General features: G+C 39.7%; 72 protein-coding genes and 4 long non-coding RNA genes across 127 annotated transcripts; 32 read left to right on the top strand and 44 right to left on the bottom strand.

Annotated features, from left to right (window-relative positions):
- Window positions 1-10,103: 10,103 nt before the first annotated feature.
- Window positions 10,104-15,685, bottom strand: LOC135945845 (protein argonaute-2-like). Its single transcript, XM_065493756.1, has 18 exons — window positions 15,431-15,685; window positions 14,839-15,307; window positions 14,624-14,770; window positions 14,432-14,537; window positions 13,879-14,090; window positions 13,676-13,827; window positions 13,454-13,624; window positions 13,307-13,397; window positions 13,105-13,252; window positions 12,929-13,048; window positions 12,634-12,875; window positions 12,317-12,513; window positions 12,099-12,261; window positions 11,950-12,040; window positions 11,238-11,438; window positions 10,945-11,181; window positions 10,701-10,888; window positions 10,104-10,493 (listed from the first exon to the last, which is right to left on the bottom strand). The coding sequence occupies exons 1-18, from the start codon at window positions 15,459-15,461 to the stop codon at window positions 10,385-10,387; spliced, it is 3,075 nt and encodes a 1,024-aa protein (XP_065349828.1). The 5' UTR covers window positions 15,462-15,685; the 3' UTR covers window positions 10,104-10,384.
- Window positions 15,686-16,617: 932 nt separating this feature from the next.
- On the bottom strand, window positions 16,618-21,466 carry LOC135945846 (protein argonaute-2-like). Its single transcript, XM_065493757.1, has 18 exons — window positions 21,130-21,466; window positions 20,711-20,966; window positions 20,459-20,650; window positions 20,292-20,397; window positions 19,956-20,164; window positions 19,769-19,902; window positions 19,547-19,717; window positions 19,400-19,490; window positions 19,196-19,343; window positions 19,020-19,139; window positions 18,724-18,965; window positions 18,404-18,603; window positions 18,190-18,349; window positions 18,043-18,133; window positions 17,781-17,981; window positions 17,488-17,724; window positions 17,243-17,430; window positions 16,618-17,063 (listed from the first exon to the last, which is right to left on the bottom strand). Exons 1-18 carry the CDS (start codon window positions 21,158-21,160, stop codon window positions 16,955-16,957), a joined length of 2,886 nt encoding a protein of 961 aa, XP_065349829.1. The 5' UTR covers window positions 21,161-21,466; the 3' UTR covers window positions 16,618-16,954.
- Window positions 21,467-50,792: 29,326 nt separating this feature from the next.
- On the bottom strand, window positions 50,793-55,606 carry LOC135945698 (fatty acid hydroxylase domain-containing protein 2). 2 transcript variants are annotated; one of them, XM_065493534.1, is made up of 6 exons: window positions 55,336-55,606; window positions 53,473-53,626; window positions 52,641-52,890; window positions 52,396-52,577; window positions 51,345-51,617; window positions 50,793-51,290 (listed from the first exon to the last, which is right to left on the bottom strand). In XM_065493534.1, exons 2-6 carry the CDS (start codon window positions 53,607-53,609, stop codon window positions 51,122-51,124), a joined length of 1,011 nt encoding a protein of 336 aa, XP_065349606.1. In that variant the 5' UTR covers window positions 53,610-53,626; window positions 55,336-55,606; the 3' UTR covers window positions 50,793-51,121. The 2 variants fall into 2 exon arrangements, with proteins under 2 accessions (XP_065349606.1, XP_065349605.1); XM_065493533.1 differs by lacking the exon at window positions 55,336-55,606 and adding an exon at window positions 54,094-54,305.
- A 1,072-nt stretch (window positions 55,607-56,678) lies between these two features.
- par-6 (partitioning defective protein 6) lies at window positions 56,679-58,080 on the bottom strand. Its single transcript, XM_065493535.1, has 2 exons — window positions 57,590-58,080; window positions 56,679-57,521 (listed from the first exon to the last, which is right to left on the bottom strand). Exons 1-2 carry the CDS (start codon window positions 58,004-58,006, stop codon window positions 56,991-56,993), a joined length of 948 nt encoding a protein of 315 aa, XP_065349607.1. The 5' UTR covers window positions 58,007-58,080; the 3' UTR covers window positions 56,679-56,990.
- A 284-nt stretch (window positions 58,081-58,364) lies between these two features.
- Dcr-1 (Endoribonuclease Dcr-1) lies at window positions 58,365-68,408 on the top strand. Of its 2 annotated transcripts, none has more exons than XM_065492365.1 (21): window positions 58,365-58,566; window positions 58,621-58,736; window positions 58,797-58,923; window positions 58,979-59,286; window positions 59,336-59,565; window positions 59,947-60,580; window positions 60,895-61,126; window positions 61,180-61,331; window positions 61,878-62,262; window positions 62,313-62,492; window positions 62,543-62,923; window positions 63,236-63,414; window positions 63,471-63,641; window positions 64,233-65,302; window positions 65,357-65,577; window positions 65,633-65,850; window positions 66,665-66,917; window positions 66,977-67,205; window positions 67,624-67,844; window positions 67,898-68,139; window positions 68,202-68,408. In XM_065492365.1, the coding sequence occupies exons 1-21, from the start codon at window positions 58,465-58,467 to the stop codon at window positions 68,380-68,382; spliced, it is 5,832 nt and encodes a 1,943-aa protein (XP_065348437.1). In that variant the 5' UTR covers window positions 58,365-58,464; the 3' UTR covers window positions 68,383-68,408. The 2 variants fall into 2 exon arrangements, with proteins under 2 accessions (XP_065348437.1, XP_065348436.1); XM_065492364.1 differs by having other exon boundaries at window positions 66,974-67,205.
- A 400-nt stretch (window positions 68,409-68,808) lies between these two features.
- LOC135945019 (transmembrane protein 177) lies at window positions 68,809-71,325 on the bottom strand. Of its 2 annotated transcripts, none has more exons than XM_065492369.1 (5): window positions 71,266-71,325; window positions 70,872-71,062; window positions 70,591-70,819; window positions 70,275-70,536; window positions 68,809-69,249 (listed from the first exon to the last, which is right to left on the bottom strand). In XM_065492369.1, the coding sequence occupies exons 2-5, from the start codon at window positions 71,042-71,044 to the stop codon at window positions 68,840-68,842; spliced, it is 1,074 nt and encodes a 357-aa protein (XP_065348441.1). In that variant the 5' UTR covers window positions 71,045-71,062; window positions 71,266-71,325; the 3' UTR covers window positions 68,809-68,839. The 2 variants fall into 2 exon arrangements, with proteins under 2 accessions (XP_065348441.1, XP_065348440.1); XM_065492368.1 differs by having other exon boundaries at window positions 71,158-71,311.
- Window positions 71,326-71,396: 71 nt separating this feature from the next.
- On the top strand, window positions 71,397-77,304 carry CPSF2 (cleavage and polyadenylation specificity factor subunit 2). Of its 2 annotated transcripts, XM_065492367.1 has the most exons (13): window positions 71,399-71,688; window positions 71,747-71,906; window positions 71,969-72,074; window positions 72,605-72,850; window positions 72,903-73,314; window positions 74,519-74,674; window positions 74,732-74,917; window positions 74,970-75,067; window positions 75,121-75,398; window positions 76,616-76,751; window positions 76,803-76,852; window positions 76,911-77,048; window positions 77,106-77,304. In XM_065492367.1, exons 1-13 carry the CDS (start codon window positions 71,540-71,542, stop codon window positions 77,196-77,198), a joined length of 2,208 nt encoding a protein of 735 aa, XP_065348439.1. In that variant the 5' UTR covers window positions 71,399-71,539; the 3' UTR covers window positions 77,199-77,304. The 2 variants fall into 2 exon arrangements, with proteins under 2 accessions (XP_065348438.1, XP_065348439.1); XM_065492366.1 differs by having other exon boundaries at window positions 71,397-71,688; window positions 74,519-74,917.
- Window positions 77,305-78,168: 864 nt separating this feature from the next.
- On the bottom strand, window positions 78,169-85,067 carry hb (hunchback). The gene is made up of 5 exons (XM_065492802.1): window positions 84,864-85,067; window positions 83,826-84,009; window positions 81,798-82,177; window positions 80,615-81,049; window positions 78,169-79,559 (listed from the first exon to the last, which is right to left on the bottom strand). The coding sequence occupies exons 1-5, from the start codon at window positions 85,065-85,067 to the stop codon at window positions 78,984-78,986; spliced, it is 1,779 nt and encodes a 592-aa protein (XP_065348874.1). The 3' UTR covers window positions 78,169-78,983.
- A 22,539-nt stretch (window positions 85,068-107,606) lies between these two features.
- On the top strand, window positions 107,607-119,311 carry Mmp1 (Matrix metalloproteinase 1). Of its 2 annotated transcripts, none has more exons than XM_065494167.1 (12): window positions 107,607-107,797; window positions 112,835-112,964; window positions 113,024-113,131; window positions 114,143-114,294; window positions 115,110-115,263; window positions 115,323-115,471; window positions 116,051-116,210; window positions 116,271-116,410; window positions 116,493-116,634; window positions 116,694-116,875; window positions 117,459-117,609; window positions 118,861-119,311. In XM_065494167.1, exons 1-12 carry the CDS (start codon window positions 107,696-107,698, stop codon window positions 119,034-119,036), a joined length of 1,746 nt encoding a protein of 581 aa, XP_065350239.1. In that variant the 5' UTR covers window positions 107,607-107,695; the 3' UTR covers window positions 119,037-119,311. The 2 variants fall into 2 exon arrangements, with proteins under 2 accessions (XP_065350239.1, XP_065350240.1); XM_065494168.1 differs by lacking the exon at window positions 118,861-119,311 and adding an exon at window positions 117,778-118,191.
- An 11,612-nt stretch (window positions 119,312-130,923) lies between these two features.
- Window positions 130,924-160,137, top strand: LOC135946934 (transcription factor GATA-4-like). Of its 2 annotated transcripts, none has more exons than XM_065495434.1 (5): window positions 130,924-131,003; window positions 154,514-154,648; window positions 156,485-156,633; window positions 157,595-158,224; window positions 159,048-160,137. In XM_065495434.1, exons 2-5 carry the CDS (start codon window positions 154,521-154,523, stop codon window positions 159,233-159,235), a joined length of 1,095 nt encoding a protein of 364 aa, XP_065351506.1. In that variant the 5' UTR covers window positions 130,924-131,003; window positions 154,514-154,520; the 3' UTR covers window positions 159,236-160,137. The 2 variants fall into 2 exon arrangements, with proteins under 2 accessions (XP_065351506.1, XP_065351505.1); XM_065495433.1 differs by lacking the exon at window positions 130,924-131,003 and adding an exon at window positions 136,084-136,140.
- On the bottom strand, window positions 159,277-180,518 carry LOC135946932 (transcription factor GATA-4-like). Of its 5 annotated transcripts, XM_065495429.1 has the most exons (9): window positions 178,226-178,448; window positions 178,136-178,173; window positions 176,331-176,793; window positions 175,783-176,056; window positions 174,523-174,770; window positions 173,435-173,595; window positions 173,144-173,384; window positions 162,044-162,284; window positions 159,277-161,343 (listed from the first exon to the last, which is right to left on the bottom strand). In XM_065495429.1, the coding sequence occupies exons 3-9, from the start codon at window positions 176,791-176,793 to the stop codon at window positions 161,193-161,195; spliced, it is 1,779 nt and encodes a 592-aa protein (XP_065351501.1). In that variant the 5' UTR covers window positions 178,136-178,173; window positions 178,226-178,448; the 3' UTR covers window positions 159,277-161,192. The 5 variants fall into 5 exon arrangements, with proteins under 5 accessions (XP_065351501.1, XP_065351502.1, XP_065351500.1 ...); XM_065495430.1 differs by lacking the exons at window positions 178,136-178,173; window positions 178,226-178,448 and adding an exon at window positions 180,265-180,518; XM_065495428.1 differs by having other exon boundaries at window positions 178,136-178,448.
- On the top strand, window positions 179,731-183,253 carry LOC135946937 (uncharacterized). Its single transcript, XR_010575558.1, has 3 exons — window positions 179,731-179,888; window positions 182,602-182,967; window positions 183,031-183,253. It is a non-coding gene; the product is annotated as an uncharacterized LOC135946937 (long non-coding RNA).
- Window positions 181,647-205,378, bottom strand: LOC135946931 (uncharacterized). Of its 3 annotated transcripts, none has more exons than XM_065495425.1 (10): window positions 205,312-205,378; window positions 205,156-205,256; window positions 195,009-195,969; window positions 191,752-191,861; window positions 191,376-191,651; window positions 185,912-186,111; window positions 184,668-184,832; window positions 184,516-184,597; window positions 183,056-183,184; window positions 181,647-182,921 (listed from the first exon to the last, which is right to left on the bottom strand). In XM_065495425.1, the coding sequence occupies exons 1-10, from the start codon at window positions 205,326-205,328 to the stop codon at window positions 182,608-182,610; spliced, it is 2,355 nt and encodes a 784-aa protein (XP_065351497.1). In that variant the 5' UTR covers window positions 205,329-205,378; the 3' UTR covers window positions 181,647-182,607. The 3 variants fall into 3 exon arrangements, with proteins under 3 accessions (XP_065351497.1, XP_065351498.1, XP_065351499.1); XM_065495426.1 differs by lacking the exon at window positions 185,912-186,111 and adding an exon at window positions 185,651-185,757 and having other exon boundaries at window positions 205,312-205,377; XM_065495427.1 differs by lacking the exon at window positions 183,056-183,184.
- A 568-nt stretch (window positions 205,379-205,946) lies between these two features.
- Window positions 205,947-207,123, top strand: mRpL21 (mitochondrial ribosomal protein L21). Its single transcript, XM_065495436.1, has 5 exons — window positions 205,947-206,168; window positions 206,229-206,357; window positions 206,413-206,576; window positions 206,630-206,786; window positions 206,931-207,123. Exons 1-5 carry the CDS (start codon window positions 206,108-206,110, stop codon window positions 207,011-207,013), a joined length of 594 nt encoding a protein of 197 aa, XP_065351508.1. The 5' UTR covers window positions 205,947-206,107; the 3' UTR covers window positions 207,014-207,123.
- A 1,272-nt stretch (window positions 207,124-208,395) lies between these two features.
- Window positions 208,396-216,687, top strand: LOC135946930 (glutamate receptor ionotropic, kainate 2-like). 2 transcript variants are annotated; one of them, XM_065495424.1, is made up of 17 exons: window positions 208,396-208,599; window positions 208,650-208,805; window positions 209,531-209,718; window positions 209,770-209,927; window positions 209,986-210,127; window positions 210,176-210,343; window positions 210,450-210,602; window positions 210,662-210,880; window positions 210,930-211,136; window positions 211,201-211,285; window positions 211,337-211,475; window positions 213,218-213,355; window positions 214,013-214,211; window positions 214,687-214,918; window positions 216,037-216,152; window positions 216,211-216,363; window positions 216,421-216,687. In XM_065495424.1, exons 1-17 carry the CDS (start codon window positions 208,503-208,505, stop codon window positions 216,571-216,573), a joined length of 2,703 nt encoding a protein of 900 aa, XP_065351496.1. In that variant the 5' UTR covers window positions 208,396-208,502; the 3' UTR covers window positions 216,574-216,687. The 2 variants fall into 2 exon arrangements, with proteins under 2 accessions (XP_065351496.1, XP_065351494.1); XM_065495422.1 differs by lacking the exon at window positions 213,218-213,355 and adding an exon at window positions 212,768-212,905 and having other exon boundaries at window positions 208,398-208,599.
- Window positions 216,688-218,310: 1,623 nt separating this feature from the next.
- On the bottom strand, window positions 218,311-224,407 carry LOC135946935 (protein THEM6). Its single transcript, XM_065495435.1, has 4 exons — window positions 224,259-224,407; window positions 221,495-221,672; window positions 219,161-219,375; window positions 218,311-219,108 (listed from the first exon to the last, which is right to left on the bottom strand). Exons 2-4 carry the CDS (start codon window positions 221,655-221,657, stop codon window positions 218,827-218,829), a joined length of 660 nt encoding a protein of 219 aa, XP_065351507.1. The 5' UTR covers window positions 221,658-221,672; window positions 224,259-224,407; the 3' UTR covers window positions 218,311-218,826.
- A 518-nt stretch (window positions 224,408-224,925) lies between these two features.
- gkt (glaikit) lies at window positions 224,926-228,212 on the bottom strand. Its single transcript, XM_065495332.1, has 10 exons — window positions 228,015-228,212; window positions 227,797-227,955; window positions 227,547-227,741; window positions 227,393-227,495; window positions 227,220-227,336; window positions 227,066-227,161; window positions 226,736-226,897; window positions 226,425-226,674; window positions 225,140-225,457; window positions 224,926-225,089 (listed from the first exon to the last, which is right to left on the bottom strand). The coding sequence occupies exons 1-10, from the start codon at window positions 228,094-228,096 to the stop codon at window positions 224,955-224,957; spliced, it is 1,617 nt and encodes a 538-aa protein (XP_065351404.1). The 5' UTR covers window positions 228,097-228,212; the 3' UTR covers window positions 224,926-224,954.
- A 361-nt stretch (window positions 228,213-228,573) lies between these two features.
- LOC135946887 (POC1 centriolar protein homolog A-like) lies at window positions 228,574-231,956 on the bottom strand. Its single transcript, XM_065495351.1, has 6 exons — window positions 231,800-231,956; window positions 231,413-231,578; window positions 230,997-231,356; window positions 230,695-230,941; window positions 230,425-230,640; window positions 228,574-229,170 (listed from the first exon to the last, which is right to left on the bottom strand). The coding sequence occupies exons 2-6, from the start codon at window positions 231,568-231,570 to the stop codon at window positions 228,940-228,942; spliced, it is 1,212 nt and encodes a 403-aa protein (XP_065351423.1). The 5' UTR covers window positions 231,571-231,578; window positions 231,800-231,956; the 3' UTR covers window positions 228,574-228,939.
- Window positions 231,957-232,560: 604 nt separating this feature from the next.
- LOC135946879 (spondin-1-like) lies at window positions 232,561-241,967 on the bottom strand. Of its 3 annotated transcripts, none has more exons than XM_065495326.1 (17): window positions 241,816-241,967; window positions 239,898-240,108; window positions 238,177-238,429; window positions 237,408-237,552; window positions 237,139-237,345; window positions 236,954-237,077; window positions 236,774-236,904; window positions 236,502-236,718; window positions 236,140-236,338; window positions 235,125-235,350; window positions 234,788-234,989; window positions 234,556-234,726; window positions 234,294-234,410; window positions 233,256-233,485; window positions 233,130-233,205; window positions 233,001-233,079; window positions 232,561-232,942 (listed from the first exon to the last, which is right to left on the bottom strand). In XM_065495326.1, the coding sequence occupies exons 2-17, from the start codon at window positions 240,082-240,084 to the stop codon at window positions 232,756-232,758; spliced, it is 2,751 nt and encodes a 916-aa protein (XP_065351398.1). In that variant the 5' UTR covers window positions 240,085-240,108; window positions 241,816-241,967; the 3' UTR covers window positions 232,561-232,755. The 3 variants fall into 3 exon arrangements, with proteins under 3 accessions (XP_065351398.1, XP_065351399.1, XP_065351400.1); XM_065495327.1 differs by having other exon boundaries at window positions 236,140-236,311; XM_065495328.1 differs by lacking the exon at window positions 234,294-234,410.
- A 120-nt stretch (window positions 241,968-242,087) lies between these two features.
- LOC135946891 (splicing factor YJU2) lies at window positions 242,088-244,503 on the bottom strand. Its single transcript, XM_065495360.1, has 6 exons — window positions 244,443-244,503; window positions 244,254-244,340; window positions 243,979-244,191; window positions 243,745-243,912; window positions 243,502-243,683; window positions 242,088-242,441 (listed from the first exon to the last, which is right to left on the bottom strand). The coding sequence occupies exons 2-6, from the start codon at window positions 244,275-244,277 to the stop codon at window positions 242,141-242,143; spliced, it is 888 nt and encodes a 295-aa protein (XP_065351432.1). The 5' UTR covers window positions 244,278-244,340; window positions 244,443-244,503; the 3' UTR covers window positions 242,088-242,140.
- Window positions 244,504-244,880: 377 nt separating this feature from the next.
- FIG4 (polyphosphoinositide phosphatase FIG4) lies at window positions 244,881-251,066 on the top strand. The gene is made up of 11 exons (XM_065495329.1): window positions 244,881-245,040; window positions 245,166-245,270; window positions 245,327-245,552; window positions 245,613-245,820; window positions 245,881-246,392; window positions 247,006-247,204; window positions 248,063-248,547; window positions 249,372-249,507; window positions 250,200-250,550; window positions 250,600-250,770; window positions 250,826-251,066. Exons 2-11 carry the CDS (start codon window positions 245,193-245,195, stop codon window positions 251,022-251,024), a joined length of 2,565 nt encoding a protein of 854 aa, XP_065351401.1. The 5' UTR covers window positions 244,881-245,040; window positions 245,166-245,192; the 3' UTR covers window positions 251,025-251,066.
- A 1,004-nt stretch (window positions 251,067-252,070) lies between these two features.
- On the bottom strand, window positions 252,071-264,196 carry wupA (wings up A). Of its 13 annotated transcripts, none has more exons than XM_065495344.1 (14): window positions 264,043-264,195; window positions 263,093-263,142; window positions 262,782-262,824; window positions 262,174-262,191; window positions 261,790-261,918; window positions 261,611-261,734; window positions 259,522-259,622; window positions 257,506-257,549; window positions 257,275-257,416; window positions 256,256-256,294; window positions 254,836-254,991; window positions 254,110-254,191; window positions 252,542-252,811; window positions 252,071-252,352 (listed from the first exon to the last, which is right to left on the bottom strand). In XM_065495344.1, exons 2-14 carry the CDS (start codon window positions 263,110-263,112, stop codon window positions 252,234-252,236), a joined length of 1,287 nt encoding a protein of 428 aa, XP_065351416.1. In that variant the 5' UTR covers window positions 263,113-263,142; window positions 264,043-264,195; the 3' UTR covers window positions 252,071-252,233. The 13 variants fall into 13 exon arrangements, with proteins under 13 accessions (XP_065351416.1, XP_065351417.1, XP_065351411.1 ...); XM_065495345.1 differs by having other exon boundaries at window positions 252,071-252,349; XM_065495339.1 differs by lacking the exon at window positions 259,522-259,622 and adding an exon at window positions 260,778-260,878 and having other exon boundaries at window positions 252,071-252,811; window positions 264,043-264,196.
- Window positions 264,197-273,433: 9,237 nt separating this feature from the next.
- LOC135946895 (uncharacterized) lies at window positions 273,434-274,874 on the bottom strand. Its single transcript, XR_010575551.1, has 2 exons — window positions 274,619-274,874; window positions 273,434-273,831 (listed from the first exon to the last, which is right to left on the bottom strand). It is a non-coding gene; the product is annotated as an uncharacterized LOC135946895 (long non-coding RNA).
- A 2,571-nt stretch (window positions 274,875-277,445) lies between these two features.
- Window positions 277,446-281,426, bottom strand: LOC135946882 (tetratricopeptide repeat protein 17-like). 2 transcript variants are annotated; one of them, XM_065495331.1, is made up of 6 exons: window positions 281,218-281,426; window positions 281,027-281,148; window positions 280,726-280,961; window positions 279,767-280,672; window positions 278,447-278,711; window positions 277,446-277,949 (listed from the first exon to the last, which is right to left on the bottom strand). In XM_065495331.1, the coding sequence occupies exons 2-6, from the start codon at window positions 281,129-281,131 to the stop codon at window positions 277,464-277,466; spliced, it is 1,998 nt and encodes a 665-aa protein (XP_065351403.1). In that variant the 5' UTR covers window positions 281,132-281,148; window positions 281,218-281,426; the 3' UTR covers window positions 277,446-277,463. The 2 variants fall into 2 exon arrangements, with proteins under 2 accessions (XP_065351403.1, XP_065351402.1); XM_065495330.1 differs by having other exon boundaries at window positions 281,027-281,426.
- A 110-nt stretch (window positions 281,427-281,536) lies between these two features.
- On the top strand, window positions 281,537-282,429 carry RpL39 (ribosomal protein L39). Its single transcript, XM_065495364.1, has 3 exons — window positions 281,537-281,633; window positions 281,748-281,851; window positions 282,266-282,429. Exons 1-3 carry the CDS (start codon window positions 281,556-281,558, stop codon window positions 282,312-282,314), a joined length of 231 nt encoding a protein of 76 aa, XP_065351436.1. The 5' UTR covers window positions 281,537-281,555; the 3' UTR covers window positions 282,315-282,429.
- Window positions 282,430-283,869: 1,440 nt separating this feature from the next.
- On the top strand, window positions 283,870-284,877 carry LOC135946892 (peptidyl-prolyl cis-trans isomerase 5-like). The gene is made up of 4 exons (XM_065495362.1): window positions 283,870-284,116; window positions 284,181-284,388; window positions 284,443-284,627; window positions 284,682-284,877. The coding sequence occupies exons 1-4, from the start codon at window positions 284,036-284,038 to the stop codon at window positions 284,814-284,816; spliced, it is 609 nt and encodes a 202-aa protein (XP_065351434.1). The 5' UTR covers window positions 283,870-284,035; the 3' UTR covers window positions 284,817-284,877.
- A 341-nt stretch (window positions 284,878-285,218) lies between these two features.
- On the bottom strand, window positions 285,219-291,162 carry Ranbp21 (exportin-5-like protein Ranbp21). The gene is made up of 14 exons (XM_065495325.1): window positions 290,987-291,162; window positions 290,481-290,756; window positions 289,928-290,158; window positions 289,723-289,875; window positions 289,515-289,667; window positions 289,066-289,461; window positions 287,617-288,780; window positions 286,895-287,243; window positions 286,751-286,839; window positions 286,459-286,700; window positions 286,167-286,404; window positions 285,983-286,111; window positions 285,786-285,934; window positions 285,219-285,544 (listed from the first exon to the last, which is right to left on the bottom strand). Exons 2-14 carry the CDS (start codon window positions 290,751-290,753, stop codon window positions 285,475-285,477), a joined length of 3,636 nt encoding a protein of 1,211 aa, XP_065351397.1. The 5' UTR covers window positions 290,754-290,756; window positions 290,987-291,162; the 3' UTR covers window positions 285,219-285,474.
- Window positions 291,163-291,555: 393 nt separating this feature from the next.
- LOC135946889 (RNA-binding protein squid-like) lies at window positions 291,556-298,877 on the top strand. 7 transcript variants are annotated; one of them, XM_065495353.1, is made up of 10 exons: window positions 291,558-291,812; window positions 294,706-294,746; window positions 294,805-294,932; window positions 294,989-295,267; window positions 296,096-296,216; window positions 296,374-296,433; window positions 296,689-296,790; window positions 297,006-297,065; window positions 297,447-297,561; window positions 298,328-298,877. In XM_065495353.1, exons 1-9 carry the CDS (start codon window positions 291,640-291,642, stop codon window positions 297,503-297,505), a joined length of 1,023 nt encoding a protein of 340 aa, XP_065351425.1. In that variant the 5' UTR covers window positions 291,558-291,639; the 3' UTR covers window positions 297,506-297,561; window positions 298,328-298,877. The 7 variants fall into 7 exon arrangements, with proteins under 7 accessions (XP_065351428.1, XP_065351425.1, XP_065351426.1 ...); XM_065495356.1 differs by lacking the exon at window positions 296,374-296,433 and having other exon boundaries at window positions 291,556-291,812; XM_065495354.1 differs by lacking the exon at window positions 297,447-297,561.
- Window positions 298,327-301,183, bottom strand: Gbeta76C (guanine nucleotide-binding protein subunit beta-2). The gene is made up of 7 exons (XM_065495352.1): window positions 301,037-301,183; window positions 300,836-300,981; window positions 300,647-300,780; window positions 300,425-300,593; window positions 300,009-300,210; window positions 299,471-299,687; window positions 298,327-299,108 (listed from the first exon to the last, which is right to left on the bottom strand). Exons 1-7 carry the CDS (start codon window positions 301,103-301,105, stop codon window positions 299,002-299,004), a joined length of 1,044 nt encoding a protein of 347 aa, XP_065351424.1. The 5' UTR covers window positions 301,106-301,183; the 3' UTR covers window positions 298,327-299,001.
- Window positions 301,184-302,101: 918 nt separating this feature from the next.
- On the bottom strand, window positions 302,102-309,702 carry D2hgdh (D-2-hydroxyglutaric acid dehydrogenase). Of its 4 annotated transcripts, none has more exons than XM_065495333.1 (8): window positions 309,420-309,702; window positions 305,283-305,372; window positions 304,866-305,229; window positions 304,618-304,811; window positions 304,068-304,236; window positions 303,725-304,011; window positions 303,492-303,660; window positions 302,102-302,704 (listed from the first exon to the last, which is right to left on the bottom strand). In XM_065495333.1, exons 2-8 carry the CDS (start codon window positions 305,358-305,360, stop codon window positions 302,448-302,450), a joined length of 1,518 nt encoding a protein of 505 aa, XP_065351405.1. In that variant the 5' UTR covers window positions 305,361-305,372; window positions 309,420-309,702; the 3' UTR covers window positions 302,102-302,447. The 4 variants fall into 4 exon arrangements, with proteins under 4 accessions (XP_065351405.1, XP_065351406.1, XP_065351408.1 ...); XM_065495334.1 differs by lacking the exon at window positions 309,420-309,702 and adding an exon at window positions 309,121-309,224; XM_065495336.1 differs by lacking the exons at window positions 302,102-302,704; window positions 303,492-303,660; window positions 303,725-304,011; ... (2 more) ...; window positions 304,866-305,229; window positions 305,283-305,372 and adding exons at window positions 305,484-307,751; window positions 308,253-308,491.
- LOC135946893 (peptidyl-prolyl cis-trans isomerase) lies at window positions 309,201-311,812 on the top strand. The gene is made up of 4 exons (XM_065495363.1): window positions 309,201-309,344; window positions 309,807-309,988; window positions 310,341-310,557; window positions 311,279-311,812. The coding sequence occupies exons 2-4, from the start codon at window positions 309,818-309,820 to the stop codon at window positions 311,488-311,490; spliced, it is 600 nt and encodes a 199-aa protein (XP_065351435.1). The 5' UTR covers window positions 309,201-309,344; window positions 309,807-309,817; the 3' UTR covers window positions 311,491-311,812.
- Window positions 311,813-312,461: 649 nt separating this feature from the next.
- LOC135944900 (catalase-like) lies at window positions 312,462-318,176 on the bottom strand. Its single transcript, XM_065492121.1, has 6 exons — window positions 317,971-318,176; window positions 315,977-316,148; window positions 314,488-314,960; window positions 313,142-313,722; window positions 312,801-312,933; window positions 312,462-312,739 (listed from the first exon to the last, which is right to left on the bottom strand). Exons 1-6 carry the CDS (start codon window positions 318,025-318,027, stop codon window positions 312,632-312,634), a joined length of 1,524 nt encoding a protein of 507 aa, XP_065348193.1. The 5' UTR covers window positions 318,028-318,176; the 3' UTR covers window positions 312,462-312,631.
- Window positions 318,177-318,679: 503 nt separating this feature from the next.
- On the top strand, window positions 318,680-324,654 carry Cow (Proteoglycan Cow). The gene is made up of 9 exons (XM_065492122.1): window positions 318,680-319,009; window positions 319,452-319,509; window positions 319,564-319,666; window positions 319,757-319,906; window positions 320,590-321,032; window positions 321,089-321,380; window positions 321,433-321,530; window positions 321,585-321,722; window positions 322,725-324,654. The coding sequence occupies exons 1-9, from the start codon at window positions 318,905-318,907 to the stop codon at window positions 322,832-322,834; spliced, it is 1,497 nt and encodes a 498-aa protein (XP_065348194.1). The 5' UTR covers window positions 318,680-318,904; the 3' UTR covers window positions 322,835-324,654.
- Window positions 324,655-324,985: 331 nt separating this feature from the next.
- Marc (Mitochondrial amidoxime reducing component) lies at window positions 324,986-327,191 on the top strand. 2 transcript variants are annotated; one of them, XM_065493312.1, is made up of 7 exons: window positions 324,986-325,090; window positions 325,357-325,596; window positions 325,644-325,817; window positions 326,087-326,264; window positions 326,364-326,581; window positions 326,632-326,706; window positions 326,770-327,191. In XM_065493312.1, the coding sequence occupies exons 2-7, from the start codon at window positions 325,361-325,363 to the stop codon at window positions 326,894-326,896; spliced, it is 1,008 nt and encodes a 335-aa protein (XP_065349384.1). In that variant the 5' UTR covers window positions 324,986-325,090; window positions 325,357-325,360; the 3' UTR covers window positions 326,897-327,191. The 2 variants fall into 2 exon arrangements, with proteins under 2 accessions (XP_065349384.1, XP_065349385.1); XM_065493313.1 differs by lacking the exon at window positions 324,986-325,090 and adding an exon at window positions 325,214-325,228.
- On the bottom strand, window positions 326,949-332,834 carry LOC135945553 (protein tamozhennic-like). The gene is made up of 6 exons (XM_065493311.1): window positions 332,651-332,834; window positions 332,303-332,514; window positions 332,031-332,236; window positions 331,776-331,970; window positions 330,322-330,894; window positions 326,949-329,089 (listed from the first exon to the last, which is right to left on the bottom strand). The coding sequence occupies exons 2-6, from the start codon at window positions 332,502-332,504 to the stop codon at window positions 328,556-328,558; spliced, it is 1,710 nt and encodes a 569-aa protein (XP_065349383.1). The 5' UTR covers window positions 332,505-332,514; window positions 332,651-332,834; the 3' UTR covers window positions 326,949-328,555.
- A 26-nt stretch (window positions 332,835-332,860) lies between these two features.
- Window positions 332,861-337,260, top strand: mRpS21 (mitochondrial ribosomal protein S21). The gene is made up of 3 exons (XM_065493315.1): window positions 332,861-332,969; window positions 336,861-336,947; window positions 337,028-337,260. Exons 2-3 carry the CDS (start codon window positions 336,868-336,870, stop codon window positions 337,209-337,211), a joined length of 264 nt encoding a protein of 87 aa, XP_065349387.1. The 5' UTR covers window positions 332,861-332,969; window positions 336,861-336,867; the 3' UTR covers window positions 337,212-337,260.
- LOC135945556 (uncharacterized) lies at window positions 337,251-338,976 on the bottom strand. Its single transcript, XM_065493314.1, has 8 exons — window positions 338,867-338,976; window positions 338,757-338,810; window positions 338,366-338,540; window positions 338,287-338,309; window positions 338,198-338,236; window positions 338,021-338,138; window positions 337,524-337,682; window positions 337,251-337,472 (listed from the first exon to the last, which is right to left on the bottom strand). Exons 1-8 carry the CDS (start codon window positions 338,921-338,923, stop codon window positions 337,291-337,293), a joined length of 807 nt encoding a protein of 268 aa, XP_065349386.1. The 5' UTR covers window positions 338,924-338,976; the 3' UTR covers window positions 337,251-337,290.
- Window positions 338,977-339,415: 439 nt separating this feature from the next.
- On the bottom strand, window positions 339,416-340,963 carry LOC135946109 (uncharacterized). Its single transcript, XM_065494169.1, has 7 exons — window positions 340,822-340,963; window positions 340,619-340,770; window positions 340,086-340,275; window positions 339,924-340,023; window positions 339,765-339,866; window positions 339,543-339,716; window positions 339,416-339,489 (listed from the first exon to the last, which is right to left on the bottom strand). Exons 1-7 carry the CDS (start codon window positions 340,920-340,922, stop codon window positions 339,433-339,435), a joined length of 876 nt encoding a protein of 291 aa, XP_065350241.1. The 5' UTR covers window positions 340,923-340,963; the 3' UTR covers window positions 339,416-339,432.
- Window positions 340,964-342,319: 1,356 nt separating this feature from the next.
- LOC135946318 (uncharacterized) lies at window positions 342,320-344,261 on the bottom strand. The gene is made up of 6 exons (XM_065494505.1): window positions 344,115-344,261; window positions 343,867-344,056; window positions 343,716-343,815; window positions 342,753-342,854; window positions 342,516-342,689; window positions 342,320-342,459 (listed from the first exon to the last, which is right to left on the bottom strand). Exons 2-6 carry the CDS (start codon window positions 344,040-344,042, stop codon window positions 342,385-342,387), a joined length of 627 nt encoding a protein of 208 aa, XP_065350577.1. The 5' UTR covers window positions 344,043-344,056; window positions 344,115-344,261; the 3' UTR covers window positions 342,320-342,384.
- Window positions 344,262-344,323: 62 nt separating this feature from the next.
- LOC135946828 (uncharacterized) lies at window positions 344,324-345,341 on the bottom strand. The gene is made up of 3 exons (XR_010575545.1): window positions 345,239-345,341; window positions 344,919-345,177; window positions 344,324-344,466 (listed from the first exon to the last, which is right to left on the bottom strand). It is a non-coding gene; the product is annotated as an uncharacterized LOC135946828 (long non-coding RNA).
- A 406-nt stretch (window positions 345,342-345,747) lies between these two features.
- LOC135945915 (uncharacterized) lies at window positions 345,748-347,801 on the bottom strand. Its single transcript, XM_065493862.1, has 7 exons — window positions 347,658-347,801; window positions 347,406-347,554; window positions 347,166-347,355; window positions 347,010-347,109; window positions 346,144-346,245; window positions 345,917-346,090; window positions 345,748-345,862 (listed from the first exon to the last, which is right to left on the bottom strand). The coding sequence occupies exons 1-7, from the start codon at window positions 347,756-347,758 to the stop codon at window positions 345,815-345,817; spliced, it is 864 nt and encodes a 287-aa protein (XP_065349934.1). The 5' UTR covers window positions 347,759-347,801; the 3' UTR covers window positions 345,748-345,814.
- Window positions 347,802-347,804: 3 nt separating this feature from the next.
- Window positions 347,805-349,957, bottom strand: LOC135945916 (uncharacterized). The gene is made up of 4 exons (XM_065493863.1): window positions 349,863-349,957; window positions 349,703-349,804; window positions 349,475-349,648; window positions 347,805-348,872 (listed from the first exon to the last, which is right to left on the bottom strand). The coding sequence occupies exons 1-4, from the start codon at window positions 349,950-349,952 to the stop codon at window positions 348,825-348,827; spliced, it is 414 nt and encodes a 137-aa protein (XP_065349935.1). The 5' UTR covers window positions 349,953-349,957; the 3' UTR covers window positions 347,805-348,824.
- A 2,732-nt stretch (window positions 349,958-352,689) lies between these two features.
- LOC135946078 (uncharacterized) lies at window positions 352,690-355,779 on the bottom strand. Its single transcript, XM_065494121.1, has 12 exons — window positions 355,604-355,779; window positions 355,297-355,443; window positions 355,128-355,234; window positions 354,899-355,066; window positions 354,819-354,837; window positions 354,274-354,390; window positions 354,052-354,219; window positions 353,806-353,997; window positions 353,643-353,743; window positions 353,423-353,587; window positions 353,202-353,361; window positions 352,690-353,139 (listed from the first exon to the last, which is right to left on the bottom strand). Exons 1-12 carry the CDS (start codon window positions 355,752-355,754, stop codon window positions 352,889-352,891), a joined length of 1,746 nt encoding a protein of 581 aa, XP_065350193.1. The 5' UTR covers window positions 355,755-355,779; the 3' UTR covers window positions 352,690-352,888.
- A 3,080-nt stretch (window positions 355,780-358,859) lies between these two features.
- On the bottom strand, window positions 358,860-360,628 carry LOC135946488 (E3 ubiquitin-protein ligase rnf146-like). Its single transcript, XM_065494714.1, has 2 exons — window positions 360,500-360,628; window positions 358,860-360,316 (listed from the first exon to the last, which is right to left on the bottom strand). Exons 1-2 carry the CDS (start codon window positions 360,567-360,569, stop codon window positions 359,868-359,870), a joined length of 519 nt encoding a protein of 172 aa, XP_065350786.1. The 5' UTR covers window positions 360,570-360,628; the 3' UTR covers window positions 358,860-359,867.
- A 6,189-nt stretch (window positions 360,629-366,817) lies between these two features.
- Window positions 366,818-369,065, top strand: LOC135947219 (uncharacterized). Its single transcript, XM_065495909.1, has 3 exons — window positions 366,818-367,130; window positions 367,209-367,459; window positions 368,850-369,065. Exons 1-3 carry the CDS (start codon window positions 367,106-367,108, stop codon window positions 369,063-369,065), a joined length of 492 nt encoding a protein of 163 aa, XP_065351981.1. The 5' UTR covers window positions 366,818-367,105.
- A 61-nt stretch (window positions 369,066-369,126) lies between these two features.
- LOC135947217 (uncharacterized) lies at window positions 369,127-371,111 on the bottom strand. The gene is made up of 3 exons (XM_065495907.1): window positions 370,938-371,111; window positions 370,225-370,797; window positions 369,127-369,616 (listed from the first exon to the last, which is right to left on the bottom strand). The coding sequence occupies exons 2-3, from the start codon at window positions 370,793-370,795 to the stop codon at window positions 369,213-369,215; spliced, it is 975 nt and encodes a 324-aa protein (XP_065351979.1). The 5' UTR covers window positions 370,796-370,797; window positions 370,938-371,111; the 3' UTR covers window positions 369,127-369,212.
- Window positions 371,112-371,373: 262 nt separating this feature from the next.
- ohgt (ohgata) lies at window positions 371,374-375,334 on the top strand. The gene is made up of 7 exons (XM_065495890.1): window positions 371,374-371,512; window positions 371,685-371,745; window positions 371,811-371,941; window positions 372,314-372,657; window positions 372,709-372,856; window positions 372,925-373,149; window positions 374,765-375,334. Exons 2-7 carry the CDS (start codon window positions 371,691-371,693, stop codon window positions 375,134-375,136), a joined length of 1,275 nt encoding a protein of 424 aa, XP_065351962.1. The 5' UTR covers window positions 371,374-371,512; window positions 371,685-371,690; the 3' UTR covers window positions 375,137-375,334.
- Window positions 375,335-376,224: 890 nt separating this feature from the next.
- LOC135947221 (uncharacterized) lies at window positions 376,225-380,138 on the top strand. 2 transcript variants are annotated; one of them, XM_065495911.1, is made up of 5 exons: window positions 376,225-376,377; window positions 377,983-378,017; window positions 378,079-378,354; window positions 379,138-379,174; window positions 379,707-380,138. In XM_065495911.1, exons 1-5 carry the CDS (start codon window positions 376,374-376,376, stop codon window positions 379,730-379,732), a joined length of 378 nt encoding a protein of 125 aa, XP_065351983.1. In that variant the 5' UTR covers window positions 376,225-376,373; the 3' UTR covers window positions 379,733-380,138. The 2 variants fall into 2 exon arrangements, with proteins under 2 accessions (XP_065351983.1, XP_065351985.1); XM_065495913.1 differs by lacking the exon at window positions 379,138-379,174 and having other exon boundaries at window positions 376,226-376,377.
- A 76-nt stretch (window positions 380,139-380,214) lies between these two features.
- Kif3C (Kinesin family member 3C) lies at window positions 380,215-390,460 on the bottom strand. The gene is made up of 11 exons (XM_065495914.1): window positions 390,233-390,460; window positions 386,128-386,204; window positions 385,916-386,071; window positions 385,399-385,684; window positions 383,988-384,361; window positions 382,907-383,278; window positions 382,748-382,851; window positions 381,875-382,505; window positions 381,289-381,415; window positions 381,096-381,230; window positions 380,215-381,035 (listed from the first exon to the last, which is right to left on the bottom strand). The coding sequence occupies exons 2-11, from the start codon at window positions 386,197-386,199 to the stop codon at window positions 380,905-380,907; spliced, it is 2,388 nt and encodes a 795-aa protein (XP_065351986.1). The 5' UTR covers window positions 386,200-386,204; window positions 390,233-390,460; the 3' UTR covers window positions 380,215-380,904.
- A 988-nt stretch (window positions 390,461-391,448) lies between these two features.
- Window positions 391,449-396,615, top strand: LOC135947216 (palmitoyltransferase ZDHHC20-B). Of its 12 annotated transcripts, none has more exons than XM_065495896.1 (11): window positions 391,449-391,869; window positions 391,939-391,965; window positions 392,052-392,146; window positions 392,251-392,371; window positions 393,477-393,700; window positions 393,777-393,918; window positions 393,980-394,106; window positions 394,537-394,608; window positions 394,832-394,953; window positions 395,675-395,700; window positions 395,870-396,615. In XM_065495896.1, the coding sequence occupies exons 1-10, from the start codon at window positions 391,707-391,709 to the stop codon at window positions 395,698-395,700; spliced, it is 1,119 nt and encodes a 372-aa protein (XP_065351968.1). In that variant the 5' UTR covers window positions 391,449-391,706; the 3' UTR covers window positions 395,870-396,615. The 12 variants fall into 12 exon arrangements, with proteins under 12 accessions (XP_065351968.1, XP_065351967.1, XP_065351970.1 ...); XM_065495895.1 differs by having other exon boundaries at window positions 395,867-396,615; XM_065495898.1 differs by lacking the exon at window positions 395,675-395,700 and having other exon boundaries at window positions 393,789-393,918; window positions 395,867-396,615.
- Window positions 396,616-396,937: 322 nt separating this feature from the next.
- Window positions 396,938-398,833, top strand: LOC135947220 (ubiquitin-conjugating enzyme E2 W). The gene is made up of 6 exons (XM_065495910.1): window positions 396,938-397,140; window positions 397,741-397,832; window positions 397,882-397,984; window positions 398,034-398,189; window positions 398,244-398,319; window positions 398,477-398,833. Exons 1-6 carry the CDS (start codon window positions 397,123-397,125, stop codon window positions 398,488-398,490), a joined length of 459 nt encoding a protein of 152 aa, XP_065351982.1. The 5' UTR covers window positions 396,938-397,122; the 3' UTR covers window positions 398,491-398,833.
- Window positions 398,800-401,562, bottom strand: LOC135947215 (zinc finger CCHC domain-containing protein 7-like). Of its 2 annotated transcripts, none has more exons than XM_065495891.1 (5): window positions 401,401-401,562; window positions 400,657-401,135; window positions 400,535-400,603; window positions 400,167-400,474; window positions 398,800-399,145 (listed from the first exon to the last, which is right to left on the bottom strand). In XM_065495891.1, the coding sequence occupies exons 2-5, from the start codon at window positions 401,129-401,131 to the stop codon at window positions 398,849-398,851; spliced, it is 1,149 nt and encodes a 382-aa protein (XP_065351963.1). In that variant the 5' UTR covers window positions 401,132-401,135; window positions 401,401-401,562; the 3' UTR covers window positions 398,800-398,848. The 2 variants fall into 2 exon arrangements, with proteins under 2 accessions (XP_065351963.1, XP_065351964.1); XM_065495892.1 differs by having other exon boundaries at window positions 401,425-401,561.
- Window positions 401,563-401,615: 53 nt separating this feature from the next.
- Window positions 401,616-402,582, top strand: mRpL35 (mitochondrial ribosomal protein L35). The gene is made up of 4 exons (XM_065495908.1): window positions 401,616-401,782; window positions 401,847-402,000; window positions 402,052-402,171; window positions 402,231-402,582. Exons 1-4 carry the CDS (start codon window positions 401,758-401,760, stop codon window positions 402,487-402,489), a joined length of 558 nt encoding a protein of 185 aa, XP_065351980.1. The 5' UTR covers window positions 401,616-401,757; the 3' UTR covers window positions 402,490-402,582.
- Window positions 402,583-403,590: 1,008 nt separating this feature from the next.
- On the top strand, window positions 403,591-405,431 carry mRpS31 (mitochondrial ribosomal protein S31). Its single transcript, XM_065493189.1, has 6 exons — window positions 403,591-403,787; window positions 403,845-404,019; window positions 404,079-404,184; window positions 404,239-404,575; window positions 404,627-404,853; window positions 405,160-405,431. Exons 1-6 carry the CDS (start codon window positions 403,738-403,740, stop codon window positions 405,387-405,389), a joined length of 1,125 nt encoding a protein of 374 aa, XP_065349261.1. The 5' UTR covers window positions 403,591-403,737; the 3' UTR covers window positions 405,390-405,431.
- On the bottom strand, window positions 405,421-411,857 carry LOC135945470 (oxysterol-binding protein-related protein 11-like). The gene is made up of 12 exons (XM_065493188.1): window positions 411,536-411,857; window positions 411,303-411,461; window positions 410,062-410,283; window positions 409,828-410,002; window positions 409,029-409,227; window positions 407,546-407,610; window positions 407,277-407,493; window positions 406,769-406,980; window positions 406,453-406,721; window positions 405,897-406,016; window positions 405,677-405,844; window positions 405,421-405,621 (listed from the first exon to the last, which is right to left on the bottom strand). The coding sequence occupies exons 2-12, from the start codon at window positions 411,426-411,428 to the stop codon at window positions 405,526-405,528; spliced, it is 1,869 nt and encodes a 622-aa protein (XP_065349260.1). The 5' UTR covers window positions 411,429-411,461; window positions 411,536-411,857; the 3' UTR covers window positions 405,421-405,525.
- A 3,762-nt stretch (window positions 411,858-415,619) lies between these two features.
- Window positions 415,620-416,882, top strand: LOC135945472 (histone H1-III-like). The gene has a single exon (XM_065493190.1). It carries the CDS (start codon window positions 415,632-415,634, stop codon window positions 416,274-416,276), a length of 645 nt encoding a protein of 214 aa, XP_065349262.1. The 5' UTR covers window positions 415,620-415,631; the 3' UTR covers window positions 416,277-416,882.
- Window positions 416,883-418,715: 1,833 nt separating this feature from the next.
- LOC135945473 (histone H4) lies at window positions 418,716-419,144 on the bottom strand. The gene has a single exon (XM_065493191.1). The coding sequence runs from the start codon at window positions 419,106-419,108 to the stop codon at window positions 418,797-418,799; it is 312 nt and encodes a 103-aa protein (XP_065349263.1). The 5' UTR covers window positions 419,109-419,144; the 3' UTR covers window positions 418,716-418,796.
- Window positions 419,145-419,312: 168 nt separating this feature from the next.
- Window positions 419,313-419,741, top strand: LOC135946670 (histone H3). Its single transcript, XM_065494975.1, has one exon. It carries the CDS (start codon window positions 419,320-419,322, stop codon window positions 419,728-419,730), a length of 411 nt encoding a protein of 136 aa, XP_065351047.1. The 5' UTR covers window positions 419,313-419,319; the 3' UTR covers window positions 419,731-419,741.
- A 1,399-nt stretch (window positions 419,742-421,140) lies between these two features.
- On the bottom strand, window positions 421,141-421,711 carry LOC135945882 (histone H2B). The gene has a single exon (XM_065493817.1). The coding sequence runs from the start codon at window positions 421,691-421,693 to the stop codon at window positions 421,319-421,321; it is 375 nt and encodes a 124-aa protein (XP_065349889.1). The 5' UTR covers window positions 421,694-421,711; the 3' UTR covers window positions 421,141-421,318.
- Window positions 421,712-421,908: 197 nt separating this feature from the next.
- LOC135946897 (histone H2A) lies at window positions 421,909-423,477 on the top strand. Its single transcript, XM_065495366.1, has one exon. It carries the CDS (start codon window positions 421,931-421,933, stop codon window positions 422,303-422,305), a length of 375 nt encoding a protein of 124 aa, XP_065351438.1. The 5' UTR covers window positions 421,909-421,930; the 3' UTR covers window positions 422,306-423,477.
- LOC135945241 (E3 ubiquitin-protein ligase rnf146-like) lies at window positions 422,982-423,731 on the bottom strand. The gene is made up of 2 exons (XM_065492801.1): window positions 423,587-423,731; window positions 422,982-423,424 (listed from the first exon to the last, which is right to left on the bottom strand). Exons 1-2 carry the CDS (start codon window positions 423,729-423,731, stop codon window positions 422,982-422,984), a joined length of 588 nt encoding a protein of 195 aa, XP_065348873.1.
- A 4,652-nt stretch (window positions 423,732-428,383) lies between these two features.
- On the bottom strand, window positions 428,384-431,162 carry LOC135946120 (uncharacterized). The gene is made up of 3 exons (XR_010575488.1): window positions 431,031-431,162; window positions 430,781-430,911; window positions 428,384-430,714 (listed from the first exon to the last, which is right to left on the bottom strand). It is a non-coding gene; the product is annotated as an uncharacterized LOC135946120 (long non-coding RNA).
- A 1,312-nt stretch (window positions 431,163-432,474) lies between these two features.
- LOC135945240 (E3 ubiquitin-protein ligase rnf146-like) lies at window positions 432,475-433,224 on the bottom strand. The gene is made up of 2 exons (XM_065492799.1): window positions 433,080-433,224; window positions 432,475-432,917 (listed from the first exon to the last, which is right to left on the bottom strand). The coding sequence occupies exons 1-2, from the start codon at window positions 433,222-433,224 to the stop codon at window positions 432,475-432,477; spliced, it is 588 nt and encodes a 195-aa protein (XP_065348871.1).
- A 4,413-nt stretch (window positions 433,225-437,637) lies between these two features.
- Window positions 437,638-438,387, bottom strand: LOC135945239 (E3 ubiquitin-protein ligase rnf146-like). Its single transcript, XM_065492798.1, has 2 exons — window positions 438,243-438,387; window positions 437,638-438,080 (listed from the first exon to the last, which is right to left on the bottom strand). The coding sequence occupies exons 1-2, from the start codon at window positions 438,385-438,387 to the stop codon at window positions 437,638-437,640; spliced, it is 588 nt and encodes a 195-aa protein (XP_065348870.1).
- A 10,273-nt stretch (window positions 438,388-448,660) lies between these two features.
- On the bottom strand, window positions 448,661-450,560 carry LOC135946485 (E3 ubiquitin-protein ligase rnf146-like). The gene is made up of 3 exons (XM_065494710.1): window positions 450,344-450,560; window positions 450,044-450,187; window positions 448,661-449,866 (listed from the first exon to the last, which is right to left on the bottom strand). The coding sequence occupies exons 2-3, from the start codon at window positions 450,180-450,182 to the stop codon at window positions 449,418-449,420; spliced, it is 588 nt and encodes a 195-aa protein (XP_065350782.1). The 5' UTR covers window positions 450,183-450,187; window positions 450,344-450,560; the 3' UTR covers window positions 448,661-449,417.
- A 12,347-nt stretch (window positions 450,561-462,907) lies between these two features.
- Window positions 462,908-463,657, top strand: LOC135945238 (E3 ubiquitin-protein ligase rnf146-like). The gene is made up of 2 exons (XM_065492797.1): window positions 462,908-463,052; window positions 463,215-463,657. Exons 1-2 carry the CDS (start codon window positions 462,908-462,910, stop codon window positions 463,655-463,657), a joined length of 588 nt encoding a protein of 195 aa, XP_065348869.1.
- A 7,304-nt stretch (window positions 463,658-470,961) lies between these two features.
- Window positions 470,962-471,711, top strand: LOC135945236 (E3 ubiquitin-protein ligase rnf146-like). The gene is made up of 2 exons (XM_065492796.1): window positions 470,962-471,106; window positions 471,269-471,711. The coding sequence occupies exons 1-2, from the start codon at window positions 470,962-470,964 to the stop codon at window positions 471,709-471,711; spliced, it is 588 nt and encodes a 195-aa protein (XP_065348868.1).
- A 9,282-nt stretch (window positions 471,712-480,993) lies between these two features.
- Window positions 480,994-481,743, top strand: LOC135945235 (E3 ubiquitin-protein ligase rnf146-like). The gene is made up of 2 exons (XM_065492795.1): window positions 480,994-481,138; window positions 481,301-481,743. Exons 1-2 carry the CDS (start codon window positions 480,994-480,996, stop codon window positions 481,741-481,743), a joined length of 588 nt encoding a protein of 195 aa, XP_065348867.1.
- A 7,307-nt stretch (window positions 481,744-489,050) lies between these two features.
- LOC135945234 (E3 ubiquitin-protein ligase rnf146-like) lies at window positions 489,051-489,800 on the top strand. The gene is made up of 2 exons (XM_065492794.1): window positions 489,051-489,195; window positions 489,358-489,800. The coding sequence occupies exons 1-2, from the start codon at window positions 489,051-489,053 to the stop codon at window positions 489,798-489,800; spliced, it is 588 nt and encodes a 195-aa protein (XP_065348866.1).
- On the bottom strand, window positions 489,305-490,873 carry LOC135946910 (histone H2A). Its single transcript, XM_065495387.1, has one exon. The coding sequence runs from the start codon at window positions 490,849-490,851 to the stop codon at window positions 490,477-490,479; it is 375 nt and encodes a 124-aa protein (XP_065351459.1). The 5' UTR covers window positions 490,852-490,873; the 3' UTR covers window positions 489,305-490,476.
- A 197-nt stretch (window positions 490,874-491,070) lies between these two features.
- Window positions 491,071-491,558, top strand: LOC135946286 (histone H2B). Its single transcript, XM_065494442.1, has one exon. It carries the CDS (start codon window positions 491,089-491,091, stop codon window positions 491,461-491,463), a length of 375 nt encoding a protein of 124 aa, XP_065350514.1. The 5' UTR covers window positions 491,071-491,088; the 3' UTR covers window positions 491,464-491,558.
- Window positions 491,559-492,860: 1,302 nt separating this feature from the next.
- On the bottom strand, window positions 492,861-493,295 carry LOC135946661 (histone H3). The gene has a single exon (XM_065494965.1). It carries the CDS (start codon window positions 493,280-493,282, stop codon window positions 492,872-492,874), a length of 411 nt encoding a protein of 136 aa, XP_065351037.1. The 5' UTR covers window positions 493,283-493,295; the 3' UTR covers window positions 492,861-492,871.
- Window positions 493,296-493,457: 162 nt separating this feature from the next.
- Window positions 493,458-493,876, top strand: LOC135945691 (histone H4). The gene has a single exon (XM_065493527.1). It carries the CDS (start codon window positions 493,494-493,496, stop codon window positions 493,803-493,805), a length of 312 nt encoding a protein of 103 aa, XP_065349599.1. The 5' UTR covers window positions 493,458-493,493; the 3' UTR covers window positions 493,806-493,876.
- A 955-nt stretch (window positions 493,877-494,831) lies between these two features.
- On the bottom strand, window positions 494,832-538,972 carry LOC135945377 (uncharacterized). Its single transcript, XM_065493011.1, has 18 exons — window positions 538,635-538,972; window positions 525,210-525,335; window positions 524,957-525,148; window positions 521,078-521,774; window positions 512,809-512,931; window positions 507,073-507,186; window positions 500,878-501,134; window positions 500,361-500,810; window positions 499,329-499,514; window positions 499,186-499,272; window positions 499,090-499,131; window positions 498,825-499,029; window positions 497,640-497,788; window positions 497,309-497,582; window positions 496,136-496,397; window positions 495,962-496,073; window positions 495,764-495,898; window positions 494,832-495,250 (listed from the first exon to the last, which is right to left on the bottom strand). Exons 1-18 carry the CDS (start codon window positions 538,635-538,637, stop codon window positions 495,107-495,109), a joined length of 3,558 nt encoding a protein of 1,185 aa, XP_065349083.1. The 5' UTR covers window positions 538,638-538,972; the 3' UTR covers window positions 494,832-495,106.
- Window positions 538,973-540,550: 1,578 nt separating this feature from the next.
- Window positions 540,551-542,733, bottom strand: LOC135946133 (small glutamine-rich tetratricopeptide repeat-containing protein alpha-like). The gene is made up of 7 exons (XM_065494196.1): window positions 542,573-542,733; window positions 542,242-542,442; window positions 542,065-542,189; window positions 541,856-542,005; window positions 541,235-541,507; window positions 540,879-540,926; window positions 540,551-540,817 (listed from the first exon to the last, which is right to left on the bottom strand). The coding sequence occupies exons 2-7, from the start codon at window positions 542,437-542,439 to the stop codon at window positions 540,703-540,705; spliced, it is 909 nt and encodes a 302-aa protein (XP_065350268.1). The 5' UTR covers window positions 542,440-542,442; window positions 542,573-542,733; the 3' UTR covers window positions 540,551-540,702.
- A 13-nt stretch (window positions 542,734-542,746) lies between these two features.
- Window positions 542,747-543,971, top strand: LOC135946134 (transmembrane protein 69-like). Its single transcript, XM_065494197.1, has 3 exons — window positions 542,747-542,880; window positions 542,931-543,250; window positions 543,562-543,971. Exons 1-3 carry the CDS (start codon window positions 542,878-542,880, stop codon window positions 543,908-543,910), a joined length of 672 nt encoding a protein of 223 aa, XP_065350269.1. The 5' UTR covers window positions 542,747-542,877; the 3' UTR covers window positions 543,911-543,971.
- The last annotated feature ends 3,697 nt before the right edge of the window (window positions 543,972-547,668 follow it).

Raw genomic sequence — 547,668 nt, 5'->3', positions numbered from 1 at the left:
CACTTGGTCGGAAATCCACAAATCGGAGGAAACGTAAAAACCGTTGCTTTCTGGCGGTTATTGGTTTGAAGTTTGTTACAAGAACGCCATATCTTAGGTTGCTTTTGCCTAAGATCAAGACTGCAGCGCCTGAACCAGCCTAAATGCCACACCAAATTTAAAATGTGCGAATAGATAGAGCGCAGGGAAGGGAGTTTTTAATTTAGCTTCCCGTCTAACACATATAATAATTACCCTTATTCCTAATTATAGTAAGAAAAACCAATTACGCTGTGGCGCTGCTGTCCCGATCTAGCCAATCAGAGAGAACCACTTCCTTCTCTGATTGGTCACTTCTGGTTATTCAAACCAAAAAACCGCGAAAGTAACCGTTTTTACGCTTTCTCCGCTTTTTGGCACGTTTTTGTCGAGTTGTCGACTGAGTGATTCGGCAATTTTAACTAATTCGACCTTAAGGAATCGATTGGCATACTGACAAAAATGGATTTTGAATCACCGGCTGTGGGTGCATCAAATAAGCCAAGTGAAAAAATTTAAAGAACGTCATCACCCGCCCTACTGGCGACACAACCCTCTCTATTCTAACAGTTCACAAGCCCGAACCTCCGTCCTGTGCTCAAAAAGTTATTTTGGAGAAAAAGGCATCCTCCTTTGAACATCTCAAAGTAACTCTTCCTTTCGTAAACCTGACGCATGAAGGTCAGGGGTCACGCACTCAAAGATTTTCATATAATAGGAAACATGTCATGCCATAAATAACATCCCCTTTTTTGAGAGAGATATATACTGTGCCGCAACACAGTTGTGCTAAGCAGATGGAATAACACGCCAGGGGCTCGCGCAAATTATTCTTCCATTAGCAAATCCTGGTTGTAAAACAGCTAAACCTCTCACGAAATACTGACTTGGCAATGAAACAATAGAACGGCTAATGCACTACTTGCATAAATATTTGCAGCGGACGCGCGGACAAAGCAATGACTGCGGTGGCGAGTAAAGCAGCGACGCGCGCGTTTCAAATAATAATATACAGAATTACCCGTTGTCCGATAACCTCTGGCAATTGAATGGCTCGCCATGTGTGTGCGGCCGTATGCATATTATACATCGAATTTGCGCGTGGGAACGGGAGGCTGGCAAGCCGGGAATCGCTGCACATGCAAATTATAAACGCCATATACCCACGAGGGGGATTAGTCACATGTGCGCCGGGGCTCGTTTTTCTGCAGATAATGCGGTCGGTATTAGCGTGAATTATGCACCGGCAGCGCGCTGCATTCGTTTTCCAGCCGGTGTGCAGTTTAGAAACACAGCGAGACAGCGTTAATAACGCGAAACAACTGAAAGCACTCGGACAATTATTTTGCGTCCCACTTGCGCAACTTTCCTAATGAAATTTTATTATAAATGAGATAGTTCTCAGAAGTTTGCCAGCAGAGTTCTTAAAACAGCCGCAATCTTCGCTTATTTAAGTAATGATCGCTCAGCGCGCTTCAAAGTTTTAAAACTTTCGCAGTGGCTTTAGGAAAATTGAATTACCCATCGACGCCGGCGCCGTTTTGGAGGGACTTTGATTTGTGCCAGGGATTTATGTCCGGGTAAATCGCCTTCTGCGTCATTCTTCCTCTTTTATGCACGATTGCCAAACGGAATGAAAATAAGACGACTTTTATTGAGAATTTGCGCCGTCTTCGCCATTTTCCACGACGCCCCAGACCCCGTGCAGCAGCTTCAAATTGCCCTTTTATTCAGACAATCCAGCACCAGCTCCACTTTATTGGATTTGCTTTTTATATGAAAGGCGATCGGCCTTTCACAATTTATTTTGATGCTATTTCGTCAAATTCTCAGCAAGTCGCAGAATTCCGAGTAGAAGAGCTCTTCTCTCTAACGTTTCACATCGCGTCGATCGCATAGAGCGCAGAAAAGATTACGTGAAAAAGAGTCAATACTCATATTATCCTCTTTAAAGTCGATTGATACAGAGAGAAAAAACTTATAAGCATTTTGACACATTAATTTAGATCATATCAATGGACCCAGTAGATTGATAATTAAATGAGGATTTTAGTTGAAAATCCTAAAAATCTGTTTTCCGCGATTTATCAACATGTGTTACGCCTTCTTATCATAATTGTATGAAGAACCACGCCCCCATTTCAAATTTACCGGGATTTCTGACAATATATCGTGATTTTCCCGCGCTTTTGCGACACGTATGACACGCCTTTATTAAAATTTCCAAAAACTAAACCCCTATTCAAAATTCCCACGATCTATCTTCCACAATCTGGTGGATGTGTTTAACATCAAAAATGGAGTAATTTTCAAAGAATTCACTCATTTATCAAACGGATAACTCGAGGAAACCGTTTATTGATCGATTCAAGTGGAAAAGAAACAAGTGGCCAATCCAGTGGCAAAAGAAATAAAATGCTTAACGTTTCAAAACTGACAAATTCTCATGAAAATAGATTTTAAGTGCTCGCTGCTTTATTATTATACAAAAGTTAAGGATGATAATCTTCTAGGAATTTTAAATCTGGATTATTTGAGCATTTTCCCTATTTTAGAGAAGGTAACCATTTTGCAGCAGATATCCTCTTTAAGAGCGCTATATATCTCATGTCTGTTCGCAATCCACGGGTGGCTGCGTGAATTTCACCCGTTGAAAATGTAATATTGTTCTTGGGCGTTATTAAAAGTTCAATTCGCATGTGCGCACATATTGCGAGCGCGGACAATAAACCACGGAGCACCCGACGCCATCCAGGATGCTGGATGGTGATATGGGCCGGCATCATTATTATACACGGCACACAAAGTTTCGCTTCACGCCGGAGGCTAGGCAGAATGCTGACGAATCAGACACTGAAATTTGCGACTCTTGAGGCAGCTACAATGGGCAAATAAATGGCCGGGCAAATGAATATTAGGCCATATTTCACGGGGCGTGCATTAGAGTCGGTTTGAGTGCAAGAGCATTTGGCTCTCTCTCGCTCGCACTCAGCAGCTCGCTGCGGATTCATGGCTACGGCTGGCTCATCACGCTCATCCATCCGTGCAGCCAGCCAGCATGAAGATTAGATAATGAAGGTCCTCGGCCGGATGGCCGCCAGGCCAAGCGTAAATCATCGGCGGAGGTGTGCGTTAACAGAGCGGAATTTTTGATTAATGCAGCCTGGGCAGACGCCCAGCGAGTGGCGTCAGAGTGATAGTGAGCTCTGTTAAATTTCACCCGACCGCGCTGATTGATTTCCAGCAATTATATCGCACGCAGATGAAAGGCCCAAATTATTGCCAACTGTTAATTCTGCGGCTGACGGCTTTGCTCTCTCTCTCTCTCTCTCTCTCTCTCTCTCTCTCTCTCTCTCTCTCTCTCTCTCTCTCTCCGCGTTGTCCGAATTTTCCTGCCCAATCGAATATCCGCCGAAATTAATGCGGGCAATTATTTGGACCAAGCAGATTTTAGTGAGATTAGCCTGAAATCAACTGATGAATTGGATATTCCTCGTTATGTTGCGTTTCAACCCCCTCAAATAAACGAATCACAAAGCCAAATATTATATTTACAAACATAAACAATAAAAGATTGTCTCATTTGACATTTACCAGCCGGTATTAAAAATGTGGATGAGTTGGAAGGGTTTAAAGACCGTCTTTGCCGAAGTTTCTGAGCACACCAATCGATTCTTGTGGGTTGAATTAGGTAAAGTGGATCTTTTTTCCGAACAAAAAAGGCAACGCGACTTGCGAAATTTTTTTCCCGCCAAAACAATATGAATGCGAGAGGTGCGCATGCGTGAGAGCTGGCTGGATCTGACAAAGAAGTCATTCGTACAGGCGATCTCTCTGCAAGTGCTCAAATCAGCTCTCACGCATGCGCACTTCTCGCATTCATATTGTTTTGGCGGGAAAAAAATTTCGCAAGTCGCGTTGCCTTTTTTGTTCGGAAAAAAGATCCACTTTACCTAATTCAACCCACAAGAATCGATTGGTGTGCTCAGAAACATCGTCAAAGACGCTCTTTAAAGTCAGAGAAAGCAGATTTTTTGTAGAATAAATATGGCGGGTACGTTGGACGCTATGATTGCGAAAGGTAAAAATTGAAATGAAAAATAACATTCGCGTTTTTGTGTAGTGGCATCATCACTGTGGAATCCAATAAAGCATTTCATTAATAAAAAGCGATTTATTGCTGACGAACTTTGGAGCGAAATTGGCGTCACTATATAGACTGCATTTCTACCTTCGAACCATAAAGCTGTTAGAAAAAGAGTTATTTATGTGCGGGGAAGTTTGGCACATTTTTTGTCCCCACCGTATTTATCATTGTGGCGCCGCTCGGACGGAAATTGCAGACTTCTCCAACTCTGTGCTGTCGGTCACTTTTTTCATTGACCGCAAACATTTCGCGTCGCGGTGCGGAATGGAAACACACCGCACAGCACCTTCCCCCTTGCTTTTTTTCTGGTCGCGCACACAGGAAAAAGCAAATCCGACGGAAGAGAATAAGGGAAGGAGGGTGTATTTTCGCGTACTTGATTTCATTTGCTCGGGGATTTGAACTGCGTGTTTGCGGTTGCCGGCAATAAAGTCGTAATTTCGGCTTGAATTTTTCATGCTGTGCGCCCGCAGTAATGAAAACCCGCGTCCGAGGAAATCCTCTTTCCCCTCTCGACGGCTCCGCATATGCCGAGATTTTTAATATTTCATGAATTTTTATGCTCTCCCTAGCCAGAGCTAGCCCACTTTGCATGCTAATATAATGACGTGTCCGCCAGGAAAATATGAATCTCGGCCCGAGAAGTGCGCGCGCGTGCATTATGAGGCCGCGCAGGATTTAATAAGCTGCTCCATATTTCAATTGAAATTGGCCCGCCACGCGCGCGCAAACTTCTAAATTTAGTTTGCAATTTATCTCTCGGACATTGCGCCCGTTCGTCGCATCAGGGGTTGAAAAAGCAAACATTGTTCAATTTGCGGCCGCGGCTCAATTGTTCGCGGCCGCTGATGAATTTTTTTTTGACGAGCGCGGAATTCGAATTCACGATATCGCGCCCAAATGAGCACGTCCGGTTGTGATTTATTCCCCCCAGGGGTGCACTCGCAAAAATAAGCTGCCGGATTTTACTTTCAATGGGCTTTTGTTTTATTGGCGCGGCCAGACTAACTAGGGGAGACTTTTGTCCGCCGTCATCATTTTTTAACCCCGCAGCAGCGGCGGCAGTGGCACACACACACAACTCTCGACGCTTTTTTTCCAACCTGCGCCGCGTGGAAACGGCGAAACAATATTACGCGCGTTGCATAGTAAATTGCGCCAGTCGCGTTTTAAAAGGGAGAAATTGCCCGCCCGCGTTTACACAATGGAAATGTAAATTATCCTTAATTAAACATTTTTAATTTTCGCCTGGCTTTGTGATTCGTTTGCTTGACGGTAATGCAACATGAAGAGGAATATTAAATTGGTCTGCTTTATTTTGGCTACTTGCTTAATTGAAATGACCTCAGAGAAGGGACAGTTGTTTTCTGATTGGAACTAACAATAAGATCGAGACAGCAGCGCCACAGTGACAGCCAGCGCAAGCAACAAAAGCATTTGGATGTCACTGTGGCGCTGCTGTCTCGATCCTCGATCTGGCAAATCAGAAAGAACCAATTCCTTCTCTGATTGGTCACTTCTGTTTTAACCTAGTAAAACGAAAAATTCAACGTTTTCTTCTGGCTAGGTTCAAACCGAGTAACGGTTTTTACGTTTCCACCGATTTTCATGTCGGATTGTAAAAAAACCGACTTTAAAACGAATTTCCAAATGTGCTTCTTTCTTTAAATCAAATCTAACAGGCCCTTCTCGCAAATAAACTTGTAGCTCAAATTAATTAATGATTCCGCAGTCATGTTTGCGTTATTGATCGGGAAAGACATCCAGGTCAACGTTAATCCTCCGATTCCAGATTTTATCTGGTCGAAGTATAATTTTACGGTGGGAGCGTGCATGCCGAAGAATTCCGCCAAAGTGCGCACTTGGCGTTGAAACTTTTAAGTGTCAACCCCCGCGCGCAGGCGAGGCTGAGCAAGCTCTCTCCGAAATTGTGATGGGATGGGTGTTTTGGAGACAATGAGTTGTCGTAGAGGGGCTCTTAATAACATCGAACGGCTCCAAAGTTTCTCGCACAAATGGCGTCTACTCGCGGAGACCGACTGTGAATTTCCACATCTGCATTATTGCGAAATAGGAGACAATGGCGTCGCGTGCAAAGTGATTTTCCATCAAGTTTTGAATAACAATAATGTACACTAGAGCTAACAGCCAAGTGAACTGCGCGGCTCGCTAAAGTGGCAATGAAATTGTTCAGGTGGTAAGAAGTATAATCACAACACGAAATTGTAAAGCAATCAGAGGATGTGCAGTCATCCAAATGAGTTCATCGAGAGGAGAAGACAAGACAAACCGCACACCGGCTGGGAGACGGAAATAAAAAGCAGGCAGTGCATTTCGCTTCTACTCCATTTCGGGCAAAGCCAGTTGAGTATAAAGCCAACGTCTCGGCGGAGGCGAAAATTGGGGATTTGGACAGACGGGAAAGCGAACGGAGCAGAAGAATAAGCGGACGCTCCAAGGCCGTTTGACAAAGCGCGCATTAAAATGGTGCGCAGCCCTAGGTACGGTACGGGACGTAAACTTCTTTTTTTATAACAAACAGAGGGCCAGTAGCGTCGACGTCGACACTAAGGGGAATTTCATATACGCCGGCCGGGACGGGACGACGGAGCAGCGCGCGTATAAAAACGGCAAAGCTGCATAATATACCCGCCGGTGGCTGTAAAAGGATCATTTTTTAAATTGAATTGTCTTGCTTGACAAAAGCAGGCGGGAGAAGGAAAGGCACGTCTGGAAAGAGTTTGTCGCGATTACGGATTAGGCTTCGCACCAAGAATCCTTCAGCCGCTCTGTCCGAACGTGCCTTAATAAAAATCGGCACTGTCCTTTTTCTCCAACGGGAGCGCAAAAAGATGTTTATTATACATAATATGCATGCATATTTTCTTGAGTTTCACGACGGGGCCGGCACTTGACTATTTCACGAGGTTGTAAAAGATTTACACCGAATTTGCGAGTTGCGAGAGGGGCTTCATGAAAAGGCGTTAAAAATTGAATAGCTCAGAGCCCCTCGACTTCTTTTGACTTGAAAAATAAAGTAAAAAAATGCCTTATATCAGAAGAAAAAGAGAATTTCACGCTCTGCTGCCCCGACATGCTCCTGAAATACGTGAGCTAGAAATTTACGGAATATCATTCGAGATAAGGGCGAATGTAGGTCAACCTCTCCATCTGGACGCGCATATTCTGCTCCCTTCCGGCGAGATAAATGTACACGTCCTTGTGATGGAAAATCACGCCGCAACATATTGTGCATTTTTGACTTGCAGCGTGTCGGACGAGGAAAAATAGAGTTGCCGCTGGCTGCAAACTCAAAATTGCAGTGTGTGCCGGCTTTTAGAGCTCAGTCAGCAGAGCCGGCGAAATGCTTTTCCGAACGAGCACACAAAGCGCTATATTATATGTATACATACATATATACATGCGGGGAAAACGGTGGGTGCGCGCGGGCGGCCGCGTGGATAAAGAGCAACGCCAGATTTGTGTAATCTCGGCAGGGAAGCTGTGCATAAATCCTTTGTTATTCGGGCTCAAAACCGTTTTCGCCAAAGTAGTTCATTCAAAACGTGTCTGCACGCGCCGCACTCGCTCGTCGTCGGGCCGAAAAATATTTTTTTCTGCGCCTGCTCGCGCTCCGCGTGCGATACACACTGCTCCTGAAGGAGATTCCTTTCTGATGAGATGCTCGCGTTTATGGCCCGCTGCTGATGAAAAGGGAGCCGGAGAAGTGCAGCCAAATATTTTCGCAGCTCGTGCATCCGCAGCGAGAAACGAAGTGAAATTCTCTCATCTTCCTCGCGCAGCGCAGCAGGGCGGAATATTTCCTCTATGTATGATGATTTTTTTCATTCCCTGTGCGATATCGGTTCCATCTTATGACGCACGAATATATACGAAGAATCGTTATGGCAAAAGAGGAATGAAACGTTTCCATCGCCCTTTCATCTTTCCATAGCTGGAAATTTGGAAGAAAAAAAATTTAAATTTAAGCAAAGGCGATCGAAATTTTTTTTCTGAGCTTCCAATCATGGCGGAACCATCCAATGAGCACGAGTCATGCATTTTTGAGCTTTTAAAATCGTTTAAATTGACTCAATCTGTCAATAAATGCTTGATTTTGCTTCGTTAGTAGAAATTTTCGCCATTTTTATTTTTTGGGGAATTTTTATCGTACAAAGAAAATAAAAAAATGATGCTTGCTTTGTCAACGCAAAAACCTAGTTTTTCCCCGGAAAAATGCGGGTTCTTGGAAACCCTGCTAAAAAACAATCTATTTATTTTGCATTAAATAACAATCTAAGAATAATAAACTATTTCCCGAAAAAACAATGTTTATCGTTTTATTGAATTCCATTTTAATATCGTGGGAGTATTAAGGTTATATAGCCATTCTCTCGGAACGAGTTTATTAGAGCACGTCGGCGTCTGCACAACTGAACTGTTCATTTAATAATAAGTGAGCAGCTGAGACGATGCGGCGGCGGCAACTGCATTCACAGATTCGAGGGGGTAAAAAAGTAACAGGCGCAAGACAGATAATCAAGGAACGCAACTCAAGAGAGCGTATTGCACCTGCGGGATAGGAAATTATAGTGCTCACAAAACGGTGGCATTGGAAATTGGAAAAGTTGCTTGGGAAGCAAGCGGCGAACCCCTGGTGCGCCATTATTATTGGCCTATTGATCAGGGATTGGAACAAAAAGCGAGTCTCCCTGCCTGCTCTGGTGCGGGCGGGCGAGTGGCTGAAATCGCAGCATGAATGACACACACACGCGCGCGCGGCAGCCAGGTATACAGCCATTTATGAAGCCGAAAGTAAGTTAGAGGGAAGACAATTCCGTGAAGTCTTCGCTCGCCCGCCTACCTGCGTCAGCTTCCATTACAATGCTCTCCGGCACATCCAGATATTACGCGCGCTGTGCGTGCGTGCCCACACACCAAATTGTGGGATTCGGCTTTACGCCCACCACCGCCACCGCCGTCGTCGAGTGCTAGAAAATTCGCTTATACCGCCCTGCTCGAGTAAATGATGGAAATAGGAGATGAATCTGGCCATCCACCGACGACCCAACAGTTATTCAATCTTTTCAAGCTATCGTGTGTGCCACTTGTTTTACAGCGAAGAGTACATCCATCATTTTTTCCTCTTTTTCGATTTTCGCGTATATGAACTCGCAAAAATCCTGTAAAAGTACGCCATCCATCAAAAGACCGAGAGCGGAAAGTAGTGTATAAATTGAGCACTACTTACTCTTCGCAATGGGAAGGCACTCGTGGAATTGGCAATATGTTTACTCCCATCTCATCACGTACGTCGTAAATCACTCGTGATTCAAGGGAAAAATGATTTAAATTTAATCCATTTTGTCATATCATTTCCTGGCTTGCTAGGATTTTCTCTGGAGGTTTTAACTAAACGCATCAAAAGTACAACTCTAATTTTAAAGGGATTATTATACAAAAATATATATATATTCCAAGGCTGATAAAATATATAAATATATATTGTTCGTGTTTTGATATATATTCTTGAGAGACACAGCCTCGAATAAATAATTTATCTGCCGCGGCCGGTTAATTTTGTGTCGTGAAAACAATCGAAAAAATCTCCGGCCCCTCAAACAATTAATTATCAAACTTCAATTTTAAAAATTTCAGAGGCACCAGCGAAGCCTGATATTTGACTGTCGGCTACAGCCGTTTCAGCCAGCCGCCGCCTGGGACCCTTAAAGAACAAAAAACTGCTGGCTCGCTGATATAAAAATAGGGCTCATATTTTATCTTATGAAGACCAGAAAATGTAATATTTGACAATTTGAAAGTTCTGATCGAGGGAATTAGAACATTTCTCAAGAAAGTTTTTACGCATTAAAACAATTGAAATAACGAACTATAAATCAACAAGGATATTATATATATAATTAAAAAAAGAAATAGATCATTTAAAAACAATCTTACTTTAATACACGATGGCTTGTATCACAGAGATAAATTCATAATTGTCTGACTAATAAATGTATCAATCTTAATATCTTTAGGACAACAATTGATATTAAGTGAATGACAATAACCCTCTTTAGTTTTAAATTTAAATCTACTGTACATTTCTATATTAACAATTCACAGCTTTTGTGGCCTATATATATGCACATTAAAATAAGAATGGAATAATCCAATTTTGTTCAGATAATACAAGAAAAAACGGGAGCTACTGAGCTACTAAACGAAGAACATGGGGTGTTTCTGGATGAACTGCTTCATTCTCTCATTCAGCTTGACGCTCTCCTCCATGAGATCCTTTTCATTATTGATGTCAATAGTGGAACGCCTGTGAAAACTCTGCTGTGTAAAAACGTGGAGTTGAAGACAAACATACATAAACGGCTAATTCATTACGTCAACACGCATGTTTACCAAATTTTCAATTAGCTAAGAATTATTTATAGCATTAAAAGCTACCTGAAAATACAAGTTAAATAAAAAGTGTTCATCAATACGCGTGTTATGGATGATATTGGAATAATTGCTGACTTACCCCTCGTTGTAGTAGTGCTTGGCGCGAGTGGCGGCGTGGTGGGCATAATAGGTTGGAGCAGGGTAGGAGACGCTGCGGTTGCACCTGGTGTACAAGTGGCACAGGTAGAAGGTGAGCTGCTGCACATCGTCCGCAGTCATGTTGGCGTCGTCATGCAGCACCCTGTACTTGGTCGGCCGAGACGTGCCCTGAAAATAATTTTAATTTTACTTAGGGCTTTTCTAAAGAGAATTTTAAAGGATACCCGGATGCTCTGGTGGCTGACGAGGTAAAAGTCCATGCCCCTCGGGTGCGTGATGGTGTCGTCCACCACGAAGCCAGCAGGCACGTTTCCGTTCTTATCAGCCAATTCATCTTTTAGGCCTGGAAAGAACCGGGTGTGGTGTCGCTTCTGGACCACCAAAAACGTGATTTGCGGTTGGTACGTCTGCCCGATGGTTCTGCACGCCTTAAGAATGGCTGACAGTTCGAAGCGAAGCACCTTTGAAGGACGAGAGGTTAGAAACTTAAACTCAAGCAAATTTAAAATTGTAATGCCATGGCAAACTGTCCATCGCTGACACCGTCCCTGAAGAAGATGATGCGTTCGGGGAATTTTCCGCCGTTCTTGGACGCAAAGTACTTGAGGTGAGCCAACGTTATGTTCTCCATGTCCAGGATTTCCTCCACTCTGGGCGGCTGCAGCCGCCACTGCATGTTGAACTTGAACACGTCTTCCTTGTCGTGGCTTGCAGTCACCTTTAAACAAAGAGAAAAATGATTTCGTATGAGGGGAAATAATGTTTTTTTTACCCAACATAATTTTGATTTTCTGAATTTTTATGTTTAATTAATTTAGTTCTAATTAGACTTTTTACAATGCATAGAAAACAAACGCCCCAGAAATGTTCCAGATAGATTTGCGACTGTTCAAAATGACCATGAGATATATCTTAACAACTGCGTAAATTTATCGGAATCCACAAAATAGTTTGGCAAATAAAGAGGTTGTTGTTTTAAGTCCAAAACTACATTTTTGTTTGTTCCAATCGCTTCCTGAGGGTGGAAACAAATTTCGGATCAAAAATGTATTGTGACGTGCGAGCAGAGGCGCAATGCAAAAAGCACATCATAACTATATTTTTCGTAGGAAAATAATTTAACCATCAGGAATCGACAAGAATTTAAAAAAAGTGATTTTAGTTGGTCTTGAAGCATCAAGCTCTGTTTTCATCATTCAAAACCATGAGAGGTAACAATTAAAACTCACAGCTGCGACTGAGGGGCACGTCTTGGAGTCTGGTGGCGGGTGCGTGACGTCTGCTCCCATGATCATCACGATCTGATTGAAGCAGGGCGGCCTGAATAGTGTAGAATAAATTTTACAGTGCAAATCATAGCCTCGCTTGCGAATCACACCTGCTGTCCTTGTGCAGGCTGTGGTTCTTGCCGTCTAGCTTGGAGTTGATTTTTAGAAGGATGTTGCTGACGACATTCGGCTTGTTGAGATTACCCATCGTCGTTTTTCGAATGCACTGGGTCAGCATTTTCCCCTTCAGCTCCAGTACTTGCTTCACCACAGCTGCGAAAAAATAATATAAGTGCCTTGATCTATAATTTTTTCCCCTGAGGCTTACGGTATGGACTTTGTCCAGAGACATAGTCTGGAATGAGGACGACAGCCAGGTCAAAGGGGCCTTCCTCAGCTTTGTTTTCCAGGAATTGGGTCAAGTCGCGAATGGAGTCCAGCATTCCACTTCTAATGATTTTTGGTCTTTCATCAAAAGTCATGCCAAGGCTGGCTCCAGTCTCAGCCAACTTATTTGTCAATATCCTTAAAATGTTTAATAAAATTTTACGCAAAGAGAAATTCAAATTGGGGAAAAATGTTTTGGTTTTAAACTTCCGTCCATTATATTATATCTCATGTGACATTATTAAGACAGGATCTTACTGAATCTGTCCGTCAGCTCCACAGAGGTCAATGATGACCCACTTCTGCACAGCTTTGGCGGCCACCTGGAACTTCTCCCTGTACATATTCCATTGGCCGTTCCTGACCCTGATCTGCTGCCCCGACTTGTACTTGAGGGCGGGTGGAGGCAGCACTCTGCCTTCCACCTGAGTCATCGCCGCCTGAACATTGATACCGAATTCCTTGAGACAGGCGTCCTCATCCAATCTCAGGCTCTTGAACTGAAAACGACTGATTATTTTTTGGATCAATTTAAATCTCATTTCCAACTGACGGCGGCCAAGATGTTGGCTTCGCGAAATTCAGGGATGGTGGCTGCTTCTTTGGCCATGTTACTGGTCTGTTCATCACTCAGCTTTTTTACTGTCACCTGATCTGGAGCTACTCGACAAAGCTGATACACAATTATTAGTTTAAAACTTTTGATAACTTGAAAAACTTAGAACTCACTTCCATGGGCACCAAGATTTTCCTGTCCCTGCTTCCCACATGCAGACAGGGCCAGTTGGGAAAATTGATTTCGTATCGCCTCACGTCAGCATAGTACTTTGCCACGGTCATCTCTTTCTCATGTCTTTTTTCGTCCTCGTGAGTGAATCTACGTATAATTTATTCAAATGAAATATCCAAATTCTTAAAAAATGGAACCCACCTGTGTTCATGAGGTCCAGCAACAACGTTATTCACTCTGTAAACCCTTTTGGAGTTGGCAATGTTTGGAATCTCATACACAACCTTGAGACCTGTACACAAAACGCTTTTCAATTCAGAGATTATAAAATCAAAGACGAAACTAAACCTTTGAGAAAGTTACAAAGCTGCTCATCAAGGAAACGTTTGGTGCCGTACTGGTACTTAGTCTCAGGGTTGAAACGCGGTGGCGGAGGCTGGTTGAATTTTGGTGGGGGAGTCCCCAGGTCGGCAACCAGGTCTCGCACCCATTGAGCACGCGGAAAACCCTTGTGGGCCACTGTCATCCATCAAAAATTAAATATTTTCTTGGTTTTTGACAAAAATATACCGTCCACATTGAGGAAGACCCTTCCAGTGCCGAGGGTGGTGCTTTTGCCGAGGGTGGCGCTTTGGAAAACGCCGTACCAAAGGTCCATGCCGCCTCCGAGGCTCTTTGGATTTCTAGGAGACCAGAAAAAGTTGCGGCCCACTTTGAAGAATCTGAACCATTTCACGATGTATTAATTCAATACAGAAAATTAATTTACAGACCCGGATCTAGTCATGCCAGAGTTGCGCAAGACGACATCGATGGCCTGGATGGCCGGTTGGGGAAATTGGTCTGTATTCTTGCACACAAACTCATCAATTTCAGATAGGCTCACATCATTAACCTCTTTCACCGTGATCCGCAGTTTGGCGGTTTCTGCTTGGCCAGACTGGTTGAAACGATCTTCATTTCTCACGGTCACATCTTTGGTCTCCTAAAATTTAAAATACGCATATTAGTTGAAATAGGATATAACATAATATGCAACAAAATTTTTCAATTTAATTTAAAAAACATTTGTAAAGAAATATTTTGTAAAACATTTATAAGACAAAACAGGCAGATCATATTTTAACTTAATCATTTATGCAAATAAAATTCATTTTCTACAAATAATTTTTGCCTTTACAACTACGCAGGCAATTTGAAGAGTAAAGACAATTAACATTTAAGAGGACTAGAGGATAATGTTACAATTGAAAATTTACAAAAAGCAACAAATTTGACCATCTAAAACACATTTTCAATAATTTATTGACTCCTCACTATACCTACCGGCCCATTAATCAGTTTTGATCCGCAGCTGAAGAGTAATTTGCTGCCGTCAAATGCAGGATGCTGATTGGGCCACACCATCTCACCAAACGCGTACATGCCGGGCCTGGGAAATGGGATGGAATATACGACAGATACAAAAAAATGCTGTGCTGTGTGTTTAACAATTTTAGGAGGTAAATATATATATACTTTATGTATTTCTTGGGACAGTCCTTCAGCGTGTTGTCCTCACTGATCAATTTAATTTCCACGTCGTACATTGTGATGACCATATGCTTGTTCCACTCGATCTCAAAGTGGTTTGTCACCACAGCCATCCGATTGCCAGGGCGAGAACTAAAATAAGAGATGGTTCAGGAGTTCTCAAAGGAAAAATATTTTCGTTAAAAAAATAGACTACGAACCTGTTGGGGCTACTCGGCGTAGACGCCTGACTGCTGGCGGTGCTGGACGACCGGCCGGCCGGCGTCGAAGGCTGGCTGTACCTGCTGGGCGTGTTCGCCGCGGGCGACGAGCGCGAGCCGCTGGACGCCGGCGAACCCCTGAACGCCTGCCAGTTGCTGGACGCCTGCCAGTTGCTGGACGCCGGCGAGCCGCTGGACGCCGGCGAGCCGCTAGACGCCGGCGAACCCCTGGACGCCGGCCAGTTGCTGGACGCCGGCGAACCCCTGAACGCCGGCGAACCCCTGGACGCCGGCGAGCCGCTGGACGCCGGCGAGCCCCTGGACGCAGGCGAACCCCTGGACGCCGGCGAGCCCCTGGACATGCTGCCGCCGACCTGGCCTCGCCCCGCCTGCACGGGACTCGACTTGTCGATCTGCAGCCGCCCCAATGCTGGAAATTCTTCATCCTTTTCCTGCTGCTGGCCTCGCCCTGGACAAAATTTACACAAAAATCATAATCGAAGCACATAAAGTCAGTTCAAAGAATTTTCGGCTTGTAAGAACGAAAAATTGTATTGTAATGTTTCAAATGCATTGCGCATTCTGTACATACCACGTCCCCTTCCTCTTCCTCTGCCACCCATGGCTGTCCTCAATGTCCTCGATGAGAAGGAATTAAAATTCTTTGAAGAGGAGTCCCAGTTGGATTTGTAAGAATTGTATTTAACTTAATTCGTAACGTGGTGACGGCAACGGCAGGCTGCAGTTGGGTAAATGGCTAAAGAAAGGCGATTGCTAGAGCTGGAATGCACTCTTTAACTAGCTCTGCTACGCAGTCGAGTTGAACAGTGACGACTGTGGGTTGGTGTGCGAGTTTAAATTCAAAGGAGCAGAATTCGCAGAATTCTTGAGAATTCTTTCCTTATCAAAGTCGATGCTGGAAGTTGGAAAGTTCTCGGTTTGACGGTTACGAATCAGTCGTGGTGGGGTGTATAAACATGAAGCAACACACATTTTCATAATCAGAATGTCATGAATTTTTTAGCAAAGCAGTGTATGCGATGTGCAAGTGGCATTCATCCAACACTGGGCACAAGAGGGACGAAAATAATGGCCGCATTGAGAAGGAATTTTAGCGATGCGTTAATATCATGCGGAAAATTGGTGTCTCTCCCCGCATCAATCAGTATATTATATTAAATGTATATATAGAAGTCGTGAGACTCTTTAGCCTCCGACTCAGGGCCAAGACAGCACAATAGAGCCCGATATAATAATTAAAAAATTGAAAATTCGATAATAAACTTAAATAAAAATAGTACAACTCTATTTTGAGGAAATTAAAATAAATATATTTTTTACACAGCGAAGCCATTATAAAATATACATTTTTTCATTATAATTTGTTCTCTGCCGCGGCCGGTAAATTATGTGTCACCTGTGGTAGCAGTGGAAATAATCGAAAAGTGCAGTGGAAAAAAATCAAAGCCACCGGCCCCTCAAACCAATAATTATTTAACTACATAATTTATAGTTTTCCAGCGACGCCAGCCAGCCTGATTCAGCCTGCCGCCGCCCAAGACCCTTAAACAACAAAAAATTGCTGGCTCGCTAATATAAAAGTATAGTTATTAGCTCATGTTCAGTTATTTCTCTTAGGCGCGACAAAATGAAGACCAGAAAAAATATTTTGACACTTTGAAAGTTCTGATCGAGGGAAATTGAACATATTTTGGGGCTTCATAGTTCATTGATGCATTAAAATGATAATAACAATTTCATTTTTAGAAACTAAAAAGCAATTTATAAACCGAAAACTATCTCACTTTATTACACAGAGGCTTGCATTACAGAGATAAAATCATAATTATTGTCTGAATAATTAAGTTATCAATATTAATATGTATCTTTCAAGCAAAAAGTGACATTGCTTCTTGTTTGACCAGCATTTTAAGGAATGACAATTATTACCCTCAAGAGCCAGTCATAAATTTTTAAATTTAAATCTACACCACACATTCTATGTTAACAATTCAGAACTTTTGTAGCAGATTAAAATAAAGAACGGAAAAATCTGACTTAAATTCACACAATTTCGTTAAGATAGTAAAAGAAGCGGGATCAAGAAACTTAGCTTCTAAACGAAGAACATGGGGTGTTTCTGGATGAACTGCTGCATTGTCTCATTCAGCTTGACGCTCTCCCGATTCAGAGCCGCTTCGTTATTGATGTCAACAGTGGAACGCCTGCGAAAATTCTGGGTAAAATCGTGGAGCAGCAAACATACATAAAACCTATTATTCCAAAATTTCAATTGGTAAATTATTTAAAGAACGAAAAATGATAGTTAAATAAAAAGCGTAAATCAATACGTATGTTTAAAGTGAAAATAAGAGCTGGATGATGTTGGCATTTGCTGACTTACCCCTCGTTATAGTAGTGCTTGGCGCGGAAGGCGGCAAGGTGTGCGTAGTAAGTTGGCGCAGGGTAGGAGACGCTGCGGTTGCACCTGGTGTACAGATGGCACAGGTAGAAGGTGAGCTGCTCCACCTCGTCCGCAGTCATGTTGGCGTCGTCGTACAACACCTTGTACTTGGTCGGCCGAGACGTGCCCTAAAAATGAAATATTAGTTTGGGATCTTTATATTATTAAATTAGGATTAACTATACCTGGATGCTCTGGTGGCTGACTAGGTAAAAGTCCATGTCCCTCGGGTGCGTGATGGTGTTGTCCACCACGAAGCCAGCAGGCACGTTTCCGTTCCTATCAGCCAATTTATCTCTTTGGTCTGGAAAGAACCGGGTGTGGTGTCGCTTCTGCACCACCAAAAACGTGATTTGCGGTTGATACGTCTGCCCGATGGTTCTGCACGCCTTGCGAATGGCTGACAGTTCGCAGCGAAGCACCTTTGAAGAACGAGAGGTTAGAAACTCAAACTCGAGCCAATTTACAATTTTAATACCATGGCGAACTGTCCATCGCTGACGCCATCCCTGAAGAAGATGATGCGGTTTGGGAATTTTCCGCCATTCTTGGACGCAAAGTACTTGAGGTGCGCCAACGTAATGTTCTCCATGTCCAGGATTTCCTCCACTCTGGGCGGCTGCAGCCGCCACTGCATGTTGAACTTGAACACGTCTTCCTTGTCGTGGCTAGCAGTCACCTTTAAACAAAGAGAAAAATGATTTCATGGGAAAATATGGAAATTAACAAACAAAACTCACGGCTGCGACTGAGGGGCAAGTCTTGGAGTCTGGTGGCGGGTGCGTGACGTCTGCTCCCATGATCATCACGATCTGATTGAAGCAGGGCGGCCTGAATAGTATAGAATACATTATCACTCAAAACAGAGCCTCGTTTGTGAGTCAAACCTGCTGTCCTTGTGCAGGCTGTGGTTCTTGCCATCTAACTTGGAATTGATTTTAAGAAGGATGTTGGTGACAGTCGACTTGTCGAGCTTCCTCAACGTCCTCTGTCGAATGCACTGGGTCAGCATTTTCCACTTCAGCTCCAGTACTTGCTTCACCACGGCTGCGAAAAAATAATATAAGTGCCTTGATCTATAATTTTTCCCCTGAGGCTTACGGTATGGACTTTGTCCAGAGACATAGTCTGGAATGAGGACGACAGCCAGGTCAAAGGGGCCTTCCCTAGCTTTGTTTTCCAGGAATTGGGTCAAGTCGCGAATGGAGTTCAGCCTCCGCTCGCTCCTAATGATTTTTGGTCTTTCGTCAAAAGTCATGCCGAGGCTGGCTCCAGTCATAGCCAACTGACTTGTCAATTTCCTTAAAATGTTTAATAAAATTTTACGCAACGAGAAATTCAAATTTGGGATAAATGTTTTGGTTTTAAACTTCCGTCCATTATATTATATTCCATGTGACATAATTAAGACAGGATCTTACTGAATGTCTCTGTCAGCTCCACAGAGATCAACGATGGCCCAGTTCTGCACAGCTCTGGCGGCCACCTGGAACTTCTCCCTGTCCATGTTCCATTCGCCGTTCCTGACCCTGATCTGCTGCTCCGACCTGTACTTGAGGGCGGGTGGAGGCAGCACTCTGCCTGTCACCTGAGTCATCGCCGCCTGAACATTGATACCGAATTCCTCGAGACATTTGTCCTCATTCAATCTCAGGCTCTTGAACTGAAAACGACTGATTAATTTTTTGGATCATTTTAAATCTCATTTCCAACTGACGGCGTCTAAGATCTTGGCTTTGCGGACGTTCGGCTTGGTGGCTGCTTCTCTGACCATGACCCTGGTCTGTTCCTCATTCAGCTTTTTGACTGTCGCCTGATTTGGAGCTACTCGACAAAGCTGATACACAATTATTAGTTTAAAACTTTTGATAACTTGAAAAACTTAGAACTCACTTCCATGGGCACCAAGATATTCCTGTCCTTGCTTCCCACGTGCAGACAGGGCCAGTTGGGAAAACGGATTCTGTATCGTCTCTCTTTGGCAAAGTACTCTGCCACGGTCATCACTTTCTTCTGTCCTTTTTCGTCCTCGTGAGTGAATCTGCGAATATTAAATATGCAACTAGTGCATACCATTCTTAAAAAAATTGAACCCACCTGTGTTCAAGAGGTCCAGCAACAACGTTATTCACTCTGTAAACCCTTTTGGAGTTGGCAATGTTTGGAACCTCGTACTCAACCTTGAGACCTGTACACAAAACGCTTTTCAATTCAGAGATTATAAAATCAAAGACGAAACTAAACCTTTGAGAAAGTTACAAAGCTGCTCATCAAGGAAACGTTTGGTGCCGTACTGGTACTCAGTCTCAGGGTTGAAACGCGGTGGCGGAGGCTGGTTGAATTTTGGTGGGGGAGTCCCCAGGTCGGCAACCAGGTCTCGCACCCATTGAGCACGCGGAAAACCCTTGTGGGCCACTGTCATCCATCAAAAATTAAATTTTTTCTTGGTTTTTAACAAAAATATACCGTCCACATTGAGGAAGACCCTTCCAGTGCCAAGGGTGGCGCTTTGGAAGACGCCGTACCAAAGGTCCATGCCACCTCCAAGGCTCTTTGGATTTTTAGGAGGGAAGAAAAAGCTGCGGCCCACTTGCAAGAATCTGAACCATTTTCTGTATATAAATTAATTATTTTAAAAAATTAGTTTACAAACCCGGTCATGCCAGAGTTGCGCAAGACGACGTCGATGGCCTGGATGGCCAGTTGGGGAAATTGGACTGTGTTCTTGTTGCGCATGAAATCGCCAATTTCAGACAGGCTCACTTTGTTCACCTCTTTCACCGTGATCCGCAGTTTGGCGGTTTCTGCTTGGCCAAACTGGTCGAAACGATCTTCATTTCTCACGGCCACCTCCGCGGTCAACTAAAATTAAAAATGCGTATATTAGTTGAAATAGGATACATGCAATAAATTTGTTAATTTTCACTACAATAAGTTTCACCATAAAAAATTAATTTTCAATAATTTATTGACTCCTCGCAATACCTACCGGCCCATTAATCAGTTTTTGTCCGCAGCTGAAGAGTAATTTGCTGCCGTCAAATGCAGGGTGCCGATCGGGCCACATTCTCTCACCAAACGCGTACATGCCGCGCCTGCGATACACGAAAAATATACAGTAAAACCGTACTGCGTTTTACTATAAGAAAAAGATACTTTAAGTATTTCTTGGGACAGTCCTTCAGCGTGTTATCCTTCTCACTGATCAATTTAATGTCCACGTCGTACTCTGTGATGTCCATTTGCTTATTCCTAACCATGATCTCAAAGTGGTTTGTCACCACATTCATTGGAGTGCCGCGGGTCCCTAGTCCAGTTCGAGCAGGATATTTGAATTTGGCTAAGGCACTGAATTATGGAGATTTTATGGCTCAAGATATTTTTTGTTTTCAAAAATGATTATTGAACCTGGTGGTGCTACTGGGCGTAGACGCCTGACTGCTGGCGGTGCTGGACGACTGTCCGGCCGGCGTAGAAGACTGGCTGTCTCTGGGCGTGGTCGCCGCGGACGACGAGCACGAGCTGCTGGACGCCGGCGAGCCCTTGGACATGTTCCCGCCGACCTGGCCTCGCCCCGCCTGCACGGGACTCGACTTGTCGATGTCGATCTGCAGCCGACCCACTGCTGGAAATTCGTCATCCTTTTTCTGTTGCTGGCCTCGCCCTGGACAAAATTTACATAAAAATCGTATTCGAGGTAGAGAATCAGTTGAAAGAATTTTCTGCATGTTATATACATGATACATAGGGGTTAATTGTAATAAACCCCGTGATTGTAAAATAATATATATGTATCATAATGCATTGCGTAATCTGTACATACATACCACGGCCTCTTCCTCTTCCTCTGCCACCCATGGTTGTCCTCGATGAGAAAGAATAAAAATTCTTTCAAGTGGAGTCCGAGAGTTCGTGTCCCAGTCAAATTTTTAGCAAGAATTGTTTTTAACTAAAACCGTCACGTATTCACGGCAGCGGCAGCAGGCTGCAGGAGGCCAATGAAAAAAGCAAAGAGAATGCACTCATAATCAGCTCCGCAACGCAGTCGAGTTGGAAGATAAAGTCGTAACGCTGAATAAGTCTAACAGGTTTAGCGTGACGTGACGTATGTATACGTATTGAATGTCAAAGGAAGAGCAGAAATCTGAAAATTCTTTCCTTCGCAAAGTCAGTGTCGCTTGTAATTTCTCGGTTTGCGGTTTGACGGTTATGATTATGAACCAAACAGTCGTGGGGGTGGGGAGGTTTCGTATGCCAGTGAGATTCGCTCTTGCTTGCAAGGCCAACAAGTACTCGGCAGTTACAAAAATAACTGGCAGTTTCATTCGATAAACCGGTGATATGGAAAGCGATTGTTCACCGCCATTTTTGGTACTTCCCCAAAACGCACAGGCGTAGGCAACGTGTACAAACATGAAGCAACACACATTTTAGTGTGTCATGAATATTTTTTAGCTATGCAGTGCATAGGCATGTAAGTGGGTCAAGGGCCACATGAGGTGTTAAAAAAGGCAGGAAGGGAAATATCCTAAATATCAATTTTCCTTTTCAAATTTCCCTTTGGTAGCTATCATTTCGAATTTCGATTATTTCAGTGTTTAGGCATGCCGCCTGCTCGCTTTGGGGAGCGCAAGCACACGGACGCATGCGTACTAGCGACCCCCGCGTGGTGTGTGGCGTGTGCTATTCTAGTACCACACGAATCTACGGCATGGGTTAAATCAAATGGGAAATTGGGACCCATCAGCGATCTCCAAACGGAATCTTCTCGTGAATGTGACAGCGACTTCACTTTTAATTATTGTTCCGGTACAGTTATTGATTGAAATAAGGTTTACTCAACTGATTGTGAATACGTCTGCCTAAACGCTGAATTAAAAATTATAAAAATATGATGCAAAAATATATTTTGGTAAGGGAAATTGTCGTGATCGTCGCGTTTAATGTGCGTAGACCGCTCAACAAACACCCATATTTTTACTCTCCAATTGATTCATTGATTGTTGCAACAAGGAAATTTGTTTTGTTTGTTGAGCTATCATTAAATACAAGTGAGTGAGTTACAAAGTGATCGAATTTCTACAAAATGAAGATCTCCACTATTTTTAACTATCCCAAGTCTTGGATCTCGAATGAAGAGTATTAACTGCCAAGTAAATCACTTTTTCTATTAAAATAAAAACTACTAAAATTAATAATTATATTGTTACTTTTGCTTTACAAATTTGGTCAAGAGGTTGTTATAACCATTAACGGCTTATGTTGATTGTATTCTAGTCTCACCAATTTATATAACAGATGGTAATATTTTAAATTAAGTAAATTAGTTTGACCTTTCTAGTTCAATTAAAATTAAACGTTTGCTATCCGTGCCTCCAAGAGGGTCCGAATTGAAATGACAATTACTATTCCATGTAATAGAGCAGGTCGATATTCAATTTGTTGGGCATTCCAAGCAAATTCCTCGGCGGACGTAGAAGCAATCCGTCTCTCTCTCTCTCTTGAGATCGGTCATTTTTCCCCGTCGGCCCGCACGAGAGGCAAAGTTAAGCAGCGTGTTCTGCGGCGCTGCAGCTTTTCCAGGGGGCGTGAAATGACTTAGCGAGACGAGTGCTGAATTTCCGATTCGGCTCGGGACTCGGGATGCAGCTCGCTGTGCTCAAAAGGGCCCCCAATTCCATGTAATGCGCCTACACGCACAGACGCAGGCGAGTGCTGTGTGCGATCTCGCAATGAATGGCCCGCCATTCAATCGGCACAGCCTATTGATTGTCCCATTAGACCAGATTTCCCGCTGCGAGAAGGGCCAGTTGTGCTCCTTGAATGGCACTCGGCGGCCCGACTGCCATTTCCTTAATCATACGCTGACGCTCGCTTTGATTCGCGTTTTACTTTGCCGATTCAATTGACACAAAACAAGCAGCAAAATTAATGCCGGGCAATTTTCACTCTACTTCTATCTACAAATGCAAGCAGGCTGCTAATGGTCTTTTCGTCGTGAAATTGATAAATGCTTCATTCTTAGATTCAACAATTTGATTAATTAAATTTAACGATTATTGGTTGCAGTCGTTTTTTGGCTCTGGATTTTTGCAACATTCCTTTACATACTCTTCAAATTTTATGTTCAAATATGCTCATTTTAAACACGGAAAATCGACAATTTTTGTATAATGCCCCTAAATGGCAAGATTTATAGTCTCCATTTTACAGTACAACTTAAGTTTACTGTCAAAGTGACAGAAATTACATAGTTAGCTTTTATATTCTTTTTGCTCTTTCGATCTTTGCCAACATTGCCAAATAATTTTTTTATTTTACATTTTGCACCTCTAAATCTCGGCTTCTAACTGTCAAGAATAACAAAAAATACACACGATTCAACTCGTCTCGACCTCCTCTAGATAGTCACTGGGTTTTGAGGGTGAAAAATCACGTTTTTACTTTTCAATTTAAAGGATGGAGGTAGAAATAAATTTCATGGGGGTTGATGGGAAATCAGATCAACCCCAAAAATACATTGGCTTGGTGAGGTTGAGACGAGTCGAACGGTGTGTAGTTTTTGCAATTCTGACTGTTAGAACCCGAGATTAGGTGGTTGCAATATTAGAAAAAATAAAAAATTCGTTACAATATATGCAAACAGTTTGTGCCACTCGTCGTGGATATTACATATATATCAAGAGGAAAAAATTGAAAATGGTTTTAGGCATTCAATCGCTAAGGAAAAACATGTTGCACAGTGGCTGGGATTCGTCGCTGCCACGGTGAAATGGGTTATTTCTCACACACGAGGCTTACTTTTTTTAGGAAATCATGCTTGAACACAAGTTTTATGCCAAACTTAACTAATTGGACGATTTTGGAATATTAAGACGATTTAAAATGTGGTTTAACAGGGTTAAAATTGTAAGATTCGTGCTCTCGAAGATCATATAAGCTCAGAAAAAATGGTCTAAACAAACTTGAACGCTGTCTGACTGTTGAAAACATCTGTAAACAGTCGCGAAATTTTAAAGGCTAAAATATTAAAATATTGGAAGAGTGAGAGAAAAATCATTATTTTAAGCAGTTTGTCCCTTTTTAGCTACAACAATTTTTTATTTTAAATTGTGATGTAGGTTATTTTTATTTTATTTATATTTTCCTTCCAAATCCTATATTTTTAAAATTTTATATATCAGTATACTGGAAAAATAAATCCTCATTCCATCTAGATTTTATTCCATAATTCCTTTGCAGATAAAATTGAATTTTTAACATTATTGTATCCCTCATTATTATCTACATTTTATTTCTTCCACTCTTGCACGCGGCCTCTAGACAGACTCTCATTGCTTACACATCTGATTTGCAAGCCTTAATTTCGATCTGAGAAAAGGAAACGTGAAGAGGACGGCTGCTGGCATGTGTGTATTTGATGACGTGTCCATTTTGCGCAACCAAATTGGAAATTGGCATCGGCCGTGTCTGCTGCATTGGACGGAGGCTTTGGCCGGAGAGCCGCGGGCAATAGCGTCGTCGTTTTTCATGCCCGCAAACGTCTGGGTAGACATCGAATACAAACGGCCAAAGAGAGAGAGAGAGAGAGAGAAGAAAATCCTGCTGCGCGCAATATATAATATTGAGAGCGAGCGAACGAACGAGTGCCGTGTGTGTATTTTTCACTTGATCTTCTTTTATGAGTTTCCATGGTGACAGCTGGACCAAAGCGCGCGCGTTCCGCAGCAAAAAGCCGGCCGTCCGTCCGTCCGTTCGCTCGGCGCTTATCACGGGCGCCGAAAGTGGCGCAGCCAGATTTCTCGGCGGATAATCAGCAAGGATTTGGCAAACGCGTTCTCGCCGCCCCATATTTCGCCTGCCTCTCCGTGTTATTTGCATTAATGGCCCGCTTTATTGCGAGGCCGGATTGTTTGCGGATGCGAATATTTTTGGACTTGCGCTTTGTCCGGTCGGAATTTATAGGAGCACATTGGAAATTTACGCCGTGTAATTACATCGAAATAAAATTGCTGCTTGTTTGGCTCAGAAATTTGTTCCAGAGTTCAGCGAATGGGACTTTAGATAGAATAGATTTTTATTTGGTTTTCAGCATGCACACGATAAAGTTATACACCAATCGTGTACATCCAATTGCAAATATATACACACAAATACCTAATGCAGAAAAACTGTTGATTATTTTTGGGTGGTATCAGATATACTTCGAATTTATAAACTGGCCAAAGAATTTGCATGAAATTTGAGTGATTTTCCGGATTTTTGTCAATTTTTTTCTTGGTTTTACGGGACGTTTTTGGTGAATTTTGAGAAGTTAGGGTGCGCGTTGAGCTCCTCTTGACAAACCCGATCGAATGAACACCAAATTTAAGGTCATCAGGCAAGGTCACCTAGGGTCATTTTCGAAAATTTCAGGGTTTATTTGGTATTTTGAAAATTTTAAAACTTGAAACGCCCCTTAAAAGTGGTTACAGGGTACTTGTGAACTTGAGGGAAAACTTCAAGGGGGTGCTCGCCTTTGTTTTCGAGTTATTCAATTTTGAATTTTGATTTTTTTGCATATATGCAAATGTTATGAGCTCCAAATCTCGGGTTCTAACGGTCAGAAATGCAAAAACTGCACACCATTCGACTTGGCTTCACTCCCCCTAGCGAGATGAATAGTTTTGGGGGTACTCACCCTCAACCCCTATTTATATCCCCCTTGTCAAAAAGTGAGTATTTGTATTTAAGCATTTTTTCCCCGGAATTTTAAAATTTAAACCCACTGTTTTGAACACAGGTAAAGGGAAATAATGCAGGATGCTTAAAAAATGGCATCGTCCTGCGAGCCGTGATAATATTTAGCTCATTAACTTAACCGGCGCCGACGATCATAAAAAAATTAAAGATAATGAAATGTAGTGGCATTTTCCTTCATTTTCAAATTAGAAGCAAATTAATATAACAATTAAAATATAGAAAACCCACAGTCTAAAATTTGATTTAAAAATAACACAATTAACCTCTTAATTTTTTATTTTTCTGTAAAAGAACTACGATCCTCATCATCGTTTCACAGACGAAATTCGGGAAAAACCGTCTGCTCCCACGTGATTGGCGCTCTGATTACAGTCCACTCAAGAGCTGAATCGCGGAGTAAACGGCGGCAACTCTTTCACTGGCTGCGAGATGAGGATTTATCCGCTCTTGGTGGTCGAGTTACAAAGTCGAGTGGAGCGAGCCCTCGCGCTCAAGGGGGCCCTGGGGGATCGCTCGCCCGCCCGCCCGCTCGCACGCAGCGCGGTGGTGGTTCATCCCGAACGGCTTTACTTTTTACTCTGGCTCTCACCCCAGGCCGGCAGCACTACTTGACACCAAGCACAAGACGCACGCCGCCTTCTCGTCAGCAGACGGCGAAGAGGGAAAGGGCGGAGCAGTGACGGAGCCAAAATAACTGGAACGGCCAAATTGGACGCCCAGCTGGCAAATCGGCGAAAAAACGAACGTACGTGCGCGCCGGCAAATATGCAACCCCGGGGGCGCGAGAGCTGGTGCCAAATGATTTAGACGACTGTGTTAGACGGAATTGACTCTCACCCCTGCGCTTTCGCGGCAGCGCGGCGGGCGCGCCAAATCGAGTGAATCGTTTCGAAAGACTTGACTCCGCCACCGCGCTGCTTCCTTCTTTTTCACCCTTCGGCTGGCGTGCCGTTTCGCGTCTGCTGATCCTGCCCAGATTGGAATACTATATTCATGCGAAAACAGTATTTCTCTTTAGTGGGGGGCTAATAAAGTGCACGTTAGACGCCACGGATCGATTTCTGCTGCATTTTATCAATTTTTATAGGGATTGGACCATTTTTTCTATGCGTCTCAGTTCTATATTTAGGTTCGAGGCACGAATTGAGCGCGTGTTTTGCATTTTTAAGACGTTTGAGTGTTACATAAAGCGTTATGCACGTATATAACAGGCATTTTAGCACGTTTAATAGGTGTTCTTGCGTGCTAAATAAGCGTTCTCGCACGATAATAATTGTTTTTGCACGTTAAATAGGCGTTCTTGCACTTTGCATGTGAAGTATAAAATTGTGCTTTATTGCCGTATTTTTTAATTAAACAGTGAATAATGTGTGAAAAATGGTCCATTTTGAAGTTTTTGAAAAATCTTCAAACGTCCAAATCTCATCTTCTAGCGGTCAGATTTTCAGAAAGTGCACACCGTTAGACTCATCTAATCCTCCCTTAGGTAGCCAAAGTATACCGAGAGCTCCAACCCTTTTCCCACCCTAAAAACCTCATATTGTATTAATTTTTATTGTTTGCACCACAATTCGCAATGGTGTAAATCGCCTTGAAAATACTTCAGTGCATCATGAGACATGAAAAAATAGAACGGCATTAAATTTTTGTAAATGGGAATCTTCGAACCCGAGATTTAGTTTTTTATGACGAAAGACTCTGAAAAAATAAGTCGTTTTTCACCAAATCGTAACTTCTAAGCGTCAGAAATGCAAAAACTGCTCACCATTCAACTCGCCATGACCTCCCCTAGATATCCGAGGCAATTTAAGGGTGCCAACCCCATCAACCCGATTTCTACCTCTCCAAAATTGTAAAAAGGAATTTTTCGCCAGTTTGTAAAAGCTTACCATCAAGTTTATTGCATTATTTCCTTTCTTGATGGGGATGAAAAAGGGGTTAATTATAATTACGAGTCTAATGGTGTGCAGTTTTATGGCGTTTATTCCATTTCAAATAGATATAGATTGAATAAGTGTTTCCAATTATTTTTTGTTTACTCTCGCTTGAAACGGCAATCAAGCGGTGAAATGTGCAAATAGAGTAGTTGTTCCGATCAATAATAATTCGGTTACACGCACGCGATATATATATGCATGATAACTACTGTGCAAAGATGGGGGGAGAGAGAGAGAAACAAAGCGAGAGTGTGATTACAGATTGTGTTTGCTTGAATTGGCTTGGCTGCGCGGTGGTCGAAAAGCGGGAAATTGATTAAATCGCTGCGCCTGCCGCCGTGGCAATAGAATATGCGAAACTCATTCATAATCGAGCAAGCGACTTCCATTAAATTAGCCCATTGATCCGCGAGTGCCTGGTTAAATAAAGCACGCGAGTGCTGTCGGACGTGCAAAATTACCAGCGGTGCACAAAGGGAAGAGGGATGAAACACAAACTCTGCATTTGTAACAATGTTGCCTCGCTTGTCATGTTCCACAGCGAAAAATGGCTGCATAATTGGCATGAATATTATAATATAATGTTATCCACGAGGATAAAAAGGAGTGGGATGTTGTGTGCGGCGCGTTATTTTTCTATTTAGCCGGAATAGAACAGTGCAGAGCGTGTAATTATTAAAATTCTCATGAATGCGGAATGTTTATTTTCGATTTTTGCTGAATTTTGAAAAAGTAATAACTTATTTTGAAAGTTAATGCATGCGTTGAACTCCTCTCATCAAGCCCTATAGAATGCACACCAAATTTTAGGTCGTCAATCAAGGTCAAAGGTCACCAAGGGTCATTTTCGCAAATTTCCGAGTGCTTGTTTTTTTTTAAATTTTTTAAAAATCTGAAATGCCCCTAAAAAGTGGTCTCAGAGTGTTTGTGATCATGTGTGAATATTTCAAGGTGGTTTTTGGCTTCGTTTTCGAGAAATCCAAAATTTAATTTCGAAAAACTCAAATCTTTGAATTTTTGCTAATGTTGAGAGCGCCAAATCTCGGGTTCTAATAGTCAGAAATGCAGAAACTGCACACCGTTCGACTTGGCTTGACTTCCCCTGGTAAGCTGAATAGTTTTGGGGGGGGGTACTCACCCTCAACCCCTATTCATCCCCCTTGTCGAAAATGAATATTTTAAACTGTCATGATATTTGTTAATTTTTATCTGGAATTTTAAATTGGACACTCCTGTTTTGAACACACGAAGAGGGTAGTAAAACAGAGTGATTTAACCTATTATTTAATTTTGTAAAAATAAAATCAACAAACAGACGTATTCTCTTGCAAAAAAAAACTTCCAAAATTTACTGCCCTCTACTGATTATTTTAATAAGAATTATTGAGTTGGAAGAACTGGCTCTTGCTTTTATGTGGCCTCTTATTCAGCGATATTCACGGGCCGAGAGAGCCTAGCTTTTCAGCCTGCAACCAAAGCAAATAATGACCCTTCCTAACAATCGGAACGCTGGGCTGCATTGCGGTTTGCTAGCGTTTCAGACAAGATCCATCTCCGTCGGTCAAAGGGAAAACATCTTGAGCAAAGGCTGGGATTCGCTATGCAAGCCTCAATCAACACAATGCGAAGAAGCCGGCCTGCTTTTTAATTAATATGATACGACTCGCAGGCCGGCGGATTGATCTTGATATGCGAGACTTGAAAGGGATTTTAAATCAAAAGCGGGCCAAATTCCAAAAGTAAACTTGCAGGCCAGCCTTTCATTTGATAGCGAGATCCTTTCCCTCAAGGAAAAGGTGCTCTTTTCGTATTTGAAATATCAAACGAGTTTGCAGCAGGCCTTTTGGAGGCCGCACGCGCGATGCGCGATCGCCTCCCTCGTCAACAGGCAAATTGAATTTTTGCCCTGATGACGCTGCGATATTGCAATTACGCTAAACAAACAGGCGCGCACGCCAAAGGCACGTTTAATTCTACATGCACGCGCGCGCGCGCGCTCGCCAACATGATTTATCACCGTGCCATTTTTGTGCCGCATTTGAACGGTTTATTTGCTGGATTACTCCTGTTGTTTGCGCCGCTTAATTTGATTTGCCGCCGAAATCGGTGCTTCAGAGCCGATTTTGCGTTAGCGAGACTGAAATTTGTGTAAAAGGTTTGCGTTTATGTTTTTTTAAAGCTGACAGAAACTAATTTATAGCATGCATGATTTTATTTTTAATCTTGTTGCCATAATTTGTTTGCTTTGCCTGAAGTTTGAAAGGATATCAATGAAAATGATTTGCATGTTTGTGGCCTAAGTTAGCGGTAGAAAAGGCTCATTCGATGCTTTGACAATTATTTGCAATATCTAATAAACAGATTTTCCTTATGACAATTATGAAATTAGGTCTTTAGAAAAGGATTTCGGAATTGTAAAAATGTACATAAAACACGATTTTTCGTTTTTGGGTATTTTACACTTCCAAACCTCGGGTTCTAACCGTCGGAATTGCAAAAACTAACCACCGTTACACTCGTCTTGACCAACCCTAACGAGATGAAGGGTTAAGGGGGTGCTTAAATCCACCCCTTTCAACTTCATGCTAAAATTCCAGTAATATTCAAGTTTTTACTATTTCATGAGGTTTACAATTGTATAGTAATTTAGGGGTGGGGGTTCAGCATCCCTAAACCCTTTGGCTATCTAGGGGAGGTTGAGACGAGTTGAATGGTTGGTAGTTTTTGCAATTCTGATGGTAAGAACCTGAGATTCGGCAGTTACAATATTTTAAATACACAAAATAAGAAAAAAACTTGTTTTTCCAGTTTTGAGGTGCAGTTTCACGAAATCAGACAGAAAGTTCACTCTGAAAATTCCATAAAAGTTTACTGATGTTATATGACAACTTTTAAACACATTTTCAAAATTCTAAAATCTGTCGCTTATTTTTAAAATATTAAAATTAACAGTTCTGACCTTTGATCTTGACCTAGTACATTGAATTTAGTGTTATTTCAATTGAACTTAGCGAGATAAATCCTAAGAACACCTTTTTTGACATTACATCAAGAGGAGATGAGATACTGAGGTTTCAAAATTTCCTCAAACCCCGTAAAAATAAATATTATAATGTATATGACGCAATTTACAATTAAAAAAATATTTCTACGGTGTAAATTTCATAGAGTTGGCTAAGAGTTGGAATAAGAATGTTTTTTTACCTTCATTTGATTTTTTACCTGATTTCAAATCTATTTCCTACTTTTTTTTCTTTGCATAAATGTAGCAATTTATGCTGTGCTACATGCAGAAGTATGTCGCAACTAACTGTGCAAAGTGCATCGGGAGTCGTTCCATTTTATTGATTAAAAAGTGCAATATTTTTTACAAAACTGCTAGAAAGTGATGGCAATCCATTTAGGCTGACTGCGTGCTGTGCTACATATAAAATGTAGCGCGGGGGTTGTTTTCCATTCCTCAGCCTCGTGCGCAGAGGTGCACTTGTCATGATATATGGCCACACTCACGCACATTGAAAAATAAATATCTCCCGCGCACTAACACAAACACACACACACGGCAAGCGAAATATTAATATACCTGCTTCTCCCTAGCGAGTGGGTTGGCGGCACGCGCTCTGCTTTTGCTGCTTTTTACGCGACGCTCCGCCGGGATAAGAAATGATTTCGCAAACAAGTTGTCGTTTTATTGCACTCTGAATTGTTTCAATCGGTCTTGCCAGTGCGCTGGGAAGAGACTACTCTTATTTGTTTATACGTGTGTATGTATATTTATTCATCTCGGGGAAATTTTCATTTCTCGGCAGTCTCGTTTCTTTATACATATTTACGCTCGAGGTGATGTGAAATATAAAACTTGTCAACAGGCGCTCGCTCGCTTGCTCGGTGCTGAAGTGAAATATTCTCATATATGCCGCTGCGAATAAACTAAGATAGCGACACCATTAGAGGCGATATGTTGGATCCAATAACACATTTTCCCCCCGCGCGCGCGACTGCGATCATCTGTTTTTGCTGGCATCAGAAGTGCTTTGTGCGAATATTGGAAAATCGTTCTTTTTTGCATCGCTGGCACTGGGGGAGCCTTTTCTCTTCTCTCTTCTTTTTATTGTACCACACAGCTCACAATCAGCACCAATGAATAGCAAGTCTATTCAAAATCATCGAAATTTTTGTATGGGAAACGTCAATATGGTCTAATCTCAAAGGGCAATACAATTCACGACTAAAGGAAAATAAAAATATGCTATTATTTGATAGATACTGCAGAAAGTTTTGTGTGGTTGTTGATCTTGGCGCCATGTAACCTCACATGACAAAACGTGATGAGCTTGTTTTTGCTGCTGAAAAGGGCTTAAATAGCACTGGAATTCCATTTTTTAGAGTTTCAATCGATTCCTGGGGGTCGAATTATATTGGACAGCCCAATCGCTCAGTAAATAATTCGACACGACGTGCCCCAAAAACAGCAGAAACGTAAAAACCATTTTGGCGGCTTTTCGTTTGAACAAGAACGCCGACGACCAACGGCCAATCAGAGAAGGATGAGCGGTCCTCTCTTAATCTTAATGACTAGATCGAGACAACCATTTGCTAGACTTGGACTCGCTTGTTCAGAATGCGCTCATGCCTCGATCTGGCCAATCAGAGAGACCTGCTCTCGTCTCTCTGATTGGTAGAGACGAGAGCAGGTCTCTCTGATTGGTCGCTGGCGTTCTTTTTGCTAGGTTCAGACCAAAAACCGCCAAAGAAACGTTTTTTTATACATTCGTGTTGAATCTGCCTACATAAATCGAAAATCGACTCGGAATCGATTGAAAGCACACTCAACTATAAAATTGTATGAATCTACGAGCAAACATGAATATTTTCCTGTTTTCAACAACAATTCCTGCAGTGCGTGAAGCGGTAAATTGCTGCAGAGATCCACATTAATCAAAATAAACACAGCAGGCCATTCATTTAGGCTTGTTTACAGACCAAAGCAGCTGGAAACTGATTTCTGGCTTGGCTGGCCTGGCTGGCTGGCATCCTAGAGCTCTCCTCTCCACTCGCGAGGCCATGTTTATAAAATGCTTAAATAACATCGCCATTATGGGGATCAAAATGAAATGATGGTGCAACAACCGTTGGCGGCACTTTTACAGCTGCAGCCATTACGGAATGCACACACGCCATTAAAGCGGCGGCGACATGCAGCACGGGCCAGGCAATATTGTGCGATGATCATCATTTTTAAGAGAGCCAGCCAGCGAGCCAGCGCCTTCTGCGTGTAATGCCCGCTCGCTCTGCTGTTTTTCCGGTGATAAAACGGATGCCTCTTCTGGGAATGGATGTCCCGAGCGAGCGAGAGAGCGTAATTGTCGTCGTACACTCGGGCGAATTAAAAGTGGGCCAGCGTGTTTACGCCGTTTTAATTGCGCCCGCGCAAATTTAGGGTCAGCGCTCGTCGAGGAAAAAGATGCGGCCTTAATGAACGCAGCAAAGGAAAAGAAAGGTTTAAAAAGAGGTGACGCGTGGGCTGGGATTCAAATGGACGCATTTTAGCTGCTTTACTGCGAGAATGCAAATGCCGCTCTTGTCGTTGAAAAAAGTTTGCGCAAAAGATTGGCTGTAAAACTCGTGTGGATGCTTCAGACTCGAGGCAGTTTCAGTTTTCCTGCTTGTTTATGGCACGGAAGGGTGGCATTTTGTAGAAAGGAAGGCGAATAAATATAGCTGGCTTTCAGTGAAAAATTTTGCTCTACGAAATTCTACATTTCATTTTCTTAACAGGATGATTTAAAGACATATTCAATTGAATCCTGTATTACAAAAATTCTCACAAAAATGCAAGTCATTATATCCTTAAGGCAGAAGGCGTGGCAAAGTGTCTCAAAGTGCGGGAAAATGGTTAAACTTGACGATTTTTCTAAGAACTTGTGGAAATTTTGAAATGGGGGCGTGGTTTCCTGTAAAATAAAACAAGTAGGCGCGTATGGTAAGTACCTCAAATCGCGGGAAAATCGTTAAATCTAACGTATTTACTAATATTGAGCGGGAAATTTGAAATGTGGGCGAGGTGATTCTTGAAAATATTAAAGAAGGCGTGCCATGTCTCGCAAAAAAGCGCGGGAAAATTGCAAAACGTGACTTTTGTGCTTTGATTTTTAGTTAAATTTATTTTCATTCGATTTTAATTATTTCAATCAATCTGCTGAGAGAGCTAACTAATAAAATGTTAAGATCATTAAATAATTCACAAATTCTTATAGGACCTACTACTCAGCCTCATTTTAGACAATTCCATTAAGCTCCTTAAGTACAAGTACCGAACACTCAACTCAATTAGGGTGTATTCTCAAAATTGTTTTTTTTTTCGGGACGGTGCGGCCGTTAAAGCAGTTCCGCAGTCGAGGTGGAATTCCTCGGGCAATTAGATAAATTAAAGGGGCTTGGATAGGCAACCGGGCGAGCCGATGCGGCGAGCACGTTGCATACCCTGCTCGCACGTTCCCGACCGGCGCAGCCTGTTAAAAAGGTTGTTTATTTTTAACTCGCCACCTCGAGGCGCTCTCTCGCTTTGTCGGCTGGCGTGGCACGCTGCTGCCGCTCTTGGATTAATGAAAATTCCACGTGCATTTGGCTAACAAGCCCTTAATGAAACCACCCCCCTCGGCTCGGCGCCCGCATCTCGAACTTGCCATCTCATCTGCAGCGGCGCGGCGCGGCTAAGCGTGCTTCAAATTACATTTCATGAATTCCAAATGCATTCTGCGACCTTTTTTCTTCCACCGAACCACCCCGGCACCCCCTCTGCCGCGTTTTTTGACCGCGGCACATTGTGACGAGAGGGAACAAAGCCAATTTTACACGCTTTTTTATTTATCGTCCACTTCCCGTTTTGAATTGAATCGGAATCGAATCTAAACTCGCTAAACGATCGGGTTAACAGCCCCGAAAGAGCCGGTAAATAATCCGGAGAGCTAAAAATGCCAGAGGCCCGCGAATTCAGCGGCAGCCATGAATAGACAGAGCCCCGTTTTGCATCGCTTTCATACGAAAGTATTCACGAGGGCTGTCTCGCTAAATTCGCGTTTCTTGCCTTGCCATCAAGTCCCGATGTAGAGCAGCTTAGGCGGGAGCGGCATAAAAAATTCAGGGGCTCGCGGAAGTGCACTGGCAGAAAAGTGGCAAGACGCGATGCTGGAGAGCGAGGAGGAAAAGTTTAAAAGTCTTTAGGGAACATTGAAGGGCGCCCTGATAGTTAAAGTCAACTCAAATTGAAAGTTATTTGATCTTTAAAATGAGCGCCACTGTGTGAGTGTGTGTGTGTGTGTTTTTCTTCTTCTGTGCGCTGAATAAAAAGCTACTCCAGCGAGTCCCAGTGTCAGGCATTACTTTTATTAGTCGGCCGAACGGCGCCGGAGAAGAAACGTCTTAAAGAGGGCCGCTTAATTGGACGTTCAGAATTAATTCTGCTCAGAGCCGTGGAAATGGCAAACTCAATTTGGGGCCGGTTTCAAATCGTACACATCTCATCCAAGAGCAGAACGACAGATATTTCATTAAAGGTTCATTTTTGACAGAGCTAATCGATTCCTCAGAGGTTAATTAGGATAGACAGCCGAATATAACGCCTCCGGAAAGTCGAATCAACGTGCGTAAAATCGGTGAAAACGTAAATATACCGTTACTTTGGCGGTTTTTTGTCTGAATCTAGCTACAATTAGAGAGGGGAGTAACTCTCTGATTGGCTCTTTGACGTAGCACCCTTGACTCACTTCTGCTGGCTGTCGCTGTGGCGCTGCGGTCTCGATCCTAGCACCGATATACGTCCAATCAGAACCGCCCCCTTCTCTGATTGGTTGTGTGGCACTTTCAAACCAAAAACCGCCAAAAAGTATCAGTATTTACATTTCCACCGATTTTTGGCACTTCCAGACGAGCTATTTTGCTACCTATCCTGACACAGGGTTCGTAAAACCCCAAATTTTCCTGGAAAACCCCATTTTCGGAAAAATGTGGAAAAACTCAAAACGGGTGGGTTTTTCCAGCTGTTTATTTTTTTGCAAATAAACAGTGGTGCGTTTTTGTAAAATTGGTGAACCCTGACCCTGAGAAATCGATTGGCATTCTGACAAAAATAAAATTACAATTCTTGTTCAATATTTTATTCAAAGGGAAAAAACGCCCCTTTTCCGCCTCGACGCGCAAAAAATGCTCTTTCCGATGTAAGTATTCCCTCTTTCTTTGAGAGGCACGGTAGCAAATTGGGAAAAGATTCACTCAGGTCGAGCGCACGGCCGTTCCGCGCTCAATAAACAAGTCAAATTTGCCAATCAGCCGGTCCAGTTGGCGAATTTATGGCCTCCGGGCGCTCCTTGTATCAAAGAAAATCCAATAAAAAGTGCTCGGCCACTTTGGGACGAAAGCGAGCCAGAAAAGCAGCCGAGCGAGCCATTTCGCTCTTCTCATTCGAGGTTAGACAGAGGTCCATTTATAAAGGCCGCTCGCTCGCTCGCTCTTTTACTCGCCGCCGCGCCTTTTAGCAGCAAAATATTTGCCTGCTGGCAGCCAAACCGTCTGACATGCAAATTATCAAGAATAAATGGACACGCCGAGTGGATGGTGCGCAGAAAAAGGGCGGTAAGCGCGCTCGTACTTTTTCAGTCTACTGCTTGTCTCGTACGTGTTTGTTTGCCGCTGCAACAGAATCTCTCGGCTGCTTCTTGCGGCGCTCTTTAACTCCATGCAAAATAAATAACTTTTTTCCCTGCTCTGCGCGCGACTCGAGTGGGATCTCGGGTGTCGTCAGAAAAGCGCGAGGGACCAGAATCGTAGGCTGTAAAAATTATTGTAAAATTATATTTATTGCGATTTCAGTGCAAAATTTTTTACTTTTGCTGAGAAATTTAGATAACGCAGAAAGCGTAGTATCTAGATTTAAACCTTTTCACCATTATATGAAGGGTGAAAGGTGTTATAGTTAGGGGTATATTTTGATAAATTTAAAATAATTGAAGAAAGTTTTGCGACCTAGTAGTTACTGAAAGTTAACGCGACGTTTGTCGTTAGCCTGTAAGTTCAAGTGCATGGGGTTGAAGGGAATGCCGGTTAATCACCCTCAAACCCCTTCGGCTATTTAGAGGAGATTGAGACGAGTCAGAAGATTTGCAATTTTTGCAATTCTGGCAGCTAGAACCCGAGATTTGGTGCTGACAAAATTGGCAAAAAATTGAACATGCAGTGGTGTCACTCGTTGCCTATTTAAATAATGAAAAAGACAATTAAATATAGCTCTAAGCGTTCCAGTGTTCTAAATTTTGTCTAGGCCTAGGTCATAAAGGGATTTTTATTTAAAAAAGTCGGCGAAACAAATGAAAATTGGAAGAATCTAGATTGGATGAATTAAAGATTTTTGTCCCGCAATGCATATTGCCCCATTTGCGTAATTAGTTAAATTCTGTCGTGGTCACTGTTTCGCCTTTCTAAATGGCGTTTGGATTAACTTAGCAAGTGCTGTACGTCGTAATTGAATAGGGCGTATGTGAAAAGCAGCTCTTCTCTGCGGTTCCGCTCTCAAGCTGGAAAGCCATTTGCATCGGCAACCAAATTCGCAGCCGCCACATTTGCATATAGAATTTCTTGTGTCCGACCAAATACTTGCGCTGGATTATTCTTTTATACAAAACACGTTGCGGACTGGTAATTTATTCATGTGATGGAAGCGAATTTGATAGTCAAGCCGCGCCTCTTTATTTTTCCCCTCGACAGCCGCTGCTGCTTCGGCTTCAGCAAAAGGATCCGCGAAAGTTTGCCCGCTCGCAAGTGAACAAAGTTGATTGTTTGCTCAAGAAAACAATGGCAAAAAGTTTTGTCTCGTCTGTTTGTTCAGCCAGTCCATTCATATTCCGATTCATAAATAAGAGTCGGCCTCTTGTCTCGCGGGACTCCGGCTCGGCGGCTCGGCTGCCAGGGGTGTGCGCAAAGTGTGTGTGTGTGTGCTTACACTTCGTCAAATCCTCGGACGCTCGGATTTATTCCCTCCCTAAAAGTTTGCACCCGAATCAAAGATTTGGTTGGCCTTTTAGCCGAACTTCTGCTGCATGCACCACTCACGACACCTTTTCTCACTTGATCATTGCTGCCGGATTACTTTGAAGAATTTCTGTGATTAAGTGGAATGGAAAATGGAAAGATTTCGTAATTTTTTTCTATTTTTTTTTATGAAATCCCACAGGCCGGAGGACCAAATTGGTTTGAGATAACTGAATGAAATTAAAATCAGGAATAAGTTTGGCTGAAAAATTGTGATTTAATTTTATTAAAAAATAGAGTAAAAGAGAGAATTAAAAAATCTTTCTCTGTAACATCTGCACAAAATTTCCGACCATAGAAAATTTTGATCGTCCGTGAAAATACTGCTGCAGTTGAAGAGTTCCAACATAAAGCAAACAGTTCAGAAACAAATATCAGGGATTGCAGCTGCCGACAAGGAGGGTAAAGCCCCTTAAACTGCTCGTCGTCGAAAATTGAGTTGAAGCGGTTGAAACAGGTCAAAATATTACATTCCTGGCGGTCGTAAAGTTTTCAGAGGCCGGTTGGCCATTCGGCTCACGTCCGCGCCGGCCCTTTGGGCCACGTGTGGCCAGGCTGGCGCGCACCCCCAACGCACCTGTCAACCAAACTGGCGAGCGTCAAAATGCGAGAGACAAAATTCGGCAGCACACACAATGTCGCTCTCGCTTTCTCGTGCCCGACAGTAATAATAACAGCGGCCAACGTGACGGGCATGCTGATTGCTTCTCGCGCGTCTGACAGCACGCCGATTTAATTCATCATCCAAGTATCAGCCATGCAGCCGCGCGTCTTTCCAGACACAAATCGCAAATTGCCGCGCGTTTTTCAGCTGCTTTGCGCCGAGGCCGGACGGAAAGCTCCCATTTCGCGCCGCGCAGACCGACTCTCGATGGTATATATGCGCGAATTCCGCCGCAGTTTTGTGTCGACGCCGGCGAAAAGTGGCTCTGGCATTGCGAATTCGCTCAAATTGATTTCCTTTAGATCAATTTCCTCGCCTTCTCCGCACAATTTGCGTCACATTCGTGATTTGAATGTTCCGCATTATTCGCAACGAATTCTGAAATCTTTTTTGGCAAGCCCTGCACGTGAGCTTATACATATATAAAGTGTTCTTTTTCAGGATTCAATTCATTGGCTCCCTCTTGGATTATTTGAACAGTCGGTATATCAAAAATTGTACACATAAAATCAAATTTTAACTTCATATTCAGAATTGTTGGAGGTCTTGAGCTTAATTTTGACGCTCGAAAAATGACGTTTTCGTTCTTTGGATAGATTTTTTCCCTTACAATTTCAAATCCGGACTCGTTTTCCGTGTATCTCGCTCCATTTTTTCGCTAGGCTAGTTCTCAAAGTGCAGAGAGCGTAAAAACAGCAGAGTGAAGAATAAAAAGTGAATGAACATGAATTGTTTCTGGTGTGGAATTAAAAATAAATTTTCCATCCGAATGATTTCACTTTATCTGAGTGGAAATTTCCTCGTTGAAATCTAGCAGTTCTTTTGCAATTCCAACCATATTGCTGATGACAGAATTGTTTAAACACTTTTTGCACGCTGCAAGTTAGAGTGTGCTGCTGGCTAGCCTCACAGAGATGAAACAGAAACATCCTTTCCTGTGAGCCGGTGTTGTTTCCGTCCTTGTTTTTGCTGTTGCGAGGGATGGCTGCCGCCGGAATAATTCTGAACAACAATGAAAACACTACGCCGCGCATAAAACTACTAGTATGTATAGCGGTGGAATAGCTTTTGGGAAGGCTCTGGGGAACGGAGAGAGAAACGCATTCGGCGGGAAGGAAACGGACAGAAAGTAATCCGCTTTTTGTGCTGCACCCAAAGTGCAATTGGAAAGTTTGGGGTGCAATGGAAATGCAGGGAGACACGACAACTTTGCCTTTACGAAAAGAACATTTTCTTGAACTTCGGCTCATTCAGCACATCTCGTTGGTTATGAACTAACGGAGAACATGTCTAGAGTTCTTATATTCGGAGTCGCGTGGCTTAGCGGACCGACGCGCGTTTGCCCTGCGCAGATCCACGTCCCTATCTTTTTCCATGTTAAATGAGTTTTCGTTAGCGGCTCTGTATCAAAATTACTGACGCAATCCGCAACTCAATTTGGTGTCAAACGAAAGCGCACGAGTTGATCTACAACACAAGTCGGAACCATGACCACGGGAAAAATAAAAAAGTGCCCCTTCTTGTCTGGGAAGAAAGTTACAGTTGGAGCAGACGACAGTATACTGTCGTCTGCTCCAACTGTAGCTTTTTTCTCAGACAAAAAGGAGACAATTTTCGGTTTTATATTTTCCACGGTCATGGTTTCATTCGGCTTATGTTGTAGATCAACTCATGCGCTTTAGTTTGATACCAAATTAGGTGCGGTGGCCTTCAGTTATTTTGACACAGAGCAGCTAGCAAAAACTCATTTAACATGGGAAAAGATAGGCACGTGGAATGCGCGCCGGTCCGCTAATCTGCACGACTCTTCTGAACCACCTTCTGCCATCTCTGACATTGCGGAACCATGAGCAGTGTTAGATCCCAGAAATGCACTCATTTCCTTGAGAATCGAGCCAACCACAGGTTTTTGTTCTGGAACATTCACTGTGAAGTAGCGAAAGGATATGCGCTTTTTGCCTTGAAAAGACCTGCTCTTTGTGCAATTCTTCTATTATTTTTGTGCCGTGCACGCGAACAGTACGCAGAAGCCAGTTCTGCTGCAATCAGAAACCACATGAAGTGAGCTTAATTAATAGGTAATTAGCAAGTCAAAGAGAAACTCGCTATGTGCTGACTGCATGTGAATGGAAATAAATGCTGACGACACTCAGCAGCCAGCCATCATCGTCTTGGCCGCTTTTTGCTGCAAAAAGTGGATGAAGCTGAGCGCACATAAAAGCAGCGCGAGTTCTCTTTCTCTCTGTTCTTGCATTTTAATTGAAAAGAGAGGAAAATTATCTCGGCCTGCATCTGCGCTCTCGTCAAATGACAGCCGTTCTGCAGCTGAAAGTACTCGAGGGGTTCTTTTTTTCCTTCTCAAAGTTCTGCCAGCAGCACTACTTGCTGATTGCATTTCGCAATTATGATGCATGAATAGGCGAAAATTCTTCGTTCCAATTTTTAATTAAGAATGCGCGACGCCGAAGGAGAGAAAAGTGAGACGAGGGATGAGGACTCGGCGAAATTAATTACTCGCCCGAGTTTTAATTGAAAAATATCGCTTGAGCTATGGCAAACAAAATTTTTCTCCCGTCCTCATCGAGTGCATTAATTCGCGCCTCACGGAAAAAAAGATTGAAAATTAATCAGCCCCTGCGAGAGAGAGAGAGAGAGAGAGAGAGAGAGAGAGAGAGAGAGAGAGAGAGAGAGAGAGAGAGAGAGAGAGAGTCTTCTTGGATTAAAAAAGTGTTTACTGCAATTAAACTCAAGTCGAGCTGAGAGTTTTCTTGTTGAGAAACCCCAACGGCGCTGGTGATGAAATTTCTCTTCAGAAATGAGGTCGCAACGAGCGTATGATTGATTTTGACTTTTAATAAATGGGATTTGCACGCGGCTAGGCTTTGAATTACTTTGCCTTTGACGTAGTCTGCTTATGAGCTACTAGTATAACGAGATACTTTTCTATTTGATTTTTAATAATCATTAGACGATCCTATCTGTCGCGTGTAGAAAATTTCCATTCCTTATATGAGGTTGATGTGGGGTTGAGTTATTCATCTATCCAGGGAAAATCACGACGGGTCAGTGCAGGTTTCGTAAATCTGTGTTTTTACAGGTCGAAAAAAGCCTTTTGTTCGTAATATGAAAACAGGGAGGTAAATAAATCTCGGGTTCAAACTTAAAAAGCATCTTATGACGAAGTTTTTGAGCACACCAATCGATCCTTGAGGGTCGAATTCGGTAAAGTGGATATTTTTTCCGACCAAAAAGTGCATTGTGACGATGAACTTTAATTCCCGCCAACACAATATGAATGCGAGAAGTGCGCATGCGTCAGAGCTGGCTGGATCTGACAAAGAAGTCTCTCTGCAAGTGCTTAAACTAGCTCAGACGCATATATAATTTCATATTGTTTTGGCGGGAAAAAAGTTCTTCGTCGCGCTGCACTTTTTAGTCGGAAAAAATATCCACTTTACATAATTCGACCCTCAAGAATCGATTGGTGCGCTCAAAAACTTCGTCAAAGACGCGGTCTTTAAATATCGATGAGAGGATGTTTAAATTGCAAATATCATCAGTTTACCGAATTCGCCAAGATTTTTGCACTTACCTTCAAAACAAAATTCTGATGTGACGAAATCTTGTCAAGCACCCTTACAAAAAATAAAGATCCTGAAAGTGTGCTTTGCCTATAAACTTTTTAGCCACACGAGAGCATTAAACTTGGTCGGGATAATTGATATTTTGCAGAAGGCAAAACACGGAGCGGCATGTGTGCGGCGTGCAGATGCAGAGCCACGTCCGACACTTGCGACCAGACTCATAAACGTGCGCGCGAGAGGCCAGTTTCCACTTTTTCACCCTGCAGTCAGTATGGTTTATTAGGTCTGGACGCATGTTGGTCATAATTCTACAGCATGTGCGGTCACGTAACCGCAACTTACTTAACCCTTTTCGCCCGCGTCGGAAGCAACGAGAGCAAAAACCGGAGGATGAGCTGCCGGTGGCGGAGGCGGCGCAATTTTAAAATTAAATTCTACCTTGAGCCGCACGCGGCGAATCGATACCTGCTGTGCAAATAGCCCTTAAATATCTGCCTCTTGAGACATTTTTTCCGCACTAACGATGAGAAGCCCGGCCGTTTGACGAGCGAGCGAGCGAGAGCAGAGCAAACTTTCATAATTATTTATCCTGCCCGGCAGCTGTGAGAGCATTACCCTCGCAAGCAGGAAATTGATTACTTTTCGGGGGCTGAGTGAGTGTAACGCAATTACTCGAGAGCTCAGCATCGGCACAGCCGGGACATTCCTCCCGCCTGCGAGCGATGCATTTATCCTACCTGGACGCTCGATTTATCTGGCCGCCCAGCTTTCCAATTTCCTGCTCAAAAAAACGGAGAAAATTCAATCTGTCCGGACCATTTTGCGGTTGGAAACAGATGGATGCTGTAAGTCGCAAACAATGTCAAGGGAAAGAACTCTCTTTTATAGCATTAACCCCTTTTATTTCATTTAGGGGGCAACAAAATTTTGTGCTCTCCTCAAAACAACACAAAAATGACTGGAAGGTAAAAACAATTTTAGCTGCATAAATTTAAATAAAAAAACGCGTAGAATAATAATAATTCCGGTTGCTCTGACAACAAACGAGTGCGGCGGCTATGTATATTTTATTTGGCTTTTTGAGGAAAAAATTCTGCTAAACAAATAATTATTACCAAAATCCCACATGGATGATGCCGCGGCCCGCGAAAAGCCCGGAAAATATTGACCAGGAAATAGGTACATAGTTCCGAGGGTATTGTTTTGACCGGAAAACCCGCATTTATGGGATTTACCAGGAACTTTTGGATTTCTAGTTTGAGAATTTTCGAGTTTTTTGGCCGGAGGACGAAAATTTGAACACCGTTGAGCTCTTCTCATCCAGTGAAACCACTTTCCACGTGGCCTAAAAGTGGTAAATCATTTTTTTTAAATGAAATTCAATTTTTAAAAAGCCCAGATTCCAAAAATATAAAATTTATTGAAATCTGATCACGTATGAATTTTTCCCTCCCGAATATCCTGGAAAAGCCGATTGAAAAATTGACCCTCCTATATGTATTAAATTTTCAATTAGCTTTTATAAAGCTTGCTTTATGAAAACTTTCATTGAAAAATTAAAACCCTCCTTCAAGCCGTTGAATTTCTGCTTGCGATTTTCCCCAAAACGATTTATGTTGGAAATATTTGGAAAAATTATTTAATATTACTCCAAAAGTACGATAGTGGTACATCATTCGATTCGTCTCGCTGAGCGGTTTAAAAAAATGTGAAATTTCTCGAAATGCTACAACCTTTCGAGAAATGTTGGCAGTTTATTCGGCTAAAACTTTACAATATCAGAACCATTTGGCAAATTGTTATCTTTTTTCAAATAAACAAGGGATAGTAAATTATTAAATAAAAATCATGTTGTAGCAGTAGCAAAAGGTGATATATAATATTTGTGGTTGTTTGCGCCGAGTAAATAACTGTCGTTTGAGGTGGAAATGTTGCCGCAGCCAGAACACGCATGGGAATATGCGAGAAGAGCTTAATATTCAGCACAGAATAATGTAAACACATGTTTTTCAATAACACGCAATAATGGGCAGCAATAAATTGCACCTCCTCCAGCGGCAGTGTCACAACCACACACTCGCGCAAACAGCCTTCTCCGCGGGCAAAAAGGCAATAACCACGGCTGGCTTTTATTTTACAACCAAAGTCTGAAATTGACGGTTCAAAATTTTGCTGTTTATGTTCACGATCGCTTGCGATTGAATGGTCGTTAGCATCAAAGCTTAATCGCCCGACAGATTTAATCAAATTTCTCGATAAACTCGACAGTTTGTCAGTGATTTATCGCTTTATTTAAATTTCTCTCGTCATGGTGTGCAAAATTTTAGCTTATATATTTCCCAAATCGTGTAATAATTCACTTTTTTCTGTAAAGTTTATTTATTTTAAAATATATTGCGTAACAAACAAATCGGACGAGAACGTTACGCTCGAGCCTTCGCAAAATGAAATCTTGGCAGCTAATAGTGATCAATGGAGCCCATAAAACACAGCTTATATTTATCGCTTGTTTTAGCGCCCCCTCCCCTCCCTGGCCGGGGTCCCAGGGTGACCCTACATTAGCGCCCGCCCTGATTTATGGCGCACGCACACATTCGGATCGGGCATATATCAGAATTTGGCGTGCCACGGCCTCTTTCTTTTGTGCGTGTGTTCGTGTATTTTTTTTACAAAGCCGCTCTGCCCGCACGACAACGCACTTTCTTTTTTATGTTCATCCGACAACAGCAGCAGAGAGGACCCGCGAGGAGGCATGCGGAACTAGGCTCGCTCTTCGCAATTTTTATTCAGCAGAATTTCCAGACCCATAGACGGCTTTTCAACTATAGAAATTATTGCCAACGCATAGCAAAACGGATAAAATTTTTGGCATATGAATTTAAAACTGTACACTCTACAAAATAAAAAGTGTGTCGTATATCTGCACCAAACCAACACATTTTCTTGAGGGTTTTTCTCTATTGTACTATTTTTTGCGTAAGTAAAAGAATTTTAAATATTAAACTTACAAAGTGAGTTTTATTTATATGAAATTTTTGAATAAAATATGCCAAAAGAATTTCTTGGACTCATCCCTGTTCAATAAAAATACAAATTAAATTACTATGGATACGGACGGTTGAGTTCAGTATTTTGAGAACAGTCTATCTTTAATCAGTTTTGCGTATTAAATGGTAATTTTTACGCATTTTGCTTTTTTGTTAAATATTTGCATTGGAAATTGGAATTGAAAAGATCAAAATTTCTCTAGTTTTCCCCTTCAAATGCGGTGCATATTCTGCACTGAAAATTAACTATCGCTTCCGTTAACAGCTTCAAAAGAGACAAACGACTACGATCGACAAGTTAAATTGCAGGATATTGCACCTTGGAGAAAAGTTTGGTGCAAAGTAAAAGAGAGCTTTCCCTGAAGGATTCAATTAATAAGCCACCGAGTGAGGAGGGTTGTTGATGAGAGGGCTGTCAGGGGGTTGATTGATTGACCGGTTGATTGAGGGGATCTTGTTGCCCGCCGAATGGGAGCGCCGGCCGGCCGGTACGCCACACACTCTCCTCGCTGCAGATGCAGAGGTTCGGCAGGTACTGTACATGCCCATTAAGCCGGCCCACGCTCTCTATGCTCTCGGACGGATAAATGGACGCGCAGCCTTGTTTATCGCTGTTTGGCTCAAGTGAATAAAGGAGAGCACCCTATCTTCGCCGCCGCTCAATTCTCTAGCTCTGCTTGTTTGGCTTCAAAGGGAGAGAAAGATATCATTCAGCTTCTTGCATTCCGCGTTTTCCTCCTCTCACAGGGGGTGAATTGAGTTGGCACTGTTTCCTATTGAAAGTGAAATTATAGGGGAATCTCTTTAAGTGGAGGAAAAATGTCGCCGAGAAAGAATCTCCTCTAGTAGGTAAATCGCTTAACAATCGTCCACCATTGAGCAGAAAACCAATTTTTTGGGTCTTCTCAAAATATAAAGAGATGTTCTGTCGATTTGCAATCGCAGCTAGAAACACAAAATTATCAATAATTGTTTTCAAGACCTCTTTGACGAAGTTTCTGAGCACACCAATCGATTCTTGAGGGTCAAATTAGGTAAAGTGGATATTTTTTCCCTCCAAAAAGTGCAGCGCGACGTGCGAACATTTTCCCCGCCAAAACAATATGAATGCCGGAAGTGCGCATGCGTCTCAGAGCTGGCTGGATCTGACAAAGAAGTCATTCGTTCAGGCGGTCTCTCTGCAAGTGTTCAAACCAGCTCTGACGCATGCGCACTTCTCGCATTCAAATTGTTTTGGCGGGAAAAATGTTCACACGTCGTGCTGCACTTTTTGGTCGGCAAAAATATCCACTTTACCTAATTCGACCCTCAAGAATCGATTGGTGTGCTCAGAAACTTCGTCAAAGACGATCTTTAAATGCGAAATTCTTTTCTTGAAGAATCCTTGACGCGATTGACTGACGCAACGCGCATGCGTTAGCAGCTCCCGCGCAATTCACAACATTATGATCTCCCCCGGGAACTTGTGAACAAATCACTCTTTCTCCTTTTCGACTGGTGGATGTTGCACCAACATAGATGTAGACGTTTTCTTTCTTTTGCTGCGATGCCCGCAATAGATACGGCGAAGCTGAGAAAAGGAATAAATCACTGTCCTCGTACTCTTTGATCTGCTGCCGCAACAATATTGGTTTATGATTGTTGAAACTGTACTGCTTGCGGAAAACTAATAACGGTCGGTGGCCTGAAAAGAAAAAAACGGCGACCAAAGCGTTTCTAAATTGGCTCATAAACTTTCGCCCTTAATGCCACAATGATTGAAACTGCATTCCGCGATATTGATGTTGAAAGTTCTGCTGAGAATGCAATAAATCGTCATCCACTCGGAATCAAGCAATATCAGTGATATGATATTATTATTGAGTCTGCTCCACTGGAAAATTCGTCTTTGTAAATTGTTCCAAGCGAAAAATGAAAATCTTTCAACGCGTCGAAAGTTCTTATTGTTTCAATGTGCCACTGGCGAAAGTTTTATCCATTCACCGACCTTTGGTCTCTCTTTCTTTGATTTATCCCTTTTAATTAGTCGGATTGGTTCCAAGAGAAGTGCGATAAAAGCTCTCAGACTCTTCGCTCAGTGCGTATTATACAGATCTGGCCAGCATACAAATAAATTATATATTCTCTTTGTCTGTTACAAATCTGAGCCGATTTCCCTCCATTTTCGCATTTGATCCGCCATTATTATTAAATTCCTTCGCACAATCCGCTCAGCTTATAAAAACAACATTTTCGTTTTCCTTTTGTTTGACCAACAAAAAAAAGATCTCATAAACATCAATACTAGAAAAATTCCTGACTCGACATATTGAAAACAACGCTTTTCCTTGCTTTGTCAGAAAGTCGGCAACAAAAGTAAATATCTTCTTTGAGACGGAACAGTAGTGCCTCGGGCAACAAAAAATGTCTCTTTTCTGCTGGATCGGTCGGGGTGCGGAAAAAGCTGCACCCCCTTTGACATGCGATGATGCGCTCCGAGAAAAAAATTCTGCTTTCTACCCCCACTTCTGGTGCAAATGCATTTCGCGGCGCACCATTGTGCGACACTGAAATATTTGCTTGGCTCAGCACACACCACACACACTCGAGTGTCCGCGCGCGCAGTCCTATAAATAAAAATGTAGCGCAGACATGTGTAATATAAATTTAATTTGACGCTGACAATGATGCATGGCATTTCCGCGGGGAGCTCATCCATCTCTGCAGGCTTATTTGGCTCGAAATCAATTCTTACAAATGCATGCAGCGACTCTGTCATTTATATATATGATGGCAATAAAGTGCACTTTACTGTTAATTTGTAATATTTTTTAAAATTATTTGCAATTTTTTGTTGCGTAAATTACGTCTTCTGCATTCTCTATTAACAGTAACCACGGGAAGAGGGTGCGACTTAGTGGGAATTTTGAAATAGGGGCGTGGCGATCCCTAGAAAACTGAAAAGAAGGCGTGGCACGTGTTGCAAAGCGCGGGAAAACCGTAAAATCTGACTTTTATGTTAGAAAACTCGTGAGAATGTTTGAATAGGAAGCAAAGAAACCGTGGGAATTTTCCCGAAGTGCGGGAAAATCATAGAACCTGACGGACGACGGACGTTTTCAGACATTTAACTCGCGGGAATTTTAAAATGGGGGCGTGGTACTCCAGAAAATTAAATATGTATCACAGCATGTGTCACAATCGCAACGGTTTTTAGAGAATATGTGCGAATACTGATTAAATTACTAATTTACAAGGTTTGCAACAAAATCTATTTTCAAAATGCCCAGAAATTCTTTATTCGTTCTCATTATTTATGGTTCTAAAACACGGCTGTGCAGGATATTTCAAATTTGTGCTGTATTTTAAGACTTGCTCTTTTCAAAATCTAATTAGCATGATGGATGGCAAGAATTTCCGTCACTCGGAATTGCAAAAATAATATTTTCATGTCATGAAAGCCAAGGCGCGAATACTGTGTTTTTCTATCTCTCTTTCTCTCGACCGCAGCCAAACTAATTTACGAATTCGCTCGCCTCAATGCGTTTGCTAGACGAGGAGCGGAGAGGAAGAAATGATGAAAAATCTTGGCAAGTGTTGCTTTTAAACATTCTCTGCGGCATTTCCAAGGCGCGCAACAAAACATTTCCCCCAGGGAGGCCTTTCTCTCGTTCTCGTTCTCTCTCTAGCCAAGGCCGCAGAAAAACATTCTCTGGCTTGCCCGTAGGCACGCATTGAATTCAGATTCACGAGTAGAATGGTAAAATGATCGAATCCGCCGATGCAAATTTTCTGCTGATTTTATCATCTCACGTCTCACCGCGCGTTTTTGTGCGCCTGCCGACCGCCTGTTATTCCGTGCCAGCACAATGTAACAATACAACGCGCCAGGCGAAAATATTTCTATCGCGTCTTCCCTGCTTAATGCAATTTTTGCACCCAATTCAATCTGCGCCACTGTCACAATAAATATTGAGCAGTGCTCGCTCGCGCGCCGGCTATGCTTTTATAACGCGAATTCGTAAGCGCTGACGCCGACGAGTCGCAACTCATTTGCTGCTGATGCTGATGATGACGTGCATGCCGATATGCCACCAGATTTTAGCACCAACGCGGAAAAGCGCCGGCGTTGATCACTGCACCATCTCTTGGGGGAAAGCAGAAGTAACCGAGGGGATTTTCGCGCGGAAAAATTCGGAAAATAAAGTCGCCTTTTCAAACATGGGGATGTGAAATGCCGATTGACTGTTTAATCTGTCAGCTGTAAGAAACGAGAAGTTTAAAAATTAATTATTTCTTTAAAACCAGTAAATCGAGGATTTGGGATGTAGCAAAACATGCACACTCGCTTGCAACACAAACATAACGAAATGTTAACACTATGTTTCTTCTTTATTGCTATTAATTATTTTGTTGTTTAAGACTCATTTGTAAATGCGCGGACAGAAATGGAGAAGCTTCGATTTTTGTACCGCTGTGTAATACAAATAAAGAAAATTAAATTAAATTTAAAAAAAACTAGGATTTTAGCTGAAAAATCGATTAAAAAACCTCTTTCCCGCGCTATGCAAAACGAGCCACGCCCTCTCTTTTCCCTGGAAATATTTCCCCATTTCAAAACTCTTGCAATTTTTTTAATCATCCCTCACCTCTCGAAATTTTCCACGGCTTCTTTTTTAATTTTTCGAAAACAATGGCCATGGAATTAAAAATTCGCATCAATTTTCACTAAACACGTCAAAGTTCTCAATTTTTCCCGCGCTTTCCGACACGTCCCACGCCTTATTTTTAATTTGCCTGGAAACCACGCCCATATTCCAAAATTCCCGCGAGTTAAGCCCTCTTTCAGTGGTCGTTTTTCCTAGATAATCCAATTGTATTATTAAAGAAAAAAATCAATCATTTTTTTAATGGTTAGCTCTTTGAAATCGATGAGTAATCATTTTAATTGGAAATAAACAAACACCTATTTCCACAAATGGCACATTCTGGCAAAATAAATTAAATTTCAACCCTTTTACAAACCGATTTTACTTTTCTCCGTAGCTCGAATATGGACGTAAGCCCCTGTTCGTTTTGAAGTGTATGCAACCTGCGTTGCCCGGGTACTGCGACGGTTGCATATATCATCACAAATTTAAACTGTATCGACTATCTCGTTCACTATACAGCATTGATTGTGACTGACACTGTGACCCCTGGCATTTATTCCAACTTGCAAAGAATGACGCGCGCGCATTTTTTATCTCAAGGTCGTGATAGACGTCGAAATAAAATTTACACATCTAACTGCGATCTATTCATTAGAAAGGTCAGAGAATAGTTGAATTGAATGGGACGATCGGCGCAATTTGATTTCACTTTCTTCAATTTGATTTCAATTTCCAAGTGAGCTCTTAGCCCACGGGAAGTGCTGTGCAGAGGTTCTTTAAAAAAAGAATAAATAATATTAAATTTACGGCTTTTGGTAAGAAGGTCCCCCATTTTTATTTAATATTTTTCTTATTACACCGAGATATAGGACTACACGAAAAATCTATTACTAACCTTACAAGCCTTACATTGCACCAGGGCATTTTCTCAATCAACATTCATGAATTTATTAAAAACGATCAAAATTTTACAATGTGTTTATCCCAAAATAATTACTCTTATTTCGCACATTTACGCGTTTTGCATTCAGCCAGCCAGCAGCGTTAGAATTAATTACAACTTTTAGTGATTTCAACATAATAATATAATATCGAGTCTGTTGAGAGATATATTGTGTGTCCAAATTGCAACTAGTTATTTTTCTTCGAGGAGCATTTCGTGTTTTCAGGGAAGGCCTCCCTGACTGGCAACAGGCTGAGCATCATCAGATGCCTGTTGTACGCTTGAGTACTGCGAAAGACTGTGTCTGTGCCGTGCAGACGGTCCAAAATTCCCAGGACCCCAAAGCACTGGTTGAATCTACAAAAATATCCTTTTCAGTAAAAAGAAAGTAATTAAAATAGCCGCTCTTACTTCAGATGGTGGAAATCGTGGGCTTCAGGCGAGGGAAAGAAAGGCAAGTGGTACCCTGAGTGAGCGTTCAGGGTAGAGAGGATGGCCAGACAGAACCAGAGCCAAGAGGTGGCCAGGTGCGAGCCGAGAATGAACACGCCGAGAAACGGTGGCACCAGGTTTGAGAAAATATGCTCGATCGGATGGCAGTAAATGGCAGTCACCGCAATTGGCGCAGTCCACTCGTGATGCTTCTTGTGGATGATTTTGTACAAGTTTTTGCTGTGCAGAAGCCTACAAAAATATATAATTTAAAATATTGGCTGTGTATGAGATATTTTACGTTATTTGGATGTAGTTTTAAAAAATAGCACTAGGAATGTCATTTTCAACAGTATAAATCGTTTTCTGAGGGTCGAATTAAGTTGGACAGCTAAATCCCGTTACATTTTGGCGGCTTTTTGGATTGAAGTTTGAACTAAAAGCCTTATGGAACACCAACGACGACCAATCAGTGGAGGGAGCGGTGTTCTCTGATTGGAAGTAAGATCGTGACAGCAGCGCCACAGCAACAATCAGCACCATTAAAGACCGTCTTTGACGAAGTTTCTGAGTACGCACCAATCGATTCTTGAGGATCGAATTAGGTTAAGTTGATTTTTTTCCGACCAAAAAGTGCAGTGCGACGTGTGAACTTTTTTCCCGCCAAAACAATATGAATGCGAGAAGTGCGCATGCGTCAGAGCTAGCTGTATCTGATATAGAAGTCATTTTCGTACAGGCGCTTTCTCTGCAAGTAGTGCTCCAACTAGCTTTGACGCATGCGCACTTCTCGCATTCATATTATTTGGCGGGAAAAAAGTTTGTATGTCGCGCTCGACTTTTTGGTCGGCAAAGAATATCCACTTTACCTAATTCGACCCTCAAGAATCGATTGGTGTGTGCTCAGAAACTTAGTCAAAAACGGCCTATAATAATGATTTGACTGTCCAACCAAAGTCGACCCTCAAGGAATCGATTAGCACTGTCGAAAATGAAATTCCTGGGCTATACTATATTAAATAGAAATTACCTGTGAGAGTAGTAAAAACCGAATTCTTCGATCAAAATGAGAAAGGCCATCTCAGCCAGCACCCAGTGAAAGGTGGGAAGCTCCCTGAGCGGTGGGTAGCCCCTCCATTCCATCAGGGAAAAGCTCAAGTAGGCAGTCGGGATGCCAACTGCCAGTTGGTTGAACAGAACTTGGCTCAGAACCTGAAATGAGGTTTTCCGTATGTTACAATCTTTATTAGATTTCGGAGTTTTTCTGGAACGGACCCTGAACAACCGGGGCTTATCCACCGGCTCATTGGTGCCCGGCTGGATTTTGTATTTGCGCAGGCACATGGGCCGGTTGGTTACGTCAAGCAAAATGTAAATTCCGCCGACCAACCAGTAGACGGCCATGGTGAGAATTGTGGTGCCGAAAACCCAAAAAGCGAGCGGGTCTTCGCCAAAAGTGTCCAAAAGGCGGTCCCACTGCGACTGCCAGAAGTCGCCCGAGGCGCCCCAAAAGCGTTGCAAGTGCCTGAAAGTGCAGATTTGCTTTAAAGAATTTCCTCAATGTTTGCAATAAAATTAGAGGTGGTACCAGAACGGTTTTTTTCGATTTTAATGTGCTTGCGCTGCGATTTAAGACTGAATCCTGCTGATGTGCGTTCTGATTCTAGAATTATTTCATTATGGAGGTGCTGGAAACAAACATCAGTCCAGCCATTCGCCGTAGAAACGTTGGGAGATAATTTTTTATTTAAAAAAATAGAGGTTTTCACGATTCTACGGTGATTTGCTTAAGCTACTTTGGTTTTCAGCGCGTCTCAAAAGAAAATGTATTAAGTGAAGATTGCACAGTGGCAGGATTTAGTCAGAATTAATAGCGCAAAAATGCCTTAAAATGCAAAGTATACGGTGGTGCCATCTACGTAGGTGGCTTCAAACACTAAAAGGGCTTATGAATCTGGTGAATTTTAGGGAGATATTTTTCAATCAGTTAAAGATTTTGCGATTGATTTATGTGTAATGATGCACTGCGAAGCATCTTCAATCGCAGTTAATTTCCCCCGGGGAAAATTACGGCGTGCGCGTGACCATTATATGTGTATATACGTACCATGTGAGGGTGTTGCGGAACGCGGCAAAGAAAATAAGCGCGGTGCTGATGACGGCCAAAAGGGAGCCGAGAGAGGCGAGCAGACTGGGTGGCTGGTGCACCACTTTGGTCTTGGCCTCCGCAGCACACGAAGACATTTTTCGGACGGAATTCGCTGCAACAAACATGCGCTTTTATTTTTAGCTCGTCTAATTGCACACTTTGCTCAATGAGTTCAACTGCTGCATGGATATAATATATATTTTGTTGCTTGAGTTTGGGCAAAGCAGGCACGAAAGCACGAAATTTATTGCTGAGATCATGTTCAACGTCATTATCAAAAGGTGAAGGACTTGTACCCAACAACGTTTGCATCATTAATTTCTTAACGACTCTTAAACCGCAATTGCACACGAAAGACAGGAAAAAGGATTGAGAAATAACTGAATAACTAGGTTAAAATATGTATTAATTTATTTACGTCGTAGCTTTTTTAATTGTCTTGTAAATACAAACAAATTAAAGCAGCCGTTAAGATGCTCCAATCGCCAAGTAGCAACAGAGCAAATATTTCCACTGCCACTTACTTAGGTCTCAAACAGGTCAAGCTCAAGGTGAGAATAAGCAGTTAGTCGAATTTACCTGCCACATTACGGGCCCTGGCGAGAATATTCCTAATCGAGAGCATGACCGCGCAGTGTGTGTCACAGAGGCAACAAGTGAATTAACTGTTTATAGATTATCACCAATCACATAATTGTTTTCGAATCACACAGAGAGAAATCACAGCCGTCGTCAAACTCGACGCGCACCGAGTGACCGAGGGTTCGCGAGCGCGAGTCGCGAGCGAGGCAGGAGCGCGCGGTCCTCCTCTCCAGTTGCTCTCCAGCAGCGCCGAGCCGCCGACCAGATTGACGTAACACCAATGGGCTCGTCCCGCAAGCAAAGCCCGGCTCGAGCGATCGAGTCAATGACCAAGCACTACATATATACGATATTGTTGCCATTTCTGCTTCACGTGCGCTTTTTCATTGCCACGGTCTCGCGCGCGTGATTCACACTGCGATGCGTGCGGTCAATTTTTTGTTACTTAATTTTCGGATTCACAGAATAAAATTGAGTTCAACGATACTTTTGTGGATCAAACTACGCGGGAACTGATCGCGATAGGAATAAAAATAATTGTAAGCGTGAAGATTAAAATTGCCTTTGTTATTGCTGCAATAAAATTTATGATCTTAAAGGCGCATTTTTTATGTTAATCTCTCAAATTTGCAATAATAAAACCATTACAGAAGTGTAACAGTTAACATAGTTCATAATTTGCCAAATTTCTCGATAGAATTAAAGGGTTAAATTACATCCAATGGTTTGCGAGATTTTTATGAAAATTCCCTAAATTGTGATTTTTCAATAAGTAACAGTAATTGCTGCTCAATTGATTGGTAATTTTAGCTCTTTCCTAATTATCTGAGAAAATTTAAATTATTTTTCAAATTTAGCGGTGCGTATCCACTTTAAAGCGTTTTAGACGCAATTATAAAACGGTTTAAATTACCTATAATTAAATTCCATAGGTTCTGGAGCGTCAATTATTTATTGTTTTGCTCCGATAAACACTAATCCTATATAAAACGATGAAAATATTTAGTTATTTCTCTTTAAAATACATATTTAAAGTTTCGAAGGACGCGTATATAGTTTATAGATAAGAAATCTCATTTGAAGTGCGCAGCAGTACGAGCCTGCTGCTTTTTCCCAAACACTATAGCCCCAAAAATTAAACAATACCGCAAAATCATCAAGCAAATAAAGAAACACTTCCGTTAACAATTGACAAAGCTAATTGAGTAAGCAGACAGGAATTTCACACGCCTCTAATACCTTTCAGGGTCGCTCAGGTGCAGCGTGGGAGGAGGTCTGGCGAGTTAATCGGTGACCTTGGTCTTTTCTTTCATGGGAAAGTGCGTCAGCACCTACTCGTCGCGCCCCATGCTGCAAAACTGGCTGCTTCTTCGGCTTGATTTGTCGAAACGCGTGCTTGCTCGGCGAATTTCCGCAGTAGAGCTTATTGCGCGTTCGAGAGAGGCCGCGAGATAAGCGTTTGCGGACACAGTCGGCGGGCACACTGTGTTTTGGCTTGACGCGGCTCGGCACTCGCTCGTACACTATACGATTTTATTGATTTTTGCGCCAACATGAGGCGCGCAATTTTGCCGTTGCTGCTCCTTGTGACTTCATTAGGAAGCTTCCCTAGTGTGATGCTTAGTGCCACTTTTGTTCGTTGTCAGCGCGGATTAATAATTTATGACAACGGACAAAAAGACTAAATTGGGACACTCTCTATTTAGTACTTGGTTGATTTCATTTTCGAAAAAGTGCCATAATTGATTTTTGACGGTCGAAATAGGAGAATCCCTCGATCAGCGATTCGTCAGAACGTGCCGAAAATTGGCAGGAATTATAAACAAAACCGTTATAATGGGTCAAAACTTAGAAATAAGTTCCTCTGATTAGTCTTTAAAGATTGAGACAGGATTCTGCTCTGATTGGTCGCCGGCGTTCTTAAGGCACCTTTAAGACCAAAAACCGCTAAAAATAGCACAGGTTTATTTTTTACAAGTTTCTATCGATTCCTGAGGGTTGAATTTGGTTAGGCAGCCAAATCTAGACGTGCCGAAAATTGGCGGGAACGTAAGCAACCGGCACTATTGGTTAGAACATAGAAAAAAGTGCCACAAGAACGCAAACGACCAATCAAAGAAGGGATTGATCATCAGCGGAAGAAGGAAACTTGTACTGGCTGTCGCTGTGGCGCTGCTATCTCAAAGTTAGACCAGCTATTCATCCAATCAGTGATCACCGCTCCCGCTCCCTTCTCTGATTGGTCACTGGCATTCTTCTGAACCTTCTGCTCTGGTATTGTACCGGTCTGGGAAATAAATAAAACTATCTTCAAACTCTGGATCTAGGCCGATTTTAGGGAATTTACTTAGAAATAGAGGCGTGACACACGCCTCTTTATGTCCGTTTTTTCCTTTTAGAATTTCCCGCTGGGCACGCCCCCTCCAGGTTCCTTGCGGAAGGTATCGATAGGCACTGTCGTAAATAATAATGTAAAATAAAATTCCCTCACATTGGAAACCGAAGTAAAAATAATTAAAAATAGATTAAACGTAATCCCAGAAATTATTACATAGTTTGATCGATGACAAAAACTACAAGGATTTTTCTTATTAAAATTAATCTATTAGCTCCGTATAGTTACAATAATAGTCTTAGGCGAAAAATATTGCTTAAAGCGTTCACAATGATATTGTCGGATAGCACTACTACACCGATCGATTGATTGTTTATTCATTTTGATATTGCCGGCTGAGAATAGGTGCTTTCGCAAGCTGCGCCGTTTTCATTGGTACTCAAAATATACTCATATAAACGTGACAATAATACACGAGTCTTGTCTAAAAATTAAAACCATTATACAGTCTGGAATGCGTGAATCAGGGAAGCTCACGGGCGCCCTGCAGAGTTCTGTCTCACAGGTGCATGACGGCACTGTCGTCGGCGGTGGCGTTGCTTTTCGACTCGTCCTGCACCATGCCCGTGAGGTCGACGATTTCGTCCTGGTCGAACGGGTCGTTGTCCGACTCGGTGGCCACCGAGTGCGCCGAGTCGGAGGACAGCTGCGACGTGCGAGAGAAGGAGCCTCGCCTCGGCAGCACCGTCTGCGGCCTCGGCTGGTTTGCCGGCTTCACCGTGATGATCAGGTTGCTGCTGTTGGCCACCATCATGTCCGTGACCTGGTCCAAAGTCTTTCCGCTGACCTCGATGCCGTTGACCTCGAGCACCTCGTCGTTGACCGCCAAGAGACCCGTGCTCTCCGCCAAGCCGCCCGGCACCAGTCTTGAGATGAAGATTCCTGGCACCTTCTCCAAGCCGGAAGGGGTCACTCGCACGGAGGTGCCGTCGCGGATGTAGAAGCCCAGCGGTTTGTCCGAGCCGTGTTTCAAAAGTCGCACTCTTCTGCACGTATCAGGGACTACGTCGACATCGATAATTTGTGAAACCTGCAACAAGCGTAAATAAAATGTTTTAATTACGTAATTCCCACAAAATATCAATTCTTAACACCAACCTGTCTAAAATCGTGGGGGTTCGATATCGCAAGGTGGTGGGCCCTCGGTTTTGGAGTGCCCAACAGGTGGGAAATGAGGTTTTTGGGTTTGTTGGTGCCGTAGCCGTTGAACTCTTCGAGAGACTCGCCCTTGCGCTGCACCAACACCCTCAACAGGGGTCTCGCACTTTTCAACGCTCGCCCGTAGTTCTCGTCGTTGTTAATGGGCAGAAGGTCGCCGTCCCTGGGGTCTGTGTAGCTGATGAGGAAGGGTTCCGTCCCAAGGGCGTGAAGTTTCTCCAGCAGGGCTCTGAAGGCTTCGTAGCTCTGCGACTCGTTTCTGTTCACGCTGAAGCGTCGAAACTCGGCGTCGAATTTGCTTTTGATCTCGACATCATCGGTGTCCGCCTTTACACTCGATTTGTAGTTTTTCGACATTTTACACCGACAGGAAAACAGGGACTAAAAAGGATTATGAGCGAGACGGATAATGAGTTTACCAAATTACGTCACGAACAATGAAATGCCGAAGGTGCCAACATGACAAATAATGCAAATAATCTAGGTAAATATTTTAACATTGTTTTCTGATGCAAAAACCGTGAAAGTGTGCTTTTAATGTAGTTTAAAAATACGTCTTTACAGTTGAATTTTATTTAAAGAATAAATAGAGAGAAAAAATGTCGATTTTAACAAATTAAAGAATTTCAGATTGGTTGGTCAACACGATCTTTGATGTAAATATGAACGACACGCCCCCCTCTCCTTAAAAAACTGGCAAACAGGCATTTTTCAGTGTTTGTTGATAACAGTTGGCAGATCAAAAGCTATTATGTATGACTTTAGTGTAAATATTTATTTTTAAATTGTGCCGTTAGAAATTAATTCAGCAGAACATGGCACATCAATTCTCGCAACCATCGAGGCGGATACCGCCTCATATTATCCTCTTTAATGACAACATATACACGAAATCTTTTACTCCGAAGGAATACCAAGTGAGCAGAGCGCATAGTTGACTGAATTCAAGTGAATTTACTGTCTTGTCGCAGGTTGAGCTGCTGGATGTGATTGAGGAAAACGACGTCATCTTATGTTTGACAAGTCGAGTTGCCCAAAATTTTGTAGTTCTCCAAGTTTCCAACTGCTTTGCGAGCTACCATGATTGGTGCGGCAATTAAAAAAATTACAATGATAAAATGAGCACGTAACGGACAATTTTATTTAGGAAAAAGCTATGTGTAATTGTCATGGACGACGTCTCGTGTGCCGAGCAAATTTTTCAGGACATCTCAGACTTCTCGGCGCTTGACGTTACTAAATTGGAGGACTCGGATGAAATCGGCAGCTCAAGGGTAATTTTCAACAAATTGACTAGTATTTGGTTATATGTATCTAATTGTTCCTCAGGTCCTTGTCACCTCCAGCGAAAAATTGATTGAGCTACACAATGAAGAAGTTCTCGACTTGAACTCAATACAACTCCTAGTTGTGGATCAATGTCACTTGTCCCTCCGTGAGGATAGCAGTGTTGCAAAGCTGATGCAGCTAGTTAACAAAATGCCAAGGCGTCCAAGGATTTTAGGCCTGACCACATCTCTGTTGGGTAGCAAAGCAAAGTGTTCCGATCCAGCTCAGTTGGAAGCCCAAATTGTGCTACTTGAATCTAAAATGAAGTGTAGGGTAGAAGCGGCTAGTGACATTTTGTCAATTCTCAGGTAAAGAAATAAATAATTCTTTTTTTTTAGCTAATACTTAAATATTCAGATATTACCCTCATCCTCACGAGTCTATAGTAGAATCATCTTTGCACTTGAGCCAGTGCCCCGTGGCAGCAGAAATTAATCGGCTGATTGAAGAGGCGAGAGCATTTCTTGTTGACCATGTTTACGACTTGGCTTCTCTTTACGGCGATTTCATCGAAGAAGAAATTGGTGACCCCAAATCCATGCCACTTGCAGTCCTGGATGATCTTCAGTTTGTTGTCGATACAATGGGTAAGGATGTGCAAAATCTAGTCTTTTCTCATATTCGGATCATCAAATAATTTTAAAAATTGGAGAATTAAATCAGGAAAGGTCAGATTCTTTAATTTTCCCACGCTTTGCGATGCGAGCCACGCCTAATTTTTTAAATATCCGCGTTTTAAAATTTCCCATTTTAGTTTTACCGCGAGTTACGCCCTCTTCTATGAATCACCGCTCTCAGAGAATTTGGTGGACGATTTTTCGATAAAGAAAACTTCATAAAATTCCGGTTTTAGCAGATAAAAAACAAACCGGCTCATTATTTTTAAATTAGTGAAGTTTTGTGAAGCAACCGACCATTTTAAGTTAAAATGCATATGATATTTTTAGTTTTAAACAACATTTTTCCAGGTGCATGGTGTGCAGACAGGGCAGCTTTTGTTTTGCTTCTGAGAGTTGAAAATCTGAAAGTGAAAACAAAATACGAGCGTCACTACATTCTGCTGTGCATGATCTCCACGCTGCTAATCAAAGTTCGAGCTCTCTGTGATAATGAGTTTCAGCAGTTCGAAGAAAGCGAAGCCATCAAGAAGTTCTCCAGCCACAAAATTCTCAGACTTTTAGAAATTCTTTCTTACTACAAAGACTCGCCTCATAACCTGAATTTAAGATGGAGACACAATCCAGAGACAGTAGAGAAAAGTGAATCTACGAATGCGGAATCTAGTCAGCCTAAGGTGGAAGAAAGGGCAGGAAGGGGTTTCAGGAGAGGAAGACTGAACTTCCGGGGATCCCCAAGGAAGTTCAGAAGGCCACCCAATTTTTTTATTCCCATGGATGGCGAGGCCGAGCCTCTCTGTGGCCTAGTTTTTGTCTCGCGACGATTCACTGCTCAAGTTTTGTACAATCTCCTCAGTGCAGCCAAAACTGCTATACCCGAATTAGCGTCGATTATGCCTCAATTCACTGCTTCTTTGGCCGAAGAGGGAGAGCAAGTCAAGGACCTTGAAAAGGAGTACAGGAAGCAAGAGGAAGTGCTCAAAAGGTATGTCAAAAAGTTAATTCGGGGCCGGACTGGCATGTCGGGCGCCCCCTTGCACGTTAAATAGGCGTTCTTGCGCGTTTAAAAGTTGTTCTTGCATGTTTAAAAATGTCCTTGCACGATAAATAGGTGTTCTTGAAGTTTTTTAAATGTTCTTTTAACGTTTATAGGCATTCTTGTTAGCTTAAAAGATAAAAAGTGTTCTTGGACATTAAATATTTGTTCACGTTAAACAGGTGTTAAATATCAAATGCTAAGCGTATCTTGATTTTGTAATGTTGTCCTCTTTTCACACCCTTTCAACAAATGAATTTCAGATTTCGTCTTCGTGACTGTAACCTTTTGGTGTGCACCCCAATTGTCGAAGAAAGTGTTGAGCTGCCTAAATGCAATTTGGTGATTCGATTCGATCCTCCCTCCAGCTTCAAATCAATGGTGCAGTCTAGGGGCAGGGCTAAAGTGAGCAATGCCTACTACCTCACCTTGATGGAGAAAAACGCGTCCGGAAAATACGTGGATCAGTGGGCCAATGCCATTTGCCTGGAAAAAGTTTGTCCCTAATATTTATTTTCAAATAATTCACCACTGAAATTTTGGCACAGCTCCTGCTTTCAAGATGCCACAACAATGAGCCTGACGAGGAAGACGAACAGCAAGCTGACGCGCTTTGCTCATTAGTGGAGCCTTTTAACCCTAGCGGTGATCGAAAACGGGGCTCTATCGCCACTTGCGGGGCCATGGCTTTAGTCAACAGGTCTGATATTCATTATGAAACAATCCTTTCTACCTTAAATAAGTGGCTTCTTAAAAAAATTGAATTTTTCGAAAAATTGACCGAAAACCAATTGTAAACATGTGAAAAATGGTCAAATTTTGGAAAATTGCACATGGATGAACATTCTCCACCGAGGGGCATCGATTGGTACATTAAAAGGTGGGCCCCACCTCTACCCCAAAAACAAAAATTGGAAATGACAAATCGTGTTTTTTGGACTTCAAAAATTAATAACTCGGCTGGCATGGGTCGTACAGTTTTAGACCCCTTTTCCGCCCCCGCCCGCCTCCACCGCCGTCGACGCCCCTAAAATCTGCGCTATTTTTAATGTGTTTGTTTTTATTATTATTTTTTTAATTCACCTACCTGCTGGGTTTGTTTTCTGACTTGAAAATACGCCTCCCCGCGACGAAACGCGTCGATATCTCGGGTTTTGAGCCAAAATTGGCACTTTTGTCAATTTTTACATAGGAATAAACTGACGATTCAAAAATAAATTTATTCTATTTCAAGTTAATATTGCAGATACTGTTCCAAATTGCCTTCTGACACATTTACGAGGCTGACTCCTTTGTGGTGCTACGAGGAAGTGAATGGCAAAGTCAGGTGTCGTCTGAGATTGCCAATCAACTCGCCATTTAAAAAAGAAGTGGCCGGCCCTCTCACTATCTCCAAATCATTTGCAAGACGCTTGGCCGCTTTGGATCTTTGCAAATGTCTCTTTGAAATGGGCGAACTTGACCTTGACCTGCAGCCGGTTGGGAAGGAAAAATTCCTGGCTCAGGAGCAAGAGAAACTCGGGCTGAACCACCACGAAGAAGAAATAACCGAAGAGGAAGAGGAGGACACAGAGAACGCCGTGGAGTACAGGCCAGGCTCCACCAAAAGAAGGCAGTACTACTTCAAGAAGGTATTTAAATTGAATTGGATATAGTTACTGATTAATTTTTCGTCTACTAGGTGGCTGACTCCCTGATGGAGTGCAGACCTGAACCATGCGAGGGTGCATACTTGTACTTTATCAATTTGAAACTGAGTTGTCCCTTGCCCGAGGAGCAAAACACAAGGGGCAGGAAGATTTACCCTCCAGAAGATTCTCCGAAAGGATTTGGAATCCTAACCTTGAAACCCATTCCTAAGGTGGGCTCAAATATTTGTTTTGCCAACAATTAATTAACCTTTTTTGGTAGATATGCTCTTTTCCAATTTTCACCCGATCCGGAGAAGTGAGTGTATCACTCGACATTTGTCCCACAAAAGTGGTCTTGACTGCAGAGCAGAATGAAAAGGTGGTTGCTTTTCTCAACTACACTTTCTCCAGCGTGCTGAGACTGCAAAAGCACCTTATGATTTTCGGCCCTGAGTCTGCCGAAAATTCTTATTACATTGTGCCCATGAAGAAGCAGCCAGAGCTGCAAGTCGACTGGGAATTCCTCGATCTAATTTGGCTACAAAGAGAAATGCTTCCCACTGAAGTCGTTGAGGAGGAGCGCTCCAATTTTGTGTTTGACCCCGCGAAATACCAGGACGCAGTTGTCATGCCCTGGTACAGAAACCAAGACCAACCCCAAGTGAGACCGCGTTTTAACATAATTACGAAGAGTTTTTCAATTTGTACCAGTTTCTTGCAGGCAATGTTTGCGCCTCAGTTTTCAATGATTTTCTAAATATTTGCTCATGAACTCGAGTTGAAAAATTGTCAGAGGCAGCAAATGTTATTTAAAAGTAAAAAATCTGCACAGTAGAGGAATTTCTGTCCACTCAGACTACAAATTTTAGATTTTCACCGGAGAGAAATGGAAAAATTTATTTCTTGCTCAAGATTGATTGCTAAAAAAAACGGGTAGAAATCAAATGCAACCCTTAAAACTTTTATTTTGCAGTATTTTTATGTGGCTGAAATTTGCGCCAACCTTTCGCCTAAATCTGAATTTCCTGGCGAGGACTACGCTACTTTCCAAGACTACTACTTGGCAAAATACGGCCTGAAAATAAAGTGTGTTGACCAGCCGCTGTTGGACGTAGACCACACATCAGCACGCCTCAACTTTCTCACACCAAGGTAGTTTTTTTATTATTATTATTCCAGTTCAAACTACACAAACCTGCCTGTTCTAGGTACGTGAACCGAAAAGGCGTCGCCCTTCCAGTGAGCAGTGAGCACACAAAGAGGAATAAGAGGGAGAATCTCGAACAGAAACAAATTTTAGTCGCTGAGCTATGCGCCCTTCATCCCTTCCCAGCTTCATTGTGGAGACAAGCTGTCTGTTTGCCTTGCATTTTGTACAGGTAATAAATTAATTTACTTGAGGAAGGAATTCTCGTGCAACTTAAACCAATGAAAGAAACTAAAAATTTATTCATTTTCTTGACATATCAAGAAAGCACTGACATAGAATGTTTTCACAAGAGGTTTGATTTATGGTCTGATTGGTTTTGAGGTTTGTTAGGGTTCTTTTAAAGTTGCCGAGAAGTGCGATTGCGGTTTTTTCCCGGAATTGTCCCTCCATATGAGATCAGGGTGTTTCCTGAGCGCCCTGATGGCTTTCGAAGGGTTGAACTGCATACAGTCTGAAAGCTCTTGACTTGGTCGTTCCAATGATGTGCAGATCTTGCAGATTAAACCGATACAGAGCTCCTCAGGCGTCGTTAAAGTGGCTATCAATCGCTTGAGGGCTACTCTGACACCAGGGTTCGATTTCTCACCTATTCTGATGGTCTTGTCTGGCCTCAGAAGTGAATCTTATCATTTTCCACTTGTCAAAATTGATTTTATTTTTCCCAATATGAGAAACAACTAATTAAAAAAAAAATCAGATCATGCATGTAATCTCTCCTCGACACAGCCTTCAAAATTTTAAATGCAAAGTGATTGTTTAGGGTCAACGGGCTGCTTCTTGCTGACGAGCTGAGGTGCAAAGTGGCCATGGAGATCGGCCTTGGCTTCACGCAGCTGCCATCAGAGTTCAACTGGCCCCCGCTTGACTTTGGCTGGTGTTTGGCGGATGTTCTGCAGAGATCTCGAGAGGCGCTAAAAGCAGAGAAAGAAACGGTGCCAGAGTTGCCCGCCATTCTCGACAAGCCCAAAGAGCCAAAAGAAGAGAAAAAATCGGCGGAGAACAAGATCGAAGCAGATGATGGCAAAGTAAAGGGCGGGAAGTCCTGGCTGGAAATCGGGACGTGGTCCAATGAAATGGTGACTGCCGACCACGACGACGACGACTGTGATAGCATCACTGACGACATGATTTCCGACGACCTGCCGTCGAATCTGACCATGCTGTCCGGAGGGGAGGTGATCGCAGACGGACCCGTCGGAGAAGACTGGGGCACGGGCATCCAAAGCCACGGCAAAGTTCGCTACGGCTCGCCCACCATCATGCCGAGCCCCAGCGTCGCTGACGGCGGCTTTGGCACCTTCAACTCTTACTCGGATTACAATTCCGAGGACGAATTTTCCGAATTGTCTGACGAGTTGGACTACGTCGTGGACCACGAGCCAATCCAGACGGCGCATCCAGACGGACTGAGAATAGAGTTCAAGGGCGACCACGTGGCCGAGGCCTTCGATGACGGACCCTCTTTCGTCATGCCCAACGAGGTGATCACCGAGCCCGAGGACAGCTTTGCTTGGGACTGGCCCGATTTGGGCCACGACTGGCAGCGAATCAAGAAGAAATACGAGGACATAGTCGAAACCCAGCGAGATAGGATTTTGGACAGCGACAAGTATCTCCCTTCTGACGCAACTGTGGTTATCGAGCGAAAAATCATGGATTACAAAAATGAAAATATTCACCGCCACCAAATAATGCAAAGTTCTACAAAACTCGCTGATGCCATTGTTGAGGGAAGCGCGGACGTGATTGGCTTGTCAGAAGGACCGGTCCAAATCCCTAATAGAGAGGACGCAGGCGAAATTCACGACGAAACTACTATAAAAAAACTGAGTAAGAGCTTTTTAAAAAAATTTATATATGGTGACACGCTAATCGTAAATATAGATTTCTCGTTTGACGAGCAGCCCACTTTGGAGGATCATCCAGGACCCAGTCCAAGCATCCTCCTGCAAGCGCTGACCATGTCAAATGCCAACGACGGAATCAACCTGGAGCGCTTGGAAACCATCGGCGATTCGTTTCTCAAATACGCCATCACAACCTATTTGTACTGCTCACACGAGAATATTCACGAGGGCAAACTTAGTCACTTGCGCTCAAAACAAGTGAGTTCCCCATGCCAAATGTTTCGGAGTTAATTTATTAATTATTCTCCTGCAGGTTAGCAATCTGCAACTGTACCGTCTAGGCCGGGAAAAGCAGTTTGGCAGATCAATGATCGCCACTAAATTCGAGCCGCATGACAACTGGCTGCCTCCTTGCTACTACGTGCCGTGGAGACTGGAAAAGGCGTTAATCAAAGCTGGGGTTCCACCAGGCCTTTGGAACAGACAAGATCTTGCCATGCTCAGACATCTCGATGACGAAACCATTAACAAGTAAGGCTTTGAAAATTGATATTCATAAATTGCTAGTGTATATTATATATATTTTTCGAATTTCCAAATTCCAGATGTAAAATTTTTTTAAAATTGACTCTTCGACTTGAAAGATGAAAATAAATAGCCAGTAGGGGGTGAAGGGTTAGCAAACCATTCAGAAGTCAAGCCAAGCCGAGTGGTGTTCAATTTTTGCATTTCTGACGATTAGAACCAAAGATTTGGCGCTTGCAACATTTTTGCAAAAATTAAAAAAAAACATGTTTATAAGAAAAATTAAATTTTCTCAAAATAAAAGCCAAAAACCACCTTGAAATTTTCACACAAGTACAAATGTACCCTTAAATCAATTTTTAGGAGCGTTTCGGATTTTTAAAATTTTCAAAATCCATAAAATACTAGAAAATGTTTGAAAATGAGACTTGGTGACCTTGACCGATGATCTCAAATTTGGTGTCCGTTTGATTGGGTTCAATGAATACCTTAACCAACTCAAAATGAGTTTTTGTACTCTCAAAATTCGCCAAGAATGTCCGATAAACGTGCAAACATGTTTTTTTATATTTTATGACTGATTGTTGGTGTACATTTTGTCAGACACCGCCAAAGCCGTCTTGCGACCCACTACGATTACAGTCATTAAAAACTTTCAAAATCCGGAACGAACCCTCAAAGGATTTTTTTCAGAACGCCAATCGATTTATTTTATTATGCATTGTCTAAAACTGTTTTTTTTTAAATCCGTTTTTAACAGTTAGCACAATGTTCCACCTGTGTTCATGGTTGACATCAAATTTTAAATAAAACCCCCCAGGATTGTGTGGGAGAAGAAGAACGAACTGGACTCGTTGCAACACGACAACTGTGCCGACTCAGAGCACCTGCTTCCCTTCGTGCCGTACAACCTGCTTACCCAACACTCAATCCCAGACAAGAGCCTGGCCGACTGCGTCGAAGCCCTCATCGGCGCATACCTGATCGCGTGCGGTCCGAGAGGGGCTTTGCTCTTCATGTCTTGGCTGGGAATCAGAGTTCTGCCCAAGGAGACAGATTCCAGTGATAATCAGGTGCGCGACGGGAAAAACGCGAGAGAAATGCTTGATTAATAGTGTGGTTATCCGAGCAGAAGTACGGAAAGGTGAATCCACCCCCATCCCCACTGCTGAGGAACGTGGTCAACCCTGAAGGTGAACTGGAAAATATGATGTACGGATTTGAGAAGTTTGAAGCAAGGCTCAAGTACAGATTTCGAGACAGGGCTTACTTGCTGCAAGCAATGAGCCACGCGTCTTACAGTCCCAACAGACTGACCGACTGTTACCAAAGACTGGAATTCTTGGGTGATGCAATTCTAGGTACTAATGCCCTAAATTATATTGACCGCCTTTTGACACGGGTCTTCCGAAATTTTCACTTGTGTGTGAGAGGGAAATTGAAAATGTTGGCGTTCAACTAAATGTTATAATTTAAATGTTTAACAGCTTAGCCAAGTGGTCATAAGTCAAGAATGCACCGAATTTTGACCAGCCTGAGGTTAAAACCAGGCATAAATTGGCTTTTTGAAATTGGTTGGGATTTATGGCTAAAAATAAGTTGGTATACTTATTAGTTCCTAAAAGCACTCTACTTAAAATCAGTCAACTGGGGAAACACCACTAAATTTAATCGAAATCTGATGACCCATGCCAAGATTGAATTTAAAACGTGACTTATTTTCATTTTAAAAATCTCCAGTATTTATAACTTATTATAACCTATCTCATTTTTGTACAGATTACTTAATAACTCGGTACTTGTATGAGGACGAGAGGCAGCACTCGCCAGGGGCGCTCACTGATCTCCGGTCTGCACTTGTAAATAACGCAATTTTCGCCGTACTTGCTGTGAGACACGGGTTCCATCAATTCTTCCTGCACCTCTCACCTGGGCTAGCTGAAGTAATCCAGAGGTTTGTCCGGCTCCAGCAGGCAAACAACCATTGCCTTGCTCCTCAGGTATATACAAAATTGTTCCCATAGGGTTTGCTTTTAAACAGAATTTATTGCAGTACTACGTTCTTGGAGAAAGCGACGTTTCTGAAGTAGAAGATGTTGAGGTTCCGAAAGCACTTGGTGATCTTTTCGAATCTGTCGCTGGTGCCATTTTTCTGGACAGTGGAATGTCGCTGAACGCTGTTTGGCACACATATTATGCCATGATGGCTCCAGAGCTGGAACTCTTCAGTGCTCACGTTCCTAAATCGCCAATCAGAGAACTCCTCGAGCGAGAACCAGAAACCGCCAAGTTTGGGTAATTTTTTTTATCGATTTAGTGAATTGAATCAGATTTTTAACTAATTGATTATTTTCTAGGAAACCCGAGAAACTTGCTGATGGTCGAAGGGTTAGAGTGTCTGTGGAAGTATTTGGACAAGGTGTCTTCAGAGGCATTGGACGCAACTATCGCATTGCCAAAAGCACAGCAGCCAAATGTGCTCTCCGTCATCTCGCTCAGCAAAGATATGGAACTAGCGATGCAAATCGTACTCATTGAAATAAAACAATTTTCGCTAGCACAAATTTCGTTCACCTTTGACCAAAATTTCGTTCCTCTACGTCCGGATGGCTCCTACAGGGTCGAATTTATGCTTGGCCGTTCTAATGGTGTGCAGATTTTGTAGATCGAACCGACGTTGAAGTGGCCACCATCACGTGATGGCTTCCCTGACGCCGGGGTTCGACTCTGATGGTCTTATCTGACCTTTGGGGTGGTCCTCAAGCATGTTCCGCGGATCATTTATTTTATTTTTCTTTTCACCTGAACCAGAAATACCCTTTTTACCTTTAATTAATCAAGATAATGAAAAGAGCAGATTTCTGCATGCTGGAAAATTTCCAGCAGTATTATTCCACATTTTGTACCACACTTAACAATTCAGAAAATTAGAAAGCCAAAAAAAAATAAGAAAAACTAAAAATATCAATGCATAAAACTATTTATTTCCAGCAGCCTACTTATTCATCTTATTCATTTCCGATTGCACTTCCTCAGTGTTGCTACCCATAAACATAGGCGACAATCTTTTGCTTGACTTTTCCGGCGCCTTTGTCACCTTTGCCAAGCCGGGATTTGCATTTAATTCTTCCACAATCTTTTTACAACTGATTAGCCTCTGGGTGATTGGCACGTGAGGCGTGAATACCAGGCTTTCAACATCCCCAGAGACAGTGAACAAGGATTCGCCCTTGCTGCCCATGACTCTCCGCAGAACCTTGTTCCTTTGCAGAATTTTCGAGTAGTATTCGACTCCACCTTCAGCGTGTTCGAGCCCGAGCTTCGCAACCTTCCTATCTGCTTGTTTTTCCATTGCGTGCGTGCTGACTTCTCTAAGGCAATAGTACACGCCAGTCACAAAAGCCCCTGGAAAAATAGGTTTTTGGCAATTAGATCCATTAAACACGTAGCTTCCGCCCCTTGGACCCTTTGTCGAGGCAGCAAAATTGACCATAAGCGGCGAAACCACAAAAAGTTCCTCAGGTCGCGCAACCCGAGGAAGGACAGTGACAAGCAAGGATCAAAAATTGCCATCAAATATCGCCAAATAATGTGTTCGAAATTAGCGAAAAAGCATTAATAATTAACCTTGGAGCGGATCTCAGGTCGGAGTGCCCTGAAAAAGGTCGTTTGAGTACCGGAGGTCGAACCCCTCCCTGAGACCTGTCCGATGAGGGGTTGTGGTCGAAGATCTGACACGCGGCCGAATTTTAAGAAAAAAGAAAACGCAAAAATTTCGACTTTTTCAAAAGTTTGGCAGGAAAAATTTGTACAAATTCGAAAAATGGTCCGATTTTGGAAAACCACACATGGGCGAACCTTATTACCCAGGGGCATTGATTGGTAACTCAATTGAGCACTTTCCGGCCCACAGGGACCCGCCTGGGCCCCAAAAACTAAAGTTTGAAATGTCACAAATCACGTTTTTTGGAATTTAAAAATTAATAACCCGGCTGCTATGGGTCATACAGTAAAAAAGAAAGTTGTTGAGACTCGCCGTAAAATTCTACGTATTTTAGGCCCCTTGGCCACCCCCGCCCCCAAAATCTGCGTTATTTTTTAAAGTTTTTTATTAATTTTTTAAATTCGCCTACAGGCAAAATTCGGTTTTAAACTTAAAAATACGATGAAACGCGCCGATTGCTTCGGTTTTGTGCCAAAATGCGCCACCTTGCCGTTTTTTTTTTTGCTAAATTTCCAAACAAAAAATCAACAAATTTTCATGATTTCGCTTGATTTTGATCCCACTGGTCCTGATCAATCCAACGGTTTAAGAATTTTTAGGAAACTGAATTAAATCGCGATATCCTCACAAATTTTTTTCTTTGCACTAAATCATTTTTCAGTGGCATATTTGTCCACTTTTAAGAATAAAAGAAATCATAAATTACCTATCATGGTGTACATAAATGCTCTATAGCTGACTGGCCTTGCGTAGCCATTAAACTTCTGGTTGAAATGAGTTGACAAAGTGTAGTAGGCAACGATGGACGCTGAGGGAGCGATGCTTTGGTTGAAAATCTCAGCAGTGTTGGCCTCGTAAATCTGGACGCCAAGAGCAAACTGCTTGGCCTTGTCGCTAAGAATCAGAGAGTCAAGCAACTGGTCCTTGTCTTCAGGGGTGGATTTTTGTTTGATGGGTTCCCCTTGCACCTGGGCACATAATTATTTTACAATTGGACAAAGGATAGATAATTATTTTTTTACAGTGATGTTGTTGTACTCGATGTCGGCTTTCGATTTAAAATAAAAATTTGAAGGCACTCCAACTAGCACTCCATATTTTGAGAATGTACTTCCGAGATGCAGCGCGTCAAATCCGTAGGCAGTGAAGTATCTGTACAGTTGTTTGTCATTTCTGTGGAAGCCTAATTTATCCATGACTTCTTCTCCGAGTTTCGCAATGTACGGCTCAACCTCAACCTCGGAAACTCCTCTGAAATAACAAAATTATTGAATTTATCCTAGTTTCAATCGAATTCATATACCTAAACATTTGGTAGAATTGTTTATATTTGTCCAGCAGAAACGTGTTTGGGACGTAGTGCATGCAAAATGTTGTAGCTCCTGCAACTACAGCGGCTCCAAGCGTAAATCGACGCCCGGCATTTGTTAGAAACCAATTTTTTGTTGGATTTTGAACAGGTTTGACCCCTGCCATTGCGTTTTTTGTTGGCACCTGAGAAAATAAGAAAAATAATTCATTAAAAAATAAAATAAATCTACAACAGAAATTATGTAACGATCTTTATGTATGTATCTCACAATTCTCACCTTATTCATCTTTTAATCGAATAAAATAATAAAAGATTCTTTTGCAAATGTTGAATATGTAGTGAATTTAAGTTATTAAATTCAGTAAAATCAGAATTCAAACCGTACAATACACCGGGATACTCGGGACAGATCTTCTGAAGTTTTATATCACATCACATGTGAGACAAAGGTTACGCCCCCTTTCGGTACTGTTGTTGTTGTTGATCTTGCCGCTGCCGCTTTTCATTCGAGCGTGTTGGTTGTCTTCGCAAAATAAATACGCATTATTTGAAGAAAAATCTATCGAATTTACGCATTCCGCAAATTATTGATGAGAAATACGTGATTTTAGTCTAAGTCTCTATCTTCTGACTCAATTTAGTCAGTAAAACAGCTGAAAATGCCGTCGATCATCAAACTACATGCGATTTCTGGGGCCCAGGATGAGTCCCCGCCGTGCTATTTGCTGCAGGTGGATGAATTCAGGTTTCTCCTCGACTGTGGTTGGGACGAGAAATTCAATCCCAACTTCATTAAAGAGCTAAAGAGGTAACAAAGATTTCATGTTTTTTATTTTTGTTTTATTTAAATGTTTCTAAATTTCTAGGTATGCAGGTCAAATTGATGCTGTTCTGCTGTCTTTCCCTGATCAGCAGCATCTTGGAGCTCTCCCATACATGGTGGGAAAATGTGGGCTCAGTTGTCCGATTTATGCCACAATCCCAGTGTACAAAATGGGGCAGATGTTTATGTACGACCTTTACCAGGTATTGGTCTCATTAAAGAAGTTATATATTTATTCTACTCATTAAATGTAATTTTTTTGCAGTCAAGAACAAACATGGAAGAATTTGACATTTTCTCCCTAGATGATGTCGATGCTGCGTTTGACAAAATCATTCAGTTGAAATACAACCAAACCATCACCTTGAAAGGTAATTAAAAACGATTTTTTGAGTTCTTTGCACCTCCAAATCTTGGGTTCTAGCCGAAAGAATTGCATAAACCAACCACCGTTAGACTCGTCTTGACCTACCCTGACCAGCTCTAGGGTTTAGGGGGTGCTTACCCTATACCCTTGTAATCCCTGTGCTTAAATTCCAGTTTTTTCTATTTCAAGGGGGTTGCAATTGTTTAGTAATTTAGGGGTGGGTGTTGAGCACCCCTAAATCCTTCAGTTGGTCAGGGGAGGTCGAGACAAGTCCAACAGTGGGGTTGGTGGGTTTTTTTTGCAATTCTGACGGTTAGAACCTGAGATTTTGAGGTAAAAAGTTAATAAATTTAAAAAATTCGTGTTTTTCCAAGCCTTGTCGAATTCTTTAAAAAAAACATCCAGAAAATTTCCCACAAATTCTCACAGATCATGGGATAACTTTGCTTAACCTGAAACAAATTTCGTCCTCAAACCTTTGACATTTCGCCAGCTCAATGACAAGAAATTAATAATAATAAAAAATATTTCTAGGTAAAGGATACGGGCTGACAATCACGCCACTTCCCGCTGGCCACATGATTGGCGGGACAATGTGGAAGGTTGTCAAGATGGGTGAGGAGGACATTGTCTACGCCATCGACTTCAACCACAAAAAGGAGCGCCACCTGAACGGCTGCGACCTGGAAAAACTGGCTCGGCCCTCGTTGCTCATCACCGACGCGGCGAATTGCATGAATGAACAGGAACGCCGACGGGTTCGAGATGAAAAACTTATGAGTATGTTCTAAATTCGACTGCAAACACCCCAAACTGACGCCAATTTTCTCAGCAAACATTTTGCAAACCCTGCGCAAAGGTGGAAACGTTCTGATCGCTGTCGACACTGCTGGCAGAGTCTTGGAAATCTCGCACATGCTGGACCAGCTGTGGAGAAACAAAGAGTCTGGGCTGATGGCCTACTCGGTTGTGCTGCTCAACAACGTCAGCTACAACGTGGTCGAGTTCGCCAAGTCGCAAATCGAGTGGATGAGCGACAAGCTGATGAAGACGTTCGAGGGCGCCAGGAACAACCCATTCCAGTTCAAACACATCCAGCTGTGCCACAGCATCAGCGAACTCAACAAGGTTCCCAGTCCCAAGGTGGTTTTGGCTAGTTCGCCTGACATGGAGTCCGGCTTCTCGAGGGACCTGTTTGTCCAATGGTGTTCCAACCCTCTCAACAGCATCATCGTCACAAGAAGGTATGCTGCCTCCCTGGGTTTGAAAAAAAAATTGCCAGACGTTTCAGCCGCGAGATTAAAGGCGGTTGGCTGACTGAATATTTTAAACGAAGGTTTATAGTGCTTAACGGCCCAAAGTTCCAGAAGACATTTATTTTTCCTACTTTTTTTAATTATTTACCCTTCTTAACCGTCGGCTGGCGATGCTGGCGCAGTTTAGCCACATTCACAGTGGCTAGCGGCTGCCCAGGTGACCCAAAATTTGCCGGCTGGTAGAGACCTCTAGAAAAACCCTTTCTTGACCGGGGTCTAAAATTTGCCTAATTTAATGGAGAATGGCATTTATAAAAAAATGCTGCTGTTTTTCAAAATAATCGGTCTCAAAAGTTATATAAGTTATTTTTTCGTTTTTTTTGCACCCTGAGTCGTGAGGTACCCTGAAGTTTTCTTAATTTTTCCTAGATATTTAGCATGATTAATAATAATTAATTAAGGTTTTTACAGGTTGGTAACTTTTATTGCCGATAGATAATTTGAATTATAAAAGGTGTCGCGGTTAACATAAAGGATTTTCTTTTGTAAAATCAATCAGTCTTGATAATTTACATAGCTGAAGAGAATGTCTGAGTATTTTGTTTATTTTTTTTACTTAAAATAGACAGAAAAAGCCATTGAGAAACCGTTGACTTTCCCATATATATGTGGGTTTTGCGGGCGCTTGAATTTTTTAGTTTTCTCCAAAACGGTTCAAATTGGTCGTAGAACTAAAATTTGGACACCGTTGAACTCGTCTCGTCAAGGGAAACAATTTTCCTGTTCACCTCAAAGTGGTAGTTCAAAGTTCAAGGTCACTAAAATCGAACTTTTAAAATGTGACTTGAATTTTAAAATGAATTTATTGAAATTTTAAACTTTAAATTAGCGCGCAAAAAATCAGGTTAGACCAGTCAATATATTTGGAAGGTAATTTTGCCATAGTTTTTCTATTTAAAAACAAATCTAAGAAACTGGTGTATTTCATGGGTGTAAAAAAATGTCTCACGCCTAAATTTCAGTTCAGTATGTAGTCAGATTTTCTAAAACCGTACACTACTAGATTCGTTTTGATTTTCCCTAGATAGCCGAACCCTTCCTCCCCTTTTTTGCCCCCTAAAAAATTAAACGCATTCCCCCTTTTTCAGACAGAAGATATAAAGAAATTAAATATTATTTAACGTTTTGTTAGGACTACTCCAGGGACTCTGGCCAGAATACTAATTGAAAAAGAGACAAGTCCATTCACCATACCACTGGAAGTGAAGAAACGAGTTCCGCTGGAAGGAGCGGAGTTGGATGCTTATCTCAGGTCCGAGAAAGGAAAGAGTTTGAGCAACATTAAAAGGTATTTAAAAGATTTTTTTTATAAAATTGCCAGTTATCCTAATAAATTTTTTATCAGCGAGGAATATTCTTCTGATGAGTCCGACAACGAAATGGAGCAAGTGGCTCTCGGCAAACACGATTTGGTCGTCAAGCAAGAGGTGAAAACCAAGACAGGCTTCTTCAAAAGTAACAAAAAGCAGTTCCCCATGTATCCGTTCTACGAGGAAAAAATCAAGTACGATGAATACGGAGAAATCGTCAGGTGAGTGAAGACCTCAACCTCTAAAAGCATTGTTTATAAAACTAAACTTCAGGCCTGAGGACTACAAAATGACAGACCTGACACTCGAAGCAGAGGAGGAAGTGGTCAACAAGGAAAACGTGCAAGTCAAAGAAGAGGAAATGCCCGCGGGTACCATTTTTACACGCTTGCAGCAAACACCACGACTGATCGTTTTATTTCAGTTGACATTAACGAAGTGCCGACCAAATGCGTGACAACCGTGAGGAACCTGCACGTTGCCGCAATGATCCGGTTCATCGATTTTGAAGGACGCTCGGACGGCTCCTCTCTGAACAAGATAGTCGCCCAGTTGAAACCGCACCGACTGCTGATTGTGAAGGGAAACCCAGAGAGCATCCAGTTCATGGCCAACTACTGCAGAAAAAGCACCGACGCCAAAGTGCTCACACCGAAAACTGGCGACGTCGTCGACGCAACAACAGAGACTCATATATATCAAGTAAAGCATTTTACTTATTCTCTATATTTGCAAGGGTATTAAGTTGTACTCTGAGCCAAAAAAATTTACAAATCCAACCCATAGGGGATTATTTTTAAAATTAAACTTAAAAATAGCGCAAATTCTGGAGCTGTCAGTGGTGGTGGCGGGAAATGAGCATAAAAGACGCAGAATTTCATGGCAAGTCTAACTAACTGTGATTATGAACGCTATGACCCATAGCAGCCAAGTTATTAATTATTAAAGTTGAAAAAACGTGAAATGTAACATTCCAAACTTTTGTTTTCGGGGCCCAGGCGGGGCCCTGTGGGTCGGACGGAGCTGATTCTGGCACCAATTAATGCCTCTCATTGGGGTGCTTCCGCCCGTGTTTAGTTTTCCAAAATCAGACCATTTTTCGAATTACTGCGAATTTTCTACGGCGGATTTTTTGAAGAAAAAAGACGAAATTTTTAAAAATAGTTCCCCTAGACCTGGAGTGTTCCTGCCATCTGAGCTAGAAATTAAATGGAGCAAATTTTGTGAAAGTCTTATCAAAATCGTAGAATCTGTCTATTTTATACAGTCGAAATTTTAGGGTTTTATGGCAATTTCCAGTTTCCGGTTGCCACGTCTCGCGATTGAGGGAAAAATTCGACAAACCCAACATTAAATCGACGGGAAAGTTGTCTGGGAATATTTTGAGAATAGATAAAAGTTGATCCGATCAAAATCCTAGGACTGGGTAGATTTTGAATTTTTAAAAACGAGATTTTTGCACTTTCTCCATAAGGACAACATGAGATATTAAAAATTCGTTATTTTTACTTAATGAAGAAAACTTAAAGGATTTTACTGTCTCCATCGCACACGCAGGACCGCCGCCGGACTGGAAACCAATTACGAGATTTTTCGCGCCCATACAAAAATTTATATTAATTTTTTCCGTTTTTTTCTTTCCAAGACAAACATTTATTTTTGTTAAAATTCTTCCGTTTGTCCGATTATCAACCACAACCCCTTATCTGACAAGCTTCGGGAAGGGCTTTGACCTCCGGTTTTCAAACGACCTTTTTCAGGGTAACTCAACCTGAGATCCGCTCTGAGGTCGATATTTAATGCTTTTTCAGTATAATTTTGAGCACATTTGGTGATATTCGGCGACGATTTTTCATCCTTGCCTGTCACCGACCTTCCTCAGGTTTTTTATTTGATAATTTCAATCTGTTCAATTTCAGGTAAAACTCACTGACGCTTTGCTGAGCTCCTTGGAATTCAAGAAGATAAAAGATGCGGAAATCGCATGGCTTGATTCTAAACTGGCACAAAAAGAAGTGGATGAAGTTATTTATTCGGAGGATGTTACAATGAGCGGTAAGAATAAATTACAGTGCAAATAATTCAAAGCTAATTTAATTTTCTTAGAGTCTGTTTTGGGGGCCGAAATTCCAACACTGGAGCCTGTCAAGGATTTGGTAAGAGAATCTCTTAGTTTTGTTCTAAAAGTTTTGTCATAATAAATTAATTTTGCAGAGTTTATCTCACCATGCTACATTCATCAACAAATTGAGACTGTCTGACTTCATGGTGGTTGTGAAGAAGGCGGGATATCATTGCGAGTTTAGTGGTGGCATACTTCAGTGCTGCAATGGAACTATTGCCCTCAGAAAGGTAATTTTTTAGTTAAACACATTGAGAGAAATTTGTTTATTCATTGCTTCTTTACAGCTCGAGTCTGGAACTGTCACCATGGAAGGCTGCATCTCCCCAGAATACTACCAGATCAGAGACCTGCTCTACAGTCAATATGCAATTGTATAAATTAAAAATAATGAAGAGGTTTTTTCTAATACGTGTCCAAAGTATGATGATTAAGTTCTTCCTTTTTGGAAATTAAATTATTCATTGCTGCCGATGTTTTCATGGACCACTGGACTTTTTTTGACTGGACAATTTTATTTTCATTTATGCAGAAGGAGAAAAAAGCTGTTAAATTGTCTCGAGTGAGAGAAAATAATCATGAATAATTCAGGAGTTAATCCAAATTACATAAATTACAGGAGACAGTATCAAAAATTTTACACTAAAGTAAACAAAAAGTTCGACTTTGTGACTCTGCAATGATGCACTTTTGGAGCGAAATTCACGGATTGAAGGATGGTTTTTGGCGTATCTTAACGGAATTCACTGAGTATCAATTATAGATGCGTAAAAATGTTCATATCGTGGGTTTTACGGGACATTTTGGCGAATTTTGAGAAGTTGAGGTGTGCATTGAACTCCTCTCATCACACCCGATGGAATGAACACCAAATTAGAGGTCATCGGTTAAGGTTTAAGGTCGCCAAGGCTCATTTTCAGAATTTTCCGGCTGTTTTTGACTTTTGAAATTATTAAAAATCCGAAACTAATTGGAGCACGTGTAAACTCGTATGAAAATTTAAAGATGACGCTCGGCTTCATGTACGAAAAAATTGAATTTTGAATTTCGAAAAACACTGATTTGTTAATTTTTGCAAATCTTGTGAGCACCAAACTGTCGAAAAGTGGATATTTTAAAATGTCGCAATTATATGTTTTATTAGTTAATCTGAAATTTGAAATTTTGGCGCTTCTTTGGTAGAGAATAGGAAAACTTAAAACATTTTTGAACTGGTATAAACGCTTTAAAAAACCCTTATTAGTTTAATAGGTTTAATTTTTTCAGTTTCATTAAAAAAGGGGTTTTTCTCATGGATCGCTTTATTCTAAGTCAGAAAAATACACATTTTTAATTATATCTCTTGTATTCAGTAGCCCACATCGCGACAAGAGAGAGTGCAAAAATATATGTGTTGAATTACATCTAATCTAATCATGAATGACAAGAAAGCTTTAAAGCTATCGTAACAGCATTTTGTACACCATTTTTCCTCTCTTATGTCTACTTTCTATTCATATTTATTTCTAAAATAGTTCATGTCGTGTGTTGCAGTCTCGTTAGCAGGAACTATTACATTTTGAGGGATTTTAGCCTAAAAAACTTAATTATAAAGAAAAACGTAATGATCAGTCTTGGCCATCGTAAAATACGACAGAATTTTGCACACCATTTTCCCTCTCTTTTTATATCTACTTTCTATTAGAATAAAGTATTTATTTAACGCCAACGGTGTACAACTATATTTCGGGCATTTGTATGCCATTTGTTTTTTCGGACAATCAAGAAAGTGGTACATACTATACATATATACAGATCATCATTTACAGAATCTACACTTGCATTTATCAGTAACATCCAGGTGAAAACAAGTATTTGTGCAAACAAAAAAATGATAACCATGACAAGAATACCTTATTTACATGAAACGATCTTTACAATTTGGTTTTTTCCAATCGGTATTTAACATAGCAAGTGTATCATAGATTTTAGGAACAATATTTTGCTTTTTAATATTCACATTATTTACAAACTTATCAAAATTAAGCTTCAGAATTCTACTTTCTATTCGTATTTATTTGTAAAATGGTTCATATATGTACAAGATTTGTTGCAGTCTCGTCAGCAGGAACTATTACATTTTGAGTGATTTTAACCTAAAAAAACTTGGTTAAAAAGAAAAACGATCAGTCGTGGTTAATCGTGTTGATGTGGAAGTAAAAACTTTCCTTGTTATTAGCCTTGAATCCACACATTCTGCAGCTGAACGGGTCCGGAGTGCCGTGGTGTCCGATGTGGTTGGCGTACTCTTGCGAGTTCTTGAAATCTAAGTCGCAGTGCTCGCAATATTTGCGCACTACTCTGGTTTGGATTGGATTTTCATTAATGGCCAGACGTCCGATGTCCATATGATCCTCCTCGCCGCTGGAAGCTGCCTGCTCTGGCACTGCTACTGGAGGCGTCGCTGGTTTCATGCTCAGGTTGATGGGAGCGGCCAAGTCCTGCTCATGTCTGGCTGCTGCCAATCTCAGCTGCCCCTGCTGCACCAATGCCGCTTGCAGTTGATCCAAAACCATCATATGCATTAATTGTCCCACGACTTGTGGATTTGAGTGGTACGTGGCCATGTGCTCTTGCATCTGTTGCTCGGACGTGATGCTGGAACCACACAATCGGCACATACGACAGACAGGCTGCAGCTGCGCGGCAGGCATCATTTGCACGTTGTTGACCGGTACTGGTGGTAAAGGAAATTGGTAGGGCTGGAAAAAAAATTATAATTTTCTTGTTAGAAAGTGGAATATTTTAAGCTTAAATTAAAAAATGGTGTAAAATTGATTAAATTAACAAAGTTAGTTTTTCTTATTTTTAAGGAGGTTTCCCCAAGGGTAAATTGATATTGTTTTTTAAATTTTAGTTTGAGCACCATCTAGAATTTCTGGTATGTTTTGATTTTTTTACACAAAAATCAGGGTGTTTGGATGTTGACAAAAATGATATTTTTTTTAAATAGGCGACCACTCGAGGTTGTGTTCATATGGGAAATAAATTAAACCAGGTTTCATCCTCGTTGCAAAATTGTCGTTTTAATTTTGCAAGCCTGGTTTAATTTATTTCCAATAAAAATGAAAATGTCTCGAGTTCTAATGAAGCTAGAACATTGAATTTTGTGCCAAATTAGATAGACTAAAACACTCACAATGAGACTATTTTACTTTTTTTAAAAATTTTTATAAAATTTTTAAATATTGAATATCTATAAAAAGTCGCTTTCATTTTTTACTAAGCATTGAATAAAATGCTTGCTCTAATTAAAATGCATGGAAACTTTCAGGGTGGTAAAAACCTTTGGTATTTGAGATATAAAGGGTCAAAGGATTTGATAAAAATGGATATTTTTAAGGTGAAAAAAATCAAAATTGACCAATTGGTTGATTTTAACCATCGTAACATGCTTAATGTCACCTCTGAGGTCAGAAAAGACCTTCAGAACAGGTAAGAAATTGAACCCTGGCGTCAGGGTAGCTCTTGAGCGATCAGTTTCAATAAAACCCCATTTTTAGCAATTTTACTGACACCTGACGCCGGGCTCTGTATTCGTTAAAATTGCAAGATTGGCACAGAAAAATTGAGAGCTTTCAGAATAAGTCCAAATTGACCCTTTAGAAGCAATCAAGGTGCTCAGGAAACACCCTGATGTGCCCAAAATCTCGCTCCTCAATTCCCTTGTGACTTTTAAAGGGTTGAAAAAAATGTTGCAGCTCTCCTTGTAAAAGTAAGCGGCTCAGAAATGAAAAATAAATAAATAAAAACATACCACTGCGGGAGCACCGGCTTTGCTTCTTGGGCCTCGTCTGCGTCCATTCACGTCGACTGTTGGCACTTGAGTGCCATCCGGTCTGACGACCATCATCTGATTGTGATTTTTCGCCTGGAGGTGAGTCTTGAGAATGTGGTGGTACTTGGCCTCGAATTTGCAGTCGGCGCACTTGTAGTCGCACCAATCGCTGTGCCTCTTCAAGTGCGACTTCAGCATCGCCTTATTCACACATTTGTAATCGCAATGTGGGCAATGCTCACGCTTTCTCCCTAGGTGGCTATCGTGGTGATACTCCAGGTGATGCTTAAAACTTGTGGCAAATGGGCAGTATAGACATGTGAGATATTTTCCCTCTAACACGTGGCCTCTAAAGTGAAGCCACATAGTGTACTTGTCTGTGGCCTCAAACGTGCATCCTTTTGCTTTGCATTTCTGAAATTTCAAAGAATTTTTTTAGCAGGTGAAAATAGTTGACAAAAATATTGCCCCATCCATTCGACTGCGAGTGTTAATCAAAATTTTTCCAATTTGAAGTAAAAGCATAATTACAGAAAATTTGTTTAGAGAAAATTGGCTCCAAAGTTTGCATGCTAATTTTATTATTCGAATCCACCATTAGATGGCGCCAGTGGTTTCTTGCTGCTTTGCATTCTGCTTCTAGAATATTATTTCTTAAGACGTGCTGGAAACAAAATCCAGTCCAGCCATTCGCCGTAGAATTGTCGGAAAAATGGTGGTTTTCCGGCGATTGGCTTAACCGATTTTGGTTTTCAGCTCGTCAAAAGAAATGATATTAAGTGAAGAATGAGAACAGTGGCAGGATTGAGTTTGAAATAACAGCGCAAAGTGCTTTAGAATCGAAATTATACGGTGGCGCCATCTGTTGGTGAATTTAGGGAATTTTTTCTTGAAAATTCGCACACCAATGGACATGCAGGGATTGAAATCAAGCAAAAAAAATCATTGAGGAAATAGGCAAAATCTAAAAATTAACTGTTTCTCGCTCCTGAATTCATTTTAATACACATTTTGTAAAAGAAAATAAATTAAAAAAAGAACGTAATGAACAACGTATTGCTAAGTTATTTACATTCTAAATATGAAATTGCGGTCCACTTGGAAAGATTTTTTCCCTCGAAACTGGTGAAAAAATATTTAGAGAATCAAAACTCGATCTCACCTGCTTCTTACTTTTGCCCTTTTTGTTGAGAGTGGAAGGTAGATGGTGGAAACTAACCCGGTGCTTGTCCATCTTCTCATTGTTATCGCTCTTGAAGGGGCACAGAAGACACCGGCCGCCCTGAGCCATGTGCGTCACTGTATGGATGGTCAGTGACTCCTTCGACAGGCAGGCCAGGGTGCAAACCGAACAGTTGAGGTGCGGCGCGTTGATCTTGTCGTTACTGTGGTCGTCGGTGAAGTGAAGGAACAGTTTCAGGATGCCATCAAAATTGGTTACGCCACAGATGGGACACCGCAGGTGCGGCTTATAAATTTCCGGACTAGGCGAGCGATTTCCAGTAGAAGAAGGCCTCTCTGGTTCAGGTGTTTCTTCCGTCTCTAACATATCAAATTTTGGCTTTACTTAAAGATACGTTGTTATTACAAATTTTTATGACACCTTAATCACTTTCTTTAAAAAAAATAAATCTATCTTGGAAAATAAGAAGCGCGAGATGGTTTTAAAATTAATTAATTTTTTATGTTATTTTCTATAATTTATCCTCTCACGAATTTCATTAGGAAAAAAGTTTCAGCCAGATAGAAAAACGGGAATTTTAACGCACGGAATTAGGATTTTTATTCTATCTCTGCTTTAAATTCGAATGTCTAAGTGATTTCTTCTAAAAAAAAACATCATTTGTGATGAATATATTAACAACACATTTCTTCAGTTCCGAAGATGTGCGATGAGATATCGTTATTACTTAAATTTAAAACAAAATGGATTTTTTGACTTATTAACATTTTGCACTTTTTGCACCTCCAAATCTCGGGTTTAACCGTCAGAACTGTACTGTTAGACTCATCTGAACCTCCCCTAACCAGAAGAAGTGTTTTGGGGGGTGATTTTCCATCAACCCTATTTGGCATATTTCAACTCATGAAAGAAAATGCGAAGAAATTTGTCATTTATGTTCTAAAGTATTTAATATGCAACTTTTATGATCTCAAAAGAAGGTAATGGTGGTATTTTAGGGTAGATTTTATCTACCCTAAAATAGTTGCGGGCCGTGAGCAAGCGCCCAAAGCGCACAACTTTTGATTTATTCGTTTTTCTGCAATATTGCGAAGGGGTGCAAGGGGGGATGGGGGCTGAGCACCTTGAAAACCTCTTCTGATGGTTAGAGGAGGTCGAGACGAGTCCAACGGAGGGTAGTTTATGCAATTCTGGTAGATAGAACCCGAGATTTGGTAATGACAATATTGGCAAAAATAAAACTTTCAATTTTTGCCAATATTGCAATCGCTAAATATTGGGAATTGCAGATTCAGAATTGCAAAAACTGCACACCGTTCGACTCTTCCTAACCTCCCCTAAATAGCCAATGGAATTTGGGGTGGTTTTTTTTTAATTTAAGAGGGTTTAGATAGGTGAATAAGTTTTCTGAAAGTGCGATGACGCGATTTTTCACGTTACTTTAATACGTGACGTTGAAGGGGGATGAGGGTTGAGCACCGTCAAAACTCTTTGGCTATCTAGGGTAGGTTGAGGCGAGTCCAACGATGGGTAGTTTTAACAATTCTGATGGTTAGAACCCGAGATTCGGATGAGCAAAAATTGAAAAAAAGTCGAGTTTTTACCTCCCGATATCACGCAAGCAAATTATGTTCCCAGAAAAAATTAGGGTGGCCTTTGAAGAAATCACTTTAATACTCAAATTAGGAGCGGAGATAAATAAAATAAAAAATCCAAATACGTTTTTTCGGTGGCCGGTTTCTTGCCGTTTTTTTGCTAACACATGAGACATTATTTCACGAACATGAAGATGAAATCACGTTTATGTTGACAGGAGGAAACAATTTCAAAGTGTTTAAAATCTTTCCGCTGTCCCTTTTGCGCGCAGATGCAGATGTGAGAAGTCAAGAGCGCAGCTTGCACTCGTATATTTATGTTATAAGATTAGTTTCAAAAGTCAGAGGGGTGAAGGGGCGGAGAAGCGTGGCGCATCGCGTAGCAATTAGTTTAAAGTGTCGTGACACTCACCCATTGATTCCTGCTCGACTGGCGTGGAGCAGGTCGTGGCCCTGCTGGCAGCGGCCGCATTGCTCAACCCAGGCGGCGTTCCTTGCAGGCTCGAGGAGAAACTGCTGCCGCCCGTCGATTGTTCCATTGCAACGCCAGAGTCGTCGTACATGGCGGGTTGTTGTTCGCGGGTGTTGTCTTGCTCCTGCAATCAATTATGGGATTTTTGGTTCCATATTAACATATTGTTGGCATGGGTGCTTGGATTTGAATAAAATTTGCTTTTAAATATACCGTCTCTGACGAAGTTTCTGAGCACACAAATCGATTCTTGAGGGTCGAATTAGGCTAAGTGGATATTTTTTCCGACCAAACAGTCCAGCGAGACGTGAACTTTTTTTCCCGCCAAAACAATTTGAAAGCGAGAAGTGCGCATGCGTCAGAGCTGGTTTGAGCACTTGCAGAGAGACCGCCTGTACGAATGACTTCTTCGTCAGATCCAGCCGGCTCTCACGCATGCGCACTCTCGCATTCATATTGTTTTCGCGGGAAAAAAGTTCGCACGTCGCGCTGGACTTTTTGGTCAGCAAAAAATATCCACTTTACCTAATTCAACCCTCAAGAATCGATTGGTGCGTACTCAGAAACTTCGTCAAAGACAGTCTTTAAATATATATCGGGCTTAAATTCCTGAAAGTGCCTATTTTACAGGGGCTTGTAAATGTTGTTGCACATAAGACACCCTTTGTTACCAAATGTGTAGGTCAAAGGTCGCAAAAATCAGGTCGGATTTAAAAAAATTCTTTCAATTTCGAAAATCCAAAATTGTTATCAAAAATTTATAACACCTACCGAAATTGATGGCAATTATGGCAATGATTGCTGAGAAAAAGTTAAAAACCAATAATTTCTTGCAATTCCTGTGCAAGAAATTCTTCAAAATAAATAGAAGCAGTTTAAACCAAAAGGGGTAAGAAAATTAACCCTGAATGTTTTAGAGAAAGATAAATTTCATGCGTCGTGCACTAATAAATACAATTTTAATTTAGTTTCAAATACCTGAGAAGCCCGCAAATGAGCTTGTGGCACAGCAGACACTCTAGCTCTGTACGAGATTCCCCTGGACATCTTAAGATATGTGCTGGGTATCAAGTCCTGCTCTTCATAATGTTGTTCCAATTCTTCATTTTCATCATTGTTCTTGCGGTGAATATGCTTCTTCAAATTTTCAAAATAGACACCGATCGACTGGAGTTGTTCCATTGCTGATCTCTCTTCTTGAAAAGAAGAAAGAGAATAACAATCAATGGCGGTGTTTTCGATAAAAATAATGTCAACCAAAAATATCTATCACTACACAAAGGAATTCAATTGCAGGTCCATGCCTGCATGACCAGTCAGGATGAAGACGTGCCAGAAAAATAAATCGGGATGAATATTTGAAATTCATTCATGCGCGCTAGCTTTGAATTTGCTAAGCAAGATTTACAAAAAAAAACCCATCAACTCGCCGATTGCCCATCTCCCTGTGTGGTTCAATTTCAATAACAGTGTGACAATCCGTCAATGTCAACCCCTACATATGACGTCTTCTTCCGGCTGTTCCAGCACGCATTTACAATAACCAACAAGTTCGAAAACTCGCATCAGAACCGCGAGATGCGCACAAAAAAGACGTGCGGGGTTAGATCTCATTCTTTCCCCTTTACAGGAGTGAAAAAAGAATTCCTCGCACATATTTGTACCTCTCCTCCTGGCATACCTTAAACTTGGCTCTACAAAATGCACTGCCGTGAACAAATAGAGAAAGAATTTCTGGCCGTTGCAACTTGTTGACATGCATTTTTTATGTCAGAATTTTTTGTCAAATCTGTTGTATACATTTTTTGGTATGCAGAATCTCCTGCCAAAATGGTGAAATAAATCGTGATTGTACAGTAACGAACCGTGCAAGCGATGAATTTTGTGCGTAAGAATTGATATTTTATCAGAAAATCTTCCCCAACCATTTCACCATGGAATTATTGTAAAATATTCCGTTTGCATTTTTATTTGGAGCATGGCAGTTCCGGTCATAAATAAGGATTTATTTTTTCCGCGCAAAACTCGCAACTCTCGCAACTTACAGGCGAATGAATTCTTTACAAAAACTGTGAAGGGTGACACAATTCTTATTCAATTTCATTATTTTCGTCGACTGTCCGCAGGGGTCAAATAAATGTATTTAATTTTTCTCACGCAAAAGGGATGGGTGGCATTTGATAAATAAGGGGTCGCAGGGAGCAAGGAGAAAGGGTCGCGGGTCGTGGGGGTTACCAAAAATAATGGCAATTTTGACTTCTAAGGGCAGGGTCAGACCACCTGCCTATTCTATAAATGACCATCGATTATACGGCAAGGGTCAGTCGCAGCTGCACTCTGCCCTCTGCGGTTTTTACAACTCTCGCTCTCGTGAATTATTACACTTTTGGCCCAAATAAATAAAAGCAGCTTTCAGCTTGTTACACATAAAAAATTTCTCCCCATAAAGTGAGAAACATCATGCGCGTTTAATGAAAAATCACGAAATCTACGCTCGACCAGGAAGAGCATCTGCCGCTTTAGTTTTGACCGGATGGGAAAAATGAAATCGAAACGGTTTCCGACAGAATTGTGCTCTCGATGGACCAAAGCTTCAATTTGCGCGTCAAAACACATTTGATGCACCCGATCGCTGGCTTTTAGATGTTCGACATATTGTCTGAGCTTCAAGAGCAAGAATTATGCAAATCAGCCAAAACTGTCTTAAAGTCACTAAAAAACGACTATTTTTTTCATATTTGATAATATTGCCACTGCCTAATCTCGGGGTTTAATTGTCAGAATTGCAAACACTACCCACCAATCGACTCGTATCAACCTCCCCTAGATAGCCAAAGGGGTTAGAGGGTGACCAACCCTCATCTCCCTTCAACCCCGTCCATTGAAGTAACGAGAAAAATCGCGTCGATTATCACTTTAAGCAAACTTATGCACTGATAAAAACCATCTTAAATTAAAAAAATGTACTCTAAATTCCATTGGCTATTTAGGGAAAGTTAAGACGAGTTGAACGGTGTGCAGTTTTTACAATTCTGACGATTTGAACCCGAGATTTAGCGATTTGAATGTTGGAAAAAAGATCGAAAGTGTTCATTTTTGCTAATATTGTAACTGCCAAATCTCGAGTTTAAACAGTCAGAATTGCATAAACTGAACACTGTTCGACTAGTCTCAACCCCCCTGGATAGCTAAAGGGTTTAAGGGTGGTCAACCCTTAATACCCCTTCCACCCCATCCATTGAAGTAACGAGAAAAATCGCGTCGATTGGATATTTCAGCAAATTTATTCGCTGATCAAAAATATCTTAAATTAATCAACCACCCCTTATAGAGGATGAAAGGATACAAAATAAAACCTAAACAGCAGAACCAGAAATTCATCGCATTATTACTAGCAATGTTTTATGTATTACTTGAGATGAAAAAAGGCTAACTGGGGTTGGTGAGCGGTCAGATCGGCCCCAAAACCCATTGGCTATCTATAGGGGAAGTTAAGACAAGTCAAATGGTGTGTAATTTTTGCGATTCTGATGGCTCAAACCCGAGATTTGGGGATGACAATGTTAGCAACAAATTCAAGTGTTAATTTTTAGCATTGTGCTTGCATCAGTTCAATAGTTTATATTTAAATCTATCAAAAGCTATCCAAAAGTAACATCCCTGTTGATAAATATGCGTTGAATATATAATTTATATAAATGCAGCTTCTGTCATGCGAAAAAGTTAACAAACGACCTCTGCCCTCTGTCCGCGCGATCAAATCCCCTAGCTGTCGAAGTCTTTTGTGTGAAATGAAACGAATCTGTGTAAGACAATATGCTGCAGCGATGGACAGCACGCGGATGGCGTCCGTGAGGGATGCAGCTGCACACACGCTCTCAAATTAATATTTGCAGCTCAAAAAGGGCTTAAATGGCCAAACGGTCGTTTGGTCAGTGTGGGAAAAGCGAAAGCAATTTACACTCGCGTGGGCCGCTCTCTTTTACAATAGATTGCTTTTATTGTCCGAAAATTTTCAATGAACCGCCGCGCACTATGCCAATCGCAAACGCGTCGCTCGTAATTCCAAGATTTATTGCCGAATGCTGGATTAAAACTTTTTTCCGGCATTTCGGACATGTGGCGCGGATCCGTTATCGGGGGTTGAGGGTTGAGGGTGGAAAGCTGACTCAAAAAGAGACAAAATGATCATGTTCTGCCACTGACGATTGAGTGTGCAGTGTGCAAGGAGAGTGGCTTGCGGTTTAAGACCGCTGTCAATCATTTCGGAGGGAGGGAATCACCCTCGTTGCTCGCGAGGATTCGCAATTGCATCGAAATTATTGTTCGCCAAGACCAAACAAAAATTGGAGAAGCTACGATTTTCCCAAACTCGAGAGAAAATGAGAATTGATACTGAAAAATCTTGGAAAATGCCTGTTGAGAATGCATGAAGTCATTCCTTAAGATTTGTTTGAAGCCAAATTTGATTGTAAAATGTTTTGAGAAACGTGGCTGCAAGTTAGAATGCTTCCCAAATGGCGACTACTGCGTCTACTTACTTGAAAAATTAATTAAATTTCACAACAAAGAGTTTCGTAACGCTGTTTGTCTGAATTATTATGTATATATAGACTTCTGTTTTAGTACACCATTGGTGTCTATATTGAAGATTTCATTATTCATATCGCTGTTGGGCACATCTCGACGAGAGGAATCAAAATCTGCCAAGAAAATGGGATCAAGCGCAGTAAATTTTGGAGTAAATTTGATTTTTTTTCTGTTAGCAAAGTCCTTTTTTGATCATTGAAAATATTAGAACAAATTATATATTGACTAACTGCTTATTGCATAAAATAATTTTCATTTGTTGCCCTGTATTGATCCACTTTAAAGTTTTAAAATAATATTTTAGGGATTTTTCCTCAAAATTGAAAAGATCGTGACGATAGTAATCGAAATCAAGCAAAAAATCATTTGATTTTTTTGTAATTTGGCAAATTTAAGACGATCTCGACTGTTCTTTTTTGTGCTTCTTACATTAAAACTTCAAATGAGTATGTATCATGTAATTTTTAGACTTTTGAGCTACACTTAAAACCATCCTAAACAATCTTTCGATCATAAATGTCTTGCAATTTTCTCACAAACTTTCAAAATCTTTATCACATCGTCCAAATTTTCTTAAATATTTGCGACGCGGCAAAAAAGTAAGACACTTTCAGTCTTGCGTTCAACATGAGTGTGCTAACATTTATTCCAAAGCAATAGAAAATTGTACTGGAAGTTGTGCAATTTGAATCTAAATGTTCAAGATCGGTGCATGGTGCAATAAAAAATTTACGAAATGATATAATTTTATAAAAAGCTGCCAAGACTTCCAGCAAAAGCAGGATGTTAATATATATGTCTCAACAAAGGCTTTCAGAGTGACTCATAATTAAATTTTAGATAGCCACGTGTACAGTATAAAGCAGCATTAAAACAAAATCGACTTTTTTAAAAATGAAATGAGCATATGACTGCAACATTATATACGTGTGAGAAGTGACTACTTTGCAATGTAAAGCTGCCAAAAAAATGTCAAAGAAGAATAACAGGATCCAAAAACCATTTAAAAGTGTTTCAAAATTCAACTCCAATCCTAATTTGATTATTTCAAATTTTTATTACGTTTATCAGCAAAGGGTAAACAAAAACTACGAAACTTTTATCTTAAAAATATTTGATCATCTGAGATTTTTAATGTTTGCTTTGAGCACGATATTTAAAAAGCGGACGAAAATTAACTCAGAGTAAACAATGTGTGTTTTCACTCACAAATTTTTCAACACAAAATATTGTTTTAAATATTTATAAGTGACACACACAATTAAAAAACAACATTGTATTTTCTTGAATAACTAATACATGTTAATTCGATTAAAACATTTTCAGTCTTCTCGCAGTGTTGCTTAATATGTTTGTTTTCACCGGAAAACGTATATGTAGTATATTTCAAGTTACGCTGCACGTACGTTGATGAAAATATTTTTTCCTCCAAAAATAAACACGAAATTGCGGCGTGCGGATCAAAAAGGAAACTTGAAGCCGAGAGGATAGTTTAGGGCGCAATTATTTTTACGGTGCATTCGCCTCTCTGGAGGCTCGTTTTCCAGCTTTTAATGAGTGTCTGCAGACATAATTCATTAAGCTGCAGTTTTTTTCTTGCATTTTAGGGTGACGCCAGCGTGTTGCAGGAAGTTGAGAGCGAGAGTGTCCGCGCGCGCAAGCATCAGGCTCGTGCGTGGGTCACAGAGATGCCAACTGCTCTCTGATTTTTTAACATTCGGAGCGCAGAAACGGAAGTCGGCGGCTGCCGTCTTCGCGCACCCATCATTATATTTCTTGTTAGACTAGAGCACCAGGTGCAAAGGTCCTATTTTTGGACTTTTTTTCTCCAACAGACGCCCGCAATCTGTTTGCAAATAGTGACACGCTCATTACCGGCAGCTTGACCCTGCGCAGCGCTCTCTCGCACCCCGTGAAATAATTAGAACCCTCATCTGCCTATCCAAATCACAGCCTTCTCGAGTAACAAGCTCGTTAAAAACTTGTCATGGCAAAAAACAGTGTACATATACACAAAAAGGACAAATTTTCGTGTTAATGAAAAAATAAAACTGTACACAAAGAAATTAAATATAAACCTAATTATTGCTTGACAGAAATTTAAAGCTGATGGGTAAAATGCATTGTAATTACAAATAAAGTAAAAAATGAATAAAAAATAATAATTAAACACAAAAAATAAATAAATAAGGGTACAACTAACTGGCGATTTTTTAATAATTTAAAATTGAGGCACCCCAAAAAGAGATAAACTGCATTTATTGTTATATGAGAGATACTTACAAAAGTCTATGAATTTATAATTTACCATTTTTCCTCAACAAGTTGAAATAATTAAAAATTGATCGATTTTTAAAATGTTTTGAATTATAAGGCAACTAAATATCAATTTTCAATTAAATATTTAAACAAAAAGAAAAAAATACCTACGGAAATATGTTTGGAATTTTGTATAATGACTTTTTAAACATTAAATAATTCAAAAAGAGGTGTGTAATAATTAAAATAATTTGACGGCTACCTGTACTTTTTGTATTGACTGTGTAATTCAAATGAAAAACAAAAAAATGTTACATAACGACGAAATTTTCCTTTATGCTAATAATATTGTTGACAAAATAATGTAAATATTATTTATTTGCATATTTAATTTGTATTTGTTGTTCAAAAAAAGTTTTGTATATTTGTTCACCTATTTTCTGTTTTTATATACAAATTTTCTCATAAATATGATTTTTTATTTGTTGTTTGAAAATATGGGTTTGACCAAAAACTGTCCATTCTATTTTCTTATCAAAACGCATTGTATGCCATTTTTAAATAGAAAAATGACTCACCAATTTGATATAAACCAATTAATCTCCCTTGCGGAGGCTCTTCTGCGGCGTGGCACGAGCCAGAGCACAAAAAACGCGCTTCCGAGGGCCCCGCCGGCGCTCACCCCAAAACTAAAATGGAGTTCCACCCCTGGTCCTGCATGATCCCCCGACACGGGTGGCATTAAAACAAAGCTCACACATAATCACGGGCATGGGAAATTGTAACACATTTTTTATATCAGACGCGCGAGGGGTGCAATATCTAAAAGAGGGCCGGACGATTGGTCAAACTTGACGGCCGCTCCGCCTACCCCCTTGCAGAGCAGCGCGCAGTGACTCACCCCATTGTCTGATGCGGGGGGAATAAAAGTAAAACAAAGATTTTGCACGAGACCCCCACATCTTGCACTTGGACCGATGCTCTATCAGAAAAAAGAATCGAGCACGGAGTGAGTACAGCGCCGGAACAAATTAATATATTTCACTTTGGACAAGGAAGAGTCTGCATATGATCGTGAGGACCACATTTCAAAGGTTGCTTATTTAAAAAAAATGACAAGGCGGAAATTAAAAAAATATGTATTCCCTGTGTTTGAAGGCGATTTTGTTTGCAAACACAAATAATACCGAGATAAAAATAGTCGAGTAAATGAAATAAAAAAATCACTTTTGGTTGTCCACGCATTCGACGGTTGGTTGTTTTTTTTTTTAAAAAAAATAATGGCGAAAATGATACTGTTTATAAACGAGTGGGGAGAGTGTTTCTTTTTTTTCCGCCGGAGAGGGTTGAGACGTTTTTTTATGCTAGCTGATATACAAATATTGAGGACTAGATATTGTGGAACGTTTCCGAACAGAAATACACGCTTAAAATCCTGTCCACGTTGAGTGCTAAGGTTTAGAAATTACGGCTGGTTATTATATTTAAAAGCAAAAAAAAATTGGTGGCCGGAAAAAAATATTAAAATATTTTTAAAATAAAACAAATCCATTTTAGGCATGAAAGAGTAAAAAATAAAGAATATGGCCATTAAAATACAATTTTCCGAAAAGGCGATTCAAAAGTATTTAAAAACCATTTCACTAATTCCAGCGTGGAAGGCTACCCTGAAGTTTCGGTTAGAGTAGAGGGCACTTACTTGCTTTTGATGCTTCGAGGATTATTTAACGTCACAACCAGAGCAGGAGAACGCGACTGCTTTGCTCAGCGGCCAGTACAACACTGGAGCGAGAAGCGATATGGGGAGTGGGTAAACATGCTCGTGTGCTTGGTGGTTGGAGCGGGCGAGGACTCCTGGATGGACGGGAATGGTCAAGCAAACCACTGTTGTGAACTCTGAATGCGGTATATATAGAGAAATGCATACCAAAACAACAGCAAACACACAAAAATCATGCGCACTACAATAAAAATATATAATTGAGACATTATATGTCTCAAACCAACTGCTAATAAAATTTGGGTAAATATATTTTTTACTGTTGCCTACTATATATATTGATTCAAACAATAACCAAGTCGTATATGTACTCAAATTATTTAAACGAGTTGCTCATTTTACTTCAACGTGCAATGCAAAAAAATCGATGCAACGCACCGTTAGTTACAAACATGTTTTTCTGTTAAAATATAATGATGCATCTGTGGTTCGGCGAATTGCTAACCCGCTGAAAGGGCAATCGCGTCTAGGGTACAGAAAAGGATAACGGATTGATTCGAACGATACAGCAATTTGAAGCAGCCAAATTATTCGCAAAGACGCAAATTAATGTGCACGATGCACGAGGAACGCGCTGAGTTAAATTTTAAATTAAAAATTGTGATATGAATCTATATATAGATTCATATTCACAACTTTGCATTCAAACATTCATTTTTTTTATTTTTTATGTTTAGAAGGTGCTCAAGCCTTTACCATTATCATTTACTGATGCATCTCTGCCAACGCATCGGTTCGAATAAAATGCGTTTCCTCCCCCTTAGGAAAAAAACGCTAGAGAAAAACAACCTCAAGCGCACTGAAGCTTACCTCGCACGAGAAGTTTCAGGAAAAAATACACTCTATTTGAAGACTCCGCGGTGATGGACATTTTCAATTAATTTTCAACACAGAGCAGAGTTTTATAGATTTATAGATTTTTCCTCCCGTTCCCTTTTCTGATTTTTTTATAAAACGCAGCGTAAAATAGATAGGAATGTAAAGAAACCACAAACTTGATCTCGATAAGTGCGGCTCATTCCATCAATTTTAATTTTAGAGATATGTACATAGTAATACTAAAAAATTCTAAATAAATATTTTTCTCTTAGAAAATTCACCCTTATCAGTGCTATATATAGCTACATTTTCATCTTTCATGTTCTGCAGTAATCTGACGAGTGGTAATATATTATATTTATTTGTTTATATGCAATGGTACAATCAAATCTGCCCGCATATTTACAAATTTAGTCACACAAATTTTGTTTTTAAAAAACATCAATGAAAATGAGGCAAGAAGACGCGGATGAATTTCAAGATGAACTCAACAACATCGATATTTGGTGTGCGAATAATGGCATGGAGCTAAATTCAAGGAAGTGCAAAATCATGGACATTACGCGAGAGCGCGGCTACCCTTGCATTTTGAGTACACCCTTTTGGCGACGCGCCCCTTCAATTTCAATACGTATGGGACTCACAGCGGTTGCTCGGCGTGCACATCGCCGCTGGCGAGTGCACAGCACACAGACATCCTGCGAGCGAGAGCGGCGCAGCGGCTTAGCTTTGCGGCGCGTTTTTTTCGAGGGTGCAAGCCGCGCTTAAAAAGAATCGTGTATTTGACCATGGTTAAACCTTTGGCCTTCCTGCATGGCACCCAACGACGCAGGAAAATAGAAGAAACTCAACATTAGAATAAAATTTGTTAGCATACACAAAAGTTTTGAGTTGTTTCTCGAATTCTTCTAACTGCGGCTCCCCCCGAATCTGTGCTGGAAGGTTATTGTACAAATTCAGCATGTACATTTCTGGAATGTTTACTGTCATATGGACGGTGGATATAAAACTTTTGTGCTGACAGCGCTCAAAATTCAATCTCAACAGCAGGTGCATAGAGCACGTTGCACAAAAATAGTGGTGATGGCTATGGTTCATTCACGCAGGAATGTGCCTATGGAAGAATGAAATAAGGTAAAAATAAATTTTTTTTTGAACTCCTTAATTCCAATCATAGCATGCGACAAAGCGCTGCATCAAGCTGGATTCAATAGCCGAGAAAAGTTATTAAAAAATGATCATGCGATTCAACCGACGCAACAATAGGTCTACAGATATCAATAGGTCTCCAGATCTCCAACGCTTCCAACGCTCTCCCGTCCAGATGTTTTTTTTTTACTCTTCGGACTCTTGTATTTGATATTTTTACTTCGACGTATTTGACGAGGCAAAAGGGGTCTCTCCTCGTCCTGTTTTTCAATAGCGAGCGGATATTCGAGCGGATATTTCAAGCAATATTCACATTCCTCGGTGGTCGGTATAGGATTCGCTCAATAGATGGATTCCATTTATGTGCATGGAATAGTTTTTTTTTTAATTGTGGGATGGTCATCCTTTCACACAATCCTATCACAATCTATTTTGGTACAGAGATTCTTGTTATCTTTTTTCCAAAATACACGCCACCCAATTGCAAGGCACAAAGAAACGAAAATTCGCCTGAATCCTAAAATTTCCTGAGGTTCAGAAATTCTTTTCAAGCCGACGATGCAAATTGCTCGTATGGCCGTTCAAGCCGCAACGAAACTGGGGGTGGATTATATACAAAGTTGTATAGCACTTCAAAAAAAAAATCTGCTGCTGTGATATCATATTGAGGTGAATTGTCGGCGCAGGCAGGTAATACCTTTCAAGCTTCGTCGCCACTTGAAATGTGTAGCATTGTTGCAGGATGGCCGGACAAAGGGAAAGGGAAGAACTGATCTTCTTGGCTGCTAGAGATATAAAACTAAATTTATTTCACAATCCGTAATACTTGGGATTCGACAATCATCAATTTCCGAGGCGCAATGTACAAACCAGGCATGCGGCGCGTGATTTGCTTATGCAGGTCCCTGGTCTTTTTGAAATAGGTCTTAGGGTATTTTTTAACAAATTTGCATGCCTCGAACAAATAAATGGAAAACACTGGAAGCAGGTTGTACCGCTCAAACAGTGGTTTCGCAGAACACAGCGGCATCAAGCCCCTCCAATACCTCTCGCCCAGGGTACGAATCAACTAATAATATTTAAAAATTAATTAATAATTTTTAAAAACTGGACACCTCAAGTAAAAGGGGTCGATTGCAGCAGCCGCGCTTATCCCCGGGTTTTTTGTTTTGAGGCGAAAACATAAAATTTTATATTTTATTTACATAAATAACACACATTACAAGTTTTTGTATATTTATCAACATTAAATTCAAACTGAAAATATCACGTGACATTAAAACATTTTAACGTAAGCATAGTAGTGAGTAAAAACATCGTAAAATTACATTTGATAAACAAGTATATTTTTATTTTTTGGGAAGTGAAAGTTATTATTGATTTGAAAGCAATTTTAGCAATTACGTTTATTTTTTGTTTATATAATATTTTGTCGTTTGTATATATACGCGTAATATTCAATTGCTGATTTCTTGTTTTAAAAATTTTGCGCCTCCAGGAAACACATGAATTTGAAAGCAAAATCAGTTACTATATACTGCTCTGTGTGAAATCGCCTAATAAAATATAGGGGCTAATCATTTTGAATTTTTGTATGATTTATTATAAACTGTTTAATCAATAGTCATCGCAATGCTTCTGTGAGAAAGGTCACAACCCTAAAATCACAATCTCTTAATTGCCACGCGCGCTGCATTAGGAGAGCGGGTAGTTGCACAGCGGACATCCTTTGAGTGCGGGCGGAGGCACAAAAAACCCTGAAGGAGAGGAAACGTGCTGCTGGTCGATATATAATTGTGCAGTCTCATGGTGTGTAGGTCAGGGTGGTTGGAAGTTTTACAGACCGAAATGATGGATCATTATGTGAAGCCCCCAAGATACATTTGTAGTAAACGGTGTGAAAGGAAGTATCACACGTTTTTAAGAATGTTAAACAAAAATAAATAGTTTCAAGACCGTCTTTGACGAAGTTTCTGAGCACACCAATCGATTGTTGAGTGTCGAATTAGGTACAGTGGATATTTTTTCCAACCAAAAAACCTTTTTTCCCGTCAAAACACATAATAAATGTGAGAATTACCGCCCCATTGGAAATCCTCTCTGTATTTGATAAAATATTTGAAAACGACCAGTTTCGACGTCATCACATACGTCCTAATCATGAGTTACAATTACAATCAAATACAATTATTAACAATGTGTAGTGGCAGTGGAGCGCCTCTACTCACATCCTCTTCTCTATAAACACCGATCAATTTTATCAGAATCTCGACTCGCAAAGTACAAAAGCATTTCGTTCAGCAATCTTCTCGGCCGATTCAAAATCTCTCTCTCTCTCTCTCTCTCTCTCTCTGTTGCATTAAAGAATTTCTAACAACAATACCCTAGACTAAAAATGAAAAAAAGAGTGGGAGCTCGGCTCCGCAACCGGCTCGGTTGCGGGTGATTGAACAAAACCACTCGTATTTCCATTTGATACAAAAAATTTCCAGATCTCTTTTCTGCCGACAACAAACGGCGTCACATCAAACGCAATTTTGTGCACGAGATTGAGAGTATTGAGACAGTCCCAAATTTGGTAGTGAAAAATAGATTTCGGCGATTAGATCCAGTCAAGCAAGCTTTTGCACACAAAGAGTTCCATAATAGGATGTTCTTCTCGCATTCATATTGTTTCGGCGGGAAACAAATTCGCGCGTCGCGGCGCACTTTTTGGTCGAAAAAATATCCGCTTTACCCAATTTGACCCTCAAGAATCGATTGGTGTGCTCAGAAACTTCTTCAAAGACGGTCTTTAAGAGAGGCAGCAATTTATATGGACAATTATAGTGGTTTATTCTGAGTTGCACGCATAATTGCTTTTCATAAATTATTGAATGAAATATTTATTAAACACCAACGGTGTACAACAGACATATACAGAATAATTATATTAAATCACAGATCAGTTTTTGCTTTGGCGGCTTGGCACAATATCCAATAATTGTTCTTGTCACATTCAAGGATGTGGGGGCTTTGCCGCCACTATAACAAGTAATTACGAATATTGGGATAACTCCCATAATTGTCATAGGTGGCAGTGCAAAGGTAAAGCTCACCTTTGCTTCACCTTTAACCCCCACTGCCTAATTAGACTCGCACGGAGGCAGTCACATCTGATGTTGTCTCTCCAACCTGGATTGTAGAGACCGTGCGAGATCAATCCGAATGGATTTGCATTTGACTGAACCCGATTTGGGTTCTGTTCATGTATACTACAATCCTACGATTAATTGCCACCGACAAGTCCTAATGAGTGAGGACGTTAAGCTGTATTTTTAATTTAGGCTCCCCGAACCCTGGCCGCTACAGAAATGGTAGAAATTGATTGGTTTATCGCAGAATTTGCACTCACAGAGCGTCCTCACTCGCGAAGGATTGATAGGTCAATTTTTTCATATCAAATAGGGAAAACCGTGACAGTTAAGCGTGTCTCGTGAACATATGTGTCTGTTAATAAACATGGCTCCCTTCCAATTTTGGTTGACCATGGCGGGGGTGACGAAAAACCCCGGGTCGATCTCGGAGGCCTTAAAATCCTGGTTAGCCATGAACTTTTTAAATGAGTCAGTCTCCGGCAGTGGAAATCTTGTTATCAACTCTTTTACAAAAAATTCGGTGTATGCTAATTTATATGTGAGCCTGGATTCCATTACTTTAGATACGGAGATCTCTTTAGGAATCTTCATTTGGAGGATTCTAATATATTTAAGTCTTTGAGGTTTAAAAATGGCCAAATCGCCTCTATTTCGTAGCTCGGCGCGATCGGAGCTATTGCTATAGATTAAAAGGTTTTAAGGAAGTGCTGACTGATGATCTGGGGGGAGAGAGTTTAGTTTTGAGGTGGCTAGAATTGATGCTCTCACTTTTTTTTCTCAATTTTCATAAATTATTCATTCATATTTTCCTCTTTTAGATTGAATCACTTTCAATTATAGCTTCATGCAAATTTATTGTTTGTGTAAAAAGTGGTTAGTTTAGTGACTCGAAATAATGCTCAAATTCCTCGCACCGGCGCCGACTCGCTACTTGCTGCTTTGCACCTTTCCAGCATGCGTGATTTGGCTTCACGGGACGAATGTCTAGCGTTTCAATGCAGTCCTCGGTGCGGAGGCAAGTGGCCCTTCAGTGCAGGGCTGGGTCCCTGTGCGGCCTGGTGCGCCCATGTTATCCGTTCGCGGTGTTATTGGGACCCAGGTTTCAGCATTCGTGCCAGTGCAGTGCGCGCCCTTCCCGGTCCGAGAGGACAGGGATAAAAAAAAGCAAAAAAATGTAAGCAACAGTTATTTATCTCTAAATTTTGCAATGATGAAATTAAATTTTCAGATTTTGCCTAATTTATCAACAATGATTTTGGGCTTGATTTCGATCCCTCTCGTCGCGTTCTATTTAACGGTCTCCGAATTTTGTGGAAACATTCCCTAAATTGTGAATTAAATCGTATTTTACAGTAAGGAACAATGCTAATTTTTTAATCCGGGATTATTTTAATCTTTTTCCTATAAATTTTGGACAGTATTTCAAGCATAAATGGTTCTCACAGCTCTACTTCTTTCAAATATTATTGCAATCGTTGGTGATGCACCTGATGACACATAGCAGAGCAGTGAATTAATTAAAATTACAAAAGAAAGGACCGATTCGATCGCAACCTTGACCACACGCACATTGTTTCATTTCCCGTGTGCTCATACTATTAGCAGACAATACAGAAGGAAATTTGATTTGGATTTCCATTAGGAGCAGTGTCACCGCAGAATTGCTGGCTCATTAAGGAAAAATACTGTACGATCATTTTGCCTGCAAAATTGCCCCAAATTGTCCATTGTGTTGGCGACGCCGGTTTTTTCCTCAACGAGTTTCGCCGAAGGGAGCGATAAATCAAGTATATTTCAGTCATTCAAGTCGCTGGAGCAGAAACCAAATCGGCTTTCGTGCGTTGTGTAAACTTCACTTTTTATTTTCTGCATCTTTCAACTCAATCTGCTCCCCAAAAAGGAAAGACCGCAGAAAAGATAATATCTAGCAACTCAGCGGACAAAGTGACAGGCGCGCATATCAATAATGATATTACAATGACACGATTTTGGCACACGCACAAACCAGAAGTCAAATATTTATCCGCCGGGTGGATGTCTGCCGTTTACCTGCATAGAAAAAAATCTACATTTGAATATAATGAATGGCCGCGCGCGCGATCGGAGGGACGTTGGAGAAAGAAAGAAAAAAACAGGGAGACGGCCGCCCCACCGGACAATGCCAAATTCGCAGCTTCCCTTTAAAAAGATGTTATAAAAACTAGGGAAATGACACAGATTTTTTATCAACGCAGTTTGGTGGCGCGCGCGCACATGTCCTGCAGGATGAGAATGGTGAAAATACATATAAAACTGCCCCCTGTGCCAGCGGCTCGGCTCCTCCGCACGCGTTTTATTGTGTCGGTCATTTTTCATACGATTGTGTGCGAGCGTGTGGGGACATTTGCTTATTTATCGAAAGGTGCTTGTGTGTTGAGCTACTGGAAAAAAGCAGATGCCGTTTTTATGTGTCGGATCGGACTTTTATTCTCTTCCACGCTGGTCGTCCCATTTGTATTTTTTGTCCGCACGCTCGCTAAGCACGCTCGGCATATGCATGCGTCTGTGAGATTCGATAATAAACGGCATAAAAAACGGCCGACGGCCACAATTTCATGCTTCCTCCCCGGATACTTAGGGGTTTTGATTTGATGCCTCTTTTATGGCTCGGATTTCGTCGTCCGCGTTCCTGAAGAGTCTCTTATCTCAAACGATAGCGAAATTCATTATTGTCCGATTGAGGGTCCTTCAAACGACACGCGATGAATAAATTTCGGTCGCTCTGACCTCAATTCCTAGCCGCCAACAGTTTTATTTGTTGCAAAATATTTTTTAAAATCATTTATTAATTACGTGGCATTTTCATTTTTTATTTACGTATATCAATGTTATTTTTGAACCAAAATATTGCCGAAGCAGAAGGTTTTGAGTAGGGGATAACTTACTATGGCTATAAAAAAATGTTTTGATAATTACTATGTTTTAAAAGAAGATGACCCAATTTTTCAATCTTTGTTTATCCCTTGGCCAATTTCCTGCCTTTTGGTAATCATGTATTTAAAATATTGTGTTTAAAAACAAAGACATTGCATCCCAGATGACGTAAATAAATATCGTGGCATCAATATATTATCACATCCTCTATTCCTAACCGACTGTTGATGCTTCTAACTTCTTGACTATCGAAATTCAACTGAGTGTTTATTTATATTTAATATAGAAAAAGCCTCTGTACGCATTATTCCTCGATATGCGTAAGGCCTTTAATTCTACTGATCGAATATTTCTTTTCAGCAAAATTGTTGACAGCATCGTATTGTCATTTCGCATGAATTAATAATAATAATACTATTTCTTTGAACTTTTGGCATGTACACAAATTGACATAGCGGAGCAACATCAAAACGCGCCACCCAAATTGCAAATATATATACACACACACACAAAATAATAATGCACAATAATAATATGACAGTCTGTCCCGCCTCCTTTACAAAATCAAAAAGTACTCATCAACACTACAGAAACGATGAGCGTACACAAATGAATGCAAAGCAGCTACAAACTCTCTGAGCTGGGGTCAAGACGCAGAAACACTGGCAGAGCATATTATAAACATCCGCAGCACATATGTAAGCGGGTTGTGTCTGGACATCATTTTGTGTTTGCGTTGGAACATACTAATAATCCTGCTTCTTGCGAGTGCAGTGCGCGTGAAAATCCCTCGTTCTTTGGAAGAAGCTGGGGTATTTTTTCCAGCAAGAATTAAACAAATATATGGAGAGAACAGGTATCGCTCAATAAGATGGCAAAGGAGTTAAGCTGGGCCAATATATAGCGCTCGCCCATATGCCAGCGCCCTGATGAAACGCTTCTGTGCCACAAAGACAGCATCCAAAGGTGCCCTGCTCGCTCCCCAAATCACAATGCCGTATGAAATGATGGAATAGGCGTGTGCGTATAATACACTGTCACTTTCAGGTCAATTTAAATTTACAACTTTAAATTTCTATAGAAACCTTGACAAAATTGAAATGGCCACAACGAAAAGGCTCAAAAGTAAATTTAATGCGTGGATCAACAGAGCATAACTATATGCTCCATTATTCATCCCGGCTCACCAGCAGATTCAGGGGAACAACAAAAATAACAAAACATATTTTTTAGGCAATGCAACAGAAAATAATCCATCTATCTGTTCGGCATTTGCCGGAATTCGTAATACATTGACGCACTTTACCTCTTTTTTTACAAAAAGAGAGCTTTTGCTTTACAAAAAAAGAGGACGCATGTATTTATCAGAGAGTGCCCCAGTTAAATAAGGGTTTAAAAGTGGAGGAGCAATATATCATTGTTGACAAAACCTGTCACATTATACAGAGACTGCACTGCTAAACTCACAACCACAAGAAACGCGTGAATACGACACGTGTTCCTTTATGCATCCCAAGATCTTATTTCGCTCTTCTATGCGCTTTTCAAGTGTTTGTATTAAAATTTGGGGGATGAGCAGGTAGAAATGATAAAGATTAAAGAATAAATTTAGATAAAGAATTTTGTTCGTGGAATGTCGTAACAGGTGCAACCCGATCGAACACAAATCGGGTTTAGTGCAATTTTTTTGCTCTTTTAATCCCTGTCCTCTCGGACCGGGAAGGGCGCGCACTGCACTGGCACGAATGCTGAATTCCGAGTGCCTATAACACCGCGAACGGATAACATGGGCGCACCAGGCCGCACAGGGACCCAGCCCACTCAAGGGCCACTTGCCTCCGCACCGAGGACTGCATTGAAACGCTAGACATTCGTCCCGTGAAGCCAAATCACGCATGCTGGAAAGGTGCAAAGCAGCAAGTAGCGAGTCGGCGCTTATAGATTGCCAAAGGGCTTTTAGGGGGATTAACCTTTATCCCCTTCCACCCCATTTGAAATTTAATATGAAAAGCTCAACTCACTGATCGCAACCCTTTTCGATTGGTTAAAATCTGTCAACATCTACCCCAACCTACCGCCGTTTACCGTTATTGAGGTTAAAAATAAATATAAATATCAGAACCAGAAAGTTCATCTCATTTTTAATGAGCAATTTTTATTACGGAGGTAGAGGAAAGGTAAATTGGGGTTGGTTGGCGATCAGATCATCCCCAAAACCCATAGCATCGGCTATCTTTGGGAGATCAAGACGAGTCGAATGGTGTGCAGCATTTTCGTAATGCTGAAGATAAGAAGCCGAGATTTGGCGATGCGGCAAAATTCTGACAAAAATCGAATTCAATGGCATCAATTTAACAACATTAAAAATTTAGCAAGCTGACGTCTTGATCAACTACATCTCCATACAGTCTGAAATCATTATTTTATTAGCAATTTTATTAATTATAAGGGATGAATTCAATGGTGAAATTTTTAAATTTAACGGAAAGTGATTGTTTTGAAAATTTTGATAATCCTCTTCGTCATGGAAAAGGAAAATTTTATATGGATTGACTAGTTCTTTTTTGAGATGGCAAATATCAACATATTTTACAGAAGCGGCTGATTTTTATTTTAAAAATGTGTCTTCAAATCGAATAAATTCTACTTATGACCAAAATCGAAATTGTATTGTTTATTTTGTGCTAACAGGAGGTAAATACCACCATTAGTTTTCTACTTTAATTACACGCATTAAAAACAAACCACAATTGTCAAAAATATTGCTGGTGTTTTATTTAATTTCCGGTAAATGTAAACCAATAAATTCATTTTACGTCAATATTGTGTACCCTGTTTGCCATAATAAAAATATTAAATGTTTTTTTCCGACTGTATCATCATGGAATTTATGAAATTTCAAATGCCTTTTAACACAAACAAACAAATATTAATCAGCAATTTGCGGTTAACAGATCAATTGCGCTATAAGAATCCCATTGTAATGCAAATACGGCGAGTAATCAGTTAGTTTCGCCCGTTTGCTGATGTTTATCGCCATTGTTTCCATGCTTTGCGAAACGCTTGTACATGGAAATCAACAAGGTTAATTAAACGCGCATTCGCATTTCCAATGAAACGAATCACGACACGGAGCTGGGAAGCTGGCTGAGAATAAATTTTCTGAAAAGTAGGAAGTGTGTTGCCTCGCGCGCAGGATGTAAAAATAAAGCTTAAATGAGCAGAAACATATTTCACGCAAAAAGCAGGCGTGCGGCGCGCAATTAGGCTTCTAATTATTATTCCGAGTTCACACTTAATGAGAAGAACGCGTATTTTCCTCCGACATAATTAATGAATGAATGCACACACGCAGCAGGAAAAAAGAAAACACGTGTGTGACTCATCGCGCGGCGGCTGAAAAACGACTCCGCTGAGACAAATAATAACGTTAATCCCCACGCTCGCGCATTTTTTTCCTTCCTCGAAATTTATTTCTTGCGTTCAGCCACGGGCGTGGTAATTCGACCATTTATTTATATACACACTCACTCTCAGTCCCCGTTATAAAAAAATTGTGTATTAACAAGCTCGAGGGGTGCGCATAATAAAAAAGAGCAGCTAATAAGGGTGTTTGTTCGCTCGCTCATTCAAGTTTTTTAGACGCGGGCATTTTGTGCCACATCAAAATGGTTCTTTAATTGAGCCGTCCGTTTTTTATGAATAAACTTTGCGCCGCGAGCGTTTGATTGGGAGGGGTGAGATCCAAAGGGGAGACTCTCGGGTGTCAGAAGCGTGCCGCCAACATAAAAAATCCCCTAACGCGTACGCAGCACTTGTTTTTTTAGCTTTAGCTGCGGGGCTGAATACAAATGAAAAAGTATAAGTGGAACGCGAGCTTTTTTTTACTCTGTGAATGCGTGAAATCAAGCTGACAGGTGGGGTGACCCGTGAAATTGCTTTACTTAAGTTTTTATGTATAGTAGTTTAAAGGTAAAATGTTTATAACTTATTTAAAAAAACATTATTAGATTAAAAATAATTATTTAACTGTTTTAAATTTATTTAATATAATAATAAATTTTTTTTAAATTTAAAGTTATAAATTTATCAAAATAAAATTGTTATTGTTGTTTATTTTTGCTAAAGTTATACAAAAAATAAAAATGTTATTTTTGTTTCTAAATTAATTTATATTGAGTCTTACCGCTTGCAATCTAACGAAGGTGTTGTAACCAAAGGTGGGACTGTGTCAAATGCTTTGCACGTTTTTTCTAACTAATATAAATTTATAATGTAATATGAACACTGATAGGCAACATTTCGTTGTTATACTGACAAGCGAAACGCTGTGAGCACACCATTTAATCATTAATATTCTGTTGATTTTATGATTATATAAAATGTTTGATAAACGATGAAAATCCTGATTTTTTGGCATGTTGTTAGGATGCTATAAAGAGATGTTTGCTGGACAATTGTATTGCTCTTTTCCGGAAAAAGATGCCCATTGAGCTAGCCACCAACTTCTAATTTCAAACCTTAATTTAATTTGTGTAATTTTCGAATTTATATTTAATTTTTTTAATAGCTCTATGTATAACTTTTTTATGCTATTTTAAATGGGACAAAATGTAGCTCTGAGTGTGTATCATGCCTAGAAATTTTCAGGAGGATGAAACCAATATATTTTTCTAGAAAAAAATGGTCAAATATTGAAAAAAGGTTAATTTTGAGAAAATAACCCTCAGAACTCTTTGTTCAGAAAATACCATCAGAACAGGTTATAAATCGCAGGTTATAAATCGCTAAATTAGAGCGATTAATTTCGATAAATTCGCATTTGTAGCCACTTTAACGAGGCCTGACGGGCTCTGTATTGATTCGATTGGCAAGATCTGCACACCATTAGAACATTCAAGTCAAGAGCTTTCAGAATATGGTCAATTTGACCCTCTGGAAGCGATCAGGGTGCTCAGGTAATGCCCTGAAATGCCCTAAATTTTTGCGAATAGAACATTTTCCGAGATTATTTATTTTAAATAATTGTCTTTCAATTAAATTATGCAACTGAAATTAATTTTCATTTTTACGATCAAGGAGTGTCACTTGAGAAAATAATTATTTGAATTTTGATGCTGACAGTTGCCGTAGAAGGCAGACAAAGTGTAATTATCGAAATCCGATTTGGTTGCTGCATCTGAATGTGTCATTGAACTGGATAACGCGCGCGGCTTTTCCTACAAATATGAATTCATAATTGCGCGTATACTCGACGAATATATTATTTATTAGTGCAAGTACTCGGTGAGAAGCAGCAGCAGCCTATTGTGTCGACATTCGCGATTATTGGCCAATAAAAAATTCAATGTCACTGCCGCGTATTTCAAAGCAATGTGTGTGTGTGTGTGTGTGTGTTTGTGTAGCGTATAGTATAAGCCATCTGAATATGAGTGCCATATGCGTGAGACTGCTCACCTCGCTCGCCGCAATTACAAATGCACTCTCCGCTCAATTATGCTAAATAAATTTATCGATGAAAATCAATCAGAATGCCAAATGAATTCCAAGTTGGCTAATGATTAAACTCGACAAATTGTTCAAGATTAAAATTTTTAAATAAATAATTCATTCTTTTAAGTAAAAGTTAAGAAATAAAATAAGTTTTCTTAACATTCCACGTTTTATTTATTTTGTCAATAAGTGTCGCAAGCGTAATAATAGCCGCTTGTTTGTATTTCATTAAAAGCGATTTTAATAACTAAAATAAACCAACAAAAAACAGTACACTGAATTCTCTGTGAACAACGACCACTGGAAGAGGGCGTAACTATAGCGGGAATTTTAAAATAGGGGCGTGGTTTTATATAAAATTGGAAAAAGAAGGCGTGGCACGTGCCGAAAAGCGAGGGAAACCGTTAAATTTGATTATTTAAAGGAGATCTCTCAGAAATTTTAAAAAGAGGGCGTGGTCCCCCGGATATTACTAAAAATTTGACTTGGCACGTGTCGTCAAGCGTCAAGGAAAATCATGATAATATCCTGGTTAATTACAATGAATACTCTGCCAGGAATTTTGATACGGGGGCGTGGCAAATAAAAACAAGGCGTGGTACGTGAAGAAAAGCGCGGGATATCTTAAATTTTACTTCTTTTCTGAGAACTCTCCCGGGAAATCCGAAAAGGGTGTGTGATTCCCCAGAAAATTAAAAAAAGGCGTGGCACGTGCCGAAAACCGCGAGATAATTGTTAAATTTGATTATCTAACCGCAGAAATTTGAAAAGGAGGGCGTGGCTCCCGGATATTGCAAACAAATTTGACTTGGCATGTGTATTATGTCACCAAGCGCGGAAAATCTGTTTTTCTAATTAATTACTAATACTCCCGAGAATTTTGAAATACGGGGGCGTGGTTCTAAGGAAAATAAAAGCGCAGGAAATCTTAAATTTTCATCCTTTTCTGAGAACTCTCGCGGGAAATTTGAAAAGGGAGTGCGTTTCCCGAGAAAATTAAACTAAAAGGGCGTGGTGCGTGTAGCAAAGCGCGGGAAAATCTAAATATTTAACATTTTCACTGAGAAAATCGTTTGAATTTTTAAATTGGGGCAAGATTCCCGGAAAATTTAGTTAAAAAGGCGTAGCATATATATGTCATAAAACGCGGGAAAATTGTGAAATGTAACCATTTGATTGAGATTTTCAGATTAAATGATCGATTTGCTGGATTCCCAGGAACAAATTGCATATATAAAAATGCGTCATCAATATTTAAATTTGCAAAAGAAAACGTTTAACTTTTTCCAATAAGCAAATACAAGGAAAATGAAGCAATTTTCTCGCGAGCGACCTTTTGCGAAAAGCCGGCGATTTTGGCTCACAGTGAAGAGCTGCCTGGCTGACAAGGCTGTTTTTGCTCTGGTGCGAGTGTCGGCGTGCGGTGATGAAAACGATGACGCGATCGCCGCTTCGCATCGCATCGCATCGCGGCACCGAAACACACAGCTTGTTATCCCTACCGCGCGAACCAATAGCGCCGCCACTGATGCTGAGGGACACTCTCTGGTGCCTCCGCGAGTTATATGAGTGCGGAACAGGTGGTCTCGCAGCAGTGTCTCGGTCGCTGGTGAACGCTCAGGACGCTCTCACTCAATTCGCGCACCGCCTTCCATGCCACAAGGGTAACAATGCTGACCAGCACGCTGCTCCTGCCCTGTGCGGCCTGCCTCGCCCTTCTCACCTGCCAGGTCGCCGCCGCACCAGTCGTTAACTCAGACCCTCAAGCCATGGTGAGTTTGCAAAAAACGAAAATTGTTCGAGAGAGTTAAATTAGTAATTATTTTTTTAATTCGAGATGAAATTGGTCAAACAATTTAGATATTAACAATTATATTCTTAAAAAGTATATTTTTTAATTGAAATCATCGTCACAATTGATTCTTGACACTGAAACCACTATCACTTGCGGATGTGTCCAAATTACTCTCTTAATTACTTATGGCTCTAATGCGAAATACGAGCTTTCTTATCTTCCTCTTGCTTTTGACGCAGAAGTTATCATGCCCCGCAGCAGATAATCTCAGACCTTTATTTCCAACTCGTGATTAGACTTATTGAGCAAAAGCCATTGTCCTTAACTTAAAACTGAACAATTTGCTCTATTTTCAACAAGTCCGGCCTAATTTACCAATCAGCATAGCGATAACGTTAGCAATTTACGCCCACGCCTTAGAAATAATGTTCTTTGCAGTCACTGACTTTGCTTCTTTATTCCTTTCTGAGAAATGAATAATTTATTTTATAGCGCCGGCGCAATTTATTAAACGCGAGACTCTGTTTGTGTTTGTGCAAGAAGTGCGTGCTTAGAATTTTCTCGCGATCTAATTCCAACATGTGGTAGTTATCAATCCCAGCAGGAGAATGCGAAATCCTCTTGCTGTGCCCTTCAACGCTTTTTCCCCAACTTGAATCGCTCTTTGAGAGACACAGCAGGGGTCAGCGACATCTTAATCACCACTTGAGACAGACGCTCGCACCATCATAATTTCTTCGTAGAACTGTGAATTGAAAAAGTCTAATAATTGACATATATTTTAAATTGGGTCATGGAAATCCAAACGTATACGATGCGGTGACTTTGGTTTTGGTTAGTTTATGCAGGACGTGGAACACTGATGACACCAGCTGACCGGAATAAAGCGTAAAAATATTATAATTCCAACTCGATTGAAATCTGTCTGCCTCTGAGCTTGGAAATTTATTCAGAAATTTCTGCAACAGTTCTAAAAGAGATAAAATCTAAGTCAGGGTATATACGCTGCCAAGTTGCAAAGCTCTCATCTTTTCCGTCTGTCTTTCGTGCGAAAAGTCTTTCTGGCACAGAACCGCACGAGATATATTGTTTGTTTACTTGTATTTTTTATATTTATTACTGTCCGACCGCGTGAGTGTGAGAGATGAAGAAGCAATGCGACGAGCTGATATGGCGCGTACATTATTTTTTTAATTGAAATTCCAGAAGCGCGCTGCTTCTTTTTATCATGACCTTCTGGCTAGAGGGAAGGCCACTTGACCAGGAGTAACTGCGGCAACTCGCGCGCGCATCTAATTAATTAATTCATCGACACATGTGCGCCGGACAAAACACTTCATAATCGCTCGGATTCCGCACATCAACAAAACAATGCCGCCATCTGCAGAGTCCAACCGGAGAGTTCGTCGTAATTTTATTCCGTCGGCGCAAAAGGCCGTGCGTGTGTGTGTGTAGGTGTTTATGATAATTTCTGCACGCACTCTGGGGTCATATTGCAAATTAGATGTTTCGTCCCTGTCACATTCTCATTGCCAAACAGTTGTCTAGATCGAGATTGATCACAAACTGTCAACACCGAGGATTTATCAACAGACGTGTTGGCTAGAAAATTTGTTGCTTTTTGGGCAAATGGGATCGATAACATAACATTGGATATAACAATTGATACAATAAACAATTTGTTTTTATCCAAAAAGGTCCTTGCTACGGTAAAAATTCATTTTTTTCCAAATAAACTCCAAAATTTCTGGCACTTGACCACGTTTTCTTGGAAGATTTCGATTCCTCTCGTCGAGATCTATCCAACAGCGTATGAAACCTTTTAGAGAAACTCTTTTTATGCGAAAGAAAATAGGATTTCAAGTAAGGACCAATTGCTAACTATTCAGCCACTTTTCTAAAAACGTTTTACATTCAATTTTGGCTTCAACTGAATCCTAAGGGATGATTTCATGCATTGGCAACAATAATTTTTCAGGATTTTACAGTATCAATCCTCTTTAAGAATCAAATCAATTGACTAATTGATTAAATTCTTCCGCTGGCTGTCACTGTGGCGCTACTGTCTCGATCTCAGAACAGCACCATTCCCTATGATTGGTCGTAGAAACGCGTTTTTGTGGCTATAGGTTCAAACAAACAAAACCCCGTCAAAGCTTAGCAATCGAACCTCCGGTTGTTGAGTAATTGAATTTCATAACCATGTCAAGCAGACTGGAAGAGAGCGAAAAAAATGTCTAATTGATGCGGCGTTAAGGCTTTATAAATAGAACAGGAGCGTGTACGTGTACGGCACACTCGGCTGACTCTCCCTTTCATTCAGTTATTCGCTCTCATTCTCGGAATTAAAAGCAAGACGCCGGTTCGAGTTTCAATTTCACGTGTGTATATCCTTCCCATAAGTGCAGAAGCGGCTGATTTTTAATTCAATGTCATTGCTGATGGTATAATAGACAGACTGCATAGCAGTTTGGCAGGCAGCAGATGGCCAAAAGGAAGCGCATTGAGAGGCGTCCGCGGCATGAATTTTAAGTGCAAACGAGTTAAAATATAATGAATTTCTCCCTCTCACGCACGCGTGCCAAGCAGTGCCTTAACCTTAACCAGGAGTCACCTTTCGATCGCCGAGCTGTTTGAATTTGCGCTTATTTCTTTCTTTCTTTTTTTTTCTTTTCTTCTGCGGCGATCGAGTCCGTCCGCTACACATGTTAACGGAGTGAATCATGCCGTGATATCATTAGTTTGTTGCTGCTGCTTCTTATTCATTCGCCGGAGATGGTGAATCATGCCTCCTGCCGCCACTTCCACATCTCAAAAAAATGAGAACGCCGCGAGATAAATTGCTCCAGGAAGGACGACGCGCTGAGCAACTCTCCGCTGTTATGTATTTATATTTCGCTCTTTAATGCTAAGTACAACAATGAGAGAGTGTTTTTCTCATTGTTTCCTCATAACAAGGAATAGAAGTCGTAAAATTCTAAGCTGTTTTATTTGCAAAGAAGGAATTCTACTCATTGTTTATTGAGACTTTTTGATATTTATTGTGATTTTTCCGTCTCAATTTTCAATAAAATCTCTAATTTATTTTCTACATCAATAGAATTTTGTGCAAAGCTTTTGAATAATCGTCTTCCAAGGAATTATTACTAACTATGTTTTAGTCAATGTCCGCGACCAATTGTGTACATATACGAACACACGCGGAACCGACAGTAATAATTTACTTTGTTCAGTTGACTTATTTGAAGTTGCTTTGGCGCGGCCACAGAACGGCGGCGAAATATTAAAAACTTCCGCGCGCTCCATAATAACAGACAATGATGTGCAGACACGCGGATTACTCAATTGAATGGCTGCGGCGCGAGCGATTAGATCTGATTTCGAATGTAAATTAATGCGCACTTTTCTTCAGGTTTGCCTGCTGCACGCGTGTTTTCCAATCGGCATGCGTCAGGTGGATTATAGTTTATTATCCTTTCCTGCTGTGGAAAACCGCGAAATTGAACAGTTGCAACGCGGGAATTAGTCAAAAATAGTGACGGAATAGCATTTCACTTGCGTTCCATCTGATAAGACGCGTGCGCGGCTCTTGATGAAGTGTGTAATGAATATCAAATTGCCACTGAGCAAATCAAACAATGAACTTATAAATTATTTATGGTGATGCGGAGAAAACATAAAGCGCCCTCTCAGTTTCAATATAAAGTCTCTTGGCAATGAGAATGCGCGTCTTCAATTTCTTTTCCTTATGATCAAACTTGATTATTTAAAGAGGATTGATACTGCAAAGTTCTTGTTGCCAATGCATGAGCTGATCCCTTAAGGATTCAGTTGAAGCCGTAAAACGTTTTGATAAAAGTGGCTGTGCAAAAAGTTAGCAAATGGTCAAACTGTCTCCTCACTTGAAATCCTATTTTATTTCTCATCAAAGAGTTTTCCTTGAATAGGTTTTACACGTTTTGTTGGACAGATCTCGACGAGAGGAATCGAAATTTGCCAAAAAATGTGGTCAAGCGCTGCAAATTTTGGAGAAAATTTTATAAATTTGAATTTTTACTGTAGAAATGTATTTTTTTATTATTGGAAATTGTTGAGCAAATTGTTTATCGATCAACTGCTTATAGCGTATAAAATATATCATTTTAATTAAATAATAATAACAATAACATAGAGGGTGTTCACAACTGCTTATTGGCAACTTCACACAAAGTTCAAGTATTTTGATCACTTCCAGTTCTATAGTCGCAGCTGGTTATGATTGAATTTCCCACCATTTACTTAATCAAGAGAGATATTTAGGTGGTGATATCATCCACCTAGATAACATATAGCTGCGCTCTTTCGTAATTAAAGCAAAATAATTTCGATCCCCTTTATTTCATTCTGTGGGCGTCCTAGTTTTGATTCGTCTGTTTGACTTGACGAAACCAACGGCACGATCTCGACTCCTACCTGATTTGTTGTTTGCCTTAGTCTGCTGTGTAATTTGTGTGTACAAATAATGCAATGCGTGTCTCTCAAGGGAGTGCCCTTCCTTTATCTTATCTACTCAAGCCGCGGCTCACATGTTGCTTCCTAGATTCCATAATAAGCGGAGATGAAAGAGCTCGTCTGCTCATCATCATCATCGCACCTTGGCCACTGAATAAATACAAAAGTCTTAGGTGTAATTACGCAAATAGATTCCTCGCGAACAAACTCGTACAGGGAAAAGATGGGCTGCAGGAAGCAGGAAGAGATCTGTGCCAATTTGATTTATTTTAAATTTGGAAATAGGCGATCACTCGAAGTTGTTTTTATGTTGAGAAAAATAAAACCAGGCTTCATCCTCGTTGTTTCAATTTCGACATGATTAGAACGTATACTTGATAACATCGAAACTGGACTAAATTAAAACAACGAGGATGAACCCTGGTTTTATTTTGTTTTTCTCAACTTGATTTATTTTATGGCTTTATTTAGGCCTGATGATAATTAGTTTTTTTTCTAATTGTCGCATGTGTTTTTGTTTCAGTTTTATTTAAGTCAGTTTGGCTACCTCAACGCGAATCTTAAGAATCCAGGTTCTGGCAACTTAATCTCAGAAGAAGCATTGGTCAGCGCGATAAAGGATTTTCAGGCATTCGCTCAGCTAAATATCACAGGCGAGTATAGAGCTGCAGAATAAACCCTGGATTTCATAACACAAAGAATTGCATCGCAGGTGTGATGGACGATGAAACGAAAGAAGTGATGAGCATGCCAAGATGTGGCGTCAGAGACAAAATCGGCACTGCAGGCCGCGCCAGGAGGAGAAGATACGCCCTGCAAGGTGAGAAAGCGTCTAAATTTCGCAGCCTTGAGTTTGTTTGCGCTGTTTCAAATTTATTCGAATACATTTTCGGGATGAAATAGAAGAAAAAAGTCATAAAAAGCCATTGGTCACAATCTGGCGGTGCGTGTGCAAATCTGAATTGCACGGCAATGGCAATGGCACAAAAGCAAACGCTGCAGCAGCGGTGCCACATTTAGCTTCCGGTTGGACACAAACCCTGCCCGGCAGGCAGGCAGGCAGGCGCGCTCAAGCGGCACGCAATCCAGGGACACTGGCTATTCACTCACAGCCGCGCTTCGTGACGAAATTCGCGGCTAATTTCATCTGACCGCTCTGAAAAAGCTGCAATTTTAGAAAATTGTCCGTACAGCATTTTGAAATCGCTTAAAAAGGAAAGGGAAGCGGCATTAAACTCAATTGTGATGACTCCTCGCCTCGTGACGAGTAGAATTCAAGATTTTATGACAGAATTTCCTGTTCGGGGTGCACTTCGCACGGAAACGCATCATATAAAAGAAATAAAAATAAGTATTTGGCGGATTATGTCTTTTCGTGTTGTGCGAACGAAGAAAGCGCGCTCGGCAGCAGTTGCAAAGCTTTAAGAGTAATGACGCGCTGCACCCATTTTCATTTCCATTATTGGCAATCGCCGCCACCCCCATCGCCAACCCCAATATATCAATCCGTTATTCGAGGGGGGCGGCTGGCCGATCTGCCTGCCGGCCGCCTATTTTTATTGTCGTTTCTCTCTTTTTCGTGCGTGTGCGAGGGAGACTCACGAGTTATTTTTCCTGATTTTTGGCACCCCCCGTTAATCCGCATTTGTTTCACCCCTCGCAATCGCCACCCCATCTATCGGAAACTATCTTAGGCGCAGCTATTTCACGCCGGAGAAGCGAAGGGTGTACGATCTGCACCTGGTGTTTTCAACTTTTTGACGGATATTCGATCCTTTTCCTGGCATCATTCAATGGGTCCCTTTTTTTCACGTATTTTTTTATTTTGCAGGCAGCAGGTGGAGAGTGAAGGCATTGACCTACAGAATATCGTCGTACCCGCGCAATGTAAAGCGGTCGGAGGTGGATGCTGAGTTGGCCCGAGCTTTTAACGTTTGGTCCGAGTACACAGATCTCACTTTCACGCCAAAAGCCTCTGGACAGGTGAGCCAGCTCGCTTCGCTTAAAAGATGACAATGAAACTATACATAGAAGGATTCGGCAGGAGAAAAAAAATATAAATCCTTAAAGGGGGATATTTTTTATTTACTGACGAATTTTACGAGAAGGTAAAAAATCTCGCTGTCGGAAATTGAATTTTGAAGCTAGTTTTCATTCAATTAATGTTGTGATATTTTAAAAATAGACTCTAATTAACTAGAAAAATCTATCGGTGGGGTCAGTTTTTATTTTCTGGCAAATTCCCTAAATTCACCAGTTAATGGCGCCAAAGGTTTTTCCATTTTACTAATCTTCCGCTGTGATTAAAGACTCAATATCCTGCTGCTAACGCATTCTGCTTCTTGAATTATTTCTTTCGACGTGCTGAAAACAAAAAACCGTCCAGCCATTCGCCGTAGAAATGTCGGAAAATAATTTTTTATTTAAAAAATCGTGGTTTTCTAGATTCTACGGCGAGTAGCTTAACCGATTTTGGTTTTCAGCACGTCAAAAGAAAACATTTTAAGTGAAGAATGCACAGTGGCAGGATTGAGTTTGAAATCGAAGCACAAAGTGGCTTAAAATCCAAAGCATACGGTGGCGCCTTCGAACACTAAGGGCTGACGCAATTTGTTAATTTGTAGAGTTTTTCCAGGAAATTAATGATCCATTTATTTATTTGTCTCATTTAACAGTGCCCACAATCCAAATTTCAGCTAATTCGAGCATAAACTGTATTTTTAAGCCATAATTTTCTTAAAATTTCCTATGCTACGAGTTTCCTAATTTAATTTATTTTTAAAAAAAATCCATTCCAGGTTCACATTGATGTGAGGTTTGCGAGGGGCGAGCATGGTGACGGAGACCCATTCGACGGGCCTGGCGGCACCTTGGCTCACGCCTATTTCCCCGTGTACGGAGGAGACGCTCACTTCGATGACGCAGAGTCGTGGACTTTTAGAAGTTACCGAGGTAATTAATCTTTACAGCTTAGTTCCAACTGTTTGTCTTCACGATTCACACCTTTCTAGGAACAAATCTATTCCAAGTGGCAGCGCACGAGTTCGGTCACTCGCTGGGTCTGTCGCACTCTGACGTCAGAGCCTCCTTGATGGCTCCCTTTTACAGAGGATATGATTCATCCTTCAAGCTGCACGAAGACGACATCCAAGCCATACAGGCACGACCAATTTTATTGCCCTCTGACAAAAAATCCTTTATAAAATTGAGGAAAAGGCTAAATTCACCTGTGTTTGAAGCCTCCAAAAGATAACGATTCGATTTTAATACACTTTCGCTGCGATTTCAGACTAAAATCCTATCACTGCGCATTTATCACTTAATATGTTTTCATTTGAAGTGCTGAATACCAAAATCGGTCAAGCCACTCGCTGTAGAATCGTGAAAAACACTATTTTTTAGAAATAAAATCAAAAGAAACCACTGGCGCCATTTATTGGTGGCTTCAAACCCTAACGTTTTACGCAACTGGTGGTTTTTATAAATTTTTGGGAAAATTGGCATGTCTCCCGACTGTAAAATCACAATTTATTCCAAAAATTAGATAATTTTTCCTCAAAATTCGCACACAATTGGATAAATCGCAACAAGATGGATTGAAATCAAGCGAAAAAATAATTTATAATTGTTCCCCAGTAATGATTTAAGAGAGAAACTGTAGCAAAATTACACAAACAATCTTCAAAAATGCAAAGTATCCTTAATTGTCCATCTTTTAACCTTATCGATTTTATTTCAGAGCTTGTACGGCACTGGAAAGAGCAAAAACAAGCGACCTGCAAGTGCTCAGGTGACCGAGGCGCCTGAGAAGACGATCCCGAACGACCCTGAGCTGTGCAGGTCTGGAATCAAGATCGACGCCATTTTCACCGAGTCGAGCAGCACCTACTTGTTCAAAGGTATGTCTCTGAATAAAACATATATTTGAGCAATAATAATTATACTGATTTAATTTGCAGGTGACAACTACTGGAAGCTGACCGAAGACGGAGTGGCCGCTGGATATCCCAGGTCGATTTCCTCAGGGTGGCCAGGTCTTCCTGGAAGCATCGACGCCGCGTTTACTTACAGCAAGAATGGAAGGACGTATTTCTTCAAGGTATAAATTCCTCAATAATAATTATCGCAATTGGAATTTATTTTCGTAACATTTTTCTTATCATTGCATTGACTCATTAAAGGGCTCTCAGTACTACCGGTTTTCCGGAAAAACCATGGATGATGGATATCCTAAGATGATATCTGATGGCTTCCAAGGAATTCCATCCAGCGTTGACGCAGCCTTCGTTTGGAGCGGAAATGGAAAAATCTACTTCTTCAAAGGTACGCAGGAATTTCAAAATGAATGTTTTAAAATAAATTTATAATCTTTTGCGTTGCAGACGGCCAGTTCTACAGATTCGACCCGACTGCAAAGCCGCCAGTGAAGTCGACCTACCCCAAACCAATTGCTAACTGGGCTGGAGTGCCTGACAACCTCGACGCTGCCCTTCAGTACACAAATGGATACACGTATTTCTTCAAGGGAGGACAGTACTACCGATTCAACGATAGAACATTCGCCGTGAGTTTAAAAGTTTTCGGCTAAAGTAATCTTCAAGAGTTATTAAACAATTTCTCCCCCTTTTTTTAACAATTACAATGATATTTGCAATTTGTCTGGGTATGGCAATGTATGGAAGGCAAAATAGCCCTGCAGAACCATAAAAAAAATAATTTTTATTTAATAATTTTATTTTAAACTAAAGTATTTAATCTGTGTCTCTAATGCTGCCAGGTCATATTGTTTACATGAGAGATTTAATATCGATCTGCAACTTTAAATATTTTCAGTGTTGTTTGGAAAAATCCAAATTGCTTTTCTGGAAAATCAGAGTGAAATTTGTAGAGACGAAATTGATAAAATCGTGAAAATCTCGAGTTCTAATGCAGCTAGAAACTTAAGGGTAGTTCCAGCAATAAAATATGCATTATGATTTTTTTTTAAAATCGCTAAACTGGTCAAAAAATTCACAACACAGATTTCTTCAATTCGTCAATAATTTAAATAAAATTGAGCTAAGGAGAAATATACAATTATTCTTCTCACATTATAAGACATCTATTTGATTAAAATAAAATAACCAATCATCATAATTTTATTTCAGGTGGACTCAGCAGATCCGCCATTCCCAAGGGCCGTCGGTCCGTGGTGGTTCGGATGCAACACAATGAACAACAGAGGAAGCGGAATGATGCAGCACCCTTTGATGAAGAACAACACGAGTCCTCAGGAAGGAGACTTTGTTTTAGACACAGGTGAATATTTCCGGCCACCCATGCCTCATTACCACGATCCTCCAGACTATCATGGATATCATGCTGGTTATCATGCGCCATATAACTATTTCAATTTTTACGACTACTAAGTTATGTGTTATATTCGTTTTTCCTAAATTATGTAAAATTTAATTTCTGCTCTTTCAGGCCCAAAAGGACGTAGTCATTAACGCAATGTAAAAACTTGGGCTTCTTTTCTATACCTTGGCTCTTCCCTTCGCTGAATTCGCTCTCTGATACTTTCTTAGAACTGCACACATTTCCGAAAAGTAGAGAAAATCACCGCACACTTGCTCTCTATCTTCTCTCTCAACGCATGCTCAAAGGCTCTAGAGTTTACACGTACAATTAGTGGCTGTGCATTCAGAGTACACTGGAATTTTATTTTTTATTTTTGGTCGCTCAAAATTTGCATGGTGTGTTTCCTCCTCTTCTGCTTGCAAAGTTAAATTTATTTATTCAAATGTACAACCATTATTATTGTGATAATACTGTAAATTAATGATGATGTAAATAGAACAAGACAATAAAATTAAACAGAGTTTCCATACGACTCCATCATTCTGAAGAATAATTGAACAATTCGCACACCATTAGATAGATTGAAATCTAGCCTAAAATCTTCAAAGACCATTTTTGACGAAGTTTCTGAGCACATTAATCGATTCTTGAGGGCCGAATTAGGTGAAGTGGATATTTTTTCCGACCAAAAAGTCTAGCGCGACGTGCGAACTTTTTTTCCCGCCAAAATAATGTGAATGCGAGAACTGAGAGCTGGCTGGATGTGACAAAGAAGTCATTCGTACAGGCGGTTTCTACAAGTGTTCAAACCATCTTCTCGCATTCAAATTGTTTTGGCGGGAAAAAAGTTTGCACGTCTTGCTAGACTTTTTGGTCGGAAAAAAGATCCATTTTACCTAATTCGACCCTCAATAATTGATTTGTGTGCTCAGAAACTCCGTCAAAGAGGATCTTTTACTCTTAACTAAAACAATTTAATCTCTCTAACCGTTCGAAGAATGCATATTTAACATATTGTCCGCAACCTGCCGTGCTTCCGAGTGGAGCAGGTTGCATAAGTGCAGTTCCGTGACAAATAACCACTGCCATTAAGGCTGCCTCGCAGTCTTCTCACTCAGGAAGGAGAATCCATATTTATATTTTTAACACTATCTCGCACCTAATTAGCCTTGTAAGTGACGCACACTTCCTTCTCTTCTGCACATTTAGATAATTACCAAAGCGGGCGGACGAAGAAGGACGCGCCGAAGAACCAGGACGCGCCCGCTGAGTTCATCCAAACGGAGATGTCGGCGTCGCATTTGGTCGACGCGGCGCCGTCGCTGAGCCAAAGCGTGCTGCTGTGCGCCCTCAGCCTGACGTTGGCAGCGCTCAACCTGGCCTGAGACTGATTGCAATACAAACTGAGAAATCAAAAAATTCAAATTGTGCGCGGCGAAAGTCATTACGCTAGGAGGTGAGGTGAGGGAACTCGCCTCGCCGACAGCTCCGAGTTTTCTGAATGGTGTGATTTCCTACTTAACAGTGGTTTCGAGTGGAAAGTCTTTATGAAGACCATTTTTGTAATTAGTTTTATATATAACTCTAAACGCGAGACATGTACATTTTTGTATAAGCAATCTAATTTTTTTAAATAAATAACTTTAATTATTTTTAAGTATTTGCTCTTTGTGTTTTTAATATAATACTTGATTAAATAATTTTCAAATGATGCAAAATAGACGTTTTTCGGCAACTTCGGCACATAATTCTAACGACAGGGAGTGTTTCACCGAATGCTCAAACCAAAAACAGATTTTTTTAAAATGAAAATGACGCAATTTAGAGCAGAAACAAGTCTTTTTACTGGCAGATTACGATAAAATATACTCATTTTAAAAGGGTTTAAGGGATAATTTTGGAACCAATTTTAATTATAAAATTTTGGAAAATTATGGATTTTGGAATTTTTAAAATGTACTTAAAAGTTGTCCCAAGACATTTGAGAACTTCTAAGTGGTGTTCATATTTTTTTTCTAGAAAATTGACTTAAAATTTGAAAAAAAATCCAGATTTTTCGATAATTTGGGGTTTTTGCACCTTCAAATCTCGGGATCTAACCGTCAGAATTTCAAAAACTAACCACCGTTAGACTCGTCTTGACCTTCCCTGACCAGCTAAAGCGTTTAAGAGGTGCTAATTCCTTTCACACACCCCCAAATTACTAAATTTCAACTCCCTTGAAAATAAAGTTTATTTTTTCTATTAAAATTGTAGCACGGGGTTGAAAAGGGTAAAGATTAAGCACCCATTAATACTTTCGCTATCTAGGGGAGGTCAATACGAGTCTAACGGTGGTTAGTTTTTGCAATTCTGATGGTTAGAACCCGAGATTTGGAGGTGCAAAGAACCCCAAAAAATCAATAAGCGGAATTTCTTGAAATCTAAAAGTAAATATCACAAAAGTGTACACACATCACTGGACAATATTTGAGCAAATTTTGAAAAACTGTAGCATTTTACCAAAATTTTAATTCGTAACCAAAATCAACAATGGTGATCTTTAGCTTTGACCTAGGACGTCCAATTTGGTGTCAGTTCAATCGGGCTCGGCGAGAGGAATCCAAAACACACTTTACTTTTGAAATTGCATCGCAGAAAGATGAGATGCTGAGGTCTCAAAGTTCTAAATTTGTCCTGAAATGTAAAACCCGTAAAAAATAATAATGAGTGGAGATATATTTTATGATGCAATATTTTCTATAGCGCAGGTAGATAATTTGGTGCTATTTCGTTAACTTTATCAAAACCGACGAAAATTACAAATTATTAAACTTTAAGCCAGGTATCAGTTTAGTAACCTTTTGATATACATCAGTGTTATCGTGTAAATAAATTTGTTCTATTAGAAATGACAATGATGTAGAGATTTAAGTTACAATTTCCAAAATTTTAACAAGAAGAACAAGGTAAGATAGTTTTTAAATTAAATTGTAGACGAGATAATTGGTCGGATTGAAATCTTTCAAAATCACTCAACTCGTCCCCTCAAATTTCGTGTCGTTAGTTTTTGTAAAAGAGATGAGCACGTTTGTTTAGAGAAACGAAAGAATTTCATTCTGAGAGGATTTGTAAAGAATGCAGCGAGCGGGAGGAGAGTGTCGCTCTCGCTCGGCGCGGCGCGGCGCGGTCTTTCATGTGGCCGCGCGCGGCGACGCGGCTTTTACACAAAAGGAGAAAAAGAGTTGTTCAAATTTGGATTTATAGTGGCGCCTTTCGAGTTTGGACCAGTTTTATTTGACATTATAAAAAGATCTGCCCTTGGGGAAGGCGTGCGTTAATGGCTGCAGGACCACTTTAAAATGAATATGAATTAATGACGTCATTGGCCATTTAAGTGTGTCTACCTTGTTGTTGTGTCTCGTTAATGTAATATCCATGTCTGCTGCCCAGCCCCCCGTACTCCCTCAATAAAATTAAGTAAGAATGGTTCAGGCACAGACAGCCCGGCACTCGGCACACCAGAGTGCACCAGAGAAAGAAACATCTCCGCCTGGTAAAGTGCTTTTAAATAAATTGTGTGCGACTTTAAATGTGAAAATAATAATTCAACCTTTGGCTAGCGCGGCCGGCTCGGCCGAATATACATAAAAGCCGAGTTCGCGCGTTTATCCACACACACACACACACACTCCACGGCTGGTTACACTTATAAATAAATTCGTTTTCCTCGCTCTCCGCGCGCATGCAAAAGAGCCTGCGGAGAGAGCAAATACGCGTTTTCTTTTCGGGCGGCAACGCACCTTTGAAATTTTAATTTTTGCCTTCTGAGTGAGAGAGCCTTTAGTGCTGCGGCTAATTAGTCTTGCCCGGACAAATGGATATGCGAAAGAGCAGAATGCCGCCGACTTGACGATTTCAACGAAAAATTTGCTTTCCTTCAAATGGATTGATCCGCTTTCCAGTCATCCAGTCACAAAACTCGTTTGCCAGAAATGAAGGGACTCTGTCAGTAGCGTCGATTTTGTCTAACTATCCCATTTTTTCTTTGCTGCTGGAGTTTGAAATTAAATTTAAAATTTGCCATATTTTTTCACAATTTCTGCTACGATTTTCCTAAAAAAAATAACTCTAATATTTAACAGATATTTTGCAACCGTAAAATAAATTAAACTGCCAAAATAAAGCTTGAATATTTTAAAATTCATTGTATAATTTTTAAATTCTTGCTACAAACCGATACATATTCCCACAGAAATTTTCTCTTGGAAAATTTAAGAGAAATCATTTACCAAGTTCAGTTTTAATCTTGGAAAATTCGGACAACACATATTTTCCTATTTGTTTTTTTTTCATAATTTCTGAAAAAAATGTTTCACCTCAGATTTGAATGAAAAGCCGTTATTGAAAATTGGCTATTATATTTACCGGAAAGGTTGCAACCCGCAAAATAAATTAAATTAGCCAAAAAAGGTTGTTTTAAACTATTTTAGCATTTTGTCACAAATCAAATCCAATGCGAGTTACGAATTTCGGAAATTTTTCACTGCCAGAAAACTACATATTACACCCTCCAACTTTTCCAGATTTGCAACCAAGGCCAAAAATTAACTTTCAACGCAAGCGAAACGCTTCTAAAAGTGCCGGAGAAGTGGTTTGGAAGCGAAATATGGGGTTTGAAGGCGGGCAACGCGAGGATTAGAAGCGTTTGCTTCTCTCCTCATTGAAGCGCTTTACTCTCTTTGTAACCGTTCGCTTCCACGCAGAGTCAATGTGGGAGCGAATAGATCCAAACATTTGCGCACTTCCAGCCTGAATCGGTATTTTGTGATGGCATAAATAGATCAAGCTCGATTTTTCAATTTTAAATATCATTGCAATAATCAAAGATCAGTTAAGAAAAATAAAAATAAGATATTCGAAAGACTTGCTTTTTTCATTTTAAATTACTTTTTGGTATTTATTCTTATTTAAAATTTTATTCAATTAATTTGGAAGATGCCCAGGGGCAGCTTGTAACAGTTTGCAAAAGTAGTACTTATATATTAATATTAATATATCTTATCATTCCATTCCTGATATTTTCGATTAATTAATTGACCAGTTGTATAAACCCTTAGTGTTCAAAGCCTCCAAAAGATCGCCGTAAAATCGTGAAAATCTGTTTTTTGAAAAAAATATATATATTTTCTAACGTTTATACGGTGAATGGCTGGGCTGATTTTGGTTTTGAGAACGTCAAAAGAAAGCATATATTAATTGAAGAATGCACAGTAGCTAGATTGAGTCTGAAATCGCAGCGGAAGTGCCCTAAAACAAATTTTTTAAGAAAATCTATGGTTGGCGGCTTCAAAAACTAAGGGTTAAATTTACACAACTGGTCAAATTGATTAAATATATAATATATTCTAATTTTTTCCTGTTTAAGCAATTTTAAAAGTTTTATTTTTCTCCTAATTTCCCTAATTTCAAGCAATTAAAATACACGAGAAATCAGCAATGCACCTTGCGTTGAATTTTTACTAAATTGTGCTCATTTTAATCTTCAGATTTATATGTATATTATTATTTCTTGCCAAAGATGTTGACTTCGACTTTTCTACGAGCTTGCACACCTAAAGGAATTTGAATTTTCAATCGTTTTATCCTTCCTGCCTTCCTGGCAGATCCTGCAGCAAAAACTAATGTTATTTAATTCGTCATTTAATTTAACAGAGTAATTTTCAGGATTATTTTCTCGCATGTAAGAGCAAGAAAGACCATTCATCGCAACAAGAGCTAGAAATTCACTCACCCTGCAGCTTTAAATAATTGATACAGAAATCATCTATACCAAATTAATGTTAAAACAGTGTAAAAAACGTATGTGAGTCATTAGAGAATTAATTTTTGAGTTTAATAGCCTACACCTGCATTTTTGAAAATAACCTAAAGAACAAAAAAATTTGGCCGTGACAAGAACCGAAAATCTGTTCAGCGGATCAAACTCATTTTGTGAGTGAAAAGAAGATGCAACCCGCACAAAAAGACAGTCAAACGGCACAGTTTCTATCCCTGTGCCAGGTGGATCTCAGGGCAAGTCAATTTTTACTCTCACAATACATTCATGTTATGGTATAATCAACAAAATTTATTAAAGCATGAATCATTGTGAGAAAAGGCAACACTCTTAGCAAACAGCTTACGAAAACCCTGTCCACGAGGACTACCTGTCTTCGTCACAGGTTGTTAAAACAAAAGTGATTGCATCCCCGATTATATCACACTCCTGTTTTTTTAAATCATTTTCGTTGTTTTTTATTTTTGTAATTGCACCAGCCCGTTGGGTCGCATTGTTCAGCGGCACTCTCAGGAGTGTCAAAGCAATGGGAGGTATTTGAGCAGTTGGGAGATCTAATACTGGCTACCCAATGTCAGAGATGGCAAAAAGTGGTTAGTTTAGTGACTCGAATTGCTCAAATTGCTCAACGGGCTGGGAGGCGCACCGGCGCCGACTCGCTACTTGCTGCTTTGCACCTTTCCAGCATGCGTGATTTGGCTTCACGGGACGAATGTCTAGCGTTTCAATGCAGTCCTCGGTGCGGAGGCAAGTGGCCCTTGAGTGGGCTGGGTCCCTGAGCGGCCTGGTGCGCCCATGTTATCCGTTCGCTGTGCTATTGGGACCCGGGTTGCAGCATTCGTGCTAGTGCAGTGCGCGCCCTTCCCGGTCCAAGAGGACAGGGATAAAAAGGGAAAAAAATTCGAAATTAAACTATAGTCACTTGTTTGTCAAAAAGTCAAAACAATTCTCATTTTATAGGGGGTTGAAAAATAGTAGGGGTTGTACTTAAAGACCGTCTTTGACGAAGCTTCTGAGCACACCAATCGATTCTTGAGGGTCGAATTAGGTAAATTGGAGATATTTCCGAGCAAAATGTCCAGTGCGACGTGCGAACTTTTTTTCCCGCCAAAACAATATGAATGCGAGAGGTGCGCATGCGTCAGAGCTAGCTGGACCTGACAAAGAAGACATTCGTACAGGCGGTCTCTCTGCAAGGGCTCAAACCAGCTCTCACGCATGCGCAGTTCTCGAATATATGTTCTTATTGTTTCGGCGGGAAAAAAAGCACTGCACATTTTGGTAGCAAAAAATATCCACTTTTTCATCATTTTTAATAAATGGTGAAATTCCAGGTTTGAAGCTCTGGAATGGGGGCGTACCCTTTTTTTCGCTATCTCAAAAATCCCCAAAAATCTGTAACTCTTGACTGCGTTGAGATATCACCTTGAAATTTTAATTGCCCAGCCCATTTTCGATCTTGAACAACTTTTTAATTTACGAAAAATTCGCAGGTCTAAGGTCAAGGTCACCCTTCGCAACCTTTTTTCGAAAATCCAAAATTAAGGGATGATAGCTTCATTTGGTTTTTTTCAGGGTTGTAGGCTGAAATGTGGCCCGTGAAATTCTGCACAAGCGCACCAAGTTTCATAAGTGCAATCACGATAGTTTTTGCTGAAATTCGAATTTGAAGTTTCAAAACCTGCTCGAGGCCGCTCGACCGCGCATCGCCTTTGAGCAGCGAGATCGTGAAATATCATATTTTTATCGCATTTCATTTGCTTAGACACAACAAGAGGGCCTAGATTGGACCTTAGGGATATCGAAAAATCAATAAAACACGATTAGTTGTAGATACAATTAGTTTAAGATACAATTGCAACATGTTTCCAAACGGTATATACGTTAAGAAAAAGAAATATTATGTCTAGTTTATTATTTGTTTTAGTAAAAAGTGGAGAGAGGGTTGCAGGGGCTGTGAGAACGTTGGGTCACATTTTCAAAATAATACGAGGAAGAGCTGTGCAGCAGCGGAGGCTGTCTTGTATCAATTGACGTCAAAATTTCAGTGAGTGCATATGCATATAAATAAATTTGAGAACGAAGCAGCGCGCACATCTTGCACAGACGCTCACATCAGAGGGCACAGCACGGACGGTCCAGAAACGAAAAGAGTAGAAACACCACAAGCGAACGCAGCACATTTTCTATAATGGACTCTTGAGTGGCTTTTTAATGGCCTGAAACCATCTGCCACTAATAGTTCGTGAGCAATGCACGGGGAGCACATCTTCTCTGTCAAGTGCGAATGCCCGCCGCGCAGTCGGCTGGCACCGTCTGAGGCTAAATCCTCGGGAAAATGACCAGGGGTTAGGCAAGAGGGATGACTTAAAGTTGACTCCAATGTCACTACCCAGCAGCAATTTTGAATTGGTCAACTTATAACAAAAATTTTTCCCTTGGAGACATTTTTTTCATGTTCTTTTGTAATAGGGTCTCATTTTTTCTCTTCTGTCGGGCAAATCTTTCGAATTCTCGAGTCCACACGTTTTTACGAAACTTTATAGTCTACAAGTCCAATGCTCTCTGCTGATTGAGAATAGGGAACCAAAGCTAACAGAGGGAAGAAAGGGGAGAGAAACTATTTAAGAGTGCAGAATGGCGATTTTTAAACGTATTTAATTTTGCGGTTGAGCCAAATTGGATGTTTTTAATTTAATCAGCTATAACAGTTTATGGTATTTTAAATAATATACACGTGACTAACGCTTTTCCCTTTATTTTCTAATCATAAGTGCGAGCAGTATATATGCAACGAGTGCAGACATGTATGATCATGAGAGTTTATGATTGTTATAATTGTAGCGGTTTCAGTAGCGCGATCCTGATCTTTGTTGGGAGCCAATAATTGTCAGTGGTTTGAATTATTGTAATTTAGCGTTGTTGCTTAGCAGCACTGATTCATAATTAATTCGTAAATTCAAAACAATGCAATTAATTTTGAAAATTATATAAAAAAAATTGCAAATTAATGGCAGTAAATTGAATTTAATGGCAACGTTTAAAATTACACGATGGAATTTTTTGATGCGTCATTCATAATTGGAAAGTTTTCAAGGCTGTGGGTTGTGAAAACATCTATTTTTCGTGGTTTTTTTCCGGATTGACCCATACATACCCAAGACATCTCAGACTCTCGGTCTGCATACCTTTTCCCTTTCATAACTTTTTTGAAACTTTCAAGAAATCATAAAATGCACAAAACTTTGCATTTTTAAGCCTGTTAAAACTGTTTAAATTCGTCAAAACTTTGTTTTATTTTGACCCATTTGTGCCAATATGCTATCACCAAATCTCGGGTTCTTAGGGTCAGAATTGCAAAAACTGCCCACCGTTCAACTCGTCTCGACCTACCCTAGATATCTGACAGGTTTTGAGGGTGAACAGCTTTCATCCCCTTACCGCATCCATTGTATTAACGATAAAAATCGCGTTTATATCAATCAAATTTTAAAACGGAGATACAGAAAAGGCAAATTGGGGTTAATGAGCAATTAGGTCACCCTCAAAACCCATCGGCTATTTAGGGGAGGAAGAGACGAGTAGTACAGTGTGCAGTTTTTGCAATTCTGATTGTTAGAACGCGAGTTTTGGCGATCACAACGTCAACGACTGATTTCAAATTTTATTTTGCGTGACAAGACGGTTCAAGAAACCATCAAATGCTATACAGCTATTTAACACTAAAAATAGCGTTATAAAGAAGTATTTTTTTCTCCACGTGATGTTCTCTGATGAAAAAAAAAACATAAATTGCATGCTCATCTATTAATTATTAGAATAAATATAGCTACAACGCAGGTGACATTGAAGAAATAGAGGTTAAATTAAGTTATATTTATTTGTTTATATACAACGGTAAAAAAGTGAAGCTCCTTCAATCCTGCCCGCATATTTACAAATTTAGTGAAAAAAAATCAATTATAAATACATAAATGAAAAGAAACATAGTGTATACATTTCTAAGTGTCTGTGTCGCAAATAAAGTGTGCATGTTTCGCTACATAGAAGACCTATAATCAAGAAACTCAACATTAGAATAAAGTTTGTTAGCATAAACAAAAGTTTTGAGCTGTTTCTCGAACTCTTCTAACTGCGTATGCATTTTCTCGTAAAAGAAATTTAGAAACCGATATTTTATTTTCCCATAGGTGTCTGGTGAAATTCATTGTGTTGTTCCTTTAATTGTCCTTAGGTGAGAATATGTTAGATTAAAAGAAATGATATATTTTTTTTGTGGACGCATGAAGTAGATTTATTGTTGCTCAAGATATGTATTTTGTGTACATACCAGGGTTGAGTATCTCCCGGGGAGATTCCCAAACTTGCAGTGCAATGGTTTATGCGGTATTTACCAGTTTTGTGCGGTTTTTTGCACCTTATGGTTATGTAATGAACAAATTAATGCACTATATATGGAGAGGGAACGGGTTTTTTTATTTTTTTCAAAATTTAAAATGTAATTGTTCATGGCCACCAAAAATGCGGGAGAAACTAGCTGCAAAAAACCGCTTAACACCCATGCCCAGCCCTGGTACATACTGATGGAGACAAATTTCACACTTTTAAACATTTCTGAAGTCTCTCATTGATTAAGTTGTTTGCTAAAATCACGTGTGCATTTCGACAAGAAAAATTTCGATTATTTTCAAAATCAGGTGATCCCCGGATATGACTAACCAAAAAATGATTAGTCAGCTACTGTTTTTGTTAGAATGTGGCAACTCGAAAGATTAGTCATTCATTCAACTGTCTGGGAAGAGACAATCTGCTCTATTTTTTTTTCTTTATAATGCAGGCTTTTATTCCACTGCGCTGATTATGTAGTGACAGCAGGCCGTAAGTTAAATACAGACGATGAATTGATTTATATGGATGTTTATTCTCACAATTTGTCGGTACATTCATGGTATCACAAGTCAATTTTTACAAATAGGAAAAAAGCATGGGAGAAAGGGCGACACTTCTGGAAAACAAGTTGCTAAGACTCAGTCCAGGAGGTTAAAGCAGAAGTGAGCCCAGACTAGTTAAATCACAAAAGCATCGCAGCAATCACACACTAAAATCTTGCTGTCACATACGCCTTTTACAGATGGACGGAAACTGTGCCGCAGAGCAGTCCTTTAGTGCGGGTGGCATATCGTTCCACTCTTTTACGAGGTCGGTGCGGCCGGACGGTTGCTGATCATTCTAAAGACAAGCTACTATTTCTGTTGAGAAATATAAATGGTGTCCATTTTGTATTGTATGTTTGCATTTAGATGTGCATGATTAGTGTATGACTTTATTATGTGCATGCTGAGAGCCAAATAAATCTATTATTATCATTATCAGTCATATTAATAACAATACACTAAAATTGAAAATAGTGGGGGCGGATTACGGCACTGTTTTTAACTTGACCTTGAAACACTCTACAATGCCCAGCGTTGGCATTTTTCTTTCAAGGTTGTGTTGCCGTAATCCGTCGTTAAATCGAAGGGCTTTCCTATAATTAAATAAAATATCATAGCAATTGATAGCTACGTTTTTAATACCGAGTATTTCAATTTTATCAAGAAATCGATTTAAAATCGTTAAATTTCTCGATTTTCCCGCATGATTCAACCCCGCCAGATACTGCAATTTATTCAAGGACATTTTGACGGAATCTATTCTTCTTTGTTAAAAATAGTCTGCGTTTTATTGAGAAAATGAGATAAAATAGGTACATGATGTACATTAGAAGCACTTTTTAAAGTATATAGTGTTACAAAATATGATGTCTGTGTAGCATATGTTAGACTCAGAGGTTCTCCATTAGATCACCGAAATTATTAAGCAACATTCGTTGCAGTCAGTAGCTGGATGGGTGACCACCTGGAAACCCTCCCTGCCGGCTGCATAACTCTAGGCTGACTCGCTACTTGCTGGTTTGCACCTTTCCAGCATGCGTGATTTGGCTTCACGGGACGAATGTCTAGCGTTTCAATGCAGTCCTCGGTGCGGAGGCAAGTGGCCCTTGAGTGGGCTGGGTCCCTGTGCGGCCTGGTGCGCCCATGTTATCCGTTCGTGGTGTTATTGGCACTCGGAATTCAGCATTCGTGCCAGTGCAGTGCGCGCCCTTCCCGGTCCTCGGGCAGAGATGAAAAAAATAAACAGGATAAAAATCACGTGTGTTATTGTGTGATCTCTGACAAAGAATTAACAAACCAGCACGTGTAAATAAAAACTGATTTTTTTTCTTACTACCATCATACAAGATGAAAATTTGATTTTCCGCTATTTTAGAGTTATGAGGACGTTCAATTCTCGAAATTTGAAAACTTTCAACGGCTGTTAAGTATTGAAAATACATAATGATGGTTACGAGTTCAGCTTCATAGTCCAGCTGAAAATCAGATCAAAATCTTTTCAAATTGGGAACTTACCAGGGCGAAAAAAAATTAAAACTGTACCACAAACAGGGTAAAAAATTAGTCAAATGCAGTTTTTCCATTTTTTTGTTGCAGGGTGCACTCTTTTGTAACTGCTTGTCTTTGCGTTAAAAGCAGCCCTACACACTGTTGCCGCTTTAGCTTAGATGACGACTGCAGAAGTGGTAGGCGGAAAAAGTGGTATTTCTCGATACCACTTTTTCTAATAAGTGTTGTATCCCTTTTTATAGATCAAATTTAAAAATTAGTGCAAACTCTATAAATTGCCAAAGATATATTATTATCTTGATATCTTGGTCACCTTGATATTTATTGGCCACTTGCATGGGCGAATATGTAAGCAATTAAATTGAATCCCGACTAGATGATCGTACCCCTCAATAGACCCTCCCTTGTGACGCAAACCTGCTGTTTTATTCCTCATATTTTCCCCATTTTTAGGGTGTTAACATTGCTAGAAAAGAGGTGCTCGGAAATTTTGAGATCCACTCAAACTAAACACCATATTTTCGGAAAAATATAGGCGCTTTCTTTCGAAATGTTAAAAAAATCAACATTTTGAATGAAACGAAAGGGATTAAATACCATTTTCCAGTTTAATGAGTTTAAATACATGTAGTGAACAGGATACCTTCTTGTGTACAACACTAATAGGAAAGAAAAAACACCCTGGCGGGTAAAGGGAAACAGCAGACACCGTTGATAAGCGGCGTCTATCGCTGCATTTTATCGTGTCTCGGATTGCGCAAAGGTTAAGTTAAAAGTAATCATTGACGGAAAAAAAGAAAAAGCAGCGTCTGGAGAGAAGCTAGAGAGTGTGAGTGCACTATTTAATTTGTCCCCCCACCTCGCGTTGATATTAAATATTCGCCTGCGTGGTTAAAGGTAGGTAGTTCCTATCGCGCACCTCTCCAATCAGATCCAGCGGCAGAGGCGTGCCTTTTCGTGGGGCCGCGCTCTACAATTCGCGTCCGCTGTTCAATCCTCTCAAGTTCACAACGCGCTATAGTGCAGCTGAGCTCCTGGTCCCGTCGCGGCTCGCTGCTGCTTTAATGCTTCAGACAAACACCCACGCACCGGTAAGTCCTATTATTCTTATTTTTCTTTGAATTTTTGACAGAGTATGAATTTAGACACGACACGGGCCGTTTTTTAAAAAAGCAGCTAGAGAAATTTATTTTTTGGATTTTTCGTCAGAAATAGAGTAATATTTTAGGCTTTTATTCATTATTTTCGTCAAGTTTCTTCAGATTTTTGGTTGAACTTAAAAAGATCCAGAGCTATATTATTTGGGGAAGGGGGCGAAAAATAATCTCTCGGTGTCTTGACAATTCAACACGAGGACCTTAAACAGAATAAAATTCATTAACAGCAATTATCAAATTGACACATACAAAGAGAAATTAATGTTATATAAAATCAATATGAATTAAATTAAGAACAACTTCAAATAGGAGAAGGAATTTACCCGATTGATCCGGGTCGAAATCTGATTAAAATATAAAATTCTTTCTCTATGTAGCTATTATGAATTTCTAACGATAATTACTGACAATACCACCTGAACCAAAATTTAAAAGGATTAGGTGCTTGGCTCCACATCTGCTACAATTATTAATATTAATTTGGTCATTTTAGACTATTACTAGTTCTGAAAATATATTTTCTATTTTTTTCAAATTTAAAAACTATGAAAACAAACTTACATCAATTTCTCTTTCTCATTTAAAGAGGATTGAAAGTGCCACATACTGGAAAATGCTCGTTGCCACTGCATGAAGCCAAAATTGACCTAAAAGTAAATTTTGAGAAAAGTGGCTGCAAAGTTTGTATGCTATTCAAACGGTGAGGACTGTCTCCTTTCTTGAAATCTTTATTTATTTATTTACAAACAGTTTGCCTAAAAGGTTTCATACGCCTTTGGATAGATCTTTACGAGAGGAATCGAAATCTGCCAAGAAAATGTGGCCGAGCGCTGTAAATTTTAAAATAATAATAATAATTTTTAGCATCCAAAAATTTCAAATAATTTTCAATTTTCACCCTGTATCAATCCACTGCTTTAAATAGAATAAAAGATATCTTTCCAAAAATAGATAGACAGGTGAATAAAACTCCTGGAATTTTAAATAAGAGGCGAAGATAGTTTTATCTCTGATATTTCATTTTGCATGAGTCTTGTTTTGACGTTTTATATTCCAATTTAGATAAGCCATACTCAATATGTATACAAGTTTGAACTTTCCCTTTTCAGCTGTCTTGAAATACCGCTCTTTAAACAGCAATTGAAATTCTACAACTGACTGTAAATTAGAACTTAACACTGCATTTTAGTGATCATAAATTTTAGCATAAAACGCTCGGCGCGAAATCAACCAAGCGCACTTAACTTTCAATACGAAGCCTATAAATAAGACAATGCCAGCAGGTTGCCCTGCCTGCCACGAGAAATAAATAATTTAAAATCTTCCAGCACTTTCATTACATTTTGAAAAATTATTCCTTACTGTAAATTCACGATTTAGGGAAATTTTCGCTCACCGAAAAACATTCGACAAACACGTTCAATTCTTCGAGCAATTTGATTGATTACAGTCATAAATTTAAATTAATTAATTAATTATGACTAATTCTGAAACTCATCTTCCTTTAAAAGGCATTTTAATTGATTTTCCTGTACACACGAAGTGCATTATGCAAATTATCCTTCACTGTTGTGTGCGAGGAAGCAAACTGCATGATTTTTTCCAAGGTTCGCAGCTGTGTGCATTTATGAAAGTGAATTATCGCTTTGGAAACGTAGAAACGCGCATTGAAAGCAGAGCACGCACGCAGTTTTATCCTTATATTACAGTCTTTTCGCGCGCGCTGCGCTGATAACCGTATCCTCGGTTGGGCGATATATCAGGCAAATAACGTATTGCATGCCCCTATCGCCGTGTCAACCAGTATAAATTAATAAGGCGGTGATAATACTCAAATGAATTCAGCACGTCATGGGGGCGAAACAAATGCACGCCGCACACAAAATAACGAGAGCTCTTTACGCTTTTCACACGCGGAAAAAAGTGGCCAGCGACTTGCAAAATGCGCAATCGAAATAACCCGCTCTATGGGAATTTTTTTCAATGCTTGAAAACACTCAAAATATTGATTTGAGCAAGACAAATAGCTCCAAATCTTTTCTGTAGAAAATTGTTTGGTTTAAATTATTGTAAAATCACGATCTATTTAACAATTTGAACACCAATGGATAAATCGCAACAAGTGCGATGGAATCAAACGCAAAATCATCGAGAAATTTAACAAAATCTGAAATTTAATTGTGTTTTGGTCCCGATTTTAGAGATACTAAATGTCCTTCTTCCTTGGCTATACCTGAGCACTTATGTTGGCGCCTAAAACAATCATTATTTCTACTCGAGATGATTGAAGTTTGTGGTAGCATAGCAGCAAGTTTAGTGTTGATTTTCTCAACCGCACAACAAGGCAATTATATAGCTATCGCATATTACGAAGCCTTTTATGATTTGAAATGCAGTGACAAACTTGGGATTGGAATTCTACTCCAAAAACCGATACCTGCTATATAGTAAACAATGCAAAATTAATTGTTGTCCTCTCCAAATCATTTAAATTTTTCCAATTTCTCTTGTAAAAAAATTATTTGTGATTCGTCTTCAACATAAATCCAAAATTTGCAGTTATTTGGTGTACAATGCTTTTGCTGCCCCTCAGTTTTGCAAGAATTTTGTATCTCAAGTCGAGATCAAGGGTAAAATAGTAAATAGTTTTAAACTGGATTGATACAATTTTTGAAATAGGCGACCACTCGAGGTTGTGTTCATATTAGAATTAAATTAAACCAGGCAAAATTGTCGTTTTAATTTCTCGAGTATAGTTTCAACGTCATCCAATACGTCCTAATCATGAGTAAACAATTAAAATCAATACAATATATATAATGTCACGTCTTAAATTACAAAAAATTGCAACGAGGATGAAGCCTGGTTTAATTTATTTCCAATGTGGATTGATACAGATTGAGAATGTAAAATTATCATTAGAAATTGTTAGTTTTAAATTTTTTGATTCCTCTCAATGAGATCTATCCAACACAATCTTGATTTAACAAGATTTCAAGTAGGGAGACTGAACTGTTCTCGCTATTTGTAAATCATAACTTAGAGACCATTTTATGCATTATGGCATGCAGAATTTTCCATGATTTTGCAGCATCCCATTTAAGTACAAAGCACATTGGTCTAACAAATGAAGAAAATGACATTTAGAAAAAAATGCCTCTGTGACATGCGTTCATTGAATTCTCCTCAAGGCAATAATCGCCAACTCCATAAAAGTATACAAATCGTTGATTGGAATCGAAATGACAAATTTTTTGTATGGAAATTTCTCAAAATTTTAACGTTAGACGTGGATTTACGAAGCTATATTGTCATCTTTTGTCGAACACTATTGAATTGTAACGAACAAACGCAATGTTTTTTCGAATTAATAGGTGCGTTTCCCTTGTTAAATTCGAAAATTTTAAGCAATCCACACATTTTGAATGAAAGGAATTAAAAGACTTTTCCAGTTTTCATTCATTGAAGAACCTCTTACTGCAATCACATTCATTTTTGTTTTGAAGAATCACTTATAAAAAAAATTTCGAATGCCATTATGTACAAAAAGAAAAAAATCCACCTGACTCACTGTCAATGACGAAAAAAGTTTCGGTAATTTTTTAAAATTCCCTGATTTTGAAAGAAGCAAAAACAGAAATAATGAAAGTGTTTTCATGTTCACTCAGTTTAGACACTGCCCCGAAAAAGCTAAATTTCCTTCGTTCAATATAACCACTTTTTGAACAAATAAATAAACAAGATATGTTTCTACTCCTCCTTCTTGCAACATTTTTCGTCCGCGCGGCGGCTTTCTCGGCGCAATCGCATGCATATTTTCCTCTCGTCCATGCTGGAAATGCAAATTGAAAGAGAGCTTGAACTCGGCCGCAGCGCACTGCTAACAACAAATATTCTGGTGGGGAAAAGCCGTGTGTGTGTGCAGTGCACGAATGGGAATTCATTATGCTCGTGTAGCTCGCCATTTAAAAATAGAGCTCGGAAAACACACATGGACGACTGGTGCCGTAAATAATATATCAAAGAATTTATTTATCGTCTTGCTGATAAAGCAGTGCGCTCACTTCATGCTGATACTCGGCATAAATATAAATATAAACGAAACCAACGAATAATGCATGCTGTTTATTCTGCGCTATTATATTATTTCCAGCGCACGCAATCAAATACACATACACACACAGCGTTATTTTCCGACATAAATTTTATTAACTCTCCGCGAATGAGCATTATAAATATTCATAGACGCGCAGAGAGAAATATGACACGCGGTCCTCTATTGCGGCACCAGATAATTCCCGTGTTCTGATAAGCTCAATTCCGTGTGTGCCTTTTATTCTCGCATTGGGAAATATCTACTATGTAACTACCTCCCACGTGAGTATCAACACGAAAAGCTCATGAGCTTCCGCGGCCCCAAAATTTTGAAAAGTAGGATTTAAAAAGAAAATAGCCTTATAAAGGTTGTGTTTCCATATATCCTATGTTTGGAATTGTTCTGAAATAGAATAATTCACAACTGATGAATGATTTCCCAAATTTTAACGATCATCATGTTAAATTTTTTCATCTCTCAAAAATTTAATCAGTTTTTTGTTCCATTTTGATTCCTCTCGCCGCGATCTATCCAACGGTGTGCAAATTTTGAGGGAAAACTCCCTATATTTTTATTTAAATCGGTAATTTACAATAAGAACACATATCGCCTCTTGATTTAGCAGGGAAGAAAAAATGCATTTTTTAAACGGAGTTTTATGAGTAAAATTAGCTTTCCTTCATTAAATTTGGACTTTATTCGCTTTTTTATGAATTGATTGAATGATGTTGAGAATTTTAGTTTTGCGAGCCAAAATTGACTAAGCCAAAGAAATTTTCTAATCAATTTCCCGAAATTCGTCTGTAAACTAAAATTGGATAATCTATTAAATTAAATTAAATCATATCCATCCATATTTAAAAATGCGATTCTTGAACAATAACGAAATATATTCGTCCCAAAATTTTTATAGCACACCAGCACACAAACAGCAATGACAAACAAGAACTGGTGGCTTCCTCATTGTAAAGATATGTATGTTTTCACTCCTTCCTATCAAAATTTTATTTGTGAATACAAATTAATGTTTTTCATTTATCATAGATGTTTCTGCTAAATTTAAGTGCTAATTTTGTGATAACGAATGTTTTGACTTGTATCATTTACTAAATCGTTAAAATACTAATACTACGTTATTATCCAAGCCGCTAAATATATAAATGTTTACCAACTTAACCCGCAGTAGAACTTAGAAATATATGGTATATTTCATTTTGTTGTATATACACCGTAGCTTTCTATTCAAATATTTCAAAATAGCAAAAATATTACTAGCGCAAATCAAATCCGATGGGATGAAATTTGATTCCAAAGTGAAATTAAAAATTAAAAAAGTTGTGTTAAAGATGGTTTTAAATGGGACCGATACAGGACGACAATTGAAAATGATGTGAATTGTTGGATGCAATAAACAGTTTGCTATCTACAATTTGCAAAAATCCAAAAAAGGACCTTGTTTAAGTAAAAATTCAAATTTGCTACTAAATTTCCAACGCTTGGCCACATTTTCTTGCCAGATTTCGATTCCTCTCTTCGAGGATCATCTGTCCAACAGCGAGTGAAACCTATCAGGGAAAAACTCTTTGTTTTGAAACAGAATACAATTTCAACTAAAAGAGACAGTCCTCATCTGTTAAAAAGCATTCTAACTTTAAACCACTTAATTTCTCAAAAATTGTAACTGCTACTTAAGTCAACTGCTGAATAAAAAGAAAAAAAAGAGTTTTTAATTGAACAGAGAATCCGAACGATGTTCTTTGTTTCATGTTGAATTTTAATGCGAATTGGAATAAAGAAATTATTAACATTCAGGTAAAAGGCGAAACTAGTAGTAAACCCGTGAAATCCGACTGGGCAAAGCTCATACAAAGTATAGCGAATGTGATTTTATCGACGAGTCGTCGCGGCTCGTTATCGACCGCTCCAGCGAGCGGAGGAAGAAAATAATTTTCCCCGACGACGGGGTGTGCAGCGCGCGGCTGCGGCGAGAGTCGCGCGCGCCTCTTGTGTGTGCATGAGTTTGTGCTGCGCGCCTGATGAAATTCAAATGAGCAGCGCTGAATAATATTTTGAAAACATAATATTATTTCGTATATATAAAAACACACACAGCACTCATTTGGTCATTCGTATTCATTGCACTCTCTTACTTAATTAAGGCTGCTGGCCCTTCGTGGAATAACGCGATGATTTGCTGCTTTTTCTCACGAATGCGCACAGCTTAATTATCAATTCATATAGTTGGACATAATCGTCGACCCCTCGCAACAAAAGTGGAGCATTATGGAATGAAAGAGGGGTTTTTTGATGCGTTTCTAACTTTCCTGTCAGATGAGTGGAAATAAAAATGCGATCTTTTTTATTCAATTTTAAATTCAAATATTTTAATCTAATATGAAACGTTGCAGAATAAATTTCAGCGTTTTTTTAATTTTTTTACCCGTTTACAGGGGGTTGAATTATAGCAATTTGACGGTAGGTCCCCCGTAAATCCTTTAGCTGCTCAGGGGTGGTCAAGACAAGTCTAACGGTGGGTAGTTTTTGCAATTCTAATGCTTAGAACCCGAGATTTGGATTTCGCAAAATTTGCAAAACATGAAAAAGTAAAAAAAGTTGATTTTTTGAATTGGAAATCAATTTTCTTGAAAACAAAATAAAATACCACTGAAATTTTCACGAACGTTCACACATATCTTGGGGACAGCTATAAAGCTAATTTCCAACATTTTAATTTAAAGTTAAAATTGATACTTTTGACCTTTGGTGAGAGAAATCCAAAACACAAAAGATGAGATTCTGAGGTCTGAAAGTTCCAAAATTGTATTTGGTTGAAATCTGTAAAATTCAGAGCGATATGGGTTGAATGAATTGGTGGTGGAATATAAGAGTCAAGAGCAACTTGTTATTGATTCATTACGTGGGTGGACGTCGAACTCGGTCAGAAAATTTCCATTTACACATAATATATGTATGCTGTTGGATCTTTTAATGGCTGAACTAATTGCACACACCTAATTCGAAGAAATTCTATTCACGTTCTTTCCGAGTATTGCAGTACCTGATTCAAAAGAAATTATTTAAAGGCTTGTTGCGTTTGAATTAAATATTTTTAATTGACCAGTTGCATAAACCCTTAGCTATTGAAGCCGCCAACAGATGGCGCAACCACAGACTTTCTTAAAATTTTGTTTTAAGCGGTTTTAAGGCATTTCCGCTGCGATTTCAGACTCAATCTAGCTATTTTGCTTTTTTTAATTAATTTGCTAATTTTTGACGTACTGAAAACCAAAATCGGTTCAGCCATTCGCCGTAGAAACGTTGGAAAAGATTTTTTATTTCAAAAAATAGTTTTTCACGATTCTACGGTAATTGGCTGAACCGATTTTGGTTTTCAGCACGTCAAAAATTAGCAAATTAATTGAAGAATGCACAGTAGCTAGATTGAGTCTGAAATCGCAGCGGAAGTGCCTTAAAATCGAAAGTCTACGGTGGCGCCATCTGTTGGCGGCTTCGAACACTTAGCGTTTATGCAACTGGTGAATTAAGTGTAGGAAAATTTACACATGTTTTCCAAAAATTTCAAAGAAAAACGGAAAATTTATTTGTGTCGTAAGGAGGGTTCAGGTTCGTTTACAAGAATTTACTTTTTATTATATTTCATGTGTCGTAAAATCATAATTTAGGTAATTTTCTTTCGACATTTTTTTCTCCATGAGAGAGAAACAGAAAATGATCGAACTTTTTGGAGAAATTCGGCAAATTCTGAAATTTAAAGAGGCTTGATACTGCAAAATCGTAGAAAATGATTGTTGCCAATGCATGGATTCATCCCTTAAGATTCAGTTGAAGCCAAAATTGACTGAAAAAAGTGGCTGAAAAGTTAGCAAATGGTCAAACTGTCTCCTTACTTGAAAATCCTATTTTATTTCACAAAATAAGAGTTTGCCTAAAAGATTTCATACGCTGTTGGACAGATCTCGTCGAGATGGATCGAAATCTGCCAGAAAACGTGGTCAAAGCGCTTCAAATTTTGGAGAGTGTTAGAATTTTTTTTAGCAAGGTCCTTTTTTATTACATATTACAAATTGTGTTTCGATCCAACAATTAATTCAAATAATTTTAAGTTGTCGCCCTGTATCTATCTACTTTAATTTTTTAATATATAGGAATGCAACATTGAATGAGGGCTTATTAATATCCTACGATGATATATAATCAAATTATATCTATTGTAATCATTGTTAACAAGGCATAAAATTATGTGTACTTAGATAACAATCAAGAGTAACGGGTGCCATTAAGTTGCAACTGATTGTGAGCTTCTGAGGCATCTTCAAAATTGAGATAAAAAATATAAACTCCTATACATAGCAGCTTAAAAATCCATCGTGTAATTAACTTCTGATGGCAACACACTTTTTGCTGCCTTTACTCGAAAAAAGCTTTCAGATAGATTAGCTCTGTTGCGGGTCTCTTTGTCTCTCATCATTTCTGTTTGGCTGCTGATGGAATCGGATGTTTGTATATATATATTATCAGCGAGGCACGGGCCGGCGTTGAGAGTGTGTACATTCGGGGCCGCATTCTCCGCACCGTGATACGCCATAAAAAGGCCTGCGCCGCGCGCGAGAGGCAAAAAGGACGACTGCTTCCCCTTTGCCGATGAAATTAGACTTTGCGGCTCATGTTACAAAATAATTTATTTTATCATCGGCTGATAAAAAGGCACCGCCCTGTGTCACGCACCAGCCTCGATAAAATACACGGGCGCGCATACGCGGCGACGGCGGCCTCAAAAACGCTCTTCGCTCTCTTCGCTCGCCGCGCGCGCGGCCGCAACACACACACACACGCTCTCTCACTCTATCTCTAGTTCTCTCTTGGAATACATTTCCCTGACAGTTACTAATTAGCATGCATTACTTCGTGAGGAGACTGCTATTATGTGGCAAATCTTCTGCGTGCGAGAGCTGCTCGATCGCTTTTTTTAATGTGTGCGAGCTTTGTACGTACTCTTCTTCAACAACATTTTGGATTGTGGACTTTTTGATGCTGGGTGAAAATTAAAAAAATTATTTGAATTTTTGGATGCAATAATAAAAAAATACACGGGCACGCATACGCAGTGACGGCAGGCTCAACCTTGCTAGAGCAAAAATTTTCTCCAAAATTTTAAGCGCTTGACCACATTTTTTTGGCAGATTTCAATTCGTCTTGTCGAGATCTATCCAACAGCGTTTGAAACCTTTTAGGGAAACTCTTTGTTGTGAAATAGAGAGTCGCATTCTATCCAATCGTGTGCGAATTATGGGGGGAAAATCCCCTAAATTGGGAAATAAATAATTATTTTACAGTCGGGAGACGGTGCATGAATCAATTTTCTTAAAAATTTATTAAGGACATTTTCCCTTTTTCTTGATTACTTTAGTAAAGGTAGAAAGGATTTTCAAAGAATTTTCAAATTTATTCTATTCATAAAAACGTATTTATTTCTAAACAATTTAATTACGGTCAGGTATAAATGCCGTAGTAAATATAAAGCACAAAAAGTAGTTAATTCGTGTTTACACACGGAAGATCTGTATTAAAAGCTTTTGCTGGAGGCTCTAATTTCAAACCGAATTTTTATTACCTTTTTGAATTGTTCGACTTGATAGTTGAAATGCTTGTATTATTAAATGCGCTTTTTTATCAAAGCGGTCCTTTCCATAAAAATACCTCAATTTTAAGAAATATTACACAAAAAGGGTAGAAATTTTCAACACATTGGCTGTTTTATGAAACCACGGGATGGTTTTTGCCTAACATCTCCGACCAAAAATAAAATCTTTTCAGATCCTTGACATTTTATATAAGTCTTGAGAGGAGAACCTTTGGATGTTTTAAAACGCGTATTTGCATTCAACTGTGGGTAATCACCTGCAATAATATGTATGTAATTCTTAATATTAGATTTTTCTCAATAATTAGAATCGAAATCCTAATTTCTTGCATTCCCTGCGCAGGAAATTCCGTCTAAATAAATGGAGCAAAAAAATGAAAAGAATTGTTTAAGAGAAAAATAATTTGAATTAAAAATACTGATAACGAAAGCAGTCAAGCGTCGCATGCAGTAATAAAGTACAATTTTAAACTATATTCTTAGCCTGGTTAAGTGGCTTTTAATATGATAGATCCAATAGGTCATTCGATTGACACTCTTCATTCAGCGGTCACTTCATTTACACTCGTTCGAGGTATGCAATTAATATCAAAGGTATTTCCTCACAAAAGAAAAGAGAACTGGGGTTTGAGATTAAAAGATGCAATTCCCGCTCAAATAAATAAATAAATAAATAAAAATAACAGCAGTGAACCAAACCACTATACACAAAAGGTGTTTTCAATTTGGATATTCCTTCGTCTCTGCAGGAAGAAATCGAGATGGGAAATAAATGTCTGAAACTCAAAAGGATTATGTTTGATCAAAAGAATGAATGAACTCGCTGAGGCAAAATGGTCCTGCAACCACAATAAAATCATTCGAAACTAAAAATGGACCTCGGAGATCTTCTACCAAGAGAGCTTACCGGCATTGCTATCTATACTGCATTTTGCGCTTCAATTTCAATAGCAGAATGACCACCTGACAATACAATGCCGATACATACGTCTTCTCTTTGGCGGATCCACGCCCTTAAATACAACAAAATACAAATTCCAATTTTATAGCACGTGAAGAAGATGAGTGCGGTTCAATCGGTGCTCTTCTCCATTATCTGCTACGTATTCATCAGGAAAAAAATGTATCCTCTACTCTCCTCGTCGTCGCTTATACATGTCATCTTGTTTTGATGCACAAATTTACTGCCGTGCTGGGAAATAGAGAATTCCTGCACATTGTAACATGCAATTATTTATTTTTAAGATATACGTTTTTAGTTCAATCTTTAAATAAATTTGGTATGCAGAATCTGCTTGACGAGACGAATCGATGGATATTATTGAATTTTTGAAATTCTGAAATATCTAGAGCTTTAGATGTCAACGATTAATTTAATTTTGAATTGTTGACTATTTTAAGTGGATTATTAAGTTTATTTTTTTGTGAAATTTAGCTACGGTTCCTATCATATAATGAAATCAAGACTGGATAACAGTTAAATTTAAGATTTTGCCTAATTTCTCAATGATTTTTCGCTCGATTTCGAATTCTTTTGTCGCGATCTATCTAATCGTGTGCGAGTGTCGAGGAAAAATCCCTACATTGTGAATTAAATCGTTATTTTAGAAGTTTATGAAGTAGATGGTTTAATTAGTCAGACAACTATGAAGATTCATAAAAAATTTTATTCTCTTTCTCTTGTGCCCCACAAAATTCTATTCCAAACGTTTTCTAAATGTATGCTAGCGATGATTTAGTGTGATGTGATTGACAAGAAGGGTGACATTATGTGTATATATACAGTTTAAAGATGGTACCACTTATGGGGGAGCCAGTTTAACTCGTTCATAGCGAGGTTGGTTTTGACAATCGGCCCCTGATACGCAGTCGAGACGGACGTCTTTTGCAGTGTACCTCTCTCTCTCGCTACTCGGACCCGATCTGCCACTTTAGGAGTTACTTAACGTAAGTCCAAACTACCCCGTCCCATACTGGTTGTCTTGTACAACACCCTTTCCCATATTAATTGGTAAACCACCTCGCGCCCCAATTGGTATGCCCCGGCGGCGCCATTTAGTTTCCCTAAAAGCCCGTTCGGCATCATTGAATGGTCAGTCACCTGGCTCGTGAACTCACGGTCTTCGAGGGCGGACAACCACCTCCAAGTTGAGTTTCAACGGGAGTTAACAAGAATTCCTCGTCATCTGAGCGATAAATACAGTTTTAGTAATGAAATTGAGCGTTACATCCATTCCACATTAGGTTTCCCAACTAACTTTTCAACTTTTTATGTAAGATAAAGAAACATCGAAAACAAACGCAACCCAGCCTGATTATTTGCACTTTGCACTATTTAATCAATAATCACGTTTGTTGATTTCTATCGGTGTCTATCTCAGTTTTATTTTTTCTTGTTCTATTTTGCTGAATATTTTTGTTACTTTTTGTCAACGCTTAGCCTCTGAGATTAATTATAAAATTCCAATATATTGTCCTCTGGACTAGAATCCCTCATTTTCGTAATAATCATTAAATAAAATCGGTACGCACAATCTCCTTGACAAGACGAATCAATCGATTTTTAATTTTTCTTTTAATAAGGAACGGTGCAAACTATTTTATAATGGGATATTTTCAGCAATTGTTTTACACTTCTTCTTATATAGTGTGTGTATTTCAAATAAACAGATATCAATTAAATCATTTTTTTCTTTTTGCTATCTTCATTCTTTGGTCTAGTTCGTTTCAAAAGTTGTAAACGCACTGTATTTTCGCATTGTACGGTCGGTGATCAAATTAATAGAGAGAGCTGGCTTGACGCGCGAGTTAGCCATTTTTATTTATTGCCCGCTCCCAATTTGGTATAATTATAAATGTAAATGGCGCTTGTCGACTCACAGAAACGAGTTCTCGCGTAATTTTAAGCAACACCGAAATGATAATTCAATTATTAATATGTGTGTGTGTGTGTGTTTCCTCGAATAAGACAATGTTATCTCGGCGATATGCATTCATTGGTTTATGACAGTTGTGCGTTTGCAAGCAAGCGTGTGTGTGTGTGTGCTTAATTTAATATGTAGCATGAGCACACTCGCGGCCGGCTTATCACTTAATTGTGATTAAAGGAAATGCTGAATTATAACTCTGAGAGCTCCATAATCTCCTTTCGAAAGTTTCTTTTATTTCTCCACACAGTTACTTTTTGATAAAATTGGTCCGTAGAGAAAATCTCGTCTTTCTCTGCTCTTGGAATAATTCTCTGCATCGTAAATTTGGGCACACAGCCTCCGTAAAATAACATTTCCACATGTGCTAATTTTCTGCCATGAAGAATTGCCCATTGTTACTCATGACACGTAGTAATTAAGTTTCTTACTTTTAAATATTAATTCGCGTTACCCGCTAGAGAGAATTTATTTGCTGTTCTTTGAGACAAATAAAATTAGGGAAATTAATTTTTTAATTTAAATTAGCTAGCATGTATCGCCTATTATAGACTGTGACAAAACATTTATTACTCTTTCCAAGGCCGCCGCCTATAAAAAGTTGTAATTTTTGCATGTGTATGCATATTAGTTCGCGAGCCATCGGGAGGAAAAAACTTGAAAAAAATGACCATTTTCAATTTTTGCTCTTCCAAATCTCGGGTTCTACCCATCAGAATTGTAAAAACTGCCCACCATTTGACTCGTATTGACCTCCCTTAGATAGCCAAAGAGGTATGAGGGTGACCAACCCTCATCCCCCTTCCACGCTATGTTTTAAAGTAACGAGAAAAATCGCGTCACTTTGCACTTTCACGAATGTATTCACTGATCAAAACCATCTTAAATTAATAAAATCAACCCCAAATTCCCTTTGCTATTTAGGGGAGGTTGAAATGAGTTTGAACGGTGTGCAGATTTTACAATCCTGACTATTAGAACCCAAGATTTAGCGATTGGAATGTTTGGCAAAATCAAAAATTTTATTTTTGCTAATATTGTCACTGCCAAATCTCGGGTTATAATGGTCAGAATAGCAAAAACTACCCTCCGTTGGACTCGTCTCGACCTCCTCTAACTAGCTAAAGGGTTTTTGAAGGTCCTCAACTCCCATACCCCTTGCATCCTTTCGCAATATTACAGTACAAAAATAAATCACAAGTTTTGTGTCTTAAACGGTCCGCAGCTATTTTAAATCAGTTAAAATCTGCCTAAAACTTCTACCCTCTACCTTATTTTGAGAGTGGAAAAGTTTTAAATTAAATATTTCAAAGCACAATAACAAATTTACTTGTAATTTCTTATTTTCTCACACTTTTCCTATTTTTTAACGCAGGAATGACAAACACCCTTTTGGGGTTGATGGAAAATCACCTTTGAAACCCTTTTGCTATCTAGGGGAGGTCAAGACGAGTCCAATGGTGTGTAGTTTTTGCAAATCTGACGTTTAGAAGCCGAGATTTAGAGGTGCAAACAGTGAAAGTAATTATAAAAAATTTTAGCAGCGATAGAATAAAAATCCGTATTCCACGTTTTCAAATTCACATTTTTCCTGTCGGTGTCGGTTTCAATCTTTCATGTAATGTTTTTAATATTTTTATTTACATTCGTAAAAATCAAAATCGCTTTAAAAACCTTCAATCTTGTAAAAACACCTTTTTTCGGATTGTTATATGTGCTCTCGTCTCCTTATTGTTAAAGAAAACTTTGTCTCCTGCTGTTGTGACATTATTTCTAAACCCAGCTGCACTGGGACACGAAAGGATGAGGAACTAGTTTGAGGACCAACTGCTGCGCGCTCTACAACAAAATTAATTTTCATTAATTATGTCTCACCTGTTTTTTTTCTACCGTTTGAATCGATCCTCTCGTTCTGTTCGTTCAACAACACCGAAATTAATTCAGCGCGTTGGTTTCCCCAAATCGACGTGTGCGTGTGATTTAAATTTAATTAGCAACGCGCCCTGGAATCCGTCACTCGCGCTTGTTCTCGCCATGCTTGTTGGCCGCGGACAAAAACAGGTGCTGCTTTCATTTAATTGGACATTAGAAAAGCGGCACCCGAAAATAATTGCATTAATTCCGAGCGGCTCGTTCGTTCGTTATTGTTGACAACTCGAACTACACATAATTGTATGTTTGTTTGGTTGTTTCCTTTTTATGCTAATGCACTCTCCAGCGCGGCTAAACAACGTGAAAATTGTTTTTCGTGTATATCCTGATCCGCAGCGAGCGAGTGCCGCTGCAATTAACATCCTAAATTTATTTTCCACTAATTTTATTGCTTTTTTACTGCCGAACCATCAATCTTCCCAGACTCTTTTAGTGTCTGTTTATACATTTTACACTTTTTAACTCTGCGAATATATTTTCAAGCTTTTTTATTCCCATTATAACGCTTATATGAGTCAGTAGATATAAATAAGTTGCTTCATTTTTTGATATAATATTTTTGTTTGTTCTGTAATTCACATTTTATTAGGAAACTTAAAAAATCCCATTCACGAGGAGTTTGAAAAACTGACTATCGCAGTGAATTTCTTTAGAAAAGGCGTTTAATTAGGTAATCCGGAAATATCTGTAATAAAACGTTAAATATTACGATTTCTCGCGCTTTGAGACACGTGCAACGCCTTACTTTAAAATTTCCTGGCAACCAAGCCGCTCTTTTGAATTTTCTACGATATTTTGGAATTGAGTTCTTAGCAAAAAAAACGTCAAATATTACGATTTTCATTCGTCTTATATTTTAAACTTACCAAGGAACCACGCCCCCATTTCAAAAGCTATTTGAGCAATATAATACTTTAACAAACTGACTTGGTGGCGTTCAGGGTGCTTTGAGAAGGCAGTAGGTGAGATTCGAAAGCGGACTAGCGGCGCAAGCAGTCGATCCGTCTCCCTGCCTCTCGCAGCCCTGAACAGCCAACATGTACATATTAAGTAAAAGTTAGAGTCAATATTTTTTGTCCCCGCGAGTCTCAAAACCTGAGTCTCTCGTCTCTCCTCTTTGCGGGTGCCTAAACACTTTCATCGTTTAAAATATACAATACAAAATATTGAACGTAATAATCGTCGCATAGAGAACCCTGTAAACCGGATTTTTGAATTATAAAATCAGTGAAATTACAAATGATCCGGTCTTTTTTCTACGGTTTAATTGAGAAAATCGATTGAATTCTGATTCAAGTGGAATCAAAATTCTTTCTTAAAATTTCCAGCTCTTGACCACATTTTCTTGGCAGATTTCGATTCCAATCTTTCAGGGAAACTCTTTGTTGTGAAATAAAATAGGATACCAAGTTAGGAAACAGTCCTCACTTTTCTCAAAACATTTTACTGTCAGTTTTGGCTTCAACTGAATCCTGAGGGATGAGTTCATGCATTGGCAACAATCATCATTCCAGAGTCTTTTAAAAACATTTTCGGCAAAATAAATAAAATATTTAACGTTTATAAACCAATTAAAAAAATGACTGTATTTCAAGCAAAAAATAGATAAATAAATAAATAAAGTCCCACGTGCTAACCACGGTATAGGAGTCGAAAAGGTTTGCAAGGACATAGAAATAATTTCATGCGTTTTCCGAGCGTCGTAAATTTATAGAATAATTTTATTCGGCTGTGTTGTAGAAGCCGCGCGTTTGCTTTCAGCACGTTTTTCGCGCGCGTATAATCAATGGCGCATAAAGAATTTTTTAACAACACTTAAAAAATTATTGGACGGCTAGATCTGAAAAGTACAGGGAAGCCTAATGGTCCAGGCTGTATACTCTATACCACTCCTATATATCGTCGGCCGGTCGGCCGGTCGGTGCGTCATGTGAAGAATCTAAAACATGGTAAGCTACTTATGCGGATGACATCAAACTTTTAACGCCGATCTCTTAACTTATAAGACACTCTTCTGCCTCCTTGTTTCAATGACTTTATTTCTTTTTTCGTTGCCTTTCAATAAATCAATATCTCGCCGCGCCGAAGACACCAACCGCGCCTGCCGCTCTCCTTGCGCGCGCTGAAATAAATTCTCGCTCGGAAACATCCATCTCTTTTTTGTTTTGTTTCTCTCTGAGCAATATCTCGATTTTATTGCGATATTCTCTCTCCGAGATGGATAAAAAGGCCGTGTGTGTGTGTGTTTGTGTGTGTTGGGCAAAGTTGAAGGCCGTTATATGACAGTAAATACGGGTGAGATGTCTAAATGGAAACATGATGAAAGGTGCACACAATTTTTAACAAATACTCAATAACTCAAAAATCCCCGAATATCGAATTAACTCTTGACTGCGTTGAGATTCCACCTTAAAATTTTCACTGCCCAACCTACTTTTCGATCCTGAACAACTTTTCAATTTACGACAAATTTGCAGGTCAAAGGTCAAGGTCCCCTTTCACGACCTTTTTTCGAAAATTAAAAATTCAGGGATGATAGCCCCCTTCAATTTTTTCGGGCTCCGGGCTGAAATGTAGCCTGTGAAATTCTGCAAAATTTCACCAAATTTCAAATGTGGAATCACAATAGTTTTGCTGCAATTCAAATTTGAAGATTAAAAACCTGCTCGACCGCGCATGCGCAGTTCGCCTCTCGTTCGTCAAGTATATTTATCGCATTTCTTTTGCTTAGGCACAACAAGAGGACCTAGAATGGACCTAGGAAGGTCGAAATAGACCTTCAGGGTCTGTACCTGACGTGACCCTGACATAAAAATTTCGACAAATTTCAGATTTCATTGAATTTGGTGTCTTTTCATAGGTTTTCGCTGCTTTAGAGCTCAAATATAAATCCAAAACTGCCGAATGACAATCCTGAAACCGGTCCGTGAAATAATGGTGAACGAAGAAACACTCGAACTGCCGATTGAGTGTTTAAATAAATAATCGTATTCTCATACAATGTAAAAAATGTTATTAAATGCTATATAACAAATAAATTACTCAAAAAAAATAAAAAACAGCAGAGTGGATCTTGCTCATGACAATTTTTGCTTGCAGCTGCTTCTTTGATATTTTTTTAATTATTGATTTTGCAGTGGGCTTTTAATTTATAATTTAAATATTCGATTCACCACTTCCACGCTACTATAAAAAAAAAATCTAAACGCGAAAATATCACACTACAAATTCAAAATTTTCTACATAAAAAAGACCATAAATCTAATTCTGCAATTAACTCTTGCTAATTTAAACAAAGTTGTATGATTAAAAAAGGCACACGCGTGATGAGATACGAGCTGAATCTAGATTTCAGGCGGAAGATGAAGATCTACAACTTAATACAATAGAGTTTTCGGCGTAAAATTTCAGACGAAGTGCAAACTACAAGTTATAGGCAGTCGCTGATAGCAATCGGCGCGTTTTTAATTAAAACGTCATCTATAATTACGGAGAGAAGCGCGGAAGCCGACACGTTGCTCGAAATTATGAGCGTAGAAACCCTAAAAATAAATTAAGCCGGCAGCCGTCCGAGAAATAATAAATAAAACACACACACACATAATATTTCTGCTGTTACACTTTGCCGCCGCCGCGGTCGTTGCTGCTGCTTCTCTTTTTGATACACATCTGCGGTCGTAAAAGTTGTCTGATTGAATAAGTATGTAGCTCTAAAGCCTTTTTTGTGTACTATTAAAAGGTTCGGGAAACAAGATCGGCGCTGGAGAGCTCTCCTTTTCTCTTTCCTTTCTTATATATTCCATTGATTCTCTAAAAGCTGCTGCCTCGAGAGAGACCAAATTAAAGAAAGAAAAAAAAAAATACCGAAAAGGATGCAGTCGGGTCGGCGCGTATAAAAAGTGGAAATATATATAGGCGCCCGCGCGCCTCTCATTGATGGAGTTGAATAATTCCGGCGACTGTTTGTCGCCAAAGCTCGTAGACAGGGCTTGTAAGACACAGCTCAGGGTCCAACCCTTAAAATGCCTATAAAAATTCTCTCCTCTCTCTCCTGAGAGTGCTCGGCCGTCTCGAGCGACATTTCGCAACGACTCTCGCACCTTCTTCTTTTTTGTATTTTTTTTCTCTCCTTTTCGGTTTGAGGCTAGATTTATTCATACACACGCGTTTGTTTGTTTGAACTGCCCGCTCCTCTCTGCTCTCTCAAGAGCGCGCGGTGCCTTCTTTGATTCCACCATCTGCTAATTGAGCTTGATCAAAATCAACGGCAAACGCCCTGTTACTTATTGGACTCATTATTTTCATTTAACTGTTAATTTTATTTATATTTTAGTCTAAATTTAATATTTGAAATAGATAAATTATCCTTTATCATTCCGAATGAACATTCAATATTTAATGTTTTAATGATAATACATAATATAATACAATAATTTGGGGGTTTAGCGATTTTAAACACAAATTGGAGCTTTCATCGATAAGTTGCTACAAAAAACCCTCATATATTCTTAAGAAACACGATTTTTAGCGTTTTTTGCACCTCTAAATCTTGAGTTCTAACGATCAGAATTGCACAAACTAGCCACCGTTAGACTCGTCTCGACCTCCTCTGACCAGCTGAATGGTTTAAGGGTGCATACCCTCCACCTCTAAATTGCTAAATACAATTTAAACACGCTTGAAAGAGTAAAAACTTGAAAAACGTTGTAATTTTAGGAGGTTGAAAGTGGTATGGTAAGCACCCCCTAAACCCTTTAACTGGTCAGGGGAGGTCGAGACAAGTCTAACAGTGTTCATTTGTCGCAATTCTGACTGTTAGAACCCGAGATTTGGCAGCGACAATTTTAGCCAAAATAAAACATCCGATTTTCACTAACATTTCAATCGCTAAATCTCGGGTTCTAACAGTTAGAATTGCGAAAACTGAACACCGTTCAACTCGTCTTACCCTCCCATAGATAGCCGATGGAATTTGGGGTAGGTTTTGTAATTCAAGATGGTTTTGATCAGTGAATAAATTTGCTGAAAGAACAAAGCGACGCGATTTTTCTCGTTACTGCAATGCATGGGTTGGAAGGGGGTGAGGATTGATCACCCTCAAAATCCTTTGAATTTCTAGGGGAGATTAAAACGAGTCGAACGGTGTGCAGTTTTTGCAGTTCCGATGGTTGAGACCAGAGATTTGGATGCGCGAAGAACTCCTGAAAATCCAAAAAATCGTTCTTTCCAGTTTCGAAGCGAAATTTCTCGAAAACAAAAAATAACACCAATCTAAAATTTTTACGATAGTTCACAAATGTCATAGGACAACTCTAAAGCACATTTTATAAATTCTAAAATCATTTCCAAAAATTTAATTTAAAACCAAAATTTACCATAATGACCTTTGACCGTGATCTAGGACATCGAATTTGGTGCCAGTTCGATTGGGCTCGTTGAGAGGAATCCAAAACACAAATTAAATTTGAAATTGCACTACCTGGAGATGAGTTGCCGAGGTAAAATTTTTACAGCCCATAATGAAGAATCATTTTGTTGTAAATTTCGTTGATTTTTCCAATTTTGTTACCCAAAGACATTTCGTCTGTATTTTTAGCACGAAAACTTTAGAGCTAATTTTCTCAGAAATTTAAGGAGCATAACTATTTTTAAACGCACTTTTATTGATATACTCCTGTGACATGAATGAATTGCGACATTTTAAAAGGCCAGGGAGACGCGCGTTAATGGTACAAATCAAGTTACCGCAGTTGAAAAAAATCGCTTTTTAGGTTTTCATGTTCTTTTTTGGTCTAATGCAATGTAATCAACATTTGTCAGTGAAACGCGACAAGTAGGGAAAAAAATCGGCAACCACTTTTGGCTCTGTTGCACGTCCAAAGTGACGAAAAGCCATCTCTCTTATTCTTTCATCTGCCGGTTTTGCCACTCTCATCCGTCGTCAGATTCAGGTAGTGCTGAAAAATAAATAAAAATATCAGCCGGGCGCGATAAGCGGCAAATAGCCGTGTCGACGGGCGCGCGCGCGCGCGACGTTTCTTATTATATATTATATAATTTTCTCCTGTTGTGATCAGCAGGTGCACAAAAAAGGAGCGATTCAATTTCATTTTTCCATAAATGCTAACTGGATAATCACGCAATAATGGTCGGGTTATAGTTTCGGAATGGCATAATCGGGGCTATCGGTACGCTAAAATATTAATTTATTTGCGGCCGCGGGCTGAAAAATCGTGGCCACCTGTCCCTGTCCCTGCGCCGACTCGCTTTCTGCCTCTCCTCTCCTTTAATTGAATTTTGCTGTCGATTAGAATCAAACGCGGAGGAGAGGCGGTTTGTTGTGTTATTTTCGTGAGTGGCCGTGCATCTTCCGCCGGCTAATTTTTCCTCAAATGCATCAGCTTTTATCGCCGTAATAAATTTCCTCCACCACCAGAGTCCATCTGCTCTTATTCCGTCTATTTGTTTAGACACTTAATGGGATAATTTGGCTCAGCGGGCTTTGTCCAAACCAAATAATATACATTTATTTCTCTGAATTTCCTGCACCGAATCGGTACGAATTTTAATCATACATATTATTTTGTGCAAAACTAATGATTTGTGGTTTTAAAAATCGGTTAAAACGTTCTGAAGTGAGTTAGCTAAGCATTAAATTGGAGATTTTAATAGTTGACTGAAATTAAATTAGAACCAAACAATAGTTAAATTGCAGCCTTTGTCAAAATTCTCATAAAATTCTGCTGTTTGTCAATGATTTTTTGCTTGATTTCGATTCCTCTCGTCGCGATCTATCCAGTCTGAGAGAAATTTACTTAAATTGTGAATAAATCGTGGTTTTACAATGAAGAGATAGTAATGTTGCTTGCTGCTCGATTTTGTAGGGTTTAACAAAAAGGGCCGGAGAGTTGTCAAATTTGAAGAAAATATCCGCTATTTTTAACAACTGACTTCGACACGATAAATTGAAATATTTAAAAACAGTTTTCAGAGAGAAACGTAAATTATTAGATGAAAATTTGGTTTCTTTTGGCTTACACGAAACGCTCGATTTGATTTCAAATTACAGTAATTAACGTAAGAGAAAATTATTGACTATATAAGTTTATCCAGTTTATCATAGTTTTTTTTATGTTTCTATGCTTTTTGTGTGTGTGTTTTAATTTGACTAATTTGTAAATACTCAGATAGTGTTGAAGTAACTTTAATTACTGTACTGATGTATAAATGCCAATAAATATATCTAATCTCATAAAAAAACATAATTACTATACATTTACTAACTATCGCGTTTTCAAGTTAACATGCATTTTATAACAAATTGTTTCGTATTTTAAATTAATGCTTTTTATCACGTCTACTGATTTTTTTTCGTGGTTTTCTGATAACTTTCCGTGCCCACAAAAGAAAAAATCCACATACCTGAGAACATCTTAACTTGAAATTTGTTGGCAATTTGCTCAGAACACAGAAAACCCCAGAAATGTATGCTGGTACTTTCTATAAAAAACCTATTTTTCTGTCAGAAAAATTTAAACGGCAACCTTGGAAAAATTTGAGCTTTTTCTACTAATATTAAGAAAATGTTATAACATAAATTTCTTTTTTAAAAATTAATTTTCATTATCATATATGATGACTGGTATTTAGTTTTTCGTGTTTTTAAGACACAATATTATGATTTTCTCCAACGCATCATGAGAGGTGTTGAGTAACAACAAACACCGCAATTAGGGAGAAGGGGTATTTATGTTGCATCAGTATTGCTTAAAAATTTAACTTACGCAAAGAAAAAAATTGTATACATCATGTAGAGGGTTTTATTTGTGTGTTTAATTTTCATCCGATTTGTCGTGCTATCAGGAGAAATAAATAAAAAGTAATAATAGGTTAGAAAAAATCATACCTTGTATAAAAAAATACTCAAAATAATCCTTAACCCGCGTTTACAAATTATTTTCCTTGCCTACGGGATGAGCGTTAAATTTTAAGCAATACCTCTACTTTCCTCGTTGAAGTGTTTCTTGTTTTTCAACACCTTCCCCCTCTCAAATATAATATGATTTTATTTATTTCCCATAGTGACTCAGCTCTGCGTGGATTTAATCATGAGGATGTCAATATTTTTAGAGGAAAAAATTAATTAATTTTCACGAAATGCAAGTAATTTTAAACTATCACTCATACAAAATTGATTTAAAAATACAGTTTCTGTTTAATTTAGATGAAATTTAGTTCTGGAATATTTTTCAATGAGATAAATTGATCGCTGGGTCATTTTTGACTGTCCGAGAAAAATTAGAAATTTCCTTTATTGTTCCATAAGTTTTTAAAGTAACGTTTTACAGGCAAGCACAATTAAAAACATTTTTCTATGTTGATCACAGTAAGTATTTCATTTGTGAAATTTAGCTACAGTTTATCTCCAAAAGCAGGACCAGTTAAATGTCAGATTTTTCCAAATTTCTCTAGTTTTTGCTAGATTTCGATCCCTCTCGTCGCGATCAATCCAATGGTTCGAGGAAAAATCCCCAAAATTGTGAACATTTTAGCTTTTCCCTCATTTTTAAATAGTATTTCTAGTAAAGGTAAAGAGTAATTTCCGTGCTTATATTGTCACTAACGCAAGAACTAGTATTGACACTTCAAGTTCCAAGTATAAGTCGGCAGTACTAAGAATTGCTCTCAGCGCACTGCATTAAGTTGACAAGAAAATGCAGCAAGCAAATAATCTGCATTCATAAATAGCCTATTGATAGAGTTACTGAGTGAGAATGAAATAGAGCAAAAACTAATGATGTGTGTGTTATATTTGTTTGTCGCGCAGGAGGAAAATGTTCATGTCGCCGGGTGAGGCGGGCTGCCAGACGACCTACAGCTCCACCGGCATTTCCAGCGCGAGTTCGACCCACTCGTCCTACCTGTCTCCGGGCCCGGTGTATGTGCCTACGACCAGGCCTGGGTCAGTCTCTTTTATGTACAGCCGCAAAGCTGCCTTATTTATTTATTTATTTTCGCCAACACCAAAGGCAGCCCGAGTGGCTCATAAATCTCGTGGCCTGTGCATCATTTCAGCCGCCGCCGCGTCTAAATAACTCGCAGCCGCGGTGACACTCGCTCGCGTCTGCTTTTCAACGCAACCTGTCCTCAGGTCGCCCCTCCAGTGGGGGAACAACCTTACGAAACGCCGCCACTCGTTCATTTCCGCTCTAAATTGATCCAGCGCCGGATCCAAATTAATGATTTTATTCTGATATTTTTTTATAATGATTAATTTTATTCTCTTTTTATCAAAATAGATGTTTTTACACACATTATTATGACCAAATATTAATTTATGAGCTTTCAGACGATTTGTAATAAATTTAGTTGGATTTAGACGATTTTTAAATTATTTATTTTGCATTTGCTAAAAATAAAATTTTAATTGATAATCACGCTTATTTTAATAGTCAGTGTGTGTTTATATAAGATGTTAAATATATTTATTAAATAAAAATTATTGAAAGCTTGGTAAGATAATGAACAGACTAGTTAAAGCCTAATAAAATGTTTACCTACATTTTGATAGCCAAATCTCGGCTTCTAACCATCAGAATTACAAAAACTGGACAACGTTTGACTCCTTCTAACCTCCCCTAGATAGCTGGTGGGTTTTTAGGATGATCTGATCAACAACCAACCCCAATTTGCATTTTCTCTACCTCCTTATAGTATAAAAAAATTAATGATAAGTAAAATTACGAAATTTCTGGTCATGATATTTATATTTACTTTTAGCCATTCCACCCTTAACAAAGGGGTAGTATTGGGGAAGATAGAATCAATAATTTAAAAAAAATGTGAACAAGTTTGCTGAAAGTGCAAATTTTCTCGTTACTGCAATGCATGGGGTGAAAGGGGGTGAGGATTGATCACCCTCAAAACCCTTTGGCTATCTAGGGGAGGTCAAGACGAGTCGAACGGTGTGTAGTTTTTGCAATTCTGACTGTTAAAACCCGAGATTAGGCCTTCGTAATTTAATAACAAAAATTGAAACTCAATTTTTGCCAACACTGTAATCGTTAAATCTCGGCTCCTAACCACCGTAATGGCAAAAACTGCAAACCATTCAACTCGTCTCAACTTCCCCTATAGATAGCCAATGAGTTTTTAGGAGTGACCTGATATATAACCAACCCCAATTCGCCTTTTCTCTTCCTTAATCTTAAAAGTTGACAAGTTTAACGCAATTTTTATCATTACTGGGAATGCAAGTGGTGGTAGGGGAGTTATCACCCTCTAACCCCTTTGGCTATGTAGAAAAGGTTAAGACCAATCGAAGAGTATGCAGTTTTTGCAATTCCGATTGTTAGAGCCCGAGATTTGGTGCTGAAAATAAAGTCAAAAATGGCCAAAATGATGTTTTTATTCACTGACATTTTAGGCGGATTTCTAAGGGTTTCGACGTTTTTAAATGTGGCTTAACAAGCACTCAAATACATGATTCATGCTCATTTGATGTCACCAGAAAAAGTCTAAATTTCACAGCCTAATTAATGAATGAGAAAATCCTTTCATGCTCCCGGATCCGGAGTGACTCATGAGTGTGTGTGCGCAACCTTTTTCGGTCCAAAATGAGATAAAAAAAGATAATAAGGAGAAGCGACACAATGCCAGAGAACCGGTGGAGGATATTATATAATTTGGCGGTGTATGTGTGTGTGTGTGTGTGTGTTTTCATTGAGAAAGGCGGCGGCGCTGCGGCGAGATGTTTATCTCCTCTTTTATGCCGTTTACGATTTTTTTTGTGGGACAGGTTCGGAGGGTCGTCCGTGAACAGCGTCTCCAGTCATCACCACCACTACCCCCAAAACCACCACCATGCCTCGTTCCTGCCACAGCACAATGCAGAATCCAGCCAGCAGGTCGCATCTGCCCTTCAGCAAATTCACATTGATAAAATTGGTGAGTTAGTTGGAGAAACGCAATTTAAAAGAAAATAAGATTGTTAAAATTAAAAAATTGTTGTATTTATTATTTTTATCTTAATTTACATTAAAATCGATAAAAATCACGATAACTCAAGGTTGGTTTACTCTTCCGGGTCAGTTTTGGCAGTGTCAAGATAATCGAACGAAATTCACACCATCGATCAGAGAGTTACACCAAAAATATCATTTATCGGGTTTTACGGGACATTTTTCGCGAATTGCGAGAAAATAAATAACCTTTTCTAAAAGTAAAGGTGTGCGTTGAACTCTTTTCATCAAGCCCGATCGAATGAATACCAAATTTGAGTTCATCGGGTTAGAAAAAAGGTCACGAAGGGTTATTTTCGTAAATTACCAAGTGTTTTTTTAAGCATTTTGTAATTTTTTAAATAAAACGCCCCTAAAAAGTGGTCCCAGGGTACAAGTTAACTTTTGTGAAAATTTCAAGGTGGTGTCCGGCTTGGTTTTTGAGAAATTAAATTTTGAACTTCAAAAAACATGAATTATTTTTTTTTCAAATATTTTGAGCGCCAAATCTCGGGTTCTAAGCGTCAGAAATGCAAATACTGCACATCTTTCGACTTGACTTGACCTCCCTTGGTGAGCTGAATGGTTTTTGGGGTGCTCATCCCTCATCCCTTAACCCCAATTGGCCATAATATCATCCCCCGAGTCGAAAAGTGAATATTTTATATCGTTGCCTTTTTTGTTCTTTTGTATCTGGAATTTGAAATTAGACGCAAAATAATCTCGTTTAAATTTAAAAGTTGTTGAGCGTTTAATTAGGCATCTTTTGGCGCACAAATTTCCGTTTTCTAGCATCATTAAAACTCGTGACGTTCTCATTTTTGTGAGTTTCAACCTGAAACCTATTTATTGCCACACTTCCTCACCACATTCATTTATTTATTTATTTGTGCATTATTTTGCTGCAGGTTGGAATCCGAGCGGGCAGGAATGCCAGCCTCTGGGATCTGGCCCATCGACGTCGATCCAGACGGGCGGCGGCGCCTACTCGAACCCGTACTACGCGTCGATGAGCGCGATGGCGGTGGCGGCCGGCTGGCGATACGACCCGGCCAACTTCGCGGTCAGCACCTACGAGCAGATCGAGTATCCGTTCGGCGAGGGCCGCGAGTGCGTCAACTGCGGCGCCATCTCGACGCCGCTGTGGCGCCGCGACGGCACCGGCCACTATTTGTGCAACGCGTGCGGGCTGTACCACAAGATGAACGGCATGAACCGGCCGCTGGTGAAGCCGTCCAAGCGGCTGACGGCCACGCGGCGCATGGGCCTCAGCTGCACCAACTGCGGCACCAGGACCACCACCCTTTGGCGCCGCAACAACGAGGGCGAGCCCGTCTGCAACGCGTGCGGCCTCTACTACAAGCTGCACGGCATCCGCAGGCCCCTCAACATGCGCAAGGACGGCATCCAGACGCGAAAGCGCAAACCAAAGAACTCGGCGCTCACCGGACAGCAGCACTTCGCGCAGGACAAAAGCAAATGCCGCGACGACGAAAAATCCGCCGCAGCCGCCGCCTCCACCACCTCGTTGTCTGTCGGTGAGTTCAATTGAGAATTATTTGACTATTTGGATGTAATAACCAGTTGATCGATAAATAATGTATCCTACAATTTTCAATATTAAATTTAAGACGCTGATTTTTTTTACAAATCGAATTAAAATTTTGTAATTTTGAAAATGAGTATAAAAGGCGTCCCGTGACATGTGTGAACTTGAGTGAAAGTTTCAAAGAGTTGATCTTTTTAGTTTTCTAGAAATGATGCCTCAAAACTAAAAAATAGCGATTTTTTTCTTCTATTTTTACACCTCTAAATCTCAGGTTTTGACCATCAGAATTGCAAAAACTGTATACCGTTCAACTAGTCTCAACCTACCCTAGATAGCTAAAAGAGTTTAAGGGTGATCAATCCTCATCCCTCTTCAACCCCACGCATTGAAGTAACAGTAAAAATCGCTTCGCTTTGCACTTTCAGCAAACTTTTCCACTGAGCAAATCCCTCTTAAACTAAAAAAATCTACCCCGTTGGCTGTCTAGGGGAGATTAAGACGAGTCAAACGGTGTGCAGTTTTTGCAATTCTGATGGTTGGAAGCAGAGATTTGGCGATCACAATGTAGGCAAAAAGCGGCTTTGACGGCAAGCTAAATGGCTTTCTGATGCTGACGAGTTTTAAATGTAAACGAAACTGGGCTCGGCTGTGATGAATGATCGTTTCAATTAAATTGCATTTCCAACGTACGCGGAGAATTCCTGCCCGACTAGTAGTTATTCAGTTGGGCCTCACGTGCGATCAAAATAAAATTTTATTGCACGCAGCCACTTAAAGTGCTTGGAATTAACGCGTTTACTCGCATTTCACAGGGAAGCCTCCGCTGAGCGGCAGCATTAAGAGCGAGCCGCACGACTCGGGCTACAGCCAGAGCAGCTCGCACCACAAAGCAGGCGGCCACCAGGAGCTGGCCTTCCACCACCCCCACCCCCACCACCACCTCTACTCCCTCAACTCGGCTCCAAACTACACCATGAGCAAAGTCATGGCCAACAGCTAGACATATTTAATATACATTTTTGTGATTGAAAACCAAGCCTGCAGAGTGTGAAGAAGGATTTTTATTTTATAATTTATGATCAAAGTATATGACATATTTAGTTGTTTTACCAAGGGTTGGGAATCGAGACTGATCTTGTCGCTGCTCCCAAAACAATTTTATAAAACTGTTTTACATCACAAGAGCAGCTTTTTAACAAAGAGAGCGCACCTGTTAATCCGAAAAAAAAAATTTCTACAGGGGATCTTGTCAAATTTGGAAAAAATTGAAATGTTTCAACTCGTGCTGGAGTAAAAAATCATGCGAAATGCACCATCAAGTGCTGTAAAAGCTACAGATAGGTTACGTTGAGCTGATAAAAACGTGAAATCGGCTTTAAATTTGATTTTATGGGGTGGAAAACATAGGGAACGACACCAATGACGGTCAATAAGTTCAGTGAAATTTAATAACTAACTGGGGGGTGAAGGTTGATTTAAACCCCCTTTCAAATGTTGTTTCTTACATAACTGTCTCAATACTTAATGGATGTGTGCTGATTTGGGGAAGAGTTGCCCTGTCAGCCCATAATAAACTTAATTTTGAAACTAAAATCTCATGTTATTCGGCAAATATGACCGAAAAATACGCGAAACAGTGTAAATGACATTAATAGTCCAATTTTGGGGCAAAAAACGTGGATTTTTAAAATTCAAATTCGAATTCTTAAAAAACACGGAAAATCTATGTCGCCCCATCGTTGTATATATTTTTTTCTCATTAAATGAGGCACCTATTGCCTATATCTAAAAAAATCCCTTCGATATGCAAAAGTTTCTTGAAGTCTTAGGTCGAATTTTAGGGACCTTGTAAATTATTATTTATCAAATTATCTTTACTCTAAACCCTCGTAACCTGAAAAATGTGGCTGTAAAAAGTAGTCAAATATTGGAATTCTGGCTCCCTCATCAAAATACGAGACCTTGGCCAACTGTAGACCCACCTTAGGCCTTAATTTTCGGATTAAAATGCACTCTCTCTCTCTCTCTCTCCTTTCGTGATAACCCGCCCTGCAAAACGCCCACGTGGGCATTCAGCATTATTTGTCAAATCAAAGTGTTTGCGTGACTAGAAGCTACAGTTCAATTCTAGAATGCGGTATCATGGCTTCGAAAATGTCTCTAAAGTCTTGCTTTCCCAACCCTCATTATATCAGAAGTCTGATTTTACATTTGTAGTGAAAGGTATACATGAATTATTACGTTTTAATTTATACTTTTCATCTGTATAAATCATCACATTATTATTTTAAGCACTGCAAAAATATGATATGTAAAAAGCCGACTCTTATGTATTTCACTTCAACTATTAACTGTAAATATATTAAAGCATTTGCGCGGCGTCGTAAGAAGATATAGAAAAAAGATAGCAAACAGAGCCACCGCAGGTGGAATATAATATGGTGCTGCTTAAAGTGGACACAATAATCATTGACCACTCTGACTTTGGCTCCAAAATGTACACATTTTCTTAAAGAGACCAATCAACATCAAAACAGAACTCAAAACACGCCAATACAATTAAAATTACGCAACAAAACGATTACTATATAATACTACCTTGAAAAGTAAGTCTCTCTCTGGAATACAATGTAAATAAGAAGCGCAATACTCAATTAAACTATTGTAACTAGTTTTCATCCTACAATACACTTATGTCATGACCCGAATTTCTCATCCTTTCGCATTTAGATCACAATGTTTGAATTGTGAATGAATTGTCTAAGTTAGGGCAAGAAATGTTTTGAGCCAGGGATGTGTGTAATACTATTGTTTAGCTTTTAACTCACTTAATAAATATAAGTGTACGTGTATGTATATTATATGTATAATCAACGAAATGTGATCCCTGATTGTAAGCGGAGCAGACGACAGTTGTTGTGAAAGCGAGTGTGATGTTGTGTGACAAGTCAACGACGTCAATTGCGGGTTGCGCGGCTTCCTTGTTGCTGACAAATCGCGTTCATGATCAGAGACATGGCGTTGTGGTCCTCATCCGAGTGGTTCACCACGGTGCCTTGCTCGTCGCAGGGACGCATCTGCTGCGCGATCGGCTCCAACGGGGGAACACTAAACGAAAAAAAAACAATAATTACCCACTCGTAAATTAGCGTTTTACAATTAGAGATAGAAATTCTTCCGTAAAAATGTTATTAAACTTGTATATTTAACGAATTGCTAGGGATGTGCTAAACGATTTTTTTTCCTAGCGTTATTTTCGATTATTTCTGCTGTATATTGGCTGAAAATCTTGATAAAAAATTCTACGATTTTCCCGCGCTTTTGCAACACGTTCCCGACAAAGTTCCTGAGGTTTTTAAATGGAAACGCCTTCTTATTTAAATTTTCCTGGAAAACCACGCCCACATTTAAAAATTCTCGCGAATTACGTCCTTATTTGCCTAACGTTAAACTCTCTTAAATCGATTTTGCATGAAGCGGGGAGGCTATGAACTAAATGAGTTTTTTTTATTGAAATAATCGATTAATCTTGCGCAACACATCCCTACGAATTGCACCCAAGTTTTTTATATTATTCTGGTTATTATAATGTTCGACTGCAGGGGAACTTATCGACTGTGAACCCTGAATAAAGAAATGAATTGTTTCTTGATATCATTTATTGTGAACGCAGTTAACGTTCGCATGACTTTTATCTGTAAGAAAATAAGTAAAAATAAATATAAAAATCAGAAAACTTTCAAACAATTTTATTTATAAAAATTAACAATAATATAAATTAATATCTATATTGCCACGGTCTGCTTACTTGGCTATGTGGCGACTGAGGATGGTACTTGAGGGTAGGATAGGCGACGTCGGCGCTGTGAGGCTCTGCGACGGCGACCGGGACAGCGCCTGCATGTCCACGAGCTCGCCAGTCGGGGCCATGTTGTACATGTTAATGTGGCTGTGCACGTTCTCCCGCGTGTCTTGCATTTCAACAGCCATCAACACGCGACTAGTACTGCTGCCTGCCGCGTCCATCGTGCTCTGAAGCTGCTGGTAATCTGTGTGGCATGGATATGAATATCAATTGTCACGCGTTTAAGTCTCCTGAATTGAACTTGCAAAATTATTAGAATTTGTGACATAATTATAGGTCATTGATTAGTGGTGATTTTTATTAATGACCAGTTGTATAAACCCTAAGTGTTTGAAGCCGCCAACAGATGGCGCCCTCGTAAACTTAATTAAAAATATAGTTTTAAGGTATACTATTCCACTGCATTTCAGACTCAATCCTGTATCACTGTGCATTCTTCTCTTAATATGCTTTTTTGACGTGCTGAAAACTTAAATCGGTTAAGCCAATCGCCGTTGAATCGTGAAAACCTATTTTTTGAAGTATTAAAATCTTTTCCGACGTTTCTAAGACAAATGCGGCTTCACCGATTTAAGTTTTCAGCACGTCAAAAGAAAGCATATTAAGAGAAGAATACACAGTGTGCAGTGTGGCAGGATTGAGTCTGAAATCACAGCGGAAAGCGGAAGTGCCTTAAAATTAATTATATGAAAACGTATACGGTGGCGCCATCTGTTGGCGGCTTATGCAACTCGTGAATTGAAAAAACTGCACAACCGTTCAACTTGTCTCAACCTCCCCTATATAGCTAATGGAATTTGGGGTAAATTCTTTAATTTAAGAAAGTTTAGATTCAGTGAATAACTTTGCTAAAAAAAGCAAAAGCGACGCGATTTTTATCATTATAAATATTTTATAATCTGACAACAGTTACATTTTTTAAGTTTTATTAAACCACGCACGTTGTAAGCTAACTCGTCACGACAAATAGCTGTTTGTTTACAAATACTTTGATTTTCATATCAGCTGTTCCCGTTACAAGTTTTCCAATAACGCAAAGGGCCTTTAACCTGAAATTTAAGATTTCGCGCCTAATAATCAAATTCCCCTACCCCCAAAAAGTCAGGAGAGGGGAGGGACGAATTATCCTCTCAACAAGCTCCTCTCTATCTCTATTCCCGAAAACGAATCCTATATACTTGTGTACGGGACGGGATATATAGCAGCACACCAGCTCGGCATCCGCCCGTTCCTCAGTTCAACCCGTCGTCACCCTTTGACCCTTATTGACGTAAGCATATGAGCACACTCTTTAAGTTTAATAGTTTTTCCAGTTCCCCTGCTGACAAATTGTTGAGAGCAGCTGACCAACGCGAGTTGGCCCTGCTGCCACAGCCCTATCTTTTACCATGTACCATGTTAAATTAGTTTTCGTTAGCGGCTCTGTGTCGGAATAATTACAGAAGCCACCAAAGCCTAAATTGGTCTAATATGTTAATCTACAACATAAGTCAAAACCATGACCGCGGGAAATAAAATAACCGAGGGATTTGCGTCCAAAAAAGGTCCCTCTTATTTTATGTAGGAAGAAAAGCTACATAGTTTTTGGTGACAGCAGAGACATCTGCTCATATCCAGCCAGAGCAGCGAAACTCACGCAACTCTGACAGGGTTTGCCAATTTTGCAATGCGCAGAAATGCACCACTGGTTTTTTGCGCAAAAAAAAACGGTTGGAAAACCCACCAGTTTTGGGTTTTTCCGCATTTTTCCGAATTTAACCCGAAAATAGTAAATTTTCGCTCCGAAAGAGTCTGAAATTTCAGAAAATTACGTTGTCCTGTGGGCCGGCCGGCGGTGATTTCTACACCAGTCGATGCCCCATTCTGAGACACGTCCGCTCGTGTGAGCTAGGTTTTCCAAAGTTGGACCATTCTTCGAATTGTTATGAATTTTTAAAACTTTAACTTTTGTATACACGGTATAAACTAAAAAAAATCCAAAAAAATATATTTTGATGACCCAACGGTTTTTTGGCAAGTGTTCGCACCAACACAACAAAAAACAGGCAGAAAATTGCAAAATTTATATTGTAATATAATTTTGAAATTTGAAAACCTGAAATTGATGGCAGTAAAATTATTTTTCCTTGTCCTAGTAATACAATCATAGTAAATGAAACCATTTGAGGTAAATTGCGACCTTCAGAGTCCAACCCTGAAGTGTGAAAATTAAGAAATTTTTTAAAATTGTGGCGCCTTCTCGCCACCACTGTCCTACTAGTTTTGCGTTTAACCTGTATCGCCAGGTGGCAGTACGAAGGTGTGCGACAAGCAGTGCACCCTTACTGCACCTTCTCCCCCACTGCACCTTAAGCCTCGCACCAAAGCGCAGTCGCTACACAATATTCTCTCTCCGGCTAGGATTAGATTTGGTGCGAGAAAATTCCATAAAACTATTTCCTATTAGACCCGAACTACGGGGTAAGCTGAATAATTTGTTCTTAATTTGTTGTTGTTGTTTTAAGATGATTATTTTCATGATACTTTATTCTTAATGTGTGCTTTATTGCATTTTAATGTGTTTCAATTATTGTAAAATTACCTTGCCTGAAAAATGTGGAATTCTAAAAATTTATTGTATGCATGGTGTTTTCCAGTTCAGACTCCAAAATTATTTTTCATACATTAATTAGTTTTTAAAAAGTTTAAAGGAAATTATGCCTTTTCTGGCTCATTTAATACGAGTCCTACTATGTTTGTATATGACAGCGAGGTGCAGGGCTGGGCATGAGTATTAAAAGCGGTTTTTTGCGGACCCGGTTTTTTGCGTTTTTTGTGGTTTTTTGCAGCTAGTTTCTCCCGCATTTTTGGTGCCCATGAAAAATTACATTTAAAATGTCCAAAAAAACTCAAAAACACATGAGTCAACAAAAAGTAACAATGAATGTCAAAAGAATTTATAAAGTAAAAAGTATTATTAAAGTAATAAAGGTTAATAATCATAACCAAAAACCCGTTTCCTCTCCATATAGGGCATTTATTCAATACTTTTACCATGAGGTGCAAAAAACCGCACAAAACTGGTAAATACCGCAAAAAACCACTGCACTGCAAGTTTGGGAATCTTCCGGGAGATACCCAGCCTATATAGGCGAGGAGAGATAGAGGCAACCTCCCAGCTCTATGAATGGAATAGCAGAGTGGAAGGGGAATGCACTTGCTCCACACTAAAAATGTGGCAGAGGAAGCTGGTTGCTGCTGCTGATCCAAGTTAGTTGTTTTGCCAGGCCAGTCTCCAGTCGACGAAGCAGGAAAGCAACCTCTGCGCGTGTAAGAGTAAGGCAGGTCAGTGTCGATTTATTATAATTTTAAAAACAGTAAATAAAATGCAGGCAGTTTAATTAAATTTAAATGAGGGATCAACGCTGATTTGCTGGAAATTCTGATTAGAATTATTTTTTCTTTTTATATTTAAACGATTTGTATGTCAGCAGTAATTTTGACGTGGTTAGATTGTTTTAAGACATTTCACTCAGCGAACCTTTCTATATTTTAATTCGTGCAACGGAATAAATTTTCTGTTTGGCTCGCCTGCAACTGAGCGATGGTAAGGAATAGGAAGAAAGAATAGTGAGAAAAAAAACGTAACGATCCAGCAGAGCGCGGGGCTGCGAAATATTTATTACGCTTCTCTCTCGGATTCTTTTTTGTCACGAGTAGCCTTGGGGTCAGGAGGCCAAAAACGCCTGTTTTCTTTTCTTTTCACTCTAAAATGAATAGAGAAGAAGAAAGAAATGTGTCACAAATGCGCATAATTGATGAATGTCCCGAGATTACTGTTTTGACAAGCCACTATTAGAGTTATTTTTCAAATTTATTATTACGGTGCGGCGTGGAAAAAATAGTTAAAATTAAATTTTTGTGACGCAACGTTTTGCATCATGCGTTTAGTTATTTAGTTTCGAACTTTTAATCCGTCGATTGAAACACAAGCATGTACATAGTGCTGTGTCGAACTTTCAAGAGCGGAAAACATTATATGCTACCCCTCTTCGGCCTTGGGTGAGGATCAAAAGAGCCACTGCTGTGCTTTTATTGTTACGCTGGTCAGTGAGCTCGCCCCTGCTGCTAAGGCATGTTAAATCTGCACAGCGACACAATATCCATTTGTATAGCATTTTCGAAGAAAGAGACAACGAAGGTGCATAGAAACTTTTTTGTAGGATAGAAAATTGCCGCACTATTTTTATCTACCAAAAAATAAAATGCAAGGCTCCTGCTTTGGCTCTGTGAAACGTTTATTGATAATTAAATAACGTAATATTGATTTTTTTTTATAAAAATATCCCAACTTCTTCCTAGTTATTTCACTCTGCACTTTATTTGGACGGAATTAATAATTTATTATTCAACCACTCAAAGGCTTGGGTTCTTGAGATGAATAAAAATTCACGCCACCAGTCTCAGTCTACCAACTGTATTTTAGCGAACGAATTTAAAAATTCAATTGAGTTATTGGTTTGTTGCTCCAAAGCGACTCTCGCTCTCCCTGCGAGACGGAGGGTAAATGCGGCGGGCGCACACGCACACGGAAATGTCCGCTCGAAAGACCTCTCACAAAAACATGCTTAAAATATTTATACAGAGCCTGGTTTTTTTTAATAAATTTATCCAAAATTTGGGAAAACTACAGGCGGTAACTTCACGTTTATTTCTAATTGTTACGCAATTATTTTTAAAAAAGCGAAATGCCAATAACGCGTTGGAAATAGGAAAAATCGACAAAAGTGACATTCGGACCGATCTCAGGGTGGGTTACCCTGAGAAGGGTCGTCAGGGTAAGGCAGGTGCTACAGGTCTTGCCGAGACCTGTCGTTTGAGACCTCGTGACTTTGAATTTATCAACCTGTTGAATTGTAAAAAAATTAAACCAAAATCTCGCCGATGCAAAAAACCGAAAAAAATTCAAATTTAATTCTTCTATGGGCGAAAAAGCTTTGAAAAAGCTCAAAATCGGTTTGCAGACCAGCGTCGAGTCAGCGTGTGCAATGGAGCAGTAAAATTTTCAATCTTATTGCTTCATTTGAGGAAATATTATGTGGAAAGTTGTGAACGATTGTAGCTTTTTGAAAAATCGGACATTTGAAAAATCGCAGTAATTCGAAAAACGGCCTGACTTTAAACAACTGCACACAAGAGGACGCGCCTAATTAAGGGTCATTTACTGTTGCAACAATCATGGGCCTGGTCTGGGCCCCAAAAATAAAAATTATGAAATATCAAAAATACGTTTTTCAGCTTTTAAAAATTAATAACTCGGCTCCTTCCGGTCGCAGAGTAAAAATTCAAAGTTCGTTAGACTCGTGCTGCAATTTTGCGTCGAATGGGCCGAAACGCAGCCCCAGTACGTCCCCTCGGCCCTAGAAGTCCCCAAAATCTGCGTAACAAAATCAATTTTTTTATTGGATTTTTTTTAATTCTCCTAGAAAGAGGAGGGTAATTTTTCTTCATTTCATTTTCAATTTTCCATTCATTTGGCACCGAAAGGTGTCGATGGGCCTGGTTTCATGTTGGAATTTATTGTTTCGCAGAGGCCCGATAAAAAATCGCTTCCCTATCTTCCTTTGTACAAATTATCACCAAAAAAGTGAATTTTGGCTTGAAATCCAGCCAATCAACGTCTCTCGGTGCCAAATGAAGTGTTAGACAGTTAAAATCGCCCTCCGATACATTGAAAATTTTAAGAAAAAAATAAGAAGAAAATGACACTTTGTTGCATGGATTTTTGGGGGTGGTGGGAGCGCGGGCGGGGGTGGGGGTAGCAATGTTGCCCAACGTATGAAGAATTTTATCACGAGTACAAAATACATTACTTTTTTATACTGTAAGACCTCTAAGAGCCGAGGTATGAATTTTTAAATGTGAAAAAACGCGGTAAATGACATTCTCTAATTTTGGTTTTTGGGGCCCATGCGGGGCCCTATGGGCCAGCTGGCGGTGATATTTACATCAATCGATGCCCCATGATGAGACACGTCCGCTCGTGTGCAGTATTTCAAAATTGGACCATTTTTCGAATTACTACGAATTTTCAAAGCTTCAATTTTAGGAAAAATAAATTATCAAAAAATTATTTTACCATGACCCGAGGTTTTTTTCCGGAATTGCCGCCTAGCCAACTCAGCTAGGTTTTGAATGAAGATCATTTTGTGGGATTTTCATTATAAAAAAGGCAAGTGATGGTATTTAGCGTTTTTCCCCGCCCGCATTTCAGCTTGTGCCAGCCACATCTCTGGACCAGGGCAAATATCTTTAAAAACCCAATCGGTAATCGACGCGAAATTTATCTAGGATTATTTTGAGACTAATTACGAACCATATATGTTCCATTTTTATTTCCAGTTTGAAAAAACTTGATTTTTTTCACTTTCTCTTGGAATTAGGAAATTAATTTACTATTTGTTTCGCCACTGGACCAAGATTGCCATCTTTGCTGTTTCACTTTTCACTGCACACGCAAGAACAACGTCAGTCTGGAAACTGATTTTGAGCTTTCTCGCGTCCATAGAAAATTAAATTTCGTCATTTTCGACTCACGACTCGCCAAGTGCCCGCACCAACACAACTAAAAAGAGACTAGCAGGGGTTGATGGTTGCTAACGCTACCCCACGCCCGACCACAGCGCTGCCACGGACTGCGTGGAAGCCGCAGGTTCGGTGGCATAACTATAGTAAGGAGAGGTTAGCGCGCATAATACGCATGCGCAGTAGGTTTTTGCGCATGATATACATGCGCACTGAGTACAATTAGAGCCTTTAAGTTGCGCAGATCATTGAAGCTTCCTCTGCGCATGCTTTTACTGTTTTGAAACGTTCTACGCATACAACAAATGGTGATTTGAAATTTCGGAATTAGCGGGGAAAGAACAGTCATTTAAATTTAATATGCTCTTTCAATCGATAATCCTAAAAGCGATCATCTAAGGCTGCGCAGTAGGTGTGTGCGTATTACACGCATGCGCAGTAGGTTTCTACACATGATATTCATGCGCATTGAGTACAATTAGAGCCTTTGCGCAGATCATGTAACCTTCCACTGCGCATGCTGTTACCGCTTTAAAACATTCTGCGCATACAACAAACGGTGATTTAAAATTGCGGAATTGGCGGGAAAAGAAGTTGTTGAAATTTAACCATGTTCTTTTGATTGATAAGCCTAAAAGCGATAATCTAAGGCTGCGCAATATGTTTGTAGGCATTGCACGCATGCGCAGTAGGTTTCTGCATGCGCGGTGGGTTTCTGCGCATCGCACGCATGCGCGGTGGGTTTATGCGCATCGCACGCATGCGCAGTAGGTTTCTGCGCATCACAGGCAAAATCTGACAAAAAATAATTCAAATTCATTGTATCAGTGCATTTTCCTGCTTGAATTGTTTAGCCTATATGAATTCTGAATGATTGAAAGAAAAACTGAAAAAATATTGAAAATGCATGAAATTGGCACCAGAAATCCGCCTCCTCAAAATAGTCTTCAAACAGTCTAAATCACCAGAAAAAGTCTAAAAAACTGTCTTTTTGAGGGCAAAAAGCGTCAAAATATAGACGACTATTTTGTAAAAAAAACAAGTTAAGTTAAAAAACAAACTAAGTTTTCCAACCCTAATAATAAAGTTTTTAGCGATGCTGTTTGTTTTTATGGAAAATTGCAGTTTTAGCGACCCTGAGAAAACCCCACTATGTTGCAATTTTCTGTTTTCTCCGCAGATTCACGCATATAATGTTTTTCCGAAATAGGAATATTTTTACATTTATCTAACTTAAAAAAAAATATTGTATTTTTGGAGACGATTTTAAAATTAAGAAAATGCGTTTAAAAGATGTTCCATGAGAAGGGCGATCTATGCAAATAATTTCTTGGTGATATTTTTTTCCACTTCAAAACTCGTAAAAATTGCATTTTCAAATTTCATTATTTTTGCAACCCCAAATTTTGGGTTCTTTTTAACCATCAGAATTGCAAAAACATACCATAATTGGAGTCGTATCCAGGGGTGCAATGCAAAAAAGCACCACATGTATTTTGCGCATAAAACCAACTGAAAAAACGCCAGTTTTGGGTTTTTTCGCATTAATTTTTCTAAATTTAACCCCGAAAAGGTCACATTTCACGCAAAAAGCGCCCAAAAATTTGTAAAAATTCTACTAGTGTTAGAATTTTTAGTCTTTGATGAAACCAGTGGCATATATTATTATATTATTTCTACTGATTTGTTAAGATCTCATTTTTGTATTTGCAATAACCAATCATTTGTTTTGGAAAAATGCGCAAATTTTCAGAAAAAACAGCTTTTGCAATGTATTGGATTTTTCCGGAAAAGTCCGGGTTTTTTGCTTTTGCGGACCCCGGGTGGAGGGGGGGTGGGCCACTACAGTCTCGTGGGCCACCAAAATTAAGAATGCCCCGATGAATTTTTCGATACCAGTCCAGCCCTGCTTAATACTCTCGCGAAAATACACGTAGATCAACTCGAGAACTTTCGTTTGACACCAACTGAGAAGAAGTATGGCTTCAGTAATTGTCCTTTGAAAGAAAACTCATTTAACATGGGAAAAAATCTAGATCCGCGCAGGGACAACGCGCGTCGGTCCACTAATCCATATGACTCTGTATATTAGGTTAAGGGATAAGAAACCTTTTTCGACTTTTTGACCGGTGACGGACGCAGCGTGACCCGTCACGTGACCCAATAGAAACCAGCTGGCACAGCTCAGCGCGAGATACGTACATCTATCGAAATATTTTTGGGCTACCGATAACATGAAGAAACATTACAAATTTGTAAAATCATGTTAATTTCTAAGAAGTAAATTTTGTTGCAGAATGAAAGCTGCCCCGGCTTGCAATTTTTGTGGAGTGCCATTTGCGACGAGTTGTGACTGCCGGCGCCACATCGAGATTGCCCACACACCGGAAAAGCAGGCCGAGATGCCCGTGCCTCCTCGGCCAGAAAAGAAAAAATACATTGTTTCCCGCGCTAGCCCAGAGCATCACTTTTATTCTGCAGTCGCTTCAGAAATAGAAAAGGCTTCTCTTGAAGCGCATAACGCCAACCACGTGAGGCGCAGCCGGCGCATACAGGAATCCCTACCGTTTGGACAGCTCGCCTTCGAGAATTTAATCAAAGTGGAAAATGAACTATTCCACAACAGACATGTTTTCTTTGAAATTGAGTTTTCCAACCCGAAATTTCCGATGATAGCTCAATTTAATTGCGAGCAGATGCGCAGCCAGGACCCTTCAGTCCCAAAGTTCAAGTGTGCCAATGCCACGTGCAACGTGACTTTTCCTTGTGTCTCTTCTCTCAACTTGCACATTGAATCAAGGAACTGTGTACCAAAAGTTTCCATTCCAGACAGTTCTCTAGATTTGACGCCGCCACCCAGTGTTGGTGAAATGGACGAGCAAAATGCGTTTGCGACAGCGCTTGGCTTGATGCCCACCACGTGAGAACTGTCTTTGAGTTTGTGGAAATAAAAGTAGACGTGACAAGGGCTAAAAACGCGTTGCACACCCCTTACACCGTCGGCGGCGCAGTGCTTGAGTACAACGAAACCGAGCGCATCCTCGGCGTGCACGTGAGCAGTAACTTGTGGTGGAACAAGCACACAGACATCGCGCGCGGCAAAGCGGCCAAAGTGCTCTCGTTCGCGGCGCGCAACCTCTACGACTGCACCCCACGCGTCAAGTGGCTGGCCTACCTGACGATGGTCAAGCCGCTCATGTTCTACGGCACCCCCGCGTGGCACCCGTCCACCCAGTAGTGCAACGTCCATAAATTTGAGAGAATGCAAAATCGGGCCCTTCGGTTCGTGCATGGGCGGCATGTTTCCGAAAAAGCGAGAAATGAGCTGCTGACGGTCCACCAGCAGCTCAGCCACAATGACATGACTTTCTGTAGGAAAATGTCTCAACGGTGAAACTGACATGGACGCTATGGAACGCATAATAGTGGGCAGAACAATGAGAAACGCGGATGGCGAGCACCGACTGATTCCTCCACGCGCACGCACTGATCTCGGAGTGCACTCGTTCTCATTCCGCATCGTGAAACAATGGAATTCCTTCCCGTCCGCCATTAAATTGTGTCCGGTGTCCCAGTTTCCAAAATATTGTACAATTCATGTGATATTAAATGTTGTGTAAACGTGTAGTATAGGCTGTAGTATGGCGAGTGATTGAGGTAAAAGTAACTTTTGCTTTTATTTTAGTCATGAGTTTCAGCGAGTTGATCGCTAATACTACAAATGCCTAAATTTCTCCAATAATGTGAATTTTTGTGATATCATGTTGTACTTGTTATGGAGAAATAAACAGAATTGAATTGAAAAATAAAAATTTTATCCCTATATGATTGTGTTTATCATTACTGCAATTCATGGGGTGGAAGTGAGTTTATCACCCTAAAACCCCAATATTATCAAAAATAGTATTCTCGATTTTTGCTAACATTCCTATCGCTAACTCTCGGGTTATAACTGTCAAAATTGCAAAAACTGCACACCATTCGACTCGTCTCAACCTCCCTTAGATAGCCAATGGAACGTATGGTAGATTTTTTTAGTTTAAGAGGGATTTGCTCAGTGAATAAGTTTACTGAAAGAGCAGAGCGATGTGATTTTTCTAGTTATTGCAATGCATGGGGTGGAAGGAGATGAGGGTAGATCACCCCCCAAACCCTTTGGCTAGCTAGGGGAGGTCTAGACGAGTCTAACGGTATGCAGTTTTTGCAATTCTGACAATTAAAATCCGAGATTTGGAGCTCCAAATAGAACAATTTGTGTCCCTTGCCTCGTATTTCAATAAATTTGGATTTTAATTTGGGATTTGATTCAGGTCATGGTTAAAAGAAAATTAACATGTTTTAACAGAAAATTAAACTGCAGTTTTGTATAATGTAATTTACATTATCATTATATCATTACAAAAAACTCATTATTTTGAAACTGTTTTTGTTAAATGTTTTTTTATTTTTAGAATTAACTCTTAATTGCAAAATACTTACAGCCGTGGTTTTCAGCTTTGGTGCCGTTGGAGCAGCTGCTCTGGCTCTTTGGTTTGCGCTTTCGCGTCTGGATGCCGTCCTTCTTCATGCTGAGCGGCCGGTTGACGTTGTGCAGCTTGAAGTAAAGGCCGCACGCGTTGCAGACGGGCTCGCCGTTGTTGTTGCGCCGCCACAGGGTAGTCGTGGTCGTCTGGCAGTTGGCGCAGGTCACGCCAGTGCGTCTGCCGGCCGACGAGGGGAGCTGAAAAGACCCGGTGAGATGGCGTGGTCAGAATTTCGGGCAAAACCTACCCCCGACTTCTTTTGCTGCTGCCGGGCGGGCGGTCTGTTCATGCCGTTCATCTTGGTATACAGGCCGCACGCGTTGCACAGGTAGTGGCCGGTGTCGTCCCTCCGCCACAGCGGCGTGTTGCTCGCGCCGCAGTTCACGCATTCCTTGTTTCCCTCCGTGTCTGAGCAACAGGAAGTAAATACGGATGAGTCAAATTTGTAATTCCATATGTAAAACACGGGACGATTTATTTTTTTCACTTTTTTATCTCGGTGGATGATTTTGTGGTCAATAGGAGCTCAGGGGGGAGAGGTGAGCACCCCAAAAACTATTCAGCTCTCCAGGGGAGGTCAATCCAAGTTGAATGGTGGGCAATTTTTGTATTTCTGACCTTTAGAACCCGAGATTTAGCGCTCACAACATTTAAAAATTCGAGTTTTTCCAGATTAAAAATTTAATTTCTCGAAAACGAAGCCGAACGCAACCTTGAAATTTTTTAATTTAGCTCACACGTACCCTATGACCACTTTTGAAGAGTGTCTCGGATTTTTGAAATTTTAAAAAGCTAAAAATCATCAGGAAATTTTTAAAAATGACCCTTGGTGACCTTTGACCTTGACCGATGACCTCAAATTTGGTGTTCATTCGATCGTTCTTGACGAGAGGAGTTCAACGCACACCTTAACTTCTCAAAATGAGAATTTTTGCATTCAAAAATATCGGCAAAAATGTACCGTAAAACCCGTAAAAATGAAACTTTTTACGATTTTTTTGTACCTCGTTATTGATTATTGCTCAGAAATTTCCCTTTCAAGTGCAACTTTTCAAGTGGCTCAGAAACCGTCTAAAAATCTCTACTATTTTCCAAAAAAATAATTTAATTCTAAACTCTAGAGAGAACAAAAATAAGTACAGCTAGTTTTGATGAAATTTAACGTCACATTGCATTATTAAAGTCGTTACTAAAAAGCTCTAAATGCTTAAAAAACGTGACGTTAAGTATTTTTTGAAACCGTCAATAGAGACAAATATATTTATTTGTTGTTCTCCAACTGTCACAAGACTTTTTTCGTTATTTTTTTTTAATATGAATGGAAATGATTCTCACTTGCGTCATAGATTTCATCGTGCAGTGGCCACGGCTGAGGGTGCGAGGTGGGTGGGGTGAGTTGCTGACCCAGGGTGCCGTAGGTGATGGAGTCGCCAGGCGAACGCAACTCGACGCTCGTGTCGACCGGAAGGGTCAACGGCTGGTGGTGGTGCGAGTACGACGCCGACGACGTCGAATACTCGACTAGGCCGCTCGCACTGTTGGATGCTGGGTAGTAGTACTCGGCGGTGGTTAAAACGGCAGACCTAAAAATTTTAAATTTTTATATTTTCTTGATTAAACGGTGGTTGTGCAGCAAAAATATGTCCAGATTTGAATTGAAATTCCCTTAGACACGCGCGTTACAACTAAAAAGGTCATTTTTCGAGCAAAATAAATTTTATCTCTGAAGGCAAGGGATGAATTCCAACCCCCAACCAATAAAAATCTTAATTAGTATTATGATTAATCTTGATGGCATCAAATCTGATCGAAATCTGTAAAAAATTATTACATATAATTTCAGAGTTAAAAAACTGTGTCACGATTTTTTGATATGATGTTCTCCGTTAAATTGGGCACATTTTAGCATTTTCAAACTTTGAAAAAATTTCAGTCCTTCGATATTTCATGATTTTTTTGTTTTTAAATTTAAAATCACGCGTTTGTGATCTCGGTCAATGATCACAAATTGTTCAGCATTGCATGAACTAAATTTTTGAAACGGAAAATTTAAATTATCTCACCTAGAAACAACAACCGTTTGGAAAATTTTTCTGGAATTTCAACATAACATTTTAGGGTTCAACATTGAACTTCTCCCGCATGCCAATGAGGGTTTACCAATTAAATTTAACTCTTTTTCTCAGCACGACTTTGGTGAATCTGAATCTGGTCAAAATGTCTAAATATGTATGCATAAATATGTATTACGAAACAAATGATGAAAATACGTAATCTCATTCATTTGAAAATTTCTTCAATTTTCATTCAAATGAAAGCACTTAAGAAATGACTTATTCATTTACCATGAAACTACGATTTTCGTAATTTAAATAACATACAGTATACTCGTTGGTTGAATAATTGAAATTCCGTCAGTAGCAAAACAGGAATTTCATTTTGTTTTTTAGAGGAAGTGTGTTGCTGTACAAATTCATTTGTAAAGCTACTAGAAAAAGATTTTAATTTTTCCCAATGTTGTTTTCTGATGCATTCATTACCAAACACCCCAAAAAGAAAATCCATTATTGAATCCGGTTTTTGTGTGGAATTTACCTGCTGTAATTCGCATATTGCGGATCCTCGTATGACAGGGATGGATCGTAGGGGTGCAAAATTTTTTGCGTTGCCGTCGCCGATCCAAGGGTCGGATTGTTCTTGATGAAAATGGCCTCGTTTTTAGGGTAGCACTGAAAATACTGCGCACTCGGATACTGATGAGGCGGCGAAGCGGAGTACTGGTGATTTTGCACGTGCACCGGCTCCAGTGTTGCGTAAGTCGTGTTCATCATCGCTGCCCCGGAATGCGGACTGTGAGCCTCGTGCAGCTCTAGATTTATTGAGTTTTAGTGCTGTCTACACTCTCGACAGCCATTAAAGAGGATTCATGCACGCCATATATTTTTTAAATAAATTAGACTGATTTTAATTCCTTTAAATGGTGCGTTTTGGGTAGGTTCTCACCATCCCAGCAAGAAATTCCCCCGACTGAGCCGCGCATAATGGCCGCCCCTAGGGTCTCCGTGCGAAAATTTGAATTTTTAATGTACCGTGCATTCCCAGCATCAATCCTCTTAAAATATTCCGAGTAAAATGTGTATTACCTTCTTCTTGATATTTGATTTCCTCATAAGGCAGCAAACTGGGCATGAGTTTGTGTCCGACCCCCCGGTGCTGTGAGTGATACTCGGGCGACTGCTGGTGGTGATGGTTGGCACTGGCCTCCAAGATCGCGTCCCCCGGCACCTCGAGAGTCTGCAGTTCGGCCTGGGAGGGCGGCGGAGTGGCCTCCTTCGCCTCCTCGACCAGCAACACCGTGTGCTGCTCTTGCGTCTGGTCTTCGTACACCCCTTTGGCGTCGTTTCCGGTCTGCGGCTGGTCCAGCAAGCACGCGATGGCCTTTTGGTCCTCGTCCTGCGGCGTCTGCTCGACCCACCCCTCGGCGGCGGCGGGGGCGGCCGCCTCCGGCATCGGGGACTCTTCCAGCTTTTCGTTGGCGAACTCGGCACTCTGCTTCTCCTGCTCCGGCTGAGGGTAAGGCGCTTCCAGGTTTTTGATCTGCTCCATCTGAAACACAAGGTTAACAATAATTTATCGGATTTGGCGTTTTGGCTCACCAGCACAGCCAAACGGATATGTGAATTTTCAGTCGTTGCTGCCACATTTTTTTTCTGTTCGAATTGTTACGGGATTTGAAAAGCGTGGAGCGGTTCAGGGCTCATTCAGAGAGCGCCGTCGTCAGAATGTGACGCACACGAGGAGTGTGGCGGACGCTCTGGGCGTCGACGCACCTTTTTCCATAAAGTCAAACAGACGAGACGCAGGATGTTATACAATACGACAAGAAAAATGTGGAAGTAACACACAAACGCGCACGGTGACGACCAAGTGTGCGCGAGTTTCAGTTTATTTCCTCTCTCCATAGGTACTTTCCCTGGCGCATCCTTGTTGTTTTTACCTCATTTTTCGCCACTCGCGTTTACCTTCTTACGACCGCGCCGCCAGAGCAAATAACTTTTATTGGAGCACTTGCTCGAGGTGAGAGAGATCGTCATAAAAAATATTTTTTTCCCCAGAAAGACCTCGGCATAACATGAAGTCATCAGAGTGAGATTGTTTTGGAGTTAGTTGATAAAATTTAGCGCCAAAAACTGCGTCAGATATAATTACGATAAGTCGCGCACGTGCTCAAATTGCCAAGTGTCCGCAAAGGAAGCTTGTCTCCAGGGGACTCGTGTGTGATAGCACGGTGTCACCGAGTTATATAAATTATTAAATATTTATTGTGCCGATGCACAAAGTGTCTCGGCGAAATTAAATTATTGCTTCTTTTGAGGAGATAAAGAAAATGAGCACAGAAGCGTTTGTGTGTACGTGGTATGCAACCTGCGCGCCACGAAAGTGTTCAAAGAGACTACCTCGCAGGGGCTGATGTGAGTCATCAGATAAATTTGGAATTTCCATATTCATACCAATTTTGGAACAATGCTAACGATGTATTAATAGTTATTGATCAAGAGTGAAAATGTTTTCGAGAAGTTGGGTGCTCAATGCTGTTTAAACAAATCGAATAATTTCGTGAACAAAAAATAGTGTTTCATTCAAAACCAAAATTTCGTAACAGCTCATGCTTCTCCAGTACGCCACCCGTGTTAAAAGAACAAATTATATAGTTTGTACCGGCATCACCAGGTACAAACAACCTAGAAAATCCAGGTATCGAATTTGTAATTGTAAAATCTTGATTTATTTCACAATTCAAACCAACAATTTTAAAGTTTTTAAAAAAGAATGCAATCACAAGATCCCATCCGCAATTCATCTGCTTTTTATAGCAAGATTATAGAGCAAATTTTGTCTGGCGATAATAATTCGGTGGCGCGTGTGAAAAGTTAAGCTCGATACTCACAATGGTGAGGGGCTCTTTATCCAACGAGGTGGCACCTACTATTGGTGATCGGCATTATCTGCTATTATCTTGGCACTCTCAATAACTCACCTCACTTTCTCATCTTCAAGACCAGACTGTGATTATCAATATGATCCGCGCCTCCTCGCTTTGTGGGACGCGCACAGCCGCCAGCCAGGCCACCCCTCTCCAATCATTACTATTCCAGCGCCCAATAAAATAATTGCGTGTGCCTTTTGGCCAGGCCAGGCATGCTCACAACAGAAAATCAATCAGCAACAAGCCGAATTTCCCTGAATCCTTCCACAGGTGACGTATCAAGACGAGAATTTTAAAGTATTTGTCCTTCAGAATAAATTTTGTGATTAAAATTGTCCAAAAACGTAAAAACCGTTATTTTGTCGGTTTTTTATTTGAACGTGAACGCCAGCGACCAATCAGAGAAGAGAGAGGTTTAGATCGAGACAGTAGCGCCATGGCAGGTCACTGTGGTGCTGTTGTCTCGATCTGACCAATCCGAGAACCACTCTCGTTCTCTTTAAAATTAAAAAAAACGCCGAAATAACGATTTTTTATATTTTGAACGATTTTTCACGTTTTAAAGAGCGATATTTTGTTTTCTAACCTAATTTGGCTCTGTCTAAAAATAAAATGTGTGTTTGACCAATTTCGAATTATTTGCTGTCCTCTTGAAACAGTCGTTTGACGTCGGAGGTGATATCATTTGGACAAGACGCCCGAATTCGTCACCAAAGATGGCTAATCAAATTCAACAAGCCTGTTTGCTTGATTGACAACGCGTACTTTTTATCATGATTTATGCCATTCGGCACACGATCGCGATTTCTAAATCGCCGCGAGATAAAGAAACTTTGAGAGGCTGTTGAAGAAAGACTAAGAGGCAGTAGGTATTTCAGAGAGACCTTGCCCCCAAAAGGCGAATAAAGCACTTTGTCAAATTAATTGTGTCTCTGCGATAACACAAAAAGCCATACGGGAGCTGGGCTTTTAACAATTTTTGATACGAGCGTGAGAATAAATTATGAAAAAGTGTTTTTACGGTTTGAATTAGTGCTTCATGTTTTGTAATGGCCCCCTGCGAAGAATCTTGTTCTTTTTATAATTGTGGCAGTCATTACACTACATTGTACCAATGATGAGGTGACATGAAGAGGCGTAGATAGCAAAATGTAAACACGCATCGCGGCGTGGAAAGATTCTAACGCTCTGTATCGAAGTTAGATTAGACAATTTTGTGGTTAAACTTCGAAAGTAACGGTTGGCTATCTCGTGATTATCAAATCGGGGGCTAATAAAAATTCGAAAATCAGTGGAGGAGCAATAATCAGAAGGTGGCGTTCGGCGCGCAGATAACATTGGAATCGCCGGTGGCAGCGCGGCGAAAAGTGGCGAATTCGCGGCGCGCGCTCGGCACGATATGATAAAAATACCAGCGCGCGCGCGGCTTTGTAATCATAAATTGCACATTTAAAAAAGTAAAATTTATCTATATTATGAATAAGATATAGTCTCAGTATAGGAGTATATAGATAAAAGATAGGAGGTCATAGCAGATAAGACACAAACACAGCTATCTGCGTACAAAGAAGAACATTTGGCTGCCGCCGCACAACTACCAGCCACACACACAATCACGCTGGGAACCTGCCATTTTGCGCCCGCCGCCGCTATCCACGGCCCAGATCCGGTCCCGGAGGGGCCCGCAAACGCAGCCAAGGTGTCGTGCGGGTGGGTGAGTCGAGACGCTTTTCTCTATACCTGCCTCGCGAGCCGACTGCCGGGGGAGCGGCGCTGACACCGCCGCCGCAGCGCCGGCTCTCGCGCTCTCCATCCTCCGCCCGGGGGCTCGATCCTCCGCGACGCTTACTTTTCACTCACACCAATTATTCTCGAAATTGTTTTCAAATTTTTAAAAAGCTTCGAACAACAGCTAAGTAGGTTAAGGTGCGTTTGTCACTTTCGGTAAACAATTTTCTGTTTTAATTGGTCGAAATTATTTAGACCACGCGCATCATTAATTTTATTTAATAAAAATTATATAAATTTAATTCGAAATGATGGGTTGGATAAAATATAAAATTATACTCTGTAGCCGTTTTATACTTTACCTAGGCAGGCAGTAATATTTAGAGATGTGTCACCGCGAGATATCCTTATCGCCCGTTGCCATAGTTACAACTGATAAATGGCGTGTACACAAGAGCTAGCGAGGCGGCAGCAGCCATCCTACCTTTATGCCCTCCTTCGTTTACGTTTTCATGTTCCTCGCTCTTAATAATATCAAGCGATATCACTCACATATTTCAACATTCCAAATATATAAAAGTACACCTGGACACAAAAGTACAGCGCAGAGCGATGATCAGTCAATCACCCAGCCGCCGCCTTATCAGTGGGCTCAGAAAAGCCGGCTTGTTTGCCAAGTCGGCTGGCTTGAAACAAAAAAAAGCGTCCCGAGAGTTATCGCTGCGTCCAGAATAAAAAAATTTTCGTCCGTTTTATTTTCGAAAACGATTTTTATTTTAAAATGAGATTTAAAATTGCACATCATTTACAAAATATCATTCACAAATTAAAATGAGAGTAGTTGATCAGGAAATTGTTCTTTTTTACACTTTTCATATAATTGAACACCTTGACACGAGATGCAATGCCTGCCACACACGTGATTTTCTGCGAGGAGGATAAACTTTGGACACTTTCAGCCTTGCGCGATTTAAATGTAATTTCCAACAGATAAAAACCATTTTTACCTAAAATAAATTAATAGTTAAAATCTATGATGAATCTCGATCGTTCTTTCGTGACAGTAAACAACACTACCACTCTCTTTTCTTTGGATTATACACACACGTTTTCTTCTAAATCAACAAAATGCAGACGAGTCAAAGCTGGAAAGGTTTTCAAGCCCGATTTGGTGAAATGGTTCAACAATTAAATGGTAACAATTAATTTTCTTCTTTTCAAGCAGAGATCCGCCAATTCAACGCAAACACTATTTACAATAAATTCACTCATTCAGGAATTGTGCTACAAGGAAATCGACTCCTGTCCTGTCCTTTCGCAGCACATTATTACTTTGATTGTCTTCTAGACGAAATGACACCGGGAGGAGAACAAAATTTGCATTGATATGTTTTGGAGTATTTTTTGAACGGGTTCTACGCGACAATCTTGGACAACTTTGAGGCGTAATTTAAAAAAAGAGTGCCTTTAAATTTTATTTTAGAGAAATTCCACTTCAAAACTTGACAAAACACAATTTTGTATTATTTTGCACTTCAAAATCTCGGGTTCTAACCATCAGAATTGCAAAAACTAACCACTGTTAAACTCGTTTCAACCTCCCCTGACTAGCTAAAGGGTTTACTGATGCTTATCCCCCACCAATTTCAGCCCTCTCCTCTAATTTAAATAGCGAAAATGCGCTTGAAAACATTTGAAAATGTCTTAAAATCTATCGAGATTATCTTGTTTTAAAAGTTAAAACTATTTATATTTGAATTCAATTTTAAAACAATCCCAGTGTTATATAAGTTTTTTACGTCTATATGGTGGTTGATAATGTATACTAATTTAGGGGTTGGGGTAAAGCACCCTGAAAACCCCTAAACCATTCAGCTGATTAGGGGAGGTTGAAACGAGTCTAATGGTGGGTAGTTTTTGCAGTTCTGACAGTTAAAACCCGAGATTTGGCGAAGGCAATATTTTCAAAAATAAAACCTTCGATTTTTGTCAATATTCCAATCGCTAAATCTCGGGTTCTAACCATCAGAATTGCAAAAACTGAACATCGTTCAACTCTTCTAAATCTCCCCTAGATGGCCAATTGGATTTGGGATAGATTTTTTTAATTTAAGAGGGTTTTGATCGATGAATAAATTTGCTAAAAGTGCAAAAAGATCAATTTTTCTCGTTATTTCAGTGAATGGGGTAGGAGGGGGATGAGGGTTGATCACCCTCAAAACCTATCAGCTATCTAGGGAAGGTCAAGATGAGTTGATTGGTGGGTAGTTGTTGCAATTCTGATGGTTAGAACCAGAGAGTTGGAGTTGCAAAAAAAAGGGAAATTTGAAAAATTCGATAAATTTCTTTTTTTTTAGTTTTGATGTGGAATTTCTCGAAAACATAAGAAAACACCACTCTGATATTTTTACTCAATATCAAAAATGTCATGGAACAACATTTTAAAAATTCCAAAATTTAAATTCAAAATTAAAATTGACAATTTTGATTTTTTTACCCTGATCTTAAATTCACCGTAATTTACAAATTTTCAAAAAGTGTCCCTTAAATCCCGCAAGAGTAATTTTTTAATGCACTTTGATTCGTGTTGCAAATTTTGTCCTCCGACCCGCGACATTTCCTCTCTGCAGACTAGTGAAAATCCCCGTGTTTTTTTTATTATAACTCAAACAAAAATTTCCATTCTGAATGATCAACAGGAGCTGTTAGACCTCGGACTGGTCCTGGACCGGGGCCCTCTGCAGGAAAAGGTCGCTGCCGTGCGTGGCGTCGCTCATGTGGTCCGAGTTGGCTGGCGAAATGGGCGACGGCTGCTGGAAGCCTGACGAGGGCGAGTGGTGGTTGACGGCGGCGAAGGGCGAGAACTCGGTGGTCTGCCACTGCCTCGACAGCAGACTGTTGATGGCCTGCGAGTTCTGCAGCAGTCCTGAGGCCGTCGACATAGAGTAGTTGCTCAGCACGGACGAGGCCACCGCGGCCGCGGCGGCTGCTTTGCTGCTGGGTCTCCGGTACGAACAGTCTGCGAAAGTGGAGGAATTCAGTTTATTTTATTTCCATCTCGCAAGGTAAAATGACAATATTTCGTTTTAATGAGTAAGCAAAATTTAATTTTTGCAAATTCTTTTCAGAGTTGAGATAAAAAGAGAAGCAGACCAGTTTTAGCGAGAAGATCATATGCAACCGACGCTTCATGCCTGCTGAGCAATTTGCCTAATTCTGAGTTCTGAAGGGGTGCTTTGTTGAAAAGCTCGGAAATTGTGATGAGTTGCTTCGTTTTTTTATCTGAAAATGTATTTTTCTCGTTTTCATTTTTTTCTAAATTAAAATTTGCTCACGTCAAATGCAAATCAAGCCTAAATAACAAAATCGCAATTCCAGAATGTGCATTAATTTTTGCGAAATTTTAAAAATTATTTTTTATCTTCTAAAAATTGGGAAATAGATAAGAGGTTTAAATTTCTGAGAAAATCGGCTCCAAAGTTTGCATGCCAATCAGGTGGTGAGCAGCAATAATTGTCTCCTTATCACGATTTATTTCGCTCGGATAGACTTGATTAAAAATTGTGGAATAAAATATAGCGTTCATCAATTTAAAGCAGGTTACTTTTCAACGGGATTTCAATCAGAAAACATTTTAAATAGATAATCACATGGTACGGAAATGATTTTAGAGGGGTTAAAATTCAATTTAGATCATTTTTATCTTTTTGTCAAGTTTTAAATGCGAAAAATGTTGCGAGTTTTGAGAATTTCATGATTAAAAAACAATCTCGGGTAGGTCTAAGCACTTTTATTTTAAGGGTGGTTGGATTTGAGCCATTTATTTAAACTGTTTTCACGCCCAATTACTAGCATTGTGCGAAAATTTCATTTTTGATGGGGTTGAAAAGGGGTTTATTGCTTTGGATATCTATGGGAGGTTATGACGAGTCGAATGGTGTTCAATTTTTGCAATTCTGATGCTGAGAAACCGAGATTTGGTGAAAAATGTATTTTTCGTTGGTAGGCCAACGTAATAAAAATCAGCGTTTCAACTAAATCTCGGGTTCTATTGGTCACAAATACAAAAATTGCATACCATTTTACTCGTCTTGACCTTCCAAGATGCACTGAAGCGTTTTCGAGGTTATTAAAACCAAATCTCGTTGCACATTGTGATGCAAACCATACAAACCATACAATTTTTTAATATATTATTACGTTTTAAGGGTTCAAAAAGGGGGTTGAAGGGTTGGCACCCTTAAACTCATTTGACTATCTAGGGGAGGTCAATACGAGTCTAGCGGTGTTTGGATTTTGAAAATCTGACCATTAGAAGCTGAGATTTGGGCGTGTAGACATTTTAAAAAAAAAAAACTGTAAAACGAAATTTCCGTTATTTTGATTATTAATTCTAAAATCTTGTGAAGGCACCATTCCAGATTTTAAAGATTCCACCTACAAAATGGTTAGTTCAAAATTAAATTTTTTTGGAAATTCGGGATCTTCTCAATTGTTTTGTTGGTCAATTTTGGCCATGACAAACAACGTAATCTCGCTATTTTTATGCATTCCCTGGAAATGCGTGTCTTATTTGCTTTTAAAAAAGCAGGGAAGTGTCATCTGAGGTTTACCTGCCGAGGTGTCGAGTTTTGATTGGTCAGCGTGGTGCGACGATGACTTGGTGGCACCGGTCTTTGGTTTTCGCTTCCTGGTCTGAAAAGAGTGGCACGCCAAAAATTAGCCGATCGCCCGGCGAGTGGGAAAGAGAGCGACTAGTTTTTACCTGAATGTTGTCCTTCTTCATGGTTAGAGGTCTGCTGACGCCGTGCAGCTTGTAATAGAGACCACATGCGTTGCACACAGGATCCCCGCTGGCGTTGCGTCGCCACAGGGATGTACTAGAAGTTGAGCAATTCGAGCAGCTCAGCCCGGTCCTTCTTGACGCCGACTGCAAATTCCCAAACGTTTTCAAACTCGCGTTAAGTGGTTGCAGCAGGTTTTAGGAAAATAATATATATATAGTATACTGTGTACATGACAAAACGCAAAATAAAAAAACACTGGGCGTGTGATTGACACTTGAGTAAAACTGCGTTCAATCCTACTAATTTGGAACTTGAAAAATGTGAAAATTGCAATCTACAGAGCGGTTGGAAGGTTTCTAATGCTGGCTTTGTTATGCTTACTAAACAACAGAGAGTGCAAACAGAAAAGAGCAGCGTGTGTCTCAAGGCGGAAAATAAAATAAGCAAAGCTGTTGCTCAATTATTTTGAAAAAGTAAGCAAAAAGCAAAGTAACACACACATTTCAGTCCTTTTGTTAGATTCGAGAACGGCTTTTCGGCCACGAGACACATAGCGGAGAAGCACAACATCGTTTCGCTTTTACATGCATTTAAATATCCAATTTTTGGTTTATAAACTCCCCTTGATGATGCGAATCAACTTTTCCAAATTCACAAACTATAGAGATGTTTTAAAAATTCAGGATTAAGTTAGAATTTTAAAAATTACACATGGATGGATTCGTCTCACCAAGGAGAGTGTGCATACCAAATTCCATCACGATCGGATAAAAATTACTAATTTAAAAAAAATATATTTTCTAATTAATTTTGCATGTCAGAGCGGAACGAATGTCCTGTTGGACAATTATTACAGAAGAGAGACGGCGCACAGGAAATTCTGATCAAAACACAAAACGGAGAGCAAAGGTGAAGAGTTCTGCTCTAAACGGATAGTGAAGCGGAGGTTTTTGAAACCTACCAACCGCCTGTTGGAAGTAGTGGAAGAATTTGCCGACTTCTCAGTAGCTCTGGCAGGTGGGAGCCCGTAAATGGGGTAGCCAACGGGGGAGTAATCGGCGCCCTCAACTGTAACCAAGCATAAAGAGATCATTGAGCACATTGGCTGGCGCCGGCCGCGTTCACTCGAACTCCTGGCTCGGATCAGCTGCTGCGAGCATGCAGCCAAAGTCTTAATGCTTCGTTACAGTGGGGCGCATTAGAGACTAAGGCTACCACTTACGTTGCGCCGGGGCTGCTTCACCAGCGGCCGGTTCATCCCGTTCATCTTGTGGTACAGCCCGCACGCGTTGCACAGGTAGTGGCCGGTCGCGTCGCGCCGCCACAGCGGCGTCGAAATGGCGCCGCAGTTGACGCACTCGCGACCGTCCGAAAAGGGCACGCCGCCGTCGCCGACCAACGTCAAATCCTCCAGCGTCCCTACTGTTCGTGCGTGCGAGACCAGTGTCATTTGGGGTGCATGGGTACCAAGCGAACGAACTGCGACTGAGCGCTGATTTGGTTTGAAATTCTCAATCCGCGCGAGCATGCAGATAATCTGGTTTGGATTTTTAATCATGTACTGATTGGAAGGAACAAGTGGAGTAAACACAAACAAAATTAATCATTCTACTCATTTCAGATAAATGTAATTAATCAGATTTTTGTTTTTGCAAAATAAATTTGTTCTGGACGGAAATTGTCCTTCCTGTCTAAAACTCTTTGCATATTACGGGTGTCAAAATAATCTTACGAATTTAGTAAAAGATAATTATCCAAAAAAATCATAATTTTACGGGTTTTACGGGACATTTTTGGCGAATTTTGAGAATGCAATAAATTACTTTGAGAAATTAAGGTGTTCGTTGAGCTTCTCTCGTCAAGCCCGATCTAATAAACACCAAATTTGAGGTCATCGGTCAAGGTCAAAGGTCACCAAGGCTCATTTTCGAAAAATTCCGAGTGTTTTTTGGGATTTTGAAAATTTTAAAAATCCGTAATGCCCATTAAAAATGGTTATAAGGTACGAGTGAACTTGTGTAAAATTTTCAAGGTGGTTTCTAGCTTCATTTTTGAAAAACTCAATTTTTTCGATTTTTGCAAATGTTGTGAGCGCCAAATCGCGGGTTCTAAGGGTTAGAAATGCAAAAACTGAACACCGTTCGACTTGGCTTGACTTCCCTAGCAAGCTGAATAGTTTTGGGGGTGCTAGCCCTTAACCCCTATTCACCACCCTTGTCACAAAGTGAATATTTTAAATTGTGATTTTTTTGTATTTTTTAACTAGAATTGGAAATCTGACAGGTAGAGGGTAGTTTAACACATTTTTATGTATTTTTTTAAAGGGGTTGGGGAACAGTTGACTTTATATATTTAGACGCATAAAAAAACGAAAAGCATTTTTCTTTCTCTTTTGAGAATGAATTAAACCCTAATCACATTTCCGAACCTCAAATTTGGCTTTCATATACACCTTGCACGCAAAACAATAGGAACAATGTTTCCAAACGCGCACAAAGCAAAAATAAATGCACTTATCCGTGTGACAAGACGGTTAAAATTGCATGATTTGCTACTTTTAAGTTGAGAAAACCTATAAAAGTCAATAAACGTAAGAATTTTTCGAGGAAAAATGACATTTTAATCGAAAAACGTGTAAATTTTGCTTGAATGATGTTTCAAACACGCAAAAATCCCCATAGAAAAAAATTATTTTTAAAATAATTTGCAAAAGAAACTGCTCTGAAAAGAAATCCCTTGAAGGTATTAGAACATCATCACACTTGTTAATTTCACAATAAATTTTAATATCAGCATTATTTAAAGCAATAAAAAGTTGATTTTTGGTCCAATAAGTCATAAATATGGATTATTTCTAGGAGCGAAAAGTCGTGGAATGCTTTGTTGTAATATTTGAATCTCAAATTGGGATTTAAGAACTGAATTTATAAAAACTCATAAATATATTTTGATCCTTCTGGAAGCTAATGGTTTAATGTAAAATAAAATAAACAAATTGCGAAGTAAATTCTTTGGTCGTTGGTCAACTGATCGAAAGGTAGACGAAAACTTACAAAACCAATCAGATCGTTTTATTTGAGAAAGTGCTGCAACTCGCGGTCATCGTGGCGCCTTTGTTGTTCACTTCTTGACACGTGTTTAGTAAAGTGAATGACATCATCGAATTTAAATATAATAATGAGTCTTTGAGTGCTCTCGGTACACAAAGTCTAGCAAAACTTTCGAATCGTATAAACATCAGGGCGGAAGGAACCCGAGGGGGCGTAAATGAGAGGAGAATTTGTTTTTTTGCTGTTCGTCAGGTCAAAAGACGCGTGTGCGAGTTGCGCCACGGTCACAAAATACACACACACGCACACACACACACATGGAAATAAAACATGAAGCTCGAGTCGCGTGTTAATTAAGGGCTTTGGATATCCGACTGCGTGGATGGCTCTCGGCGTTACACGCAGACAGTGGGCTCACTTTGTGCGCTGCTCATCGCAGCCGGACAAAATTTCACACTCGACAACGCGCGATGCAATTTTGCCACTGTTGCCTCTTGCATCACGACCAACCTGTTGCTTCTGCTCGAATCGGCACATCTGCAACGACTTGCTGTTGTCTTTTGTTTGGACAGGCCTGATGCTCCGCCAGCGAGCCCGCTCGTTAAAATGAAATGCAATAGTTGTGGAAAAAGCCGTTTTGTTTTACTTGCCACACACGATCAGGAAGTTGGCAACAAATTTGGTTTTTTAATCTCACGCCTAGCAGGGAAGCTTTATTTTTTTCATATTTTTTGATATTTTTATATAAGGAAACAAAGCTGTCGCGTCCCTCGCTGCCTCATTAGCGAGGGAAATAAAACTCGAACGCGCCGAGTGGAATGACACTGGCAAAAGAGGAAAGAGAAAATACGGCTGGCCTTTTATCGGCCTGCTGCACACTTCCTTTTAAGATAACGATAAATAGCGCAGCAATAATGTACAAGTATATGCCACCAGCAACGCCGCCGGGCGCGACATAAGCATGCATGTATACATAATTTATGAGAACACAAGACTCGCGTATACAGCGGAGCGGGTGGCGCGCGTTCAATCAGAAAAAAACGCAGCAAATTCGCCTAATGAGAACGAGCATTCGCTAATAGTTTCATTGCCCTTCGCAAATATGTGCGGGCTTTATTCCGATATTTCTCTATTTTTGACATTTAGCCGAATTATCTCATTGTCAGGTCCTCGATTTATTTGCAAATAAATGACACCAACGATTTATTTTAAAATTCGCTCACAAAAGGGATCGAAATCATTGAAAAACCGTTTAATTTAAATTAGTCGAGCTTAACAACTGTAGAACATTTTGTTTGTTGACTATTGTTTGTGAAATCAGCATCAAGGAACAGTTCAATTTCAGATATTCCCAAATTTCTCGCTTTTTTTGCATGATTTCGATCCCTCTTGTCACAAACTATCCAACAGTGTGCGAATTTTAAGGAAAAAATCCATGAATTCCGAAATAAATCGTGATTTTACAGTGGGGAGCCAGTGCTTGATTAACCGATTTCTCATTTTTTTTCATGAATTTTCAGTAAAGCATTACTAAATGGTTTGTTATGACTGCTAACACTTGAGATGATTAATTTTCTCTCTGTTATGTAGTTCAACAAACCCATCATATTTGAAACTTCTGTAAAATTCACTCGACCTGCTCCCTCTGGTAAGTTTAACAACAAGGAAAAAACACAATGCTTGCTGTTTACGTCATGAACTTGACCTAGTAGAGTGGCAAAACTCGAGTTTATACGTGTCTGAAATTACTTACTATGCATATTCTTTTTCATGACTGCCATGCCAGCATTTCTAGACGAAACGCTCTAATGACCTCTAACAAAAATTTCGCCTTTGCAAGCACCCAGTCGAGCAAGGAAATATAAAGTCGCTCTCGATTGAACAAAAAAATATATTATAAATGCTCGCCGCCATTTTTTCCTTCTGATAAGAGCTAGTCGATGGGAATTCCAATTTCCTCTCGAACATAGAGCTGTGATAAAAACATTTAATTTAAATCAACGGAAACGTGATTCGAGAAGCAAAATAAGAATGCCGAATGCGCACCAAAACATTATTTTGGTTTTATTTCCATAGTGTCCTTGGCGAGCTAATTTAAAACGCTTTTCTTTGAACGCATCTAATCGACGCAGAATCAAACCGATAATTCAGAGGAGTGCTGGCTGCCGACTCTATTTCCGTCCAGCTAAATGGTCTAACCATGTGGAAGACCAGTTCAGTCAGTCAGTCAGTCTCAGCAGCCGCGGCAGCACGCCACAATTTATTGCATCACTTTATAATGACTTTGTCCAGACACATTTTATTTTTTCCCCAGCCGTGCTCTGGCTACCGAGAGCATTAATTTTTAAGTACACTCTCCCTGCGGCGTATTTATATACTTTTTTAAAGTTTGTGCCGCTTTAAATGCTTTTTCGGCCCTGAAGCGGTAAAGCCGGCCGCTGCTTCGGCCCTGTTGACCAATTCGTACGCGTTCGCGGGGGGCCCCTTATCAAATTTGTGTCAAACTAACGAGTGATGTCTGCTTTTATATACTTTTTAAACCGACCTGTTTGCTTACCCAGTCAAAATTACATATTAAAAGCTTTACCTGCACTTGAAAAGGGTTTCCTAATTTTCGGAAAACTAACTTACAAGTTAACATGTGTTTCAATCATGATTTAAACAGGGAAATAATTGAAAATTATTTGAATTGTTGGATGCAATAAGCAGTTGATCGGTTAACAGTTTGTTTTAATCAAAAAAGGTCTTCCTATAGTAAAAATTCATTTTTTTTTTAATTTACCGAGTTTGACCACATTTTCATGGCAGATTTCGATTCCTCTCGTCGAGATCTATCCAAGGGTGTATGAAACCTTTAAGGGAGCCTCTTTGCCGTGAAATAAAATCAGATTTCAAGTAAGGAGACAGTCCTCACCATTTGCAGACACTTTTTCTCAAAATTTTAAGTTGCTACTTAGGTCAATTTCGGCTTCAACTGAATCCTAAGGGATCAGTTCGTGCACTTGAAACAAGAATTTTCCAGGATTTTGCCATTTCTAAGGAATATTTCCTCAAAATTCGCACATAGGGAGAAATAACATTGAATCCACCTAGATCCACCGGGATTGGCAACTGGGGGTCAAGCCGGTAAACCCTGAAATTTAACTGTTCCTCGGTCCCGATTTAAAAAAAAACAATTTCGCAAAAAATGTAGAGCCAAGAAAGCAGAATGTAGAGTAAATCTGATCAATTGAGACATTGTGTGACGTTCATTATTTTATCTTGGTTGTGCTAGGCAGTAAGCACATGTACGTTTAATTATCAGTGCGGTTTGCTGAATTAGATAATCCCCGCAGTGTATTTCAATGTGTGGAGTATTGTCAAATTGCTATCTTATCAAACGTTGTAATAACACAGCAGTAGAGCGTGTGATAGTAGTTAATAGTGGCGTGTATTATCCACGTAGAAAAACGCCAATGTCCACACGACGCGTTTATAAATACGCATCTGGCGCCCAGGCGCCGTAATTTTCTCACTACGTAACCGAACCTTTTCTAAACCAAATCAGGGTAGCTCAGATCACGAGATAAGGGAAAAATGTCGAAGCAATGTAAGAGAATAAAATGTAAAAGTTTATTAGTGAGTTTAGAGACCTACCATAAGGATTCGTGGATGATGAGATTGTGGCGGATGTCGTTGACCTCTGGCTTCTGGAAGTGTAAGAGTCGTAGGAGGGCTGCTCGCTGGCCGACTGCTGCAGGGGCCAACTGTAGCCGGGCGAGTTGTAAGTGGAGCGCGTGAGCGAGGGCAAAATCGGGTTGCTCGAACCGTACGACGTCAGTCTGGAGCTAAACGAGGGCAAGGGGTTGCTGCTCAGACTGCTGCCGTGCCCGCCGAAGGTCGCGCCCAAAATCGACGCTTTGAATTCTTCCGCTGAAACGTCACGATTATATTGGCACGTGCATCTTCGTGGCTCATTGGTTACAGTCAATAAAATTAAGAAAAATTAATATAAAGCGCTTGTAGTAATTACATTGTTGCTGTTGCCATCCGTGAACAGAGGTTGGAGTGCTACCTGCATCTTGCAGGTATGACGAACTGGCCGAGAAGATTCCCCGTTGGATTTCTTCATAATTACTTGCACTGGAAAATTAGGGACAAACCAGTGAAATCTATGATTAAAGCAGGATTTTGATAGAAAGTCTCAGTGGGAACGTTAAATTTTATGATTTATGATTTTCCCGCGCTTTTTGACACGCGCAAAACCTTGTCTCTTTCAATATTTCGGGAAACCACGTCCTATATATATGTCAAGATTACCAGGAGTTCTCGGAAAAACTCAAATTTAAAGATTTTCCCGCCTTTTGACGCAAGTGATTTAACTTTATTTAAAAATTCTGAGGAGCGCTACGCGCCCCCCATTTCACAATTCGCTGGAGTTTTCAGGGGTAAAAAACGAAAGAATTTTGATCATTAACGCGCGCTCTTTGAAGAAACAAAAGCTAGGGATGCTCTAAAAAAATCGTTATCGTATTTTTTAAAAAAAAAGTGGATGACAATGTGTATTTTTGCAATGATTGCAATGCGGCTCACTTCGAAAGCGTGCCAAGGGTCGGGTCTGCTGTTTGCACATATCAATTAGTAAGGCCATTCTTTCAACCGAGCCTCAAATATTTGCTCGCGAGTCATTGCTGCTTTTTTAAGAACCAAAAGCGGAAGAGTAAAAGAGTGTGTGTTTGTTGAGAGGAAGAGCACCTTAAAAGACACGTGCCTGCTCCTAATGGGTCGCGGCTTGTTTGTCCAAGGAAATAAGCCGCGAGTGTGATTTCCAGCACTCAAGGCGCGCGCGCCTTGGCGTTAAAAGAAATTCGGCACGCTCTGCTGCATGCGCGGGCTAATTCAAGATCGTCGTTTAGCATGTCGGAGGAGGAGGAGGAGGAGGAAAAGGGTACGACACGACGCACGCGGGATGCAGGCGCGCGTCCGGACACCTGGGAATGCGATTTGCACCTCAGGTAGCCACGGAAATAAAAAAAATAATGCGTGTGGCTAAGACATTTAGACAATTGGCTTTTTTCTTAGCTTAAAATCGTTCAGGAAGGCATCGTATGCAATTTGAGCCAGTTTAATCGCGGATTTGGAGGTCGATTAGACTGAATTTTTTGGCGTTTAAATTTTTAGGTTCTTGGTGAAATTCCAGGGCGTTCCCTATTTTTTCGTTTTATCAGCAATCCCCGAAAAATCGAATGTTTCTACATGTTTTTCGATCCTGAACAACTTTGAAATTTACAAAAAGTTTGCAGGTTGAAGTTCAAGGTCACCTTTCACAACCTTTTTTTCAAAAGTACAAAATTAAGGGATCATATAGTCCTCTTCGATTTTTTTTTAGATCCAGGGCTGAAAGGTAGCCCGTGAAATTCTGCACAAGCACACCAAGTTTAAAAGGTGCAATCGCGATAGTTTTGAATTTGCAGCCAAAAAATCCCATCCAAAATCGCGGAGAACTGTTCATATATAAAAGCGTCTAAATCGTTAGGAGAGTTTTCCCTTGCTTTTATTTTAGTTGGAAAATTGATTTCGATCAGATTTAAAAAAAAAAAGGTTTCTGTTGCGTTTTGGACCTTTTGGTAAAAAAATACATAAACTGGGATTTCTTTATGGTTTTAAAGACGGTTTTCATTTCCATTAGCATTGCAGCAAAGAAAATGCTGTCATTTTTAAACATTCAACTCAAACAGAAAGTATTTTTAAGGTCGTGATTTAGGAAAAATCAGTATCCAAACCGTCTAAAATTCACAGCCATAGAAATAATGACATCAAACTCCCACTTAAACCATTTTTTAATATTAATAGAGTAAAGAGTGTTTTAGTTTTATTTGCTTTTGGCTGATAACTCTGAAGACTGAATGTCGTTGAGCAATGAAAAATAGTCTATTCCAGACGAAGTCAACAACCTGTCATTCTTTCGACATTAATAGAGAAGTTATTGAAATTATTTTTCTCAAAACGAACAAAGCGAAGAAAGCACAGTTAAAAATAAAACAATCCTCGTACGACACAAAAAATGAATTAAAAACTACTTTGCAAAAGTGAGGAATTTGAAAACAATGGTGTTGAAAGTCAAACAAAAGAAGACACGCGCGCGCGCGTTATTTATTTATTTATTGTTGGATGCGAAAAGCGGGCAACGGAAAATTATGTGCGCTTGTCGCGCCGCCCTCATGCAGGGCGATGCGTGTTTCGTGTTCGCCACCAGCACCCGCACCACATGCCGCATGGACGTACTCCGTTCCGCCATTGTGAGCACCGAATGCCTCCTGATTGACGTGCCTCAGCCAGTTCAATAATTATTACCATGCGTTTCCTTTTGTCGTGCGCTTGCTGGCCATTTTTTGCCACCAGCACCAACACACAATTTCTAGCTTTTTTTATTTAGAGCCTCTGCTCTCCAGGGTTGCATTTGCTTAACCACCACTGGTTTTTACCACTTAATTTTTACCAATTTCTAGCGCAAGGAAATCAAAAAATTAATTTATTCCACATTGTGGTCAACATTTCCCCCACTCTGCAGATATTTTCTTTTAAATTGCCATTTTGCAGCCTCAATTTCTCCAAAAACAAATTTTCAAGTCGAGGTTATATGCTAACAATTAGTAAATTATTGAAGTGAATAAGGTGAAAACAATGCCTGCAAGAAACTGGTAAAAATGGAAAAAACGCATTTCACCGCTGCACTGATTTTTTTTTAAAAATGAGTTTTTTTGCAACCCTGCTGCTCTCACAATGAGCACTTCCCAATGTCAGACTTTTGTGGAAAAGCTGAGAATGCGTTTTTTAAACCTCTGTTCAGCACTTCACCGGGTCTCAATTACACGAGGCCCATCATTTCGCGCCTTGCACCGAGGTCTTTAATTGAATGGCCAGACATTTGTCCATTAAGCCGCTGGAAAGGTGCGTAGGGGAGTCCTCTCCTATAGCCCGTTAGCTATTTGAGCATTTGGAGCCACTATTAAACTAACCACCTTTTTCCATCTCCTTTTGAACAGCCAGATATCCAATTTCTCGTTGGGCAACTGCTAAAATACATATCTCTAATTGCTTTGACACGCCTGAGAATTGCTCAACAGGTTTTTTCGAGTGCCGGGAAAATAAGTCCTGGTCTTAGGCGAAGCAAAACAAAGCCTGTTGGGTGTGTGGTTTTGGCTACAATCGCTTTGGTGTTATAATTAAAGATAGACCACGATAAAGCGCGCGCGCGGGCGCTATCAAAAGATAATAAAAAGGGCTCACCAGGACGCCGCGTCGAGGGCCGCCACGCTGCCGGGCTGGTGGTGCTCCTGGTACTGCTGGTGCGCCCTGGCCGGGATCTGCGCCTCTGCCGACGAGTACTGCTCGCCGTTGGTGCCCTCCTGGACGTCGTCGTGCTGCTGGTTGGCCGGGGTCAGCGGCGCCAGACTGCCCAGCTTGCTCAGGTCCTTGTAGACGACGTAGTTGCCGTCGCGTCTGATGTCCAGGTACTCGCCGACCTCCTGCTCCACGGTCGACGCCGTCTGGTGGTGGTTGTTCTCCTTGAGGTCCTCCTGCTTGAAGTGGATGCGTCCGAAGTCGTCGGGGATGTGCGAGGCGGCGCGGTAGGACGCCGGGTAGAGGATGGCCGAGAAGTTGGTGTTGGCCATGCCGAAGGTGCCGTGCTCGTCCTTGATGCTCACCGGCGGCACCTCCAGCGGCATCGACGCCGCCGTCGCCGCCGGTGGCGACTTGCTCTGCGGCCTCACCCGCAGGTCCAGGTAATGGTTGCTGTCCGGCAGGTCGGGGTCGCTGTCCGGCTCTGACTCGCCGCCGCCGCCGAGCCGCCGGATCACGTTGGTGGCGCCGTGGTGGTGGTACAGCAGATGCTGCTGCTGCTGCGGCGCCGCTTCGTCGACGGACATGCCGATGGTGAAGTCGATGTACTGGTCGATGGCACCGGCGCTCGTTTGCTGTCCGCTCTCCTCGTCCGCCTCGCTGACAGCAACCATGTCTTGCGGCCGTTTGTCGCCTTGGTGCGAGCCGTAAGGCCGGGCTGCGGCGCATGCGGCCACTAAGGGCGGAGCTTCGGCACTCGACGACGCCTCCATCGGCGCGGTGCAAGCCTCCGGAGAACCGCTCCCGGTGCTCGCCAATTTGTCCTCCGCCTCGCCGCCTGCCTCCGAGGACACCGTGCCTGACCCTGGCGGCTCCAGCCCATGCCGCTCCTCGTCCGAAATCTCATCTGGATCCAACAAAATCAAAATTATCAAATGTTTTGTTATCGATGCGATTGCACGGGAAAGATTAAATTTCTTTTCTATATAATAATTTATTAGGTGCACACAGAGAGCTATAAAAATTTATCTCGACTCAAAGCGGAGTGTCAGATAGTTTATCTAGTTTGATTTGAAAAATTAATTTTTCGGCTAGATTAAATTTTAAATCTTTCCTGGAAAATTTATTTTAAAAACAAACTTGAGATAAATAGCCAAAATATTAAGCCTGATTTTATAAAAAAATAGCATATCTGCAGGCAATTTTCCCGGAGCTCTTTCCGTTGAACAATTTTTTAAAAATCACGAACTGCTGCAAACGTATTACAGTAGTTAACCATATTTCGATTCGTCTCGCTGAGGAAATTCCAAAACTGTAAAATTTATTTCGATCCGACCTTTTTTCAAGAAATTACGGTGGTAAAAACCAACCGGGAAAAATTTCCTATCGAATGGAAGCTAAAGGTCATAATTGAGAACATAAACAACAATTTTCTCTGAATTTGTCTAGATTTTACAGGGCTAACGATACAAAAACCACTTTATAAAACACACTTTTGAATTTATCTCACTGCCACGACAAAACAGTCATCAAACAGACGATTTCCTCTCTCAGTAAAAACGGATTATTCCGCTTCCCTAACCACTAGAACATCAGTTTTACGATATTTTAGGCAGCGTGTGAAATTTGAGACCGCCATGCAGTTTACGCATTTTACCGTTCCCGCACTCTATGTTTAGTTGAGCACCCGTATTATTGTGATGTGCGTTTTAATTTAGATAACACAATCACGCACGATATAATATTTAAATATCCCATGGCGTTCAGCTGCGACGAATAATGATTTTTCGTGCTGCCTAAAAGTATTTTTAAAATAAATTTTCCTTCGGGTGTTGATTGTGAATCGAGTTGGTTAAGATAAGGTTCCGAAATAAAAATTCAACGGCGAAAGAGTAAAAGGAAATCGCTTGCGGTAAACCAAATCCTTCTTCTTGCGACCTCAGCACCAAATGTGCGGTCATCTAAGCCTCGCGTTTTCCTGCCTTTTCTCTTGCAACGATCAATCCCTTCCTGATAAATCCAACGGATTTTTTCAAATGTTACAAGTTGTTTTGTTTGCGCGATTAAAAAGTGGATCGATACAGGGCGATAATTGAAAATTATTCGAATGCAATAAAAAGTTTGTTCTACAATTTGCTCGGTACAAATTCATATTTTTTTTTAAAATTTCTCCAAAATTTGCGCTATAGGCTCCATTTGTTGGGAAATAAAATAGGATTTCAAGTAAGGAGACAGTCCTCCCCATTTGTAGACACTTTTCTCACAAATTTACACTGCTACTTAGGTCATTTTTCGCTTCAGGGATGAGTTCATGCATTCGCAACAAGCACTTTCAAGGATTTTCCAGCATTAATCCTCTTTAAACAAAATTAATATGTTTTAAAGACGTCAGAAAGTCGTCCGCGTTGGTGCAAACTCGCGTGACAAATCGTCGTGGAGGGCGTTAAAAGTTACAAATGTTAAATATGCCATGTCCAAAACAACCACCATGCTCACACGATCATATGTATTTACGCCCTTACAAGTTTCGGCGTGATTAATTGCCGTCAGAGCGAATTTGACGCGCCATGTGAGAAGCGTCGTGGCCGCAGCAGCAAAAAATGCACGTGCGCTCTGCTCTGCTCCTGTGACTGCACGGCTCAATTAGTTTACTTGGAGATTAAACAAATGTGCTGCGCTTGTTAATGAGAAAAAGGCAAGAGGTCACGAATGAGAGAGGGAAGAAAATATGCGGCTGCCGGTGTGCCGCGAGAATTGGGGAGAGACTCAAGACGCGCTATAGCTAATCTTCCTGTCCGGTTTTTTATGACACACACACACTATACTACTTGTGGCGGCGTTGTGGGAAGGGTGCTGCTTCTTCCCTGCCTGCCAGCGTGCAAGACAAGTGTCTCCAGAATGACTTTTGAACCTCGAGAAAGGCAGAACTGCAGTGCGTTTGCATAACCGCATATACATATATATCTGTAATCACGTGTTTGGAAGGAATCACTATGTTTTGATGTCCTTATCATATCACTCTCGCGTGCAAATAAACCATTAGCAGCTTGCTGTGATGATTAATTGTTATGTCAAGTAGTAGTTATTTCATGCAACAATTTCAACAATAATGTATTCAAGAATTGTGAAATAAATGGCGAGGATAACCCGTTTTTTTTAAGACTTTGAGGTAAAAAGGTTAAGGACAAGACCAGGAATTGTACAAATTAGTCTTTCTCCTAGTTTTGCCTGTTCATTTGAAGCCCTCAATTATTCTCAAGTCAAAATAATAATTCAAATAAGATTTTCAAGAACATTTGGTGAAATTACGCAGAATTACATTTTTAATAAAATTTAAGTTCCTGCTTTTTCCTGTATTTCTATTTTTTAATCGAAAACAGAGCCTGATATATCTTTCATTTTTTAACCCTATTCTTAAATCTGATTATGAGCTTGAAGGTGAATATTAAATTTATTTTCACGATTTGTTCCGTTTGGATGAAGTTTCGGCTTTTCTATTTTTTTTTTATTTTACTGTGTTAGTTTTAGTAGTTTGTTTCCTTGATTAATTTTATTTTACGCATTTTTTCACAATTCAAGCGTTAACTTTCAAGCTAAATTATTCGAAAGTTATTTGACTAAAAAAATTAAAAAGAACAGTTAACCTGGAAATTTTGTTCCCGGATGTTTCCACGACATATTTGACATACGGTTTGCTATTTTTATTAGAGCACCGCATCCTGGTTTTTTGTCCATAAAATCGGGTGAAATGGGCCTCTCGGCGGCCTAGCAAATATGAGAATATCTCGAGTTCTAATGGAGCTAGAACATGAAACTTTGTGCCAAAAAATGCTCTTTTAGGCAGCCGAAAACTTTAAAACTTAAACCACATTTTTTAATTTTTCAAATTTGCGTAGTTTTGACTAATTTTCTTATTATTTTAAAAATCTCAAAAACAGCTTGCTTCATTCTTATCTTAGTTAGTTGCCCTATATAAGTGTGTGTAAAATGCCTAGAAATTCTCAGGGTGGTGAAACCTACAGTTTTTTTTCTTAGATATAGAGGGTTAAAGGTTGGAAAACGGTTGTTTTATTTTAGGGCGAATTTTAAAAAATTAAAAATTGCACGATCAGGTGATTTTGACCCTTAGAACATGTTAGGAACCACCCCTGAGGTTAGAAAAGACCATCAGGATTGATAAAAATTTGAAACCTGGCGTAAGGGTAGCCCTTAAATAACCGAAATCAATAAAATCTAATATTGTTTGCCATTTTACTGACGCTTGATGGGCTCTGTAATGGTTCGGTTGCACACGATTGGATCGGAAAAATTGAGAGATTTCAGAACATGTCCAAACTGTACCCTTTGGAAACCTTCAGGGTGCTCAGGAAACGCCTGAAGGACAATAAATTTAAATACTCCAGAATGAAATATAATAAGAATGAAATACGCTCTAATGAACAATTTTTTAGAGCCAAAAATCTCGTCTTGGCTTGTCTGCTTTGCAATTTTCAAGTCTACGTCATCTGCGGCAAATGTCCCTGTGCCTGGGAACGTGGTGGCGTCTTATTTTTCCGCAGCACCCCGACAAAGATTTGTTTTCCTTCTTATACAGAGTGCGTGGAGACGCTGCTATTAAGCGGTCTGTTCTGTATTTAGGCTGGCACACAGGTTAAACAAGGTGAGGGTAAAAGCTGCATTTATAGTGCGTGTGTGTGATCTTTGAGCAAACACGCTCGCAGCTATTTTCCACCTAGATATACTACAACGGGGGAGCTCTGTGCGCGATAAAACGCGCGCGATGGCAGGAAGATGTGTATAAAGCATTAAATACATATTTTCACGGGCCGGATTTCACAGGGGAGTCTCTTTTTGCTGTTCAGAAACAAGAGCGAACGCTCACTCTAGCCGCGGCGGGCGGAAAATGCCGTATTTCTTAATAAACCGCGCGCGCGGCACCGTCACAAGTGTGTCAGCTGAGGCCACGACAAAATACAATTTTCCCTCGCGTTTCTGTAAACGTCGGCAGAAAAGGAAAATAAAAAAAAATCCCGCGTCGTGCACACACACACACACAAGCCATAACCGCTTGCAGCTCGCTCACATATACACAAATTATTGATAAGAAAAAGCAGGCAGCGCGCGGTGACAGCGAGCGCTTGCTGGAAAAGAATAAAAGTTTGGAGTGGAATGGAAGGAAATGGGGGTGTCTTATGGGGCAGTGCAGATAACTTGGGCCGCTTTTATCGCCGCGCCGTTTCAATGCACTCGCGCTCGTCGCGTTGCGTTGCCCACTTATTATTATTCTTACTCGCTGGCTCGCTGCTGTCCGCCGCGCCGGCCACCCATAATTCCACACATGCTGGCGCCGTTTTTTCTCTCTCTCTATTTCTCTCTACGTGGCAACCGCGTTTGCCCTCGATTTTTATTCCGAAAGAGTTTCTTTACTCGCAGGGTTTGAGCCCTCGTCAACATCATTGTGAGAGACAAGTGCTCTCGATAACAGTCCCAACGCCGATTTTATTTATGTCTGGTGTCTGCTGATAAAGAGAGGAAACGCTGATTTCCTGATTGACACATTGTTTTCTATGATCAAAATATTTTGAAGATTTTGAGAGCTGCACTCCCAACTGTTGGTTTACTAGGGGAGCAAACCTTTTCTTCCGGACACTGTCCCGCTTCGATAAAAAACGACAATTTCGACGCTGATTCTCCGTAATTTGATAAAAGAATTTCTTTGAATAAACTTCAAATTTTTGGACTCTGCTCAGCGTCAAGAAAATGAATTAATATTTCCTAAATTTTCCAATGGAAAAGTGCTCTGGGATAATTGTATGCAGCTTTACTAAGATAGTTTTCATAAAATCAAATTTAATGTGTAAAAAAGTCCAATTTTCAAAAGGGTTTTTGCCGGGAAATTGGTAGAGAAAAGTACAAGAGTGATCGGATTTCAATGAATTTTACAGTTTTGGAATCTGTTCGGCGAGACGAATCGAATGATGTGCCACTTTCATTTTAATAAATACGAGTGGAGTGGGGAGAGAAGTGGTCGGATTTCCTTAAATCTTATATGTTTGGAATCTGTTCAGCGAGAAGAGTCGAATTATGAACCATTTATTTGCTTTTTGTTTGGGATTTTTCCAAAATTTACCAATGGAAAAAAAATTAGTTTTCACAAATTTAACTTTAGTTTGGTTATTTAAAACCTTTTTGCTGAATAATACGAGTGAATTTTTATAAATAGATATTTCGGAAAATCGGGGAAGGAAGATATGAATATAAACTAAATTATCAGTTTCTCGAAATTTTCAAGATTTTTTCTTAAGCACTTACCCGCTGAATTAACGTTAAACCCGAGTACCTCTTTTGTTATTCGTCAAACTATATTTTTTTAATTTATTAAAATAAGTAATGTTGTTGTGACACTCTTTGGCCTGTTACTGACCTGAGAGGCGCCATGACCAGGCGCCCGTGTCGACAAGTCAAGAGAACCGTTTAAAATAGAATTGGCATTTCATTTATAGGCAAGAGACGAGCAATGTTAAAGTTAAACGCAGTTTTTCGCGCCTTTAGCGCCCTAATTTTCTGGAGCACCACCGCCAAACCATTGTAACAAAAAATGTTGTGATTAATTTATTTTAAAATATATATGGCTTGAAGTAACCCATTTTTGGCAAGGGGTCTCTGGTGGAGACTTTGACCTAAGAGATCTTGGTGTCCAACCTGAAAACTCCATGATTGCCTGATTTACACGGGCTTGAAGTTTGCATATTTTCAGAAAGGTCTCATTTGTGTCCTAAATGAGACTTTTTTCGTGGTCAAAAAACTTTAATGCAATTTTATAAATTGAGAACTATCGCACTATATGGAAAATGGTACATAATAAAATAGTGATGTGCTTTTTTGAGATATATTTTGCCCCCGAGGATGACAGTGAAGTGCGGTTCGCGCAAATTTGATCAGATTTGATCTCTGCTTGGTTCATCGTAATTATTTTAGGCTCAATCGAGGTGGAGATCCACCCCTTTCTCCAGAAACACTCAGGGGTTGGGTTTTTGAGCAAATGAAACTAGAACTGCAGTCGATCATCCGGAGATTTACTGTCACCGGGAGGAACTTAAATCCACTTTATTGATGACGGTATAGCATTTTAAAATTAACTGTTGCAATTTGGAGTAGGTTTTCCAATTTCTAATTTGTTTACGAATGCAAGCGCATCCATGACTTTTGTACACAAATTGCAAAATATCGACCGTGCTAAATGAGAAGAAAGCAACAAAACTTTGTGTTGTATGTGTACTTTTTGATGTTTTGAGTGAAGTCATCGTCAACACAGACAATCATGAAAAACGTGCCGTTGAGTGGCGCATCGCTGCTCCTCTTTAAATCACATTGTCACGTAGGGGTTTTACAATAATGTTGCACTTGCAGTGTAAACTGCTGCGCTATGTTTTTGCTTCAACGCGTCTTGTTGTCGTGTTTCGCATACCGCACAGGCACAGCGGGATTTTCAATTCTTTTGCATGACATGTGTCCACAAATATAAAAGACGCGCGTTCTCTGCCTAAAATTATCTCTTGCATCATGATTTTATGTACGACTGACTATTTTTATACCAATTCATTGTTTGCGAAGCCTGCACAAACAGTTCAAACAAATAATTGAAATTATCTCAGAATTTTATTTCAAACCCTTATTAGGCCCCTTTGCACTTCCTTTATTTTAAAATGAATATCGCGAATTCAGAAAAATAAATCCTCTGGAAATTAACGATTTATTTGAAGGGAATTTTCATCACAATTCGGACAGAGTGAAAATTCGTTTAATTTTTCTCAGGAGTTTTTATTTTTTATTTTCTGTAATTCGAGAAAGAAAAGATGTACTTGTCCCCAATGTCAAAATTCCGTCAAAAACAATTTCGACAGCGTTTTCCTTTTCCAGATTGTTTTGCACAACAAAAAACTCTACACTGGTTAGTGAGTCTATTTTTAAATCAAAAATTTGAGCTTGTTGGCCCAAAAACAACAAATATATTTTGTGTGTACTTTCCAAACATTCCTGAGTGCTCTCACTGCTCTTTCTCTTGGATTGAGGATTTGAAATTAATAATTATTTACAGAAACCCCAGAATAAATTAGGGGCGGCGAGGGGGCAGAGGTTATTTCGTCATCGCAGGCAGATCCAAGGTCTAGGGGTCACGCATTAATGCTACACAAAAGATGCGGACGAGATAAGCATGTGCGCGCTGTGGCGAGGCGCGGCGGCGACTTTTTTTTTCAAAATCACATCAGACAGCAGAGAAATATGAATATTTATTCATGTGATTAATCAAAGCAGTAATAATATTTTTCGACAGCCAAAGGTCAGCTTGACCGACCGGGAAAACGGCCAATTCGCAATTTGAAGGGACAAAAGTATCGATGGCAAAAAAGAAAGTGGTGTGTGTGTGTGTGTTATCTTTTACTACTATGAGCGGCTATGAGTATCTGCAAACTGTTTAAGAGTGAAATGTCCACGATAAGATAGTAAGGCCACGCTATCTAATTGAAATATAAGTTAAATTTATATTTCGGCAAACAATCATATCCGAAATAATACTCCTTGTCACTTGCGATATTCATATCTTATTCCAAACTCGTGCGTGGCAGATAAAAGTTCACGCTTGACCAAAACGGAAATTTTTCAATTGAATTCCAGCAGGCCAACAAGTTGTACTATTGGTTGTGAAACTTAGCAAAACCTATCTACAATGTGCAATAATTAAAGCAGTTAAATTTCGATCCCTCTTGTTCTCGTCGCAATCTGTCCGATGGTGGGCTAATTTTGAGGAAAAATTCCACAATTTGTGAAATAAATCATGATTTCACAGTAGGGGACATAATGCAACATGGAAATTTTTGCTTTTCCCAGAATGCTTCACAAATTATTTTTAATTTCCTATTTGGTAAAATTTCGTCGATAATTAAACGGTTCGTTGCTGATTTTTGGCTCGATATCGATTCCTCTCGCCAAGATCTATCCAAAAGTGTACAAATTTTAAGGAAAATATTTACAATTTTGCGCTATATTGCGACAATTGCGATATAAATCGTAAAATTACAGTAAGGAGACAGGGCTTGATTAGAATGCAGTCGATATTTTAAAAATTTGAAACAGCAACTTTGAAATTTTTGTCTCTTACCATAATATTTTCAAGAATGCTTCACAAATTATTTTTTAATTTCATATTTTGGTCAAATTTCTTCAAATATGGAACGGTTTTTCAATTATCTTTGACTAAATTTCAATTCCTCTCGTCAATCGATCCAATGGTGTGTGAATTTTCTGGAAAAATACCCAAATTGGGAAATAAATCGTTATTTTACAGTAGGGGGCATAATGCTTGGTTAGCATGCAGCCAATTTTCTCAAAAAATCAAACGGGAAAGATATTTTTGGCTTTTCCATATTCATTTTTCAAGAATGTTTCATGTAGCATATTTGGTAAAATATCTTGAAATTTTTAACCGTTTGTCGCTGATTTTTGGCTTGAATCCGACTCCTCTCACCAATGATGTGCGAATTTTGAGAAAACATTCCCTAAATTGTGAAATAGATCGTGATTTTACAGTAGGGAACCAGTGCTTGATTAGCATGCAGCCGTTATTCTCAAAATATTAGAAACGGCAACTTGGGAATTTTGAGCTTTATCAGATTTTTTTCACAAATATTTAACAAATTATTTTAAAACTTCATATTACTGGTCAAATTACTTGCCAATGATTTTGGCTTGATTACGATTCATCTCATCACGGTGTGTGAATTTTATGAAAATAAATCCCTAAATTGTGATTGTACAAAGTAGAAAATTTATGCTCGATAGATTGATTTAGCATGCAAACTGTTCAGAAACGTAGGAAAATTTAAATGAAAGTCATATTTTTTTTCAAATTTAAATAGCATAAAAATCCGTTTTTTCCTTGAAAAAATTAAAAAAATATATTTTCCTACTGTAGCGGAAATGATTTTTTAGTCTTTTCTACGATAGTTTGAAGAATGCAACCAATGCGAAACAATTTTCGGTTTAACTTGGAAAATAAAGCGGAGAAAGGCGAGAATTGAGCAGTTTTACTCACCACCGGGATGTGCGATATGTGCCCGAGATTTGTTGTAGCCGGTCTGCTGTTGACCTATGGGCAAGGATGATGTGGTGGCTGTGGGACTGCTCATATCAGAACTGTGATAAGAAACTGACTAAAGCTGGAGCGCATACAGAATAGCTTATAAGGGACCTTGAGTTCTCGCACATGAAACAGAAAATACGAGGCTCTGCGCGAGTGAACAAAGCTCGCTGCTGCTGGCTCTCGCGATCGCAGCCACTGCCGACCACCGTGCTCGCTTTTGTTTTTCAATTACATTTTTCTAAGCATAAAAATAGCACTCAGCGAATTAATTGTGTGTATATTTTTTTTCTCTCCAGCCTGTTGAATGTCAAACAATTGAAATTGCCAATAACACAATTTATCTTTTTCCAGCTGCATTAGTGCGAGAAGGGAAACTATACACTGAAGTGAAAAAAATTAACGCGAAATTTCCAGAACCACGATAATTTCATTTAATGATGCAAACCAGCGCTTCTTTTGGCTTCTCTAAAAATTAATCACTGTTAAAGAATGTGTTATTGAAATGTGTAACTATTTTTGTTTATTCTGAGAAGGGGAGAATTCAATAGGGAAAAGCTTTAAACTGGTTGAGCATTACTGTGACTTATGCAACCCGCTCGATTTAAAGAATTATTTCAACGCTGTGCACCACTAGCGCCATCTCTACGTGAGGGACGAATTCTTTGGAACGAACTCAACAGGACTGGCAAATCCACCATAGCAGGCTACCCCGATTGCTGCTATCGTGACGTCACAAGCCTGTCTGGTCGACAATCAATCTTAAGCAATATGGCGGATCCTCCGATCCGATCGTGAATTCTTTGCTCTTGTGGATTTAAAATCACCATGTGTTCAGAGACTCTGTTTACTTTATGAATAGGGCTGTGTTTTTATTAAGAATTTCTCGTTAACTATTAGATACACAATGAATATCGTTCGAAATTTGTCCAAGAAATCCTCAAGTTGCTTAGATCATCTTCGAGGCGGTGAGTTTTTCTTACATTTGATGAGAATTTGTATGAGATACATATTTTTCGCTTTTACAGGACAGTTGTTTTCATTACCCTCACGTTTGGGCATTGCAACGACAATAAGGGAGAACAGTTCCAACGCTGCAGGTCCGAAATTGCAGGTGCATGAACCAGTCGTAAGCGAAGAAAAAACAGCGTTGAATGGTAAGCAAGTGGTAAAGAAAATGAAATTCGTGTTAACTCTAAACTGATTTTACAGAAACGCTGAGGAAAATCAATAGCAAGTTGGCTGCAAATGCCGAAGGACGGCTCTTCGCCCTAATCCACGTTTGCGGCAAGCAATTCAGAGTGACTCCTGAGGACCTGATCGCTATCGAGGGACACTGGGCTCCAGATGCAGGTGAACGAATCAGACTTGAAAAGGTAAATTTATCATACAAATTTCAACTGTAGTTTTCATTAAATTATCCTCTCAGGTCCTGCTGGTTGGTAGCAGAGACTTCACCGTGGTGGGAAAGCCACTTTTGCCTCAAGAACTGGTCAGTGTGGAAGCAACGGTCGTCGAAAAGTCCTTGTCGCACACTAGGATACATTTCAAAAAGATTCCAAGAGGGAACTACAACCGCACTCATTGTGAGTACAGTCATTTTTGTTTTATTTAAACCAGATTAATTGCAGAGGGGAAGCTTCAAAGTTGTACTATAATTAATTAATTTAAATTTTGCAATTTTAATGGCATTAACAGTAAGTAAAATTCATTTTTGTTTCTTTTTTCAGTGCACCGAGAACCACTCACAATTCTCAGAATAAATTACATCAAAATTAACGAACAACTAGTTTCATCAAAAGCAAGTGAATAGACAGACAGTAAATATTGTACCTTAGTTTAATTTAATTCAGATTGTTCATGGATTATCAGAATTGTGTAAATGGCGGATTTCCCGCATGAATAAATGTTGTCATATGAAAATGAATTTTTTTAATTGTAAAAACAAGCAAGGATAGCGCACCAAATATTCGGAAAGTAAAAAAAAAATTAATACCATTCGAATTACTTAGTTCAAAGTTAATATTTTCGATATTCGCGGTTTTCCGAATTTTGGAGACATTCTACAGCTGAATAGATTAGGCTGTTGGGTCATTAAAAGAGTATTCCAGAAGCTCATGAAATTAAGTTTCCAAGTCCTCTATCCAATTTTCCGGAAAAGTCGTTCTGAAAATTGACTCCAGTAACCAGAAACAAATGTAAAAGTGGCAAAATAAAACTTTATATTTATAAAAAGTATCGTTATATATAGGTCTACTGAACTCCGTTGAATTGCTGCACGCAATTTTCCACTGGAAATAATAACTGTGGAAAATCCTGCACTTTTCCAAAAGCCTATCATCATTCGATTCGTTTCGCTGAGCAGATTCCAAAAATATAAAATTGATAGAAATCCGACCACCTAATGATTTATCTATCTCTAATTTTCTGGAAAAGCCGTTTTTAAATTTGACTCGTTTTCCAGTAAAAAATGATTTTTTTATGAAAAAAACTATCTAAGCAAAATAAAAACTCTTCATCAAGCCGTTTTTTTCAGCACGCGATTTTCCCAGAGCACGTTTCCATTTGAAAATTTTGGAAAATTCATGAACTTCAATTTCGTAATACGCCAATCAATCAATACAACGTTGTAAACTTAAGCATATTAATATGAAAGTGACATATCATTCGATTCGTCTCGCTGAGCAGATTCCGAAAATGTATATTTTATTAAAATCCGATCACTGAAGTGCTTTCCTCTCGCCAATTTCCCGGAAAATTCGTTCAAACTCGTATTTTCCAGAAAAAATTCTTAAGCTTGCTTTAAGTAAAACCGTCAAAGAACAAATGATAATACTACGACAAGCTGATAAATTTCTGCACGGGGTTTTTCAAAACACTTTCCTCTATTGGAAATGTTTGGAAAATTGCGAAATTTAAAAAAAAAGTAAGCAAATCAGCACATCATTCTATTCGTCTCGCTGAGCGGATTCCAAAAATTTGTATTAAATTAAAATCCGACTTCGTATCAAAAAATACGACAGTTTGATATTTTTTTAACAAAAAAAAAATTGATTTTTATACTTTAAAATTCCTATGATATATTTCAATTTTAAATATATTTGCCATTAAAACTGCCAGCCGTATAAATACGTAAGAAATTATGTTATTTATATCCTAGAATTGGCTCTGGCCGTCAAGATGCTTAAGTTTTCACATCTAGTCTAAAAATAGCGCCAGTCTGCGGCGCAGCCAAGAGGAAGCAGTTTGCTCTTGGATTCTTTGAGCGTCGTCCGCAATGTTTTGACCGAAACTTATTCAAAATGGGCATAATGAACCATTCGTTTTTACTCGTGGGCCTCTTTCTGGGCCTCGCATCCACGGGTTGGGCCGCGCTTTACCCGGAACTGGTGCACATCGGTAAGATTTCGCGCTGGAATTCGTGTCTGAAATGACCCAGTTTCGCGCAGGCGGACTCTTCCATCCCGAAGACAATTTGCAGGAAATCGCCTTTAGGTATGCCGTCGAGAGGGTGAATATGGACAGGACCGTGCTGCCCAAAACCACCCTGGTGCCCATTATCGAGCACGTTCCAACCTTGGACAGCTTCAAGACTGCCCAGAAAGGTAGAGATTTTTTTTAGATTTAATTTAAATTGCCGTAAAATTCAAAATTGGGTTTAAAATGCAGTTTTGGACGTAATTTGGCTGACATTTTTTTAGACCCATTTTACCAAGACAAATTGATCGGTGGGTTGACGTTCCCACTTGGGTTAGTTCCCGGTTTGGCTCAGAATGATTGAAAACGATATCTTGAACCAGAAAAATCTAAAATCTAGGGACTTTTCCGATCGATTTATCTTGTCAATTAGTCTGCGAATAAATTGAAATCACGATTCGATTTTTCAATAATGCACCAGTTGCGTGAGCCCTTATTGTTAGTGTTTGAATCCACCAATAGATGGCGCCAGTGGTTTCTTTAGATTTTAATTAACTTTTCCGCTGTGATTTAAGACTCAATCCTGCTGCTGTACATTCTGCTTCTAGAATTATTTCTTTAGACGTGCTGAAAAGAATCAGTCCAGCCATTCGCCGTAGAAACGTTGGAAAAGATTTTTTTTTTAAAAAAATAGTGGTTTTCACGATTCTACGGCGATTGGCTTTACCGATTTTGGTTTTCAGCACGTCAAAAGAAAAGATATGAAATAAAGAATGCACAGTGCCAGGATTGAGTCTGAAATCGCAGCGGAAGTGCATTGAAAATAAATTTATTTCGAAAATATACGGTGGCGCCATCTGTTGGCGGCTTCGAACACTAAGTAAAACATTTTTTTACATTTGGGTCCGTGCAGTTTGCAACTTGGCAGGCAGGGGTGTGGCTGCGATTTTCGGGCCACAGTCGAGGACGACTGCTGGCATGGTGCAGTCGATTTGCGACAATAAGGAAATCCCGCACATCCAAACACATTGGGACCCGAAAGAAGTCCCTCCAAACAGTGTCCAGATAAATATGTATCCGGAGCCGCACATCTTCGCTTTGGTAAATTCCATTCTTTTACATAATATTCTAGAAATTTACTCCGTTAATTAGGCCTTGAAAGCGGTGGTCAGGGATATGGGTTGGAAAACATTTACAGTTTTGTATCAACGCCACGAGGCGCTGATCCGACTGCAGGAGGTGCTCAAAGACCACGGTCCAAGCGACCCTCCTGTCACAGTCCGCCAATTGGATGAGGGAAACGACTTCAGGTTTAGATTTAACTCTCGCTATACTGATTTTTTTTTTAATTTCACTTGCGCATTTTAGGCCGTTGCTGAAGCAAGTGCAGGCTTCGTCCGAGTCTCATATAATATTAGACTGTGACATTGACAAAATAATAGAAATTCTACGCCAAGCCAAAGAAGTCAAAATGATGGAGGACTACCAAAGCTATCTCATTATCACAATGGTATTTTTGCAAATTTAATCGGTGAATTTTTCAACCAGTCCTTTTCAGGATTTGCACATTGTCGATTTAGAAGAGTTTCGTTACGGCAGAACGAACATCACGTCTCTCAGAATTTTGGACCCGACCAGTCAGGACGTGCAAAATGTCGTTCAGGACTGGATTTTCGGTGAAATGCGGAGGGGCCGAGTTTTGCAACTAACAGCCAGTCAAGTGACAGTAAGAGCACTGCTGGAATTTGATTTCCGACAGTTCCCATCGATTCCTAGGTGGAACTGTCGAAAATCAAATTAAGTATAAGACTTAAAAATACTGTTCTCTTCAGACTGACGTGGCTTTAATGTACGATGCCGTGCACCTTTTTGCGCGCGCCCTCCATGATTTGTCGTCTTCGCAGCGAATCAATATCAAGCCGCTGAGCTGCGACAAACAGGACACTTGGCCGCACGGCTACAGCTTGATCAATTACATGAGAGTCGTAAGGGATTTTGGCTTAAAAACGAATATAGTGTTTGAATACTGAGGAATTTTGTGCAGATGGAGACCAAGGGGTTGACTGGGCCTGTCAAATTTGACAACGTCGGCCTCCGAACTGATTTTACCCTGGATCTGGTCGAGTGGCAAAGAGGAAGCTTGATCAAAAGTGCCACTTGGGATCCGCAGATAGGAATCAACCACACCATTTCTGACAGCGAAATAAGGAATTTGATTATTGAAAATCTCCAAAATAAGACGTTCATCGTTTCGTCACGAATTGTAAGAAATTTTCTACATTTTGATTTTATTTTTAGTTATTTCGCATTAGGGTGCTCCATACCTGATGTTCAAAACGAATGGCGAAAAGCTCACGGGAAATGATAGATTTGAAGGATACTCGATTGATCTAATTGATGGAATTTCGCAAATCTTGGGCTTTAAATACGAGTTCCAGCTAGTTCCGGATGGCCGCTATGGAAGCTACAATCCGGTCACCAAAAAATGGGACGGTTTAGTCAAACAACTTTTAGAAAGGGTAATATAATATAACCAGCTTCATTTGGGCCAAAATTCATTTCCTATATTTCACATTTTCACAGAAAGCCGATCTCGCTATTTGTGATTTAACTATAACATACGATAGAGAAGGGGCCGTTGATTTTACCATGCCTTTCATGAATCTAGGTAAAATCGTTTCAATTTTTTTCGCAAATTCTAGATTTTGCTTTGCTTCAGGTATTAGCATTCTCTACAGCAAGCCTGTGAAGCAGCCACCAAACTTATTCTCCTTCCTTTCTCCACTATCCGTCGACGTTTGGCTCTACATGGCCACAGCATACCTGGGAGTCTCTGTTATTTTGTACTTCTTGGCCAGGTACTACCCCCACGCCTCCTTAGATAACGCTAATTTTGTTTTCAGGATTTAACTAGAATTTTCCAGTGGAAGTTGGTTAGACATTTTAGATAGTTTAACAAGGGATCCCTGGCTTTGTTTGCATCTATTACAATTTTTTTCCTCAATTGTGTTCAATTTAGTATTTTTATTCGAATTAAGGACAGACCAAATTTAAAAAAATGGCGCAATTTGGAAAAAAATATAATTTTTTTAGTAAACGCAAAAAAATGTTGCAAAGTGCAATATCATCTACTGCCCTGAAATTCTAAAATGGCTTCTTAATCGATGCGAAATTAATCTGGTAAAATTTGGAGACCAACCAATCAAAATCCTAGGAGCAGATAGATTTTGAAGTTTTAAAAATGCGATTTTTGCACTTTCTCCATAAGGATCACATGGGAAATCGAAAACTCGCTATTTTTTTCCAAACGGAGGAAACTTAAGCTGTTTTACCGACTACATCGCTCGCAAAAGACCGCCGCCGGTCTGGAAAGCAATTTTCAGATTTTTCGCGCCCATAGAAAAATTAAAATTATTTTTTTTTTTAGATTATTTCGGCTTCATGGTTCGACGAGCAAATTGTTTATTTTTTGTTAAAATTCGGTTGCTTGTCAGATCGTCGACCACAACCCCTCATCGGACAGGTCTCGGGAGGGGCTTTTACCTCCGGTACTCTAAACTGCCCTTTTGTAGAGTACCCCGACCTGAAATCTGCTCTGAGACCGGTTGAACGTTTTTTCAGTAATTTCGAGCACATATGGACGATTTTTTTTTCCATTGCCTGTCAACGACCTTTCTCAGGTCGCGCGACCTCTGAACTGCTTTTTGCCGACGCTCTTGGACAATTTCGCCGCCTTAACGGACAGTTTTCCAAAGAGTGCTAGCCACTTGTAATTACTTTTTAGAAATTTTTTTAAAAATTTTTATTTTCATGAAAAACTAAAAATACCCTGAACTCGGAAATGATGCTAGATTGGAAATTTCAATTTTTATTTCATGAAGGTCTACACGTTTGAGGCGAAAAAAATTGCAAGCTAGAGCAGAACACTCAGAGTTTCCTATTTTTATTATCAACATTTGTTAGTATTTTAGCTTAGAATTGGCCCATATTATAAAACCCCTATTAAATAGCCGTAGAAGTAATTAGAAATTTTTCACTTAAACATCTTTAAATCCCCTTTCCAGGCCCGACGTTCCATCTGGCTGATATTTTGGATTTTCTCACCTTGATCCACATAAAACAATTATTATTTTAATCATTTGAATCACAGGTTGTCGCCGAACGAATGGCAAAATCCGCACCCGTGCAATCCAGAACCGGACGAGCTCGAGTCACAATTTAACATGCCCAACTCGTTGTGGTTCACTATCGGTTCCCTCATGCAGCAAGGTTGCGACTTTTTGCCCAAGTAAGAGACTCCTCCCCCCATTTTGTCCAGCAAAACTGTTATGTAATTATATGATATTCACTCTGAACATGATAAAACATTTTGCAATGCACTTGAATGATAATTGCGCGGTTTTGACACACACAAACACACTTTGAGCCCTTTGACTAATACCAAAAATAGCCGACTGACAAAACGTTTTCAGCTGCAGCCGCGCGGATGCAAATACGCTCGACCCTCTCTGTTATGCAGCCAGTTTTTTGTTTTGCTAAATCCGGATGGATGGTCAAAATTTTATTTTGTATACTGGGACGTACTTGACTTGCATTGCAGAATTACCCCTTATGAATGGACCAGTCCTCACCCTTGCAACAATGAACCCGAAGAACTGGAAAATAACCTCACTCTATGTAACCTGATTTGGCATAATTGTGGTTCAATCATGCAGCAAGGCTCAGATATTGCCCCAAAGTAAGCAGGCGCATTAGTTGGCTTTTAATAATGTTTTGTAGTAGTATACATATTAATTAATTCAACTGCAACGCGAGAATTTGTTTCTTATAGCAGGCGAAGAGTAAAGCAAGTATTACTATTTTACCCCTCGATTCTTCTTATATTAAATCCATATCAGTTGTACTAAAAATTTAAAGATCTCGCGATTTACGAAAGCAAAAATTCTCGCAATTTTGGTTTGAAATTTTGTAGGTAGATTGGACTCTATTATCGCAATAAAATTATTAGGCTTTCAAATAATTCTCATCTCTGTAGACGATTATTCTATCTTTAATTTCACTGGTACCTTGCTAATGTGGTATAGAATAACGCTTTTTGCTTCTTATTCTCTCAACCTAACTGTTCTGCTTCCTAACCACGCATGAGGTCATCAGAATATATATTTCTTCACAGACTTTTATTTTTCATATGACCGCAACCATCGTGTGTGTCTTTTTCAGTTCTGTTGGCAAATATTCAAAAGCTACTCAAACCTCTGTAAATAAACCAAACTAAGGGATGACTATCCGAGGGGGACTGTTAATTGTAAATAATATATTCACCCTCCTGTGCACCGATGAATTAAAAAAGACCTTTTTGTTGTACTATAATATTTATCTTCTTGGAAACGATTAGGGCCGTGTCGACCAGAATGGTGGCTGGCATGTGGTGGTTTTTCACCCTGATCATGATTTCGTCCTACACCGCCAATCTAGCCGCTTTCCTGACCGTCGAGAGGATGGACGCCACCATCGAGTCGGCCGAGGACTTGGCCAAGCAGACCAAAATCAAATACGGAGCCGTGTCTGGAGGCTCGACCCTCTCCTTTTTCGCTGTGAGCACATTTTCTTAGTCCAATCCCGAAATTGCTGTCCAACAGAATGGAATTTGTCCGAATATATTTTGTTCGTAATAGGGAAGCTGTTTAAAATTATTTTCGGGACAGGTATCTCGATAAGCATTTTATTTTTAATTTTAAATTAAAAATTGACACTTTCATTAACTTCAAATTAAAAATTCTGAGACATTTGCACTTCAAGCAAAATGTTGTTTCTACGTTTCGGGTTTTCTCGAAGAAATAAGAAAATGTTCCTGGGACTGTGCCGAAGTTGGGAAATTATTCTATGGATAAAATAATGTTGACAAAGATTTATCGAGAGGACTAATTTAATTCTGCAGTTTTGTGAATAAACCTTTTGCACGTTTTATCATCCATTACTCAATTTTTCTGACATATTCCTGTTTGGGCAAGTTCCGAAATCCCCCTTTTCGGACTCATCATGATGAATTCCGCCTATTATTTGCCGCAGAACTCGAACTTTTCGCTCTACCAAAAAATGTACTCATTCATGGAGCAGACGAGGCCGAGCGTGTTTGTGTCAAACAATGCCGAGGGCGTCGAGCGCGTGGCGAAAAGCAAACGAACCTACGCCTTTTTCATGGAATCCACTTCCATCGAATACGTGGTCGAGAGGAACTGCGACCTGCAGCAAGTCGGCGGGCTGCTCGACTCCAAGGGATACGGGGTAGCCATGCCCTTGAGTGAGTGCAAATTACAAATCACCTCTCGAAATGTGTCTTAGAGGGCTGTTTCCCCGAGATTTTTTGGCATTCACAAAAATGAGAAAATTCTTACAATTTGAGTAGTTTTTCAATTAATATACGGGATTTTTAAAATTTGATAAGAATGGAATAAGTTAATTGCTGCCCTAAAGTGAGATGCAAAAAGGTTGAAAGTTCATGTGGATTTTGAAAATTTCAAAGTTGCCTGATTGGTTGAACATGCTGGGAGTCACCTCTAAGGTCAGAAAAGACCGTCAGAACAGGCGGAAAATCAATCCCCGGCGTCAGGGTAGCTCTCAAGCGATCAGAAGCCACTTTTACGACGCCTGGTGGGCTCTGTAACGGTTTGATTTTCAAGATATGCACACTATTGGAATGGCGAAGTCGAGAGCTTTCAGAATATGCGCAATTCGACTCTTTTGGAAGACATCAGGGCGATTTCAGGGTACTCAGGAACGAGATCAGGGCGATTTCTGAGCGCCCTGGTTGCTTTCAAAAGGGGTCGAGTTGACCATATTCTGAAAGCTCTCGACTTGGCCGTTCCAACGGTGTAAAAATTACGCAAATCGAATCATTACAGAACCCGCCAGGCGTCAATAAAGTGGCTACCGATCGCTCGATGGCTACCCTGACGCCAGGGTTCGACTTTTTACCTATCCTGATGGTCTCGTCCAAGGGTAAAAATCAAACAATCATAAGATTTAAATTTTTCTAAAAATTCACCTCAAAGCTCAAAAACACCCTTTTTTCAACCTTTCACCCTTCGTATCTCAATAACTAGTAGTTTCAACCTCCTGAAAAATTCTAGGCATGTTATATACACTTAGAAAAACATTTTTTTCTATAAAAAAATGAAAAAAAATATTTTTGAGGAATTTCAAACTAATTCAAAATTCTAATAAATTTAATGGTTGGAATTTAAACTGTCGGATTGGGCATCTTTTGGCACAATTTGTCATAAATTGTAGACATTCCCGTTTTATGTCCACCGTTCCAGCCTGATTTGCCGCATAAACTAATTGAAATTCAATTAACAAATTAATTAATTTCGATCCCTCTATAAAATATTTTTTTGAATTATTGATTCCGTGATGCAGATTCGCCTTACCGCACTGCTATTAGTGGCGCCGTGTTGAAGCTGCAAGAGGAGGGCAAATTGTACGCGCTTAAAAATAAATGGTGGAAAGAAATGCACGGCGGCGGAGCTTGCAAGGTAAATTTATTCAGCACGGCGCTTTTGGCAAATTGAAAATCGAACATGCATTTGGCAGCAAAGCGTGGCCGTGGCGAGTGCCGGTCCTGAACTCGGCATGTCCAACGTCGGCGGCGTTTTCGTCGTTCTAATCGGCGGCATGATGGGCTCGTTGATCGTCGCCATTCTCGAATTCCTGTGGAACACGCGCAAAGTGGCGGTCGAGGAAAGGGTGCGTATTTTCTGCGTCGATATCAGCAAAAGCAATCGGTTTGTTTGATTGTTTCAGGCGAGTTTCCTTGAAACGCTGAAGGAAGAGATCAGATTCGCGCTCGATTGTGCAGCAAACACAAAGCCCGTTCGGAAACCCAAGTCGCAGTCTCCCGCGGGCAGTTCCACTCCTTCCTACGATAAATTACAGCAGCCACGAGACTCTCAGTAAAGAAAAATATATCAGTTTTAAATTACCGCAACTCTTGTGTGAAGTAATCATCTTTGCTCATGTTTTAGTAATATTTTGTACTATATATAATTAAATACGTATTTCAGTCGTGTATTTCACACTTTTATTACTTTTCCTCACGTCTCACTAACCAACAAGGTAAAATATTTAATATTTTTCTTCAAAACCACAGAGGTGTGTGTAATTGTAACAAGCAATCACAATTATTTTCGTGCTTACAAGCTACAAGGAGGGCGCGCACCTGTAAATCCAATAAAAGTTAATTTAAAAAAAAAAAAAAAAAAATCAAGTTCAGGAGTCTTTCTTCGCCTGTTAAACCGAGTTTTTCAATTTTTAGAGTTGTTAGCACAATAAAACACAGCTAGAAATACCCGCTAATTTTGGGTTTTTCCGCATTTTGCCAAATTTTCCCCTTAATAAAAGAGCATAATTTGGCGCCAAAATATAGAAAGTATGAAAAATCGTGTTATTTTTTTTTTAATGTGGCACTGAAATTTGGTCATAAAAGTGTAGCATTATTTATGATCTGCTGCTATAAAAATGCAAGTTTGTGCGATTGATACAATATTTCTGATTTAAAATTTAAAAAGATTTTTAATTTATAGATATTATTTCCTTTCCCATATTTTCTCAGAAAGCCGTTTTTAAAAATGACTCGCACTTTCTTTGGAAAAAATCAATTTTGGAAAAACTGCGATTTTACCAGGGGGAAATTGGGGGAAAATCACGAATTTTCGCTTAGTATGAATATGACTCATCATTCGATTCATTTCGCTGAGCAGATTCCAAAAATATAAAATTTATTGGAATACGACGACTTTGACTTTTTCCTTTCCCAATTTCCAATGAAAAGCCATTTTAACAATTGACTTCGCTTTCATCAAATTTGAAATAGACAAACTAAGGTTTGATATTTTGTAAACTATCTTGGAAAAAATTGCAGCTCAACGAGAAGCCATTAAAGCTCTGCACGTGATTTTCTCAGTACATGTTTCCGTTGGAAAATTGTGGAAAATCCTGAATTTAACAAAAATATGCATTCAATTCATCTCGCTGAGCAGATTCCTAAATTTCAATCGCCAGAAAAGCTTGTTCCTATCTCAAATTTCCCGGAAAAGACGTTTGACAGATTTTTAGTAGAAATATCAAATTGGAAAATAGGCAAATTTTATGATTTTCTCGTTCAAGCCATTAAATTTTTTATGTGATTTTCCCATAACGCTTTTCAATGGTTGGAAAATGCTGGAAAAATCCAAAAACGTTAAAATTTTCAAGAAACCCGTCCACTTTTCAAGAAATTATGGCAGTTTAAAATTCCTGTAATGATTTTTGTATCATCTTTTTCATCACAAACCGAAAAAAAACAGCACAATTTTCGAATTCAAGGTGCGCTCTCCTTGCTGGTCATCAGTACAAACAATTTCCAGGTGACACGATAGGCTGCACAGTTAATAATATAATTTATTGTTTCCGCGCTGCCGCCAAGAAAGCGACGCGCCTTTTGTGCGAGAGAGCAAGTAGTGCGTGGTGCCCTAGACAGTTGCAAGTACACCTCGACCTTGAAATCATCACAAACGCAATTTATGCGCTTGCATCAAGAAGTGCAGCATGCGCAGCCAACACTTTCCAGCGGAGAATATCCGAGTTTATTCTTTTCTTCCTGCTTGCCAACTCTCAGCATGACAGCAGCGAGCGAAAAATGGAATTTATTTTTACACATGTATTGAAGGTTCAGCCTATTTTGTTTAATATGTATGTTGCAGTAGGAAAAAGGAAATCGAATATACAAACAATAGGAAAAACTGTCAGTCGCGATAGGGCTTCTTTAAGAAGGTAACGATTTTTTAATTCTTAAATAGGGTCGTAAATTTAATTAAGTAAAGCTTTACAGGCCAAAAATTAAGATCAATAAGCAGTTTGCGAAATTTAGCAAGCCTTTTTTCGTCTTTAAAATCTGGACTGAGGAACAGAATTTGCCAAATTTCTCGATTTTTTTCGCTTCATTTCGATCCCTCTCGTTTTCGATTTTATTTCTAGGGATGTTTCTGTAAAGCTTTACTTTAAATACTAATGTGCACTAAATAAAACTGGCAAGAGTAAAAACAAATCACAAGAGAGCGGAACAAACTTAAATACAACCAAAAATACCATTTTACAATTTATTTAAGCAAAAAAGCCCCTGTGCAATAATTTTTTAAGTATGTCTAGAATCACAACTATCATGGAAGTATTTCAGCACTCGTTTTTTCTTAGATTCGCACTTGATAGATCATTGAACTCGATCCACTTCTGAATGTGCGCAGGCACTTCAGGGCGCTCGAAGGGAGACTCGACGGCGATGTCGGCGCTCGGCTTCTTGCACCCGCGGGCTTTGCCGAGCAAATCCTTCATCACCTCTTCAGCATTGCAATCGATTATTCTCTGCCTGCAGACGACGATTGCGTTGATGAACTTGTCTTTTGGCGTGATGAAGCGGTGCTCCATAAAAACAGATTTGTCGTCCCAACAAACAATCTACGATTCAACTTTTAATTTAATTTTCTTAGACTCAATGAATAGTTCTCACCTTGGATTCAATTTTGTAAATGCAGAAGGGTTTGATGAAGCGGCGGTAGCGAACGGTGCACGCGCCCTGAACGACGGCGCCACCTTTGGATTTGATCGCCCTGTAGAGTCCTGACCTCTCGTAAAAGTCCACTCTGGCGAAGTCCAATTCCCTAAGGTATCGAGCGTTGTTCATGTGGAAGAGTAGCGTGTCCACGTCGTTTGTCAAGCAAACACCTGCAATTGCCACAAATTCACGAAGTTAGTGCATTGAAAGATTATTTCCTGACAAGATTCCTGACCAAAAATTCCCGGAAAATCAGAGTGAATTTTGTAGAAACGGGCCCGTGGGAGTGGACAAAATCGCGAATATCTCGAGTTCTAATGAAGCTAGAACCTAAATTTTGGTGTCAAAAGATACCTAATCATATGGCCGACAACTTTTATGTTGGCATAAATTTGTTTTGATCTTAATTTGAAATTTTTGGAATACCCAAAATAGGTAATTTTAAACTCTAAACTGAATTTTTAATATAAAATTTGTCAATAAGACCAGAAACAATTTCAAAATTTCCGCAAAAAGTGCAATCCTATAAAGGAAATTTACTAAAATTGGAAGCAGGGATGAACACGATAGAATTACTTGATTTCGCAAAGCAATATCGAAAGGACACGAAAGTAAACAATGTTTTCCTATCCATTTTCTATTATTAGCATGAGGGATGTACCTATAATTTTAATGCATGTAATATATCACCCATCTAATGTTGTGTACAGAGTGTTTAATGCGACGCACGACCATGAAATAGACCTATTAGTATACTCGGAAGTAATTGGCAGCCGTAACTGCACATATGCCAAGAAGTGAAGGCTTTCTACTGGTTAAACTATCTATCTATCCTGCAGCAGAAAAGAAATAACAGCGCGCGCACTGATAGTAATCACCGGCACCTGTGCGCCATTAGCTTTTCATTTCATTTCATTTTTAAAAGAAGATGTGTGGAAATTTCCCGGATTGCAGTATAAATTAAAATGTGAAAAAATAAACGCGCAATCCTCTCACTTTAGAAAAGTGAGCAGAAAACGCAGTCTCTTGCCACACGTGAGGATTCAAATAAAACCGAAAGTGGAGAAACTATCACTTTTCTGATAAACAAATGAAAATTTTCTTGGGATAAACGCGTGCAGAAATTTTAATTTTTTATCTGGTTTCAATTTTACCATGTATTTTGAAACAAGAAAATATTTCCAGAATTTTATGAGCCGCTGAGTTATAAAGGCAAACTTGTTCTTCATTTAAATCAGAGCCTTAAAGGCCAATGACTATACAGTTCACCGAGGAACAGTTTTGGCAAAATTATCGTTTTTTCGCTTGATTTCGATCTCTCACGTCGTGAACTATCCAATGGTGTGCGAATTTTGAAGAAAATTTCCTTACATCGCGAAATAAATCGTGATCTTACAGTAGGGAGACAGTACTTGATTAGCATGCGGATTTTTCCAAAAATTTAGAAGAATTATTTCAAGGGATTTTTCGCAAATTTTCTGTAAAACTTTACTTAAATTCGATTTTTATAGAAAATAATTGAGTTCCAGCTTGGTTCGCTTCTTGATGTTTGAGCATTTGCATTATTTGCAGCGTCGTCAACTTTTTTACTCAAAGAAAATGAGAAATAAATGTCATTATTGCCGAACTCATTAGAAGACGAAGCAAGTTGCCGCTAATGCACGTTTTTGCAACGAGGCATATTGTCTTAAATCGATTTTAATGAAGAACACAGAATATTGCAAGAAAAAGGTATCTATTTTTTGGTAACAAAGAGATGGCTGAGCAAATTGCGCTAACCTTGAAAATGCTCAAGTCATTTTATGGATAGAACATACTTAAACGACTTTTTTTAAGTGGGCGCGCGCGTAAGCACTCCAAATGCAGGATCTAAAGTTAAAAATGGGACTTGACTGCATGATACCATTTTTGAAAAGCCCTATTGTCATCCATGCTTTCCGTTTATTCTTGCGAAAATGATGAGCGCTGAAGTTGCAAGTACTTGCGTACAGGCGTTTTCTTTTGTTTGAGTAGCTGTCGGAGCTTTAAATGACGCTGCATTTAAAATCATGTTTAGTCTGCGATGCGCAGTGAAAAAAAACTTATTTTCTTGGCCTGAAATTTTTGCAACCATTTTTCCTAAAATTTTAGTTAGTTTTCTAAGCTAGTTTTCATAAAGTCAAGCTTCATTTTCAGCTTTTCCAGGAAATTGGATGGAGAAAAGTATTTTTTAGCATTTGCAAAATAAACTTTTAAGTAATTTCATCAATTTAACATAAAAAAACCGGTTGATAATTATTTGATAGGTACCTGTTACAGTTGTGGTGTCTAGGATGTGTACCTTCTTCTTGAACAGCTTTGCAATCGCGATACAGAGGATGGTCCTGAGGAAGTAGTGAAGCTCGAGAGTGGAGTAGAGGAGCAAAATCAGCAGCAAGGCGCCGATGATGAACCAGTAGTAGCACTCCTCCATCGCAGCCGGCCGAATCTGAGCAACAGAAGCCAGCCCGCGATCAGAATTTCCTTTTAACAATTTCGCCAGTCGGAGAAGGAGAATATAAATTTCTTAATCTTTTTTGTCGTTTTTGAGATCCCTCCTCTTTTTGCTAAACGCCTTCTATTGTTCAGCTCGTTTTTTTGCACATTAAAATGTGCATGTCAGCATCTCAGATGTATTAATAAGTGTTGTCGCTAAAAATATGCGTGGATGGCAATGCACCCTCAATCATCATGACAGGGAAATACATGCGTAATCCAAGCGTTTAAAATAACCATAAACAGAATAAAAAAATGATGACTAAATCGTGGTCCTATTATATTCTCAGCGGCTCATCACAACAATTGCTTGCAAATTATCGTGTTTAAATTTAAATTTGACGAGAATGTGACGTCAATAACGAACACTTCAGAAATAACGATGTAAATATACTTGAAGAAAATAAATCATCCTCCGAAAATTCGTTTTAAGCAGAAGAGGAAAGTTAAATTAAAATCTCCTGAAATTGCTGGGTATTTTTCTAGTAAAATAGCTATTTCTTTAGGCAGGATCGAAAGAAATGCGTTTCCTTGTTTGGCATGTATTGTGGACACATTAGGTTTAAATTCCAGGAAATGCCTGTAATTTACAAGAGGTCGGCGATTTTTTTGAAAATTACACGTTTTGCGGTTGAGATAAATTGAAAATTTCGGTGTCTAAAATTTAGTTCATGACATGGTAAACAATTTTAGATCATTTTTACCAACTTGGAGGTCAAGGTCACACACGTGATTGTAACGTTTGAAACCCCAAATATCTCGAAGAACAACATTTTTCAAAGTTTGGAAATGCCAAAATGAGTCCCATTTAGTGGAGAATAACATAAAAGAGCAGGAATAGTTTTTTGTTTTTTTCTCAAGATGTAGGACTCAAAAGTTAAAAAACGTTTTTCTTCGTTTTTTTGCACCCTGATTTTGCCCAGATTTCGAGTAGATTTGATTTCAGCATGATTATAATCATCTAGAATTTTGAGAGGTATCGGTTAGGGGTTGGAACTCCTTGCCTCGTGACGTTTTTGATTTCAATTCAAACCTTTTGCGCCATCATTAATTCCATTAATTCATATCTGCGGACTTGTTTTTCCTGCGTTAATTACCGAACGCATATAGTTTCAGTTCTTCAGAGGACCCTGAATGATAACTAAATATGACTTTTAGATGGTTTCTGAGCCTATTTAGAAGGTTTAAGATGGACGTTTTTTACGTAACAAGGAAAACGCACTGTGATTTTCCTTCACTAAAATGAATGATTGAACGCTTTATCCCCGCCCTTTTAAAAATCATGCCTGAACTTTAATCCACCTTTTTAATTGCTATATTGCTTACCACCAAAACGAACAAAAGGCGTGAATTTTTACCGTGTACTTATATGTTTTCAATTTCTTGAAAATATGTTTGAAATGAACTGCGCATCAAAATAATTTTAAACCAAAACAAAAATAATTTTTATGTTTTAAACAGGTTTAAAAATCACAATCAATACCTTCATTTAGCATGCGAGTAAATATGATTTGACTGAAATTGTGATCAAAAAGTATTTTTAGGCTACAAAAATTCAAATGAAACGAACTGTTAAGTCCCCAGCATTATTCCTTGAATTTCTTGCCGTTTTAGACAGTTTTAAATTTTTAGTACGAATCAAGTGGCAAATTTCAGTCCTAGCTGTATATATTAAGCGTTGAAAGCGACAGTAATCATACAATGTAAAACGCTATCTTACGTTAACAGCCGCTCTGCTATAGTTCCGGCAATTGATTCACTCCTCTGTATATTTTTTTATGAAATAAGGCTTCCGCCAGAGCTCGAACCTGACTAGGACAAGTTGATAAAATAATTTGAGCTGCTTATTTGAGAAAACTTTCATTGCATAACAATATTTTGATGAAAGACGAATAACAAAAATATAACAATTTGTTTTCTTAAAGTTTTTGATAATAACTGAGAAGAGATTAAATAATTATAAAAATTGGGAGGAAAACGCATCGATTTTTGCATTAACCTATCAAATTATTTATCAATATCGGACCATAAATGGCAAGGTTTTGGCAGGGATGCCCTTGAGATGAGCTATATACTTCCCATCGCATCCCTTTGCTCCAATCGACACACGCACTGCACACCGGTGTCTGGAGTTATCGATCTGCCCCACTGTGCACGAAAATAGTGTCAGCTCACGAGCCCTGCTTAAAATCCGTCCGTGACTTAACGCAAAGTAAGCAAATAACTAATTGCCGCTGTTGCAACCCCCATTATTACAAACACGGAGGCAGATTGACCGTCGGTCCGCACAACAGGCAGGCACACGTACGTACGTTGGGATCGATAAATTATATATGAAGTCACGAAAGGCCGAAAGGGGCTCACCCCCATTAAACACCGAGGGAAATTACTGTCGCACACCCTTTCAAATAATCAAAATATATATGATTACTCTTAACTTCTTTTTTTTATCAAAAAATCTAGTAATAATAGGGATGATTGAATAAAATTTTGATTTTTCTTGCAATGTGTCAAAAATATTCGTTTAAAAATCACTCACATCACAGATTCATGGTGCAAAAGTGGCCCAGAGAGATCAAAGGTTGGTTGGCGACATCTCTGCTGCACACCGGCACCAATCGGCTCGGCAACTGCACTGCAACCGCTTCACTCTCGCCACTGCAGGATGTTCGGCTAGATTTTCCTTTCCCCCCACCACGCATGCTCCCTGAATTGGACTTTTATTATTGCTCTGCGCTCGCTCCACATTTTTGACGCGTACCTTGCTATTGATCCTATCAATTTTCAATTTGCAAAAAAATGTTATTAATTTTTAAAGTGAATTGATTCAGGGCTACATTTGAAAATTATTTAAATTGTTGATCGACAAACAATTTGTTTTAATCAAACAAGGACCTTTTGCTAAAAGCAAAGATTCAAAATGTTCAAATTTACTGCGAAATTTGCAGCGCTTGTCTACATTTTCTTGGCAGATTTAGATTACTCGAACCTTTTAAGAAAACTTTTTGTTGGGAAATAAAATAAGCTTTCAAGTAAGGAGACAATATGATCATTTGCTATCTTTGCAGCCACTTTTCTCAAAACCTTTTAGGGCAATTTTCTTGAAAAAAATTCAGACTGAAGAGGGTTTCCTTTTAAATATAACTTTTTCGACGAGTGTGTTATTTTTAAGTAATCACAAGAATTTGAAAACTGAAAATGTAAAAATTTATTTCAACTTAATAAAAAATTATTCCTACTGGACCATATACTCTGCGACCCACAGTTTGTCGGACGACTCGTACTTCACAGGCGGCAAATCAAACGGGAAAGGCAATTTCTCGCCTTCCTGCGACGCCAAATGGGAGATGTCGAAATGATTTTTCTGAATCTGAAAAAAATATTTATAAAAAGGCCCTTAAAAGATGATTTCACTCTCACCATCAGTTGCGGGATGAATAAAACGCCTGCTTCGTAGGATAAAATATTCTGGCCTTTACCCTGATGCGTGCTGCGGCCCCACGCGGCCTTGGACAGGTTGGAACTGGTCAGCAGGAACCACGCTGCTTTCTTCCAGTCGGGAGAGAGTCGGCAGTAGGTTTTGATGTGCGGCATTGCGCGGCTTCTCTTCCTGCCGTCTGCGCGCCACTTGTGCACGAACTCCGTCAGCCAGGTTTGGTTGCGGTGGGTGGCGAACGAGTACGGAAGACAACCCCCACCTGACAAGCTGTCCTTCACATCTTTAAGGCACGGATAGACCTGAAAATAAAGGCAGGGAATGTCCAAAAGAACGAAATTCATGGTTTCGGCATAGTTTAAGATGAAATTATGGCCAGTAGGGGTTGAGTGATGGGGGAGAACCCCAAAAACTATTCAGCTCACTAGGGGAAGTCAAGCTAAGTCGAATGGTGGGCAGTTTTTGCATGTCTGACGCTTAGAATTGGAGATTTAGCGATTACAACATTATCAAAAATTCAAAAATTTTGTTATTTCTAAATTTCGAATTTAAAAAACAAGGCCGGAAAGCTCCAAGAAAATTTCACACAAGTTCACACGTACCCTGAGACCACTTTATAAAGGCGTTTCGGATTTTTAAAATGTTAAAAATTGAAAAAAACACCCGGAAATTTTTTAATGAGATTTGGTGACCTTTGACCTTAATGGATGACTTTAAATTTGGTGTTCATTAGATCGGGCTTGACAACAATTTTAAAAAATGAGTCATCACATTCTCAAAGTTCTCCAAAAATGTCCCGTAAAACCCACAAAAACGAAAATTATTGACATTTTTTTTCTAACGTTTTTCATTTTTGTTCAAAATAATCGCAGGAAAAAAATTGGATTTTGTACGGAAAATCAGTGAAATCTGAAGAAACGGGCTTCTCGGTGTTCACATAATTGACATCAGGCGTCGGTAAAACACATTACCAAATGTAAATTTAATACTAATGATCGCTTGAGGGTACTCTGACGCCAGGAGGGTTAAATTTCTTACCGGTTCTGATGATTTCATCTCACCACAGGGGTGACCTCCAGCATTTTCGTGCAGAAACACCCAACTAACGCTGAGAGGCCCGTTTCTTCAGATTTCACCCTGATTTTCCGGTAAAACTTCATTACATTAAATCTGCAATTGATTTTGATATTCCTAAAAAAACAGTATGTCTAAAAAATATAAATATATAACAAGAAAAGACCCTAAAAAATAATTTAAAAAAATAATTACCATTTTAAGCGGAGTTTTGGATTGCGCATTTGCGGCACTGCCCAGCATGGCAACCTTGAGTTGGCTTTCAAGCCAGTCAGAAGGCATGCTGCCCAGCGAGCCTATAGAAGAGCACTGCACCACCAGGGGCCAGTTCGGTTCAACAGCTTCGGCCCTGACGAACTTTTGCAGCAGCGACTTGACTCGACCAAGGCCCCACTGTCTCACTTCGCTGCTTCCAGTTGAAGGGACGGAAGCAACTAAACACACCCTGTCGAATTTCAGTTGTTTTAAATTTCGAATTTTAAAAAAAATGTATATCAACACATTACTTGACTTCAGAAAAATCAGCTCCGCGAACAAGTTGAATCCATTTTTCCAAATCTTTCAGTTTGTATGCTCCGAGGTACGATGCCAAAGCCGACCTGAATCCTGAGCAAGACTCGCCCTTGCTCTTGTCCGGCGCTGGTGGGCAAGATGGTGATATCCACACCCTGATTACAAAACAGTTTTTTTTTTCAAAATTTAAGTTTTTCTGACCGTCGAGGAGGCGAAATTGACGGGCACCGGCAAAATCGCATAAAAACATTCCTCAGGTCACGTGACCAGAGGAAGGTCGGTGACAGTTAAGGTAAGGAAGGAATTTGTTTTTTTTCACATACCCTTGGGAGTAGTCGTTCCAGTCTTCTTCTATAAGATTAGCTGTTGACACAACTACCCTGATACTTTTGTCTTTGTAGAGAAATATTGACATTTTTCTGCAAATTTATTATTTGTTATAAAGGGGGTTTCTACCCTGACGCCTAGTTTTCTTACGTATGATGATGACCAAACATAGATTTCGGCTTCACACAGACAGCTTTGATCATGTTTTTCCGACTCTTCAGGTCTTCAACGTTGCTTGTTTCGTACAAAGCCAGCAAAGGCTTGTCTCTGGGATTAAAATTACTATTTAAAAATTAATTCGAATAAAATAGGCAAATTCTTACAAGCATTTCGACACAGCCAAATTTTTCATTAGAAAATTAACGTCAATCATGAAGTTAATTTGCAGGGACTCCTCAATTTCTCCCAAGCTTTCATCGTACAGATCTGAAATGGGATCATTTAATTGTTTTATTTCAAGATTAAAACCCAACAAACCGGCCAAACTGATGCTAAGGCGTTCTTCTAGTGTTTGAGGAATGTTTGGAACAACTGTCATGAAGAAGTGAAAAGGAGCCGCATTTTCCCATTTTGATAAAACACTCGACTTCTTATTGTCAGCAGGTTTTGCTTCTTTGGCACGACTGTGCGACGAACTACTCCCAGCAGCTGAAGATTGGCCAGACACAGAAGCTAAATTGTTTGAGATTTAATAACTTTAATTTATTTAACAAAATATACAACTAACCAGCATAATCAGAAGCCATCGCCTTGTGTTTTTTAACGGACAAAACAACACCAACTTGTTGTTTAATGACATCGTGCGAGAGTTCCGTTTTGAAGCTGCTGGGAATTTCGAAACTGTCGCTCCCAGTGTTTAATCCGAGTTGCTCTATTAAATCATTCACTGTAGAAAGAGAAAATTACTTAAATTATTTTAAAATTTTATTTATTTCAAGCACTTACAGTGAGCATGAGAGTATTCCCTGAAATGAATCGGATTGAGCCGGTAACATTTTCTGCCAAAGCTGCACTCATCTTTTGCCATTTGCAATTCAGATTTTGCCAAAGTTGTACTTTAATTGAAACCGTTTTGCATCAGTAAAAAAGTGGCTTAACTGGCTTAACTTTGAAATAAAATGAACTAGTGGCTTTAGTGAAACCTCTGACAGGAGTTGTTGTTGTGTGATAACAATATCCTTGTAACAAGCCACCTTGGTCTACGAATATTTTCTGTCTATATTCTCAGTATAGAGATAAGCACTCTCAGAACAGTCACCAAACGCGTCTTTGCCTCTCATGTTAATGACTTTGTCCTGCAACCGATATTTTAGTGTAATGTGTAATTGCAGCAAAAAAGATTTATAATCATTGAAACCTATAAGCTGCAAGATTCCTAAATATCGGTAGCAGAACAAAGGCATTTAAAAGAGGAAAATGCGTTCTTAGACTTTTCTGAGATCGTTTATCTCTATATCAGGTCTCCAACTCTCGCTCTGGTATTTTTATAAATTATGCATGATAGTTTATTCAATATCAAATTTATTTTTTCATTTATCCTAAAAAATCGTGTTATCAAAATTTTCAGACTATTCCATTTATTTACAAAGGCCGGAGGATTTTAAAGAAATTTTTGAAGATGATCAGTCTAATTTCTTCCATGCAAATATAAAAACTGACATTTCAATATCATTCTTCTTTTTTCTTTTCTCCTATTCCTAAGCAATAAATTTTCTTGGAGTATTCATAATCTCCGTCTCTACAAGCTATTTTTTTAAGTAAGAGGGGTGTTAAAAGTAAACATTTTAAAATTTTTCAGTAATCTTAATCTATGAATGTTTGTAAATAAATGCACAGGAGTTACTCATTTAGGTACTGCAGTACCCCCAAACTAATCATAGCCAGCCTCAATTGAATCGTCAAAGGTCAGCCTCTCCTCAAGGCACGCAACTCGATTCTCCAAATCGCCAGGACTCAAAGGATTTACATTTTCAATGTCTCCTTGGTTGCATCTTGGGGACACCTGCAACAGCAACTCCAGCTTCTTCACCCTGGCTTCCAAGTCTTTGATTCGGCTCATGTCAGGCGAGCTCGCTCTCTTTTCGACAGTTTTGGTAGACGTCTAAATAGAGATGGAATTTAGAATTAAACCCAAAAGAAGGATTTTTTACTCATTAACTTAGGGTAGAGTTAGATAAAAATATGAGAATTTGTCAAAGAAGCAACGGCGCCGAAAAAAACAAAAAAAAAGACGACCAGGGCCCAAACTCCGGTCGAGCATGACAAACGTGCTGGAAATTAACGATTACTGAAAATGCATCTAAATTCGGCCTGGGAGCGGATCTCAGGTCGGGGCACCCTGAAAACGGTCGTAAGGGTACCCCAGGTCGAAACGCCAAACGAGACCAGTCCGATGAGGGGTCGTGGTCCACGACCGGACAAACGGCTGAATTTTAACAAAAATTATCCATTTTCGCTTATGAAAGTGTCGCGTTGAGCAAAGCCGCAAAACCGAATTAATTAATTTATCTATCAGTGCAAAAGATCTGAAAATCGGTTCCTAAACCGGCACAGGTATTTTTGCGTTCGATGGAGTCAGTAAACCCCTTCAATTTTGCTGTATTTGTAAAAAATCGCGTTTTTTATTTCCCATGTTCCTCTGGAGGAAGTGCAAAAATATCAAGTTTTTCAAACCTAAAAATCTTTCTCCTCCTAGGATTTATATCAGATCTGCTCGTATTCGGTCTTAAAAAAATTCCCAGACAATTTTCGCATCGATTAAGAACTCTTTTTTGAATTTTGTCATTTCAAATTTTTCAGAAATTCAGCTGAAAGATAAATCGTGAAAATTCGAATAATGAGTACATTTTGAATAAAAAACGCACACGGGCGATCGCGTCTCACTGAGGGGCGTCGATTAGTACCAAAATCGGTGCCGTCTGGCCCATACGGACCCACCTGGGTTCCAAACACCAAAGTTTGAAATGTCACAAAATCGCGTTTTGTTGACTTCAAAAATTAATTGCTCGGCTCCTGTGGGTCCTATAATAAATAAATAACGAAGTTGGTTAAATTCGCCATGGAGTTCTCCGTCTTTTAGGCCCCTTAGCAACCACCGCTCGCCTCCACCGCAGTCGAAGCCCCCAAAATCTGCGCTATTTTAACATTTTTGGTTCTATGTATTTTTTTTAATTCTGTTTTTCGACTAAAAAATACGCCAACCCAAGACAAAACGCGTCAATTGCTCAGGTTTTACGCTGAAACTTTGCCAATTTTTTAACATGGGAAGATAAGGAGTGGATTTGTAAAATTTTCTTCATGATAACGCAAAAACATTAAATTTTCATATTTCCAGGTCTCCCTTAAAATAATTTACCTTTGAATTTGTATCAGTCGGTTTTTTCCATCCAGTTCCGCTAGCCAGAGGACTAACAACAGGCTTTTCCTCGTTGCCAATCTTCCAGATGACAACCTGACGGTCAGCCCCAGCAGACGCAAACAGTTTTCCACTTGGTGAGAAAGCAACGCAGGTGGCGGCACCCTTGTGGAGGGACATGGTATAGATTGGCCTACCTTCCAACAGATCCAGCATCTGCAAAATATAAAATTTTAATATCAAAACAGAGCGTATTTGAATGCAATTCACCTTGATTTGTCCATCGTCATGTGCCGAAAGGATGTAGTTTCCTGACGGATGGAAAGACAGCTGGTGGACGGCTTTGTCGTGAGCTTTGTAACTCTGCAGCAGCTCCTGAGGCATCCTGATATCGAAGACTCGGACGTGTCCAGTGGGATATGCCAGAGCAAAGGTTGTCTCGCGGACAGGACTGAAGGCCAGGTGGTGGGGCGCAGAGTCCATTCCCTGCACTACCTCGACAGACTTTTTCTCATCCCTACACAATTTGAAATTATTGAGTAAAAATACCTCCTTCTCATAAATAAATTTACCTGAAATCCCAGATGATGGCCGAGCTGTCATCCGAGCACGATCCGATGAGGAGGCCATTGGGCGAGAATCTGGCACAACGCACCCAGTTTGTGTGGTGAGACATGGAGGAAATAAAGCGCCTCTTGCCGTCAGTCTGCCACAATTTCACCGACTTGTCTTCAGAAGCAGTGGCCAAGAGTTCACCGTCAGGCGAGAAATGGACAGACCGAACGCCCGAGGAGTGGGCCATGAATTCAGAGAAGCCGCCGCTGTAGGTCGGCACCCACAGACGAACCATGCGGTCCGAAGAGGCTGAGGCCAGCAGGTTGACCGTCGGGGAGAAGTTGAGGTCATTGATGCAGCCTTTGTGTCCTTCAAACCTGCCATGTACATGATGTGTGTAAAATTGTTAAAGTTTGTTTAAATTATAACACACTTGAGAGAGTTTCCCCATTTCTTCGGGTTCCAAACGAGGATGTTGTTGCCCAGGTCTCCAGAGGCGATTGCTGGGTAACGAGGGTTGAAGGTAATGCAGGTGATTTTGGACTTGTGTCCTTGTAGTTGTCGCTCAACAGCTGGATCTGAGAGATTCATTCTGCAGACTGCAAAACACAACGAATTTAAATTTTGGACGTGTTAGAATACATATATGAAAATAGATTAATTGTTATTAACTACATAACAGGGCAAAAAGACACGTAGTAACATGTAAGATTGAAAGAATTGTTGCACAAATATGTTCAACACCGAATTTTATAACGAATTTTTGCATGAGATTTCACGGTGATGACACAAAAATCTTACGATTCCAAACGTAACGCACCTTGTCAGTCAGGCTGTGGTTCCTCTGAAACGCTATTTCTACTTTCTATCCTGTCAGTCAACGATTTCTGAGATTTTAAACTGAATTCCAACGAAAATACGAGTGATGGACGTGCTGGTGACGACTGGCGAGTGCAGGGCGAGCGAGAACGATCAGCCGGTTGTCGTTCGTAGCGCGCCAAATATCTTGCACGTAACTTGCACGGAGGCTCGATGAAGGATAAGGATACTGGAGTCTGAGAGTCGTACTGGAGGCGCAAGGCGCATGCGCAGGAGTGGTTTATTTTGTAAACAGACGAAAAACATGTGGAAAAGTGTCAAAAGTGATCAGAGATCAGATCCTTCACTTCACTCCACTCCACATTTTCCCTTTCATCTTCGTTCTCAGCAAGTTGTCTTTGGAAAGTCCAACAAAATTAAAATTCGACTTCTTTTTATTTTATTTGCATTCATTGGCAATGACAAAGATATGTATGACTCGCGTGTTTTGGTATAATTACATATATGTACATACATAGATGTAGATCATCGATTTACACGCTTTCAAGATTTTTTCAAATTCGCGGTGATAAAATATTTAAAATATTATGTCATTTATCTCTCCAAACTGTTTTAAAAAATTCCAAAGAAGCAGCATTCAACCTAAATTATCCAAGGTAAGTATCTATATAATCTATTTCCGCGCCAAGTTGCTGTCAGTTCCTTTTCTCTTTGATTCGTAAATTTAAAGGTTTGTGTGCGTAAAATAATTTATCCACGAAATTAAATCAATACTATTATATATATTTTGTTGTAACTGGGTACAATCATTACTTATAATATTACACTGTTAATGTTGTGTGCTTGCGAAGGTTAAATGCATCTCACTAGAAAGTAAAAAAAAGTTAAGTCCAAAATTCACTAGTGGCTAAGTAGGGAGTATTTTTTGTTTGTGTAAGATTGTGTGGGCTCCCTAGATTAACGTGGGCATGGCAGCAAGGCGCAGGGACGCCTCTGCAGTCGGGGGCCGCACATGAGTCCGTTGCCCCACGGAGACGAAACCACATTTCTCGTCCTCTGCTCCATAGCGTTCGCGCCGCACGACTGGGAGCATGGCGACCATGGGCTCCACTGGGAGAGTTTGCAGTCTCCACCTCCAGTTGGGCTCCCTGAAAGTAATAGAGCAATTTTTATTGAAAATAATTCAGATCAATTTGGTCTACTTGCCTTCTAGTGGCCTGATCAGGGCCTCTCCCCATGTTGGCTGAGTGTCTTCGGGATTTTCCTCGTCGTCTCCACCATCTAATCACGACCATGGCTTAAATCTTTAACTTTTAATTATAGAATCTTACCGCAGGAGCGTTCTTTGCACTTTCTCCTCTTCAGGAGTCTCTTCGGACAGGGTTTCCCACCGTTTTTTGGGTGCACCTAGTATTTATTTTTATTATTATACCGAACAAATTATGATTATCAAGTACCTTAATTTTCCTCCACTTGTTTTTCCACCCTTTTCCGCAAGTTGCCGTGCACGCCGACCAGTCAGACCAGCCTGACACCTCGCAGTCTACTTTAGCGCCGACAATCGCTGTGACTGGAAACACTTGTCCTGCAGGGGTGGGGTACGGCTCAGAAGGGTATCTCGACATGGTGGCCACTCGGTTGCCAGGGTCGATGTCGCCAAATGTTTCGTCGGTGGTGTCATCGCCCTCTGTTGGAGGAAAATGTTTATTTTTCTTCCTTCAATTCGAGTTGGGAGTGTTAAAAGCGTGAGACAACATGCTTCTGTGTTTAATGAGGTTATGAAACATGCGACTGGAATTTCATTTTTGACGGTGCAAGGTGCAAGTCGATTTCTGAGAGGTCTTTTTATTTAGAGTCGCGCGGCTAGCAGACCGACGCGCAGGTCAAAATTACAGTAGCCATCCGCGTCTCAATTTGGTGTCAAACGAAAGCGCACGAGTTGATCTACAACGTAAGTCGAAACCATGACCGCGCGGTAAATAAAACAACCGAGAAATTCGCGTTCGAAAGTGTCTGGGAAGAAAGCTACAGCTAGATCAGGCGACAGTAGAGACATCTGCTGACATCCAGAAACAACAGCAGTTGTCACGTGACTCAATCCCACCATCTCATTGGCCAAGAACGCCGATGACCAATCAGAGAATTGGAATCGAGACAGTAGCGCCACAGCGTAAGCGAGTCAAGCGAAAAGTCCAGCTTTGGTCCAGATTGGTCACTGGCGTACTTGTGACACTTTTTAATACCAATAACTGCCAAATTAACGTTTGTTTCGGATTCTTTCCCTAATTCGACCCTGAGGAATCGATTGGCACTTTAAAATGCAATTCCAGTTGTTAATATTTGTTAGATGCGTGCATGCATATTATTTTTAAAACTGATTTCACTCAATTCGGCGTTTTTTGGACAGTGCGTGTCTCAAGTTAATCCTCATAGTCTGCAAAAGAATAAGTGTTGCCGTCTGCCTCTTTGTCTGTTTTTGCCGACTTTCGCCTTACTTTCATTACTGGTCGATTCACAATTAGTTGGTCCTTCCTCTACAGCATAGGACATCACAGCCGAAACCACGACCCCATACTCATTCAGTTTCGCCGCCCTCTCGGCAACCAAACTTTCTGAAACACACACCTTCCCATCTCTTTTTTTCACTCAGTTAGGACGCGATTCCCGCTTCCCGCCCGCACCACATAATTCATTAGTCTTTCAGCATGCGTCAAATTAGTCAATGTTTAGTATGAACGAGGCCTAGCGTTTTTAAACCTTTCGCTCCAGAGCACGTTGATTCGCACTCTTCCTGCGTTTCAAAGTTGTTCCTGTTTCCTCTGCAGCCGCCAAACACGAACTGCTGGCATTCCTCGGTGACAGGGTCAAAGTACCATCGAGGGTAGTACCCTCTGCAGGGCCCGACCTCCTTCTCCAGTTGGCAAACAGCTGTAACCGGCGGCATTATTATCTCTCGTAATTGGCGTATATGTAAATTATGTCATGCTACATTTTGCATCATCGGGGCCAAGGTCGCAGTCTGCCAGCTCGGCTTGGCACTCGACCTGCTCAACCATCGGCAGGCCGCACTGCTGGGTCATGTGGCTCTGGCTGTGGTACAGTCGCGATCTCAGCTGCAAGCCCTGTCCGCAGCTGACGCTGCAAGGGCCCCACTCGCTCCAAGCAGTCGTTTTGCAGTAAGCAGGCATGTTCTATTATGCCAACGAAACAATCATTTAATTGGATTTTAACCGGGTCGGCTTCTCGCGCGACCCTTGATTTATAGATCACGCAAACATCAGTTCCAAGATTTTTTGCTCGCGCGTGGCTTTATGCAATTTTTTTACCGATTCGTCCGGGAACGCTCCGTTGGCGCATTCCTCCTCGCCAAAACAGACCTCGGTCTGCCGCATTTCCACGTTGCACAACTTTCGCACGTGTCTGTTGACGTAGCGACGGGATCTGGTGCGAACTCCTCTGCCGCAGGTCACGGAGCAGGATGACCACTGACTCCAGTCGGTGGTGGCACACATGGGGTTATCATTCGCCGACGCGGCCTTTGATTCGCCATAACTGCAAAAAAGGCGGTTTTTTGTTCATGCTTATAGGCCTGTGAAATTTAGATGATTGACTATTTCTGAACTTCCAATCGTTGCAGTCAAAATTATAATTTAATTAAAAAAAATCTAAAGGAAATGAGTCATTTGCCCGGTTTTTGGGAGCGGACGGGGTTCGCTCAACGCAAAATTTCACGGCGCGTCTAACGAACATTGATTTTAGCCTCTACGTCCAATAGGGGCCGAGTTAATAATTTTTAAATGTGAAAAAAACGTATGTGACATTTCAAAATGTTGATTTTTGGGGCCCGACCGGGGCCCTATGGGCCGCAGGGCAATCATTCTGGCACCAGTTGATGCCCCGCGGTGATACACGTCTGCCCGTTTGTGGTATTTTAAAATTGGACCATTTTTCAAATTACGATTTTTAAAAAGTGCCAATTTTTACCTGAAAACCTTCCCAAGGGGTTAATTTAATCACACATCCTTTGACACAAAATTCGTCTATTTTTCGTGTTTTTCTCAAAAATTATATAATTTATCAAACTGTAAAATTTAGCTCTATTTCAAAACGTGCAGTGTGCAGTTATTTATTTTTCGTGCTCTTAGAGCATCCCCGCTCGTCAAGAAAATGACGTTTAGGCAAGAACTTAGGAAAAATGCAAACTTTTAGCAAAAAAAAAACGTATTAAATGGGCTAAAACCGTCTAAAACTATTCGACAATTTCCCGAAAAAAATTCGTCCCATTTCCACAGCCCTTATTTATGCTGTTTTATTTCGTGGGAATTTTTTATTTATGTTTGCCTGCAAGAGGAGTGCTCCCCGACGCATGACATTCTGGATGTCAACTGCCGGTCGCACATGTTGACCTCGGCCTCGACTTGGTTCACGTAGAAGCGCTGGCGGTGCTTCATTCCTCGGCCGCAGGAGGCTGAACACGAGGACCAGTCAGACCACTCGCCCACGCGGCATTCGTCTACTCGCAGGTGGTACAAAGGGTGTCATGCAACAGACGCGCATTGCAGTGAATTGAATGGCTCAACACACACAACACAACAAGTCAATCAGCTTAATACTTTTGTTTACTGCGCATAAAGTCGCAATAGCAATTGATGTTACTTATTCTCACTTGACCCTTTTGTGCAAAAATCTCAAATTCGGCCTACTTTGTTCGCCCGAGTCCTCCTCGTGCGCCTCCTGGCTGGTTTTCGATTCGTCATCGGTGCAGCTTTTTTCGTACAGCCGCTGCCTGGTGATGTAGAGTCGCGCCAGGGGCTTCATTTCGATTCCCGTCGGGTCGTAGAACGGCGATCTAGGGTCGTTGGGAAAGCTGGACGTTATTCTCCTGATCGGCTCCCTGGGGTTGGTCGGCTGGTCGGGAGACTAAAAAAACAAAGAGTGTGCTTTACGTCACTTTTGATTCATGGCCACTTCTCACAATGTACGACACGCCGCTGTCAGTGCCGGCGTCCCAGGGGTAGAGGTTGAGCACCTTTGCGTCGATCCAACTGCAGTTTTTCAAGCACAGCTCCAAGCCAGACACGCCGACGATCCAGTCGGGAGAAGGATCTGAATTCAAATTTATGATATACACAGCTAATTTTTATTTAAAATTTACCAATCATCGAAATCAGGGACATCAAATGGTGGTGCTTATCGACTCTAAATACCGCAAAAGTCTTTCCAGTAACGTTGGGATAGCTGATTCCCCTCGCTTTGATGATTGTCCTAATGTGTTCGCTCTGGAATTTAAAACAATATATTTTAGTTTAACGGTTTTATTTTTATTTAAATTAAATCCACCTCAGACTTAAGTTCACTCTCCAACATGCGGGTGGAACCCTTCTCGGCAACTTGTCGCACCCCTTCCGACGAAATGCCGCCGTACTCCCAAAATCTGTAATCCACCGTGTGCGACGCACCGATGACATCGCTGAAACGCGTCAGCCAGCCGTTGGTGGGAAAATCTTTGGGGTGAGTGTGCCGCGACCAGAGGCCCTCGAAAGTCACCTGCATAATGTAATCTGCTTTTTAAGACGGGCGCGCGTGTTACGGAATATTCATTATGTCACCTCGTATTTGGCTTCGTCGCAAGCGCAGCAGGGGTCGATTATTTGGGGCTGCTCGTCCAGGCTCTCTTGCACGTCCTCGCATAGAATTTTGCTCAGCGGCCCGTCGTCTTGGTACCACACATCCCGGTGCTCCACCACCGTCGCTCTGAAATTCATTAATCAGTCGATGTTGACCTTAAAAATTCTTTTTTTTGTGTGCTAAAATCCAAAATCGGATCATCCAATCGCCGTAGAAACGTAATAAAGAATTTTTTAAATATGCCGGTAGTGTTTGAATCCTCCAATAGATGGCGGCAGTGGTTTCTTTCGATTTTAATTATTTAAAGACTGTCTCTGACGAAGTTTGTGAGCACACCAATCGATTTTTGAGGGTCGAATTAGGTAGAGAAGATTTTTTTCCAATCAAAAAGTCCAGCGCGACGTGCGAACTTTTTTCCCCGCCAAAACAATATGAATGCGAGATGTGCGCATGCGTGAGAGCTGGTTTGAGCACTTGCAGAGAGACCGCCTTTACGAATGACTTCTTTGTCAGATCCAGCCAGCTCTGACGCATGCGCACTCCTCGCATTTATATTGTTTTGGCGGGGGAAAAAATCGCACGTCGCATTTGACTTTTTGGTCAGAAAAAAATATCCACTTTACCTAATTCGACCTTCAAGAATCGATTTTGGTGTGCTCAGAAAATTCGTCAAAGACGGTCTTTAAGTCTGAAGTGAATTAAAATCGAAATTAACCGCAGGCGCCAACCATCAGCGGCTGGTTTGAATACCTGAAGGCCAAACATCCGCTTCCTGGCGTTAGAGGTGCAGTCCACAAAACCTGAATCTCTGATTTCGGCATCGAAGACGTTTGGGAGACAGTGTTGGGACACTTTTCACTAAATTTGGTCAATGCGTCGCCAAAGAGTTGGAAGTGTCCGACAGCCGTGTCTATCGAAGCTCCATTGCTCAGCGGCTCCACCGAAAGCATAAATCCGGTGAACTTTTGCGGCACCTGCTGGTTGCGAGCGCCCTGCAGGGTCACTAAGAGCAGAAACTTGGATTAATTTCTCCGCCCGAATCAATTTGAATCTCGTTAACATATTCGAGAGACTACTTGGAAACTTTTAATTGAGGAGTGTGCAAAATTTCCCAGCCGGCTGCTTCGCTTCATTTAAACCGACGAAACGCAAAAAGCGGAGGCAAACAGGCACCCACGCGCATCCGGTGCAGGTGCACGTTCTCATAAACTATGTCTCAGAAGGTGTGTTCGGCTCGAGATAGAGGTGTTCGATTCAATTGACCCGAACATCCGCGAGAGAGAGCTAAATTAAACTCTTAAGGGATGAGCAGCAATTTGGCGGCGTTACAAGCAACAACTTTTGGCAGCTCAGACGACGAGAGAGAGAGAGAGAGATCACTGCTATGGAGTCTGGAGCGTTCCATTCGCACTCGAGGCGCGCGTTTCAATGTGCGTGTCTGTTGTCTATAAAGTTCTAATTAGCAGCGAGAAGTGAAGAGACACATGTGCTTTGCATCGCTCAAATGGTGCGTCACATATCGAACTATATCAAGTTGCGGCCGCCGCTGTTTATTACGCATTAATGGGAACATCTGTGTTTCTCCACACACACACAAATCGTCAACCGTCCAGCGCTGAAAGCTCCGTTTCGGTATCGTCCGTCACTCTGGAACTTTGTATAATTTCTCTCAACCTTGGCGTGCCGACGTCAATACGGAGCGTACCAATCTGTTGCACAACCGGATTTCTAATTTTGGATGCGAGGGTGTTGTTGAAATTTTTTAAAAATAAACGCTCCGTCTAATTAGCTTTTGATTATGCAAAAAAAACGCTCCTACCAATCGAAAAAATTTAATTTTTTGTGCCATCCTACAGTTTAAAATTATTAATCTGAATAATTAGCTGAACATTTCTGGTTTAAAAAAAAAAATCATTTGAATTGATAAAATTTATAAGGCTTGCAAGATAATTTTTTTGTTTTGATAAAATTTGGAAGTTTTAGCATATTTTCTCTGCTCATTTGCCCGGAGAGGCTGAAAAAGCCGTTTGAAAAGTTGAAACAAATTTGAAAAAAAATTAAATGGGCAAACTGAAGCTTGATTTTATAACAACTAAGTTTGAAAAAATTAAAAAAACTGCCATATTTCCCAGAGCAATTTTCAGTCTGAAATTTTAGGAAAAATCCCGTGTAAAAACCGCTGAGTAGATTCCAATTGTGTCCAGTTTTATGTCAATCTGAAATGTCTCAAAAAATTTTATTTTGGAAATCATCTTTTTTCAAACACTATCGAGCGAAAAAACGTTATATTTTTCGGATTAATAGGTGCATCATTTCCCTTGTTTAGTGTTGATAGTAAAAAAATTAATGCCTATTATCCACCACAGCTTTTATAGCAGCAATCTCTCTCTCCGTCTCGGGCAAGATTAAATCAGCGACTCGTCTTCTCGCACCACTTATGAACTGACGACCCGTGGCCTGAAGTAAGTTACCTGTGTACACCTCGCCAGGCACGTATTTCTCAGGATTGCCGCTGACTTTGATTCTGAAGCGGCCGTCCACAGGCGACTTTTGGGAGAGCCGACCTTCCGGCTCGCGGTCGCATCGCGCAGAAAGCACCCCCGACTGGAGGGTGAACAAGCAAAGTGCTAGCAGCAGCCAGCACTTCTGGGATAGCATTACTTTCAGGCGGCTTCTCTCGGCCTGAAATTATAAAAGAATTTTCTGTGTTCATACACAGCACATAAAATAGTGGAATATATGAGATATTTTTTCTATTTTTGAGGCTTTTTTCTTTAAAAAAAAGCAAGCGAAAGTGAGAGAGACCTATAATAGCAAAAGACTTACTTGGAAATATTTTTCATTCTCGTTAGTTTGGTTTTACATTATACATTTTGTCGACAGCATAAATATTGAACCAAAATTCCCAAAATTAAGGGGATTTTTTATTAGAAAATTATAACTTTTGCCTGGATTGAGGTAGATAAAAATATTTGGTATCAGAAGGGGTGACAAAAATCAGGTCGAATTTTTAAAAAAAATATATAAGTTTAAAAATCTGAAATAGCTAAAATGTGGCCCATAAACGAAGCGACAACGCTTAAAAAATAGTGGCATTCATCCTTTCACTTTTTTTCGAGAAAATCAAAGCCAAAATGTTGAAAAAAAAAACATTGTTAGCACCCTGAAAATCGCGATTTTTATTTTAAAGAGCAATCTTGTGTAGACTTGCTTTGGCCCAAATTTGATTGAAAATTATTAATTTTGATTAATGATTGGTGGCTGAGACCCATCCCCTGCACAATTTTGTGAGTTAAATTGATCAGAACAGAGTTGTTTCTAATGTTTTTCGACTCGAGAAACACAATTAACCGCGTATCTCATCCCCTTTAATCGTGATCCCGATGGGGGTAAACACCCCCTAAACACTTTGGCTGATTAGTGGAGGTCGAGACGGCGGGTAGTTTTTGCAATTCTGATCGTTACAACCCGAGACTTAAAACCCAAAAACTCGAAAAATGTCAATTTTTATATTTTTTGAAGTGGAATTTTTCGAGATCAAAATTTTTTGCTGTATTATCAAGAAACTCTTGATCGGATCAGTTTGTCCACTAAAACTTGGGGGTGAGGGTGGGCCGCCAAAATTTACGACTGTCCCGGTTAAATTTTCGATATACTATATGGAAAACCATCCCCCGGCCCATTTAGAAGGATCGCCCCAAGCTCGATGACTAGTATTATTCTCCTATTTAACATCTTACAAATTATACTATTCAGTCTAGTCATTTTTTTTTAATAAATTCCTTTTGGAGTAAAAATGGAACTTAATTACAATTTTCGTCGCCTTAAAAAATTTAAGATTTGCCAACAAATTGAATTTTGCTGGTCTCATCGTTAATATTTAATAATCTCGAGCCTGCTTGTATGCGTCTGTGAGTACCGAAACCGAAAATACGCAGCTATTAACTTTTGCATCTTCTGTGGCCTAGAAATATGGTTTCGACGCTTGATCCTTTATGCTGAGACAGGCTGTGAGCTCAACTTGGCTTCATAATGAACTAGTTAAGAAAGTTCAGAGAAACAAACAAAATAAGGGCAACATCTCTGCCTTCTAAATTTACGTATTTGACAATATTTAATCAAAAAATTTATTTTAAAATAATATGCTCGCGGCCTGTTGGAAAGATGTGCTTCAAGAATGAAAGGGGTCCGCTCGATGAATGGCTTTATTTTATGTCCGGCTGAGCAACAATCAAACCCAATTATTCAATAATTCACCCCTCCGGAGTGCGATACAAAATAAGTGAGGAGCGCACGCTGTCATTTGCAGGGAATGATTGGAATCGTGGTGCAGACGCAACGAGATCGATCTAATGGCAGCGCAGCAGCTCCTCTGCACTTTTTGCTCACCTGAATAAATTGGCAGTAATCTGGAAGAGACAGCAATGCTCCGTCTGGTGATAAGCACTCCACTCAACTAAGCCTTTCAACGCTTCGGCTCTAGTCTAATATTTTAGTTCCTCCCTCAGCGCCTTCACACGCAGAGCGCGCGCAACCATACAAAACAGGTTCATTGCCAAAGTCTGCCGTAAATCACCATGTGCAGAGACAACGCTCGACTCTTCAGCCAGCTCGTATTAACACTAGCGGTAATTTTTTTAAATATTCAAATCAAAATCAGATCGGGTACAAAATAACTTCTTTATTAAAAGACGTCAATTTAAAATTATTATATTCATGAATCGGAGTCGCTGCTTGCACTGCTGTAAGCGCACAACGACGACAGCCCTTTGGGTGCTGCAGGCTTTGCAGCTTCTGATTTAGGCTTGACAGCCAGTGCTATTTTGCTGCTGTAAGCGCCAGCTTTTTTGCTTACAACAGCATTGGCCAGCTTGGACACCATCGATGAACTCGACGGCGCAAATGAGGCCAGCTTTTTACACGGTGCGATTTTTGCTAGCTTCGCTGGAGGCGCGTCGTCGTCCTCAACTACCTCTTCGGTCACAGTTCTCACGGCCGAGGATTTGAAGCTTGCTCTGAAATTAGAATGCCATCAAATGAGAATTAATTCAGAGCTTTTTTGAGAAATTGATTGTTTTTTAATATTGTCAACTATTAAGTAAATAAGGATTTTTTGCCCGAAAATCTCTGTAAAAAGGTAAAATCATATGATTTTTCCTAAATCATGTGACACGTGCCACGCCTTCTTTTAAAATTTGTTCAGGAAACCACGCCCCAATTCAAAATTTCCGTGAGTTATCTCATTAAACGTCATGATTTTCCGGTCTCTCTGACGCGTACCACGCCTTAGAGGGAAACTGAACCACGCCCCCTTTTAAAATCTCCCGCGCATTAAAAAAGGTCAAAATCAACGATTTTCCTGTGCTCTACAGTGCCACGCCTTCTTATTTAAATTTCTGGGCAATTACGCCCCTTAATCAAAGTCATATTGCGCTATTCTCCCACCATTTTCAACATGAGCCACGCCTTCTTATTTAAAATTTCCGGGCAATTACGCCCCTTTTTAAAAATCCCGCGTCATCAGCAAAAACGCCAGATAATTGCACTATTCTCCCACCCTTTTGACAGGTGCCATGATTTTTTTTCAATTATCCGGTAACCTAACCACACTCCTTTTTTAAATTTCCCGCGAACAAAAAACAACGTCAAATTGAACGATTTTCCCGCGCTTTAAGACATTATGCCACACGTTGAAATAAAATTTGCAGAGTTAACAGGCCCCATTTTAAAATTCCCGCCTATTGTCAATTACGATGTTAAATTTGACGACTCTCCCGCTCTTCGTGACACGTTCCAAGAAGAACCACGCCCCTATTTTAAAATTACCGCGTTTTAAATCATCTTCCAGTGGCAACTGTTCACAAAGAAATCAAATGTACGTGTTTTTCGGCATCAAAAACTACCCAAATTTTAATAAATCATTTTCTTTTTCCAACAATTAACCCATAAAAATCGACTTTATCAATTTTTACTAATGGAACTACTTTTTAAAATAAACGCATTTTCTCCAAAAAATCAATGTTACTGAACGCTACCCGAAATCATGCTGAGATAATCGCATTTTGAATAACAAACCTGATCTCGGCTTCATCCTCAGCCTTTTCCCTCGCGGCCCTGGTCGCGGAGTCCTCTGTGTATTGAGCAAGCATCGAGTCGTACTCGACAGCAAGTTGTCTTCGGTTCAAATCTCTCAGTTCCTCCAGATCCTCCATCTGCTCAATCTCACGTTTCGAAGCTTTTGTGCGGTTCTCCAATAACTGAGGAAATAATTAAGAAGAATGAAACCTTTATTTTAAAGTATCAGCTAAATAAAATTACCTTCATAGGATTTGTTGACTCTTCTTCCTTCCTTTCCTCCTCTTCCCTGACGGCTTGTTCCTCAGCCATTTTCAGAGCCATGAAGTTCCTGGTAGCTCCAGCTTCAATCTCATAGTCTGTATTCTTCGGGTCAGTTTTGAAGGAAATTTCCGCCAAGCATCGGGTGCACTAATTTTGCAAGAAAACGAATTATTAGAAAATGAAATTTGCAACTAAGTAGACAGAATTGGTTACTTTGATATAAAATCTGTAAATTCTGATGCCTAAGTAGTCCGAATTTTCTACATCTTCTTTTCTGGCATTGAACTTTTTGCCTTTGTAGATGTACTCGCCACAAGTCGTGCATTTCATGTTGAAAGGAGCCATCAAACGGACAGTGTATTGTCTGTTTTTTGGCAATTTCATGCGTGGGATTTTGGACGGATCAAAATCCGGAGGGTAGTATTTCTGTGAAGTAAAAAATATGATATTACCGAACGAAAAATACAACAATAAACACAAATACTTACATTTAAAACTTTTCGCTCGGACATTTTGAAAGGCTTTTATTCAAGCTGCAGCGAATTAAGCAAACAAATAATCGGTCTTAGGGAAATCTGGAAAAGAAAGTCAGAACCAATTAATGTTTCAAATTCTTCAATGAATGCATTTTACGTGATTCAAGAGAATTTCAGAGAGAACTGAGGATGCGAACTTACTTTTGAAAGCTTGATTCGGTTCTGCTTTTTCCACACTCTCAAAATTCGACGAGAACCACAAGAGCAAAATGAAAATACACAAACAACAAACACAAGTACCACGCCCCCTAGAGCTTAACACTCATGACACATTGTGGCGCGGGCTTGAGCTAGCTTTGAAGTTCTACGGCCACTCACTGATGGCAGGTCGAACGCTGTTATCAGCAAATTAGATGCCACCAAGCTTGCCACTTCTACCTCATCGAATAATTATGAGAGGGGGAATTCGAGAAAAACTGGTATGATTTCGCGTTTGCAGCCTATGATTGGTTGAAAACAGCGCTCAACCTGCTATCGGTGAGCGGCCGCAGAACTTATCAGCTTGCTCTGACGCCTGCGCCATGTGAGTGAGCTGGAGGAGTGGCTTTCTGTGGACCTGGGTGGAATTAAAATTCTCGAACCAATCTCACAATCAGTAGTAGTTTTCTGTGTTCGAATTAATAATGGGCAGAAACCAGACGTCGCGTCATAGTCATCTGATTAGAAACTAGAAGATCCATGAACAGGAAAACCATGGACTAAACCTCCACTTTTTGGGAAACTTAATTGGTACATACACGTATGTATCTATGTAATGTAATATGATTTTTGCTCTTGCTGAGGTTAACTTCATTTAAATTGTATTATGATGCTATATTTTAATTAATGTGCAATAGATCTAAAATCAAATAACTAAACTTTCAGGAGGTGACATAACCATTTTCGTCAACCATGAACGAAAGAATGTCAGCAAACTGCTTTGGAGCCATCAGCCCAATCCAAAAGATAGCTCTTTACGAAACAAGATCGGTAAATTCCATTAATTTAAATTAATTCCTTTTTCAATCTAATCTGCTCAAATTTAGCGGTTTTACTTGCTCGGTTCCAACAATTCACAAACGAGATGTAGAGTTCTGAAAATCGACCGAATGGAACCGAAAGAGTTGAACATCACTGATGACAACATACTCTACTCAAAAGACCAAATTAAAGATTTGGTTAACACGATTGACGGAGGAAACAGAATCAAGACTGGCCCAAGATCGACTGGCTCTGGAATTTGCAAAGTTGTTTCTGCCTTTGGGATTGTTGGTAAAATAAAAACAAAATTTGAATGACATAAATATTAGATAATCTCATAATTTGTTTCAGGATTTGTTAGATTCCTCGAGGGCTATTACATAATATTGATTACCAAAAGAACCAGAATCGCTGTGATAGGCTACCACTCTATTTATAAAATTGAAGATACCGCTATGATTTATATTCCGAACGATGGAATACGGCACTACCACCCAGACGAGTCTCGCTACGTCAAAATGTTTCAAAACATCTACCTTTCTAGCAATTTTTACTTCAGGTTTGGTTCTGTTTACAAAAATGACATTCAGTTGAAAAATACATTTTTAATAATTTCCAGCTATAGCTACGATATTTCAAACACTCTTCAATGCAACATGACTCCTGTAACTAACGACGCCCTGAAAGGGTTGATGAGTGGAGACCAGAGCTTCGTGTTCAAGAACGTGCCCAACGAGCGCTTCATCTGGAACTCGTACTTGATGAAAGACGCAAAGCGCATCATGAACTCGGAGTGGATAATCGACGTTGTCCACGGCTTTGTCGGACAGTCCAACCTCAGCATTTACGGACGCTCCATTTACATAACTGTGATTGCAAGAAGGTCCAACAAGTATGCCGGCACGAGATTCCTGAAAAGAGGCGCCAATTTCCTCGGAGATGTCGCAAACGAGGTCGAAACGGAGCAGATTGTGCACGACTCGAAGCTGTCCTCGTTGGAGCTGGGATGTTTCTCCTCATTTGTACAGATGAGAGGCTCCATCCCGACCCATTGGAGCCAATCCATAACTAATATCAAACCAAAGCCGGTAATCAGCATCGACATCCCTGATCCTTTTGCAATTACTGCAGGTAATTTTTTATCTGAGGTTTCAAGTCAATTCTGTTGGCATGGAATGAAGCTTTTAATTTTTGCCTAAAACAACGGGAAAAAATAAGAAATTCCTAGTACAAATTTCTAAAATTAAAAAAATTTCCAAAATGTGGTATATGTGCCAACAACATATAAAAATTGGGTACACTCCTTTTCCTCTTTTGTAGAAAAAATCAAATTAAAACGCCCTGAAAATCGCTTTTTATTTTTTTTAGAAAGGGGAAAAGCAAATTTTTGGACTGATTTTGAGTGTCTATTTGACCCAAATTTTATTTAAAAAATAATGCATTTTGACCATTTGAGGTCATGTTTCGGGGCTGAAACCTACCCTGCTTCCTGGGGGTGTTTTTTTTTTGTAAATAAGTGTTTTTTGGTGTCCTTTTAAATGTATTTCGTCACAAGTAACTCGAATCTGTTCTAAATTTCAACATATTATCATGCTCCCATTTTCCTTTTTTTTATATATATATTATGAAGCTGATCTCCTTAAACATGGAACATTTTTGACCTTAATCCGCACTAAAGTTTCAGTTTTCCATGCCAAAAGGGTGTCAACTGTCAACTAAATATATTTTTTAATTCAAAATTCAGGCAACCACTTCAACAACCTGTTCATGAGGTACGGTGCCCCTGTGATAATCCTCAACCTAGTGAAGAAGAGGGAAAAGAAAAAGCAAGAAAGCTTACTCAGCGAGGAGTACATGAATTCGGTGCGCTACCTGAACCAGTTCCTGCCACCTGAACACCACATTCAGTACACAAGCTTTGACATGGCGCGGAAAAACAAGTCGTAAGGCCCTCTTTTCCCTTCTAAGAACCTTAGTAATTTATGAAAGCCTGAAGTTGGATTTAAAAAAACCAAACACTTAAAAAATCGCTGATTTTGGGAGTGGAGGCGAGCGGGGCCTGCCTAATGGCCTAAAAATTGCAGAATTTCACGGCGAGTCTAACTAACTATGGTTTTTACTGTGCGACCCATTGGAGCCGTGCTATTATTTTTTAAATTCGAAAAAACGTGATAAGTGACATTTCAAACTTTTGATTTCGGGGCCAAACTGTACAAAGTACAATCGATGCCCCTTGGTAAGGAGTGACCGCTTGTCGAAAAAAGTGAACATTTTCAATTTTTTTTTTTAATCCAGCCGTTTGTCCGATCGTCGACCACAACCCCTCATCAGACAGGTGTTTGATTGGACTTAAACTTAGGATACCCTAAAGACCTTTTTCAGAACACCCCGACCTGAGATCCGTTCCCAGGCTGGATTTTCATGCTTAAGATTTTTTTTATTCTCTTGATTGACTTTGACAAGCCCAACTTTATATATCAATGCAAATATGATCTGAAAAAATTTTGAGACCAATTGCGAGTCTATCGGATCATAAACGAGATTTTTGCACTTTTTCCATAAGAATAACATAGAAAATTGGCCCATAATGGGTTCCCACACACTCCATCGCACCTGCTGGTCCAACGCTGGTCTGGAGACCGATTTGGAGATTTTCGCGACCATTGAAAAATTAAAAGATATTTTTTCCCTTTTTTTTGTCTCATGTGCAAAGGCGTAAAAGGTTTTCTTTTCATTAAAATTCAGCTTTGAGAGGAGCAGTAGTTAAAATTATGTAATTAATTTATTTTTCAATGCAACAGAATCGGTGCAAACGTGATGGGCTGGCTGGACGACATCGCGTACAACGCCGTCTGCAAAACTGGAATCTTCACCAGCAACGAAGTGAATGGCAAAATCGGCCCGTACCAAGAGCTGCTGGGAAACCTGGGCCAGCCAGGAGGCGGACTGTACGGCAAGGGCCGGCTGCAGTGCGGCGTGGTGCGCGTCAACTGCGTCGACTGCCTGGACCGCACCAACACCGCCCAATTCGCTTTGGGCCGAAGTGCGCTCGGCTTGCAGCTCTGCGCTCTCGGCGCCCTGGACAGACCCAAACTGGACTTTGACACGGACTGCGTCCGCCTGCTCGAGAGCCTCTATGAGGACCACGGCGACACGCTGGCGCTGCAGTACGGCGGCTCTCAGCTGGTGCACAGGATCAAGACGTACAGAAAGACGTCCCCTTGGACTTCCCAGGGCAATGACATTATGCAGACTGTTAGCAGATACTGCAGGAATACTTTTTCAGGTACTACATCGGGAAATTGAGGTGTATTCCAAGACAAAATGAAGTTTACTGAAAATTTATTGTTTTCGGGGTTTTTGGGAAGAGGAAAAAACGAAATGTCACTGGTTATGGAGGACAAATTTGGCATGAGACCAAGCAAACTTTTCAAAATTTACACCAGAAATTAGGTTGCGACAAAATGAGCATTTTATTTGGGTTTTACCGGAAATTTGGTACTTTGAGACTTAAGATGTCAGTATATCAACCCCACGTGGTTCAATTTAAAAAATAATGTGTGGTGTGGATTCCTCTCGTAATGCCCATTCTAATTGACGCTAAACTTGTGATCCTAGGTCAAGGTCAAAGATAACTAATGTCAATTTTGGTTTTTAATTAAAATTTTGGAAGTGAGCCCCTGATTTTAGGATTTATATATGTGCTTAAAGGTTGACGCTTGACATTGATGAACTTGTGTAGAACTGTCAGTGTGGTGTCTTCTTTAGTTTACGAAAAGTGCCACATTAAGTCTCAAAAGAAGGATATTGTTTGGATTTTTTCATGATTTTTATATTTTAACAACTCCAAATCTCGGATTCCAACCATTAGATATGCAATAATTACCCACCATAAGACTTGTATTGAACTCCTCTGACCAGCTGAATAGTTTAGGGGGTTGGAAAAATTCAACCCCCTTGAAAAATTGCAAATTTCTTAAGCCACTGAATTAAAAAGCAATTTTTTTAAATAGAAATTCAAATAATTTTTTAAATCGGTAGTTTTTAACGAATAATGAACAATTTTCGTAGTTTATTGAATTCCCACTATAAAATTGATTTATGTTGTAGACACTGAGAAACAGCGCACAATGAACATATTCCTTGGACTATTTGTGCCCAAAGATGGTGATCCTCAAATTTGGGATCTTGCTTCTGACAACTACTTGCACCACCCGGACACGCTTGGAAAAGGAATTCCTCTCAGGTATTTATCTGATATAAAGGGTAATTTATACGCTGCTTTTCCCTTGTGCATTAATTAATGACACCAAAATGTCACTGAAATTAACCAAATTGTTTCAAAGCAGTAGTGCAAAATTTTCAAAATCTAGTTAAAAAATAAAAAATTCACTTTTCGACAAGGGGTTGGGGGTGAGCACCCATAAAACGATTCGGCTTGCAGAGGGAAGTCAATTCATGTTAAACGGTGTGCAATTTTTGCATTTTTGACAGTTTGAACCCAAGATTTAGCGCTCACAATATTTGCAAAAATTAAATATTTTAGAAAATGAAGCTGAACACCGCCTTGAGATTTTCGTACAAATTCACATATATCCTGAGCCCTGAGACCAATTTTAAATAGCGTTTCAGGATTTAAAAAAAGATTTTAATTCCAAAAAAGACCCGAAAATTTTTTAAAATGTGCTTTGGTGACCTTTGCCCGTACCGATGACCTTAAATTTGGTGTTTATTCAATCGGGCTTGTCGAGAGAAATTTACTGCACCTTTTAACTTAAAAAAATGAGTAATTTAATTCTAAAAATTCGCTTAAAATGAATAATAATAATAATAATATATTTATTTGACTTTTAGCATGCACATAATATACACTAATCATGGATGGTTGGATAAAAATTGAAATGAAATTATTCTGAAAATAGTTCTCTAATTCCGCAGATGTCCTTTGACCAAGTGGTGGAGTGACGAGGTGATGAATGCGCTTCCGAGACCGTTGTATGCGGTCAACAAGCCTATCCTCGAAATCTCGTGCGCGAGGAAAGGAGACGAGCGTGTGGACTGCTTCTATGATTACTACCGTCCCTACGAGCTGCACAATTTGGACGACACATTCGCCTACAAAATCACACACTCTGTCAGGGACTTCATGCCCCATTTCACGACAATTTACAGTCCCTTTGTGATACGCGGTCGTCCAGGCAAACACAGGGATGACGCCACCAAAAACCCAATGAAAAATCCCTCTCTGACCGGCAGCAGCTCAACTAGTTCCACAACCTCCAGCACAAGGTGAATTTCTTCTGATTGGATCTTGGTAGTTAATTAAGTTTATAATTAGTTCCAGCTTTGAATCTGACTCCGAAGGCGATCCCAGTGGCGAGTTTGAATTCATGGAAAACGGCTCAAACAAGGTTGTGGTGGCTTTTAAGAGTCTCTTCCCAAGCATGGAGGAGGTTTACGGCACGTGCATCAGGAAACCAGCCCCACGAGACGTAGCACTCTATGAGCAGTAGGTTTAAATTAAATATATTTACAACAGCAATTAAATTGCGTTTGATTTGCAGATATGTGAAGCCGCGTGGGCCTGTAACGTTAGCAGTGGAATCCTCGGAGGTCGAGCCGGTCAAAGTGCAAGTGTCTGACGAGTCTCTTCAGATTTACGAGAGCTATGTGTCGATGAAGAGCAAACTGGACATCTCGGTCGATTTGAACTCCATTAAAACTTACCAGTGCTTCGTCAGAAATCTCCTTGGTGATGCTTAAAGGTAAAAAAATAAAAACAAATTGTCTTGCTCATTTTAAAAATGATGATTTTTTGTTTGAGAAAAAAGATGATTATAGAGGTGTTAATTGAACCAAGTTTGAAGGGAAATCGGTTTTAAATTCCCGATTTTAAATTTGAATATACTTTATTTTAATTATTCTGAATATGTATAGCCTAGTATTTCCCTTTGAGTGTGTGTAATATGCTTGGAAACTTTCAGGGTGGACACAATTTTTAGTATTCAAGATGCGGAGGGCCAAGGGCATTTTTTCGGCTTAATTTTGAAGAAAAAAAAATCAAAATTGCTTGATTGGTTGATTTTAAGTCGAGAGCTTTCAGAATATGTGTAGCTCGACCCATTTTGAAAGCTACCAGGGCGCTCAGAAAACGCCCAGATCTCGTTCCTGAGTACCCTGAAGTTGCTCTGATGCCTTCCAAAGTGGTCGAATTGAACATATTCTTTCTTAAAGCTCTTGACTTGGCAATTCCATTGGTGTGCAGGTCTTGCAAATTGAACAAAAACAGAGCCTGTCAGGCGTATTTTAAGTGGCTATGGATCGCTCGAAAGCTACCCTGACTCCAGGGTTCGATTTTTTACCTGTTCTGATGATCTCATGTGACCTCAGTAGTGACACTAAGAATGTTTCGAGGGTCAAAATCATCATTTTTTCGACTGTTGACCCTCTGAATCTCTGGGACAAACATTTAACCCCACTCTGAAAATTTCTTAGCACGTTTGCACTCACTCAGGGAACCGTTTTATTCAATACTCAGGGAAAAATGATAAAATGACGTTTGTAAGATGCAAAAAAATACTCCAACTAAAACAAATTACTCCAATATGTAAAATATCTTCAAACCTGATTTCCCGGAATAAATTTATTTAATTGAATCGGCAGAGAACTTGGTTATTTCGACACCTCTATAAAACATACCATAAACCAAAATTGTGCGCTAATTGTAAGTAAAGTTTGAAAGAGCTAAATAGAAAAGGCAGAGCCAACATGGTCGAGGTGATGTTGGTATTGACGTGACAAAACATACCTTAAAATAGTACATTACATTTATTTGACACCGTGATGTAGCTTTTATTCATACAGTGAATACATTTTAAATGGAACCTCGTCCAGAGCTCTCGTGACCTTTGAGGGCACCAATTCGTGACGGAACAGTTAGTGAAGTGATTTTGGTGGTGCGGCTCGGAACGTTTATGCGGGGGGTGCCTCTGCGGCGGGGGCGGCTTCCGGTGCGGGAGCGGCTTCGGCGGCAGGGGCGGCCTCTGCAGCGGGGGCGGCGGGTGCGGCTTCGGCGGCGGGCGCAGCCTCTGCTGGAGGAGGAGGAACAGCATCAGTAGGGGCTGCAGCCGGGGTTTCTGGGGCCGGAGCTGCCTCGGCAGGGGCGGGCGCGGCGCCCTCAGCAGCAGCAGGTGCTGGGGCGGGAGGGGCGGCACCGTCAGCGGGTGCGGTTCCCTCAGCGGCGGGAGCGGCGGGGGCCCCCTCAGCGGGCGGGACTGTACCTTCGGCGGCGGGAGCCGCGGGGGCACCCTCGGCAGGCGCGGGAGCAGCGCCCTCGGCGGGCGCCGCGGGGGCACCCTCGGCAGGCGCGGGAGCGGCGCCCTCGGCAGGAGCCGCGGGGGCACCCTCGACGGGAGCCGCGGGAGCACCCTCGACCGGGGCCGCGGGAGCGCCCTCGGCGGGAGCGGGCGCACCCTCGGCCGGCGCTGCACCCTCGGCGGGGGGTGCAGCACCTTCGGCCGGAGCAGCGCCGTCTGCGGGAGGTGCAGGAGCTAGAAAAGCGTTCGTGCGGTTAGATTTATTAATTAGTCTTTTAATGGCAGGGTCGTTTCGAGCCCAGGTTCTTTTTGGCTTTAGCACAGAAGGGCTGCTTTCTTGGCGCTCCTTCCCGTTTCCGCTATCCGCGCTGGCGCTCCATTAATTTGAATTAGTTTTTTATTATCAGAGCAGAGATTTGGAAGAGTGTTTATTGATAAAAAAAGAGGATCCACACAATATAGGCATTTCGTTCGCAAGGGTCTCGGATTTTGATGAGATTTTGGTGGAGTTGTTGTCCCAAAAGGTTAAAAAATGTGAATTTATCCCAAAATCGAGTTCTGCCGGGTCAAAAAAAATAGGAATCGACACCAAGAACGGCTAAGTTTGCTTTGCAACGAAAATTTTAAGGGGTGACAAAAACGTTGTTTTTGTTTTTAACACAGGGGTGGTGGAGATGTTGCCCTGAAGGTGATCCAAAAGGCAAAAAAATTGGGCTCATATAGTTCTAATTTGACCTCATATTCGAGTTCTGCGGGATCAAACACATGGGAATAGACAAAAGCGGCCAAATTCGGTTTATTACAAAACCTCACCCGCAGGGAAAGGGATTGTTTTCAACCCCCTTTCCCCAGACTCGATATTGATTCAAAATCTGCTTAAAATTAGTGCTTTTCAATTTTTAGGGGGTTTGAAAAAAAGGTTTTTTTTTTATTTTAGGGGTGCATTTTTGCGAAACAAATCGAAATTTTTATAAAATGTTCTCAATTAAATGAGGCAACTTTCGGCTATCTCTTTGATCCCTTCGATATACACGAAGTGACCTACAATGGTGTCGGGCAGGAATTTCAGATTAATTTATACACCAAAAAAAAATTTTCAGGTCCAACAAAATTTCGTCAAAATTCTAGACCCTTGCCAACTAAGTGCATACACTGTCTGGATTCTGCCAAAATGAATTCTTGCCGAAAAGATGGCAAGCAGAACAAAATAAAAGGGAAAACGGTGAAAAGCAAACCAGCAAATTGGTTTACGGAGTGGCAAAAATGGCCACGAAAATAAAAAATTGAAAAAACCGTCGAAAAAGACCCTGGCTAGAAATCAAAAGTCGTAAAATAATGTGTATTTTGTAGAGTGTTCGTTTTTGTGTCAAGTTATTTTTCATTTACCTGTTAAGAAAGTAGTTTTATATACAAAATATGGTATTAACATCTCAAAGCGTTTTAAGTTTAGCTTGCATTCAAATAGTTTCGTGTTTAGCAACGTGTGTTTGCGTTTAGAATTCGTTATAGAACTTGGGAAACATCCTCATTACCTCCTTCCGCTGGTGGTGCTGCTCCGTCTGCGGGCGGTGCAGCGCCTTCGGCAGGTGGTGCTCCCTCTGCGGGTGGTGCGCCCTAAAATGGTCATTTTTGTATTTTCCGATCGCCCCTACAACCTTTGTTTAATTTTGTAGAAAACGATTTTTTTAAAAATTCCAAGTGGAAAGAAAATATTTTGTAACCTCTAATCCTGAAATTAAATTTTACAAGGAGATCCGTGTAGAAATTGGTTTCCTTCCTACCATCGTACAGGGTTTGAAATTAGAAGAAAATCTTGGATCTGATTAAAACGAAGTGGTAGAAATTGGAGCAAAAATTATTTGCAAATTAATTTTATTTTAAATATTCCTGGATTAAAAAACTTTTTCCAATTTACCGAGGGAAGGCCATTTTAAAAAGTAACCAGCAAGTAAATTGAAATGGCCTAAACATGGCTTGATTTGATGCAAATCACGTCAAAAAAATTAAAACTCTTAAAAGCCATTGCGGGTCTATTACAAAATTGTGAAAAAACTCAAAACTTCTCAAAAGTATATAAAATGACACATCATTCAATTCATCTCGCTGAGCAGATTCCAGATATGTAAAGTTTATTCAAATCCAATTTGCTTTTCAAGAAATTATGGCAGTTAAACTGTAAGATTCTATCTTCTATCAAACGCAATCGAATATGGTAGCGAAAGAAAAATCATAGATTCTGTGCAGTGTAGGAGGTTTACCTCGGCAGGTGCGCCTTCGGCAGGTGGTGCGGCTCCGTCTGCAGGAGGAGCAGCCTCTCCCTCCGCGGGAGCGGCAGGAGCTTCGCCTTCGGCGGGGGCTTCGCCCTCGGCAGGGGCTCCCTCAGCTGCTGCCTCGCCCTCGGCAGCTTCTCCTTTCTACAAGCGAATTAGTGGCTTAGCATTGACAGTCCGCGTGCAGGACCTTTGCGGTTAGGTGGAATTTAAATTTTATGCGTGACTACTCAAATTTGTATTTATTTAATTTGGTCAATCAGTGAATTTGTCAGTCGTTTAGTCAATCTATTGGAAATTTATTTAGATTAAATATTCAAGCGGCAGCGAAAGTGCACCGCGTCCAATTAACTCAAATTTGCAATTTACATGAGCTGCGTACTAATCTAATTTTAAATCAAATTCCCTTGGACTGGAACGTACCTGTTTGCCAGCTTCTCGATTCTCTGATACTTACGCCTCGTCGGTTGACTGTACATGCCGTGTCAAAATCTCTCTAGATTACCAAAAAATCGCAAAAACATCAGCTGCTCAGATGGTGGTTGCTCGCATGCAATGTTCGAATTCACACGACAAAGGGCTGGTCCAAAAAATTCCTGTCGAAAATCGGTTTGGAGCATGCAGGTGGGTTCCAGCAAAAACATTCAAAAAACGTCTTTGTGGCACAAAATATACTCGAGACTAAAAGGTGTGGAGACTCTAGTGAGAAAACAGACACAACAACGTGGATGGGACGAATCGAATCCAGGTTTTTTTATTGCGAAATAAATAGCCGCTGGTCGCTTCATTTGTCACACAAACAGTTTCAACATACAAGAGAAATAACCAGGTTTTAATGGGTTTCAGACAATTGATAGACTTTGTCCAACTCAGTGTTCACATTAATTGAAACAAAGAGATTCGTGTGTTTAGTTTGAGATGTGATTTGTTTCGTTGCTCTGCTGGATGGCATTTGATGTCGTGAGTGTGTTTATCTTAAAAAGGGAGTGAAGGAGTTGTTTGAGAAAATTTTTCCTCGACAAAGGGCGGGCACAAGTCTACAGAAACTAGATCTAAAATGGTACACGTTCATGGAGGTGGAGAGAGAGAGAAAAAAAATGAAAACGTATTTGTGAAGCAAAACACACAAATTCGGCCAATGAAAACAAAAATGGCCTGGCATGCAGGCTGCGAGACAAAATGGAAAAAATTCCAGCTCGATTTGAATTTTGCAAAAGGGACACGGAACCACCTTACGATTCTGTTTGGCGACCTGGCCCCCAAAAATTCGTAGACAAAACACGACTGACATCAAATTCAGTTTATGATAAAGAGTTGAAACGCGATCAAAAATTCACAGAATGGTAATCGGAAGAAGTAAAATAAAATAATATATAGAACATTAAGCTTCAACTTCTTCTTCTTTTACCTTCTTTTCATCCTTGGATTTGGACCAGTCGGGTTTCTTCTGCAATTAAACAGAAGAGACACACGCATTAGCTCGCGTTCAAATTAAGATTGGAGTTAAGTAGGGTTCGCAAAAAATCCGATTTTTTTCCGGGAGAAAACAATGCATCGCAAAAAACGGATCATTAAAAATTAAAAATATAAATTTGATTTTTTAATTTGGTTTTGCAATTTGCTAAAAAAAAATGTCCCATGACAAGTGTGAATATTGCAGTTAATGGAATTGCAGTTCAGGGAATTTTCGAGAAATTCCCATTTCAAAAATATGAATTTTTAAAATTTCGTTAATTTTGCACCTCCAAATCTCGGGTTCTAATCACCAGAATTGCAAAGATTACCCACCGTTGGACTCGTCTCGACGTTCCCTAACCAGTTGTTGGGTTTAGGGGTTCTTACCGTCCGCCCCTAAGTTGCTATACTTCATCAACCCTCTCAAAAAAGTGACAAATTTTTAAGCTCTGAATATTTTGAAATTTTTCTGTTTTTGGGACGGAGTGGTATTTTAGAAAGAGTTTTGGATGGTTAAAAAAATTTCCAGAGGAAGTATAATAATTTTTTATCAATTTTGCAGCAATGGGGTTGAAAGGGGATGGGTTAAGCACCCCGTTAACACTTTGGTTAGTTAGTGGAGGTCAAGACGAGCCTAACGGTGGCTAGTTTGTGCAATTCTGATAATCAGAACCCGAGATTTGGAGGGGCAAAGTACCTAAAAAATCGAAAAATTTAATTTTTAAAAATTTCAAGTGCAATTTCTCGAAAACTAAAATTATCACCACTAAAGATTTTTGGCAAAGATGTTAATTTCAATTTTTTTCAATGCCATAATTTTATGGTATTTTTATGTGATATGAAAATTGGAAAAATGCGGAAAAATCCAAAAATTGGCGGGTTATTACCGGCGCATGGCAAATTTGGCGAATCCTGGAGTAAAGCGTTCTATTTGGGACACCGAATAAATCGCTGAAAAAAAGGGAAATTTACCTCCTTGTCTTCCTCCTCAAGCTGGAATTCTTTCTTCTTGACGACCTTGAGCTGGTTACGGAAGTTGAACTCAGCCGCCTTCTTCTGCAGTTTGGCGAATTTGTTCTCGTACTTGGAAACCTTCTTCAGGGTAGGTTTCACGCTAGAAAGATCAGGGCGAGGTCAGCTTACGGGCCTCTCACGAGCAAAAAAATGCAAAAATTCCAAAATTCGGCTCAAGCAGTTACTTACAATTTGCCGCGAAGGTCGTTGACTTGGCTGTTGAGGTCGGAAATCTGCAACGAATAAAACCGATTAACGCCTGTCCGACAACCAGTGCGCGCTAAAAAGCAGCTGCATTTTAGTTGCGAGAGTGAAATGCTTCCAAAAGGGAGAAATTTAAAAATGCAACTGCTTAATAGTTGAAAGTTGTTATTGGGTGTTATGTCAACAGTTGGTTAGAGATGAAGAAAAAGTACATTCAAAAGCAATTCAAGCCATAGATACACTGAAAGCGTGTCAAAGAATTTTTCTAGTAAAAAACGAGCAAAAGGAGTGCACACCATGGACGTTTTGATTTTCCAAATCTACTACTCTCAGCATTAAAAATCTAATATCCACGGAAAAATAGTATCTGTATTTGCCGGCACCATGCAGCATTTTTTTCCACCCAATTTCAACCGGGGGCGTGATTTGCGATTAATTTTGAACATTTTAGTGGGACTCATCGGGTAATGATTGCTACAAATCACACTGCCAACTGGTGCAAAATCCTCATCAGCTCAGACCAAGGTTTTACAAAGTTCGAAGGAAGTGAGAGACAAAAATCAATCAGGAAGCGAGGAGGATTTGGTGGAGATTTGGATGTTGTCGTGCCGCATTCAGTGGCCATGAAACAAACTGTGACGAAAATAATATGCGACGAGTATCCCCTCAACCATCGTGGTTGACCAGCACACTCCGCGCAGTATGTAATGTAAATCGTATAATGAGAGAGAGAGAGTTGGAACGCATGATATAAATATATATTATATGATGTCTCGAAGAGACAAAATACTCAAAAGTGGAAATCAAAGCGCCACTGGGCAGCAACGGGTTTTAAGGAGAGAGGAGAGCTATTTACAGTAGCAGTGAGTATTTTTGTACACATTTTGGGCCTATTCATGCTGTACCCGCTAAAGGGATGCATTAGAAGTTATCGGGTGGTACTGAAAATGAGAAAGAGCTGACCGTGACTCATCAAATGAGGCCAAAGAGAGAGGTGATTAGGGGAGGATTTGGCAGCTGGGAAGTTTGCACCACACACACGCCGATTCCAAGCTAATGACATTCCGCAGCCAAAAGCCAGCCCTGGAGTAATCGGGTCCGTGGGGTTTTTTGAATGATTTATTATTTACTACTGCTGCAGATCATCCCTATGTAAAAATGAATATGGTCCTCTCTGCGCCGCGCGTGCAACTTGGAATTATTAGGGCAGTGAAGTCGAATAATGCCATTTATTTTTTTTCATTTTTGAGGGGGTTCTGACGGTGAGAGGCAGGTTTTCGAACAACACAAACAAGGGGTGCATTCACGTTTGGGGAAACATTTACGAGACAACATTTTATTTCAAGTTTCTGAGCACACCAATCGATTCTTGAGGCTCGAATTAGGGAAAATGGATCTTTTTTCCGAACAAAAAGTCAAGTGTGCGAAATTTTTTCCCGCCAAAACAAAATGAATGCGAGAAGTGCGCATGCGTCAGAGCCGGCTGGATCTGACAAATAAGTCATTCGTACAGGCGCGGTGTCTCTCTACAATTGCTCAAACCAGCTTTGACACATGCGCACTTCTCGCATTCATTTTGTTTTGGCGGGAAAAAAAGTTGGCATGTCGCGCTGCACTTTTAGAAGGGAAAAAATATGCACTTTACCTGATTCGACCCTCAAGAATCGATTGGTGTGCTCGGAAACTTTGTAAAAGACGGTCTTTTAAAAAAAAGTCCCATTCCACACCTCCCCGAAAATAGGTTGGCTCTGGTCCAAGTGCAAAGGAGTTAAAAATACGACTCGACATCCGTTCACTGCCCTAGGGACTGGTCAAAAAAATGTTTTCGATAATGGGCCCTGTCAGATCCGAACCGCCCCAGAGCTGGCCAGGCGTGAAATCTCTTCTTTATAGGATAAAAAATGGTACACTTTATGTATATATATAGATATGATATTTCTTAAAAATGAGGAAAAATGACGCCTGCACAGCATTTTTGAATAGGCCAGCGGGCTTGCATACCTCGTAATCTCTCTTTCTCACTTCATGTTCCAAATCCCATTTCTGACCTTCGCACAGGTATACGCGATCAAAATAGGACTGCAGGATCTCTTTCAGTTCCACTATAGGCAGATGTAATTATTAAGAAGTCACTTCTCCTGCAAATAGAGCTGAGGGGCAAGGATGGAGGAAGAGTTGAAAGGCGAGTGGAAAGGGTGATCATTTTCTGCCACAAGTTTTTCAGCGAGAGATTTCACGACAGAATCAGACGAACGAAAAAAAAACAGATTTCAACGAAGCTGCGAATTTTTGGTCTGAGTCCGACGAAATTTGCGTGAATTGATGTGAAAAAATTAATGTCATAATAATAATAATCCACAATCCAAAAAAATCCGCGCATTTTCTATTAATATTCTGGCAAAAATCAGTAACCAGTTCCTAGAAGAGAGCGGATTTACCTCGAACTGTCTTAGTTTCATAGCTCTCTCTAGGTCATATTTATCCCCTTCGAGGAGGAACAACCTCTCCCAGTATTGTTTAATAATGGTCTGCAGTTCAGCTGTAAATGGAATAAAGGATTGTTGTCTGTTTAGGACATTCAATATACATCAACATAAGGTAGACAGTCGGAAAGAAGGAAATTTTATGAGTGGCGTGACGCAGCACATGCTAATAACGATAATCTTTATGTTTTGTCTCCAAACCAACTTCACGAAAGTCAGACTGACAGTATAGAACAGGAGGTCGCGGTATGCCCTGGCCGTGTGTGTCCTGGGCCGTCATCACAAAAACTAAGTCGCGAGCGAGAAGCACCTGCCGACCGACCGACCGGCCGACCGACCAATGGCTTCCTTCGCTTATTGATTTAATGCAAATTCGCACTCGTACGGATTCGGTGCAGCGAGCGCGAGTGCAGTTGAAAAGTGAAACTTTTGCTTGCTTGCTCGCGATGAGAGCCCAGCACGCGCGAGTGTGTCTTTCTGGGGCCAGGGCATCGCTATAAGTGTGTGTAGGTGTGTGTCTTGTCTGTACAAAAGTCGCCTCAAACTCGCGTGAGAAGCTCGCGTAACACTGTGTCTTTGTGTGCGTGCGTGTGTAAGCAAACACCACTGATTATGAGAAGCTGGTGCGCAGAATTGTCAGCAGCAGGGGAGAATTTTATGTGCATGTTGTCAATGAGAGATTATTAACTGGAAAAGCTCTTGCTTTGCGCTTGCTTTGAAAAAGAAATAACAAAAGAGAGAGCAGAATAACTGGAATAGTGTTTCGTGGCTGACCTCGTAGTCCTTCTTGGACACCTCGTATTCAAGGTCATACTTTTCAACCTCAAGCCCCGCAATTCGGTTGTGGTATTTTTCGCACAACTTCTTCACATCGCCTGACCAATTACACTATTAGTCACAGTGCTTGAATTCCAGTCAATTATTAAAATCTAGCTCTGGAAAGTCATTTCTGACAGTGCCATTGCATTCCTTAGGGTCGAATTAGTTTAGACAGCCGAATCTTTCTGTCGAAAAGTAGATGAAAACGAAAAAAACCGTTATTTTGGCGGTTTTTGGTTTGAATCTAGCCGCAAGAACCAATCAGATCGAGACACGAGCGCCACTGGCTGTCACTGTGGCGCTGCTGTCTCGGTCTAGTCAATCAGAGAACCGCTCCTTTCTCTGATTGGTTGGTGGCGCTTTATATGTGAACCAAAACCCGGCTGCTGAACCTGATTCGACCCTCAGGAATCGACTGGCTTTGTCAAAAAATGAAATTCAGGGCTAAATGTAGAACCTTAAAAATTACAGGGGCACCATCTTGTGTGGAGAAAGAGAGAAATCAAAATAAAATCTGTGCAGTCTTTTGCATTTGTTCCTCCCCAGTAAAACTGAAATTCTGTTTCTGTGTGGCAAACTAAAAATAAAAATCTGTAGCGTGAATTGTGTCACCGCGTATTTTTTTATATCAAAAATAGCCACTCTCGATAATGATATTCATGTTGCTGCTTTGTTTGGTTTGTAATCAAAAAATCCTTACTCAAAAGTTGAAACTGCATTTGACAAAACCCGAAAATTGTGGCCGGAAGGAGGCAAAAGAGTAAGAAGAAGAATGCAAGGGTTCGTACCGTCGTTGGCATCGTCGAGGTCCTGGGGGCTTCCGCAGCGCTCGTCGATGATGCGCTTACGCTCGGCGGCCTTGCGCTCCTGCTCCTTCTTCAGTTCCTCAGCGGCTTTCTTACGCAGCAGCAACTGCAACCCCAGGGCGTTATTTTTGCTCTCCTATTCGTCTCGAGGCGCAACTCACCCTGAGTTTCTTCTTCCTCTCAGGTGTCATGAAGCCCTTCTTGGCCTTCTTGGCCTTGGACGCCTCCTCCATGCGCTTACGCACTTCGGCGCGCTTGGCCTCGATTTCGGCCTGCTTCTTCTTCTTCTCCTGGAGGCACAGGGCCACACTTAGCGCCGTCCGCAGCCAGGGCCACGACGGACCCTCGCCAGCGAGAACTCGCAGCCACCGCAATTATTCGCCAATTCGAGATTAAATTAAATTTCAAGTTTGGACTAGCTGCGAGTTCTTTCTGGCACCATGCACCTCAGCATATTTAGGACAGAAATGCCAAACAGATCGAGTCGCATTTGGAATTTCGCTAAGATTATGTTGAGAGCATTCCTATAGGTTTTTCCAACATGCCTCTTCCATTTTTTTGTTCTGAAAAAGAAGGGTTGCGAATTAGAACGAGTCCAGGTTGGTTGGTTGATTTTAAACCTCAAATTTGTTAAGGGATTAAATTTGTACAAGATGTAATTTAAAGTGGATCTTTACTGACTGATAATTAATACAAAAATAAAATCAGGGAGGGCTGAGTTTTATTTCAGAATGTCCAATAAAACGGGGTTTTAAATTTTTGTTCTTATTTTTTGCTTGCCACCCGTTTTTTCACCTCTGGTTTTTATCACTAAATTTTTGCGCAATTAAAGTAGGAAATGAATTTTTTCCTGTGAAAATCTAAAATTTTCGGTCGGAGAGGTCAAAATTTGCTCTACTGTGTAGATTTTGTTTTCTATAATTGCCATTTTCTGCCTCAATTTCTCCAAATATTTATTTTTAAAAATTTTCAAGTCGAGGTCATGAGAAAAAGATTAGAACATTTTTTAAAACTGAGGCAAAATTGAGTGCGGATTTTTGCAACGCTTGGAGCACGAATATTGAGGAAAGTCGCCGAAATTGGAAATCAATCGTGATTTTGCTGTAGAGATCCACTTTAAATAAAACTAATCAACTCCAAACGCTATACGCACCTCGCGCTTGTCAATTTCCTGCTGGCTCTCTTCCTCCGAGCTGCTGTATTAGGGTCAAACCAGTCCAAAATCAATCTGATTAATTTACACTCCAAAACCCAAGGCACTATATAAACTAACTACCATTTTCCTCATTTAATTTAAATTAAAAAATTTAAGGGGGCTGTGGAAATATCGAACTACTGAAAGTAATTGAAAATTCAAAACCATGCTAAAATTTCTCTCGCATGCTGCAATGGGGGATCGTTTTAAAAGTCACCGCACTTTGGCAAAGAGTAGAAATTCGCTGGCAGGAGCCATCGGATGCTTACCTCACCTCTTCATCCGCCATGTTTACTGTGTTTGATCTTCTTCACAAAACCTGCAGACAGACAAAATTTCTACTTAATGCAAGTTGGCTGGCACGAGTGTGGTGTTAACTGCGGCGGGCGGGCTTCGCTATTCTCGCTATTCTCGCGCCGCCTCTTAATTTTCAGCGTGGGCGCAGCATTATTTATAACGCCGCCAGACTCGGCTATCACGTTTCACCCAAATTCCTGTTTGTGCATCGAAAAATAAATATAAATAAATAAATGAAACAAACGCTGTTGTTTAATTTCTAAAAATAAAACAAATTACCAAAGAGTGAGCTAATTTTAATTAGGAAATTGGCGAATTTGCAATAACTGAAGGCCGTTGACGAATTGAAATGTTTGTTGGGCAAAAAACGCGACCCATTGTCAACTAAGTGGCGGTGCGCGCGAGCCGAGCTGCGTGTTCTTGGCACTGCTGAGAACTCGAAAATAGAACGTGAGAGCGCCGCCCAGTGCCATATTTGGCTCCAACGTCAGCGATTGGATAACTTGATCTCCTAACACCTTAAAACCGAGAGTTTCTCAGTTTTTCAGCCCAACTTTACGGATTGCTTTATTTTTAAATTTAAGCGAAGTGAAAGTTATTCTTGGCGCCTCCAAGGGAAATCGGATCCGTAAATTATGACAAGAAAGAGAATAAAATAACTCTGAATAAATGTGTGTTTAAATTTAAGTACCCAAAATATTTTTTAGGTTTAAAATTAACAACGTAAGAGAAACCAGACGTTAGGTTTGTTTAAAATAATTATTTCTAAATTTTCCAAGCTGAACAACTTTCACAGAAAATTAGAACAAACAAATGTATTCACGAAGCACTGCTGAAATCACTTTCGGCACTGCTGGTTTCGTCCCGAGCTTTTTGACAGAAAAGTTGAGAAAGAGAAATCAACGTTGCTGAAATGTGGTACCTGAAGAAAAGAAGATGGGCAGTGGTCCTCTGCACACACACAGTAGAAGACTGCGAGCGATCTCCATTCCCACCGCTTCTCGGCTCGCAGCTCACGTGACCCTGAGCTATTCCTGGACCGCTCTTGCGCCACTTCGACTACGGCGTTTCGCATCCGAGACACAGGACGACTCACCGCCGCCGAATACCACGTCCGGATTAGGTTTAATCTATTAAATCATTATGGGCGATGGCTTCTTTATAATTTTCTTCATTGTTGGATAGTAAATAATTGAGAAGGCAATATATCAGCAATTTCCTCAAACAAAATCTAGTAATTTGAGAAAGAAATATTAAAGCATATTTGAAACGGGCATAAACTCTAGAGGAGAGGTCGGATTTCAATAAGCTTTACATTTTTAAAATCTGCTCAGCGAGGCATATCAAATGATTTGCAGTGTCTATACTTTTGCAAAAACATTTTACCAACATTTGGAGACAAAAATCATGCCAAATGCAGCCCCAAAAGTGCCCCAACAGCCTTAGATAGGCCATGTAGAGCTGAATGAAGCAATTAACGTGAAATTGACTTCAGATTTGATTTTTCGGGGGTGGAAAACATAGGAAACGACACCAAAGACGGTGAAATTTAATTTTGAAGCAAATCTCACCCCCTAGGGGTGGAAGGTGATTTCAACCCCCTAATGAACATTAAAAAAGGAACGACTTGAGTTAGCAAAATGCGTGAAAATATTGTAAATTGCAATTAGAATGTAATTTTAGGGCAAAAAACAAGTTTTTTAAAATTCAAATTAGAATTTCTCAAAAATGCGGACAACCCTTAACTTTATTTCTCTATAGGAGGTTTCTTATTAAATTAGGCACATTTTGAATATCTCAGAAATAAAAACATTTGTTTCCTTCTGTATGCAGAAATTTTTAGAAATCTTAGGTTGAATTTTAGTGACCTTGACTTTGACCTACGAAGTTCTTTAACTTGGGAAAGTTGTTGGGCGTTTAATGTAGATAATTTTAGACACCTTTTTTATCGGTTTATCGTTACTATAACTATTATAGTTACAAATTCCCTTTAAAAATCTACTTTTTAAAAATTGACCCAATTTGAGCCCCTGTCAACTAGGCAATTTTTGGAATTCTGACCCAATATTTTCTAGGTTTGTCAATTTTGCAATGCGCAAAAATGCACCACTGGTGTATAAAAAACCCGAGTTCTATTTTTTCCCACATTTTTTCCGAATTTAACCCCTATAAAAAATAACATTTCGCGCCTAAAAAAATCAGCAATTTTGGAAAATAACGAGTGTTAACATTTTTTAATTTTCCATGAAACCGCAGTGGCTTTTATGCTGATTTTGTAAAAATCCCTATTTTTGATCATCCATCATGATATTTTTTTATCTTCATAGTTGACCAAAAGTCCGAGACCCTTTCTAACAGTGGACCCATCTTTTTTTTACATTATAAATTTAGCAAATTTTTTAAAATTGATTTTTTATATGGTTCTGCAGGGCTATTTTTTCCTTTACATTGCTATATCCAGTGAAAAAATGCAAATATGAATGAAATTGCTAAAAGAGAGGCTAGAAATCTCTTGAGGATTAAACTGTTCTCTTGAAAATAATCATAAAAAAGATAACTTTGTAGGGGAAACAAATTTACCCTACTTTGTACTGATGAAGCAACAATAGTCGATTTTGGCAAATTAGTCGATTGTCAGCTGTTAATACATAATACATAACGATCACTAGGTCGGCCTCAAGAAGTGCCAAAATACGTCGAGAAGTGGCAAAACGTCAAAGGCTCGCAAATAATCGGCTGAGTAAGCGCAGCAGGGGCTTTTCTGCCCTCTGCCTGCTGCGTGCAATTTATCACCACGAGAGAGAGCGAGAGAGAGCTGCTATTTATGTTAAGCAAGCGCGCGGCCCCTGCGGTGGTCGGCGTAGGCAACCGTGCGCTCTGCTGGGCCTGACGCGTTGCCTATTATAAATTTGTGCAGGCGACTGCAGCTCCACAGCCGCCGGCGCGCGTCGCGCGCGTATTGAACGCGAGAAAATTCGTCCGTCACATCAGAGAAACACGTGCGTGTCGCCTCTATTCATGCCCATCGATGAAATTTTCATCCGGAATAGATACTATTTCTGGTCGGCAGACAATTTTAGCCTCGCCACTAATAGACTCCAGCCGCACAATTCGATTTACGTGAATTTTTCATTTACTCTCGCTTTGCACGAAACGGCGCATTTGCTGCTAAAAGTGTCGGTGGAGCTCTCAAAATTTATTTCCAGCAGATATTAAAACGCTTACATCACATCCGCGCCAGAGTGGATTTCTTGGAGGCGAAAAGGAATTGTTTTTAATGTGGAAACAGTTTGAATTGTTGGATGCAATAAGCATTTGATCGATATACAATTTGTTTTAATAAAAAATGGACCTTTTGCTACAGTAAAAATTCAAATTTGCAGCGTTTGACCACATTTTCTTGGCAGATTCCAATTCCTCTCGTCGAGATCTGTCCAACAGCGTATGAAACCTTTAAGGGAAACTCATTGTTGTGAAATATAATTGGATTTCAAATAAGGACCATTTTACTAATTTTGCAGCCACTTTTCTAAAAAATTTGCACTGATACTTAGGTCAATTTTGGCTTCAAATGAAACCTAAGGGATGAGTTTAAATATTTTGCAGTATGAGATTGGTGGCTCATTCTTGACGTTCCAGAAAAATAAAAAATGTAACTCATAGGGTGAATAACTAAAAACATTCTGAAAGATGATCAAATTTACAATTTTTACGCGTTTTGAAAGTAGATTTTTGTATTTTTTTCCTAAAAACATGAAAATGAAGAATATTTTATTTCTAATGACAAATATGGAGCTACATCACTTGGTATCCGTTTCAGAAATTTCTAGAGCAAATTTCTGCAAATTTACTGGCAAAATATAAATTTGTTTCATAATCCGGAAAATCAAAATGAACGATATTTTATGGAAAATTAAGTAAATTTTATTGGAGAAAAAACATAAAACGAGAGATGGAAGCCCAAAATAACAGAGAATGTTCCGGAAAAAATATCAAGGCAATTTACGGCTATTCAAGACATTATGTAAGAAAGTTTACGGAGAGTCTAAATTTATGTTTACTTTTGCGGTAAAATCATAATATCTATTGGGTGTTTAACGAGATATAAAAAAAAGCTATGGAATTATATTTCCAAGAAAAGAAAGTCCAGTAATCTAGGAACTCTCCGGACAGTAAAGAAATCTAGGGAATTACCGGAAAATAAATACAATTCCAAGAATTTTACCGGGGGAAATATCGAGGGAATAGTTCCAGTAAAAAAATGTAGAAAATGTTCCAGAAATAGTCTTAATATTTTTATTATTCAGCGGCTATAAAAAGTAAAATCGGAAAGCAAATGAAATTTGCAATGATTTGAAAGAAAATTTTTGCTTTCAGTTTCCCGGTAAAGCTGTTTTAAAAATTAATTCGTATTTAGTGTAAAACAAAATGAGAAAAATAAAAAATTTCATCATTTGAAAACTGTTTATGAAAAAAAAACGCCGGCGCCGCTATTTTTTTAGGCACGTGATTTTCCCAGACCAAATTTTTTCTGTTAGAAATTTTGGAAAAATATTAAGCTGGCTCATCATTCGATTCATCTCGCTTTTAAATGTATTCAAATTGACAATTTTTCAGGAATGCCACAGAAAATATTTAATTTTAAATTACGCAATGAGATCCATTCATTCCTTTGGCATTTTTGTGTTAGAATTTTATCATTCTTAAACGAATAATGCCTTTCATTTCGAATATATGACTTTGTGACAACAACAATAAAAACTTCCGTTTGAACTGTTTATTAGGCTTGTTTTGGGAGGAGCACCCCGAGCGGCCCTCGAGCCAGCCCTTGCGTATAATCGCTCTTGATTTTCAGCGAGGAACGAAGCAAAAAGTCGCACCGCAAAGCTTGGAAATGTAATAACACGAAGCGGAGCCACTCACTCGCACACACACAACCCCACAAAGGCTCTCTGAATGTAGCCGATGACGTCACCACGCAAGGGGGTAGAATGGGGTTGAGCCGGGATAGATATAATGGCAATGACGCAAGCAGCGAGCGCAACAGCACTTTTCGCGGGGCCCGTTCCCGGCGCCCGCGGGCCGCACGGCCCGCGCGCTCGGGGGCTGCGGGCCCGGCGGGGGCCCTGCCAGGGCCCCCGCCGGCCGCCCCGGGGCGACGCCGCCGCGATTAATAAAACAAAAGTAAATGGGCTCCGTTTCCCACGTGGGGATGTAACAATCAATGCACCGACGTCAGAGGCCGCTGGACCAATCAGAGAGCGCCTCCATTGAGGTTACTGGATATCGGTCTCAGTTCTCTCTACCCTTGCCGAGGTCCTACTTTTTGTACACGCCAGCCGCCCGAAGGACTCGCTCCTGCCCATCGCCAGCTCCGGCCCAAGGTAAGCTGCCGCCCTGACAACCCTTTTTTGGCCCCTGCCGTTTGCTTCAGGAGAGGTTCACTCCTTGGTAACAAGTGGCCGCAACCCTGCAGTCCGTGGCCAGTCTTCAATTCCGTCTGAAGGGTGCGTTTTTTTAATTTCAGATTTTTTTCTCGTTCGGGAAAAAAGGCTTGGTAAATTTTCCTGGCACGGTTTTTTTAAAGAAATTCCGAACTTTTCATTTATAATTAGCGTGACAACCTAGCATGCTTGATAAATTGTTTCATTATTAAAATTAAAAAGACAGTTTTTCCGGCTTCTCATATAAAATAATAAAAGAAATCCTGATAAATTATTTCTAATAAATTCTTACAGCAATTGCCAGAAAAGTCTGCGTATCCGCGTATCTGCCCATTCATTCATTCTTTTTATTTTTATTTTTTGCACCGAAAATCAATGGTTTATTCGCACGATTGCTAATAATTGATGCATTCGTTTGGCGGTTAATAACAAGGACCATCCCCTAATTGCTGCACACCGTCAACTTTGTTAGCCGCCGTGGGGCTGAATAATTGTGTCGATACAGCGGGACCAACTACGTCATGACTTTGACGTCAATGCCGCCCTCTCTCTCTCTCTCTCTCTCTCTCTCTCTCTCTCTCTCGCTCTCTCGCATCAACACATACAGGGTTTGCTCTGCGAGTGAGAGAGAGGCGAGCCCTAGAGCTTGTCGGCCCTGTGCACTTTTTCAATCAAGCCTAGGCAATTGGCTCTCTATTCACACAAATCAGAGCAATGGATTTTTCTGCCGCGCTGCACTCCAAACCGTCAAGCAATAAAACACGGCAATTATTCTGTTTTTGCAAAAAAAAATGCAGATAACTTAATTATACGTTTAAAAAACTTTAAATACATTTTTTAATTGGTGATTTAAATAAAGGTATAAATTGGAAATCTTATTGGCAAAGCTGATGAAATTTTGATTTTTCTACTAAATATAAAAACATTTTCAAAATTTACTATATTTTCATAAAGTTTGCAAATGGCACGTCATTCGATTCGTCTCACTGAGCAGATTCAAAAAATGTAAAATTTATTGAAATCCAATCACTGAAGTATTTTTCTGTCCCCAATTTTCCGGGAAGCCCGTTTGAAAAACAAACTCTCGTATTTTTGAAATTTGAATTAGCTTCTTTCACAAGATTCACGATTGAAAAAATTAAAACTCCTTCGAGCCGTTAAATTTCTGCTCGCGATTTTCCCGAAACGCTTTTTCTGTTGGAATATTTTGGAAAAATCATTCGATTTCTCCAAAATTGTGAAAGTGACATATCATTCGATTTGTCTCGCTGAGCAGATACCAAAAATGTAGCATTTATTGAAATCCGATCACCGAAGTATTTTTCTCTCCTCAATTTCCCGGAAAAGCCGTTAGAAAAATTGACTCGCATTTATCAAATTAGAAATATCATGATTTTATAATAATAAAAAACACTTCTAAAAGCTTGTGATAGTTACATTTCTGCATGCAATTTTCCAAGAACACATTTCCGTTGGATAATTTTAATAATATCACGAAATATTTAAAAGTTACCTTATCATTCGATTCGTCTTTCTGAGCTAATTCTAAAATTCTGGAATTTAAAATATTCCTCAAAGTCTCAAATAGGAAAATTGGAATTAGTTTCCCGCTCATTCCTTTTTTCAAAATTAAATAAAAAGTCCAAAAATAAAATAATTTTGTTGCGCAGGAAATTGCCAATTTTTTTCAATTATGTATGGTACGAGGTATGCTTGCATGTCAATTATGAAAACTGCTGAATCGAATCGAACATGTGGGGTTTAAATAAATAAATTTTGAACCGTATGGTTGGGGGAGGAATGCTTGCAGGGCGTTGGCGAAGCCCCGGCAAAAGGCAAAAGGAGACCATACAAAATTATGTATCCTATTAAAAAGTGTGTGAGCTCAATGTAAATCAGCTCAGGTGCGTTTTCCTGCATGAATCATGTTATTAAGCTAATCTACAATCTGATAAAGAATTTCAAGCTCTTTTTTCCTAAAAAAATTTAAATTTCTTAAAATTTTTGAAAAATCTGTTGAATTAAATGTGTTCAGCAAAAATTGTCTCCTTACTGTAAATTAACGATTTGTCTCAATATTTAGGAAAATTTCGCCTCAAAATTCACATATCGTTGAATAGAAAAATCGAAATCAAGCAAAAGAATCATTTTAATTTTTGATAAATTTAGCATATTTTTAAAATTCTACCTTTGGTCTTAATTTACTCTCAAAAGAAAATCAGTCACTATTTTTATTTATTATATTTTATTCACGTCTTCGCAATCGATCACAATTGAAGTAGACAGCTGATTTTTATAAGCTTGCCATAAAAGGATTAAGCAGAAGTTACAAGAAAAACGTTTAGCCCCGTCGCGAGCCACGCACTCGCACGTAGCTAGGTTGCGGGGAAAAAAATCGGCTCGTGCGTGAGCCTCTGCGAGCTAGCGCGCGCCGATTTGGCACATGTTCACATAAATTTGCACGCACGGCTGTGTGTTTGTGTGTGTGTGTGTGTGCGAGGGCCAGGTAAATACATAACGAGAATGGAGAAGTGCAGCGAAAGAGGACAAAGAGGGTGAAGGAAGCCAAATTAATTCGACCAAAGATAGGGGTGGAGAAGCAATGGCGTGCTATAAAACAGAAAGCGTCATTTGCTTACGTTTAATCGCGACCGCAAGCTGCAGCAGTGCGGACGGACGGACCGGAGGCCGCGCGCCCTCCTCGCCTCACAGCCCACATCCAGCACCTGGTCATGGTTAGCACTCTTCTTTTCCTGCAACTCTTTATTTCTAAGGACAAAAGCTAAATATTTGAAATTGTCAAAGATTTTTTTCTTAAACTATTGTCGTATTTTTTTTTAAATTGTTTGTGAGAAAGCCAAAATGTTTGTTTGACTTTTTTACAGATTTAATTGCATTCCAGAATTTCTAACGAATTTGCCAGTGATTTTTGGCTTGATTTCGATGAATTTCGTCTCTGTCCATCAAACGGTGCGCAAATTTTGAGGAAAAATTCCCTCAATTTTGAAATAAATCGTAATTTTACAGTAGGGAGACAATTCTTGATTAGCATGCAAACTTTTGAGCTGATTTTCTCAGAAAATTAAATGGGAACCTGGAACGTTTTGGCTTTTACCAGATTTTTTCAAGAATACGTTTTACAAATTCTATTTAGAGTTCATATTTGGTCAAATTTCTTGAAAAATTTTACGGTTTGTCAGTGATTTTTTGGCTTGACATCGATTTGTCTCGTCTCTATCTATCAAACAGTGTGCGAATTTTGTGGAAAAGGTCCCTCAATTGTGAAATAAATCGGGATTTTACAAATAGGAGACATTTGATGCTCGACCCTTTTTATTTTTTTTTTTTAAATCTATTTATTGGGAAAATCATTACCAGTCCAGCCAATTCAGGACAAATTGTCGGCTGGTGCTCACTCAGCACGGTAATTTTTGTCTTAAAAAATTGCAGTGTGCAGAAAATAATTACAAATGATTGATAGGAACCAAACCTTCCCTATTTCTTCACTTCATTTTTAAATCTCAGGTCTTTCAATTCGCTTGGCAGTTGGTTAGCTTCGATGTTCTTAGAAATTTTGACAATTAAAAAGAGCTATCTTCCTTTTTTAGAGAGAACTTGAGACTAAAAGAATTATTTTTCAGTTTCTTATTTAAAAAAATCTGTGGTTGATTTTAAATTTAATCCATCATGTTCTTTGTGTTGTGTACAGCGTGAAGAGACAGAAAGTGACAGAAGAAAAATTGTGACTATGCACGGGAGCTGCTGGACACTGCACAAGATTAGACTATGCAAACTCTTGTGCGTGTGACAGCGGCTATCGTTGGCTAGTCCATATTCAGCAATCAATCAACCTTGATTTTTATTTGAGGAAAAAGCCTTAAAGTCCCCTGCATTGCATGATTGACGCCATTTATTTACTAACATCTTAATAATAAAAATGGCGCCAACCGTTAAATTCACTCAATTCATGGGCTTTTAGGGCTTTAATGTTTGTGAATTTTCAGATTGAAGCCATTAACCACCATTGTAAGTAATTTATTGCACGCTTGCTTGACGAAATTATGTAAGGCGATATCTGGGTTGGCCTAATATCCATGGTGGCATTTTTGCACGTCATGCAACTTGCATTGCGCGCGTGCTGCAAAACAGGGCCAAATTCCGCTCGCCGCGCGGGCAAATTTGCTTAGGGGTAATTCCATTACGACATACATACATATAAATGTATTATAAAACCTTAGAAGTAATAATTTTTAAACCTGCTGTGTCGAGTTTCACGTAGGCGCGCGCGTGGGGCTTCACCGGCCGCGCTGCGCTCGCTCGTTGCCCAGCAAAAAATTTGGAGCGGAAAAAAGCCGCTTTTTCTTGCTTGCTTTTTTTGGCAACAAATTCGGACCTTTTTGCTTTTTTTTGCTCCGCTTTTTTCTGCTCGTTCTTGCTTCCAAGCGAATTCGCTTTATTTTGCGTTTAAGTACAGAGCCCTATTGCTGAATATTTTGGCAGCTATATTTTAGCATTTAACTCGAACCATTTTACATCAAAGTTTGTGGACGTTTTTTTATCATGAATAAAAGTTCAGTTTTAGCTTATATTTCTTGGGTTTTAATAGGTTATAGTAGATTTATATCGATTTATGCGTCGCTTTTTCTCGCTCTAATTCGCTTTTAGGTTTTTATCGCATTTATTTGCTTCTGGTGTAGCTCTTTTCGTGCTCTTCCTATAAACCATTTGTGAATTTAAATTGCTTTTATATATAATTTTATTTATTCACTCGCTGAACCTTCAAGTACCCAAGACCCAAGCAGCAGTGTTTTGTAGCTCTTAACATAATAAAGAGACAGGTTTGTGAGAAGAATTGAAAACTTAATCGGACAGTTTAGGTGCAAATTTTATTTATTTTTTCAAAAATGATGTGTATGTTGATAGCAAAGTATTCCAAAAATTATATTTTAATATGAAAATTCCACTGGCAAAAACCCAGGAAAAAAACTTGTTTCGTCCTGGTGCGCATAGGTTAACAACCAAACTCAATTTTCTTTGTTGCTAGAAAAGAGCAAAAATCATTTCCACAGTAAAAATAAAATCAATTTTTTGTTAAGCTATGCGCCATTACAAAAACCAGGAAGAATTCTGCAAAATATACAACCTCAAAATTCAGTAAAAATAATCGCCTGAATTTTAAGTGATGAATCGATCGCACAGGGACATCACACAGCAACGCTTTATACAGTGCATTCTTCTTTGTGCACAAATAAGCAGCTTTCGTGTTCCTGAAACACAGAAAACAATACGGGAATAACAAATAAGAGAGCACAATTGTGTATGTACCGAGGGAAGAAGTTGGGACTCAAAAGATAAACAAAAATAGTGCGGAACTAAATGGTCAGCCCAAACAGTCGATTTTTATAATGGTAAAAAAACATGTACATATGTATGTATGTGCATAAAAAATTCCAAGCAGCAAAGACGTTGCCGATGGCCAACACCCGAAACGGAAAATGCTAAGGGAAATTTGCATGCATACATGCATCAAAATTTGATAAATTCACACATATATGGTAGACTCACACTTCTCGCTCGGATAGGGCATTACATTGATTCTTCCCATCAGAGAACGAGAAATGTGAGTGAGCGGAAAGTGTTGGTCCCCCCATACATAATACATGGGGTAACTTCCCGAAAATTTACCAATTTGGCGGGGAAAAATTATCGATTGTAGCATGAAAATACAGATAGGGGGCTCACGTACGCTTTCCGATCACTCACACTTCTCGCTCTGTTGGGAAGAATCAATGTTAATAATGCCCTATCCCAGTGAGAAGTGTGAGTTGGGCGAAAATGGTGAGTCTACCATTATGCACGTCTGCCTGACCAATACATACATAATGTACATACAGAAACAAAAATTCTTGTGCCTTAACACATAGCTAGATTCGCCGAATGTCTAAAAACGAACGGGCATGATCCGAACCGAATTACACATGGATCATTTTAAAGAGATTGCTCAGATTGCTGAAAGAATGCATAAAACTCTTACAAAATAAAATGTTCGCCTACCTTATTTAGCTGGTCCAAATTCTTCTCTGGTGCAGCGTCAAGGCAGCAACAACGACGTGATTCTTTGTCACGCACCATTGTCGCAAGCTCCTGGGCGTCGAAATGGCCGAAAAGTTCGCGAAAAAGGGCAAAACGAATGAAAGAATTTCGAGCGAGCGTCGGTTTCAAATCAAAACACTTGCGCTGCCGTGTCAATTGATGGTCATCGGTCGGCCGGCCGGCCAGCTAGCTCCCCCTCCCCCCTCCGGCGCTTGGCTGACCGCTGCTGCTTCTCTTCCCTCCCGTCTCCCATTCCCTCATTCCCTACTGCGCCTTGGGTTTAAAAATGCAGTCAACGCACCCACCACACTACTTCCACTTGCACAGTGTTGCACACGTTCGATCCCTGCATTCCACTAATTTTTAATGAAGATGGGCGCGTGCTATTATAATGCTTAACGCGCTCTCTTTATCCATTGAATTGATTGAGTATTAAATTTTGGTTTTTCGCAATTACATACATAATTGGTAAATGCTACCTAAGATTCTAAGAAGATTTTCTGCAATTATTTTGATTTTTAAGTTCTGTTTTTAATTCCCTAAAATGCCATACTATATTTATAATAATGCTTTTTGAGGAAAAGAATATTTTAAAAAAGAATAATTAATCATAAAATACAATTTCAATTAAATTAACTCATATTCTACATATTATTTTACAAATAAAATCATGAAAATTATCCGATAAAAATCGAAACTATTATATTTATATACATAAAAATGCAAATGTTGTTTATTAAATAATTGTTAATTGAATAAATTTGGTGAAAAAATTTAAAGTTGAATATTCCTTTCAAAAGGTTGCATAAAAAAATCTATCTGAACTATCTGAAGGAATCGGGCCCGGACTGGCGCCAATTTTTTTACCGGGGACTTGACTTTCGTGGCCCACCGAGCATCCGTGGCCCATTCCGCCCCCCCCCCCCCCCGGCCACTAAATGATATTTATGGGCCGCGACATCCACAAACGTGTGCCGCTTGGCAGTCAAGTTTGGGAAATATTGGCCGGTCTGGGCGGCCAACCTGGGCCGCGGCCCACCGGGGTTTCGCCCGGTGCGCCTGATTACCAGTCCGGGCCTGGAAGAAATGCAAATGGAGAGAACAATAAAATCTCTGGGGACACTCCAACGCAAATGCTAACTGAAATCCGTGACAAATTTGAAAGTTTTGGCTAAAATTAGCAAAGAGAGCAAGAAAAAGCGACTTCGCTCGCTCATTCACATTATTGATGATTAAAAAGCATATTTTGCTATCGTGACAAATATTTTAAACAAGGTCACATAGCAGAAAAAGCGAAATGGAATATAGATTATTTGGATAAGCAAGAAATTCCCACACAGAACTGCTATGAAAGCTAAAATAAGCATCTCTGCTTTTAAGCAAATTAAAGCAGATTTGCTTTGAAACGAATGTAGCAGAAAAGTTCGAAAAAAAGCAAGCAAGTTGGCTCGATTTTGCTACGAGCCAAAAAGAGCAACGCTTGCTTTTGAGAAAAAAAGAGCGAATTTGCTTTAAAGCGCACGGGAGCGAAAAAGTTCCAAAAAAAGCAAGCAAGTTGGCTCGATTTTGCTACAAGCCAAAAAGAGCAGCTTTGCTCGGCTCCTTCTTGCTACAGATTTTTTGCTGGGTTGGCGACATGTGTCTCACCCAAGGGCTTCGCGAGGGGACAAATAATCAAATTAGGGCTTTGCAGGTGTAGAAAAGTACGCCTTCCGCAGAGCCAATTTGTCTGAGCTCTTTTTCATACCTGATGGCGACCGATATTGCCACTTCCTTCCTTTTTAACTTGACACCAGAACGCTTCTTGTCTTTCGGTTTCATGTTCGTGCGGCTATTGTTTTAATGCAGCGGAGGCCACATTCGCGCTGTATAACAGTTTCTTCCGGGCAGATCCAAGATGACGGTCGAAATCATGTGGCCCGCCGAGTGACGCAAACATTAATACATTCACTCGGAACAATTTACAAAATTTACTTACCACAGAAAACAACACTTTCATTTTCCCGCCTAATCGTCCAGTGCCCAGCCGAAGCCATAATACCTATAATGCGCAAATCTAAAGTACATTATTTAACTTTTTCTTGCGTTTTAAATCGAAAAATCGCTTTGACATCAGCATGCAAAGTCAAAACTTACCCACTCTGTCCCCAGTTATTGATATCCATTAGCTAAGAATTGTTCTTTGTTTACATCTTCCAGCTTATTTCAACGAAATAATCACCAATGGATGTATCTAATTTAGAGTGAGAGTTGAATGAGCACAGGAAAATAAGTTGCATCAGTTCAAGACACATCAAACAAAAGCTGCGCTTTGATTGGTTAGTTTTAGTTCGCGCGCTGGCCTAACGCTGGATGCTTGCTGACAAAAGGACTACAAAGAGTGGGGCTAGTTCTAACTTTGTAGCTTTGGCGATTGGCGCGAACAACAAGAATTCTTTCTGGCGCGAAGTGAATTTTTGATGAGCTGTTTGTAATACAAACAGCTATTACAATTTGAATATTGCTTTTCAAAGAATTTTGTTTCCACGGGAATTATTAAAATCTGTTAATTCTTAATCAGATCCAAGATGGCGTGGCATGCAGGAATTAGCCAAGAACTTTTATTTTGCATTCTATTAAGAGTGTCTTCTGATCCGAAAACGTTATTTTATCATTATCATAAAATTTCATCTGAAAAACGGTGGGCTTAACAACAAAGAATCCTAAAATTATATAATTAGATATGGCTCTTTTATCTCAAGAAAATGATCCAATTTTTAATAGGAAATGAGACAAAAAATACAGGTAATGAGATTTTTAATGACTATCATTTATTCTTGGTCACTTTAATACACTGATCTAGATTTGGCTTGGATGAATAATCATCACCATCACTTCCGTTTTCAACTCTGCTTTCGCAAAAATCTTTGTCATGGTTAAGTTTTCTTATATGGCACTCGATATTGTGAGCAACTGATCTTAAATGACCGTGTGGTCTGTTGAGAAAGGCCTGCTGCAGGTGCAGTTTGGCATTTTTAAGGTCGTCCCGCAGCAGGTAGAGCGACGAGAGAAGCACGTTACACCCGACGTCGCTCATGTTCGACTCGATGCCGCGCAAGGCTAAGTACAACGCTCCTTCTGACAGGCCCATGCTCATCAGCATCGAGGACATTGCAGTGAGAGGAATCACCGACTCGTCCTCAGGGCACACGAGCAGCGAGGAAAGCAAGCATTTTGTGGCGAGCCGAAGTTCTCCACGGGCGTACCAGTAGAGACCGGCAAACGCACGCAGGAGATGTCGAGGTCCAAGCTCCTGAAACACGTTTTGCAATTTTTATTGCAGGGTTGATTGATTATGCAAAATCCTGGAAAATGTTTGTTGCCAATGCATGAAGTCTTCCCTTAAGATTCAGTTGAAGCCAAATTGGCCTAAGTAGCAGTGACAATTTTTGAGTAAAGCGGCTGCAATGTTTGTAAGCTTTTCAGCTGTCTCCTTATTTGAAATCCTATTTCAAAACAAAAGAGTTTCCCTAATAGGTTTCATACACTGTTGGGCAGATCTCAACGAGAGGAACCGAAATATGCCAAGAAAATGTGGTCAAGCGCTGGAAAATTTGGCGAAAATTTGAATTTTTACTGTAAAAAATCCTTTTGTTTTGATTATTGCTTATTGTATCAAATAATTTTCAATTGTATCGACCCACTTTAACCATTTTCTTGTAAAAATGCTTACCAAATGATGACGATGAATTAGTCTAGAGAGATATATTATTTGTAAACCAAAATAAGCAGTAAATAAAACTATAATACCTTTTCAAGAGCAGCATGAATCCTCTGGCCGAGCTCTTCGTCCGCTTCAAGTTCTGCATCGACGAACTCACGCAGATGATTCATCAGGGAAGGTTGTGCTTTCAGCTTGTTTGATTTGCCGGGGGACAAAAAATTGTTCATAACATTATTGGGAATTTGCGGGAACTTTTTTCGGAAGTCTTCTTCGCACATGGGAGGATGCCATGGCAGGGGGTGATTTTCACCCTTTTTCAGATTCAGGCCCTCGTTTAAAATGTCACTTATTCTGAAACACAATTTAATACGAAATTTTTATATTTAACTGGAATTTCATATCGGTAATTCACAAAAATTGATTTACTACGGCACAAAAAATATATGAAAAATGGGGGAGTTTTTGCTGCTCTTCTAACCAATTTTTTCGAATTTCAAAATTAGTATATAAGTATATTTTTTTTAAATACCCTGAAAATCAGAGATTAAGTCAAGATATCATCTTTGAACTTTCACCTTTAACCCTATCTTTATTTTGACTCTCAGCTACTTTAACTAAAAACAAAGTCGAAGTTCGCGACCTTTCAACGAAATATCGATTTTTCAAGGTGATTGCCTTCTTCAAATTAGGATCAAGACCAAAATTTTGCCAGTGAAATTCTGAACAAGGACATTGAAGTTTCATTGCTGCAGTTTGAATTCCAGCTCGATGGCCCTGAAATTGCGTTAATGTGCTAAACGTTGATTAAATAAAATTTTCTTTAGCACACTATGGTTAACAAAAATTTAGGCAGATTCACATATTCAGGGTCCAACCCTAATGTGACCCTGAGCGTCAAAACACGATTAAATGTCCTAAAAATTTGAGTTTGGTGTCTTTACCCAGCGAAGTTCAAATTTGAGGTCATAAATGTCATTACTCTTTTAAAGTTAAAATTTTATCAGAGCTCATTATGTTATTCATAAGCTAGAGCATTTTTATATGGTTGGATGAAGAATTTTTAAATTTTAACTTCAAATTAGAGCTTCCCAGGGTATAAAACCCGAGAAATGGCACCCCATTTGATGATTATGGCTAATTTTACGTGTTTTGACAGGCCATAGGTTCTATTTGACCTTAATTTGAGATGAAACTTGCTGCCCTTGTGTATAATTCCACTGGCTACACTACCTAAAATAAGTCAAAGGGGGTTATCACCCTGAAAAACCGATATTTCAAAGAAAGGTAACCTTGGACCGACGCATTTTTAAATTAGGACCAAAATTTCGGTTAATAATAGTGAAAGTTTCAAGAGTTAAAACTTATACTCCCTTTTATACACCTGCAAAGGAAAAAATCTGGATTACCTGTGTTCAAAAGACGAGTAGAGAACAGCAGCGTCTATTTCCTCTAAGAAAAGGCACTCTCCCTCCTGGGGGTTGAGTTTGGTCAGAACCCTCTTTTCAAAATCCATGTTTTCCGACAGAGTTTTAACCATGTCCACGAGGCTCTTGAGCCTGTCGTCCAAGTCCATGATCCTGTTGCCAACCTCGGTACCGAAATTCCTCTCGGCGATGTTCGTGATGGACTTGTACTTGTGGACCAGACTCTCAATGCGAGACCTCTGCTGCTTGAGCAGTTTCGCATCCTCCAGATCGCTGAGCAGTTCCTGCAGCCGCTCCATCACTTCCGACAGCGCTTGGTTGACCGACACGTGACACTCGACGGCCAGCAGATTTTTTTCCACGATGGGGAGACTCTTGTCCAGTCTGAGGGCGTTCTTGTAGCACATGATGGCCCGTTGGTAGTCGCCGAGAACCGAGTAAATGTTGCCCAGGGTCCAGTGAGATTCAGGTTCGTCCGACGAGTGGTCGATGGCTGCGTGCAGAATTATCGCCGCCTCGACGGACCGTTTTGACTGGTGGAAGACGTTGCCGAGATGCAGAAGACTGACGTGCTTGTACGATGACGGCGAGCGCAGCAGTGCCTGCCGAATGCAATTCACGGCCTTCACAGGCTCGCCTTTGGCCCTCCAAAAGAGGGTGGCCAGGTTGTACAGTTGCCAGTTGGTTTGGTTCGCCTTGAGGTGGGCAGCCACCCGCTTTCCGAACATGTCCAGTTTGGCAGTTGGCAGAACTGCTCTCTCAGGATTCATTTTGAGCAACAGCCTTTCTTGCATGGCGGGGAGGTGTTCGTAGAAATTGAGACTGAAGTTCAGCGCGGCGCACTCTGGGAACTTGTCGACACTTTCCACGTAGCCTTGCAACAGGGTCCTAAATTTAGCAGTGAGTAATTGGGAAATTTGATATTTAAATTAATTCTGTACTCAGATTCCTTTGTGATCAACGAAGAGCTTTGGTAAAAGTTGCAGTCTTCGATTGGAATTGCTTTTTTGCACTCAATTGGTTGATTTTCGCCAAAGTAAACTTTGTCATTGTCCTCAGCAAACCTGGCCCTCTTCGCCACCAGCCTTGTCAGATTTTCAATCGACGCCACTTTTTTCTCCAGCTCCAAAAATCCCAAAAGATCATCAGGATTCTTCATGTCGAACATCGTGTCGTCCTAAAATTAAAACGATCACGTATTTTATTATAATAAATCATGCGAATCATAATCAAAACCCTTACTTTTGATTGAATTTTTCCTGTTTCGGTGACAATCCAGTGAGTCGTCGCTGAAATCTCCAAAAAGAAGAGTGCGAGTGGCACGGAAATAAATAAAATGCGCAACATTGTCTTTCCCTTTCGTTCTACGGATTGGAATTATGATTTGAAGCTGTGGTATAAATCACAACAAACTGTTGATACTCTGGCATTACCACTATTAGGTCAGTGTTTTTGAAACAATTAAGATGACATGGCAACTCAATTGCCATGTCGGTTGTCAGATCATTTGCACGAGTTTAAGGAGGTCACTTTTTGATAAATTAAATTAATAATCCAATAAGAGTAATTTTAAGAACTGTTGGTTCCTGCTGAGTTTCCGCTCGGAAATCTTGAACAGAGACAAACAAAACAACTGGTCGGCAGTGATTGGCGAAGAGTTTGAAATTTGTTCGTCGCTGATTGGTTGCGGGTCGCGGCGAATTAGATAACCCAAGAAAGTTTTGAATTTCCCTCTTCGCCGTAAGTTCCTTGTGGTGGCGATGGTGCGCTGATGGTAGTGTGTATGTGTAGTGACGTCACAAACCCTCACGACTGTCCTGTTGTTGTTTTGTCGCCTGCATCCAACATGGTGTGTTTTATATCGTATTTAATCTCAAAATTTCAAGATAATCATCCATCATTTTTAATCAACCTGAATTATATTCTGTAGACTATTTACTGAAGTATGATTTTTTCGTTTTAGTCGGCCCACAAAACATTCCGGATCAAGCAAAAGCTTGGCAAAAAGCTGAAGCAAAATCGGCCCATTCCTCAATGGATTCGTTTGAGAACTGGGAACACAATCAGGTAAGGATGGTTACTGCGTCATTTATACTAAATTTGCTGTCCTTACAAAGTCAATTTTGAGACATTAATGCCGAAGAGCAATCTGTAACATTTGCGTGGTATCTCCGAAGCGAAATTCAAAATTTACCTGAGATTATTACATTATTAGTCCCATGCTTGCCATGTTTGTAACATGCCACATGCCGGGAAGAATTTAATTCGATAAAAATGATTTAAAATACAAATCACATTTCGTTGTTAGATACTGTGTTTATGCTACAATTTGCCACATTTCGTCAGCTGGCCATTCGGGCTTTTTTGCAGACCCTAGTGACTTTAAAATAATTTAGCTGTAGCGAATTGAATTAACCCACTTTGCTTACTGCTGCTGACAGATATCATAGCGATTTCTTATGCTTGGAAATTTAATTACAGATACAACGCTAAGAGGCGTCACTGGAGGAGGACGAAGCTGAAGTTGTAAATCATTTTTCGTGGATGCTACAGGAGAATCTTTTTGCATCTTCAAACACAACTTACGTCTGATGTGACTCTTTGGGTTATTAAACTATTCAACAATTTAATGCCAGAATAAGAAATGAGTTATATTTCACTAAATTTCCGAATCAGAACGACGTCTTTTTGCTCAGCAATAATGATTTAAACGAAAAATGAGTGGCCTTATCGATGGACGTTAAAGCCATTTTCTAATTACGGACTTGCATGCTATCCTAAGAGCAGCACTGTTTAGATTATAAATTTAAGAAACGGTTAAAAGGTGCATGATATAAGAACGTCCTACAATTTTCTTGACGTTGAAAACTTGATTTTTTTTCAAAAAATCATCTGCAGTATGTAGTCGATTTTGAGATAAATTGGCTGATCAACTGAAACATTAAATTTAAAACAGCCAGCTGTGAAATAGCCATTAGTTATTTTCCGCTTGTAGCCGTAAACAAATGTGTTCCACATTATGTGAACGTCAGTAATATTGACTGAATTATGGTAGTATACATTATTTAACTTTGTAAATTTTTACATTTAATGATCACATCCACAGGATGAGTGCATAACTTCAGGGGATTTTTAAACGGGGGGGGGGGGGGGGGCCTGTAAATTTAGTATCAATTGAACCGAAACGCGCGGGAAAAGTCGTAGAAATATTCGTTTTTACTGAAATGTCGCTTGAATACGTTTATTTTGGGTTGCAGATTGTAGTACTCTTGACATGTAAAATAAAATTAAAAAAAAAAATTTAGAATTGGGGCGTGGCAAAAATTAAAAAAACCAAAATAAAGTTCGCGAGAATTTTGAAGTGGGGGTGTTCGAGGTGTCCAAGTAAATTATTAATGGCTTTGTTTGTTTCGGAAAACCGGGAAAATCGTCAAATAAAAATTATTTATTAAATGTGCGCGTGGATAACCTTTTAAGAAAGCGTGATACGTGACGTGTCGCAAGCCGCAGGAAAATCGCAAGATATTAAGTAAATTATTGTGTTCCGGGAATTTTCAAATGGAGCGTGGATTCCCTGAAAATTAAATTAGGCGTGGCTGTAGTTTCGCAAAAGCGCGAATGTAAAAAAATCCTGATTTAACTTACCATCGATTTATCGCAGTTTTGCAAAAGAAACAAAAAAATCAACTGTCATATTGCTTTAAAACCAACAACGTCTTATTTAGTAAATATTTGGAATCATTTCGATCCAGATAATTTTAATCAAGATGAGATAAAAAATATTAACACCGCGCCATAATATTTTTCCTAATTTTTCTGGAAATTGCGGAACTAAATTAAAGTAAAGCTTTTTGCATTACAGTGAATGTCAGCTTTTCGGTTATTTAACATTCGTTTTAGGCTGTTGACTCTGTCAAAATAGTTCGTTCCATATTCATTCCCGCCGGATGCTGTCGGCGACTGACTGTTTTACGGCCTTCACTGCAGATGAAACGTATAACCAATCAGAAGCTGGAATCGACACGTCACATGACCAATAGCGAATGGGTACGTGTGTTCACGTTTCACGTTCCATTCGACATAGTGCGGCGCCGGTGGTTGACCTTCCATAGGAGGCGCAAACCCACCTACCTACCTATCATCTCGGCAGAAAAATCTTGTTGCTAGGGTGGCCCGTTGGTTAGCCGTGAACCCTCGCGTTCTGCATCTCAGTCTGTCGTCAGTGCCTGCTTGAGAGAGAAGCGAGGCACCATGAAGCTCCTGATTTCGTGCTGCCTTTTGGTGGGCCTCGCCTGCGTCCAGGCAGATAGCGGCCCCAAAGTGACTGATAAGGTCGGTAGATACACAGATTTTTTTATTTAATTTAATTTTAATTGATCAAAAACAACAATTGTAGGTTTGGTTCGACATTGAAATTGGAGGCCAACCAGCAGGCCGCATCGAAATCGGTCTTTTCGGAGGCACTGTTCCCAAAACCGTCAGAAACTTTGTCGAGCTGGCACAAAAGGATGTTGGCCAGGGCTACAAGGGCAGCAAATTCCACAGGGTGATCAAGGACTTCATGATTCAGGGTGGGGACTTCACCCGAGGAGATGGAACTGGAGGTATTTGTCACGAAAATATGTTATGCATTTGTGGTATTTAAAATATTTTTCCAGGCCACTCTATCTACGGAGACAGGTTCGAAGACGAAAACTTCAAGCTCAAGCATTACGGTGCTGGATGGCTGTCGATGGCCAATGCAGGAAAGGACACCAATGGATCTCAGTTCTTCATCACCACCAAGACAACTTCTTGGCTTGATGGACGTCACGTTGTTTTCGGCAAGATAGTCAAGGGCATGGTAATTATTCAACAACAATTTAATGAAGCAATATAATTAAAAGATAATTATTAGGACATTGTGCGCAAAATCGAGAGCACCAAGACCGATGCCAGAGATCGTCCTGAGAAGGATGTTGTTATCAAGGACTGCGGTGCAGAGAAAGCCGAACCTCAGTTCTCAGTGGAGAAGGCAGATGCCACTGAATAAATTACATTTTGTCGTTTTTGTACGAATTGCTGAATGATTAAATTATATAAAATAAAATGTTCTCAAACGTTTTTTTTTCACCTTAAAAATCGAGATTTTTATAAACGCAGAAATTTTGGGCCAAATTTGATTGAAAATAATTATTTTACACTTTTCCCTTGCGGACCAAAAGTTTTGGGTAAGAATTACAAAAATTGCCCATTTAACAGGCGCTCAAACTGGGTTAAATTTAAAAGGTTGATTTTTTTTAGGGAATTTGTTGAAGTAACGATAAATTTATAAATAAGGTGTCTAAAATGGTCTACATTTAACGCCCAACAACTTTGCCACGTTGACAAACTTCCTAGGTCAAAGGTCAAGGCCACTAAAATTTTACCTACGATTTCAAAAAATTCCTGAATGTCGAAATAAACAAAAAATTTAATTTCTTGTGAGATAGCCAAAATGTGCCTCATTCAATCAGAAAATATTATTATATTAAAAAAAATTGAGTTACGGTCTTTCCGTATTTTTGAGAAATTCGATAAACATTTTTAGCCCCAAAATTATGCTTCAAATGCAATTTACTCTAGTTTCACAGAGATTTTTCAGTCAAATTTGGCAAATTAAATTGTCCCTTTTGAATAGTTGTGGGTTTTGAGGGGGTTCAAGTACACCCTCACCCTCTGGGAGTGATTTTTAAAATTTCATTGAATTTGGCCGTCATTGATGTCGTTCCGTTTTCCACCCTGAAAAAAAAATCTAAAGTGAATTTTACGTTTAACTTTCTGCATTCAGCTCTACATGACCGCACTGGAGCTCCTTGGTCAGAATCAAAATATTTACTTTCCAAGTGAATAAGGAATTCTAAGGAATTTAAATCAATAAATTATTTTAATTTTTTATTTGAAGCTGAACACCAATTCAGCAAATTACATAAAAAAAGGGTAGCAAAATTTCTTTGTTACAAAGAAATCTGTTTTTGCTTACCAGTTTCCAAATAAATCATCAAGAACATTATGCTGGACATCCGGGCTGTCCATGAGAGAAGACGACACTTTGACCTTCCGTGGCATGGGTCGCAGATCTTTGATGTTGACTTTCTTTTGGAAGAGCTTGCTTGTGCCTTCATTCGTGATCTGAAACGGGCAAATTAAAAATAAATTAACAATCAATACGATTCCTACCTTGAGAGAAATTTTTCTGAAGGAGTCCCTGATTGATTTCTCCCTTTTTGCTCCTTTGACTGGATTGAGCACTTTTTCATCGAGGCGGTTAACGTCTTCCACACTTGTCCCAGGAATGCTGAGCATAATCTTAAATGAGGATTGAATCAAAATTTGAAAATCTGACAAGAATCCGTTAATTTACCTCTTTGACGACCGCAAACTGCGGCCTGAGTAAGTCGTAAACTGAAGCTCCTAAATGGGTGAAACTTGTGCTGACATTTTCGTGCTCTCCCTGCACCTCCAGCCCATGGAGAATCGAACACATTATGTGGGAAACCGCTTGGTCTGACAGTTTGCTTTCCGCAAACAACAGCTTCACAAGTGGCAGCGTCAGTTGAGTCGCTCTTTGAGATAACGTGTTGTCCGACCAAGAAAATGCTCTGAAACAAATAAAGTTTTTTTGAACAGGCAGGGCAAAACTTTTGACAACTCACTTTAAAACACAAAGGAATACGGACTGGCAGATAACGTCTACACTCAACATTTGTTTGCCGAGATCGCTGATGACTTCGGTGTTTTTGGCGTTGAGTGGGCCCGCGTCCATGGGAACGTCCATCGTTTCGTCAGTGGCGGCTGAAAATCCTGGACTAGATCCGATGAGCACCGCCCTCAGGAGGTCGAAATATTCGCGAGAGAGCAGTCTGTTCAGATTATCCTCCAAAACAGCCTCACAGCACTAGGGAATTTAAAAAATTATATAGCTTTATTACTTATCATTGGACTCACTTGAGTATCACAAGTCTCAGGGCTCTCGATTTCTCCATTGTCGTAGAGACTTGCAATGTGCTGCCACTTGTTTGTCAGTCTTTGGTACACTAGAAGAGAATGAAACTTAACACCAGCCTTTGATTTGGCTCGAAATGTACTCACTGTAGGGACAGATTGCCGAGAGAAGCGGCTTCAGGATTTCGTAGTAACTAGACGGGCAGCAGGAAATGAAGGATTTGAGGAAGGGACGAATCAGGGATCGGAGTCTGTAGTCTGGCACGTGATCCAGGTCGGTAAACACTGAGAGTACCAGGTTTTCCGAGAGCATTGGAATGCTGTAGAAGTCGTGACCGAAAGAAACTCCAGCGGCGCCGAGAATGAGGTAGCAGTGCTCGTACAGGGTGGTTAGGAAATTCTGCATGCGTTCCAGCGGCGATTGGGGTTTGTGCTCTGCCGACTCGACCACAGACCAAGACGTTACGTTTGTTCCCAACGCATTACGTTTCAATTCCTGAAACATATTTAATTAATTTTAAAATCACGTCAGGGTTGATGGCTTCCACAAATATTTCAAGGACTGGTTTCAGGATTGTCATTCAGCAGTTTTGGATTTTAATTTGAGCTTTGCAGAGGCGAAAACCTAGGAAAAGACGCAAATTTCGATGACAATTGTAATAATTTACGAAATTTTTAATCTCTGGGTCTGGTCAAGGACAGATCCTGTAAGTCGATTTCGACCGTCCTCAGTTGATATCTCGACTCGAGCAAAAGTTTACTGTTTAAAACCGCTTTTTCCTCGACTTTTCAGCTACATTTTCTAACGTCTGAAGAGCCCGTGCTGTTTATTTAGTTGAATTTCTAAAAATTAATAAAATTTGAGTTACCTCAACCATGTCGTTGCACTTCTTGTAGCCTTCAGAAAGCGCTGCGAGAGCATCCGGCTTCCAGAGGTCATGCAGCGTCTTGCACAGCGCCAAAAGCTGGGGCAAGAAGTTAGGTAGGAAGTGCGGCGCGGCAGGATTTTTCTGCACAGGAACGCCGTTGGGCGTGTGGCACGCGATGAAGCCCCCTTTGGCCTGCAGTTCAGGGTCGGTCGGCCACTGGGAGCGTCTGATGATGGCGAACAGCAATTTGGTGCAGCGCATTATTCGAGATCGGTTCTTGCCGTTCGTGTCCTCAGTGCTGGGTTCGACGGGCGGTTTGTCCAAGCCCACGTAGGACATGAAAGCCCTCACGTCACTGAAAACAGGCCCGAGCGAAACCCAAATGGGAGAAATCGGCTCGATCGTTTCAGCGATGAAGCTCGTTTGTCTGGCGTAGTCGTTGAAGTGGTTGCTGACCAGAATCAGGGCCTCCTGCAGAGTGACGATCTCCAGCTGGGACAGTTGGTCCGGTGCCGTGGACAGGTTGTTGATGGTCACCTTGATCTCGTCGAACAAAGGTAGCAAGAGCAGCGGATACTTCTGCGCCAGCTTCACCATCAGCGAGGCCGCGTGTCTCCTCACGTTCTTCACGGCTCTCGTTCGTTTGTCCTTGGTCTGTCCAGGCAGGGCGAAGACCAAAGCTGAGAAAATCTTCTGCAGGACTTGCGGCAGCGTGGCTGCGCACGCCTGGTCCATGCTGAGGAAGACGAAGAGCGCGGATATGCTGGATAGCACGAAGGACATGATGAAGGGATCGTTGTTCTGCAACTGCAGACACTGCTTTATCAAGCCGAGCCCGGCGGCTGGTGACGGCCGTACGGCGCAGTGCAGGATTTTGTTGAGAACCGAGTCGAGCACGACGGTCACTGCCTCCCATTCGATGACCAGAGGAGTGAAAAAGGAGCACACGGCTGGCGTTTCCTTGGACATGACGGTCTTCAGACAGTATTCAGCGTACTCGAACGCCTCCAGGGGAAGAATCAGAGTGACCTGGTTCAAACAATCTTGCATTTCGGCCCGGTAGCGGTGGAAAAATACGAAAAACTCTTCATCCGAGTCAAAATCCATGGTCGAGTAGACTGATGAGGCGCATTCTGTTTGGCTTGGCACCCCAACTTTCATGCACTGTAATGACAACTTAATTATTCTTTTAAGCTAGACGATTCCACGAGAGATTTGATTTAGATGAGGACCAATCACACTCTCGGAGCTGAGAAAATTGAGATTATCTCAATTCCTAACAAAACTTTGTGCCATTTGGATGGACAACAACTTGTATAAACTCAATGACATTCTAACATCATCAGAACTCAAAATAATCTCACTTTAGTTAGCTCCCTGAGGCAGATTTTCCGGAAAAATGACCTCTCATACCAAACAATCATTTATGCAAGACAAAAATCCACAAACCTTAGGAACAGAAATCTCGATCCATCGCTTCGCAAAGAATATGAATTCAGGATTTTTCGAAATTTGATTGTGCTTGAAAAATGCGGCCCAAAGAGAATTGCACTCTCTGGTAATCACATGGCTTGGATGCTGCGTGAAGAGCATGAGAACCTCCAGAAAAATGGAAAAGTTTGCTGGCAGCGCAGTGCTGGCGTCCTTGGCCAGAAGATATTGCATTTGAGATCCGAGGCCAGTCACAACCTGTGTCAGCAGTTTCAGGAACAAGTACACTGGCTCACTCGGAGGACAGCGCAAGCCTCTTTCCGCGGCCATGCAAATGCAGTTCATCGTGTGCGGATTTTGCAGAAGCAACACAGCAAACTGCCGCTCTTCCCAAGATCCCTTTCTGTTCAAAATCTGAAAAACAGGAGTCGATTATGGAAAATAGGAGGACAGTTCTGAACTAATACCTGAACTAGACACTCGGCTGCTGCGTAAAGAACAGGTTCGCACTGAGAATCATTGAGCAAAGCACAGAGGGAATGCAAGAGCTGTCCATTATTGTAGATTAGTGCAGCCGATGAGACCCATTCAACAAACGCACTCAGAGTTTTCAAAACAACCTGGAAATTATTGTTTAAACCATTTTTCTTGATGGGATTAAATGCGCCTATATACTTCACATAGCTTCAGTGGAATTTTGTTTGCTTCAGCGTTGCCAATTAGTTGCAAATTAGTGTTAATTACGTGCAGGAAGAAGCCAAAGATGCTCTCCATGTTTGCGTTCAAGGCGTGGTGTATGTCCTTACGCCTCTGATTTGATTCAAGGGTCTAACAATTCAAAAATTTAATCAAAAGATTATTGGCAATAAACTACAATTACTTGAAGAACGGCTACATCCTCAGCAAGGCGTCTGAAAATCAGCAACGCAAGCTCAGCTTGCGTTGGGCCGCGCTTGCAGAGCGCGTCCATCTCCTCGAGAAAGCTGGGCCACTGCTGAGGCCACTCGCGCTTCACCATCTCCACGATAAGTCTTGCAATCGCGTCCTTGATGTGCGATTGTTCATCAAACATGGAAAGGGTGCCTCCTCGCAACAGTTGCATGCTGCTTTCCTGTTCACACGTGAGGAAATATTCATTTTAAGCAATGCCAAACAATTCCTCAGGGTCGAGTTAGGAAAATTGAAAATTCGGCACAAAAAGCGCCGAAAACATGAAAGCCGTTGCTATTGGTGGATCTTTGGTGTGAAGAACGCCGGCGACCAATCAGAGAAGGGATAGACAAGACAGCTGGACTTGTTGCAAGACTCACTTCCGCTGGCTGTCGCTGTGGCGCTGCTGTCTCGATCTGGCTGATCAGACCCACTCTCTTCTCCGATTGGTCAACCAAAAACCACCGATTTACGGCCCTCAGCAACTTTGACTGGTTACTTGCCTTGATGAAAAGTTTATCTTCGATTGAGAGCACGTTCCACCGGTGTCGTATGCAATGTTCCATGAGTTGGAGCCCAAAATGCCTGATGATAGCTGGATTTGGCAGCTGGGCAAGCACTTGTCCACATTGTGCGCATATAGGAGAATTTTCTTTAAACTGCTCGCATGCTTCATACGCTTCCCTTCTTTTGCTCACACTGGCGTTTGGGTCCAGAGACACCTCTACAGCACCGACAAGTTGAGCACACACTTGGTGCACAGCAGAGGGATCCATGTCCTGGTCAATGAAACGAAATAATTTAATGAAATATTTATTAAACACCAAAAGGTGTACAACAGACATAATATATGATACAGAGATAATAAACGAAATAATTATGTTTCAAAATTTCAATTTGGTCCATGAATTCCTGATACACATGGCTGAAATTGCCGGATACATAATATGTACAGATTTAGATTAAAGAGATTCAACCAGGAACAAACTAGCCTGTTAAAAATTCTTACTTGATAGTTGGTTTTTTTCGATGCGATGAATTAAGCGTTAGAGACTTTCCACAATCAAGTACAGCGAAAACAACTGTCTACGCAGTGAGCCGGTTTACAAAGCGCGCCCAGGTAGTAAGCAACGACAGGAGCCAGCAGCAGCAGGTGATGTCAGATCAGATGATGTGAAGGAGAGTAAAGCATGAAACCAGTGCAGATAGAATAGGGGGCGTAACCTCCTTGCACTTTGTTTTGTTTCTTCCATCTAGTACTAGTGGCGCCAAACCCAGCCAAACCAGAAACCAGCGCCACACGAAATAAACCCAGGAAACTGCACGGCAGCTGGATTCAAACCAAATTAGTAAATTGTATTTCATTTTCTTTGATGTTGGACAATTATTTTGAGTTACAAACAATAAAGAATAAAATAATAAGGTTTATTCAGCTGGCAAATTCAATTGGTTGTTGATTGAAGGCCAAATGCTGCGATTGGGCGATTCCAATTCCCCCGCGTCCCGCGCAGGGATCTCGGTCGTCGGTCACGCTCGTGTTTGTGACAAGCACCGCAATCGCTCAGCGCCCCCGTCTCCTTCTCTTTCTGTAGCATCACAGGCATCCATTTTAGCCGAGGCAATTTCCCTGAAGTTGCGTCAATTTTCGAACATAAAAGCACGATGGCCGAACAAGAGTACGACGCAAGCGGTAATGGAGACTTCCAGGGAGACATGGGTGGTGAATGCGACAATGTGGAGAACGAAGATGCCCTGCTGAACGGCGCCGAAAACGGCAACGGTGACCAGGGGCAGCAGCAGCAGCAGATCGAGTCATCCGGCAGAGACGACGACAGGTAAATTTGTCTTTCCACGCTTCTTTTTCTGGCTTGCGTGTGAGTGTGACCTGTCGATCGGCCAAAATTGCTCGTTTTCGAAGTGTCAGGGACGTTAATTCGGCCAATTCGCATGAAAATGATGCAAAAATCTTTGCCGCCCCTAGCCCCCCTATAAATCTACGCAGTTGCGAATTAATCAATAATCTGCAGAGATTTTCCTTTTGCCTCACTTCCCACGCACAATTCCGGATATAAAACCGTAACGCCGTCGGGACGAAAAGCGAATTTTCGGATTTAGATTGCTATTCGGGCGGGTAGCGAAGAAAGACGCTTGGCTTGACTAGTCAGCCTCGGAATCGAGGCCGGCTGCTGGGTCAATGACTGCCGGCAAAATGGAGGCGACGGCGTCGCTCTTTCAAAATCCGCGATCATCGGGCTGACGAAGGCCCATCGGCCGGCTTGGCCGGGTGCGTTCGGTGACCGGCGTCCCGGGACACCCGGTGGACGGCATAGTGGCGAGCAATATTGGCCGATTGCACGTTTTCGAGGGAACGAAAAACGACAAGTGCCTTGAGCATCGATCGCCCCCCGTTATGAATCAAGTTATCTCAGCCGCGTCCCACTTTGTTATTAATATTACTGGACATTGATTATTATAATGCACCTGCCGTTCTTTTTCAGCACGAATCTCAGATAGTAGAGTAAAGAAAGATAGCAAGCAGCCAATCTGATTGATCAAATACATATTAATAATTAATTCCCGAGCGAAACCTCGCAATTTCACTGCTTTTTTCCAGCCTTGAGTTGAGAGTCTGTATAATGAGGTAAACCTAGTTGTCTCTCTGCTTCAGTGTAATTATATTTGCTCCTGTCACAATCTCTGGCTGAGATAACAATCTCGGCGTTCTGAATGATCAATCGTAACAACTACTAAGGATTCAGTTCTCACAATCGACTTTGAATCAACGATGTTTAAGGCACGATTTTCGCTCCCCTCGCCCCCTCCTAGTGCTAAGTGTTTTGGATGGGTCTTTTTAATTAATATATCTTGCTGACTGAATTATACCTATTTTTAAATTAATAATTAATAGACTTCTCATTAATTAATTAGTGACCATTCTTGACGCCATTTTAAATACACATCTAGTGCAATTTAACTGACCACCAGTGTTTCTCTCACTCACTCGGTCTATCTCGTTTGCTGTCGATTAAATAAATTGCTCGCTGGTAAAATCTTCTTCCAAGAAGTGCTCCTATCTCTCTTTCTCTCGTTAAAGGGGTTTGGGCCGCGTCCGCGCGTCCCGGGTCGCCACCCCCGAAAGTTTCGGGGGTCGGCGAGCCGGGCACCGGACCCAACAAGGCCTACTTCGTTTGCTCGCTGGCCGTGAATCATGAATCATGTAAGAACCAAAATATTTGAGACAATAAAAGTGACAATCCTTGAAATCCAAACTCTCTAGATGTCTTGATAGAGTCTGTAAATAAGATAAAACTTGGTAGGGATGTGCAAAACTGACTGTCTTTTCCTGTGTTCGCGCCGTCAAATGAGAATAGATCGTTCATTCTGTTAAGGCTCTTGTGAAAATGTCGAATCTAATGATTTTCCGCGGTATTTATTTTCTTGGTGCCCCGTTTTCGAAATTCCCGCTTTTATTTTCCTTAATCCTTGGTTTGTGACACAGCCACGCCTTATTAAATTCTCCTTGATAGCACACCTTTATTTCAAATTTCCCGCCATTTTTTATTTTCACGAAGTTTGACACGTGCCAGATAATCTTCCCCAGATAATTTTCGGTTTTTTGGCGCTCTACATCGACCCCTTTTTAATAACTCTTTTGTAAACCACGCCCCCTTTTCTAAACTCACGCGAATTTATGTTTCAAAGGTCCGTGACACGCGGCACACCTTATTCTAAGTCCAGATTGCCACCACGCCCCCCTATTGAAATTCACGAGATTTCCCCCCTTTTTTCTTGAATTTAGTCCTGCCAGTTACTCTCCCTCTCCGGTCGACACAGTCATTTTAGTATCGGAAATTCTCCTCGGTAAAGATCGATTATCTTTGCACATCCCTGAAAGTAAGATATTGATGTTGTAATGCGATCAATGTAACTGTAACAACCAAATGCGATCTCTGTGAGAAACAAACAAACAAACAAACGATCTCTGTTAAGTGTAATACATAATTTGTGTACGATTAAAGAAAGTGCTGTGTAAAAATTCACCGCCGAGCGGCAAACGGAGTGAATACTATCTTTTTAAAGCAGTTTGAAAAGTCAAAAGAGTCGTTGGCAAGACGGTGTGTGTTGGTTGACGATTGGGTCGAACTGACTAAAATGTGGTTAATTATCGTCTCCAGGTGAAGTGGATGGAGGGCACCGGACGGCCCTGGAATTCGTCATCAGGTGGAGTGGCCTTTGGTGCTCCCCGCGGCACCTATGGTATTGTCTCAAGTAGTACACAAAATCCTCACTCCTCTGGGTTTTTCTTGACGTTGAGATTTTGAACCACTTTCAAAATAACGACATGAAAGAAAACCAACTCTTGTTCGTTCGTTTGATCGATCTACTCGTCACTCTTATACATATTTTTGTGCTTCTATACATTAACAGTTTTTGCAGAAATAAATTCTCACGTACCAATTATATATATACTTGATGTCTCTCTTGAAATCACGACTATTTATATATTTAATCATTGACTATATATATATTTACTATTATATTTAAATTTTTGCCATTTTTTGAAAGACTTTTCAGATGAATCGTGGTTGCTTGTTGGTTGCTGGCCTTGTTAAAATCACGCAAAAATCCAGTTCCAAACTAGACCCAGTCACTATTTTTTCCGAAAATTTTAGGACGGGAGCCTCTTTTCTTTCCAGATTTTACTGATTCCCCTCTCTCTCATTGCAGAAAATTATTCGTCGGAGGACTCAGTTGGGAGACCACCGACAGTAAGTGCCACCGAATCTATTTTATTTATTCAGTTTTGACACTCGTTAAAATTCACAGAGGAGCTGCGGGAACACTTTTCCAAGTTTGGTGAAATCGAGAGCATCAACGTGAAGACTGACCCCAACACCGGCCGCTCAAGAGGATTCGCTTTCATCGTTTTCGGAACCGCCGAGGGCCTCGAAAAGGTTAACCTCCGTCGCGTGGCTTGTACTTTAAAATCTATCTTGTGCACCAAAAACAGGCTTTGAACGCCGGCGATCATGTAATTAACAGCAAGAAAGTCGACCCTAAGAAAGCAAAGGCCAGGCACGGCAAGATTTTCGTCGGTGGCCTGCCCACCGATCTCAGTGATGACGAAATCAAAGCCTTCTTCTCAAACTTCGGAGTCATCATGGAAGTAGAAATGCCCTTCGACAAAGTCAAGAACCAGCGCAAGGGCTTCTGCTTTATCACCTTTGAATCCGACCAAGTGGTGCAGGAGCTGCTCAAAACCCCCAAACAGACCATCAATGGCAAAGAGGTAAGCGAAGAGCGAAGTTCTTGTAATGATTTGAAATTGGGATTGCGCTTTTTTGGGTCACTTGTGCACCCGCTCACGACGGTCAGATTAAGATGACTCGGTCTGGGAACTTGGAAATAGGGACGTGGTTTAATTTTGAATTCGCCCAAATCACTGGAACGTCTAATTTATTAATTGCGGGTAATCTAAGTTGGAGGCTTGGGAAAGGAAGTCGTGGAAAATCGTTTAACTTGATAGGTGTGCTGTGCGTGGTACTCACTCAAATGGAGCGGCATGGTCGCGAAATTGCTAATTGGCAAACGCAGGAAATTTGAAATTGGAGCGTGTTCCACCGAAACGTTTCCCAGTAATTTAAAAATTTGCGCTCTTACCAACAATTCGCGGAAATTTTGACTGGGGTTTGGTAGCCTAGATAATTTGAAAAAATGGGGCGAAGCATTTAATATCAATAAACGCGGGGAAAACGAAAGATGTTTCGTTCTTGCTGAGATTGTGTCCGTATTTAGAAAAGGGGGTGTGGTTTACTCGATAAATCTCAAAGAATATTGCGAGAAATTTAAACGTTAGCTGTTGACGTTATATAAAGCTTCAGGTTCTGTCCCTGTCCCTGTCAGTGAGTGCGGGATATTTAAAATCGGATTATATACCTAGATTATAATTTATATGATGTTCACTAGGTTTATAAATGGAATTGAAAAAAAATGAAAGCGCCTAAAGGCCCATTCAAAGTAGTTATAATATATGACAACTCTCTAAATAGATGAATACATATTTTCCTAAATCAAACTACTTTAATATCTTACAACAAACTCGATTTATTTCTTCTAGGTGGACGTAAAGAAAGCGACGCCAAGGCCAGAGAACATGGGTGGCATGCGCGGAGGAAGAGGCAGAGGACATCCACGCGGCGGCCGAGGAGGTCGTGGCGGACGTGGTCGTGGAGGCGGCGGTAAGTTATTCTCTATTCACTCTTTCTCGAGCACTGTTTGAACCTTAGTTGCTCTTGGCACCTTTCAAAAAGGGTATCAATCACCTCAATCCATAATATTTTTTAGAAAAGGGTGGTTTTGTTTGAGTTTTTTGATTTTAAACTGGTTGCTACGCAGGTTTCGGAGGCAGCCAGAATAACTACAATAATGGCTGGAGCCACGGCGAGGGAAATGACGGTTAGTTTTATCTCAGTTTATTTCTTGGTGGACCTGGTTTAAGTGGTGTAGGAAAGAACAAAAGTCCGTGACTCGAGTAAAAAGAATTCCAGCACATTCGCTCGCGGGCTCCCTTTGATTTAACTCGCATGACATTTTGGTGCCTCTTTAGAGTCTCTCAAATTTAAATAAAAGAAAAAATGGACTTCTTTATACTTGGTGGAATTGAGTGAGCGGCTCGAGAGAGGAGAAATGAACGAGATTGGCCTCTTTCAGGCGGATACGGCGGTGGCTACGACTACTACGGAAACGGCGGCTACGGCAACTACGGCGGATACGGAGGCTACGACTACACCGGATACAATTATGGCAACTACGGTGAGTGGGCGTCTTGAATTTTCCTTCTCTCACCAAATCATCCGATCATTTTGCTTTAAAGTCAATAAGGAAAGTAAATAAATAAATATAAAGAGAGATAAATTTGAGAGAAAAGAGCTCGGTTTTGGCAAAACCATGGGCTCTTTTTTTCAAACACTTGTGTGCAATGGAACTAGCTCTTTTTTTCTTGAATTAATCGGTGTTCCTTGCTGCAGACTACGGCTATGGCAATAATTATGATGGAGGCTATGGACGCGGTGGCCCCCGTGGTAAAGGTACTGCATCATACAATATTGCTAAAAATGGTCAATCCGAACAAGCCCACCACCCTTCTCTGCTGTTTTAGTTATCATAATTTTCACTCTCTCGTTTTGCATGCCATTCATTCAACAGTCATTCAGAGCAGTAGTCGAATTTTAAACAAAACCAAAAAAAACTCAACCGTTTTATTATCGTTTCGTTTGGTCACTTAGATGAGTTGTGCACTGTCTTGAAGTGAACATTTTTTTCTTTAAGTATTACTCTCATGTTTTATTTGCCTGCTTTTTCCTTATTCACGCCATTTGAGTTTTCGTACGTTAAAATATAAAAAAATTCATTAACAAGTTGATTAGCAAGAGGTTGAGGTCTTTCTACAACTACATAAATTGTTGCAGGCTATGGCGGTGGCAAACAGAGGGGTGGTCGTGGAATGCATCGGCAGCAACCGTACTAGTTGCCCTCCCTCACAGTACTTAATTCTCATTCAGACATCGATGTTTTAATTTTTTGGTAAGACACTAAAGCAACTCTTGTTTCATTACGCTGCCGTAAAGTAGAATAATTAATTTTGCCTTGATCTTTTCTTTGCTGATTTTGAAATGGGAAAAGTCAAATCAAAACATCCAATTGGCCATTTGTTAATCATTTCTTATAGTTGTGCATGAGACCAAAGTTGCCACCCGTTTTGCTGATTCTAATTGACGAGGGAACCGACATTTCGATCCGTTTTAACACGATTTTTGCCTCATTTGCCGCTTTTAAACATAGAAAAAAATGCTATTAAAATGATATTTATGTTTTGCAGATTCTACTTGATGAGACGAATCGATTGATACTTAATTTTCGGAATTCCGACCAAATCCTGATTTTGAAATTGGGTCGAATTTACGACGCCTAAATATTATAACCTTCCGAATAATTTGTAACCAAAAAATTTCGTTTTATTTTAATTATTCGACCTTTAAAATTCAGTCAAAATAACATTTGGCTTAAAAAATCGATAAAAGAATGCCCCATTAATCGATTCGTCTCGTCTCCATGCCAAAAATCATCACAATTATTGTTTTAACTAGCTCAGTCCGCTTTTAGGCTACAATAATTTTCAGTTAAATGAGGCATAAAGTCTTCGTCAAAGCGGAAAATTCCCTTGTGAATTGCGATCTGATTACGGATCTTCCTCTCGGAGCTTTGAGCCGCAGCTTGGTTTTGGTTTTAAACGCAACGCTAGTGAGTGCGAGGAAGCAAGCCACTGACGTGACTGCCTGTTCTGTTTCAGAGCAATCTTAATTCAGCACAACACCGAAGCACTCCCACCCGCTAAACTCAAGTCATGACATAAATTAGTATCCGCTCATCTCGGACGAGTCTGTCGGCTCTGCAAGTTTTCCGTCGCCATTCCACACACCACACACATCCACACACTCACACACACACGCAACACACACATAGTTGGAAATAATACAAGAATATATTTATTGTCTGGTGAAGTGCATGGTTTTAAGAATGCCACGAGAGACAATTACTGAGGAAAAAAATAAAACTGTTCATCGTGCGAGTGTCGCCCGTGTCGCCTCCCTTCAACAAGTCGGCCAATGTGTGATTAGATTGGCCATCTCATTTATCAATATGAATGTAAACAATTCTTAAGGCATTAGTTTCTAAGTTGTCTCGCTTAACTCTAGTGAAGTAAAGAGAGCGTTTGGAATGTTGTTCGAAAAATTTTAACGCCAACGGTACAGTGGGAAGAGCAACTGTATGTCCTCAAAATAAACAAGCCCTTTGTAACAAACCATGATGTTTAATTAAATTAATTAGTTTTTCTTTAATCAGCCTGCTTTATTATTAATAATTCGCAACACATAAGCATCAATAAACATTATTTTTTTAAACAGCCTTAATTTAGTCGGAGGAGCGATATGCCTCTAGCGCTGGGCGAACGGTCGTTTTGGTCTATCCCCAGACGCGGACGTTCATGTCCCACGAGGCGGAGACCAAGGCGATTCCGTTGGGCGAAACCGAAATGGAGGTGACGCGATTTTCGTGTCCATGCAGCTGACCTGAAAGGTGATTGAACGCGTTCAGAGGAGGGAAAATTGACACAAATTTCGTTTCGGAATGGTTAAACCTTGAGTTCGAGAGATACTCGGGGTCAAAGGTTATTTTTACTTGATCAGGGTAAATTTTTTATATTCAAAATTGCACGACCAGTTGGTTACTACCCTGGGAGCATGCTTAGAGCCTTCCATGAGATCAGATGTGACCATCTTAACAGGTTTAAAAATTGAACCCTGGCGTCAGGGTAGTTCTCAAGTGATCAGAAACCACTATTCAATAATCTGCACGTTCACCGTTGGATATGTCAAATTTGACCCTTAAGAAGGCATCAGGGAAACCACCTTCAAGAAAATTCATGGCTTACCGCAGTGGTTGGTCTTCAAAGTGTCCCAGCTGTGGACGTTTCCGTCGTCCGTGCCGCAGAGCACCATTCGGCCCGACTTGGAGAGGCCGCAGCTTGTAAATCCAGGGTTGCCCGAAGGTACCTTGTACAAGGCTACCTGTTGGTCGGAGCGGATGTCGAAGAGGCGCGTCGTCTTGTCCTCGGAGCAGGTGGCAAAGCCAAATCCGGATGGATGGTACTGATTGTCCAAAAATAAATTCATTAAATTAATCCAGGACAAAATTACACAGAATTTTTAAATTTACTGGAAATTTTGAAATAAAAATTCGTTATTTTACACTAAAGAAATGTACGATTTGTCTCAGAAAATTTAGAAAACTAACTCCAGCCCAATTTACATAGGATATATATGATTTTACACAAAGCAGATATAATTTTAAACAGGTTTTTTCAACTCTTTATCCACTTGAAGAAGTTGTACCAGTGTATTAGAGCATTGCTATTGGCTATCCGCTGTTGGTGGTGGGGAGTCACGTTCGTAGAGCGCGAAAATACTTACGCAGATGGAATTAACGTCGGCTTCGTGACCAAAGAAGGTCTGTTTCGGCGCCTCTTCACGCATGTCCCAGAGGCGACAGGTTTTGTCCACGCTGCTGGTCAGATAGGTGTTGTTGTCCGGTCCCAAAGAGATGCACACAACGTCGCCGCAGTGCGCGTTGAATTCCATCGTCTTTTTGTTGGCTTCCAAATCCCAATGGCACCTATATACATTTAAGAAGCAATCAAATTACATACAGCGTAAGGGAAAAATATAAACTGCTTGTAGAGAAGGGATTTCAAACTGCCGCAAGGGAATTCTTAAAAGTTGTCGGAAGGAACTTTATTTATTTTAGTTTTTTCGATTCAATCGAGATAGAAATTGCCAGAAGTTGGAATTTTCATGATCTTTTCGATTTTTCAAAAATGATCGCTTACACTTTACAATCTCCAGAGCCAGTGATGAGGTGGGTGTCGTCGATAAAGCGGCACGAAGACAAAAAGCCTTCGTAGCCGAGCAGTTCTCGCAGCATCTTGGCGGCGCCGGTGCTGGCGTCCCGATTGTTCACGTCGTACACAGTGCACATGTTGTCCATGCCGCCACAAGCTTCCACCAATTCATTAATTTAAATTAAAAAAAAAAAATTAATTTTTACGTACCGACGAAGTTTCCGCTGGGCGCAAAAGTGCTGCTCATGACCCAGGACGACCTCAGAGGAATGACCTGAACCTTGTTGCCCGTCCAGGTGTCCCAGATGATCAGCTTTCCGTCCAGAGAGCCGGTTACAGCGTGTCTGTATAAATTTATATCAATGAAAAATATTTTTTTATTTTAAATAATAATTTCACCTGCTGTCTCCGCTGTAATGACAGGTGGTCACCTTGTTGATGTGGCCCTTGAGCATTTTTTTGGTGCTGAGCCGGATTTTAGGCGCGTCGCCCATATCCCCGCATTTATCGGCCAGGTTCGCATCGTTGACCTCCTTTTGCTTGTCCTGTGCGGTGAACAGAATTGGCCAAAAATTCAAATAAAAACAATTGCAACCTTACCTGGATGCTGGAGATGAGGTTTTCCAGCTCAGTCCTGAGGGCGGTCTGCTCCGAGTCTTCCTTAGGCATGGCGAATTTTGGCTCTCGTGCTTGCAGACCTGCTGGAATCGTCCGACTGAACGCTTGAGTTGTCCGCGCCTCGTGACCGCGCGCCTCCCCTATAGATCCTATTAGTTGCATGCGCCCCCCTAATGTGATTATCCCCTGACACTAACTCAATTAAGCATACCCCTGAAGCTCGAAGCTTCTTCCTCTCACACATAAGCAAACTCACTTGAAAGAGTTCAATGCTGACTGACACCACTTCATTAATTTGCATGGAATTTATACGATTTGTTTTATATTTTTTGAGAATTTTGGTATTGTACTAAAAAAAACTGGCAAGCTTACAGGGGCTCAAATAGGTTGTCCAATTTTTAAAGGAAAATTTTAATTAAATCCAGAGTAAAGTTGAATTGATAATTAAGATGTCTAAAATTGTCATGTTCCTGTGTAAAGATTCAAACCATGAGCGCGCTTATGAGGCGCCTGGAGAGAGCAGGCGTCAGAAGGTGAATAAGGTAGTAGGGGCTTAGTTATAATCTACATTAAACGCCCAACAACTTTACAACGTCGACAAACTTCGTAGGTCAATGGTCAAGGTCACTAAAATTGCACCAAAAATTTAAAGAAACTCCTGCATACCGAAGGAAACAAAATTTTTATTTCTGAGATAGCCAAAATGTGCCGCAGAAAAATTATATCAAAAAATGGTATTACAATATTTCCGTATTTTTGAGAAATTCGAATTTAAATTTCGAAAAACGTGTTTTTTTTGCCTTAAAATTCACCTTAAATAGTACCACGCGTTTTTCGGTCAGATTTAACAAATTCGGTTTTCTCTTTTTAATATTTTTGAGTTTTTGAGGAGGTTGAAAACAAACCTCACCCCCACGGGATAAATTTTCAGTAAAAATTTTGCAGAATTTGGCGGTTCTTGAAGTCAATCCTTACATTTGTGGCCCCTATTTAAAACTCAGCTGAATTTTCTTTTTTTAACTGTTTTAAATTAAAAAAAAAATCGAGCATTATTTAGTTGCAATTTTTATTAAAATATATATTCATCATATAATACAAAATTTGATTTCCCAGTCTCGCCAATTTTTCATCACAGTAAAGGCTGACAATTGAAATAAACCAGGTTATTTTTCCAGCAGATCGCATTTTCTGACAATAAAGAATCACCTTCTTTTCTGACCAATCAGTCTCGAAAGCACCGATTTGGCTTCACAAGAGCATTCTCGTTCACTTTCCTTCCACTGACACAGATTAATAACCAACTTCTCGTGCGCACGCTTTGCCACACATGTCCGACATTATTTATTAAAACTTGTTACGGCGAGCCAACAAACAGGTTTATATACATTCAATTTTAAATGGCTGGCAGAACTTTGTAGGGATTGAGGATTCCGTTTGGATCCATCACTTGTTTGATGTCTCGCATCATCTCGATTGCCTCTGCGGTCTTGGAGAACTTCAAAAAGTCCCTCTTTTTCAGCCCAATTCCGTGTTCGGCACTGATGCTGCCACGGTGCTTCGATGTCCACTCGTAGATCGAAGGCTCGATCAAACCCAACAGCTTGTACGAGAACTCAGTGGAAGTCACGTTGAAGTGCACGTTTCCATCTCCTGAAAACGAGCAAAAAATTCAAATTTTATAAAAAAATATCTGTCTAATTTTTCTGTATGAATAGATATTTAAAATACTCACTGTCCATGATAAATTATATAAATCGAGATATAAAAGAGGAAGAAGTCGCGACGGTTCAAAATATTATTCACTGTTTGACTCGGAGGATAAAATTATGGGCAGTATAAAGGTTGAGGGATGAAGGGTAAGCATCCCAAAAACTATACAGCTCACCAGGGAAAGTTAAGCCAAGTCAAACGGTGGGCAGATTTTGCATTTCTGACGATTATACCCCGAGATTTGGAGATCACAACATTTGCAAAAATTGAAAATTTTGAGTTTATCAAATTTCAAAATTTGAATTTCTAAAAAACAATGCCGAAAACCTCCTCGAAATTTTCAAATAAATTCACAGGTACCCTGCGACCACTTTTTAAAGGCGTTTTGGATTTTTAAAAATTTGAAAAGAACACCAGGAAAAATTCGAAAATGAGCCTTGGGGACCTCTGACCTTGACCAATGACCTCTAATTTGGTGCTCATTCGATCGGGCTTGATGAAAGGAGTTCAACGCAAACCTTAACTTTCAAAAAATATTATTGCTTTCTCAAAATTCGCCAAACATGTCACGTAAAATCCGAAAAAATTAAGATTTTTTTGGTTTTATTCTTAAATCGGTGGTGTGAATAAAATCAGATAATCTTTACACGGCTAAAACCGTCCTTCACCCCCGTAATTTTAAGTTGTTTCTTAAAAAAAATAAAATAAATAAATAAATAAAGATCACCTAAATGTCCAAAGGCGCAGCAGCGTAGAGCTCCAGCCTCTTTCAGTTTGTCATTGAAAAAGGGCACAAGGTCGTAGAATTTCTGAGCGGGCAGGGTGACGTCATACTTGTAAACGTAGCCATCCCTGAGCAACGCTTCCGCAATGCATTCCCGAAGGTGCCAAACTGCCTGAAATTTCAAATAATGTTTCTTTCTTGTTCTCGTTTTGATTAAGCTTGAATTTTTGTTGTACCTTTAATCTTGAGGGCTCTGTGATGACAGTTCCGTCCATAACGAGGCCTTGGTTCATGACCGCCTCCAGAAATGCGTTGAGCTTTTCCTCGTCGTGCGCTGCGTTGCTGCCCGATGTCTCGAGCAGCATGTAAAAAGGCATTCTTTCGAGCGGCAGTTTTAGTTTCATGTTTTGCACCACCGCGTCCGCGCACTCCAGGTCCATCAGCTCGCACGAGGAGAGGATTTCGCCCAAGAAACCCTTGGCACGCTGCGTCGTTTCCATCACAGACGCAAAATCGCTCAAACCTGCGTTTGAAAATATTTCAGAATTAAAAAAGAAGGGAATTAAAATTAAAACGCACCGAGAAACATGAGAGAAACGGCTTGTGGAACGCGAGGGCACTGAATCGCAACCTTGGTGACCACGCCCAGGGTCCCTTCAGAACCGACGAACAGGTGGTGCAGAGCGTAGCCAGTGTTGTCTTTCTTCAGGCAGTTCAGCGCATCCACCACGGTCCCGTCAGCTTTCACCTGTAATAAGATTTGGTTTACACCGAAATTTTCCTCAAAAATTGCAAAGATTTTAAGGAGAAGAATCAAAATCACTTTTAATTTTTCAATAAATCCGGCGTAAACCTCTAATTGATTTTTTTCTAGGTCTTTTGATTTGCAGAAGCAATAAATACGCACCAAAGCCACGAGCGTTTTGCTTAATTAGCGCCGCCACAAAATCGTTTTCGATCGGTAAATGATGAACCCCACCGATATCGACCCTCAGGAATCGATTCGAACATACAAAAAAGAGGTTTCAGTGGGTCTTTAATGTCTACAGGTGTTTTTTTCTGTTTTTATACGTTTTTAAATACAAATAAACCCATTTGTATGCAACATTTTAAGTAAAATTAACCTTACAGCAATTAATCCGAGGGTGTTGGCGTGCATGCTGCCGTAGCGAAGGAGGCGCAACCCCCCGGCATTGGTTGAAACGTTGCCTCCGATTTGACAACTGCCCTTAGCGCCCAGGTCGAGGGGCATCATCAGGTCCTTCTCCCGAAGAACATTGTCTAATTCTTCCAAGATACACCCAGCCTCACAAACGATCACACCTAAAAATTAAAAAATTCATCTTCATTTTAATTACACAATTTTCGAAAAATTACCAGACGCAGTGTCGATGGACTCGATTTTCCGCATCAGAGACAAATTGAGAATGACCTCGTCGAAAACAGGGACGCTGCCAGCGACCAGGCCGGTGTTGCCACCTTGAGGACACACAGCCAGTCTCTCCTGATTGCAGAACTTGAGGATTTCAGACACCTCCTCTGTCGACTTCGGTTTGAGCACAACCGAGCTGTTTCCGCGCGCGGTGCGCAGCCAATCCGTGTTGAAGGACTCAAGGTCGTCCGTGGCTGAGGTCAAGACACGACCAGGAATGATTTTTTCGAAGGTGGAAATGTGTTTGTCACTGATCACCGAGTAGTTGCCTCGTTTCAGCTTCGGGTAGCGGACCTGAGTTAGTTCCACCTGGAATTATTTTATTGAATTATTATTTATAATTTTTTTATGTTTAGTTTTACCCTGGTAGAAGTGGATTTCCAGCATTTCTGGGAAATCTGGTTAATTTTCTGAAGGCTGCTCGAGTATATTCGCTGCATTTTCTGTGAAATCTGTAAAATATTTGGACTTTCTCGGTCAAACAAACTAAAATACCCGCTCGTATCTTAAAACTGATAAGAACTATCATGCAGTGGAAGCTGAAATTAAACGCGATCGAACAATGACATTGAAAAATATAAAACTGCAAATCATTTATTCAGTGTTTGACAAGAAGATGGGAATTAAAATGCGCTCTAATTTCAATAAAATTCACGTCTGCTCAGCGAGGTAAATCGGACCAATTTGTTTATTTACATTTCTTTTGCAATAGTTCGGATTTTTTTTATAAAAAAGGTGTTCTGGTAACAACACCGATTGTAGTAGTTTTAAGTTTTCCAAGATGGTTTTCATAAAATCAAGCTTTTTTGGGTCACTGAATTTTTTCTAAAGGGAATTCAAGGGAAGAAATTCTTTCCAAAATAGTATAAAATACAAGAGATTTCCTCAGGTAAATTTTTCCCGTTTAGCACCAGCCACAAATAATACTAAATTCGATTATAAAAATCTCCTTTAAGACCCTCTAAAACGATGTTTTCCAATCGATTCCCGAGAGTGGGCCCAATCACACGTTGCTTTGGCGCGTGCAACTTGAAAGCCTTTTAAAGGCACTGCGCATGCGCCACCCCTCGCAGAGATGACCCGAGACTCGAATCAATGATCACGCATGCGCAATTTTTATATGTTTCACGCGGCAAAGCAACATGCGTTTTGACTTATCGATTACAATTTACAAGTAAGACATAAGAGGGTCTCATTTTAATGGCCCAAACGAGTCTTTTAAATTATTCACTTCCCGGAGTTTATGCTCACTGGGTCCTAAAAACACCGCCAAGGGTCCCAAGTGGCCCTGAAGAGGATCTTGAACCCATCTTTTCGCCTCGCCGCACCCATGTCTTTGACTGAAACGCCAGACAGTTGGGGAAAAGGTGCGAAAACCAGCAAGTGGCGCTTCCTACCGGCAAATTAAGCTACCTGTGCATTTTGGGTCACCTTTTTGCCATCTCAGACATAGGGCAGCCACGATTTAGATCCCAGAAAAGCCTGAGAGTATGCCTTAACAATGCGAGACAACAGGCTACTGGTCTTTCATTTCTTTAAATCACTGCAAATCTGTTAAATTTTTGCTAAACTTTTAGTCATCTTGTAAAGATTTGTTCTTAAATTAGAGAAAAAAAATTTATGCAATTTTTGGGAAACCGTAAACCCTTTTAACCACTGCTTTGTCTTTTAATTTTATCAACAGCCAGCTTTGCAGACATGATGACATCGTTGATACCAATTCCTCTGTACGACGAGCCAACCAGATGCAAAGGCAACCGATTACTCTCCACATAATTATCAATCTCGTCCAGTCTCTCGTAATGTCCAACAGTGTACTGGGGAATGCAGTCTTTAAGAATAACCGAATTCACGTCAACTGGCTCTTGGGTGATGCCCAAAATGTCCTGGATACCACGAATTGCGACACTCGCGAGCTCCTGCGGGCTTTTTCCGGTGAACTGCGGATGAAACCAGTGTCCACCCATCATGGCGGTGAAAACGGTGTCGCCGCTGGGACACGGGAAGCAGACGGAATCGTAAATGACGCCAAGGAGAGGTTTCTGCTCGACGGGCGGCACGAGAAAGCCGAAACCCGGCTCTTTTATCAGATTTCCTTTAAACTGGATGTTGACCACCGCCACCGTGGCGCAGGTCTGTTCGGACAGCGCCCTGGACAGCTGGGGATGCTGCTCCTTCAGCAGGGGTGCCAGACTGGACGCCGGTAAGGCGGAAATTAATGTTTCTCCCTCGATGGATGTGCCAGAGCGGAGCAAAAGGCGTACAGAGTCGGAGTTGAATTTAATTTGCACACAAGGGTCGTTCAGTTTAAATTCAACCTTTGACTCTCGAAGCTTCTGGGCCATCGTCAGGGGAAGATTCTCGAGACCGTTCTCCAGGGAATAAATGCTCCACCTCTCAGTCTTGGCCCGAGTCACCAATTTGCCAGGTTGATCTGCATTTGCAGCCTTTTTCTCTGCACTCAGCGCCTCTTTCAGTAACCCCTTGAACACGGAGCCGTGCTTCTGCTCGGCCTCAAACAGGCTCCTGAACAGCATTTTAGCACTGATCTCCTTGGCACTGCCAGCACAAATTCCGCACAGCATGGGCGATATGGCGTATTCGGCCACATCCTCACCGAATCGTCGTTTGATGAAGTCAAAGGAGCTTTCGTCGGTAGAAATTTTCCGCTTTGCCCAGAAATCCGTCCAGGCGCAGGCGGCAAGGGGCTTGGAAAACGGAGCCTTAGTCTGGAACAAACCTGACAGGCTGTTTGGTAGGAGGTGCAGCTTGCCTTTGGCGAAGATCATCCGATTTTTGGCCGCAGGATGGTCTCGAGTGATCGGTCTGACCTGAGAAACGATAACTTTTAGTATTTAGCACTTGAACCTCGATTTTGATAGTGCCAGTAGATTCCTGAGGGGCAAATTAGGTTAAAGAGCCGAAAAACTTGGTCGCCAATTTAACGCAAAGTGTCGTAAATCGGTGGAACCGTGAAAACCGTTACTTTGGCGGGTTATAATTTGAATAAGAACGCAGGCAACCAATCAGAGAAGGGGGTGGTTCTCTCTGATTGGCCGAATCGAGACTGCAGCGCCACAGCGACATTCAGCATTAGCGAATCAGGCGACAAGGCAATAGCTTTTAATAGACGTGCCTCGTCGCTGGGGCGCTGCTGTCTCGATCTGGCGAATCAGAGAATCGTTTCCTTTTCTGATTGGTCGCTGGCGTTCTTCACACCAAAATCCACCCAATAAAGCAACTACTTTTTTACGTTTTCGGTAACTTTAGTGTCAAATTTTCGGCTGCCATTCCTAATATTCGGCCCTTAGGAAATGTTATTTTGTCCTTACTTTTTGCTCGAGATTGAGGTCTTCAATGAGGTTCAAAGTGTTTGCTCCTGGGGCACCAGCAGGTCGAATAGTGCGAGGCCCAAGTTCAAAGAGGGTGCCGCTTGGTCTTTTGTTCGTGTGAATCCATCCACCGAGCCTGGAGGTCGCTTCGATGACTACAGGAGCTGTTTCCCGGAGGTAATAGGCAGCAGACAAGCCAGCTATGCCTCCTCCAAGAACTACAGTCGGCATTTTTATTTCTGCAATTTTTAAATTGGCGTAGAATTCTTGCAGAAAAAGATTTCTGCACAGAAAAAATTCAAGATATATTTTTAATAATTTTTTTGATGTATCAGTATTTCAGCTGGAATGTGATGTTTAACGATTTTCCCGCACTTTGAACTTTGAAACGCCTCCTTTTTATATTTTCTGGGAGAACCACGCCCCCATTTTATATTTCCACGAATTTTACAGTTTAAGCACCAACGGTAATGATTTTCCCGGGCTGCATGACAAGTGTCACGCCTTTTTTAACCAGAAAACCACGCCCCCATTTCATGATTCCATCAATTTCTTAGCAAAACCGTCAAGTTTAACGATTTTCCCGCGTTTTGCGACGCGTGACACGCCTTCTTTTCATTTTACACGCCCCCATTTCAAAATTCCCGCTAGTTACGCCCTCTTCCAGTGGTGACTGTTCATAGTAAATCCAGTGGATAATTATTATGTTTTTCGTCATACAAATTATATCGTATTAGCAAAGCTGCTATATTTAACTGATGACATTTTCGGCAAAATAAATTTAATACAAATTATAGAACGTTTTCTATGTACACAATACATTGTCAAAATAATTTATGTTACATAATAATATTGTGTGCGTACATACTCGGCGGTGTTAAAAATATCACGTCCAAAGTCCAAAAATAGTTCTTCATAAAAATTAAAGGTCAACACGTATGTGAAGGTCTTTTGGTTACGGTGGTTAAAATGCACTCGTGTGCCATCTGCCGCTGTCTCTGCGAGCCTAGCAACGAAAATTTGGACTCCACAAGTCATTCGAAGCGGTGCGACGGAAAATTGCGATTTGCTCAAGAAAAACGTGACTTAAAGGTAACAACTTTTAGACTAGGACTAAAATTAACTTAATATTGAAACACAAATCGATATTAATTTGAGACAACTGACCCTACGATTCGCAGAACATTCGGAAAGGCTGCCGGTCCAATGGCTAGCAAGTTACGGTTCCATGTGATTTTGTCTCGTGGAGTGGAGGAGAGTAGAAAATTAATTAATGATAAATTTTTTAAAAATATCCTGCCTCGAGCCTCCTTGACATAATCCATCCCATCCTGGGTCATGAGCAAGCTACGGGGGCTACAAAGGAGAGGCTAGCTGTTTAATTTCTTACGCTGTGTAAAATAGATCTTATAATTTTTATCGTTTTACGTGATTTAATGTCGTATTTTAAACAAAAAAAGATGAATTAATTTAATAAAGTAATCAAATTGTATTCTTAAAACCGTTTTAAGATATGAAATAAGATTGAAAGTTTAATTTGTGTAACTATTTCAGAAATTCCCGCTATGGCCAGCGCACTAATTCACTCTCTCCCGGCTTTCCGCGTGAGTGTCAGAGCGCCGCTTCTCTTCAGTAGCACAGTTCTTCGACAATTTGCCACAAAAATGTCTGGACTTCCCAGGGTATTCTTTGATATCTCTGCCGAAGGTACTCCCGTCGGCAGAATCATCATGGAGGTGAGTGCAGACCGACTTTTCCGTCCTTTCAAAAAGCGAAAACATGCGTGCCGGCATGCCGCCCACAATGCAGGCACCAATTTTCGGTCCCATGACACCAATTAACTTTCCTTTACCTCATGAATGAGCCATCTTAAATATTAATTGCAATGTCCGATCGATAAGCCACGTGAAACCCGTGCCAAGGCTCGAGTGTCCCGTGGAAAATTCCATTGCCCCAGGCAGTTGGCCAACAACACGCGGTCGCCATCATTTTCGCACCTGCCTGCCGATAAGAAACGAACGGAACGGAAACGGGGTTGGGCAAGGGCAATTAAACGAGCTTTTAATAACTTTTTCGTCTCATTTTTAGCTCCGCTCCGATGTGGTTCCAAAGACGGCCGAGAACTTCCGCGCTCTGTGCACCGGCGAGAAGGGCTACGGATACAAGGGCAGCACGTTCCACCGCGTCATCCCCAACTTCATGTGCCAGGGAGGCGACTTCACAAACCACAACGGCACTGGCGGCAAGTCCATCTACGGCAACAAGTTCGAAGATGAGAACTTCACTCTGAAGCACACTGGCCCTGGTAAGACGTTCGTCAGCAGCCATTAAACCGCCTACATCATATACATAAATGCGCAATGATCACGTCATGCGACAAAATTGTTGCTTAACTAGTCGCCGTTTAATCGTAAATTACCGAGAAAAATAAGGCTTGTTTGCGTTCTAACTTGTAAGCTTGATTTCTTTTTAATGGAGTAGGTGTTGTTGGTTTTTCAAGTGTGAACCGATGGATATAAAGCCAAATTAGCTTTTTTTGAACTCCGAGTTCAATGAACTGTAATCTTTGGAAGAGGGCGAAACACGCGGGAATTTTGAAATGGGGGTGTGGTTCCAGGAAATTTTGAAAAGGGAGCGTGACTCTTGTTGCTAACTGTGGGGAAATCGTTAAATGAAATTAAATCTTGGCGGTAAGTTTGAAATGGGGGTGTGGTTCCTTCGAAAATTATATTGGAAGGTGTGGCACAATGTCAAAAACCAGGGTAAAATGGCACTTAAATCAAAGATTAATTCCAGAAATTTGAAATTGGGGCGTGGTTCCTCAAAATATGAAAAGAAATTTCTCAACGTCCAGTAAATCACGGGAAAAAACAAGCGGGAAGTTTGAAATGGGGGCGTGGTTCCCCAAAAAACTCTTAAGGCGTGTTTCAAAGCGCGGGAATATTTTAAAATTAGACGTTTTATTGAGTTTTCAAGCCAAATTCTTCAGTTTAATTAAATCGCTAAATAAAAAATTATTTTTCCAGGAATTCTTTCCATGGCTAACGCGGGCGCCAACACCAACGGCTCCCAGTTCTTCCTGACCACCGTGAAGACGTCGTGGTTGGACAACCGTCACGTTGTGTTCGGTGCCGTGGTCGAGGGCATGGATGTGGTGAAGAAGGTCGAGTCATACGGGTCGCAGCACGGCAAGACCAGCAAGAAGATCGTGGTTGAAGACTGCGGCCAGCTCAGCTAAATTGATCGCTGTCACTCTCGAAATCAATTGAGCACCGCCCTCTTTCCACCTAATTAGCTGCAAGGTCCCCTTTTCTAGAGCATTTCGTATTATCAGATTACTTTTTTACTTCAACCAATTTTCTGAACGGGCGACCAGAAGCATTCCTTTTCATTGTTTTCTTCTTTGTTAATTTTTTTTTTTTAAACTGATCAGTCGGACAAAACAATTCTTCACAATGTGAATGGAAAAGTAATACGCAACCTGTATTCATCTTGAATGTTTCTCAACAACAATAATAAATAAAGACGTATGCTACACACATATGGATTCGGAAAGCGAATTTCTCTTGTTTCTTCGCCTTGACCTTCTCAGGAAACGCAATCGTCAAGTTTTTTTCATCAAGACCCTTTGTCCGCCTTCAGGGACGAGATATTGGCATATCAGGGTAAACCCTGAGCACCCTGATCGCTTATAAAGGAGAAAGTTACCTGTAAATCGTATCAATTCAATGCTCATGAGGCGTCATTAAAGTGGCAACTGATCGCTCAGGGGCTACCCTGACGCCAGGGTTTGATTTTTTCCCTAATGATTCTCATCGTTTTCCTAGGTTGAAATTTAGCAGATGGTAAGATTTTGATTTTTTTCTAAATTGATCTGAACTTAAAAATTGCCGTTTATCAGCCTTTCACCTTTAAAAAAACCAAAGGTTGCATCATCCTGGAAATTCCCAGGCATGTTAAAGACACTTATGGCACATTTCATCTCATTCTAAGATTTAAATTAGATAAACATTTTGATATATATTCTAAATTAATACAATTTTGAAAAATTCCACAAATATTTTTGGTACTGTTAAAAGTTTCCGGCCATCTAATTAGGCATCTTTTGGCACAAAGTTTGATGTTCTAGCTTAATCAGAACTCGAGATACCTCAATTTTGTAATACATAAACTATAATTTCGCAAGCCCTAAAATAATAATTGACGTAATTATAAATTCCAATATTTATTTTCATACAAATATAACAAAATATCTTGCATTAATTGACTCAGATATAACAAAGCATAAGACCAGCACCTTAAAATCAATGACATAACTTTAGAAGCACCATATCATCAATGAAATGCAGGAATGCGCATCATTTTTTGTGCGCTGCACTCTACAAGTTGGCAGAGCGGCGGGAAGAGCTCTTGTGCTTGTCCACTCCCTCTCTCAGGCGCTTGCCGAAGGTCGCGTCAACCTGCGCGAAGTTCTTGATGGCACGATCCTAGAAACGAGTTTTTATATTAAAAGAAATCTTGAAATTTATAATAAGAGGGGGGACATACTTGAATAAAGTCAGCGGCGTCCTTCAGGTGGTCGACAATGTTGTTGACCAGACGGGTGCGTTCGTCGGCATTGAGCACCTTGTTCCAGAATTCGGTTGCCTGCGAGAAGTTGTCTTCATCCCCGCTGTTGTACCTTTTTAACAAAAGAAAAAACATAAAATTCAAGAAAATGTGAGCAAAATGTTACATATAGAGTTTGCTAAATTTAGATTGAAATTGGTTGGTGAACACATCATATCCAATGAGGCAAATTGATCGGTTTTTTTTTCGATCTCAGGAGTGGTTCATAGTATGTTTTTAAGGTAAAAATTCAACATATAAAAAAATGAAAATGAAATTACCTGCCGACATCGCCAACAGTCTTGAAGGAAGTGTCCTTTCCACGGGGACACTCCTGAGGGCCGCTGAAACTGTTGGGGAAATAATTTGGCGCTCCAGCCTGGTTGTCCGTGTAGCACTGGGGTCCGTCGCGCTGGTAGTTGGCCACCCTGGAGCGGTAGGGGCAGTTGACCGGGATTTGCAGGTAGTTGGCGCCGAGACGGTGCCTGTGCGTGTCGGCGTACGCGAAGAGGCGACCCTGCAGCATTTTGTCAGGGCTGGGCTCGATGCCGGGCACCAAATGCGAAGGGCTGAACGCGATCTGCTCCACTTCGGCGAAATAGTTGCTCGGGTTGCGGTCCAGCACCAGCTGGCCCACGGGGATCAGCGGGAACTCGGTGTGCGGCCACACCTTGGTCAGGTCGAACGGATTCCACTTCCACTTCTCGGCCTGCTCGAAGGTCATGACCTGAATGGACATGTTGTACTTGGGGTAGTCACCCTTGGCGATGGCGTTGTACAGGTCGCGGATTGAGTAGTCAGGGTCTTGAGCGGACAGCTCCGCGGCCCTTTGGGAAGACAGGTTCTTGATGCCCTGAGCAGTCTAGCGAACACACAAAAAAATTCAAAACATTAATTTTCAGGTCGGTGTATAATAATAATAACTCAACACAATTGATAAATCGAATCACTGGCAAAAAAGCAAAATTAGGCCTCAGGTCGTGTGACCTGAGGAGGTTGGTGCCAGGCAAGAGTGAAAAGTCGTCGCAAAATGCGCTCGAAATTAAGTACTTATAAAAATCATAAAAACTGGCCTGGGCGAGGATCTCAGGTCTGGGTACCCTGCAAAAGGTTTCCAGATCAGCGTTAGGCCTGCCTGTGCGATGGAGTCGATGGGAACCCATTCAATTCAATTCGCGAATTTTTAATTTTTATTTTTATTTTATTTTTTTTTGAAAATACGGCAGAAAAAAATCGTTCGAAAAAGTATTCGATAAAAGGTCCGATTTTGCAAAACCGAACACAGACGGACATGTTCTACCAAGAGGCATCAATTGGTACCAAAATCGGCACCGTCCGGCCCATAGAGCCCAGCCTGGGCCCCGAAAACCAAAGGTAGCAAATGTCACGAATCGCGTTTTTTCCGACATTAAAAATTAATAACTCGGCTCCTATGGGTCGTACGATAAAAATCAAAGTTGGTTAGACTCGCCGTAAAATTCCGCGTCAGATAAATTTTTCGGGGGTAAAAATGGCGGTCTTTTAAACCCTTGTGGAAATAGCCTGGGTGCTTTTTTAATTTTCAAGCCTCGAACAAGCAAACAGAGGAAACCAGCATTTTTAAAATCGCTCAAACAATATATAATACCTTGTAGTGGAACTTGCAGTAGACAGCCTCGTTCTTGGCGTTGACCAGTTTGAACGTGTGCGAGCCGTAGCCGTTCATGAATCGGTAGCCATCAGGAGTGCCTCGGTCGGAGAAGAGGAACATGACCTGGTGGGTGGTCTCAGGGCGCAGCGAAATAAAGTCCCAGAACATGTCTGGGTCCTTGAGGTGCGTGCTCGGATTTCGCTTCTGCGTGTGGATGAAGCTGGCGAAGAACATGGGGTCCCTGATGAAGAAGATGGGCGTGTTGTTGCCCACCAGGTCCCACACGCCCTCCTCGGTGTAGAACTTGACGGCGTAGCCACGAGGGTCGCGCGCCGTGTCGGCCGAGCCGCTCTCGCCGCCCACGGTGCTGAAGCGAACGGCTAGAGGAGTGCGCTTGCCGATGGCTGAGAAGATGTCTGCTTTGCAGTACTTGGTGATGTCGTGCGTGACTTCAAAGTAGCCGAAAGCACCTGGAATTTGATCAGGAATAGATTAGGAATCTCTCAAATACGGGATAAATTATAATTATGCTTTTAAAAAATTGAGAAAATTCTTGAAGCCCTTAGGGTGCTCAAGAAACGTCGTTCCTGAGCGTCCTCATGGCTACCAAGAGAACGGCAGAGTTGAGAGCTTTCAGATTTTGTGCGACTCGACCCTCTTTGAAAGCCTTCAGAAAACGCCCTGATCTAGTTCCTGAGTATCCTGAAATTGCCCTGATGTCTTCCAAAGGGTTCGAGTTGAATACATTCTGAAAGCTCTCGACTTGTCCGCTCCAACGGTGTGCAAATCTTGCGAATCGAACCAATACAGAGCTCGTTAGACGACGTTAAAGTGTCTACCGATCGCTCGAGGGCTACCCTGAGCATGTTTCAAGGGTAAAAGACGATATGAACAGGTGAGAAATTATTTATTTTTAGGTGAATTTATTTTTAAGGCAACTAATGTGTTTCTATTAAAAAAATTCAATTTAAATTTTAAAAATGGCTGTGTCAGATGTTGCATGCATAATTTTCCCTAATCAAAATTTTATATAGCTCATCATTTAATGTTCTTTGTTTGAACAACAATCTGGCTGTCAATTTAAAAAATCTATGCTTAAACAAATCCTAGTTTTTATCGGTTTGTCTATTTATATCACTTTAGTTTGCTCAGCGAATCAACTAAATGAAAGAGCAAACTGAAAAAAACGAGACGTGATTCAATTCCGCCTCGTAACAAGCTGTAGGGAGGGGATCATGAGGATACGTGAGCAAAGCGGCGCACTGCTTCATTTTGACTTCCAAGACACGATTGCAAGCAAGCCGTGAAAAAAAAGATTCAGCAACACGAATAAATTATTAATTTAACATTGAAATCCCCTTCATGTTTACGACTGGTTAAAAATAAACACTTTACGTAAATGACATTATGTAACTTGAGCAACCGGTATCGGTCGTTGACCTTTAAGAGTAAAAAGAAATAAATAAACAAGCATGAGAAAACGTACCGGCGCCCTTGGCGTGGACAACGCGCTCGGGAATGCGTTCCCGGTCGAAGTGGGCGAGCTCGTCGATGAAGCTGACATCTTGCAGAAGCACGGGCCCCCGCGGTCCCACCGTCAGGGTGTTGAGCTTGTCGCCGATCGGAGCTCCATGGCCCGTTGTCAGCTTCGAAGTAGACTGAAAGTCACACAAAAAAACATTGCTTTATAAAATGTGAATTAAAGAACATTAATTCATTTGAAGCCAAAATTGAGATAAGTAGCAATGTAAATTTTTGAGAAAAGTCTGCAAATGGTGACGACTGTCTCCTTACTTGAAATCTGATTTTATTTAAAAAAAAAAAAAAGAAATTCCCTACAAGTTTTCATACGCTGTTGGACACATCTCGACGAGAGGAATCGAAACCTGCCAAGAAAATGTGTTCAAGCGATGAAAATCTGTAGAAAATTTGAAAAATCTGAATTTTTACTGTGGCAAGCTTCATTTTTGACAAGAACAAATTGTTTTTAAAAGTATTTTCAATTGTTGCCCTGTATTATTCGACTTTAAAAAGGGATGAAATGACGTCTAAAAATAATTTCCTGATCTCTTTTTGAATAAAATTTCAACCCCAAATACCAATAATAAAATTTAATTTATCCTAAGTACTTTTTCAACCGCTAAGCAAACAGGTTTTCCAGCATTTTTCTCAAGCTCTGCGGTGGGAATGCTGCTCTTCTTGCGTCTCGTGCTCTTGTAGGTGAATTAGAGGACAAACGCGGATAATCAGTCCTGATAGTGCCCGCGACGTTTATCGTTTAAACACCACCATCAGAAAGAGTAAACAGCGCTATTTTTATTAAAACTAAATAAATAAGCCATTCGCATCCAATCTGGCTCCTTTTATTGTGCTCCCACTAAAACCGAAAGCCGAAAGCATGCCTACGTGTCTGGTGCGCGGGTACATGCGAAACAAAATAAATGCGATTCAATCGCGTGTGTAAATGGAGCGTTGACCCTCTCCTTCAGGCACCCGAACCTGCAGACCAATCAGGTCCTTTCTTTCTTTCTTTCTTTCAATCTTCAAAAATACAGTTAGCTTAACTTTCAGAAAGAGCGGTGCAGCCGTTAACATCTTTTTTACTTCACTAAGGGCATGCAGATTAAATTTAATTTAAAACAAAGAAAAACTATCAAAATTAAATTCTCGAATAAGGGATTTTTGGCTGGTGAGAGAATTTTCATTCTAAATTATGAAATAAGAGATAATATTCAGAAAACATCCACTTGAACTGATTAGGAATAAATGTTATCTCGACTGCAGTTTAATCAGAAGAAATTTTGGTACAATTATAAATAAATGCACTTTTGATCCCGTATATCTCGAGAATTCCGAAGCTAACTTTGTCGTTGCAATTTTAATGAGTCATTGCAGTGGTTTTATTGCGTTTTAAACCGCTGTGTGAGTCTTCTCGCAGCTGCAGTGAGAAAATTACCATTTTTAAGCACGCTGTAAATGTCATTTTACAAACAATTAAGATTTAAACCAAACTCATCAAGATTTGGCGCTTGATAAGAACCTTTGTCTTCTTTCTATAGATAAGAAATTATGGTTCAAAGTGCAATCAAGCTGTATAATTAAATTGCACTCAAAAAGTTATGAAACACGAAATTCCGAAGTTCATCGTCTACGCGAAAAACCCCTGGGTTTTGCTTTTTAAAATTAATTTTTCCTTAAAAAACCCCTTATTAGCCTTCTACCGCAGGAAAAAGGAATTCCCGCTAGGAAAACAGTTAAAAATTCATATCTTCGCGAAATAAAACCCAGGATGGCGAAATAAATTCAACATTTTGCTGAATATGAGCTTTAAAATTATTAATTTTTAAAATTTGCCATTTATTTATTTTACTTATTCATTTTTAAAGGTTCTTATCGAATAAAGATTGAAGTTTAACCAAACATTTTGTCAGAAATTTTGACTGAAATGCATGGCAAATAAATCGAAAAAAAAATTCTTACGCCTTGTTTCTCCTTGTAACTGTGCAGTTGGTTCGTTGCCGGATCGCGTCCTGCCATTTTTTCGGTTCCTCGAGACTGAGTTCACGACTGAAACAATGTAAGATGTGTTGCCAACCAGCAGCCGGTCCGCGGAAAGGACGACCTCACCTTTACCAACAAGGTAAGAGGAGAAAAGCAAAGTGCAGTGACAAGCAGGTTGTTTTAAAGAGCCCGAGAATGGGAAATGGGAAGGGAAGGAGGTGGGTTGGCCGGCCACCGGCCAGTCATGTGACGGTTCCGGTAGTTTTAAATTCAAATCAACCGGTAATTTTGTAATCGCACGATCGGAATTCTAGACTGATTTTTCTGATTTAAAACAATTTTACTAATAAACAGAACAAATCTTTCAAAGTTTTAGCAGGCATTTTTAATTAAAAACATCAGATACTTCTATTATCTTAAAAACCGGTATGAACCACTTAATGAAACAGTAAAACACAAGACCAGTAAATACGCCATTTTAAATTAAATCACGCCCACTCGATGCCATAAGAAAGTGTGTCTGATTGTCTGTGTTCTAAATCCCAAATAAATAAAATATGGCGTCTCCGCCGGTCCTGTTTCCACCCGGTTGAACCGTCTTAAGTCATGTGATCGATTTTCAGCCTAGCAAAATCAAAACACTGAGCGCAAAGTGGCGCCATCAGTGGTGCCAGTGGTGGATCGCAGTGCAAGTTGAGCGGACTGAGCGGACGATTCCATTTCCCCCTGGTGTGCGGGGTAGCATTGAACGGGATACGGCTTTCCGCTGCGCTGCTGCTGCTGCTGCCGCTCCACTGAACAGTGTATTTTACGGGCGCAGTGTGCACTATTGCTTGGACTGCTGCTGCAAGGTGCTCTGCGCGTTCAAAGGGTCTCCACCTGCCGAGGGTCGAGTCCCGCTGCAAGATTCAAGATGAGGCTGCTCTACTGGGTGACAATCTTGGCCGCTCTGCTTGTCGTTTCGGCCGAGGCCAAGAGGAAAAGGAAATTCGAGGGCGACTTCGAGTTTGCTGAAGAGGTAAGATGTCTCTGTTGCACCAGCGGGTGCGCCCTGCCGAAGCCCTGTGACCCATATTTTTCTTGAAATCAACCTAAACATCTCCTTGAGCAATGTCTGTCGGCTATTTTAGCTGATATTCGCACACGGTTATGTACTTGCGCAAAAGAGAGCAAAGTGACATCTGTGCAGGGCTGATTTTTTTTTTACTTTCAATATTTATATATTCAAAATTCTTTTCGATCTTCGACCAATTTATTGGGATAACGCAGCATCGGTCGCGAAAAAACGATTTTTTTACGTTAGGGGCTCGTGATTATCGGAGGAGAGCAAAAATTCACCTGCTTGGTGCAAATAAAAATTTATGTAATACGTACATGCACGCGTTTTATTGATTTTGCTTGATTAAACTGAGAAGAGGGGCACTAGACTCAGGCTGATCGAGGCTAAATTATTGTTTCAGGAGGAATCGAAGAACGCCAAGAAGGGAGACAAGAAGCGTTGGATCCATGACCCTAAAAGTGGGTGATTTGAATTTTTTTAAATTCAGTGACCTTGTACTAATGTTGTCACAGGTGACTTGTGCGGCCCATTGAACTGCAAAAAGAAGGAGCTGTGCCTTCTCGAGGACGCCTTCACTGCAGCGTGCGTCAATAAAAAAGAGCTTCAAAGGAACGGGTGAGATACAATTCATTCTTCTCACTATTTTTTTTCTTGTTTTGTTTTTAATTTCAAGTAATTATAACGAAGTGTTTTACACGATTCCAGAGATATTGTGATCCCAAAGAGTTTATACAAGGACACTGACTTCAAAGTGAACCCAACTTCTGAATCCACCAGTGAAGGCGATGATGATGTCTTTTACGACAGTGAAGATGACGACTCTGATGATAATGAAGACGAACTCGAACCAGAAACGTAAGAATTTCTAGCTATTTTATTTTGTTTATCACTTTAACATAACCTTTTAAATGTGATTTTTATTTAAATGTATATATTTGTTAAATAATAATATTTATTTAGGAGTTTTGAGCCATGAACTATTAACTTGTCTGTGGTGTAATTTTCAAATATTTGTTTGAATATTTAAAACAAAATGAATATGATTGATTCTTCCCGTTAAGGAGATCATCCATAGAAAATTTTATCACGATCGGATGAAAATATCATTTTTTAAATTCAAATGAAAATCACAACATGAGGAGATTATTCGGTTTGAATTCGAGATCATTTGGCATCAAGTTGAGATCAATCGATCACAAAGTGAGGTCATTTGGTCTGAAGTTGGGATCATTTGGCGTGAAATTGAGATAATTTGTGCTCAAATTGAGATCATTTGGTCTCAAATTGAGATCATTTGGTCTCAAATTGAGATTATTTGGTCTCAAATTGAGTTGATTCAGTCTCAAGATGAGATCGTTCGGTCTCAAGATTAGATCATAGAGTCTGGAGTTGATATCATTTTTCCTAACATTGAGAACATTCAGTCTCAAATTGAGATCATTCGGTCTCAAAGTGAGAACATTTGGCCCAAAGTTAAAAGTTGAGATCCTGAAATTGAGAGGCCTGAAATTGAGGATCTTAATGAATCATTTTTGCAGGAGATGCAAGCCTTGTCCAGTGGTGAAGCCTTCGTTCCACTGCGGTGCAGACAACCGCACCTACAGCTCGGTGTGCAGGCTGGACTACCACAACTGCGTGCACAAAACGAGCATTCGAGTGGCCTGCAAGGGCTTCTGTCCGTGCAAGCCGCAGGAAGAGGCTCACCACAAGCAAAAGGAGGAGCGGCTGGCCGCATACAACGCCAAGCTCAAGGCCACCATGAAGAAGAGCAACAAGTCGCCCTCGGGATTGCCGGACAAGTACAACTACATTCCGCAGGACTTCAAGTACGACAACAAGCACTACAAGTACATTAAGTACAGCAAGTTCAGCGGCCAGTCGACCAGTTCTCCTTTCGCCCAGGACAAGCACCACAGCTACAACGAAGTCTTGGACTCGAAGAACAAGTTTGGCGCCAAGGGAACTCCCAACTGGAACAAAGGTAGACGGATTAATTTTTTTTAAAGAATGTTTCCTCCATTAACTCGATCAATGTAGTAATTCCCGAGTGCAGTCCGTCTGCCTTGGAGACGATGGGCAACCGTCTGCTCGACTGGTTCAGCGTGCTGATGGCCGATGCCAAGAAGGACAGACACACCGGCAAGAGGCGCAAGTTGGTCAAGTCGACCGCCCGGTTCCCCAACACGTGCAAACCGGAGGTGCGATGGATGTTCGCCCACCTGGACTCGAACACAGACGAGCAACTCTCAGTCAGTGAACTGTATGACCTGGAACACGACAAGAGCGAGCACTGCATCAAGCCATTCCTTGACCAGTGCAATGCAGACAAGTAAGTCGTCTCCTCTCCACAGCCACGCAAATTTAAATCTTTCTTACAATAGGAATGGATACGTGTCACCAAAAGAGTGGTGCCGGTGTTTCGAGCGTTCCGAGCGCCCGTGCATCGCCTACAAGCAGAGGATCTCGCAGGACATTTTGGGTCAGTTAGTAATTTTCCTAGTATTCAATTTAAAACTTATTATTTTTGGTGCAGGCTCTTATGTTCCTGAATGTGATGTCCTCGGCTTTTACCGTCCAACTCAGTGCCACTCGTCGATTGGCACTTGCTGGTGCGTCGACAAGCACGGCGTCGAATTTGCCAATACCAGAACTCGTGGCAAGCCTGACTGTGGTGAGTAATAATAATTTTAATTGACTTTTGGCGAGGTTTTACATCAGATATAGTTACATTCCAATAATATGCCTTACACAAAAAATTTCAAACATAAAAATCATATTTTTTTAAAAAAAATCTAAAAATTCAGAAGAGTTGTAAAACTTCTTGAGGTACAAAAATTCCTTTATGGAGCACTCACGAATTGCTCATTCATGGCTCAAGCCGCAGCAAAATCGGCAAAGCTTTATTAAAACCAAATTCTGCATTATTATTCATAGTAAAATTGTTGGATTAGTTTTGGAATATTTTACCTCGCGATTTACCTTGAAGTGGGCATGTATTTCAAAATCGATTTAAAGCGATGAAATACTTTTCAGAGACAATATCTAATGAGACAAATCGATCACTATGCTATTTTAGACAATCCAAGTAAAACTGGAATTTCCTTTTTTAATCGTTGCAATTCATATTATTAAAAAAGAGGAATAAAAAGAGGAACCACTTAGTCCCAAGGTGAGATCATTCAATCTCAAGTTGAGATTATTCGATTTCAGGTTGAGATTATTCGGTCTCATGTCAAGATCACTTAGTTTCAAGTTGAGATCAGTTAGTCTCATTTTTAATACCTCAAAATTTTACTGAAGAACACTCAAAGAAAATATTCTCACGATGAGAAGCAAAATGTGGCTCTCAAAATGAGAACGAAACTGAGGCAGCCAGACGCTTTTGGATCTCACAGTGGGAACCTTAGGCGTTGGGCCGCCTCTCGTACTTACGGTTATAACCAAAATGGTCGCTCGCTTCAGTCTCAACTGACAATGTGAGAACCAAAAGCGGTCGGCTGCGTCTGTTACTCACGGTGAGACTCAAAGTTTTCTTCTCACCGTTAGAAGTTTTTCCTCTTTACTTCTGAGTAATACTAAAGTATAAACTAATCAAATTTATAGGTTTTCCTCAGAATCCAAATTGAAGCCTTTTTGAAATAATTATTGTAAATATTTTGCGCCCACTTTTCAGCTTCGATTATGGCCAAAAACAATAGCAACGGTTCTGACGACTCAGACCAGGAGGATTACGGCGATGACGTGGAAGAGGAGGGTAGCGCTGAAAAACCTCTCGACTTCTAAACCATCTATCCTGCTCACACTTTGACAAATTTACGAAATGAGAGCTCCACTCAACTAGATTATGCTTGTGCAAACTCACTTTTGGCCGCCAACGCAAGTCTCTAATTATAATCACCGAAGAAATGAAGAGAGAAAGAGCAGTTTTTACTTTCCGGGGGGAGTGGAGACCAAAAATCTAACTGATCAAAATGAAGTCCACCCATGACGTTTCTTTCAGATTTATATACTTAATATGTAGGCCTACTTTTGATGTAATCAATCACTCTTAACAGCTTTGATCACACACGTACGGACAAGTTATCACTTTTCCACACCGCGCACGACTGTCTAACTTGTCCGTTTGCTCGAGGGATATTTCACCCTGGTGGTGTGAAGTGTAAAACCTAACACTCTCTGTGTAGCTTTACTGCCTTTTGTAGTGCCATGAAAGCACGCCACAACACGAGAAGCGAGTAATTCCACCAGCAGATCGAAAAAACTGAGAAATTTCAGTTGAGAGGAAAATGTTCATTCTTTTCGATCTCGCTGGTGAGAATTATTTCTTTGGGTGTCCTCTTTTTGGGCGAGATTGACAACATTCCTTTAGATTTATTGACTACTCAAAACATTCCTAAAAATTTGTTACGACTGCAATCTCATCATGCCATATTTTTATTGATGCGCGTGTACATTAACTGAAATGCAGTATTCCTCATTTTATAGAACTGTTCTTGTTTACAGAGTACAATAATTGACAAATTTGTTGGCAAAAGCATTTGCAATCATTATATTTTGCCGAATCTCACGCTTGTTTTTTGGATTTTCTGCAGATGCTTTTGCTTTTTTCGTTTTGTTTAGTGTGTAAGTTGAATAATTGTGTTTCGAAATACTCTATATATGTATATGTGCCGCGAACCGCGAAGGTTTTACATTTTACACCGCTCTCCACAACACACTCACGCTCTGGCATTCGTGGAAGAATTTAAAAGAGAAAAGGAGGTGAAAGAGCCTTACATTCAATTAAAGAAATATTCAACGGTATTAGTAAGAGCGGACAAGGAAATCATTTTATACTCGGAAAAATTTGAGATTCAACTAACTTAAAATAAATACTATGGTAAAGTGTAAGCGTATCTTGATTCGAAATTTAGACGTAGAATAACTAACAAAAAATGCGGTTATGTGACACACACAAAATGTTAACAACTTAAATGCTTTTATAGCTTTTGATGTGGATGCGAGGCGATTTTTATTGTTAGAATATGCAGAAATGGTATCTCCGGCCTTTAGCGTTGTTGTGACAAACAAATTTATTATTATATATATATTCACCTAGCCTATATATGATTACTATCCTCCCTCGTCTATATATTTTTTATTGTTTCATTCAAACATTTTAAAGAAGAGGGCCCAATATTTGAATTAAATTTCAAGCAGCTTTTTAGTGCTTTCGGTATAATTATATTTCTGCACGTTACCTCTACTATATTATAGATATTCGGAGAGTAATAAGTGTAATTGTTCAACGACTGCGAGTCAAGCAAACCACACGAGATATAAATACTTAAATAGCTGCATGTCCGAAATGCCAACAATTCCGAGTGTGGAGGGTAAAGAGTTTAAAAAAAGAAAACCTTGGTTCAACCTGAGATCTTATCGCAACTAAACCCAGAAATGATTAAAATATTATTCGAAAATATATATAAAGTTTATTTCGCTTCAAACTGTATTCAGTTTGTATTGATTGTCCACCATGTACCATTAAATACAGCTTAAATGGATTTAATTGTATTGTGTAATGTAATACAAATAAAACTCCAAAATATGTTAAATGGAAATAATTCTCTGCTTTCCTTATTTACCGACTTTCTCTGCAAATTGAGACGTGTTTATTTTTTGCGAATTCAGACAATTTTAACCATTTCCTAATTTTTTGGTCCAACAATTTTTATTTAAAATTAATAAAAACCAATTCTTAAAATTAAATTACCCTTTCAAAAATTCCCCCTTTTTTAATTTTGAGTAAAAATTGAAGATGAAATTGAATTACAAGTAAAACAAAATTACAATCTGGAATTTTTGGTAATATTTCTTGACAGATAAAATAATTCTCTTATCTCAATAAAAAACGCTATATATTTTCTCTTATTTTCTGAATGTGGCACCCCTGAGTTGGTCCTTAACTTGTTGTTGGGAGATAAAAGTCTGGGGTCTGGGCAGACGAGCTTGATTGGGCCTGGGGCGTGTGGTGAGCTGATCTTGCACGAGACGGCAAAGGTGAGAGCAATGTCAGCCTGTTAATCTCTGTTATTCAATTCAATCAGCCGATTCGCTAGAAATTAGATAACATTATTTGAGGTTTAATTTGAACAGCTTTTTCCCTTTTTCTGTTATTTACGTTTCTTGCAACAACAGGTGACTATACATAAATCTAATACACTAAACTAGAAATTTTATCCTATAAATTACTCTTTTTATTTATTTAATTTGAACTATTTAATTATTTTTTTCCCATTGAAAATTAAAATATTGAATTATTTTAGTGACATGTCTACGTTGTCGAGAGAGGCGAGCACCGCGCTAGCAATCGGAGGCGCGGTGGCCTTAACATTGGCCGCCACTTGGTACCATCGGAGTCGAAAGAATCGACCACCCTCTAAATGGCGGCAGGTTGGGCAACTCTCCAAGTTGTGGTGCTTCCCGATCAAGTCCTGCGGAGTGGTAGAACTCGACGACGCTCTCTGCGCCACTCTCGGAGTCAAAAATGGCATTCTCAGAGACAGGTGCGACTGCGACTCATTAAAAATAATAATAAACTAATTTAATTTAGAGTTTTCATGGTAACTCGTGAAGATCACGAGTTCAAGACGGCAAGGACGTACTCGACGATGACACTGATCCAGCCGAAAATCGACGGCGCCGTGTTGACCCTGAGCGCGCCGAACATGCCTGACATCAGTTTCTCCATCGATGATTTAGCTGGCAAGGAAAAAATCGTCGCAAAGTAATCGCTAAATATTTTGTAATGATTTTTAAATTAACTCGTCGGCTGGTAAAAAATTAAAAACCATTTTTTTGCGTCAAAATGAAAAATAAATCCAAAAAGGCAACCAAATTTATAAAAATTAAAATTCACCCTCTCAAAATTTGACGGAAAGATACAAAAAAAAAAAATAAAAAGCGGATGAACATTTAATTAAAAGAATTTGAAAGCTCTAAAAAAATTTCCAGATTATATTTTTTACTAATTTTTGTAAATATTTTGTTTTACAGCGTGTGGGGTCAGCCAGTGGAGTCAATTGACTGCGGCGACAACGTTGCAAAGTGGCTTTCACAGTTCATGATCGGATCGGACTCTGGCTGCAGACTCGTTTATTACCCAAAAGAAAAGTCAACGCGGACTATCAAAGAAAAACACTTGTCCTACAGTCTGGCCAAGCCTAAAGATGGGGTAAAAATGACAATTATTAGCTAAGAAAATTATTTTTTCATTTAAAATTCCGAGTTTGGAAATCACCTTGATTGTTTTTTTTTAATTGTAAAAAATTAGGGTGGCTTTAGCGATTTCAACGCGTACATGATCATCAATGAAAATTCCATCACCGACCTGAACGAGCGTCTACCTGAGGGAACGACAAAATGCTCACCCCTTTGGTTCAGACCTAATTTCGTGGTGAGCGGAAGCGGCGCCAAGCCATACGAGGAGGACGACTGGCAATGGGTCAGGATCGGCGAGACCATTTTCAGAGTCACCAAGCCATGCGATAGGTAAATAATAAAACAAATCGTAAAATTATATATTTTTCATCTTTATCTAGGTGTGTGTTCACGACAATCAATCCGAGCACCGGCCAGCGGGATGAGAATATGGAGCCGCTGAAAACTCTAAAAACGTAATAGACGCTAATTCATCTTGAGTTTGTTTTTCAACTTATAGTTTGGTTTGTTTGTTAAAGGTACCGTCAGGTCACAGATCCGGCCGTGCGTCCATTCCACGGCGACTCTCCGATTATGGGCCAGCACATTGCTGTTTACCAAGAGGGCCCTGTTCGCATCGGTGATCCGGTCTTTGTTCAAGCCTGAATTTCTATAATCCATTCCAAAGAACTCAATCACAAGGAAATTTTTTATCAAAATCGATTTAAAATATTGTTTGTTGTATAATAATTATTTTCCAATCACCGTAATGGTATATTAAGGCTCAGAAAAATTAAAAAAATATATATTTTTAATACTGCGAGAGCTTCCTTGAAAAGCAATGAAAGAAACTAAAGCAATATTTAATAACAACTATTTTCAAACGTATGGGGGTAAGCTAAGCTGTGTGTGTTAAAATGAAGACGAAATTGTTGGAATAAATAAAGTTAACGAGATTTTATTTATGAAATCTTTTAGTGTTAACAGCCCATTGTACACATTAAGATTTTTAGTGATCTCACATCAGTCAACGTGTTACATTCGCTTTCAGCCTATGGCACAAAGGAAGCAAACGAGGAAACATAATTATTATATTGCACACGGGGCGAATTTCATGACTTATTTTGGAAGCATAATTATTATTTTAATTTTTGGGATGTAATTTCGTAAAGGCACTTTCATAGGAGATTATTTATCTAATTCAAAAAGCAAATGCATTTCCTCAGAATTCTTAATATCTAGGGCTGTGAATTTTAGACAAAATATTTTCGATTCCACTTCTACCATGATTTTTTAAAGTGGGCGAATTTCAATAAAATTTACATTTTTGAAATCAACTCATTGAGACGAATCGAATGATGTGTCATTTCAATAATTTAGAAACAGATCGGGATTTTTCCGAAATTTTCCGCGAAATTCACATGCAGAAATGTAACGGCTAGAAGGAACAATTTGATTTTTCAAAAACAGTCTTTCATAAATTTTCACCATTTCAAAATTTCTTTCTGCCGCAAAATAAGAATCAATTTTTGAAACGGCTTATCCGGGAAATTGGGGAGAAAATAAAATTGAAGTGGTCGGGTTTCTAAAAATTTTAAATTTTTGGAATCTGCTCTGTGAGACGCATCGAATAATGCGGAACTTGCATATTTATAGTAAAATTCAGGATTTTCCACAATTTCCAGCGGAAACGTTTATTGGGAAAATCGCGTGCAGGACTTTGATGGCTTTCTGTAAGCTGTAATTTTTTCCCAGGTGGTTTTCATAAAATGAAGCTTTAGTTTGGCTATATCAAATTTGATAAGAGCGAGTCAATTGATAAAATGGCTTTTACGGGAAATTGGGGAAAGGAAAAACTTAATCAGATTCCAATAAATTTTACATTTTTTGATACTGCTTAGTGAGATGAATCGAATGATGTGCTCCACTTGTGGAAAATTACATGTTTTCCAAATATTTTCAATAGAAAAGTGCTCTGGGAAAACCACGTACAGAAATTTAACGACTTGCAGTCAAGATTTTATCTTTTCGTTGGATATTTTTCAAAATATACGGCCCTAATTTGGTTATTTTCCAGGAAAAACAGCTTTTCCGAGAAATTTTAGTTTAATATGCTTTCAAACTGTTTAATCTCTGAAAAATGTTTTAAATTGCATGTTTTGTGCTAATTTAATGGCTGGAAGCCCAGAAAACGTTCATTGGTCTAAAATTCACAGTCCTGGTATGTCACAGGTTAAAGGAGAAAAACAATAAGATCAACGATTAAATAACTCTGATTAACAAACGAAACTGGTGCACCTGGCGGACACAAACAAAGAAAAGGGTTCAAACAAGGTCTTCGACGAGACTAGGCGAGCGGAGGAGGGCGCCGCACGCATCACAGTAGTCGCGTCCGACATAGTTTTTGAAGGTGCACTTTGGACACTCGGGGCCGAAGTTGGGCACCTTGACCTCGGGCACCGGGTCTTTCGACTTGAAGCAAATGCTGCAGATATTGCTCTCGGCGCGGTTCAGGAAGGTGCACGCGTTGCACTTCCACTCCAGCGCGTCGCCACCACCCTCCTGCTTCCCCTCCTTTTCTTCCTTGGGCGCCGGAGGGGGAGGGGGCGGCTGCTGCTGCTGCTGCTCCCGCTTCGACTCGGCGGCGGACAGGATGTTGGGCCGCGAGCCCAGGTCCTTGGTGTAGCCCTTGGAGCTCAGGTCCGAGTACACGTAGTCCCACGTGTGGTCCTTTTTCTCCTCCTTTTTCTTCAGAGCAGCGTGCCGGTCGGCGGCCGCGTCCATCGAGTTGGCGCGCGAGTGCTTCCGAGATGATGAGCTCTCCGGCCGGTGCTGCTTCGCCTCTCTCTTTGGTTCTTCCTGCAAATCAGTCATTAATTTGGAATTAATTTTGCAAATAGGTTATTTAGGTAAATGGTTTCATGCCTAAAACTCAGCCTCTAATGGTTAGATTTTCAAAAACCACACACCGTTAGATTCGTCTTAACCTCCCCTGGACAGCCAAAGCATACTATCCTCTAAAACTCCTAAAAAACGTAATTTTTATTAACACTTTATTTGTTTTCCTCTCACTACGCAACGGGTTTGAGTCAACCAATCTAAAAACAATTCAGTTCGTCTTGGGACGTAAAACAGAGTAAAATAGTTGCAGTGTTTCGTATTTGTGACCCTTAGAACTTTAGATTTGAGATGGTTGAAAAACGTGTCTTATTTGGACGATTTACATTTAAGAAAAACACATTTTTCACTTAATCTCCGCTTCTACGCGTTATATTTACATAACTTCACACCTTTCCACTCGTCATGATATCCCCTAAATAGCCTGATAAAAATATAAGTGTTCACCCCCAGCAACCACTTTTCCGCCCCATCAAAAATGGTCAAAATTTTCAACTAATCGAGCGTTTAAACAAATTAAATTAGCAGAAATTCCAACTGAGTAATCATCCCTCTGTCACCACCCATTGAATGCCTTACGAAGATTGGTTTAAACGAGAAAATAACTTTTTCAGCTATTGAAACCCAATGATATTTGTTACATTTATATAGCAAGAGTTTTCTCATTTTCAGTCAGGATATCATCTAACAAAAAAGTATTAATTTGAAATTTTCACCAGTTAATCCAAATTACCAAATGCAAAGTTTGTTCGTAATATCAAACAGAATGTTTGTCCGAAATGGAAGTTGTCTGGAAGGAAAATGTCTAACACGGAGATGGATTTATTATTTGAAATTTGGCGTGTTACGGAACAGCTGACAGTAAGGCTATGGTAGTTCATCTGCTAAATTTTTTTCGGACAATTTCCGATTGAATTTTTCCGAATTAATTATTTTTGGACATCTCATGCGCCCTTGAAAGCCCCTGCTCCGAAATATTTTAAATATGAAAAATAATGGTCTGAATTTCAATTGGATTTTTTTCTGGGCTCACTTCTGCTTTTGCCCTCCAGGACAGGGTGTTAGTAATTTGTTTTCCTCAAGTTTCGCCCTTTCTCTCGAGAATTCCTTTTTGTAAATGACTTTTGTGTATGAATGTATTTTATGACAAAGTGAGAGAATAAACAAAAAACCCACTAGTATTGAGGGAATACCTTGATTTGCATTTGTTCCAGCTGATTGACCGGAGGCTGCGGGTGATAGGGGTCAAACTGCTCGTAGTAGGGTTGGGCGTAGTGCTGCTGCTGCTGCTGCTGCTGGGGCGGAGGGGGAGGGGGTGGCTGCGGCGCCGGCTGCGGATACTGGTAGGAAAGGTAGGTTGGGCTTTGTTGCTGGTAGGTGGCCGGGTAGTACTGCGGCGCCGGCTGTTGGTGCTGCAGGTGGTTGTAGTAGAGCGCTTCCTCGTGCGGTGCCGCCGGCGGACAGTAGACCTGCGGAGGGGGCGGCACTTGCGGCACCTGAGCGGCGTGGTGCTGGTGCTGCTGTTGGTGGTGGTGGTGGTACCAAGGTTGATGCTGCTGCTGATGAGGAGGAGGGGGAGGGGGATGAGGGAGGGGGTACGGGTAGGGCTGCGAGTGCGAGGCGTAACGCTGGGCGCGCGCCTGGTACAGAAGGCCCTGCACGGCGTACTCCCACGAGCCGACGTGTGCTTCTCGGTACTGCAGCACCTCGTCCAGGCTCACGCTCGGCTCTTGGCTTAGCACAGAGTTTAAGATGCGAGATATCATCTGGGACAGAAATAGATCACCATTTTTTAGTTCTAGACGGGAATTTCAAATAAGAATTCTGACTGTGTCAACTTTAGCGACGAATATCTTGGGGAAATTGTTCAATTCCCGCCATTTTTTCCTGAAAATCATGCCCCCATCGCAAACTTTCTTATTAAAATTATCAAAGTTAACGGTTTTCCCGCAATTTTTTACACGTACCACGCCCTCTTTATTTTTTTCTTGGGAAGCACGCCCACATTTCAAAGTTCCCGCGATTTCTTTGAACAATACGATCTGCGAAGCGTGCCACGCCTCCTTTTTAAATTCCCCGCGATTTCTTAGCAAAAAGTAAATTTTTTACAATAATTATTCCCACGCTTGGCGAAACGAGCCACTCCTTCTTGGAACCACACCCTTTTTCAAAGTTCCCGCGGAATACGCCCTCTAATGAATGCAAATAATTTGAAATCTTTAAAATATTCAGTCATAATCCAACGTTTCGTGGTATTTGGTTATCAATCATTTTGAAAGGAAAATAAACTATCGGCCCATTTCTTGGCACCCTGTTAATATTTGATTTTAATTTGTTGAAACCAATAAGTCTTCTCAAAATCGATGTAAAACAAATTATTTTGTCGAAAAACTCGATAAAAAAATTTAAAAAAAAATGAATTAATTTTAACTGTTGGCTGCATTTACAAAAACTGCGACAGATGAAAAAAGACTTCCTGCACTTTTAGAAAAAAATAAACTAATAAAGCGTGAATATTTTTGTGAAACTAAGTTTTTACTTTAACTTTTCGCTTCTTAATCATGAAGAGTGCCATCATAATAAAGTCCAGATTCCAGAGCCAAAATCCCGTTGATACCAAGACGAACAACTCAGAAAATTGCAATACCTGGCACTCGACTGCAGCCACGAAGCAATCCAGGGAGGCCCAGTGGATTTCGCCCAGGGTCTCAACAGAAATGTCTGAAGACAGTTCCCAAATGTGCTCGTTTTCTCTGGTAGGTGCATATCCGAGTTTGCTGAGGATCCAATTTGGGTTATCCAGCACAGCTCCCACTTCGTGGTACCAGAACCCTCCAAAGAGCTAATTACCACAGATTTAATTAATTTGTTTCTTCTAAAAGAGTCTATAATAATCCCATACAGTTATCTGCCGGAATTCGGGCCTCCAAGGGTTGGAGAAAATATTTCCGGCGTATTTTGCCAGAGCCAAAAACGCATCGGCCACTTTTCTAGCTGGATTCTCAATATTTTGCGGTGCCTTCAGTGACCTGGTGACCAGCATGTGAATCGTGTACCAGTAGAATTTTCTCGACACCGGCGTCGAGCACACCCACGACTCCACCAAATCTGGAATGGAAGGATAAAATCATAATCTGGCACCGTGTCAAATAAATAATTCGCTTTCAAGCAAACCTTGCAGCTTGTCTCGCAGCTCGATTTTCAAGGGACCGTCTTCAGCCGTGATGTACTCAAAATTCGTGTTCTCCATGAGCATTTGCATCGAGTAGATTTGCCCCTCGTCCGCTGTCCCCCGGGCTCGGGCGATTTTCTCGGAAAACTGCGCCGGGGACAACTGGTACATGGTGCGAAAAGCATCGTCTCTGCCCCCATTCATGTCCTCACGGCTGAAATAAATCGTCAATTTAATCTTAAATGAATTATGATAAAAGGGATCTCATTACATAGTACATGCTTCGCGAGGGATAAAAATAAATACAACTAGGTAAATACATAGGCGAATCGGTTTAGGAGAAATAATACCTTCATAGACGAAATCAGGCCAAGCCAAACCGTTTCTTTGAGTCAATTCACGTTGTCTGGTCAAAGAAAATACGAATTAGTCCAAAGGTCCGCGTGAATTGTGTACAAAACAGGACGAGAACTCACAATTTTGCTTTGCAGCAGGTGCGGCCATTTAAATTGGCTCAGCGAGCGCGCTGATTGGTGCGAGAAGGGGGCGTTGCAGTCATCTGAAGGGGGTGTGGCACCAAAACAACACGAGTTCGAGTTACCAGAAACAGAAAATCAACGCGTGAGACCATCCTGGAAAGTTCACATTTTCATCCTAAAGATCGGAAAAGTGAGTTAAATCCCCTGTAAATTTTTATTTTGTGTAAGAATTGTGGTGCTGGCCAATATATTTAGATTTATTTATGTATTATTTACACGGAATTAGGGAAAGAAAATAACGAAATACATATCATTACACAACACAGAAGACTGGCTGAATTTGATAAAATTAGCCTTGCACTTGCACATATATTTCGCACATTTTATATGAGAACGGGAAACTGTAATTATGCATTTTTATTCATTTTTTTACACATAAAATGTTTTTATATAGGAATATATTAGGAGTAAATTTGTTGAATGACATTCTATGAATGAAATTTTAACAAGTTTAAAAAGTACACAGGGTTCCAAAAAACCCGGGTTTCTTACATTTTGCCCGACCCACCTGGGTTTTATTGGGGGGTAATATGGGTTTTTTTGGGGTTTTTTGGGTTTTTTCAAATTTGCTATTCACTGCATTTTTTCAAGAAACGAAGAAATTTAATCCTCATGGCCCGGGACTGGCGAATTTTTCAATGTGCAAAAATGCAGTATTACACTCAAAGAAAAAATTCTCATTTTGAGACGAAAAAATCGGCTCTCAAGTGAGAGTAAAAAAATTCGTCTCACTTTGAGAGCGAAAAGCGGCCTGCCGCTTTTGCGTCTCAATTTGAGACGAAAAAATCGGCTCTCAAAAGAGAGTGAAATTTTTCGTCTCACTTTGAGAGCGAAAAGCGGCCGGCCGCTTTTGCGTCTCACTTTGAGACGAAAAAATCGGCTCTCAAGTGAGAGCGAAATTTTTCGTCTCACTTTGAGAGCGAAATGCGGCCGGCCGCTTTTGCTTCTCAATGTAGAGCCTAATCTGTTTTGTGCTTACGATCGGCTATGGCAGGCCCCGCAGAACTTTATTTTCAATCCATTTGATGATCCGTTTGGCCGAAAAACTTGAAACGTCGATCACGAACAGCATTATTACCGCACTTTTTGCCACTTAGGGACAATGCACTTGACATAAAACGACCTCAAAACCCGACTAAAAACGCCAGCGGCCAGCGTGAGCCCTTGCCGCGAAAATAGACGGACCAGCTGAAACTGAAACTTTAAAATGTAAACAATGACACTGATAGGCCAATTTTAATTTTTTGGACCAATCACAAATTAGTTATGGTTATAATCTCACATCCTTGACTTTGACTGGCGCGAAGTCAGTCTGAAAAAATATAGGAACAAACTAATTTTTTTCAAATCAAGAGAGATGCCAACAATAATAAAAGTGGAAATAAATTATGAAATAAATACAAAATTAATTGAAATAATAAGTGGTATAATAATTAAAATTATGAAAGAGTAAAATATAAATTAATATGGATAAAAGAAATTTAAATTAAAAAAATAAATAATTTAAACATGAAAATAAATACAGTCTTTAGGAATTATTGTTAAAAAACTTCTTAAATTCAAATCTGGAATATATAACATGCTTCATAAAACGAATAGCAGGTAGACTGGACACGGCTTAAAGAAGTATACATGGTTAGACTCTCAGTTACACTTTTAGGAATAAACCTTTTTTTAAACCAATTGCTTGCATAATTTTGAATGTTAATTTTGATTAAATCTTTAGAAATCTAGAGTCGGCCACAGGGACATCATAGATTTCAATTTCACGTACAAATTTACATGTTTTAATGTTTCCTGAGCGGCATATTAACATTGAGCAACATAATTTGAATCAATCTGGCATATTTTTTGGATGAGGACTGTCATCAGTGATGTAAATTAGTGATTAGCAGCATCGTATTCGTCTTCTTTCATGACAGTATGGACCTGCTTTTAACTTGGAAATTTTATCAAGAATTTTAATTTTAACCCACCAATTCTAATTAATCTGAATTGAATATATTTAAACCATCTCAATTAAGAAAAAACATAATAACGGCGCATCTCTTCCAAATGTCCGCAAATTTGCCTGAAGCTGCCCCGATGGTAAAATGTGATAACATGCACCAGGAAAGGAAAACATTTTGCTACAAATAAAAATTTTGAGACATTTATGCATAGATTGACCAGCAAGCCAGGATTTCCCGGGAATTTGGACATTAACATTCAAAAAATTAACATTCAAAATTATGCAAGCAATTGGTTTAAAAAAAGGTTTATTCCTAAAAGTGTAACTGAGAGTCTAACCATGTATACTTCTTTAAGCCGTGTCCAGTCTACCTGCTATTCGTTTTATGAAGCATGTTATATATTCCAGATTTGAATTTAAGAAGTTTTTTAACAATAATTCCTAAAGACTGTATTTATTTTCATGTTTAAATTATTTATTTTTTTAATTTAAATTTCTTTTATCCATATTAATTTATATTTTACTCTTTCATAATTTTAATTATTATACCACTTATTATTTCAATTAATTTTGTATTTATTTTATAATTTATTTCCACTTTTATTATTGTTGGCATCTCTCTTGATTTGAAAAAAATTAGTTTGTTCCTATATTTTTTCAGACTGACTTCGCGCCAGTCAAAGTCAAGGATGTGAGATTATAACCATAACTAATTTGTGATTGGTCCAAAAAATTAAAATTGGCCTATCAGTGTCATTGTTTACATTTTAAAGTTTCAGTTTCAGCTGGTCCGTCTATTTTCGCGGCAAGGGCTCACGCTGGCCGCTGGCGTTTTTAGTCGGGTTTTGAGGTCGTTTTATGTCAAGTGCATTGTCCCTAAGTGGCAAAAAGTGCGGTAATAATGCTGTTCGTGATCGACGTTTCAAGTTTTTCGGCCAAACGGATCATCAAATGGATTGAAAATAAAGTTCTGCGGGGCCTGCCATAGCCGATCGTAAGTACAAAACAGATTAGGCTCTACATTGAGAAGCAAAAGCGGCCGGCCGCATTTCGCTCTCAAAGTGAGACGAAAAATTTCGCTCTCAGTTGAAAGCCGATTTTTTCGTCTCACTTTGAGAGCGAAACGCGGCCGGCCGCTTTTTGCTCTCAAAGTGAGACGAAAAATTTCGCTCTCACTTGAGAGCCGATTTTTTCGTCTCAAAGTGAGACGCAAAAGCGGCCGGCCGCTTTTCGCTCTCAAAGTGAGACGAAAAATTTCGCTCTCTTTTGAGAGCCGATTTTTTCGTCTCAAATTGAGACGCAAAAGCGGCAGGCCGCTTTTCGCTCTCAAAGTGAGACGAATTTTTTTACTCTCACTTGAGAGCCGATTTTTTCGTCTCAAAATGAGAATTTTTTCTTTGAGTGTACCTTTTCAGCGTTAAGATAACAGCCAAAAAACAATTTTATTTCCCAGCATTTTTTTATTTTTGATACTAAAAATATTGGAGGCTTGGGCAAAATAGTGGGTTTTATTGGGTTTTTTAGCCTGGTTAAACCCGATAAAACCCGGGTGGGTTTTATACGGGTGGGGAAAATTCGGAACCCTGAAAGTACAGGCATCCATTCGCACTTAAATTAGGCGTAAGATAATAATAATAATCGATTTTCACCAGACAACTGTTTGAAAATGACTATTTTTTAATTTTGCAATTTATAATGTAGAAAAACACGTCTACACCGGTTTCACTGTGATCAGGGACCACTGGCAGAGGCGTAACACGCGGGAATTTTGAAATGGGGGCGTGACTCAGGAAATTTGTTTGAAAGAAGGCGTGGTACGTGTCTTAAAGCGCGGGAACATCTTGAAATTTAACGTTTTTACTTTCACAACTCGCGGGAATTTTGAAATGTGGGCGCGGTTCTTGGAATATCGTTAAAGAAGGCGTAGCAAGTGGAGTAAAGCGCGGGAAAAGTACTAAATTAAACGGGTTTGCCGAGATTTTCAGTCGAAAACCTGATTAAATTGTTCAAATTCAATCATATTTGATTTGAAAAATTAATTTTTATTCAAAACGCAACTATATTTTTCAGTTGGATCATGAGACACGCGTCCTTCATCGCACGAACTGTGCTCGTCCAGAATGGAAACGTCGAACAGGCAGTTAGGCTCATTAACCGGTGAGTACGAAATTCGGGCTTCTCATTTTTTGTTTAAAATTAGAAAAATAATATAAACTGCTAATATTCGGTCTGTGCAGAATAATGGGCCGCGAGGGCTTTCTCGAGCAATACCGTTTGACGAGATATTACGAAAAGCCTTTCCAAACAAGACGGAGAATAAACTACACAAAGTGCAAAGCGATCTATAACGAAGATATGGACAGAAAAATCGAGTTTTTGCTGCGAAAAAACAGAGTCGAGCCTTTCCCAGGCTACTGCTAGTTTCTCAGTGTATTTGATAAGATGAATTATAAAACTTAGTCAAGTCAAATCTGGCATTTTATTACAAACAAACACCGCATTACATATTATTTTTTGCGTCATGCAAATAGGAGAAAATGTTTTTCTTAGTACCTGATTTCTTTTCAGAGGAAAAGCTCTGCGTTTTAATTTTGATTGGAGAACTCGAGGCTGAGTATAGGCTGTCCAAAAGGAAATTAGAGCACGTTTTCCAAGTCGACAGGGTAGCGTTGCATTTGTCCTCTGGAATCAGTTTTATTTTAGTGAGAAAACTATTTAAATTATCATGTATACTCTTGGTAAAGTTCTTGGGCTGTGGACACATCTCAACGACGCCGATCTGCAAAAATTGGACCAAAACCAGAGGCCCCATTGTGACATTGACGGTTTTTCCTTTCGGTTTCTTCGGGTTTTCCGGACAAGGCAGTTTCGCCTCAAACTTCTTCGGAATATCTGTTGATATAGAAATCAATTTTAAAATTAATTTTTTGCTTCCTGACGGTTGAATTAGGTTTGATCGTATGATAATTCGGCAGGAAATAAAAAAAAACGATATTTTTGGCGGTTTTTTGGTCTGAACTTAGCACAAGAACGCCGCGGTGACCATAATATCAAAGAAGGCAGTGGTTCGCTTCCACTGGCTGTCACTGTGGCGCTGCTGTCTCGATCTCTGATTAGTTGCCTTCGCTCTTATTCAGACCAAAAACTGCCAAATGACCGGTTTTGATGTTTTCAACGATTTTCGGCACGTTTTGAATTATCCTTGTCAAAAATGTAACTGGCAGACATACAATCCTCCAGGTTGCCCATTTGGGTGATGTGATCGGCAATAAGAGTCTTCCATGGGTCCTCCCTGCCAGCCGTGAGAAAATCTTTGGCTGCCTCAGCATTTACGGTTCCGTTCGGGAACTAATGATATATTAATAACATAAATCGACGATTTATTTCGATCTTGAAATCAAATTTACCATCAGGCTGGCTTTCTCGAAAAGACAGTTTGTAAAATTCTAAAATAAAACTTCAGTGTCTATATTTGATAAAATTCCTAAAAAATTACCGCAACTTGGCAGAATGTGTTTTCTTTTGGAAAAATGTTCATTTTAAGCGTGTTTCAATGTAATATTAAAAACTAATACTTGTTGTTGCGTCGTTTAAATCGATGCTGTTGTTCTTCTTGGTGAGCTGAAGCTTGTTCATTTGGAAATCATTTATCCAGGAGTACAGTTTTTTGTCTTTCTGCGGATTGCAGTCGGCCATAATTTCATTTTCAGCCAAATTTCCAATCGGTATTTCGCAACATTTATCCAGAATCTTCAAATATAATTATTTATTATCCCTTAAATAATTAGAGCCTGAATATACACATGATAAAATTTCTGGGAATTTGAGAAAACCATCATTATATTTGTCTCGTCAAGGGGAGTCTTTACTATAACTGGAGTTTAAAATGGATTTTGTCTAGTCCGTAACTAGAAAAGTGCTAGATTTTGACCTGAGTGAACACGTTTGGGGCAAAGAATCACTTACAGTATAGTCCTCTTTCGCACAGTCGATTTTTTTGCCTTTCGCCTGCGCCACGATCTAATTCACACCGATCAAAATGAATCAATACTTATTCGCATTATTTTGTTCCAAACCTGTTGCACCCAGACAACAACACAAACGGACAGAATGACGACTGCCTTGCTCGACATCGTCGGTTTGAGTGCGTCAGTTTCGCAGCGTCGGTTCAATTCGTAGAATGTCCGGCTGTCACGCGAAATGATGGAAAGTCGTACATCCTGTTTCCTTCGGGGTTGCGCAAACGCGATGGTGGATGTGCTGATTGTCACACGCCATACTCGCTCTGAAAGGTTTTATAGATTTAAAGGCCGCGTGGCCTTTTATTCGAAGGACGTAAAATGCTGCATGATGGGTAGAGCGACCCAGATTCGAAAATCAGAGCTGCAAGGATTCATAGTCAGATGAAATTTTGAAATCATTTAGGGCTTTCAAAACTGATGCATATTTCGTGTCGAAGTCTCTAATATTTCGTATTTTTTCTTTTCTGACCTCTATATCAATGCATAAAATGACTAAAATCTTGCAGGAAAATCAAATTTTTATTTCTTTAACTTAAAACTACTCTAAGTTAGTTCGAAATTGTATTTTTTTACAGATACAGATAACAACCTCATTGGTTATATTTTTATTCTGAAATATTTCACTTGCTGTTCAGTTGTTGCGTGAAAAGGATATACGTTGCGGACACACTCATGATCTGGAATCCAAAAATAGTTATAGACGAACAAACAGAAAATTTATCTCGTATACCCTGGCGTAAAAACGCATGGAGATGTTGAAATATCCGAGTCCGCTGATTTCGTCGTTTTTTGAGCCGCAGCACCTGGCCATGACGACGCAAAGGGCGCTTCTGGCAGGGCCGTCGCTGTACGCGCCTGAGGCCACTTGACTCGCGGTCAGGGTTGCTCTGCTCAACTCTTCACTCTGTGCAAAATGTTTAGTTTTTTCTTCTAATTTCAATCTCATTTAAACCTTGTTTATTATTTGCTGCCCGGCGTACGCGTACATGTAGAATTGAATTGCCAGCCCGAGTAAATTTGCCATGCTCAAACTTCTGATTGTGTCCTCCGAATCCTTAAAAAATGTTATAAAATTCAATGTTATATAATTTTTCCTGGAAATAAGAATTACGTTTATCGCAAGGAAGGTGTAAACCATCGCGTTGAGAGCTGCAAACACGTGAGTAACAAAAACGACTGGCCCAAAAATTTTGTTTCCGCTCAAAACCAACCTGAGAAAAAGAAATTGTAAATTAATTTTCTAATTTTCGTTAGTTTAGTTTTTTCAAATCACTCTTGATATTGTTGATGGTATTTGATCCAAGCTGCGAAAAACGGTGTGATTTGGCCTCTTCGATCTGGTAGCAGAGCTTTCGGTGCGGTTTGTGCCAAAAATTTGCACCGTTCGGCCAGTGCGACGAAAACGCTGCAGTTGAACGAGTCAGACGCGCAGAAAATTGAGTAGTAGACTCCGATCATTGAAACTAGATCATTTTAAAGAACAGTAATTATTATGCTTCAAATTTAAAAAAAATAGATGATATAGTTTAGAAGCAAAAGTTTGTTGAGTGCTGTCAAAAAGGGATCTATTTTCACGCGGCGGAGGACCGCGAACGCTCTGATTGTCTGGCGGCGGTATTTGTAACTGTTTGGCCAATCAGATAGGCCGCGTCCTCCGCCGCGTGAAAATAGATCGCTTTTCGACAGCAAACAACTTTGCTGATCTGATCACTCAAAATAGGAAATTCCTCTTGGCGGTAAGGAAATTTCTGTCTTAAAAGAATTTCTTATATTTTTCGGATCAGTTGGTGAGTTTGTGCTACTTACTGTTAAACGCATACAAATAATAGAACGTTGGCAAGACCATCGGATCTGAAAACCACCAAAAATCGTAGATGTATAGCGGTGTGCTGAGGTGCGCACAGAATTCGTGCTCCGTAAGCCGCGTCTTGTCGTCGCAGTAGGCTATTTTCACGCACCTGCCAAATTAAAATTAGAATTTCTCCGGTGTGAATTTGAGAGAAATATACCTTACAACAGCGAGAATGAATATGACCGCATAGGCAGTCACGTTGTACGAATATAAAATAAAATTAAAGCGAAATATGCGTCTCTTCGAGTGCTCACGCATCTTCCTTTCTGCCGAATTGAATTGTTCACTAAGGCTGTCTGGAACTTCTGTAAAATTCACGTTGAATATTTTTGTATTTTCAACAAATAATAAACTCACTGTTAATCGTTTGCAAAAAAGCTCGAATGCGGTGTCTGTAAATGAAGATGTGGAGTGGTCGGACTACAGTTTGGAACCCATTGTTCGTGAGAAATAGGGTTACCAGCAGCTTCCTCAGATGGAACGGTTGGACAAAAAAGTCTATCGCGGCTAAAATGTGGATTAGGATGTACGGAATCTGCACAGCGAGCAGCCAAACAATTCTTTTCGAACTTAATCTTCCTTGTTTCGGCAAAATAAAACCGGCAGCGGAAAGACCCTGTTCAAAAACGAATTTAATTTAAAATTATTTTCGACGATTATATATTATCATAATACCCTCAAGTTGAAAGACAACTCGGCGCTCTTTGTATTCCACATGTTAGTCCGATGGCCGGGCTTGCCAAACTGCATGTAATAATGGTTCAGTCTTGGTGTTTGTCTTTGCAGCAAACTATCGATCACATGCGTCACTGCAAACTTTTCTCTTCTTGAGATACCGGCAATCAAAAGTTCTCAAGGTATTGTGTGACTTTTCCTGAAGAATAATCGAGCAAGAATGACTATACAATTGATTTTGGTGAGTATGGATATCTGGAAATTTGCAATTTTAAGAATTACACGTCCCCCTGGATCCTTTTTATGAAAAGCGGACATAGGAGAGAGGGAAATTTTCAAATGGGGGCTTGATCTGAGTTAGTTTTAGCCATTACGACCATCAAACTTTTTTTCCTTGCTTAGAAACATTCAGTTCATATCTTCTGTTGTGTATATACGCTGAAGTTATTTTATTAGATATTCATCAAGGTTGATTGCTTCTCTTTCGCCAACCTTGTCCTTTTTGTGTTTTATTAATTATCCTCTATAATCATGCTTATTACATAATCACTTTCAAATGGGTAAATTATTGCTCTCTATTTATAAAAATGTCATATCATTTGATTGGTCTCGCTGAGCTGATTTAAAAAATGTGAAATTTATTGAAATCCGACTCCTAAAGTGTTTTCCTTTTCCAATTTCCCGGAAAACCCGTTTTTAAAAATAGCTTCGTACCTATTAAATCTGAAAAAGCAAAAATTCTGCTCGATTTAAGGACAACATTTTTGGAAAAAGTTAAAACTCTACTACAAGCCGTTATATTTCTACACGTGATTTTCCCAAAACACTCTCACGTTGGGAAAATTCACCAAATTTTCCAAAAGTAGCACTGTAGAGCGTCATTCGATTCGTCTCGCTGAGCAGATTTCAAAAATGTAAGATACATTGAAGTACTATCACTATTCATAAAAAATTATACAAAACATTTTACTTTTGTCAAATTCAGGTTTATTTTCACACAGTATTAATTTTATTTTGTCAGTTATAATGCAGTCAATAAATAATCTCAATCCATCTGCTTCCCTTCACGTATCGAAATTTGCAAAATGACCAACAAGTAAGTCGCAGACGCGCTAATAATCTGCAATGAAAAAAAATACCAGAAAAATCAAACCTAAATCGTAAAAGTGAAAATACCGTTGCGTAAAATCTTAATCCTATGGTGAAGTAGCTGAGACCAGTAACCTTTCCCGACCTGGCTCCACAGCACTTTGCGTTGATAATCATCAGGGCGGTCCTGGCTGGGCCCTCGGAGTACGCCCCTGAGGCGATTTGGTCGGCGCTCAAAACCACTCTACTTAACTCGTCGTTCTAAATTTTGTATAAACAATACAAGATGAACTTTAAATTAATATGTGATATTGTGATTCTCACTTTGTTGATTATTTGCTGGCCCCAATAGGCGTAAAAGAAAAACTGAATTGCAGTCGCTACCAGGAAGGACACCACAGTTCCTAAAAGGCCTTCTTGTTCGTCCTGTGAAATTTTTACGTATTTTTAAAAGGAGGAAACTGACGAAATTTCTCTTTAGAACTTAAATTAACGAGTGTTTCGCAATATTTCAAACTTTTTATTACTTTATTTTAATTTAAAATTTTCAAAAACAAATATGGTGAAATCAGTTCAAATCCCATACTAAATTGATAATATCTCGAGATCTGATTAAGCTAGAACATTAAACTCTGTGCCAAAAGTTGCCTAAATAGACGGCCAGAAGTGTTACATTTTTTTACAAAAATAATTTTTTAATTTTAAAGATTGAGTAATTTTTAATTATTAAATTTTGATGACTAAAAAAGGGCACATTAAATTTTTGCCGAGCATGATATAAAATGTTGGCCAAGAATTTTTCAAAATGGTTAATCGGTTCGTAAAAAATATACGGTCAAAAGGTTGAAAAACAGGTATTTTGAGCCCAGGGTAAATTTTTAGGAAGTTAAAATTGCATGATCGGTTTGTTTTCACCCTTTGAACATGCATAGGGTCACCCCTGACGCCAGAATAGACCATCAGAATCGAACCCTGGCGTCAGGGTAGCTCTCGAGCGATCAGTAGCACTTTTAACGACGTCTGATGGGCTTTGCATTAGTTCGATTTGCAAGATCTGCGCACCATTGGAATGGCCAAGTCGAGAGCTTTCAGATTATGTACAACTCGACCCTTTTGGACGACATCAGGGTACTCAGGGATGAGATCAGGGCGTTTTCTGTGCGCCCTGGGGGCTCTCAAAAGGGGTCAAGATGAAAGCTATCGGCCTGGCCATTCCAACGGTGGGCAGATCTTGCAAATCGAATTCATCAGGCGTCGTCAAAGTGACTACACATCAGTTCAAATAACTTTAATGACGAGGTAAAGATATCCCATTATATTTGCTGCCGCCATGAAGTGCGTCACGAAAATAATCGGTCCATTGACATCGTTGACAGTTTGCAATAATCTGAAAAATATCAAATCAAAATTTAATTTCAAATCAATATTAATTAAAAACTTTTCATATCGCTGATGGTATTTGACCCACGCTTTGAACATGGGCGTCAGCTGGCCCCTTTCTCCTGGCATCAGGGCTGCAGGGGCAGTTTCAATGAGGAATTCGCCTCTTGCGGCCAAAGCGACCAATGAGCTGCAGGTGAACGCGTCTGAGGTGCAGAAAACTAGGATGTACATGACAACCACCAGGCCTCAAGTTCCACAACTTTTAGTACAAATAACCACCTAAAAATGTCGCGTTTCTCTTACAGTTGTAGCAGTACAAGTAGTAGAAGGTGGGGGTGGAATAAGGGTCGGTAAACCAGTAGAAATCGTAGAGGTAGTAAGGGTTGCTCTCACTCTCGCAGAATTCCAGGTTTAAATGTCTTTTATCATCGCAGTAAGCTACTTTCGTAAATCTGAAATCAAATCTATAATTTTGCTGTTTTTTTTTTACCTTCTTTTAGCTTATACCTGATCACTACGGTGAATAATGTAGAGAATACTAGCAGGGCGTTGTAAGAGTACAGAATTGCGCTCAACCTGACTATCCCTTTCTTCGATTTTCGCCTCATTTGAGTTTCTTTTTCAATAAATTCAAGGCAATCGCAATCTGGAGGTTCTATAATTTAATTAAATTCAGCTTGTAAACGCTCAAAAATTTATCAAGTTTTTTAATATTTAATCGATTTCCATGAATTAACCGTTAGATTTTGAAGTATTGCATTTTTTTCCGGATTTTCTGCAAACACTGACCACTGGAAGTTGGGCATAATTTGAAATTGCCTTCCTGGAAATTAAAACAGAAGGCGTGGCAAAAGTCACAAAGAGCGGGAAAATTGTGAAATTTGATGTTTTATCGATAGTTACACTCTGGAATATTTACATTATATTATGTTTACCAAAATATTGAAAAAGAAGACGTATATACGTGGCATTTGTCACAAAAGTGCGGGAAAATCGGAAATTATTTACTTTACAGAAAATCGCGGGAGTTTTGAATTGGGTGCGTGGTTCCCCGTTAAATTAAAAAAAAAATGTTAATTAAAATACGAATGTATAATAAATACATACCTTCGAAGTCTGAAATCATTTTTTCAACCTTTCTTTTCCTGTATATAATGTCGGTTGGTCGAAATGTCGTTTGGAATCCGTTGCTCAAAACTATCATGGTAACAATAGTTCTCCTCAACTGATAAGGCTTCACCAAAAAATGAACTAGAGTCAAGGCATGGCTCGCGACACTTGCAATGTGGTATGACAAGAGGCGGAAGATTTCTAGCTTGCTCGGTGACTTTCCATTGGGCAAAATAAATCCGCACCAAGAAAGTGGCTGAAATAAGAATTAATTAAACGAAAATAACTTACATAATTCAAATCCATTCTCTCGTCACCTTAAAATGATATTGAAACTCGCTTACTTCAGTCCTTCTAAAAGCTGTCATCCTATCGAGACGGGCTTGCCGCAACTAAATAAGGAGGAGAAATGCCGGAAACTACAACTTTTGTCACGCAGTATAAAGGAAAGGAAAACGGGGGCATTGTTATTCAAACTTTTCTCTAAATATTTGATTCTGTTAGGAATTTTCCTCATGTTCAAGATAACTGTAAATTACGAGATTGGTGTTCTTTTAATTTATATTTTTAGGAAGTTCTTTAAAAGGTTTTAATATATTATTATTTATATATTTATTTATTTATTCCTCCAATGTCATTACATATATACAAAAAGAGAAAAAAGACAAATGTCACTGAACTATTTTGTAATTTTCTTGAATAGATCAGTGCGGTTTCAGTCATTCATAAAATAAAATCTGCGAACAATATTTTTGGAAAAAAAACAGTTTAATGAACCCTGATATCTAAGACTATTTTTTCAAAATGAATGTAAATGCAAATTTAAGTTTTCTGCTCTTTATTAAAACGATATTAAAAATTTCTAACTTTAATTCAACGCCTCACAGTTATAATCAGAGCTGCAAAACAATTAGTAGGTAGCTCAGGGAAAGACCGAAGATCTGGAAAATATTATTTTTTAAAGACGAAATCTTGATTCCGTTCCGTGAACATACCCTGGCGTAAAACCGTAGGGAAATGCTGAAAAACCCCATTCCGCTAATCTTCGAATCGATTTTTCCGCAACACCTGGTCATCACGATCATCAGGGCAGACCTGGCAGGAACATTCGCATAAGCACCTTGTGCCACCTGACTCGCAGTCAGGGTAACTCGGCTTATCTCGTAGCCCTGTGTTGGTTAAAATTTGGTTATTGAGAAAATATAATGGTGAGAAAACAAACCTTGTTGATGACCTGCTGACCCCAGTATGCGTACATGAAAAACTGGATTGCAGTGGCGAAGAGGAAAGACCACGCCAGCACCCTGATTTCCTGCTCCTGTTCCTAAATTTCCCGGAAAAAGTTATAAAATTACTCGTATTATATCGTATGAAGATGGATTTTATAAAAACTACTTTGAAAAAATTTAATGAACTTTTCCAAATCTGTGAAAATGGCACACCATTAGATTCGTCTCTTTGAGAAAATTCCAAAAATGTGAAATTTATTGAAATATGACAGCAAAAGTTAATTCCTCTCCCCAATTTTCCGGAAAAGCTTAATGAAAAATTGACTCGTATTTTTCAGAAAAATTGCTAACACAAAGCTTGACTTTTCAAAACTATCTTGGTGAAAATTTTTACTCTATACGACGAGTCGTTACGTGATTTTCCCAGAGCACTTTCTGTTTGGAAAATTTCGGAAAAATCAGGAACATTTGCAAAGTAATAACATATGACACATCATTCGATTCGTATCGCTGAGTAGATTTCAAAGATGTAAGATTTATTGAAATCCGACTGTCTTAAGTTTTCTTTCTCCCCTATTTTCCGGAAAAGCTGATTTATCTCATTCGTTTTATTATAATTTTAAACAGCCAAAATCGAGATTTTTTAGAGAAAATTATCTTAGGAAAAGTTTAATTCGCACTACAAGGCGTAAATTTTCTCAGAGGAGCACTTTTCTGCTCGGAACATTCCGGAAAATCAGGAACTACTGCTTCAAAATTATGATAAATGACATATCGTTCGATTCGTCTTGCTTAACAGATTTCAAAAGTTAATTCAAGCATGACAACCTTTTAAAAAAATAAGATTAATATAATTGACCTTCAAAATGAGGAAAAAGTAAACCATGATGTTCAAAGCTGCAAAAACGTGTGTCGCCACAATCAATGGCCCGATATTCTTGTTGACCTCTTTGATTAAACTATGTTGAAAGAACATTAATCTTTTAATTCCCATTCAAGTTGCTTATTCGAATACCTTAAATAATACTGATGGTACTTGACCCACGCCTTGAACATCGACGAGCTCTGGCCGTTCTCATCTGGCAACAGGGATTTTGGGGCCATCTTCACTAAAAATTCCCCTCTTTCGACCAACGCGATGATCAAGCTGCAGGTGAAGGCGTCAGAAGAGCAGTAATTCAGGACGTAAATGCACATATTTGCGACTAATTTGGAAGTGTTAAAAATAGCCTGTTTGATACGTTAGAGTGCATACCGTTGAAAGTGAACAAGTAATAGAAGGTGGGCAGTTGAAATCTGTCAGTGAACCACCAGAAGTCGAGAAAGAACCAGGGTTTGCTTTCTTCGTCGCAAAAATCGGAATCGGGCTGAGGTTGGCCGTCGCAGCAATACACTTTGATAATTCTTAAAAAAAGATAAAGCCTAAATGAATCAATTTTTTGCAATCAAACGAATAAAAATGGAGAAAATAATGAAAATTGACTAGTTAAAAAGGTTTAAAGAGTACCTTATGGCAGCTGAAACGAGAATTTTAAGAAAAAGCAACGAATTGTAAAAGTATAGGGCGGCGCTGAATTTAAAGATTCTCTTTCTCGAGGAAGCCCGCATTTTCTGCTCCTCTAGATCAAAAATCAACGAGTCCTGTCGAGGTGGACCTGCCGGTAAACAATTAAATTTGTAAAAAGTTAAAATTTTTAATTGCCTTGTAAATTGCGGAGCAGGCTTTCCACGCGTCTCTTGTAAAAAAGCATGTGAATCGGACGGAATAGGATCTGAATTCCATTGTTGGCCATGAAAATGGTCATCAAAGTCCTCCTCAGGTCGTAGGGCTGCACGAAGAACTCCACCATGGTCAGGAGAATGTACGCACAGAAAGAAACCCACAGCAAGACGAACCAAAATATTTGAAATTTCGTCGCGTTTCGCCCGTTCGGCAGGATAAATCCGGCCAATGCCAATCCCTAAATAAAATAAATAAAAATTTTGTTAAAAATAATTGTTACACGGCCTGACTTTGAAGTGAATGGCGAATTCCCTCGTTAACTCGTAGCCTGGAAAGCACATCCTGACGTACGGATCTGAAGTTTGGATTATGACTATATGGGGGGTCACAAAAATAAAAATGTGTGTTGTTTCTCGTGAGAACATAATTCCTTTGAAGACTCTTCTGGCTGAATTAGTTATGCTCTCTCGCCCCCCACAAAGAAGTAATATCAAAGTATCGATTTCCTTTGAAGCATAATGCCCTCTTTTCATCACAACATACAACACGAAAGAAAAACACACCTTCTGAAAGTGGGTCTTTACAACAGGACAACATTGAATTTATTTTTTTTATTAGCGACAAAGGACCATAAGTATATAACATACAACACATTTCAGATTTTGCGTGTAATAAAACTATTTCGATCCCTTCTCGTTGCGATCTTCCCAATGGTGTGCTAACAATAATGATCTAAATTATGAATTAAATTCATGATTTTACAGTAAGCAGACATTACTCCCTGCTTGATTAGCATTTAAAAAATTTAGGAAAATCTTTCTTGACGATCAGAGAGTATAATTTAATTTTTCTCATTTTTTCACTATACACGTATGTCTCAGCTATAAAAACATGCACCCTCCCAGTCCATCGTTGTTGTTGAAAATTGAAAATTTTGAACTTCTTGGATGATTAAAACTGCAGGACGATTAGCAAGTAACTGAGCGATAGGCTGACAATCTGCAAACAGTCGGAGTTTAGATGTTCAATTTTCACACTGAAGTAGTCAGATTTTAAAGAGAGATAAGTTGTCTCTATTTTTTGATTAAATAACAGTGGTTTTATTGTCACTTTAATAACACGACGAGGTTAGAGTTTTTTATAATTATGTTAAAAAGTAAATTTGATGAAAATCTGGGGGCGCGTTTTGCAATTTTTTGCTCGTAAATACTCGCTTTCGGAATACACACCCACCTTGAATTTGCTTTTAAAAGTTATCTTTTGAGGTTCGTAACTTGCAAGGACTTAAAAAAGGAGGCGGAATTTAAAAATCTCGACAAGTGCCAAATTCCGTGGAAATCCGAAAAAATTTTCCTTTTATTCTGAGGCTTTTTGATTAAAAACTGCAAAAAATTTACGAATAATCGATTTTTATTCCTAATAACCGCATTTCATTTCGAATAAAATCACGGCAATCAGCACCGGGGGTTTTTCTAACAGCTAATTCGCGAATTAAAATCAGTTCGAAATAACTTTTAATGCATTTGTGTGATAACCCTCGCACAAAAAATGCATTTGGTGACTTTTTTTATCTCTCTTTGAAATCTCGGCTCGGTGCTCACCCTCGCGTAGAATTTGAGGGAGACTCGGAAAAATCCCATTCCGCTGATTGCCGACCTGGATTTTCCACAGCACCTGGCCATCACGACCATCAGGGCCAACCTTGCCGGGCCGTCCTGATAAGCACCTTCCGCCACCTGGTTAGCAGTCAGGGTAGCTCGGCTGAGTTCATCTCCCTGATGATATTGGAATTAAAGGAATTTTTCTTCAGCTATAGGAGGGTCAATAACCTTATTAATGACCTGCTGGCCCCAATATGCGTACATGAAAAACTGAATTGCAGTCGCGGAGAGAAAGGAAAAAGCCAGCTCTCGGATTTCTAGCTCTTTGTCCTGGGGGAATTAAAGCTGTACACGCTTTTTTTCAATTTTAAAAGTTAAAAATACACACTTTTAGAATGAGGAAAACGTAAACCATGATGTTTCCAGCGGCGAAAACGTGCGTTAGTAACACAAGTGGGCCTATAGCCTTATTCACCATTTTCACCAATCTATGTATAATTTAATTATTTTACTGTAAAAAAATTTAAATTAATTTATCACTCCTCGTAATGCTGGTGATACTTGATCCACGCTTCAAACATGGGTGTCAGTTGGCCCTTTTGACCTGGCAAGAGTGCTTTTGGCGCCATTCTGATCAAAAAGTCACCTCTTTCGACTAATGCGACCATTGCACTGCAGGTAAATGCGTCAGACGTGCAGAAAATCAATATGTAAATCGACACGCAAATAACTGCAAAAACGGACTCAAATTTAAATATTTATCCCAATGGAGGGGGGAGCGGAGTAGATTAATTACATACCATTGTAAGTGAAAAGGTAGTAATAAGTGGGCGTGGCAAATCTGTCGGTGAACCACCAGAAATCGATGATGTACAAAGGGGTGCTTTCCTCGTCGCACGAATCCGGCTTGTGCTCGCAAATTGAAACTTTCGCCATCCTTAAAAATAGAGAGCATGCAGCCGGCTTGACATTCGAGCTCAACAAGTTGCCTAACTCTCAAATTTTCAGTTAATCATGGCAATACATATTATTTAACCTTAATATTCCGGAAAAGCAATTTCTAAAAATTTAAACGAATGTATTAAATTTGAAATTGCCAAAATTAAGATAGATATTATGAACACTTTTTTGGTAATAACAATCAAAACTCTAGAACAAGCCGTTACATTTCTGCACGCGATTTTCCCGGAACACTTTTCCGTTGGAAAAATTTGTTTAAAATCACGAAAATTATTTAAATGGCATATATTATTCGATTCGTCTCGCTCTGAGCAGATTCCAAAAATGTAAAATTTATTGAAATATGATCACCAAATTGTTTCTTATCCCCAATTTCCCGGAAAAGCTGTATGAAAAATGGACTCATATTTGTTATGTTTGTAACCAAGCTTCATTTCATGAAAGCTATATTTGTTTGCTATATATGTTGTATTTGTTTATATATTTGTAATGTTTGTTAAAAACCAATTTACTACTTATTAAAATAACACGATGACTTTTTAATTTCAAAACACTATGAAATAAATCTTGAATAAAAAATTAAATTTTGTGAACTTACCTAATAATAGCTGGAATAACAGTTCTAAGAAGCAACAGAGAATTGTAAGTGTAAAGAATGGCGCTGAATTTGAGGATTCTCTTTGTCGAGTGTTTGCGCGTTTTCCGCTCCTCCAAACTGATCTGCTCACACGCTTGGTCTGGCTTGACTGGATTTCAAACTAACGCACTTCTCTCATTTTTCACACAAAAGTACAAACCTTCAAAAGCAACCAGCAGTTGTTCGAAGCGCCTTTTGGAAATAATTAACTGAATGGGACGGAAGAGGGTCTGGAAACCGTTGTTGGCCACGAAAATGGTGAACAAGGTGCTTCTCAGGTGATACGGCTGTACGAAAAACTCCACCATGCTTAAAAATATGAAAATAAAGTAGCACGTCCACACGGTGAGGAACCAAAATATTTGGAATTTCGTCGGCCTCTTTCCATTTGGTAAAATAAATCCTGCTGCTGCCAAACCCTAAATCAAATTCTAATGAAATTTTAAAATAGAAACGTATCAGGTGACTTGCATTGAAGTGGTTGGATAACTCGTTCCGTGACTTGCACAGATAGCGCCACATTATTTCGCTTCAAAAGGAGTATTAATTGTAAGGCCGGGCTCTCCTCCTCACGTGGCTAAAGACCGACTAATTTGTAGAGCGGAAGAGGGCGTGTTAGACTCCGAAAACTTTCCTTCCGTCTATAAATAATAAACAGCGGATGAAACTTGATGACCTCTTCTAGAATTTGATTGACTATTTTTGCATTTGAAGAGATAACTTTCCAGATTAAAAAGCGTTTTTTTTTCGTGAAATCGGAAGAATTACTGTTAGGAATTAGTAAAACCGATTTTTTTTCTATGAACGTTTGGACCTTCAAATAGACTTGATTCATGATTTTGACTCATTATCGAATCAGGTATTCCAGATTTTCAAATTGCGAGAACCAAAGCAAGACAACATGTCATAGAAGAAAATTCTGACAAATTTAGTAAAGCTGATAAAAAAATGAATATATTTCTGACCCCAAACTTCGCAAATTGAGGTCTAGCATACAAAAAACATTCCTCGCGAATATTTTGAATCAATTAAGGAAAATTGAAACTGACAATCAGTATATATGGTAAATATAAAATTTGACTGGGGACTAAAAGTGGTTTCATGAGTCCTAAGCCTTTATCCCTTCCGAGCAGTCGCATTGTACGAGATGATTGAAAATGTGAGACGAATTTCTATGTTAAAACTTTTGGTGAAACGTTGAGTGGAAAAAGCACGTTTCCGATTTTAGAAGGAAACAAACAAAAATGATTTACAAGATATACCTGGAAATGACATAAATACGTTCCAGTGCTGAGACCTTTTTCATTTTTCTAAAAGCTTTTCGGGTACTTCAAAGTAAAACGTGATTGAGGTACCAAAACGACTATACAAGAGAAGAAAAAAATACCTGACATTTAGAATTTTTCCAGTTCTATTTTTCAGTCTTAAAATATTAGCTTCGTTATACCTACTCAGTGTACTTGAAAAACAGAAGTGGATTCTCACCAACAATATAAAGACCAATATAAAGGTCACAGATTTGACCTTTCTCTTCTCTCAGATGTGTGATAAGCACGAAGTAGAATACTAACTAAAATAATATCGTGTTTGTGGGTTGAATACATTAAAAGCCAAGCAATTTAGTTAATAAAGCCATAGGAAAAATATATTTTGATAAGAGGTCATGCTGTCTAGCTACATTTTTCTAATTAATATATCTATTAATAGTGGTAAAAGGCACCATTCCTGGCAAACATCTCTCTAAAACTCTACCCGGGAGGGCAGAGCCGGAATGGGCCTGGTCAGGAGGGGAATTAAGCTGCACTAGAAACACGCACTCAAAGAAGCCTTACACTTGGAAGGAAACTGTTTCGGAATGAAATTTCCGGCGTATTTTCCACGATCCAGTCCATGTAACTTGCAACGTCAGCAAACAAAGAATATTGATTTGGGGGACACAACGGTGTTTCATTGCCCTCAAACTTCACTTTTTCCGATTTTCCAAAGCTGACAATGCCCCTGATATACCACCGACCGTCTTTTTCCACGGAAAGGCTGCCTCCGCTGTCCCCGTTGCAGTTGATTGTTCCTGAATCAATGGATACAAATTGAGAAAATCGGTAATAATTGCTAAATGAGGGGTGTGCTAACCGTTCTTATAGCCGGCGCAAAAATTATCCCCTGGCTGCAAAAATTTCCCAAAAAATCTCCTTTCTGACAAGTAGCACTCTTTGTGAGCTATAATCGGAAGTCGAGCCTCTTGAAGTTCATCTGTGCGCGCGTGGTTGTCAGCAAGTCCAAATCCAACCGCCTTCAGTAGAAAATAAACAAAATTTAAAAAATATTTTGGAATTCTCGTACGTCCGATATACCATAGCTTCAGTTCCAGCCACGCGAACCAAACTAGAGTCGTCGTTCCACAGGCAAATTGGTCGAACGTGGTCGTTTATTTGTATATTATCCCTCAAAATGATAAGTCCGACGTCACTGTGAACTTCCTCAGAGTCATATTTCGGGTGCACGATCAGACTGTTTATCTAAAATGTTTTCAAAATATTTACGCATGTGCATAATTTACAGGGAAGGTGAAACCTCTCTTCTCTGAACACCAGGAGCTCTTCTTTGTCTTTTATCATACATCCCAAATGTAACTTTGAAGTCTGCTGCTTTCGATTCATAAAGACAATGTGCAGCTAAAATGGATTTTTTTTTAAAAGTCATGAAATGAGTAATTCATTTTGCTTTGCTTCACTACCAGTCAAAACTACTGTCGGCGATATTAGTGTTCCGCCACAGGTTTGTCCAGTTTTAACATTCTCAATGTAAACATTCCAAGGATGGTCGCCTGTATGAGCTGTAACTCCGTTTGAATTTTGTGTACTCGGTTGTATTTCTCGTTTCCTTCCACAGTCTGGGAAACTGAGGTTGCCTTCTTGCGCAATGAATTCTTTATTAAAGATAAATAAAATCACTGAGAGCTTTTATAGTTGTGTGAAATTACCGCTGGGCTCTTTTGTCTGCGGGATCGGGCGTAATACATAAATTTCTTTTGAGAACCTCGCGATCACGTCAATATACGGCAATACATCAATGAAAGAACGTTGCCTCCAAAATAAATCTACACCTCTCAAGAAATACCGGCCATTGTGGTAATTGATCAGAAGACGGCCTGTGTGGCATTAAATGATCATTATTAAAATTTAATTAGATGTATAAAACTTACCAGGTTCGGATTGCTCGACACACAAGATATTCTTGATGGGAATTTTAGAAGTTTCCAGTGCTTCCAATTCATATCTGCTTAGAACCCTTTTGCAATTACTTTGGCTCGTCACATTTGCTGCAAAATTCAACAAATTCGAAGCAAAATCGTGTCAATTAATTGCATGAAAAATGCATTTCAAGTAAAACGTACTAAATTATGTCAACGATTAAAATAATATATAGTTTCTAAATAATTAAATCCGTAAAAATCAGCTCAAACAACTGGTCATTTTTTTAGGAAATTCCCGAATTTTACTTTAAATAAAATTACGCAATTGTAAAATACCTTCATTAATAGTGGCTTTTGATTAATAAATGTAGTTGAAAGAGTCCAAATAAATTTTATTCGGCTCAGAAATTAAGTAAATGTTTTTAATTATATGCAGGTTTATTATTCGATCCTTTTGAAAAATATACGAGATCTATTTAATTTTATGGACGTTCATTTAAATTTGAACTATAGAGTAGCGAATAGGTTTCTAATAGTATATCTAATAAACTTACTTGGGTCAGTTGGAAAATCCTAAAAAATAAGATTAGTAATCAGTTTAAGACAGTGCAAAAAGTAGTTTGAAAATACGAACGGTCCACGATGTCCATACAAAGTAGGGCGATTCTCTTTGAAGTTGAAAGTCCATTAGGTTGTCACGGTTGAACAAACAAAGCGGAGTTATGACCTCACTCGGCATGTCCTCAGTTATTATAACCGTGAATGGTAATGGGGTCGCAGTTAGGTCAATTACATTCACTACCTTAAATCATTGAAAAATACATTGAATAACAAAGTTTCGCTGAAAAAGATAAAATATTTACTTTGACGGAAACTCTGATGCATTCCTCTTCTGTCGTGCGCCCTTCACAAATTTTGGGAAAGACTCGTAGATCAGTTGTAGTTCTCAGACCGAATTCGCATGTCCTTCCTAGAAAGTAAAATTATCTCTTTGTCGTTAGTATTCTCAAGCGTGATATTCATGTTACGCACCTTCTCCAAGAATGGTCCTTTTAGAAAAAGCTATAAATGAAACGCAATCTTGTTCAGTAATCATGTTTCTAACAAAAACGTCCCAATGATTCCGAGTAGTTTGGTTTCCACAGTTCTCGCTACTCAAGTTTTCTTCTTTGTCAAAATCTGTGAGGGAGAAATGTGAGTTAAAGATAGCTATGCTATACTGCACATTTGTTGAATTTTCCTTTGTTCTATCAAATTATGTTGGGCAAAATCGTTTGAAAATGTTCGATTATCTAGAACTTATAGAGGGCAAAATAAAAAAAAAATTGAGAAAACTTACACGGAGCTGGAAAGTAGTCGTCTCTCTCATTGTCAGAAGCCTGTGCGGCGCAAACCGCAAGGCAGAGGAGGGCGAGCAGTCGAAGCCTCATCGTGGTTTCTTGTCTGCACGCGATGGACCGGGCTGCTGCTGCGACCGTGGTGCACAGCATTCCCAGTCAGAATAAATCATCAAACACTTCTAACGATACTTTCGGTCATTTGCCACGAGTCAGAGGTGGATCTCTATAATGTGCGTCATTGCGTTATCGCCAAATATTGTGAAACATACGAGGAAACAATTTTTGTGCAAAACATTTTTCCTTCTCTGCACACTTTAATTAATTTTTATATTTAATTTAAATTTATGTTTATTTTTAATTATTTGTCTCCCAACGGAACAGCTAGTATTCATGTTTATGCCTTTTGGTTATAAGAATTAAGGTATAAAATGAAGAAGTCCTAATTTAGCAAAACCTACCCCTTGTCAAATAAATGTTTCACAATGGTCCAGTTTTGATTAACTGTCGCCTGTCGCTGTTTCGTGGAGGCCGGGCGCAAAGCCCGCAAGGGCCAATAGTTCAATATCAAGCCAGCCAGACTCGCGTCTGACCCTTGATCGTGACTCTGTTTTCATCTCGAATGAACGTGATCCTCATTGCCAGTAGGAGCTCTATTGAAGCTGAACACTGGCTTTTAGAGAGATTTTTGCGTTTTTTTTTTGCTCTTTTTATCTCTGTCCGAGGACCGGCAAGGGCGCGCACTGCACTAGCACGAATGCTGAAACCCGGGTCCCAATAACTATATCTTCTAATTTTAAAACTTCTATTTTTAAAATAATCTTTTTCACAGATATACCAACAAAAAGGATGAAATGTAAATTCAGTGCAGGCAAAATGACCTGATCATGCTTCTTTTTATTAGGAAAAATGGTGCTTTTATGAAGCCCCGCCCTCTCTGATCACGAATGCATGTCAATTAATAAATAAATAATATGCTACCTTCGACCAGATTCGTTGTAATATCCAAAACGTACATTTATTTCTTTACATCATGGACTAACAAATTTGTTTGTGGTGGTTCAATGATAAAAACCGAGAAAACATAATTTTGAGAATTTTTAGCATTTAAAATTTATTCTTCAACAAGCAGCTCTTGTTGTTCATTCTTTCTGCCGAACACACGTCTCATGCCGGTTGCATATTGCTTGAATGAAGATCTTGAATTTTTTTAATTGCTCCGTCTCCCAGCAGGGCACTGTTTATTACAATTTTTCTCCGTTTTAAAAGTTTTTATCCTATTTTATAACATAATCATAACGCTTCTGACACTAGATTGAAAATGTCCCTGATGACCCACCGGCCGTCTCTTTCCACAGAGAGGTCACAATCACGCCGAAACTTGTCGAAGGAATAAAGTATTTTGAACAACGAGCACGAAGTTAATTTCATCCATGCTATAAAACTTTCGTAATTTGTATTAAATTCACGGTTGCTCCAAAGTCACGGTGGCATTGCTGCTAATGCTAATTTTTATTTGAAAGAGTGCTCCAGTTGGGTTATTCAGCAGGCGCTTGGCAAAAAGCGAAAAAGAGCAGAGCAGCTGTGTCACCCGCCCGCTTTATAATTACGCGGTGGCCGAGGACGAGGAGAAGCAAGCTGAACTCTGGGAGTTATTTTTCAGGGAAAATTTTGACAATTCAGTACAGAACTATTGATAATTAATTTCAATAAATAAAAGCTGAGAGCCAATTAAGTGGGAATTATCGAATTTCTACACTGAGAGTCGCCTTATTTGAGAATATTCGCGTCGGTTAAAATTAATGTTTAAATTGGCAAGAGAAGAGGCGATATTGATTGCACTTTGGTCGTCTGTTACGGCGTAAAGAGGATAAAGAGTCTGAAATTTGAGCCCGCATCGGCGTCCCAGTGATGACTTTTCGACCTTGATTTCATTAGCGTAATTCTATTGGCACAAAAGCTCTTATATGGTGCTCTATTCGCTTATCACTTAACCATAAAACTTTCCTTATTTCTCATCATCAGTTCAGGAATTGCTGATTTTGAAATTGCGAGAAAGATTTGGAACGTTGATTAAGTTATTAAAAATAACAGTCGAATTTATATATGTGTAACATAAAATACATTCCTCACAATTATCTAGAATCAGTTCAAGAAAATTTAAAGTGCTGACTAGTGACGAAAACACAGTTTACCGGTTGCCATAAGACTGAAAATCTTAATGAGTTTTCGTACACCGATCATCGTTAAAACAAAAAATAACACCTTTTCATTTTTATATAGATTCTTAAAGGGTTAATTCGGGAATTCGTTAACGCTTAAAATTGGTTTTAGGTGAAGGTGAAAGTTTCATATTATAATATTGTACCTAGTGCTTTGCGCGGGTACAAATTTTCAACCCAAACCCGCATCGAACCCGCTTATTTCGTAACGCACCCAAACCGCACCCATGTCTTTTTTCAAAATTTGAACCCGCACCAAACCGCACTACGCAAACCTAGCGCCAACCAAGCAGGGAGGCCACTTTTTGCTGCAAGCACAGGGGTCATTTTTGTGCTGCAAGCACAGGGGTCATTCTTTTGCTGCAAGCACAGGGGTCAATTTTTCGCTGACGGCACAGGGGTCACTTTTTTCTGCAAGCACAGGGATCACTTTTTGCTACAATTTTTTGCTTAAAATGCATGATTCGTGCTCATTTGAGTGTCCCACAATGATCTGAAACTTAGAAAAAATAATAGTCAACCGTCTAAAATTCACAAACTTGCAAAAACTAACGATTAACCTGTGGTTTAATTGTTGTATATATTTATGTCTGTTGTTGTACACCTGTGGTGTCTAATAAATATTTCATCAACAAAAATCTCATGACGAATTCACGATCATTAAAATCAAGGAGAGATTGGTATTTCTTTAATGGGGGGCTCATTACGGCCACACGCAGCAGTCCTCGGCTCCACGTTCAAGGCGATGCACGCTGTTCTCGGCAGTTGGTCGCTCATCCGCCGCTAACAGCTCGCTCAGATGGCTCGCTAACATTGCAGGTTCCAAGAGCTCCTCTGCGTGCTGCTATGCCGCTGCTGACGTGATGCTCCCGACCACCAGTAGTGTTTCCCGCTCAACAGTAATTCAAAAATGCGAAAATTTAAAAAAGAAAGAGTATTGATTAAATTAAATTATCAAGTCTTTATATTTTTGAACAATTTTGCTTTATTGTTTTCAGTATATCAAAACAAACAAAATTTACAATTTATTTCAGGTACGCACATATCAACAAATTTTATTATTTTTCAAATAGGTCAGTCATTTCAAATACTTCACAAGTATAAGAATTCACAGCTGAATTCACGAGCGTGTTCTCAATAAAGGGACACAATTAAAGATAATACCACAAAAGTATAGAAACATATCTTTCACATTTTCTAACACATTCCGTAAATGGGTTAAATTTAAAATATTCCGACTTGGTATACAGACTACTATTGCACGAAACCTGCGGCGTTTGTCTCATGTTAGCCAAGATTTTTAGGTACACATTTTATGAGCAAATCCAAGGCGGTCAGAAAAAAAGAGGTATTCCCATCCAGCCGTAAATGTGTGACCCGCAAAAGCACTTTAAATTTTCTTCCGACATTTCTCATCAGAACAATGTGCCATCACATATTTAATGATAACTTGTGGAGGTAATCATTGAAATGTCAGGCAGGAATAATAATATTCTGTGCTGTGTCATAAGGGTCATTTGAGGCGGACGAATTATTAGGAAATTACCTAGCCAAATTTGGGCGCTATGATGCCCAGAGACCGCACGCTCTCTACAGTGCCAATGAAGCACACAAGCGAACAAGCGCGATCCGTGTGCCTATAGTTGCACCTGCCACAACGGCACACAGTAGCAAACATTTTGGGATCTTGGCAGAGATTGATTTGTGACAAGAAAGGTTTGAGTGTTTGAAGAAATCCGCCAGACAAAAAATATTTATAACACTTTCCTATTTATAGGAATCAGGATATGTACATCTAAATTAAATTATGTACAAAATTTATGCTAAAAAAAGTTAAAAATGCCGAAAATCACTTTTACAAATTAAAATTAAAAAAAAAAATCTAAAATTATCATTTTTGACTTTACTTACTAATTGATAAACTAATTAGTAGGAACTTAGTATGTACAAAAATGTACACGATATTGACGAGGAATGGGCGCGCGAGGGACGTGTGTTATCCACCACGCGGCGAGATCACCTTCGTTTTCTTGGCAGCCACCGGTCACGGAGAGGCCGGCCAGTGTTTGAGCCCAGCGACCCCAAGAGCGTCGAAGCTACCATTGCGGGCAATTGTAATGGCGCCTACCTTGAGATTTTGCTTAATTAAAAGCGATTTGAAATCCAAGGTAGCCTCCTTGCCCGCGACGATGAGTTTGAGCTCAGGTGTGCCTGAACGCAACGCCCGCCTTATCGCCTGCTCCTGGCGCGGCGAGAAACGCCACCAGCCGGCGCTGGTCTTAAAAATCCAGCTGAACTGTGTGGCTGGCTGTGGAAGGGGACTGCTGAGGAACTCTTCGGGCTTGTCCAAGAATTCGCGTGGCACTGGAGTTCGGCACATAGCGCAGCGATTCAATCTGCTCCAGCTGCACTCAAAGCAGAATAAATGGCCGCAGCAGGGCAAGCGCAGAGGCAACTCCAGGGCCAGAAGACAGATGGGGCATTCGGTGCCCTCTGAGGAATTAAAACGAGAGAGCTATTAGCAAAGCTAGGTAACAAAATAAAAAATGTTATGAAGAATGAATTCGACACAGCTAAGCAAGAATAAAAAACTATAATTTATTTTGCATCACTACTCGTTTTTATTTTCATGCAGGCCAATTATATCTAAAATTTATTTTATTGACATAATCTCACCATTCACGTCCCCTTCCTGGTCCTCCAGATTGACGATGTCCTCGTCAATGTCCGTCAGACACCTTGCCATGTTGAAGCTGGTAGCGCCATCAGGGTCTCTGCTCGTCCATAGGGCCCAGGGTTCTTGCAATCCGGCCATTTCACCTAAAGATAAAAGAATATATATAGTTATAAATTTGTTCCGTGATTTTTCGCGCGGTTTTTATTCTTAATTTTTAAAAATGGGGTGTTTAAATGTTTGAAAATGGTGAAATGCTTATTAAAAAGAATAACACGCGAGGAAACAAAAAATATTCACTTACCAAAGAAATGCAATGGATCAACTAGAAAAAACTGACAGAGCGGCGTGTGCGAAGCGGAGCAAAGGGAGAGGGAGCAAAGCGCGATGCGACAGCGGTACACGTTCTGACAGTTTTATGAGAAGATGCTCATTGTCACCCCCAGTTTATATACCAGTGGCGGACATGTTGGAAACCACCCCCTCTTCGACCCGTCGTCCGCATAGCAACGAACTTGATTTTGGCTGTACAAGAATTAAGTATAGAGAGTTTTTTATTTTAATCTTCTTATTCAAATAATGTACGCAGGATAAGAATGAATCAATTTTGAAAAATAAATTTAAAATCAGCACTTCTTGGAAAAGTGTGATTTAGCTCGCTATACTAAAACGATCATGCTCGATTTTTCAATATTATAATAGATTTCGGGAACTAAAAATTAGAAAATAAATTAAAAAAATCAAATCTTGTCCAGGCCGACTCTCCTTCAATTTATCGCTTTATGATATTCATATTCCAAAATGTTCGTAAAATTAATTTATTTCACTGATATCAAATATACATACAAAAAAGGCACATGTACAAAGCGAACATGTCGCTGAAACTGCGGCAATCAAAAGATAGTCGCGCTGGACAAGGCCTATAACCAAAACGTAAACCAAAAATAACCGTCGCATATAAAATGTCTTAACAAACAATACATTCCTCACGATTCACGATTATCCAGAATCAATTCAGGAAAATTTAAAGTGAGTAGTAGTTTAAATATAAACAATATAATATGTCATTTTATCTTCTTTTTTCATTTCATTTTGTGTGACTTTATTTTTAAATACGCGATAATAGGAACTGATAACTGAGTAGCTTCAATTATTGTATCGTTGTATGTAGACAAATAAAATAAATAAATAAACATGAAATTCGACTCTGTGTACTCAGGAATTCACGCTCCAAAATATATGTATGTTCAATGCCCTTCCCATTCCGATTGTTGCTAACTTTTAGAAGTGTCACACATGGCTTTGGGAACACCAAAGGTTTCTGGGGGTAAAATGATTTAAAGAATCCTAAGCCACCTAATCCCTTGCGGGCGGTCGCATTCTTTGAGATGAATACAGAGAGGTCCCTCTTCAAAAATATGACAGATGGAATGGGTTGGTAGCTACGGCGGTCGTTTTACTGTCGAGTTGAAAAGATGAGTTTCTGGGTGACAACTTTTTTTGAAACGTCGAGTAAAAAAACGATTCCGACTTAACAGGGAAACAAACAAAAATGATTTACAAGATAGACCACCTGGAAGCGACATAAATTTGTTCCAGTGCTGAGACCTTTCTCACATTTCTAAAAGCGCTTTGGGTGTTTGAAAGTAAAACGTGATGGAAGTACCAAAACGACTATACGAGAGAAGAAAAAAATACCTGGCATTGACAATCCCATGAGGATTATTCTTTCCAGCCTGGAGTAACCTTTTACCATTCACGTCAGGGGGGACCTAGAAATGCGTTCCTCTGAAAATTCCGATCTGTGGGAAAAAATATAGTTTTTTTTCTCTCGAATATTCTCTGTGAGTTTTGTGAGTTATCCTCTAACATACACCCGATATATTTCAAAGTAAATAAGAAATCACTTGCAATCTTTTGGTGTTTATTTAATCTGCGTAGCCTATATAAAAGCATTTAATGGCAATTACTAATGATCTAATTTTAGTAAAAAATTTCCAATATACATCTAAAATTTTTGCGTTTAAAGAATAATATCCGATTAGACAAAAAATTGTCAAAAATGCTTGATTTTTGTGTAAAAATCCATTTATTTAGGGCCAAATTAATGGGATAAATTTGGTACTCGGCCCACATTAAAATCTGATTCAAAATGTTGCTTTTTAATCTGGAAAGCCCAAACAGTCTGAATATCAAAAATGTATTTAATTTGGTCGAAAACCATTTTTTTAATTACCAACTCTCTAGTGGAATGTTTGAAACATGTTAAGTTTAAGCAGGACAGTTAAAATTTATACAAAAGTCTCAGTGATAATAGGTCAAATAAAATTATTGATTGAGAGAGTTTATGAAAGTTCCAAACACAAAATTAAGAATATTTTTGCATTCTTGGCTTTAGCAGGTATTTCGATCATTTAGCAACAGTTAACTAGCTTCTATGATGATTAATATTGAAAAATCAGAACAAGCAAAACGGTTAAATTTCAAATTTTGCATTTTTTTTTTTTGAAAAATTTAACGGTTTGTCAATGGTTTTTTCGCTCCATTTCGATAATTCCATCGCGATTTATTAAATGGTGAGCGTATTAATGAGCTAATTTCATGGATTTACAAAATATGGATAAAACTTTGTGAGCAATAATTAGTTTGGAATATAATAATTTGAAAGATCTGCACATGAGCACTTGCAGAAAGTACACTGTTGAATTTCAATATAATGTGAAATAACCATTTTTTTAAAATTCGTCGTTAATAATCGCTTTATTTATGGAAGATATAATGGAACGATTGTTGGCTTTTGGATGTAATAATCGAAAAGAGGATATGTGTCTCGACACCGGACATTATAAATGATAAAGAAAAATAATACAATTAATTGACAGTCGGTTTTGCACAACCTCTGCAGCAGTGACCTTTCAAAAGTAATTGAAATTCAGAGCTGAGAAATGAGGGAAGATAAAAAATCTTGGAGGGCTCTCTTTCAACATAATTATTCTCTTTATTTACACAAAGCAATCTGCCAAAAACTTCCAATAGATGATAAGAAGCACTTGCGAAACGAATAGTGCCGGATGAAAAAGTCTAACTTTTTGCGAACTGTTGCAAAAATCAGTATCACAGCAAAAGGTTTCATCACGTTTCTCGTACTCTTCCTGGTCTGCGAATGAAACAAACATATTAACTTTACAAGCCAGTTTGTTTGAGCTTAATTTCAGTTACCCCATGTTGACCTTTTCTGTGTGGAAGCCATCGCGTTTTTCAGCTGCCTCACCAGTCTGCGAGCCCAGTTTTCCGAAGCACCATAGCCGCAAGCATCCAACGTCCCGCAAACTCTTTCCACGCGTTTTCTTCCAGAAAGAATTTTCTAAATTGAGGAAAATCACATTTCACATGATATTTGAGTAAAAAATGTTAAAAGACCGTCTTTTGACGAAATTTCTGGGAACACCAATCGATTCTTGAGGGTCGAATTAGGTAAAATGGCTTTTTTTCCGACCAAAAAGTCCAGCGCGACGTGCGAACTTTTTTCCCACCAAAATAATATGAATGCGAGATGTGCGCATGCGTATGAGCTGGCTGGATCTGTCAAAGAATAAGTCATTCGTACACGCGCGGTGTCTCTCTGCATATTGTTTTGGCGGGAAAAAAAAGTTCGCGCTGGACTTTCTGGTCGTAAAAAATATCCACTATTCCTAATTCGACCCTCAAGAATCGATTGGTGTGCTCAGAAACTTCGTCAAAGACGGTCTTTCCCCGCGTTTTGTGATGTTCCCGGTAACCACGCCCCCATTTTAAAATTACCGCTAGTTCTCTGTAAAAATTCGTCAACATTTAATAATTTTCCGCGAAATTTGAAACGTGTTACGTCCATTTTTCAAAATTCACACGAATTACACCCTGTTAACGACGTGTTTTTCGGTAAAGAATTTTAAGCAAAAAATATAATAAACCTATTCTTTAACACATAAATCGCTCGTGACTTAATTTAAACAGCAATAAATGGTATTAGGTTTTAAAAGGAAATTACCATGCACACGTCAAAGCCTGGTCTGCAAGTTTTCGCGTCTCCAATGTCTGCTTCTTTGCAGAAGTCGCCTTCGCAGTTGAAGCATTTCAATGCGGCGACGCAATTCAGCGCCAAATGCTGCAGCACAATGATGAGAAAAATCGCAGCTGAATCGAAGCCTATTTTCATCTGCAATTAAGTCACAAATATTATGTGACATGACTGTTCTCTTTTGACAACAATAACGAGTTAATTAATTGTGATTATTTGAATTAATGTGTCTAAATTATTCGCAAACCGAGGAGAAAAAATGATTCGAGAGAAAAAAATTTGCCACATTTTTATTTGTTTGCTTAAAAAATTGTTTTTAGTGACAAATTTAATTTACGTGATATTTCGTCATAATACGCAATAAACCAATAAAAGATATGAATTTACTCACGTTTCGGCTCCTGTTTCAAATTTTTATAGGCCAACCAAACCCTCTTGGTGACAGCTGTTCAACTTTCGCTGCATTTTGTCCAGTGGGCGAGCGAGCAAATATTAATAAATCAGAGTCCAATATAAAGCCAATTTGCGGAGCCAATAACAATCGCACACTGGTCGGCGCTCAAAAACTTTCTCCCTCGGCGGGCGACGCGCGGTGGACCCGAGGGGTGCACTTGCAGGCTTTCAGCCCCATTAAATGTCAGAGAAAACGCGCAGCTTAACTAAATCTCTACAAGGCTGGCTGACGACTGACAATACTCACTTCGGACCAGACTGAAAAAGCGCAGGAAGAGATTTTGTGCGCTTGGCTGACCACGCGAAAATCCAACCTCGCGGGCGCCGCCGCCAAGAAGGAGAGTCAATTTATTGTTCTAATGGGTGCAACCAAAGCTCACCCGCCTGCAATATTTTGCTGCTACTCTGTGCATTTCTCTTTAAGCTTTCGGTTTTTTGATTCTTAAAACTGGAGTAACTTCAAAACTGATAATCTTATCTCAATCTGAGGTACTATTTTTGTAAAAAAAGAAAAAAAATAAACATTAAGTTTGCTTTCAAATAAATTAATCGAACCCTAAAATTAAATTTCTTAATAGATATCTCTCGACAGCAAAGAAAAAAAACCCGTAAAAAATGTGATTGATTGAGTTTTAGTCAGTTGAGTATTTTTCTGCGCGTTTTCGACCTTCTCAGGACCATAAAATGAGAAAGAATTATGCAATTTCTACATTTGAAAACATCTTAAACCGTCCTAAATCAGCAAATAGTGCAATTTTTTAACCTTCGTGAAATAGTTTGGCCTACTTTTAAGAATTTCAAGCTAAAAATTAAACTTAGAGGGTAAAGAAACATTTTTTAACTTCGCATATTTTGACCTATTTTGTCAACTTTCAAAAGATTTATTTTTAGAAAATCGCTAATAACCAGACGTGTTCTATAATGTCTACAAAGTTATGGTTTGGAAAAAAATAGATAAATAAATTATTAAAATGTCGTTTAAAACTTTTCAATTTACCAAAAGGTCAAATTTTTATGTTTGAAACTTTAAACGAACTGGCTGGACTGCTCGTAATATTTTTTCCAACAAATGTAAATTTAAAAAATTTCACATTGCAGTTTTAAAATAACATTTTCTGAACTTTTCGAAAAAAGTATATATAAACTAGAACGATTTCGATTTTTTCTTTAACTATTTTGTGGAAAAAAAATATTTTTTGAGAAAATCGACGCGGCAGCCCTTAAGTTAATGCGCTAATCGCTACCAAATCTGTGCATTTGGTGGTTTTCCCATCTCTCTCCCCTGGGACCAATTGCAATATCTCCAGGAATTTTTCCGTGACTTAAAAAATCTTCCCTAATTACAATAAAAACTTTCAATTTTTAGCGAATCAAATGATGTGCTAATTTCATACTTCTGCAAAATTTCAACGAATTTTTCCAAAATTTCCAACCAAAACGTGACGGCCTGGAGCTTTTAGTTTTAATTTTTCAAAGTTGTAGTTTAAAAAAACAAGCTTCATTTTTGCCTTTTTTTTAATTCAAATAATTTTAATTTCACTTTTTTATCATCATCTCTTAGTTAGTAAAGTGTCAGGGCAACGAAATGTCATTGTCTTCTTTTGAAAGGAAAGGGAAACACTGCCTTCTGATGCGTATTAACAGTTCGTTTTTCACGGCACGGTAAAGCCCTTCAATTTGTCACACGCAAGTCAAAAAGCGTACGTTAACTCGCCGGATTTTTAGCCGAATCATTTAATACTTTTCGTTTCTACAGAAAACCAGAAAATCCCGGAAAAATAACGGTATTTTACAATATCTACAAAACGAGATGAAGAGAAAGTAAATAATAAAATCGTATTTGGCACATTTTTTCCTGCCGTGCATTCTTCTGTGACGAATTATGCACAAGACCGACCTACTAATCTTATCAAGCAAAGAGCGGAAATAATGCTTTTACATCACCTGCACATTCAAAATTAAAGCGGAGAGAATTCTCGTCTTTCAAGATTAGACACGTTTTATTCTGCAGGCTACCCAAATAAATTTTTGGTATCTGAGCATTGTTTGTGCGTAATTGGAATTCCTTTTGCATTATTGAGTCAGAGAGCAACGCAACATGAACAACGTTTTAGAATTCTTGGGTAAATTTTACTTACTGAAAAAGTGCTAAAAATATTTATAAAATCACGATTAAGATTTTTTTAAATTCAATTATGAAGGTGAGGTAGAGTCCGTGCTGTTGGCGCTGGTCGTGGTGGCCTTGACGACCTGGACCCTGATAATCTACTCGTGGGTCCAAAATGAGCTGCAGTCTCGTTTCTGCCTGGATGATGAATCAGCATCTCCGTGCAAAGGGCGCCAAAAGAATCCAATTTGCAGTGACAAACGAGCCGCAGCTGAGTCGATTGTGGTCCGCCACGGTCCAGTCAACTACTACATAACCTACAAATGCACCTTCTTCAAAAGGACAGTGAGTGTTTCATTTGATACTATTTCGTTTTTATTTTGGATCGTCTGGCAAAAGATAAATTTATATGTAACTATCGGAATTTTTAGCAAAAACTGGTTTCAGAGCTTGCAAGCTCAATTTTTCTAAGTTTTAGAACTTTAATTTTTTTTTAATTTATAAAATGTTAAATTTTAGAGGGGCTCAATTTTTTTTGTAAAAGCGATTTTACTCATAAAATAAAAAAAACCTTTGCCTGGATTGAAGTATATTAAAAATTTTCAAGAAAAATGTTCCACATTTGATGCGTAGCAAGTTGCCTTTGGTAAGGCCAACATCGGAGGTCAAAATCACAAAAATCGGATCGACTTTTTTAAAAAAGATCAGGCGTACCCTAGTGATAAAATTTTGAAAATCCAAACTTGAGGCAACAACATATAAAAATGGTGACATTTTCCTTGAGCTCTTTTTCGAAAAAATTAAAGTCAAATTTGAGAAAACGCCCTGAAAATCGAGATTTTTGGAATTTTGTGTAGATATCAGCTGGCTTTGACCCAAATTAAACTAAAAATAATTAATTTTGACTTTTCGAGGTCATAACTGGGGGGGGGGGGTGGAATTTCTGAATTAAATTAACCCTTCATTGGAACTGTCAATGAGTATTCTTAAAAGCCGTTTAGTAGGTTTTCGTCAATTCTGATTTTAATTTCGTCGTAAATCACTTCCTGACCGTAAAACCAATGGGAAATAATCCCCTATTTTGAAGGATTGAGAAATTATTTCAAGTCCAGATTAAAAAATGTGTTTTTTTAACAATTAATTTTCACAGGATTTGAGTTCCGGGGTTCAAAAAATCAAAACCCTAGGAATCTATCGACACCAATAAAAGCCAACCATTGATACAATTTTAATTTCAGACTAAAATCCCCCCCCACCTATGGGTGGGGGGGGATTTTCAATCCCATAAATAAACAAGTGAAATCTCGTTGGCACCAAAAATCTAATAAAGAACGGCGTAAATTCAGCGCATTTGCAAATTCTCTCCATTTATAGAAGGAAAAACACCATTTTTTAAATTGGGGTGCAATTTCTAAACATAAAGGGGAAAACCATGACCACGGACTTTAAAAAGTTCAATTTTCTCCATTGAAAAACGTACATTTTGGCTGTCTCGCATTTTTTTTAAATTTTGATTCTCTTGAGGTTTTTTTTTAAACTTTAGAAGTTGTTTCTTAAATTAAATTTGGATGATTTTAGACAAATATTTTGACTCTCCTCCATCTTTGCAAAATTTCCCCTTTTGATATAGTGAGCTTCCGTGAGACCTGCAATTTTTTAAAATTTGGCTTTTTAAAAAAATTGGAAAAACAATCTGTTTTGATTTTTTATAATCACAAAGGATTTTTTCGATTAGGTGACCTCAACCCCAAAAGTCAGAGATCAGGTTTCGACCTACACTGACGTCGTGGAAGGCGAAGACAACAATGAGATCCTTCCCTGCGCCCAAAACTCAACGGACGAGAGACAGGATTCGTGCAAGCGTTGCGCTGCCCCGATTTCTACCTCTGACCAACCTGAGAGCTGCAACACCTCATTTGAAATCCTCTCGTTATCGGAAATCGCTTCTTGAGTCATTATCCGGCTCGACAGAATCGCAATCAAGGCGAGAATTTGTAATTAAAATACTTAGATCAATGAAACCATCTGCATTTATATTATATAAATTTGGAAAATTAACACAGCTTTTGTTTCAATTTGGCACATTTCAAGATCATATTTAACAGGATTCGGGCAGAGTGTCGTGCGGCTCGACTGCCAGCACGACGGCTGCCACCCTGACCAGCAGGGCGGGAAACTTGTCCTCGCACATGTGGCCCTTCCACAAATCAGTCAGTACGTTCTCAGCCCCCTTTCTGTCCAGACTGGCGACCTCCAAGGTCATGACGACCACCGATCCGGCCACGAGGGGGCTTTCGCGGTCGCAAACCACGTGCAGGGCCAAAGCTAGATGTCCAGGCAGCTTGTGCAGACCTTCGAGAAAGACGCCTTTCGCGTCCGACAACTCGGTTCTCAGCTGCTCCACCAGGCTGCCGTAGTCTTCTAGCTCTTCCACGCTCGACGCACGGATGGATGAGGCGTTCGGGGCCAATGACGTCAACAACTTGTGAGCCAGGCAGTTTGCTGTCATGTTAGAATGGAGTTTTTGATTATTACAGACGAATTAAAAAGGTCATATTTAAATCGAATATTTTTGTTCAACCGAAAAATCAGGATTTTAGTCCAAAAATTTAAGTTAATACAATTTTCCCGCGAATTCTTTAGCAATTTTCTGAGCCACGCGCCCATTTCAAAATTCCCGCCAGTTACATTTCGATTTTGCGTGGATGCCACACCTCATTTTAAGTTTTCCAGGGAGGCGCGCCCTCATTTCAAAAATTTCCTTCAAGTTTTCAGTAAAATCTTTAAATTTTACGATTTTCCTGCGCTGTTCAATAAGTGCCGCGCCTTCTTTCCAGAAAACAAAGTCTCAATTCAAAATTCCCGCCAGTTATATTAAGATTTCTCACGGTACTTGATACTCCTTTTTTTCAATGTGCCAGGCCCCCATTCAAAATTCCTACGTGTAATTTTAGAATTTCCCGCGCTTTTCATCATGTGCCACACCTTCTTTAACAATTTTCCTGGGAACCACGTAACCACGTCCCAACTTTCAAAAATTAACTCGATGAGTTTGAGTTACTCCAAGAGTGGCGGTGTTCTCTTGTTGTAGTGAAATCATTATTGTATACCTGTTAGATCATTTTGAGGAGTGTGAATGAGGAGCATGACTAGAGGCTTGTTCTCCCGCAGCAAATCCCCGACGCCACCTTTCAGCTGGTTCCAGAATTTCGATTCTTGGCCAGGAAACTCAGTCTGCAGGTGTTTCAGGTTCTCCAGGATGTTTCCCATTGTGCTATCACATTTTCCGACATCAATTGCCTCAGTTTGAGATTTACTCTTATCAAAATAGCTCAATGATTGACAGATGAGTGCAAGTCCCAAGATCACAACAGCAAATTTGATCCCCTGCAGTAACGAAGATTTGGCGCCTTTAGCTCCATCGTCACCTTTGGCAGGGTCATGTGTACAGTGGTCAGACGAAGAGGATGTCTCAGGTGTAGGGGGTGTGATGGGGACGGGGACGTCATCCTGATGCTCGAAGCTGCTTCCGGATTCGTCGGCCCTCGACAGGTCGTCGTCCTCCTCTCCATCTGAACCCTGCTGCGGAGTGTCTCCGTTTCCATTCACATCAGTGCCCATTTTATATCCTCTGAGATCTTTGGCAGTTTTTCTCCGTCTAGTGATAAGACTCGTCCTCATTTCTAGAAGCAAAAACGAAAAAACATAATATTATAATACAACACAACACGTCACTTTATTATTTAAAGCACGCATAATATAATGTACATAATATGTATGTTTTCATTTTGTAAGAATGAAGAATTTGTACATATATACATACCATGCTGTTTGAGTCAGAACCGAGCGAAATGTCCCTTCATAATCATTCAAATTTGTGTTAAAAACTCAAGATTACATGATTAAGAATTCTGCGGTCGGCGCCTCAAGAATTTCAATCAGCTGTGGAAACTTGCCTCGTCCTTATTTTCACTTTTGTAGAGAAACGGCCGTCAGTCCCGTCTGGTCCCGTCAGAGTGAGAAGCTAGCAAAGTGGCAGCGCTCTGAACACTTTTTCAGCCAATCAGAAGCCGCCTTGCTGATCTCTCCCTATCCCTGCGCTTACTTTTCTGCTGTCGGCGATCTCTGATTAGCCGATAGAATTTTTCTACGCGCCACCAACGAGCAGATCAGTAACTTACTTCTTCTATCAAACAAAGAGGATCTGGTCTCTCTAACATAAGTCTCTTGTTGCTTCTCTTGGCCTTGACGAGCGCTCCATCATCGGCTGGCGAGCGAAACAGTAACAATAACAAAAACTTGGACCTCTCTGATAACCGTGATTACCTGGTAAATGCGCCATAAGGGAGAATTTCACGTTGTTGCCGTTCTGCAGTTTGTCTTCAACTCAATCGATAGGTAGACAGGACCGCTTTACTTCATAATTGTGTTTATGTTATTTTAAAGCGCCAATTTATCCCTAATGGTGCAGTTCATCATCTATTTTGGAAATTGCAGCAAATAAAGCTATCTACCTTGGCTTTGCACGCTTTCTGTTTCTGTGGTTTTACTTCTTCACGTACATTTTTAGGTAGCGATGGATCCGGATAGTGATGAAAGTGATGACTCTCAGCTAATTGATGATGATGATGGTACAGTACCAATATTTTTGTCGGTACATACCAAAGTTTGCTTTATGTATTATTGATTTTTGCAGTTGTCAGTTCTCACAGCAATGATTCCAGCGACGGTCAAAACGCGTTTGCAGACATGGACGAGATTGTGGGAAACGTGCAAGTCTCCAGCGACGCCAAGGCGTTCGACATCAACGTAGCCGGCCGACATGAGGTAAACGAATTGTTTTAAGGGGGTAATATGGATCGAAAAATTCTGAAATCTTTTTTTATCCTTGTTTAATATCTGAAAATTGAGAACTGTCGTTTAAATTTCTGAAAGAAAATTGGGTTTTCTGTTTGCACTGTCTCCCAACTGTAATATCACGATTTATTTCAATATTTACGGATTTTTCCTCAAAATTCGCACACCGTTGCATGGATAGTTAAGAGAGGAATGTAAATTATGTGATAAATCACTGTCTAACTGATAAATATTTCGAGACATTGGAGACATACTGCCTAAAATTGGGTACAGAATGCGGGACTTGTGTCGCGAAGCGCGGGAAAACCAGAAATTCTACTGATTATGGCACCTGAAATTCAGTATTTGGGCAACAACCTGGACGCCGTGTCCGGCTTCACCTTTTACGAGGAGAACTCGGTGCAGAAGATCCCGGTGATGAAGCACCAGACAGTCTCTTTTCCCGGACAGAAAATGCCGTTCAACCTGATCCATCAGTCGCTGATCGCGATGGTGATGTCCGTGATGGAGGGCGACAAGACATTTGGCCTGGTGGCAGACCTCGACCACTACAACGAGAGCGTCAAAGGTTGCATCGGGGTGACCTTTCAGGTGATGAACTGCTCGCCCGTCGTCCAAGGACGCTGCAAGCTCACCGGCATGTGCAGGCAGCGATTTAAAATCATCGAAGCCACCAAGATTAATGAGTAATCAAATCGACATTGAAATTGACTCGAAGTTTATGTTTTTCTTCGCAGGCATGTACTGAACGCGACTGTGATGATCCTGTCTGATAAGCTGATTGTCCCATTCTACGCGTCCATGGTGTCCAACTCGAGGGACAGAACCAAATGTTCTTCAAGAAGGAAACTCAACGCTTCCATCAGGACACCCTGGCCAACTTTTGTGAGCTTGAACTCATGAAAATATTTTTTTTCTGTGTAAAATAACTAAATTTACAATTTAAATTCCAGGTTTATGAGCAGTACAGTGCAGATAAACTAGTTGAGAGCATACACGCCCAATTAATGGAACTGTGTCACGGCCGGGAGGAGCAGACGAAAGCCCCTTTGGATCCACTAACCCTTTCCTATTGGGTGGCCCAGAACTTGCCCCTGGTTGACCAGCAACGCACTTTCCTCCTTAATCTCGACTGTCCAGTGCAAAGACTGCGATGGGAGCTCCATTTCATGGCTAAAGTAAGTTTTTTTTACCCGTCATGGGCATTGAATGAAATAGATCGATCGAGACGGCTACCCTAACGCCAGGGTTACATTTCTTGATGGTCATGTCTGACCTTGGGGCAGTTTTGATTTACTTTGTGGAGTCGAGGGGCCTTTTAGGTATTGAGACTCGTCTTATTTATTAAATCTCGTGGTTGAAATAAAGTTTAGACTGGGAAATTACATGAATAATTAAAATCAAATTGACAATAACTAATTTGAACATGAAAATATCGATTTTGGACATTTAAAATTATTATACAATTAGATATATATTATTAACCCCTGAGTAGTGTGGGTCTTATTAGAATGAAATCAAAGTTTCTAGAATATTCTTGCACCAAATCTCATCCTAGTCGTAGAGAGAACATGTTGCTGTGACTGCTTCGGTACAATTACGATTGTGCAGTGAGGGGTGAAGGTGCAGTAAGGGTGCGTTTCACCTTTGCCCTGCCACCTGGCGATACTGGTTTAATGGAAATTAGCTTTTAGGACAGTAGTGGCAAGAAGGCACCACAACCTAAAATTCACCAAAGCAAAAAATTAGGTTAAAAAATTGAACCTTGGCGTCAGGGTAGACCTCAAGCGATCGGTAACCACTTTAACGACGCCTGATCTAACCATCATTGAAATGGCTTAGATGAGAGCTCTTAGAATATGTGCAATCGCCCCTTTTGAGGGTGCTCATAATACGCCCTAGGTACCCTGAGGGTACCCTGATGTCTTCTTATAGGGTCGAGTTTCACTTTTTCTGAAAGCTCTTAACTTGGCCATTCAAATGGTATGCAGGTCATGCTGATAGAACTTATAAAGAGCCCGTCAGGTGTCGATAAAGTGGCTACCCTGACGCCAGGGTTACATTTTTTACTTGTTCTGATAGCGATAGCCATACCTGATCTTCGGATATATTCACCTAAGGAAAAATTATGTACAAAATCGAACCCTGGCGTCAGGGTAGCCCTCGAGCGACCGGTAGACACTTAAACGACGCCTGACGGAATCCGTATTGGCTCGATTTGCAATATCTGGACACCGCTGGAATGGCCAAGTCGAGAGCTTTAAGAATATTTACCACTCGACCCCTTTTGAGCCACCAGGGTTCTCAGAAAACGGCCCGAGTACCCTGAGAGTGTCCTGACGTATTCTAAAATAGGTCGAGTTGCACATATTCTGAGAGCTCTCGACTTGGACGTTCTAAAGGTGTGCAGATTTTGATGATGGAACTGGCAAAGAGCGTCAGGCCGCTCGAGGGCGACCCTGACGCCAGGGTTTGATTTTTTACTTATTTTAATGGACTTGTCTGACCTCAGGGGTGATCGTTAGCATGTTCTGAGGGTAAAAATGAACTATTCGTGCAAATTTGATTTTCTCAAAATTTAACCTTAACTAAAAAACCGTTTTTTACCTTTGACCCCAAAATTTAGCTTTAGTTTCACTAGATTTTGAGACAGTCTCAATTTTAAAGCGGATTATAACGCATATTAAAAAATCAAACAACAGGTAGTCGAAAAAAGCTTAAAAATTACACAAAAGAGATAATTTTATGCGAAGATTATCCAGCTAGTTGAATTGTCTATTAATTTTGTCGCAGTGCTCGAGAATATGCTGTTGCACGTGCGGCATGGAAGTGTCAAACACGAGTTCGGTTTTCTCGATGAACACCGACGGCCCGCAAGGCGCCTACGTCAACCCTGACGGCTACATGCACGACACCCTGACCGTGCATTCGGCAGCGAACCTGTTGACCCGCGACCTTCCCACAGATCGATTCTCCTGGTTCCCAGGCTACAAGTGGGTTTGCGTGTATTGCCACTCGTGCCTGGCGCACATCGGCTGGCGCTTCGACAGCGCCGGCGACTGTTTGCCCCCGTGCTTCTGGGGCCTCACCCGCAAGGCGCTGATCACCATGCCGGGCCACGACGTTGACATAGAATCCGGATCCGAGCTGCGACCCATTATTTAAACACCGAATTTTGGTAGGAAATTCTGCAAAAGACTGATTTGGCATCAATTAAAAAGAGATGGTCATTTCGAAAGGTGGTTTTGTATAAACCCAAATGTTCTGCGCTGTATACACCTTTTTATTTGATTAAATTTAAAATATAAATCCATTTTAAAATGTGAATATGTAGCTCTGTGTGTGTGTGTGTGTGTGTAAATTTGTAGATCACAATAAAAACTACAAGGCAAAAATATAACTCAAACTGCCTAGGGTTTTCACAAGAAATGTGCACCGATTTATCCAAACATTTTCTTACAGTGTTTTAATCGGCTTTCAAGTTTTGAATGTTGAATTTTGCAGCTGGCATGATTTTTTGCAGCCTGAAATGCTCCAACAGCTTCAGATTAGTTATGTAGAGCTGATAAAAACGTAAAATCGACTTCAGATTTGAGTTTTTGGGGCGAAAAATATTGGGAACGACACCAATGAAAGCCAATATATGTTAAAATTAATTATTAACTAAAACTCACCCCTAGGGGCAGGGGTTGATTTCTATAACCTCATTTAAAAATGTAGATTTTTTTATTAGACACCTCATATAACACCTTATCTTTACTCTAACTATAGTTAAAATTATCTAAAAAATTAACCTTTTAAAAAATGATTTGACCAAATTTAAGCAGAACATTTTTTGAATTCTGTCCCATATTTTGAGAAATAACGTCAAGTCCACGAAAATTCATCAAAGCCTGAGACCTTTTAAATAATAAAGAAAAAAACCGGAAATAACTCTAAAGGAGCTATAACTTCTGTTTAATACATTTTTATAATTATTTCTGAATTTTCTTTTTAAGGTACTTAAATAAAATTAAAGCTTAAACAAATTGAGCAAAAACCATTATTTCGCTTTGAAAAATCTGGATTAGCAACAGTATTATCTTGAAGAGAAAATCCCGAACGCTCTTGAAACCAAGTGTGGGAAGAGCGGCTTTATTCTTAGCGTGTGCATTGCAGCGGTTTAATGCGTTGCAAGATCTCCGTCTTGTCGCGAATACTTTCCCCTCGAGATGGAGCTACCTTTCCTTCTCCTCCCACCTGAGCCTGAGCGCTTACTCACGCAGCCAGGTCCATAATAAGACAAGAAACACACCTTGACGGGGCCTCCATGTTGTAAGAAGAAGTCTCTCGATTGCTGCCACTCTAATCTGACGCGGATTTTGGAAATTCGACTGTGATCTCTGCTCTTCAACCTACAACCATGGGTGAGTTTTACTCTGAATTTCGGATTAAATTATTATTTCCCTTGTAAATTTAATAAGTAAGAGTGCATATAGGACGATAAAGATCGAAAAGATGAAAAAGGCGCGAGCCTTTCACATTCCCTGCGCTGCATATTAAAGAGGATTTTGAATTTTAATTGCCACATAATTTACTAAAAGTTCATAAACAACAATAATTATTAAGCGAATTATTTATTTTTGGTATGCTCTGATAATGTTTGCAAGAAACGCGGAGAAACAGTGCAGCACATTCCCCTCTCACTTTATTTATTTTTTTAAAAATGGAATTCGAGATTAACGGCTGCAACTAATATTCCCATTTAGGACATGCTATCGTGATCTTTTTTATTTGGGTTTACGCGTCCTCATTTCTCTTTTTACGGATAAATAAATGCAAAAAGAAGCGTGAAACCTTGCGTGAAAGGCACACTTCCGCAAAAGCACAGGCGAACAACCGCCCACGCACATTAATCTTACATTTTTGCTCAGTCATTGTACCGTACCCGAGCGTAAATTATTTAGGAACTTTAAGCCGTTTCTGTGCCAATTTAAAATAATTTGACTGTAAATTCGGTAAATGCAAAACTTTCTCATTTGGTTAAAAGCGAACTCTCTTTAATTCCTTCACAGACGGACAGCAGGTCAACCACCTGTTGAGTCGCACACTACGAATGAACGAGTTTTAGCGTGTTGTTTGCTTAAATGAGCATAAATAGCTTTCCCACACAATAAAACGCAATTACTTCTGCTCTGCTGTTAACTAACATATTTAAGAGTAAAATAAAGTCCTATAGTGACGCTCATTTTAAATTAATTTTTTTAAGGTTGTTGGATTGCAAAAATCTTTAAATATTTGGAATCTGCTCAGCGAGACGAATGGAATGATGTGCAACTTTCATACTTTTGCAAAAGTTCAGGATTTTTCCAACGGAAAATTGCTTTGTGAAAATCCCGTGCAGAAATGTAATGACTTTCAGGAAGAGTTATATTTTTTTACTAACGTGGTGAATATCCTAAAATCAAGATTTATTTTGGCCATTTTTCGAGAAATTACGAGTAAATTTTAATACTGCTTTTCCGGAAAATTGGGGAGAGGAAATAACTTATAGTGTTCGGATTTCAATACATTTTACATTTTTGGAATCTACTTAGCGAGATGAATCGAATGACGTGTCATTTAATATACTTAAACAGTTCCTGATTTTTCTTAAATTGTAATTTTTCGATCAAGCTTCTTTTTAGCAATTTTTTCTATAATACGAGCCAAATTATCATGATTTTTCGGGAAATTGGGGAGGAAAATAAATTAAAGTTGTCAGATTTCAAATAAATTTTACAACTTTTGTATCTGCTCAGCGAGACGAATCGAATGATGCGCTATTTATGCAAATTTGGAAAAGTTCATGATTTTCAAAAAATTTTCTAACAGAAAATAAAACATTCAGGGAAAATCACAGAATAGCAGTAAATGCTGTATTAGAGTTTTCATGAAGTCTAAAATGTATTTCTGGTCTATACGATTCAAGTTTTCAATTAAATTTGAATTAATTAATAATTTAATTAATTAAATAACAATCATTTTTCCAGCTCGCCTTGCACTGTCTCTACTAGTAATCACCTTGGTAAGAGATTTCGACGGGCTACAAATGGAACTCAAGCAAGCTAGGTAAACTATTTTTTTAGGTCGCGTTCAGCAGCGTCGAGGCCAACAAGTCGACGAAAAAAGTGAGCGGCAAAGACATGATGCGCAAAAGCATTGTCTTCGACAAAGCTACGCCGGGCGTGTTCTACTGTCCTCAGCAGAAGCCGACCGGAATCGATAAAATGATCGTGTCCGCCCGACCGCTGGACAAGCTGTGCGAGTTTGGCGGCGGAAGCAAGCCGGCCGACTACAAGAGCGACTGCTACAACGACGTCGACGAGACCGAATTCGCGTGCAAGGAAAAGAAGAGGATCATGGTGAGCCAATTATCACTACTATTTAAAAATTAGTCAACGGAAAAATGCGTGTGCCAATAATAAGATAATTGCTTTTATTCATTTTGATAACAAAATGACCCTTTTAAAATTATATCGGCGGTAGGGATGTGCAAAGAATAATCAACTTCTATCTTATTTGCTTCGCCACTTATACTTAAATCGATTAAATTATCGATTTTCCCGAGTTAACCATTGAAAATATATGAAATAATTTATTTAAAAACTTAAATTTTTTATGAACAACACGTTTTGTGGATTTTAAGTAAAAAAGCGACCACTGTAAGGGCGTATATAAAAATATATATTTAAAAGAGGGTTCGTGGGAATTTTAAAAGAGGACAGTGGCAATAGACGTGGCAATAGTGTCGTAAAGCGTGGGAATTTTGACATCACGGCGTATGTTCCAAGCAAAAGAAGGCGTGACACATGTAGAAAATCCCGGGAAATCGTTAAGTTTTACTTCATTTCCCAGGAATCCCGCGGGAATTTTCAAATGGGGGTGTGGTTCCGTGGTAAATCAAACAAAGAAGGCGTGGCACGTGTCTCTTTGCGCGGGAAAATAGAAAAATTTAACGTTTTTCTTGGGATTTCAACTAGAATCTTGATTATATTGACTACTTATTGTTTTTATGCACCGACCGTATAAAATAATTTTGCACATCCCTAATTATCGCAGGTTTTACCAATTTCAGCAGCAGTTAAAAATACATAAAACATAAAGGTGAGGGCTAATTTATTAAAACAAATTTAAAATGTCAACAGAAACGACTGGACAAGAGTGCAGAAGAGCCGGATTATGGTGATTCAGAGGAGGCGGATAAATAATAACTGAAATTATATGCTTTTAACTTGGAAAATGACCAAACTTTAACGATGAGCAGTAGATAAAATAGAAGCGCAGTGCGCTCTTTGAACTAAGAATAATTTAGGGAAATAATAATAATTGAAGTTAACGCTAAAATAATTCAGAAAAGGTAGGGAAACCTCTTGGGACAACTTCTATCTTTCTGTCTCTGTGTTCATAACCAAAACAAACACAAAAATTCCAAGAATAACTGACGTTATACCTTATTTCGACATATTTCAGAGAAAGACTGACTTTTTTAAGACTTAAAAACTGTAAATTTCAGCTTACGTACGACTAAAAAAATTTACAGCTTGACTAAAAGGACGACGAATCCATCCAAATACACTTTTGTCACTAATTTTACATTTTTTGCATGCTCTTTTAACATTTTATGACGCCTTGAACGACTGTACATTTCTTGCTTTTTCAACGTTTTGCTGTAATTTTGCATGTTGCGTTACGTTTTTTCTGTCCCCTTTTGCAGATGCGCCTCAATCCTCCAGGCAGTGAGAACGACATCAGAAAAAAGTGAATTTTGCCCCACAAAAACTTTCTCCTTGCCTCTCTACTTCTGCTCTTGCCTCTCCCGACCGCGTTGCTGGCCAAAAAGCGCGTTTTCTGCATGACACACACGCTCCTCTATTATTTCCTTAATGTCGCAGAGTCCCAACGAGACGAATAAAAAAAGGAACTTCGTTGGACCTCGTGTATAGGGCTTTTATATTTAGGACAAACTGTAAATAATTGCTGCTTTTTGCGTAAATTATTACCTTTGTCCGCCTTATACAAATTCATTGCTGACAGACGACAAACCTGTAGCAAAAAAGCAAATATACTAATTTATTTAAAAGATTTTTGTGATCTGCTAGAAGCTAATATAATGACGAAATAAATTTTATTGCTTGTGTTAACTCAATTCAACATGGTATTTTATTATTGATATTAATTAACACCCAACAAGAAAATATTTTCACACAATGTAACAGTATCTTGTATAAATTGATTTCCAGTAAAAAGGGCGATTGATTCCACGCAATTTTAGTATCACAGAAGTAGCTTACAAGGGGGAGCACCTATTAATCCGAAAACATATTGATTTTTTCTTAAATTAAATTGCCATCAGGCTGAAAAAAAATTAATTAATGTCATAAATACGAGGGGATGGAGGAGGGATGAAATGGGGAGGTTGAAACCTATTTGGCTCTTCAGGGAGCATCAAGACGAGTTCATCGGTATGCAGTTTTTGCATTTCTGACCAGCAGAGGCCGAGATCTCGCGTTCTCAACTTCCGACCTGAAGCCAGGTTGTGACCATTGACCTGGAATGAAGGTATAGAGGCAAAGCAAAACGCACGTTGCTTTGGCGCTGTGAACCTTTTGGTCGCTACCGCGCAGGCGCCACGACTCTGACGTCACAGCTGCCACTGCGATGATTCGTGCTTGGCAGCTGAGAGGGAATGACGCATGCGCAGTAGCGACCAAATGGTACATTATTTGCGCCGCTGCTCGCACCTCACCATAAATTTTTGATCGGGAAAATTATTTCGATTCTCAGGACTCAGGACACACGGAAAAAATGTGGTTTCAGTGGGTATTTAAATGGAAAGGTAGGAAAATAATCACAATTTTCGGATTAACAGGTGCGCAAGTAGTCAAATACATCGTTTAAACGCCGGCCTCTAGTCATATGAGATCCAACGTGTTTAGCTCCGCTTTGACTCTCTTCCTGTTGCCAATTTTCTCGGCGAGAAGGGGCAGTGCTTCCAAGCGGGCCGGCTTCCGGGAGATAAAGAGGTCAGGCGTACTGTCATGTGCTGCAATTTGCATCAAACATAAAAAATAAATGACTTTAGTAGCAGTTTGTTATCTCTTACCCCAGGCAACGTTGCTTCGGTTGAGCATTGGAGAGTTGTTATTTCCGGAAAGAGCAGCCATTTCCAGCGTGGGTCCGGCGCTGGAGCTGAGACTCGTCAGACTAGTCGCCAGCAACTGTCCGCCTCTTCTCGCCTCTGTGAATGAAACCAGCTCGCGGTTAACGACGAATCAACAAATATGAAGGCAATTGACCTCTCCATTGCTGCGCAATCCACTGCCTTCCAGTGTTTTCTTCTTGGGCCTTAATCAGCAGCTCTGTCGCTCGCTTCGGCTTGAAGTAGTTGGCCGCCAAGTTTTCTTGAGCACCTTTCTCCAGTTTCTGATGAAATAAAATTTAAGATAGTTATGCAACTGGCTTGACGTCCTAGTCGTGCAGGTTGCATACACAACGAAATGCAGGGGCTCATTGCAAAACATTTTATTTAGACGCGAGGTTAAAGAAAATCAATGAAATTTACGCCGGAAATACCAGTTTTTACTAGTAAAAGTTTTTTACGGGTTTTTGGGGAATTTTGAGAGCTCAGTATCTCATCTCCGCATGGCGCAATTTTGAAAATAACGTGTGATTCGGATTCCTCTCGTAGAGCCCGATCGATCTGACACCAAAATTGATGTCCTCAGTCAAGGTCAAAGGTCAATACTGTTAATTTTAGTTTCTAAATTAAACAGCGTGAACAATAAAAGAAATAGGCGTGTCAAAGATTGTCCAGAAAATTCATATCACGCATTACTTGTAAAAAAAAATAAAATCCAATTGCCTCAAAAAGTGAATTTTTACCTGTTTCAAGGTATCGCCGGCATTGACAGGTGGCTCAGGGGAGGATGGGGTGCTGGTGGAAGCGCCAAGCTTAGCAGGAGCGGTGTTGGACGGATTGAGCACGAGCATCGGTTGGACAACCTGCTTGGGCGGCGTGGTGGAGCCGGCGGGCGGGAGGCGCGTGCGGCCGATCGAGGTTTCGGGCAGGCGCCACTTCTGCAGGTCCTCCACCCACACGGCCTCTCCTTTGACGCGTTCGACGTCGCTGTAGTTGCACTCGGGTTTGACCAGCGGCGCCATTTTTGCCGTGATTTGCTGCAGGAGCTGCAGATTTCGGTCCTGCCGACGGATCGTTTCCAAATAGTCGGTGCGTTCGATCTCGAATTCGCGCTGCAGGTCTTTGATTTCGCGTTCGAAAGAGCGAATTTTGGCCCTTGCCTTGCGCAGGGCGTCGCTCTTGGCCGCCAACTCCTGCTCGATGTCGTCGTAGACCTGCAGGACGGCCGCTTCTTCGTCGTCTTTTTTGCTGAGCGCCGTGGCCAACGCTTTCAGCCGACGCTCTGACGCCTTCCGTTGGCGCTGCCGTTTTTCTTTCAGCGCCGTGTCGTGCGCCAGCTCCCCACCCACCATGTTCGACTGCAGGTCTCGCAATCTGTATTTAATTTCAATTGTTTTAACAAATATTCTTATGTTCATACTCAGAGTCGCAACGGAACGGAAACTCATTTAACATCGGAAAAGATAGGGACGTGAATCTGCGCAGGCCGAATGCGCATCATCCGCTAATCCACGCAACTCTTAATATAAGGGCTCTAATTATTTGTAGAGTGTGCTGCCAATTTTAACTGACTAAACATGACAAAAAGTACGGGGAAATTAATTTTTGAAACTTGCCTCTGAAGAACTGACTGCTGTAGCGTGCTCGACGACTGCTCCACTAACTCTGGAGAGGCCATTTTCACGTCTTCCTCTCCTTCGGTCTCTTGCGACCGGCCAACCTGGAATTTCCATTAAAAAATTGCTAAAATAAAATGTCATTCCACGCAGCTATACCTTATTTAGCTGAGTGAGCTGTGCGTAGGAAGACTTGAGCTCCTCCAGGTCCTGCTGGAGGCGCGCCTTGTTGCGCTGTTCCTCTTCGAATCTGGCGCGCAGGTCCTCAACCTCGGCGTGGCTGCCGACGTTGTTGTTCAGCGGCAACACCGACGACGACACACTGCCGCTGAGAAGCATTTTCAGCTGCTCGATTTCCGTCTGGTACTGCCGGATGACGGCGTCTTTCGGATCTTCGTTGATTCTCGGCTTGTTCTCGATGCTCTTTGCCCTGTGCGCGTAGCGCAGCGTGCTCAGGGTCTCGTCGTAGTTGTAGTCGGCCGGCGACAGACAAGCCACCATCAAGGTTTTCGTGTTGCCGCCCAGCGAGTCCTGCAGACAAATTTAGGTTTTTTCTTAATTTAATTTTTATCAAAAGGAAAATAACTGTTTTATTTTTGGTTAGTTTAGTCCTCTCGTCAAGCCCGATCAAATTAGCACCAAATTTGAGGTCATCGGTCAAGGTCAAGGTCACCAAAACTCATTTTCAAAAATTCCCGGGTGTTTTTTTGCAATTTTGAATTTTTTAAAAATCCGAAACGCCCCAAAAAATGGTCTTGGGGTGCGTGTGAAATTAATGTGAAAATTTCAAGGTGGTTTTTGGCTTCGTTTTTAAAATCGTTGCGTTTTTTGTTCTTTTTCATCGGGAATTTGAAATTTCACAATCCTGTTTAGCAATACAGAATAATTTAAAACATTTTTAAAAAGGGTAGATGCATTAGACGAAACATCTAGGGAGGAAAAAGATCTCCGGTTTCTTTAAAGCTTTTTATTCAAAAATTAAAAATTAAAAAAAGTAAAAAGTTGCGGTTTTTAAAAACACCAATCGCTTTAAATACGATTATCTCGTCTTCCGGAAGTGCAAATAAGAGAAATGAGAGCCAAAAAATGTTAAATTTCCCACCGCAATGATTTTTAAAGACATAAAATGCTCATTAATTATGTTCTTAATTTAATTTTATGCCAACGAAAGTTAAAAAACGCGGTAGAAATCCCGAGACGAGACAGTTAAAAATGCATTTTAAATTTTGAAAAATCTTGCCTGCAGCAGGCGGGTGAGTTTTGAATCTCTGTAGGGCACGTGTCTGGTGCGTCCGTCGACCAGGGCCGAGATGACGTTGCCGAGCGCGCTCAGGGACAGGTTGATCTTGGTGGCTTCCTTCAGTCTGTCGCCGGTGGCGCCGGTTTTGGCCTGCCGCTCGCTGCCGGCCAGGTCCACCAGGTTCAACTTTCCGCGACGCACGCCGCTGCTGCCGTCGCTCAGCACGTCCATGCGCTCCACGTTGACGCAGAAGATGCAGTGGCTGCGCGACGAGTCCGCGTTCATCAGGGTGGCCCCTACCGCCCGCAGCGCCCACCCCCGCTCCATCAAATCCACGCATTGGTTTTTGCTGTGCACAGGGTGACTCGAAAGGTCTAAATGAAAATTATAAAACTGGTTGATTTACGGTTTAAAAAATCAAAGTAATAAAAATAAAGATGATAATTAATTTTTTTCTAAATTTTAAGATAATTCTGACTCTAATATTAATTTGCATTCAATTTCTACAAATTTAAAAGACTTTTGCCTGGCGAAATGTAACGGGACAGAGGACAAACTTCGCAAACAAACTCACATACACACCAAAAATCTGTAATTTTTGCGTCATATCTTATCTTCCCGCGGTGCAATTTTAAAATTATGGTGTGCTTTGGATTCCTCTCACCAAGTCCGATCGAACTCACACAAAATTTGATGCCTAGGTCATAATCAAAGGTCACTACTGTAAATTTTGGTTTTCAATTAAAATTTATCGATTTTTTTTCATTTTTGTACCTCCAAATCTCGGGTTCTAACCATCAGATTTACAAAAACCAACCACCGTTACACTCGTCTCAACCTACCCTAAATAGCCAAAAGGTTTTGAGGGGGATCAACCCTAATCCCCCTTCAACCCCTTGAATTAAAGTAACGAGAAATATCGCGTTGATTCAGCAAACTTATTCACTAATCAAAACACTCTTAAATTAAAAAAATCTGCTTCAAATTTTTGCAATTCTGATGGTTAAAACCCGAGATTTGGAGGTGCAAAAAAGCCTAAAATTCGATTTTTCATGTTTTTTCGAGTTTGGAAGAGTCTCAAAAACAAAAGTAGACACCAATCTGTAATTTTCTAAAAATTTTACTCGTCATAAAACACATTTTTGAGCACATTTTTTTCCAAAATCCAGAGCTTAAAAAATTTGAATTAAAAAAAATTCACAGGAGTGACATTGACCTTGACCTAGGACATCGAATTCGGTATCAGTTTGACTGGGCACACACTTTATTTTTGAAATTACACCACGGGAAGATGAGATAAATACCGTAGAACTCGTAAAAATGAATATTTTATATTATTAATTTAAAAAAATATATTATATTTATTTAATTTCAATTAATATAGTCATTCAAAATAAAATTGTCTATTTACCATGCACATAGACGCCCTTTTCCGGATGTTCTCTAAGTTCCAGTCTATTTTTCTGATTGGCAGGATTGAGCAGGTCTCTGATTTCCTCGTTATGGATTTCTAAAAAGGAGGCAGTCAGCAGAAATTTGGCCTCGCTGACAGCAGCCGCCTCGAAAAGCTGCTCAAGGGCTCGGGGGATGATGCCGCGCTGGCTGGCCGGCTCCTTCGGCCCCTGCATCGTGAAACTCTTGCCGCAACCCGTCTGCCCGTACGCGAAAATCGTGCAGTTGTAGCCTTCAGGAACTCCCTGACACGCCATAAATGGAATTATTACTAGCAAAATCTTTTTCATTTTTTTAATCGATGTATTCTTTTGAAACAAATTAATTTTTGGACTACAAAATATTAGGTCAATCCGCAACAAAATCAGCAATTTATCGATTTTGGAAGGAAAAATCGGAAAATATTCCAAAAGCAACGAAAATTTCCGAGTATGAGTAATCTGATAATTTAAAATTTGAAGACAGTAAAAAATCACCTCTATCAACGGATAGGCCACTTCGTTGTAGACATTTTCCGTGGTGCTGGTCGCATCGTAGACGCCGTCGAACCTGAACGCTTTGTGCGGCGCGCTCGGCTCGTTGGGGTTGCTCAGATAACAGGTGCAGCAAACTGGATCCATATTCACCACGTTCTGGAACGATTATCAAATTACTTATTTTAAATATTCCAGTTGTTTTTCTGTCTCACTTTGCAGCCCATGTCGACTTCTTTGGCGTTCATCGGCCTGCACCGCACAACCACTTTCACCGTTTCGCCCATCTTTCCTGGAAAAATAAATTTTAAATTGGATGAAAAAAGAGAAAAAAAATTAAAACTTTTGGGAAAAATGGCTTCATCATTGTGAGTAGATTAAAAAATGTAGAGTTTTATTGAAATTTATTCATTTTTATCAATTATTTCTATTTGACCTTTGGCGATTCATTCCCTTTTCACATCAGGTCAGCCTGAAGGGCGGCTAATGAAGGGAGTATGTGTCCTTTGGACTGAGTGCGGTTGCCAGGCAACCAGCCGAGCACAACATTGTTGCTTATTAGAGACGTTTGCATGCGGCTGCGTAAGCTTGGTCATCAACGCCTGCCTGCTTTGCAGCCCGCCGCGCGTGTTTTCCCATACATATATAATATTTCCGACACGAATTCCGAACCCCACATGATTAGCCAGCATTAATTCAGGCCAAGTTCAGACAGAATGAGAAGAATTAACATTCTTCCACGAAATAATCACATGTTCTCTTCATTTTTGAAATTTCTTCAATGTTTTTTGCTTGATTTCGATTCATCTCGTCAGCGGTGTGAATTTCGAGGGAAAATCCCTAAATTGTGGTTTGACACCAAAGAGACAATTCAATCGATCAATAATTTTATTTAACATTATTTTCTTATACATACATACAACAGAAAATAATAGTTTGATTTTTGTGTGGGTCAGTCAAGCTCTTTGCTGGGATTTTTGCGCAAGGATGAAACACACATTTTCATTAAGGAACAAATTTATATTATGTATTTTATGTTATTTTATACGGTTCAACATGCACTCAATTGGTGGGGCAAGCTGCACTCGCCAGTGTTTTAAACTTACTTCTACATATTATCCCAGACACGCATTATTCATTCTTTTCCCAACAGCGCACTAACTGCTACCCACCACCCGGACACGACCGACTGAAATGTATTTCAGTGGGTGTGCTACTGATAAGATGGAAACTGCACTCACGGAGACAGTAATTAAAAATCCTGCCGTGCTTTTAGTTTCAGTGTGTGTAACCATAGATACAACAAACAAAACGACACACAAAAATGAGGAAACGTTTCAATTAATGTATAACAAAATTAGCTCTTTGCGCCAAATGGTTTTTTCATTTTTAGAAAAAAAGTAGCTAAAATAATTTTTGGAATAAAAAATAATTATAAAAAATATGGAAATCAATCGACTTTCGGAATAAATTTAGTTTTTCTATCAAAATACCCAAAATATCTGGAACAACTCTTCGTGGAAATTTTTAATCGTCAAAAATGACCCATTGATCGATTTGTATCTGTATTTTTAAAAAAATCAATTTTGACATTACTATTAGTCGATTTTAGCTGTATCAAATCGAATATTTTTTCTAATTTAACATATCAGGATATTGTACATAAATTTAATCTTTTCACAAAAACAAAATTCATCTTAAAAAGAAAAAAATGATACAAGTAAAACAGTGGAACACAGCGAGTAATTTGATTAACAGACTTACGAAAGCTATATATTGGAGTGAAATAATATAAATATTCCTGTCTTTCGTTATTGAGAATGCTGTGAGTTGAAAAGCATTTCAAATGAAAATAGTTTTGTGCTGCAAATTAAAAATTTAGAGTATTTTTAGTTGTTAAATTTGAAGAAATGTGTCAATTTTTTGAGGGAAAATGGCTACAAATACAATTTTTTATTTTAAATTGCAAAATTGTAAAAAAAAATCGATCAAACCTTTTAATTTGAATTTTTTTAAACAAACTTCTCGTAAAATAAAAAAAAATACAAAAGTAACATAATTTCCTTGCTAAATTTTGTCTGAATGGAAATTAAGACTGGGCCCAATTAATTTTGAACCAAAACGAGAACAAGTGCGCTCATCAGGTATAAAAAACTAATTTCTCGCATGAAAATAAAAAATCCGTTTTCTTAGATTTTGAAGCCGAACGCGTTACTCTTTAGAAAGCGCTTTTATTATCGATTATCGCACTAAAATTAATATCTATTCTGATAATCAAGCGGCCTAATTTCAAGAGTTTTATAATTACAAATAAAATGTGCGGACCGTGCGGCAGAGGGCCTTGACCTTGCTCCTTTCGCGTGACCGCAAGTAGCAGGGTGACCAAGCAACTTTTTTAGTTTCTGCTGCGCGAAAAGTTGTGTTTGAAACATGTTTCTACGAATGTTGTAAGGAAATTATTGTGAATCAATCGGATGTATTTGAATATTTGATAAGAAGAGCAGGCACGCGCGTGACTTGGTATATTATTGTTGTGAAAAGGCAAAATAATATAGCGGAGGAGCGGAAGAAGTGCAACTTTGTTGACCCTTTCTTGCCCATGAATATGTAATCGGACAAAGGGAAAGGAAATTAAATATTTATAGCGACATGTAATGCAATCGACCATTCGTGTTGAATTGAAACGTAGTCGTTGAAGGAAATTTGTAACTGCAGTTTCTCAGAAAAGTAATTTTTTGCACAAAAACCGAGTTACAACGAGACTTTTGGCTTCTCAGGGCGTTCCTGAACACTCTGATGGCATCCAAAAGGTTAAATTGGACATATTCTGGAATTTCTTGACTTGGCCATTCCAACGGTGTGCAGATCTTGCAATTTGAACCAATATACAGAGCCCGTCAGACGTCGTTAAAGTAGCCGCAAATGGGAATTTACCGAAATCGATCGCTCGAGGGCTACCCTGACGCCAGGTTTTAATTTATAACCTATTCTAATGGACTTGTCTGACCTCAGGGGTGATCCAGAGCAGTTGAAGAGGGTAAAAACCAACAAATTGTGCAATTTAAGTTTTTTCAAAATTTACCTGAACTCGAAAATACATTTTTTTCAACCTTTGACAGTCTGTATCTCAAAAACGGAAGGTTTAACCTTCCTGAAAATTTCCAAGCATGTTATAAACACTTGGGGCAACATTTTACTCCATAGTTAGAAAAATATTAAAGAGATCGTTTTAAAGATATTTAAAATTTAAGGATACTCTCCAAAATAACTAATTTTGTAAAATTCCAAAATGTTTAGTTTGAATTTGAGTGCTTTGGCCGTCTAAAAAGGCACCTTTTGGCACAGATTTTTATGTTCTAGCTTCATTAGAACTCGAAATAATCGCAATTTTGTAAGCTCCGAAATGCTGACTTTCCCAAATTCCTGATATTTTCATATTATTCATCAAACCGAGTGTTTTCGAAACATGTATAACACCCTAATCGAGTTTCCGATTTCCATTTCGCCTAACAGACTAAAATTAAAAAAAAATCGCAGTGGCGCATTGGTGCGATCGATGAAAGCAATCCTAAAAGTACCCTTTTTTCCTTCAAAGGGCGACGTCTCAAGTAATTTCACCAATATCCGTTATTTCGGCTTTGTTGCGGCAAGGTTAATACACCTTTTCACTTTTGCGCCGTGCTGTGTGATGTGTGAAGGTCTCTGCGCGCTCGAGGAGTGATAAATTATTGGCGAGCATTGACAATGCACACACAAGAGCAGCGAACAAAGACCCCGCCGCCGCCGCTGACGCGCCACAACATTCCGCTATGCTCGCGACAAATCAATAAATAACTTTTAAAGTGGATGGGAACTGACACATCCTGAAATATGATTTTCCTCTTTACAAATTTCTTAAAATTCATGGGAAAAATCGGATTCTAAATTAATCAAGCACTGGCTACCTACTGTAAAATCACGATTTATTACAAAATTTCGGGATTTTCCCTAAAAATTCAACCACTGTTGGAAAGATCTCGATCAGAGAGATTGAAATATAGCAAAAAACATTGATAAACAGTTGAACATGGTCAAATTCCTTAAATTTTCCCTCTTGTTAAAGCAAATTTAATATAAAGGACAGCTTTACATAGCTAAAAATACAAAATTGTTTTTTTCTCTGTAAATGGATTTAAAAATTTAATCTGCACCAATTGTTGGAACTATTCAAATCATGAAAAAAATAATTTTAACAAAGCTCAAATTTAATGCAATTTTTATCAGAGTCAAATAGTATAACTTGCATTTAAAACACTCCAATTAAGAATTTAAGTTTCTCACCTGCGAAATATTCCTTTCAATGGCGATGAAATCCAAATAATGGGAACATATCTGTCAGCCTAGATATTTCTTTCTCTCGGAAAATTAGAGCGACAAATAAAGTGTTACGCTGCACGCACTGACCGCATGACTGAAATAAATCCACCCTTGGTCAAGCGGCGGTCGCGGCTCTGCTTCGCGCTGCATTCAATATCGAGTGGGCGGCCGCACCGAGTGTGCGCCGGGGGTGAACTAGTCGCCACTGCGTAAAGAAACTCCATCAACATTTATTAATGTAATCAATTTAACACAGAGCTCAGGAGAACATCCTGTGAATAATCAGTAAAATTTTTCCAACCGTTGGAAGCAATGGCCGAATTTTTTTAAAAAAATGTTTTTTTTTTTTTGGGAAAACACACGTCCACAAATTTCTTTCTTAGCAGAAACCGCTGGAGAAGGGCGTAACTCGCGGGTATTCTGAAATGTGGGCGTGGTTAAGTTAAGTTAAGTTATATTTATTTGTTTATAAACAACGGTACAAAATTGAAGCTCCTTCAATCCTGCCCGCATATTTACAAATTTAGTCACACAAAAAATAATTGAAAAACATCAATGAAGACCACCATAGTGTATACATTTTTAATTGTCTGTGTCGCTAGCAAAGTATGTATGTTTCGCTACATAGTAGACCTGTACTCAAGAAACTCATCATTAGAATAAAATTCTCAAGAAAAATTCGAAAAATTAACTAAAAAGGGCGTAGCGAGAGTATCTCAAAGCGCGGGAAAATCAGAAAGATGTTATTATATTAATGATATTACCGAGAACTTGCAAGATATTGGAGACAGAGGTGTGGTCCCGGATTTTTAAAAAAGAAGGTTGATTTTTAGCAAAAATCCTAATTAAACTATTGATGTTACTATTTTTTATTGTATTTTTAACGAATTGAACCATAACAAAAATATTATGACTTATTTACCAGTAAGAATGCATGATGAAATAAATAAGCAATATTATTGTGTATTGTTTTTCCATTAAATCATTTTATTTTGCTTTTCTTTTCTGCTTTTTATGTCCAAGTTGCTTTGTGGCGCTTCACATTCACATTTGTAAACGGTTAGAAAAAAGTTATTCCGTCTTTAATATCCCGTCACGCAAGTTTCAAAACAAGCTGCAATATCAAACAAATTCGAATATTTCGCGCTGTCCGGCACTCGCTGCGCTGCGTCCTTTAAATTCTCGAAAGGTGGGCGTGCCAGTCGGCAACCCATTACAGTTATCTGCAGTCGGATCAGTTTCTCAGCGATTTTCCTTCACGTTTGGCCTCAAAATCATTGAGACGTAGTCAAAATGAAGAAAACTCGCTGCTAATTCGACCGGCGCGGCTTTCTCGCTCAGGTTCGGCGCGGTTCGATGACCTTTTAATCGGAGAATCGCACAAGACATCAGTCTCGAGACGTCCTGCCTCCTTACGAAAAGGAATACATAGATACAAATGATGACCAGTATGGAGCCGAGGGTGAGCCACCCCCGAAACACAAACCCCATCCGGCAGTCGTGCCAGCACTGCTTTTTGCTGGTCAAATGGATACCGGTGGTGTTCATCATGTCCATCATTGCCTGGTCCTATTACGCCTATGTCTACGAGCTCTGCATCCGTGAGTCACCTTTTATTGTACAATATAATGTAATTGTTATCTTTACTAATTTTTATCTCCGTTTTTCAGTCACTGTCAACTCTGTCTTAGATCAGAGTAAGTTGATTTAGTTTATGATTGTATTCATAACATCTGTGGTTTTTATTTCTCGACACGTAACCCTGATTATTTTCATTTTCTAGTTATATATTTGGCGGGGTACCATCTAATTTTTGTGATATTCATGTGGTCCTACATAAAAACCATCTTCACGGATGTTGGAGGGGTTCCTCCTGAGGTAAGTTGCTTCAGAAATCAATTTTCATCAAAATTTTCTCATTTTATTATTTGATATTTGCTTACAAACAAAAATAAATACATAATACTTTTGTAAATTTTCAGTTCAAACTACCACAATCACTGTACGATAGACTGAATGAAGCTGATTCTGAGGGCACCACTCGTCAGCTGCTGGACAGCTTTGCTCGAAATTTGCCTGTCAGTAATACAACTATGAATGGAGGTGAGAATAGTTTTTCAACAAATTGAAAACCACTTGTTTTTATTATTTATTTTGAAGGTTTTGAGTATTTGGCAACCCTGTTGGTTTAAAAACAGGAAAACAGCTGCAAAACAAATGTTCGGTAGTTAAAAAATACGGAAATCAACGATTAAATTTAAGAAAACCCACTATTTGATATGCAACCACACTAACCTCAGCAACTGCTGAAAGACGGCAAAATTAGTAGGAATTTTGAAAAGGGAGCGTGGCACCCTAACAAATTAAAAAAGCATGAAAAAGTTGAAAATCGCATTGGAACTCGCAGAAATTTTAAAATAGGGGCGTGGTTAACCGGGTAATTATTAAATGAAGGCGTGGCACAGTTTGTAAATCGTGTAATACTACAGAGAGAACGTGGAAATTTTGAAAAAGGGGCGAGGTTCCCAAGAAATTTGCTTGAAGAAGGCTTGGTACTTGTCGCGAAGCGCGGGAAAATCGCAATTTTCATCAGTTTTACATTTTGAAACAGGGGCGTGGTTTAAAAATTAGGCGTCACTAAGCGCGGGAAAATGTGGGCGTGGTTCCTAAGAATTAATATAATAAAGGAGGCGTTTTTTGGGTGCGTATGAGCGAGAATATCACGAAATTTGACGGTTTTATACTGAGAATTCTCAGAGATTTTGAAAAGGAGGCGTAGTTTACCGCAATTCTTTGTAAAATTATTTCGAAAAAGGCGTGGCATGCGGGCCACACAGCGCATGAAAATCATAATTTGACGTTTTTATCGATTAACCGATAGAGTTTTTTTTTAGATAAAGGGCGTGGTTCCCGGGCAATTTTTTAAGAAGGCGTGGAATTTTTTGCAAATAAAGCGCGGGAACGTAGGAAAATCATGAAATCTGACATTTTTACCAATAAATTTCAGGAATTTTCAAATGGAAGTGGAAAAAAGACGTAGCCAAGGCGGAAAAATTGAAATTTAGACCATTTTAGCTTCTCTAGCAACGTGTGTTTGACATGAAGACTTATGTTACGGTTAAATAACCATTCTTTTCCGTGCTGTGGAAAAAACTAGACTGAAAATTAAACGTTTTTATTTGTTTTAAAACTGTTTAAAATTTTGCAGCTGCACGGTATTGTGAGAAGTGCTACCACGTGAAGCCAGACCGTACGCACCACTGCAGTGTGTGTCGAAAGTGCGTGCCGAAAATGGACCACCACTGTCCCTGGGTCAACAATTGCGTGGCCTTTAAAAACTACAAGTTCTTCGTGCTGTTTCTGGGCTACGGCCTCATCTATTGCATTTTTATCAGCTTGACCAGCCTGCAATATTTCGTCGCGTTTTGGAAGGTGACTTGAGAGCCCGTTTATCAAAATCCTTTTTTTTAGTCCCCAAATGATTAACATTAACACACTCGAGTGACAGTTCACATCGCAGGGCCACCTAGAGGGCATGGGCAAGTTCCACATATTGTTCCTCTTTTTCGTCGCGGTCATGTTCGCCATATCCTTGGGCTCTCTCTTTTCGTATCACTGCTACTTGATCACGAAAAACAGATCAACGCTAGGTGATGCATTTATTTATTTTATAAGTTTCTTTCAATACGTAGATTATTTTTTTCCCTGTAGAGTCGTTCAGGGCGCCAATTTTTCACTCCGGGCCTGACAAGGACGGCTTCAGCCTCGGCAGGTATAACAACTTTCAGGAGGTTTTCGGGGACAACAAAGCTCTCTGGTTTCTTCCAATTTTTACTAGGTGAGTGAAATGGGTTCGTTTTAAACGCCTCAAACGTGTTCACCTCTCGTGATTTCATTGTTTTCGAGTTACGGACTGGACCAAAAGTTTAGAAATTGAATCATTTTACATTTTTGAATAAAGTTACATTTTAAATTTTAAAATTAATCTCGTTAAATTTCATCAAATAATCCGAAAATATTGTTATTAATTAAAACAAAATTTCGGCTTTCTATTTGTAACTCTCGGCAATATTCAATTTCGTGAAGGTCTGCACGTTTGAGGAAAAACTACTTTCCCTTTGTCATCCAAGTTTACATTTTTCTTCTCTTTGGAGACTGGTTGTAAAATGCTCTACGGAAAATGGACTAGAAATCGTTGTCCAGCCATTTATTTTTATCTTATATACACATTATTCCTCCTTTTGTCAAATCATTCACCACTGTTCTAGTATGGGGGATGGCCTGAAATTCCCAATAAGATCTATGACCTGTTATGAAGCCATGGGCAATACCCAGCAAAGGTTAGAAACTCGTTTTTGCATGTGTCGCCGATTGGTTTTGCATGTTGTGTCTGTTCTAACACCTACTCTCGTTTTCGTTTCGACTAACCCCAGTGACAGTCCGGATTTGTCCATTTTCTAACCTCGCATTTTAGATTCAGCTAAAGAGAGAAAGTGTAAAGTTGTGCGTTTTGTGCCGCGGGTGTAACTGTAAAATAAATGTCGCAAATCCCCGAATTTGCAGTCTCGGGGATGGTGTAACGTTTCCTCAACGCTGCCTTGATGAGGATTCGCAGCAACTGTTAGCTTCTAACCAAAGGTGGTCGGACACAGAGTCTCCTCCACCTGAAAGACATCAGGTCACAGGTAATATGATCTCTTAGCAGGGCAACCTGGGGTTCATTCTGCTCTAACATGGTTTTTTTATTGAAAATGTGCAAAAAGGATTACAATAAAAAAATCTAGGGAAAATTTTACATTCTTAGATTCGCAACGCGCAGGTATGGCGTCGCTTGGGGTGCGGGAAATTAAAATGGGGTATTAGAGCGATTTTTTGACAAAATTTTGCTTAAATGTGCTCTGCACTGATTTGAAGAGGCAATTGGGTCGGAAAAACACTGAAACAGAGCGCATAAAAGACCCTGAAATTCCCATTTTTCGACGCCATCTTGGATTTTTCTCTCAAAATATTGAATTTCTCTTATATTAATTATCTCTGAGGAATATCACATTTGAAGTCCTTTTTTAATGTCCGAAACTCAAAAACAAATAATTTGAGGCGCCTGAAACCACATAAAAAATATGTATATATATTTTAAATTAAATGAAAACTACATTTTCTTCAGCTGCCATATTTTTTAATTTTTATTTCATGTGAAGAGAATAAAAATAACCAATTTAAAAAAATTAAGCAAAACCCCATAAATTAAATTTCGAATATTGCCAGATTAAAATTAAATTTAACAATTTTATAAGTTCACAAAAAATTCCATGTCAGTGCAGAATAAATTCGCCTGGGATTGCCTTGTAAGATGATTAGAAATAAACTGAAGAAATTTTGACCATGCGTCTTCTTCGGTTTGAACAGTTCTTATTGAGGATGACAGTGATTAAGTAAGCCTTTTTCACTCTTGAGCTGAGCTATTGCTTCTATCAGTAGTGGCGTACAGGACAAAAAAAAACACAATTTAGATTTTGCGGAACTTTCTCTTGCTTTCTTTGCTTTACACTCATTTCTCTGTTCCTATATCTCTTATTATAAATTGATTTTCTTCTTCAGCAGAACTGGATGTGAGAATACTGTAATAGAAATGCCACAGCCGTGCGTGTGATCTCTAAAAGCTGCGCTTCTACCCTTGCAAATCATCTGTAGGAAGACTTGAAAACTAGGAAACAAATGGTCGAAAATATACTTAACAAAAGAGAACTCTGTTGACTTCAGAAACACAAACTCAAGGCTCAAGCACCTCTACGAGATCTTGATTTTTTATAAAATATACATACATGATAATATATATATTCTTTTTACTTGGTCTGAATGTCCATGCGAAACCAAAAATCAACACACCCTTTAAATGTGAATTAAAATACATATTTACATTTTGTGTTTAACGAAATGTGAAAATTGAAGGCAGGAATTATTAGTCAATGGTGATTTCGTTGTTGCTTAACAATTTTCACATTCCAACTTTGGAACCTATTTTTTAAATATGTATATAGTATTTAAGTGAATCAAAATCTTTTTACAGCACAAAAATAACACCCGCTTGTTCTAGTATTGACTGTCATCGAGTCATCAAATTTTTTTATTTATTCAAAATCGAATTTTTGATTTATAAGAGAATACTCTTTCATATCAACTAATTTCATTATTGATATAAATTGTATAGTATTTTAGAAGCCCCCAAGTCACAATGCATTTGATTGTAAGAATAAATAATATGTGAAATCCGTCATAGAAGAATAAACTCATAAAAGCGATTCGTGTAAATAAAATAAATTGAAAAAAGCGTTTTTGATTTTGTCAAATTATCGTGTTTTTAATAAATCGACTAACTTAACCCTGAAAATTACTAAAAATTTGGAAAAAAACCGGCGACATTGCGGAAGAATCGTTTGCTAATTAAGAACGGAAGAGCGGAAAATAAAAATCTAATTGAAAAAGTTATAAATATGGAGGACTGCACTGCACTTCTCGGTGGGATTTTTGATTCTTCTCATCATACCAAGAACGAGAAGCGTAAATTGAGCGGATTAAAATGATCAAATGAGTGATTTTTAAAGATTCTCTCTGACAAATCTGTGGTGGGGGAGACGGCCCTTGTCTGTCACAAAAGGAGCCACGCCCCCTTGCTACGCCCTTCTCGACCTGCTGATGTGCTCAATGCTCATTCCCACTCATTCCTTTGGTCGTCTTCAATTTCATTCCTCGAGAGCCCCACCGAATTTGTAAACATGGCACAAAAGCTATTACCAAGTTCGAAATAGTACATCTTTGAAGAAGGATTGCGCTGTGTAATACATTTCATATCCAAAATGGCATCACCTTCACAGGTACGTCGTAAATATCTCCGTCTCGCGCGAGTTCGCAGGTGTGACATAAAGTAAACAGTGGGTAAAAAATGATTTATCGTTTCAATTCCTCTCTGCATTCTGGAAATTCTTATTTAGTCAGGATTGGGATTTTTTCATCGGTTCACCAGGTCGTTCGCAAAATTCTAATAATTTTCTTCCCTTTAACCCCTTGAACGAGTGCTATTTATATTCGTATTATCGATTAATTCTCCATCCACCTCCACGGAAATGCAAAGCCTAGCTATGATATATTTACTTGCTCGAAATGTGTGTATCGCCTGGTTGTTTTCTGTGTATGAATTTATTGCGTGATCTCAGTCCGTTACTCCATTAATTCGATTTTCGATTATTTCGTAATGCTTTTCCTTCAAAATTCTGAACTGTAGACTAAGGAAAACCAGTAGAACCACATCACAACTAATTTTTATTTTAAAACTTCCCTGAAATTCTTGTGAAAAACAATCCTCTTGAAAATACCATATTTTTAACCTACGTGTAAATAATTAAACTGTCGACTAAAAGGAAAACAAACATATTATTAATTATTAATATTGTATTCTGCGTTTTTAAAATTTACAGAAAAGGCTACAACGAGAGCTTAAATTGATGCAGTCAGAGCCTCCGCCAGGGATGACTGTGGACCACGAAGAGGCGATGCAAGATCTGACTAGGCATGCCAAAGTTCAATTAAAAATTTTTTTGCTAAAATTTTTGTTTCAGATGGATAATTAATGTTGAAGGTGCGCCAGGCACACTCTACGAAGGCGAACATTTTCAGTTGCAGTTTAAATTCGGCTCACGATACCCTTTCGATTCGCCTCAAGTAAATATTTAATTTAAATCTCTTGATTTTAATTCATTCGGATTTGCAGGTCATGTTTACGGGTCAGAATATTCCAATCCATCCCCACGTTTATAGTAACGGACACATTTGCCTGTCTATATTGACTGATGACTGGTCTCCAGCCTTATCTGTTCAGGCTGTTTGTCTTTCGATTGTGTCCATGCTCAGCAGTTGCAAGGAAAAGGTATAATTTTATTTGGTGTAAACCCTAAGAGTAATTCTAAATGATTCAATTCAGAAAAGACCACTAGACAACACATTTTACATCAAGACCTGTCACAAGAACCCAAAAAAGACTAAGTGGTGGTACCATGGTAAGGAATTTAATTGTTTTTTGAGTTTTCGAGAATTATTAGATCTGTAAAAATTATTTTGTTGAAACTGCGAGATCGCTTTGAGCTAACAAAACATTTAAAAATAATTGAACTGTCGAAAAATGATTAATTGATTTTCCTTATTTATTTTTTGCAGATGATGAAGTTTGATTCGCTTCTACGAATTCACAACAGTTATGGCTTTAAACTATCTCACCTCACAATATAATTGCAGTTTCTCCTTCTGCAACTACTTTGATTATGTTCCGCGTTTTGGACAAGTCTGTGGATTCCTACTTTGAATGATCTCTCACTATAATTTCAAGAATACCATTTGATTTCTAGCGTAGATATCTCTGTTTGTGCAATCGTATTTGCCACTTTGGCATCAAATAATATGTTTTTTTCAACAACCATCAGGCAGAACTTTCCTGGTAGTGCACATTTAGGGGATTTTAATGTAAGAATAATTGAAGGAAATTGTACTTGCAGAATAAAATTTATTGAAAATTTGTTTAATCGTTTTGGGTTAGGAACGCAGGTCCCGCTTGAATCGTTTCATCACTTGAACACTTTTGCGAGAGTTGCGATTCCTTTTTTTATAACTATTATTCGCACTCTTTTTGCCGAGCTCAAAGTCATGAGCTGAGAGCAATGATGTAACATACGAGGCGCCGCAGAATTTCACCTCTTCGGGAGATCGCGAACAGTCATTTGCTGTGTGACCTCTCTTCGCGCACCAACTGCAGTACAATTTGTGGCTCGGTTTCAATGAACTTCGGCCGGTTTTGGTTGACAAATTCACAGAAATACCATCACCATCAACCTGTAATCAAAATTGGAGCAACCGGAATTTTAAAGTCAAGAAAAAAGCGCGGGAATATTATAAAACGAGTGGAATTTTAAAAGGGGGCGTGGTTTCTCTGAAAATTGAAGTGCGGGAAAATTGTAGTTTGAAAATGGGGGCGTGGTTGCCCGGAAAACTTAAAAAGAAGGCGTGACTTGTCAAAATCGCGTCGGAAATTTTAAACTTGACTTTCACGTTACGCTTTTTGAGGAAATTTTAAAATGGGGGCGTGGTATACCGAAAAATTGATACAAAGAAGACAATATACATGGTAAACGTTGCTAAGCGCGATAAAATCGATACGTTTGACAACTTAACTGAAAAATCACGAAAATTTTTAAATAAAAAGAAAATAAATAAAAAAGGGACGTGCCAGAATGCGTAGAACATTTTTAAAACTTGATTTTCATTATGAAAATTTGCTAGAATTTTGAAATGGAGACGTGGCAAATTTTGGGAAATCCTCTGCAAGTATTTAAACTTGACTTTTTTCATGCTAAGAATATATGGAATTTTAAAATTAAGCCGTGGTTGCCCAAGAAATAGATAAAAGAAGGCGTGGCCCGTAACAGGAAGCGCGGTTTAACATTTCGTCCTGGTCCCGGCAAAATTGCGCAACGTTCAACAAACACCCAAATATTGTTGAATTGATTGTTGACCTTTTCTTGCAACAAGGAAATTCGCGTTTGGTTGTTGAAAGTTACGCAATTTTGCCGGGACCAGGACAATTTTAACTGTGGTTGTTCAAGCTGAGAATTCGGGAGAATACAGAATTGGAGGAGTGGTTTCAAATATAATTCAAAAAGTAGGCGTGGAACTTGAATATAATCACGGAAAATTTCGAAAATTTAAAACTTGTGTTAAGAATTAATGGGAATTTAAAAATGGGCGCGTGATTTCCTGGACAATTAAAAAAGGCTTAGCACAAATCTCAATTTACCACAGAATAAAATAATAAATATTATTCAATTTTGGATATTTCTATAGATGGATTTCTTACCGTGTCATAAAATCTCCTCCACAAATCAGGGCAGTAATTAGATTCATGGCCAATGTTATTGCATCTTGTACATGTAAGCCTGTACATGAATCTGCAATTTCGACAGCCAGAACTAAACTCATTCGTCTTGGCGCCGCACAGCAAACACATTGATTTTGGGCACGAATCAGCATAGTGCCCAACGCCAGCGCACAAGTGGCATTTGACTACCTTGATGGGATCGGGACACTCGAACTTCATGTGACCATACTGATGACAGTTTAAGCACCTTCCAGCTGGTTTTCGCCTGTTTCTGGACAGCTTGGAAACTGAAAAATGATTTAATTATAAATTACACAGTAAAAATATAAATTTTTCTTCAATTCTACCTCTTCCTCTTTGAATCCTGGATAATCGTTCAGCCTTCTCAGCCGCTTTGCGAATGTCCCGAGCTGTAACTGAACATTAAATTAGACTTTATAAGGGGAAACAAAATAGAAAATTAAATTACCAGGAAACTGTTCCTCTTGCTGAGGAAGGTCTGCTTCGAAGTAACGAGTCCATTTCTCTTTAGGCTTGACGAGTTTCACATTCACCACTGGAGTTGCCTCCTCGTCCTCTCCTAAATTATTTCTTTCCAGGACGCCTGCCTCTTTGATTTGTTCCACCATTTTCGAAACCAGCAAAACGTTATTTTTCTTCTTCCTTTTCCTCTTCTCCTTTTTCATATTGACAGCTGCTGGTTCTAGGGTATCGCTACCCTCAGGAGTTATCAAAGGCTCCATTGGAACAAAGGTAGTCATGTCGATGTTTTCAAATCCTGCGATGAATGGTGGACATGGGACTGAAATATCGAATAGCGACGGGATACTCGGGTTTTCTTCAGGTGGAGAGTAAGGTGGCGAGTCCAGAGTCACGAGAGGTACATCTCGGTGTTGGGCAGGGACTCCTGACCAGAGGAAACACACGTCCTCGTCATCAGCCATGATTCTGAAATTAAAAATATAAATTTTCCTTGAAAAATAGGATAGTGTGACGCTGTCATCATCATTTTATGAAAGATAATTTGCGTTCTATTATTGAAAACTTCTTCGAAAGCGTAAATAATGCATTATAAAGTGATTAACTGGCTTATGAAACCCAGTGCACGGATTCTTTTATGTACATAAATAAGTACACAAATGCATGCAACCATCAGCCTTGATCATTTTAAAAACAACACAAAACGCAATAAATCAAATAAAATGGGCCTTACAATTTACACTTTAGGTTTCCTTACTATACTCGTGCATTTTACAATCTTCAGAAAGCCTCGGCGAACTCAAACAAGTCTAATTTTGACCCGTTTTTCTCCCAGCTTTGTCAACCATGTGAGCTCACGAACGAAAACAACATCAGGGAATAACCATGACGTCGACGTCCACGATCCAAGCGCCTTTTACTAAAAATCCACACTAAAAAGAGGCGTGTCCTTGTAGAACACATGTTTTGAATCAGAAAAGTCGGCTTGAGTCGCTAACTTCACTCTGGATCGAGAAAGAAGCGACTAAACACTTTTTATTTAGATTAAATGAGCCTGAAACATTCGTTTTAAAGCCTCGCAGTCACAAAAATGCTTCGCAATCTGTTTGGAAGAGGTGAGTTTTGTGTTTATACTAATTAACCTTCCGCGTGAAACTAAATAATTTGATTCTTTCCCAGCCTTTTGTCAGGCCCGGCCTCTATTGAATGGGATCAGCTTGACGAGCAAATTTCAGCATGGACTGGTACAAAAGGTTTCTTCAAGCTTGATGAGCACCTCTCTTTGCAACAGTTTACAACATTTCTCGCCTCAGCCCATCAACATCCTGTCAAGGTAATTTTATTACAGCATTTTAATTTCCTGTGTTTCTAACAGTTTGTGCAGGATTTGCAAGCCTTTAGTTGCCGAGCAGAAGAGGACCTATTTCCTCAACAAATTCAATCTGAGGACTGGGAGACGCAAAACGAATTATGACGTCATTGATAGATTTTACAGACTCCACTGGTAAACATAAAAAATGCACATACAAAGGGGTCGAGTTAATGAATTAAAACCTTTTTCAGGGGGATGTGGATTCGTGTCAAAGCCGGGAGGGCGAAGAAACTGTGGAAAAAGGCTGGAAAGAATAAAAAGAGGTTGAGATACCATGTCATGTGCAATGCCACCCAGTGCACGCTTCTGGATAAAATGGTCACCGGCTTTTGGCGCAGGGAGCGCTTCCTGGTCAATGACCCCTATGCTCCTTATCACAAGAGGGAGAATTTTTACCAAACTAGGCGAAAACCAATGGAGCTCCCTCCCCTCCCTATGAAGAATAATTGACTGCCATCAAATTGTAGATTTATACAAACGTTTCCTTATTGTTTTTCGAGTGTTGACAGATTGTTCGCAATAAATTAAATTAGAAACCGTTTACTGATTGCAATTGATTCATCTAAAAAGGATTAAAAGTGAAAAATGCTGGAAAATGCTAGTTGCTGATTTATGAACTCATCCCTCAGGTTTCAGGAGCTAAAATTGACCTAATTTCTTATTTCACAAAAAAGGTTTTTTCATGGTTTCAAACGCTGCTGGACAGATCTGGACGAGAGGAATCAAAATCTGCCAAGAAAATGTGGTCGAGCGCTGAAACGTCGAGAAAATTTAAATGTTTACTATGGAAAGGTCCTTTTTAGATTATTGCAAATCAATACAAATTCTTTATAGATCGAACTGCTTAATATTGCATCCAACAAAATAAAAATAAATCTCACTTGTATAGCGATCCACTTTAAGAAATTATTTTGTAAGAATCCAATTTTTTATTGCTTCGCTTCTAAATCATTTACAAGGCTAGCTAAAAATAATAGATAAAAATTCAAGTATATTTAGATTTTTTTTAATTATTTTTTGTCATCAATAAAACAAAGTTGCTCTCCCAACTCCCATGATGATACAGACATATATAATTAGATCAAAAGAAAACAAAATTAAATGAGAATTCGTGATCTTCCTCTTAATTTATGAAACAACAAAATTAAATTTGATTAATTATGGTATGTAGAAAAAAATATAGGGGAAGAGGTTCCTCTTGAAATAAAAGCTGGACGCAACAACAAATAGCACAAAGTAATTTAAAAGCTCAAAACTTTATAAAATAATTCGGATTCGAGGTCTTGAGTACGCGCCATCTCTGCTTCGAATTTTGCAATGCTGCCAACCACACAGAAGACAACTAAAGGCTTACTTACAAGTTTAATTTAATTTAAAAACTATAAAAGGATTATAAATTTCCTTTTTAACATAAGCAAACCATTTTAATCATTAAATTTTGTATTCCTGGAATAATTATTGTAAAAAGAATTTACCAATGATTCCGAAGATAGGTTGGTGTAAACACGACAAATAAATGTGCCACGCCCCTCTCTCATCATCTGCCTTTGTTATTGTTCATATTGTTGGATGAGGGATAGCAAGGGAGAGTTTCACTCTATTTTTCCCTTATAAATATTAATATTTTTACAAATTTCAACATAATTCATTGTCTTTAGTATCTTTTGGACCACCTCAATCAAAAGAATCCCCGTCAAAATGCAGAGTATCACTTCAGCTCGTCTTTGCAACCAGTTTAGGAGCATGTGGTAAAACAACTTGGAAATACACTCAATAGGAACAGCATAGAATAAAAATCAAATCAGCAGGTTTCCCGGGCGAAATCGCAGTCAAATTGTGAGATATTTCTCGGATGATGATTCGCAGAAAAACAAAGAAGCAGAAGTCAAGGTAAAAAAAGACACGCCGATAGAAGAAAAGTCCGAACAAAAGGCTTCGGCTGCATTGAAATTGAGCAATTTGCTGCAAGCGATAATCCAGGTATGATTATAATTATTATATATTAATTTAAAGAAAGATTTTCATTTGAATTTGCAAAGGATGATTTGACAATGAAGTCAGAGAAAGAAAATTTGAAACTTTCAACGGCAAAAAACAAGAAGGGCTCGTTTAAAAAGGTTGTCACTGCAGCTGAATACCAACTAGGTAATTTAAGCTGAGGAAAATCAAATTTGAAATTTTAATTTTACTCTTAACCAGGAAAGGAAATGGCAGATGCGATTGTCGGAGTCTCCAAGGAACTGGAAGGAGATAAAGAACAGATTAAAGCAGATTTGATCGACAAGGTTGCTAGCATGAAAGCTCCTGTGGCCGAACACATTCTTGAAGCGCCAGTCAAGGAGCAAGATGCTGCTCCGAAAGAACCTGTGAATTTTAGCGATCTCATTGGAGGAATGACTGTGGAGAAAATTGCAAAAGCCAGGCCACAGGTGAAGACAGACACGCAATATTCCAGAGCTGGTCGTGTGAGAGGCAATATCAAAGATAAAGTGGACGACGAGCCCATCTTGTCGAGTAGACGAAGACGCTTTGCACCGTACGATACATTTTTAAAACTCCAATCTGCTTGCTAACTCTCAATTTGTAGGGATGAACCAAGCGTCAGAGCTGGTCTAGAAGAAAGCGTGCCGCTGGGAATCTTCAGCGATCCTGCATCGTTGCGGAAGGCTGAACCTCTGCTCCCGATTTGGGAGCAAATGCACCAACGGGACCTGCAGCTTGCTGTTATGTATCCGCCCTCGAACATTTACGAAGAGATGATTTCCTGGACAAACCAGGGAAAACTCTGGAAATTCCCCATTGATAATGAGCAAGGTAATTTCAATTTATTTAAAAAGATCCACTGAAACTACATTTTCGTATGTTTTGATCAATTCCTAAGGGTATTTAATTTATCAGATAAAAGATTTTTGACAAAAATCTGGTTTTGTAAGAAAATTGATAAAAATTTAATTAAAAAATTTCCAGAAAATATTTAAAAATAAATCAAAGTATCTGCTCCAAATTTCTAAATCAATATAATTAAATGTCTCAGAATATTACCTTAAATTATCGATTTTATTGCTGGGTGTTCTAGCTTAATTTTGCGAGAAAAAACTATTTTTTTCAAATAAATTTTAGGTTGGGAGAGAGAGCAAAATGTGCCATTCTCGGAGCACATTTTCCTCGACAAGCATCTGCAAGACTGGTGCCCGAAGAAAGGTCCCGTGCGCCACTTCATGGAACTGGTCTGCATTGGCCTGTCGAAGAATCCCCACTTTACAGTCGAAGAGAAAAAGGAGCACATTCTAGGCTATAAAAATTACTTTGCTGGCAAGTCGCAGCTGCTGAAAGAATTAGGTGCTGTGTAAAGGTAAAGTCGCGTCAATAAACCTAGAAATATACATATGTAACTACTTATTTTAATTCATTGAAAAATATGCATAAAAATGTGCTTCAAGTTGTGATCGAAAGGTTACATTATATATTTATCCAGAGTAGTTCAGCTCATTCTTTGAAACACCACGTTGATGGCTGCCCCGTTTCTTGTCTGAAGTATTTCGACGCCGCATTTTGTGCTTGGAAGCTCTGCTGCTCCACCAGCTGATGAATATCACATTAGCATCAATTGAAATCATTTACACATTTAATAACTCACAACCAGACGGTGGCTCGCAGCTTTGTTGATATCACCCTCTTTCAAAGCTTTGACCACGTTGTACCACAGTTTTCGAGATTCTAATATGTCCATTTTCTCTAACTTGCGCACCCTCTTCTTGAAAGTTTGCTGGTTATTAATTTCCAGAGACTGAGACACTGCGTTGCTCTGAAACAAGAGTGTTATCATTTGAATACGAAATTGGCTGTTTGTTTTTTACCTCAGCGGAATTCATAAATTTCAAGCTGCTCGTCCAGTCGCCGACAATTTTGCAAACAGTCACGGAGGCCGAGTCCTTGATTTCAGCAATCACTTGGTTTGGCTTTTCCCCAAAAAATGACTGAGAGGGTTTTCGTATTAGAAAATTCGATTAAATTATAGAAGGGATTCACCAGCGTTCGAATCGATCAATAGATGACGCCAGTGGTTTCTTCGATTTAAATGATTTTAAAAAAATGCTGCTGCTGTGCATTCTGCTTCTTTAGTCATGCTGAATGCAAAAATTAGTCCAGCCATTCGCCGCAGATGCGTCAGAAAAGATTTTTTCCAAAAAGAGTGGTTTTCACGAATCTACAGCAATTGGCTCAACCGATTTTGGTTTTCAGCACGTCAAAAGAAAACAAATTAAGTGAAAAATGCACAGTGACAGAATTGACTCTGAAATCAGTGGAAAAGAGGCAGCAGAAATGCCTTAAAATCCCAATTATATGCTGGCGCCATCAGTTGGTGGGCTTAGGCAACTGGTGAATTTATTTTTAAATAATCGTGTGGCACACCTTTGGGTAATTTATGACAGCAGAAAACTCATTAGTGGGACTGTGGATGTTGACTTTGCCCCCGAGTTGGATGCACGGCTTGGAAATGATCGACCTGGCGTGGACTGTGGGGAAGCCAATGGAATAGAGCTCATCGTAGCTGCTGAGCAGCAAATTCATGTCTCCAGAGATGGTGATGTCTACAGACATTCCAGTGAAGAGGCATTTGAAGCCGACGTGGCCGTCGAGTCGGATTTTCTTTGTCGGACATTCCACATGGAAGGCAGAGACTGACAAAAAATTATTATTTAACATTTTGAAGATGAAAAGACCTCACCAGGCGGCTGATTGCTGACTTGTTCAGCGACAAAGTGGACAAGGTGAGTCTGGTTTCCTTCTGGCACTTTCCAGGAGCAGACAAAGCGCTCGCCCAGCAGTGGAGTCAGCGGCTTTTTACCAGGCCGCATTTTCAATCCGGTTTGGAAAGAAGTCAGGTACCATTTCACGATGGCGACCATTCTGGTTTTCGGGTCTTTCCCATCTGCAATGCTGGGAGAAAAACAATAATATTAATATATCATAGCGGTTCTAATAATTTAAAACCTTCCAATCCATTCCTGAATGAGGGTCGAAATAATTTTTGCGATCGATAAAAAATGTTTTGAAACGTGCGAGCAGACTGAGCAGAGGCGCAAAGCGAAACGCTCGTTGCTTTAGCGCGCGCGACGATTTGATACTGCGCAAACGTCACTATTCTGAAGTCACAGCTTGGAAGCAGAGAGGGGGTGACGCATGCGCAGTAGCGATTAAAAGGATTTGGAAAGAGACCGAAAAAGACAGTATACCTTGTGAATAACTCTGTGAAGTTGAAGAAGTTGGCAAGCTGCTCGAGCAGAGACCTGGCCTCCATCAGAAAGGTGGGAAGGGTGACACGAGTGAGGTCAGTTCCGCGTTTCGTTTGCGACGCGAGTTTGAGCAAAGTGCTGTGCTCGTCTGTGACAGGGATGGACTCGATTTGAGTCTCTTCCTCGTCCGTTTCCTCGTCATCGCGCTGAATTTTCTCTAAATAGACGTTAAATTAGAGCGTTTTTTTTTAATTAATTTTCTTCTTTACCTGGATTTGAATCGGAAGGGCAGTTTTCGGTTTCGCTGTTACTGGTGGAATGAGTTGAATGAGTGCTGAAAAATGAGAAAGTGTTCGAAAATGATTAATTCCTCACTCTCAATTTCATTCCTAGCAATTTGAAAGGATATTAGAATATTTAAACTGGTAAATTATATAGCAAAACTCATGTAAACTAAAACACGGCTGACAATTAAGAGCAATAATTTCTAGAATTTATTTGAAGCGATTAACGAAACAGTTTCTCAGCAACCAAGGTGAGAAAACGTGGTGAGTTGTCAACCATGGTTGAATTGTAGACTATGATAGAGATGTGCAAAAACCAATCATTTTATTTTGTTCAGACCGTACAAACAAAGTAATTCTGACAATCTTGTATTTCGTCGGTAATTTATTTTAATTTTCCCACTTTTCCGACATTTGCCACGCTTTTTTTCATTTTTCCGGAGAACCACTCCTCCATTTTAAAATTCCCGCTAGTTCTCTGTGAGATGCAACAAGTTTTCGATTTTCCCGCATCTCGCACCATGAACCACGCCCTCATATTTTGAAATTTTCCGGATAATCACGCCCCCAATCCAAAATACCTGCGAGCTCTCAGTGAAAATGACAAATTTGAAGAATTTCCCGCGTTTCGAGAAATTTTTTGCCTCGCTTTATTATATTTTCAAACCTAATTAAAAATACCGCGAATTCACAGTAGAAAAAGAGGAATTCAAAGATTTCCCGCACTGTGCGGAATGTTCATCGCTCAATTTAAAAATTTCTCGTCAATTCCTATGGGCAACTTTCACAGATAATCGGGGTGGCCATGTGTTGACTTGAAATTTTACAAAAATTCAATCATATTTCGAATGGTTGAACCCGTAAAAATCAATTGCTCATCGTTTTACCTTTATAATGATGGCAATTAGTAAAAAAATTAGAATAACCATTGATTATTTTTGCACATCCCCTGCTAAAAGATGAATCAAGCTCCTATATTTCTAATAAAAGCCTTGCAGCATGCAGCGCTGTATAACCTCTATTAATTGGAAAGCGTCTCAATAATGAGCCAAAATTAAAACCAGAGCCAAAATCCTACAGCAGCCTGCTGGGTCTAAAAAGAACGAAAGAAGTTCACGGCTTTCGTCACTGAGGGAGCAGGGAGAGATGTAAAAATTGAACCACATGCTGATGTTTGCGTGATAATGAGAGAAGAGTTAAGCCACAAAACGTAACGAACACGAGGAGGCGGCTACAGAGAAGAGTTTTGTCATTGGACACTGTACCTTCTTGCAACATGAACAGGAGCTAAAGCGAAAATTTAAAATTGGTGCTGGTTGCTAATCGGAATCTGCTGAGCTCGATGGACTATCTCTAAGTCTGTGAGGAATGTCCGAGCCTTTACCCCTGTCCCAAACAAACCAACAGCACCGACGGTCAAAATTTCTCTTCACAACGAAAAGCGACTGATTCTCGGTACGAATTTTACCTCTTTTTGTCCGCGAGGTCGCTCGGCTGCGGCGGAATGTAGTGCAAAGGAGTCTTTTTGGGCCTCGGCAGCGGCACGGCTGGCGCCACGATCTGCTGCTGCTGCAAAATGGACAGGCACTGGCTCAGGCAGAGGATCGTGGCCTGCGACGTCGCCTTCAGCATCAGCAGCTCAGGGTCCAGGTTGGTAACTGCGCCACCTGCGCAACACAAGTTCACAAAAAATTAAAACCTTTTTGTCAATTCCATGAACTCGATAGCAATTCAATTTCTATGATATGAGCGCGGGGAAATCGCAAGAATTTCAAAATAGGGCGTGGCACGTGTCACAAACCGCGGGAATATCGTAAGATTAAGTAGTGGGAATTTTGAAATGGGGCGCGGTTACCCAAAAATTGAAAAAGAAGGCGTGATATGGGTGAGATATAAACGGTTTCACAGGTAATTCGCATAAATTTTTGAAATGGAGCCGTGGTACTCGATAGAATTTTCGAAAAGGGGCGTGGCACGTGGCACAAACTGGATTAAAACACTTATAGCGGGAATTTCGAAATTGGGGCGTGTCACAGAAAAAATTTAGTCAGGGGGCGTGGCAAGCAAGCGCGGGAATTTTGAAAATGTTAAAGTTTTTACTAAGAACTCTGTTCTTTTTAATTTGTGGTAATAAAAGAAGGCGTGGCACATGATAAAAGAGCAAGAAAATTCAAAATTTGACGATTGCAGCTAAAATCCTGGATTTTGATTTTCAAAACTCATTTTCAAGCTCAAAATACAAATCAAATCAAAATTTAGGTACTCACTCGACGGCAGGTCATCGATGAGGCATGCAAGTCCCTGGTTTTTCATCTCAGCCTTTTGCAAATTGTCCCTGGCAGAGCAGAGCGCGTCCAGCACTGCCAAGGAGCAATGCACCAGCGGCCCCTGAGGCGTTGTGCCCAGTGAGTGGTGCTCGCGAGGTGGAAGGGGAGGATTGCTCTGAACGAACAACTCCACAATTCAAGTTCCACGATTAAAATAACAAATTTAATACAAACCTGAGCAATGGCCATTGTGTGCATCTCGGCGACAGCCCTGAGCCGATTCACCCATTCTTGCCGTTCCCTGGCGTCGATGGCCTGCAGCTTGAAGATTTCCCCCGAGGCCGAGTTTAGGGTGAAGGTGCTCGAGTCTTCGTCGCTCGGGCAAATCACGGCGGAGGCCAAGTGCACCGAGCCCCGCGGTCGCTGCTTTCGGCTCGGCTGCTGTTGCGGGTCAATCTGGAAAAATAAATTGACAGTGCCAATTGCCAATCGTCACTGAGGGTCCAGATCACTCGGTCAAAAATTGTACTCGCTGTCGGGGGGAAAAAACGCAAAAAGTGACAAAGTACGTGCCGGGCCCCAAGTAGGCACACCTTTGGCAATCTTAAAAGTTGGACTTTGGGCGGGAATAAAATCAATTTAACGTGCAAGGTCATCTTTGTACTTGCAATAATGCTAACTTAAGTTGCAAGAACACCTTTTTAACTTGCAAGAACGCCTTTATAACGTACAAAAACACCTAATATAAATGCAAGAACTCCTTCACGTGCAAGAACACCTACTGAACGTTTGCAAGGACGCCTATTGGAATGCAAGAACGATCAATCAGAGAGAAGGGAGCGATCATTTTCTGATTTGGCCTTGTGCTGGCCCAAGATCGGGACAAACTCTCCCTTTCCTGATTGGTCGACCGGGGGATTCAACTGCAAACCCTAATTTTACCCTCAAGAATCGATGGACATTTAAAAATTTATTGGCAAAATCATATCGACCTGTTTGACGGTTATGTTTTTCAACAGCGAGATAAAAATAAAAAAAATACTATAAAAAATATTATTGTTAACAAATAATACAAAATTATCTCAGGGCAGAACCGTTCAAATTTAATTTAAACTTCTTCAGTAGTCCACTCGAGAAGCCCGAAAACTGAATGGCAAAATTTCAAAAAATACTATTTTGATTTTTGAGAGGGTAATATTTTTTCAAATCGATCTCAATGACGAGAAATTATGGGTGGGTTTATTGTCAGGTACATTTAAATTTTAGAAAATTATCCCAATTTAACCAAGAGTCACTTTAATTTTGAGAAAATTAATACTGTGCTCCGACTTGGAAAGATTTTTTGCTCTTCCTTCTGAGCAGAATTTCAATAAAATTTCCAAATTTAACACAAAAGTAACTAAATGAAAGTTTGAATTTCAATTATGAATAAATTGTTCCGAAATCCTAGGAAAACAATAACAAAATGTACTCACCACATAATAGTCGAGAATGCCTCTTTCAGGGTCGAGAATGAACCACCTGTACTGCCAACCCTTCACGACGTTCGTGTACTTGTAAAGCTGTCCGCGGAATTGTTGCCGCAGCTTGTCCACGGACATGGCTGATGGCTGATGAACAATTGACCCACCCGACTGCGAAAAGACGCAAAATGAAGAGTGTCGATTATCGCCTTAAGCTCGGCTGAAATAGGAGAATTCAAGCAAACCTCAGCACAGAGGCGGACCAAGACGCCTCAACCTCGCTTCAGGTGGTGGTTTAAAGGTCAGACGTAATTTGTTTTTCAGAAAAGTTGTCCCGTTTCGTTTTCGTTTGCTTATGGATGCGGCCTGAAATTGACAGACAGCTGTGCCGAGCTGACGGCAATCGGGAGGGGGGCGTGTCGCTCTGCTAGCGCTGCGGCTTTTCAAAAATGGAAAATAATAAAATTCCTCTTCTAACGCGGAACACAAAAAATAATAATAACATGAAATGACAGAAAATGACAATCAATATAGGATAGCTACTATCGTTATTGTTGTTTTGTTCGGTGGGGAGTTGTTTTCATGCGGAGGGGCGACTAACAATACGAAATCATGGGGGTGTGCGCAAGGTTTCAAGGCACGAAACCATATCGGTCTAATTTAAAATTAAGATTTATGATGTCTGATTTAATTTCCAATTCTATCACAACCGCAAAAGAATTTATTGCATTAAGACTTCAAGGGGTAGCATAATTATTATTTTAAAATAACGTCATATCAAGATATATCGTATCGTATTAATTGGATCATATTATGCATATTATATATAATAATATAATAATGAGATTTTGCAAAAGTTGTATTTGGTTAACGTAGCCATTTACTAATAATTTAATAATAATTATATTAACAAAATCGGAACAAGATCATAATTAATATATCTACTGGTGGTTTTTATTAATTTCCTCACTTTTATTTATATAGCGTACGTTTGACATGATTGTTAGTATTTGTTCCGAATTTATATTATTTTGTTTGCCGTAATAATTACAAATCACTATTGTTGTTCCTGATATTGTTATAATGAATATTCAAAATTGTTCCATTCTTCAATTGGCAAGTCAGAGTAACAGACGCATACGACCCAAAGAATTTGGGGTAATAAGTGTCGTTAATGTCAAAACTATTAATTTAATTGTAATTTATTGAGTTGTGTTACAGTCCTGTTGGTGAATTAAACCAGTCTGTCTAAAAAATAATTATTATTTGGTAACCCTTCCCCTGCGACCAAATATTCCTTTTAAAAATTGTATACATACCAATAATTGCTGCGCGCGCGTGGTCGTGGTATATTTTTTCTCCAATTAACAAAAATCATTATTTTTTGCTTTGTCTTAAAACTTTATATAAATGTTTTAAAATGAGATTTCTCTAAATACGCGAGAGTGGATATAAAAATGAAAATTTATGTTACAGTTTAAATCATTGTTAATTTTAGATCGGGTGCTAGAATTAAGCGATAAAATTATTTAACGGATGATTTCCTCGTTCAGAATATGTAAATTGCCTCATATACATTTAAATATAAGAACCGAATTTTAATATTTAGATTTTTTAGGTGATTATAGTAGGCGGTTTTAGAATTGATTTAGATGCAACAACTGAAAATGTATTTTGCATTATAGAATTTTAATGTTGCTAAGTAAAGCGAGGCTAGAAAAATAAAAAATTCCCAGTTATAGGTTACAATAATTTCCGATTATGTACTTGAAGAATTTCACATCCCTTTCTGAATCTGTTTGTCCCGTCTCGAACTCAGACCCACATCAGCGCGTCACTCCTGTTGACCAATATAATTGAGCTAGTCTGATCTCCAATTGCAACTCCTACCCGCCTTACGGTATTAGCTATTTAAATTGCCTTTATCCGCTGGGCCAGCTTTTCCAGTGCGTATAGATGCATGTTAAAATATATAATATATCACGATCATATTTTTTGGAGACCAGACTAGGTTCTAGGTTAACCATATTTTCCAAAATATCCGATTTTTGTTTGTGGAATTGAAATTAAACTATATACAGTTTTGCCGATTAGGGGGTCCAGACGAAATTGTAAAATTTGTGTTTTAAGAAGATTCGTCCCCTTTAACTTTGGAGATTCCGGAATAATACGTCTGCCATTTATTATTCTGCTTCGAATGAGTTGAGGCAGAATAAATCATAAATCTCGCTGCGCTATTATATGGGAATTCTGGGACACCCCCGAAGAATTCCTGAGTTTGTTTGCCACAGCTGTATTTTCAAGACTAAATAATCTGGCTGATTATGGGTGGTATGTTTCTGTTTTTCTCCGCGCGCGGCTGGAGCGAGCCCAAGGGAGTAGAGCGAGAGCGTATTCAAGAACAGATTTTCCAATCTTGTCTTTCCAATTCCGGAAAAAAGTTATTCCGGTTCTTGTTTCAGCTACTAGGAGATCTTGTCCGGTCTGGTTCCGGTTAAAATATTTCCGGTTCCGTGTGAAAAACCGGAAAAGGACCGGATTCCGGTTTTCAGTTTCAGTCTTCGGTTTGGAGTTCGCTAAAACCCGCATTTTTTCGGAACAATCCTACACTGCACATAATTTAAAAATATTTTTCTTTTTAAGTTTGAAAGAAGGGATGGGGTGTTTATTTAGATTGAACTTTGGTTAGTTCAAAATATTTTTAATCCCAGACGTAACCTGATAAAATTTTTACCATCAAAATTGAAGCAATGGGGTTTGAAAGAGGATTTGATAAAGCACCCCCTTAACACTTAATTTGGCTAAGTTAGTGGAAGCCAAGACGAGTCTAACGGTGGGTAGTTGTTGCAATTCTGATGGTTGGAACCAAAGATTTGGAGGATCAAAGAACCAAAAATTTCGAAAAATTTCATGTTTATTTTAAAAAAATTTGAAGTGGAATTTCACGAAAATTAAAATTAACACCACTCTGAAAATTAAGACATTTTTGCTCTCTTTTTTGCAATATTTCGGCCATATTTATTATTATTATTTATTATTAGAAAATGGAAAAAACTGGAACATTATTTGATAAATAAAAATCCTGTCCGGTACTGTTCTGGATGAAATATTTCCGGTTCCGTGCGAAAAACCGGAACAGGACAAGATTCCGGTTTCCGGTTTCTTGTCTTGGGATACGCTCTAGTAGGAGGAGGTAGTCGCGCTATCGGCGACAGGCGTGTTTAGATTCAGCAGGTAATCTAGAGCTCAATTCCAGCAAATTCATGTCTCGAGAGGCGAGATTCGCTAACAAAATGCGAAAAACTCAACAGTTTACGTGTTTAACTTCTTGTGCAAATACTTTAATTCTGAAAATACAGTCACGAATATAAAATTGTTTCAGTAAGGGATGACTATAAGTAGCCCTCAGGAAAACGTTGACGAAAATAAAGTAACATCAGAGTAGGTAAACTGTGCTTGCAGCATCATTTTCTGCTCATTTTACATTTTAAAAATCTGCTGAACAAAATAATACGATTTGTAAAGCAAACAACGATGGTTCTCTTAGTAATAAAGAAACGCGACAGCACGCGCAGAGAATAGTTTTGGGTGTGGGTATAAAATCACAATTTGTGTGCGGACGATTTCTGTAAGCCAGTGCAAATTTAATGCTTTTTATTAATCATTCCAAGTTGTATTTCTTCACTGTAACCATCTGGAATAGTCAAATGTAAACAAAATCTTGGTTGGAATACACTAAAAGGTTGAAATGCCAATTTGATCGAAACCATCAATGCGTATACAGCATTCCTACCCAGACGTCGTGTTCGAGAAAAATTGCCTTCAACCCAAGAAACAACCGTAATTTTCGGAATATCCGGCCAAGTTTGGTCTCTAATCGTAGCTGAGAAACCGGACTACAATCGGGAATGAAAAAAATACCGAATAAAAGCCGAGATTATGGAAAAAATTGGAATGTAAGTAATTGTTTTAGCAGAAAAATGTATTTTTTTCCATTTTCCCCCTATTTTCACCCCATTTAAACCCGAAATTCCCTTTACAATTGCTTCGAAATTCATATTACCTGATAGCAAATATCAGTCTGCATCCATTAAAATCGCGTTGGGCCCTTCACGGCCCACCGGTGGGCCGTGGCAAGCCGGCAAAGTCAGCGAAGATTCACTAGTTGGATGCAGTCACGGGACGCTTTTGCCGTGAGGTCGCACAATTTTAGTGTTCTGAACACCAGCGCGCATGCGCAAATAGGCGTGGTTATTTTTAACACGCCGGCTCCCTAGCAGAGTATAAATCCAAGTGTGAACTATAAGCTGACATTAGTTGCCCTTCAGCTTCAAAACCGCCATGGCCGACACCGCTGTACCCGCCGCCACTCCCGCTCCTGCGAGCCCCACCAAGGCTAAAAAGCCAAAGGCCCCAAAGGCCGCTGGCGCCAAGAAGGTTGTTCCCGCGCACCCTCCGACGGCCCAGATGGTCAACGCAGCCATCAAGAACCTGAAAGAACGTGGAGGTTCCTCTCTGCAGGCGATCAAGAAGTATATTGCTGCTACTTACAAGATCGACGCCGAGAAGCTCGCACCCTTCATCCGTAAGTACCTGAAGTCTGCCGTCACCGACGGAAAGTTGGTGCAGACCAAGGGTAAGGGTGCATCCGGCTCCTTCAAGTTGAGCGCCACCGCCGCCGCCCCTCAGAAGGAGAAGGTGGTCAAGCCCAAGAAGCCTGTAAGCGAGAAGAAAGTCAAAAAAGAAGTTGCCAAGCCAAAGAAAGCCACTGGAGTGAAGAAAGTCGCCAAGCCCAAGAAGGCCGTGGCCGAGAAGAAGGTCGCAAAGAAGCCCGCTGCCTTGAAGAAGACGAAGTCGCCAAAGAAGGAAAAGAAGCCGAAGGCCGCCGCCGCCAAGCCCAAGACCCCTAAGGCTAAGAAGGTCGCTGCCAAGAAGCCCGCCGCGAAGAAGGCTGCCCCTAAGAAGGCTGCCGCCAAAAAGGCCTAAGTCTACAACTTCATCTTCTGGGTTTCACCCAACCAGCCCTTTTCAGGGCTACCAAATCTTTTTGTGTAAAGCCCGAAAGCAATTCAAAAACTCATTTTTAATAGTTCATTCCACTCAGTCTCATTCCTTGGGTGGTTACGGTATGTAGGTGCTCATTTTTAAGTTCCTCTGTGATTAATCGCTCTAACTCGTTCCTTTCCAGGCATCTATGCTATACCTTAAAGGTATGAAATCCTTTAATCAAATAAACACATGAAAAGGTAATTGAATTTAAGCAAGGATTCTCCGCTTTTAATGGGAAATATGCTCCTCGAAAAATATTCGACGCTGATTGGCTGCCCCAGTATAGCAAATTGCGCGGGAACTGCTGGCATGTTCTGCAACTAATTGCAAAATGATTAGTTCTGAATTTCCTCACTAATAATGGTAAATCAAGCAGGGAGTCACGGTCCTCTTAATTTCTAAGAATTTTGTCACAATTCACGCTCCATGATTGGTCGATTTAGCTGCACACTCACATAGAGCGTCCGTGAGCAAGCTAAGACGTTCAGCATGCACTGGCAGGTGGCAGGTCGAAAGCTTTTTCAGCCAATCAGAGGACGTCTAGAGTTTGTTGCCTGTTACGCCCACGTTCAGAGGGAGGCGAAGAGGGGCGTGTGTCGGAGTTTGTCGTGGGCGTAACAGGCAACAAACTCCAAGACGGCCTGTTTTGCTGAAAAAAGCTATCGACCTGCCACCTGCCAGTGGATGCTGAACTTCTTAGCTTGCTCACGGACGCTCCATATGAAACTCTTCGGAAACTTACGGTCAGCTTTGAAATTTGATGGAGGATGTCAAACATTTCTGTTTAACTTTCAAAACCTCCACTTGGAAGAACCAAAAGATTATCGAAAGGGTGCGAAAATAGTCAAATGCACATTTTTGGAATCGGCGTGAAGTACAGATTCCAAAAATGTTTGGTTTTTAAAAATCCGAGCAATTTTCAAAAAGTAACGTAAAGTAATTAAAAATTAATGTCTTTAAAAATTTCCGAAATGTTTCAAAGTACGTACCAGTTCTTTTAAAAAATTCCCAGATTTTTAAAAACCAAACATTTTCGGACCTTTCGATATAATACTTAATGGTTTTACCACAGCACGTAGACACTTAGAAAATCTTTGCAGCTCTGTTATTCGTAAACTATGCTAGATAGAAGAATTTTAATTGGTGCTCGTTTCATACTGCACTTAATACCAAAAATTGGCGGCGAGTATTCCGTACCCAGGGTTCCCTTGTGAGTAATTTTCGGTCAAACTGACACGATATCAAACTTACAATTATCTGAGTTGCTCTTGCACTTAATTTAATTTATATTCGAAGAATTTTTTCTCTTAAAAGTTAATTGATATAGTTTTGCTTATCAGCTGGAAATTTAAACTGAAAATTTCATCAATTTTCTGGACCAATGGTCCATATAGGTGTTACACTCTTTCAATAAAAAATTAAAGATTCGTGGCTCATTAAAAAAATCAAAAAAAAATCTAGGTACTCTAAAAACACTTTTCGAATTGGAGTGTTAGATTAGATAGTTTATTTGCATTTATACATCAGTACAGTAATAAAGCTACTTTAACATCATGAGTATTTACAAATAAGTCAAATTGAAACACACAAACATTACGCCGATTTTTCAATAAAATAACTATCTTTAATTTTTTTCATTGTTGCACATTTAATATCAATTAATTCAAAAAATGGATCTTGGAGCATTTACCGCACAGAACGAGAAAATTTCAGGCCGGATATTATAATATAACATTGGTTTTTTAATGAAAGGCAAACACTTACTTGTAATAAAAACTTTCTAAAAACAGTAGAAAATTAAAAATATTTATTTTTAATTTAATCCTAATCACTAAGTATTACAATTAGTTTCTTACCAGTTGTAGTGGTCGATTTACAATTTTGCAGTGAAATTCCAGACGCTTATGAAAACCACGTGGACAACACTCACACTCGCAGCCGACTGAGACACACACACCTACATACTACATGAGCCTTACGAGGTTTCTAAACGTGCCTCATAACAAGTCCCTACCCTTCCCTTAAAACGCGCTCTGATTGGTCCGTAAGAGTCACGTGATACAAAGCACACGTTGTCTCAGTTCTTATTTTCCCCGCAAGAACTTTGTAGCATACGCAACAGCACAATACTTGAGTTTGAGCTTACGTCCGCGGCGTCCGCGCAGAGCTCCGAGCCAATCAGAGCTTTTCCCCTAAGATACTGGAATGAGGAACCCAAATTCATGTATTTGATAGCTGCATGCAGCTTCCAGACACCCCTGCCCATTAACAAATACATATATTATTTATATTCATGGATGACATATTATGGATCACAACCACTAATCAATACATCATAGGTATATATATTTGTAAGTGATATAGATGTATTATTAAGTTATTGCTTAGTGACCAAACGAGAAGAATTTGGGTGGCCCTGAAAAGGGCCGATTTGTGCCAAGCTGGGGTGAAGGTAGCTTAGCCGCCGAAGCCGTAGAGGGTGCGGCCCTGGCGCTTGAGGGCGTAGACGACGTCCATGGCGGTGACGGTCTTCCTCTTGGCGTGCTCGGTGTAGGTGACGGCGTCGCGGATCACGTTCTCGAGGAACACCTTCAACACACCGCGGGTCTCCTCGTAGATGAGGCCGGAGATGCGCTTGACTCCGCCGCGACGGGCCAGACGGCGGATGGCCGGCTTCGTGATGCCCTGGATGTTGTCGCGCAGCACCTTGCGATGACGCTTGGCGCCTCCCTTGCCGAGTCCCTTGCCTCCCTTTCCGCGTCCGGTCATGATGCTTCTGTTTCTGCTGACGAAGTCGACGAAACTGATGAACTCACGCAGGGGAACGGCGCTTATATAGTCGGTGAGCGGGGCCGGGAGATGCAAAAGGCCGGCAGCCAATCAGCGTCGAGAGGCGGGGCTTGGTGCTTTGGATTTTGTATAAAGTCAGCGCTCTGATATCGAGACTCACATTCTTTGTAACGCACATCGAAGACCAACAATGGCCCGCACGAAGCAGACCGCCCGCAAGTCGACCGGAGGCAAGGCGCCCCGCAAGCAGCTGGCCACCAAGGCCGCGAGGAAGAGCGCGCCGGCGACCGGTGGCGTGAAGAAGCCCCATCGCTACAGACCCGGCACAGTGGCGCTTCGTGAGATCCGTCGCTACCAGAAGAGCACTGAGCTGCTGATCCGCAAGCTGCCCTTCCAGCGCCTGGTGCGTGAAATCGCGCAGGACTTCAAGACGGACCTGCGCTTCCAGTCGTCGGCCGTGATGGCCCTGCAGGAGGCCAGCGAGGCCTACCTGGTCGGTCTGTTCGAGGACACGAACCTGTGCGCCATCCACGCCAAGCGCGTCACCATCATGCCCAAGGACATCCAGCTGGCCCGCCGCATCCGCGGAGAGCGTGCTTAAGCCGAAGAGCTTCGCGCCACAAATCGGCCCTTTTCAGGGCCACCCAAATTATTCTCGTTACAGTACAAAGCAATACTACCTTGGTCCTCGATAAATAACTAAAATGACCTGGTCGCTTTCATTTGATCACGCTGCGAATACTATTCTTTCACGGCGGCATAAATTATCGCAAGCTTATCTCCCTTTAACGTAATTAGCTTCGCAGCTGATTAGATTAATCTACGCAGTATTCTTTCGACGCTGATATTTCGCTCCAGAATTATTAGGAACGTTGACAAACTTCCTGTAGCTCTAGGAATGTCCGACATTTTGACTACGCATTATTGGATATTTCGTCATTCCTGGCTAACTGAAATTACTATGAATTTTAATGACATGTGGCAAGTACTTATGTTGCTTTGCTCAACCAGCATTGTTGATGAAAATGAAACCATTTTCAGAATAAAATTCAATTATTTTAGACCGTCAGTCAGTCCTATTACACGATAAGACGTATTTTGTTCCGCAGTAAGTCTGTAAGTTAAGAATTTTATGTATTTTGCTCAATCACGACCGTTGGAAAGCGCTTTGGGAGCGACGGTTGAGCGGGAAACAGGTGATAGAGAGCATCACGTCAGCAGCGCCACAGCCGCGCAACGGAGCTCGAAGGACCTGCCATGTAGCGACGATCCATCTGAGCGAGCTGTTTGCGCGGCTACCGAGTGGTCAACACGTCAACAGCCGAGCATGGCGAACGAGGGGACAAGAAAAACCAACTTTTTGCTTCATCTTGTTGGAAGAAAACTCGTCATTATTTATGAGTGTTAAGGTTTGCATAGACTTAAAAATTCAGGAAATAATATAATATACATCGATCTTTGTAACTCGCTGTGTACAATTAATTTATATGAAATACATATCGTAGGAAAATAAAAAAAAATGAAAAAGAGCAGCGTCGAAGTCGAATAGCTCCCTAAAAACTCAATTTATTGGATAGTTCATTGCTTTGAAACCATATATTCATCGTAACGTAAATCTCGGGCTCTGTCAATGAGCGGGCTGTTTGCGGCAGACGAGGAGCTAACTGCCGAGAACAGCCTACCACCTCAAACGTGGTGAACGCAGAAACAAAAGATCTTTGCTCTAGACATGGCCAAATAAAAATCGATTTTTAATATCGATATTTTTTCTGACGATATTTATCGATTTTTATCGATGTTTTTTTGTGGCTTAACATAGGTTATATAGGACGATATTTTAACGTCGATATTTTTTCAGACGATATATATCGATTTATATCGATAGTCAAAAACATTTGGTGATGTCTACTTTGCTCTATTTATTTCATCGAAGATTCGCTGCGGGTGATAGCATTGTCTAACCTTGTTGATTTCCAAGTTTGCAATTTATTGAACATGCATAATATATATTAAATTCTTCCGTCGTTTAAGTATTAAGAAATATTGATATTTTAGTAAAAGAAGGCAACAACACTAAGAAGCTTAGTGCATCACTACGAATTATTAGGTTCGTTGCTTTGGAACTTTTCAGATTTATTTGGGTGGCCCTGAAAAGGGCCGATTTGGAAGCCTTGTGTCGATCTTAGGCCTTACTTGGAGCTGGTGTACTTGGTTACGGCCTTGGTGCCCTCAGACACGGCGTGCTTGGCCAGCTCTCCGGGCAGCAGCAGACGCACGGCGGTCTGGATTTCCCGGGACGTGATGGTGGAGCGCTTGTTGTAGTGCGCCAGGCGGCTGGCTTCGGCGGCGATGCGCTCGAAGATGTCGTTCACGAACGAGTTCATGATCGACATGGCCTTGCTGGACACGCCGGTGTCGGGGTGCACCTGCTTAAGCACCTTGTAGATGTAGATGGCGTACGACTCCTTCCTGCGCTTCCTCTTTCCCTTCTTGTCCGACTTGCTGATGTTCTTCTGGGCCTTGCCAGACTTCTTGGCGGCCTTTCCCGAAGTTTTGGGTGGCATGGTGATGCACGTCGTAGGTCAGCGGGCTGAGAAACGAATGAGCTTACGCTGTTAAGGCCTGCGTATTTATGTGAGAAAAGCAGAGTGCGCAGCGAGCCAATAGCAGCGTCGCTTGCCCTCTGATTGGCGCATGCGTTTCGGCTCGCGCTCCCCCTGCCTCAGTATAAATAGAAAGCTCAGCCGTTTTGGCCGCATTCGTCTGATATCGCCGCACGTCACCGAAAACCGAAACTCATCATGTCTGGACGCGGAAAGGGAGGAAAGGTGAAGGGAAAGGCAAAGACCCGCTCGAGCCGTGCGGGACTCCAGTTCCCCGTGGGCCGCATCCACCGTCTGCTCCGCAAGGGCAACTACGCCGAGCGCGTGGGTGCCGGCGCCCCCGTCTACCTGGCCGCCGTCATGGAATATCTGGCCGCTGAGGTGCTCGAGTTGGCCGGCAACGCCGCCCGCGACAACAAGAAGACACGCATCATCCCCCGACACTTGCAATTGGCCATCCGCAACGACGAGGAGCTGAACAAACTGCTGTCCGGCGTGACCATCGCCCAGGGAGGTGTCCTGCCCAACATCCAGGCCGTCCTCCTGCCCAAGAAGACCGACAAGAAGGCCTAAGCTCACACCGTGCAGGTTCACGGCGAAACCGGCCCTTTTCAGGGCCACCCAAATAATTCTCGTTAATTTACAAAGCAATACGAGACGTCTCAAACACTAATTTAATTTACCTCTATTATCAGTGAGACTCTTGTTTAAACTTTAACTGTCCTGCTTAAACATAACATAAACGGAATAGTTCTTTAAAGATCAGTTTATTGGATGGATGGTTCATTGCTTTGAAACCTACTTTAACATACATCGTAAATCTCGCGCTCTGAAAATGAGTGAGCTGTTAGCTGTTTGCGGCGGATGAGCGAGCAACAACCGAGACCGGTGTAACCCCTCTAACGCAGTGAAGACTGAAGAGAGAAGCAATATATTTGCTTCAATTATTTAATCGGTAGTTCGTCATGACAGAATTAATGATGGCATTGATTTAATTAGGTTATTTCTTTGCAATTTATTTTATTACTAATTCTCAACTTCCTTTCTAATTAAGTAATATTGGAATTATAATGGAGGCAAACGAACATAAAAAAGCGGCGAAATTACTTAAAAATTTTAAAAATTATTTCATTGCTTTGAAACTTTATTCAGATGTATTTGTTGGCCCTGAAAAGGGCCGATTTTAAAGCCTTGTGTTGATTTTGAGGCTTTCTTGGAGCTTTGGTGTACTTGGTCACGACGTGCTTGGCTATTCGGGCGAGAGTTTGAGCCCGGCCACCCCCACAGCTTCAAAGGTGCCGTTGCGAGCAATGGAAAGTGCGCCAACCTTGCGATGTTGCTTAATTAAAAGCGACCGAAAATCCAAGGTCGCCTCTTCGCCCGCGATGGTGAGACTGAGCTTGCAGATTCCTGCACTCAACGCCCGCCGAATCGCCTGCTCCTGGCGCCAAGAGAAACGCCACCAGCCGGATGTGGTTTTGAAGATCCAGCTGTACTGGGTCGCCGGCTCAGGCACAGGACAGCTGAGGAAATCTTCCGGCGTGGCCCAGAAATCCAGCGGCAGGAACGCCCGGCACATTGCGCAGCGTTTTATTTTGCCCCAACTGCAGTCGAAGCAAAATAAATGCCCGCAACATGGCAAGCGCATCGGCATGTCCAGGGCCAGCAGACAGATGGGACATCGAGTGTCGTCTGCGGAAACAAAATCAGAGAAATCTATTAGAAAAGGTCGCAAAAATAATTTGTAAAATAAATAAAGAGGCTAATAGTTCAATTCTGGAGGCAAATGAACTTAAATTTATATAATTGTCGTCAATGTAACTTTCAACATTTATTTTATTAACAAAAACTTACTCTCGACGTCCCCTTCCTCGTCCTCCAGGCTGACGATGTCCTGGTCGACGTCCGTCAGCGTGCGTGCCATGTTGAAGGTGGTGGCGCAGACGTGATCGTCGCTCCGCGTCCGAAGAGCCCAAGGTTCTTGCAAGAAGATTGCCATTTCTGCTGAGTAGAGCGAAGGAGAGAGCAAAGTTCGATGTGATAGCAGGTTTATGAAATTCCCTTTACAACCCCCGAGTTTATATACCCGAGAATCCACCCCCTCTTCGAGAACACTTTGTTCGCGCGGAGTGCGCAGCGAGCCAATGAAAGCGTCGCCTGCTGTCTGCATGCGTCTCGGCTCGCGCTCCTTTGCCTCAGTATATAAGGGAAGCTCAGTAGTTTTCGCCGCATTCGTAAAAAAATTTCCTGTCCTGTTCCTGTTTTTCCCTTTTTTTTCTTAAATTTAATTCAAATATACAAAATGATCTTCTAGATCAATATTTATACCTGTTTTTTGTTTGCTTCTAATTATTTGAAACTTCCATTTGACAGATTTTTCAAAGTGTTTAAATTGTGCCTGTTGATATAGTATATAATTTTTAATTAATCTAATTCCCCTTTATGAACAAAACGGAAAAAAAGTATGCATCCCGTCCAGAATTTAGTATCCAACAAAAAGTGCCTGAAAAAGTATTTCAAAAGTGCTTAAAATGAAAAAGAATCGCAGAAACCCCTAAGAAATGTTATTTTTGATACAGTTGATTGTTTCCGTTAAATGCTTGTTTTTCGAACACCACTGACTATATAATTAAAGATTTTTGCATTTTAAATAAAGCTTTAGAGCAAAATTGTAAACGTCGTGGATAATTTTTAGGCTTTTTTGGAAAAATGTTTATAGTTACATGAAAGGAAGTAAACATTTTGTAAGGTAGCATCAAAATGAAAAGTAATGCTGTCTATAAATGAGGTATATTTGATACAAAATAGACCAAGAATGGGATTGTTTTGAAACAAAATTCTTGTCTTGTCCTGTTCCTCAAAAATATATTCCTGTCCTGCCGGAATTCTTGTTTCCTGTTTCAATTTCTTGTCTCGGAATTTGGGGTGACAGGCAAGCATTCACGGGGTTGCAGACCAGCGTACGCCACGGCGGCAGGCCAGCAGTGATCGACACAGTTTAAGTTTGTTAAATTGACGATGACCTGGTTTTAACTAGTGTTAAGCTAGTCAGCGACAGTATGCTAGTCGAGAGCTTAAAATCGTGACGAGTTTAAAGCTTGTTAAAAAGCGGTCATCGTCAATTTGACAAAGTTTTTTCCTTGTCAAATTGACCCATTTTAAATACAGTGCAATCGTCATCATTTTTCATGATTCGTGAAGATTTCATGTTTTTGGAAATAAATTGAGTACAGAAGAAAAAGGTCGACCGTCTAAGCTTCCCAAGGACCCCATATTTTAATTTATTCTATTTTATCTTACTTTTTGCAAGGAAAAATCAGAGTTGTGTTTTTTTTTAAATTTGGAGAGGCATGTTTATAAAATTTAAAACTCGGCTTTTAATTAATGCATGCAGAGAAAGGAGAGATATTTCAGCAGATATTGGAACATTCACGTTTATTCGTTTTGTTTATCACTTACCAATAATTCTTGGCTAAATTTAACTGATTGAAGCCTGCTCTTTTGGCTGCGATCATGCGTAATTGAGGCAACTCACATATCGGCCAAAACACAATAAAAATGTTGAATATAATTAAACCCAGGCTTCATCCTCGTTGTCAACAAAGAGAAATTCGTCGTTTTTATTCCTCGACCAGTTCCGTTGTCATCACATACGTCCATATCATGAGTTACAATTAAAATCAAATACAACAATGCAATAATGTCACATCTAAAATAAATCACATATAAAAACACAAAAAATGTTCATTAGTGACTTAAGTAAAGGCTTGTCCTAAGTTCCTCGTCTTCGACACTACACTCTCTAGAATGCCAACGTCAGCTTGAATTTTATCTCTCGTGATGCGCAACACCTGATAATGAACGTCATGCTTTTCACTACCTTCGTCGTTCTTCCAGCGCACAGCGCAAGGGGAAACGCAATATTTTACCTCCGCTGCGTATATCTATTGTTATTTTCACGCACAACGAACGCTACCCCTCCGAAAATAGCTATACGCGCAAACAATGATTTCCAACAAAATTCTCTCAAATTGGAAGGAAAATGGTGTGTGGTCCATTTTCTTGGCGATGTGGGTGGGCGAAAGAGGGGGAGAAAAAAGCAGGCGATGGAATTTTGTCCGTTTTCAGAACTATATATCCCAGTGGATTCACGCGTAGTTGGTAGTAAACCACATAAATTCAATTTTTAAAAATTGATTTATTCTTTTCAAATCGATGAATTTTCCCTTATACGACAGCGCTCACGAAGGGAATGCCCAAACGACCTTTCTCAGGGTATCCCGATCTAAGACCGTTTCCGAGGCCGAATTTAATTGCTTTTTCAGCGTTTTTAAGCGAGCGACAGAGGGTACTGCGACTCGCTGCAAAAGTAACAATGGTGGGAAGGGGAGGAACGACGCATCAAGGTTTCGTCTTTAGATGGTGGATGTGGCCTAAAAGCAATGTTACTTAATAAAAAAATTTGCTTGCAATATCTTTGATTTCCTGGTGCATTCACATGCATCGAAAATTTTTAAAATGTGTGTCGATATCAAGATAATTATAATATCAATAATAACATGACAATCGAGTCTGCTTTTAGTTACTTAAATTCTGAAAGTTTTACTTTTTGGGCACGACTCTGCCGCGTAACTCGCTTCAACTGTGACCGTGAGACGAGCTTGCAACGCAGCACCCTTCGAGTGTGTTTGCGTGTTTATTGTTAGCCCGTGGCATAGGCGATCGGTGCATGTAAATGGGTCAAGGGTCACTTGAAGTTTCCAAAGGAGGCAGGAAGGAAAAATTCCTAAATTTCAATTTTCCTGGCCAAATTTCCCTTTGGTCGCTATATATATTTCAATCTGTAGGCTTGCCGCCTGCTCGCTCTAGAGCGCAAGCACACGGACGCATGCGTACTAGCGACCCGTGTGCTAGGCTAGTTCAAATTATATCTTGCCACTAAAAGAGGCGTTGGCTGCGAAATAAAATTTAAGATTATTTAAAAAACGGTAATTACCACAAACTTTATCTTTTCAAACACATTTTTCCGTAGATATTCAAAACTTTTGCGCCTTGAGAATAATTTTTAATGGTTTCCATGTGGCAATGAATTATTATCAAACATTTTGTCATACATATGACCAGAAAATATACAAAAGGGCCAGCTTCGCCTTCTGCATAATTCTCATCCCTCATACGGGGAAAACAGTTAAAGAATTAGGGCAGCAACCAGCAGTTGTGGACTAAAAGAGATGCCCTCGATGCGAAGGATAGCGATATAATACACATGACGCATTGGCAGCTTTACAAAACGTTTTGTTTAAGTCTCCTCTGTCCAGTCAATTTTCCCATTTATCAAGCCCCATGCTCATGCAGTAAAATATAGTGAGAACCCATGCACAGAACAAAGAAAGCAGAATTCTTAGCAAAAGGCCAAGAGGATAAAGCAGTTGGGGCGCGTTTATATTCAATTCATTTTATTTGACTTTTAGCATGGCACTACATCAAGGTGAAGATCTTCTCACAACATATTCCATCGCTAATTGCAAATTACAAACACAATATACAATAGAAAAATAATTACCACACAACAACATCATAAGTTTTTGACAAAAGAGAAATATACTCTTGGGAAGAGTAAAATTTGTGTTTGCAAAGGAAACCTTTCAAAGCCGTACTAAATTCTTTGACTCGGGGCTCTAGGCGTAGTGACACTGGCAAGGCATTGTACACGCTCGCAACGCACAAGCAAGGGGATTTTTCTTTGAAAGCAGCGATGCCTGGACCGGAATGTACAGCTCTGGCTTGCCCCGCGTGTCATAGCCGTGAACGTCACGTGTTCTTTTGAAGTACACTGCAAGTCAAGGTTGAGAAAATCTCACCGTGCTGCAGTGAGAAAATCACAAATTGTATCGAAATCCACCGATCGCCTATGGCCCGTGCTCTTTAAAGATCAGTTTATTGGATGGATGGTTCATTGCTTTGAAACCTACTTTAACATACATCGTAAATCTCGGGCTCTGAAAATGAGTGAGCTGTTTGCTGTTTGCGGCGGATGAGCGAGCAACAACCGAGACCGGTGTAACCCCTCTAACGCAGTGAAGAGAAAAGCAATATATTTGCTTCAATTATTTAATCGGTAGTTCGTCATGACAGAATTAATGATGGTATTGATTTAATTAGGTTATTTCTTTGCAATTTATTTTATAACTAATTCTCAACTTCCTTTCTAATTAAGTAATATTGGAATTATAATGGAGGCAAACGAACAAAAAAAGCGGCGAAATTACTTAAAAATTTTAAAAATTATTTCATTGCTTTGAAACTTTATTCAGATGTATTTGTTGGCCCTGAAAAGGGCCGATTTTAAAGCCTTGTGTTGATTTTGAGGCTTTCTTGGAGCTTTGGTGTACTTCCCACCGAGAAAAAAGTCAACCAAAAGGTGCCCATTGGTTGCCCGCGTTCGGTCACCCGGCTACCCCCCGTGGGCACCCAGATGGGCACCCATTGGTTATACCGCATGTCCAACCCTTCGGGCACCCGCGAGTGGTCATGCCCAGAATTCGGGCACCAAATGGGCACCCATTAAATGACCATTCATAGAATCACCTTTTATGTACGTTAAAAGTATACCTGAATTCAGGGAGCGTAATAAATGAGAGGCCGAGAATATTCGTTGACCAAAAGCTAACCATCAGGTGCCCGGCTGAGGTTACCACCAGTGGGCAGCCATTGGTTACCTTTTGGCTACCTTTTATCTAGGGCTGTCAGGTGGCACTGGTGGCAGGTCAATTGACTCTGTCCATTAAAAAAGTTAAATTTCAGTATAGCACAAAATGACAGCCCGAGGTAAGAGGTAGCCAAAAGGTAACCATTGGGTGCCCGCCCGGTGGTCACCCTCAGTGGGCAGCCAGATGGGCAGCACTTTTATTGGTTATATCAATACAGCAAAGTAACAATAACTTAATTATACATTTAATACATCTATGACCATCCGTTCCCTAATATTACAATTTCATAAAAATCTCCGGAACATGAAATCAGAAATTCAAAGGCGGATTATAACTCTTGATTGCGTTGAGGCATCACCTTGAAATATTCACTTTACAGCCTAGTTTTCGATTCTGAACAAATATTCAGTGAACAAAATATTCGCAAGTTGTAGGTCAAGGTCACCTTTCACGACCTTTTTCGAAAATTCAAAATTAAGGGATGATAGAACCCTTAGATTTTTTGGGATTCAGGGCTGAAATAGAGCCCTATTGAAATTCTGCTCAAGCTCACCAAGTTTCAAAGGTTCAACAATAGTTTTGCTGCAATTTTAATTTGAAAATTAAAAACCTGCTCGAGGCCGCTCGATCGAGCATGGCCTTTAGTCGGCGAGTTCGCCGATCATTCGTTGATAATATTTTTACCCATTCCATTTGATTAGACACAACAAGAGGGCCCAGTATAGACATACATAAAGGTCGAAATCGATATTCAGGGTCTGTACCTGACGAGACCCTGAGATAAAAATTTAAAAAAATCAATTTCATCGAACTTAGTGTCTTTCCATAGGCTATCACCGCTGTGCAGCTCTAATACAAAGTCAAAACTGCCGATTTTGAATTTTATCAACATTTAACATCACGTCAGGATTAATGGCTTCCACAGTTATTTTGAGAACCGGTTTCAGGAATGTCATTCGGCAGTTTTGGCTTTATATTTGAGCTGTAAAGCGGCGAAAACCTACGAAAAGATTCCAAGTTCGATGAAATTTGAAATTTTAATCTCAGGGTCTCGTTAGGTACAGACCCTGAAGGTCGATTTTGACCTTATTGTGTCTACCCTGGGCCCTCTTGGTGTGTCTAATCAAATGGTAAGAAGTAAAAATATTCTCGACTAATGATCGGTGACCTCGGTAAGTAAAGGCCATGCTCGGTCGAGCAGCCTCAAGCCGGATATGAATTTTCAAATTCAAATTAAAGCAAAACTGGCAAAACTATTGTTGCACCTCTGAAACCTGGTGTGCTTGTGCAGATATTCACGGGATACAATTTAGTCTTGAATCCTGAAAAAATATCAATGGGGACTAACATCCACTAATATTGAATTTTCCAAAAAAAGGTCGAGAAAGACTTGCAAGTTTTATAAAGTTAAAAGTTGTTCAGAATAAAAAACTAGGTTTGGCTGTGAAAATTCCAAGGTGATACCTAAATGCAGTCAAGTTACATTGCACCTTTCATTAACAGAATAAGCAAATAATATAATATAATATACAAATGAAAATAACAATTTTCAACCCCAAAAAATAGCGTACAATAGACCGCGGAGAACTGCACAGTACAAAAATGAGACTAATAGTTAAAATTATCACATTGATTATGTATATGTAGGCAATGCAGCAACAGAACAAATAATTATAAAAATTGAACGGTGATTTGCTGAACTTATTTTGGTTTCCACTGTTTCCAGCACAGTAAAATGAATTATTTTTAGTCCATAATGCACTGCAGCAAGATTAATTCCTTAAAGGAATTAAAATAGGAATTATACAATGGCACCATCAGCTGTAATTGACTTAAGATACTTAAGGCATTTGAGATGGTTGATTTTAAGCCTATGATAATTGTCAAAGTAATAGATTAAAAATTTTAGTTGCCACAATTAACTGTCTAGAAAATTGCTTTAATTTAAAATATGCCGCAAACATACTGTATACTATTCACATAAATCTGTTTAGGAATTCAACTGTTGCAAACATTAGTACAAAAAATGAATAATATATTGAAATTTTGAGTCAAAATTAATTTTGAAGACATACACAAAATTTAACACAAAAAATAACCATGGAACACACACAGAATTACCACTTTATCTCCCAACACTCATGTCATCGTCCAGCAGCACTATACTATGTATCTTGTCATGTTGCTTTTCGTCTCCTGAGTCCAGTCCCATTTATGTACTGTCGGCACTCATTGTCAGTTGAAAATGGAAACAAAACAGCAGATGATAACCCTGCAAAATAAAATAAAAAGAATCAATTTTCTACTCATTAATATCGCCATGCATTCAACTGCATACCTGGATACACCGGAGACGGGAGAAGTTTTGTTTAGTTGTCCAGGCTTGAAATCCGGATGGCCATCGCGTACAGGCAGCTATTCCCGACCAGGACATCAAAACAGAAGATCAGGGCGGGACGCGGTGCAAGCCTGATGACACAAAGAATGATTAAAAAGCGATTTAAAATGACGATTTTTAAGTAAATGTACGCGCGCGTATTTTTTAAGCCCCCCGTGATCGAATCTATGTAAATTCATAATTCCCTTACCTTGTAAAACATCCATCGTCCTTCCAAGGATCCGTTGTAGTAGTCCATTTGTCGAAAAATGACCAAAAACACTGAGAAAATCTCTGCCGACAATGATGATGCAATCCTCAACCGTCCCAAGTTCAAACACAAACAGTCAGTCAGCGAGCATGCGAGCAAAGCGGCAGCTGTTGCTGCTAGCCGCTGCCGACAGTGGCGCCACACTTGCGGTCAACCAGTGTAGCCAAGAAAGCGCGCGCGATATATTATGCTGCCTGAGCACGGAAGTACTCAAAACGAGTAAATTAAAAGAGTTTAAAATGCTAATTAGAGTATTACAAGTCAAAAAATTTTTAATAAATAATTAATAACGAAACACGGACTAAATAATTAATTGTGATTTTGAGGTTGCCCATTGGTTAACCATTGGGTAACCCGTTTTGGTTATCAAAGTTAATATTTTAATTTACTTGTGTAATTATACTAGATAAATTAAAATCTGGACTGAAAAAATTCTGACAAAATTTTAGAGTAAAAACTAGTGTAAGAAATATAGTGCCCACGCTTCGGTTAACCATTGGGTGGCCAAAAGGTAACCCTCGAGTGGTTATTTTAAAATGCATCAAAATTTTTATTTTTACTTATTAAATAACATTTTTTTTCTTTGCCCAAAAATTAACCCAAAAATTCCATACACCGGTCACACCGCAGTTATCCGATCCGAGCTACCCGAAAGGTGCCCTTTGGGTGCCCACGGCTGGGCACTGGCAAATTGAGGTGGTCCAAGCCAAAAATAAAAAAAATCCAATCAAACCAGGTTCAGGGTCATGCCTTGCATGCAAAACCACCCTTTGTTTAAATTTTTTTATGTGACCGCAAGTGACCATGGTTAACCCCCTGCCCGCTCCGAGTACCCGAAAGGTGCCCGATGAGTGCCCAACACTGGGCACTGCCATTTTGAGATGGTCAAAGCTAAATTTAAAAAAATTCCAATGAAAAATGCTTCAGGGTCACGTTTTAAACGCAAAACAACCCTTTGTTTAATATATTTTAGGTAACCGCAAGTGACCCCCCTGCCCGCTCTCGGTATCCGAAAGGTGCCCGATGGGTGCCCAAGACTGGGCACTGGCAATTTCGGTGATCCGAGCCAAATTTCAAAAAAATTCCAATGAAACATGAATCAGGATCATGCCTGAAATGCAAAACCACCCTTAGTTTAAATTTTGTTACGTGACCGCAAGTGACCCCCTGCCCGCTCTCGGTATCCGAAAGGTGCCCGATGGGTGCCCAAGACTGGGCACTGGCAATTTCGATGATCCAAGCCAAATTTCGAAAAAATTCCAGTGAAACTTGATTCAGGATCATGCCTAAATTACAAAACCACGTTTTGTTCAACTTTTGTTGGGTGACCGAAAAGTGACCGCGGTCACCCCTCTGCTCGCTGGGTTGGTCACGACGTGCTTGGCTATTCGGGCGAGAGTTTGAGCCCGGCCACCCCCACAGCTTCAAAGGTGCCGTTGCGAGCAATGGAAAGTGCGCCAACCTTGCGATGTTGCTTAATTAAAAGCGACCGAAAATCCAAGGTCGCCTCTTCGCCCGCGATGGTGAGACTGAGCTTGCAGATTCCTGCACTCAACGCCCGCCGAATCGCCTGCTCCTGGCGCCAAGAGAAACGCCACCAGCCGGATGTGGTTTTGAAGATCCAGCTGTACTGGGTCGCCGGCTCAGGCACAGGACAGCTGAGGAAATCTTCCGGCGTGGCCCAGAAATCCAGCGGCAGGAACGCCCGGCACATTGCGCAGCGTTTTATTTTGCCCCAACTGCAGTCGAAGCAAAATAAATGCCCGCAACATGGCAAGCGCATCGGCATGTCCAGGGCCAGCAGACAGATGGGACATCGAGTGTCGTCTGCGGAAACAAAATCAGAGAAATCTATTAGAAAAGGTCGCAAAAATAATTTGTAAAATAAATAAAGAGGCTAATAGTTCAATTCTGGAGGCAAATGAACTTAAATTTATATAATTGTCGTCAATGTAACTTTCAACATTTATTTTATTAACAAAAACTTACTCTCGACGTCCCCTTCCTCGTCCTCCAGGCTGACGATGTCCTGGTCGACGTCCGTCAGCGTGCGTGCCATGTTGAAGGTGGTGGCGCAGACGTGATCGTCGCTCCGCGTCCGAAGAGCCCAAGGTTCTTGCAAGAAGATTGCCATTTCTGCTGAGTAGAGCGAAGGAGAGAGCAAAGTTCGATGTGATAGCAGGTTTATGAAATTCCCTTTACAACCCCCGAGTTTATATACCCGAGAATCCACCCCCTCTTCGAGAACACTTTGTTCGCGCGGAGTGCGCAGCGAGCCAATGAAAGCGTCGCCTGCTGTCTGCATGCGTCTCGGCTCGCGCTCCTTTGCCTCAGTATATAAGGGAAGCTCAGTAGTTTTCGCCGCATTCGTAAAAAAATTTCCTGTCCTGTTCCTGTTTTTCCCTTTTTTTTTCTTAAATTTAATTCAAATATACAAAATGATCTTCTAGATCAATATTTATACCTGTTTTTTGTTTGCTTCTAATTATTTGAAACTTCCATTTGACAGATTTTTCAAAGTGTTTAAATTGTGCCTGTTGATATAGTATATAATTTTTAATTAATCTAATTCCCCTTTATGAACAAAACGGAAAAAAAGTATGCATCCCGTCCAGAATTTAGTATCCAACAAAAAGTGCCTGAAAAAGTATTTCAAAAGTGCTTAAAATGAAAAAGAATCGCAGAAACCCCTAAGAAATGTTATTTTTGATACAGTTGATTGTTTCCGTTAAATGCTTGTTTTTCGAACACCACTGACTATATAATTAAAGATTTTTGCATTTCAAATAAAGCTTTAGAGCAAAATTGTAAACGTCGTGGATAATTTTTAGGCTTTTTTGGAAAAATGTTTATAGTTACATGAAAGGAAGTAAACATTTTGTAAGGTAGCATCAAAATGAAAAGTAATGCTGTCTATAAATGAGGTATATTTGATACAAAATAGACCAAGAATGGGATTGTTTTGAAACAAAATTCTTGTCTTGTCCTGTTCCTCAAAAATATATTCCTGTCCTGCCGGAATTCTTGTTTCCTGTTTCAATTTCTTGTCTCGGAATTTGGGGTGACAGGCAAGCATTCACGGGGTTGCAGACCAGCGTACGCCACGGCGGCAGGCCAGCAGTGATCGACACAGTTTAAGTTTGTTAAATTGACGATGACCTGGTTTTAACTAGTGTTAAGCTAGTCAGCGACAGTATGCTAGTCGAGAGCTTAAAATCGTGACGAGTTTAAAGCTTGTTAAAAAGCGGTCATCGTCAATTTGACAAAGTTTTTTCCTTGTCAAATTGACCCATTTTAAATACAGTGCAATCGTCATCATTTTTCATGATTCGTGAAGATTTCATGTTTTTGGAAATAAATTGAGTACAGAAGAAAAAGGTCGACCGTCTAAGCTTCCCAAGGACCCCATATTTTAATTTATTCTATTTTATCTTACTTTTTGCAAGGAAAAATCAGAGTTGTGTTTTTTTTTAAATTTGGAGAGGCATGTTTATAAAATTTAAAACTCGGCTTTTAATTAATGCATGCAGAGAAAGGAGAGATATTTCAGCAGATATTGGAACATTCACGTTTATTCGTTTTGTTTATCACTTACCAATAATTCTTGGCTAAATTTAACTGATTGAAGCCTGCTCTTTTGGCTGCGATCATGCGTAATTGAGGCAACTCACATATCGGCCAAAACACAATAAAAATGTTGAATATAATTAAACCCAGGCTTCATCCTCGTTGTCAACAAAGAGAAATTCGTCGTTTTTATTCCTCGACCAGTTCCGTTGTCATCACATACGTCCATATCATGAGTTACAATTAAAATCAAATACAACAATGCAATAATGTCACATCTAAAATAAATCACATATAAAAACACAAAAAATGTTCATTAGTGACTTAAGTAAAGGCTTGTCCTAAGTTCCTCGTCTTCGACACTACACTCTCTAGAATGCCAACGTCAGCTTGAATTTTATCTCTCGTGATGCGCAACACCTGATAATGAACGTCATGCTTTTCACTACCTTCGTCGTTCTTCCAGCGCACAGCGCAAGGGGAAACGCAATATTTTACCTCCGCTGCGTATATCTATTGTTATTTTCACGCACAACGAACGCTACCCCTCCGAAAATAGCTATACGCGCAAACAATGATTTCCAACAAAATTCTCTCAAATTGGAAGGAAAATGGTGTGTGGTCCATTTTCTTGGCGATGTGGGTGGGCGAAAGAGGGGGAGAAAAAAGCAGGCGATGGAATTTTGTCCGTTTTCAGAACTATATATCCCAGTGGATTCACGCGTAGTTGGTAGTAAACCACATAAATTCAATTTTTAAAAATTGATTTATTCTTTTCAAATCGATGAATTTTCCCTTATACGACAGCGCTCACGAAGGGAATGCCCAAACGACCTTTCTCAGGGTATCCCGATCTAAGACCGTTTCCGAGGCCGAATTTAATTGCTTTTTCAGCGTTTTTAAGCGAGCGACAGAGGGTACTGCGACTCGCTGCAAAAGTAACAATGGTGGGAAGGGGAGGAACGACGCATCAAGGTTTCGTCTTTAGATGGTGGATGTGGCCTAAAAGCAATGTTACTTAATAAAAAAATTTGCTTGCAATATCTTTGATTTCCTGGTGCATTCACATGCATCGAAAATTTTTAAAATGTGTGTCGATATCAAGATAATTATAATATCAATAATAACATGACAATCGAGTCTGCTTTTAGTTACTTAAATTCTGAAAGTTTTACTTTTTGGGCACGACTCTGCCGCGTAACTCGCTTCAACTGTGACCGTGAGACGAGCTTGCAACGCAGCACCCTTCGAGTGTGTTTGCGTGTTTATTGTTAGCCCGTGGCATAGGCGATCGGTGCATGTAAATGGGTCAAGGGTCACTTGAAGTTTCCAAAGGAGGCAGGAAGGAAAAATTCCTAAATTTCAATTTTCCTGGCCAAATTTCCCTTTGGTCGCTATATATATTTCAATCTGTAGGCTTGCCGCCTGCTCGCTCTAGAGCGCAAGCACACGGACGCATGCGTACTAGCGACCCGTGTGCTAGGCTAGTTCAAATTATATCTTGCCACTAAAAGAGGCGTTGGCTGCGAAATAAAATTTAAGATTATTTAAAAAACGGTAATTACCACAAACTTTATCTTTTCAAACACATTTTTCCGTAGATATTCAAAACTTTTGCGCCTTGAGAATAATTTTTAATGGTTTCCATGTGGCAATGAATTATTATCAAACATTTTGTCATACATATGACCAGAAAATATACAAAAGGGCCAGCTTCGCCTTCTGCATAATTCTCATCCCTCATACGGGGAAAACAGTTAAAGAATTAGGGCAGCAACCAGCAGTTGTGGACTAAAAGAGATGCCCTCGATGCGAAGGATAGCGATATAATACACATGACGCATTGGCAGCTTTACAAAACGTTTTGTTTAAGTCTCCTCTGTCCAGTCAATTTTCCCATTTATCAAGCCCCATGCTCATGCAGTAAAATATAGTGAGAACCCATGCACAGAACAAAGAAAGCAGAATTCTTAGCAAAAGGCCAAGAGGATAAAGCAGTTGGGGCGCGTTTATATTCAATTCATTTTATTTGACTTTTAGCATGGCACTACATCAAGGTGAAGATCTTCTCACAACATATTCCATCGCTAATTGCAAATTACAAACACAATATACAATAGAAAAATAATTACCACACAACAACATCATAAGTTTTTGACAAAAGAGAAATATACTCTTGGGAAGAGTAAAATTTGTGTTTGCAAAGGAAACCTTTCAAAGCCGTACTAAATTCTTTGACTCGGGGCTCTAGGCGTAGTGACACTGGCAAGGCATTGTACACGCTCGCAACGCACAAGCAAGGGGATTTTTCTTTGAAAGCAGCGATGCCTGGACCGGAATGTACAGCTCTGGCTTGCCCCGCGTGTCATAGCCGTGAACGTCACGTGTTCTTTTGAAGTACACTGCAAGTCAAGGTTGAGAAAATCTCACCGTGCTGCAGTGAGAAAATCACAAATTGTATCGAAATCCACCGATCGCCTATGGCCCGTGCTCTTTAAAGATCAGTTTATTGGATGGATGGTTCATTGCTTTGAAACCTACTTTAACATACATCGTAAATCTCGGGCTCTGAAAATGAGTGAGCTGTTTGCTGTTTGCGGCGGATGAGCGAGCAACAACCGAGACCGGTGTAACCCCTCTAACGCAGTGAAGAGAAAAGCAATATATTTGCTTCAATTATTTAATCGGTAGTTCGTCATGACAGAATTAATGATGGTATTGATTTAATTAGGTTATTTCTTTGCAATTTATTTTATAACTAATTCTCAACTTCCTTTCTAATTAAGTAATATTGGAATTATAATGGAGGCAAACGAACAAAAAAAGCGGCGAAATTACTTAAAAATTTTAAAAATTATTTCATTGCTTTGAAACTTTATTCAGATGTATTTGTTGGCCCTGAAAAGGGCCGATTTTAAAGCCTTGTGTTGATTTTGAGGCTTTCTTGGAGCTTTGGTGTACTTGGTCACGACGTGCTTGGCTATTCGGGCGAGAGTTTGAGCCCGGCCACCCCCACAGCTTCAAAGGTGCCGTTGCGAGCAATGGAAAGTGCGCCAACCTTGCGATGTTGCTTAATTAAAAGCGACCGAAAATCCAAGGTCGCCTCTTCGCCCGCGATGGTGAGACTGAGCTTGCAGATTCCTGCACTCAACGCCCGCCGAATCGCCTGCTCCTGGCGCCAAGAGAAACGCCACCAGCCGGATGTGGTTTTGAAGATCCAGCTGTACTGGGTCGCCGGCTCAGGCACAGGACAGCTGAGGAAATCTTCCGGCGTGGCCCAGAAATCCAGCGGCAGGAACGCCCGGCACATTGCGCAGCGTTTTATTTTGCCCCAACTGCAGTCGAAGCAAAATAAATGCCCGCAACATGGCAAGCGCATCGGCATGTCCAGGGCCAGCAGACAGATGGGACATCGAGTGTCGTCTGCGGAAACAAAATCAGAGAAATCTATTAGAAAAGGTCGCAAAAATAATTTGTAAAATAAATAAAGAGGCTAATAGTTCAATTCTGGAGGCAAATGAACTTAAATTTATATAATTGTCGTCAATGTAACTTTCAACATTTATTTTATTAACAAAAACTTACTCTCGACGTCCCCTTCCTCGTCCTCCAGGCTGACGATGTCCTGGTCGACGTCCGTCAGCGTGCGTGCCATGTTGAAGGTGGTGGCGCAGACGTGATCGTCGCTCCGCGTCCGAAGAGCCCAAGGTTCTTGCAAGAAGATTGCCATTTCTGCTGAGTAGAGCGAAGGAGAGAGCAAAGTTCGATGTGATAGCAGGTTTATGAAATTCCCTTTACAACCCCCGAGTTTATATACCCGAGAATCCACCCCCTCTTCGAGAACACTTTGTTCGCGCGGAGTGCGCAGCGAGCCAATGAAAGCGTCGCCTGCTGTCTGCATGCGTCTCGGCTCGCGCTCCTTTGCCTCAGTATATAAGGGAAGCTCAGTAGTTTTCGCCGCATTCGTAAAAAAATTTCCTGTCCTGTTCCTGTTTTTCCCTTTTTTTTCTTAAATTTAATTCAAATATACAAAATGATCTTCTAGATCAATATTTATACCTGTTTTTTGTTTGCTTCTAATTATTTGAAACTTCCATTTGACAGATTTTTCAAAGTGTTTAAATTGTGCCTGTTGATATAGTATATAATTTTTAATTAATCTAATTCCCCTTTATGAACAAAACGGAAAAAAAGTATGCATCCCGTCCAGAATTTAGTATCCAACAAAAAGTGCCTGAAAAAGTATTTCAAAAGTGCTTAAAATGAAAAAGAATCGCAGAAACCCCTAAGAAATGTTATTTTTGATACAGTTGATTGTTTCCGTTAAATGCTTGTTTTTCGAACACCACTGACTATATAATTAAAGATTTTTGCATTTCAAATAAAGCTTTAGAGCAAAATTGTAAACGTCGTGGATAATTTTTAGGCTTTTTTGGAAAAATGTTTATAGTTACATGAAAGGAAGTAAACATTTTGTAAGGTAGCATCAAAATGAAAAGTAATGCTGTCTATAAATGAGGTATATTTGATACAAAATAGACCAAGAATGGGATTGTTTTGAAACAAAATTCTTGTCTTGTCCTGTTCCTCAAAAATATATTCCTGTCCTGCCGGAATTCTTGTTTCCTGTTTCAATTTCTTGTCTCGGAATTTGGGGTGACAGGCAAGCATTCACGGGGTTGCAGACCAGCGTACGCCACGGCGGCAGGCCAGCAGTGATCGACACAGTTTAAGTTTGTTAAATTGACGATGACCTGGTTTTAACTAGTGTTAAGCTAGTCAGCGACAGTATGCTAGTCGAGAGCTTAAAATCGTGACGAGTTTAAAGCTTGTTAAAAAGCGGTCATCGTCAATTTGACAAAGTTTTTTCCTTGTCAAATTGACCCATTTTAAATACAGTGCAATCGTCATCATTTTTCATGATTCGTGAAGATTTCATGTTTTTGGAAATAAATTGAGTACAGAAGAAAAAGGTCGACCGTCTAAGCTTCCCAAGGACCCCATATTTTAATTTATTCTATTTTATCTTACTTTTTGCAAGGAAAAATCAGAGTTGTGTTTTTTTTTAAATTTGGAGAGGCATGTTTATAAAATTTAAAACTCGGCTTTTAATTAATGCATGCAGAGAAAGGAGAGATATTTCAGCAGATATTGGAACATTCACGTTTATTCGTTTTGTTTATCACTTACCAATAATTCTTGGCTAAATTTAACTGATTGAAGCCTGCTCTTTTGGCTGCGATCATGCGTAATTGAGGCAACTCACATATCGGCCAAAACACAATAAAAATGTTGAATATAATTAAACCCAGGCTTCATCCTCGTTGTCAACAAAGAGAAATTCGTCGTTTTTATTCCTCGACCAGTTCCGTTGTCATCACATACGTCCATATCATGAGTTACAATTAAAATCAAATACAACAATGCAATAATGTCACATCTAAAATAAATCACATATAAAAACACAAAAAATGTTCATTAGTGACTTAAGTAAAGGCTTGTCCTAAGTTCCTCGTCTTCGACACTACACTCTCTAGAATGCCAACGTCAGCTTGAATTTTATCTCTCGTGATGCGCAACACCTGATAATGAACGTCATGCTTTTCACTACCTTCGTCGTTCTTCCAGCGCACAGCGCAAGGGGAAACGCAATATTTTACCTCCGCTGCGTATATCTATTGTTATTTTCACGCACAACGAACGCTACCCCTCCGAAAATAGCTATACGCGCAAACAATGATTTCCAACAAAATTCTCTCAAATTGGAAGGAAAATGGTGTGTGGTCCATTTTCTTGGCGATGTGGGTGGGCGAAAGAGGGGGAGAAAAAAGCAGGCGATGGAATTTTGTCCGTTTTCAGAACTATATATCCCAGTGGATTCACGCGTAGTTGGTAGTAAACCACATAAATTCAATTTTTAAAAATTGATTTATTCTTTTCAAATCGATGAATTTTCCCTTATACGACAGCGCTCACGAAGGGAATGCCCAAACGACCTTTCTCAGGGTATCCCGATCTAAGACCGTTTCCGAGGCCGAATTTAATTGCTTTTTCAGCGTTTTTAAGCGAGCGACAGAGGGTACTGCGACTCGCTGCAAAAGTAACAATGGTGGGAAGGGGAGGAACGACGCATCAAGGTTTCGTCTTTAGATGGTGGATGTGGCCTAAAAGCAATGTTACTTAATAAAAAAATTTGCTTGCAATATCTTTGATTTCCTGGTGCATTCACATGCATCGAAAATTTTTAAAATGTGTGTCGATATCAAGATAATTATAATATCAATAATAACATGACAATCGAGTCTGCTTTTAGTTACTTAAATTCTGAAAGTTTTACTTTTTGGGCACGACTCTGCCGCGTAACTCGCTTCAACTGTGACCGTGAGACGAGCTTGCAACGCAGCACCCTTCGAGTGTGTTTGCGTGTTTATTGTTAGCCCGTGGCATAGGCGATCGGTGCATGTAAATGGGTCAAGGGTCACTTGAAGTTTCCAAAGGAGGCAGGAAGGAAAAATTCCTAAATTTCAATTTTCCTGGCCAAATTTCCCTTTGGTCGCTATATATATTTCAATCTGTAGGCTTGCCGCCTGCTCGCTCTAGAGCGCAAGCACACGGACGCATGCGTACTAGCGACCCGTGTGCTAGGCTAGTTCAAATTATATCTTGCCACTAAAAGAGGCGTTGGCTGCGAAATAAAATTTAAGATTATTTAAAAAACGGTAATTACCACAAACTTTATCTTTTCAAACACATTTTTCCGTAGATATTCAAAACTTTTGCGCCTTGAGAATAATTTTTAATGGTTTCCATGTGGCAATGAATTATTATCAAACATTTTGTCATACATATGACCAGAAAATATACAAAAGGGCCAGCTTCGCCTTCTGCATAATTCTCATCCCTCATACGGGGAAAACAGTTAAAGAATTAGGGCAGCAACCAGCAGTTGTGGACTAAAAGAGATGCCCTCGATGCGAAGGATAGCGATATAATACACATGACGCATTGGCAGCTTTACAAAACGTTTTGTTTAAGTCTCCTCTGTCCAGTCAATTTTCCCATTTATCAAGCCCCATGCTCATGCAGTAAAATATAGTGAGAACCCATGCACAGAACAAAGAAAGCAGAATTCTTAGCAAAAGGCCAAGAGGATAAAGCAGTTGGGGCGCGTTTATATTCAATTCATTTTATTTGACTTTTAGCATGGCACTACATCAAGGTGAAGATCTTCTCACAACATATTCCATCGCTAATTGCAAATTACAAACACAATATACAATAGAAAAATAATTACCACACAACAACATCATAAGTTTTTGACAAAAGAGAAATATACTCTTGGGAAGAGTAAAATTTGTGTTTGCAAAGGAAACCTTTCAAAGCCGTACTAAATTCTTTGACTCGGGGCTCTAGGCGTAGTGACACTGGCAAGGCATTGTACACGCTCGCAACGCACAAGCAAGGGGATTTTTCTTTGAAAGCAGCGATGCCTGGACCGGAATGTACAGCTCTGGCTTGCCCCGCGTGTCATAGCCGTGAACGTCACGTGTTCTTTTGAAGTACACTGCAAGTCAAGGTTGAGAAAATCTCACCGTGCTGCAGTGAGAAAATCACAAATTGTATCGAAATCCACCGATCGCCTATGGCCCGTTATGGTGGCTGCCGAAAGGTGGCGTTCTCTCCTACCCTGGCTGCCTGAGTATATCCGTGTTAACCTGATAAGGAATTATTCTAAACTCGACGATCAACGTGTGCGGTAGCAGCAAATATTGCTCCCTCGGCCGCACATTTAGGAGTTCGTTAACCTTGAGCACATATGCTCCCTTTGTAAGTGATTATCTCTGTGAACAATATTACTATTTGTGGTTTGTGAATTTAGTTAGTTATAATGACGTGTATGTATTACAGTACGAACCCTATAATTGACGAATAATTGAACTACCTTGCTTGTATATTGCCAATCTCTGACAACTCCCTTTTAGGGGTAAGCTTATGTTATTATATATTGTGTTGTGTTTTATTAATTGAGTTATTATTTTATTCTTGTCATTTTATATATTATATTTTAATAATTGACAATGGCCTTTTGCCTTTTTTAATGTGTTTAGTTTTAACATTCTTTTCTATGCATTTATGGAATTTATTATATTATTTCAGACCAAATAACGGCAAATACAAATAAAGGCATTGCAACAACTTGTGGGGTTTGACTTATCTCGACCATTCCCCATACCGTGCACAACATATTCAGGCTGTGCATCAAAATGGGGCGCACTGCTTCACAGATAAAAAGGTCGCTCGCAGGTCAAACTTTTCGTTCGCTTTTGTGTGCTCCACAATAATGAACGACGGATGCGATGCTAGGGTGCGAGAAAAATCACGAATGCTCTTGGATTCTCATCCACAAAAATCGAAAATCAAGCGTGGGAACATTTGTGCCGTACACCAGTATTCTAAATTAAATTCGATTTTAAAAAGTTAGCAATCACACGAAACGATAATTGAGTGTACATTTATCTATATTTTTATATTAATTGTAAAATGCAGTGGAATGGAAACATCCGAACCGTAAAAATACCAAGAAGGAACTGATATTCTTGCGTCCGAATCGAAGATGAAAAAATGGAAATATTTAGATCAAAACTTTCTTCTGACAGTGGTAATTTCCATATCAATGAAGGCAACAATTATTTTTACTAGATAAACGACTTTCGTATTTTTAGTTGATTTGATATTTTAAATATTGCAAAATTGGTGTTTTTAATTAATGTCTCAGTCATTAATAAGTTTAGCGGAAAATTGTTCATGACCAATTAGTTTCAAAACTTAGAATTGAAATATATTTTATCAAGTCCAAAGCGTTTACGCCAATTAGAACCGAACAAAATTGATCGATCTGGCGCAAAATAAAATCCGGCCGCACTCTTTTTTGAATCGACGGGGGCTTGTACGAAGAATGGCAAAGTCGGTGTAAAATTTTGTTTTTTCTCATTATTTCGATTATTTAGCTCCCTCATACAATTAAAGCAATGAGTATTTTACACAAGACAAAAAATCAAAAATATCGATAAAAAAAGTTCATTACGAGTTTGAAGAAAAAAGAAAAGATCTACCCGCACAGAAATTTTTTGGCAAAAATTATTCCGGAATATTCCAGAATATTCTGAGGATGGCAGAACAGAATATTCCCAAAAACACAATCTTAGATTAATCTTTGACTATTCTAAGGACATTCTAAGATGATCCTGAAAAAATAGTCTTCGAGATGATCTTGGAATGATCCTGGAATAATCCAAAGGATTATTCTTTGGATTAATCCAGAAATATCTTTTTATTATTCCAAAATTAATCTTTGGTTAAGTCAGAGAATGGTTGGAGATCAATCTGAAGATTAATCATTAAGAATATTTTTAGAATATTCCTGGAATATTCCTTAGAATAAATTTTTGGATTATTCTTAAACTGATCCAAAGAATATTCCTAGATTAATCCTGATGGTGTAAAAATTAATTTGCATTCGTGATTATTCTAGGAATATTCTTTGGATCAGTTTAGGAACAATCCAAAAAATTATTTCAAGGAATATTCCAGGAATATTCTTTTGTATTTAATAACCAATAAACTGTCAAATTTGTAACAAGTCTGGTCACGAAAGACAAAAAGGGTTAAAAAGAGGATTTTAGGGCTTTTATAGTCTGCTCGCGTTTGCGGCGACTGCACAAGCATGTACGCTCCTACATATAATGGGTGGCGAAAGGCATAGAGAGGGCGCACTATTTTATACAATTTATGGTGTTGCGGTAGAAGATTCAGAGAACGCGTAGAGATCGAGGTTTTTATAAGTTTCCAAGTTTTCTTTATTTTGTTGAGATAAAGAGAGAAATATATTTGGCGGGAATGAAAGGAGCGCGCACGTTAGAGCTGCAGCATTGCTACACTACTCTCGCTCAATCGTCCAGCGTAGGAGGGGTTTACGGCAGCAGGCGGTTGGCTGCTTGGGTTTCTGCCGTCGCCCAAACTTGCAAGGACTCGCTTCTGCCGTTGATGGAATGTCAGAATTACAGTCGATTCCTTCCATTTCCTCAATGCGCACTGTCCTTGAACCACGAGCGCCCAAGCGCCGCATACCAATCCTCATCAAGACTCAAGACCTCAAGACGCTCTGACGCGCGCATGGTAGTCGCATCCAGCGTATGTTTTTGCATTTGCAATCCCGTCTCAGTTGAATAAGTACTCGCAAAATCAATCACTCACAATCAGTGTCACCTCATCATGAGCAGTAAAAGGTATATGTATACGTGGTTAACTTATGTATTTTAGAATATTATCATTTATGTGTGTTCGGAAACACCATCGCGAATGCTTGAATGAACCTGCGCAATTATAATGCATAGTTGATGTTATGTAAAATTAATGCTATTCAGTAATATGTATGTATGTATATTATTTGTATACATAATTGTGTAGTTGCCTTGGATAATATTTATATATTAACTACTGTAACTTAATTAATTTACATTTGAACAATGTTATTTAATGTGTCCAAGCATCGTTCGTAACAGCAGTATGTACTTACTCGATTTTGCCTTTGAAATAAATGTAAGCATATTAGTTTTTTTATTCCGGCCATGTATTGTATGTAATTTTTATCACTTCTAATATCATGTACAGAGTCTTCTAATACTATACTTATGATGCAAGAAAGTTCAGTAACAAAAAAGGCGTTTAGATACATAAAACAAATATTGTTAACATCATTAAATTAAACTTAAGATTGGGCTGGCATAATAAATGTATGTAACATGTATGCTTTTGTACCTTTGAACTCAACATTTATTTACATCATCGATTTTGCAGTATTGTTGAATTCGACTTTTTGTTTGAAAATATTTTTCTGAAATTTTAAATGGTTTTAAATAAATTTAAATTTAAGCAGCGAACAGTGTCATATTCTAATGTTAAGTTTGTGTATTTCCTACAATCTTATATTTTAAACGAAATCATTTCGTTCAATTATTTATGGTTTTGTGCACGGTAAAACGCTTGGTGAGCAAAATATTTTTGTTTTGTGTTTAACCCCGTCGTGTGTTATCATTTCTTGCAGAAAAAATCACATGGCGGTCGCGAAAACCCTTCGTTGTCATCAGATTTTTAAAAGATAAACCAAAAAATGTAAATGTAATGAATTGATAAAATGTGAAATGCGTCGATAAATCAATAAATTTTGCAAATTTTTAATTTAAAAAATATGTAGTTGATTATTTAAATAATTACCTAATAAAACCCAATTCACCCTTAGGAAATGTTCTGGGAATATTCTAAGATTATCTAAAAGGGGAAAAAAGACTATTCTAGGAATATTATAAGCTACATAAGAAGAATATAATTCGATTAAGAAATGTTTACGCTTTATTTAATCCAGGATTAATCCAAAGAATATTCCTAAAAGATATTCCAGGATTGTTCCTAGATTAAACCAAAGGAGAAATTTTGTATTTCAAAAGTTCTCCTTTTGAATTAATCCAGGAACATTCCTGGAATATCTTTTTTGGAATATTCTATGGATTAATCCTGGATTAAATAAAGCGTAAACATTTCTTAATCGAATTATATTCTCGCGGAATATTCTTTGACAAAGTTGGATTATTCCTGGAATATGTTTTGCCAATAAATTTCTGCACGGGTAGACTTGAACTACAATATTATAATTTATGTGTATTTAAAGAGGAATGATTATGAATTTCCCCGCAAAATCCTTTAATACCCATACAGATTGGGTCCTACAAATCATGTACAGTTAAAAAAATACATAGGCAGCACAGTAAATTTTCGTGAAAATCGGCCTCAAACTTAGCATTGTTTTAAATGGAGAATTTTCAACGGAATTTTGCAATTGCGATTTTCTCTGAAATTCCACATTTCCCCAAAAAGACTCTGGCTGTCCGATAGATCTCGATGAGAGGATTCCAAATCATGTGAGAAAACATAGTCTAGCACCGTAAATTTCGGAGAAAATTGGCAAAAATTTTCGCAAGTCTCAAATCTCAGGTTCTATAAGGATCAGAATTGCAAAAACTACCCACCGTTGGACTCGTCTCGACCTACCCTAACCATCTGAAAGGTTTAGGTGTGCTTTTACCCCCCACCCCTAAGACGCTAAACTTTTGTTTTACATTTTTTTGAGGGGGTTGAAGTATATAAACTTATATTCTATGCATTCAGGGCTACATTTTTTACGTTTCCATGAAAAAAATCCGAGGGGGCGTATTTTGTGATATTTTTAATTGAACATTTTTCATGCGAATTTGTGACCTTGACCTCTGACCTACAAATTTTTGACCAATGGCAAACATGTTCTACTCAAAAAGTTACGCCTGAAGGTGAAAAAACCACATCAAAATTCCAATCTGGACCGAAGATACCTTTTGATATTTCTGATTTACTATCTGAAATTTTCAGTTTTCGAAATTCGCGATTTCCCAACAAAGGCCCCCGAATTTCTTGCTCAAATATTCATGTTACACACTATGAAACACCCCTAACAACATAATTATGAAAAATTCATGATGGAGTAATAAGGTCGGTAAAATTGACAATTACCCTTAAAAGTTTCACGAACACACACTTGAATAAGTGCTTTGACTTGGTTTCACATCGCCTATGAAGAGACTTGAATTTTGATTTTTGTCATTAGAACGTAAGGTTCCAATAAGGAGTCCTACCCGCGTGAGTCGTAATAGGAAGGAGAGCGGCATAGTCCCATATATGTGATATATTTGACATAAAATAGACCAAGAATGGAATTGTTTTGAAACATAATTCTTGTCTTGTCCTGTTCCTCAAAAATATTTTCCTGTCCTGCCGGAATTCCAGGAAAAAGCAGGAATTCTTGTTTCCTGTTTCAATTTCCTGTCTTGCTTGGAATACGCTCTTGTGCGGCGGCCTGCGCAAAGCGGCCGTGGGGTGACAGGCCAGCGTACGCCACGGCGACAGGCCAGCAGTGACACGGTTTAAGCTTGTTAAATTGACGATGACCTAGTTTTAACCAGTTTTAAAAGCTAGTTAGCGACAGTATGCTAGTCGAGTGCTTAAAATCGTGACGAGTTTAAAGCTTGTTAAAAAGCGGTCATCGTCAATTTGACAAAGTTTTTTCCTTGTCAAATTGACCCATTTTAAATACAGTGCAATCGTCATCATTTTTCATGATTCGTGAAGATTTCATGTTTTTGGAAATAAATTGAGTACAGAAGAAAAAGTCGACCGTCTAAGCTTCCCAAGGACCCCATATTTTAATTTTTTCTATTTTATCTTATTTTTTGCAAGGAAAAATCAGAGTCGTGTTTTTTAAATTTGGAGAGGCATGTTTGTAAAATTTAAAACTCAGCTGTTAAACAATGCATGCAGAGAAAGGAGAGATATCTCAGCAGATATTGGAACATTCACGTTTATTCGTTTTGTTTATCACTTACCAATAATTCTTGGCTAAATTTAACTGATTGAAGCCTGCTCTTTTGGCTGCGATCATGCGTTATTGAGGCAACTCACATCGGCCAAAACACAATAAAAATGTTGAATATAATTAAACCCAGGCTTTATCTTCGTTGTCATACAAGAGAAATTCGTCGTTTTTATTCCTCGACCAGTTTCGACGTCATCAAATATGACTTATTCACGATCATTAAACTCAAGGAGAGATTGGTATTTCCTTACTGGGGGGCTCATTAAGGCCACACGCAGCAGTCCTCGGCTCCACGTTCAAGGCGATGCACGCTGTTCTCGGCAGTTGGTCGCTCATCCGCCGCTAACAGCTCGCTCAGATGGATCGCTAACATTGCAGGTTCCAAGAGCTCCTATGCGTGCGCGGCTATGCCGCTGCTGACGTGATAATGCTCTCGACCACCATGCAGTGTTTCCCGCTCAACAGTTATGAAAAAATGCGAAAATTTAAAAAAGAAAGAGTATTGATTAAATTAAATTATCAAGTCTTTATATTTTTGAACAATTTTGCTTTATTGTTTTCAGTATATCAAAACAAACAAAATTTACAATTTATTTCAGGTACGCACGTATCAACAATTTTATTATTTTTCAAATAGGTCAGTCATTTCAAATACTTCACAAGTATAAGAATTCACAGCTGAATTCACGAGCGTGTTCTCAATAAAGGGACACAATTAAAGATAATACCACAAAAGTATAGAAGCATATCTTTCACATTTTCTAACACATTCCGTAAATGGGTTAAATTTAAAATATTCCGACTTGGTATACAGACTATTATTGCACGAAACCTGCGGCGTTTGTCTCATGTTAGCCAAGATTTTTAGGTACACATTTTATGAGCAAATCCAAGGCGGTCAGAAAAAAGAGGTATTCCCATCCAGCTGTTAATGTGTGACCCGCAAAGCACTTTAAATTTTCTTCCGACATTTCTCATCAGAACAATGTGCCATCACATATTTAATGATAACTTGTGGAGGTAATCATTGAAATGTCGGGCAGGAATAATAATATTCTAAATTAAATTATGTACAAAATTTATGCTAAAAAAAGTTAAAAATGCCGAAAATCACTTTTACAAATTAAAATTAAAAAAAATTCTAAAATTATCATTTTTGACTTTACTTACTAATTGATAAACTAACTAGTAGGAACTTAGTATGTACAAAAATGTACACGATATGGACGAGGAATGGGCGCGCGAGGGACGTGTGTTATCCACCACGCGGCGAGATCACCTGTTTTCTTGGCAGCCGCCGGTCACGGAGAGGCCGGCCAGTGTTTGAGCCCAGCGACCCCAAGAGCGTCGAAGCTACCATTGCGGGCAATTGTAATGGCGCCTACCTTGAGATTTTGCTTAATTAAAAGCGATTTGAAATCCAAGGTAGCCTCCTTGCCCGCGACGATGAGTTTGAGCTCAGGTGTGCCTGAACGCAACGCCCGCCTTATCGCCTGCTCCTGGCGCGGCGAGAAACGCCACCAGCCGGCGCTGGTCTTAAAAATCCAGCTGAACTGTGTGGCTGGCTGTGGAAGGGGACTGCTGAGGAACTCTTCGGGCTTGTCCAAGAATTCGCGTGGCACTGGAGTTCGGCACATAGCGCAGCGATTCAATCTGCTCCAGCTGCACTCAAAGCAGAATAAATGGCCGCAGCAGGGCAAGCGCAGAGGCAACTCCAGAGCCAGAAGACAGATGGGGCATTCGGTGCCCTCTGAGGAATTAAAACGAGAGAGCTATTAGCAAAGCTAGGTAACAAAATAAAAAATGTTATGAATGAATTCGACACAGCTAAGCAAGAATAAAGAACTATAATTTCTTTTGCATCACTCGTTTTTATTTTCATGCAGGCCAATTATATCTAAAATTTATTTTATTGACATAATCTCACCATTCACGTCCCCTTCCTGGTCCTCCAGATTGACGATGTCCTCGTCAATGTCCGTCAGACACCTTGCCATGTTGAAGCTGGTAGCGCCATCAGGGTCTCTGCTCGTCCATAGGGCCCAGGGTTCTCGTAATCCGGCCATTTCACCTGAAGATAAAAGAATATATAGTTAAAAATTTGTTCCGTGATTTTTCGCGCGGTTTTTATTCTTAATTTTTAAAAATGGGCTGTTAAAATGTTTGAAAATGGTGAAATGCTTATTAAAAAGAATAACATGCGAGGAAACAAAAAATATTCACTTACCAAAGAAATGCAATGGATCAACTAGAAAAAACTGACAAAGCGTCGTGTGCGAAGCGGAGCAAAGCAGGGAGACGGAGCAAAGTGCGATGCGACAGCAGCACGCTCTGACAGTTTTATGAGATGCTCATTGTAACCCCCCAGTTTATATACCAGTGGCGGACATGTTGGAAACCACCCCCTCTTCGACCCGTCGTCCGTAGCAACGAACTTGATTTTGGCTGTACAAGAATTAAGTATAGAGATTTTTTTATTTTAATCTTCTTATTCAAATAATGTACGCAGGATAAGAATGAATCAATTTTGAAAAATAAATTTAAAATCTGCACTTCTTGGAAAAGTGTGATTTAGCTCGCTATACTAAAACGATCATGCTCGATTTTTCAATATTATAATAGATTTCGGGAACTAAAAATTAGAAAAGAAATTAAAAAAATCAAATCTTGTCCAGGCCGACTCCTCCTTCAATTTATCGCTTTATGATATTCATATATAATTTTATTCCAAAATGTTCGTAAAATTAATAAATTCTCACTCTTTCGGTTTGCTTGTAAAATTTCATATATATTCCTGTCAACTTTTGAATTGATTGAATTAAAAAGTTTACCGAGTTTTTTCATAGAATTTGGACAAACGGAAGGCAAAAAAATCCAATTTTAGTTGTTTATAAGTGATTCGCTATTATATTAAATACATTTGTAACACACACTGACTCTAGAGGATGTATTTGCACATTGTTTCAAATAAAATTAGCTTCTCTTCTCAACTTCTGATTGAAAAAACTACGGGACTTTACAGCTAAGATTTTGCTTCAATTTAACAATTTAACAAACTACTTCTGTAAGAGGGAGGGTATTAATAATTATTATTTTAAGTCCGCAAATTGAGATTATTAAACTTTATTTCACTGATGTCAATGACACATACAAAAAAGAAGCGAACACGTTTCTGAAACTACGGCAATCAAAAGATAGTCGCGCCGGACAAGGCCTATAACCAAAACGTAAACCAAAAATAACCGTCGCATATAAAATGTCTTAACAAACAATACATTCCTCACGATTCACGATTATCCAGAATCAATTCAGGAAAATTTTAAGTGACTAGTAGTTTAAATGTATATACACTATATATGTTATTTTATCTTCTTTTTTCATTTAATTTTGTGTGACTTTATTTTTAAATACGCGATAATAGGAACTGATAACTGAGTAGCTTCAATTATTGTATCGTTGTATGTAGACAAATAAAATAAATAAATAAACGTGAAATTCGACTCTGTGTACTCAGGAATTCACGCTCCAAAATATATGTTCAATTCCCTTCCCATTCCGATTGTTGCTAACTTTAAGGAAGAGTCACACATGGCTTTGGGAACACTAAAGGTTTCTGGGGGTATAAAGATTTAAAGAATCGCCTAAGCCACCTAATCCCTTGCGGGCGGTCGCATTCTTTGAGATGAATACAGAGAGGTCCCTCTTCAAAAATATGACAGATGGAATGGGTTGGTAGCTACTGCGGTCGTTTTACTGTCGAGTTGAAAAGATGAGATGAGTTTCTGGGTGACAACTTTTTTTAAAACGTCCGACTTAACAGGGAAACAAACAAAAGTGAATTACAAGATAGACCACCTGGAAGCGACATAAATTCGTTCCATAGTGCTGAGACCTTTTTCTCATTTCTAAAAGCGCTTTGGGTGTTTGAAAGTAAAACGTGATTGAAGTACCAAAACGACTATACGAGAGAAGAAAAAAATACCTTGCATTGACAATCCCATGAGGATTATTCTTTCCAGCCTGGAGTAACCTTTTACCATTCACCTCAGGGGGGACTTTGAAATGCGCGTTCCTCTGAAAATTCCGATCTGTGGGAAAAAAATATAGTTTTTTTTCTCTCGAATATCTGTGAGTTTTGTGAGTTAACCTCTAAAATACGCCCGATATATTTCAAAGTAAATAAAAAATCACTTGCAGTCTTTTGGTATTTATTTAATCTGCGTAGCCTATATAAGCATTTAATGGCAATAACTAATGATCTAGTTTTAATAAAAAATTTGCAATATACATCTTAAATTTTGGCGCTTAAAGAATTATTTTAGATTTGACAAAAAATTGTAAAAAATGATCGATTTTGGTGTAAAAATTAATTTATTAGGGTAAATTAAAGAGGAATGATAGTGAATTTCCCCGCAAAATCCTTTAACACACATACAGATTGGGACCTAGGGATGTGCAAAAATAGTCGATTTGGCAAAGAAATAATCGATTATTACAGTTGGAAATTCAGAGGCAAATAATCGGTTTAATAATCAGTTTCTAGTCAAATAATCTATCAAATAATCGGTTTCATATGTGGTTTCCTGTTCCTATATAGACGATGAATTATATATTTTTCTATCTATACATTTTTTAATTGGAAAAGTTAAATAAATTGCAAACTTGGGAATCAACAAGGTTAGACATTGCTATCCTTAATGTTCACCCGTAGCGAATTTTCGATGGAAAAAATCAAGCAAAGAATTTTTGTTTCTGCGTTCACCTCGTTTGAGGTGGTAGGCTGTTTTCGGCAGTTAGCTCCTCGTCTGCTGCAAACAGCCCGCTCATTGACAGAGCCCGAGATTTACGTTACGATGAATATATGGTTTCAAAGCAATGAACTATCCAATAAATTGAGTTTTTAGGGAACTATTCGACTTCGACGCTGCTCTTTTTAATCGTGTCACCTGTTTCCCGCTCAATCGTCGCTCGCAAAGCGCTTTCAAACTTCCAACGGTCGTGATTGAGCAAAATTCATAAAATTCTTTACTTATACTGCAACCTCTAGTGCTTTTGGGAGCCAGGAATTTCGATTTTGAATCGCATATTGCTTCCAAAAAGCTTCATCGAGTACACAGTGAGTTTAATATATTGTTTTTTTACACGAGTTTTTAGTGAATTAATTTGCATTCTAACTCTCTACAAATAATATTCCATTTTTTTCGTGCCCACATACAATTTTAAGTTTGTTCTATTCACCCCATTGCTGCTAAAATTTATATAATGCACCTACAGAATAAATTTTTAACAAAATTGGCAGATTTCTGTTCTTTTGGACAAAAAGGTGACTGCGGTTTGTGCTTTCGGACGAATGAAATTGAGCAGTTTATTTCTTGTGAGTTTAGTGCGCAATTGGAGGGCATATGAACGCAATTGTAACCATTTCTGATGTATGTCCTCGCCAAAAGACAATAAAGATAATTTTTGAATAATTAATTAATTTTCTAGTCTAAATTATTTCTTATCAAAAATTGATTCGAAAAGATCAAAATATTGAGTAGAAAAGAGGAAGTAACTGTATACGATCGAGGGAACAAAGTGTTCGAAATGGAACATGTATTTCTGATGATATTCGGATACATAAACTTCCAACTGGGTATTTTGAAGGAAAAAAATTAATGACTTGATTTTTCTCTCGTGTTGCACTGACCCGTGATTGCGCAAAAAAGTTAATCATTTTCTGTACGAACATGGTGCACAACAATATTTCAACGATTGTCAATGCAGGCGTGAATTATGTTATCAATAAATAATAATTATGACATTTCACCCTCTGAGAAACAAATATAGCATTGAACTTATGCAACCTGAGGTGCATTTGGTGGTTTCATTTTGCATAAAAGTTCCAGTAATCCCTTGAATGTATTGGAGTCAAAATGCATTTTTATCTGTTGTGTTCTGAATGTGGGGAGGTGTGGAGCACAGTAACTCTGCTGATTTGCAATAAAATCACTTTGAATCTATATTTTTGTAGAAATTTAGGTAATAGCATAATGTGAGACGACCTACACCATGTAAGATATAACCTGTCATTATATGTCTGTATGTAAATGAGGAGTAGGGGACAAGCGTATAAATAAAGCGCGCCTGCTCTGGTTATTATCATCATTCTGATTCTGAGTTTGCAACCTGGCCGCTCTAGTTAGGCGTTTGGCAAAAAATTTGGTCTGAACAATTGGGCTTGAGTACACCGTTTTGACCTCCAACCCGTTGATAATTCTAGTTTTTAATACAAAAAGACTTTAATATTGGAATCTAAGTCGAGTAATCAAAACGGTAACAAAGGGTGCGATTGAATTGACTTAAAATGATGGCTGCAGTTACATTATCCGGTTTTAATTAAAATTCAATGCCGTGACACTGTTCGAATGAACTGAAAAGGTTCAATTTATGAAAATTCAGATTTGATTTAGTCGCGGCAAGTTGACATTTCTCCGAGTCTGAAGCTGCAGCGATAAATCAGTTTGCTAAACAAAGATTAATTAAATAAGTGCTTTGACTTAGTTTCACATCGGCTTGGTTTTGGCATGTGCCGGGACTTGAATTTTGAGTTTTGTAATTAGAATGCAAGGTTCCCATAAGGAGTCCTGGCTGCGCGAGTCGTAATAGGAGGGAGAGCGGCAGAATCTCCTCAGAGGGGAATCGAACTGCGAGGAACTGGCAACGTGGCCGCTATCAGAGGGTCGACGTATATTGAGCGCTCAAACCAGAACCTATTATTTGTTTGCCACCTTTAAATATCTTAAATGAAAATTATCAGTATGCGTTTGAGGCGTTCTTGCGCGTAGAAAAATAATTGATAGCAATAATTCGAAATTTCATGTTATCTGAAAATCGATTTAAAAAATTTGGATTTTTTTATATGAGTAAAATAAAAAATAGCTTGCTTAGCGAAAACTAAAAAAAATAACATTTAGAATCGAGTCGATCAGACTGATTGTAGTAATAGTAGTACACACATCGTCGCGTGCAGCCACTCTCACTCACCGAATCTGCAACAGAAAAAGTTAAAAGTATGTAGATTTTAAACCAGGGTAATTTGCGTCAGGTTCAATATAGATATTGTGATGGTTTAAAAAATCACTTTAATAGGCAATAATAAATTGTTTTGGTTTTGGAAAACGCTATTAACGACACACGTAATAAATTCAGTTAAATTTCCTTCCATTCATAAACGATTTGGATGTTTTGAGAATTTTTTGTACCGTGGACTGCACAAAAAGTCATCTTTAACCTGGAGGGAATTCAATTTTTTTGAGGAGGGGTGAGCTGCGAGCTCTAGGGACAAACACAATTCTCAACTGCTGATGTCACGACAAAATGTGGTAAAAAGGTCATTCAAGGGTCATTTTTTTCAAAGATATTCTTAAATCCTGAAGGAATTAGTGATTTGGTGTGAACTGCTTTAAGCTTTCGTTGCTGTATATTGATGAAATTTTAAACCGTTCTTGTTGAAAATGCATCTTACATTGAATCTTTGTCTTTGGAGATCTTTTCTCAAGTATAGGCAGCAGAATATTTATTTTGCTGAATTCCACCGAAATTTTCCGCAGCTTTCCTCAATATAGACATTGTTGGGTGTATAGAAGTGAACCAAAAGTTGAGTTGCTAAATAAATAGAGTTTGAAAGCAGCGAACGCCTGCTTCTCTGCAGCTTGAGCCTTGAGCTTGCCGCTTTTGATATTCAGCGCGGTTCAACTATATCTGCTCTTCTTTTCTTCGTATTTTCACTTTTAATTTTTTGAATCACGCACGATTGCTTCTCTCGAAAGATAAATCAAAGAAAGTATTATCTTAGATTTTAACAATATTCCTCTGCGAAAACTATAGTAATCAATAGAATAAAAAATATATTCTGCTCCCAAAAGCAGCAAGGCGCACCGGCGCCGACTCGACGCTTGCTGGTTTTCGCACCTTTCCAATGGCTTTATGGACAAAATGTCTGGTTTTTTCAATTTAACACCTCGGTGCGGGGAGGCGAAAAGATGGTCCCATTGGGATGTTTTGTACATACAAACGCGCTCGAGTGTTAAAACGTGGTGAAAATAATTTGAAATTATTAAGAAGCCCCAATCAACCTAGAAGATTTTTTTAAATAGAACTTCAAATATTATATAATTGTGAAATAATGCTTTCAAATATATTTCATTACGCAAAAACGCCTCAAACGAGCATACATATAATTTTAAATTAAGATACGCGCGGCAAACATTAAGGTTTTGCTTTGAGCGTTCAATACGTCGACCCCCTGATATAGCGGCCACGTTGTCAGTTCCTTGCTGCTCGATTCCCCTCTGATGGGACTATGCCGCTCTCCCTCCTATTACGACTCACGCGGGTAGGACTCCTTATTGGAACCTTACGTTCTAATGACAAAACTCAAAATTCAAGTCTCTGCATAGGCGATGTGAAACCAAGTCAAAGCACTTATTCAAGTGTGTGTTCGGGAAACTTTTAAGGGTAATTGTCAATTTTACCGACCTTTTTACTCCATCATGAATTTTACATAATTATGTTGTTAGGGGTGTTTCATTGTGTGTAACATGAATATTTGAGCAAGAAATTCGGGGGCCTTTGTTGGGAAATCGCGAATTTCGAAAACTGAAAATTTCAGATAGTAAATCCAAAATATCAAAAGGTATCTTCGGTCCAGATTGGAATTCCTATGTTGTGGTTTTTTCTTCTCCACGCGTAACTTTTTGAGTAGAACATGTTTGCCATTGGTAAAAAATTTGTAGGTCAGAGGTCAAGGTCACAAATTCGCATGAAAAATGTTCAATTAAAAATATCACAAAATACGCCCCCTCGGATTTTTTTCATGGAAACGTAAAAAATGTAGCCCTGAATGCATAGAATATAAGTTTATATACTTCAACCCCCTCAAAAAAATGTAAAACAAAAGTTTAGCGTCATAGGGGTAGGGGGTAAAAGCACACCTAAACCTTTCAGATGGTTAGGGTAGGTCGAGACGAGTCCAACGGTGGGTAGTTTTTGCAATTCTGATCCTTATAGAACCTGAGATTTGAGACTTGCGAAAATTTTTGCCAATTTTCTCCGAAATTTACGGTGCTAGACTATGTTTTCTCACATGATTTGGAATCCTCTCATCGAGATCTATCGGACAGCCAGAGTCTTTTTGGGGAAATGTGGAATTTCAGAGAAAATCGCAATTGCAAAATTCCGTTGAAAATTCTCCATTTAAAACAATGCTAAGTTTGAGGCCGATTTTCTCGAAAAATTACTGTGCTGCCTATGTATTTTTTTAACTGTACATGATTTGTAGGACCCAATCTGTATGTGTATTAAAGGATTTTGCGGGGAAATTCATAATCATTCCTCTTTAAATACACATAAATGATAAAATTGTAGTTCAAGTCTAGATCTTTTCTATTTTCGGCAAACTCGTAATGAACTTTTTTTTATCGATATTTTTGATTTTTTGTCTTGTGTAAAATACTCATTGCTTTAATTGTATGAGGGAGCGAAATAATCGAAATAATGAGAAAAAACAAAATTTTACACCGACTTTGCCATTCTTCGTACAAGCCCCCGTCGATTCAAAAAAGAGTGCGGCCGGATTTTATTTTGCGCCAGATCGATCAATTTTGTTCGGTTCTAATTGGCGTAAACGCTTTGGACTTGATAAAATATATTTCAATTCTAAGTTTTGAAACTAATTGGTCATGAACAATTTTCCGCTAAACTTATTAATGACTGAGACATTAATTAAAATCACCAATTTTGCAATATTTAAAATATCAAATCAACTAAAAATACGAAAGTCGTTTATCTAGTAAAAATAATTGTTGCCTTCATTGATATGGAAATTACCACTGTCAGAAGAAAGTTTTGATCTAAATATTTCCATTTTTTCATCTTCGATTCGGACGCAAGAATATCAGTTCCTTCTTGGTATTTTTACGGTTCGGATGTTTCCATTCCACTGCATTTTACAATTAATATAAAAATATAGATAAATGTACACTCAATTATCGTTTCGTGTGATTGCTAACTTTTTAAAATCGAATTTAATTTAGAATACTGGTGTACGGCACAAATGTTCCCACGCTTGATTTTCGATTTTTGTGGATGAGAATCCAAGAGCATTCGTGATTTTTCTCGCACCCTAGCATCGCATCCGTCGTTCATTATTGTGGAGCACACAAAAGCGAACGAAAAGTTTGACCTGCGAGCGACCTTTTTATCTGTGAAGCAGTGCGCCCCATTTTGATGCACAGCCTGAATATGTTGTGCACGGTATGGGGAATGGTCGAGATAAGTCAAACCCCACAAATTGTTGCAATGCCTTTATTTGTATTTGCCGTTATTTGGTCTGAAATAATATAATAAATTCCATAAATGCATAGAAAAGAATGTTAAAACTAAACACATTAAAAAAGGCAAAAGGCCATTGTCAATTATTAAAATATAATATATAAAATGACAAGAATAAAATAATAACTCAATTAATAAAACACAACACAATATATAATAACATAAGCTTACCCCTAAAAGGGAGTTGTCAGAGATTGGCAATATACAAGCAAGGTAGTTCAATTATTCGTCAATTATAGGGTTCGTACTGTAATACATACACGTCATTATAACTAACTAAATTCACAAACCACAAATAGTAATATTGTTCACAGAGATAATCACTTACAAAGGGAGCATATGTGCTCAAGGTTAACGAACTCCTAAATGTGCGGCCGAGGGAGCAATATTTGCTGCTACCGCACACGTTGATCGTCGAGTTTAGAATAATTCCTTATCAGGTTAACACGGATATACTCAGGCAGCCAGGGTAGGAGAGAACGCCACCTTTCGGCAGCCACCATAACGGGCCATAGGCGATCGGTGGATTTCGATACAATTTGTGATTTTCTCACTGCAGCACGGTGAGATTTTCTCAACCTTGACTTGCAGTGTACTTCAAAAGAACACGTGACGTTCACGGCTATGACACGCGGGGCAAGCCAGAGCTGTACATTCCGGTCCAGGCATCGCTGCTTTCAAAGAAAAATCCCCTTGCTTGTGCGTTGCGAGCGTGTACAATGCCTTGCCAGTGTCACTACGCCTAGAGCCTCGAGTCAAAGAATTTAGTACGGCTTTGAAAGGTTTCCTTTGCAAACACAAATTTTACTCTTCCCAAGAGTATATTTCTCTTTTGTCAAAAACTTATGATGTTGTTGTGTGGTAATTATTTTTCTATTGTATATTGTGTTTGTAATTTGCAATTAGCGATGGAATATGTTGTGAGAAGATCTTCACCTTGATGTAGTGCCATGCTAAAAGTCAAATAAAATGAATTGAATATAAACGCGCCCCAACTGCTTTATCCTCTTGGCCTTTTGCTAAGAATTCTGCTTTCTTTGTTCTGTGCATGGGTTCTCACTATATTTTACTGCATGAGCATGGGGCTCGATAAATGGGAAAATTGACTGGACAGAGGAGACTTAAACAAAACGTTTTGTAAAGCTGCCAATGCGTCATGTGTATTATCGCTATCCTTCGCATCGAGGGCATCTCTTTTAGTCCACAACTGCTGGTTGCTGCCCTAATTCTTTAACTGTTTTCCCCGTATGAGGGATGAGAATTATGCAGAAGGCGAAGCTGGCCCTTTTGTATATTTTCTGGTCATATGTATGACAAAATGTTTGATAATAATTCATTGCCACATGGAAACCATTAAAAATTATTCTCAAGGCGCAAAAGTTTTGAATATCTATGGAAAAATGTGTTTGAAAAGATAAAGTTTGTGGTAATTACCGTTTTTTTAAATAATCTTAAATTTTATTTCGCAGCCAACGCCTCTTTTAGTGGCAAGATATAATTTGAACTAGCCTAGCACACGGGTCGCTAGTACGCATGCGTCCGTGTGCTTGCGCTCTAGAGCGAGCAGGCGGCAAGCCTACAGATTGAAATATATATAGCGACCAAAGGGAAATTTGGCCAGGAAAATTGAAATTTAGGAATTTTTCCTTCCTGCCTCCTTTGGAAACTTCAAGTGACCCTTGACCCATTTACATGCACCGATCGCCTATGCCACGGGCTAACAATAAACACGCAAACACACTCGAAGGGTGCTGCGTTGCAAGCTCGTCTCACGGTCACAGTTGAAGCGAGTTACGCGGCAGAGTCGTGCCCAAAGTAAAACTTTCAGAATTTAAGTAACTAAAAGCAGACTCGATTGTCATGTTATTATTGATATTATAATTATCTTGATATCGACACACATTTTAAAAATTTTCGATGCATGTGAATGCACCAGGAAATCAAAGATATTGCAAGCAAATTTTTTTATTAAGTAACATTGCTTTTAGGCCACATCCACCATCTAAAGACGAAACCTTGATGCGTCGTTCCTCCCCTTCCCACCATTGTTACTTTTGCAGCGAGTCGCAGTACCCTCTGTCGCTCGCTTAAAAACGCTGAAAAACAATTAAATTCGGCCTCGGAAACGGTCTTAGATCGGGATACCCTGAGAAAGGTCGTTTGGGCATTCCCTTCGTGAGCGCTGTCGTATAAGGGAAAATTCATCGATTTGAAAAGAATAAATCAATTTTTAAAAATTGAATTTATGTGGTTTACTACCAACTACGCGTGAATCCACTGGGATATATAGTTCTGAAAACGGACAAAATTCCATCGCCTGCTTTTTTCTCCCCCTCTTTCGCCCACCCACATCGCCAAGAAAATGGACCACACACCATTTTCCTTCCAATTTGAGAGAATTTTGTTGGAAATCATTGTTTGCGCGTAGGTATTTTCGGAGGGGTAGCGTTCGTTGTGCGTGAAAATAACAATAGATATACGCAGCGGAGGTAAAATATTGCGTTTCCCCTTGCGCTGTGCGCTGGAAGAACGACGAAGGTAGTGAAAAGCATGACGTTCATTATCAGGTGTTGCGCATCACGAGAGATAAAATTCAAGCTGACGTTGGCATTCTAGAGAGTGTAGTGTCGAAGACGAGGAACTTAGGACAAGCCTTTACTTAAGTCACTAATGAACATTTTTATTGTTTTTTTATGTGTGATTTTAGATGTGACATTATTGCATTGTTGTATTTGATTTTAATTGTAACTCATGATATGGACGTATGTGATGACAACGGAACTGGTCGAGGAATAAAAACGACGAATTTCTCTTTGTTGACAACGAGGATGAAGCCTGGGTTTAATTATATTCAACATTTTTATTGTGTTTTGGCCGATATGTGAGTTGCCTCAATTACGCATGATCGCAGCCAAAAGAGCAGGCTTCAATCAGTTAAATTTAGCCAAGAATTATTGGTAAGTGATAAACAAAACGAATAAACGTGAATGTTCCAATATCTGCTGAGATATCTCTCCTTTCTCTGCATGCATTAATTAAAAGCCGAGTTTTAAATTTTATAAACATGCCTCTCCAAATTTAAAAAAAAACACAACTCTGATTTTTCCTTGCAAAAAGTAAGATAAAATAGAATAAATTAAAATATGGGGTCCTTGGGAAGCTTAGACGGTCGACCTTTTTCTTCTGTACTCAATTTATTTCCAAAAACATGAAATCTTCACGAATCATGAAAAATGATGACGATTGCACTGTATTTAAAATGGGTCAATTTGACAAGGAAAAAACTTTGTCAAATTGACGATGACCGCTTTTTAACAAGCTTTAAACTCGTCACGATTTTAAGCTCTCGACTAGCATACTGTCGCTGACTAGCTTAACACTAGTTAAAACCAGGTCATCGTCAATTTAACAAACTTAAACTGTGTCGATCACTGCTGGCCTGCCGCCGTGGCGTACGCTGGTCTGCAACCCCGTGAATGCTTGCCTGTCACCCCAAATTCCGAGACAAGAAATTGAAACAGGAAACAAGAATTCCGGCAGGACAGGAATATATTTTTGAGGAACAGGACAAGACAAGAATTTTGTTTCAAAACAATCCCATTCTTGGTCTATTTTGTATCAAATATACCTCATTTATAGACAGCATTACTTTTCATTTTGATGCTACCTTACAAAATGTTTACTTCCTTTCATGTAACTATAAACATTTTTCCAAAAAAGCCTAAAAATTATCCACGACGTTTACAATTTTGCTCTAAAGCTTTATTTAAAATGCAAAAATCTTTAATTATATAGTCAGTGGTGTTCGAAAAACAAGCATTTAACGGAAACAATCAACTGTATCAAAAATAACATTTCTTAGGGGTTTCTGCGATTCTTTTTCATTTTAAGCACTTTTGAAATACTTTTTCAGGCACTTTTTGTTGGATACTAAATTCTGGACGGGATGCATACTTTTTTTCCGTTTTGTTCATAAAGGGGAATTAGATTAATTAAAAATTATATACTATATCAACAGGCACAATTTAAACACTTTGAAAAATCTGTCAAATGGAAGTTTCAAATAATTAGAAGCAAACAAAAAACAGGTATAAATATTGATCTAGAAGATCATTTTGTATATTTGAATTAAATTTAAGAAAAAAAAGGGAAAAACAGGAACAGGACAGGAAATTTTTTTACGAATGCGGCGAAAACTACTGAGCTTCCCTTATGTACTGAGGCAAAGGAGCGCGAGCCGAGACGCATGCAGACAGCAGGCGACGCTTTCATTGGCTCGCTGCGCACTCCGCGCGAACAAAGTGTTCTCGAAGAGGGGGTGGATTCTCGGGTATATAAACTCGGGGGTTGTAAAGGGAATTTCATAAACCTGCTATCACATCGAACTTTGCTCTCTCCTTCGCTCTACTCAGCAGAAATGGCAATCTTCTTGCAAGAACCTTGGGCTCTTCGGACGCGGAGCGACGATCACGTCTGCGCCACCACCTTCAACATGGCACGCACGCTGACGGACGTCGACCAGGACATCGTCAGCCTGGAGGACGAGGAAGGGGACGTCGAGAGTAAGTTTTTGTTAATAAAATAAATGTTGAAAGTTACATTGACGACAATTATATAAATTTAAGTTCATTTGCCTCCAGAATTGAACTATTAGCCTCTTTATTTATTTTACAAATTATTTTTGCGACCTTTTCTAATAGATTTCTCTGATTTTGTTTCCGCAGACGACACTCGATGTCCCATCTGTCTGCTGGCCCTGGACATGCCGATGCGCTTGCCATGTTGCGGGCATTTATTTTGCTTCGACTGCAGTTGGGGCAAAATAAAACGCTGCGCAATGTGCCGGGCGTTCCTGCCGCTGGATTTCTGGGCCACGCCGGAAGATTTCCTCAGCTGTCCTGTGCCTGAGCCGGCGACCCAGTACAGCTGGATCTTCAAAACCACATCCGGCTGGTGGCGTTTCTCTTGGCGCCAGGAGCAGGCGATTCGGCGGGCGTTGAGTGCAGGAATCTGCAAGCTCAGTCTCACCATCGCGGGCGAAGAGGCGACCTTGGATTTTCGGTCGCTTTTAATTAAGCAACATCGCAAGGTTGGCGCACTTTCCATTGCTCGCAACGGCACCTTTGAAGCTGTGGGGGTGGCCGGGCTCAAACTCTCGCCCGAATAGCCAAGCACGTCGTGACCAAGTACACCAAAGCTCCAAGAAAGCCTCAAAATCAACACAAGGCTTTAAAATCGGCCCTTTTCAGGGCCAACAAATACATCTGAATAAAGTTTCAAAGCAATGAAATAATTTTTAAAATTTTTAAGTAATTTCGCCGCTTTTTTATGTTCGTTTGCCTCCATTATAATTCCAATATTACTTAATTAGAAAGGAAGTTGAGAATTAGTAATAAAATAAATTGCAAAGAAATAACCTAATTAAATCAATGCCATCATTAATTCTGTCATGACGAACTACCGATTAAATAATTGAAGCAAATATATTGCTTCTCTCTTCAGTCTTCACTGCGTTAGAGGGGTTACACCGGTCTCGGTTGTTGCTCGCTCATCCGCCGCAAACAGCTAACAGCTCACTCATTTTCAGAGCCCGAGATTTACGATGTATGTTAAAGTAGAGGTTTCAAAGCAATGAACCATCCATCCAATAAACTGATCTTTAAAGAACTATTCCGTTTATGTTATGTTTAAGCAGGACAGTTAAAGTTTAAACAAAAGTCTCAGTGATAATAGAGGTCAAATTAAATTAGTGTTTGAGACGTCTCGTATTGCTTTGTAAATTAACGAGAATTATTTGGGTGGCCCTGAAAAGGGCCGGTTTCGCCGTGAACCTGCACGGTGTGAGCTTAGGCCTTCTTGTCGGTCTTCTTGGGCAGGAGCAGGACGGCCTGGATGTTGGGCAGGACACCTCCCTGGGCGATGGTCACGCCGGACAGCCGTTTGTTTTATAGAAGGCATTACTTCTTATTTTGATACTACCTTACAATATGTTTAACTTCTTTCATGTAGCTATAAACATTTTTCCAAAAAAGCGTAAAAATTATCTACGACGTTTTTACAATTTTGCTCTATAGCTTTATTTAAAATGCAAAAATCTTTAATTATATATAGTTAGTGGTGTTCGCAAAAACAAGCATTTTACAGAGACAATCAACTGTGACGATTTTCGCGATAGGATTAAGGGTAATTGTCAATTTTTACCGACTTTATTTGCCCATCCTGAATTTTACATATAAGGTTGTTAGGGATGTTTCATAGTGTGTAACCTGAAATTTTGAGCAAAAAATTCGGTGGCCCTTTTCGGGAAATCGCGATTTTCGAAAATTGAAAAGTTGAGATAGTAACTCCGAAATATCAAGGTATCTTCGGTCCAGATTGGAATTTTGATGTGGTTTTTTCACCTTCGGGCGTAACTTTTTGAGTAGAACATGTTTGCCATTGGTCAAAAATTTGTAGGTCAGAGGTCAAGGTCACAAATTCACATGAAAAATGTTCAATTAAAAATATCACAAAATACGCCCCCTCGGATTTTTTTCATGGAAACGTAAAAAATGTAGCCCTGAATGCATAGAATATAAGTTTATATACTTCAACCCCCTCAAAAAAATGTAAAACAAAAATTTAGCGTCTTAGGGGTGGGGGGTAAAAGCACACCTAAACCTTTCAGATGGTTAGGGTAGGTCGAGACGAGTCCAACGGTGGGTAGTTTTTGCAATTCTGATCCTTATAGAACCTGAGATTTGAGACTTGCGAAAATTTTTGCCAATTTTCTCCGAAATTTACGGTGCTCGACTATGTTTTCTCACATGATTTGGAATCCTCTCATCGAGATCTATCGGACAGCCAGAGTCTTTTTGGGGAAATGTGGAATTTCAGAGAAAATCGCAATTGCAAAATTCCGTTGAAAATTCTCCATTTAAAACAATGCTAAGTTTGAGGCCGATTTTCACGAAAATTTACTGTGCTGCCTATGTATTTTTTTAACTGTACATGATTTGTAGGACCCAATCTGTATGGGTATTAAAGGATTTTGCGGGGAAATTCATAATCATTCCTCTTTAAATACACATAAATTATAATATTGTAGTTCAAGTCTAGATCTTTTCTTTTTTCTTCAAACTCGTAATGAACTTTTTTTATCGATATTTATGACTTTTTGTCTTGTGTAAAATACTCATTGCTTTAATTGTATGAGGGAGCGAAATAATCGAAATTATGAGAAAAAACAAAATTTTACACCGACTTTGCCATTCTTCGTACAAGCCCCCGTCGATTCAAAAAAGAGTGCGGCCGGATTTTATTTTGCGCCAGATCGATCAATTTTGTTCGGTTCTAATTGGCGTAAACGCTTTGGACTTGATAAAATATATTTCAATTCTAAGTTTTGAAACTAATTGGTCATGAACAATTTTCCGCTAAACTTATTAATGACTGAGACATTAATTAAAATCACCAATTTTGCAATATTTAAAATATCAAATCAACTAAAAATACGAAAGTCGTTTATCTAGTAAAAATAATTGTTGCCTTCATTGATATGGAAATTACCACTGTCAGAAGAAAGTTTTGATCTAAATATTTCCATTTTTTCATCTTCGATTCGGACGCAAGAATATCAGTTCCTTCTTGGTATTTTTACGGTTCGGATGTTTCCATTCCACTGCATTTTACAATTAATATAAAAATATAGATAAATGTACACTCAATTATCGTTTCGTGTGATTGCTAACTTTTTAAAATCGAATTTAATTTAGAATACTGGTGTACGGCACAAATGTTCCCACGCTTGATTTTCGATTTTTGTGGATGAGAATCCAAGAGCATTCGTGATTTTTCTCGCACCCTAGCATCGCATCCGTCGTTCATTATTGTGGAGCACACAAAAGCGAACGAAAAGTTTGACCTGCGAGCGACCTTTTTATCTGTGAAGCAGTGCGCCCCATTTTGATGCACAGCCTGAATATGTTGTGCACGGTATGGGGAATGGTCGAGATAAGTCAAACCCCACAAATTGTTGCAATGCCTTTATTTGTATTTGCCGTTATTTGGTCTGAAATAATATAATAAATTCCATAAATGCATAGAAAAGAATGTTAAAACTAAACACATTAAAAAAGGCAAAAGGCCATTGTCAATTATTAAAATATAATATATAAAATGACAAGAATAAAATAATAACTCAATTAATAAAACACAACACAATATATAATAACATAAGCTTACCCCTAAAAGGGAGTTGTCAGAGATTGGCAATATACAAGCAAGGTAGTTCAATTATTCGTCAATTATAGGGTTCGTACTGTAATACATACACGTCATTATAACTAACTAAATTCACAAACCACAAATAGTAATATTGTTCACAGAGATAATCACTTACAAAGGGAGCATATGTGCTCAAGGTTAACGAACTCCTAAATGTGCGGCCGAGGGAGCAATATTTGCTGCTACCGCACACGTTGATCGTCGAGTTTAGAATAATTCCTTATCAGGTTAACACGGATATACTCAGGCAGCCAGGGTAGGAGAGAACGCCACCTTTCGGCAGCCACCATAACGGGCCATAGGCGATCGGTGGATTTCGATACAATTTGTGATTTTCTCACTGCAGCACGGTGAGATTTTCTCAACCTTGACTTGCAGTGTACTTCAAAAGAACACGTGACGTTCACGGCTATGACACGCGGGGCAAGCCAGAGCTGTACATTCCGGTCCAGGCATCGCTGCTTTCAAAGAAAAATCCCCTTGCTTGTGCGTTGCGAGCGTGTACAATGCCTTGCCAGTGTCACTACGCCTAGAGCCTCGAGTCAAAGAATTTAGTACGGCTTTGAAAGGTTTCCTTTGCAAACACAAATTTTACTCTTCCCAAGAGTATATTTCTCTTTTGTCAAAAACTTATGATGTTGTTGTGTGGTAATTATTTTTCTATTGTATATTGTGTTTGTAATTTGCAATTAGCGATGGAATATGTTGTGAGAAGATCTTCACCTTGATGTAGTGCCATGCTAAAAGTCAAATAAAATGAATTGAATATAAACGCGCCCCAACTGCTTTATCCTCTTGGCCTTTTGCTAAGAATTCTGCTTTCTTTGTTCTGTGCATGGGTTCTCACTATATTTTACTGCATGAGCATGGGGCTCGATAAATGGGAAAATTGACTGGACAGAGGAGACTTAAACAAAACGTTTTGTAAAGCTGCCAATGCGTCATGTGTATTATATCGCTATCCTTCGCATCGAGGGCATCTCTTTTAGTCCACAACTGCTGGTTGCTGCCCTAATTCTTTAACTGTTTTCCCCGTATGAGGGATGAGAATTATGCAGAAGGCGAAGCTGGCCCTTTTGTATATTTTCTGGTCATATGTATGACAAAATGTTTGATAATAATTCATTGCCACATGGAAACCATTAAAAATTATTCTCAAGGCGCAAAAGTTTTGAATATCTATGGAAAAATGTGTTTGAAAAGATAAAGTTTGTGGTAATTACCGTTTTTTTAAATAATCTTAAATTTTATTTCGCAGCCAACGCCTCTTTTAGTGGCAAGATATAATTTGAACTAGCCTAGCACACGGGTCGCTAGTACGCATGCGTCCGTGTGCTTGCGCTCTAGAGCGAGCAGGCGGCAAGCCTACAGATTGAAATATATATAGCGACCAAAGGGAAATTTGGCCAGGAAAATTGAAATTTAGGAATTTTTCCTTCCTGCCTCCTTTGGAAACTTCAAGTGACCCTTGACCCATTTACATGCACCGATCGCCTATGCCACGGGCTAACAATAAACACGCAAACACACTCGAAGGGTGCTGCGTTGCAAGCTCGTCTCACGGTCACAGTTGAAGCGAGTTACGCGGCAGAGTCGTGCCCAAAGTAAAACTTTCAGAATTTAAGTAACTAAAAGCAGACTCGATTGTCATGTTATTATTGATATTATAATTATCTTGATATCGACACACATTTTAAAAATTTTCGATGCATGTGAATGCACCAGGAAATCAAAGATATTGCAAGCAAATTTTTTTATTAAGTAACATTGCTTTTAGGCCACATCCACCATCTAAAGACGAAACCTTGATGCGTCGTTCCTCCCCTTCCCACCATTGTTACTTTTGCAGCGAGTCGCAGTACCCTCTGTCGCTCGCTTAAAAACGCTGAAAAACAATTAAATTCGGCCTCGGAAACGGTCTTAGATCGGGATACCCTGAGAAAGGTCGTTTGGGCATTCCCTTCGTGAGCGCTGTCGTATAAGGGAAAATTCATCGATTTGAAAAGAATAAATCAATTTTTAAAAATTGAATTTATGTGGTTTACTACCAACTACGCGTGAATCCACTGGGATATATAGTTCTGAAAACGGACAAAATTCCATCGCCTGCTTTTTTCTCCCCCTCTTTCGCCCACCCACATCGCCAAGAAAATGGACCACACACCATTTTCCTTCCAATTTGAGAGAATTTTGTTGGAAATCATTGTTTGCGCGTAGGTATTTTCGGAGGGGTAGCGTTCGTTGTGCGTGAAAATAACAATAGATATACGCAGCGGAGGTAAAATATTGCGTTTCCCCTTGCGCTGTGCGCTGGAAGAACGACGAAGGTAGTGAAAAGCATGACGTTCATTATCAGGTGTTGCGCATCACGAGAGATAAAATTCAAGCTGACGTTGGCATTCTAGAGAGTGTAGTGTCGAAGACGAGGAACTTAGGACAAGCCTTTACTTAAGTCACTAATGAACATTTTTATTGTTTTTTTATGTGTGATTTTAGATGTGACATTATTGCATTGTTGTATTTGATTTTAATTGTAACTCATGATATGGACGTATGTGATGACAACGGAACTGGTCGAGGAATAAAAACGACGAATTTCTCTTTGTTGACAACGAGGATGAAGCCTGGGTTTAATTATATTCAACATTTTTATTGTGTTTTGGCCGATATGTGAGTTGCCTCAATTACGCATGATCGCAGCCAAAAGAGCAGGCTTCAATCAGTTAAATTTAGCCAAGAATTATTGGTAAGTGATAAACAAAACGAATAAACGTGAATGTTCCAATATCTGCTGAGATATCTCTCCTTTCTCTGCATGCATTAATTAAAAGCCGAGTTTTAAATTTTATAAACATGCCTCTCCAAATTTAAAAAAAAACACAACTCTGATTTTTCCTTGCAAAAAGTAAGATAAAATAGAATAAATTAAAATATGGGGTCCTTGGGAAGCTTAGACGGTCGACCTTTTTCTTCTGTACTCAATTTATTTCCAAAAACATGAAATCTTCACGAATCATGAAAAATGATGACGATTGCACTGTATTTAAAATGGGTCAATTTGACAAGGAAAAAACTTTGTCAAATTGACGATGACCGCTTTTTAACAAGCTTTAAACTCGTCACGATTTTAAGCTCTCGACTAGCATACTGTCGCTGACTAGCTTAACACTAGTTAAAACCAGGTCATCGTCAATTTAACAAACTTAAACTGTGTCGATCACTGCTGGCCTGCCGCCGTGGCGTACGCTGGTCTGCAACCCCGTGAATGCTTGCCTGTCACCCCAAATTCCGAGACAAGAAATTGAAACAGGAAACAAGAATTCCGGCAGGACAGGAATATATTTTTGAGGAACAGGACAAGACAAGAATTTTGTTTCAAAACAATCCCATTCTTGGTCTATTTTGTATCAAATATACCTCATTTATAGACAGCATTACTTTTCATTTTGATGCTACCTTACAAAATGTTTACTTCCTTTCATGTAACTATAAACATTTTTCCAAAAAAGCCTAAAAATTATCCACGACGTTTACAATTTTGCTCTAAAGCTTTATTTAAAATGCAAAAATCTTTAATTATATAGTCAGTGGTGTTCGAAAAACAAGCATTTAACGGAAACAATCAACTGTATCAAAAATAACATTTCTTAGGGGTTTCTGCGATTCTTTTTCATTTTAAGCACTTTTGAAATACTTTTTCAGGCACTTTTTGTTGGATACTAAATTCTGGACGGGATGCATACTTTTTTTCCGTTTTGTTCATAAAGGGGAATTAGATTAATTAAAAATTATATACTATATCAACAGGCACAATTTAAACACTTTGAAAAATCTGTCAAATGGAAGTTTCAAATAATTAGAAGCAAACAAAAAACAGGTATAAATATTGATCTAGAAGATCATTTTGTATATTTGAATTAAATTTAAGAAAAAAAAGGGAAAAACAGGAACAGGACAGGAAATTTTTTTACGAATGCGGCGAAAACTACTGAGCTTCCCTTATGTACTGAGGCAAAGGAGCGCGAGCCGAGACGCATGCAGACAGCAGGCGACGCTTTCATTGGCTCGCTGCGCACTCCGCGCGAACAAAGTGTTCTCGAAGAGGGGGTGGATTCTCGGGTATATAAACTCGGGGGTTGTAAAGGGAATTTCATAAACCTGCTATCACATCGAACTTTGCTCTCTCCTTCGCTCTACTCAGCAGAAATGGCAATCTTCTTGCAAGAACCTTGGGCTCTTCGGACGCGGAGCGACGATCACGTCTGCGCCACCACCTTCAACATGGCACGCACGCTGACGGACGTCGACCAGGACATCGTCAGCCTGGAGGACGAGGAAGGGGACGTCGAGAGTAAGTTTTTGTTAATAAAATAAATGTTGAAAGTTACATTGACGACAATTATATAAATTTAAGTTCATTTGCCTCCAGAATTGAACTATTAGCCTCTTTATTTATTTTACAAATTATTTTTGCGACCTTTTCTAATAGATTTCTCTGATTTTGTTTCCGCAGACGACACTCGATGTCCCATCTGTCTGCTGGCCCTGGACATGCCGATGCGCTTGCCATGTTGCGGGCATTTATTTTGCTTCGACTGCAGTTGGGGCAAAATAAAACGCTGCGCAATGTGCCGGGCGTTCCTGCCGCTGGATTTCTGGGCCACGCCGGAAGATTTCCTCAGCTGTCCTGTGCCTGAGCCGGCGACCCAGTACAGCTGGATCTTCAAAACCACATCCGGCTGGTGGCGTTTCTCTTGGCGCCAGGAGCAGGCGATTCGGCGGGCGTTGAGTGCAGGAATCTGCAAGCTCAGTCTCACCATCGCGGGCGAAGAGGCGACCTTGGATTTTCGGTCGCTTTTAATTAAGCAACATCGCAAGGTTGGCGCACTTTCCATTGCTCGCAACGGCACCTTTGAAGCTGTGGGGGTGGCCGGGCTCAAACTCTCGCCCGAATAGCCAAGCACGTCGTGACCAAGTACACCAAAGCTCCAAGAAAGCCTCAAAATCAACACAAGGCTTTAAAATCGGCCCTTTTCAGGGCCAACAAATACATCTGAATAAAGTTTCAAAGCAATGAAATAATTTTTAAAATTTTTAAGTAATTTCGCCGCTTTTTTATGTTCGTTTGCCTCCATTATAATTCCAATATTACTTAATTAGAAAGGAAGTTGAGAATTAGTAATAAAATAAATTGCAAAGAAATAACCTAATTAAATCAATGCCATCATTAATTCTGTCATGACGAACTACCGATTAAATAATTGAAGCAAATATATTGCTTCTCTCTTCAGTCTTCACTGCGTTAGAGGGGTTACACCGGTCTCGGTTGTTGCTCGCTCATCCGCCGCAAACAGCTAACAGCTCACTCATTTTCAGAGCCCGAGATTTACGATGTATGTTAAAGTAGAGGTTTCAAAGCAATGAACCATCCATCCAATAAACTGATCTTTAAAGAACTATTCCGTTTATGTTATGTTTAAGCAGGACAGTTAAAGTTTAAACAAAAGTCTCAGTGATAATAGAGGTCAAATTAAATTAGTGTTTGAGACGTCTCGTATTGCTTTGTAAATTAACGAGAATTATTTGGGTGGCCCTGAAAAGGGCCGGTTTCGCCGTGAACCTGCACGGTGTGGGCTTAGGCCTTCTTGTCGGTCTTCTTGGGCAGGAGCAGGACGGCCTGGATGTTGGGCAGGACACCTCCCTGGGCGATGGTCACGCCGGACAGCCGTTTGTTTTATAGAAGGCATTACTTCTTATTTTGATACTACCTTACAATATGTTTAACTTCTTTCATGTAGCTATAAACATTTTTCCAAAAAAGCGTAAAAATTATCTACGACGTTTTTACAATTTTGCTCTATAGCTTTATTTAAAATGCAAAAATCTTTAATTATATATAGTTAGTGGTGTTCGCAAAAACAAGCATTTTACAGAGACAATCAACTGTGACGATTTTCGCGATAGGATTAAGGGTAATTGTCAATTTTTACCGACTTTATTTGCCCATCCTGAATTTTACATATAAGGTTGTTAGGGATGTTTCATAGTGTGTAACCTGAAATTTTGAGCAAAAAATTCGGTGGCCCTTTTCGGGAAATCGCGATTTTCGAAAATTGAAAAGTTGAGATAGTAACTCCGAAATATCAAGGTATCTTCGGTCCAGATTGGAATTTTGATGTGGTTTTTTCACCTTCGGGCGTAACTTTTTGAGTAGAACATGTTTGCCATTGGTCAAAAATTTGTAGGTCAGAGGTCAAGGTCACAAATTCGCATGAAAAATGTTCAATTAAAAATATCACAAAATACGCCCCCTCGGATTTTTTTCATGGAAACGTAAAAAATGTAGCCCTGAATGCATAGAATATAAGTTTATATACTTCAACCCCCTCAAAAAAATGTAAAACAAAAATTTAGCGTCTTAGGGGTGGGGGGTAAAAGCACACCTAAACCTTTCAGATGGTTAGGGTAGGTCGAGACGAGTCCAACGGTGGGTAGTTTTTGCAATTCTGATCCTTATAGAACCTGAGATTTGAGACTTGCGAAAATTTTTGCCAATTTTCTCCGAAATTTACGGTGCTCGACTATGTTTTCTCACATGATTTGGAATCCTCTCATCGAGATCTATCGGACAGCCAGAGTCTTTTTGGGGAAATGTGGAATTTCAGAGAAAATCGCAATTGCAAAATTCCGTTGAAAATTCTCCATTTAAAACAATGCTAAGTTTGAGGCCGATTTTCACGAAAATTTACTGTGCTGCCTATGTATTTTTTTAACTGTACATGATTTGTAGGACCCAATCTGTATGGGTATTAAAGGATTTTGCGGGGGAATTCATAATCATTCCTCTTTAAATACACATAAATTATAATATTGTAGTTCAAGTCTAGATCTTTTCTTTTTTCTTCAAACTCGTAATGAACTTTTTTTATCGATATTTATGACTTTTTGTCTTGTGTAAAATACTCATTGCTTTAATTGTATGAGGGAGCGAAATAATCGAAATTATGAGAAAAAACAAAATTTTACACCGACTTTGCCATTCTTCGTACAAGCCCCCGTCGATTCAAAAAAGAGTGCGGCCGGATTTTATTTTGCGCCAGATCGATCAATTTTGTTCGGTTCTAATTGGCGTAAACGCTTTGGACTTGATAAAATATATTTCAATTCTAAGTTTTGAAACTAATTGGTCATGAACAATTTTCCGCTAAACTTATTAATGACTGAGACATTAATTAAAAACACCAATTTTGCAATATTTAAAATATCAAATCAACTAAAAATACGAAAGTCGTTTATCTAGTAAAAAAAATTGTTGCCTTCATTGATATGGAAATTACCACTGTCAGAAGAAAGTTTTGATCTAAATATTTCCATTTTTTTATCTTCGATTCGGACGCAAGAATATCAGTTCCTTCTTGGTATTTTTACGGTTCGGATGTTTCCATTCCACTGCATTTTACAATTAATATAAAAATATAGATAAATGTACACTCAATTATCGTTTCGTGTGATTGCTAACTTTTTAAAATCGAATTTAATTTAGAATACTGGTGTACGGCACAAATGTTCCCACGCTTGATTTTCGATTTTTGTGGATGAGAATCCAAGAGCATTCGTGATTTTTCTCGCACCCTAGCATCGCATCCGTCGTTCATTATTGTGGAGCACACAAAAGCGAACGAAAAGTTTGACCTGCGAGCGACCTTTTTATCTGTGAAGCAGTGCGCCCCATTTTGATGCACAGCCTGAATATGTTGTGCACGGTATGGGGAATGGTCGAGATAAGTCAAACCCCACAAATTGTTGCAATGCCTTTATTTGTATTTGCCGTTATTTGGTCTGAAATAATATAATAAATTCCATAAATGCATAGAAAAGAATGTTAAAACTAAACACATTAAAAAAGGCAAAAGGCCATTGTCAATTATTAAAATATAATATATAAAATGACAAGAATAAAATAATAACTCAATTAATAAAACACAACACAATATATAATAACATAAGCTTACCCCTAAAAGGGAGTTGTCAGAGATTGGCAATATACAAGCAAGGTAGTTCAATTATTCGTCAATTATAGGGTTCGTACTGTAATACATACACGTCATTATAACTAACTAAATTCACAAACCACAAATAGTAATATTGTTCACAGAGATAATCACTTACAAAGGGAGCATATGTGCTCAAGGTTAACGAACTCCTAAATGTGCGGCCGAGGGAGCAATATTTGCTGCTACCGCACACGTTGATCGTCGAGTTTAGAATAATTCCTTATCAGGTTAACACGGATATACTCAGGCAGCCAGGGTAGGAGAGAACGCCACCTTTCGGCAGCCACCATAACGGGCCATAGGCGATCGGTGGATTTCGATACAATTTGTGATTTTCTCACTGCAGCACGGTGAGATTTTCTCAACCTTGACTTGCAGTGTACTTCAAAAGAACACGTGACGTTCACGGCTATGACACGCGGGGCAAGCCAGAGCTGTACATTCCGGTCCAGGCATCGCTGCTTTCAAAGAAAAATCCCCTTGCTTGTGCGTTGCGAGCGTGTACAATGCCTTGCCAGTGTCACTACGCCTAGAGCCCCGAGTCAAAGAATTTAGTACGGCTTTGAAAGGTTTCCTTTGCAAACACAAATTTTACTCTTCCCAAGAGTATATATTTCTCTTTTGTCAAAAACTTATGATGTTGTTGTGTGGTAATTATTTTTCTATTGTATATTGTGTTTGTAATTTGCAATTACCCGCACAGAAAATTATATTCCAAAAATATCCGGAATAATCTTGGGCTATTCGATTTTTATCCGAAAAGATTAATCCGAAAAATTAATCCAAGATTATTCCACGATTATTCCAGGTTAGCCACAGAATGTTTAAAGTTCACCCTTAAAATTAATCATCAGGAATATCCCTAGAATATTCCTGGCGGTGAAAATTTTATTAACCATGAATAAATATTCCAGGAACATTCTTTTGGATCATTGCAGGGTTAACCCAAAAAATTAATCTTTTTAAATGTTCCAGAAATATTCTTTTGGATCATTCCAGGGTTAACCTAAAAAATTAACCTTATGAATATTCCAGGAATATTTCTTCAAGATGCCCACTAGAATAATTAACTACTTCCCCATATTTTTCGAGCGGTTCTTAATTATTTAAAATTAAATACACGCGCATTCCACATTTTTATAGATTATTCAAACTTGTACGCGCAAAAAAATTCGCAAATATTTATTTATAATTGTTTGATGTTTTACTTAATTAAAATATTACAACCAAACAATTTTTTATTATTCAACTAAAATTCATGAAGCCCCAGAGTCAAAAATTGAAATTTTGCTATAAATTCATTTTAATAAGCTTTATTACTATCACTAAAGCCAAATAAATTTTCCTAATTAAATTTAACGACAAACGGGCAAATCTTTAAATACAGATCTGGTCATGACGAAGGACAAAAAAGGGTTAAAAGGGCGATTTTAGTCTGCGCGCGCCGCGCGGTAGCGGCGGCTGCACAAGCGTGCACGCGCTTGCATGGAATGCCTTCTGCCTGCCTGTGCCTGTGTTATGGAGCGGGGGAGGGGGCGACGGGCAGCAGGACAGACAGGCAAGAACAAGCAGGCGTCTTCCACTAAGGAGAGTAAAGGTAGGAGATGCGAATAAACAGCCAGAGTCACCAAAAGAGGGGAAGGGGTGGGGGTGAACGTCGCTTGTTCGCTGGTTGTTCGCCCCCACCCCTTCCCCACTTTTGGTGACTCTGGCTGTTTATTCGCATCTCCTACCTTTACTCTCCTTATCTTCCACTTCCATAATTCCTGCTTCACTCTAACGAAAGAGTCAAGCGAGTCGTTAACGGCCGTTCAAAGTTTAAGTTCAAAGTGTTTTAACGGACATCGGACATCGCTAGACGCCAAAAGTGAAGGACAATCGGACAGCCGGCGGTTCGGACGGATTGCCTGGATCGGCTGGACAAGGACGCGTCGGACGCTTATTTGCCAACGGCTGCCGCGATCCTCAGTTTTGATTTAGGCGTCAAGATAAACGATACCGGCGTGTTAGAAAATTTTGTACATGGAAAAATTTCAGTTTCTGCCGGACTTCATTGTCACATCCGGTCACATCTCGCCAGTTCTTATGAGAATCGTGAGAATCCAACATAAAAGTATTAGGGGAGTCTTGCAGGAACTGGCGAGTTGTGTAGCCCGGCGGAAACTGTATTTTTTCCATAATTTTTCGTAATATGTATATATGTAATTGTTTGGATAAAAATAAATTATGCTATATTTTAAGTAATAAAGAATAAAGTTTTTGCTATTTAAATCAACAATCCTAAATAAAAGCAAAAAAAATGAAAATAAAATAAATAATATTCCAGGGTTATTCTCTAGGAACAATCTAGGGTTAACTTAAAAAAATAATCCAGGGATAACTTATGTCACGCTTAAAGTTGTTCAAAGAATAATCGAAAGGTTAACCAAAATATTGTTCCAAGAATAACCCAGGGTTAATCCAAGAGGCAGAAAATAATTCTTCTCCAAGGATATTCCTCGGTTATTCCAGGAATATTTTTTCTGATTAACCAAAAAGGTTAACCTTGAACAAGAAAAAGCGTGACATTAGTTAACTTTGGGACATAAAAAAGTCATTCCTGGCGGTTAATCTTTGGTGAAGATGGTATAGCCCAGGGTTAACTTTGGAACATATTTTTCTGTGCGGGTAGCGATGGAATATGTTGTGAGAAGATCTTCACCTTGATGTAGTGCCATGCTAAAAGTCAAATAAAATGAATTGAATATAAACGCGCCCCAACTGCTTTATCCTCTTGGCCTTTTGCTAAGAATTCTGCTTTCTTTGTTCTGTGCATGGGTTCTCACTATATTTTACTGCATGAGCATGGGGCTCGATAAATGGGAAAATTGACTGGACAGAGGAGACTTAAACAAAACGTTTTGTAAAGCTGCCAATGCGTCATGTGTATTATATCGCTATCCTTCGCATCGAGGGCATCTCTTTTAGTCCACAACTGCTGGTTGCTGCCCTAATTCTTTAACTGTTTTCCCCGTATGAGGGATGAGAATTATGCAGAAGGCGAAGCTGGCCCTTTTGTATATTTTCTGGTCATATGTATGACAAAATGTTTGATAATAATTCATTGCCACATGGAAACCATTAAAAATTATTCTCAAGGCGCAAAAGTTTTGAATATCTATGGAAAAATGTGTTTGAAAAGATAAAGTTTGTGGTAATTACCGTTTTTTTAAATAATCTTAAATTTTATTTCGCAGCCAACGCCTCTTTTAGTGGCAAGATATAATTTGAACTAGCCTAGCACACGGGTCGCTAGTACGCATGCGTCCGTGTGCTTGCGCTCTAGAGCGAGCAGGCGGCAAGCCTACAGATTGAAATATATATAGCGACCAAAGGGAAATTTGGCCAGGAAAATTGAAATTTAGGAATTTTTCCTTCCTGCCTCCTTTGGAAACTTCAAGTGACCCTTGACCCATTTACATGCACCGATCGCCTATGCCACGGGCTAACAATAAACACGCAAACACACTCGAAGGGTGCTGCGTTGCAAGCTCGTCTCACGGTCACAGTTGAAGCGAGTTACGCGGCAGAGTCGTGCCCAAAGTAAAACTTTCAGAATTTAAGTAACTAAAAGCAGACTCGATTGTCATGTTATTATTGATATTATAATTATCTTGATATCGACACACATTTTAAAAATTTTCGATGCATGTGAATGCACCAGGAAATCAAAGATATTGCAAGCAAATTTTTTTATTAAGTAACATTGCTTTTAGGCCACATCCACCATCTAAAGACGAAACCTTGATGCGTCGTTCCTCCCCTTCCCACCATTGTTACTTTTGCAGCGAGTCGCAGTACCCTCTGTCGCTCGCTTAAAAACGCTGAAAAACAATTAAATTCGGCCTCGGAAACGGTCTTAGATCGGGATACCCTGAGAAAGGTCGTTTGGGCATTCCCTTCGTGAGCGCTGTCGTATAAGGGAAAATTCATCGATTTGAAAAGAATAAATCAATTTTTAAAAATTGAATTTATGTGGTTTACTACCAACTACGCGTGAATCCACTGGGATATATAGTTCTGAAAACGGACAAAATTCCATCGCCTGCTTTTTTCTCCCCCTCTTTCGCCCACCCACATCGCCAAGAAAATGGACCACACACCATTTTCCTTCCAATTTGAGAGAATTTTGTTGGAAATCATTGTTTGCGCGTAGGTATTTTCGGAGGGGTAGCGTTCGTTGTGCGTGAAAATAACAATAGATATACGCAGCGGAGGTAAAATATTGCGTTTCCCCTTGCGCTGTGCGCTGGAAGAACGACGAAGGTAGTGAAAAGCATGACGTTCATTATCAGGTGTTGCGCATCACGAGAGATAAAATTCAAGCTGACGTTGGCATTCTAGAGAGTGTAGTGTCGAAGACGAGGAACTTAGGACAAGCCTTTACTTAAGTCACTAATGAACATTTTTATTGTTTTTTTATGTGTGATTTTAGATGTGACATTATTGCATTGTTGTATTTGATTTTAATTGTAACTCATGATATGGACGTATGTGATGACAACGGAACTGGTCGAGGAATAAAAACGACGAATTTCTCTTTGTTGACAACGAGGATGAAGCCTGGGTTTAATTATATTCAACATTTTTATTGTGTTTTGGCCGATATGTGAGTTGCCTCAATTACGCATGATCGCAGCCAAAAGAGCAGGCTTCAATCAGTTAAATTTAGCCAAGAATTATTGGTAAGTGATAAACAAAACGAATAAACGTGAATGTTCCAATATCTGCTGAGATATCTCTCCTTTCTCTGCATGCATTAATTAAAAGCCGAGTTTTAAATTTTATAAACATGCCTCTCCAAATTTAAAAAAAAACACAACTCTGATTTTTCCTTGCAAAAAGTAAGATAAAATAGAATAAATTAAAATATGGGGTCCTTGGGAAGCTTAGACGGTCGACCTTTTTCTTCTGTACTCAATTTATTTCCAAAAACATGAAATCTTCACGAATCATGAAAAATGATGACGATTGCACTGTATTTAAAATGGGTCAATTTGACAAGGAAAAAACTTTGTCAAATTGACGATGACCGCTTTTTAACAAGCTTTAAACTCGTCACGATTTTAAGCTCTCGACTAGCATACTGTCGCTGACTAGCTTAACACTAGTTAAAACCAGGTCATCGTCAATTTAACAAACTTAAACTGTGTCGATCACTGCTGGCCTGCCGCCGTGGCGTACGCTGGTCTGCAACCCCGTGAATGCTTGCCTGTCACCCCAAATTCCGAGACAAGAAATTGAAACAGGAAACAAGAATTCCGGCAGGACAGGAATATATTTTTGAGGAACAGGACAAGACAAGAATTTTGTTTCAAAACAATCCCATTCTTGGTCTATTTTGTATCAAATATACCTCATTTATAGACAGCATTACTTTTCATTTTGATGCTACCTTACAAAATGTTTACTTCCTTTCATGTAACTATAAACATTTTTCCAAAAAAGCCTAAAAATTATCCACGACGTTTACAATTTTGCTCTAAAGCTTTATTTAAAATGCAAAAATCTTTAATTATATAGTCAGTGGTGTTCGAAAAACAAGCATTTAACGGAAACAATCAACTGTATCAAAAATAACATTTCTTAGGGGTTTCTGCGATTCTTTTTCATTTTAAGCACTTTTGAAATACTTTTTCAGGCACTTTTTGTTGGATACTAAATTCTGGACGGGATGCATACTTTTTTTCCGTTTTGTTCATAAAGGGGAATTAGATTAATTAAAAATTATATACTATATCAACAGGCACAATTTAAACACTTTGAAAAATCTGTCAAATGGAAGTTTCAAATAATTAGAAGCAAACAAAAAACAGGTATAAATATTGATCTAGAAGATCATTTTGTATATTTGAATTAAATTTAAGAAAAAAAAGGGAAAAACAGGAACAGGACAGGAAATTTTTTTACGAATGCGGCGAAAACTACTGAGCTTCCCTTATATACTGAGGCAAAGGAGCGCGAGCCGAGACGCATGCAGACAGCAGGCGACGCTTTCATTGGCTCGCTGCGCACTCCGCGCGAACAAAGTGTTCTCGAAGAGGGGGTGGATTCTCGGGTATATAAACTCGGGGGTTGTAAAGGGAATTTCATAAACCTGCTATCACATCGAACTTTGCTCTCTCCTTCGCTCTACGCAGCAGAAATGGCAATCTTCTTGCAAGAACCTTGGGCTCTTCGGACGCGGAGCGACGATCACGTCTGCGCCACCACCTTCAACATGGCACGCACGCTGACGGACGTCGACCAGGACATCGTCAGCCTGGAGGACGAGGAAGGGGACGTCGAGAGTAAGTTTTTGTTAATAAAATAAATGTTGAAAGTTACATTGACGACAATTATATAAATTTAAGTTCATTTGCCTCCAGAATTGAACTATTAGCCTCTTTATTTATTTTACAAATTATTTTTGCGACCTTTTCTAATAGATTTCTCTGATTTTGTTTCCGCAGACGACACTCGATGTCCCATCTGTCTGCTGGCCCTGGACATGCCGATGCGCTTGCCATGTTGCGGGCATTTATTTTGCTTCGACTGCAGTTGGGGCAAAATAAAACGCTGCGCAATGTGCCGGGCGTTCCTGCCGCTGGATTTCTGGGCCACGCCGGAAGATTTCCTCAGCTGTCCTGTGCCTGAGCCGGCGACCCAGTACAGCTGGATCTTCAAAACCACATCCGGCTGGTGGCGTTTCTCTTGGCGCCAGGAGCAGGCGATTCGGCGGGCGTTGAGTGCAGGAATCTGCAAGCTCAGTCTCACCATCGCGGGCGAAGAGGCGACCTTGGATTTTCGGTCGCTTTTAATTAAGCAACATCGCAAGGTTGGCGCACTTTCCATTGCTCGCAACGGCACCTTTGAAGCTGTGGGGGTGGCCGGGCTCAAACTCTCGCCCGAATAGCCAAGCACGTCGTGACCAAGTACACCAAAGCTCCAAGAAAGCCTCAAAATCAACACAAGGCTTTAAAATCGGCCCTTTTCAGGGCCAACAAATACATCTGAATAAAGTTTCAAAGCAATGAAATAATTTTTAAAATTTTTAAGTAATTTCGCCGCTTTTTTATGTTCGTTTGCCTCCATTATAATTCCAATATTACTTAATTAGAAAGGAAGTTGAGAATTAGTAATAAAATAAATTGCAAAGAAATAACCTAATTAAATCAATGCCATCATTAATTCTGTCATGACGAACTACCGATTAAATAATTGAAGCAAATATATTGCTTCTCTCTTCAGTCTTCACTGCGTTAGAGGGGTTACACCGGTCTCGGTTGTTGCTCGCTCATCCGCCGCAAACAGCTAACAGCTCACTCATTTTCAGAGCCCGAGATTTACGATGTATGTTAAAGTAGAGGTTTCAAAGCAATGAACCATCCATCCAATAAACTGATCTTTAAAGAACTATTCCGTTTATGTTATGTTTAAGCAGGACAGTTAAAGTTTAAACAAAAGTCTCAGTGATAATAGAGGTCAAATTAAATTAGTGTTTGAGACGTCTCGTATTGCTTTGTAAATTAACGAGAATTATTTGGGTGGCCCTGAAAAGGGCCGGTTTCGCCGTGAACCTGCACGGTGTGGGCTTAGGCCTTCTTGTCGGTCTTCTTGGGCAGGAGCAGGACGGCCTGGATGTTGGGCAGGACACCTCCCTGGGCGATGGTCACGCCGGACAGCCGTTTGTTTTATAGAAGGCATTACTTCTTATTTTGATACTACCTTACAATATGTTTAACTTCTTTCATGTAGCTATAAACATTTTTCCAAAAAAGCGTAAAAATTATCCACGACGTTTTTACAATTTTGCTCTATAGCTTTATTTAAAATGCAAAAATCTTTAATTATATATAGTTAGTGGTGTTCGCAAAAACAAGCATTTTACAGAGACAATCAACTGTGACGATTGTCGCGATAGGATTAAGGGTAATTGTCAATTTTTACCGACTTTATTTGCCCATCCTGAATTTTACATATAAGGTTGTTAGGGATGTTTCATAGTGTGTAACCTGAAATTTTGAGCAAAAAATTCGGTGGCCCTTTTCGGGAAATCGCGATTTTCGAAAATTGAAAAGTTGAGATAGTAACTCCGAAATATCAAGGTATCTTCGGTCCAGATTGGAATTTTGATGTGGTTTTTTCACCTTCGGGCGTAACTTTTTGAGTAGAACATGTTTGCCATTGGTCAAAAATTTGTAGGTCAGAGGTCAAGGTCACAAATTCGCATGAAAAATGTTCAATTAAAAATATCACAAAATACGCCCCCTCGGATTTTTTTCATGGAAACGTAAAAAATGTAGCCCTGAATGCATAGAATATAAGTTTATATACTTCAACCCCCTCAAAAAAATGTAAAACAAAAATTTAGCGTCTTAGGGGTGGGGGGTAAAAGCACACCTAAACCTTTCAGATGGTTAGGGTAGGTCGAGACGAGTCCAACGGTGGGTAGTTTTTGCAATTCTGATCCTTATAGAACCTGAGATTTGAGACTTGCGAAAATTTTTGCCAATTTTCTCCGAAATTTACGGTGCTCGACTATGTTTTCTCACATGATTTGGAATCCTCTCATCGAGATCTATCGGACAGCCAGAGTCTTTTTGGGGAAATGTGGAATTTCAGAGAAAATCGCAATTGCAAAATTCCGTTGAAAATTCTCCATTTAAAACAATGCTAAGTTTGAGGCCGATTTTCACGAAAATTTACTGTGCTGCCTATGTATTTTTTTAACTGTACATGATTTGTAGGACCCAATCTGTATGGGTATTAAAGGATTTTGCGGGGAAATTCATAATCATTCCTCTTTAAATACACATAAATTATAATATTGTAGTTCAAGTCTAGATCTTTTCTTTTTTCTTCAAACTCGTAATGAACTTTTTTTTATCGATATTTATGATTTTTTGTCTTGTGTAAAATACTCATTGCTTTAATTGTATGAGGGAGCGAAATAATCGAAATAATGAGAAAAAACAAAATTTTACACCGACTTTGCCATTCTTCGTACAAGCCCCCGTCGATTCAAAAAAGAGTGCGGCCGGATTTTATTTTGCGCCAGATCGATCAATTTTGTTCGGTTCTAATTGGCGTAAACGCTTTGGACTTGATAAAATATATTTCAATTCTAAGTTTTGAAACTAATTGGTCATGAACAATTTTCCGCTAAACTTATTAATGACTGAGACATTAATTAAAAACACCAATTTTGCAATATTTAAAATATCAAATCAACTAAAAATACGAAAGTCGTTTATCTAGTAAAAAAAATTGTTGCCTTCATTGATATGGAAATTACCACTGTCAGAAGAAAGTTTTGATCTAAATATTTCCATTTTTTTATCTTCGATTCGGACGCAAGAATATCAGTTCCTTCTTGGTATTTTTACGGTTCGGATGTTTCCATTCCACTGCATTTTACAATTAATATAAAAATATAGATAAATGTACACTCAATTATCGTTTCGTGTGATTGCTAACTTTTTAAAATCGAATTTAATTTAGAATACTGGTGTACGGCACAAATGTTCCCACGCTTGATTTTCGATTTTTGTGGATGAGAATCCAAGAGCATTCGTGATTTTTCTCGCACCCTAGCATCGCATCCGTCGTTCATTATTGTGGAGCACACAAAAGCGAACGAAAAGTTTGACCTGCGAGCGACCTTTTTATCTGTGAAGCAGTGCGCCCCATTTTGATGCACAGCCTGAATATGTTGTGCACGGTATGGGGAATGGTCGAGATAAGTCAAACCCCACAAATTGTTGCAATGCCTTTATTTGTATTTGCCGTTATTTGGTCTGAAATAATATAATAAATTCCATAAATGCATAGAAAAGAATGTTAAAACTAAACACATTAAAAAAGGCAAAAGGCCATTGTCAATTATTAAAATATAATATATAAAATGACAAGAATAAAATAATAACTCAATTAATAAAACACAACACAATATATAATAACATAAGCTTACCCCTAAAAGGGAGTTGTCAGAGATTGGCAATATACAAGCAAGGTAGTTCAATTATTCGTCAATTATAGGGTTCGTACTGTAATACATACACGTCATTATAACTAACTAAATTCACAAACCACAAATAGTAATATTGTTCACAGAGATAATCACTTACAAAGGGAGCATATGTGCTCAAGGTTAACGAACTCCTAAATGTGCGGCCGAGGGAGCAATATTTGCTGCTACCGCACACGTTGATCGTCGAGTTTAGAATAATTCCTTATCAGGTTAACACGGATATACTCAGGCAGCCAGGGTAGGAGAGAACGCCACCTTTCGGCAGCCACCATAACGGGCCATAGGCGATCGGTGGATTTCGATACAATTTGTGATTTTCTCACTGCAGCACGGTGAGATTTTCTCAACCTTGACTTGCAGTGTACTTCAAAAGAACACGTGACGTTCACGGCTATGACACGCGGGGCAAGCCAGAGCTGTACATTCCGGTCCAGGCATCGCTGCTTTCAAAGAAAAATCCCCTTGCTTGTGCGTTGCGAGCGTGTACAATGCCTTGCCAGTGTCACTACGCCTAGAGCCCCGAGTCAAAGAATTTAGTACGGCTTTGAAAGGTTTCCTTTGCAAACACAAATTTTACTCTTCCCAAGAGTATATTTCTCTTTTGTCAAAAACTTATGATGTTGTTGTGTGGTAATTATTTTTCTATTGTATATTGTGTTTGTAATTTGCAATTAGCGATGGAATATGTTGTGAGAAGATCTTCACCTTGATGTAGTGCCATGCTAAAAGTCAAATAAAATGAATTGAATATAAACGCGCCCCAACTGCTTTATCCTCTTGGCCTTTTGCTAAGAATTCTGCTTTCTTTGTTCTGTGCATGGGTTCTCACTATATTTTACTGCATGAGCATGGGGCTCGATAAATGGGAAAATTGACACTGGACAGAGGAGACTTAAACAAAACGTTTTGTAAAGCTGCCAATGCGTCATGTGTATTATATCGCTATCCTTCGCATCGAGGGCATCTCTTTTAGTCCACAACTGCTGGTTGCTGCCCTAATTCTTTAACTGTTTTCCCCGTATGAGGGATGAGAATTATGCAGAAGGCGAAGCTGGCCCTTTTGTATATTTTCTGGTCATATGTATGACAAAATGTTTGATAATAATTCATTGCCACATGGAAACCATTAAAAATTATTCTCAAGGCGCAAAAGTTTTGAATATCTATGGAAAAATGTGTTTGAAAAGATAAAGTTTGTGGTAATTACCGTTTTTTTAAATAATCTTAAATTTTATTTCGCAGCCAACGCCTCTTTTAGTGGCAAGATATAATTTGAACTAGCCTAGCACACGGGTCGCTAGTACGCATGCGTCCGTGTGCTTGCGCTCTAGAGCGAGCAGGCGGCAAGCCTACAGATTGAAATATATATAGCGACCAAAGGGAAATTTGGCCAGGAAAATTGAAATTTAGGAATTTTTCCTTCCTGCCTCCTTTGGAAACTTCAAGTGACCCTTGACCCATTTACATGCACCGATCGCCTATGCCACGGGCTAACAATAAACACGCAAACACACTCGAAGGGTGCTGCGTTGCAAGCTCGTCTCACGGTCACAGTTGAAGCGAGTTACGCGGCAGAGTCGTGCCCAAAGTAAAACTTTCAGAATTTAAGTAACTAAAAGCAGACTCGATTGTCATGTTATTATTGATATTATAATTATCTTGATATCGACACACATTTTAAAAATTTTCGATGCATGTGAATGCACCAGGAAATCAAAGATATTGCAAGCAAATTTTTTTATTAAGTAACATTGCTTTTAGGCCACATCCACCATCTAAAGACGAAACCTTGATGCGTCGTTCCTCCCCTTCCCACCATTGTTACTTTTGCAGCGAGTCGCAGTACCCTCTGTCGCTCGCTTAAAAACGCTGAAAAACAATTAAATTCGGCCTCGGAAACGGTCTTAGATCGGGATACCCTGAGAAAGGTCGTTTGGGCATTCCCTTCGTGAGCGCTGTCGTATAAGGGAAAATTCATCGATTTGAAAAGAATAAATCAATTTTTAAAAATTGAATTTATGTGGTTTACTACCAACTACGCGTGAATCCACTGGGATATATAGTTCTGAAAACGGACAAAATTCCATCGCCTGCTTTTTTCTCCCCCTCTTTCGCCCACCCACATCGCCAAGAAAATGGACCACACACCATTTTCCTTCCAATTTGAGAGAATTTTGTTGGAAATCATTGTTTGCGCGTAGGTATTTTCGGAGGGGTAGCGTTCGTTGTGCGTGAAAATAACAATAGATATACGCAGCGGAGGTAAAATATTGCGTTTCCCCTTGCGCTGTGCGCTGGAAGAACGACGAAGGTAGTGAAAAGCATGACGTTCATTATCAGGTGTTGCGCATCACGAGAGATAAAATTCAAGCTGACGTTGGCATTCTAGAGAGTGTAGTGTCGAAGACGAGGAACTTAGGACAAGCCTTTACTTAAGTCACTAATGAACATTTTTATTGTTTTTTTATGTGTGATTTTAGATGTGACATTATTGCATTGTTGTATTTGATTTTAATTGTAACTCATGATATGGACGTATGTGATGACAACGGAACTGGTCGAGGAATAAAAACGACGAATTTCTCTTTGTTGACAACGAGGATGAAGCCTGGGTTTAATTATATTCAACATTTTTATTGTGTTTTGGCCGATATGTGAGTTGCCTCAATTACGCATGATCGCAGCCAAAAGAGCAGGCTTCAATCAGTTAAATTTAGCCAAGAATTATTGGTAAGTGATAAACAAAACGAATAAACGTGAATGTTCCAATATCTGCTGAGATATCTCTCCTTTCTCTGCATGCATTAATTAAAAGCCGAGTTTTAAATTTTATAAACATGCCTCTCCAAATTTAAAAAAAAACACAACTCTGATTTTTCCTTGCAAAAAGTAAGATAAAATAGAATAAATTAAAATATGGGGTCCTTGGGAAGCTTAGACGGTCGACCTTTTTCTTCTGTACTCAATTTATTTCCAAAAACATGAAATCTTCACGAATCATGAAAAATGATGACGATTGCACTGTATTTAAAATGGGTCAATTTGACAAGGAAAAATCTTTGTCAAATTGACGATGACCGCTTTTTAACAAGCTTTAAACTCGTCACGATTTTAAGCTCTCGACTAGCATACTGTCGCTGACTAGCTTAACACTAGTTAAAACCAGGTCATCGTCAATTTAACAAACTTAAACTGTGTCGATCACTGCTGGCCTGCCGCCGTGGCGTACGCTGGTCTGCAACCCCGTGAATGCTTGCCTGTCACCCCAAATTCCGAGACAAGAAATTGAAACAGGAAACAAGAATTCCGGCAGGACAGGAATATATTTTTGAGGAACAGGACAAGACAAGAATTTTGTTTCAAAACAATCCCATTCTTGGTCTATTTTGTATCAAATATACCTCATTTATAGACAGCATTACTTTTCATTTTGATGCTACCTTACAAAATGTTTACTTCCTTTCATGTAACTATAAACATTTTTCCAAAAAAGCCTAAAAATTATCCACGACGTTTACAATTTTGCTCTAAAGCTTTATTTAAAATGCAAAAATCTTTAATTATATAGTCAGTGGTGTTCGAAAAACAAGCATTTAACGGAAACAATCAACTGTATCAAAAATAACATTTCTTAGGGGTTTCTGCGATTCTTTTTCATTTTAAGCACTTTTGAAATACTTTTTCAGGCACTTTTTGTTGGATACTAAATTCTGGACGGGATGCATACTTTTTTTCCGTTTTGTTCATAAAGGGGAATTAGATTAATTAAAAATTATATACTATATCAACAGGCACAATTTAAACACTTTGAAAAATCTGTCAAATGGAAGTTTCAAATAATTAGAAGCAAACAAAAAACAGGTATAAATATTGATCTAGAAGATCATTTTGTATATTTGAATTAAATTTAAGAAAAAAAAGGGAAAAACAGGAACAGGACAGGAAATTTTTTTACGAATGCGGCGAAAACTACTGAGCTTCCCTTATATACTGAGGCAAAGGAGCGCGAGCCGAGACGCATGCAGACAGCAGGCGACGCTTTCATTGGCTCGCTGCGCACTCCGCGCGAACAAAGTGTTCTCGAAGAGGGGGTGGATTCTCGGGTATATAAACTCGGGGGTTGTAAAGGGAATTTCATAAACCTGCTATCACATCGAACTTTGCTCTCTCCTTCGCTCTACTCAGCAGAAATGGCAATCTTCTTGCAAGAACCTTGGGCTCTTCGGACGCGGAGCGACGATCACGTCTGCGCCACCACCTTCAACATGGCACGCACGCTGACGGACGTCGACCAGGACATCGTCAGCCTGGAGGACGAGGAAGGGGACGTCGAGAGTAAGTTTTTGTTAATAAAATAAATGTTGAAAGTTACATTGACGACAATTATATAAATTTAAGTTCATTTGCCTCCAGAATTGAACTATTAGCCTCTTTATTTATTTTACAAATTATTTTTGCGACCTTTTCTAATAGATTTCTCTGATTTTGTTTCCGCAGACGACACTCGATGTCCCATCTGTCTGCTGGCCCTGGACATGCCGATGCGCTTGCCATGTTGCGGGCATTTATTTTGCTTCGACTGCAGTTGGGGCAAAATAAAACGCTGCGCAATGTGCCGGGCGTTCCTGCCGCTGGATTTCTGGGCCACGCCGGAAGATTTCCTCAGCTGTCCTGTGCCTGAGCCGGCGACCCAGTACAGCTGGATCTTCAAAACCACATCCGGCTGGTGGCGTTTCTCTTGGCGCCAGGAGCAGGCGATTCGGCGGGCGTTGAGTGCAGGAATCTGCAAGCTCAGTCTCACCATCGCGGGCGAAGAGGCGACCTTGGATTTTCGGTCGCTTTTAATTAAGCAACATCGCAAGGTTGGCGCACTTTCCATTGCTCGCAACGGCACCTTTGAAGCTGTGGGGGTGGCCGGGCTCAAACTCTCGCCCGAATAGCCAAGCACGTCGTGACCAAGTACACCAAAGCTCCAAGAAAGCCTCAAAATCAACACAAGGCTTTAAAATCGGCCCTTTTCAGGGCCAACAAATACATCTGAATAAAGTTTCAAAGCAATGAAATAATTTTTAAAATTTTTAAGTAATTTCGCCGCTTTTTTATGTTCGTTTGCCTCCATTATAATTCCAATATTACTTAATTAGAAAGGAAGTTGAGAATTAGTAATAAAATAAATTGCAAAGAAATAACCTAATTAAATCAATGCCATCATTAATTCTGTCATGACGAACTACCGATTAAATAATTGAAGCAAATATATTGCTTCTCTCTTCAGTCTTCACTGCGTTAGAGGGGTTACACCGGTCTCGGTTGTTGCTCGCTCATCCGCCGCAAACAGCTAACAGCTCACTCATTTTCAGAGCGCGAGATTTACGATGTATGTTAAAGTAGGTTTCAAAGCAATGAACCATCCATCCAATAAACTGATCTTTAAAGAACTATTCCGTTTATGTTATGTTTAAGCAGGACAGTTAAAGTTTAAACAAGAGTCTCACTGATAATAGAGGTAAATTAAATTAGTGTTTGAGACGTCTCGTATTGCTTTGTAAATTAACGAGAATTATTTGGGTGGCCCTGAAAAGGGCCGGTTTCGCCGTGAACCTGCACGGTGTGAGCTTAGGCCTTCTTGTCGGTCTTCTTGGGCAGGAGGACGGCCTGGATGTTGGGCAGGACACCTCCCTGGGCGATGGTCACGCCGGACAGCAGTTTGTTCAGCTCCTCGTCGTTGCGGATGGCCAATTGCAAGTGTCGGGGGATGATGCGTGTCTTCTTGTTGTCGCGGGCGGCGTTGCCGGCCAACTCGAGCACCTCAGCGGCCAGATATTCCATGACGGCGGCCAGGTAGACGGGGGCGCCGGCACCCACGCGCTCGGCGTAGTTGCCCTTGCGGAGCAGACGGTGGATGCGGCCCACGGGGAACTGGAGTCCCGCACGGCTCGAGCGGGTCTTTGCCTTTCCCTTCACCTTTCCTCCCTTTCCGCGTCCAGACATGATGAGTTTCGGTTTTCGGTGACGTGCGGCGATATCAGACGAATGCGGCCAAAACGGCTGAGCTTTCTATTTATACTGAGGCAGGGGGAGCGCGAGCCGAAACGCATGCGCCAATCAGAGGGCAAGCGACGCTGCTATTGGCTCGCTGCGCACTCTGCTTTTCTCACATAAATACGCAGGCCTTAACAGCGTAAGCTCATTCGTTTCTCAGCCCGCTGACCTACGACGTGCATCACCATGCCACCCAAAACTTCGGGAAAGGCCGCCAAGAAGTCTGGCAAGGCCCAGAAGAACATCAGCAAGTCGGACAAGAAGGGAAAGAGGAAGCGCAGGAAGGAGTCGTACGCCATCTACATCTACAAGGTGCTTAAGCAGGTGCACCCCGACACCGGCGTGTCCAGCAAGGCCATGTCGATCATGAACTCGTTCGTGAACGACATCTTCGAGCGCATCGCCGCCGAAGCCAGCCGCCTGGCGCACTACAACAAGCGCTCCACCATCACGTCCCGGGAAATCCAGACCGCCGTGCGTCTGCTGCTGCCCGGAGAGCTGGCCAAGCACGCCGTGTCTGAGGGCACCAAGGCCGTAACCAAGTACACCAGCTCCAAGTAAGGCCTAAGATCGACACAAGGCTTCCAAATCGGCCCTTTTCAGGGCCACCCAAATAAATCTGAAAAGTTCCAAAGCAACGAACCTAATAATTCGTAGTGATGCACTAAGCTTCTTAGTGTTGTTGCCTTCTTTTACTAAAATATCACTATTTCTTAATACTTAAACGACGGAAGAATTTAATATATATTATGCATGTTCAATAAATTGCAAACTTGGAAATCAACAAGGTTAGACAATGCTATCACCCGCAGCGAATCTTCGATGAAATAAATAGAGCAAAGATCTTTTGTTTCTGCGTTCACCACGTTTGAGGTGGTAGGCTGTTCTCGGCAGTTAGCTCAGCTCCTCGTCTGCCGCAAACAGCCCGCTCATTGACAGAGCCCGAGATTTACGTTACGATGAATATATGGTTTCAAAGCAATGAACTATCCAATAAATTGAGTTTTTAGGGAGCTATTCGACTTCGACGCTGCTCTTTTTCATTTTTTTTTTATTTTCCTACGATATGTATTTCATATAAATTAATGGTACACAGCGAGTTACAAAGATCGATGTATATTATATTATTTCCTGAATTTTTAAGTCTATGCAAACCTTAACACTCATAAATAATGACGAGTTTTCTTCCAACAAGATGAAGCAAAAAGTTGGTTTTTCTTGTCCCCTCGTTCGCCATGCTCGGCTGTTGACGTGTTGACCACTCGGTAGCCGCGCAAACAGCTCGCTCAGATGGATCGTCGCTACATGGCAGGTCCTTCGAGCTCCGTTGCGCGGCTGTGGCGCTGCTGACGTGATGCTCTCGATCAGACGATCATCTGTTTCCCGCTCAACCGTCGGTCGCAAGACGCAAAGCGCTTTCCAACGGTCGTGATTGAGCAAAATTCATAAAATTCTTAACTTACAGACTTACTGCGGAACAAAATACGTCTTATCGTGTAATAGGACTGACTGACGGTCTAAAATAATTGAATTTTATTCTGAAAATGGTTTCATCAACAATGCTGGTTGAGCAAAACATAAGTACTTGCCACATGTCATTAAAATTCATAGTAATTTCAGTTAGCCAGGAATGACGAAATATCCAATAATGCGTAGTCAAAATGTCGGACATTCCTAGAGCTACAGGAAGTTTGTCAACGTTCCTAATAATTCTGGAGCGAAATATCAGCGTCGAAAGAATACTGCGTAGATTAATCTAATCAGCTGCGAAGCTAATTACGTTAAAGGGAGATAAGCTTGCGATAATTTATGCCGCCGTGAAAGAATAGTATTCGCAGCGTGATCAAATGAAAGCGACCAGGTCATTTTAGTTATTTATCGAGGACCAAGGTAGTATTGCTTTGTACTGTAACGAGAATAATTTGGGTGGCCCTGAAAAGGGCCGATTTGTGGCGCGAAGCTCTTCGGCTTAAGCACGCTCTCCGCGGATGCGGCGGGCCAGCTGGATGTCCTTGGGCATGATGGTGACGCGCTTGGCGTGGATGGCGCACAGGTTCGTGTCCTCGAACAGACCGACCAGGTAGGCCTCGCTGGCCTCCTGCAGGGCCATCACGGCCGACGACTGGAAGCGCAGGTCGGTCTTGAAGTCCTGCGCGATTTCACGCACCAGGCGCTGGAAGGGCAGCTTGCGGATCAGCAGCTCAGTGCTCTTCTGGTAGCGACGGATCTCACGAAGCGCCACTGTGCCGGGTCTGTAGCGATGGGGCTTCTTCACGCCACCGGTCGCCGGCGCGCTCTTCCTCGCGGCCTTGGTGGCCAGCTGTTTGCGGGGCGCCTTGCCTCCGGTCGACTTGCGGGCGGTCTGCTTCGTGCGGGCCATTGTTGGTCTTCGATGTGCGTGACAAAGAATGTGAGTCTCGATATCAGAGCGCTGGCTTTATACGAAATCCGAAGCACCAAGCCCCGCCTCTCGACGCTGATTGGCTGCCGGCCTTTTGCATCTCCCGGCCCCGCTCGCCGACTATATAAGCGCCGTTCCCCTGCGTGAGTTCATCAGTTTCGTCGACTTCGTCAGCAGAAACAGAAGCATCATGACCGGACGCGGAAAGGGAGGCAAGGGACTCGGCAAGGGAGGCGCCAAGCGTCATCGCAAGGTGCTGCGCGACAACATCCAGGGCATCACGAAGCCGGCCATCCGCCGTCTGGCCCGTCGCGGCGGAGTCAAGCGCATCTCCGGCCTCATCTACGAGGAGACCCGCGGTGTGTTGAAGGTGTTCCTCGAGAACGTGATCCGCGACGCCGTCACCTACACCGAGCACGCCAAGAGGAAGACCGTCACCGCCATGGACGTCGTCTACGCCCTCAAGCGCCAGGGCCGCACCCTCTACGGCTTCGGCGGCTAAGCTACCTTCACCCCAGCTTGGCACAAATCGGCCCTTTTCAGGGCCACCCAAATTCTTCTCGTTTGGTTACTAAGCAATCAATACGCAGCATATAGGTATGAATGTATTGTGTGTACAAATCGTAAATAAATAAAATCGTCTCATTTGGTGTATTGAATTAATAAAGAATTTAATTTTGGTTGAGGGGTGTAAAGTCGTTTAAGGAGATCAGTTCAGCATTATTGAGCCGCTGGGTTCTGGGTTAGATTGAGACGCTAATAGCGTCACGCTATAGTGAAAGGAGTGGGGAGTTAATTGTGACGTCATCATGGATAGCGTGTTGCATAGATGCTCCCAGCTGGTGCCGGCGCGCACTGCGGCAAAGAACTTAGTAGTTGTTGCATATTGCTAGGTATTAGGTAATATTCTACCTTTTTCGCTTATTCATTTTCGATTTGACGTCATTATTAGCATAAAAATAAGTTAACAATACGATTTTTCACGTTTAAAGAGGAATGATACTGCAAAAGCCTGGAAAATGCTTGTTGCCAATGCATAAACTCATACCTTAGGATTCAGTTAAAGCCTAAATCGACCTAAGAAGCACTGCATTTTTTTTGTTTTTTTTTTTTGAGAAAATTAGCTGGAAAGTTACTCTGCTTGTCAAATGGGATTGGCTGTCTCCTTACCCTTACTTGATATCCGATTTTATTTCAAAACCAAGAGTTTCCCCAATAAGTGGCATACACCGTTGGACAGATCTCGACGAGACGAATCGGAATAGGCCAAGAAAATATGTACAAGCACTGTAAATTTTGGAGAAAATTGGCAAAATTTGAATTTTTAACTGTAGGAAGTTCCTCGTTTACTATTGCAAATTGTTTATCGATCAATAATTGTTTATGGCATCCAACAATTCAAAAAATTTTCAATTGTCGCCCTGTATAATTCCACTTAAATAATGCTGATTTCTCGGATTCCCGCGCAAAAATGATCAAAGAATTTTTAACTTTCATTTTCCAAGGTGCTGGACGGATTGAATCCCTCTTATCAATAATCAATGTATATTTATTATCCAAAAATAAGTAACATTATGACAAAAAAGATTACATATATTTCACTGTGATGGATGCTGTCATAAATACACACCAAGTAACTGTAGCATTATATTTACAAAATAAGTAACTCAGGCATTAATATCATTTTTCTTACTTCTTCTAAATGCAATCGACAAAATAGCTAAACATCTGATTCAATCAATCAATATTTACACGAATAGGAGAGCACAAGAGGCGATTTCTTCAAACACGATGTTTAAATGCTCACAAATTCCACTTGCTCAGCGACTTTGTGCCACTAGACTGCCATTCGCACTTGGAGATTTTCAGCCGGTCCACTTCCGGCGAGTTAGCAAGAACGCAGGCACCGATGTAGGACGCGTGGTAGCGGTATGGAGATGCGTGAACCTAACAAAATTGAGTAAAATATCAGTAACTGTGACACAAAAAAGCAATTAAATTAAATAAAAATGCGAAAATTCCATCTGCGCACGCGTGTTTTAGACCGAATCCCTTAAAATTAGTTCAACTTGCGTCCGCGCTAATTTATTTTTCCAGCTGGAGAAAAGAGGAGATAAAATGATTATGCGTTGTTTGCCTCTGTCATTGCGAGTAGAGCGGAGATGAGAGCGTGTTCTTTCGCCCCTTGCTCCCCTTCCAATGCCCAACGACGGCTAGGGAGGGGAAATCTTCACTCTTTTGTGACAATGAGACTAACAACTGTCCACAAAAACAAAATTCTTGCAATTTCGATTCTGATTGTGAGCAATAAATCTCATGCAATCTAATTTTTCGACTTTTAAGTGCATTTTAATTATATTTAATCCAAGTTTTCAGCCAAATTAAAAAATAAAACTGTTTAAGTATACGTCTCAAAGTATTTTTAGCCATTTTTCCCACGTAAGAAATAATCTTTTATACCTTGGGTTGAAGCGATTTCGGCGTGACTTTGTCGACTTCCGCGTGAAGTCGTTCCGCAAATCCAGGCAGCATGGTCACTCCACCTGACAGGTAGATGCTTCGCGTCATCTCTTTCCTCACATCCATGCTGCATTCCTGCGTTGAAAATAAATATTATTTTAATAATCGTCAAGCAAGGGGGCGTCAATTCAAACTTACCCTGATTGCTTTGTGAACGAGTTTGTGGACGCCGAGATTGTCCAGACCCCAGGCGTCAGGGTTGAAAAGCCCTTCTGTTGACTGGAATCGACCCGAGTCAAGGGTGATGCTCCTTTGAAACAAATTTATAAGTGTTTTTTTGTGATTTTAAAATTTGAACGAGAGGTGACTCACTCCCAGTGGACATTTGTGTCATCGAAGAACTGCTTGATGCTGACTGACTGTTCGACAGCGGTCGCGTCCTCCCTGAATTTCTGCATTTCCGTGTTGTAGTGCTGCGCGCTGAAGCAGAGATTCTCGAGCACGTATCTGATGAGGAACGACTCCACCTCCGTCACCAGCGAATACTGCTTTTGGTGCAAAAAGTGCCGCAAGTGGTCCACGATCTGCGAGCCGCCGTACGGAATCCGCGAAACTCCGTTTTCAACGATGTAACCTGACAATTTTAATTAGGGTTAACACGGAATTTGGGATTTTTTTTCAATTTAGGAGAAATCATAATTTTTTAGCTGTTTAGACAGCTAAATAAATTCAAATTTATTCTTTTGAGCACTTTTTTACAAGTTAAGGGGTGAAGTTTCTCCAATGAGAGTTTAAAAAAAGAAAATTAATATCAAATCTTCATCTAGAGCAATATAGTAATTTTTGAACTAAGTAAGGATACGTATTTAACAAATAATACCATTCCCTAAATTAATTTTACCTCTTAAAACAACCCCTAATATAATAATTCTTGTGTTTGTTAATTGTTATCAAGTTTTTTCTTATTTTTAAACTGAATCTAGTGGGTTTAATACCATCAGTTGCCATTTTTACCCCTTTAAAACCTCCCGAATCCACCCCCAAAAGCATTTTATGTACCTAAATCAGCTTCTTATTTAATTTATGCACCATTTCTACCTCCCTAAATTTTTTTATTCTACCCCTTACAACCACCCTTATGACAGAATTTCTATTGTTTAACAAACAAAATAAAAGAAGTGATTTTTAAGGGATTAAATCGAAAATCGTGCGGCTCAGTGCGGCGTGAGATAACTTATGTTTTCAAGCGTTTTTGCAGTTTTCTGCTAGCATTTGTTTGCCCATTCTTACCATGTCTTAATTTTATGTATTTAAATTTTGTAACTATGACAGTAGGAATAAACAAATAATAAATAGGGGTTGAAATATCCAACAAGTTTCTTCCTTTGGACTAAATTACTTAGCGGTCCATAACATTATTAAAAATTTATCAAGAAAACTGATTTTAAAGGGGAAGGAAATGACAAGGGATGAATTTCAACATCAAATAAGGGTTTAAAATATTCAGTAAATTCTATTTATAAAAAACCAGGGTGCAGTGTGTACCTTCGTTGATGGGAACGATGTCCATGCGCTCTCCGATGTCGACGACGACGCCACTGGTGGCGTTGTACGAGTAGAGGGCGAGCACGGACTGGTGGGTCATGTTGACGGCGTTGACGTCGAACTTGTCGAACAGGATGTTGACGATTTCAGTCTGCGTTTTGGTGTTGAAGCTGCGGGGCACGCTGAGAATGATGTCGTACATCCTCTGGTCCACGTTCAGGTCGTCAAACACCTTTTCGAAAAGGCCTGGAATGGCGTTTACGTCCACCGAGTACTGTCCAAATAGCAAGAGAATTATTGTAGGTAGAATTATTTATTTATTAACTATTACCTTGGTGATTTTCGCTGAAGGCTTTACTGGAAAGTGTAAGCTACTAGTCGATCGCACCTCCGGTTTCAGGGCGTCCAAACCAAACGTCCGCTTCTTTGTGATTTTGTCCACAGCCATTATTGTTGGGAAGAATATTTGAGGAAGGGTTGCTGCAAATTTTTTAATTTATATTAAAATAACCGACCATGATTTGACATGTTTTCAATGCATAATTCCGATTTATTTGGGATCATTTTAATTCTAAATACGAGCCGATCCGATCAAAATCCCAGGAGATAATTTTTAACTTTCGCAGGAAGGGTAACAAAGGAAATCGAAAATTCGTAAACTTTAATAGTTGTACCGACTTATTCGCACGCAAAAGACCGCCACCGGTCTGGAATCCAGTTTTCAGAATTTTCGCACACAGAAAAATTTAAATGGTTTTGTGATTTGTATTATTAAAATTCGACCACTTGTCAGATCGTCGACCACGACCCCTCGAAAGTACTGAAAAAAGCATTTAAAATCGGTCAGTGAATCTAAGGTCGAGTTACCCTGAAGAAGGTCGTTAGGATATTCCAGGAAAATGTCTAATCAAACACCTGTCCGATGGTTGGACGAATAACCGAATTTAAATAAAATTAAAACCATTTTAGAAAATTCCGACCTTTCCGAAAATTCAGCTGAAATAAATTTTTAATTAAAAAATCTAAATATGATCCGATTTTGGAAAACTATACACGGAAGGACGCCCATAGGGCTCCGCCTGGGCCCCGGAAACAAAAGTTTGAAATGTCACAAATCCCGTTATTAATATTTTAAAAATTAATAACTCGGTTCCTACAGGTCGTACAGTAAAAAACCAATGTTTATTAGACTCTCTGTAAAATTCTGCGTCTTTTAGGCCATTTAGTCGCCCCCGCCCGCTCCCATCGCCGTCGAAAATCCCAAAATCTGGGCTCTTTTGAAGTGTTTAGTTTAAATTTTTTAATTCCCCTATGGGCCTGATTCGAATTCTGTTTTAAAAATACGCCTCCCCGCGATTAAACGCGTCATTTGCTTGGGTTTCGCACCAAAATTCTCAATTTTACCGATTTTCTTTTTTTAATCGGGCAGGGTACGGATTAGTGAAAAATATTTTGGCTAAAAATGTTTTAAGTAGGGAGAATACCAAAGAGCAATATTTAATTTTCTCCTTCCTACCCTGACTGCACAGAATTCCTGCTCTAGTGGAACTGCTGCCCAAGTCTATGATGATGGTGCTTTTAAGGAGGGCGGGATCTCTCGTGAGGGGCCATGGATTCACGTAGGTCGAGGTGAAGTTCTCGGTGGTATGGGTGTTGAGCGCCAGTCGCCAACGCTCCTTTTCCTGTTTGTTCTTGCACCTGACCACCACATAGTGCCCTTTCTACACAACAAAGCAGAATATTTTAAATTTTAAATAAATCATCTCAAATTTAGTACTTACGCCGTCATCGATTCCCAGCATTTTCGACACCATCGGATGTTGCTTAAAATAAAAAATTGATTATTTCAACCCTTGAAAAACTGATTAATCCCTTACTTCATCCTCACTGGAACTAGTTTCTAGACTTTCCACCTTGCCGCCCATCAGTTGCAGGGAGAGCTTCACCTCTTCCGTTTGGTCATTCTGCGCAAAAATAATTTTAGAATAAAACTGGTTGATTGGTATAATTAATAAGATACCCGGTAGCAGTAGAGGACTCCGTCTTTGGCCCTGAAATAGAGTCTTTTCCACGCGTTCCAGTAAGTCGACTTTTTTATTCCGGACGGCAACTTTTCCAAAAAGCCTTCAATGGTGACACTGGCAGTGGCGCTGCCAGATTGCTTCAGTGGCTCAGGTAATGTGTACAATTCTTTCAACACGACAGCCTGAAAATTTTATTTCGTTAGAAAATATATAATTTAAACAAATAAAACATGGCGGAGTTAATTTTTTGATTCATAAAAATGGATGCTTGCACGCAGAGGTCAATCTCATTTACAGATGGAATGTCTTTTATTCACAATATTCAAACACTGATTCCACTCTTGCGTACAATTTATTTCACACAGAAAAACAGGAGAGAACGAGGGTTTTAAAAAAAATATTGAAAATAAGTTGATCATTTTTTCTAATTTACGTTTCTCTACTAATTTCACATTGAACAACTAACCCATTCATCGTTAAAATCAGCTTTTCAATGATCTTGAACACCGTACAAAATTCCCTTTATTTTTAAAATGACTAATTTCGCCAAAGAACTTTCCGTTTTAAAAAATAATAAAATTCCAATAATAAGAAAACAGTGTTTTTAATTTAAAAGTTATAGACTGCTTAAATAACATATTTTTTAATTGTTTTTTAGTTCAAAACGTTAAAGAACATTTTGCTTATTTGCCGGCTGAAGTCTAATTCTATTAAATAATTGTTCACTTGATTTCGATCCCTCTCGTCCTGATCTGTCCAACGGTGTGATTTTTCAAATAAAAGTTCCCTAAACTGTGAAATAAATCGTGATTTTACAGTAGGGAGCGAGTATACTTGCGATTAGCAATTTTTTAAAATTTTAACTGTTATTTCAGAGGGATTTTCCGAAATTTCCTGTACATCTTACACTAAAACAAACTTTGCATTCTTTTCTATAACAAGAGATCGTTTTTTTTAAATTTTAGAATTACTTCAATAGACGTGAATATTAGACAGAAAAAAAAACAAACGAATTTGACAGTACTCACAGGGTCCCAGGACCTGGTGGTTGGTCTCGGTTTGAGAATCTCCTCCTCGTCGTAATCCTCGGAAAACTGTTTCATGATGGGCTCGACGTACTCCTCCTCATCCTCGTCGTCGTCCGCGTTGTTGGCCTCGCTGAAGGACACCTGCTTGACCAGCGACGCTGACGCCGTTCGCACCTCCTCGACGACAGGAAGCTCCACAGCAGGTTCCTTCTCCACCAATTTAACGGGCTCGGTGACAACAATGTTGTTATTTAAACTGCTGACGTTGTTGTTTTCGAGCGGCTGCGGCTTTGCTTTGAAAAGGTTGCTTGTGAATTTCCTCGGCACGAACGCCGGCTCCTTGTTTATTTGGCTGCTCTTGTTTCCGCCTGCTTCGAAGTGGCTGCGCAGGTTCTTCACCGAGGGCAGCTGGAATTCCGGCTCCTTTTTCGCCTCTTCCTTCGCTTCAGTCTGAAATTATGTAGGTGTGTAATTTAGGTATTTGCTTTGACGCTAATAAAGATAAGCGCGCGCATACCTCATTTGTCTGAGCCGCAGCAACACTGACACTGCTCTTGACTAGCTGGGGCTCCGCAATTATTTTCGCCTCGGCCACTTTTACTTCTTCGACAATTTTTTTGGTCACGGGTTCCTCGGGAGCGGGGGTTGGGGCGGCGGCGACGGCGACGGCGACGGGTTCTTCTTTTCGGGGCGCGATGAATATTTTCGGAATCGCTTTCGACCTCGGCAGCTCCCCATCGGGCCTGTCCTCAGAGGCGTCCAGTTTGGACACTTCTGAAAAATTACATCATTTTTTAGTTACATTATCTTCTAACCATCTTAAAAGAGGGGAATTAATGACAAAAATAGAGAAAAATCGGGTGAATTTGCTTATTAAAATTTATAATTAACTCCGAAAAGATTAAATGTTTTAACATTTTTAGGCAGAAATTTAGCTAGACCTTGTTAAAAATATAAAAAAACCAAGCACAAAATATTTTGGTTGTTACAGTGACATTACAAACGGCTCAAAATTTTGAGAAATTACAAACTGTCTCATAATATTTCAAAAAGTATACAGATTCAAACATATTAGAAATTTTTGTAATCTTCTCAGCGAGACGAATCGAATGGCGGGTCACTTTCATACTTTTAGCGAATTTTCCAAAATTTTCCAACGGAAAAGCTTTTCCGGGAAAATCGCCTGCACTAGAGTTTTGATTTTTACCAAGGAATCTTAGGATTCATTTTTGCAATTTAAAAGTGTTATCTTTATGGAGGTTAATTTTTAAAATAGCTTTTCCGAATAATTGAAGGGGAGAAAAAACTTTCGTTGTCGATTTCAAATATTTTTTTATATTTTCGGAATCAGCTAAGCGAAACAAATTAAATGATGTGTCATTTTCATAGTTTTCCAAATGTTTTGGGATTTTCCAAAAATTGCTAGCGGAAAATTATCCCGGGAAAATCGTGTGCAAGAACATAATATACGGCTTGTCGTAGAGTTTCGATACATCTTAAGATAGTTTCCATCAAATCAAGCTTTAATTTGGCTGTTTCTAAATTGTTATTACTGGTTAATTTTTAAAACAGCTTTTCCGGGAAATTGGATTAAATAAAAAGTTTGTGGTCGGATTTCGATCTCAATAAATTTTACATTTTTGGAATCAGTTCATCGAGACCATTTCAATGATGTGCAATTTCTATACATTTGCAACGTTTGGGACTTTTAAATAATTTCCTATATCATTTTTTTCTGGAAAAAATTACGTGTAGCGCTTTAACGGCTTGTCATAGTGAGGTTTTTTAAGATTTAGCTAATTTAAGGTGTTTTAAAACATTTTCCCGGACAATACTAGGGCTAATAGCCAATTTTTTAGGTGAGAAAATTTAAAAAACCCGAAATTCCAGAGACTATCGTTAATATTAAGCGAAGTATCAAAAATATTTTCAAACTTTTATGAAAAAAAATGCGTGAATTCAAGCCTGCGTGTGTATGTTCCGGTGAAGCGGCGCGTTCGTTGCTTCGGTCGTTCCGCACCAGGAGCGACGCGCTCGCGGCTGCATCAACACTGCCGTGCACGAGCACCTGTTTGTTGTACTTGCGATTCTAACTGGACACAATTTGCGTCCCCTACTCCCGCCACACACGCACACACGCAGCGGACAAAACAAAAGTGACGAGCTAGGCAAATTAGCACCTGGGCCAAGAGCAGCTCGGTCGAATCAAAGGGCACCAAGATTATTAGCAAAAGCGGCGGCGTCGACCGCACTGCAAATGCACGCACTGACTGAGTGTGACGCACTTTTCGAGAGAGGAAGTTGGGGCCAAGCTCTGGATAATAGACACGACGAGAGCAAGGGTAATTATCATTCGCTTTTGTGTATAAGAAACGTACTTTTCGCCTCCTCTCCCACCTCTATTCCAAAAAAGCACTGGAGGGGCTTAATTGAACTTAATGTCGTAAATTTGGGTAAACTTAAATTATTATTTGGAAATATTAAAACCACCGAGTAAAATTAAATAATTTTTTAGATTTAAATATTTTTAAACATTCCGGAGCAAAATCACGATTTCCCCTTTTTTCCTTTAAAAATTTCACGGTTTGCTTTCATGGAGCAGATAATTTGTTGAGCGCTTTAGAATCTCTGATGCGTTAAAATACGTGCCTTTTTGTCCTTTCACTATCACGCACAGCAACTTGAAACCATCAAAAATGCAAAAAATAAGGACGCAGTTTAATTTTTAGTGGAATATTTAATTTTGATCCGTTTTCAGTTCAAAAAGTTGTTTTCCAGGTTGTACAAACGGGCTGGTAATTGACACAAAGACCATCCAGAGGTTTTCACCAGAAATAATCACCTTTTTCATCCATGTCATTCAAAATAATTAAAAATGGCTTACACGAAGAGACGTTTTTAGTGTCAAACTAAAAAAACGAAATAGATAAAATTTTAATTGAATCTAAAATTATTTGTGAGCCTTTCTAGGTTTTACGGGCGTCTAAGAATAAAAATTTATAGGTTTTACGATTCGAGTGTCTGAACTCGGTTCGGGTTGGTCGTAGAATTTGAACCCGTCAAATCAAACTGAATAATTTTGCTCATGGCCTCAAAATCGTAGGTCACGGTCAATAAAATAAAATGTTCAAAATTTTCTAATTTTGAGATCGCCATTTCGCAGAGCGCAAAAAAATAGGTGAGAATTGTCCAAATTTGGAACGGAATTTTGCATTAACAATTTAAAAAAAAATCAAATCAACCAAAATTGTGGTTTTTCGGGTTATAAAAATATTTTGCATTCCTGAATCTCGGCTTCTAATGGTCGGATTTTCAGAAATCTCACACCGTTAGACTTGTCTCAGTCTCCCCTAGACAGCCAAAGTATAATAAGGGTGCCAAACCTTCAACCCCAATTTAACACCCCTCAAAACATGATTTTAGCATTTTTTTTAATATTTGCACCTCATAGCGCAACGACGTTGAGTATTTATCACCCTTAACCTATTTCAGTTCATCATAGGAAGTCGAGACGAGCCAAATTGTATTCAGTTTTTTTTTTATTTTTGACTCCTAGAACCCGAGATTTAGTTGTAGGTTTTTTTAATGATTTATCCGTAAGAAAAAGACGTTTTTCAACAAATCTTTGTTTCTAAGGGTCGGAAACCCGAACACTTTTTGACTCGTCATGACCTCCCCTAGATAGCCGTATCATTTTATATGGGTTTCAACCCCTTTTCCACCTCATGTAAAATGGCAAAAATGCATATTTCGCGGGTTGTAAGTGTCAAAATCGCTCAAATTCAATTTAGACAAACCTGTATGTTTTTGGCGTGGTTTGTAGCATACCAATTTACTCCTTTTCAGCACAATCAGGGTAAAATTGCTTTCAACCGTATTAATAGAGCTGATGTGTCTGAATCGTTTAAAATGCACAGTAAAAAAGCACTACCGAAAAGAAAAAAAATCAGAGTGTAACAAATCGGATTCCTCGAATTGAAATATAATTATCAATTAAGTGGGGCTGATTCGAAAACCATAATTGAACTAATGAAAAACGCTTTCACTTTTCAAAACGACTCTGTGATATTTTCGTTCGACGACGATTAAAAAGTAAATAACAAATCAGTCCGTTTCTTCATTACAGCATTGAAACGGTAAAACTCACCCAAATCTTTATCCGTGCCATTTTCTAAAAGCTGCGACAGTTTCTGGCGCATCACATTGAACACCAAGGCTGCTGAGAGCATAATTCGGCGAGCACGACCGCTCTCGGCGACGGCGCCCACTTAATTATCGCCCATCGACAAATTCAACAGTCGCGCGCGGCCGAAGCGATATACCGGGAAAACGAAAATCATTGGTGAACGGCGGGGCTGCCACCTGTGTCATAATTCAACGATCAATTGCGCCTGATAAGATAAGGTATCACGAGATGGTATTCTGCTGCAACGCAATGAATGAGAGAGAAAGAGAGAGAGGACGTGCAAAACTTTTCTCTCTTGCTCTCTAAGAGCAGTTCCAAGTGAAATGAAAATATTTTGCTCGATGCGTACTACAGATAAAGATTATCGTCGATGCTATGCTTTTATGTTTATCGCTTCTGACCTAATTGACGGAGTAATCATCGTCATGACTATACACTAATTTTATCGGAAATTCATGATTTATTCCCCTGCAGTTTGGTCCAATATCCGAACATTTTTTTAAGATTTTTGGTAGCTACGCCACTATTTATCAGTATTTTTTCAGGAAAAATGCAGAAATTTAGATATGCATCGCCAGAAAATAAGAAAATTCGTCTTAATATGTTCTGAGAAATCTAGTAGTGAACACAGACCCTTTTGAACTAACAAAACAAAAATATCATTTGAAAAATAATAAATAAATCCCAAGCTCACCAAATTTTGGCCTCAAAATAAGTCGCATGGAGACAAATTTACAAAAAAAGAAAAAAATGTCTCCCGCTAACTGCACCAAGTGGCTAACTCTCCCCACTCCTTGCCAACAAGCGCGCAAACTAAGCGAAATTAACCAATCTGCGTGTTTTCCGATGGAATTAAACTGTTGAACCGTGTTTTCTTGTGCTCTTTCGAATACAGTCGTAAAAATCTAATCATTAAGTGATCATTTTACCGTAATTTGCTGCATGACTGCGATGTAAACAATAAAAAAGCATTGACATTGGTGAGACTTTCCTAAAAATGGATGCATTATTAGTCCATTTTGGTTTCGATTTAAAGTTGAAATTATTCAATTTACTTTGTTTATTTAAGAATATTTTGACTAATTAAAGCATGATATTTTTAAAACAACTTAAATATTTTGAGAGACCAATTGAAACCACATTTTTGTACGTTGAAATGAATTCTTGAGATTCTAAATAATTTTTCCGATCGAAAAATGTTTTTTGACGTGCAAAAAGAGCAAATGTGCAAAAAAAGCGCATTGCATAAACCTTTTGGTCGCTACTGCGCAAGCGTCAACTGCCAAGCATGAATCGTGGCATTGGCAACTAACTGTGAAGTCAGAGGGGTGACGCATGCGCAGTAGCGACCAAGAGATTCATGCGTTTTGCGCGCCAAAACAAAAACATTTATCGAACAGAAAAATTATTTCGAACCGTCAGGAATCGATTTGAAAATACGAAAATGTGGTTTCAGTGAGTGATATACACAGATTTAGCGAGAAAACGCTAAAATGTCAGATTTAAATTATTAAAATAGTAACTATTTTGCTCGAACTTCAAATTTTGAGTTGCCGAGACAGTCAAACTTAACTGCCACGCGAATTGAAAGAATTGTTATCATGTGATAAATCATTTGTGATTCTTTTCTGCACACTGTACGGACAATACCGTATTTTTTTCGTGAAATTTCTGCTGATGGAGCAGCTGAGCGTCCTGAATTGGCTCATGATTTCCCCAATAAATAATTAAAAAAGCAATAATAATTATAGGATGCGAGTCAATTTGCATTATTGCGAAAAAAGCAGCACGAGAAATGCAGAGAACTAATTAAGCAAAGAGAGAGGCGCGCGCGCGCGCAAAATGAGAGCCGAGAGCGTGCTCCAGAAAGGCAGTGTAATAAATCTAGACGCAAAACTGTTTTGCATTGTTGGCAGCTCATCCGTGCGCTGCGCGCACAGCATTTGCACAGCGGAGACTATGACTTTTCTTGTTCGTCTGCAGCCGCGGAGAAAGACCGAAAAGCGGCGTGCCAATTCATGCAAAACTGCCAGATAATTACGCTCGCTCTCCGCAATCAACAAGCTGCAATTCCTCATGCAGACAGCTTTTCAATCAGAAATTTAGACCGCGAGAGGACGAGAGCCGTCTTTGATATGCAATCGCTGGACCGCGGAACTGTGTGAGTGTGCATGTGGTTCTCCAAATGTCACAGATTTTTGTTTAATTTAAAAAAAAAATCGAAGGCCAAGGTTAAAACTGATTAAAATTAATTTTGGACGAAAAAACTGCTGCAAAAGAAAATTGACTAGTGGATCCCGTAATAAATACGTTTTTGTCTGGAGGTTGAGCAATTGTTCTCGACTTGACGCGCATATAAGTACGGCGTTTTTGTGAGACCGCAAATTTGCGTAATAGCGTAAGAAGAGCACTCCGCGGCCTTGGCTTTAGTGTTTTTCTTTTTTGCAAGGTTTCCTTGGGTGGCCGGTGGGCTTGTCGCGCGGCCGTATTTTGCAACAGGGGGTCGGATCAAAGGTCAATTATTACCATGAGGTGTGCTCGGTCGGCTCGCCGATTCCGCCGATGCGGTGCTCAGCGTGCTCAAACAGTCCTCGTCTTCTTCCTCCTCCTCCTCCGACTCCTCCAGAATCACAGCTAGACCTGCGGAAAAGATGAGATGATTTGTCAATATTTTAGTTGATGAGACTCGTTCGAAAAAATGCTTGAAAATCACTTTAAATCGATTTCCATGAGTTTTCTGTTGAAAAATGACTGGATTTTTTTAAGAATTTTCTCTTTTTCGCGGGAATTATGAAATGGGGACGTGGTAACCTGGAAAATCTTGAAGGAGGGTGTGGCACGTGAGGAAAAACGCGGGGAATTCATATTGGGGCGTTTCTCTTCAGAAAATTGAGATAGAAGGCGTGAGACATGTCGCAAAACGCGGGAAATTGTAAACTCTAACGGTTTTCCTGGAGTAATTGATTTTAAAAACGCCTGAAAACTCTTGATTAGCCCGTAAGAGAAACAAAATGTTGCGTACCCCTGCTATTATTAGCAAAACTATTCTAGAATCTGTGGCATTGCGAGAACCGTACAACTACGGTTGAATAATCACAGAATTCAGCCTTAAGAGGAAAACCCACAAAGAGCAATTGCATATTCTGCTTCTATTACAGTAGCAAATTGCTCTAGAGTAAAATTCTCAAATTTAGCTGCGAGAAAATTTAACCTGTAATTTTGTCAAATAAATTTACAAGCAATGCTACACAAAAATTGCAAAAACAAAATTTCCTCGTCTAATTGAACCTTGAAATCAGAGCTAGAAACTCCCTTATCATAAACGTTATCAGCAAGCGCAGATGGATATCGAGCGGCATAAATGAAGCTGAGGTTACCAGATTCGGATTTGCACGAATAATTGGAATTTTTTAATAATTTAGCGTAAAACCAGGACCAAGGAAGAGTGAAAATTCAGATTTTGCCAAATTTATCGAAAAATTAAAATATTATAAACTCTTTTCGATCCCTCTCGTCGCAATTTATGAACGGTGTACGAATTGTGAGGAAATATTCACTGAATTGTGAAATAAATCGTAATTTTACAATAGACAATTTTTGATTAGCATATTCTCAAAAATCTAGAAAAAATATTTTTGCCCCTCATTTTTGAAAGTATTTAAGGATTTGTCACAAATTTCTGTACCGGAACAAAAATTCAGGAAAATTCGCCCATTTGTGGCTTTTACCTGGATCGGAATCGAGCCGGCTCGACTTGTGGGCCGCGAGTTTGGGCCGGAAGAGGAAGAGAAGGGAGACGAGCAGGGTGAGCAGCCCGAGGAAGGTGCCGATGAGCAGCATGTTGGCGTCTATCCCGATTGCATGGCAGCCGCGGAGCAGGTGAAGGTGAAGACTGACTCGACTCGACTCCACTCTGCTCTGCTCTGCTCGGCGCCGCAGAGACCGTCCCTCCAGCCCCCTCCTACCAAAGCCATTCATCGGCGCGTTGCGATTTACTACAATGGACGCGCGGAAATCAGCGCCGAATAAAGAAGGTCGATCGCTTGCTTTCTGGAGCACCCACTCGAGATTTCATCGCGCAACGCACTTTTTCAAAGCTAGTACGTGATCCGGTGCGTGCAGACTTCTTGTAAAAATTTGTGCTTTCTCCCTAAATCGTGGAATTTATCGATTGATATTTGGGTCAAATATTTTTCTAAATGACTAAATTTGAAACAAGGCGTTTAGAGAATTAATGGACTGATTAATGACTATAAAAAGGAGAAAAATTCCTCATTAAAGTGGATCGTTAGATCGTTAAAGGGCGATGATTTAAAATAATTTGAATTCAATAAGCAGTCGATCGAAAAACATTTTTTTAAAAATTAAAAAAGGACCTTTTTGATGCAGTAGAAATTCAAATTTGTCAAATTTTCTCCAAATTTGCAGCGCTTGAGCACATTTTCTTGGCAGATTTCGATTTCACTCGTCGATATCTGTCCAACAGCGCATGAAACCATTTAATGAAACTCGATCTTTGTTGTGAAATAAAGTAGGATTTCAAATAAGGAGACAGTCCCCGCCTTTTGAAAAGCATGCTAACTATGCAGCCAAAACTTTTTACAGTCAACTTTGGCTTCAACTGAACCCAAAACAAGAATTTCCGGGATTTTGCAGTATCAATCCTCTTAACAAAACTTAAATAAATTTAGGATATTCAATTTTTCGTCTTATTTTATTTCAATCTTAATTTCCTTAATTAGCAAATTATTCTATTTTTCTATCAAGAGTAAACAAATCTATAACTAAAAGGATTTGACTGCATGCTTCAAACAACAGAAAAAATTTACCCAACCTTTAAAACAATTTTGCTGCGTCTTTGCTATTAGCATTCGATGAGCACAACTCCCACCTGGCAAACACTCGCGAGGCTGAGGTAATAAACACCCGAGGCGATAAAACTTAAAATAAATATTAGTAAGCGCGGTGCAAGAGAGAAGAGAGAAGGTAACTGAAAACGTGCCGGAGCTCGCAGGATGACTCAAATGACAATGTCATATCGCATCGCTAACACAAAAGCCTGCGCCTCAGTGAATACCACGCACCACTTGAGCATTCTTTTATCTTCTCTGCCACTTTGTAAATAACCCTTTGACCGTTGTTATTTAAACTTTAAGTGGTGGCATTTAATTTAAAAACTACAATACGCCATCAATTATATTTGAATATTTCTGAAAAAATAAACATTTCAATAAGAATTTTAGCTCATAATAAAATTGAAAACGTCAAATTTTGAAATTTCCCGCGCTTTCAACACGTGTCACGCTTTCTTTCATCATTTTTCAGGCGACCACGCCCCTATTTTGAAATTCCCGCGTGTCAAACTTGGTAAAACGTCATAGCTTCAACACGTGCCACGCCTCTTTTTTAATTTTGCTTGAAATCACGCCCCCAATTTAAATTCCCGCGAGATCTGTAAGTAAATAAGGTTGAATTTTAAGGTTTTACCACGCTTAGCAACATATTATATTATGTTGTGAGAAGACCACCGGAATGTATTACCACACTGAAAGTAAAATAAATAAAATAAATAAAAAACATGACACGCCTTCTTTGTTCAATTTCTAGGGAACCAAGCCCCTATTTTTAAATTTCCCGTAATTTGAGCAAAAACATCAGTTTCAACACGTGCCACGCCTCTTTTTATTTTCCAAGGAACCACGCCCCCAATTTAAAATCCCGCGAGTTCCGTTTGTAAATAGCTCGAATAATACGAATTTCCGCGCTTTGCAACACGTGCCACGCCTTCTTTTTTTCAATTTCCAGGAAACCCCGTACCCATTTGAAAATCCTCCTCCTCGCTTTTTTAAATTGCATACTTTTTAAAAGATTATGTAAGCGAAAAGAAAATAAATAATAAAAATAATGATAATATAGAATTTTTTGTAGTTGGGGACGCGTTAGGCAACGTGCCGTACGCGCGTGCTCCGCCGGTTGCATAACTTTTTGCTTACGCGATAAAGGAGAGCTATATTTTTCTTGACCTTTACAAGAAAGATAGCTGCGCAGAGACCAGTAACTACATAATTATAATTATTACTGGCCGAAGACTAAGATGCAAATTTCTCTCACAGCCTTGGTGATAAATACTTTTCAAGAAGCGCAACACATTATTGGCTTTACATAAATAAATTATCAGTCGTGAAGGTCTAACCCATTAATTATTGCGTGTGGGCGTGTGTTAATTCAACGAAACAATAATAATTTTTAATTTTGATAGTAAGGCGAGATCTCTAAAAATCGAAACTTTTATTGAGTAATTGTTTCGTGCATTGGTGTGAAAATCGAGATCAACCGCCGACTAATCCGAAAAGAAGGAAAGGAGTTCGATGCAGCTGGCGGTGCTTTCAAAAAATTCTGAATACGTGTCTGCTCTTTTCTCGTTTTGTACGAAAATGCTACTTTCGAGAAGCGCATTAAATACGCACAGCAAGCGACGACGGGACGGCAGAGAGCAACTAGAGCGCATTAAAAGCAATAGGTGGCAATAACAGGACTCTGCTCGACCAAAACCTGGCTAATCGCACCTGCATAGGTGATTTTCAATCCGACACTTAAATTCGACCGTGCTTAGTGTGTCACTAAAATTTCAAATGAACCAAATACATAAGTTAAAGTAAATTTTAAATGCAGTAAGTTAATTCAGGACAAGTGTGGTGCCATTTTACACATAAATTATAGCATTACGTGTCCAAAATTACTTGAGCAGAACGGAGAAAAGTTTGTAAGTAAAATTTTAAGGGTACCGTTCATTCAAGTACGTTGCACTTGTCTAAACTATTATGCAAATTAGAAAATTTGTAAGTGTCGCTAGCTAGTTAATTGGTAAATTGACCTTCTTCAAGGAGTACGTGTTTTATTTTTAAATTAGAATAATTCCGCTCTGACAAGAAGAAAATATATCTAGTCGTCAACTTTACTCGTGTAATTATGCGCATCGTGATTGAGATTACGTAATGGAAATATTGTTTTCACATTGAGACAAATTATAGGTTTTAAGACGTTAGAAAAAGGATTAATTGGACCGAATAATCAAGCACAATATTACCAAAACATTAAAACTTTCAATTTTTTTTCCAACATTTTGCTACACGCTATTTTTATTGCTGCTGCAATGCATGGGGCGGAAGAGGGATGAGGGTTGACTACCCTCGAAACGCTTTGGCTATCTAGGGGAAGTGGAGACGAGTCGATTGGTGTGCAGTTTTTTGCAATTCTGATGGTTAAAACTCGAGATTTGGATTGGCAATATAAAACTTTCGATTTTTTCTAACATTCAAATCGCTAAATCTTGGGTTCTAATAGTCAGAATTGCAAAAACTGCACATCGTTCAACTCGTCTCAACCTCCCCTAGATATCCAATGGAATTTGGGGTAGATTTTTTTAGCTGAAGAGGGTTTTAATCAGTGAATAAGTTTGCAGAAAGTGCAAACCAACCAGATTTTTATCGCTACTGCAATGCATTGGGTGGGAGGGGTGAAGGTTTTGGTCACCCTAATAACCCTTCGGCTATCTAGGGGAGGTTGTGGTGAGTCTAACGGTGTGCAGTTTTTACTATTCTGACAGTTAGAACCAGAAATTTAGCGATGAAGATGTTAGCAAAAATTAAACTTTCAATTTTTGTTAATATTGCAACCACCTAATCTAGAGTTTTAAGGGTTAGAATTGCAAAAACTGAGCACCGTTCGACTCATCTAGACCTGCCCTAGATATCCAAAGGGTTTAGAGGGTGATCAGCCCCCTGTTACCCCGTGCATTTGCAGTAACGAGAAAAATCACGTTTTTACTTATCAATTTTTAGGATGCAGGTGGTAAAAACGGTCAATTGGGGTTAGTTGGGCAATCATATCATCCCCTAAACCCGTTGTCTATGTAGGGGACGTCAAGACGAGTCGAATGGTGAGTAGTTTTTTTGAAATTCTGACCGTTAAAACCCGTGATTTGGTGCTGACAATATTGGCAAAAATGAAACAATTTGTGTCACTTGCTTATTGATATCAAAAAAAGGCAATAAATATGGTTTTGGGCGTTAAATTGGTTTCAATTTTTGTCCAGTCCGAGTTTTAATTTTAAGTGAAGTACAGCCACCAATTTTAAACTGTGAACTGTGATCGGCTTTGTTATCATTAATTTTGTATCCATGTCTGTTGTCAATAAATATAAAATTTGCTCAAAACAATGCACATATATATGTAAAGTAAAAGAAATAAATCTGGACTAACCTTGGTCTTCATTGTAGTAGTTGCCATTGGAGCTGCTGAAGTGGTGGAAATCGACTTGCGGTGGGTCTGAAAAGCCGGACAAGTCGAAGTCTCCGCTCTGGAAGTCTTCGTCGCTGCCGTAGTCTGCAACAGCCAATTCAAACCAAATTATAAACATTCGAAATTGATGATCCGTTATTAATGCGCGCGGCGAGATGCCTGGCTTACCAAGGATCATAAAGCAATTTGGGTGCCGACTGGCAAACATTAACACTGCTGACACACTTTGCTAACGCGCGGCCATTCAGCTGTTTGTGTTTTTACACTGACAACGACCGGCGCACGACTAAACGCGCCTCTCTTTCTTTCTTGCTGAGCCAGACAAGGGTGCGCACGGGGTGAAAACACTTTTGTGGTTTCGTCAAGGGTGGCGAATGACTCATTCCGCTCCAAGTCTCCGTTTCAACTGACAATTATGAATAATACTACCAGTGCGCGGAAGTCACCAAAGAAAGATTTTACTTCTAATAATAGATTTGCTCCAATTACACCTGATAATAGTATTATAAATTAAATTTGGTGGCTGCTGTGGTGAACAGTCCATCATATGAGCATGAACCATAATTTGAATTCGTTTAATTTTTTTTCTTTAAATTGGTAACTTAGTTAGAATTTTAGCTCTTTGTCTCAGAAAAACCATCAAATTTTACGGTTTTTCCGCGCTTGGAGACGCTTTCTTTTTTAATTTTCAAAGAAAGTTGCCCCTATTTAAATATTCACGCGATTTTCATGTTAAAGAGCCAAATTTATCGATTTCCCCGCGGTGTATGACACGATCCACCCTTTTTACTTTAAATAAATGTTCTGAACTAACGCGAGTTTTTAGAAATATAATAGTATTTTAAGAATTTCACGCGCATTGTGATATGTGCCACACTCTCTTTTTTAATTTTTTGACGAACCACAGTCCATTTTCAAAAAAAAAATCCACGAATTTCCTATTATAGTGAGTCAAATTAGATTTTCCCGCGCTTTTTGTCACGTGCCAGACCTTCTTTTCCAGAGAACCACCCCTCCCCTTCACAATTCTCACGATTTCTAATTAAAATCGTCCAGCTTTACAATTCTACCACGCATTGAGACACGTGCCACACCTACTTAATAAATTTTCGGGGAAACCAAAACCCTATTTATAAATAAACTTCAAAGGACTTTCCAGAGAATCACACCCTCACGTTCACATTTCCATGATTTCTCAAATTGTACAGTTTCTCACGAGCTTTGAAACGCATGCCACGCCTAATTTCCCCATTTTCCGGTGAATTACGACACTCCCTTTTTTTAAAAAAAAAAAAAAAAAAAAAACCCACCGATTCTCAGTTATATTATTTGTCAAATTTTACTATTATCCCGTGCTTATGGTGACTCGTGCCACGCCTTCTTTTTTAAATTTTCTGGCAACCACGCACCCATTTTTAAATTCCCACCGTACCTTTATAAAAACGTCAAATTTACGATTTTACACTCTTAGCAACGCCATCTATTTCAACTTTACCTAGGTACCACGCCCCCATTTCAAAATTCGTGCGATTTCTCAGTAAAACCGTCAAGTTTACCGATTTTCCCGCGCTTTGCAACACGTGCTACATCTTTTTTATTATGGTTTTCTGGGTAACCACACCCCCGTTTCAAAATTCCCGCGAGATTCCACCACGGAATTTGAGTGAACTTGTTTATTAGTGTTAAAAATATGGAAAAATATCGGACATTTCTCTTTGAAGAAGAAAATAAACTATATTTCACTGAAGATATTATAAAATCTTCAACGTGTAGAAGCCAATTATTTACCAAATTAAGGGAAATTCCCCAGGAATATAAAATAAAGCCAAGTCGTTTGTGCAGGGGAATCCACGCTGACCAGCTTTTGTTTATTCATTATTTTTTTTTTTATTGCCTCTCTCATTTCTGACCAGACCATAGGTCCGTCGTCATATTTGTACATAATGCGCTTGGCTAAGTAGGAAGAGAGTGCTGATAAGAACCGTTAATGCGCGGCTGCCTCTCTGGTGAGAGAGAGAGAGAGAGAGAGAGAGAGAGAGAGAGAGAAAAAGATTGTAATCTGCGCGCGGTGGCTGCCCAAACAGCAATCAGCGCCGACTTTAAATTGCTCTCCACGGTGCACACACACGATTTGAATTAATTGCGCGCGTGCATCGGTAAACATAATAATATTAAGAAAGATGAAACGCACTTCTTGCATAAATAAAGAGGTCGAATGTGCCGGATATTGACAGGCATGCGGGCCCATTCACCCAAAGGTTTAATAACTTAATTTTAAAATGGCGCTGACGTCATTCGATCGGGAAAGCAGTTAAGCATAAATTTGTTTTATGAATAACTAAAAAAATCCTCAAAAATACAGCACTGAAATAACATAAATTTAAGATTTTAATTATTTCTTCCCCTTCGTTTGTAAATATTTTGATGTCAGAGAAGAATTTGATATGAAATTGCACCTGAAATTATAAGAGTCTATGGCGCACTTCCGTGTGAAACGTGCTTTGGTCAGTTGGTTCTCGGCGCAAATTATAGCTCTTATGCAGATACGCCGGAATTAATTGAGAGCGGCGGCATTTGAAAAGTGCAATGAACACGTTTCACCTCAAAAGTAATCACGTTTGCTCGTTTGAAACCTCTCTATGTTGCGTCATGTCTGTGATTACACAAGCCCAGCGCAATTTGCCACTCAGGGACGTGCAATTAGGCAAATTTTAGTATTTTATACAAAGATATGATGCGGAGTGCGATGACGAGAGCTCTTGGAGATCAGGAAATGACCAAACCAGTTGTTTAAATCGGTCTTTGGAACAAAATAATCGATTTTGAGTTAAAAATCGTTCAAATGCCGTTAAGTGAAAAAGCCGCATGAGTCTTTTCCAATTGAAACGATAGTAAATTTAAAAAGGAAAATCATGAAATTAGATGTTTTTACTGTAAACTTGCATGAATTTTCAATAAGTGAGCGTCGTTTACCATAAATATGATCAAATATGAGGCATTTTCGATATGATGATCCCGATAAATAAAGTAAAATTTTCCCCTCATAAGTTTTTTTTAATCTCAGTCCTTGCTAAAAGCGCAATTTGTCAAGTGCTGACAAGCTGAAATTAATTAGCGCTCACGAAAAGGTGCGCGTAATTAAAGTCGCGAGTGTGTTGATTACGGAAATTAAGTGAGAGAAGATCCGACGCAAATGACCAAACAGGTTTTAATGCCCGGACCGACCTGATTGCACTCCCAAAAACGAATTAAGCGTCCGGCGAAATAGAGCAAGTAGCACACACACGTGTGTGGAGCTTGCATAATGTGGTTAATTTGCGTCTATGCTTACGACGATTAGTTTGCAGCGCGTCTGCCTCTGAGTGAGGTCTCTTCTCGAGGATGACCTACATTTCGGCACGGAAACTAGTCAAAAACCACACGCATCGCGTCAAGGTCGGGCCAATAAAACAGGCTATTAGTCTATAAGGTTGGAAATTAAATCTACATTTTGCGCTATTTTTTATCTCTCCTTCCGACAAGACAAATTTAATGTGTATTTAGGAAAGGGAATTGAGGGCTCTACCTATTGCCAAATAGTAATTAAATATTGATAATTATAGACTGTTTCATCGCTTTATTTATCATGAAAACCAATGGAAAATATAAATTGGTTCAAATATGTTTGCCTCGATCTGTATTTATTTATTTATTTATTTTGAATTTTCCAAATTAATTTTTTTAATATTTTGTGTGCCTAGAAATTTTTAGGATGTAGGAAACAAGTAAGAGTTACAGAATCGGCATATTATGAACCCGTTGAATACGCAGTAATTATAAATAAGTATGATTGAATAAATTTTAGCTGCTGTTCGGCACATTTTCAATTCGAACAGCCGTTGGGGAAATTTATATAGATCACGGCTTGACACGAAAATTCAAACTGGTGAGCTGAAAAATTAATAACGCGTGCGCGGCAGTGCATTTTTCGAATTTATTTATCGCTCGTCTGTGACTGAATGGCACCTGTCCAGCTGCACAAAAGCGCGTGTGTGAATGTGTGTAGAAAGCTGCTGGCTGCTGGCCGGCATCTCCCAGGCACCCAATGAATGTGTCACACACATATACGGAGGAAAAAAGTTGGTCAGTATGATGATGCTGAGAGAAAGATAAAATCGACGTCATCGCCAGTGCGAGACGAGACTTAATAAAAAAATCACCGAATTATTGCTGAATAATTGTGTGCTTCTCAGCTTATTGAAAGGTGAATTATTGAGCAAGTAAAAATTCTAAAGGAATATTCAATGGAAAAAGGCGGGAATTTTGAAATGGGGGCGTTTCTTTCCCGGAATATTAAAAATATGGCGTGGTACTTTTTGGCAAAGCGCGGGATAATCTCGTAATATTCGATGTTTTTGCTGAGATAAACTCGCGGAAACTTTGAAATGGGGGTGTGGTTCCCGAGAATTTCTAAAAAAGGCGTGGAAAGTGTGACAATAGAAGAGGATAACCGCAAAAATTAACCTTTTATCCCACATAACTCACGGGAATTCGAACTGGGGGCGTAGTTCCTCGGATATCGTTTAAAAGAAGGCGTGGCACGTGTCACAAAGCGCGGGAAATCGTAACAATTGACTTAGACAGATAGAAATCGATAGAATTCTCAAATGGGGGGCGTGGTTTCCAAGAAACCTTAAAGGAAAGGCGTAGTACGTGTTCCAAAGGCGCAGGAAAAATTGGAAAAGTTGACGTTTCTTATGATATTTTCATTTTCGGCTAAAACCTGATCAAATAATCAAATAATGGTTTTTACCGGCACATTTAAAAATATTGTCAGTTTAAAAAAACACGATTACTGCTTATTGAATGGCCAAAACATCATAACGGTCAAAGAAAAAATGAATAATCGGTTTTTCAGAGCCCTTAAATAATACAAAATATTTGCACAATGCCGGAGAAATGTGTGCAACACATTTAACAGTTAAGGAAATCAGGCTTTGTTTGTGTGACCTGTCAGGTGCGTCTAATGACCTTTGCCGCAGCCTGCACCATTTTCACTGGCGCGTGCACACGACAAAACATTAGACGAGGCGGGTGCCAAAACGCTTTTCGCTTCGCCAGCAGCAATTTTATTCTGCTTTCAAGTGAAAGAGTTTTTCTTGTGCTGCGCGGTGTGTTGAATGCACTCAGTCAGTCAGTAACAGTTCTCCAACGAAAACGCAGACAGCGTGAAAAACTGTTTTTGACAATGGCAGACACACAAAAAATTTAAAAGCGATGCCCGGCTGATTGAGAAAATTAAGCGATTAACTGCATCGTGAATAAAGAGAAGTAACTGAACTTATTTTTCATTGCCTTTAATGTGGATACATTTAGAATGAATTGTTATCTTCAAAAGTGATTTTTGCTTAATTTACCGTATAGAATGATTTCTCATGCATACGAAATGAAAACTTTAATTTAAAGTGGGGTCTTTGTTGTTTATGTTCTCAGTGAAATTTTCGAATTTGTAACGGATAATGTCGTTTTTAAAGAGAATATAATCGGTAAATAATCAGTTTCTATATGTCTTTACTCCACTGCAAACGATAAATAAACGATTTCCATGCTGGAAAAACAAGTATATCGGATTCTCTGTGGAAAAGGACCAATGCTGGAAGAGGGCGTAACTCATAGGAATTTTAAATAAGAGGGCGTGTTTCAACGGATAATTCAAAAAGTGGGCGCGGGAAAACCATGAAATTACTTTAAATTGGTGGTTTCGCCGAATTCTTCAAAATAAGGCGTGTCACATGTGTCAAAAAGCGCGGGAAAATCGTTTCATTAGATATCTTCGATTAAAACAAGCGGGAATTTTTAAATGGGGGTGTGGTTTCCCTGTAATTTACCTGGATTGTCAGCTAAAATCTGGATTAAACAATCAATTTAATGGATTACGGAATTATTGATTGCTAGCAATTTAGTAAAATAACTCACGGCAGTTGTTGTGAATCAAGGAAGCGCGCGATTACGTGTCTATATTTTTTGTTTGCGAAAATATTTTCTCGTGCCTTACGTAATGGCGAGTCGTGTTATTTGACTGCTTCTGCTCTCGTCTGTGCACAGCAAAGCGTGTCGGTTTCGATGGATCAAACTGGCAGCTTGGTGCTTCGATTCATTGCGTCCTCAGCTAACTGTTCACCATATTGCGCATCCAGGCAAGAGGAACGAACAGTGCGCGCCGCCAACAATAAGACGTATACACGTACGCCGTCAAAATAGCACCGATTCGCGGAAAATTGAGGCACAAAAGCCTGCATTCTTCGCTACTTTCATTTTTTTTGCCGTATTTTAAAGCTTTCATGACGTTTCAGTACGGTTTTGGGACTGATGACACTCACGAGAAGCAAAAAATAATATGAACGTTGGTGGTCCAACGGTGAGAAAATTTTGAGTGTTCGAATCCATCAATAGATAGCGCCAGAGGTTTCTTTCGTTTATAAAGAATTTCCGCTGCGATTTAGACTCAATCCTGCTGCCGTGCATTCTGCTTTTAGAATTATTTCTTTAGACGTGCTGAAAACCAAAATCAGTCCAGCCATTCGCCGTAGAAATGTTGGAAAAGATTTTGTATTTAAAAAAAATAGTGATTGTCCCGATTCTACGGCGATTAGCTTAACCGATTTTGGTTTTCAGCACTTCAAAAGAAAACATAATGAGGGAACAATGCACAGTGGCAGGATTGAGTCTCAAATCGCAGCGAAAATAACTTAAAACCCAAACTATACGGTGGCGCCATCTGTTGGTGGCCTACGCAACTGGGGAGTTACGTGATAAATCGTGATTTCACAGTAAGGACTTAAGGAGTCAGTGTGCAACAAGCAGAGAACAATTTTTAAAGTGACGACTTTCCATTCGAAAGAAAGAGAGGATAAAAGTCAAGGTGTAATATAATTTTGTGATCGCTTCCTTTCTTCTTCGAAAAGTCATATATTTGTTGCAATACACACACTCACACTTGCTGGCAGCCGCAGTTAGTTTGTTGTTATGGTGGCACCAATATATAAAAAGTGCACTTTCTCGTGACTGCGTGTGTGTGGATCGTCTGCGGAGATTGCGTTTCCGTCGGGACACAATGCAAATGGCAAAAACGTGGAAAGTCACGCAATAATTTACAACAAAAAAAGGCAGCCACCTTTGGAAGAGCAAAGCGATCACACGCAACTCGACACAAATTCCCAGAATCAATTGTCTAGCCAAAATAAAGCTTGATTTTATGAAAAGTAACGTAGAAACTTAAATAATTTGCATTGATTTCTCTTCAACTAAATAATTTGCATTATTTATAATTTAAAATTTTCACTTCCTTTGGTGAATGATTAATGAACGCAATTCGTGAGTGAACGCACTCACTCGCCTGATTGACGACGGAAAATATGATTTGCGTCGATCTGTGCTACTTTTAGCGCGTTCACTCACTCACTTAGGCGCGTGTGCGCATGCATTTTCTATCGATGTACATTCACTTAAATATACGGCCTTTTAATTACACCCGCAGCGAAAGAAAGAAAGAAAGTGAACTTGGACGAGTGGGAACAAAAATTAATAATTTATTTTGCTCGAGCATGCAAATGTCCTCATAAGAGAGCATTGGAGCTTGCGAATCGCCGAGCAAAACTTTCATTCTGTTCGTCAGAGGTTAGTAACTCGAGAATTCGTCTTTGGAACGGATCCGTTAATTTCCTTCATTTTCCTTGTTTGTTTTGATAGCAATGCGTTTGTCTAGTAAAATGCTCTGTTGGAGTTTGAATGAAAGAAAAAGGCGATACATAGTTTGATAAATTCGAGGAAATAAAAGCTTTTTGGAGACTGAAATGACTGAAATTGTATGGGAGATAATTTTTTGTTACCCTTTTAGACAAAATTCTCATTAATGGTGATTTGAACACACGATTTTTTTAAATAAAATATATTTATTTTGAAAGCTAATTCCGGAGAATTTATGGCTGGTGCTTATTCTGCTACACAAGGCAGCACAATTTTAGTAACTTCGTGTATAAGGTTTGAATTATGACCAAAGGGAGGGAGATACGATGAAATCAAGTCCAAAATTGAGTTACTCTTGGTGAAAAACACAAAACAACAAGAACGATCACTTCTAACCAAAGGTTAAATTAAAATCTCAAAAATTCCGTCCCCGGGGACAAGGGGGTGGGTCTCCGCCCCTAACCAATAATTTTTTTCTCTAAGGAATTTAAAGCTATCAACTGACCTGGCGAGGGTATGTCCGGTTCGTCCAAGTCCTCGAGCGAATCCTGGTCGACGTCCTTCTTGAGCTGCTCGGTGACACTTTCGGCGGTGACTGCCTGCTGCTTCCTGGCCTTCTTAGCCGCCAGGTCGGGGTTGGCGTAGATGGGCTGCGAGTTCCAGGGCACGTCGTAGGTGACCTCTTCACCCTTGTTCTGAGAGCCGACGTTCTCGTAGAAGGCCTCGTCGCTGACGCCGCTGCTGGTGCTGGCCTTCTCGAAGTCGACGTTTTCGTAAATGGCTTCGTCGTCGACGTCGAATGCAACCACCGATTTGGGGTTGATTTTCGGTTGATCGTAAATGTGCTGCGGCGGCGACGAAGCCACGTTCTCGTACACGTTGGCGGCGTCGAGCACGTTCTCGTAGAGGGGCGAGTCGCTGTCGTCGCCGCTGGACGAGTTGCCCGCCGAGCTGTTGAGCGAGGCCGGCCGGCTCGGCTGCTTGAACGCGCTCTTCACCATGGCCGTGTGGTTCGTCTGCAGCCGCTTCACCGAACTGATCAGTCCGTCCACCGACGAAGCCACTGCCGCCAAGCTCCCCACCTGATTCTGACTTTGCTGCGGCTGCGGCACCGGCTGCAGCTTACCTGAGTTGGCGCCTGCCGGCGCTGCTGCCTCCGTGCTGCTCTCGCTCGAATCCTTTGGCTTCTGAGAGCTCATTGCCTGCAATTCATACAGGGAAACTATGATTTCTTGAATCATTTTTTTATTGTAATTTAATTTCAGATCCTACTGGTGCAATTTAAATTAGAAAAAATCGTGTGTTTTGGATTCTTCTTGCTGAGTCCGATCGAACTGACAACAATTAAATTCGATGTCCTAAAGAGGTCATTACAGTTAATTTTAGTCTCTAATAAAAATTTTGGAGCGAGCTGAGGATTTTCGAATTTAGAAAATGTGTTTGAAAAATTTCCATTGACATTAATGAACTTGTATGAAAACATCTGAGAATATTTTTTCTGTTATCAAGTACATCGATTTCAAAATTACAAAAAAAAACGATTTTTTCCGATTTTTCGAACTTCCAAACCTCTGTTTCTGACTATGAGAACTGCAGGAATTGCTAACCGCTTAACTCGTCTCGACCACCCCTAGATATCCAAAAGAGTTTTTGGGTGATTAACCCTCATCCCCCTTCCACCCCATGAATTGAAGTAACGAGAAAAATCGTGTCGTTTTGCTTTTTTAGCAAAATAAATCACCTTCTTAAATTAAAAAAATCTACCCAAAATTCCCCTGGTTATCTAGGGGAGGTAGAGATGAATCCAACGATGGGTAGTTTTTGCAATTCTGACCCTTAGAACCCGAGATTTTGCGATGATAATTTTTGGCAAAAATCAACAATTTTATTTTTGCCAACATTTCAAACGGCAAATCTCGGGTTCTAACTGTCAGAATTGCAAAAACTGCACAACGTCTCGACCTCCCCTGACGAGCTGAATGGTTCAGTACACTCCACCCTTTCAACCCTTTGCTACAATTTTAATAATAAAAAAGGACTATTAAACTCTTTAATTGATATAAAATCTTAGGGGCATTATTACTTTATTAAAGAATGAGACATGCAAACAATAAAAAAAATGAATTAATTTTGAGCATCCGATAAAATTGACCCTGACATCATTTTAACCAGATAGTTTTTAGTTATGATACGATTCAAAATTCAACTTTTAACAAAAATGTATAGCGAACAACAACAAAAGTTTTGTGACACCAACTAGAAAAATGCATTAGAATAAATAATACTGTCTTAATGTCAACAGTGAGCCCTTAAAAACAATCTAAACCAACAACAATTTAGATAAAAAAGCATTTCAATTTTATGCTGCAATCTCCTAAGTGTAAACAAGGAAAAACTCAAATCTGATGGCAAAAACTAATTGGTTTCATAGATGTGTTTAAAATGTTTAAAAAGTGCGCACCTGAAAATTAGCCAATATGTTTACAAACTTATTTTCTGATTAAATTTTTTTCGGCTTACAATTTTAAATCTATTTTAGTTATTTTCAAGGACAGCTATATAGTTCCACTTTAAATGGTATCTTGACTGTGATAAAAAAATTAAACGTTTCACATCTCAAAGTGCAGCAACAGACACAAATAGCATATTTCTATTTGTTTTTATATTGTTGATTTTCCTTACATTTTCGGTCAGGTACATTTACGAAAATTTACTTTAGCCCTTTCTCAAAATCTATTAAATTATTACATTCAAAAAATTCATAATTGGCTTAATTATTTGTACAAGAGTGCCATGAAATAATTGCGCGTGTTTTTAAAACTTGCTTAATCTGAAAATGAATTTATTTACCTTTTGTTTGAAATATTTTGTAATCATTAAAATTAAAAAATAGCGCCATTTCAACCATACGAGATCTATTTAATGTAAATAAGCTTGTACCAATCTTTTTGTATCTGCTTTTGCTTTAAATATAGTGACTAAAAATGAGGAAGAGCTTAAAACTTCACGACTTATTTAGGGGGGGTTTCCTCAAAATTCGAGCACCATTGGATAGATCGCGACATTCGCGACGAAAAGAATCGAAATGAAGCAAAAAAAATCATTGAGATATAAGCCAAAATCTTAAATATAACTTTTCGTTGGTCCTGATTTCATTATTGCACATTTTAGAGATGATAGACTTTTGCTCAATTTCACAATAAAAAATAATAAACTCTATTTCTATTGCAATTATTGCATTCAAAAATTTAAAAGGAAAAAACATGCAGAGAATTAGATTGCCGAGAAAAATGTATTTGTTTTCTTATATATTGATGCAACATTCACATAAATAGTTGTATCAGTGAACACAAACTCAAACACAACTCTCGATAGATTATTTTTATCATTTTATCTCAAAGTCAATACGATATAAGTCAATCTAAAAAAACAATGCACCTTTAGTGAGTATCAACTGGACCTATGTCAATTTAAATGTATTTCAGAACGTACTTTAAATGCACTTAAATGCAGGTTGAGTAACTAAGTGTGTGAACCGTGTGGATTGCAAAGAATGCGCACAAGGAGAGGAAGCTGCAAATTATGAGGCAACAAATGAATATTGCAAGGCCAGAGGAAAATCACCAAGTTCTCTCCGTCAGCTTATTAAAAAAAAACAATCTAGCCAACCTCAAGTGAAAACAGATAACACAAGCGCCAGTTTTATCTCTTCTTATGATTGATAATACTCCAAATATACAAACACTACTGCATCTAATACTGATCTGGTCAGGTCCGCAGACTAACAATCAAGCACATTTACTTACGCAGGTAGTTTATTTACTGAGATTATTTTGTTTGATTGATAAACAATTTGCAATAATCAAACAAGGAGCTTAGTAAATTCTACAGTAGAAATCGAAATTTTCAAATTTTCTCCAAAATGTCCAGCGTTTGAACACATTTTTTTGGGAAATTTCGATTCTTCTCGTCGAGATCTGACCAACAGCGTATGAAACCTTTAAGGGTAACTCTTTTTTGGGAAATAAAATGGGATTTCAAGAAAGGAGAGAATTTGATTATTTGCAGACACTTTTCTCAAAAATTTACACCGCTACTTAGCTCAAATTTGGCTTCAAATGAATCATAAGGAATTACTTCATGCATTCAACAAGCACTTTTCAGATTTTTTCTAAATTTATCGACTTATTCGCTTTATTTTGATTCCTATCCTCGCAAAAATTCCCCTAAATTGTGAAATTAATCGCTTGATTAGCATATTTTCCATAATTTTTTAGATAATGATTTGACAGGATGTTGCGAAAAACCGTCATATCAAGTGTGTCAAAGTTAATGGATGCAAAATAATCATTTTGAATTGTTGTCTATCTGTTGATGGTGGTACCTGCATGAAGCATCGCATGTTTCTGGCACACAACCTGGCGAGGCGCGCCTGGCTGGCGCACAGGGCAGTGCTCAGGTTCTTGTGGTTCAGCGAGTCCTTGGTTGTCAGCGCCAGTTGCTTGTTAATCGCGTCAAACAGCACCTGCTCCCTGCCCATCGCCTCCTGAATTCGCTGCACTAGGTTGAGCAGCGCCTGAAATTAATATATAAATTTAGGGATATTCATAATTTGAATAGCATATGAATATATTTACGCTTGAGTCGAGACTGTAGACGGTGGTCTCGAACTGGGCGTCCGGACACCAGACCAGGTCATTGCTTTCGTCTTTCGTTACGACCATGGATTGCAGCAGCATTTCGATATTGTTCACGTCTGCAGCCTGCCAAACAGAAAATGATTATGTCAGTTTTAATTTTTCAGGGTTTTTTAACTAATGACTATAGGGATGTGAAATGTGAAATTTATTTTTATTTTTTGCTTTCAATCGTTGTGGGAACATCTAATGAGCACGAATCCATTTGAATCAAATTCAGAAAACGATAAGAAATTTTTAAAAAATAGATGGTTTAAGCTCTTTTAAGTGTAGTTTGTGACCTGCAGGTTAATTAGGAAATATCATATCATAGAACTTTTCATAGAACATATCCCTTCCTTTGTCTGGCAGGAGTCGAGTAGAAAACAAAGGCGTCATTATCCTTTGTCTACGGTTGACAGAAGCGGCGACTGTGTCGTTGAAAAAGGCGTGCAAACACGAACGCTATCGCAGCTCTTTCTCGTCTGCACAAAAAGCGCAGCAGCGAAGAGGCAGGAAGCAATGACATTAACGTGCAGAAGCCGCCACTTTTGTCTTTTTACGGTCACCTCCTAAATTCGTGTCAACGTGACCAGCATTTCCACTTTATCTTTCCTGCCTGCTTTATTTTCATTCAGCAAACACGCGCGCGCGAGCGCAATACCGTATAAATACATGCCATTATCTGCGCACAATTTGATATCAAAGAGTGTGACGCACCAAACTCCGATCTGCGCGCGGAAGTCAATAAATGCACAACCGGCGTATAATACACGCCGCAATACCGGCCCGAGATATGGATTTCTATATTGCATATCCGTTCGTGACGTGAAAATATTAAGATTGAATAAATTTATTTCATTTAGCAGAGAAAAATTCTTATTCCCTTGCAGCAGTGTTTATAGCTATATTTTTTTATTAAGTCGGTCAAAATTGTTAATATTATCCCATTTTTATGGTTCGGGGGGTGTTTGCCCTCTATTCCCATATTGCCATTACAAACCCATTGATAAAAGTAATATATTATTTCATTCTTTTATCCCATTTAATTTAGCATTTTTCCTATTAAATTTGTGGCCGGGGGTTGAACGGGGTGGGGTGAGCACCCCTAAACATCTCTAGCTGGTCAGGGAAAGTTGAGATAAGTCTAACGGTGGGTGGTTTTTGCGATTCTGATGGTTAGAACCTGAGATTTGGGAGTGGCAATATTGAAAAAATAAAATTGTTGAATTTTTCCCAACATTCCGATCGCTAAATCTTGGGTTCTAATTATCAGAACTGCCAAAACTGTGCACCGTTTGACTCGTCTGAACCTCCCCTAGATAACCAATGGCATTTGGAGAAGATTGTTTTAATTTAAGAGCGTTTTGATCAGCGAAAAAGTTTGCTGAAAGCGCAAAACGACGCAATTGTTCTCGTTACTTCAATGCACGGGGTTCAAGAGGGATAATGAGGGTTGGTCACCCTCAAAACCCTTTGGCTATCTAGCGTAGATTAAGTCGAGTCTATGGGTTGGTAATTTTTGCAATTCTGACGGTTAGAACCCGAGATTTGCAGTTGCAAAGAGTCCAAAAAATAACCGAAAAATCGAAAAATTTGGATTTTTTAGTTTTGAAGTTTAATTGCTCCAAAAATAAAAATATAACGTTCTAAAATTTGCACAGAAGGTCATACATGTCATGGTTCAACTTTTAAGCACATTTTGACCTTAGACCGTGCCCTAGGCATTCAAATTTGGTGTTTATTCGAATGGGCTCGGCGAGAGGAATCCAAAGCACCCTTTATTTTTAAAATTCTACCACGGGGTGATGAGATTTAAAAATTTAAAACTCGTATTTTTAGTCCATGTGATTTGGTCATGTGGTTGTAATTTAACCTGACTGCACTGCTGATAAATAATTATCACTATAGACACTGACATTAGTGAAGCGCAAATGGATAAGTCGTCCGTCGTGAGAAGCATTTTGAGCTTGTGTGTGAAAACGAAATTATCGCGGGCGCGGGAGTGCCTGTTAAATTGTGCAAACAATTTGTGTGCCTTTCTCACAGCGCAGACAAAGATAGAAGTAAAATTCGCTCCCAAAAAAACAGAGCTTTACTTTCAAATGGGGCTCTCAGCGCTTGAATGGAAGCAGAAAAATCAGCCTCTAAAATTCGCTTTAATCAACTTTCTAAATAAAACGAGTTCATTTTAAATTCTATCAGAGAAAGGCCAGGCCGGCAACAAAGAGAAGTCAACGTGCGTGTGTGTCTGTTATTAGATTAAGAAATATCACATTTGGGTTAATTTCCGAATCATAATCAATCATTTTGGCTGCACCGGACCGATAAAAATAGTGTATAACGGCCGAGGAGAAAGAATTGGCCAATTAAAAACGAATCTAATATACAGATAGTGGAAACAAAAGACAATAGCCTAACTGTTGCGCCAATTAAAACCAAATAGAGAAGAACGCGAGGCTCTCGATTCCCATTTATCCAGCGAAATAACAGTTTGACTGCTTGAATTATTCAAATGAGAAACGCTGCTTGTTCCTTTTGGTCGTGGTGTTTTGCTCCGCTGGCCAGAGTAATTCATAACAAAAATGCTGTGGTTATTGGGTCTCAAAATCGGGCGTTCCCGGTTCCGAATGAGTGTCACTTCCGACGTGCCGCCCCTTTCGTGGCATCAAAAATTACAGTGCGTATGTGATCCTTGTTTTTTATGTATAAAAAAATTATAATTATCAATTATGACCGGCTACTCCAGCCGCAAATTAGGTTCAAAGTTTTGTGGTCAGCTTCGTGAAGAATTGTTACTAAGAATACATTTTTTACTGCCATGAGAGCTTCATTCTTATAACTATATATAAAATCCTGCTTTCCAATTGAATTTAAATCTTTTCATTGTAATTTGGCGTCCGTTTATATTTCCTCCGTAAAATCACGATTTAATTTACTATTAATTTAGAGAATTTTGCCACATTGCCATCGCTATATCTCAGGTTCTAACTGTCAGAAATGCAAAAACTGCACCCCGTTCGGCTCGTCTCAACCTCCCCTAGATAGCCATTGGGATTTGGGGTAGATTGTTTTAATTTAAGAGCGTTTTTATCAGTTAATAAATTTGCTGAAAGTGCAAAACGACGCGATTTTTCACGTGACTTCAATGCATGGGGTGGAAGGGGGATGAGGGTTGATGACCCTAAAACCCCTTTGGCTTTCTAGGGGAGGTTGAGACGAATCTAACGGTATTTAGTTTTTGCAATTCTGACGGTTAGAACCCGCAATTTGCAGTTGCAAAGAGTCCAATTTTTTATTTTTTTTAAATTTACTCATGGAAATTATGATTTTCTTGAAAATTGTTTTTCCTTTAAAATTCTCTCTGTATCACGATTTAATTCTCAATTATTTTGCAGAATTTTTTCTACAAACCGAAATGAAGCTAAATATTAGAAATTTGTGTAATTTGTGGTAAAATCCCAGCAACGTCTGTCAGCTGCCTAATTAAACATTAAAAACCCGTTTGCAAAAGTGGCTGTGACATAGTGTGAGTGTATGAAAGCACAAGGTCAACATCCAGCTGAGCCCTAGCCCTAGTTATTAATAGCCGGTGTGTGAATGTGAACTGTAACGTTTTCTTTAGGCGAGAGATCGTACTGTGCAAAAGCAGCGGTTTCTGATTTTTTTCCTCTTCTTCTGCGCGACCGGCGGCGAACAAGAAACTGCTTTTACACGACCGAAAGTATGCCTGCTGGGTTGCAAGAGTCAAGGCCAATTAAAGGCCTGCCACGGCTAGAATCAGGTTACGTTTTGCCAATATTTTAGCAGGCAGGTGATTCCCAAGGGCAAATTAAACCACCAAGGTGCATGACCACTCGGTGTGTCTTTCTTGCGTGATCGAATTTATTTTGCAAAGTACCTTTAATGGGAAAGAGCCGCTTGCTACTTTTTGCGCTCTAATGTAAAATGTCTTAATTTTGCAAATTTTTATATTGAAAAAAACGTTAACTTGTCAGTGCGACCACATGTTGGTGGCGGAAATTATGAAATGGGGGCGTAATTCCAAGGAAAATTATAAGAGGGCGTGTCTAGCGTCGAAATGCGCGGGAAAAGTGTTTTCGCTGAGAAAATAGCGGGAATTTGAAAATGGTGGCGTGATTGACCAGAAAAATTAAAAAAGAGGGCGTGTCACGTTGCAAAAATTCCCGGGAAAATCGCAAAATATGACGTTTTTCTCAGAGTTAACTCGAAATAACTTTGAAATGGGGGGTGGTTTACGATAAAATGGAAAATGAGGGCGTGTCAGGTGTCGAAAAGCGCGGGAAAACAATAAAATCTGACATTTTTATTGGGAATCAAGGTGTACAGCTCGTGGGATCTTTAAAATGGGAGCGTGGTTACCCAGAAAACTATAAAAGAGGCGTGGCAAGTGTCGTAGAGCGCGGGAAAACCGTAAAATCTGACTCTTTCATTTGGAACTCAAGGGAATTTTGAAAAGGGAGCGTGGGTTTCCTAGAAAATTATCAAATAAGACGTGGGACGCTTTCCAAAGCGCGGGAAAGTCATAAAATCCGACGTTTTTAGAAGCATAACTCGCGCCAATTTGAAAAGGGGGCGGGGTTTCCAACAAAATTAAAAAGAGGGTTTAAAAGCGCGGTGAAGTCTACAAATGTGGCGTCTTTTCTTAGAATTCGAGGGAATTTTTAAAAGAAGTTGTGGACATCCGGAAAATCCCCCAAAAAAGGGGGTGGCACGTGTTGCGAAGCGCAGGAAATTTAATTTTTTCAATAGATTTTCTTCTAAACTCCCGATTTTATCGATTTTCAAAATTATACGAGATTTTTCCGTCACAGAAAAAACAGCTGCAGTAAATTAATTCATCAAAAACTAAATTATTCATTCAAATTAAAGCTTGCAGATTTTATTCCTAATGAGGAATGAGGAAACACTTGACAAAGTGAGGAACACCGCGTAATATTCGTTGTACATAAGGAGCAACACCTGAAGTGTGTGTTCCAAAATGGAGACGTCCATCCTTTCGCGGCTCAACAATAAAAATAAGCCATTCACTTGTGCATACCAAATGGGATCGAACGCCAAAAGCGGCGTTCGCGCGTCTAGCTTTTCGTAAGAGCCGGCCGCCACATAAAACATAAAAAGGGCAATAATGAAAATCTCAGCGTATAAGGCGGAGTGAAAGCTGCGCCGCGCGTGTTGCCGGGCGGCGAGACACAAAACGTGTCTCTCAAATTTATCCGCGAGCTGGCGAGCGAGATAATAATGTGTGGCACGTCAATCGATGAGAGCAAAGAATGAAAGATCTGAAAAAAGAAAGGACTATACAGCATATTTTATTCCTCCGAGCAGTGCAAAAAGGCTGTTTTCTCGCCGGTGCCGCTCACTATCGCATCGCAAAGACGTGCGTGAGTTTGCGACTCGACTGGTCCAAGCAACTTGGCAGAACTGCACGAATAAATAACAAATATATTTGACGCTAATTTCGTCCTACGCAAATAATCCTGGAAATATATTTCACAAGAGGAAATTTATGGTTTTTTGCTAATTTGAATAAAGATGGATTTTAAAAAAAACCTGAAAAAGGGTTTCACCCAGAGTAAATAATGAAAAATATAGCAGTTTGACCCCGATCGAAACCCACTCGATGCCCATTTAAAAACTCTCGAGATAATAACAGAACTTCAAATTTAATTTAATTAAATAATCGTTAAAAAAGAAAAAATGACCAATTTCAAAAAATCAATATCAAAATCAAACCAATAGTACTCGTCAAGGGGCATCGATTGAGACCCTTTGGAGCCCCGCTAGACCAATATAGGGCCCGGCCCAAGGCCCGACAACAGAGTTCGGTAATGTCCAAAACGCGTCATTTCAACTTGAAACATTTTCCAAAAGTTTTTCTATGAATTACCTATAAGAAAAATTTTATTTGATCCTATAAGAATTTTTATTATAATCCGTAAAATCAAATTGCACGAAAAGGAAATGTTCTTTCACTCATTGTTTAATTTAATCCCTTGTAAATATGTATTTGCCCCGTTGAGTATGTTATTAGATTTTTGTGGAGAAACTCCATTGTTCCGAGACGGATATGTATTCCCGTATAGAAATTCTGGACGCACCGGCTTTTCTCTGCTCACGCCGAGAAACAGGCATGGGAATTTGATCTTTCGCGGCTGTTAAGTGCATGACACAAAAATTTTCTCCGCGCGACACAAATCCGCGGAAATCATGCACGATAGTCGCGCTTTTTCGCTCGCTCGCTCTGCACACCAATTTATTTGTAATTTGTGCCACATTGTGCACCGTCATGCGCCGGATACCGACATTTTTTGCTTTCAAAGGACCGAAGAAATTAAGCAACAGAAAAATGATTTTGGATCCTCACGCTGCGTAAGTAAAACGTGTGCACGATTGAGTTATCCGCCGGTGGCTCGCCGAGACCGAGACAACAAACGCCGGATCGTTTGCAGGCCTAATTCGTCGCTACATTAAAGCCGCCGCTCTGTTTGGAAGGATTAATTTGGCCAAATATATATTTCTTCATCACAGAATCAAGTGTCCGTGACGCAAACCTTAATGCGCACTAATGAATGAAATCTCGCTGTGCGACAAATTGCTTGGAATAGTTTTTATAGGGACGTGTGTCGTCATGATGTAAGAAATTTCTGCTAAGCTTTGGGATGAAGAGATCAATTTGGCTGAAAATCTCATTAAAAACCAATTTCCCGCGCTTTAAAGCACGTGTCACGCCTTTATTAATAATTTTCTGGAAAGTCACGCCCCTATTTCGAATTTCCCGCGATTTTTTTATGATTTTCCTGCGGTTTGTGGCGCGTGCCAAAACTAAATTTTTAATTTTATAGAAAAACACGCCCCCAGTTCAAAATTCCCGCGGCTTTTCAGAGCAATTGAAGGTCAAATTCAACGATTTTCTGCTCTCTGGGAAATATGCCTTATTTCATAATTTTTCCGTTAAACTGTGCCCCCATTTCAAAATCGTCTTAGGTTACGCCCTCTTTCAATGATCGCTGTTCACAGAGACACCTGTTTTGCCGCAACAAGTAGTTTTTCAAACAGTTATACATTAATGCAACACGTTGAAATTAATTGTTTATCGATGTATAAATGGAAAACAGGCAAAACGGCTAATTTACTAATTCACTTTTTGCAAAATATATAAAATCCGATTATTCTCATCAAAATTAATCCTTTAAATTTGTACTCCAGTCAGAAAAACCATATTTTCTATAATCAGAACTAAATGACACAATTCTCACTTGACCCAGCGGTGACATAATTGGCAAAATAAGTTAGCAAACAGCGCGCTGGGCCATCTGCACAAATCCAAGGCAAAAGGCAATTTTGACCATCACTTTTCGAGCGGTGTGCGTTTGCACACAGGCTGAAAACGGCGAGAGCGCGTATATCAAGACAAGGCCGTCGGGCAATAAAGCGATTCCCACGTCTCAGTGCACAACATAGTTGGATGGCCGGCGAGCAGTCGAAGTCGAAACGTGGGTGTCTCGCAGCGCGCGTTTGACATTCAAGACGACCGAGAGCAAACACGTTTTTCTCACCAGCTGCTTCTAATGCAAGCGAGCCTGCGAAAGAGCGAAACTCTGGGAAACGGATCCGCATCCTGACAGGAAAAAGGCTGGAAATATGTTTTAACAAATAATTTAGGCCTCTTTGAATCTTTAAAATCGAAAGTTTCATCAGGATTTTAGTTCAAAACCTCTATATAACGTCAAATGTTTCAATTTTCCAGCGCTTTTTAAAACATTACACGCTTAATTTGTTATTTGTTACAAAACCACGCCCCTCTTTCAAAACTCCCGCAAGTTGTCAGCAGAAACGTTAAAAACAACGATTTTCCTTACGACAAGTTCCACGCCTTCTTTTTTAATTTTCCGGGCAACCAAGCCCGTGTTTCGGATTTCCCGCGATTATATATTGATTTGCCTGCGGTTATTGGTCCAAATTTTATATTTTTTGGAAAACCACGCCCTCATTTCAAAATTCCCACGAGTTTTTCAGTGGAAACGATTTTCTCGCCCTTGAAACACGTACCACGTCTTCTTTTTTAATGTTCTGGGGAACTTTTCAAAATTACTACGTATTACGTCCTTATATAATGGTCAGTTTTCAGCAAATTTTTGAAATATTAAAGACAAAGCAGCAATTTTACTAATAACACATTTTAAAAAACCGATTATTTAAAATTAAAAACCAATTATTGCGTATTCTCATGCAATCTCTTTGTGAAATCCTGGTATAAATTCCGCACTTCTACAGGAAAAGCAAATTAAAATCTCTGTGCAATGGAGTCATTTGTTGTGCTGTCTCGACAAATACGGTAAATACACGACATGCCTCTCAGAAGATGCAGTTTACGTCGTGCTCAAGTCAAGTGACCCTCGTTAGCCTCCTCCTTTTTATGTACATGGAGGAGATTGCACAATGAGCCATGGGATGAATTATTGCGATCGATTTTTCCTTCATCCTCATTTTGGTAGCACGCTAGTTACTTCGCTTTGAAAGTGTGAAAAGGGCGTACGCGCAGCGAATAAAATGAATTTATTTAGCGCAATTTCAGTCCCACGCTTGGACATTTATTTTTCTTGCTGTCACGGTCGCCAACTAGGCCCAAAAATTCGATTCTAAAATTTTCAAGATTGAATTTTACGCAATGCTTTAAGCTTGTTAATTTATTGGCAGAGACTTTGATGGCCCTCGCGATAAATGCCGACCCACACGAGCAGTGTAAAAAGCGAAATTAGCTGCTTCTATTTGTACTCAAAAGCCGCGGCTATCGTGCCGGCGCATCTTCGCGCTTTTATATCCGCGTTTTGCATTCGAGAGTAAATCAACTCGAGCCGAGAGGCAGCCTTGAAAGGAACGTTCCTTTTTTTTCACTTAACAACTTTTGATTTGTGTCGACACCCACGACTTTTCACTGCAGCCGCACCCCATTTCCTCCGAGCAGACGTTTTTGGATGGACTGCTGTTTTGCAAACAAAGTGCATTCAATGCCGCCCTGTTCACAAATAAGCCATTATCTGAGAGACCCTCAGCGTGAAACTCGCGTCAAAACAGAATAATCGCACGGTCACACGTGTTCAAACACCTGTGTGAATGCCATCTTAAGAGCTAGATAATTCTGCCTTTGAGCTTGCTTAGAGGCCATTTGAAAATAAATAATGAAAATAATTGAACTATTGTCTTAGTTAGTGAAGGATCGTTTTTCAGTTTCAAAGCTGAAAGGAACCTTGATGATTGATTGGAACTCTATTTTTGACAGGTTCAGTCGATTCATAAGATGGTCAAATTAGGTTGCAATTTCGGCAAATCAACAGAGAAATGTATAAACCGTTACTTTTGGCGGGTTTTTGGTCTGAATTAATCTAGCAGGAAATACGACGGAGTTTGTCGAAAATCAAGATGGAGAACGATTGGTTGACAAGCCTTTAGTCTCGCTTCCTATATTATGGTTTCTCTGACTGTCACTGTGGCGCTGCAGTCTCGATCTTGGGCCAATCAGAGATAACTCTTCTCTCATTATTGGCGTTCTTTTTCAAAAAAAAAAAAAAACCCCGCCAAATTAACGATTTCTATATTTTTAACGTCTTTTTTAACTGATTAAAAAGCGATTTTTGGTTGTCTATGACCCTCAGAATTCGATTGGCATTGGCATGGTCAAAAATTAAATTCTAATGATGCATTAATTGGTAACACACCTCATGATTCCGCTATACATTTTATTATTTTAGATATTAATGGAAGATTAAAACAGTATGGTTTTGGCTCATCTAGAAAATTAAACGAAGCGGTCATCGTTATGCAAACCGCAAATCGAGCCAATTAAGTTTAAGAAAGAGAGCTCACTATTCTTTCAATTAAACGGTTTCAACGGCAATTAACTCGTAATGAAAGAACGGCGCCTTCTCGTGTTTCGTCCACGTCTTCAAATTTGCTTCATTTAACTTGCTAAGCGTTTTTTTAATACAGAAAATTACTCGAAAAAAATTAAACGGGTTGTCAATGAATTTAGACAAACGGTTCTAACGGTGTGCGAATTTTGAGGAAGAATTGCCCAAATTGTGAAATAAATCGTTCACAGTTTTCCGTATAATCCAATATAACGATATGTGGTAAATTAAATAATGATTGAAATCTAGCTGCGTAATTTTCAATTAAATTAGGCGCTGAAAATTACGCAGCTAGATTTTAGAGTTAGAAATGCATCGCAGCAGTCAAATCTCGCTGTTGCGGCCAAGGTGTGTTGGAACTGTTTCCAGCAGGGACACAGTTTCAGAAATTGCGCACAGCCGCGCAGGGGAGAATCATTATTTAATTTACCACATATCGTTATACCAATTTAAATTCAAAATCTCCCTATTTATAATCATATTCTGTTGTTATTTTATTTCCTTGGTGCGGCGCCTGTGGATGAATCTAATGAAAATACCTGGAGGAGGATCGACGCGCGAGGTCAAAAGCATCAGCGTTGAGAAAAACGATCGGAGAGAGAAGAGAGTGAGTGAATGAACAGTTAAAAATCTCGTTCGCCGCGCGACCGTGTGCAATCAGAGAGCTCTCTTCTTGCTTCTTGCCCATCTCATACCGCTGCTTGTTCTCTTTTCAATACATACACACACTGCTAGAGCTTAAACTCGCGCATATTTATGCATATGCGAGATTCCTGTCCAACGAAAACCAACCAACATGCAGAAATAAATATGAAAATCACGCACGAAGGCTCAACAACTGCAATTATATTTGCTCGAAAGTAATTATGAAGTTCTTCCGACACATGACATGCGAGTTTAATGTTTGTCCTTGTAGTTTTTAGTTCCGTACATTGTTTTCATGATAATTTTAAGGCCCTACAGAGCTTGATTCCCTGATTTATTTGATATGAGTAATTAGCAAAAACGGAAGGAATCGATGATTATTTTATCTGGGATCCATACCATCAAATGAGCATTTTAAAATTCGATTATTACTTTCAAATTAGTAAATTGATCATTTAATCAGATTTTTTTCAAAAAAATCATAGCGAAAACGCTCTTTGAGATCGCAATAAAAAATTACGTTGAATCTAAATGCCATCATTCCTTTTTTGTTTTCCAAGGAACCACGCCCCCTTTAGAAACACCCGCGATTTTTCAGTAAAAACGTTAAATTTCCTAATTTCCCCCGTGAAATAACGCCTTTATTAGAATAAGAATGCCCCCAATTTATAAATTAGCACCAATTCTCAGTTAAATCGTAGTTTTAAGATTTTCCCGCTTTTGCAGCACGTGCCACGCCTCCTTTGTTTGATTAACTGAATAACGCGAATTAAAATGTTAACCGATATATTTAACGATCTTCTCGCCTTTTGCGACACGTGTTACGCCTACTTTATTCATTTTCCGGGAAATCAAACTCTCATTTCAAAATTCGCGGGAGTTACGCCCTCTTCCAGCAGTCACTGTTTACAGAGATTACGTTTCAAGTGTTTTCGATACCGAAAACTGCAATTTTCAACGATTTAACTCGCTGGAAAAATAATTAATTCTTTATTTTTTTGGTAAAAACCTTAAAATTCAGCAAGAATTGGAAGGATTATCACGAAATCAATGAGTTCTGAATTTCCTTTAGAGCAACAGTTCAACATTTGTAATTTGATATTCCATTCACAATTGAAATTATTCATTCCAGCTGCAGCGAGGTCACATGAGTTCACAAGCGCATAAATCTTTCTTTCCTGTATATTAAGCACAATTTGTTCCTCGCGTAAATAGTGGAATGAAAGCACGTTTGACCAATAAACTCTATCGGCCCCAGCGTAAATAAAGGCAACAGAACTACGACATGCATAATTGATTCTCAATATTATTATCCCCGTATTTGATCTGCGCAGGACAAGGCCGTCGAGAGACAAAGTAGCATTTAACGCCGGCGGCGTCGAATTAAAATCCAGTCGCTGCGCGGATAATAATTTCAGTTTTATCAGAACGCGTGGTGTAATCGCTCGACTCGACTCGACACTACACGACACGACACTACACTACACAGCAGCCATACTACTCCCGATGCCAAGTGTATTTATCGCCCATCTGGCGCCGAATGGCCTTTCTTTTCCATTGTGTTTGCCGAATGACGTAACTTTATTTATCTGTGCAAGGTCGCGCGAATTCTGTCAAAAGCTGCACATCTGGTCTGCTTGTCGCTCTCAAGAACACACGGCCCACGCGGCCCATTAATTGCACCTTTTCTCCTCAATGACGACTCATTCAAAGCTGCGCGTACACTTCCTCCGCAATAAAGACAGATTGTTTTGAAACATATTTGTTTGTTTAACCCAGAAAAGAGCTAGCAATGTTTTTTCAGCAGTTTTTTGATAAATCATTAAATTCTCGTTAATTCTACAGGTGGTGTAATAAATAGATGGCGCCACCGCTTACTTCTGATTTTAATCGAAAACAGTTTTTCAAAACAAATCATCTTTGCTGACGTGTCCACGGCGATTTTTGAATAATTTTAAGGAATTCAATGCACAGAAGCAGAATTGGGTTTAAAATCGTAGCGGGAATGCATTAAAATTGAAATTAACTGCTGGCGCCATCTAATGGTGGCTCTTCAAACACTTAGAATGGCTTTCGCAATGGTGAATAGGGGAATTTTTTTATTCGACGGAGTTTGTGAGCTTAAGGAGACTTCGAAGGTAAAAAAAGTCCTGACGGGAAAATGTTTTAAAATCGAATGGGTCACTTTTTCACTTTTCGGAAAATTTGCCAATTTGTAGAATTCTTTTGTTAATTTATTTAAATATTTTATTTTCGGAAACAAAACAATAATGCAGTGGAGTTTTAGTCTCCTTTCGGAATATTTTTAGTCTCTTGCTCTACGGTTAATCGTTAGAAATTACAAAATCCAGAATTAATCCTTGTGTGAAATTTTCAATTTTTTCCAGAAAGCCAAAAATGACTCGCTGATCGATTTTACTCATCAAACAGTAACTACAAATCAAATTTCAGCTGAATTGAGCAAAAACTGCAATATTGAATCAAATTTGAAATTTTGGGAAGTTAAAAAAATCATTAAAATACCGTCCTATAAATTTTGTTTGCCACTGTAGATGGTTCTCATTATAAATCCTGATAACTTTTACGTAAAATTTAAGGATTTAATTCGATTTAAATTTGTAAGAGCTTTATAAAGAAAATTTGATTTCCAAAAGCCCCTGTACTTTTTAAATAAATTTAGCTATTGTTAAAAAAACGTCGAGGAAATGATTGAAAAAGATTAGTTTGAACCAAAAACATATAGATAAGTGCTACTAATTACAAATTTTATTTTTCGATTTCTGTCAATTTAAAAGTGCAGTGTTCATACCATTGTTCCGGTGTTGCCGAAGGTAGGCAGGGGTCGTCCGGGTTTGGTCCGTTAAACAGACTGCATCCTGGTCACCTGGCTTTGTTTGTTTCCCGCAGCTGGCACACTTGACAGCACTTTTCCCGACGTTTGCGACGGAAAACACAAAATAATCCTAAGCTTATTCGAGACTACAAAGCGCGCCGCCGGCAGAACTGGCAGAATCGACAGTTCGGAGGCCTTCAGGGTTGGCAGACCTCCAAGGGTCCGCGGACACTCCCACGAGAAAACAGACAAATCAAAAACAGCGAGATGCACACAAAAGCGCGAGTGTGAGGCGAGCGAACGAGCGAGTTCGTCAGACTAGACATGGCCAAATAAAAATCGATTTTTAATATCGATATTTTTTCTGACGATATTTATCGATTTTTATCGATGTTTTTTTGTGGCTTAACATAGGTTATATAGGACGATATTTTAACGTCGATATTTTTTCAGACGATATATATCGATTTATATCGATAGTCAAAAACATTTGGTGATGTCTACGTCAGACTGCACCGCGTCCGCAGCCACGATACGACTCCGCACACGTTCCCCTCCGACGCCGGGCTCACTGCGACCTGCACCGAAGGGGAACCCCCTCGCGAGTGTGTTGTGAGTACCTTTGCTTTGCGGTGGCTCGCAGGCACAGGCACAGGCAAACGCCGCGCGGACAATGTGAACGTGTCTCTGCGTGTATTGTGCACGCACAGCAAGCAGCAAAAGGTGTATTTTGTATGTGCTCAGGTGCGTCCATGTCCATATCGCCGCCGTGTACACACACATTCGCAGCAAGGAGCAGGACGCGGAAAATCCAACAACGCTTTAAATTCAAGACACACGCCGAGTCTTTTAACTGATTAGGAGAAGCCCATTACATTATGCATCACTGATAAAAATAAAAATGAATACGAAAAATGTTCACTAAAGCCATTTAAAGAAGAAAAAAGCCGATATGTAAATAAATACAATGACTTCCAAATGGGTGACAAAAAATGACTAAATAAATTATTGCAAAGTTTGCAATTTTGAATAACTGGAAATAATGAGTTCACCGGATTCTTTGGGAAACTAGATAAACTAGAGCCAGAATTTTAAATGGGGGCGTGGTTCCCTCCATATTAGAATGAAAATTTAGCGAAAAGCGCGGGAAAATCGTAGAATTTCACGTTTTTACTGAAAAATCGCAGTAAATTTGAAATTGGGGCGTGGTTCTTCGGAAAATAAAAAGAAGGCGTGGCCCGGCTCGTGTTTTGAAACTTCGGAAAATCTTTATTAATTTTGATGAGAATTCACGGGAAATTTTGAAATGGGAAGCGTAAATCCCCTGAAAATAACAAAGAAGACGTGTGTGGCACATGTTTGAAAACGCGGGGATATCGTTAAATTTAATGTCTAATTCACTGAGAATTTTAAATATCCCCGGAAAAGAAACAAAGGAGGCGTTGCACCTCTCACAAAGTGCGAGAAAATTTGGAGTTTCTCCCATTAATCGCGGTAAGATATCTTTAAATGGTATTGAAATAAAGGCGTGTTGTAACGAGCGGAAAATCATAGAATTAGACACTTTTATCCAGGTTTTATGATAAAATTGATGATTAATAGTTTGTCACAGATTCATGAATCTTCAAATTGCTTGAAAACTCAATATTTTCACTTCATTTAACGGGTGATTAGCGCAGTGCAAAATATAAGAGCGACGAAATTATTCACGAATTTGTGAGTCATAAGTGCGAGAGCAAAATAAACAGACACCAAATAGATAAGTGTTTACACTGATAAGGCAATAAAAAGGCGCCAAGTAAGTGGGACGGGCGTAATGTAAATTTAAACTCGAATAAAGAACTGATTGCAGTGTGCTCTATAGTTTTTAAACAAAATAAGAAGCGGTCATGTATTAATCAACTCTTTATTGTACATATGGAAAATCTCAGTTAATTTGGACGAGCAGAACTTCTCTCTGGTGTGATCATATTAGAAGCCAAGAACCAAAATGTTGACTCAGCTAATGGAGAGTACTTGCGTGACAAGTCGAAATGAAGCGCTTTTACTGGTTTTCTGGTTCACGCGGCGGCTCCTCAGGTGGCTGGCCCATCGTGCGTCTGAAGTTGTCGATTAGATCTGGATTAGTCGCCTGCAACTGCTGCGCCAAACTCTGTCCACTACATACCGAATAACATTTTAGTAAAAAGGGACTAGAAGGGAGGAAAATAAATCACTTACGCTTGCATTAAAGCGTCTACGCTGCCACCAGCCATAATGTCATTCATTCTGTAAATAAAATTAACATAAATACAGATAAAAATATTAAAACGGTGTTCGGCTTCGAAAACATTGAAATTTTTAAAATGTGAGCGCTAATCTTGGATTCTAAATATAAAAATGCAAAAACTGCACACGGTTTAACTCGTCTTGACCTTCCCTGGTGAGCTGAATGGATTTGGGGGGTCCACCCTTCATCCCTTAGCCCCTGTTGCCCAAAACCTCACTACAAGAGTCACAGATTGAATTTTTTAAATTTTCCAGAATTTGTGTGCATTTCTTTTAGTCTTAACAGCCCAAAAAATAATCAAACTCACACTCTGCTCATATTTGGGTCATTCATGAGCTGCGTGGCCATGTTGACAAGGGCTGGATTGTTGAGTAGCTGGCCAAATTGGAAGCCTCCTTGCTGGAAGGCCGAGGTCAGGTTAGGTGCTTGTTGAGGCGTGCTCGTTTGCTGCTGCTGTCCCACAATGTCTTGAGAAATCCTCAGGTTGTTTGTGTAGGTTTCATTTCCTGGCTCGAGCTCCAGCGCCTTCTGGTAGCTGTCGATCGCCTCTGCATGCATTTTGAGCTGTGCATACGCAACCCTGTGGAAAATCGGGTTGAAAAATGGTCATCAAAAGGGATGTGTAAATGTTTATTAATTTCTGCTTTTGTTTTGATCAGCAAATAATGACTGTTTGATCATGCCGAATAATTGCGATTTTGAAGAGTATAATCAGTGGTGAATGTCAAAATTACAAAAGGTGTGGCGTGCGTTTCAAAAAGTGGGAAAATCGTAAAATTAGATATTACGAATTTCCAGAGAATTACGATTTTGCTGATAACATAACGAAGAACAAAATGTGCCAAACAGCTTATAAGACAATAATTGATAAAAATACCAAGCAAACAGTAAAAAATTATATTTAAACATGAACTTGATCAATTCTCACCCCATTCTTCCATAGGCCTTACTGTAGGAGGGGTCAATCTGAATGGCAGTCTTGCAGTCCATAACAGCCGCGTGGAAGTTGCCTAATTTGTTGTAAGCAGCGGCTCTGTTGCAGTAGTAAACCGCGTTTTTGCCGTCGAACATAATAGCTCTGAAAGACAAAATTAAATATAATTACATAAGTCAATTTCCTTTTATGTATTTCCTCACCTGGTGTATTGGTCAACAGCCATCACATGATTATCTTCCTTGACCAGATTGTTTCCCACAAGCTTGCACTTTTCCGCCTCCGCCTTAGCGTCGACAGGAGCTTCCGGAGCACCAGAGAACGGATTCTGTGACAAGAACAAAATTTAATTTAAATTTTTATATTATAAAAATACGCACTGTTTGATTCTGGAAGAGGGAGAGAAGAGGGGGTTGGCCGGCCGCAGTGATGTCCTGCGGGGCGATGTTGTAGGCACTCTCAAGACACTGCATGGCCACCTCGAGGCTCTCAGTCAGCTCCTCCGAAGGCCGGTTCGCCTTCACTTCTTCGGCCAGAAAGCCGAGGAAGCTGCTGACCAGCCTCTTGCGATCGTCCATGCTCTGCAAAAAGTAAACAAAACAACATGCGCATCAGTTTTCTTGGTTTTGCGGATTTTTCATGAAGAAAAACTGATTTTTAGAAGGAGTAATGGAAATTAATAATTAATTAATTGATTATAAAGGAAAGTACCTTGGAAATGAAGCCGAAATCCGTACGAATTTGGCCTTAAACTGAATTTCCTGAGTGACTCAGTCCGTATTCCGTTTACAGCTGTGGTTCAAAGATTTCCTTTAACAGCCGCCAGGTGGCAGACAAATGCAGGCAGATTGATAACAAAAAAGGGGCGTGCCAGTTCTGTCTGTGTCTGGCGGTGTGGGAAGAGGAGCAATGATGTCAGGAGCGAAAATCATTTTTATTGTTGACTTTTCTCACTGTTGAAATATCGATTTCAATCTAATTTTCATTATTCTGAAGCGAGAAATTAACATTTAGTCATGGTAAGCCTGTAAAAATGTCTGTTCCTATTTGAAAAACTAATTTATTGCAGTTCAAAATTGGCCTCGTGCGATGTGCTGGAAAAATTCCCTCTTCGCTGCGGCTCGTCGCCCCGGCTGCAAACTTCTGCTCGCAAAAAGAAGTTCAGCACCATCAGAAGCCGGCTGTGGCTGTCCAAATTCCTGTGCAAGCGCCTCTTCTGAAGGAGAAGGTGACTGACCTGACAGTGCTGTCCGTGCTGAAGGGGCTGAAGGACTCGCCAAGCCCTGCCTTGCTCTACGGACTGTCAGGACTCATTCCCTTTGTAGCCGTTCCTGTTTACACCCTTTCATCTGGCACCTTCTGCCCTCTCATGGGTTCCATCCAGTTATGGTAAACGTTTTTGTTTATATTTTTTAGCTGTTTATACCAAAATTCGATTTTATTACAAACATTTTTATACATTTTCATTCGTTGATATACATACGTTAATTTGGCACAAAAACTGATTTTCATCATAACATAATTACAAATTTTTCATTTATTAATGGCAAAATTAATATTTTCCTCTCAAAAAAATTAAAAAAAATCAGAGACAATTTTTCTAAAATAGTTTGTAAATTTTAAAAGGCCTATTTATGCGTCTTTTTAATAATTAATTTTTTTAATAAAAAACCCTTCTAAAAGACCGTTTTTTATTTCAGGTACGGTGCCTCAATTCTGTCCTTCCTGGGAGGCGTGCGGTGGGGCCACGCTCTGCATCCTGCGTCGGCAGGAATGACCTTTGAGAACCTGGGCGTGAGCGTGGCTCCCTCCCTGGTGGCCGTGGCAGCCCTAGGTTTGCCTTACGCGCCTGGCGTGCTGACCGTCGCCACAGGCCTCACGGGCGCTGCCTACTTCGATTTGGCGAGGAGCAAATCGTCGTATCCGCATTGGTTCAAGTCGCTGCGTCTAGTCCTTTCCTCCGTGGCGGTGGCCTCGCTCCTCTCGGCCCTGGCCCTGAGCTATACTCATAAGAAAGAGGAGAAAAATAAAGAAAACAGCCAGCACTGAATTTTAGATCTAATTCGGCAGTATAAAGCATTAAATTAATTTGTTCTGGTTTCCAACTGGATTGTGATTTTGATTTATTTATTATTTATTAATACTGATGGATGATTTAATAGGAAATTTACAAGGTTATCTAAATAAATTTAAAACATAGCAAATCAATTGGCAGTATGGTTATATATTTAATATTAATTTGCGATTTACGTGAAGGCTTGTGAGAATTTCAGCTAAAGTTGAAAAGAAATGCGATGATGTGTTGTTGAAGAGATCAATAAAATACGAGTTTTGTTTCAAATTCCATTTATTTTTTAAACACAGGAAACATTTAATTTTAAAAATTATTGTTTTTCCTCACATATAGTTCCCGCTGGGATTTATTAGATTGCCTAATTGAGTTGGTCCTCTAAGTTTAAACAAATTTCATAAATTTTCCGGTATTCACATTTTAATAAACTTTTTATAATTAGAATCTGTACAGCGGGACGAATCGAATGATGTTAACTTTCATCCTTTTTGCAAAAGTTGGTGATTTCCCCAAAATTTTCCGGCAAAATAGTGCTCTGGGGAGATCGCATGAACAAATGTAACGGCTTGTAGAAGTATTCTAATTTTTCCACGGTAGTTTTTTTAAAATCAAGCTCCTAATTTAGCAATTTAAAATTTTAGAAAAAATATAGTCCAATTTGTTTACGGCTTTTCCGCGAAATCGGGAGAATAAATACTTTTTGCTGCTGGATTCTTAGAAGTTTACATTTTTGGAATCTACTTAGCGAGACAAATCGATTCAAGTGCCATCTTCATACTTTTTCTAACTTGCTGATTTTTCCAAAAAAATTTCCAATAGAAAGCGGTTTGGGAAAATCGAGTGTTGAAATTTAACGGTTTTTAGTAGAGCTTGGCTTTTTTCTGAGACAGTTTTTTTTAATCAAGCATTAATTATTGTGTTTTAAATGTCTTTTCCGGGAAATTGGAAATTATTTTCAGGAGGACGTTTTAAAAATTACAAGATTTTTTCTCTTAAGTTGAATGGTTCTATTGAGAATCAGTAAAAATATGCTACCCAAAATCACGAATAGTGTGCTTTATGTAGGAGCTGAAAGGATTTCACTTCGAAAAGCGAGAGAGAAGAGTGAGATGAAAAGGAGCGGCGTGCTCGCTGATGCAGCAGGAATAAAAATTATTCACGCCTGAAGAATATTTAATTTTTGGGGAAGACGCTTCATTTGCGATCTCATTTCTTGCTCATTTGATGAAAAGCCGGGCGGGCGGGCGGGTGCGTGCGTGCGTGTTCGAGGGGTAAAAGCAAGTCGTGCGTGAGCGATGAAAGAATTTTAAATGACAGCTCAAATTGGTTCCTCCTTTGTATTAAAGAATGTGCATGCCATCATCTTGTTCCATTTATACCAACAGCTCAAATTTTTTGCAATCAATTAGGTAGAAAGGCATACAAAATTATCCCGGAGAAAATTATTTTTTTCTAGTTACAAAAAAAATCATGGAAACGTGCCAAATAAAATAAGGTTTTTCCGTGGTGCACGTTCAAATCTCGAAATTTAAATATTTTCTACGGCTAAAAGCTGTTAATGACCGTCTTTGATGAAGTTTCCGAGCACACCAATCGATTCTTGAGGGTCGAATTAGTTAAAGGGGATATTTTTTCCGACCGCAAGAAGTGCAGCGGGACGTATACGAACTTTTTTCCCGCCAAAACAATTTGAACGTATATACGCATGCGTCAGAGCTGGTTTAAGCACTTGCAGAGGGATCGCCTGAACGAATGACTTCTTTGTCAGACTCAGTCAGCTCTGACGCATGCGCACATCTCGCATTCATATTGTTTTGGCGGGAGAAAAAGTTCGCACGCCGCGCTGCACTTTTTAATCGGAAAAAATATCCATTTTACCTTATTCGACCCTCAAGAATCGATTAGTGTGCTCAGAAACTTCGTCAAAAACGATCTTTAAGGATCTAGATATTGACAAAATTTTCAAATTGAAAAATTATTGCATATAGGGGGGCACCAGTTTGGTTTTATAATTCGGAAAGCTGGTCAAATAATACAAAAATTAGTTCGTGTATTCCGTCGCCAAATTTCTCGGAAAAGTTGATTCAAATATAAAAAAATTAAAATAGCTTGATTACATGACAAAATATATAACTAAGAAAAAATTAAAACTACCGCAAAGCTGTTAAATTTCTGCATTTCCATTTTCCAGGACATTTTCTTATTTCAAATTTTAATAAAAAAATATCACTCTCTTCGTGCCTTTAATATTTTTTTTTAAATTTATAAACATTTGCATTGACAGTTGCCTCGAGTCTGAACAAATATATTGAGCTTGCGCACATTTTCCACCCCTTGCCGATGGCTTGCACCCACTCGCTTCTCGCAACTTTTTCATCCAATCGTTGGCTGAATAAAAAATTCGGAGCGCAATAAGATTCGACAAGGATCTCGCTTGGCTGGCGAAGAAATAAATGGAATAAGTAATACCACCCTCGTTATAAGGGGGTGACAGCCAGCAGGCAGCAAGCAAAGGGGCGGCTGCCTGTTCAATTTGGACCCGAATTCAAATTACGCGATCAGAGGCTTGTCATTTGCTTTGACGAAGAGAAAAAAGAAGCAAAAATTAGATAAAAGATGAATCGCGAGGGAGAAAAAGAGTGTGCCTGCGCGCCTTGGCAGGAGAAAGACATTTTTTCTTTCACAGGAAGGAAAAATTATTTTAAATTGTTGACTGCAAATCGGGAACGGGCAAAAGCTAAATTTCAGGTTTTGCAAAATTTCTCGTAAAATTAATGATTTTTGGCTTGATTTCGATTCCTTCATCTTGCCCCGATTGAAACTGTCGAGAATAAATTCCTTAAATTGTGGAAAATCGTGATTTTACATTGGAAATAATGCTTTCTTCCAATTTTTAAAGAATCTGTTTCAATTATTATGCGTTTAAAAAATCTTTAAACATTCTTTGGATTATAATTGTATTTTTAAATTAATATTTTCTCTTTTGGTGAGTTCAAAGCGATTTTCTAGACAAAATAAACTCTGGTGCAGCCATTTTCGGCATGCAGCAATTTGCTAGGGCGCTTGGAAATTTTCCATTTTAATTATCTGCCTCTCCATCTGAGCACTTATTCGCTTTCTTTTCATCAACCCCTGAAATTTGCGTTTTCTTTATTCTTTTCCTCCTATGAAATACTAATAGGGAGGAAAAAAGCGTCCGCCCCCTGCTCCCTTTTTTAACTTAATGAGCAACACCCCGGCCACGCTGCCTTTTTTCTAAATTAAACAATTCCGAGGAATTCCCTCTTGCATGCAATCTATTTTAATTTGAAGGTGCACCGCCGACGCCGCTTTTTTCTTTTAGGGGACAATATGCGACGTAATTTCTCAAGAGGGTGACATTCAAATCTTATTTTCCAACAAATAAATCTATGCCGTACAAGTGAAAATCCAGAAAATGCTTCTTGTTCCTCGCGTCTCAAGGCGCAAATTAAGCAATTTTTGGAAACGAATTTAAAGGCCAACCTCTTAAATCATTTTAATTTTACTTTTATTCACCTTAAGAACACAAAAGAGACATTTATAAATGAAAAAATCGCCTTAATTTGCCCCTAAACCCGTTCCTGAGCGCCCTTGATACCTTTCAAAGGTCGAATTGCACAATATTCTGAAAGCTCTCGACTTGGCCGTTCCAACGATGCGTGTAAATGTAAATATTGCAAATCGAACCATTCAGGCGTCGTTAAAAAGGATATCG

The sequence above is a fragment of the Cloeon dipterum genome, chromosome X, assembly GCF_949628265.1.
Source record: "Cloeon dipterum chromosome X, ieCloDipt1.1, whole genome shotgun sequence".
Lineage (NCBI taxonomy): Eukaryota > Metazoa > Arthropoda > Insecta > Ephemeroptera > Baetidae > Cloeon > Cloeon dipterum.
This window is presented reverse-complemented; position numbering and strand designations above follow the sequence as displayed.

Bases quoted from the DNA above. Each gene is read 5' to 3' on its own strand.
- LOC135945845 (XM_065493756.1), bottom strand. From the start codon at position 15,461: ATGGGTGGCAGAGGAAGAGGAAGGGGACGTG. The intron at 14,091-14,431 runs GTAGGTATAGTG...TTTAAATTTTAG, and splicing joins CAAAACTGATTAATGGGCCG to GAGACCAAAGATGTGACCGT. The intron at 10,889-10,944 runs GTATCCTTTAAA...AATTATTTTCAG, and splicing joins TCAGCCACCAGAGCATCCGG to GGCACGTCTCGGCCGACCAA.
- LOC135945846 (XM_065493757.1), bottom strand. From the start codon at position 21,160: ATGGGTGGCAGAGGAAGAGGAAGAGGCCGTG. The intron at 19,718-19,768 runs GTATATTTTTGT...GATGGATGACAG, and splicing joins GGTCTTCCTCAATGTGGACG to TGGCCCACAAGGGTTTTCCG. The intron at 19,491-19,546 runs GTTTAGTTTCGT...TTTTGTGTACAG, and splicing joins GCTTTGTAACTTTCTCAAAG to GTCTCAAGGTTGAGTACGAG.
- LOC135945698 (XM_065493533.1), bottom strand. From the start codon at position 54,139: ATGCTCTCGATTAGGAATATTCTCGCCAGGGCCCGTAATGTGGCAG. The intron at 52,578-52,640 runs GTCCGTTCCAGA...ACCTCATTTCAG, and splicing joins ATAAGCCCCGGTTGTTCAGG to GTTCTGAGCCAAGTTCTGTT. The intron at 51,618-52,395 runs GTAATTTCTATT...ATATTTTTGTAG, and splicing joins GGTTTTTACTACTCTCACAG to GCTTCTGCACAGCAAAAACT.
- par-6 (XM_065493535.1), bottom strand. From the start codon at position 58,006: ATGTCGAAAAACTACAAATCGAGTGTAAAGGCGGACACCGATGATGTC. The intron at 57,522-57,589 runs GTTGGTGTTAAG...CGCTTGTTGCAG, and splicing joins ACCCCCACGATTTTAGACAG to GTTTCACAAATTATCGATGT.
- Dcr-1 (XM_065492364.1), top strand. From the start codon at position 58,465: ATGGCACATCAATTCTCGCAACCATCGAGGCGGATACCGCCTCATATT. The intron at 62,263-62,312 runs GTATTTAAATTG...TTCGTCTACTAG, and splicing joins GGCAGTACTACTTCAAGAAG to GTGGCTGACTCCCTGATGGA. The intron at 67,206-67,623 runs GTACTAATGCCC...ATTTTTGTACAG, and splicing joins CTTGGGTGATGCAATTCTAG to ATTACTTAATAACTCGGTAC.
- LOC135945019 (XM_065492368.1), bottom strand. The intron at 70,820-70,871 runs GTATATGAATTC...TTGTTATTTCAG, and splicing joins CAATTCTACCAAATGTTTAG to AGGAGTTTCCGAGGTTGAGG. The intron at 70,537-70,590 runs GTAAAAAAATAA...TTATGTGCCCAG, and splicing joins TCGAGTACAACAACATCACT to GTGCAAGGGGAACCCATCAA.
- CPSF2 (XM_065492366.1), top strand. From the start codon at position 71,540: ATGCCGTCGATCATCAAACTACATGCGATTTCTGGGGCCCAGGATGAG. The intron at 75,068-75,120 runs GTACCATTTTTA...GTTTTATTTCAG, and splicing joins AGAAGAGGAAATGCCCGCGG to TTGACATTAACGAAGTGCCG. The intron at 76,853-76,910 runs GTAAGAGAATCT...TTAATTTTGCAG, and splicing joins TGGAGCCTGTCAAGGATTTG to AGTTTATCTCACCATGCTAC.
- hb (XM_065492802.1), bottom strand. From the start codon at position 85,067: ATGGAACAACTCCAGTCGATCGGTGTCTATTTTGAAAATTTGAAGAAG. The intron at 84,010-84,863 runs GTATTTGAAACT...AATTGATTGCAG, and splicing joins CTCATTTGCGGGCTTCTCAG to GAGCAAGACAACACCCGCGA. The intron at 82,178-83,825 runs GTGAGTGTCACG...TTGATATGTTAG, and splicing joins AGTCGAGCAGGAATCAATGG to AGACGGAAGAAACACCTGAA.
- Mmp1 (XM_065494167.1), top strand. From the start codon at position 107,696: ATGCTGACCAGCACGCTGCTCCTGCCCTGTGCGGCCTGCCTCGCCCTT. The intron at 113,132-114,142 runs GTGAGAAAGCGT...TTTATTTTGCAG, and splicing joins GAGAAGATACGCCCTGCAAG to GCAGCAGGTGGAGAGTGAAG. The intron at 117,610-118,860 runs GTGAATATTTCC...CTGCACATTTAG, and splicing joins AGACTTTGTTTTAGACACAG to ATAATTACCAAAGCGGGCGG.
- LOC135946934 (XM_065495433.1), top strand. From the start codon at position 136,100: ATGACAAACAAGAACTGGTGGCTTCCTCATTGTAAAGATAT. The intron at 156,634-157,594 runs GTGAGTTAGTTG...ATTTTGCTGCAG, and splicing joins AATTCACATTGATAAAATTG to GTTGGAATCCGAGCGGGCAG. The intron at 158,225-159,047 runs GTGAGTTCAATT...CGCATTTCACAG, and splicing joins CACCACCTCGTTGTCTGTCG to GGAAGCCTCCGCTGAGCGGC.
- LOC135946932 (XM_065495430.1), bottom strand. From the start codon at position 176,793: ATGGAGCAGATCAAAAACCTGGAAGCGCCTTACCCTCAGCCGGAGCAG. The intron at 173,596-174,522 runs GTGAGAATCATT...CCTGTTGCTCAG, and splicing joins CGATGAAATCTATGACGCAA to ACACGGAGGGAAACAAGGAA. The intron at 173,385-173,434 runs GTAGGTTTTGCC...GGGTCTTTTCAG, and splicing joins AGCAGCAAAAGAAGTCGGGG to CTCCCCTCGTCGGCCGGCAG.
- LOC135946931 (XM_065495425.1), bottom strand. The intron at 191,652-191,751 runs GTAATTACTACA...GTGACGTTTCAG, and splicing joins CGGATGGCAACAGCAACAAT to CGGAAGAATTCAAAGCGTCG. The intron at 186,112-191,375 runs GTAGGTCTCTAA...ACGCACGAACAG, and splicing joins ATCATCCACGAATCCTTATG to TAGGGACGCTGGAGGATTTG.
- mRpL21 (XM_065495436.1), top strand. From the start codon at position 206,108: ATGAATATCGTTCGAAATTTGTCCAAGAAATCCTCAAGTTGCTTAGAT. The intron at 206,169-206,228 runs GTGAGTTTTTCT...TCGCTTTTACAG, and splicing joins CTTAGATCATCTTCGAGGCG to GACAGTTGTTTTCATTACCC. The intron at 206,787-206,930 runs GTGAGTACAGTC...TTCTTTTTTCAG, and splicing joins GAACTACAACCGCACTCATT to TGCACCGAGAACCACTCACA.
- LOC135946930 (XM_065495424.1), top strand. From the start codon at position 208,503: ATGGGCATAATGAACCATTCGTTTTTACTCGTGGGCCTCTTTCTGGGC. The intron at 208,806-209,530 runs GTAGAGATTTTT...GGGTCCGTGCAG, and splicing joins CTTCAAGACTGCCCAGAAAG to TTTGCAACTTGGCAGGCAGG. The intron at 210,603-210,661 runs GTAAGGGATTTT...AATTTTGTGCAG, and splicing joins TGATCAATTACATGAGAGTC to ATGGAGACCAAGGGGTTGAC.
- LOC135946935 (XM_065495435.1), bottom strand. From the start codon at position 221,657: ATGGAGGAGTGCTACTACTGGTTCATCATCGGCGCCTTGCTGCTGATT. The intron at 219,376-221,494 runs GTACCTATCAAA...TGGCAATTGCAG, and splicing joins AGACACCACAACTGTAACAG to GTGTTTGCTTGACAAACGAC. The intron at 219,109-219,160 runs GTGAGAACTATT...GTTGAATCGTAG, and splicing joins TTTACAAAATTGAATCCAAG to ATTGTTTGTTGGGACGACAA.
- gkt (XM_065495332.1), bottom strand. From the start codon at position 228,096: ATGGCAAAAGATGAGTGCAGCTTTGGCAGAAAATGTTACCGGCTCAAT. The intron at 227,496-227,546 runs GTTTGTTGGGTT...ATCCCATTTCAG, and splicing joins CCTTAGCATCAGTTTGGCCG to ATCTGTACGATGAAAGCTTG. The intron at 226,898-227,065 runs GTATGTGAAAAA...TTTTGTAATCAG, and splicing joins TGGAACGACTACTCCCAAGG to GGTGTGGATATCACCATCTT.
- LOC135946887 (XM_065495351.1), bottom strand. From the start codon at position 231,570: ATGAATCTCTCAGATCCAGCTGTTGAGCGACAACTACAAGGACACAAG. The intron at 230,641-230,694 runs GTGAATTGCATT...TATATTTTGCAG, and splicing joins ATGACGATGGACAAATCAAG to ATGCTGGATCTGTTGGAAGG. The intron at 229,171-230,424 runs GTAAATTATTTT...ATCTCTATTTAG, and splicing joins CGACTGATACAAATTCAAAG to ACGTCTACCAAAACTGTCGA.
- LOC135946879 (XM_065495326.1), bottom strand. From the start codon at position 240,084: ATGCTATCCCAGAAGTGCTGGCTGCTGCTAGCACTTTGCTTGTTCACC. The intron at 234,727-234,787 runs GTAGCATGACAT...CGCCGGTTACAG, and splicing joins TGGCCCCGATGATGCAAAAT to CTGTTTGCCAACTGGAGAAG. The intron at 233,486-234,293 runs GTAAGGCGAAAG...TTCCTCCAACAG, and splicing joins TGAATCGACCAGTAATGAAA to AGGGCGATGACACCACCGAC.
- LOC135946891 (XM_065495360.1), bottom strand. From the start codon at position 244,277: ATGTCCGAGCGAAAAGTTTTAAAT. The intron at 243,913-243,978 runs GTAACCAATTCT...TTGCAAAATTAG, and splicing joins TTTACAGATTTTATATCAAA to TGCACCCGATGCTTGGCGGA. The intron at 242,442-243,501 runs GTTTGTTATTCA...TTCTAATTTCAG, and splicing joins GAGGATGAAGCCGAGATCAG to AGCAAGCTTCAAATCCTCGG.
- FIG4 (XM_065495329.1), top strand. From the start codon at position 245,193: ATGAACGAAAGAATGTCAGCAAACTGCTTTGGAGCCATCAGCCCAATC. The intron at 246,393-247,005 runs GTAATTTTTTAT...TTCAAAATTCAG, and splicing joins TCCTTTTGCAATTACTGCAG to GCAACCACTTCAACAACCTG. The intron at 248,548-249,371 runs GTACTACATCGG...TTTATGTTGTAG, and splicing joins CTGCAGGAATACTTTTTCAG to ACACTGAGAAACAGCGCACA.
- wupA (XM_065495339.1), bottom strand. From the start codon at position 263,112: ATGGCGGATGAAGAGGTGAG. The intron at 257,550-260,777 runs GTCAGCCACGAA...TATTCGTTGCAG, and splicing joins TGTCCAAGAAGGACTACGAG to ATTTCCGACCTCAACAGCCA. The intron at 257,417-257,505 runs GTAAGTAACTGC...TGATCTTTCTAG, and splicing joins AACGACCTTCGCGGCAAATT to CGTGAAACCTACCCTGAAGA.
- LOC135946882 (XM_065495330.1), bottom strand. From the start codon at position 281,131: ATGTTGCGCATTTTATTTATTTCCGTGCCACTCGCACTCTTCTTTTTG. The intron at 280,962-281,026 runs GTAAGGGTTTTG...TTTTAATTTTAG, and splicing joins CAGGAAAAATTCAATCAAAA to GACGACACGATGTTCGACAT. The intron at 278,712-279,766 runs GTAATCCAGATT...ATTGTGTTTCAG, and splicing joins TACTCGTCTTTTGAACACAG to AATAAGTGACATTTTAAACG.
- RpL39 (XM_065495364.1), top strand. From the start codon at position 281,556: ATGGTAGTGTGTATGTGTAGTGACGTCACAAACCCTCACGACTGTCCT. The intron at 281,634-281,747 runs GTGTGTTTTATA...TTTTCGTTTTAG, and splicing joins TGTCGCCTGCATCCAACATG to TCGGCCCACAAAACATTCCG. The intron at 281,852-282,265 runs GTAAGGATGGTT...ATTTAATTACAG, and splicing joins AGAACTGGGAACACAATCAG to ATACAACGCTAAGAGGCGTC.
- LOC135946892 (XM_065495362.1), top strand. From the start codon at position 284,036: ATGAAGCTCCTGATTTCGTGCTGCCTTTTGGTGGGCCTCGCCTGCGTC. The intron at 284,389-284,442 runs GTATTTGTCACG...ATATTTTTCCAG, and splicing joins CCGAGGAGATGGAACTGGAG to GCCACTCTATCTACGGAGAC. The intron at 284,628-284,681 runs GTAATTATTCAA...GATAATTATTAG, and splicing joins GCAAGATAGTCAAGGGCATG to GACATTGTGCGCAAAATCGA.
- Ranbp21 (XM_065495325.1), bottom strand. From the start codon at position 290,753: ATGGATCCCTCTGCTGTGCACCAAGTGTGTGCTCAACTTGTCGGTGCT. The intron at 288,781-289,065 runs GTTTGTGGATTT...TTGTCATTACAG, and splicing joins TCGAGATTTCTGTTCCTAAG to TGCATGAAAGTTGGGGTGCC. The intron at 286,405-286,458 runs GTGAGTTGTCAA...TATTTGTTTCAG, and splicing joins GTATTCCTTTGTGTTTTAAA to AGCATTTTCTTGGTCGGACA.
- LOC135946889 (XM_065495353.1), top strand. From the start codon at position 291,640: ATGGCCGAACAAGAGTACGACGCAAGCGGTAATGGAGACTTCCAGGGA. The intron at 296,217-296,373 runs GTAAGTTATTCT...GTTGCTACGCAG, and splicing joins ACGTGGTCGTGGAGGCGGCG to GTTTCGGAGGCAGCCAGAAT. The intron at 296,434-296,688 runs GTTAGTTTTATC...GGCCTCTTTCAG, and splicing joins CCACGGCGAGGGAAATGACG to GCGGATACGGCGGTGGCTAC.
- Gbeta76C (XM_065495352.1), bottom strand. From the start codon at position 301,105: ATGCCTAAGGAAGACTCGGAGCAGACCGCCCTCAGGACTGAGCTGGAA. The intron at 300,594-300,646 runs GTACGTAAAAAT...AATTGGTGGAAG, and splicing joins GCCCAGCGGAAACTTCGTCG to CTTGTGGCGGCATGGACAAC. The intron at 299,109-299,470 runs GTAAGCCATGAA...ATCACCTTTCAG, and splicing joins TTTGAAGACCAACCACTGCG to GTCAGCTGCATGGACACGAA.
- D2hgdh (XM_065495333.1), bottom strand. From the start codon at position 305,360: ATGCAGCGAATATACTCGAGCAGCCTTCAGAAAATTAACCAGATTTCC. The intron at 304,012-304,067 runs GTGCGTTTTAAT...TTTCAAACGCAG, and splicing joins CGTTTCTCTCATGTTTCTCG to GTTTGAGCGATTTTGCGTCT. The intron at 303,661-303,724 runs GTACAACAAAAA...TTGAAATTTCAG, and splicing joins CAGAGCCCTCAAGATTAAAG to GCAGTTTGGCACCTTCGGGA.
- LOC135946893 (XM_065495363.1), top strand. From the start codon at position 309,818: ATGGCCAGCGCACTAATTCACTCTCTCCCGGCTTTCCGCGTGAGTGTC. The intron at 309,989-310,340 runs GTGAGTGCAGAC...TCTCATTTTTAG, and splicing joins TCGGCAGAATCATCATGGAG to CTCCGCTCCGATGTGGTTCC. The intron at 310,558-311,278 runs GTAAGACGTTCG...TTATTTTTCCAG, and splicing joins TCTGAAGCACACTGGCCCTG to GAATTCTTTCCATGGCTAAC.
- LOC135944900 (XM_065492121.1), bottom strand. From the start codon at position 318,027: ATGGCAGGACGCGATCCGGCAACGAACCAACTGCACAGTTACAAGGAG. The intron at 316,149-317,970 runs GTAAGAATTTTT...TGTGACTTTCAG, and splicing joins GTTACAAGGAGAAACAAGGC to TCTACTTCGAAGCTGACAAC. The intron at 312,740-312,800 runs GTATGTCCCCCC...ACTCGTTTCTAG, and splicing joins ACGCCGCTGACTTTATTCAA to GATCGTGCCATCAAGAACTT.
- Cow (XM_065492122.1), top strand. From the start codon at position 318,905: ATGAGGCTGCTCTACTGGGTGACAATCTTGGCCGCTCTGCTTGTCGTT. The intron at 319,510-319,563 runs GTGGGTGATTTG...ATGTTGTCACAG, and splicing joins TTGGATCCATGACCCTAAAA to GTGACTTGTGCGGCCCATTG. The intron at 321,033-321,088 runs GTAGACGGATTA...CGATCAATGTAG, and splicing joins AACTCCCAACTGGAACAAAG to TAATTCCCGAGTGCAGTCCG.
- Marc (XM_065493312.1), top strand. From the start codon at position 325,361: ATGTCTACGTTGTCGAGAGAGGCGAGCACCGCGCTAGCAATCGGAGGC. The intron at 325,818-326,086 runs GTAATCGCTAAA...TTTGTTTTACAG, and splicing joins AAGGAAAAAATCGTCGCAAA to CGTGTGGGGTCAGCCAGTGG. The intron at 326,582-326,631 runs GTAAATAATAAA...ATCTTTATCTAG, and splicing joins GTCACCAAGCCATGCGATAG to GTGTGTGTTCACGACAATCA.
- LOC135945553 (XM_065493311.1), bottom strand. From the start codon at position 332,504: ATGAATGGGGGCAGAGACGATGCTTTTCGCACCATGTACCAGTTGTCC. The intron at 332,237-332,302 runs GTTTGCTTGAAA...CTTCCATTCCAG, and splicing joins GCTGCGAGACAAGCTGCAAG to ATTTGGTGGAGTCGTGGGTG. The intron at 329,090-330,321 runs GTATTCCCTCAA...ACTGATTTGCAG, and splicing joins TGGAACAAATGCAAATCAAG to GAAGAACCAAAGAGAGAGGC.
- mRpS21 (XM_065493315.1), top strand. From the start codon at position 336,868: ATGAGACACGCGTCCTTCATCGCACGAACTGTGCTCGTCCAGAATGGA. The intron at 336,948-337,027 runs GTGAGTACGAAA...CGGTCTGTGCAG, and splicing joins GCAGTTAGGCTCATTAACCG to AATAATGGGCCGCGAGGGCT.
- LOC135945556 (XM_065493314.1), bottom strand. From the start codon at position 338,923: ATGTCGAGCAAGGCAGTCGTCATTCTGTCCGTTTGTGTTGTTGTCTGG. The intron at 338,811-338,866 runs GTTTGGAACAAA...GGTGTGAATTAG, and splicing joins TTGTTGTCTGGGTGCAACAG to ATCGTGGCGCAGGCGAAAGG. The intron at 338,139-338,197 runs GTAAATTTGATT...ATATATCATTAG, and splicing joins TCGAGAAAGCCAGCCTGATG to TTCCCGAACGGAACCGTAAA.
- LOC135946109 (XM_065494169.1), bottom strand. From the start codon at position 340,922: ATGCGTGAGCACTCGAAGAGACGCATATTTCGCTTTAATTTTATTTTA. The intron at 340,771-340,821 runs GTATATTTCTCT...TTAATTTGGCAG, and splicing joins TTCATTCTCGCTGTTGTAAG to GTGCGTGAAAATAGCCTACT. The intron at 340,024-340,085 runs GTGATTTGAAAA...TCTTTTTCTCAG, and splicing joins TACCATCAACAATATCAAGA to GTTGGTTTTGAGCGGAAACA.
- LOC135946318 (XM_065494505.1), bottom strand. From the start codon at position 344,042: ATGTACATCCTAGTTTTCTGCACCTCAGACGCGTTCACCTGCAGCTCA. The intron at 343,816-343,866 runs GTTTTTAATTAA...GATATTTTTCAG, and splicing joins TACCATCAGCGATATGAAAA to ATTATTGCAAACTGTCAACG. The intron at 342,460-342,515 runs GTATTTTCACTT...TTTTCATTGCAG, and splicing joins GATTAAGATTTTACGCAACG to ATTATTAGCGCGTCTGCGAC.
- LOC135945915 (XM_065493862.1), bottom strand. From the start codon at position 347,758: ATGCGGGCTTCCTCGAGAAAGAGAATCTTTAAATTCAGCGCCGCCCTA. The intron at 346,246-347,009 runs GTCAATTATATT...CGGGAAATTTAG, and splicing joins ACTTTTTCCTCATTTTGAAG to GAACAGGAGCAGGAAATCAG. The intron at 345,863-345,916 runs GTATGTTCACGG...AATATTTTCCAG, and splicing joins CCCTACGGTTTTACGCCAGG to ATCTTCGGTCTTTCCCTGAG.
- LOC135945916 (XM_065493863.1), bottom strand. From the start codon at position 349,952: ATGGTGAATAAGGCTATAGGCCCACTTGTGTTACTAACGCACGTTTTC. The intron at 349,805-349,862 runs GTGTGTATTTTT...TAATTCCCCCAG, and splicing joins ACGTTTTCCTCATTCTAAAA to GACAAAGAGCTAGAAATCCG. The intron at 349,649-349,702 runs GTTATTGACCCT...CAATATCATCAG, and splicing joins GCCAGCAGGTCATTAATAAG to GGAGATGAACTCAGCCGAGC.
- LOC135946078 (XM_065494121.1), bottom strand. From the start codon at position 355,754: ATGCTGTGCACCACGGTCGCAGCAGCAGCCCGGTCCATCGCGTGCAGA. The intron at 355,067-355,127 runs GTAAATATTTTA...CAATGATTTAAG, and splicing joins GCATCAGAGTTTCCGTCAAA to GTAGTGAATGTAATTGACCT. The intron at 353,362-353,422 runs GTATATCGGACG...TTTCTACTGAAG, and splicing joins TGGCTGGAACTGAAGCTATG to GCGGTTGGATTTGGACTTGC.
- LOC135946488 (XM_065494714.1), bottom strand. From the start codon at position 360,569: ATGGCAAGGTGTCTGACGGACATTGACGAGGACATCGTCAATCTGGAG. The intron at 360,317-360,499 runs GTGAGATTATGT...TTAATTCCTCAG, and splicing joins CCAGGAAGGGGACGTGAATG to AGGGCACCGAATGCCCCATC.
- LOC135947219 (XM_065495909.1), top strand. From the start codon at position 367,106: ATGAACAACGTTTTAGAATTCTTGG. The intron at 367,131-367,208 runs GTAAATTTTACT...TCAATTATGAAG, and splicing joins CAACGTTTTAGAATTCTTGG to GTGAGGTAGAGTCCGTGCTG. The intron at 367,460-368,849 runs GTGAGTGTTTCA...TTTTTCGATTAG, and splicing joins GCACCTTCTTCAAAAGGACA to GTGACCTCAACCCCAAAAGT.
- LOC135947217 (XM_065495907.1), bottom strand. From the start codon at position 370,795: ATGAGGACGAGTCTTATCACTAGACGGAGAAAAACTGCCAAAGATCTC. The intron at 369,617-370,224 runs GTATACAATAAT...CTAACATGACAG, and splicing joins TCCTCAAAATGATCTAACAG to CAAACTGCCTGGCTCACAAG.
- ohgt (XM_065495890.1), top strand. From the start codon at position 371,691: ATGGATCCGGATAGTGATGAAAGTGATGACTCTCAGCTAATTGATGAT. The intron at 372,857-372,924 runs GTGAGCTTGAAC...TTTAAATTCCAG, and splicing joins GGACACCCTGGCCAACTTTT to GTTTATGAGCAGTACAGTGC. The intron at 373,150-374,764 runs GTAAGTTTTTTT...ATTTTGTCGCAG, and splicing joins AGCTCCATTTCATGGCTAAA to TGCTCGAGAATATGCTGTTG.
- LOC135947221 (XM_065495911.1), top strand. The intron at 378,018-378,078 runs GTAAGAGATTTC...CTATTTTTTTAG, and splicing joins CTCTACTAGTAATCACCTTG to GTCGCGTTCAGCAGCGTCGA. The intron at 378,355-379,137 runs GTGAGCCAATTA...AAATGTCAACAG, and splicing joins AGGAAAAGAAGAGGATCATG to AAACGACTGGACAAGAGTGC.
- Kif3C (XM_065495914.1), bottom strand. From the start codon at position 386,199: ATGGGCGAAACGGTGAAAGTGGTTGTGCGGTGCAGGCCGATGAACGCC. The intron at 386,072-386,127 runs GTGAGACAGAAA...TAATCGTTCCAG, and splicing joins AAGTCGACATGGGCTGCAAA to AACGTGGTGAATATGGATCC. The intron at 384,362-385,398 runs GTAAATAGACAA...ATTTTCATTTAG, and splicing joins AAAGGGCGTCTATGTGCATG to ACCTTTCGAGTCACCCTGTG.
- LOC135947216 (XM_065495894.1), top strand. From the start codon at position 391,707: ATGATGACCAGTATGGAGCCGAGGGTGAGCCACCCCCGAAACACAAAC. The intron at 393,701-393,776 runs GTGACTTGAGAG...CTCGAGTGACAG, and splicing joins ATTTCGTCGCGTTTTGGAAG to TTCACATCGCAGGGCCACCT. The intron at 394,107-394,536 runs GTGAGTGAAATG...CCACTGTTCTAG, and splicing joins TTTCTTCCAATTTTTACTAG to TATGGGGGATGGCCTGAAAT.
- LOC135947220 (XM_065495910.1), top strand. The intron at 397,985-398,033 runs GTAAATATTTAA...TCGGATTTGCAG, and splicing joins ACCCTTTCGATTCGCCTCAA to GTCATGTTTACGGGTCAGAA. The intron at 398,190-398,243 runs GTATAATTTTAT...GATTCAATTCAG, and splicing joins TCAGCAGTTGCAAGGAAAAG to AAAAGACCACTAGACAACAC.
- LOC135947215 (XM_065495891.1), bottom strand. From the start codon at position 401,131: ATGGCTGATGACGAGGACGTGTGTTTCCTCTGGTCAGGAGTCCCTGCC. The intron at 400,604-400,656 runs GTAATTTAATTT...TTTAATGTTCAG, and splicing joins GCAAGAGGAACAGTTTCCTG to TTACAGCTCGGGACATTCGC. The intron at 399,146-400,166 runs GTAAGAAATCCA...TTTTGATTACAG, and splicing joins GGAGGAGATTTTATGACACG to GTTGATGGTGATGGTATTTC.
- mRpL35 (XM_065495908.1), top strand. From the start codon at position 401,758: ATGCTTCGCAATCTGTTTGGAAGAG. The intron at 402,001-402,051 runs GTAATTTTATTA...CAGTTTGTGCAG, and splicing joins CCCATCAACATCCTGTCAAG to GATTTGCAAGCCTTTAGTTG. The intron at 402,172-402,230 runs GTAAACATAAAA...AACCTTTTTCAG, and splicing joins AGATTTTACAGACTCCACTG to GGGGATGTGGATTCGTGTCA.
- mRpS31 (XM_065493189.1), top strand. From the start codon at position 403,738: ATGCAGAGTATCACTTCAGCTCGTCTTTGCAACCAGTTTAGGAGCATG. The intron at 404,185-404,238 runs GTAATTTAAGCT...ACTCTTAACCAG, and splicing joins TGCAGCTGAATACCAACTAG to GAAAGGAAATGGCAGATGCG. The intron at 404,854-405,159 runs GTAATTTCAATT...AATAAATTTTAG, and splicing joins CCCCATTGATAATGAGCAAG to GTTGGGAGAGAGAGCAAAAT.
- LOC135945470 (XM_065493188.1), bottom strand. From the start codon at position 411,428: ATGTCCGTGGACAAGCTGCGGCAACAATTCCGCGGACAGCTTTACAAG. The intron at 410,284-411,302 runs GTGAGTACATTT...TTATTTTTCCAG, and splicing joins GCATTCTCGACTATTATGTG to ATTGACCCGCAACAGCAGCC. The intron at 406,722-406,768 runs GTGAGGTCTTTT...ATTTTTTGTCAG, and splicing joins AGTCAGCAATCAGCCGCCTG to TCTCTGCCTTCCATGTGGAA.
- LOC135945472 (XM_065493190.1), top strand. From the start codon at position 415,632: ATGGCCGACACCGCTGTACCCGCCGCCACTCCCGCTCCTGCGAGCCCC.
- LOC135945473 (XM_065493191.1), bottom strand. From the start codon at position 419,108: ATGACCGGACGCGGAAAGGGAGGCAAGGGACTCGGCAAGGGAGGCGCC.
- LOC135946670 (XM_065494975.1), top strand. From the start codon at position 419,320: ATGGCCCGCACGAAGCAGACCGCCCGCAAGTCGACCGGAGGCAAGGCG.
- LOC135945882 (XM_065493817.1), bottom strand. From the start codon at position 421,693: ATGCCACCCAAAACTTCGGGAAAGGCCGCCAAGAAGTCTGGCAAGGCC.
- LOC135946897 (XM_065495366.1), top strand. From the start codon at position 421,931: ATGTCTGGACGCGGAAAGGGAGGAAAGGTGAAGGGAAAGGCAAAGACC.
- LOC135945241 (XM_065492801.1), bottom strand. From the start codon at position 423,731: ATGGCAATCTTCTTGCAAGAACCTTGGGCTCTTCGGACGCGGAGCGAC. The intron at 423,425-423,586 runs GTAAGTTTTTGT...TTGTTTCCGCAG, and splicing joins CGAGGAAGGGGACGTCGAGA to ACGACACTCGATGTCCCATC.
- LOC135945240 (XM_065492799.1), bottom strand. From the start codon at position 433,224: ATGGCAATCTTCTTGCAAGAACCTTGGGCTCTTCGGACGCGGAGCGAC. The intron at 432,918-433,079 runs GTAAGTTTTTGT...TTGTTTCCGCAG, and splicing joins CGAGGAAGGGGACGTCGAGA to ACGACACTCGATGTCCCATC.
- LOC135945239 (XM_065492798.1), bottom strand. From the start codon at position 438,387: ATGGCAATCTTCTTGCAAGAACCTTGGGCTCTTCGGACGCGGAGCGAC. The intron at 438,081-438,242 runs GTAAGTTTTTGT...TTGTTTCCGCAG, and splicing joins CGAGGAAGGGGACGTCGAGA to ACGACACTCGATGTCCCATC.
- LOC135946485 (XM_065494710.1), bottom strand. From the start codon at position 450,182: ATGGCCGGATTACGAGAACCCTGGGCCCTATGGACGAGCAGAGACCCT. The intron at 449,867-450,043 runs GTGAGATTATGT...TTAATTCCTCAG, and splicing joins CCAGGAAGGGGACGTGAATG to AGGGCACCGAATGCCCCATC.
- LOC135945238 (XM_065492797.1), top strand. From the start codon at position 462,908: ATGGCAATCTTCTTGCAAGAACCTTGGGCTCTTCGGACGCGGAGCGAC. The intron at 463,053-463,214 runs GTAAGTTTTTGT...TTGTTTCCGCAG, and splicing joins CGAGGAAGGGGACGTCGAGA to ACGACACTCGATGTCCCATC.
- LOC135945236 (XM_065492796.1), top strand. From the start codon at position 470,962: ATGGCAATCTTCTTGCAAGAACCTTGGGCTCTTCGGACGCGGAGCGAC. The intron at 471,107-471,268 runs GTAAGTTTTTGT...TTGTTTCCGCAG, and splicing joins CGAGGAAGGGGACGTCGAGA to ACGACACTCGATGTCCCATC.
- LOC135945235 (XM_065492795.1), top strand. From the start codon at position 480,994: ATGGCAATCTTCTTGCAAGAACCTTGGGCTCTTCGGACGCGGAGCGAC. The intron at 481,139-481,300 runs GTAAGTTTTTGT...TTGTTTCCGCAG, and splicing joins CGAGGAAGGGGACGTCGAGA to ACGACACTCGATGTCCCATC.
- LOC135945234 (XM_065492794.1), top strand. From the start codon at position 489,051: ATGGCAATCTTCTTGCAAGAACCTTGGGCTCTTCGGACGCGGAGCGAC. The intron at 489,196-489,357 runs GTAAGTTTTTGT...TTGTTTCCGCAG, and splicing joins CGAGGAAGGGGACGTCGAGA to ACGACACTCGATGTCCCATC.
- LOC135946910 (XM_065495387.1), bottom strand. From the start codon at position 490,851: ATGTCTGGACGCGGAAAGGGAGGAAAGGTGAAGGGAAAGGCAAAGACC.
- LOC135946286 (XM_065494442.1), top strand. From the start codon at position 491,089: ATGCCACCCAAAACTTCGGGAAAGGCCGCCAAGAAGTCTGGCAAGGCC.
- LOC135946661 (XM_065494965.1), bottom strand. From the start codon at position 493,282: ATGGCCCGCACGAAGCAGACCGCCCGCAAGTCGACCGGAGGCAAGGCG.
- LOC135945691 (XM_065493527.1), top strand. From the start codon at position 493,494: ATGACCGGACGCGGAAAGGGAGGCAAGGGACTCGGCAAGGGAGGCGCC.
- LOC135945377 (XM_065493011.1), bottom strand. The intron at 525,149-525,209 runs GTAAATATATTC...TATTAATTTCAG, and splicing joins TCTACAGTCTCGACTCAAGC to GCGCTGCTCAACCTAGTGCA. The intron at 496,398-497,308 runs GTACACACTGCA...TAAAATTGTCAG, and splicing joins CATCGTTCCCATCAACGAAG to GTTACATCGTTGAAAACGGA.
- LOC135946133 (XM_065494196.1), bottom strand. From the start codon at position 542,439: ATGGACGATCGCAAGAGGCTGGTCAGCAGCTTCCTCGGCTTTCTGGCC. The intron at 541,508-541,855 runs GTGAGAATTGAT...GATTTTCCACAG, and splicing joins AAGGCCTATGGAAGAATGGG to GGTTGCGTATGCACAGCTCA. The intron at 540,818-540,878 runs GTAAGTGATTTA...TTCGGTATGTAG, and splicing joins GTAGACGCTTTAATGCAAGC to TGGACAGAGTTTGGCGCAGC.
- LOC135946134 (XM_065494197.1), top strand. The intron at 543,251-543,561 runs GTAAACGTTTTT...TTTTTATTTCAG, and splicing joins ATGGGTTCCATCCAGTTATG to GTACGGTGCCTCAATTCTGT.